Source organism: Homo sapiens, chromosome 9 (genome assembly GCF_000001405.40).
Source record: "Homo sapiens chromosome 9, GRCh38.p14 Primary Assembly".
Lineage (NCBI taxonomy): Eukaryota > Metazoa > Chordata > Mammalia > Primates > Hominidae > Homo > Homo sapiens.
The window spans coordinates 66,898,692-67,471,549 of NC_000009.12; the positions used below are offsets into that span (position 1 = coordinate 66,898,692).

A 572,858-nucleotide genomic window follows, 5' to 3' on the forward strand; every position below is an offset into this window, starting at 1 on the left:
AGAAAGTGAAGGGGAAGCAATCACATCTTTACCATGGCAAAGCAAAAGAGAGAACGAAGGGGGAAGTGCCACACACTTTTAAACCATCAGATCTTGTGAGAACCCACTATCACCAGAACAGCAAGGGGGAAATCTGTTCCATGATCCAATCGCCTCCCATCAGGCCCCTCCTTTAATTTGACATGAGATTTGGGTGGGGACACAAATCCAAACCATATCAGGCAGTGAAACTATTTTTTATGATACTGTAATGGTGGATATTACATCATTGCATTGGTGGAAATCGCACTAAAAGACATGCATTTGGCAAAACTCAGAACTGTAGAACAGACAGAATGAAAGCTAATATAAACTATGTATTTTAAATGTACTAAACTAATGCAATATATTAATAATAGGGGAAACTGTGTGTGGGTTGATGAGCGGAGGTATATGGGAACTCTGTGCTTTCTGCTCAATATTTCTGTATACCTAAAACTGCTCTGTACATCTATTAATATCCCAGCACTTTGGGAGGCTGAGGTGGACAGATCGCTTGACCCCAGTAGTTTGAGACCAGCCTGGGCAACATAGTGAAACCCCATCTCTACAAAAAAAAAATACAAAAGGCCAGGCACAGTGGCCCACGTCTGTAATCCCAGCACTTTGGGAGGCCGAGGCAAGGTGGATTACGTGAGGTCAGGAGTTTGAGACCAGCTTGGCCAACATGGTGAAACCCTGTCTCTACTAAAAATGCAAAAAATTATCTGGGCGTGGTGGCACATGCCTGTAATCCCAGCTACTTGGGAGGCTGAGGCAGGAGAATCGTTTGAACCCAGGGGGCGGAGGTTGTGGTGAGCCGAGAATTGCACTGCAGCCTGGGCAACAAGAGTGAAAATCCGTCTCGAAAGAAAAAAAAAAAATTAGCCAGGCATGGTGGCCCACACCTGCAGTCTCAGCTACTCAGGAGGCTGAAGTGGGAGAGTAGCTTGAGCCCGGAGACGGAGGTTGCAGTGGGCCGAGACAGCGCCACTGCACTCCAGCCTGGGCGGCAGAGCAAAACCCATCTCAAAAAAATAAAATAAAATAAAATAAAATAAGAAAAGTCTATTAATTAAAAAAAAAGTTATAGTACCTATCTATTCCTAATTCTTTAAACAGTCAGATGGGTATACACGTTTCAAAAAAGGTTTCCTCATGAAAATGCAAGGTTGGTGTAATAATCATTTTCATATTTTGGGTTGCATGTGTTTTCACGCATCACATATGTATTTTGAACAGCTAGCTTCCTCCTCCAACCCCCATAAACCCTGCTGATCACAGATGTTACTCGTTTATGTTTTCTAGTATTTGTTCGATTTCACAACCTTATTCATAAAGCTATTTTTATGTACTTTTACTTCCCTTGGCAACTTTGAATTTAACGGCATACTTCCGAAGGGATAGTAAAGCCTCTCCACTCCCCCTGCACTGCACTGCCCCACACGTCTTTTACTGAGTATGAAAAAAAAAAAATCAGACCCTCAGAATGGTAGAAAATAGTAAAATGAGCATCATAAGCACGTATTATACAGATTTAACAATTCTTCACTTATTACTATATCTGCTTTCATTGTTTTGAGAAATTTTTGAAGTATTTCAATTAAACTACAAGCATACAATTGTAAATGTTTCTGTACATATCTTTTAAATATAAGAACAATGTCCTACATCGTCTAGCTATTATTCTCAAAGTAACGGTAATTTTCTTTAATATTTCTAATGTCCTGTCGATAGTCATGTTTCCCCAATTGTTAATGTCTGTTTAAGGTGCTTTTTTCTCCAACCAGGATCGCATCAAGAACCACACTTCGCAGTTTGTGGTCATGCTGACAACCTCCGGGAATTTGGGAAATCCCTGGGCTCCGAAGGTCCCTCCCAGCCGGTCAAAGCAGCAGAAAAAATTATAGTACTTCCTTCGGACGCACGGGCTTACGGGAACTGTAGTTACTGTAGTTTTCAATGTTAACGCGCCTACCGCGCAGCACTTTGGGAATGGGGTTTCGGGGCTCGCTCTGCGCATGTGTAAACCCAGCCCCACCTCCTGCCGTCTGCCCTCCCGGGCCTGAAAGGGACACGGTGTCCGAGTCTTTAGGTCTGCGCGGGAGCCGAGGCTGCGCACCTGGGGTGAGAGCGTCGGTGACAGGGCTCCGCGCGGCCCAGGAACCTGGGGACGGGCGGGCTTGTGTGCGGAGGACAGCAGCAGGCAGTCTCAGGAGTCCCCAGGATGGCCCTCCCCTCTCCTCCCCGGCCCAGTGCGCGGGCCCAGGCCGAGTCCTGTCCGCAGGTGTAGGGGCTGCCGGGCCCCGCGGGGTTGCGGGCCGGGAAGAGGAAATGTGCGTGGATGAGGTTGACGGCGAACAGGAGGAGGTTACTAGTAACTCGTGTTCCTATTCTGAAAATTAAATAAGTTGTCACCTGTAAAGCATTTTGTTAAGTGTCTGTAATAGTCACTATGTGAAATGTAAGCTGCTCTCACAATTATGAGACACTTATTCTCATCGTTTGGTATTTCACCTGACCCTCACAACGACCTCTTTGGTATAAACGTTCCATTTTAAAAAAATGGACGAAAGTTCATGGGGATGGGTACCCCAGGGCACACACTAGTAGGTGAGATGCAAATGCTGAGAGATGTGACTCCCTGTCCTGCTCGTTCTAACATGCTGTCTGCCTGAAACCCAGACTTGCCAGTACCTGCCTAAAGCCTTCAGAGCGCTTATGCAGAGTGGCCTGTCACCAGATCTGTGTAGATGATTGTGAAGTAAATGTGGACAGAATCTCACCAAGTGGTAGATACATTCTGCGATTTGTCGGGTCTCTGATTCAGGCTGAGGCTCCTGAATCCTCTTGTACTGTTCCCGCTGTCTCCTCAAAGGCACAGATTGATATTCTGGTGCTGTGCTGTCCAATAGAAAGATAAGGCAAAACACAAATATAAATCAGAATTTTTGGCCAGGTGCGGTGGCTCATGCCTGTAATCCCAGCACTTTGGGAGGCCTAGGCCAGTGGATCACTTGAGGCCAGGAGTTCGAGACCAGCCTGGCCATCATGGCAAAAGCCCATCTCTACAAAAATAAAAAAATTAGCCGGGCGTGGTGGTGCACTCCTGTAATCCCAGCTACTTGGGAGGCTGAGGCAGGAGAATCGCTCGAACCCGAGGCGGACGCTGCAGTGAGCCAAGATTGCACCACTGCACTCCAGCCTGAGTGACAGAGTGAGACTCTGTCTCAAAAAAGAAAAAAAAGTTTAGAATTTTTCAGTAGCTACAGTAAAAAGAAGAGGCAGGCAAAGTCAGTTTTACTGCTTTATTTTACTTAACTCATTCCTTCCTAAATATTCGACTTGTAGCACTGGCCAAACTTCAGGTGTTCAATGGTTCTATGTGGCTGATGGCTGCAGTGCTGGATAGCACATTTCTAGTGAATCTCAAGAGTCAGGTTTAGGGTATTAGGTGAAGGTTTCAATTGAGTTTGTTTCTCAGGCCTAAGTCCCAGCCCCTCTGGAGCAAAGCAGCTCCTATGAGGCAGTCAAGAGGGAGTCCTAGGGACTACTGCCATAGAAGAACAGCCCATATGACCGAGACCTCTTCTAGAGCGTCAGAGCAGAGGCAGAAGATTCTAGAAAGGAGCAGGTCCTGATTGCTTCCCCAGAGGCAGTTGTTGACTCCCTATATATGCATCAGATTTTGTGATGTTGCCACATCCAGAAGCCATCACAGACCGTGTGACTTTGCTGTGGACTAACTTGCAGAAGGCAATTCCCAGGGGTTGAGAGGGATGAGTGACTATCAAGCTGGGTGGAAAAAGACACTTTACTGGAGGGCTGGTTAGGTCATGATATCCAGGGAAGATGTAATCAGCTGTCCAGATCCCAAACGGCAGCCTAGTTTCCTTTCTGCCTTCACTTCTTCCACATTGTGAGTCCCTCTCACACCGTGTTCATCACCACATGTGGCATTTAGAGTGATACTAATGCTGCCTCTTTCCGGGTAGTAGAGGAAGAATTTCCTATATTGGAAGCCCAAAAATATTGGGCCTGAAATTCCTTGCATAAAACATCCCATCTTTATTTTTTCCGTGGAAGTGCTAATTCTGGGTGTAAAGGCAGTAAGAACTTGATTAAGTCAGCCTGAGTAGTTCTTTTTTAAAAAAAATTATTTTTAAATTTATTTATTTTTTATTTTTTTCTATTTTTAGTAGAGACAGGATTTCGCCATGTTGACCAGGCTGGTCTTGAACTCTTGGCCTCCAGCAGTTCACCCCCCTCGGCCTCCCAAACTGCTGGGATTACAGGCATGATCCACCATGCCCGGCTGAGTAGTTCTTTGACATTAGCTTTAATGAAGGTAAACAGCTTCATCTCTGTGTACCTGAACTTGCTTAATCCTTTGTTTTATTTTTACTTTTTTCTTAGTCAAAAGGGAACATAATTGTTAATAAATCAACATAATTATTAGTAAATCAACAAAAAACAGTATTACTTTACTCAGTGAAAATGTAAGTTTAAGCGCACATAATCGTATCAGAGATGCACATATTCAGGTGTGGCTATCTTTGAGTGGTCCTTCTTGTCCCTTTTCAAGAGTCAAAGGGACATTCTGCATTGGGAATCCTTTTCTCCAGCTGAGTGCGATGATTTTTTTTTTTAGGCACATGAATAGGATTACATGCTCCTTGATTACAGTGGGGTTATGTCGCAGTAAAACCATTATCAAGTCGAACCATCTCATGTCAGGGACCATCTCTGTAAGAACTGAGAGGCAGACCAGGTCTCTCATGACCCCACTGCTCTTTCCTCCTCCCCAGCTGAACCTCCACAGTCCTCTACACTCTTCCAGGAGCAGCAGAAAATGAACATGTCTCAGGTGAGTTAGGTTTTTAAAAACCGGTTTATTTTACAATAGGTTTTGTAAGGGTTTATGTGTCCGTACATTAACATGGAAAAGTAGAAATAGAGATGGATCAGACACATTCCTAGAAGATGTAGAAATGCAGATGAATAGCAGAGCAAAGTGGCATGTGGATAGATGCAGATCCTCCGATATTACAAATTTACCAAATTAAGCTTCAGATTTATTTCTGAGGTTATTGACAGTCATGGTGGAGTGTCAGACAGACAATACTTAAAGGTTTACATTGATGAGAAAGATAAAGCCAACTGATTTATCATGGAATATAAACATAAAGATAACAAAATGTATTTATTGTTCTTCAAGTAGGTGACTTAGTTAATAAATTGCCAAATAACAGAATATTACTTCCTCAATAGAAGTAGAAATTGTAATGCTAAATTTGAACACGTTCAGTACTATTTTTCAAGTACTCCAGTGCAAGGGTTGAATTTAACATTTTTCTGATGAATCAACTGAATGTCTTTAAAATCACTCTCCATAAATATTTTGAGTACCCATGATATTCAGGTTGCTCAGCAGATGGTCCAAAATTGTTCTCTTTCAGATATTTCCACACTTAGCATTTAACGTCAACTCTCCATGGGATGCCTTGATTTTTTCTTGCCACTTGCCTGGGACCTCCAGTGTCCCTACCCATAGTATAATCAAATCCAGTGGATGTGGTCTTTTCCTTAACTTGCTTGGCTTTTCCGCAGCACTTGCCTCAATGTCTCACTCTGTCCTGGAACATTTCCGTTAGTGATACTTGCCCCTCACTGGTCCTTCCCCGGCTGATGTCTTCATGGAGCCACCTTCCTTGTCCTGTCACTCGGCTCAGCCTCAGTTTCTGTCCTTGGCTCTTTAGTCTTCTCTGTTGTCTCCAAATGATTTTGTCTTCCCTTGTTTTTTTCTTTTTTTAAAACTGCTTTTTTTGAGATTCAATTCATGTATCTTACCATGTACCCATTTAAAGTGTAGAATTCAGTGATTTTTTTAGTACATTCTCAGATAATGTACTAATATCACTGCAGTCAATTTTAGAACATTTTTATTCCCTTAGAAAGAAGCTGTGTACACTGTAACTACCACTTGATTCCCTCTGAGCCCCAAACAACCACTAACCTACTCCTCTATCTCCATAGTTTTGCTGAACCATTCCCTTTATTATTTCTTATAGGCAGTCTTGCCTGTGATGAATTATCTCAGGTTTTGTTTACCTGGGAAAATTCCAGTTTCTCTATTTTTCCTGGATATAGAGGTTATTGGTTGACAGTCTTTGTTTCAGCACTTTGAATATGTCATCCCATTGCCCTCTGTCCTCCATAGTTTCTCATTATAAATCAGCCTGTAATATGATGACTTGTTTCTCTGTTACAGCTTTCCGATTGTCTGTCTTTTTAACACTCTGATTCTCATGTCCAGGTGTGGATTTATCTTTTCTTTTTTCTTTTCTCTTTTTCTTTTCTTTTTTTTTTTTTTTTTTTTTTTTTGAGACAGTCTCTCGCTCTGTCACCCAGGCTGGAGTGCAGTGGCATGATCTCGGCTCACTGTAACCTCCACCTTCCGGGTTCAAGCAATCCTTGTGCCTCAGCCTCCTAAGTAGCTGGGATTCCAGACATTCACCACCATGTCTGGCTAATTTTAGTATTTTTAGTAGAGATGGGGTTTTACCATGTTGGCCAGGCTGGTCTTGAACTCTTGGCCTCAAGTGATCTGCCTACCTCCTAAAGTGTTGAGATTACAGGTGTGAGCCACTGCTCCCAGCGAGTGTGGATTTCTTTCTCCAAGTTTATCCTACTTAAAGTTTGTGAAGCATTTTGGGCATGTAGATTTATCATTTATTTCAGATTTGTGGGGTTTTTTGGCCATTACTACTTCTGATATTGTTTTAGACCCTTTCTGTCTCTATTCTGTTAGTCTATTTGGCATATGTTGATAAGCTTGATGCTGTCCAACTGTTCATTTCTTGTTATTTTTCCTTCTGTTTCTCACTGCATAATCTCAGTGGGCATGTTGTCCAGTTGCTTCATTCTACCCGTTCAGACCTGCTGTTGAACAGGTGTTTTTGGTAAAATATTTGTTTTAGTTTTGTACTTTCCAACTTTAAAGTTTCTATTTGGTCCCTTTTTATAGTTTCTGTTTATTTATATCCTTTATCTGGTGAGATATTATTCTAATACTTTCCTTTGGTCCTTACATATCATTTCCTCTAAGTCTTTGACCATATGTAACATAGTTGATTTAAAGTCATCGTCTGTTTAAGTCCAATGCCTGCTTCCTCGTGAGTAGTTTCTATTGATTGTACTTTTTTCCTGCATATGGGTCTTACTTGTTGTTTCTTTTCTTGTTTTGCATTTTTTGTTGAAAACTATACATTTTAAATAAGGTGGCAACTCTAGAAAACTTTCTTGATTTGCAGGAGTTGTTGTTGAAATTTGTCTAGTGACTTTTTAATTGATTCAGTAGAGCCTGTGTTTATTGTCATGTGTGGCTGCAGAAGTCTGCAGAAATTTTCTTAAATGCCTGAAACCTTAAGTAAGGCTCTCAGTCTTTGCCAAAGAGCCTCATGAGTGCTGGGGCATTCCTTCAACAGACATCCAGGCAATTTATAACCCCATGTTAACCTTCACTTCCTTCACTTCCAGTTCACCCCAAACCTTAGGGTCACCCAGGGTGACAGTTTAGGGCCTTCTCACATCTTTCCAGAGCATAATCACAGCCCTGGGCATATGCTCAGCTCTATGCATGTAGGTGACCTAGAGTCTCTAGAATCTATAGGAGCTTTTCAAAAGCTTTATGAACATCCCATTCTCCAGTTTTTCCTTTCTAAAAAGCTTTTCAATTAGGCTGTTATTTATGTCAGGTGTTATCCACCGCCTCAGTTAGCTGCTGAGTTAAACAATTGCCTTTGAATGTTTTTGGCAAATGCCTTCAAGAATAAGGCTTTTCACACTGGGGAACTCTGACTTAATTCAATCAGCCTTTCAAGTCAGCTCTTCCAGGGAACCACAGATTAGGTCAGATAATGAGGATTTTCTGGGAGTGAGGCTTTGGCCAACCTGTGACCCAGTCTGCCTCATCCAGTGGATACCAGGCCGCTGGATTCTCCTGTTGTTTCAGATGTTTCTCAAAGCTAATGCCGAGTGGGAGTGAGAGGGATGGATATAGGGCAGGTTGAAATGACACAAGATCATTGTTCTTACTGTGATGCAGCTGTTTTTCTCATATCAATGTTCCGCAGATTGCTGTAAGCCTTTGGTAGCTTCTAGAGTTCTGAAAAAGTTGATTCTGCAGTTTTTGCCGGTTTCTCATTGCTTTTATGGAAGAAGGAATTTTCTTGGATCTTCAGTATCTTCACCGTCATCACTTGCTAATTTGAATTTGAAGTCTTCTTGTTGTGGAAACTTTCTCTTTTCTCAATTTCTAAGACTCTGCCCCCTCCTGATTCTGTTATTATTTTTTGGAAAACATCTCTGGCTTTGTGGCCTGTACTTTTTCTGCTTTGTGGTTCCTCAGGTGTTGTTTTTGGTTCTTTTCTTTCTTCAATCCCTGTGTGCTCAAGGAGCTGTCTGTCTCTGCTAATTTTACTCACCACCTAAATTGCTAGTAACTCCTAAATGCTTATCTTCATCCCCATCTTACCTTCTGTGCTCTAAAATCATATGTATCCTGGTTGAACGAACAGTTCTAGCTACGTATCAACATGAACAGAACTCTCACTGAATCTTCTAACACGTTTTCTTCTTTCCCAGATACCAGTTTTGGCACCACCAAGCAGCTGCTTATTTTGAAATATACATTACTTTATTTTTCATTCTAGTCATCATCCTGTGCAATAGCTCAAAAACTATTCCTCTTATGTAACTGAAACTCTGTGCCCTTGGACCAATGCTTCCCCATTCCTCACCCCTCACCCCCAGCCTCTGGTAACCACCATTCTACTGTCTACATCTATGAGTTTGAACTTTTTAGGTTCCACATATAAGTGACTATAATTTGAAATATTTGTCTTTCTGTCAATTAAAAACAAAATTTTTTTAAAAGGAGCTTCTCATACAGCTAGATTGAGTAGCTGTACAAGAAAGTATTGTATTAAATGGGTGTTGCTTCTCTTCTGTGATTATATCCCTATTCTTACATCCATTGCTGTGACCTCAGTGTAGGAAGTGTTCTTTTGTGCCAGTCTCTTTGGTTACAACTATTATAGCTGTTCTCTGCTCTTCACCTGCTCTACCCTATATAAAGTTTGGTCAGGGTATCTCCAGACTTCACATATATCTCTTCCTTAGCCCCCAGAATTTACAGTGATGATGTCCAGGGAGGGTGTGAATGTCCTAGAGACTACCCCGGATAATTTGCGGAGATGTGGAAGAAGGAAGGAGGTGGTTGGAAGGAAGTTGTTTTACATTGATTTTTTTTTGTCTTACAAAAACCTAGAATTCATAAATACATAGAGAAATTATGGCAAGTTAAAAAATGTTTTGAGTTACATATGTTAAGACAATTTTGGGTCTAAAATAGGCCTTTATAACCATTCATTTTAGTAGTAGCTCTCAAAGATATTTTCTGTGTCACCCAATTCTGAACCCTTGAACAAACCATTGTTATATTTGTTGTGATAAATGTTGTTACAGGCATCAGTGTCATTCCAGGACGTGACTGTGGAATTCACCCGGGAGGAGTGGCAGCACCTGGGCCCTGTCGAGAGGACGCTGTACAGAGATGTGATGCTGGAGAACTACAGCCACCTCATCTCAGTGGGTGAGCATAGCTTACCATGGGGCTCTCTCGAGAATATATGTCCCTTTTTAAAAAGTATCAAAACACATGGACCCTTTATAGAGATTAAAGGGCTTTGGATTAAAAGGTTTGAAGTAGTTGAAACCTTTACAGAAACAAAAGCAACATGTCATTACTTTCCCATTAAAAATTTCAAATGAACACCCTCAGTTAATGCTTTGCTGCCATATCTTTTTTTCCCTTTGGAAATCCAAAAGCCTGTGAATCTGGTCCATGTCAATTATTTTGTTTACAGGATATTGCATTACTAAACCTAAGGTGATCTCCAAGTTGGAGAAAGGAGAAGAGCCATGGTCTTTAGAAGATGAATTCCTGAACCAGAGGTACCCAGGTGAGTGGGCATTAACAGAAGGAGCCCCCTGGGGGTACTTAGTCTTTAGAGGGAGAGCACCTTTGAAAGTTTTTTTGGAACAGCTTTATTGAGATATAATTCACATGCCTACAATTCACTCCTTTAAAGTGTACAGGTCAGTGACTTCAAGCAACCACAGATCAAAACTATTCAGGGAAGAAATATTGCACTTTCATTCAACATGTATAGACATTTTTTTCCTGTCACTATTCCCTGAACAATATAGTATAACAACTATGTACATGGCATTTACATTGTATTAGGTAGCATAATTAATATGGTGATGATTTAAAGTATACAAGAGGATGTGCATAGGTTATATGCAAATACTATGCCATTTTGTATCAAGGACTTGGGCATTTGTGGATTTTGGTATTTAAGAGAATCCTGGAACCAATTCCCCATGGATACCAGGGGATGACTGTATATGCAGACATCACCACAGTTAATTTTCATCACCTCAAACATACCTGTACCCTTTAGTTATCACTGTCCCATCCCCCCTGCCCTCTGCAGCCCTAGGTAACCACAGTCTACTTCTGTGTCTATAAATATGCCTATTTTAGACATTTTGTATAAATTGGATCATATATGTGGTCTTTTGTGATTGGTTTATTTTGCCTAGCATAATGTTTACAACTGATATAAAATACATGTTTCATTCTTTTTATGGCCAAATAATGTCCCGTTGTATGGATGTACCACCTGTTTGTCCATTTATCAGTCAGTAGATATTTGGGATTCCACCTACAAATAATGCTAATATAAACATTTATTTACAGGTTTCTGCATGGACAATTGGTTTTATTTCTCTTGTGTATATTCCTAGGAGTGAAACTGCTGGGTCATATGGTATCTGTGTCTTTATCTGTTTGAGGAACCACCAGACTGTTTTTCTAAATGCAGCATTTTTCCGTTCCTAACAACAGCATATGGGGGTTCTGATTTCTCCACATCCTCACCAGTGCTTGTTATTGTTTGACTTTTTGATTCTAGCCACCCCAGTGGATGTGAAGTGATATCTCACTGTGGTTTTGATGTACATTTCTGTATTAGTCAGCTAGGGCTATCATAATAAAATACCATAGGCTGGGTAGTTTAAACAACAGAAATTCTCATGATTCTGGAGGCTGGGAGTCTAAAATGAAAGTACTAATAAGTTGGTTTCTGGTGAAGCGTCTCTTCCTGGCTTGAAGACAGCCACTTTCTTGCTGTGTGTTCATGTGGCCTTTCCTCTGTGCACATGCAGTGGGAGAGAGAGAATACTCTGGTGTTTCTTCCGCTTCTTATAAAGATATCAGTACTACTGGATTAGGGTCCTTCCCTGTGACCTCATTTTTACCCTTTTTGCCTCCTTGAAGGCCTTGTCTGCAAATACAGTTACACTGGGGGTTAGGGCTTCAAGATAAGAATTTGGGAAGGACACAAATAAGTCTATAACAATTTCCCTGGTCACCAATGATATCAGGCATCTTTTTATATGCCTATTAGGCTTTGTACGAATAAATGATTCCAGAAATCTTAAAAAGTTATAGTTTTCAATGTCATTTTTAGAATAAAAAAGTAAAATCATCTTATTAGAAGTGAAGCACAATTAAGGTTTTTGTTTGAAGCCATACCAACAAATAGCATCACATAAAGAGTGACATAATTTAGATCAAGTATGTTGCTGAGTCACTAAATGTAAATTATTGGATCATATTGATTGTCTAAAAAGGATATCCCTAAATAAGTAACATAGAAAGATCATTATAAAAGATCAGTAAAGTTGGGCCAGGCGTGGTGGCTCATGCCTGTAATCCCAGCACTTTGGGAGGCCAAGGCAGACAGATCACGAGGTCAGGAGATGGAGACCATCCTGGCTAACACGGTGAAACCCTGTCTCTACTAAAAATACAGAAAATTAGCCAGGCACCTGTAGTCTCAGCTACTTGGGAGGCTGAGGCAGGAGAATGGCGTGAACCCAGGAGGCAGAGCTTGCAGTGAGCCGAGATAGCACCACTGCACTCCGGCCTGGGCAAAAGAGCGAGACTCAGTCCCAAAAAATTAAAAAAAAAAAAAAAATCAGTAAAGTTGTTGAGTCAATAAAGATAAAATAATGTAGATTTCATGTTCTATATCATTCAGATTTGAATTCAGGCAAGAAATTCATTAAAGTAGGAAAAGCTCTCATTCAAGAGCACAGGGAAATGAAAACCTTTAAGGATTTGAATGACTGCACCAAATAATATAATATCAATGTTTCTAAAACATAAAATAATGGAGTTCTAAGAACTTAAAACTCATTAGAATTAGGACATCATAATGTCTCATCTGATTAAACAGTAGGTACAGTGGACATTAAATAAATATGCCTAGAGAGGCTATAAATTACATTTGTATTAAAGTGAACCATACATTTGTGTATATGTATGCTAATGCAAAAAACAAAACTTTCATGTTTTAATTGAATAATGATAAAATAGAGTATACTATTAGTCTAAAGAGAAAACCTCAATAAATCTAACAAATTAGAATAAACACAAACAGTATTCTCTGAACCTAGTTTGGTAAATCCAGAAATTAATAATAAAATGAAAAAAATCCACTTGAAAAAATTTTAGTATCTCTTTTAAACAATATACAAAAAAGTGTAATGCAATTTTGGATTTGATTTCTGTAATGAAATAATTGTAACTGCAAGTTAGAAACCATCAGGTATAGCTAAAGTAGTGGACAGAAGGAAGTTCGTAGTCTCATTAATTAAGCAAGAACAGCATCAAAAATACAATAGTGAAAACAGAAGAATTTAAAAGTAAAATTAAAAATAAAATGGAAAACAGAAATGGAATGTTTCTTACAAGAAAAATAAAATGAATTAAACTTCAGCTAACCCTATCAAAGAAAAAAGAGAGGAAACACCTATATAATAAATTCAAGTCAGGATACATCTGTAAAGAGATAACGCTATACCAAACACAATCCCATTCATAAAAACGAGTGATACAGGAGGATTTGCTGCTCTACCAGATATTGAGGCTTTATGTAAAGTGCTGTGTAGCTAAGTAGCATGGAGCTGGGGGGTGGGATGATTTAGTAAATTAGTGAAACAGAGTAGAAAGTTAAAGAAAAAAACATGAGGCCAGGCGTGGTGGCTCATGCCTGTAATCCCAGCACTTTGGGAGGCCAAGGTGGGTGGATCACAAGGTCAGGAGATGGAGACCCGTCTCTACTGAAAATACAAAAAAATCAGCCAGGCGTGATGGCAGGTGCCTGTAGTCCCAGCTACTTGGGAAGCTGAGGCAGGAGAATGGCGTGAACCCAGGAGGCAGAGCTTGCATTGAGCCGAGATTGCACCACTGCACTCCAGCCTGGGCGACAGAGCAAGACCCCATCTCAAAAAAAAAAAAAAAAAAGACAAAAGAAAAAACATATACTTGATAGACATCTTAGATAGATGACACTGGAGAACAATGAGGAAAGGATCTTGAGGTATCCATATAGATCAAAACAAAACAAAAAGTCGAATTCAGTTGGCTTAAGACCTAATTATCAAAACAAAAGTAGAAATATTCTAGAAGATCATATAGAATAGGTTAATGACTCTTCTTAGGGAAGGATTTAATAAAATACAGAATGCATTACCCAGGGGAAGGATGGAGTAAATGTATTCCTTTCTACTCTACCCACTAAGTGCAGCTAAATATCTGTATATAGAAGCATGCCTCAGAGATATTGCAGTTTCTGTTCCAGACCACTACAATGAAGCAAATTTCACAATAAAGCAAGTTACACACAATGTTTGTTTTCCTAGGGCTTATAAAAGTTTTATGTTTACACTATACTTTAGTCTTTTAGATGTGCAATAACATGTCTAAAAAACAGTATGCATGCCTTAATTAAAATATTTGTTTGCTAAAAACTGCTGAGTCAAACACAAAGTGAGCACTTGCTGTTGGAAAAATGGCACCAACAGACTTGCCCAACTCAGGGTTGCCACAAACCTTCAGTTTGTAAAGAATGCAATATCTAGCCAGGCACAGTGGCTCACACTTGTAATCTCAGAACCTTGGGAGGCCGAGGCAGGCAGACCACTTGAGGCCAGGAGTTTAACGAGCCTAGCCAACATGGCAAAACCCTGTCTCTACTAAAAATACAAAAAAATTAGCCAATCATGGTGGCTCGTGCCTGTAATCCCAGCTGCTTGGGAGGCTGAGGCACGAGAATTGCTTGAATCTGGGAGGTGGAGGTTATGGTGAGCTGAGATCACACTACTGAAGGGTGGAAAGAAGAATGAAGATGCACTAGGGGTCTTGGCACCTGACAAAATACAAGGTGGTTAGTGTTATCAGAGTCCTTGTGGGGCTCCTGATCTTTCACCCATGCCCAGGGTTAATGTAGAAGCCTCAGCTAGGCACGGTGGCTCACACCTGTAATCCTAGCATTTTGGGAGGCCGAGGCGGGTGGATCACCTGAGGTCAGGAATTCAAGACCAGCCTGACCAACGTTGCAAAACCCCATCTCTACCAAAAGTACAAAAATTAGCCAGGCGTGGTGGCAGGTGCCTGTAATCCCAGGTACTCAGGAGGCTGAGGCAGGAGAATCGCTTGAACTCGGGAGGCAGAGGTTGCAGTGAGCCAAGATTGCGCCACTCCATTCCAGCCTGGGTGACGAGAGAAACTGTCTCAAAAGGAAGGAAAAAAAAAAAAAAGTAGAAGCCTCCTCTTCCACCCCCAGGGGGTCAGATCAGTGGGGAACTGGACTTCCTTCCCCACGTAGCAGGCAGTGATGCTGCACCTCACTCCCGCTAGTATAACTTCAGAGGAGGCTCACTAAAACTGAATATTAATTTTGATAAAGTCCAACTTACTAGTTTTCTTTTACAGAACCTGCTTTTGTTGTTCTATCTAGAAACCTTGAAACTCAAAGTAACAGATTTAGGAATCCTATTTTCTTCTAGAAATTTTACAGCTTCAGTTTTTACACTTAGTTGATAATCCATTTTGTGTTAAATTCTATAGAAAGTATGAGTTATGTGTCAAGTTAAATGTTTTTGGAACAGGGAGTCCAGTTATTCCAGCATCACTTTTTGAAAAGACTGTTACTTCTCCACTGAACAGCATTTCCACCTTTCTTAGAAAACAGATGGCTGTACATTTGGGGGTCTATTTTTGTAGTTTAATATTCCTTTTCATTCATCTACATGTCTTTCCTTATGCCAATACCACATTAACTTGATTACTCTAGCTTATTAAGTTTTGAAGTCAAGTACTTCTCCAGTTTTCATCTTGTGTATAAATTTTTAAATGAGGTTCATAATCTTTACAAAGGAAACATGTTGGCATTTAAACTGGAGTGGCATTGAATCTGTAGAACTTAGGAGAATTGACATCTTAACAACGTACAGTCTTCCAGTCCATACACAAAATATCCCTACTGATTTATTTACTGTTTCTTTGATTTCTTTCATCAATGTCTTTTAGTTTTTAGAACACAGATAACGAGGCTTTTTTAATTTTTGTTTTTAATTTTGTTTTGGTGCTGTAATATTGTTTCTGTGATTTAAAATTCCAATTCATCATTGTATGTTTGTAGGCATAGATTTGTATATTGGCCTTAGATTCTGCCCTTGCTAAAAACACTTATTAGTTCAAGGAACTTTTTTGATTTTAAACTTTCTGTGTAAATTTACTCTGTATCTTTGTGTTTTTATTCTTACCTTTTTGCACTGGCTGGTCCTTCCAGTGCAATCTTGTGTAAAGCTACTGGTAGTGGGCATCTTTGTCTTTTTCCTGATCTTAGAGGGAAGACATTCAGTCTCTCTTGAGTATAATGTTAGTTATAGGCTTTTTATAGATTACTTTTATTAAATTAATAAATGGATTTTGAATTTTGTTAAAATTTTTGGCATTGATGTAGTGTGTGATTTTAGTTCTTCAGACTAATGATAGGAGATTACATTGACCTGAAATGCAGCATAAAAACTATAGTTTTTATAGTATTGCAGTGTAGTAACTGTTTGGCATTTTTGAGGTAAATTTCACTGATACATTATCTATGTTTATATATTTCAGTGTACTTTTTGGGACATTTTTGCATTTATGTTATGGGAGATATTGGTCTGAAAGCTTCTTTTCTTGAATAGTATTTGCCTAATCTTGCTATGAGGATGAGGCAGGCCTTATAAAATGATTTGGGAAATATTCCATCTTTTATTTTCTAGAAGACATTGTGTAGGATTGGTATTATTTCTTCCTTGGATGTTTGGTAAAATTTACTAGTTAAAACTATTTGGTCCAGAAGTTGTTCTTTGGAATTGCACACACACACACACACACACACACACACACACACACACATACACATATATAGAGGAAGATTTCATTACATTCTTAAGCCTTATTTACATATGCAAACATAGTTAAAATTTGAGTAAATTAGACATTCAGTTAACATATCCTCCATCATAATGAAGTAAGTTAATATGTTGTCGTAAATATCCTTTTCACTGACAGCTCCTTTAGAAAAAAAGTCTTTTAGATTATTCTGCCATTATGTTTTAACATTTGACATAGAATATATTCTCTGTGGTTACAATACACATTCACCTGCCTCTTCTTTCCACTTAGATTGTCCAAATAAAGTTAGTTTGCTTTTATAGTTAAAAAAAAAAAAAAGAGAGAGACTAGAATGCTGTTACAAAACGGTGTCAGAGCTAGCTACTTCACTTTTCACCATGTAAGGATATAACAAGAAGTGAGTGGTCTGTAAACCAGAAGAGGTCTTCACAAGAACACAGTCATGTTGGCACCCTAATCTCAGACTTCCAGTCTCCTGCACTGGGAAAAATAAATGTTTATTCTTTAAGCCATTTAGTCTATGGTAATTTGTTGTAGTAGCCCGAACTAAGACAGAGTTATTGTTATTGTTGTTTTATTATCTCTTGAATGTCTGTTAGTAGTTAGTCCTCTCTTGAATTTTTGGTATTGGTAATTTGTGTCTTCTCTTTTTTTCTCTCTGATGGTTTTTATCATTAAAAAAACTTTTTAAAAAATTAAGCTTTTGGTTTGACTTTTTTGTCATCCTTCTACTTTCTTTCAACTTAATGTCCTGTCTTTATCTAGTTTCCTAAGGGGGAAACAAGCATCTGACTGGAGATCTTTCTTTTCAAATATAATTTTTTTAAAGACAGAGTCTCACTCTGTCACCCAGGCTGGAGTACCGTGGCTCACTGCACCTCCACATCCCGAGTTCAAGCAATTCTCCTGCCCCAGCCTCCTGAGTAGCTGGGATTACAGGTGTGCACCACCACACTCGGCTAACTTTTGTATTTTTAGTAGAGAAGGGGTTTCACCATGTTGGTCAGGCTGGTCTCAAACTCCTGACCTTGTGATCCACACACCTCAGCCTCTCAAAGTGATGGGATTACAGGCGTGAGCCACCGCGTCTGGCCAAAAAAATTTAAGCCCCAAATTTATCTCTGTGTACTGCCTTAGCTGTATCCACAAATTTCTGTATTCTAAGTTGTTTTGTTTACATTCACTTCAAAATATCTCATTTGAGAATTCTTTCACCCATGGGTTAATTAGGAATGTGTAACTTACAGTTCTTTTGTATTTCTCCAGATAAATTTGTGTTTACTGATTTCTGGTATAATTTCTCTGTGGCCCAAGATCATCCTCTGTATAATTTATTTCTTCTATATTTCTGAAGGTTTGTCTTACAGTCTAGAATATAGTCTGTTTTGATGATTGTTCCATGTGCATTTCAGAAGAATGTGAATTCAGCTGTTGAATGCATTGTGTCTTCAGGTTTGAAGCCATGGTTATTGCAAGTGCTACTTTATCTTATCTCTTCTGCTTGAGTATTGGGTCTACTGTGTATTCCTGCCTCTCCTCTTACTTCTGTGCTTCTTTTTTTCTTGTTTCCTTCCCATAGCTGCTATGAGTTCCTGTCAGTGCCCTAAAACAACTTATTATATTCTTGCCCTTGCAGATTAAGACATTTGTTCCATAAATTAGATAATAATTTGGTTCTAGGCAGAATTTTGGTAGTGGCTGCTGTGACCATCTCCCAGCATATCCTAAGAATGGAACTTTCTCAGGATTCTTCATGGCTCATGGAAGAAAACATATAAGAGCATGCAGATCCTGTGTATCTACGGCAGGGAACATTAGCTCCCTGCTCAGCCTCCATGGAACCACAGGATTGTATCATTTTGGTTTGGCCTGAGCATGAGAAAACATCAAAAGTGTTTCCTGTTCTGTTAGACCACCATTTTCTCAGACCTCTGGCTGGAAGAAGCAGGCTTTTCTTTGTGCTCTTTTTGTCTGTGCCTGTCAGTGCAGGATTGTAGGTTTCTTCAGCACCCAGTCTAGGATATAGAATAGCCTTGGAATTCCATACTGTGTCATTTCTTAAGTCCTGAAGTCCACTTTCTTTCCATTTTGTAGTATTCGTATATTTGTATATTTGTTAATCTTTTTTTGTTGTTTTGTTTTTTCTGTAGGGATTTTTAATTGTAAGAGGGAAGATGTGGGAGGAAAGGGGTTACTACTCCACCTTGACTGGCCCCGGAAATAATACCTGTTTTATAAACAGCATGGATGAGGAGAGAGTCTGTCTGTGTGCATGAAGTATTTAATATTTGGAAACATGACCAGAAACAATAGAATAAAATACATAACAAAACAGGGGCCGGGCACAGTGGCTCATGCCTGCAATCCCAGCACTTTGGGAGGTCAAGGCAGGAGGATCGCTTGAGCTCAGGAGTTTAAGATCAGCCTGGGCAATGTAGCAAGACCCTCTCTCCACTAAATATAAAAAAAATTAACAGGACATGGTGGCATATCCCTGTAGTCCCATCTAGTAGGGAGGCTGAAGTGGGAGGATCACTTGAGCCTAGGAGTTCAAGGCTGCAGTGAGCTATGATCATGCCACTGCACTCCAGCCTGGGTGACAGAGCAATACCCTATTTCAAAAACCAAAACCAAAATCAAAATATGAGTATAAGTTCTTCTCCATGAGAAATGTAAGATTTATACTATATTTTCAATTTTTCTCATTTTAGGGTATTTTAAAGTTGATCACATCAAAGGGATCCGGGAAAAACAAGAAAAACCTCTGTGGCAAGAAATATTCATCAGTGATGCTGACAAAACATTGAGTAAAGAAGGACAGAAAGTTTTAGAAAAACCATTTAATCTGGAAATAGCTCCAGAGCTTTCAGAAAAAATATCCTGTAAATGTGACTCACACAGAATGAATTTGCCAGTTGCTTCTCAATTAATTATAAGTGAAAGAAAATATTCAAGAAAGAAGACTGAATACATGAATGTGTGTGAGAAACTGCAGCTTGATATTAAGCATGAGAAAGCTCATGCTGAAGAGAAATCTTATGAACATGGTGAAAATGCTAAAGCTTTCAGTTATAAGAAAGATCAGCATTGGAAATTTCAAACTTTGGAGGAATCTTTTGAATGTGATGGATCTGGACAAGGTTTATATGATAAGACAATTTGTATTACACCTCAGAGTTTTCTAACAGGAGAAAAGTCCTGTAAGGATGATGAATTTAGAAAAAACTTTGATAAAATCACTTTATTTAACCACATGAGAACTGACACAAGGGGGAAATGCTCTGATCTTAATGAATATGGGACATCCTGTGACAAAACCACCGCTGTTGAATACAATAAAGTTCACATGGCTATGACACACTATGAGTGTAATGAAAGGGGGATTAATTTCAGTAGGAAGTCACCCCTCACTCAATCTCAGAGAACTATTACAGGATGGAGTGCTTTTGAAAGCAATAAATGTGAAGAAAATTTTAGCCAGAGCTCAGCCCATATAGTACATCAGAAAACACAAGCTGGAGATAAATTTGGTGAACATAATGAATGTACAGATGCCCTCTACCAGAAATTAGACTTTACAGCACATCAGAGAATTCACACAGAAGATAAATTCTACCTTTCTGATGAACATGGGAAATGCAGAAAATCCTTTTACCGGAAAGCACACCTCATTCAGCATCAGAGGCCCCACTCAGGAGAGAAAACTTACCAATATGAGGAATGTGCAAAATCCTTTTGTTCAAGTTCACATCCTATTCAGCATCCTGGAACTTATGTGGGATTCAAACTTTATGAATGTAATGAATGTGGGAAAGCTTTCTGTCAGAATTCAAACCTCAGTAAACATCTGAGAATTCACACAAAAGAGAAACCTTGTGATAACAATGGCTGTGGGAGATCTTACAAGTCACCCCTCATAGGACACCAGAAAACAGATGCAGAGATGGAACTCTGTGGTGGCAGTGAATATGGGAAGACATCACATCTCAAAGGACATCAGAGAATTCTCATGGGGGAGAAACCCTATGAATGTATTGAATGTGGGAAAACTTTCTCCAAGACATCACATCTCAGAGCACATCAGAGAATTCACACAGGTGAAAAACCCTATGAATGTGTTGAATGTGAGAAAACTTTCTCTCACAAGACACACCTCAGTGTACATCAGAGAGTTCACACAGGGGAGAAACCCTATGAATGTAATGACTGTGGGAAATCTTTTACCTATAACTCAGCCCTGAGAGCACATCAAAGAATTCACACAGGTGAGAAGCCCTATGAATGCAGTGACTGTGAGAAAACTTTTGCCCATAATTCAGCCCTCAGAGCACATCATAGAATTCACACGGGGGAGAAACCTTATGAATGTAATGAATGTGGAAGGTCTTTTGCCCATATTTCTGTTCTCAAGGCACATCAAAGAATTCACACAGGGGAGAAACCCTATGAATGTAATGAATGTGGGAGATCTTTCACCTACAATTCAGCCCTGAGAGCACATCAGAGAATTCACACAGGTAGAAAACCCTATGAATGTAGTGACTGTGAGAAAACTTTTGCCCATAATTCAGCCCTCAAAATACATCAGAGAATTCACACGGGGGAGAAACCCTATGAATGTAATGAATGTGAGAAAACATTTGCCCATAATTCAGCCCTTAGAGCACATCAGAATATCCACACAGGGGAGAAACTCTATGAATGTAGTGAATGTGGAAAAACTTTTTTCCAGAAGACACGCCTCAGTACACATCGGAGAATTCACACAGGGGAGAAACCCTATGAATGTAGCAAGTGTGGGAAAACTTTCTCCCAGAAATCATACCTCAGTGGACATGAGAGAATTCACACAGGGGAAAAACCGTATGAATGTAACGTATGTGGGAAAACTTTTGTCTATAAGGCAGCCCTCATAGTGCATCAAAGAATTCACACAGGGGAGAAACCCTATGAATGTAACCAATGTGGGAAAACTTTCTCCCAAAGAACACACCTCTGTGCACATCAGAGAATTCATACTGGGGAAAAACCCTATGAGTGTAATGAATGTGGGAAAACGTTTGCTGATAATTCAGCCCTCAGGGCACATCACAGAATTCACACAGGGGAGAAACCCTATGAATGTAATGACTGTGGGAAGACTTTCTCCAAGACATCACATCTCAGAGCACATCTTAGAACTCGCTCAGGGGAGAAACCCTATGAATGCAGTGAATGTGGGAAAACCTTCTCTGAGAAGTCATATGTTAGTGCACATCAGAGAGTTCATACGGGGGAGAAACCCTACGAATGTAATGTATGTGGGAAGCCATTTGCCCATAATTCAACCCTCAGAGTACATCAAAGAATTCACACAGGGGAGAAATCCTATGAATGTAATGATTGTGGGAAAACGTTCTCCCAGAAATCACACCTTAGTGCACACCAGAGAATTCACACAGGGGAGAAACCCTATGAGTGTAATGAATGCGGAAAAGCTTTTGCCCAAAATTCAACTCTCAGAGTACACCAGAGAATTCACACAGGGGAGAAACCCTATGAATGTGATGAATGTGGGAAAACTTTTGTCCGTAAGGCAGCTCTTAGGGTACATCACACCAGAATGCATACCAGAGAGAAAACCCTAGCATGTAATGGATTTGGGAAGTCCTGAGGGAATGCATACCTTACCACATAACACGTAGTGCAGAAACTCATGTGACATAGGCTGGGAACTTGTTTCCCTTATCCATTTCCTTTTTCATTAGGCTCATAGTTTGTGGAAAAATCCCAATATGCCGTTTATTCAGGTGGGGCTGACCATGGGATGTGGTGCTAATGATAAATATTACATTTACCCTTGGCCCTTAAAAAAAAAAAAGAAAAACCCTCACAGTCTTCCTGGTTCATAAGATGGATTTGGAGGTTATTTCTGCAGCAAACTTGGGTCCTGTGTGTTCAAAACCATAGAGCACAAGGTCAAGGAAGCTAGAGTCTGAAAAACGAACAATTCACTTCCAGGTCTTCATCAGGGTTTTGTTTTTGTTGCTTTAAAGCAAGAGTTAAGTTTATAGTCTGTTAAGCTCTTACAAATTTGGCTTATTAGTTAAATGGACGTAGTTTAGCTTAAACTTTATGTTAGAGTGAGATGAAACCCTATGAATATAATCAGTTTTAGAAAAACTAATCAGTTTATTGTGCATCAGAGACGTCACATGAAGAAGAAAACTTGTCGACATCCAGGATGATCAGGAGCCTTCATTAAAACAGAAATTTTAGGGAAAACCACAAAAACCTTCGTAAAGTGAATTGCATTAAACATCAATTATAATAAAATTTCATATTTTGAATAAATGACATTTTTCCTAGGTATTTTTTTCTGAGGAAATATGTCAGTTTTAGAATTGGAGATAAAATATTCACCTAGAACTGATGTACCAAGCTTCTGTTTTGTAATATCAAAAATTTTATAGAACATATATAAGAAAATATTTACCTATAGAAAAACTCACTGTAGAATGTGAAGTTAAAAATGGAATAATTTGAATTCTGTGGAGAATGTGAATAAATGTGGAGAAGTTTGTTATTGCTAATCGATTGCAGAATGGCAAATGTTGCTGCCTGATCCTTCCTCTGGAAGCTTCGTCTCAGAGGGGTACTAGGCTGTATGAGGTGTCAGTCGGCCCCTACTGGGAGGTGTCTCCCAGTTAGGCTACTCGTGGGTCAGGGACCCACTTGAGGAGGCAGTCTGTCCATTCTCAGATCTCCAGCTCCATACTGGGAGAACCACTACTCTCTTCAAAGCTGTCGGACAGGGACATTTAAGTCTGCAGAAGTTTCTGCTGCCTTTTGTTCAGCTATGCTCTGCCCCTAGAGGTGCAGTCTACAGAGGCAGGCAGGCCTCCTTGATCTGTGGTGGGCTCCACCCAGTTCGAGCTTCCTGGCCTCTTTGTTTATGTACTCAAGCCTCAGCAATGGCAGACACCCCTCCCCCAGCCTTGCTGCCACCTTGCAGTTTGATCTCACACTGCTGTGCTAGCAGCGAGCAAGGCTCCGTGGGCATGGGACCCTCCAAGCCAGGCACAGGATATAATCTCCTGCTGTGCCATTTGCTAAGGCCATTGGAAAAGCACAGTATTAGGGTTGGAGTGTCCTGATTTTCCAGGTACTGTCTGTCAGGGCTACCCTTGGCTAGGAAAGGGAATTCCCTGGCCCCTTCTGCTTCCCGGGTGAGGCAATGCCCTGCCCTGCTTTGGCTCATGCTCCATGGGCTGCACCCACTGTCCAACAAGCCCCAGTGAGATGAACCTGGTACCTCAGATGGAAATGCAGAAATCACTCATCTTCTGCGTCACTCACGCTGGGAGCTGTAGACTGGAGCTCTTCCTATTTGGCCATCTTGGAACCTCCCCTCATGTAAATTTCTTTTAAAGATAATTGGTTAAACTGAATGATAACAATGTGTTGTTATTGCAACATATGTATATACAAATAAAGTATATGACAAAAAAGCATAAAGACTGAGAGGGGAGAAATGCAGGTATACTATTGTAAGGTTTGAATAGTATATGTGAAATGGTATAATTCACTTGAAGCTAGATTGTGATAAGTTTAAGACATATACTATTACCCCACAGCAAACACAAAATTAGCAAAATAAAGAATTATAATTTTAAGCCAAAAAATACCAGAGACAAGTCTCAATCAATTCAGAAGTTTATTTAGCCAAGGTTAAGGACATACCCATGACATAGCCTTAGGAGGTCCTGAGAACATTTGCCCAAGGTGGTCTGGCTACAGCTTGAATTTCCATGTTTTATGGAGGTATAAGACATGAATCAGTACATGTAAGACATACACTGGTTAGGTCTGGGAAGGTGGGGTGTATTAGGGTTCTCTAGTGGGACAGGACTAATAGGATAAATTTATATGTGAAAGGGAGTTTATTAAGGAGTATACACTGTCACAAGGTGAAGTCCCAAAATAGGCCATCTGCAAGCTGAGGAGCAAGGAAGCCAGTCTGAGTTCCCAAATCTCAAAAATAGGGAAGCCAACAGTGCAGCCTTCAGTCTGTGGCTGAAGGCCCAAGAGCCCCTGGCAAACCACTGGTGTAAGTCCAAAAGTCCAAAAGCCGAAGAACTTGGAGTCCAATGTTCAAAGCCAGGAAGCATACAGCATGGGAGAAAGATGAAGGCCAGAACACTCAGCCAGTCTAGTCCTTCCACATTCTCCTGCCTGCTTTATTTTAGCTGTGCTGGCAGCTGATTAGATGGTGCCCACCCAGATAGAGGGTGGGTCTGCCTCTTCTAGTCCACTGATTCAAATGTCAGTCGTCTTTGGCAACATCCTCACAGATACATCCAGGAACAACACTTCGCACCCTTCATTCCAATCAAGTTGACACTCAATATTAACCATCACATGGAGCAATGTGAAGGGGGAGGAAGGGGCAGTGGGGGGGTTGTGGCCTGCAAGTCATAAGTGGATTAAAAGATTTCCTGATTGGCAATTGGTTGAAAGCTTTTATCTAAAGCCCTGGAATTAATAGAAGGGTTAAAATAAGGGGTTGTGGAGACCAAGGTTTTTATTATGCAGATAAAGCCTCCAGGTAGCAGGCTTCAGAAAGAATAGATTGTAAATGTTTTTTATCAGACTTAAAAAGGTACCAAACTCAGTTAATTCTCTCCCGGATCAGGAAGAAGACCTGGAAATAAAAGGAGATTTTCTGTAGAAGGTAGATTTTCCCACAAGAGACAGCTTTGCAGGGCCATTTCAAAATATGTTTAAGAAATTTAGCCAGGCACGTTAGCTCATGCCTATAATCCTAGCACTTTGGGAGGCTGAAGCAGGTAGATCACTTGAGGTCAGGAGTTTGAGACCAACCTGGCCAACATGGCAAAACCACGTCTCTACAAAAAATACAAAAAAATAAGCCAGGAATGGTGGCGGGCACCTGTAATCCCAGCTATTCAAGAGGCTGAGGCAGGAGAATCACTTGAACCTGGGAGACGGAGGTTGTGGTGACTGAGCCAAGATCATGCCACTGCACTCCAGCCTGGGCAACAGAGGGAGACTTCATCTCAAAGAAAAAGAAGAAGAAGGAGAGAAAAGAAATATCTTTTGAGGTAAAATATTTTTATTTCTTTTAGGGCTTGCTGTCTGTCATGTTGGTATCTTAATGGCTACCAAGAGTCTGTTTCATCAGTCGTAAGGTCTCTGTTTTAATGTTAAATGCTGGTCAGCTGTGCCTGAATCCCAAAGGAACGTGAGTATAGTGTGGCATGTCTGACCTCTACTACCCATCATGGCCTGAACTGATTTTCCAGGTTAACTTAGGAATGCCCTTGTTTGAGAAGAGGGGTCCATTCAATTGGTTGATGGGCTTAGAATTTTACTTTTGATTTACATAGTTAATGAACCAGAAAGGAAGATGAAATGTAATAAAAATGTTTGATCCAAATGGAAGAAAAGAAGAAAAAAGAACAAAAATCAAAATTATCGACTCAAACCTAACTATATAAATAATCATATTAAATGTAAATGGTTTAAACACCTCAATTAAAAGTCAGGAATTGTCATATAAATTTTTTAGGAAGACCCGATTCTATGCTGCTTACAAGAAATACACTTTATATATAAAGAAACAAATAGGTTAAAAAATACATACCATGTTAACAGAAATCAACAGAAAGCTGATAAATCTAGCCAGATTAATCAGGCATTAGAAGAAAAAAATGCCAGTAGCAGGAATGAGAAAGGTGACATGATTTTAGGTTTTAGATGTTAAAAGAATCATAATAAAATATTATATATAACTTCATGTCAATGATTTCCACAATTGTCATAAAATAGATGAACTCCTTGAAATACACAAACTACCATATCTCACTCAAGAAGAAATACATAATCTGAATAGCCCTACATCTGTTAGAGAAATACAATTTGTAGTTACAAAACCTTCACATAAAGAAAATGCCAGGCCCAGGTGGCTTCACTAGTGAATTATATCAAATATTTAAGAAGTAATACTAATTTTACATGAACTCTTCATAGAAAATTTTTGAGAAGGTAATTATTTCCTACCTCATTCTATGAAATTAGCATTACCCTGATATAAATGTCAAAGACATTACAAGAAAAGTAAACTAGAGACAATATCTCTCATGACATTAGTTGAAAAAATGCAATTTTAGCAAATAAATTACAGCATTATGTAAACAGAATAACACACAAGGACCAAGGGGGCTTATCCTAAGAATGTGAAATTGTTTTAACATTTAAACATCAAACAGTGTACTAAGAAGAAGGAAGACAAAAACAGAAATGAAAAAGACATTGCAACTGATGTCACAGAAATCCAAAGATCATAAGAAACTGCTGTGAGAAAAAATACACCAATAAACTCAATAACCTAGAAGAAATGGATAAATTCCTAGAAACATACAACCTACCAAGAGTGCATCATGAAAGAAATAGGAAATTTAAACAGGCAAACAGTGAATAAGGAGATCAAATCAGTAATAAAAAAAACTCCCAACAAAGCAAAGCCTCCGACCTGATGACTCTGCTGCTGAAGTCTACCAAATATTTAAAGAAGAATTAATACCAATCATTTTAAAACCCTTCCCAAAAAATCAAACAGGAGAGAATATTTCCAAACTCATTTCACGAGGCCAGCATTATGTGAATTTAAAGACAGACAAAAGACACTACAAAAAGAAAACTACAGGTCTATGTCCCTGATTAATATAGATGCAAGGATCCTCAACAAAATAATTGCAAACCAAATTTAACAGCAAATTAATAGGATCATACACCATGACCAAGTGGGATTTATCCCTGAGTTGCAGGGATGGTTCAACATATGAAAATCAATTAATGGGATACAGTTAATAGAATAAAAGATAAAAATCACAAAATCATCTCAATAGATTTAAAAATAATAATTTGATAAAATTTGACACTTTTTCATGTTAGAAACTCTCAACAAACTAGGAAGAGATGGAAGTTACCTCAACATATTGAGGCCAGATATGAAAATCCCACAGCTAACACCACACTCAGAAGTAAAAAACTAAAAGCTTTTCCTCTAATATCAGGAAAAAGACAGGGATGTTCACTTTTACCACTTCTATTCAACATAGTAATGAAAGTCCTGCCCAGAATGATTATTCAAGATCAATACAAAAAATACATCAAGTTCAGAAGGAAGAAGTGAAATTGTACCTGTTTAAACATGATCTAATATACAGAAAACTCTAAAGACTCCACAAAAAACTGTTAGAATTAATAAGTCAATTCAGCAAAGTAGTATGATAAAAAAATGTAAAAATCAATTGCATTTCTATACACCAAAAATAAACTCTCTGAAAGAAAATTAGGAAACCAATCCCATTTACAACATTATCAAAAATAATCAAATACTTAGGAATAAACTTAGCCAAGGAGGTAAAAGACACACTGCAAACTGCAAAACATTAATTTAAGAAATTTAAAAGGACACAAGTAAATGGAAAGACATACTGTGTTCATAGATTGGAAGTCTTAATATCTACACTACTCAAAGCAATCTACAAATTCAATTCAATCTCCATAAAAATCCTAATAGCATTTTTACAGACAGAGAAAAAACAATTCTAAGATTCATATATAATTGGAAAGTACCCTGAATAGCCAAAACAATCTTGAGAAGAAAGAGCAAGGCTAGAGGCATCACTTCCTAATTTCAAAATATATTGCAAAGCTATAGTAATTAAAATAGTATGTTAACAGCATAAAGATAGACATATAAGACCAATGGGTTAGAATAGGGAGCCAAGAAATAGATCTGTGTATATACAGTCAATTGATCTTTGACATGGGTGCCAAGAATGCACAATCAGGAAAGGACAGTCTCTTCAACAAATGCTGCTGGGAAAACTGGATATCTCCATGCAAGAGTAGAACTGGATCCTTGTCTTATACCATACACAAAAATTAAATCAAAATGGATTAAAAACTTAAATGCAAGGTGAGACTGTAAAGCTTCTATAAGAAAACACTGGGAAAAAGATTAATTTCCAAAATACGTCAGGAACTCAAACAACTCAGTAGATAAAACTAACAATCTGATTTTTTAAATGAGCAAAGGACTTGAATAGACATTTTTCCAAAGAAGAGAAATACCCACAGGTATATGAAAAGATGCTCAGTGTTACTAATCATCAGAAAAATGTAAATCAAAACCACAATGAAATATTTCCTCACACCTGTCAGGATGATGATTATTTAAAAAAAAGACAAGTGTTGGAAGGGATGTGGAGAAAGGGAACCCTTGTACATTGTTTGTGGGAATACACGATGGTGCATTTACTATGGGAAAAAAGAATGAACGTTCTTCAAAAAGTTAAAAACAGAGCCATTATATTGCTCCAATAATCCCACTTCTGGGTATTTATCCAAAAGAATTGAAATCAGGATCTTGAAGTAATATTACCATTCCTATGTTCATTGCAACACTATTCGTAATAGCTCAGATGTAGAAACAACATTAATGTCCATTAACAGATAAATTCATAAAGCAAATGTGGTATAGACATACAATGGAAATACTATTCAGCATTAAAAAAGAAATTCTGCAATATGCACAACATGAATAAACCTTGAGGATATTATTCCAAGTGAAATAAGCCAATCACAGAAAGACAAATCCCGTATAATTTGCTTATCTTAGATAGTGAAAATATTAACAGTACAATTCATAGAATCAAAGAGTGGAATGGTGGTTGCCAGGACGGGAGTGAAAGGGAAGTGAGGAGTTGCTTATCAATGGGTATAAAATTTCATTAATGCAAGATGAATTAGCTTTAGAGATCTGCTGTATAATACTGTGCCTATAGTTAACCATATTTTATTGTATACTGAAAAATCTCATAAGAGAGTAGATCTCATGTTATATTCTTACCACAATAAAATAAAAATTTTAAAAATCAAGCACTGTAGTTCACCAAATTGAGAAATTAAAAAAGAAAAGATCTTATCTCAGTATAATCAGAAGAAAATAACTCTCAGCAAACTGGCACTAGCAGGAAACTTCTTCAACCTGATTAAGGTAATTTACAAAAAACCTACAGGTAATGTCACGCTTAATGTTGAAAGACTGAATGCTTTCCTCCTGAGATCAGGAATGAGATGAGAATGTCAGCTCTTACCACTTCTATTCAACATTGTAATTGAGGCAATAAAGCCAAAAGAAAAGAGAAAAACACACAGGTGAATTGGAAAAAAAGCAAAATTGTTTCTGTTTCTCAGGTAACATGACAGGAAGTTTTGTGGAATCTACACAAAAACTATCAGAAATTAATATGCTACTAATTATTATTAACTAATAAGCTGATAAAGCTACTAGTACTAACAAATTAGTTAAGCAAAGTTGAAGGATAGAATACGACTATACAAAGTTTCTTCCTTATACTAGCAATGAACAATCAGAAATTGTATTTTAAAATTATGATTTATAGGCCATACACGGTGGCTCATACCTGTAATCCCAGCACTTTGGGAGGCCAACGCGGACAGATCACGAGGTCAGGAGATGGAGACCATCCTGGCTAACACGGTGAAACCCCATCTCTACTAAAAATACAAAAAAAAAAAAAAATAGCCAGGAGATTTACAATAGCAGCAAAATATCAAATACTTAGGGATAAATTTGAGCAACAAAACATGTAAGACCCTTCTACCCTGGTTTGATAGAGAGGAGTGGAAGAGAAGGCTTGCCAAAGGGCAACAGGAACATTTTGGGGTGACAGATATTAATTCTTGACTTTTAATGATAGTTTCCTGTGTTTTACACGTGTCAAATACTATCACACTGTACACCTTAAATATGTGCAGTTAATTGTATGCCAATTATACCTCACTTCTCTTAGGAATGAGAAATTGGCAATACATGTTAAACCCACTCTGTTACTTTCTTTTCCAGGGCCTCAGACAGAGACAGAGGGGTGTGACAATCACAGCTGTGATAGCTAAACTTGCCCAAAAATCTGTTTAAACTCAGTAAAAATGAATAAATGAAAAATCATTTTGCTTGAGAATAAATTTCTCTTTTTAACTTCTTGCACAAATTGCAACTGCATTGCCCTTCCCTTGCTTTGCCTTTTGATCTCAGAAATGATCCTGCAGTCCGACCCTGAACACTAACCTTGATTGGAGCAGCAGGAAAATATCATGGGATGTCTGAACAAATTATGAAGCTTATAACCCCCAGGTCTTACAATTTTCCAAGCTTCTCCTCCTAGGCATTACCTGTGCTACCACACAGAGCCATTGCAGGCACGGGGAAATTGAGAATTCTTCTTAAAGCTGTTAAGGGACTGAGGAATAAGTGAGATTTGTCTCTTAAGCACTGAAGGATTCCCTAAAATGTATAGACAGCCTTGTAGACAGCTATTGAATTATTTGTCCAACTGTGTCTGGAATGTTTCTTCCAGGATGCAGGTTCTTTAATGCTCCTAATCTAAAGATAGTTTAGATTTGAGTCAATTTTTCCCCCAGGTCTTAAGCTAGGAAACTATGCAGGTAACTAATGGGATTATGACAAAACTCTTCAGGAATCTTTTTATTTTAACCCTTAAAGTAAAAGTGATTCTTTAAATCTTCCTGAACCTTGAAGAATTGAGCTAACTCAGATATTAACAGTTTAGAGTTGCTTTTTCTTTTTCTTTTCTTTCTTTTTTTTTTTTTTTTAGACGGAGTCTTGCTCTGTTGCCCGGGCTGGAGTGCAGTGGCATGATCTCGGCTCGCTGCAACCTTCGCCTCCCGGGTTCAAGCGATTCTCCTGCCTCAGCCTCCTGAGTAGCTGGGACTACAAGTGCCCGCCACCACGCCCAGCTAATTTTTGTAATTTTAATAGAGACGGGGTTTCACCATATTGGTCAGGCTGGTCTTGAACTCCTGACGATCAGGTGATCCACCCGCCTTGGCCTCCCAAAGTGCTGGGATTACAGGCGTGAACCACCATGACCAGCTTAGAGTTTCTCTTTCTACATCATTTACCTTGTATGTCTATATCTAACCCAGGGCTCAAGACAGTGATCTTAGACTCAACAACTTGGAATTATTTTTCCATTCACACAATTTCTCCCAGAGCTGTTTAAATTCACAAGGTAGCTGCTTCTGATGGGTTTATGAGTCAGATTTAGACTTAGCTCCCTCAAATTTTACAGAGATCTCTTTTTTCCAACTTGTTTCCAACAAGAGTGTCACAAACACTAGGTGCTAGAAAACCCTCCACTCAGAATAGTGACCTGCATGTGTAGCATCTACAAGACCCCCAGCAAAGACTTGACCTCATTCCCTGAGACTCTATTTAAAGCTGGGACTTGTCCAACTCTGGATGAGCTTGCCTTCTCAAGTTTCTAACTCCTAGGGGTGAGCAAGAAGCTCTACAGTTAAAATTTAATGGAATTTTCAGCCCGGCATGGTGGCTCACGCCTGTAATCCCAGAACTTTGGGAGGCCGAGGCAACCAGATCACAAGGTCAAGAGATCGAGACCATTCTGGTCAACATGGTGAAATGCCGTCTCTACTAAAAAAATACAACAGAGCAAGACTCCGTCTCAAAAAAAAAATGGAATTTTCTCACATTTTTTCAACATTTCCAGAAAGATGGTTGACTTTGCTGGGTTTTCTTTCCTTTTCTTAACCTATAAGAGCAATATCTGTAACCTGCATCCTTTGCCCACAAATGAACTCTGACTTCCTGAAACTCTAAGTGAGCAACTTGGTTGTTACTTCTGGAGGTATCAGCCTTCTGCTAATTGCATTTAAGATGCCATTGTAGAAAGTTTTGGCCATAGGACCTGGCTGGAAAACACTGGCCCCACTGGACTGTACTCTGTACTCAAACTTTCCTTAAGTATAAAGATTTGATAGAGAATGGCTTTTATATAGGAAGATCCTGGGGATAGTTAAGCACATGAGAAATGATTATTGGGGTTCTCTGAGAAAGAAAATTGTCAGAAGAGGCAATTGAATCACCGAGATCTACAAACTAATGTAGAATAAGTCACTGCAAGAGTCAGCTTAATTTCTCTCCAAATGAGAAAGCAGTCGTCAAACTCCTTCACATATCCTTGAAACATACGAACAATCTGGGCATCTGTTGTCTACACAGGGGTTGCTTCTCTTGAATTCTTTAAACATAATTTGGTACAATAGAGTATTAGTCTTTTGCATTTGTGTGTGTGTGTGTCTGTGTGTATACACACACAGACATACACACATATGCCATACAATATTTTTTGAAGTTTTATTAAGTTTAATAATTGAATGACTAATACTGCAGCTATGTCTAGCATATTGTGTTAGAAAACATGCTTAGCCTCTCTGTAAGAGAGAGCCCCAGAGACCTGGGAACGTTTATCTATGTAGAACCATATATCTAGTAGAACCATAGAACATTTATCTATGTAGGCTGAATGTGCGATTTATCATATTCTCAACAATAATCCTACGCTTGGTGAAATGTATAAGGGACCTTTGCGTACCTTTTTTTCTTTTTGCAACTTCATGTGAATCTACAATTATTTCAAAATAAAAAATTTTAAAAAGTACATGTGTCAAAAGAAATCTCTTGATAAACATAAAACAATAAAAAAGGAACCTTTGTCAGAAACACATGGATAGGCTCTCTGTGCTTGTCTCTCATGGCTGTTGCTTAACTTGAATAAAAACTCACATCATGTCAAATATTACAAGCAACATATCTGTGACATAGTCTATTGAAGCAGTCACATTGGCATTGGGGAGATACACAAACAAAGTGAACCATAGCCATCTGGTATTCTCAGCTTGTTTACAAAATCACTTAATGAGGCTAAGTTGAAGATGTGGAAATAGAGGTGCATCTGGGAGTGAATGGTCTCACCTGTCCCCGACTTACTTTTCTCTCTCTCCATTTCCCTCAGGGCTCAATGAAGAGGGAGTCATGAAGAATTTGGAAGAGCAAGTGCCCCAGTCCTATGTATTTATGTCTCCCCACTGATGTACAGTGCTCCATCTGCCATAAATGTCTATTGACTCAATTCTGAGTCATTTACTGGACTTCTATTTTTTTTCCTTTGGGCTATTTCATTTATCAGGAGATTTGCCCCATGCTGTCTTGAAGGCTAACATTATGGATTTTGATTGGTGTACGGCAGTTCCTTACATCTTATTATTATTATTTTTATTCTACAGATTTGTTTTCAATTCTTCGGCCTTTGACTTTTTTTGTACGAAGTTAAGAATTATTAATAGTTGTTTAAATACTCAAAAAACACAGTGAAAATTTTTAGGGGAAATGCACTGAATATATCTATCAATTTGAAAATGGAGGCTGGGTGCAGTGGCTCACGCCTGTAATCCCAGCACTTTGGGAGGCAAAGGCAGGCGGATCACGAGGTCAGGAGATCCAGACCATCCTGGCTAATATGGTGAAACCCCGTCTCTACTAAAAATAAAAAAAATTAGCTGGGCGCGGTGGCTGGTGCCTGTAGTCCCAGCTACTGGGGAGGCTGAGGCAGGAGAATGGCGTGAACCCGGGAGGCGGAGCTTGCAGTGAGCCGAGATCGTGCCACAGCACTCCAGCCTGGGCGACAGAGTGAGACTCCGTCTTAAAAAAAAAAAGAAAAGAAAATGGAAAAGCTTAAAATCATGAGTTATATATTATTATCTTACATATTACTATATACATAATTCAGTGAATTATAGTATTCAAGAATATAGAATGAATTTTCATTTAGTTTTATAAATTTCCATGTTTCTTGATCTTATTGAGCATTCAAGGCAATCAATAAAATATACTCCTGATACTAGAAATTCCTTATATTTTCTGGGTATTTTTTGTGGCATCTGTACATTGCAAATACTTTCTACCAGTCTGAAGATTGGTTGTCACTTTGTTAGGTTTTCTTTAAGATGTTTTTTCTTTCTGGCCGGCCGCGGTGGCTCACGCCTGTAATCCCAGCATTTTGGAAGGCCAAGGCGGGCGGATCACTAGGTCAGGAGATCGAGACCATCCTGGCTAACACGGTGAAACCCCCTCTCTAATAAAAATACAAAAAATTAGCCGGGCGTGGTGGCAGGCACCTGTAGTACCAGCTACTCAAGAGGCTGAGGCAGGAGAATGGCGTGAACCCGGGGTCTGGGCTTGCAGTGAACCGAGATTGCGCCACTGCAGTCCAGCCTGGGTGACAGAGCAAGACTCCATTCAAAAAAAAAAAAAAAGAGAGATTTTTTTCTTTTCAATGTGGAAGAGTTAAATTATCTTTTCCTATTGTGGTTTTGTTTCAGACAGTATTCATAAGAAAATTCTCTTATTCTTTTTACTAAATGACTCACATATTTTGTTTCAAATTTAAGTTTTTAATCCCACTGGGATGAATTTAGTGTAAGGCGTAAGTACGGATCCACAATGTTTCAATATGGATATCTGAATGGTTTAACTGCTTTTATTTTATTTATTTATTTATTTATTTATTTATTTATTTTGAGATGGAGTCTCGCTCTGTCACCCAGGCTGGAGTGCAATGGTGTGATCTTGGCTCACTGCAACCTCCGCCTCCCGGGTTCAAGCGATTCTCCTGCCTCTGCCTCCCAAGTAGCTGGGATTACAGGTGCCCACCACCACGCCAGGCTAGTTTTTTGTATTTTTAGTAGAGAGGGGGTTTCACCATGTTGGTCAGGCTGGTCTTGAATTCCTGACCTCAAGTGATCCGCCCGAGTGATCTGCCCGCCTCCACCTCTCAAAGTGCTGGGATTACAGGCGTGAGCCACAGCGCCCGGCCATGACAGCTTTTAAAATAGTCATCTTTCTAAATTGCCCTGCTGTTTCCACTTTCTCATAGGTATCTGTTTCCATTTTGTTTCTTCAGTTTCATTGGCTTGTCTCTATTTTTTCCAATACAAAGCTATCTTAATTAATTTATTTTCATCATAAATTGTAAGGTCCAGTAGATAATTTCTCTTATGTTATTACTGCATGAGAGTGTCTTTGGTTTTCTTTGGTGTGAGGTTTATTTTTTCATATTAATTTTGCATCAGCTTATGAAGGACATTAGGAAATCTGGTTGAGGTTTTGGCTGGAATTAACATTGACAATTTGGGTGGAATTGATATTTTTTATGATTTCAACTTTTCCTATTGATATTTGCAGTATAAATCTCCATTTATTTGCTTTTATTTTTTTTCTCTTATGAATAAGTTCACCTTTAAAATGGTGAAACCATAGTATTCATCTCCCAGGGTAGGTTAAATTTCTTACAATAGTGAGGGGACTATAAAATACTTTTTATCTTTGGTGAAATTTACCCCTAAGTTCATAGCATTTGAGTTTGCTATTGAAAAATTTGTTATTTATATTTTTAATTTAACAATTACACATTTTTTTTAAACCAGTTAATCACCAAGTATGCTAATCCTAAATTACATTTTCTCTCCTCACTGATGTGTGTGTCCCCTCTGTAAGACACCATGTGGATATAAATGCTAAGTATGATTATGGGCCTCTGGTCTTTTCCTGTGAGCTACTTTGTCTCTCACTGTGCCTATACCACTGTCTTGATGAGTCTGGCTTTCAAAAACCTTGATTGGTAGTAAGGCACGTGCTCCAAATGTGTTTGTTTCTTTTACAGATATTTTTGAGTTTTCTTACCTCTCTTTTTTTCAAATATATGTGAAAATCTGGCTATCGATGTCCTCACTCAACCTAGTGGATATTTTAAGTGGAAAAATATTGTATATAGAGAGCATATTGAAGTGTGAGATGCTTCATGTATGGAACTATCTTATGCATGAACATAGACCTGATTAAGTTATGTGCATTGACAGGTTGGAAAGATGCATTTAAGATTTAAGAACAATCAATGACTTCCTCTGTTTCCACTAGAGTCCCCACAAAATTCAAACACATTAGGGGAAAAACATAGATGAAGTCCAAAATATTTTTAAAAATAGCTCACAGATAATGACTCATAGGACAAAACATTTAGGGTTGGAGCTCAGCCAGCTTTAAGTTCTCAGAGCTTAAAGGGTCAGGGTCACTAGCTCAAACCTGAGGCCCCTAATCAGCCTGGCACCTGTCCTAAGGTTGGAATGGGCTGATACTTTGCACTGGACACTCTTGTTCCCTGAGAGATGCCCACTTTGCTCTACTTGCCTCATTTGTTCTAATAAGATCCTATACTGGTGATGTCAGCAGGTGTCTGATACAAGGAAATATGGTGTATGGAGTGGGAGAGGTGAAGAGTAGTGAGGTAGTGATTTCATGGTGTGGGATACATTAGGACCAACCCACTTAGAAAAAAATGGCTTTCGCAACAATTTTTTACCACTAATGCCCTTGGCAAAAACATCCTTAAGAACAATTGCCCTTAGCACCAACACCTTTAAAAATATGCCTATCACAACAATGACTTGTTAATAATGGCCCTTAGCAACAAATCCCATAGCAACAATACCCTTAGCATAGACACCATCAGGAATAATGCTTTAAGACAACATTGTTAATATTAACCCTTTTAGCCAAAAGACTCTTGGCAACATAATCTAAGCAACAGTAACATTAGAAAAATGCCCTCAGCTATAACACTATTTGCCACAGTTGCTCTTAGCAACACCTTTGACTGACATTAACACTCCTAGAAGCAATATCTTACATTAGCAATCATGGACCTTAACAACCACCCCAAACAACAATGACCTTAGCAACAAATAGCTTGAAATGAATACCTTTACCAAAATGTCCTTTAAAAAAATGGCCTTTAGCATCAAGACCCTTAACAAAAATGGCCCTTAGGAACAATGACCCTAGAGACAACACTCATAACATAACAACAATGGCCCCTAACAACAATGTCCTTAGCAGCAACATCATTAGCAATGGTGCACCTTACTGACAAATCTCTAAGCAACAACAGCCTTAGCATAATTGCCTGTAGAAATAGTGGGAATTATGCCAATTGCAACAATGCCGTTGGCAACAATGTCTTTAAAATCAATGTCCATAGCAACAATGCCCTTAGGAACAATGGTATGTCCATTTACCTCTATAAATTGCCATGGTACTTTGGAAATGGGCAAACCATGGCCTGTTAGTGTATCTTAGCAAAAATACCCTTAGAAATAATACCTTCAAAAACCATGGCCCTTAGCAATAACAAAATTAGAAATAAAGCAATTAGCAACAATGCCCTTACAAAAATGTCCTTTATAGTGGCATTAACAACAGCACTCTTACCAATGGCACCTTAGTAAAAATGCTTTTAGTATCAACTCCTTAGCAATAATGACATCAGCAACAGTGTTGTTGGTAACAGCACACTTTACAGCAATGCCCTAGCTACAAAATACATAATATCAATGAACTTAGCAACAATGGCTCCTGGAGAAATGCTCTGAATGGTAATACTCATAGAATCAACACTCTTAACATCAGTACCATTAGCAAGAAAGGGGTAAACAACTGACCTTAGAAATGACATTCTTAATAATGTCCTTAGTAAAAAAATCATGCGCATCACCCCTATAACCAGTGCCCTTAGCAACAGTGCTCTTATCCAAACTTGCCTTACCAAGAGTTTACCATTGTTTACCTTATAAACAATGGCCCTTAGCAACCACACTCTTTGCAACAATGTCCTAACAATATTACTATTAGCAAAAATCCCCTAAGACCAGCATTCTTGACAACAGCCCTCTTGGCCCTTAGAAGCAATGACTTTAGCAACCAACAGTGAGCCATAAAAATAAAGCCTTGGTAATAATGCTGTTAGCATTGACCTTAGTAAAATGGTCTTAGCAACAGTCTTTAGCAAGAGTGACTCTAGAAATGTCCCCTTCCCAACAATGCCCTTTGAAGAAAATACCTGTAACAACAATGCCTTTAGTCACAATGCCTTCAGCAAAAATGTCCCTTGCCAACATTAACACCCTAGGAACAATGATCTTAGAAACAGTGTCCTTAACAATAATATACAAAAACATTCTAAGCAATAGTACCCTAAGCAACAACATACTTAGCAGTAATACCCTCAGTAACAATACTCTTAGCAACACGAGATTTAGGATCAGTGCTGGTAGAAACAGCATCATGAGAAACACTAGCAATAGTAATAATGCCTTTAGCCACAATGACCTTCAACAGTTCTCTTATGAACATCACCCATAACTACAATGGCTCCAGGAACAATGCACTTAGAAATAACTTCCTTAGCAACAGTGACCTTACTATCGATGCCAATTGAAATATCGCCCTTAGGCACGTGTTCCATGGCAGCAACATCATTAGTAACCACAGCTTTTGTAACAATGACTTTTAGCAAAAACATTAGCATAGTGCCTTAACAAAGGCCCTTAGAAACAATGCAACTACAGGCCGGGCAACGTGGCTCATGCCTGTAATCCCAAGCACATTGGGAGGCTGAGGTGGGTGGATCACTTGATGTCAGGAGTTTGAGACCAGCCTGGCCAACATGATGAAACCCCATCTCTACCAAAAATACAAGAATTAGCTGAGCATGGTGGTGCACGCCTGTAATCCCAGCTACTCGGGAGGCTGAGGCAGGAGAATCACTTGAACCCGGGAGGCAGAGGTTGCAGTGAGCTGAGATCATGCCACCACACTCCAGCCTGGGCAACAGAGGGAGAATCCATCTAAAAAAAAAAAAAAAAAAGAAAAGAAAAGAAAAGAAAAAAGAAACAACGCAATTATCATCAATTCCCTTAGCAACGGATCCTTTAGAACATAATGCTCTTAACAACAGCACCCTTAGCAACAACATCCTTGACAACAGTGTACTTAGCAACAGTGCCTTTAGCTAAAATGGCCTTTGGTAAAATCAACTTTAGCAACAATGCCCTTATAAAAGATGCCCCTTGTAACAGTGTCCTTAGCCAGAATCCCTTTAGGAACAATGCCTTTACCAAAATGTATTTGCAACAATGTCCTTAGCAAGAGTCCTTTTGTAACAATACTCTTAGAAACAATGCTCTTACTAACATTCCCTTAGGAACAACACTGTCGGTGACATTAATGCTCTTAGCAACAATGACCCTTGAAATAATGCCCTTCAAACAATGTCCTTAGAAACAATTGTACTTAGACACAATGACCTTTCATAACAAATGCCCTTAATAACAACCCCGTCAGCAACAATGCCCTTAGCCTCAGTTCCTTGAGTAACAGTGCTATTAGCAGTAAACCCTTAGGTAAGATGCCTTTACCACAGTGCTTTCAGTAATAACGTGTTTAACTTCAACACCCTTAGAAACAATGTTCTTAGCAAAAATGGCCCTTAGCAACAAAGCTCTTATGGATTCACTAAGAAACAGTCCCCTTAGCAACAGTGCCTTTAGCAATAATCACTTTAGCAACAAGACACTTTACAAAAGTGCCTTGCAATAATGTACCTAACATCAACATTCTTAGCCATAATGAGTTGTAGTAAAAATTATCTAAACGTATTTCTAGCATCAGGGCCCTTAACATCAAAACTCTTAGATTTAACGACTATAACAATAATATCTTTAACACAGTTCCTTCGTAACAGCCCCTAACAATAGTCTTGGGAACAATGCCTTTACTAAAATGCATTTAAGTTAAACGGCCTTAGCAGCACTGTCCTTGGCAATATTAGATCTTAGTGGCAATGCTCTCAGCAGCAGTGGTACTCAGCAATGATTTCTCTTACAACACCCTTAACAACAATACCCATAACAGCAGCACACTTTAAAAAACAGGCTTAGCAACAATGTCCTTAACATCAATGCCTTTTGGAACATCAACCTCAGCGACAGTTGCACTTACTAAGAGTGCCTTTGGCATCAGTCCCCTTAGCAATACCACCATTCAAACCAATACCCCTTAGCCAAAATGATTCTAATAACGGCACACTTTATTCTTTTTGACAGAGTTTCCTTCTTGTTGCCCAGGCTGGAGTGCAATGGCGTGATCTCGGCTCACTGTAACCTCCGCCTCCCAGGTTTAAGCCATTCTCCTGCCTCAGCCTCCCAAGAAGCCGGGATTACAGGTGTGCACCACTACGCCCAGCTGATTTTGTAATTTTAGTAGAGATGGGGTTTCACCATGTTGGCTGGTCAGGCTGGTCTCAAACTCCTGACCTCAAGTGATCCACCGGCCTCGGCCTTCCAGAGTGCTGGGATTACAGGCATGAGCCAGCGTGCCCGGCCAACAGCACACTTTCAAACAATACCTTAACATCAACATCCTTAACTCTCTTTGCAACAATACCCTTAGGATTAAGTCCCTGAGCAATAGAGTCATTAACAGCAGTGTATTTAGTAGCAATGCCTCTTTACTGTAATACACTTAACAATAATGAACATAGTAACAATGCCCTTAGCCATAAAGGACTTTACAACAACAACCTTAGCAACGACACTCACAGTGACAGTGCCCTTCAAATGAGTTTCTTAGAAACAGTGGTCTTAGGATCAACATTTTAGCATGAATGCTCTTTGCAACAATTATTCTAGGAAAAGTGCTTCTAGCAACTAGCCCTTTAGCAACAACACACTGAACAAGAATGCTCTAGCAAAAATGTACTTAATAACAACATCCTTAGCAAAAATACCCTTAGCAAAAATGAGTCTTAGTAACAGAGCCTTAATGTCAATGTCCTTAGCTACAATGCCCCTAATATCATTGTCAGAGTGACAATATCCTTAGCAACAATAGGCCACATCAACAAAACACCTAGCAGCAAGTTCCTCAGTGACAATGTGCTTAATATAAATATCCTTTATATTTATATAGGATAAAGGACTCACAATGTCCTTTAGCAACTCTTATAGGCAATGGCCTTAACAATAATATTCATAATAATATTTTCCTTACCACAGTACTTAACAACCTTTGCACAGCACCCTTGGAAAAAAGCCAATTTAGCAAAACCTTTCTTGGCTACCAACCATAGCAACAATGCCCTAAGCAATAACACCTTTAGTATCATTTCCCATAGAAACAGTGGCTATAAAACAAGGCCATCAGCAAGAGCATGCTTAGCAAAAATATCTTTAGAAACAATACTCTTGGCATCAACACCTTAAAAACAACCTCATTATTATAACTGCCTTTAATAAAAATGCCATGAACAACCAGGCCCTTAGCATTGGTGCAGTATCAACAGTGTCCTTAGAAACAGCACCATTAACAACAACTCTGTGAGCAGCACTATTTGCAGCAATGTCCTTATTAACAATGTATTTAGCTAGAGTACCCTTAGCAATTGGCTCTTAGCAACATCACATTTGGAAACAGTACTCATAGCAGCAGCTCCCTTATCAACATCACTCGTAGCAAAATCTGTTTTATTTTCAACACTCTTACTATCAAGGCCTTTAAGAACAATGACTCTAAGAAAATAGCCCATAACAACAATTTCTTTAAATTCAACACTCTTTCCTTAGGAACAGCACCTTTAGCACCAATGATCTTAGCAACAGTAGCCTCTGCAATAGTGGCCATGGCCACAATGTTCTTAGTAACAGCACCTTTAGCAAAAACATCCAACAACAACATTAACATCAATGCCTTTGGCTGGGCACAGTGGCTCATGCCTATAATTCCAGCACTTTGAGAGGTGGGATCGGGAGGATTGCTTTAGACCAAGGGTTCAAGACCAGGTTGGGCAATGTAGTGAGATCTCATCTCTACAAAAAGAAAAATTAAAAAAATTAAAAAGCTAGCTACATGATATGGTTTGGCTGTATCCCCATCCAAATCTCATCTTGCATTGTAGCTCCCATAATTCCCACGTGTTATGGGAGGGACCCAATGGAAGGTAATTGAATCATGGGGGTGGGTCTTTCCCTTGTTGTTCTCATAATAGTGAATAAGTCTCATGAAATTTGATGGTTTTATAAAGGGGAGTTTCCCTGCACAAGCTCTCTTGCCTGCTGCCATGTAAGATGTGACTTTGCTCCTCTTTTGCCTTCCGCCATGATTGTGAGGCCTCTCCAGCCATGGGGACTGTGAGTCAATTAAATGTCTTTACTTTAAAAATTACCCAGTCTTGGGTATGTCTGTATTAGCAACATGAGAACAGTCTAATACACTAGGCATGGTGGTGTGTGCTTGTTGTCCCAGTTGCTTTGGAGACTGAGGCAGGAGGATCACTTTGAGCACAGCAGTTCAAGCCTGCAGTGAGCTGTGATCACGCAACTGCACTCCAGCTTGGGTGACAGAGTGAGACCCTGTCTCAAAACAAAACAAAACAAAACAAAACAAAAATGCCTTTAAGAACAGCATGTTTAACAAAAGACCCTCAGCAATGACTTCCTTAGCCACAACAACCTTGGCAAAAATATTATTACTACCATTCTCTTAGCAATTAAGTCCTTAGGAATAATGCTCTGAGAAAAAAAGTGCTTTTAGCAACAGTTTCCTTAGAAACACTAGTCATAGCAATAACACCCTTAGCAAAACTTTCTTTGCACAATAACTTCAAGGCCTTAAAGAACAATGCCCTTACAAAACTTTTTTGACATCAACACCTGCCTTATACCATTTTGTGTTGCTCGAAATAAATACCTGAGGATGGGTAATTTATACAGAAAAACTATTTAGTTGGTTCTCAATTCTGATGGCTGGGAAGTTCAAGATTGGACATCTGTGTCAGGTGAGGGCCTCAGGCTGCTTCCACTCATGGCAGAAGATGAAGTGGAGCTGGTGTGTGCAGAGCTCACATGATGAGAGAGAGAGAGAAAGAGAGCAGAAAGGTCTCAGGCTCTTTTTAACAACCAGCTCTGGCAGGAACTGATAGACGACACACTCAGCCTCAAGGAAGGAGATTAATCTGTTAATAAGGGATTTGGTCATATGACCCAAACACTTCCCATTAGGCCCCATCTCCAACATTGGGGATCAAATTTCAACATGAGGTTTAGAGGGGACAAACATCCAAACCATAGCAATACCCTTAAGAACAATAACCTTACCAATAGTACCCTTATCAAAAATGCCCTTAACAACAGCTTTCTTAGCAACAGTACAGTTACTAACAGCACTCATAGCAAAACCTTAATCTTCAATAACCCTTTTAATATCAATGCCTTTAAGAATGACAATCTTGACCAGATATGGTGACTAATGTCTGTAATCCCAGCACTTTGAAAGGTTGAGGCAGGAAGTTTGCTTGAGGCCGGCAGTTTGAGGTCAGTCTGGGCAATATAGTGAGATGCTGTCTCTACAAAAAATTTTTTAAAAAAGTCAGGTATGGTGACCTGTGCTCGTAGTCCTAGCTACTTGGGAGGCTGAGGTGAGAAAATTGCTGGAGCCCAAGAGTTTGAGGTTAGTGAACCATGATCATAACACTGCACTCCAGCTTGGGCGACAGGGCTAGACTCTGCCTGTTTTTTTTTTAAAAAAAAAAAAAAAAAAAAAAGAGGACCTTCAAAATTGCTTCCATCAACAATTACCTTTGCAAACTTTCCATCAGCAGCAATGCTCCCAGCAAGAACATCTTTTGCAACAATGCTTTTAACATATCTCATTTTGCAACATAGAAACAAATGCACTTAGGAACAGCATCCTTAACAACAACTTTCTTTACAACGATATTAACACAAGAGTCTTGCAACACCCTTAACAACAAGTTTCCTTTGCAACAGGGCCATAACATCAACACTCTTGGTAATTGCATTGGTACCAAAACTTATCTGTGACAATATCTTGAACATTAATGCCTTTAAGAGAAATGCCCTTAAAAATACCTTTAGCAAGCATTTCCTTAGCAAACACGCTCCTAGCAACAGAGAGTAAGTTTTGTAAGGGCATGTGAATACAAAGGCAGAGACTGGAGTGATGCCAAGAAATGTGAAAGATTTCCAGGAACCATCAGAAGCAAGGAAAAACGCATGGAAAAGATTCAGAGTGCTCAGAAGGAAGCAACCCTACCACCACCTGATTTGGACTTCTAAGCTCCAGAACTGTAAGAGAAATTTCTTTTGTTTTAAGCCACCTCGTTTGTGGTACTTTGATATGGCAGCCCTAGGAAACTAATACAATTCTCTTAACAAAAAGGCAACAATTTCCTTAGCAATAATAAACTTAGAAATAATGCCTTCTCAACAATGACTTTGCCAACAGTGGCCATAGCAGCCACACCCTCAGCAAAAGCAACTTAGTGCAGATTTCTTAGCAAAGCACGCCAAAACACACTAACAAACATACTAAGAAAACACAAAACACACTAATACTAACAAAGAAAGTGCCTTTCTAAAAACTGCCTATCAACAATCTTATCAACACATTTCATAGCAAAAATTTCCTTAGCACCTTTGCCCCTAGCAATGTTGCCTTTAGCAACAGTTTTCGTGGCAGTAGTGACCATCCAACCTTGATTTAGCAAATGCATCCTTAGCAAAAACTTTCTTGCAACACCACCCTTAATACTAACACCTTTAAGAGCGATGTCTTTAGCATAAGGGCCCTCCCAACAATATCATTAGCAAAAACTTGACAAAATGTGCTTAGCAACCGCACTCTTTGAAAAAGTTCCATTAATAGCAACATACTTAATAACAATGTCTTTAGCAACGGTGGTCATAGGAATTGCTCCTTCTGCAAGAGTGGCTACTGTAATTGTGACCAGAGCAATAATGGCTATATCAGCCATGCATTTAGCTACAGTGGCAGTAACAACTATGTCCTTGGTGGCAGTATGTGTGGGGAACATTTCTTAGCAACAACACCCTTATCTAAGAGGCCCTAGGAGCAAAATCCATTGCAACACTATATGCAGCAACAATGTCCTTAATTATTAGGTTGATGCAAAGGTGATTGCGATTTTTGCCATTTCAGTGGCAAAAACCGCAATCACCTTTGTACCAACCTAATACAATTCCCTTGGCGACAATCTTCTTAGCAACAACACCCTTGGCAACAAAACTCTTAGCAATATCCTTAGAAACATTGTCTTTAGCAACATTTCTTAGCAATGGTGCCCATAGCAACAGTTCCTTAGTAACAGCAACCTTAGAAGAAACCCCCTTTGCAAGAGCACATTTAACATCACTGCCTTTAATGAAAAACCACTTAATAAAGAAGTCCTGGCTGGACGCGCTGGCTCACGCCTGTAATCCCAGCACTTTGGGAGGCCGAGGTGGGCAGATCACGAGGTCAGGAGATCAAGACCATCCTGGCTAACATGGTGAAACCCCGTCTCCACTAAAAATACAAAAAATTACCTGGGCGTGGTGGCAGGCGCCTGTAGTCCCAGTACTCGGGAAGCTGAGGCAGGAGAATGGCGTCAACCCGGGAGGCGGAGCTTGCAGTGAGCGGAGATCGCGCCACTGCACTCCAGCCTGGGAGACAGAGCGAGACTCCATCGATGGCCTGATGGCCTGCAGGTGTCTGTTGGCCTGCTCTTCCGCCAGTGTGCTTTCGATGACCAGCTGCTTGTGTCTTCTTCTGCTGATGTGTTCCTTATGATGTCCAGCTGCTTGCGTCCCTGCCTTGCTAAGGTCTCTGGTTTTTATAGGCCCATGATGGGGGCACGGCAGGCCAGGGTGGTCTTGGAAAATGCTACATTTCGGCATGAAAGCAGAAGTGCCTGTCCTTACCTAGGTCCGTGGGGGTGGAGCCCTAGCCAGGGACCACGTCCTCCTCTACCCAACACTTCCCTTCTCCCCTTCCCTATCATTTAAAGGGACCACGCTCTTCCCTTCCCAGCACTTCCATATCAGTTTGGTACACAGGTAAACTTGTGTCATGGAGGTTTGTTGTACAGATTGTTTCATCATCCAGGTATTAAGCCTAATGCCCATTTGTTATTTTTCCCGTTCTTCTCTCTCCTCCTATCCTCCACCCTAATGTTTCCCTCTGTGTGTCCGTATGCTCTCATCGTTTAGCTCCCACTATAAGTGAGAACATGCTGTATTTGGTTTTCTGTTCCTGTATTAGTTTGCTAAGGATAATGGCCTCCAGCTCCATTAATGTTTGCGCAAAGGACATGATCTTATTCTTTTTTATAGCTGCATAGTTTTCCATGGTGTATATGTACTACATTTTCTTTATCCAGTCTATCATTGTTGGGCATTTAGGGTGATTCCATGTCCTTGCTGTTATGAATAGTGCTGCAGTGAACATATGTGTGTATGTGGCTTTATAATAAAATGATTTATGTTCTTTTGGGTATATGCCCAGTAATGGGATTGCTGGGCTGAATGACATTTCTGTCTTTAGGTCTTTGAGGAATCATCACACTGTCTTCCAAAATAGTAGAACTAATTTACACTCCCACCAACATTGTATAATTGTTCCTTTTTCTCCACAACTTCGCCAACATCTGTTTTTTTTTTGCTTTTTGCTTTTTAATAATAGCCATTCTGATGAGAACACATGGACACATAGAGGGTAGCAACACACACTGTGGTATCTCAAAGGGTGGAGGGTGGGAGGAGGGAGAAGGTCAGGAAAGATACCTAATGAGTACTAGGCTTAATACTTGGGAGATGAAATAATCTGTACAATAACCCCCCATGTCACAGGTTTACCTGTGTAACAAACCTTCACATGTAACCCTGAACTTAAAATAAAAGTTAAAAAAAAATTACCAATTAAAAGAAGAAATTTCAGGTTTTTAAAAAGAAATTGTAACAGTTCTGCTGAACAATGTTTCAGGATATCATTTTCTCTTAGAAAAACATGTATTCTGCTGCTGTTGGGTGGAGTGTTCTATAAATGTTAGGTATAGTTTATAATGTTTTATTATTTTAAAAAATCACCATTCTGACTGGTGTGAGATGGTATCTCACTGTGGTTTTGATTTACATTTCTCTAATGATCACTGATATTGAGCTTTTTTTCATATGATTGTTGGCCGCATGTATGTCTTCCTTTGAAAAGTATCTGTTCACGTCCTTTTCTCACTTTAATGGGGTTGGTTTTTTCTTGTAAATTAGTTTAAGTTCCTTATAGATGCTGGGTATTGGACCTTTGTCAGATGCATAGTTTGCAAATATTTTCTTGCATTCTGTAGGTTGTCTGTTGACTCTGTTGATAGTTTCTTTTGCTGTGCAGAAGGTCTTTAGTTTAATTAGATCCCATTTGTCAATGTTTGTTTCTGTTACAATTGCTTTTTGTGTCTTTATCATGAAATCTTTGCCTGTGACTGTTCTGAATGGTATTGCCTAGGTTGTCTTCCAGGATTTCTATAGTTTTGGGTTTTACATTTAAGTCTTTAATCCATCTTGAGCTAATTTTTTTATATGGTGTAAGGAAGAAGTTCAATTTCAATCTTCTGTGTATGGCTAGCCAGTTATCCTAGCACCATTTATTGAATAGGGAATATTTTCCCCATTGCCTGCTTTTGTCAGGTTTGTTGAAGATCAGATAGTTGTAGGTGTGTGGTCTTACTTGTGGGTTCTCTATTCTGTTCCATTGGTTTATGTGTCTGTACCAATAATAAATTTGTACAAATAAATTTGTACCAGTACTATGTTGTTTTGGTTACTGTAGCCCTGTAGTATAGCTCAAAGTCGGGTAGCGTGATGCCTCCAGCTTTGTTGTTTTTGCTTAAGATTGCCTTGGCTATTCGTGCTCTTATTTGGTTCCATATGAATGTTAAAAGAGTTTTTTTATAGTTCTGTGAAGAATGTCAGTGATAGTTTAACAGGCATAGCATTGAATCTGTAAATTGCATTGGGCAGTATGGCCATTTTAACAATATTGACTCTTTTTTTCTCTCTCTCTCTTTTGAGATGGAGTCTGGCTCTGTCGCCAGGTTGGAGTGCAGTGGCACAATCTTGACTCACTGCAACCTCCGCCTCCCAGATTCAAGCGATTCTCCTGCCTCAGCCTCCCGAGTAGCTGGGACTACAGGTGCACAACACCATGCCCAGCTAGTTTTTGTATTTTTAGTAGAGACGGGGTTTCACCATGTTGGCCAGGATGGTCTCAATCTCTTGACCTCATGATCTGCCCACCTCAGCCTCCCAAAGTGCTAGGATTATAGGTGTGAGCCACTGTGCCTGGCCAACAATATTGATTCTTCTTATCCATGGGCATAGAATGTTTTTCCATTTGTTTGTGCCTTCTCTGATTTATTTGAGCAGTGGTTTGTAGTTCTCCTTGTAGAGACCTTTCACCTCCCTTGTTAGCTGCATTCTTAGGTATTTTATTCTTTTTGTTGCAGTTGTGAATGGGAGTTTGTTCCTGATTTGGCTCTTGGCTTGACTTTTGTTGGTGTATAGGAATGCTAGTAATTTTTGCACATTGATTTTGTATCCCGAGATTTTCCTGAAGTTGCTTATCAGCTTAATAAGCTTTTGGGTTGAGACTATGGGGTTTTCTAAAAATATGATCATGTCATCTGCAAACAGGGATAATTGACTTCTTCTCTTACTATCTGAAAGTTCTTTATTTCTTTATCTTGCCTGATTGCCCTGGCCAGAACTTCCAATACTATATTTAATAGGAGTAGTGAGAGAGGGCAACCTTGTCTTGTGCCAGTTTCCAAGGGGAATGCTTCCAGCTTTTGCCCATTAAGTATGATATTAGCTGTGGGCTTATCATATATGGTGCTTATTCTTTTGAGGTATGTTTCTTCAATACCTAGTTTATTGAGAGTTTTTAACATGAATGAATGTTGAATTTTATTGAAAGCCTTTTCTGTATCTTTTGAGATAATCATATGGTTTTGGCCTTTAGTTCTGTTTATGTGATGAATAACATTTATTGGTTTGTGTAGGTTGAACCAACCTTGTATCCCGGGGATGAAGTCTACTTGACCGTGGTGGATACGCCTTTTGATCTGCTGCTCAATTCGGTTTGCCAGTATTTTGTTGAGGATTTTTGCATCAACATTCATCAAGAATATTGGCCTGAAGTTTTTTGTTGTTGTTGTTGTTGTATATCTGCCAGGTTTTGGTATCTGGATGATGCTGGCCTCATAGAAGGAGTTTGGGAGGAATCCCTCCTCCTCAATTTTTTTGAATAGTTTTGGTATGAGTAATACCAGCTCTTCTTTGTACATCTGGTAGGATTCAGCTGTGCATCTGTCTGGTCCTGGGCCTTTTTTGGTTGACAGGCTACTTATTACTGATTCAAGTTTGGAGCTTATTTTTGGTCTGTTCGGGGACTCAATTTCTTCCTGGTTCAGTCTTGGGAGGGTGTATGTGTCCAGGCATTTATCCATTTCTACTAGATTTTCTAGTTTATATGCATAGAGGTGTTCATAATATTCTCTGATAGTTATTTGTATTTCTGTGGGGTCAGTGGTAATATTGCCCTTGTTGTTTCTGATTGTTTATTTGAATCTTCTTTCTTTTCTTTTTTGTTAGTCTAGCTAGTGGTCTATTTTAATTTTTTCAGAAAATCATCTCCTGGATTTGTTGATATTTTGAATGTTTCTTCATGTCTCTATCTCCTTCAGTCTGCCTGTGTGCAGTTCTAGTTTCAGTCTGTTTTAGAGCTCAAGCTTGAATACATAAGAAGAAAGAAGAAGACTGAGAAGAAGGAGAAGGAGGGGTGGAAGAGGAGGAATAAGAGAGGAGAAATAAGAAGGAGAGAGAGAGGGAGGGAGGAAGAAGGGAAAGAGGAAGGATGATGAGAGGGAGGGAAGGAAAGAGGAAGGGAAGGAAGGAGGAAATCAAGTTAGGCAAATCACCGCTAGGTCATCCTTCAGGTCCTGAGCTCCATACCAAGTTCAGGGGTACATGTGTAGCTATTGAAATGGGAAAGGTTCCCTTGTCCCTTTTGCAGGGCATGTGATGGAGGTGTGGCTTGCTTCTTCAGTGCTTCAGTGCCCCGCTGGTCAAACCTCTAGGGGAGCATACAGACAGGCTGCAGGGCTTCAACCCCATGGCAATGTCTAGGGGTGAATGTTTACTACTCTTATCCAACGTTCAGAGTCTTCTGTTAGTAACATTATGCATTTTGACCATGATTATCAGTGTAATCAGTAGATAAGGCAGAATGTGTTTACTTGATCTGAACCAAACTGGAACTCTGCAATTGGGATGTGTGCAACTGTGCACCTTCAAAATGTCCATGTTGAAATTTTAGAGCAACTGATTAATATGACCAAAAGTACTTAAGAGAAAAGTTTCAAAACACTAATTCTAATTATACCAGCTCTTGTTCTTTTTTATGTTCATGCTTAATATTTTCTTGCTTTATTTTATTTTTTATTTTTTTGAGACAGAGTCTTGCTCCACCCAGGCTGGAGTGTAGTGGTGCAATCTCAGCTCACTGCAATCTCTGCCTCCTGGGTTCACGCAATTCTCTGCCTCAGCCTCCCGAGTAGCTGGGATTACAGGTGCCTGCCACCAGTCGTAACTAGTTTTTGTATTTTTAGTAAAGATGGGGTTTCGCCATCTTGGCCAAGCTGGTCTTGAACTCTTGACCTCATAATACACCTGCCTTGGCCTCTCAAAGTGCTGGGATTACAGGCATGAGCCACCATGCCCAGCCATACTTAATCTTTTAATTTCAAATTTTATATATGAATGTATGTATGTGTCAGTATATATATTCTATGTACATATTGTGTGTGTGTGTATATATACACACACACAGAGAGAGAGAGAGAGGGAGGAAGGATATAAAAATTATATCAAAGAAGAATGTAGTGCTATTTAAACCAAAGAACACACGCACAGCTCTTACTATTATAATCATAGAAAAAAATTAACTGACATTAAAGGGCATTTTAAATGTTCATATATTTTGTCTCTTTTACTCAGCTACTAAAATACTCAAAATGTGGTAAGATTCTCTAATGTTTATATAGTAGAGGTTTTTGTTTAACTAGTTGAGTTGGATTGCTTATCATACAATTGAGAGCTTCGAATATCAGAACAGTTACTTACATGCCAAAATTGCTTATGAATGTTCTGTCATGTCAAAGTTGTTCCATTACCATATAGAAGTAAACTCTGATCTGTATAGATACTATCAGATGGGTGTGGTGGCACATGCCTGTAGTCTCAGTTACATGGGAGGCTGAGGTGGAAGGGTCACCTGAGCCTGGGAGGTTGAGGCTGCAGTGAGCTGCGATCACACCACTGTACTCCAGACTGAATGACAGAGTGAGACCCTGTCTCAAATGAAAAATAAAATGATATTACTAGAATATACTTGTCTAAACTTTTACTTTGAGAAAACAGAAAATCAAACACATTGTTCTCACGGCGTTAACTTTCAAAGAAATGATCTGTAATTTATCTGGTGGAATTCAATGCAGTTATTTTGTTTATAACATTTTTCAAAAGCTGCGGTTTTCCCTGGGTGTGTGTGGGCACAATGCCATTGCGATAACACTCATCTTTTGCAGAGTGCTGAAAGAGTGAGCCAGGACAGCCTTTCGACATTGAACAAGGCAATTCCCAATCTCTTGGTGGGTGAATGGAGGAAGAGTGATATCCTGATTGATGCCTCTACAATTACTTAAAAATATATGGACACTCTAGAAAATTACTCTTTTTGGACCATCCCCTCAGGTCCCTTAAATATCTGTGTCCCTTAAATATCTGTGTCCCTTTACTGAGCAGCAATTTGGGTCAGAAAAAATGGGCTCTGAGGATGCTCAGAAACAAAAGTGTTTTGGGGAGAAAGATATGGTTCTCAAGGCCTGGAGAGGCAAACCATGTCTAGAAAAGGTCCCTGATGATAGAACTCCCTGAGTATTCTTGCAGAAATGAATATCCACCAGGCTTCTTCTTCTTCTTTTTTTTTTTTTTTTTGAGATGGAGTCTGTCTCTGTTGCCCAGGCTGGCGTGCAATGGTGCGATCTTGGCTCAATGCAAGCTCCGCCTCCCAGGTTCACGCTATTCTCCTGCCTCAGCCTCCCAAGTAGTTGGGACTACAGGTGCCTGCCACCATGCCCGGCTAATTTTTTTTGTATTTTTCGTAGAGACGGGGTTTCACCGTGTTAGCCAGGTTGGTCTCGATCTCCTGACCTCGTGATCCACCCGCCTTGGCCTCCCAAAGTGCTGGGATTACAGGCGTGAGCCACCGCGCCCGGCCCCTTGTTTTTCAATCACAAGATATGAGTCATTGCAGGAAACAAATAAAATGGAACCAACACAGAGAAAGGTAGAGATGGAAGAGGTTAAGACTAAATTCTAGAGATGCTGCTTATGCCCTAAGGTCTGTCCTTTAGCATTTTGTAACGTGAGTTAAAGTACGTTTGAGTTGTGTCTTTGTCATTTGCATCCAACAGAGCCCTGGCTGTGTTCACTGAATGGATCTAGTCTCTGAAAATTCACCGACATTTTTGGCTTGGCGCTGTGGCTCATGCCTGTAATCCCAGCACTTTGGGAGGTTGAGACGGGAAGATTACGAGGTCAAGAGATCAAGACTATCCTGGGCAACATGATGAAATGCTGTCTCTACTAAAAACACAAAAAATTAGCTGGGTGTGGTGGTGCGAGCCTGTAGTCCCAGCTACTCAGGAGGCTGAAGCAGGAGAATTGCTTGAACCCAGGAGGCGGCGGTTGCAGTGAGCCAAGGTGGCGCCACCGCTCTCCAGCCTGGCAACAGAACGTGACTCCGTCTCAAAAAAAGAAAAAAAAAAAATTTCAGGGATATTTATGTAGTGACCTGTTATTTAATTTTTCAATAATATAAATCTGTTTCAAGAAAAAGAAATTTTAAACAAACTCTTATGATTTTCTTTCTCCTGAAAATTATTCCAGAACTTAAAAAAAAGGAGAAACAAAACAGAGTAAGTACATTAGCTTTATTCAACATACCATCTTGTCTAGTAGTAAACTACTAAAAACAGTCTCCTGAGTGGAAAAAATATAAATTTTTGTCTATAGCATCAGTGTTGTCCTGCGTGTTTTCATTATTTTCTCCAAATAAATTGGCTCAATATGCTGCTAAGTATTACCATTTATGTTTATTTTGAAGTTCTATATCTTGTCTTTCCTGTTTCATCTGTAAACAGGCAATTATTGCCTCAGTGTGTATTCTGATACATTTTCTCTCTAAATCTATTGTCCAACATCTTGCATATAAAATCTGGCTTTTCTCTCATATATCAAAATCACAGGTCACATAGTCTCAGTGCCAAGAGTTATAAGAACAACTGCTTTATTTCACTCCCATCTCTGTGAATACAAAACTTCAATCTCTAAAGTATTTTGTATCTATTTATAACACTATGTTCCTGGTTTATTATTATATTATTTCATTATTAGTTCTTAAAAACTTAACAAGGTGCTGAATAATTTTGTGAAATATTCCATGGAGAACTACCATTAAAATAGTGATTACTTTAATTATATTTCATCACCTCATTTCACAAGTCATTACAAAACTTCTTAATTGTTTAAAAATGAATGTACTTGGGTGGGGCACAGTGGCTCACACCTGTAGTCCCAGCACTTTGGGAGGCCGAGGAGGCCAGATCACCTGAGGTCAGGAGTTTGAGACCAGCCTGGTCAACATGGTGAAACCCCGTCTCTACTCAAATTACAAAAATTAGCCGGGCATGGTGGCACACGCCTGTAATCCCAGCTACTCAGGAGGCTGAGGCAGGAGAATTGCTTGAACCCAGGAGATGGAGGTTGCAGTTAGCCGAGATCATGCCACTCCAGCCTGGCCGACAGAGCAAGACTCTGTCTAACAAAAAAAAAAAAAAAAAAAAAAAGGAATGTACTTATCAGTCCAAGGGAAATAACTATCAAATTAGTCACTGCCCAAGTATACATCTTTTAGTGAACACAAATTGAGAATTTAGCACTGAATCTCCAAAGATTTAGTTTTTATCTGGGTTTTGAAATTGAATTTTGTTTTGTTTTGTTTTTTGTTTTGAGACAGTGTCGCTCTGTCGCCCAGGCTGGAGTGCAGCGGCGCAATCTCGGCTCACTGCAGGCTTCGCCCCCCGGGTTCACGCCATTCTCTCGCCTCAGCCTCCCGAGTAGCTGGGACTACAGGCGCCCGGCTAATTTTTTGTATTTTCTGTAGAGACGGGGTTTCACCGTGTTAGCCAGGATGGCCTTGATCTCCTGACCTCGTGATCCGCCTGCCTGGGCCTCCCAAAGTGCTGGGATTACAGGCGTGAGCCACCGCGCCCAGCCTGAAATTGTATTCTTAAGTCTCAGAAGGCTGAAGCTTTCAAGACAGGAAGAAGACAGGGATTCCCGAGTTGAACAGAGAGTGGGCCGGGCGCAGTGGCTAACGCCTGTAATCCCAGCATTTTGGGAGGCCGAGGCGGGTGGATTCCGAGGTCAGGAGATCAAGACCATCCTGGCTAACACAGTGAAACCCCATCTCTACTAAAAATACAAAAAATTCGCCGGGCGTGGGGGCTCACGCCTGTAATCCTAGCTACTTGGGAGGCTGAGGCAGGAGAATGGCGTGAACCCGGGAGGTGGAGGTTGCAGTGAGCCGAGATCAGGCCACTGCCCTCCAGACTGGGCGACAGAGCGAGACTGTGTCTCAAAAAAAAAAAAAAAAAAAAAAAGGCCGGGCGCGGTGGCTCACGCCTGTAATCCCAGCACTTTGGAAGGCTGAGGCGGGTGGATCACGAGGTCAAGAGATCGAGACCATCCTGGCCAACATGGTAAAACCTCGTCTCTATTAAAAATATAAAAATTAGCTGGGCGTGGTGGCAGGCGCCTGTAGTCCCAGCTACTCCAGAGGCTGAGGCAGGAGAATCGCTTGAACCCGGGAAGTGGAGGTTGCAGTGAGCCGAGATCATGCCATTGCACTCCAGCCTGGGCAACAGAGTGAGACACCCTCTCGAAAAAGAAAAAACAAAAACAAAACAAAACAAAAAGATAGTAAACAAGAAAATACTAATGTAGTTGTTAACTTTGAGAAGGCAGTAATTTAAGACATGGATGTGAATGCAGATAATGGAAGTAAGGAGAGATCAGTGTAGGCCACAGTCCTGTGCTGAGTGCTGTCTTTACCTGTCTTGTAGGGATGGCTCAGACAAAGTCTTAACAAACAGGCAAATGACTGATTTATCTTTTTAGATTCTAAAGTTCATAAGAATAATAATGAGCTTTATAGTTGACAATAGCTAACTAAAATTTGGTCTAAGGGGAAAAGAGCGCTCAGTGTTAATCAGTCAGTTTAATCTTTCTGTAAACCCTCTCAAAAAGCAAAATTGAATTAGATCATTGTGGTGCACAGATTCTTTTGGTATGTGTGTCCCACCTATAATAAAGTTCTGGGCCAGGCACGGTGGCTCACGCCTGTAACCCCAGCACTTTGGGAGGCCGAGGCGGGCGGATCACAAGGTCAGAAGATCGAGACCATCCTGGCTAATGCGGTGAAACCCCGTCTCTACTTAAGAAATACAAAAATTGGCCAGACGTGGTGGCGGGCGTCTGTAGTCCCAGCTACTCAGGAGGCTGAGGCAGGAGAATGGCGGAGCTTTCAGTGAGCCGAGATCACACCACTGCACTCCAGCCTGGGCGACAGAGCCAGACTCCATCTCAAAAACATAAATAAATAAAATAATAAATAAATAAATAAATAAAGTTATTGGCCAGGAGCGGTGGCTTACACCTGTAATCCCAGCACTTTGGGTGGCCGAGGTGGGTGGATCACCTGAGGTCAGGAGTTCAAGACCAGCCTGGCCAACATGGTAGAACTTCCCTCTCTACTAAAAATACAAAAATTAGCCAGGCATGGTGGCGCAAATCTGTAATCCCAGCTACTCAGGAGGCTGAGACAGGAGACTCGCTTGAATCCAGGAGGCAGAGGTTGCAGTGGGCTGAGATTGCACCACTGCACTCCAGCCTGGGTGACAGAGTGAGATGCCGTCTCAAAAAAAAAAAAAAAAATTTATCTGAGGACTGACCCCACAATGGTGAGCCCTGCCTGCCATGTTTGTGTTACGGAATCATGTCCCATACCTGACCCTATTTATTTAAAGGTAGAACAACTGACCCAACCACATTTTCTCTTTAAAATGTGGGAATTGGGATTGAGAGATACTGGTCTTTCCCTATGGGTCATTTCAACTTAGAATATTTAAGTTTGGGATCGTTGGTGCTTCCATATTTAACCAGCAGCTTAGAAAAGCAGACATAGTCGATCTGTGGAAAGAAAAGCTGAAGTGATGTGGAGAGAGAAGTTGTGAAAAGCGATCAGAGTGCCTGGGAGAGATTTACTTAGGGTAGCTGGAGATGTTCCTGGAGCTCTTTCCAGACTTTGGTTCTAGCTCTTGAAGCTACCAGGCTTCCAGCCTTTAGAATAATTCCATTTTAACCTCAGAGATTTTGCGCTGGTTCAACACCAAACAAAAGAACACTGAATAAGACAGTAATGTGAGTAGAAAGTTCTATGAAATAGAAAAGAAACTTAATGATGCGTCATAGGCCATTGATATTCACTTTCCTCCGTCCCATGTATATAGATCACTTCGCCTCTTCCAAAATTCTTATTTCATAATAAAGATTAACTAGTTATTTAAAAGTTAACCATAGCCTATTTATTGTTTATTAACAAATGTGTTTAAAAGGATCAGGTGCTAAACCTTGGAAGAATATTAAGGCAAGATGTTATGAGATCACAGAAGCTTAGTGCTGAAGGGTCCATGCCTTCACGTGGGTACAGATTCCTCTCTGAGTGCTCATTCACCCATTGTGGTGTGAGCCCTGTGTGAAAACTCTTCAGATGCAGACATGAATAAGACAAGGTGTCTGCTCAAAGTCAACTAGAGGAGACAGTAAGCAAATAATTAGAATGTGGAGCATGCCATAATCGAAGTGGATGGGTGTCATGGGAGCACAGATCATGGGGTATCTAACTTTGCTTTGGAGGTTAAAGTATAGCAGTCGTGAAGACTTCAAAGGGGAGGTGGATTTTTATTGGAACTGTTGAGAATAAACAAGGATATACATATTTTCAACTATGGCCTGAGGGTATATGAGCTTTAAGAGCTGAACTGTTGGGGGCATTCCAGACCAAGAGGAAGTCGTGGGCAGAGGCAGGAAGGTGAAAGGAGTATGCTGTTTTTGGGAGAAGCATAGTTAGTGCAGAGGGGCTATGACTCAGGGCACACAGGGTGGCAGAGTGTGTCCGGGAGATGAAACTGGCTTACAGGCAGGAAGTGAGGAACAAAGGACCTTCTGAACTTCTTATGGAATTTAGACTTCTATAGATAACAGAGAATCACTGTATGAATACACTGTCATACATTCTTTGAGAGAAAACACATTCATTTTTGAGAATCCTCATTCCTGAGTTCTTCTTTTTGTCTGTGGTACAGCTTCCTGCAGCCCCATCCACCAATTACAGACCTATCTTCTTAGTGTGAGTCTAATGTCTCCTCCATGGGAGGGAGCTGTAGAATTTAAAGTTGACCATCCTGCTCATGCCTGAGTTTTCTCTCTCCTGCAACTAATGCCTTCCTCTCTGTCTGAGACCTGGCATGTCAGGGTAGAAGGCCCTTCACCCTCCTTCTCTTGACAAACTCTGATTTATTGACATCTTACTGAATATCCAATGGCTGGAACTGGACTCAAGCTCTTCAGTGTGGTCTGAAGCTGGGGGCAGGAGAGACCTCACTCCCTTCAAACTCACTAAGATATGAGGTGACCTCATTATACCACAGGCTTTTGTCAAGGCCACAGGGACATAAACTCAGGTCACTTTTGTTTCACAGGCGTTATTCTAATATTTGTGTTTTTTTGTTTGTTTGTTTGTTTTTTGAGACGGAGTCTCACTCTGTCACCCAGGCTGGAGTGCAGTGGCATGATTCGGCTCACTGCAGCCCCGCCTCCTGGGTTCAAGCAAATCTTCTCCCTCAGCCTCCCGAGTAGCTGGGAGCACAGGTGCACACCACCACGCCCAGCTAATTTTTGTATTTTTAGTAGAGACAGAGTTTCACCATATTGGCCAGGCAGGCTGGTCTCGAACTGCTGACCTTGTGATCTTCCCACCTTGGCCTCCCAAAGTGCTGAGATTACAGGTGTGAGCCACCACGCCCGGCCTAAATTTGTGTATTTTTAAACTAAAGTGTCAAACTACATTTATCGCCCTCTTCTTAGTTTGGAAAAGTGCTTTGTTTCTGTTAAGATTGTTTTAGGTTTTATCTCTTCACCACACACAGGCTGCTCCTTCCAGTTCAGTATTAGCTGAGGATTTCATTTCAGTCCTCATACAGAGCAGTGGTAACAGCTGAATAAACCAGAGCTGAAAGTGGGCCCATGTCCCTCTTTCCTACCTTTCTTTCACACCTGAGTCTGATTGAGTGCAGTATGCAACTTGGATGAGCGTGTGTATGCAAAGTGCACGTCAGCAATGACCATAGCTGGAACAGGATGGAGCTAGCCACCTCTTTATCATCTCCCTGCTCATTCTTTGATGCAGAAAACTAACCTTGTCTCAAGCATGTGTAAATAATTCATGCAAAGTTACAAGACATGGTTCAAGTCATGTCCCCTCCAACCACATCAGCACCATGAGCAGTCCTTGAGGGTCTTCAGATAATAACAACACTAAGAGTTAGCATATGTTGAATGCTGTACTATGTATATCATTCTAAGGGGAGAAGCTATGTAGAACCAAAAGTAAGCACAGGCAGCTTCAAGCAGCACAGAGAAACACAACACAGGAGGTGGCTTATTTGATTGTCATTGAAGTTGTGAAAAAGTGTTAAAAACAATAAATACAATAGTTTAAAAAAGAAACAAGGAAAGTATTATATACCATAACAAAGTGGGATGTACTCCGGAATGCAAGCCTAGTTCAACAGTCAAAGATCAGTCCATTATACCAATGGGTTAAAGAAGAAAAATCATGTAATCTTATCAATAGATGCATAAAAAGAATTTGACAATATCTAACAATCATTCATGATAAAAACTTTCAGCAGGCTGGGTGTGGTGGCTCATGCCTGTAATCCCAGCACTTTGGGAGGCCAAGGCAGGCAGATCACGAGGTTAGGAAATCGAGACCATCCTGGCTAACACAGTGAAACCTCATCTCTACTAAAAATACAAAAAAAAAAAAAAAAAAAAAAAATTAGCCGGGCATGATAGCGCGCACCTATATCCCAGCTACTCAAGAAGCTGAGACAGGAGAATCACTTGAACCCAGGAAGCGGAGGTTGCAGTGAGCCGAGATCACACCACTGCACTCCAGCCTGGGGGACAGTGTGAGACTCTGCCTCAAAAAACAAAACAAACAAACAAACAGACAAAACAAAAACTTTCAGCAAACTAGCAATAGAGAGAAACTTCTTCAAATTGATTTTTTAAATCTAAAAAACCCCTCCACTTAACATGATACTCAAGCCTGAAAAGTGAGATACTTTCCCACTAAGAACAGGAACAAAACAAGGATGTCTCCTCTTATCACTCTTATTTAACTTTGTGTGGAAAGTCCTAACTAATGCAATAAGACAGAAAAAAGAAATAAAAGGTATACAGATAAGAAAGGAAGTGATAGCGGGGAGCAGTGGCTCAAGCCTGTAATCCCAGCACTTTGGGATATCGAGGGAGGCGGATCACGAGACCAGGAGATCGAGACCATCCTGGCTAACATGGCGAAACCCCGTCTCTACTAAAAATACAAAAAATTAGCCGGGCGTGGTGGCGGGTGCCTGTAGTCCCAGCTACTCGGGAGACTGAGGCAGGAGAATGGCGTGAATCTGGGAGGCAGAGCTTGCAGTGAGCCGAGATCGAGCCACTGCACTGCAGCCTGGGTGACAGAGCGAGACTCTGTCTCAAAAAAAAAAAAAAAGAAGAAAGGAAGTGATAAAACTGTCTTTGTTCATATATGCCATGAGTGCCTATGTAGAAAATCACAAAGAATAAACAAAAAACTCCTAGAATGAATTCTATGTATATAATCTTTTATAAGTGATTACAGCAAGGATGAAGGATACAAAGTTAATTTACAGAAGTCATTTCTTTTTCTATATGCCATCAATGAACAGTTGAAATTTAAAATTAAAAACACAGTGCCATTTACATTAGCACCAAAAATGAAATACTTAGGTATAAGTCTAACAAAATATGTGTAGTATCTATCTGAGGAAAACTATGAAAATCTGATGAACGAAACCACAGAAGATCTAAAAAATCGACTTACTGCATGTTAATGAATAAGAAAATTCAATATTGTTAAGATATCAGTTCTTTCAACTTGATCTACAGATCAGTATTGGGATCAATGCAGTACTTATCAAAATCCAAGCAAGCTACTTTGTAGATATTGACTAGCTGACTCCAAATCTATAGAAAGTCACGAGATGCAGAAAAGCCAACATAATATTAAAGAAGAACAAAATTAGAGAACTAATGCTTACTGACTTCAAGACTTACTGTAAACTTACAGTAATCAAGAGAGTGTGGTATTGGTAAAGAATAGACAAATAGATCAATGGAATAGAACACAGAGTACAGATAGAGACCCTCACAAATATAGTCAATAGATCTTTGACAAATAAGCAAAGGTAATTCAATGGGAAAAAGATATGCTTCTTAACAAATGGTGTTAAAACTACTGGACAACCACATGTAAAAAAATGAATCTAGATACTGACCTTACACTTCTCACAAAAATTAACTCAAAATGGATCATAGACTTAAATTTAAAGGCAAAACTATAAAACTTCTAAAAGATAGCAGGAGAAAATACAGGTGACCTTGGGTTTGACTATGAGTTTTTAAATACAACCCTATAGTGTGACCTATAGAAGAAAAACTTGCTAAGTGGGACTTTATTATAATTAAAAAAATAAAAAAACTTCTACTGCATGGGTGACACTGTTAAAAGAATTAGAAAACAAGTCACAGGGAGGGAGAACATATCTGATAAAGGGCTAGTATTCAAAATATACAGAGAATACTTGAAACTCTACAATAAGAAAACAAATAATCCAACTTAAAAGTGGGCAAAAGGCCGGGCGTGGTGGCTCACACCTGTAATCCCAGCACTTTGGGAGGCAAAGGTGAGAGGATCACGAGGTCAGGAGTTCAAGACCAGCCTGAACAACACAGTGAAACCTCATCTCTACTGAAAATACAAAAATTAGCTGGGCCTGGTGGCACGTGCCTGTAATCCCAGCTACTGAGGAGGCTGAGGCAGGAGAATTGCTTGAACCTGGGAGGCGGAGGTTGCAGTGAGCCAAGATCACACCACTGCACTCCAGCCTGTGTGACAGAGCAAGACTGCATCTCAAAAAGAAACAAAAAAAAGTAGCTGGAATCATACAGTATATATGTTGATATTATTTTTCCAGCTATATTATAAACTCCACATGGGCAACGTATATTCCCTACCTTATATAATGTATAATATATACAATATGTACCTGGTATAATGTATAATATGTACATATTTAATAAACACTCATTATTATAAATATTCACAAATAAATATACATAATAAATGTTCTCTAATCAACCACATAGAGTTTTTTTAACACCTTTGAATAATGCAATAGGAACAATCTATTAAAATAAAACAGAAAAATATTCAAATTTAAATGAAACAAAGCAACTGCCAAATTATTAAATCCAAGTTCCTTATTTTAGGGGTCAAATGCAAATATTCTTATAGCTTTTATTGCACATACATGTTGGCGGTCATGGTAAAAGAAGATACAACTCTCAACTTCAATAAAATGTATTTCAATATTCAATAAAATTTCAATATTATAAGGAAACCAAAATGTTGTGTTAGTACCAGGACAGTTGCGTGTGTACGTACTTGTGATTTCTTTTTCTTTCTTTCTTTTTTTTTTTTTTCTGAAATGGAGTCTTGCCTTGTTGCCCAGGCTGGAGTGCAGTGGCGCCATCTCAGCTCACTGCAAGCTCCGCCTCCCAGGTTCACGCCATTCTCCTGCCACAGTCTCCCGAGTAGCTGGGACTACAGTCGCCCGTCACCATGCCCGGCTAATTTTTTGTATTTTTTTTTTTTAGTAGAGACGGGGTTTCACCGTGTTAGCCAAGGTGGTCTTGATCTCCTGACCCCACGATCCACCCGCCTCCCAAAGTGCTGGGATTACAGGCGTGAACCACTGCGCCAGGCCCATACTTGTGATTTCACGTGCACAGTGAGAGTTTGACTCTTTCATCCTCGCCCAAATACTTTTTCATCCCATGACTGTTGGGCTTTTTTTTCCCTTTCTTTCTTTCTTTTTTTAAGATTGCAACTCTATCAATACTGGGATGTCTATTCAAGCTAGCTAAATATGTTGATTAACTTCTCCACTCCCAGCACCTCCTAGAATCCCACTGCAATAACAACAAATAAGAACAAAGGGGCCGGGCGCAGTGGCTCAAGCCTGTAATCCCAGCACTTTGGGAGGCCAAGGCGAGTGGATCGCTTGAGGCCAGGAGCTCAAGACCAGCCTGGCCAACACGGCAAAACCCCGTCTCTACTGAAAATATAAAAATTAGCCAGGCGTGTTGGTGCGCGCCTGTAATCCCAGCTACTCAGGAAGCTGAGGCAGGAGAAGAGCTTGAACCTGGGAGGCGGAGGTTGCAGTGAGCCCAGATAGCGCCAATGCACTCCAGCCTGGGCCACAGAGTGAGACTCTGTCTCAAAAAAATTAAAAGGAACAAAATGAACCCATTTATACAAAGACTACAAGGGTGAAGAGACTTGGATAGCATGCAGGATATTCACAAGCAATTCTGGAAGAAAAATGGCAGATGAGTGCATTCTGTTATTAAAATCACAGCTCAGAGTCCTCCCAGGAAATGGCTGCGGTGTGTAGGGAGCTGTCTTTCACAGTGATGAAAAGAACTCTAGGTTCAGAGTGGGCAGGTATCTGGAAGAACATTTTTTCGCCAGCATCCCTTTATTTATTGATACGTCGATGAGAATAGTACCACAGCCCAATGACATTTATCATTTCAGTTGGCAGTGTCTCTGAGAGCAAGCTGCAAGATTTTCAAGCCTTCACTGAGTCTTCTACTGACATTTAGCTTAATCTTGACAAGTATATCTGACTACTGCAATGTGTTAATGATCAAGGAGTATGTCAAATTACAACATGTCTGCTGCAGGAAATTATGGGGTAATACAGACAGTGTGCACTGGATCAACCATTATCTATGCCTGGTGTTATGACAAAAAGTGATTGATTTTGGCATCAAAATTAAAGTGTTCATCTGGTTCAACTTGTTCTTTGTACACCGTCCTTCATTATGACAAGCACATATAGCAAAAATACTGTCTTCAATATGAACTGTTGATTATTGATTAAACAGATCACATTTGGATGGGCTGCAGTTTCTGCACGTCTAACGGATGGGATCCTTCTGAGAATGCTAGAGTAGGGAATCATGACACCGAGCCACTTCAGTCATAGACCTTATTCTTGCACTTTTTTTTCTTGCTGGCAATTTTACATAGCAGGTTGAGAAAGCTACTCTATGCTAGTATAGACTATACACCAATAATTTTGATAATGAGTTCCAGGATGTATTTTTCTTCTTATATATTTTCCTTCCTACCATGATACTAGTAATTTATAAGGGGTCTGTGTAGTTTGAATGTATTTGAATAACTTTAGCTCTACTGTTTGATCTGACCCAAAGAAGCGAAGAGGACGTAAATATTCCCATTTAGAAGCCCAAAGTCAGTGAGATGAAACCCAACATCAAGAAATTGAAGCAAAGTTACTTGTGGATAAACAATGCATTAGGTAAGTTGTCTAGAGCATAATAATTAGATTTTCTGGCTTTCAAAAATTTGGATTGCAATAAGAGGAAACTTCATGCTATTTTTACAATTTTCAGTACAAAGGGGTGTATATCTAGAAACAATAAAGTTGACATATTTGAGTACCTTTTCAAAAAAAGGTAACCATAACCTTTTTTTTTTTTTTATTAAAAGGACCAGGTGCTAAACCTTGGAAGAATATTAAGGCAAGAGTATTAAGGCATTTTAATTCAGCTTAAGTATCATGTTAAGTGGTGAAATTCAGATGTAATAGAATGCATAAAAGTGTTAATCACCAGTGCTTAAGATGGCCCACAGAGGTTGTTCTACCAGGCATATAGAAATCTTTCTCACTATGCCTGTTTGTGAGCAGGATCAGTGGTTTTGCACTGCAGGCACACATTTCATTTTGTCAAATATTTTTGCAACCTCCCCTCTACTTAATAGTTTAATCACTACATCTATACAAACTACTTGGTCAATGAGGGCCCATTTTACTTGTGTCTTCCAGAAATATTTTGCATTACCCCAAATGACATCTTCCAGCAGATCTTCCTCAGATATAAAGTTTCCAAAAAACTGGCAAATAAAATTACTATCTTCAGAACTTTTCTGTATTTAAAAATAACAATAAAAAGCTATGAATTTACATAAAATTCAAACCATTGTGTTTATAGCCACAGTCCTCCACACAATTTTCATGAGACCATTGGTAAAATCATATATAAGCAACATTCCTGTATTCCTAGAAAGTGTTTATATTTCAAAAGCACTTTATTTTTCCTCAGATATTCCCCTGAAGAAATTTGGAAAGAAATTGAAATTGCCTGTGGTTGTAGCCAATTCACCTGTAAAGAATATAAAATTCTCCCCATGAACTGGTCATCCCAGTGTCACACTTACAAGTCTGAGAAAAGTGCAAGAGGTTATTCGGAAGTATTCCTTCCTTTTTCAATTTTCTCTTTAATTAGAATAATTGGTAAGAACTAGCAGAATTGGTATCATGTTTTTCTTAAATGTTTGGTAGAATTCTTCACTGAAGCCATTTAGACCTAGCATTGGAGTCTTTGTGGAAAGGTTTTAAATTACAGCTTCAATTTCTTTAATAGATACCGGGCTATTCTGTCTGTTTGTTTTTGAGTAAGACTAGATAATTGTGTCTTTGGAGACATTTGTCCACTTCATCTAAGTTGTCAAATCTGTTGGCACAATGTTGTTCATAATTACCATTTATTATCTCTTTAGCATCTGTTGAATCTGTTGTTATGTTACTTCTCTTATTCCTGATAGGTTGTTTTTGTATTCTCTCTTTTTTTCCTGATAAGCCTGAATAGAAGTTTATCAATACTATGGACCTTCTCAAAGAGACAGAGTTTGGTTTCATTTATTTCCTGTAAATGATTTTTCCTGTGTTCTATTGCATTGATTTCTACACTGATGCTTTTTACTTCCTTTCTTCTGCTTACTGTTGGTTTTATTTTCTTTTCTAGTTTCTTTTTTTTTTTTTTTGAGATGGAGTTTTGCTCTTGTAGCCCAGGCTGGAGTGCAATGGCAAGATCTGGGCTCACCGCAACCTCCCCCTCCTGGGTTCAAGCGATTTTCCTGCCTCAGCCTCCCGAGTAGCTGGGATTACAGGCATGCATCACCACACCCAGCTAATTTTGTATTTTTAGTAGAGACTGGGTTTCTTCATGTTGGTCAGGCTGGTTGAACTTCTGACCTGAGGTGATCTGCCCGCCTCAGCCTCCCAAAGTGTTGGGATTACAGGCATGAGCCACCATGCCCAGCCTCATACCTGATTTTATTGTGCTTTGCTTTACTGCACTTCTCAGATACTGCATTTTTTATAAATTGAAGGCATGTGGCAACCCTGCATTGAGCAAGTCTATCAGCACCATTTTCTCCAATAGCATGTGCTCACTTTGTGTCACTGTATCACATCTGGTAACTCTTGCAATATTTTAAATTTGTATTATTATGTCTGTTATGTGATCTGTGATCAGTAATCTTTGATGTTACTATTGTAATTGTTTTGGGGTGCCACAACTGTGCCAACATAAGATGACAAACTTGCCAGTAAATGTGTGTATTCTGACTGCTCCACCGACCATCCCCCATCTCTTTTTTCCTCTCTTCAGGCCTCTGTATTCCCTGAAACAGAACAGTATTGAAATTAGGCCAATTAATAATCCTACAATCGCCTCTAAGTGTTCAAATGAAAGGACGAATCACGTATTTCTCACTTTAAGTCAAAAGCTAGAAATGATTGAGCTGAGTGAGGAAGGCATCCTGGAAACCAAGATAGATGGGGAGCTAGGCCTCTTTCACCAAACAGTTGGCCAAGCTGTGCATGCAAAGAGAATGTTCCTGGAGGAAATTAAAAGTGCTACTCCAGTAAACACACAAGTGATGAGAAAGTGAAACGGCCTTATTGCTGATATGGAGAAAGTTTGAGTGCTCTGGACAGAAAATCAAACCAGCCACAACATTCCCTTAAACCAAAGCCTAATCCAGAGGAAGGCCCTAACTCTCTTCAGTTCTATGAAGGCTGAGAGAGGTGAGGAAGCTGAAGAAGAAAAGTTGGAAGGTAGTAGAGGTTGGTTCGTGAGGTTTAAGGAAAGAAGCCATCTCCGTAAATTAGCTTTTAAAACTTTTTTAAGCAGGCAATCTCTGACTTTGCTTCAGTAACATTTCCTTCTCCTGCTCTTTCTCATTTTCCCATTGCTCATGCTTATACCTGCCCATCTTTCTCTAGTATTAAAGTTTGGATAAATATTTGATCTTTGAATACTATTTTATATTGTTATATGCCTCTGATTTTATCCTCTGGACAAACTTGAGAGACAGTGCAAAAATTTCTTTATATCTTTATAATATAAAGAATTATGGCAAATTTTAAAAGAAGTACCAGCTTTATTGAGGTATAATTTACGTATAATAAACTGCACCCTCTCCACCCCCTCCCCTCACTGTCTACCAAAAAATGTCTGATGATATCCTGGCAATCTGACCCTGCCTGGAAAACACCATAGAGAAAGACAGCAATGTGCTTCCTCGCTCTGGAGTTCTATTGGATTTTAATGGCCATAGACATATTATGAGCCACACAAACCAGCACTAAAGTAGAGAATTTTTTCCAGAAAAGGTGTGCTAAAAAAGCATGTAAATGAAAGCTTTTATTTGTTTTATTTTCAGCAACAAAGACATAAAATTATTAGGTAGGCCATGATACACAAACACTAACCACTGTACCATCCTTTGATGTTCATTGCAATGGATTCAATGTTTGTGCCCCCCACACAAATTCATATGTTGAAATCCTAGCCCCCAAAGTGATGAGATTAGAAGGGAGGATTGCTGAGAAGTGATTCAGTCATGATGGGCCCTCGGAAATGGGATTAGTGCTCTTATCAAAGAGACTAGGAGCACTGGCTTGCCCCTATCACCACATGAGGACACAGCAAGAAAGCACCCATCTATGAACCACAAAGCAGGCCTTCACCAGACACTGAATCTGCCAATGCCGTGATCTTGGACTTCCCAGCCTCCAGAACGATAAGAAACACATTTCTGTGGTTTATAAGTCACCCGGTCTATGGTATTTTGTTGTAGCATCCCAAATGGACGAAGACATAGTTCACTGTCAGTTCAATTGACCATGAAGGATTATGGGGCCTGTGTGTCCCTGGCACTGTGATAGGAACTGGGGAGAACACAGAGGGAAATTAATAATACTTCAGCCTGTATTTTAATAACTTAGAGTTTAGTAGAAATAAACTGAAAGGCATAGCAGGGTGAAAAAAAAAGTGTAAGTAATGTACTAATATTTGTTGAGCCCCACCATATGCTAGACTCTATTGTCTTACTTATACCTCTCAGCAAACCTATAAGTTAGGTCCTATTAGCTGATTTATAGATGGCAAAATAGGCTCAGTGAGGTCAAGTAACTTGCCCTATGTTATAGAGTTATCAGTGGGAAAGTTGAAAGTGGTCAAGGGCTATTTATAGTCAGGAGAAATTAAGTGAGTTTAGAGTCATTCCTTTTCTGTAGCATTACATTAGTCCTGAAATAAAGCAAAATGTATCAAATTCATATACCATATATAAATATATATTTTATTTTATTATTATTTTAAGACAGAGTTTCAGTCTTGTTGCCCAGGCTGGAGTGCAATGGTATGATCTTGGCTCACTGCAACCTCCGCCTCCTGGGTTCAAGTGATTCTCCTGCCTCAGCTTCCTGAGTAGCTGGGATTATAGGCATGGACCAACACATCCGGCTAATTTTGTATTTTTAGTAGAGACATGTTGGTCAGGCTGGTCTCGAACTCCTGACCTCAGGTGATTCACCTGCCTCGGCCTCCCAAAGTACTGGGATTTCAGGCATGAGCCACTGCGCCTGGTCCTGTATTTTAGATAAGAAAGATGCTTTATCTGTCTCCCATTGGAATACACTTTTGTTGTTCGTTTTTTTTTAACTTAATTAAACTTGAAAGCCAACTTTTGTCAAAACAGAAGAAAATAAAGCAATTTTTAAAAAAATCCAGTGTTTAAAATACTTGTCATTTATAATATATGCATATAACAGAAAAGTAGAAAATAATTCTACATTTTAAAAGCTTAGCTTCTACATGGCAAGTGTGGGACATAAAGTTGATACCTGACCATTAACTGGATATATTCTAGATTTTCACATTTAATGATAATGGATGTGTGCGTCTCATGGTCAAACTAAAATGATTTATTTTTTACAAATTATCTTTATCATTAGCAAACAAGTCTTACTTTTATTAGTCAATTATAAGTCCACAGAGATATAGGAGCTCAATTTGTTACAGGGAACTTGAGCATTCCATGGATTATCTGAGCTGAATTTGAAGAATGTACTGTGGAGATCTTCTATGTGATATATATAAAGGACGTAGGTCAACTACTGGTTATTATTTAGAAAATACTTTAGGGAAAAAAATTATCTTCTGGGGCCAATAATTGAGTTCTATTAAACTACAGAGGTAGATAATTTTGAAATGAGAAATCAAAATATATTTTGATTTTATATTACTCATATTTTCATTTTATTCATAAAGTTTTTTGGAAAAAGACAACAGAAATTGTACTTTGTTGAGAAGACTCCTAGAGCCAAATAGTCACAGACTCAGAATACACAGAGACAAGCAAAGATGGTTCCAGCAAGCTCTAAGGACACAGACATGTGAAAGAGGCGCTGAAGACACACGAGGACTGATGCATGGTAGATGTCATCCTGATATGGCTGGGCTTCTGGACTCACTGCCTCCTCCTTCTAGAACCCAGCACCTCCAAGGCTGGGAGAAGAGAAGTTTGGGGTCTATGGGAAATGACCTCTGGAAGTGGCTGTGACTGTTTCCAAACACAAATACAATCTAGATTCTCGAAACAATGCAAATGAACAAAAAATGTGAGTTTAGCAGTTAGTGAAACATTAAGATGAGATACAGGAGTAAACACATTTTTTTCCATAAAAGTAGTGGATGTTAAATAATGAAATACAGTGGTAAAACAATTACAGCCTGGAGGCTTTAAGATGTAAATCAAAAATGGAGACCAGTGGTGTTAATATCATATGAGAGGATTAAATATGAGCTGCTGGTCCAACTGTGTTCTGCAGGAATTCAGGCAGATGGATGAGAGACAGGCTATGAGTAAAGCATTACCACAGCTGGGGGTGCGGTGTATGGAAGCTCATCCTAGCTAGCACTTGGAGAAGAACTCACACATTGCAAACATATCCGGTTAAAAACTGGCATTTGCTGCAACTAAAAAAGGCAAGTGATGGTCTAGGTGAACTGCCTTTTCTTTCTCTCCTTCCAAAGGACAAAATTAATTTTTTTTTTTTTTTTTTGAGACGGAGTCTTGCTCTGTCACCCAGACTGGAGTGTAGTGGTGTGATCTCGGCTCACTGCAAGCTCTGCCTCCCAGGTTCACACCATTCTCCTGCCTCAGCCTCCCAAGTAGCTGGGACTACAGGTGCCCACCACCACGCCTGGCTAATTTTTAGTATTTTTTAGTAGAGACGGGGTTTCGCCATGTTAGCCAGGATGGTCTCAATCTCCTGACTTCGTGATGTGCCCGCCTTGGCCTCCCAAAGTGCTGGGATTACAGGTGTGAGCCACCGCACCCGGCCCCACAAAATTAAATTCTTAATTAAGGAAACTGTTTCTTTTACATCTATTTTTTCATCCCAAACTCAAATGCCAAATATTTAGCTATTATACATGTATTCATTTTCTTAGAATACACTCTATCCAGCTTGACATTTCTTTTAAATTTTCCCATTACATAATTAGATTCTTGATCCTCATTTATGTGATGTTTCCATCATGTGCTGGGTTTTATGCTCCAAATACATGTCCTTTCATACTTTAATGGACACAAATGTGCTTTATAAATATTTTGAAATCCATTTTAAGGTAATTTATTGAGTGAAAATTCTGTGCTCGGTATTTTATTGGGGTCAGTGGTGGGGTAGGAGAAGGAAAGGACATGGCTTTTGCCCTCCAAGGAAGTTGCAGGGAAACTGTCTCTGATTTCATTATCAAAGCGAGGCCCCTTTCTATTTCTCCATTTCAATACCTTTTCTACTGACTTCAGATCTATCAGATGTTATAATTATTTCCCACTTGTGTTTGTGTAACTGTGTTCTGACTATCCACACATTAGGTGTGGGCTCTGTGAAAGCAGGGACCATATTGATCCTGTTCAATGTCATACCATATCCCTAGCATAGAACTAGTAGAGGCATAACAAAGATCTGTGAAAAAGTAAATGCATGCATAACTCAGTTGATCAATTAATGTACATCACTTGGCAGAAGAATAAAAGGATCACGAGAGCAGATGAAAGAAGACTTTATATTTTGCAGAAGAAAATTTTCTGTGTCTTCAAATGATCACAAATATAATTAATAAAGTTGATGAGGCTTTCTTCAAAATGGTGCTTGTAGAAAAAGTGAGAGAAAGGCAAAACAAGAGAAATAATATGGATATTTAGCATTCTGGATGTTTGCTAAGTGACAATTAAACCATAAGAATACACTTCACAGGCCGGGAGTGGTGGCTCACACCTGTAATCCCAGCACTTTGGGAAGCTGAGGCAGGCGATCACGAGGTCAGGAGATCAAGACCATCCTGGCTAACATGGTGAAACCCCATCTCTACTAAAAATACAAAAACAAAATTAGCTGGGCGTGATGGTGGGCGCCTGTAGTCCCAGCTACTCAGGAGGCTGAGGCAGGAGAATGGCGTGAACCTGGGAGCTTGCAGTGAGCTGAGATCACGCCACTGCACTCCAGCCTGGGCAACAGAGCGAGACTCCGTCTCAAAAAAAAAAAAAAGAGTACATTTCACTCCATTGTCGAGAGAGAGAGAGATATATATATAAAATACATATTAAATTATGTGTGTGTATATATATATATCTTTTAAGACCAATTTTATTGAGATATAATTTATAGACAGTTAAAGTCACTCATGTTGTGTATAATACAATTAGAATTTTGACAGATGTGTACATACAGTTGTATAATTGGTGCCACAATCAAGATATAAAATATTTCCATTACCCATAAAAAGTTTCCTCAGTCCCTTTTGTGGCCAATGAATCCCCACCTTCCTGCAACCAATGGTTTTCTTTCAGAGACTATAGTTTTTTGTTTTCAAACTTTCTGTGAATAGAATATTACACTGTGTATTTGATAATTGTTTTCTTTCAATCAGCATGGTGTTTTTAAATTCATCTATGTTATGTATATTACTACTTCATCCTCTATTTTTGCTTAGTAGTATTCCTTTTCTAGCTAGAAAGTAGTATCAAGATACTAAAATATATTTGTTCATCACTTGTTGGTAGGCAACTATAAATAAATTTATTGCCATAAGCATGTGTATACAAGCTTTCTGTGAGCATATGTTTTCATTTTTCCTGTATAAATTTCTACAAGTGAGATTTTGGGGTCATATGGTAAATCAGTACCAAAGTATTTTCCAAAGTAATGTATTATTCTTCATTTTCATCAGCAATATGTGGGAGTTCTAGTTGTTCTACATCTTTACTAATATTTGGAATCATCAATCTTCTTAATTTTAGTCATTCTTTTTTTTTTTTTTTTTTTGAGATGGAGTCTCGCTTTGTCTCCCAGGCTGGAGTGCAATGGCACAATCTTGGCTTATTGCAACCTCTGCCTCTCAGGTTCAAGTGATTCTTCTGCCTCAGCCTCCCAAGTAGCTGGGATTACAGGCGCCTGCCACCACGCCTGGCTAATTTTTGTATTTTTAGTAGAGACAGGGTTTCACCATATTGGCCAGGCTGGTCTTGAACTCCTGACCTCATGATCCGCCCTCCTTGGCCTTCCAAAGTGCTGGGATTACAGGCATGAGCCACCGCGCCCGGCCTTGATGACGTCTCTCTTTCACTTTTGTTCCTGACAGTCCAGACTGCACAATTTCGGATGTGGGAGACTGGGTGATTTCTTTGATCTTCCCAACCAAATATGACTTACTTAAGGATTTTACCTGTAAAATACATTATTAAAGGTTAAGAGAAGGGTGACAATGGTGGCCTCCTTAGCTTAACTGAATGGTTATGGTTTTTAGTTGTAGTTGCAATCTTATGCTTGTGTGGTTCTTTGATTAGTGTTTGCTTTCTCTATCCTATACTATTAGCTTCATGAGAATAGGAAAATTATTCCTCTTTGAACTCACCATTGTATTCCCAATTCTAGCACAGCGCCTGGGATTTCCTCTGTATGTGTTTTTGAAATGCACCCAATAGATCCACAGACAGATTTTAAAAATATAAACATAGAAACAAATCCTTCTGGTCTTGAAGCTTGAAACTTACATTTGTTTTCTCTGAGTTTCTTCCTCAGGAAATGGACTCTCAGCTCTCTCAAAAAGTATCAAAGAAGTGAAATTCATCAGACCACTGTGTCGAGACAATGAGATGCCAGATGCCAGATTCCTTATTTGTCATGATTGCTTCCTTAGCCCTCCCTAGTTCCTGTTTTCCTGCTCATAGTTACATTTCTTCCTTGCTATATAATCCCCTAATTTCGGCTGGTTGAGGAGATGGAATTGAGACTGATATCCCATATCCTTAGCTGTAGCATGCAATTAAAGCCTTCTTCCTTGGCAATATTCATTGTCTAAGTGATTGGCTTTCTGTGTGCAAGTAACAGAACCTAGATTGAACTCCTGGTATTTCAGTAACATTTTGTGTGTAAGAAAGAGGCTGGAGGAAGGAGAGTAGGGGAAATAGGAAGAGTGTCTTAATATTTTTGTTGCTATAACAGAATACCACAGACTGAGTGATTTATAAAGAAAATAAATGTATTTAGCTCTGAGGCCTAGGAATGCCAAGAGCATGATGCTGGCCTCTGGAGAAGGCCTTCTTGCTGCCTAACAACATGGCAGGGGGCATCACATAGTGAGAGAGCAAGAGCAAAAGGGCTTATGATAAGGAACCCACTACTATGCTAGTGACATTAATCCATTCATGAGGGCAGGACTGACATAAATCTATTCATGAGAGAAGAGGGATTAAGTTTCCAATCTATGAACTTTTGGAGGATACATTCAAACCATAGCAGAAAGACAGACAGAGATAGATATGGAAAGAGGGAACAAGCACACATCACACATACAAAAACTGGACAATATTTTTGTAAATGAAATGCCTAGAGCCTCTCTCGTATATTGTATTTGTTGATATTTTCTCAATTTAAACTTATCACTCCATAATTTCTCTTTTTCTTCCCCAAAATGATGTACATGTTTCTTCCTTATAACCATAAAACACAGTAATTGTTTCCTGGAAAATTTTAAACGTCTCACTACAATTCAAGTATCATACTTACTATATGTTTTTTATCTTCTGTATATTTTGAAAATGTAAGAGCATTATTGTCTTATACAAAATAGGTGCTAGCAGAGTGAAGAGACAACCAAAAATAACTCAATAAGAAATGGACAAATGATCCAAATAGACATTTTTCAAAAGAAGACATACAGGCCAACAGGCATATAAAAAATGCTCAATATTACTAATCATTAGAGAAAGGCAAATTAAAAACACTTTGAGATATCACCCCATACGTGTTAGGATGGTTATTATAAAATGACAAAATATAACAAGTGTTGGAGAAGATTTGAAGGAAAGGCATCATGGAAAATAGCATGGAGGTTCCTTCAAAAATTAAAAATGAACTACCATATGAACCAGCAATCCCACTACTGGGTATATATCCAAAGGAAATGAAATCCGTATGTCGAAGAGATATCTGCAACACCATATACATTAAATCTTATTTATATATTAGCCCAAGATGTGGAAACAATGTAAGTGTCCATCAATGGATGGATGAATTTTAAAAAGTAGTATATATACACAATGAAATACTATTCAGCCATAAAAAATAATGAAATCTTGTTATTTGTGACAACATGGATGAACCTGGAGGACATTATGTTAAATGAAACAAGCCAGGCACAGAAAGACCATATGATTTCACTTTTATGTCGAATCTGAAAAAGCTAAACTCATAGAAGTAGAGAGTAGACTGGTGGTTACCAGGGGCTGGACTTGGGGTGGGGAGTGGGGATGTTTATCAAAGGATTCAAAATTTCATTTAGGAGAGGGGAAATATTCAAGAAGAGATCTACTGCACAACATGGTCACTATAGTTAATAACAACATATTGTATTTTTGAAAAAAAATGCAAAGAAACAAAGTAAGTATTAAATAAAAACTGGTTCTTTGAAGCTTTGGCACTGTAATATATGAAGGCCAGAAGCCACATTTATATAGTTCCGTTTCTTGAGCATCCAAGACAATAGATGAGATGACAGTGTTGAGGAAGACAGGTCACTCACTGCGAACACTAGATTCAGCTTCTCCCCCTGCTGTTTGACTCATTCTGCAGGTGAGAATTTATCTGAAGGAGTTTACATATTTTTATGTGACAATGTATTCCTGAGAAGATACCAAATTCTTTCTTCTACATCAAAAATACAGCATGAAACTGACAAGAGAGCACATAAATGATGATTTTTTTTTAAGTTTCCAGGAATATCACATGTATCATATTACTGAAAAGAAAAAGAGCATTTTATGCCATGAAAAACTTTGGATATCCTTGAATAATGTTGACTAAAAACAGTGAGTTTATTTAGTATTCATTGTGTCTATATTTGGAGTGTATATTTTTAGTATTTGTCATCTTGCTTATCAAACTCCTGAATCTCACTTAAAAAGTATTTTCCAAAGTTTTTGAAATTTCTCCACAAAAGAAGAAAAAACAAAAAAGCAAGTATTGGAAGTCAAATAGGTTTGAGAAATATTATGACACATGTCCTTCTTGCACATCATAAAGCCTCTAACACTTTTCATAGTAAACCAATAAATGAAACTCAGACTTCTTGCTTTGCTTAATCAAAAAATTAAAGTTTTCCAAACTTCTTTGACTACAGAATCTTTTGACAACACAATATTGATCACTGCACACTTTGAGAGATATTACTCTACAAAAGTCACTGCACAGCACCACTAAAATATGGTGACTGATAAAACGGACAAAGGTCATTCAGTGAAAGTTTCAAAGCAAAGAGAATGAATGAATATATATATATATATATATATATATATATATATATATATATATATGGATGTCTACTTTTTGGATTACAGTTTTCAGATTATGTTTGTTTTAAATAAGCCAGTCTGCTTTCATAATAATTATACTTTTAAGCCATTTTCTGATGAGACATTTGTCATCATGAGAACAATGTAGTAAAAGTTTGTTACACTGGGGATTAAGATATTAGAGTTTCCATTCAAGATTCCCTAATACTGGAAGAGGTTCACTTAAATTCCATGATTCTATGAGAGGAGTCAAATCTGAGGTGCAGGCTCTGCACCTTCCCAGGCCTGCAGGGGCTTTGCACCTTCTTGCGGAACAGTTGCCAGCTGTTATCGCTTCACTCTTAGGTCACTGCCTTCAGTCAAGTCTTTTTTTTTTTTTTTTTTTTTTTAGACAGAATTTCGCTCTTGTTGTCCAGGCTTGAGTGCAGTGGTGCAGTCTCGGCTCACTGCAACCTTCGCTTCCCGGGTTCAAGCAATTCTCCCGTCTCAGCCACCTGAGTAGCTGGGATTACAGGCACCCGCCACCAAGCCCAGCTCATTCTTTTTGTATTTTTAGTAGAGATGGGGTTTCATCATGTTGGCCAGGCTGGTCTTGAACTCCTGACCTTGGGTTATGCACCCACCTTGGCCTCCTAAAGTGTAGGGATTACAGGCGTGAGCCACCATGCCCGGCCCCAAGTCAAGTCTTTTTCACAGCCTTGGTTCACCATAAAACTAAGGTGGACAATTGTCATGGACAGAATTGTGTTGCCTCAAATTTATGTTGAAGTCCTCACCTCTAGTACCTCAGAATGGGGCTGTATTTGGAAAGAGGACCTATAAAGAGGTAATTGAGGTAAAATTAGGTTATATGGGTGGGCCCTAATCAGTAAGACTGATTTCCTTGTAAGACAAGGAGATGTGGACAGAGACCACACACAGACCACAGGACAATCATGTGAGGACACAGTAAGAAGGTGGCCATTGGCAAGGGAAGGAGAGAGGCCTCAGAAGAGACCAAATGTGCTGATTCCTTGATCTTGGACTTCCAGCCTCCAAAACTGTGAGAAAAGAAATTTTTTATGGCTGCATAGTATTCCATGGTGTATATGTGCCACATTTTCTTAAAAATGATGAGTTCATGTCCTTTGTAGGGACATGGATGAAATTGGAAATCATCATTCTCAGTAAACTATCGCAAGAACAAAAAACCAAACACCACATATTCTCACTCATAGGTGGGAATCGAACAGTGAGAACACATGGACATAGGAAGGGGAACATCACACTCTGGGGACTGTTGTGGGGTGGGGGAAGGGGGGAGGGATAGCATTGGGAGATATACCTAATGCTAGATGACGAGTTAGTGGGTGCAGCACACCAGCATGGCACAGGTATACATATGTAACTAACCTGCACATTGTGCACATGTACCCTAAAACTTAAAGTATAATAATAATAAATAAACAAAGAAAGAAAGAAAGAAAAAAAGAAATTTATGTTACTTAAGCCACTCAGTCTGTGGTATTTTGTTATGGCAGCCCTAGTAAACTAATACAAATATTTTTAGGGACAACAAACCATGGACTTTGTTATTCTAGTAAGATGACTTTAGCACTATTACCTACTTCTACCTTGAAGTGGTAAAAAAAGGCAGTGAGAAGCATTTCCATGGAGTGTATAAATCGTGTCCCGTGAAACAGAATTAGCTAATAAGGTTAACACCTGTCAGCTGTATATGATGCTGCGTCTCCAATCTCCATCCGGACAACAAAGGGGAAGGCATGGACAGGAGACCTGCCTTCAGAAGAGCAGCTGACAAAGGGGCCCACAGCCTGGGGATGGTGACGGCAGTAGCCCCCCGAGGCCTGGGATCCCACAGCACAATTGTGAAGGGAAAGTCTTACTTGTTGGGCCCAGATGTGTAATTTTCTCCCACCACTGTTTTTTTGTGAAAAATTCTTCTGAATACATAATTTTGCCCCTAAATAAACATGGTGTTGGACATTTTTCTGACTAGGAAGTTAGGATATTTGCTTTTCTAGCATCTTTATTAGGTGACTTTTTATGTTTGCAAAGTCACTCAGAAAAAACTTCATCCTCCCAACACCTCCCTGGACCACAGTCCCCACAAATGACATTGAACTCACAACATAAAGGAACTCACCACTAGGTAAATAGGTGCTTGACTGTGATTTAACACCTGAATTACTAAAATTGATGGCAATAATTATCCAAAGAAAAACAGCCAAGTGCAGCAGTAACGACAGCCTCTGAACTCTCTCCACATCTTCTTGTGGACAGCCTTTGAGCTCTCTCCATGTCTTCTCCGGGACAGCCTCTGAACTCTCTGCACGTCTTCTTGCAGACAGCGTCTGAGCTGTTTCCATGTCTTCTCCGGGACAGTCTCTGAGTTTCTGAGCTCTTTCCACGTCTTCTCCGGGACAGCCTCTGAACTCTCTCCACGTCTTCTCTGGGACAGCCTCTGAGCTCTCTCTTGTTTGGGACATCCTCTGAGCTCTCCACGTCTTCTCTGGGACAGCCTCTGAGCTCTTTCCACGTCTTCTCCGGGACAGCCTCTGAGCTGTCTCCACGTCTCCTCCAGGACAACCTCTGAGCTCCCTCCACATCTTCTCTGGGTCTCCTGTGGAGTCTGATCACCTTTCAGTTAAGGCATCTCCTGTGAGCAGCCCAGTTGGCTACTCTGAGTTCTGGGGGTAGCTGTCCTTGGTTTCTCTGAATTGCCCAGAAACCAACCTTTCTGTTGCCCATCGTAGTGCCTACGTGGCTTAGCTGGAGCCCTACCCTGCTTTTGTTGCCCAACCAATGCCTATGTGACAGAGCTAAATTCCCATTCAGCTTTAACTGCTTAGTTTTAGAAAACAGGATGTCTGGGGTCAGAAGTTCCTTCTTAGGACTAAACTGGCTGAAGCTGGCAAAATCCGCAATGGCAGCTTGACCTCTGAAAAACCTCTAGCTTCATTATGATCCAATTTCCATGCTAAACGACACTCCCACTGGCACCTTGACAGTTGACAATCACCATGACAATGGCCAGAAGAGACCAAAAACAGGCAGAAAAGAGGTGGCTCTTTGATTCCAAAAAAACCTACCTCCCTTCCCAAGAAAAGCTATGAATATTTCTCCCTTTCCTCTGTATACCAGCCCCTTCATTAAGAATCCTCAGTTCTCAGGCTCTGAGAAGTTGATTTGCAGGCTATGCTCCCACTTCTGCAATTCCATGGCCATTGAAAAAAGCCCACACTGTTTGATACTCACTCTTGGTTTGGTGTATTGGCTTCACACCAAACAAGAAAGAGCTCCTTTAGGGGTAGTCAGGACCCTGATTATATTCCCACATAGAAACTGTTCCCACTCACTACTGGCACAGCAGAACACATAAACTGTCAGATGGCTCCATTTCAATGATTTGACTTGTAATTCTCAATTGTTTCTGTTCCTAAGATTTTAGGACTTTCTATCAACTCATAAAAAAAATCTTTAAAAAGGTAAGGCAACCTTCAAATCTAAGATGCTCAGCTTTAAACTAGTAAGTTCTTAAGGATGTTTTTTTTCCTCCAAGGAAACAATTCTCCTCTTTGCTGAGCAATAATACAGGTTTTAATATTAAATAAGTACACAAAGTAAAAGAAACAGACAAAAATGTCTTCATAGCAAGGCTGTTAACAGATTTCTTTCTTTTTTTTTTATTTTTGAGATGGGGTCTCACTCTTGCCCAGGCGGGAGTGCAGTGGCACAATCTCAGCTCACTGCAACCTCTGCCTCCTCAGTTCAAGTGATTCTCCTGCCTCAGCCTCCCAAGTTGCTGGGATCACAGGTGCCTGCCATCACGCCCGGCTAATTTTTTTGTATTTTTAGTAGAGACGGGGTTTTGCCATGTTGGCCAGGCTGGTCTCAAACTGCTGACCTCAGGTGATCCGCCCACCTTGGCCTCCCAAAGTGCTGGGATTACAGGCATGAGCCACCGTGCCTGGCCAGATTTCTAATATACGTAAAGAAAAAAGAAAAATTTTCAAATACTTGTTTAGATAAGTACTGATATTTAAAAAAACAACCAAGCCTAAATCCCTAGATTTACAATTTTTAAAAAATAAGAAAAGCAATGTAATTCACAGAATAAAATCTTTTGGAGTAAAGTAATATAACTCTAACAAATTGGTAAATCTAGGCAAGAAATGACTTGCCCAAGTAACAGACCTAGTAGGTGGAGAGTTCATCTGACTCCAGAAACCACACTCTACAAAATAAACTTATTGACGTGAAGAATGTATATAATCTGTAACTGGTGTGAAACTGTGGCAGAAATACAAAGAGCCGTGGTCTTGCTCATGATGTTCAAAGGCAATAGTTGAACTGAGGGATGGCTGTGTGAATTGAAGTGGTCACTGGAGAAACGTGGTTGAGATTGTGAACCATGGGGAACAGGGGGTGGTAATTCCGGATTTTCGGCATAGAGGAGAAAGAAAGAACTGCAAACATCATTACAGTGAAGGAGGGTGAGGCCCTCCGAAAACTGATTGCTTTTCACCAGAAACACTGATCCAGTGGGGGCAGCTGAAGCACGAAAATGATTAGAACCAGAGTGATGTCACCCACTTTTCTTTCTTTCTTTCTTTCTTTTTCTTCTTTTTTTTTGAGACAGAGTCTTACAGTCTCGCTCTGTCTCCCAGGCTGGAGTGCAGTGGCGCGATCTCGGCTCACTGCAAGCTCCGCCTCCTGGGGTCACGTCATTCTCCTGCCTCAGGCTCCCGAGTAGCTGGGACCACAGGCTCCCCCACCATGTCCGGCAAATTTTTTTGTATTTTTAGTAGAGAGGGGGTTTCACCGTGTTAGCCAGGATGGTCTCGATCCCCTGATCTTGTGATCTGCCCGCCTCGACCTCCCAAGGTGCTGAGATTACAGGCGTGAGCCACCGTGCCTGGCCGATGTCACCCACGTTTCTTAGGAAAGACGTTAGCATCCTCTAAATCCTCACCGACTGTGCCTGGCGCAGCATTATTTTGCAGTTTTCTGGGATTTACAGTTGGCATCATTTGCACAGCGGCAGCGTGACGTGGCTGTGGAGAGCACGGAAGCTCTGTCCCCACGGAAGTGGGCTCTTCTGGTTGCAACATGGTGGAGGCCAGCCCGGCCGCAGGTGAGGGAAGATGCCACAGCAAACCTCTGAGCAACCAAGATGACAAGCACCTGCTTGGAAAAGGTGACAAGCCACAAGGCCATAGGCCCAGTTATAAGGATGAATTGTGTTACACGAATGGTTATAAACCTGACCGACCTCAGAAGGTATATGGAGGAGGCAATTATCAAGCCCCTTGATGGTCTGTGGCTGGATGCACCATACTTTGCCAACGGTGTGAGCATGGCAGAGAATGTAGGTGTGTATATAGGGGAAAACCTCCAGAAAGTTTTTTCTGTGGGAGTTCTTTGTAAAATAATAACAATGCAACTGGAATTATATTGCAATCTATAAAGGGAAATCACTCTTAGGGATCAACATTGTAGAAAGACAACTTGTTTTTTGCTTCTTTGCTCAGTGTTAAGAAGTCATCACATCATTGTCACCCTCCCCACATTCTGTTCTGTAGTGCCCGATTTGTTGAAAGCAGTATGAGGCCTGTTTTAAACATAAATCTATTCTAAATCTAAATTTGTAATACATTCTGAATGTCATTTAGACAGTCTTTTGCCTGGAGATTAAAAATTACTTTATTTCTAGCAAAGTGCTCTGACGTAAAATATTTTAACAACAAAGAAGATCTGTGTTTGTTGTTTTCTCCATTATCTAATTATTGATATCCATTTCATCTGGGCACATATAAATGGTAAAAATATTTACAAGCTTTGAATTAGGTGAATCTAATTAAAAATAAATTATAGATGTTAATAGAGCCTGGAAATATTGTCAATATCTTTTTAATAGATTGAGCCCCGTTGATTATTTCTTCTGGGGTAAAGGCTCAAATTTATTCTGTGAAATTAGACACTCAAATCATCTGAGGCAATATATGGCAGATGAATATACACTGATTGATGGAAATGTTGCTTTAATGCACATTGTTCATTGCAATTTTGCGTAGATTACTGAACTATGAATTACTATTGAGGAACAGCACATTCAACGTGTCATAGCAATCAACTATTTAGTATGGACATTTTCTATGTTTCTAGATTTTCTGGCCACTCTGAGCAAATTTAAATCAAATGACTGAAGTATAATCACTTATTTTAACTCTGTTAAAACAGTCAACTTGAAAAGTATATTTTTCTGTATGAATTTTTTTTTCTAATTGACTCTATTTTGTTCTGATAACTAAACTTATTTAAGTTGCGCTGTTGAAAAAATCTATAGGCCAAGCGCGGTGGCCCATGCCTGTAATCCCAGCACTTTGGGAGGCCGAGGAGGGTGGATCACGTGGTCAAGAGATCCAGACCATCCGGGCTAACACAGTGAAACCCTCTCTCTACTAAAAAAAAAAATACAAAAAAATTAGCCAGTCATGGTTGCTGGCGCCTGTAGTCCCAGCTATTCAGGAGGCTGAGGCAGGAGAACGGTGTGAACCCAGGAGGCTGAGCTTGCAGTGAGCCAAGATCATGCCACTGCACTCCAGCCTGGGTGACAGGGCAAGACTCTGTCTCAAAAAAAAAAAAAAAAACAAAAACAAAAACAAAACTATATATATATGTATATGTATAATCTGAAGATCCATGTCGATTCCATTATTTTACGATGCAGTGACATTATAAGGAAGTGGAAAAATTAAGTTAAAATTTTTTAATTATGATGAATATAGAAAGGGGATTTCTTGTTGAAACAAATAGGCTAAAAGAGCCTTGATGTCAGCTATGCCTCTCTTAGAGAAAAGACTGTGACCCTGTCATCCCGTTGGATAATCTAGTGATATGCTTTAACAGCTATTGTTAAAATAGATTTTACCAAGGCAAGAACAACAGTTTGCTTATGAGCAATGAGAAGTAAGTAGTCTTACCAGAGTGCACCCTTTGGAAAGTGCTGCGTATATAATTAGTGAGGCCATTCATAATTCATTTTTATTATACAAATGCTGATTAAATGTATACCTTCTTCCACTCAAATGTTAACGTGTCCCTTCCTCAATATATTTTATTAGGCTATGTATATATCTCAAGCATAGATTAATTTGTTTTGTAAGATTTCAAAACATTCCTTTTTTAGCCCTGTAATGAATATAAAATGGATCCCTACTGCCCATCTTAGAGAATGCGTGTTTCATAGAACTGTTTAAAAAATAAATCCTTTTAAATTGCCCATCTGCTTAAGCTATGTTTGTGGAACATTAGGACTAAGTCATGTCTGACAAACATGTGTCATACTACTATTTGAGGGCATTACTGCATTTTAAGGAATAAAATAATATTATTAAGAAGTATAATTTTTCCAAGTGATACAATAAGAATATTGCTAGAGATTTGACCTATTTGTGAAAAATCTTTGCATGATTATTAGCTTGCTAAAAATAAAATGAACTCTGCAAACGTGATCCAAGCTGTTCTGTATGAAATTATGTGCTAGTTGCACAGTCCCCTGGGAGACCAGTGTGAGTCCAGATGCCTCTTTGCTGGTTTGTTTCATTTCTGGGGTTCATTTTCTAGAGGTTTTTATCATATTTTCAAAGTACAGAAGTCAGGCATCTCAAATTCAAGTCTTGTCTCCCCCAAACTTTAAAAAATATATGACATTGATGTAATTTGGCTGGATAATAACAAACTGAACAAATAAGATATTTTCTTTCATTGAAGGTTGGTAACATTTTCTTCACTTAAAAATTTTTGGTTGGGCACAGTGGCTCATGCCTATAATCTCAGCACTTTGGGAGGCCGAGGCGGGTGGATCACCGGAGGTCAGGAGTTCGAGTCCAGCTGGCCAACATGGTGAAACCCTGTCTCTACTAAAAATACAAAAATTAGCCGAGCATGGTAGTGCACACCTATAATCCCAGCTACTCAGGAGGCTGAAGCAGGAGAATCTCTTGAACTCCAGAGGCGGAGGTTGCAGTGAGCCAAGATTATCCCACTGGACTCCAGCCTGGGCGACAGAGCAAGACTCCATCTCAAAAAATAATTTAAAAAAATGAATTTTCTAAATTGTGGGTCAGAATTCAAGCTAATGGAAACCTGTGGAAGAAAGAATTTTGCAGGTCTGCCTGTGGAATCCATAATTCTTTTCAGAGGCAGCGCTATTACAAAAAAAAAAAAAAAGTGTGAGGATGTCCCCAAGCAGAAAACCGCCTTCACTGCAATGCTGACAGTATCTGGGTGTCCCAGGGTTCCTGGGGAGTGCAACTGATATCCCGGCTGTGCTGCTACTGTGCTGAGTGGTTTTATATCCACTGAGAAGGACGTGTCAACAGGTGGCTGCTCAGGCCCCTAAAGAATGGATGGATGTGAGGTCTCTGTGAAGCCTCTGGGCCAGATCTCTGAGGAGTATCTGTGAGGGGCATCTCACCTATGGTGAAGACGCTGTGTGAGCGCTGCATGGGAGGCCTCAGTGCCAGGCTCCTGGTGAGAACTCTGAGTGAGGTCTCTGTGGAGCCTCAGTTTGAGGTTTCTGCGTGAGTTCTGTGTGGAAAGTCTCTAAGAAATCCGAGTCAGTTTCTGTACGAGGCCTGTGAGGCCACATGAGGTCTCTGTGGGAGGACTCCATGGGGCAGCAAGAGGGCTCCATTGCCCCTTGTGAGGCCTCTGTATGAGGCCTTTGCAGAAGGTCTGTGTGGGAGGTATCTTCCAGAGGTCTCTGTGGGGTCTCTGTGGGAAGTCCCTGTGTGAAATCTCCGTGCTAGGTCTCTGTGTGAGGGACCATGGACTATATGAAGTCCCTGTGTGAGGACCCTGTGTGAGGACCCTGTGAAAGCCCTACAGAATCTCTGTGTGGAATGTTTGAGGGAATTCTATGTGAGAGGTTTCTGGGCAATGAGTGTGGAGCAACCTGAGGCCTGTGTGAGGAATCTATACAAGGTCTCTGTGGAGAGTGGGAGGTCTCCAGGCAAGGTCTCTGTGTGAGGAGGACTCTGAGAGAGGTCTCTGTGAGGCAGTGGGGGGTGCCGTGTGCCATTTCTGGGGCTGGAGGCCGGAGGTTGCAGTGAGCTGCATGAGTCTCTGCATGAGGTCCCTGTTTTATGACTCTGTGTGAAGTCTCTGAGGTCTTTGTGGGGTCTCTGTGTGAGATCTCCCTGTGAGAACCATGGAAGGTCTCTGACATTTGCGGGAGGTCTCTGTGGGACTGAGTGAAGTCTCTCAGCGTGGCCTCTGTGGGGTTCTCTGGGTGAGGACTCTGGGAATCTCTGTGCTAGGTCTCTGTGGGGCACCATGAGGACTCTGAGAGCTCCGTGGGGTCTCTGTGGAGGCTACAGTGTGTCTCTCTCCGTGGCAGTGAGAGGTCCCAGTGTGCTCACTCTGTACGAGATATCTCTGTGAGGTTCCTGTGGGAGGTCTCCGTGGGTCTCTCCATTGCTGGCCTCGCTGCATGTCATGGGAGACTGAGCTGCAGAAGGGCTAAGGGGTTGTTGCTTCCTGTGTTCTTGCTGGTCTCTCAGCGTTGCCTGTGGCGCTTCTCCTGGCCTGAGCCATGGGCTCCACGTCCAGCTCCTCCACATCCCAGAACTCGCGTCTTGGTTTCCTGAGGGAACCCAGCAGCAGCCAGGCATGGCCCATCCTCAGTGGTCAGGGTCCCAGCTCTGTGCCACACTCTCCTGAGCTCCCGGAGGACCGGGGCTGCTCTCTGCTCCAGGTCCCAGCTCCTCCTGCTGATCCTGGCTCCGCTGTCACCGCTGGGCCCACCTTGGAGGCTGCTTCAGTTATCCGGGCCCCAGAGAGGACCTGGCCCCAGGAGAAGCCACAGGCTGGGGACTGTGCCCACTGCCCCCTGCACCCCGGTGCCGGCCAGTCCCACATGTTGGGGGCAGGGCCATTTCCATTGTCATCTAGATCAGTGGCACTGCCTGGCACTGGCCTCTCCACCATTGAAATGAGGCCCCCGGAAGTGGGCTTCTTGCACGCCTGTATGTGGCACAAGGCAGAGAAAACTCCCTCTAGAGACCTGGCTCCTCCTGTCCATGATTTGTGGAGACCTCCTGCTTTCCCATATGGACAGGGCCCAGAGAGGAGGAAAGCTGTGCTGAAAGCAGAGGGAGACAGCAGGGATGGCTCCTGTCCTGCCCATACCCTGCCCATTCTGGACAGGTCACTTCCAGCTCCCTTGTATGTTCAAATCCTGCCTGCCTGCATCTTCCCTTGCTGGTCTCTGGGACAAGCAAGGATGTCAGGAGCCAGGGGAGATTTGCTGTGTGACCCCAGCTCAGCTGCTGGGCCCTTGTAAGTCGCCACCTTTCCCCAGGGAGCAGTCCTGGGGCTACGTGTATATTAAAGGTCACCAGACTTCGACTCATGCCTGGGGTTCTCTAGTCCTTGCTTTTCCACCTATTGTCAACACATCCTTTAAAAAATTCAATAGGTAGGCCAGGCGCCATGGCTCATGCCTGTAATCCTAGCTCTTTGGGAGGCTGAGGCCAGTAGATCACCTGAGGCAAGGAGTTCGAGGCCAGCCTGGCCAACATAGCAAAACTCCGTCTCTACTAAAAATATAAAAATTAGTCGGGCATGGTGGTGGGTGCCTATCATCTCAGCCACTTGGGAGGCTGAGGCAGAAGAATCGCTTGAACCCAGGGGCCGGAGTTTGCAGTGAGCCAAGATTGCACTACTTCCCTCCAGCCTGGGCAAAACAGTGAAACTCTGTCTCAAAAAAAAAAAAAGTTCAATAGATTATTATGTGCAAGCTTATCGAAGATGTTAAGAAATTCATCTTCCTTATTCACTTTGCCTTCTCACTAATATGGCCCTCTGTGTTGGGGGTAAATGTGGTTTTTCTAGGGGTCTGTGATCTGGGAGCTGGAGCAGAGACAGACCCTGGGGTGTGGCCAGGATGAGACACTAGGCCCCTCTAGGCCTGTCTAAGGGGTTGGAATGTCAGAGTCTCCTGGCTCACGGCACCACTGATGGCTCCCTCACACACGCCACTTTGCCTCCTTTTCAATTCTCTGTCTGCATCCCCTGTAGCTCTACAGAGTCCCACCATCAGAAGCCTCTGCATACACAGGCATACCCTACTCCATTCACCCAGAACTACTTCACTGAAGCTGAGAGACATGTAGGTGAGATAGACAAAGGCCGGTGACCCAGGAGCAGGGTCATTCATTCATCTGGGGCAGGGGAGTTCACGGCCCTCAGCAACCTCCATAAAGGCTGCCCCCCTGACCCCCTAGCCCCCACCTACACATGCACAGAGCTGGAAGGTCTGTCCCCACTGCCACTCCAGAGTGCGAGAAAGGGAGAGGCAGTGGGATGGGGACTCTCTGCTTTGCATGTTGGCTGAGCTAAGAGAGCCCATCTCCATCCCAGCCTTTGTCAGGGAGAGAAGGGGCTTCCCAGGGGCAGACGTTATCTATTCTCCACCAGGATACCCAGGGTCAAGACTTCTCCCACTTCTAAACTCAGGGCCCAGCACTCTCCCACCCAAACTTCCACTATTTTGTGACACATGAAGGTACTCGGCTGTGGCACTTCCTGGAGCCTGCATGGAGATGTTCAGTCCCGTGACATCTCTGCAAACCTTCTCCCTACAGTTGCATGAAGTTTGAGGTAGAGTAAGTAGTGGAAAGATGGGTTGAACCTTATTTCAGAGTGGGACCTTCATAGGTTTTTCTCATCTTGTTTTTAGAATTTTTTGTTGTTTGTGTAAAGACGGTATTACGGAAACATAAGGTTCAGTGAAGGAACTCAGGATGAAGGTGGGCTTACAGCACCACTGTCAACATCCCTCCATGTCCTGTCGCTTCTGGAAACCAAGCCCACACCAAGCATGGCACAAATAAAAGCCATCACCCTCTTATGAATAAAAAACCATATATATTGTGGAATATTAAATGTTCTGCATGTACTAACATGAGAGAAAATATTTTTTCTCTACATAGAGTGAATTTTTTCTTGGGGACTTGTTTTTCTCCAGGGAAGGCTAAAAAAGAATTTGTGACTGACCAAATCAGATACCTTCCCAAAGAAGACAGTGCCTTGGACAGTGGTGATGGTGGCTAGAGGCACCGGATGTCTTCGGCCAGTGCTGAGGGGGACTGACTGGGGATACAGCTTTCTTGGGGTGCAAGATTTGGGGATGTCGCAGGCCCCATTGCTCATTGTTGCACCGCACACTTTTCAAGGGCTGTTGATTTCTGATTTGTCTGTCTCTGTTGGGACAACCCTGGCTCTTGAGAGTGGCTTGTTGACTGCTGGCTGCATAGCTCAGTATTCTGCCGTGTTCTGAGTAGAAGAGGTGCCTGTGGTTGCAGGGAAACCCACAGACTGGGGCTTGAAACTTCTGTTTGTGCTGATTTACCTTCGAGGCATGGCGCGCATGGCAAAGTGACATTTTCTCGTCCAGCATTTGTCCAACTGCCGTCATGAGACCCTGAGCTTCAGCACTGCTGCTGTACACACATGATCTGTTTTTTACTGTTTTTTGGCTCTCAGCAGTGACTGGTGCTGGCTTGCTTTTTTTCTTTGAAAAAATCCACTGAAAAATTTGCTTGATGTTTTCTCCAAAGGGGCTTACTGAAGGAGGCTGTTTCTTTGATGGCAGTAGCTGGACGCCTTCATCCTGATGGGTGTCTTCTGTTTTCCTGACTGGGGTAAGTTGAGGAGTCCTCAATCCTTCAAGCCTTTCTTCATGTTTTTCTAAGTTGGGCTTCCTAAACTTCTCACTCTTGTGAATAGGGGGAAACATTGGCCTTTGGCTCTTGCATGAGCCTTGACAGTTTGGTTTTCTGGGCTCCTCGTGCACCAGTTTGCTCCTTCTGGCTGCCATGAGGTCATGTAGCTCCTGGGAAGCCCGCATGTTCCCAGTAGGCATGCTCTGGAGATGGCCCTGGGGCACTTGAGAAACCAAATTCTCTGAAGCGTGGGGCACAACAGATGCTTGCCCATCTGGAAGGAGCACAACAGCGGCACAAACTTGAGGCTGGGTCTCTGACTTTGTGGCCATTCCAGGCTCAAATTCACTAACAACCTCCTCCATAAGACACAGCTTTCTTGGATCTTGGGAGACAGACACTCTAGGGTGTAGAGAGCTTTTGCTGGTCCCTGGAGCCTCGAAACCATGCACATCCTCACTTGTGGCTTGGAGGTTTGCCAGCATACAGGTTTCCAAGGGGACTCTGCATTGTGGCACTGCCTCCCTTGTCTCTCCAGCCTTTGAAGATTGGGCTCCTAAGCTCCTGCTCTGCTGGGTGCTGCCTGTGAGGCTGTACGTGAGGGGCTTAGATGGCCACCTGCCCTCCTGTCCAGCTGGAGGAGGCTTCAAGGGTTCATGATCATTCCAAGATGGGATTCCTCGCGGTGCCCTCTGGAACTGCTTCCATGCAGGTGAGGAGGCCAGAAGACTCTCTGGCATGTGATCAGATGCTTTGGTCAGCACCTGCTTTCTCAGACTTGCCATTGGTGGCTTTCTAAGGAACATGTCCACCTCAACTTCTGAGCCAGCCCCAGATTCACAGGTGGCTGAGGAGGGACCAGCAAGCTGTGTAAGGGACAAGGATGAAACCTTTTCCAGTTTAAAGCACTGAATGGGCTTGAGGACCCTGAGGGGTAGACCCCACCTGTGTTTGGCCCAAAACCTCACAATATGGGCTCCCAACCCCTGCTGAGTACACGGCTCGAGGAAGGAAAGCACCTGGGCTGTGTTCACACAGGCTTTCCCACTTTTCGGGGCTGCTAGATTGCTGGTTTTCACATGGGTGTTGGACACGGGAAGAGCCTGGTTGACAGCAAGCCAGGATCGACGCACACGCACGGGGATCAAGCCCTCGTTGGTCTGGCCCAAGTTCCTGCCCATGTGGGCTTTCAGGATGTTTTCTATATGAGTCCTCTCTGTGCATCTTAATAAATCACTTCCCGAGTCACTCCTCAAGGGCTTCCTCAAGTTCCTTTCCAACTCCTCAGAAGTCACCCCCAGAACCTTCCGTGGGAAGCTTTTCATATCCCTGGATAGATTTTGTGGGGTCTCACCCAGAATTTGCCCCAGATGTGGGCACGGGTCCCTCTCTAGCTGGAACTTCACCTTCTGTGCCTCCTTGCTGCTTTCACCTGTGGACATGGAGGACTGCCAGGGACTGGGTTTGCCCTTGGCCTGACTTGTCCCTGGTGATTCGTCCTGAAGCTGCATCAGATCCAGAGACTCTTGGATCCTTCCCAGGTTGCCCCAGTGTTGGATGATCCACTTTTTTATGTGTTGCTCCAGTTGTCTCCGGAGTTCAGGACTGACTGGAAAGTTCTCAGGCAGAATGGATGTCAAACTTTCCTGGGGAAGGTTAGGAGTGGAGACACTAAAGACGTCCTGAGATTTTTGGACCCTAGAGGGTAAAGCCAACCTACCTTCTAGTTGTCTCCTCAACAAAGGCCATTCAGGGTGCTGAGTTTCAGGTAGGGAGAGAGCTTGCACTTTATTCTGCGATGCAGGGCAAGCTACTCCAGTGTTCTGAATCAGGGATGGAAAAGCAGGAGATAGGACTGGGAAAGAAGATTGAAGATGGGCCTGAGCCTCGGCCTGAGCCATAGGTGTGGGCCGGAATTGGGGTGTGGATGAAATAAAGGGTTGGCACTCGGGCCCCAGATGGGACAGGGGCTGGGCCTGGAAAAGCAGTGGGGACATTGTAGTCTCCCTTTGAATTGGGCAGACATTGGACATTTCATTGAACAAGAAAGGAGGAGACTGTAAAGTATAAGACCTGTCAGTTACCCAGGCGTTAGCCACCAGGGACTCGCTGTGCAGAGAGGGGAGGCCCCAGAAAAGCTGGCTATAATTCTTCCAAAAACTTTCCTGCCAGAGCCTAGGATCTGAGAGCTTCTGAGGTCCGGGCAGCTGTTTCGAGTTCTCTCCCATGTTCCAGAAGGGTTTTGGGTTTGTGGTGTCCTGCTCAGCATCCAATGATTTAGCCAAATTCCGCAAAGAATTTAAGTGCTTTTCTGGGGTCATTCGATTTGTAAATGATCCAACATTTTCTTTTTCTTCCCAAATGTTGACCTTGGCTGTTTCTGTGACTTGTATCCCCACGACATTCTGGCCATCAGAGCTGAGCAAAAACAGGCTACCAGCTTCCATCTGACAGGTCTCTGGTGGGTGGCGGGAAAGATGATCTTGCTGGACTGATGAGTTAAAGGCGCACGAGGTTCTGGCAGTCTCCTGCCACCGGGAGGAGGCAGAAACATGACTGTTTGAGCCACCAAGGCCTGAGATGGCTGGGACAGAAGCCACCAAATCCTCATGTGGAGACAAGCTTTGAGGGACGGTGCCCAGTGGAAGTGCCACTGAGTCACAGTGAGATGGAGTTATCAGTGTGGAGTCCCGCAGGGGAGGAGCAGTGAAGCCTTTTGGAGGAGGCAGAGAGCAGGCCAGAGGATCAGGGGTGTGTGGTGGGTGAGGGAAAAGTGCAGGTGGCTCGGGTGAGGGGTGTTCTAGGGGAAGGGAAGGTTCTGGTGGCTGGGAGGCACTTAGGGAGGAGACTGAGGTGGTCATTGGGCCTGGTGATGGGGTGGAGGCCAGATCCTGAGGATGCTTGGCTTGAGGATCCGGGGAAGCTAACAGGGAGAGAATGGGAGCAGCATCTTCCATAGGCTCATGAGAGGACTGGGAGGCTCCATCAGGTGCTCTTTCGCCCACCTCACCTGGGGGGTCTGGACCGGAGAGCTGACCAAAGTCACCTTTGTCAAGGTGTGGCCCCAGGAGGCTGCAGGAGACAGGAGGCACGAGCTGCAGCCAGGAGCCGGTGGGGCCGGAGGGCAGAGTGGGTGCTCGGGCCACAGCCCCTCCACCACCCCACACCCTGATTGCCCAATTCTCCTGCTACCCCTCGCCCCAGGGTTTTACTCCCATCCTCTGTACCCCTGGTCTCCCCATCCCAGGTCAGCTCCAGGCTGCCTGTGGCCCTGGGGTCACGTCCCAGCCCTGGTAGGAAGGATGCAGGGAAGGGGAAGTGCCTCACCTCTGCAGTTGTGAAAGCAGGTCCGAAGTCTCCTCCAGGCCTCTCCGGCACTCTCTACCAGCTGGAAATCAGGAGACTGGGTTAGGGCAGTGAGGGAGGGGCCTGGGTTCTCACAGGAGGCTGAGTGGCTGTTTCTTTAGGGAGGACCATGGGGAATTAGACCCTGGACCCCACCCATCTGTGTCCAAAGCCACATGACCCCGACGTTAATAGCAAGGCATGGAGGACAGGGCTTTTTCATTCACAAAGGGCTTCCACACACGGACCCCCCACCCCCACAGTCCTCACAACTGCCCTGTGGGGAGAAAGGACTGAGGTGGTCTCAAAGAGGAATCAGCCTTAGCAGAGTTGGACAGCTGTTCCCAGGGAGCGGGAGGCCCCCTCACCCCCCTCCGCATCCAGGCAGGCATTGGTCTCCCCAGGACACACACACTGCCCCCTGCTGGGTAACGCCCAGTCCCTGGCCCACCATGGCTTCATTCCCGCATGGAATCTGAGAAGGACCCGGGGTTCTGATTTCCTTCCTAGGAGCCCCCACCTCAGGCTTCTTCAACTGACTTCTTCAGAGTCAGTTCCCTTCGGGACAGATGAGATCAAATTAACCCTAGTGTGCTCTGGCAGAGCCTTACCTCTCAGACTGTGGTTTTTCATCCTGCCTCTGGGCCTCCGCCTCCGCCCTACTGGACACTGGGAGACACGATGACGTACGGAGACAAGATGACGCGGAGAGACAAGATGACAATGGGAGACAAGAAAGGGTAAGAAGCTAGGACCGGCTCTCCCTCTCTGCCCCAGCCCAGCCGCAGCATGCTGCACTCAGGAACCGCATGGCTCTCTCTGTCTTGCTCAGGGAGCTCTGTGTGCTTCCTCCCACTCTTGTTTAAATGGATGATAAACTGCTTTTCTTCTTAGAAAAACAGCAAGAGGGGGCTGGGCGTGGTGGCTCACGCCTATAATCCAAGCACTTTGGGAGGCCAAGGTGGGTTGATCACCTGAGGTCAGGAGTTTGAGACCAGCCTGGCCATGGTGAAACCCCGTGTCTACTAAAAATACAAAAATTAGGCAGGCATGGTGGTGGGCGCCTGTAATCCCCAGCTATTCAGGACTCTAAGACAGGAGAATCGCTTGAACTCAGGAAGCAGAGGTTGCAGTGAGCCGATATCACTCCATTTCACTGCAACCTGCACCACAGAGCGAGACTCCATCTCAAAAAATAAAATAAAATAAAATAAAATAAAATAAAATAAAATAAAATAAAATAAAAATAACACACACAAATAAAATAAAAATACACACACACACACACACACACACACACACACACAGAGGGATTTTCAATATGAGGTCCACCACGGACACCTTCAGTCCCTGTTCCTCTGCTCCAGGAACACCCAAGTTCAGGCCCGCAGGCACTGCTGAGCTATCAGGTAGGATTCTGCTTCCCAGGAGACCAGAGGAGACACCAGGCCCTGGTGGGAGGCCCTCAGGGGCCCAGCACAGGCCCCAGATCACCCCACACAGGGGAGGCTGGGCCCTGAGCCACCTGCACCAGAAAGGGGCTGATGAGCCAGGGCTCAGGGCCTGGTCTCGGACAGAGACCTCCCCAGTCTCATGACTGGTACTGGTGCTGAGTCCACTGGTTTGATTTTGCCTTGATGCCTCCTGTGCTCCCCCACAGATGGACTGAGAGCTTGGGATGGAAATCCCAGTACACTATCTACCCCTACCAACCCCTGGCTGCCCTGCCTCTCCCTGGAAGGATGATGTTCTGGTCTCTTCTGAGACTTCCCATCATAGAAGGCTCTCCACTGGATTTGGAAAAGTGGAACTAATAATAAAAAGAAAGGAGAGAATCAAGCTCTGTGGGTTGGGACTGAGGGTTCCTTACCTTTCTCTTCCCAGGCGATGGTGAGGGTGGGTCATCACAACGGAAGTAAGATAAGTAGGGGAGTAATAGGAAGAAGAACCCCAGGGCAAACACCAAAGTGAGGAAGATATCCAACACCCATGGTGTGGAACTGGGGGCGTTTAGCGATGAGGCACTAAGTAATTTTAAAGGAAAGGGAAGATTCTCCATGTGAATAGGCGCGTTGCTTTCAAGCAACTGAGCTCTGGGCATCCCCGTGGGGACTAGGGACTGGGGCCCAGGCCTGCGTCACAGAGGTGGGGCCTTGATGTCACAAAGGGCTCCTTTGTTGGGGAGGGGCAGTGGGAGGGGGAGGCGCAGAGGGAGGGGGAGGTGCAGCAGGAGGGGGAGAGGGAGGGAGAGGGGCAGGGGAGGGGGAGACTGAAGCACAGCCCCTCCCTACCCCCCAAGCTGGGGATCCCTCCACCATCCCACCTTCTAGATCCCTCCTTCCCACTAAGTTTTGTCAGTGATAGCCAATTTTCTATTCTTTCTCCCTGGAATATAGATATTACCTGGTTCCTTTTATCTGTTGGAGACGGTGGCTTGAGGTTACCTATTTTATAGCCCTTGAAAATCTGAAGTTCTGAAATTTTGGCTATGTACCAGGGATTTTTATTCTCAGAATCTCGTTCATCCTCAACTCCAGCTTTTCCACACTATGTTTTTGTCTTGTATCAATCCAGGGACAAAATGTAAATTTCTTTTACTCTTATTTAGTTTTGCAAATTTTGAATAGTAAGTTTTAAAAAATTATTTCTATCTCACTTTCAATCAAAGGGAACTACCCACATACAATTAAGATTTTTTTTTTTGTCTTTTAAAATTTTATTTATGTACTTATGTATTTATTTTATTTTAACTTTCGGGATACATGTGCAGGACATGCAGTTTTCTTACATAGGCAAATATGTACCATGGTGATTTGCTGCACCTATCAACCCATCACTTAGGTATTAAACCCAGCATGCATTAGCTATTTTTCCTGATGCTCTCCCTACCACCGGCCCTCCCTCGACAGGTGCCAGGGTGTGTTGTTTCCCTCCCAGTGTCCATATGTTCTCATTGTTCGGCTCCCACTTGTAAGTGAGAACATGTGGTATTTGGTTTTCTGTTCCTGTGTTAGTTTGCTGAGGATAATGGCTTCCAGCTTCATCCATGTCCCCGCAAAGGACTTGATCTCATTCCTTTTTATGGCTGCATAGTATTCCATGGTGTATATGTACCACATTTTATTTATCCAGTCTATCATTGGTGGGCATTGGGTTGATTCCATGTCTTTGCTATTGGGAACAGTGCTGCAATAAACATACACGTGCATGTATCTTTGTAATAGAATGATTTATATTCCTTTGGATATGCAATAATGGTATATCTGCCACAGCCTCTGTACTGCACTGTGGGGAATTCTGCCCAGCGCAAACCACCCAGTCTCCCTAGCACTGGTGGGGGAAAACCACCGGCTAGACCCGCAGTAATGGTGGTCACCCTTCCCCCCAGGAACTTGGTCTTCTTAGGCAGACTCCAAGTGCTGTGCTAGCCAGTGGGGATTCCATGCCAGTGGGTCTTAGCTTGTGGGGTTCTGTGGGAGTGGGTCTGCTTGGCTCCCTGGCTTCAGCCCTCTTCTCATGGGAGTTGATGGATCTCCTGCTTCACTGGATTACTGCGAGCCACCAGAGTACGCAGAAACTCCTACAGCTCAGTACCTGCCCAAGTGGCTGCCAGCTGGAGCCCCTGCTATGGGTCTGCACAGCTTTGTGCTTGGGACCCAAGGCCCTGGTGGTGTGGACTCACAAAGGGATTACCTGTTCTGGGGTTTGCAAAAATCTGTGGGTAAAGCACAGTTCTCCGGGTGGGTAGCACAATCCCTCACTGCCTCCCTTGGCTGGAGGAGGGAGGTCTCTTTGCCCTGTGTAGCTCTTGGGTGAACTGTCGCCCAACTCTGCTTTTCCTTGCTCTCCATGGGTCACACCAACTGCCTAGTCAGTCCCAATGAGGGAATCTGGATACCTCAGTTAGAAATGCAGAATTCACTCGCTGTTTATGTTTGTCTCAGTGGGGGCTGCAGAGTAGAGCTGTTTCTACTCAACCATCTTGGCCCCTCCCCCCAATTAAAATAATTAATATTCAAAATTTGTAATTCTAATTATGAAACAGTTATAAGTAGTTAAACCTTCAAGTGGTATTTCTGTAAATGTGTAGCATTTACAGTTCTGGACTTGGTAATGCTTAAAGTGCACGATAACTTATGGGACTGCTACATAGGCATACCTCAGAGATACTGTGGGTTTGGTTTCAGGCCACTGTGGAGATGAGCTCTTTAGGGCAGTGCCCAATGGAAGTGCCATTGAGTCACATTGAGACGGAGTCAGAATGCAGTCCAGCAGTGGGGGAGCAATGAAGGCTTTTGGAGGAGGTGGAGGGCAGGCCAGACAATGGGGGTGGGTATGATGGGTGAGGGGAAAATGCAGGTGGCTTGGGTGAAGGGCGTTCTAGGGGAAGGGAAGATTCTGGTGGCCAGTTCTGCAATAAAACAAATATGGCAATAAGGCAAATCACACAGAATTTTTGGTTTCTCAGTGCATATAAAAGTTAGGTCTATACTATACTGTAGTCTATTAAGTGGGCAATACCATTATGTATAAAAAAGTCAATGTACATACCTTAGTCAAAAATTATTTTACTGTTTAAAAATGCTATCGATCACCTGAGTCTTCAACATCATGATCTTTTTGCTGGTCAGTGGCCTTGCCTCAGTGTTGTGGCTGCTGACTCATCATGGTGGAAGCTGCTGGAGGTGAGGTGGCTGTGGCAATTTCTTAAAATAAGACAACAATGAAGTTTGCTACATCAGTTGACTATTTCTTTCAAGATTCCTCTGTAGCATGCAATGCTGTTTGACAGCATTTTACCCACAGTAGAGCTTCCTTCAAATCGGAGACAATCCTCTCAAACCCTGCCACTGCTTTATCCACTAAGTTTATGCAATTTTCTAAATACTCTGTTGTCATTTCAACAAGGTTCACAGCATCTACACCTGGAGTAGTTTCCATCTCAAGAAACCACTTTCTTTGCTCATCCAAGTTCTCATTTGTTAAAATTTTGTCATGAGATTTCAGCAATTCAGCCACATCTTAAGTTCTCTTCACATCTTTTAATCTTAGTTCTCTTGCCATTTCCACCACGTCTGCAGTTACTTCTTGCACTGAAGTCTTGAACCCTCAAAGTCATCCATGAGGATTGGAATCAACTTCTTCCAAATTTCTTTTAATATTGATATTTTAACCTCCTCCCATGAATCACAAATGTTCTTAATTTTAACCTCCTCCCATGAATTGCAAATGCTTCTAGAATGGTGAAACCTTTCTAGAAGGTTTTCAACTTACTTTGCCCAGATCTATCGAAGGAACTACTATACATGGTGGCTACAGCCTTATGAAATGTATTTCTCAGATAATCAGCCTTGAAAGTCTAAATTACTCATTGATCCCTGGGCTGCAGAATGGATGTTGTATTAGCAGGCATGCAAACAGCTTTAATTTTCTTGTAGTTCTCCATCAGAGCTCTTGGGTGACCAGGTAAATTGTCAATGAACAATAATATTTTGAAAGAGATCTTTTTTTAAAGCAGTAGTTCTCAGGTGTGAGCTTAAAATATTCATGTCGTAACAGATGTGATGTCATTCAGGCTTTGTCCCATTTATAGAGCACAGGCAGAGTAGATGTAGCATAGTTCTTAAGGGCCCTAGAATTTTCAGAATGGTAGATGAGCTTTGGCTTCAGCTTAAGCCCCTAACAAAAGAGTCATCCTGTTCTTTGAAGCATTGAAGTCAGGCATTTATTTTGCTACCTGGCTGTAAAAGTCCTGGATGACATCCTCTTCCAATATAAGGCTGTTTTATCTGCAGTAAAAACCTTTGTTTAGTGTAGCCACCTTTGTTGCTTCTCTTAGCTGATCTTATGGATGACTTGCTGCAGCTTCTACATCAGCACTTGCTGCTTTTCCTTGCACTTTTATCTTATGGAGAAGACTTCTTTCCTTAAACCTCATGAACCAATCTCTGCTAGCTTCAAACTTTTTTTCTGTGGCTTCCCAACCTCTCTCAGCCTTCAGAGAATTAAGAAGAATTAGGTCCTTGCTCTTGATTAGGGTTTGGCTTAAGGAAATGTTGTGGTTGGTTTGATCTTCTATCCAAACCACTCAAACCTTCTCCATATCAGCGATAAGTCTCTTTCACTTTCATACCACTCATGTGTTCATTGGAGTAATACTTTTAATTTTCTTCAAGAACTTTTTCTTTTCATGCACAGTTTGGCTGTTAGGTGCAGGATGCCTAGTTTTTGGCCTGTTTCAGCTTTTAACATGCCTTCCTCACTCACCTTAATCATTTCTCACTTTTGATTTAAATAAGAGATGTGTGACTCTTACTTTCACTTGAACACATAGAGGCCTTTGTAGAGTTATTAATTGGCCTAATTTCAATATTCCTGTGTCTCAGAAAACAGGGAGACCTGAGGAGTTGGGGGGATGGAGGAAGGGCAGATCGATGGAACCATTCAGACACACATATGTATCAATTAGGCTCATTGTCTTTTGGAACATGGTTTGTGATGCCCCAAAACAATGACAATAGTAATATCAATGATCACTGATCACAGATTACCATAACAGATATAATAATAACAAAACATTTGAAATATTGCAAGAATTACAAAAATGTAACACAGAGATACAAAATAAGCACATGCTACCAGAAAAGTGGCACTGGTAGACTTGCTTGATGCAGGGTTGCCATAAACCTTCAACCTGTAAAAAATGCAATATCCGAGAAGCATAATAAAGTGAAGTGCAATAAAACAAGGTAAGCTTGTATATGTATGCATGCACACACCAGTACGCATCCACCTATCCACACACAAATCTTTGTACAAACAAATCCTGTATTTTCAATTCCAACAATACATCATTTACACCTTAAAAATATCTGTCAACCTTGTAGTATCTTTTCTGTCTTTGTTATCAGGGTAATGCTGGCCTCATAAAAAATGTTTGTATTCCCTCCTCTTCAACTTTTGGAAGAGTTTGTGAAGAAATGGTACTAATTCTTCTTTAAACATTTGCTAGACTTCTCCACTAAGCTATCTGGTCTTGGATTTTCCTTTTTCAGGAGCTTTTTGACCACTGACTCAATATTTTTACTCATTATTTGTGTTGATTTTCTATTTCTTCATGTTTCAATCTTAGGGGATGTATGTTTCTAGAAATTTCTCTATTTCTTCTAAGTTAAACAATTTGTTGACACATAGTTGTTTAGACTGTTATTATCCTTTGTATTTCTATGGTACCAATTTTAATATCTGCTTTTTTGTTCTAATTTTATTTATTTGAGGCTTCTCTCTTTTTTCTTAGCCTAGTGAAAGGTTGGTCAATTTTTATTATTTTTATTTTATTTTATTTTATTTTTTTGAGACTCAGTCTGGCTCTGTCTCCCAGGCTGTAGTGCAGTGGCGCAATCTCCGCTCACTGCAAGCTCTGCCTCCTGGGTTCATGCCATTCCCCTGCCTCAGCCTCCCAAGTAGCTGGGACTACAGGCGCACGCTGCCCGGCTCTGCTAATTTTTTGTATATTTAGTAGAGGCGGGGTTTCACCATGTTAGCCAGGATGGTCTTGATCTCTGACCTCGTGATCTGCCCGCCTCCCAAAGTGCTGGGATTACAGGCATGAGCCACCGCGCCCAGCCATTATGTTTTCAAAAAATCAGCTTTTTGTTTCATTGATCTTTTCTATTGTTTTTCTAGTGTATTTCATTTACTTCTGCTATCATCTTTGTTATTTCCTTCCTTCTTCTAATTTTGGGCTTCATTTTTTTTCTTTTCTATTTCTTTGAGGTTTATTGTTTATTTGAGATCTTTTTTCTTCATTTAGCACTTAACCTGTATAAACTTCCCTGTTAGAATTGCTTTTGCTTCATCTCATAAGTTTTAGTATGTTGTGCTTTCATTTTAGTTTGTCTCAAGATATTTTATTTCTTTTTTGATGTTTTCTTTGATCTATTGGTTGCTCAGGAGTGTGTTGGTTGATTTCCACATATTTGTCACTTTTCTAAGTTTTCTCCTGTTTTTAATTTTCAGTTTCATGCCACTGTGGTCAAAAAGAATACTTGATAAGATTTCAATCTTCTTAAATTTGCTAAGACTTGTTTTCTGGCCCAATATATGACCTGTGTAGGAGAATGTACTGTGTATGCTCAAGAAGAATGTGTATTTTGCTGTTTTGGAAAGTAATGTCCCGTATATGTCTGGTCCATTTGATCTATAGTGTAGTTCAAGTCATCTGTTTCCTTATTGATTATCTGTCTGAGTGATCAATCCATTGTTGAAAGTGGGATATGGAAGTCCCCAACTGTTATTGTATTATTGTTGTCACTTCTCTCTTCAGATTTGTTAATATTTGCTTTATACAATTAGGTGTTCCAATGTTGGGAGAATATATATTTGTAGTAATTATATCCTCTTGATGAATTGACCCTTGTATCATTCTATAATGACTTTCTTTCCCTCTTGTTACAGTTTTTGACTTAAAGTCTATTTTGTTTGTTGTAAGAATAGCTACTCTTTCTTTTTTTTGTTCCCTGTCTTTCCTTTCAGTCTATGTGTGTCTCTAAAGGTGAAGTGAATCTCTTATAGGCGGCATATATTTGGTTATTGTTTTACTGTCCATTCAGCCACTCTGTGTCTTTTCTAATTTGGTCCACTGATATTTAAAGTAACTATTGATAGGCATTTTGCAGTTTCTTTGTTCTTTTATTTCTCTCTTGCTGTGCATGATTTGATTATTTTGATTATTTTCTGTAGTGGTATACTTTGATTCTTTTCTGTGTCTTTGTATTAATTCTTTTTTAAACATGTGGTAAAATTTTCATTTGTGTAACTATTACATGTTTTGTCTTTGTGATTATCCTGAGGCTTCCATAAAACATCATATGCTCTCATGTGCCACATAAGGATGTTTTGGTCAATGATGGGCCACATATACAACGGTGGCCCTGTAAGGTTATAACATTTTTATTGTATCTTTTATATGTTTAGATACATTTGGATACACAAATGCTTATCATTGTATTATAATTGCCTATAGCATTCAGTATAGTACAATGCTGTACAGATTTGTAGCCTGGAAGCAATAGGTTATACCATATAGCCTGGGTGTGTAGTAGGTGGTATTATCTAATTTCGTGTAAGTATACTCTATGATATTCACACCATGACAAAATTGCATAATGAGGCATTATTCAGAACATATCCACATTAAGAAATGTATGATTATAGTTATAATGGTCTATTTTAAGTTGATAACAACTTAACTTCAAGCATATACAAAACCCTACACTTTACTCCCCTCCACTTTTTATGTTTTTTTGATGTCAGCGTTTATTTCTTTGTTTATTTTGTAGTTATATTTATTTGTAATATTTTTTGTCTTTTAACCTTTTAAAAGTTAAAGTGATTATACTCCATCATTACAGTATTAGGAATATTTTGAATTTGACTGTATAGTTACTTTTACTGGTGACTTTTTATAACTACATATGTTTTCGTGATGCTAATTAGTCTTATTGCATTTCAGTTTGAAGAACTCCCTTTAGAATTTCTTATAAAGCAGGTCTAGTGACAATGGACTCCCTTAGATTATTTTGGGGGGTTTCTGAAAAAGTCTGTAAGTCCTAGCCAGAGCAATTAAGTAAGAAAAAGAAATAAAAGGCATCCAAACTGGAAAAGAAGTGAAAGTGTCTCTATTTGAAGATGACATGATCTCATATAGAGAAAATTCTAAAGGCTCCAATTAAAAACTGTTAAAATTAAGAAACAAGCAAATTTGCAGAACACATAATTAACATTAAAAAAAAACCTGTTACGTTTTTATATACTAATAGTTGAGTATCCCAGAAAGAAATTAACAAAACAATCTCGGGCCGGGCACAGTGGCTCACGCCTGTAATCCCAGCACTTTGGGAGTCTGAGGTGGGCAGATCACAAGGTCAAGAGATCGAGACCATCTTGGCTAACATGGAGAAACCCTGTCTCTACTAAAAATACAAAAAATTAGCTGGGCGTGGTGGCAGGAGGCTGAGGCAGGAGATTGGTGTGAACCCGGGAGTCAGAGCTTGCAGTGAGCCAAGATCACACCACTGCACTCCAGCCTGGGCAACAGAGTGAGAGTCCGTCTGAAAGAACACAATCTCATTTACAATAGCATCAAAAAATTAACTACTTAGGAAGAAATTTAAATAAGACAGTAAAATTTGTATATACCAAAAACTATAAAACACTGATGAAAGAATTTGAAGAAGATACATATCCCTATTACTCAGCGCGATCTATAGATATAAAGCAACCCCATCAAAATTTCAATGGCATTTTTCAAAGAAATGGAAAAAAGCAGTTCTAAAATTTTTATGCAACCTCAAATGACCCCAAACAGTCAAAACATCCTTCAGCAGAAAAAACAAAAGTGGAAGCATCACATTACCTTATTCCAAACTAAATTATAAAGCTGTAGTAATCAAAATAGTATGCTACTAGCATAAAAACAGACATGTAGGCCAAGGGAACAGAATAGAGATCATAGAAAGAAATAAATCCATGACTTTACAATCAATTGATCTCTAGCATTGGTGCCAAGAGTACACAATGATAAAATTTAGTCTCTTTATTAAATGGTGTTGGGAAAACTGGATATCCACATGCAGAAGAATGAAACTGAACCCTTATCTCACTGTACATACAAAAATTGTCTCAAAATGGATGAAAGACCTCAACAAAGGACCAATATTGTAAGACTCTTAGATATAAATATCGGAGAAAAGCTCCTTGATACTGGTATTGGTAATAAATTTTCAGATTTGATACCAAAAGTATAGACAACAAAAGCAAAACTAGACAAATGGGAGTAAATCAAACTAAAAGCTTCAGCGCAGCAAAGGAGACAACCAATACAATGAAAAGATAACCTAAAGAATGGGAGAAAATATTTACACACTATACATCTGATAAGAAGTTAATATCCAAATAAATTAGGAACTCAGACAATTCCAAAGGATCTTGTATTGGTCTGTTTTCATGATGCTGACAAAGACATACCAGAGACTGGGTAATTTATAAAGAAAAAGGTTTGGCCAGACACGGTGGCTCATGCCTGTAATCCCAGCACTTTGGGAGGCCGAGGCAGGCAGATCATGAGGTCAGGAGATTGAGATCATCCTGGCTAACATGGTGAAATCCTGTCTGTATTAAAAATACAAAAAATTAGCCAGGTGTGGTGGTGGGTGCCTGTAGTCCCAGCGACTTGGGAGGCTGAGGCAGAAGAATGGCGTGAACCTTGGAGGTGGAGCTTGCAATGAGCAGAGATCACACCACTGCACTCCAGCCTGGGTGACAGAGCCAGACTCCATCTCCAAAAAAAAGAGGTTTAATGGATTCACAGTTCCACGTAGCTGGGGAGGCCTCATAATCACAGTGGAAGGTGAAAGGCATGTCTTACATGACAGCCAGCAAGACAGGATGAAAGCCAAGCAAAAGGGGAAACCCGTTATAAAGCAATCAGATCTCATGAGACTTATTTACTACCATGGGAACAGTATGGGAGAAACTGCCCCCATGATTCAATTGTCTTCCACCAGGTCCCTCCCACAACATGTGGGAATTATGGGAACTACAATTCAAGAGGAGATTGGAGTAGGGACACAGCTGAATCATATCATTCTGCCCCAGCTCCTCCCAAATTTCATGTCTTCACATTTGAAAACAAATTATGCCTTCCCAACAGTCCCTCAACATCTTAACTAATTTCAATATTAACTCAAAAGTCCACAGTCCAAAGTCTTATCTGAGACAAGGCAAGTCCCTTCGAGCTATGAACTCATAAAGTTAAAAGCAAGTTAGTTACTTTCCAAATACAATGGAGGTACAGGGAGCAGGTAAACATACCTGTTCCAAATGGGTGAATTTGGCCAAAACAAAGAGGCTACAGGCCCCAAGTCCAAAATCCAGCAGGCCTGTCAAATCTTAAAGCTCCAAAGTGAACTCCTTTGACTCCATGTCTCACATCCAGGTCACACTTATGCAAGAGGTGGGCTCCCATGGCCTTGGGCAGCTCCACCCCTGTGGCTTTGCAGGAAATAGCCCCCCTCTTGGTTGCTTTCATGGACTGGCATTGTCTGTAGCCTTCCTGTGTGCATGATCAAGCTTTTGGTGGCTGTACCTTTCTGGGGTCCGGAGGACAGTGGCCTTCTTCTCACAGCTCCAGTAGGCAGTACCTCAGTGGGGACTCTGTGTGGGGGCTTCAACCCCATATTTCCCTTCTGCACTGTCCTAGCAGAGGTTTTCCATTAGGGCACCACCCTTGCAGCAAAATTCTTTCTGGACATCTAGGAGTTTCCATACATCCTCTGAAATCTAGGCAGAGATTCCCAAACCTCAATTCTTGACTTCTGTGCACCCACAGGCGCAACACCATGTGAAACTGCCAAGGTTTGGGGCTTGCACCACCTGAATCCACAGTCCAAGCTGTACCTTGGACCCTTTTAGCCATGGCTAGAGTAGCTGGGATGCAGGGTATCAAGTCACTAGGTGGCAAACAGCAGGGGGCCCCTGAATCCAGCCCAGGAAACCATTTTTTCCTTTTAGGCCTCTTGGCCTGTAATGGGAGGGACTGCTGCAAAGGTCTCTGACATGTCCTGGAGATATTTTCCCCATTGTCTTGGTGATGAACATTTGGGTCCTTGTTGCTTATGCAAATTTCTGCAGCTGGCTTGAATTTCTCCTCAGAAAATTGGTTTTTCTTTTCTATCACATTGTTTGGCTGCAAATTTTCCAAAGTTTTATGCTGTTTCCTTTTAAAACTGAATGCTTTTAACAGCACCCAAGTCACCTCTTGAGTGCTTTGCTGCTTAGAAACTTATTCTGCCAGCTACCCTAAATCATCTCCCTCAAGTTCAAAGTTCCACACATCTCCAGGGCAGGGGCAAAATGCTGCCAGTCTCTTTGCTAAAGCATAGCAAGATTTTCCTTGACTCCAGTTCCCAACAAGTTCCTCATCACTATCTGAGACAACCTCAGCCTGAATTTCATTGTCCATATCATTATTAGCATTTTGGTCAAAGCTAGTCAACAAATCTCTAGGGAGTTCCAAACTTTTTCACATTTTTCTGTCTTTTTCTGAGCCCTCCAAACTGTTCCAACCCCTGCCTGTTACCCAGTTCCGAAGTTGGTTCCACATTTTTGGATAACTTTACAGCAGCACCCCACTCTACCAGTACCAATTTACTGTATTCATCTGTTTGCATGCTGCTGATAAAGGCATACCAAAGACTGTGTGATTTATAAAGAAAAAGAGGTTTAATGGACTCACAGCTCCATGAGGCTGGGGAGGCCTTACTTATGGTGGGAGGCTAAAGGCACATATTACACAGCAGCAGGCAAGACAGAATGAAAGCCAAGTGAAAAAGGAAATCCCTTATAAAACAATCGGATCTTGTGAGGCTTATTTACTACCACAAAAACAGTATGGGGAAAACCGCTCCCATGATTCAACTATCTCCTACTGGGTCCCTCCCATAACACATGGGAATTATGGGAGCTACAATTCAACATGCGATTTGGGTGGGGACGCAGCCAAAGCATATCAGACCTGAAGAGATACATTTCTAAAGGACATACGATTGACAATAGGTATGTATTAAGAAAAAGATGTTTGCCATCACTAATCATCAGGAAAATGCACAATGAGATATCACCTCACATCTATTAGGATGGCTTTTATAACAGTAAAAAGGTAACAAATGTTGCTGAGGATATTGAGAAACAGAAACCCTTGTGCTTAGTTGATAGTTGATGGGAATGTAAATTGGTACAGCCATTACAGACAACAGTATGGAGTTTCCTCAAAAAATTAAAAATGGAACTCCCATATAATCCAGCAATCTCACATCTGGGTATATATCCAAAGTAAAGAAAATCACTATCTCAGAGAGATATATATACTTACATGTTTATTACAGTGTTATTTACACAGCCAAGGTATGGAAACTACCTGTGTCCATTGACAGATGAATGGATGTTTTAAATGTATTACACACACACACACACACACAGACACACACAAATATGTAATGGAATATCATTTAGCCTTTAAAAATGAGGAAATACTGCCATTTGTAACAAGATGGATAAACCTGGAGTTTATTATGGTAAGTAAAATAAGCCAGGAACAGATGCAAAAAAATCCTGCATGATTTCACTTATATGCATACTAAGAAAATGTCAAACTCATGGTAACAGAGTAAAATAGTGCTTACTAGGGCCTGGGAGTTGGGGGAAAAGAAAAAATGTTTGTCAGAAAGTACAAACTTTCAGTTATAAGATGAATAAGTTCTGGAGATCTAATGTACAGCATAGTGACTAAAGTCAATAATAATGTATACTTGAAATTTGCTGAAAGAGTAGATCTCAAGTGTTCTCCACCACACAAACACAAATAAAAAGGTAACCAGGTGAGGTGATGAATATGTTAGCTTGATTGTGGTAATCATCACTTCACAATGTATATGTATATCAAAATATCACACTGCATACCTTAACTATATACAATTTTTCTTTGTTAATCAATAAAACTGGCAAAAATATCTTTTACATGTTGCCTTGACTCCATTTCTTATTTTGTCAAAATAGATAGTCCTCACTGTTTGCATAAGTTTAGAAACTTGTGCTACATCCAGAAGTCAGGAGTGGGGTAGGGTGAACTAAGTTACTGATTCTTTAGGAACCTTAGGGTGTGAGGTGGGACTGGAGTTCAAGGTCTAGGAGCTCAGTCTGGTCTTGAGCAGCTTCTTTTTTATTTTGTTTTGTTTTGCTTTGAGACTGGGTCTCACATTCTTGCCCAGGCTGGAGTGCAGTGGCAAAATCTGGGCTCTCTGTAACCTCCGCCTCCCGGGCTCAAGCAATCCTCTCACCTCAGCCTCCCATGTAACGGGAACCACAGGCATGTGCCACTATGGCTAGCGAATTTTTTTGTATTTTTGGTAGAGATGGGGTTTCCCTTGCTGCCCAGGCTGGTCCTGAACTCCTGAGCTCAGGTGATCCACCCACCTTGGCCTCCCATAGTGCTGGGATTGCAGGTATGAGCCACCATGCCTGGCCATGAGCAGCCTCTTCTGATATCCCTAGTGTGTTCTGTACACATTTTCTTTGTCTGAATGCGCCTTTCCTTTCTCTCTATTGGTCTACAGATTTTTTCCTTCTTTAGGATATTATTAACTTGAATTCAAATTTTTATCAAAAATTGGACCTAGCTCTTTTTATTCATATTTTCCTGCTATATTTTTTACACTAATTTATTTTCGATAAGTTTTATTGAGTGTTTTTTTGACACTTAAAAATTTTACCTGACAATCTTAACCTTTGATTTATGTAATTATTGTTCCATTATGAGTTATTTCTGTCATCTCATTTTATGATTTTTCATACTTTCTTTACTGTTTATTTTTTCCTATTGTACCTTTCACTCTATAGATCAAATCTTTTTCTATTTGTTTGAAATCTGGAAATTTTTAACATTGTAATGGTGGTTATATCATTATTTATGTTAATTTTCTCAATTTCTGATATGTGTCAAAATTAATATCATCTCAGCAAACAAGATAAGTGCTCTAGCTTCCTCTTGCCACCTCTGGTTTGCTTTCTCTGTTACGACAGCACTTTGTCTAAGGGGGTGCTTTCTGAAGTTTACTTGGGGTTGTTTTCAATATGTTATGTTTTCATTTATTTTTTAGAGTATGATAAACACCACTACCATTGATTCTGGAACCCTCAATTCTAACACCACGGTGTATTTCTCTTCTTAGTGGAGTATGACCTCTAAGCATTTTCAAAGGGATTTATTTGAAATAAAACTTTTGAGGCCTTACTTTTTAATGTCTTTTTCTGGGCTTTCATATTTAAAAGATTGTGGCTGCAAATAATTCAAGGATTAAAATTGGTTTCCTTTTAATCCTTGAAAAATATTACTTCATTTTATTCTTGTCTCCAGCATTGCTGTTGGAAAGGCTGACACCAATCAAAACCAATTTTTCCCTAAAGGATGATCTGTCTTCTCATCATTTTGACAGGATGTAACAAAACAAAGGAGTCTTCAATGTTCTGAGTATAAATCATTTTGCAATTATAAACTTAACTTAATATTAATGCAATACAAAAAGAATTAAAACCTTCTTGAGACATGCAAGTGCACAGGAAAATTAAGTATCATGCACTCATTCAGGAAGAAAAGGTGCAAAAGAAATTTAATGAAAGAGATGGTCGTTAGATGCAAGTGTGGCTGAATGTAGGGATGCGATGCTGACACGTGGCAGCAGGCCTGGCAAGCTGTCTATCCCAATTCAACTACTTCAGAAAGAGAAGAATATTAACTAGGCTATCTTGGTGATGTGCTGAAAAAAGTGCTGTGTTTCCTTTTTAATCATTCAAAACAAAGGTAGTAAAATTCCCGGGAAATAAGAAATAATGCATCATAAATGTATAAAAGTTGAGGAAAATACTATATTTTTATGAATTTAAAATGCCATCTCATTTAGATTGTTATGTCTTTTCAGAAGTGCTTTAAAATTGATGGCACATAGTAAAAAATGGCATAAATTCCAACAATTAATGGAAAAACATTAATCCATCTTCTTGAGTCTTGGAACCAGGATTCTTTTGGGAGGCTTCGGTGTATCTGTGTATCATTTCATTGCCTTCACACAAATCAAATCACGCCACCTGCGACTGTGGTTTGAAAAAAAAAGAAAACATAATAATGATGCTGTCAATTCACTTGAGATTCCATGATCAAAATTAACCTACGAACAAAGCACAGACTTTATTATAATTACAAAATAGGATGTAATTTACATAAAATGTGAAAATATAAGCATAGAACGAAATTTGATACAAGTCGAAAGCTATGACAGGGACTGTTGGAGGGGAGGGAAGTTGTACACTAATCTCCACATCCTACTGAGCCAATCAGTGGTGTTCAAATTGGATGGACCATATATTATCTAAACAGTATATTATTTAAGCAAAGAATTAAGCACTGTAAGTATATTATTTAGAGAAAGCAAATTTTTAAAAAATCCCATAAAATTATATATTAAAGACTAAATTGGAAATATAGTTTTAGAAGAAGAAAGTAGGGTAAATGAGCTATATTCTCTACCGTTCATAAAAAGTCAAGAGATATTACTTAAAATTGTTAAAACAAAATTAGGTGATTGTATAATATTATTTACAGTTCAAGAGAATAGCATATAGTAAAAAAAGAAAATGATAAACCTTGTCTAACTCTGAAAAACAGGACCAAGGTCTATGGAAGGAAAAAAAAAAGTTTCTGGTTTTCACTGGTTTTTTGCCCATCAAACTGTTTGAATGATTTTCAATGCACATGTGTTGGTTTAATTTTAAAATGTTCTTACTTACAGATCCCCTTGAATTACGTGTAAAATTAGGTTTCCTTTAGTCAATGGTGTATGAAAAGTAATCAACTCATCTAATTGAAGTTAGACATTAATAAATAATAAATTGGGGAGAACATAAATATACTCATTAAAAACAACCAGAACATAGCACTTGGCTCTATGTTCTGCTTATCTAGGAAGTGGAATTCTTAAAATTAAAACAAAATAATAAGGAGCTTCACATTTTCTTTTTCTTCTTTTTTTTTTTTTTTTTTTTGAGATGGAGTCTTGCTCTGTTGCCCAGGCTGGAGTGCAGTGGCACGATCTTGGCTCACTGCAACCTTCACCTCCCGGGTTCAAGCGATTCTCCTGCCTCAGCCTCCCGAGTAGCTGGGACTACATGTGCGCATCACCACGCCCAGCTAATTTTTGTATTTTTAGTAGAGACGGGGTTTCACCAGATTGGACAGGATGGTCTCGATCTCTTGACCTTGTGATCCACCTGCCTCGGCCTCCCAACGAGCTGGGATTACAGGCATGAGCCACTGCACTTGGTCGGAGTTTCACATTTTCTGAAAAATGTTAGAAATAAAAATGCAAGTGTTTCACTTAGATAAAGCTCTCATAATCACTGGTAGACTAAAGTCAATTTAGATTACCATTTATATTTTCAAATTTATAATATGACCAATATTGCCATCAAAATGTTCAGGCACAGAATGGTTTAAAGTAGCTGTCTTATTATTTCTCAATATTCTCTTTTCTTCTATGATTGGCATCACCAATCATGGTTGGAACATCTTTTTTTTATTTTATTTTTTATTTTATTTTATTTATTTATTTTGAGACGGAGTCTCACTGTGTTGCCCAGGCTGGAGTGCAGTGGCGTGATCTCGGCTGACTGCAAGCTCCACCTCCCAGGTTCTCACCATTCTCCTGCCTCAGCCTCCCGAGTAGCTGGCACTACATGTGCACACCACCATGCCCAGCTAATTGTTTGTATTTTTTAGTAGAGACAGAATTTCACCGTGTTAGCCAGGATAGTCTCAATCTCCTGACTTCGTGATCTGCCCGCCTCAGCCTCCCAAAGTGCTGGGATTACAAGCTTGAGCCACCGCACCCAGCCATGGTTGGAGCATCTTACCAAGGAACTATACTTGTAGTTTTTGAGTGGAAACAAGGGAGAAATTTTATTCATGCCTTGACCTAATTAATAATGCGTAACTAGATTCTGATGGCCGTTATCAATAGAACTGTCATCCGATTCAAAGAGCACTGGGCCGGGCGCGGTGGCTCACGCCTGTAATCCCAGCACTTTGGGAGGCCGAGGCGGGTGAATCATGAGGTCAGGAGATCGAGACCATCCTGTCTAACAAGGTGAAACCCCGTCTCTACTAAAAATACAAAAAATTAGCCGGGCGCGGTGGCGGGCGCCTGTAGTCCCAGCTACTCGAGAGGCTGAGGCAGGAGAATGGCGTGAACCCGGGAAGCGGAGCTTGCAGTGAGCCGAGATTGCGCCACTGCAGTCCGCAGTCCGGCCTGGGCGACAGAGCGAGACTCCGTCTCAAAAAAAAAAAAAAAAAAAAAAAAAAAGATTCAAAGAGCACTGTTTGTCTCCTCTAATATGGAGAAATGCCACAAATAAGTGGGAAATAATTTAATGACTGTAGTTCATTTTTAATCATATAGCTGAGTGATATTTTAAGTCTGACAAGAATAGATATTTGAACAAAAATAGCCAATTCTCTGTTACATAATTTAATACATTTGTGTTAAGAGGTTTAGACAATAAAGTTAATTTTGAAATGCATTATAAATAACTGAGTAATTAGCAATCATTAAGTTTATTTTTAAATAAGTATTTAGATAACTAATTAGCAATCATTAAGTTCATTTTTAAATAACTGTTTAGTCCACAAAAAATAAAAAATATATTTTAGAAAGGGAGGGCATTCCAAAATCTGTCTCAGGAGCATTCAATCTCAAATATATTTTAATGAAGCAGAAATGTAAATACATGTTTAGATAATTTAGGTTAAAAAAGGTAAATTTTGGTTGCCTGCTTAACTTTTATGAAACAGATATTTTTCATTCAAGTCCAGCATATATTTTGCTATGACTTTCACATCCTTTCCTCAGAGACTATTTACCTAAACATTAGGGTACCAAAGGAACTAGGAAACAAAAACTTGTTAGAGAGAAAAATTTTAAGTGAGGCACACATTCTGGTGATATTAATTTGTTTTTGACATTTTATTAATATTTTGAGAACACTAAGAAAATAAAATCCAAAGGGGCAAGCAGGTATCATTGTCTCAGCCTGGGCCCTCTTTTGTCATCCTCTGTAAGATGGCAGTCATCAAAGAGCGTGACCCAAGAAGAAAGTAAAACAGTGGAACAAATGAGCATTTCTCTAAATACAAACAGTAGAGTCCCTGAGAAAGAATCCTTTAAGGCCTTAGGTTTCTTTAAACATTTTTAAATAAATAGTCTGGCCTATGCAGAACAAAATGAAATGGTGATAATGAACAGGATAGTGAAGTTTTGTACTAACTGACATAAACGACGAGTTGATTAATGCTTAGGATAGTGTGAAAGAAGAATTGAAAGCAAAATGCAAATCAAAAGAAGAAATACCCAGACAGACTCTTTCCTAAAACATGCATCATAAAATATTTAAAAGCATCTGCTTTAATGCATGGGCTGAGTCAAAGTAAGGCAAATTTTCAGATATCTACAAGAGCAAAAAAAGTTTGAATCCAGAGGTGTGAGTGTCTCATCTGGCATTTGCCCTGGGGTGTCTCCCAGGAACTATTGGCCCAGAACCATGAGCACCTAATTCAGGAGACAGAGACTGATGCCCATGCAGGGAGGAATATAGGCTAAAATGCCTCCTGCATAAATCTAGGATTTCTAAAGAGAAGCATGTTAAGTGGGGCTAGGAAAATCCCACTCCCATAAGAAGAAAGTGAAAATCTATGCTTGTCTTGGTTTCAATAGGGTAGACAAGAAAAAAGAAAAAAAAAGGTAATTTCTAAGTATAAGTCAATAGACATATTGGTTTGGATTTGAATTCACACTATCTATGGGCCTGAGAAATACCAGGATGGAAATTAGCCTCTGGCAGTGAGAGGTTAGGCCAGCTGCACTTCCTGGGTCGAGTGCGGACTTGGGGAACTTTCCTGTCCTACAAGGAATTTGTAAAATGCACCAATCAGCCTCTGTAAAACACACCAATCAGCAGGATTCTAAAAGTAGTCAATAGTGGAGAGGATTGAAAAAAGGGCACTCTGATAAGACAGAAACGCAACATGGGTGGGAAGAAATAAGGGGATAAAAGCTGGCCACCCGCAACCAGCAGCAGCAACCAGGTGGGGTCACCTTCCAGGGTGTGGAAGTTTTGTTCTTTCGCTCTCAGCAATAAACCTTCCTAGGCTCACTTTTTGGTTCCGTGCCATCTTTAAGAACTGTAACACTCACCAGGAAGGTCCACAGCTGCATTCTTGAAGTCAGGGAGACCACGAACCCACCGGAAGGAACCAACTCTGGACACAGTCCTGCAAACTAGTTAATCTGAGTACAATCATAAAGAGAAATATATTTTGCACTAATACTGGGAAACAGATTTTGTAACACAGCTTTCATTGTTGTTAAGTGAAGATAGTATATTTTACAATAAGCAACACTGGGACCACTGATCTCCATAAGGGAAAAAAATGAAATTGAAACTTAATCCCGGAGAACAAACATAAAAATATATTTTAACGGATAAAGATAGCTTCTCAACATTTTTAGAAAAAAACCTGGGAATAATTATTTTTTTCTTTTTTGAGATGGAGTCGCTCTGTTGCCCAGGCTGGAGTGCAGTGGCGCGGTCTCGGCTCACTGCAAGCCACCTCCTCTCCCATGTTCATGACATTCTCCTGCTTGAGCCTCCGGAGTAGCTGGGACTACAGGCGCCCGCCACCCCGCCTAGACTAATTTTTTGTATTTTTAGTAGAGACAGGGTTTCACCGTGGTAGCGAGGATGGTCTCGATCTCCTGACCTTGTGATCTGCCCACCTCGGCCTCCCAAAGTGCTGAGATTACAGGCGTGAGCCACCGCGCCCGGCCATATCTTTTATCTTTACATGGGGAAGAAGAACAAACTGAAAGAGGAAAAATTGATTTGATAACACAAAAATTTAATACTTCTGTTTATTAAAGGATACTGCAATGTGAAAAAAAATACCCAAAACTTGGCAGAGCTATTTGCAACACATCTTACCTAGAAAGGTCTGGTATCCAGAATATGCCTCCTATAAATAAGTGAAAAATAACATGTCTGTTGAGAAGTTAGCACAAATACCCCATAAGCATGTAAAAAGTGCTCAACCTCATAATAATCATGAAAATGAAAATTAACAATTAGATATCCTTTCACACATATTGACAATTTTTTTTTTGAAGTTCTGAAACGTGTGGTATTGGCACGGATAAAGAACCATGGAAGTATTCATCCCACACACTAAAGTAGGACAGCCATTTGGAAAACAGACAGATGCTGGCTCATACAGCTGATCATAATGTACCCTATGACCCAGTGACTTCACTACAACCTAGTGCAACCTAGTCAGCCTGTTACAGGCCCCAGAAAAATTCTTGCGTTTGTTTACCTAGAGATATATGAGAATGTTCCCAATTTTAAAAACCTGGAAACAATCTAGTTATCTCTCAATATGGGTAGATAGTGGACTGGGTAACTAAATGATCATATATTCCGATAATAGAGTACCTCGCAGCACTAAGAGTGAATGAACTGCAGCTATTCACATTCTCAAATACAGCACTGCAATGAGATACTACTGCATGTGTATTAGAATGGCAAAAATCCAGAACCCTGACAACACCAAATGCTGATGAGGATGTGAAGCAACAGGAGCTCTCATTCAGTGCTGATAGAAATACAAAATGGAGAACAGTTTTGTGGCTTCTTAGAAAACTAAATCTACTCTTATTATACGACCCAGCAATCTTGTTTCTTGGTATATATCCAAAGGAGTTGAAAACTTATGTCCACACAGAAACCTGCACACAGATGTTTATGGAAGCTTTATTTATAATTGCAAAAACTTGGAGACAAGCAAGATTTCCTTCAGTAGGTGAATTAACAAACTGTGGTACATCCAGACAATTGAATATCATTCAATGATAAAATAAATGAGCTGTTGGCCGGGTGAGATGGCTCACGCTTGTAATCCCAGCACTTTGGGAGGCCGAGGCAGGCAGATCACGAGGTCAGCACATAGAGACCATCCTGGCTACCACGGTGAAACCCCGTGGCTACTAAAAATACAAAAACTTAGCCAGGTGCAGTGGCAGGTGCCTGTAGTCCCAGCTACACGGGAGGCTGAGGCAGGAGAATGGCGTGAACCCGGGAGGTGGAGCTTGGCTTGCAGTGAGTGGAGATCACGCCACTGCCCTCCAGCCTGGGCGACAGAGCAAGACTCCCTCTAAAAAAAAATAAAAAAATAAAATAAATAAAATAAAAAATAAAAAGAGCTGTCAAGCCACGAAAAGACACAGAGGACGCTTATATGCATATTACAAAGTGAAAGAAGCCAATCTAAAACGGCTACATACTGTCACTTCCAACTATATGACCTTTCTGGAAAAGGTAAAACTATAGAGATAGAAAAAAAAAATCAGTGGTTTCCAGGAGTTAGGAGGAAGAGAGGAATGAATAACTAGAGCACAGAGGATGCGTAGGGCCCTGAAAGTACATGTATGATATTTTAATAGTGAATACTTGTCATTGTAAATTTGTCCAAGCCCGAGTGTGAACCTTAATGCAAACTATAAGATGTATCATGTATCATTAATTGTAACAAATGCAACACTCTGGTGGGGGGCGTTTATCATGAGAGAAGCTATGCATGTGTGGGGGGCAGGGAGTATATGGGAAATCTATACCTTCTGCTCAGTTTTGCTGTGAACTTTAAACTGCTCTAAAAAATAATGTGTGTGTACATGTATATATATATATATATATGCATACACATGTTTGTGTGTATGCATATCTAATCACAAGTAACAATACATAGTTGGCCAGGCACGGTGGCTCACGCCCGTAATCCCAGCACTTTGGGAGGCCGAGGTGGGCAGATCATGAGGTCAGGAGATCGAGACCATCCTGGCTAACACGGTGAAACCCCATCTCTACTAAAAAATATATAAAAAATTAGCCAGGCGTGGTGGTGGGCACCTGTAGTCCCAGCTACTCGGGAGGCTGAGGCAGGAGAATGGCATGAACCCAGGAGGCGGAGCTTGCAGTAAGCGGAGATCACGCCACTGCACTCCAGCCTGGGCAACAGAGGGAGACTCCGTCTCAGAAAAAAAAAACAAGAAACAATACACAGTTTCACTTATTAAAAAAGTCAAACATGTGCAAAACTAAACAATATGCAAGTCTATAATGACAAGCAATGGAATGATTAACAGGAAGTTAGGGATAGTGGTTACCTCTTGTGGAAAGAGTGAGTGGCATTGAAGAAGGGCAATGGGAGTTTCTAAGATACTGGAAATATTCTATTTCATAACCTGAAGGAAGGGCGCATATGCTCATTTTATATTCTTCTTAAGCTGTACACACACACTTTTATATTTATGATCTATTTCATTAAGTAACAAGACATATATATGCATTTGTAAATAAGTGAGATTAACACATTTTTGGATACATATAACATATCAAAGTTGACTCAAATAATTAGAAAATCTAGATGGAAATCATACCATTAAAGTAATTGAGTTAATAATTAATAATTCTACAAAGAAAACATGATGCCTAGATGATGTCACCAGTAGTTCCAATGTTACACTAATAATCTGCGAGGGGAAAAAAAAGAGACCATTCTTTAATTCATATGATACTAGGATAACCTTGCTATGGTGTACCTCATCCATGCACACAGACAAATAGTGTAAACAAAATACTAGGAAGTATACCTAGCAAAGTATAAAAACCATGAACAAGCTCGGTTAGTAATGCAAATTTAGTTCAGTGTTAGAAAATCTACTGAAATTATCTCCTTATCAACAAATTAAAGACAAAAATTATATGATTGTCTCAAAAGGCCTATAAAATTATTTTACAGCTGGGCACAGTGGCTCACGTCTGTAATCCCAGCACTTTGGGAGGCTGAGGCGGGTGGATCACGAGGTCAGGAGATTGAGACCATCCTGGCTAACACAATGAAACCCTGTCTCTACTAAAAAAAAAAAAAAAAATTAGCTGGACGTGGAGGCGGGCGCCTGTAGCCCCAGCTACTCGGGAGGCTGAGCCAGAAGAATGGTGTGAATCCGGGAGGCGGAGCTTGCAGTGAGCCGAGATCCTGCCACTGCACTCCAGCCTGGGCCACAAAGTGAGAATCCCTCTCAAAAAAAAAAAAAAATTTACGAAAATTAAATTATTGATATTTCCACCTATGAATAAAGGGTAACTTCCTTAACCTGATAAAAGGAGTCGACAAATAACCTACAGCACCTATCATGTTTTGTGATTAAAAATATTGAAATCACTCCTTTTAAAATCAAGAAAAAGACAAGAGTACCATTGTCACTAAACTGCTTCCAAAGCTTATATGGAAGAGAAAAGGGCCCAGTATAACTAAGACAATCCCATAGAAGACTAAAGTGTGCGAAGGTGGGAGGTGGAGCTTATGTGAGTCTATCTCGTACCAGATTTGCTGTGAAGTTATAATTACCACAGCAGGAATTGCTATTGTGAAAGTGTATGCTTGTGTGAAATCTTGATGTATGCCCTGGCTAACATTACAGAACAGTCAGAAAGGGTCTATATGAACCATGGTATGAGCAATTGGTATCCATATGGGAAAATATCAGAATGCATCTCTATCCCAAAAATGGATCCCTATCACACAAAGGCCAGATCTAAATGGACAAAGGACTTAAATTTGAGATGCAAATATTTAAAAATCTTTTAGAAGAAAATATAGGAGGGTAACTTATTACATGCCACACCTACTATGTGTACTTTGTACGATGCAAGTGTTGGATATGAGTGTAGTATGTAAGTGTAGATGCCTCTAAGCAGTATATACATGCTTGCTACTTTACACACGTGAAACACTGGGAATGGGAGCATGAGAGGAAACCCTAGGTCATTCTGGTCTCCAGACTGCTGCTCCTGCCCAACCCCGGTTCCAGCACTCCCTTCCCCATTCTCCTATCCAGATCCTCTGTTCCAGGCACAGCCACTTACAGCAGCTCAAGCCAGTGGCACCCACGGAGAGGCCCTCTTCACCCTACTGCTGGGCTGTCATGTCCCCTTTCTTTTCTTTCTGAAAAACAGTTTTCTCTGCCTGTGACTCCTCATGTTTCACTCTCTCTAAAGCACATGGAAGCCTGGTTCCCTCCTCTGCTTTATCACACCTGTTGCTGTGAGTTCCACTAGTGACCCTGCATGACAAATTCGGAGGTTTGCTCCCTTTTGCATAGCGTAAAATGTTTACCTCGTGACATACTTGATAAATACAATTTTATAATTGTTAAGCTATCTATATATTCTGTATCTGTTTCAAAAATTATTTATAGGCGAGGCAAGGTGGTTCATGCCTGTAATCTCAGCAGTTTGGGAGGCTGAGGTGAGAGGATCATGAGGTCAGGAGATCGAGGCCATCCTGGACAACATGGTGAAACTCTGTCTCTACTAAAAATACAAAAATCAGCTGGGTGTGGCAGCATGCACCTGTAATCCCAGCTACTCAGGAGGCTGAGGCAGGAGAATCGCTTGAACCCAGGAGGCGGAGATTGCAGTGAGCCAAGATCGTGCCACTGCACTCCAGCCTGGCGACAGAGCGAGACTGCGTATTCAGCCCCCCCCAAAATATAAAGACAATGTCAATTATGCCACACATAGGTTGTTTTTATTCCATAATATTGCTCTCCATATGTGTAATATGTTTCTACTTCACACATAGTTTTGATCAAAGATTAATCTATTGCACAGATATTTTTCTTAGTAATTAATAAAACTCAGCTTGGATTTCTTTAGCTAGATAAAACACCTTATACTAAGTGAATCAATCAAAGCTCTTTGTTGGAGTGAGATCTGAAAACTTTCGCTCAAGCTGGCTGCCTCAGCTTCACGGCATCAAATAATGGAGGGAGAAGTGGAGGCTGACATGCAGCAAGAATGACTGTGTGTGTGCTGGAGAGATATTTTGTTTAATTCATTTACAAGATACTCATGCCACACTGCTACGTGCCAAACAGCTGTTCTTGCTACTTGGTAAAAATTAATCAACTAATAGTTGAAAAGTTAATTGTTGTAATGTGACTTCAGTATGGCCAATCTCCGGGATTGAGAGCCAAAAAAAAGCATCACCATCATGATTGAGAAATGGAGTTACTGGCAGTAATGGAGCAAACCACGATTCTGCACTTGGACACAGAATTATTCCTGACAAGATCCTGGCTCCTAACTCTTCCACCAAAACCGAGTCTGCAGCTCCCACACTGAAATGCCGCTCATTTCACCCCAAGTGTGTTCCAGCCATTCCTTCTTCTCCTTCCTACCAGCTCTGTAATGTCTCCATCACAATGCTAAGGTCAGGGTCAATGGCACTTCGTTTCAGAAACTTTCTGAGAGCCCTGGAAAGTAATCTCTTCTTGTTCTTATTCCATGATCTCCTGCACCTTCTTTAAATCACTGATGATCATTTGTGTAGATGAGTTGTCTCCGTGTGTGTCTGACCTTTCTCCCAGTTGGTGAGTTCTGGAATCCAGGAAGCATTTTAGTAAAGTAATAGTTTTCAGTAATTTAGTTCACCTCTGTGCACCCTACAGCCGTTTCTCACATGTTGGGGCTGCCCAGTGAGCACTTGCTGAGGGAAACTGCAGGGAGACTTGCAGGTCAGGTTCACTGAGCCAGAAAGTGAAGCAAACTGAGAGGGCAAAGTGCAAGACACTGGCTGAAATATATGAACACACTGGGGAAACAAACATCTCCGGCCTCTGTGGAGGCGGAACACAGTCGCTGAGGTCTGTGATTCAGCAGCACCCACCTGGCAAAGCATGCTCAGCATCGGGCTTCGTTCTCCCATAGTGCTTTCATGGTGAGGAAGAAAAGCTATACATACTAACATGGGCCAGCTGGAAACCACAGCTATATAGTATTGCTTTTCAGCTTTTCAGCTGGAATTCCGAAAGAACTCTGAGGTCATGTAGAATGCGGCATACTGTTAGATGGGGCCTGGGTGGGCTTGGTGTTAGAGGACCTGCCCCAGGTCATGGTCTGTGGTGCGGAGGGAGGGTGCGATTTCCCATCCCCTTATCTCTTTGTCCCATCTTTTTTGCCCTGTACACACATGATCGTCCTCAATATCTTAAGTAGAATCTCCCATATAGCTAAAATTGATATTGGCATCTAAAGTATGCCTAACTTAGCTGAATATTTGGCCTTTGCCTTTAAAGGATCTGTAAGTTATTGGGATGAGACCAAGGAGAAAAAGGAAGACCATAGATAAGCATAATCTGCCATCCAATAATTTCATGACATGCTTATCCTTGGAATAAAGTTGGACTGTTGTCAGGAAACTGTCCCACCATTTTTGTTGCATGTAGAGACCTCCATTGCTATGGCCTCCATTGTAATGGGCTGTCATTGGGTTTGAAAAAAGTCTACATGTTGATTTTGATGGCAATAAAAGAGTCAGAGGTGCAAGCTGGAGCAAGGTGCTTGCCAAAGCTAGGCCTTTCCCCTCCCTCAGGAACTGGCAACAAGAGCAAGAGTTAGCTTCCTGAATGTTTGCATTTCAAAGAGACAGCTCTCAGGTCTTTGAGGAGACAATTCTGGGATGTAGATTTACACTTCAAAGGCAGAGAAAAGATTTATAATTGCAAGCTTTCTAAGGTTCTAAGAGGGGATTCGGGGCTCTACCTGCCCATCACCAGGTTTTGCCTGAAACAAACAGTAAATTCTCCTTGCAAGTGAGCTTTCTCAGGCAGTCATTTTAAGGAGGGCTGGGGTCATCTGTGGGACATCCTTGTGCTGCTGGAAGCCTCACTAGAGTTTGGTCCTCTCTTTGGGCAGGGGTTTGGAAGGAGTAGTTAAGTACTGCGAGGCCTGCGTTCTCATGACCAAAGTTCACAAATGCCCATTTCCTTCTTTCTTTCTTTTTCTTTTTTTTAATATTTAAAAATCTTTATGTGTCTATTAACACCTTTTGGAAATTTCCATCCCTTTCAAACTATGTTCCAGTCAAACAAAACAAAGTGTGGCCCAGCAGCCCTGGGGAGTCTCTGGGTGAAGGGGAGATGAGCACACAAATGTTGAGAGTTTGAGAACCCCTGGCCTTGATCTTTATGATAGTTGGTCAAGTGGTCATCAGTGAAATCCACAGGGATTCCCTGAGAGTGTATAGCTTTGGCATGATGGTTGCTGTAATCTGAAGGGGAAAGTAGAAGTTTACATGTGAGCACTGAAGAAGCTTGAGACTGTCTCGCTCTGTCACCCAGGCTGGATGCAGTGGGGCCTTCTGGGCTCACTGCAACCTCCACAATTCTCCTGCCTCAGCCTCCCCAGTAGCTGGGATTACAGGTGCCTGCCACCACATCTGGCTAATTATGTTTTTCTTTAAAATTAGTTTTATTTAAAAAGTACAAGTAGCATCTTACTTTTACTTTTGCAAAAAGTAAAGAAATGGTGTTTCGTTGCAAAAATTAAACAAATAAATTTTGGATTGTAGAAAATTCATTAAAAACTCAAATTTTAATTTATTTAAAATCTATCTGGTGCTGTAAGTGTGGCTATTGGCAGATCTCTTTTTATTTATTTTTATTGATTTATTCATATTATCAATAACTAATTTTTAAATTATTATTCGTGAGCCCTTTCCCATGACAGCTTCTTGGAAATTTCTTTCTCTCCCATTAATCTAGTATGATCTCTCAGGCATATTTATTTAAAGTTCTTCCTCTCACTATTCCCTTCTTCACCATCATGCCTAGGTTAGTTACAAAGAACTAATTTAATGACCCATTTATTCTGAAGAGAGGCACAAGAAGTGAAGCTTCTTTCTGAGGCCTGAAGGGATCTCACCTCCTTAAATCTCTGTTTCCCTACCCCTACTTCAGATATTATTGAGACATTATATTTTCTTCCTCTACCTTCAGAAACTTCAGTATCAACAGGTCCAGATCTGCCTAAGCCCTCAGATGAGTCTGCAAACAATCATTGTGTCAACATTTGACTCATGCCTTGCAGATGATCCCAGGCACCGCTGTCTTAACCTGTGAAAACCGCAAATTCTTGGCACAAACAACTTCTTCTGCACATCCCTCCTCCTCATACATACAGTAAGGGACTTGGCCAAATTCCAACACAGCCTCTATCAGCTCAGAGCCACGTCCCTACGATGCCCCATACCCCTCTAAAGCACCTGCCTGGGAACATTCAATTCTGCCAAAAGAATTTACTGTTTGTCCCACCCAAAACTTGACTATAGGCCCCTGACCTCCCATTTCTAAGAGCCTTAACTTTAGAAAACTTGCAATTATGGCCAGGCGTGGTGGCTCAAATCCCATCACTTTCGGAGGCTGAGGAAGGTGGATCTTGAGGTCAAGAGAGCAAGACCATCCTGGCCAACATGGTGAAACCCCGTCTCTACTAAAAATACAAAAATTAGTTGGGCGTGGTGGCACACACATGTAGTCCCAGCTACTTGGGAGGCTGAGGCAGGAGAATCACTTGAACTTGGGAAGCGGAGGTTGCAGTGAGCCGAGATCGCCCCACTACACTCTAGCTTGGTGACAGAGTGAGATTCCGTCTAGAAAAAAAAAAAAACACAAAAAAACACAGAAAACCTGTAGTTATAAACCTTTTCTCTGTCCCTTTAAATCTCCTATAACACAGAATGTCTTTCTCAAAGACTTAGGAGCTATCCCTTTGGACTATAAGGATCAAGAAGGATACAGGATTGTCTCCTGGTCTCTGTCTCTGTGTAGGAACCTAACTTTGATAAGCACTATTAGCAAACACAGATGGCCTCATCACATTGACCAACCTTTCCCCAAACATCAGTCCATGCTTTTCCTTTAGCACACTCCAACATTTGCAGAGCCTCTTGCTTTTTGTTTCAGTGGAGTTGAGGCTTTCTAACATACTATAAATTGATATGTCTACTTATTGATTAGAAGACAGAAATTAATCACTGGATTTCATTATCACGCTGACTTTTAGGATTAAAAGCAGCCTGTGGTTACAGATGCAACATCTTTACATTTCGAAGAAAAACAGGAGAGATTTGTCTTTGGCTCCTTTGGACCTCACTGAGTAATAGAAAAGAGAGAATTGAACAGGTTTGGATGATACAGCACAAGTCAGTTTAAAGTTCCAGGCAAAGAAAGCAACGGTTATTTTTCACTCCAGAGAGTGAATCATTCTTTGGGGCCACAAAAGAGAAGATTTGAAGAATAAGCAGGGACATCTAGAAGGTGGCTGAGTGTACTCCATCAGGTTAAATTAAGCTATTTTGTTGTTGTTGTTCAAATAGCTTCCCCACAGGGTACATTTCATATCTAAAGTGCTATTCCCTCTCCCATCATTTTATTACATACGCAATATCTGGCTGAGAACCTCTTTCTTGCCCTCCTTCTTACTGGTTAAGAACACAGACAGTCCTCTCTTTGCACAGCAGTGCAGGGCCATACAAATCACTATGTAAGCTAAAGATCTGTAAAGTGACCTAAATAATCCATGTGAAACATCGACTGTTCTGTGTCATTTAAAAATTTTGGCCAAAACATTAAAAATCTCTTACTGTTGGTTATAAATGTATAAGGAAATGAAACATAGTGAAATTAGTACTTTTTTTTTTTTGAGATGGAGTCTCGCTCTGTCGCCCAGAATGGAGTGCAGTGGCACGATCTCGGCTCACTGCAAGCTCCACTTCTTGGGTTCAAGCGATTCTTCTGCCTCAGCCTCCCAAGTAGTTGTGGCATGCCACCACACCAGGCTGATTTTTTCTATTTTTAGTACAGACAGGGTTTCACTGTGTTAGCCAGGATGATCTTGATCTCCTGACCTCATTATCCGCCTCAGCCTCCCAAAGTGCTGGGATTACAGGAGTGAGCCACCGTGCCTGGTTGGGAGTACTTCATTTTTACACTGTAATTTAAAACATTAAACAACAGCCAATTAAAGTGCTTTATTTATTTATAGACGTGTATCAAGCCCAGTTTGAACAGTGCTTGCCTCCCTCTTGTCGTATAGCTTATGATAAGGAGCCAGCAGTGTTTCTATGCCTTGGTGAACTGTCGTGCTGTTTTCGGAACAGCATCTAACATTGTCAACGTCATGCAATATCTACAAGAGTTCCTTTAATATGAAGTTTGTTGCTGTCTTTGCCGGCATCACTTCCTCTGGGGCTTCTTCATCCTTTTCATCACAGCTGCGTTCCTCATTTATGTCAGAACACTGCGTTGCGCCAAGTTCCTCTTGCTGCGTTTCCTGTGGTGAGCCAATTCTATGATTCCATTTACATTGTATTTGAATACACTTCCAGGGTTATCACATTTTTTATTTCTTTGCCGCACATCAATGGTTGTTGACCAGTTTTTTCTTCTGATTATTCATATTTATAAATGTCACATGGGTTTCTCACTGGGAGACAAGGAGTCAACACGATTGCAGACTCTGCTGTCTGTGTGCGAACTAGCAGATGCACAGTGAGCAGTCACTGACAGGCTTTGAAGGAGGTGAATTGTGTCCCCCTAAAAAGATATGTTTGAAATCCTAATCCCCAATATCTCAAAATAATATGATCTTATTTGGAAATAGCACATTTACAGAGGTTCTCAAGTTAAAATGAGGTCATTAGGGTGGGTCCTAATCCAATAGACTAACTGGTGTCTTATAATAAAGGAGAATTTGGATACAGCTCCAGACACACACACAAAAAAGACGATGTGAAGACACATAGAGAAAACAGAGTGATATATCTGTAGATCAGACAACACCAAGGATGGCTGGCAAACCCAAACAGGAAGGAGAGGGGAAGAAGGATTCTCCCCTAGAGCCAGCAGAGAGCGTGAACCTGCCAACACATTGATTTCTGACTTCTAGCCTCCACAACTACGAGTCAATACATTTCTGTTGTTTTAAGCAACCCGGCTTTTCATACTTTGTTGCAGCATCCCCACAAGATTAATACAGTCCCTAATCATGATGCTTGCCTGTTATTTACTCACATAGGCATTTGTGGAATTAAGAGCTGGGAATGAAGTTTGGATTTTATGCAGTTGCTCACAGTTAGCATATTGTGGTAACTGAAATTGTAACCACGTTTTTGGGAGACTAGTGCTATTTAACTAAACTATGTTAATTAAACCTGTGCATATTCAAATGTGCAAATCCAGGACTGTTTTTACTTAGTTCAGGTATTTAGAGGGAAAGAATGTTTGCCTCTTTTCAGGGCCTTAGAGCATGCCCTGTGCCAGCAGGCCCCTTCCACAGCTACTTAACATCTCTTCTCATCTTGCCAGCCACCTCTCAACTCAGATGACCAGCAAGGCCATCTTTGACTATCAAAATGAAGTAGCCCCTCTCCGCTTTTGACTACGTTCACTTGCTTTATTGTCTTTATAGCATTTTTATTTACTAAAATAACATTTTTTTCATTACTTGATTTTTTTCTTGATTCAGTACTTCTAAAAAATGCAGATTAAAATTCCAATGACAAACCAAGTTAACTAATGTTAAAAAGTGTGATACTGGCCAGGCACGGTGGCTCATGCCTGTAATCCCAGCATTATTGGAGGCTAAGGCAGGCAGATCACAAAGTCAGGAGATCGAGACCAACCTGGCTAACACGATGAAACCCCGTCTCTAACAAAAATACAAAATTTAGCCAGGCGTGGTGGTAGGCACCTGTGGTCCCAGCTACTTAGGAGGCTGAGGCAGGAGAATGGTGTGAAACCAGAAGGCGGAGCTTGCAGTGAGCTGAGATCACGCCACTGTACTCCAGCCTGGGTGACAGAGCGAGACTCTGTCTCAAAAAAAAAAAAAAAAAAAAAACTGTGATACTATTAGGTATTGTTGAGAATATAGATCTATCAGAACCTTTAACTTCTAATGGGAGCATAAATCGGAAAACAGTTCATTTTAACTTAGTGTACAAATCTTTTGACACAATGATTTGAATGTTGGGTTTATACCTTAGAGAAAATCTAACTCTTATGTCCAGGAGACTCATACAAGAAAAGGACATCTACTTTTTGTAACAGAAAAAAATGGATAATAACCCCAATCTAATAAAATGGAATGCTCATTATAGTATTATCCTGTGAAGGAATACTCTAAATCAATGCACAGAAAGTACAGATAAGAATATCATAAGAATGAATCTTACAAATTTAATATTGAACCAAAAAGCAATTTCAGAAAAATATATTCAGTGTAATCCCATTTGTTTAAACTGAAAAACATGTAAAACAATAATGTTCAATGTCCTTTACTAATGCATTTATTTTGGCAAAATTATAAAGACAAGAAATGGGACTAATTAACAGGACAGTGTTAAGGACTCTAAAAATATGGGTAGTTTTTGATTCTTAGGCAGGTAATGTGTACATCAGTGTTCATTTTATTATTTCTTACGCTGTCTTCATGACTTACACATATTTTGCTAGTTTTAAAACATAAGATGTGATAATAATCTAAACACACCAAAGGAAAAAAATGAATATGTTAAAAAAAAGACAGAGAATGAGCCCTGTCTGATAGAAAGCATAACAAAGCAAGTAGAAGAACTCTCACGAATGCTTGATCCAATAAAGCTAGGTTTGTGATCCACAACACTTCAGCATTTTAATGTGATTTTTGATGTTTGCTTTTTGCAACGGTGATTCTCAGTTGCCTCCCTCCTATGTCTTTACAAGCTGAAATCAAGTGAAGCTACTTCTGACTTTTTTTAAAACTAAAACACAACATGAAGGTCTGCGTATTCTTTCACATGTGAACGTATGTGGCACTTTTCCATGATGCAACAGCAGCGGGTCTCTAGCTAAGCTACAGCAGCAGCTCTAAGAGGCAGAGGACCCTGAAATGAGGCTGAAAGAAAGAATAGTCCATAACTGACATCAGGCAGGCTGCTGTTGTAAGCAAAGAAAGGAGGCTCACAGGGGCGCGGACTCAGGCCAGGTCAGGCTATTGTGGGAGAACACGGAGCACACGTGTCAGCTGGAAAGGGGCCGGCTCAGGAGACAAAATAGGCACGAGAGGAAACCGAAAAATTGACATACGTGACTATCCTTGTAGAAATGTATAAAGGTTTGGATTATTTTGCTTATCGAGTTATAATAAACTTATTCTAAAAATGTTTATGTAAAGTATTATGTACATTTTTGTTTTACCTTATAAAGATTATTTATATTTGAATTGTGTGGTTTTGGAATGACAGTATTTATAAAGTTGGTTTTGACATTCTCTACGATGCTTAATGAAGAAACTGACGTTCAAAGAGATTGGTTAATTCCCTGTGGCCAGTGGCTGAGCTGGGACAGAGTTCAGGTTTTCTGATTCTCAGCCTATGTTGTTTTCTCTTCATTTTAATGTGAACCTAAATAGGTATAGGATCTAGACAAATATGACATGTAGTGCCTTATTTCTTGTTTTCTCTGTAATGAATGCCAGGTGAGATAACTTTATTTACAAAAGCCCATCCAGTGGCTCAGGTTGCATCTGTAGTTGCCTTTGAATCATTTATTCAACGTCAGGATGGTAAAGTGAGGAGCTTCCCCAAACTGAAGCAGAGTGGCATTTGTCCCAGGTTGTAGAGTGTTCCCTGCCATAAATAAAGACATGCTGGTTCTTGTTATTTATACAGGCACTGGGGTTCCCATTAGCTCTTACATTTCATATGCTTAGAGCAAGAAGCTAGAGAGTGACTTAGGATACAGTGTAAAGATAGTAAATTAAGGCAGTTCTGCAAGATTTTTAGGACTTCTTTTTTTCTTCTATTCATCATTTATGAAGTATTCTTGCTGGAAATAGTTTATGTCTCTCTATCTTGCTGACTGATGAATACTCGGCCAGGATGCTAAAATGTGGTTTCATGAAGTATGTTGTGTTTCTGTCTGTTCTTGTTTCCTTCCTTGAAATGTGTAAAAGTGAAAAACATATTAATCATAAATCAAGCATTCATCATAAGCCTAAAAAAAGATAAAATAATCAGTAGTATCATTGACTAAAATTATTACTCACCAAAAGAAACTCACTCCAAAGTTAGCACAATACTAACAGAGAATCCTAGTTTTGCCAGGAATCACTGAGGCATAGTACCTCACATGGGAAACATGGGAAGTAAAACCACCTGAGGAGCCGCTTGATGGTGAGTCAGGCTGTTCCTCGAAGAGCAGGCTGTGACTGCCAAACTTTGTAGGTTAAGGAGTATTTATAATGATCTTTGAGGAAACTGCAACTGACAATTGAGGAAAAAAAATGTTAGTTCATGACTGCAAAATACATGACAGAATCACAAAAAGTATTTTACAAGTTTAAAAAACGAACCTGATGCTGATGCAAGGTAGGCGAACCCCAAAGCGGGGCTTAGCCTGCAAGGGTTCTTGGCTTCACCCAGGAAAGGATTCAAGGGCGAGCCAGTGGTAAGGTGGAAGAAAACACCTTTATCAAAGCAACACTGTTACAGCTCCTGTGGGGTCACAGCTCAGTGACTGCTCCCAGGGTTGCCCCATAGGCAGGGTGTCGAGAGTAGTGGCTGAGCCCAGTTTTGCAGTCATATGTATACCTACTTTTAATTACATGCAGATTCAGGGATGGTTTGTGCAGAAATTGTTAGGAAAATGGTGGTAATTTTTGGGTCATCAGGTCATTGCCGCTGAAAGGGGTGGTAATGCCTGAGTGTTGCCATGGCAATGGTAAACTGACAGGGCACACTGGTGGGTGTGTCTTACAGAAAGCTGCTTCCGCTCTGTCCTTGTTTAGCTAGCCCTCAATCTTTTGTTTGTAAATTAGCAAGAGAGTCATGGCCTTGGCGTTTTATCCCAGAAGTACAGTGGACCCCAGAGCACTCTAGACCCAGGAGCCAAACCAAATCACAGCATCCCACAGTTGTGTCCAGCCCTCCATCACTGATTGGCTGCAATCCAACAAGTGGCCCAGAGGGGAGGGTTCATTGAAAGCTCTTTGCTAAGTGACAGGCCTTTAAGGAGGAAAAGGCTCTTAAAGATTGGTATGGGATGGGGGAAGTGTTTGTGGTCACCACGGCACCCCAAGGCTGTGGCCTTCTCTGAGCACCCTGAGACTCAGCCATGTCTTTCTCTCTGTTTTCCCACAAAACCAGCCAGTGCTAAAGCATATCCTCCTGGCCTACAAACAGTGGCCATGACTTCCAACTCATCCAGGCTACTTCTGATTTAGTGTTAGGCCGCCCACTTGATGTGTATGTTCCCATGCTGTGTCGACCCTATTACTTAATGAAAACACACAGCACTCGTTTGCTTCTCAACTTACTTCTCATGAAATATTACTACTCCTCCCCACCCAATCACAATCCTTTGCTGCCAAAAATCCCTTGCTACCCTGTACATTTTGCCCAATAAGGGAACCCCTCAGCACACACACACAATGGCCTACTCAGAAGGCTGAGTCAGCAGAATCACATGAACCAGGGAGTTGCAGGTTGCAGTGAGCCAAGATCGCGCCACAGTGCTCCAACCTGGCGACAGAGCAAGACTCTGTCTCAAAACAAACAAACAAACAAAAAACAAAAAAAATGCCTCACTCATCTCACTTATGTAATCATGACAGTACCATTAATTGTATTATCCCTATAATACAGATGACAGCTGCCAAAAATATGCAGAGAAGGGTTAATTAAACTGCATAACATTACTCAGAGAATGCATTCTTTTTATTCCATAGGTTTTTCTATTACAGTACTACATACACAGAGGCCTTCCATTGGAAATAACTTATAGGAATTACTGTAGGTCTCTTTGCACTTTCTTCAGCTCTTGGTTTAGGTCTCAGATTGTGAGTGATTTCTCTCTTTAGTGAAGTTGTAATGCAATTCATTACCATAGCAGAAAACACAGAAAATATTACCTATTTATTAACTGGAAATGCACTCACATCTTGTATTAGTCCATTCTCATGCTGCTATGAAGAAATATCCAAGACTGGGTAATTATAAAGAAAAGAGGTTTAATTGATTCACAGTTCCACATGGCTAGGGAAGCCTCAGGAAACTTACAATCATGGCAGAAGGCACCTCTTCATATGGTGGCAGCAGAAATAATGAGTTTTGAGCAAAGGGGAAGCCCCTTATAAAATGATCAGATCTCATGAGAACTCACCCACCATCATGAGAACAGCATGGGGGCAACTACCCCATGATTCAATTATGTTCACCTGATCCTACCCTTTACACTTGGGGATTATGGGAACTGCAATTCAAGATGCGATTTGGGTGGGGACACAGAGCCAAATCATATCATTCTGTCCCTGGCCCCCCTCCAAGTCTCATGTCCTCACATTTCAAAACACAATCATACCTTTCCAACAGTTCCCCAGAGTCTTAGCTCATTACAGCATTAACCCAAATGTCCAAGTCCAGAGTTTCATCTGAGTCAAGTCCCTTCCACCTATGAGCCTGTAAAATCAAAAGCAAGTTAGTTACTTTGTAGATACAATGGAGGCACAGGCATTGGGTAAATACACCCATTCCAAATGGGAGAAATTGGCCAAAACAAAGGGGCTACAGGCCCTATGCAAGTCTGAAATCCAATAGGGCAGTCATTAAACCTTAAAGTTCCAAAATGTTCTCCTTTGATTCCAGGTCTCACATCCAGGTCACACTGATGCAAGAAGTAAGCTCCCATGGCCATGGGCAGCTCCACCCCTGTGGCTTTGCAGGGTACAACCCCCTCCTGGCTGCTTTCATGGGCTGGCATTGAGTGTCTGTGGCTTTTCCAGGGGCACAGTGAAAGTTGTCAGTGGATCTACCATGCTGGGGTCTGGAGGACAGTGACCCTCTTCTCACAGCTCCACTAGGTAGTACCCCAGTGAGGACTCTGTGTGGGGGCTCCAACCCCACATTTCCATTCTGCACTGTCCTAGCAGAGGTTCTCCATGAGGGCTTTGCCCCTGCAGCAAACTTCTGCCTGGGTATCCAGGCATTTCCATACATCCTCTGAAATCCAGGTGAAGGTTCCCAAACCTCAATTCTTGACTTCTGTGAACCCACAGGCTCAACACCACATGGAAGCCTCCAAGGCTTGGAGCTTGGACCCTCTGAAGCAATGGCCTGAGCTGTACCTTGGCCCCTTTTAACTGTGGCTGGAGCTGAAGCATCTGGGAGACAGGGCACCATGTCTCAAAGCTGCATAGAACAGGGGGTCTTGGGCCCATGAAACCATTTTTCCCTCCTAGGTTTCCAGGCCTGTGATGGGAGAGGCTGCCAAGAAGGTCTCTGACTTGCCCTGGAGACATTTCCCTCATTGTCTTGGTAATTAGTATTCCACTCCTTGTTCTGCAAATTTCTGCAGCTGGCTTGAATTTCTCCCAAGAAAATGGGTTTTTCTTTTCTATCGCCTTGTCAGGCTGCAAGTTTTCCAAACTTTTATGCTCTGCTTCCTCTTGAACACTTTGCTGCTTAGAAATTTCTTCCACGAGATACCCTAAATCATCTCTCTCAAGTTCAAACTTCCACAGCTCTCCAGGGCAGGGGCAAAGTGTTGCAGTCTCTTTGCTAAAGCATAGCAAGAATCACCTTTATCCCAGTTCCCAACAAGTTCCTCATCTCCATCTGAGACCACCTCAGCCTGGACTTCATTTTCCATGTCACTATCAGCATTTTGGTAGAAGCCATTCAAGTCTCTAGGAAGTCCCAAACTTTCCCACATCTTCTTGTCTTCCAAGTCCTCCAAGTCTCTAGGAAGTTCCACACTTTCCCACATTCTTCTGTCTTCTTTTTTTTTTTTTGAGATGGAGTTTCGCTCTTGTTGCCCAGGCTGGAATGCAGTGGTGCAATCTCTGCTCACTGCAACCTCCACCTCCCATGTTCAAGCCATTCTCCTGCCTCAGCCTCCCAAGTAGCTGTGATTACAGGCATGCATCACGATGCCCAGCTAATTTTATATTTTTAGTAGAGATGGGGTTTCACCATGTTGGCCAGGCTGGTCTCAAACTCCTGACCTCAGGTCATCCACCTGCCTCGGTCTCCCAAAGTCCTGGGATTACAGGGATGAGCCACCACACCCAGCCTTTACTGTCTTCTTCTGAACCCTCCAAACTATTCCAACCTCTGCCTGTTGCCCAGTTCCAAAGTCACTTCCACATTTTAGTGTATCCTTATAACAGCACCCTATGTCTGTGGTACCAATTTACTGTATTAGTCTGTTTTCATGCTGTTATGAAGAACTCCTCAAGACTGGGTAATTTATAAAGAAAAGAAGTTTAATTGACTCATAGTTTCACATGGCTGGGGATGCCTCAGGAAACTTACAATCATGGCCAAAGGCACCTCTTCACAGGGTGGCAGCAGAAACAATGAGATCTGAGTGAAGGAAGAAGCCCCTTATAAAACCGTCAGATCTTGTGAGAACTCACTATCACAAGAACAGCCTGGAGAAAACCACCCCTGTGATTCAATTATGTCCATCTGGTCCCACCCTTGACACATAAGGATTATGGGAATTACAAGATTACACATTAATCTTAAATTACACATTAATAAGTGTGTAATGAAACATCCCCTTTTTTTATTTGAGTTCATTTCAATAGATATGGAAATAATAGAAAATGCATCTGACATCAAATTCCTGGGAAGTACAGGCAAAAAAAAAAAAAAAAAAAAAACAGATCTTTAAAGGTATTTGAATAAGTAAATGTTGCAGCCAAACCATATCACTTGTTAAAAATGCACATTAACCATTGAATCAAAACCATATATAAGCTTAGATAATTCAATTTCAACCAGATTATTCCTTTTATTCTTTAAATGATGGAGAACATTATAGCCATAGGCTCGTGCTGACAATTTTTCCTTAAATGAATGAAAAGATGAATTTATTTTTCTCAAAGAATTCTGTACCATTATAGGAATAAAAGATCAGCAGTTGTAACAGGGAATGGCCAAAAAGCCTGAAATAACATTGCTGTTAAGAATTAGCTGTTACAAAATCGCCCCAAGAAATCTCAGTGCTCCACAAACTTCACATGGTTGAAGGCCATAATTATTATAAAAGTTGAACTATGTTAATTCAGAGATCACTGTCATTATTACTCTCAAGGATCCAAGAGCCATGCATAATCCCAGAACATTGCGTACCTAATCAGGAATGGAGAAGTAATGTCCTTTTGAATTTTATACCTCTGGGGCTGCCCATAAAAATCTTAGGATTTTGAGCTCTTTGAGGGTCATGATTTTTACCTCTATTCTCTTTGTGTCCACAAACATCTAAGATATCAGTAATGTTATTCACTAATTTGCTGACAAAGAGGAAATTGAATAAAATTTAAATATATTTACTCTGAAAGTAATAAAATTTAAATATATTTACTCTGACTATATGATCTTTAGAATAAACTAATTTTTCAGTGATTCATTCTGCACAATTTTAAATCTTTTTCATAGTAACCTCAGTTTGCGTGACTTTAAATGGGAAAACTCACATTTTAAATGTATAATGAAACATCCTCATTTTTGATTTGAGTTCATTTCAATAGATATGGAAATAATAGAAAATGTCCCTGAGGTCAAATTCCTGGGAAGTAGAAGCAAAAAAATACCAGATCTTTAAAGGTATTTGAATAAGTAAATGTTGCAGTCTGTACTTTATCAGTAAGCTATGATACAAAAAACAATGCATGGCAGTTGCTTGTCAATTTTGTGATTTATTCAGAAACATACATCTCTGCATACACTTACAGTTTTATACAGTAGTGCAAAACGTCAAAAGCACTGATGTTGCTCAAAGGAAATGTTAAGGAGCTAACTAAGGCTCGCTGCAAATTCCTTCACAAACCCGTCCAATCCTGTGAGCGTCGAGCGGCCTTCACATCACAGCCTGCATCCTGACAGGCCTGTGAGACCCATCCCGCTTCATGGAACGTGAGTCAGCAGCTCAGGGAAGGACAAGGACATCTACATAATTGGCTTGAAATATTCAACTTTTCAAAATTTTATATTTTCATACATATAAATATATATTCTAAAAATGTATTTTTGTTTTTCTATCCGAACAGAAGTGCAATAATTCTTTAAAAATACTTCTAAACAGACCGGGGCAGTGGCTCACACCTGTAATCCCAGCCCTTTGGGAGGCCGAGGCAGGTGGATCACAAGGTCAGGAGATTGAGACCATCCTGGCTAACACGGTGAAACCCTGTCTCTACTAAAAATACAAAAAAATTAGCCAGGTGTGGCGGCGGGCGACTGTAGTCCCAGCTGCTGGGGAGGCTGAGGCAGGAGAATGGCGTGAACCCGGGAGGCGGAGCTTGCAGTGAGCCGAGATCGCGCCACTGCACTCCAGCCTGGGTGACAGAGCGAGATTCTGTCTCAAAAAAAAAAAAAAAAAAAAGATAGAAAATAGCATTAACCTTGAAGGACGCTTTACGCCAAATGGACCTAATAGACACATACAGAAACTTCACCCAACAGCAGCAGAATACACATTCTTCTCAGGGACACATAGAACATTCTGCAGGATAGACAACAGGTTAGACCACAAGATGAATCTTTGCAAATTTAATATTAGAATCATATCAAGTACCTTTTCAGACAACAATGATATGACACTAGAAACCAACAATAGAAGGAATTCCAGAAAATGTACGAATACGTGGAAACTAAGCAACATGGTGGTGAACCACCAATAGGTCAATGAAGAAATGAAAATTAAAAGAATTAAGCAACATGCTCTTGAACAACCAATAGGTCAATGAAGAAATTAAACAAGAAATGTAAAAATATCTTGAGAAAAACAAAAATGGAAACACAACATACCGAAACTTATGAGATACAGCAAAAGCATTTCTAAGAGGAAAGTTTATAGCAATAAACATCAACAGCAAAAAGAAGAAAGATCTCAAATAAACAACTTAGTATTATGCCTCAAGGAAATAGAAAAAGGATATCAAATTCTTCCAATGTTAGCAGAAGGAAATAAAATAATAAAGATCAGAGCAAAAATAAGTGAAATGAAAACTAGAAAATGACACAAAAGATGAACAAAACTAAGTTTCTTAAAAATATAAAACCAATAATCTTTTAGCTAGACTAAGAAAAAAGGAGAGAAGACTCAAATAAATAAAATTAGAAATGAAAAAGGAGACACTATAACTGATACCACAAAAATACAAAGGATCATAAGAGACTGTTACAATTACATGCCTTTACAAAAATCATTTTTTCATTGGCAACAACATTGGAAAATGTTACGCTAAAAGAAATAAGCGAAGCCAAAAAAGACAAAAACTTCATGTTCTCAATTATATGTGGAATCTAAAACAATCAAACTGAAAGAAGCAGAGAGCAGAATGGTCATTAGCAGAGGCTGGAGGTGCGGGGTGGAATGGATAGATATTGGTCAAAAGGTACAAAGCCTCATTTATACAAAAGGAATAATAAGGGTTTTTTTTCTTTGAGATATATTGCAAAACTTGGTGAAAATAGTACATAGTAAAGAATTCTACATTTTAAAAATCACTAAGAGAGTAAATTTCAAATGCATTCCCCATTAAAAATGACAAGTATTTGAGGTGGTGGATGTTAATTAGCTTGATATAATTATTCCAAATTGTATTCATAAATTATATCATCATTTTGTACTCCATAAATATACACAACTATGATTTGTCAATTTACAATTTAAAAATAAAAATCAAAGCACAAAACAAAACAAGAAAACACAATACGTGTGTGTGTACCTATGCATGTGTGCGTCCATACAAGTGCACACACACACCCCCTTCACCTCCATTACTTTCCAAAGTGGACAAATGTGTAATTATTTCTAATTAATCATTAGAAATACATCAAGGAACAAGTACAATAAGGCAAGTAAATTTACTGATATCCCATCAGAGATAAGTGGGACATTGCAAATTAACAACAATGGAGGAACAAACCACAGTTTATTTTCTTACTTTATGAGACATCCTTTTTGAATTTTGAAAAATTATAGAGAAGTATCTTTAATTTGGTGTAGATGCTTAGTTATTCAAAAGGGAACTTAGAAAAATTAGAAGCAGGCCACTTCATTATTTTTCACAATAATAACCAATATGAAACTTTTCCTGGAAGACTAAAATCTTACCACAAAGAAATTAAGCAAAAACATTGGGCACTTCTTATATAAATACAGCCTGTTTTGAAATGGTATGTTTTTTAATTTTTACAAACATTTTCACTTGCAGATAATTTCGCATGTGCATAAAAGTTGAAAAAATATGCAAAGAACTCCCATATACCTACCCTTTACCCAGGTTTATCAATTGTTAACAGATCATCACACTTGTTTATTCTAGATAGGTATTGATATAGATATACACACACATTTTTCTGAATTATCTAAGAGCAAGATGCAGACAGTATGCCCCTTTATTTCTATACACTAGTGTAGATTTCCTAGGAACAAAGTCATTCCTTAAAGGAGGAAATTCAGTGAGGCTTTCTGCAGTAAATGACATTCTGAGCCAGCTGATTTGGCCTTGTGACCAATATGAGGGACTATTTAACTTTGTATTTTTTTATCTCCTTCTTTCTTTACACCCAGTTATATTGTTTTCCATTTCGTTTACTCGCATAAATGTCAGATTTGTCCATGTGATTTATCAGGTTTATCAGAATATCAACTTGAATCTTTTCTTTTCTCTAACATTTATCTAAATATCTCAGGAGACTCTCATCCTTCCTTCTCTCCTTTATTCCATTTGCAAAGTTAAAAAAAAAGCCTCAATTATGGCATTTCAGTATTCATAGTAGTGCAGATAATACATTTATATCAAGGAAAAGAAACGCATTTTAGGCCAGGCGCGGTGGCTCACGCCTTTAATCCCAGCACTTTGGGAGGCCAAGGCGAGCGGATCAAGAGGTCAGGAGATGGAGACCATCCTGGCCAACATGATGAAACCCCGTCTCTACTAAAAATACAAAAATTAGCTGGATGTGGTGGCGCGTTCCAGTAGTCCCAGCTACTCCGGAGGCTGAGGCAGGAGAATTGCTTGAACCCGGGAGGCGGAAGTTGCCGTGAGCCGAGATGGTGCCATCGCACTCCAGCCTGGCGACAGAGCGAGATTGTCTCTCAAAAAAAAAAAAATGCATTTCAAAGGTAAGGAGACATAATATAGAATTTGTACACCAGATTCTGAACTTATGACTATTTTTAAAGGATAATTTGAAAGTTATACCAGAATATGCTGCTTCTTGATTTGGTCTTATTTTGCTCTTTTTATTTCTTGTTTTTGTTTGTTGTTTGAGGTAGGAATTTAGTTGGTTGAGGACTTTATCACTTCTAATATAAACATTTAGTAATAAAAATTTTCCTCTCACCTCTGCTTCAGCTGCATCTTACATATTTTCATATACCTTATTTTTATTTTAAATCAGTTGTATGCACTTTAGTATATTGTCAACAAGATAATATTTCTAAAATAAAAACCAAGACATCAAGGGTTTACTTTCTGAACATTTCTTAACATTAAATCAGCACAGCATCTTCCCAGATCTTTTCGTTTTTGGATGGCTCCATACTTTATTCCCTACCCACTTCCTCTTTCCTTTAAAGAATGATTAACAGATTCCATAGACAATATCAAATAAAACCCGAAACATAACCAAAGTAATTGGAAGTAAAAGAGAAGGAAGGGTAAGATAGTTAACATAAACATGAACCAGTTTATACACTTTTTAATAATGTTTTTCTTTTACTTAAAAAATAAGTAGAGTGTAAAGGTAGTCCTTTGTTTAATCACTGAATCTCAAACTGTTTACTACAGAATAAAACAAGTAAAATAAATCATCATCCATTATAAGCTTAATCAAGATGAGCACTGTTTAATCCTGATTAATTTATAACTAATTTTCTGCTGCTGGTACACTTTTTAAAAACAGCTTTGTTTAGCCATAATTTAAATTTTGTGTAATTTACTCACTTAAAATGTTTCATACATATTAATATATTCATTCAGTTGTTCAATCATCACCAAAGTTTCATTTTATAACATTTTTGGTACCCTCAAAGAGTCCCAGTACCCATTAGCAGTCACTTCCCATTCCTCCTCCACCTTACATCATTAGGCAACCACTGTCTAAACTTGCCTGTTTGGGAGATTTTATATAAACGGAATAATACAAAATGCACTCTTTGGTTCTGGTTTCTTTTATGCAGCATGATATTTACAAGAATATAATATTTTCACCCAGGTTGCAGCATGTGTTAGTACTTCATTCCTTTTGTTGGTCAATAACATGATATCATATATACGATATATGATACACCATATTGTATTTATCCATTCATCAGTTAATTAACATTGGGGTTGTTTTTACTTTTTGGCTATTATAAGTAATACTGTAATAAATATTAAAATTTTTTAAGAGCTTGTGAAGAATGGCACTAATTCTTCTTTAAATGATTGGTAGATATTATTCTAGAAATGATATCATTTCGTCAACATTATCTAATATGTTGACATTCTTTTTTTCATAGTACCTTTAATAGTTCTTTTTATTTCTATAAGGTCAATAGTAATGTCCCTCTTTCATTCTTAATTTTAGTAAGTTGAATCTTTCTTTCTCCCTGTAAGTGTAGCTAAAGTTTGTTAATTTTGTTAATCTTTTTAAAGACCCAACTCTTGGTTTTGTTGATTTGCTCTACCATTTTTTCTATTTCTTTAATTTCTATTTCAGTGTTTATTATATCCTTTCTTCTGCTTATTTTTCATCATGATCTCATCTCTGACTCATTGGTTATTTAGAAGTATGTAGCTAATTTTTATAAGTTCTGCTTTTCCCAAAGTTCTTTCTGTTTTTAATTTCTAATTTAATTCCACTTTGATCAAAGAACAATCATTTTCTACTTTTTTTGAGGTTTGGTTTTTGGCCTAGCATGTGATCTATTTTAGGAACTGTTCCATGTGCACTTGAGAGTAATGTTCTGCTTTTGGGTGTACTGTACTGTCATCTAGCTAGTTTATACTGTTACTCAAATCCTCCATATTCTTGCTAGCATCTATTTAGCTTTTCTGATTATCGAAAGTGAGATACTGATGTCTGCTACGATTACCATCTCCAACTATTATTGTTGAATTCTACCTTTAATTCACCTTTAATTCTACCTTTAATTTTTGCTTTGTAGATTTTGGAAAAATTTCGTTCAGTGCACATAGGTTTATAATTTTTATACCTTCTTGACATATTGTCTCTTTAACATTACAGCATGTCCTTCTTTATCTCTGATGTATCAGTCTGTTCTCACAGTGCTAATAAAGACATACTTGCGACTGGGTAATTTATAAACGAAAGAGGTTTGACCTGGCTAGGGAGGCCTCACAATCACGGTGTAAGGCAAGGAGGAGCAAAGTCACATCTTACAATCATAGCGGCACGCAAGAAAGCATGCTTTATAAAAGCATCACATGGCCGGGCGCTGTGGCTCACGCCTGTAATCCCAGCACTTTGGGAGGCCGAGGCGGGCGGATCATAAGGTCAGGAGATCAAGACCATCCTGGCTAACACGGTGAAACCCCGTCTCTACTAAAAATGCAAAAAAATTAGCCGGGCGAGGTGGCGGGCGCCTGTAGTCCCAGCTACTCCGGAGGCTGAGGCAGGAGAATGGCGTGAACCCCGGGGGGCGGAGTGTGCAGTGAGCCGAGATCGCGCCACTGCACTCCAGCCTGGGCGACAGCGAGACTCCGTCTCAAAAAAACAAAAACAAACAAAAACAAACAAACAAACAAAAAAGCATCACATAACTGGTATGAGATAGTATCTCATTGTGGTTTTGATTTGCCTTTCTCTAATGACCAGCGATGATGAGCTTTTCTTCATATGTTTGTTGGCTGCATAAATGTCCTCTTTTGAGAAGTGTCTGTTCATATCCTTTGCCCACATTTTGATGGGGTTGTTTGTCTCTTGTAAATTTGTTTAAGTTCTTTGTAGATTCTAGATATTCGCCTTTTGTCAGATGGACAGATTGTAAAAATTTTCTCCCATTCCGTAGGTTGCCTGTTCACTCTGATGATAGTTTCTTTAGCTGTGCAGAAGCTCTTTAGTTTAACCAGATCCCATTCGTCTATTTTGGCTTTTGTTGCCATTGCTTTTGGTGTTTTAGTCATGAAGTCCTTGCCCATGCCTATGTCCTGGATGGTATTGCCTAGATTTTCTTCTAGGGTTTTTATGGTTTTAGGTCTTATGTTTAAGTCTTTAATCCATCGTGAGTTAAATTTTGTATAAGGTGTAAGGAAGGGGTCCAGTTTCAGTTTTCTGCGTATGGCCAGCCAGTTTTCCCAATACCATTTATTAAATAGGCAATTATTTCCGCATTGCTTGTTTTTGTCAAGTTTCTCAAAGATCAGATGGTTGTAAATGTGTGGTGTTATTTCTGAGGCCTCTGTTCTGTTCCATTGGTCTATATCTCTGTTTTGGTACCAGTACCATGCTGTTTTGGTCACTGTAGCCTTATAGTATACTTTGAAGTCAGGTAGCATGATGTCTCCAGCTTTGTTCTTTTTACTTTTGCATCTTTTAAAGAAGCTGAGGAAGAAAGGAGGGCAAGTATACATTTGTAAAGTTTGTGATATTAATCTTCTTATCTGCCATTTCTGGTTCTCTTTATTTTTGTACACCTGAAAAACCATCTGGTGTCAACCTATTGGTTGGTCCAATATGGATTTGCTCATATCCTTTTGCCATTATTGTCAAATATATTACATTTCCATAGGTTATGAATCCAACAATCTGTGTATATACATATCATTTTATGCAATTGCATTTTAAATCATTTAAGGAAAGAAGACAAAATATCCAATTATACTCTAAAAATTATCTACATAATTCAATTTACCAGCCTCTTTGTTTTCTCATATGGGGTTGAACACGTATCAGGAATCAGCTTGGAAATCTTTTGTTAGTGTTAATAAATATCAAGATAAATCTTCCAGCAACACATTTTCTCAATTTTTGTTTATATGAAAATGTCTATTTTTTTTTTTTTTTTCCGAGACAGAGTCTTGCTCTGTTGCCCAGGCTGGAGTGCAGTGGTGCGATCTTGGCTCACTTCAAGCTCCGCCTCCCAGGTTCACACCATTCTCCTGCCTCAGCCTCCCGAGTAGCTGGGACTACAGGCGCCCGCCACCACGCCTGGCTAATTTTTTCTATTTTTAGTAGAGACGGGGTTTCACCATGTTAGCTAGGATGGTCTCGATCTCCTGACCTTGTGATCCACCCACCTCTGCCTCCCAAAGTGCTGGGATTACAGGAGTGAGCCACCACGCCCAGCCAGAAAATGTCTATTTAATCTTAAGTCTTAGCATATAGTTTTGCTAGATATAAGATTCTTGGTCTCTTATTTTCTTTAATCACTTTTAATATGTCATTCCACTTTCTTCTGCCTTCTATTACTTATGATGAGCAATTAGTTTTTAATCTTATTGGAGTTTCCTTTATGTGATAAATCTATATATGAATATCAATTGGATCCTGTTGTTGAACTGTGTAGTTCATATTTTTCTATATCTATGCGAATTTTCTGACTAGTAATTCTGTCAGCTAGTGAGAAGGTTGGAATCCCCAACTATAATTGTAGATTTGTCTATTTCTTCTTTCAGTATTCTCTGCTTTTGCTCCATGTATTTTAAAATTCTGTTGGTTTATATACATTTAGGATCATTGTGTCTTCATAGTAGCTTGGCTTTTAAAAATATGTAATATCTTTCTTTGTCTTTAGTAATTTTCCTTACTCTGAAGTCTCTCCATCAGATATTAATATAGCCATTCCTGCATTATTTTGTTAATATTTGCATATTATGTCTTTTTCATGCATTTAATTTCAATTTACCTATTTTATTAAATGTAAAGTAGGTTTCTTATAAACAGCTTATGATTAGGATATTTTGAAATCTACTTTGCTAATCTCTCACTTTTTATTAATGTATTTAGATAATTTTAAAAAATAAGATGCTTCATTTTTTACTAAGTTTTAGGTTTACAGAAAAAAAGATGAAAGAAAAAAACAGTTCCCGTATACCTCCCTGCAGTTTCTCCTATTTTTAGCATCTTACATGAGTGTGGCACATTTGTTAGAATCCATGACCCAGTATTGATACACCATTAGTTACTAAAGCCCATAGTTTATATTAGGCTTCACTCTTTGTGATTGACGTTCCATGGGTTTGGACAAATATATAATGGCATGTATCCAAAATTACTCTGTCATACATAACAGTGTTACTATTCTGAAAATCTCTTGTGTTCAATTTACCCCTAGTCCCCTTTCCCTCAAACTCCTGGCAATCACTGAGCTATTTACTGTGTCTGTAATTTTTCATTTTCCAGAATGCCATGTAGTTGGAATCATACAGAAATTAGTTCGTTAGACCTCGAACTTCGTTCTTCTCCTTCAATATTATGTTGGCTGTTCTGGATCTTTTGTCATTTCATATAAACTTTTGAACCAGTTTGTGGATATCCACTTAATAATTTGCTGGAATTTTGATTGGGGTTCCATTAAATCTACAGATCAAGTTTTGAAGAAATGACATTATGACAATATTGAGTCTTCTTATCCATGTACATAGAATAGCTCTCCATTTATTTAGATCTTCTTTGATTTCTTTCATCAGTTTGTAGTTTTTTCTCATATAAACTTTGTACATATTTTATTCTATTTATACTCCATTTATTTAGATCTTTGATTTCTTTCACCAGAGTTTGTAGTTTTCTCATATAAACCTGGTACGTATTTTATTTAATTTATGCCTAAACATTTCTCTTTTCAATGCTAAAGTAAATGGTATTATGCTTTTAATTTCAAATTCCAATTGCCCATTGCTGGTATATCAGAAATCAATTGACTTTTGTACATTAACATTATATTCTACAACCTTACTATAACCACATGTTAGTTCCACAAATGTTTTGGTTGATTTTGGGGGGATTTTTTACATAAACCTTCATGCCATCTGTGAGCAGAGTCTTATTTCTTTCTTCCAAATCTGTTTAACTTTTATGTGTGTTTCACGTTTTATTGCATTAGCTAGGACCCTCAGTATGATGTTGAGTAAGGTGAGAGCAGGCATTCTTGCCTTGTTTTTCATCTTACCAGGAAAGCATCTAACTTCTTACCAGGGAATATGATGTTAGCTGTAGGTTTCCTATAGACATTGTCACTTTGAGGAAGTTTCCCTCTATTCCTAATTTGCCGAGAGTTATCGTTAATGGATGTTGGATTTTGTCAAATGTTTTTCTGCATCTGCTGATGTGATCTTGTTTTTTTTCTTTTTCTTGTTAATGTGATGAAATATATCAGTTTATTTTCAATTGTTGAACTAGCCTTTCATAATTAGGATAAGGTCCACTTCATCATCTTTTTACACATTATTGGATCCAATTTGCTAATACTTTGTTCAGGATTTTTGCTTAATGAAAGATAGTGCTCTTTGTTTTTTCTTTCTTGTAATGTCTTTGGTTTTGGTGTATGGTAATAATGACCTCATAGAATAACTAGGGAAGCATTCTGTATGCTTCTATTTTTTGGAAAAGATTCTGGAGAATTGTTATAATTTTTCTTTTAAGTGTTAGAATTTACCAGAGAACTCTCTGGGGCTTGGTACTTTCTATTTTATCAGCTTATTAATTATTGATTCAGTTCCTTTGATAGGTATAGGACAACTCAGATTGTCTTTTTCTCCTGGTGTGAATTTTAGTAGATTGTATATTTCAAAGAAGTGCTGCATTTTATGTCGGTTATCAAACTTATGAAGTTGTTAATAATATTTCTTTATTTTTTTAAATGTTTTAATGTCCATAGTATCTATAGAGGTGGTTCTTCTTTAAATGTTGATATTAATAATTTGTATTCTTTTTCTCTCTTACTCTGGATAGAGATTTACCAATTTTATTTATCTTTTCAAAGAGTCAGATTTTTATTTGTTGATTTTTTTCTATTGATTTTTCTGTCTTCAATTTTATTGATTTTTATATTTTTCTTCTCCTTATTTTGAGTCTAATTTGTTCTTCCTTTACTAGCTTCCTAAGGTGAAAAGTTAGATTATTAATTTTAGACCCTCCTTGGGATGCAACATGTACATTCAATGCTATAATTTTGGTCTAAGCATTGTTTTACTGCATTTCACACTTTCGTAAGATGTAAGCGAAAATGAAAAGCTATGACCACCCTCTATAACTTACCGCAGTAGCTTTTCCATCCCCTTAATTTTTATCTCTATGGGTCTTCAAATTTAAAGTTGTATTTTCATTTTCATTTAGTTCAAAATATTTTACAATTCCTCCTGAGACTTCCTTGATCCATTTTTTATTTAGAAGTGTGATGTTACGCCTTCATGTATTTGAATGTTTTCTAGTCATCTTTCTGAATTTGATTTCTAGCTTAATTTCACTGTAGTCATAGAGCATAATTTGCATGACTTACATGCTTTTAAATAAGTTGCTTTTTAATGGCCTAGATAGTGATGTGTCTTTGTGAACATTCCATGGGAGCTTCAGAAGCATGTGTATTCTGCTGTTGGGTGAATTATTCTACACATGTCAATTGGATTAATGTCACTGCTGACTTGAATTATAATATGTCTTCCCTAATTTTTTGCCTGCTTAATCTGCTAATTACTAGTAGAGAGATGTTAAAGTCTCAAAGTACAGTAGTAAATTCATCTATTTTTCCTTGAAGTTCTATTAGTTTTTGCCTAACATATAGTGATGCTCTGTTTTTAGGTGTGTAAACACTAAGGATTGTTATGTCTTCTTGGAGAACTGACCGCATTTTTATTATGTAATTACTCTCTTTATTTCTGATAATTCTTCTTGTTCTGAAGTGGGATGTGTCATTAATAGAGCTACTCCTGCTTTCTTTGGATTACTGTTAGCATGCTATTTTTGCCAGTGGGCTGTTTCAGGTTCTTGACTTTGCTGCACAAAAAACTTTGAGAACGAGTCCAAAGTAACAGTAAGCAAAAGAGTTTATTGCAAAGCAAAAGTACACTCTGACAGCTGATCAGAGCAGGCTGCTCAAAGGTGAGACAGCCCTGTCTGATGCAGGGGGATCGCCCTTTATGGGAGATTTACATGATTATTCATGGAGGGGTGGGAAGGGGTGTTCTGATGAGTATGTTATGGGTAGTCCCCTGGCTGCACAGGTGCTGTGGTTGTACATGCTAGGACTTAACATTGCATGTATCATTAGCATCTTAAATCTCCACCCAGGGGTGTTTTTCTTTTACTATTATAGTGAATATAGGTCAGTCCAAGGACACTAATCATGGGTTTCTGTGCTTGTGTGAATTTGGGAATTCTCTCTTCTATTTTTCTACCTCCTTGCTGCAGTATGTTCTAACCCTGAGCCCATGATGTGGTTTGTGCACTGTCGGGTAGTTTATTCTCTCCATCTATTTAGCAAGTTTGTTCTCCTTTAAGGGAGGCTATGACCACCCTTTATAATTTACCTCAGTATCTTTTCCATCCCCTTAATTTTTATCTCTATGAGTCTTCAAATTTAAAATGAGCTTCTTGTAGACAGCTGGGTCTTGTTTTTTGATTTACTATGACAGTCTCTGTATTTTAATTGGTGTGTTTTAGACCATTGACAGTTAAGATGATTATTGATATAGCAATTAATATGTACCATCTGTGTTAATGATTTTTCTTTGCCGTCCTTGCTCTTAGTTATTTTTGTCGCGCATAGTTTTCTACTTTTTGTGTTTTAATTGAGCACTTTATATAATTTCATTTTCTCTCCTCCCTTAGCATATCAATTATACTTTTTTAAAGTTTTAAAACATTAGTCCTAGAGTTCGCAATATATTTTTACAACTAATCCAAGTACACTTTCAAATGACACTATACCACTTCACAGGTAGAAGATATATTAATAACACAATATTCCTAATTCTTCCTTCCTTTCCCTTTTATCATTGCTATCTCTCACTTCATGTACACAAAAGTATGCAAAAGCATATATATATGCGTACATAACCATATATTGTTGCTATTATTATTTTGAGCAAACTATTATGTCTTTGATCAATTAAGAACAAAAAAATGAATGTTTTACTTTACTTTTACTTATTAATTCTTTGACTCTCTTCTTTTATTTATGTAGATTGGAGTGTCTGACCTACATCATTTTCTTTCTGAACTTCCGTTAACATTTCTTGCAAGGTAGGTCTACCAGTAACAATGCCTTCAGGTTTTGTTTGTCTGAGAAGAACTTTAGTTCTTATTACTTTTGAAGGATAATTTTACAGTGTGCAGAAATCTAGGCTGGTGGTTTTTCTCTCAACCTCACTCTTCTTGCTTGCATGGTTTCTAAGAAAATTTAAGAAGTAATTCTTATTTTTGCTCCTTTATATGTAAGGTATTTTTCCTCTCTGGCTTCTTTCAAGACTTTTTTTTTCTTATTTTTGATTTTCTGAAGTTGAATATGAAATGCCTAGGTGTAATTTTTCTTTTCATGTATCCTGTTTGGTGTACTCTGAGCTTTCTTGATCTCTGGTTTGGTGTCTGACGCTAGTTTGGAAGGAATTTTCAGTCATTATTGTTTCAAATATTGCTTCCATTTTTTTCTCTCTTTCCTGTCCTTTTAAAATTCCCAATATATGTATTAACTCCTTTTGTAGTTTTGTTACAGTTCTTTGATATTCTATTCTGTTTTTACTGAGTAATTTTTTTCCTTGCTCTTTAGTTTTGGAAATTTCTATTATCATATCATCAAACTCAAAGATTCTTTTTTGGCTATGTCCAGTCTATTAATGAGCCCATCAAAGCCCTTCTTTATGTCTATTACAATGTCTTTGATCTCCAGCACTTCTTTTTTGATTTTTTTCTTTGTATCCCCATCTCTCTGTTTACATAATTCATCTGTTCTTGCATGTTGTCTGTTTACTAGAGTCCTTAGCACATTAATCACAATTATTTAAAATATCTGCTTTGATAATTCCAACATTCCTGCCATACTTGACTCTGCTTATGATGCTTATTCATACTTTTGAAACTGTTTTTTTCTTTGCATTTCAGTCTATCTTGGAATTTTTTTTGTTGAAAAGTGAACACAATGTACTAAGTAAAAGCAGCTATAGTAAATAGGCCTTTAGTAATGTAGTGATAGAGTGTAAGGGGAAGGGGAGCATTCTATAGTCCTATGATTAGGGCTCAGTCTTTTGGTGAGACTGTGCCCCTTGACTGTGAACTTCATCAGTGCTTCTCAGTTCCTCCCCGACTTTAGATGAGACATAATGGCTGAAGGGAGGATGAAGTTGTATATTTCCCTTTTTCCATGTGGAAATCTAAAAGGGATTGTAGTTGAGTGTTTCTCTTCCCCCACATGAAAGGCCAGAAGGAGATGGAGTTATTTATTCCCTTTTGTGCATGTGGAAGGCTACAGCCAGTTGAGTATTTTCCTTCTGTCACATATAGTAGGCTCTGATAAAACCCCAGCAGATTAGGCCCTAGTAAAATAGTTTCTTCTGGTGCAGGTCTTGTGAAAAAGAACTGAATACTCCAGCATGTTTCCAAATGGTTCCTTTCCCCTTCCTCCTGCCAGAAGCATGAGGACATTTTTTCCAACATTCACTGAGAACCTAGTAGAGTTTCTGGAGGCATAATTCACAATAGTATGGAGACCTTCAATGAGTGTACCCACTTGAAGTTTTTAACTTTCAGAGTTGTTCACATTGAGCTCCAGCAATTTGTTAATTACAGTTTCAGGTTTTTCTACTTCAGCACTGGTGATTTTTTTTTGTGTGTTTTTTTGTTTTTTGTTTTTTCTTTGGTGGAGTTTTGCTCTGTTGCACAAGCTGGAGTACAATGACATGATCTTGCCTCACTGCAATCTCCACCTCCCGGCTTTAAGCAATTCTCCTGCCTCAGCCTCTTGAATAGCTGGGATTACAGGTTCCCGCCAACATGCCCAGCTAATTTTGGTATTTTTAGTAGAGATGGGGTTTCACCGTGTTGGCCAGGCTGGTCTTGAACTCCTGACCTCAGGTGATCTGCCCACCTCGGCCTCCCAAAGTGCTGGGATTACAGGCGTGAGCCACTATGCCCAACCCAACACTGGGTCTTATGGAGATTTCTGCTCATCATTTCTGCATGAGTTAAGTTTTGCTTCTATGTATCTGCCTGTCTGTCTCTCCAATTTGGGGGTCCTTGGTTTGCTCTCTGATCTCATTTCCATGACAGATCTGAGAAGAGGTGTTGAGTTTTTTGTTTGTTCAACTTTTTACTAGTTGTTAGGATAAAGTATGACTATCAAGCTCCTTACATACTGGTTTAGAACCAGAAGGTTTTCCTCTCATGTTTGAAGGACAGTTTTGCTAATTATAAAATTTCCAGTTGACAATTTTGTTCCTCTGCCTACACTCCTTTTGTTTTATCATACTTGGAGTTCATTGAGATTCTTGGATTTGCATATACATGTCTTAAAAATTTGGGAAATTTTTGATCCTTATGTTACCAGAAAGGAGTCCCGATACAGACCCCAAGAGAGGGTTCTTAGAGCTTACACGATAAAGAATTCAGGGCGAGTCCACAGTGCAAAGTAAAAGCAAGTGGTGAAAGAACAGCTACTCCATAGACAGAGTAGGACATTCCTGAAAGTGAGAGGAAGAACACATCCATCCTAGGTACGATGGTTGCATATATGGGGAGATGTGCTCTCCTACAAGAGTTTTTGATAAAGGATTAATTTTCTTAATTACCATATTTTGCAAGAATCAATATTATTATCTTTAATGCAAAATTAGGAATGCCCTTATTCTCCAGATATTGAGATATCTGGACACTCCCAAGTCTGGGTCTGTTTTAGTAAGCATCATTAATTTGTTCACTGATTCATAAACATCTAGAAGCTAGGAAAATGCCTAATTTTCTGAGAATGCAGTCCAGCAAGTCTCTGCCTCATTTTCCTAGCCCTCACTCAAAATGGAGTCGCTCTGGTTTGAACGCCTCTGACACTTATGTTGTCATATAAATCACTGCCTCCTTTCTCTCTTCTGTTTCTGGAACTTCTGTAATGAATAATTGGACTACTCAATGGTGACTCTTAAATACCTTAGACTCTATTCACTTCCTTTTTTTTTTTTTCCTTTTTGGTCCTTAGACTCACTACTTTTAAATAATCTTTCTTTTTGTTTGCTGCTTCTTTCCACTGCCTGCTAGTCTTCTGTTAAAGCTGTCTCATAAATTTTTCAATTCACTTACCGTATTTTTCATCTCCAGAATTTCTTGTTGGTTCTTTTAAAATAATTTCTGTCTCTTTGTTGATATTCTCCTTTTGTTCATATATTATTTTCTTCACTTTTTAGTTATTTGTCTATGTTTTTCTTTAGCTCCTTGAGCATAAGATAGTTGTTTAAAAGTCTTTGTCTAGTATTTCAAATGTCAATGTTTCTTCAGGGACAGTTTCTGCAGCTGTATTTTCTTCTTTGATTGGGCCATGGCTTTCTTGTCTCTTTGAACACCTTGTAATTTGTTATTGTTATTGTTATTGTTATTGTGGAAAATGGGGCATTTAGAAAAAAAGGCATTTCCTCTCCCAATGTTTGCAGACTGAGTCTGTGTAGGAAAAGCTCTTCAATAATTAGAAGGGCATGTTCTTTGACTTAGATCAGCCTGGTCTGAAGGCTTTCATCTTCTGTGGTCTTTTATCAGACTTCATTTTCTCTGGGCCTGTGTGTGCTTTTATTTATTTTTTCCTTGTGTATACAGCCTTTTAGAAAATGTCTTAATTTCCCTAGGGGTCATAGCCCTGCTTCTTCTCAGAGTCAAGAATATTCTATTTTATTCCTCTATCTGTAATCTCATGCTCCAGGCATTTGCAGGTCTATCATGCATCTCACAGCAGCATTCACGAGCTATGTCTGTTGTCTCTCATTGGTTTTCATAGCCTGAGATATGAGCTGTTCTGATCTTTGCTGTCTGACCTATGAGTTAGAAACAACGGAGACTAATCCAACATGGAGCTCCCAGACAGGTTAGAACATTTCAAATAAAGTCTGGTTTACCCTTCCAGTTCCAGGGAAGGAATTGGAAGCTCAGCTATCACTTTCCTAAGACCATTCTGTGCAGTTCCAGGGATGGGATGTGGCAAAGCCAAGTAAAAATGCCACACAATTTTCTACTGCTTTGGATGTGGCTCCGTTTTGTTTGGATGTTCATGTGTTTTCTGTAAACCTTGAGCTGTTTTCCATAGTTCCTAAATGTCAGTTTAACCAATTTGTAGTTTTTTCTTTAATGTTTCCATGGGGGACAAAGTTCTAAAGTTTTCTAGTCTGCCATTTTTCTGACATCACTGAGATTAATTTTATGCCCCAGCATATGTTTTTTTCTAGGTAAATATTCTGTGTACATTTAAAAAAAATGTGTATCTGACAGTTGGTATTTGAAATTTTCTATACATGTCAATTAGGTCAAGTGGTAATGTTGGTCAAATCTTTTACACTCTTACTGAATTTTTGTCTTCTTGTTGTAGAAGTTTTTGATATAGGGGTATAAAAATGTCTGACTAGGCCAGGCGTGGTGGCTCATGCCTGTAATCCCAGCACTTTGGGTGGCTGAGGTAGGTGGATCACCTGAGGTTGGGAGTTCAAGACCAGCCCGGCCAACATAGTGAAACCCCATCTCTACCAAAAATACAAAAAATTAGCTGGGCGTGGTGGTGGGTGCCTGTAATCTCAGCTACTCAGGAGGCTGAGGCAAGAGAATCGCTTGAACCTGGGAGGCGGAGGTTGCAGTGAGGCGAGATCGCACCATTGCACTCCAGCCTGGGGAACAAGAGTGAAACTCAGTCTCAAAACAAACAAACAAAAATCTAACTGTAATTGTGGAAAGAAAAATGTTTATTTTTCTTATAATCTTTATATTTTGCTTCATGTATATTGAATGTACATGATTTGTTATATAAACATTTAGGTTTTTTATTTCTCTTGACAAACTGACCCTTTCGTTATTTTGAAATGACTTTATCTCTAGTAATACCCATTCAACTGAAATTTACTTTGTGTGATACTACTATAGTCACTCCAGATTTCTTTGAGGTAGTGTTTATTATATATTTTTTCGTCTTTTTACTTGTGTTTTTCCATTTAAAGTATGTTTTTTTGGAGGCAGAATACTGTTAGCTTTTGCTTTCTTTGAATCTAATCTGTAAATGTTAGAGTTTTTGGGCAATTGATACTAATGTGATTATTAATATGGTTAGATTTAAGTTTATTTTCTTAAAATGGTTTTTCATTTGTTCCCTCTGTGCTTTGTTACTTTTTCTCTTTTTTAGCCCTTTTTAAAGGATAATTGAGAATTTCTTTAAGAATTTCATCTTATCTCTTTGATTGGCTTATCAGCCTTTACTCTTTGTTGGCATATTTTAGTGGTTGGTTTAGGGTATGTAGCATATATTTTTAACTTTTCACAGTGTATATTCAAGTTATAGTATATTACTTCACATATAAAATTTTTGAATAGCATACTTCCATTTTTCTCCTCATAGGCATTGTGCCATCACTGCCATAAATTTGACTTCTACATGTGTTATAAACCTCATGCTATATTGTTATTACTGTTACTTAAACAATTATATTTTAAAAATGCTTAAATAATAAGAAAAACATTCCAGAGTTTTATTCATGTAGTTACCATGTCCAGTGTCCCACAGTCCTTTGTATGCATTTATATTTCCATCTAGTATCAGTTTTTCAATTTTCTTCTGCCTAAAAACTTTCTTTAACATTTATTGTAAAGTGGCTATGTTGGAGATGAATTATTTCAGGTTTTCTAAGTCTGAAAAATGTCTTTATTTTCATTTTTTAATGTTTTTTTCACTGCATCTAGAATTTTAAGTAGAAATATTCTTACTTTAAGTACTTAAATAAAATTTCTAGTTATATCATACAATGATTAGATTTTTTAAAAATATTTTTTCACATGTACTTTGAAGTTTTTAATTTCTGTTCATACAATGCTGCCATTATAATGGCACTTAAATATCACTACAACCCAAGCATTTTTCTGAGTGTCCAGTACGTATCCATTCACTTAATGTTCACAGGAAGATTTGGAGGCATGCCCTGTTATTATCCCCACTTAAGAGGCCAAGAGAGTACTTGCCCAGAGTTGCTCAGTTAGTAAACCATGTTCCATAGGTGAATAAAACTTTGCCTTTGCAAACTTCAAATGTTGAAAGATAGGTTTAAAGGGTGATTATTGTTATTATTTTTTAACTTTTATTTTAGGTTCAGGGGTACATGTGCTGATTTGTTAGGTAAATTACACATCATAGGGGTTTGGTGTACACATTATTTTGCCACCCAGGTAATAAGCACAGTACTAGATAGGTAGTTTCTCAGTTGTCACCGTCTTCCCTCCCTTTACCCTCAAGTAGGCCCCAGTGCCTGTTGTTCCCTTCTTTGTGTCCATATGTACTCAGTGTTTTGCTCCCACTCATAAGTGAGAACATGCGGCATTTGGTTTCCCGTTCCTGTGTTTGTTTGCTTCGTATAATGGCCTCCAGCTCCATCCATGTTGCTGCAAAGGACATGATCCCGTTCTTTTTTATGGTTGTGTAGTATATTCTGTGGTGTACATGCACCACATTTTCTTTCTTTTTTTTTTTTTTCGAGCGGGAGTCTTGCTCTGTCACCCGGGCTGGAGTGCAGTGGTGCGATCTCGGCTCACTGAAAACTCCGCCTCTGGGGTTCACGCCCTTCTCCTGCCTCAGCCTTCCGAGTACCTGGGACTACAGGCGCCCACCACCACGCCCGGCTAATTTTTTGTATTTTAAATTGAAACGGGGTTTCACCGTGTTAGCCAGGATGGTCCCCATCTCCTGACCTCGTGATCCACCGGCCTCCGCCTCCCAGAGTGCTGGGATTACAGGCGTGAGCCACCGCGCCCGGCCTATGCACCACATTTTCTTTATTCAGTCTACCATTGATGGGCATTTAGGTTGATCCCATGTCTTTGCTATTGTGAATAGTGCTGCAATGAACATACACATGCCTAGGTCTACCATTCTCATTACTGGGTAGAATAGTAATTCTGTTTTGAGTTATTTGAGAAATCACCAAACTGCTTTTGACACTGGCTGAACTAATTTACATGTCCACCAGTAGTGTCTAAGCATTCAAAATGGTGACTTTTTGTTTGTTTGTTTTTGAGAAAGTCTCACTCTGCTGCCCAGGCTGGAGTGCAGTGGTGCGATCTCGGCTCACTGCAACCCCTGCTTCCTGGGTTCAAGTGATTCTCGTGCCCTAGCCTCCCAAGGAGCTGGGATTACAGGCATGCACCACCACGCCTGGCTAATTTTTGTATTTTTTGTGGAGAAGGGGTTTCACCATGTTGGCCAGTCTGGTCTCGAACTCCTAACCTCAAGTGATCCGCCCTCCTTGGCTTCCCAAAATGCCAGCATTACAGGCATGAGCCACCGCACGCAGCCTCAAAAGTGTGATTTTTTAAAGAGCAAATAAAATACATCAAAATTAACTTATATCTGAAAAAAAGAAACTTAATAGACCAGTACTTTGATATGTGATTCAACTAGAGCTTTCATAAAAAACTTTAGGCTCCCTAAAACGGCTCTTTATTGGATTAGTACAATTGGCTGAATTTTTGTTTAAGGGTAAAATTTGCCCAAGAATGTAGGGCTTTAAAATTTATTTGCCGGCGGGGTGTGGAGGCTCACGCTTATAATCCCAACACTTTGGGAGGCCGAGGTGGGCGGATCACGAGGTCAGGAGATCGAGAGCATCCTGGCTATGGTGAAACCCCGTCTCTACTAAAAATACAAAAAATTGGCCGGGCGCGGTGGTGGGCGCCTGTAGTCCCAGCTACTCCGGACGCTGAGGCAGGAGAATGACGTGAACCCGGGAGGCGGAGCTTGCAGTGAGCTGAGATCTCACCACTGTACTCCAGCCTGGGCGACAGAGCGAGACTCCGTCTCAAAAAAAAAAAAATACACACACACACACACACACACACACACACACACACACACACACACACAGCCGGGCGTGGTGGCGGGCGCCTGTAGTCCCAGCTAGGCTCCGTCTCAAAAAAAAAAAAAAAATACACACACACACACACACACACACACACCACACACACACACACACACTCTTAGCCAGGCGTGGTGGCGGGCGCCTGTAGTCCCAGCTACTCAGCAGGCTGAGGCAGGAGAATGGCCTGAACCCGGGAGGCGGAGCTTGCAATGAGCCCAGATGGCGCCACTGCACTCCAGCCTGGGCAACAAAGCAAGCCTCCTTCTCGGAAAAAAAAAAAAAAGAACAAATCATATGAAACAAAAAAATAGCAGTTCTAACATGAATGTGAATCTGTATTTAATGGCAACTACACTTAGGTGTTTATGAGAGAATATTAAAATTTCATAAATTTACATTGAACACTTAAGAAAAGAAACATTGGCACAAAACTCTTTGAACCATGAAAAGTCCACTTTATTCAATATTTATGTGGAAATTGTTCTGGCATAACTTCATTCTACACTGCTACAACAGGAAACTATAGGAACATAAGGACAAAATGCCAACATTTAACTGCAGCCTTTCCTGGGAAACATAATATATTTAAATAGCCTTTAGAGACAAAGAAGAGTCTATTTAATTTATGGAATGAAAAGAAATGTGACAACAAAGCATTTTGTAGTCATGGTTATCAGTCTTTGAAAAAGTTCTTAATAGGATTTGGGTTTATTTTAATTAATGAAAATAAAATATGAATAATTTATTGAACTCAGTATATTTTAGCAGTGGGAACTTCTCATAAATTATTCTCAAATAATTTTCACAAGCTAATCAAAAAAGACATAATTCTGTTTATTATGAAAAATGGGATCCAAGGTTTCGAGAGAACTTTCGTGTCTTGCTATTGTTTCTAAAGTCTCCCTCCAGACCATCTCATTTCTGAGTTACAGACTTTCCTAAATAACAAATGCAGCCAAATATTTTATCACTTCAGGGTCATTTTTGTTTGTTTGTTTTCTCCCTTTCTCTCTCTCTTTTTTTGTATCCTTATACCCGGCAGCAGTTTCTTTGAAAATTTGGACCAGAAGATGCATAACAAGTTGTTCTGCAGAAGTTCTTATCTGATATTCTTAGGGAGCTATCCTGCATGTAATCTTCATTTTTTTTCTCTACCATCATGTAGGCATACTCAGTGTAGACTACCACAATCCTGGATACCTCTCTGCTTAGATTTACAATCTCTGCTAAGATTTGCCACTGCAGAAAGTGTAGTAGTTTCACTACATATGAAAAAAAAGACTGCCTTCTAACTGCGTACTTATTTCTAGCTTCTAGATTGCACATTTACAGTGTTTGCAAAAGCAATAACTATTCTTACCAGTAGGAGATGAATTACACACTCCTTCTTCTTCTATAATAAGAGTTATCTACCTTCTGGTCAAAGTGCTTCCTTAAGGCACTTTGAAGCTCATCTGCTGGCAGGCATGAAGCATGCTGTTCCCCTGAGACTTCACGAACTGGATCTACTCAAGACAAAACAGTCTCTGCTTCATTATATTCAGAAATTCAGGCTTGCCATGAGGCTGTTTAGTGTTCTGAAACACAAATGCTGGCAAATCTAAAAATTCTCCCAAACACATATCTACCAATTTTTGCTCCTTAAATAGGAACAGTATTTTCTCATATCCTTAGATTAGCTGAGTTAAAAAGATGTCCCAAACATTGAGTCCCATTATTTTAAGCTTGAAGTTTTATAATTATAGCTTTATCCTTGCCCCATGAGAGAGGCATTCTCTATCAAGCCATTCAAGCAAGGATCAGTTTTCAGTTTAGATAAAACTACAAAATGAATAAATTCACTTCTGACATTTAATTAATGCCTTTCTTTACTCTCTCCTACCCCTACACTCCACCCCTTATAGTACTTGCCTCCTCTCATTCTCCCCATCTCCAGCCCAAATCCAGATGACTTCTGCTATATTAAAGTTTGCTTTCAGGAAAAGATCTGAAATCCGTAAGCGGTTTCATACTAAATATTAGCACACTTCAGTGGTAGAACATTGATTTGCTGAAGTCTGGGGTTGATTTCCTAGCCCCTAAAATCACATTCTAACTGTGACTACCTGTTCTTTCTATAAGTTTAACATTGATTTAGGGTGAGACTTATCTTTTTATATAAACGAAAATATTTGGGAGAATGCTTTCTTTGTTTCTTTCTTTCTTTCTTTCTTTTTTTTTTTTGAGACAGAGACTTGTTCTTTCACCCAGGCTGGAGTGCAGTGGCGTGATCTTGGCTCACTGCAAGCTCCACCTCCGGGGTTCAAGCGATTCTCCTGCCTCAGCCTCCCGAGTAGCTGGGACTACAGGCACCCACTACTATATCCGGCTAATTTTTTTGTATTTTTAGTGGAGACGAGGTTTCACCATGTTAGCCAGGATGGTCTCGATCTCCTGACCTCGTGATTCACCCACCTCGGCCTTCCAAAGTTCTGGGATTACAGGCATGAGCCACCGCACCCAGCCAAGAATGTTTCTTTCATATGTGACCACATAGGGTATTTCATGTATTAGCGTTAATGTTCCTTATCAAATATGCAATCAGGGACTCTCTATAGAATCAATTTCAATAAAACAGTTAAGCAATTTTTTAATGGAGTAGGCATTGATTATAATTTTCTCCTCTTCTGACTTTTCAATTCTTCCCAATTAGCCAGTGATAAGAAACTGGAAAGAAAATTTCAACTTGTTTACCATTCATTCACTTGTTTTTTTTAACCTACTGTAGTTTGGAAGGATTAAATTTTAGGCTACCTGATTCATTTCACAAAAAAATTTATAATGTTTTAATAAAAAATATTTCCCTTTGTATTTGAGCTCAACTTAATTCCCATTTGGCCCTGAAATGTGAGAATTGTTTTCCTAAAATATTGATGGATGTCAGAAGGCCACAAGAAGTGAGACCTCATCGTTTTTGCTCTATGAGAACATCAATCTTTCTATTTCTGTGAAAAATAAGGAAAGGTAGGTGGACTCTGGTGATTTCCTGATGTTGAAGTTAATAAAAAGCTCCATTCAAAACTACGATATTCAGCACAATTAATCTTCCCTGTTAATATAAACAGAAGAAAGAGTAAACTATTTGACCTCAAAGCTCTGGTTTAATTTCTAGCAAGTACGATTACTTCGGTTCATAATTTAAAAAATAAAAGCTTTAGATTTCTATTCCAAGCCATTACTTTATAAATCATTCATTAAAGAACATGAATGCACAAAACAAAAATAAACTTTTTTTTTAAATTTGATAAGTGTCAGTGTTCTAGGATGTGCTGGCCATTCTTTGTGGAGGTCCTCAGAACCACCCTCTACCCTTCCAGCCCCAGTGTCACCCTTCCTGCCCGAGTGTCACCCTGCTCCCCTCCCAGCTGACTTCCAGTTGGTTTTGGCTAATGAGAGACACCCACAGAAACAGGAAGGTTTCAGAAGTCAGAGCTCAAAAAGTTTCTTCCCTACTCACTCCTGTTTCCAGGTTCTGACAACAAATTTTTTTACTTCTATGACTGCGGCTCCTGCCAGACCTTTGTGTTCCCTGGCTGCTGCCTTCTGGGGATCTGGCAGCAACCGTTCCTCCCTCCGCGCCTCTGCTGTAGGTGGTAAAGGCTTTCTGCTAGTGCTTGTCTTTGGTTGCCACAAGGTCACCTGGTGGGTCCCTTCACTTTTCTTTACAGCCTGTTCCTTTAAACTATCTGAGCAAATCATGCTTTCTTTCTGGGCCTTGACTAATGCAGTAGTGCATTTTAAAAATCTGATTAATATCACATTGCATTGCTTAGAAAAATATCATAAGAAAAATAATTCTTTGAGAAGTAGCATATTTGTGAAAGTAGATCTATTTAGGAATTAAAATGCTATTAGATTGGCAGGCAAATGTTATATTTTTGTATTCTCACTCTATTTTCTAGAACTGAAAACTAAGTTCTAGCTTAGACTGGAATGCACACGGTATACTACAAAGAGAGATGATAAAATTGCAGGATGAGAGTATAAAGTACAAGGTAAAACCTTATTAAAACAAAATAAGCACAACTCTACGTACAGGTTGTATGTGTTTATATATGAGCCAAGGCCGGGTGTGATGGCTCACGCCTGTAATCTCAAGACTTTGGGAGGCCAAGGCAGGTGGATCACTTGAGCTCAGGAAGTTCGAGACCAGCCTGGGCAACATGGAAAAACCTTGTCCCTACCAAAAATACAAAAACTTAGCCGGGTCTGGTGGCACTCACTTGTTGTCCCAGCTTCTCAGAAGGCTGAGGCACACGAATTGCTTGAACCTGGGAGGCAGAGGTTGCAGTGAGCAAAGATCACACCACTACTGCACTCCAGTCTAGGCGACAGAGCGAGACTCTGTCTCAAAAAAAAAAAAAAAGAAGCAGAAGAAGAGCCAAAACAAGGATACATAAGGATACATACTAGCCTGTCAGCCTGTTATGTATCATTGGTTACCTCAGTGGGGTTGGGGTGATGGTAGTGGCAATTATTAACATTTTCTTTATACAATTCTTTTAAAAATGTTCCTTTTGTAATTCAAAATATTCAAGAACAAATTTCAAAAGAGTCTATCTTAACAAACATTTACATTCTTATAATCCAGAAGCTAGTCATCAAACACACCTCAGTATCATCATTTGTTCCAATATAAATATACTCACTTCCTAAATATGTGCTATTACAAAGTAGATCTTATTCCTTTTTTATTCTGGTTGAATCATGCAACCATTATCCAGATTGAAATAAAAAATATAATTGTATTTATTATCCATGTTAAGGTTAAATAGAAGGTAAGTAAGAAGTTTCAAAGTTTAAATTGCATTATCATGGAAAGTAGGGAAGAAAGGAAATAAAGCAGCAACACATAAAACATTTATATTTGTGATATTCGACATTTTTTCTAGGACATCCAGTGTTCTAGTTACATCGGCCATCTCGAATTCATGCCTTCATTTGTTCAGTAAGTGTGTAGTGTGTGATGATTGTGACGGATGCTTCTCTATTAGGCAAAGTAATTTTTAGAGCCTCACTACTCTTAGTCTGCAAAGTTCATTGACAGCATTATCACCACAGCAAGTGTCTATGCTGATTTAAATAATAACCATATAGCAGCAATTATAGCCACATAAAATGCATTTCAAGACACACATTTATGTCTAAGGACTTCAAGTCCCCTAACCAAACAACTTAAGTAGAATAAACCTAAATAAGTTTTAAGTCAAAAGCAGGGGAATCAAAACAATTACAAGCCTCCTGTCTTAGAAGAAAATGCTGATGCTTATTGGCTTAACCATATAAAATAGTGTATATACGTTTACTAGACATGAACAACTTGGAACAAATTTTGAGTGTACCTATAAGTGTGTAAAATGTATATTTTATGTATTGGGAATAATATTCATAAACATATTCCTCCAATGTTGTAAAAAATGCATTCACCCTCACTACGCTAGTGATTTTACAGTTTAATGAAGCCATTTTTTTAATTGCAAATGTCTACCACCGTAGAAGTTTCTTGTCCTTTCTCCATTAAGCCTAACACTTTGAACACCCAAGTTCACTTTTTTTTTTTTTTTGTCTTGAGACGGAGTCTGGCTCTGTCGCCAAGCTAGAGTGCAGGGCGCAATGTTGGCTTGCTGCAACCTCTGCCTCCCGGGTTCAAGCGATTCTCCTGCCTCAGCCTCCCGAGTAGCTGGGACTACAGGCAGGCACCACCACGCCCGGCTAATTTTTTGTATTTTAATAGAGACGGGGTTTCACCATGTTGGCCAGGATGGGCTCCATCTCCTGACCTCTTGGCCTCCTCGGCCTCCCAAAGTGCTGAGATTACAGGCATGAGCCGCTGCACCCGGCCAAGTTCACATTTTTAAAGACTCCATCTGATGCCTGACAAATTGGTATAATAATAGATTGACATTTGTTGTTTTACTCTAGGTCCAATTTAGAAAATGATTTCCATTTTCTCTCTGTCTCACTGAAGGCAACTGATCTGTCAATCAAAACTTTAGATTTATAATTTTTTCTGTAATAAAAGACGTGCTATTTACAGAGTTCTTGTGCAAAAGTAGTTTAAGTGAACCCAATTTATAATTCAAGAATGACTTTGTAAGTTTCTTCATCTATTACACTTGAATTCATTTTACATTTTACATCTATTACATTTGAATTCATTTTAATGAAAAAGCCTTTCAAAGTTGTCTTTCCAAAGGGAAGATTAATACACTATTTCTTAGAGATACCATCTAAAAAAGTTAGTATCTTTCTTTCTTTTTTCTTTTTTGGAAACTCGCGGTGGTGGTAATGTGAGTGAGTTTGTCAATCTTTGCCCCTACTGTGAATTTGAGAAGCAGAGGAAGAGAAAAAGAGAAAGACCCCCCCGCCCCCTGCCTCCCGCCTCCCGCCTCTGCCCCTCTCTCTAGCACACAGCAGGCGCGCAAGGAGTGCAGTGTTAGCTGCTGCTGGACTGAGCTCCTCATCCTACACTTGCAGGGGTTGCTCTTTTGGACAGAAAGCTGGAATAAAACATAAATTTTAGACTTCCACCAAGGCCAGGACTAGGGTGAAGGGACTAACGCACTAGTCTCAGGAGCAACTGTTAAGTAACGCTAATCCTGAATGAATGAAATAGTTTTAAAATTGAATGTAATCGCAAAGAAAAAAAACCCATGATAGACAAAATATTAAAACTTTAAATAAAGGCTTGCACTCGCACAACCCAGGCTCACCGGCCTCTCCCTGCTCCTGGCCCGGTTTCCCAGCTTGGTTCTCTACAAGTCAGAATTCCTAGCAAAATCAAAGTGTGCGCGCGTCTGCCCGAGTACACGCCGCAGAGTTATTTCTGCCCCATCTTCCCTATTTGAACTCAAACAGGACAGGATTTTCCTGGGTGCAGCCCCTGCGTTGGGTGAACAGCAGAGTGATAAAGCCTGGCGTTCTCCACCTGCAGGCGGAGGCTGACGGCGCGGTCTTTGGCACGAGTCCGTGCACCGCGGCCGCCCCGCCCCGGTGGGAGAGAGGGACGGAGGAAGCTGCCGGTATAACGGGAGGAGAGCGCCAGGCGGAGCTGGGGCGTCCCTCCCGCTCGCTTCTTGACTCGCGTTGCTGCCGGCCGCCTCCCGCGCCTAGTGTCCGGGACGCGCCTGAACCTGCCGCCTCCGTGCCTGGGGCGGCGCCGCGCGGCCCCGAGCGCTCCAGAAAGCTGCGGCGCGAGTCCGCGGGGCCGACCTCGGAGACGCAGCTGGGGCCGGGCGCGGCTTGGCGGGAGGGTCTGCAGCGCCGAGGGAGGCTGCCAGTGCGTGAGGAAGAGAGCTAGAGACTGGACAGGGGAGACAGAGCAGCGTCGGAGCCGCGCAGGGGACGGGAGTGAGAGCGGGAGTGAGAGCAGGAACGACGCAGAGCGGCCGTCGCCTTGCCCGGGTCTCAGGGCGCCTGGCTGAAGAGAGCATGGCTTCAGTGGCCTGGGCCGTCCTCAAGGTGCTGCTGCTTCTCCCCACTCAGACTTGGAGCCCCGTAGGAGCAGGAAATCCACGTAAGTACAGCAAATGGTTTAAAACTTGCGCTAGGCTGTCTGGAAAACTTTGTATTTTTTTATTATCGGTAATATTTGGAAGTGGAATTGCAGAACATGCTCCTGAACATGAAGAACCTTAAAAAAATATTTGGAATTGCAACCCGAAAAAGACGATTTTGTTTACAATAGACTTTCCTCTTGTGGGGGAGTCTAAGATATACCATGCATGTTTTGACTTTTTAATCGATGTTCTTGAATATTCATTGAGAAAGTGGCCGTTTCTGTAAAACCTGAAAAGAGCATCTTAATAAGAGATTAGCCTGCAAATGCTGTCATTTATTCCTTTTTAGGATTGTAATATTTTGTAGGAATTAAGTCTAACAGGGAAAAAACTGGCAGACATTACATCATACTGCATCAACTTAGATGTTAGCAGCTTACAGTTTTGCCGACCTTGGCAGCTTCAGAGTTAAAATGCTAATTAACTTCCACGCAGTATAGGGACAGAGCGCCTGTAGGCGAAACTAAATTAATAACCTGCCCTAACTACTAAGGGAATAACACTTGAACACCCCTGTCAGGGGCTTCGTTTCTCAGTAGAAAGTTCTTGGTTAAAGACAAAACTCAGCCAGTCATTTAGGTGATCTTGAAAATGATTCCTCTCTGGATGCTAATATTTTACATTATTTAATTTGCCATCGGGTTCCCTGTTTTTTATTTTCCTTAATTTGGTAAACACCTAGGAAGCTTTTATTTCTAGAATGGGCTATGATTCTACATCATATGTAGTATCCTCATATCTAATAAATTTTACTAATTTTAAATTACCTTTTAGATCAAGTAATTCTTCCAGATAAAACTATGTAACTATAATAATTATACCACCTTCAATACCAAGAAGAAAGTCAATAAGGACATCTAAAAGTTTCCTTCTCATGTAGACACCATGAGTTGCTCACGTTATTCACAGCTGGTTTTCCAGAAGCACATTGGCCACCCACGAAGGCAGCCTGTTGATGATGGCATGAAATGGCTCTTCATGGGAAGAGCTCTCTAGGCCGGGCACAGTGGCTCATGTCTGTAATCCCAGCACTTTGGGAGGCCGAGGTGGGTGGATCACCTGAGGTCAGGAGTTCGAGACCAGCTTGGCCACCATGGTGAAACCCTGTCTCTACTAAAAATACAAAAATTAGCCGGGCGTGGTGGCAGGCATCTGTAATTCCAGCTACTCGGGAGGCTGAGGCAGGAGAATCGCTTGAACCTGGGAGGTGGAGGTTGCAGTGAGCTGAGATCCCACCATAGCACTCCAGCCTGGGCAACAAGAGCAAAACGCAAAACTCCGTCTCAAAAAAAAAAAAGCTCTCTAAACATTTGGCATTTTGGGGATTATGTGCAGTTTATCTGAATGTTATTTGACCCGACAAATACATGGGAAAGCTTTGTTAGGAAGATTCTGCATGAAGGGAAATATTTTCGTAACTTCAGTGCCCATAGACTTGCACTGAGTGAAAGGTCACTTACTGCTCTCATTGAGTCCCTGAAAACAACAGGAAGCATCAAGAGAAAGATTGAACTCTGGGCACTGATCCCAGGGATACACAAACAAATGGCTGGGCAGATTTTGCAGAAATTCCTGTAATTGGTAAAATGCTGAGTAATAGCCTTTGATGTAACTTTTCAGTGGGTTAATTTATTCATTACTTAGCCTAAAACACTTTTAATTTTAATTGCCTCAATTTTTTCCCCTAAATGGTTATGTTTTGCAAGTTCGCTAGCCAGCCTGGGGAAAGAAGGGTAAGCCTACTATAGAGTGTGTGTGGGTTAGTTAGGAAACTCACTTAGATGTGAAATGTGTCAGGAAAGAGATCTCACAGAGTGTAGGAATAATTATTTTTACAGATGTTTCATTTTGGACCTTTTAGTAATACCATTTTAAGAGAGATTCTGCAGATGAATAACAGACTCTTAATTTTAGTGTCAAATGGTACTCTATAAAAAATGGAGTTCAGGCTGGGCACGGTGGCTCACACCTGTAATCTCAGCACTTTGGGAGGCTGAGGCGGGTGGATCACTTGAGGTCGGGAGTTCGAAACCAGCCTGGACAACACGGTGAAACCCCGCCTCTACTAAAAATATGAAAAAATTTCAGGGCATGGTGGCAGGTGCCTGTGAGGAGGCAGTGAGCTGAGATCGTGCCACTGCACTCCAGCCTGGGTGACGGAGTGAGACTCTGTCTCAAAAAAAAAAACAAAAAAAACCCCAAAAAATGTAGTTCACATGCCTTTATTCATTTTCACCAAACTCTATACAAACAGTATGGAGCAGAAGTAGCCCATGGAAATGATAATTAATTCCAAGACATTGGTTTGATCATGAAAAAAGAAAAATCAAATTACTTGGCATTCTTCTTCCTCTTCCTCTCCCCTTCTCTTTTTGAACAATTCAGTCCAAGGTCATTCAGTTCGGCTTAGGCATCCATGCTGGGTAGTGGGGAGGCCCAGGACCATGGCAGAGCATTCAGAAACCAGCAGGGTAAGGAAAGCATCCACAGTATAGCAAGGGTGGGGACCTGGAGAGACAGGAGACAGCACTGGTGGTGACCTATAGCAAGTTGTCAGAAGTTGAGTGGAGTGAGGAAGGAGGCATTCCAGATTGACAGAGGCTAAGAAAACAAGGCAACTAAATACTATTCTGCATTAAATGCTTATGTTATAAAGGACATGATTGGGAATTGGTGAAACTTGAACAAGATTGGGGATTAAATATTGGAACTTTATCCATGATGACTGTGATGATCATATTATGGTTATATAGGAGAACATCTTTGTTGTAGGAAATGTACATTGAAGTATTCAGGGGTGATACAGCATATTAGCATAGTTCTTCCATGTTTTCTGTAAATTGGTTTCAAAATCAAATGGTTACTTTAAAAAACCATTCAAAATTGTGTTTAAAGGAAACATGGACCAATAGAAAAACTCAGAATAAGTAAATGTAGTTAAATTGATGTATTTTACCTAAGAGATGTAGACTAAAAATAAAGAGGCTGAAAAAAAACAATTATGAGAAATAACAGTTCATTTATATATGTCTCTAAATCAAATTAGCCTGGATTTCTGAATGACAAAGATGTAATTGGCACTGGGATTGTTCTCCATTCTTTTTGGGAAGTTTATTGCCTAGGACATCTGTATCAGTCTTCGAAGTACTTTTTAAAGCTTGAATATCTGAATGAACCCGTCAGACTGACTGTTATCTGGTCTTCTGTAATGGGCTTCCGCACCTTTGACGAGACTCTTAGCTGAAAGGTTGCTTGTCCCTAGGCCCGGTTGCTGCACGTTGTAAGAGCATTTGCAAACGCTTGGTTGTACATGATTGTGCACATGTCAAGTCTGCTCTGTCACTGTAGAAAAAATATTCCTTTTCCACTTGACATATAAAGCATGGAATTGTTTGTTTTAAATGTATTTTGTCAAGGAATTCATATATCTGCTTGATGTGTTGTGGTACTGTATAAAAGACAAGTGTGAAATTCATTGCTTACTATGATAGCCTTAACAGGACTACAGTAAATCTAGTTTTCTAAAAAACGGAGTATATGCTTAGCTTGGTTAAAATTTTATAATGAAATGACTACTCTGGTAATAAAAATTAAAAAATATCATAAAGTGGGGGCTAAAAAATGATACTGCATGTGTTCCAGTTAATGAACATTTTTGTTGTAATAATACGAAGAGTGATTGAAATCTAAAAACATTCGAGATTTTAAAATAGTTTTAACCTTATAACTACAGGATTGTAATTTAAGTAGCATACCTACTTAATAAGGCAGCAATTAAAATTATTGCTAAGAATTAAATTACCAAGAAGACGTGGTCTAGTATGTATTGCCTGGGCTGTGGTTTGAATTACTTTTGATTAAGTATAATCACATTTTTTGAGAGTATAAAAACAGAGGATATTACTTGCTTCTAATTCACAGATGTGTTTATGAACCATTGGCAATTAAAGCATTTGCAATTGAGGCCCTAAGAAAATTTTAGGTTAAAATAACATGTTGAGTTATGCCTTATAACTCAGTATATGCTTATACTTTATATGCTTTACGGAGTTTTGAATATATAATATATATGTATAATAGTATATTTTTCCAGGAAATATATAACTTGTAGTTCCTTGACTTATTTTGTAACTAAATCCCGTGGAAAAAAGTTTATTGAATGTCATTGTTTCTCAGGCAAATGTGGAGTTAGGAAAATGATATATATACATATTGGGAATCTTTTAGAAGGCTTGGACTTGGTAGCTCAAATCTTCTGCAACCTTGAGCTTCAACTTTCTGGCCGGTTCAAGAGATCTCTTCACTGTCCTTTTCATGTAAAGTCAATGTTTATGGAACACTAGACCAAAATGGAAGGATTCCTTTGGAAACTGAACAAACAGTTGAATTAGTCTTTGACTTGATGGGGTGATTTGATCTAAAATATTACCTATCAGTTTTAGATATCTGTTCAATCAGAGCTGCCTCCATATATGCAAATGATAATTTGTCTTGGATTTTTAGATATCTTAGCCCTCAGACAAGCTAATAGAGTTTAAATTGAACCTGGTGTTTTAGGGACAGTTGAATTGTTGGGGTGCCCAGGAAAACAGTCACATTTTTCTATAAGTATGTGTTTATTTGGCTGGAATGTGGGTGAGGAAGAAGTTATATGTGAATTAAAAGAAACATTGTCTCAATGTCACATGTTAAATTAAATTAAATTACAGGCAGAACTAAGCGAGTTTACGATTGCTGCCGCTGGGAGCAGAGACTATTTTCAGCTTACATTTATAACAGAAGGAGGGATTTAAAATATAGTATTATGCCTACCCTGATACAGCTAACCTCCTCCACCCGCCCCTCCACACACATACAGCTACATGCTTACCCTCGAACTATGAAAGAAGGGTGTCTCTCAGACATCCTATATTTAACCCAGCTTTGGACAGGTCCCTGGAGTCTAGTCTTTTTGAACACAGCAGTGAAGATAAGGAATGGGGAGGGGGCTTTGATTTCAAGACCACTAGATATAGTAGATTCCTAATTTAATTTCAAAGACAAATCAATTATTAACACAAATACAAAGAGAACAGTATTTTAAGCAAAGCTTCTGTTGTGGCAGATAACCTTTTAAGGTGTCTCCCAGTTGGGTTTCTATTTTAGATGACTTTTTGAAGAATATATCTCTGTAATAGAAACATGTTTGATGATTCTCATCTTTAAGAACTGCACATTTGCTATAATTAAGATATTTATGAATTTATTGTAAGAAGATTGGTAGAAAAAGTAATGCAACATCAAATGGGAAAATAAATATATAATATTATATAGCTGTTCAAATATAGGGTTTATGATTCTTGTGCTAATTTGAACTGCTGTACAACACCAGGAGAAAAGTCCACAGCTGTGTTAAGAAAGCTCTTATAAGCTTATGAAATTTTATAGCACAGGCTGTCACAGAACCTACAATTTACAAACATTTGTAAAAGTTAGGAAAGTTTTGGGTTCCTCAATAGAAAATGATGTTGCTTAGCTTTAAGAAAGTAACTAATTTATCTCTTTTTATTCTTGTCCACTAACAAAGGAACCCAAATGGTCTTTTAAAATTATAATAAAACTAAGCTAGTAAAATATCACATAGATTTTGAGATACTGTGAATAACCATAGAAAATAACAATTTGTTATTCTTCATGTATAAAAATAAGCTTAACACGCTTATCAATACATCTTGAACTATAAGAGATTTATTTCAGCAGTGTTGCCAAAGGGCAAGCAATGCCTGCTGCCCATAGAAAACTTTGAATTCCCTAAGCTCGGGGCTCCTCACTTGTCATGTAACCCACTGCGTGTGCACACATCCATCTGTGCCCATCCATATTCCCCCAGAGGACTTGGAGGCAAGGAAATTGATGCAAATATGCTGATGCTCATATTGTTTGCTATGCTGTAAGTAATACAGTCCTTTGCTTTGACCCAGAAGTCTTCTGCCGCAACCATGAAACAAACTGGCAGACTCATTTGTTAGCTTGCAAGTAGGGTAAAATCTCTCCTCACGGTTCTTCACAGTGTACTTGTCTGTGCAGTGGTCATCTTCTTCATGAATATAATTATAACATGATATAAGAAATAGTGAGCTCTTACCTATAGATAAGCAAACATTGCAATATAAAAATAGCATATGTCATTTCATAAATCACAGTTGACACATTCTAGAGAAGAGATTGGGCAGCCTTCCTTTTTTGGATGTCACAGTTGATTCTACTGTCCTCATTTCTTCTTCTCTTTTCTGGGATATGAGGAAGAATTGCTGTGACAAAGCTCATCTCCTGGGTGGCCGGGGTTGATTGTCAATTTGTTTTGTTTTGGCAGGCTAGGCAGATGTCCTCTACCTCCTTCTTTATGCCATGTGACATTCATCCCTTTGATTTTCCTATTGCATTTTATTTAGTATTTTAGAATACTGCCCACATTCCATTCTGGAAAGTCCACTGTCCCAGCCAGAGTTTTCTTAGAAAGCTGAGCCTGTGATGGGCGTTTGTGCAGGTAGCCTCTTTTAGAAAGTGAGCACATAAAAGAGGGAAGAATGGAATAGAGAAGAAAAATCCACCAAAAGGGGGTGTCATTGAGCTGGTCACTTCTGTGAGCAACTGGGGCACGAACTCCCTGGGAAGCTCTCAGGAAGCCGGTAGAATGTGTTTCACAGCTGTGCCTCTGAGAGACAGCAGGGGGAATGCATTTATCCCGAGTCCTGTCCAGGGATTCAGCACTGCCCTTGGGGTGCTAACTCCTGGCTCTAAGGAGAGGAATATGAATGAATGGGTTGTGACTGGGTTTCTGCAGGCATCGCAGAGGCCAAGAGACAAAGAGAGAACTCGAACACTGAACTTTTCAATTTTTTATTATTTTATTATTATTATACTTTAAGTTACAGGGTACATGTGCACAACGTGCAGGTTTGTTGCATATGTATACATGTGCCATGTTGGTGTGCTGCACCCATTAACTCATCATTTAGCATTAGGTATATCTCCTAATGCTATCCCTCCCCCCTCCCCCCACCCCGTGACAGTCCCCGTTGTGTAGTGTTCCCCTTCCTGTGTCCATGTGTTCTCATTGTTCAGTTCCCACCTATGAGTGAGAACATGCGGTGTTTGGTTTTTTGTCCTTGCGATAGTTTGCTGAGAATGATGGTTTCCAGCTTCATCCATGTCCCTACAAAGGACATGAACTCATCATTTTTTATGGCTGCATTGTATTCCATGGTGTATATGTGCCACATTTTCTTAATCCAGTCTATCATTGATTGACATTTGGGTTGGTTCCAAGTCTTGCTATTGTGAATAGTGCTGCAATAAACATACGTGTGCATGTGTCTTTATAGCAGCATGATTTATAATCCTTTGGGTATATACCCAGTAATGGGATGGCTGGGTCAAATGGTATTTCTAGTTCTAGATCCCTGAGGAATGGCCACACTGACTTCCACAATGGTTGAACTAGTTTACAGTCCCACCAACAGTGTAAAAGTGTTCCTATTTCTCCACATCCTCTCCAGCACCTGTTGTTTCCTGACTTTTTAATGATCGTCATTCTAACTGGGGTGAGATGGTATCTCATTGTGGTTTTTGATTTGCATTTGATTGCCAGTGGTGATGAGCATTTTTTCGTGTGTTTTTTGGCTGCATAAATGTCTTCTTTAGAGAAGTGTCTGTTCATATCCTTTGCTCACTTTTTGATGGGATTGTTGTTTTTTCTCTTGTAAATTTGTTTGAGTTCATTGTAGATTCTGGATGTTAGCCCTTTGTCAGATGAGTAGGTTGCAAAAATTTCCTTCCATTCTGTAGGTTGCCTGTTCACTCTGATGGTAGTTTCTTTTGCTCTGTAGAAGCTCTTTAGTTTAATTAGATCCCATTTGTCAATTTTGGCTTTTGTTGTCATTGTTTTTGGTGTTTTAGACATGAAGTCCTTGCCCATGACTGTGTCCTGAATGGTATTGCCTAGGTTTTCTTCTAGGGTTTTTATGGTTTTAGGTCTAACATTTAAGTCTTTAATCCATCTTGAATTAATTTTTGTATAAGGTGTAAGGAAGGGATCCAGTTTCAGCTTTCTACTTATGGCTAGCCAGTTTTCCCAGCACCATTTATTAAATAGGGAATCCTTTCCCCATTGCTTATTTTTGTCAGGTTTCTCAAAGATCAGATAGTTGTAGATATGTGGCATTATTTCTGAGGGCTCCGTTCTGTTGTTCTATATCTCTGTTTTGGTACCAGTACCATGCTGTTTTGGTTACTGTAGCCTTGTAGTATAGTTTGAAGTCAGGTAGTGTGATGCCTCCAGCTTTGTTCTTTTGGCTTAGGATTGACTTGGCAATGCGGGCTCTTTTTTGGTTCCATATGAACTTTAAAGTAGTTTTTTCCAATTCTGTGAAGAAAGTCATTGGTAGCTTGATGGGGATGGCATTGAATCTATAAATTACCTTGGGAAGTATGGCCATTTTCATGATACTGATTCTTCCTACCCATGAGCATGGAATGTTCTTTCGTTTGTTTGTATCCTCTTTTATTTCCTTGAGCAGTGGTTTGTAGTTCTCCTTGAAGAGGTCCTTCACATCCCTTGTAAGTTGGATTCCTAGGTATTTTATCCTCTTTGAAGCAATTGTGAATGGGAGTTCACTCATGATTTGGAGCTCTGTTTGTCTGTTATTGGTGTATAAGAATGCTTGTGATTTTTGCACATTGATTTTGTATCAAATCAAGATACAAAATCTTGATTTTGTATCAAATCAAGATACAAAATCTTGATTTTGTATCAAATCAAGATACAAAATCTTGATTTTGTATCAAATCAAGATACAAAATCTTGATTTTGTATCAAATCAAGATACAAAATCTTGATTTTGTATCAAATCAAGATACAAAATCTTGATTTTGAGACTTTGCTGAAGTTGCTTATCAGCTTAAGGAGATTTTGGGCTGAGACGATGGGGTTTTCTAGATACACAATCATGTCATCTGCAAACAGGGACAATTTGACTTCCTCTTTTCCTAATTGAATGCCCTTTATTTCCTTCTCCTGCCTGATTGCCCTGGCCAGAACTTCCAACACTATGTTGAATAGGAGTGGTGAGAGAGGGCATCCTGTCTTGTGCCAGTTTTCAAAGGGAATGCTTCCAGTTTTTGTCCATTCAGTATGATATTGGCTGTGGGTTTGTCATAGATAGCTCTTATTATTTTGAGATAGGTGCCATCAATACCTAATTTGTTGAGAGTTTTTAGCATGAAGTGTCTTTGAATTTTGTCAAAGGCCTTTTCTGCATCTATTGAGATAATCATGAGGTTTTTGTCATTGGTTCTGTTTATATGCTGGATTACGTTTATTGATTTTCGTATGTTGAACCAGCCTTGCGTCCCAGGGCTGAAGCCCACTTGATCATGGTGGATAAGCTTTTTGATGTGTTGCTGTATTCAGTTTGCCAGTATTTTATTGAGGATTTTTGCATCAATGTTCATCAAGGATATTGGTCTAAAATTCTCTTTTTTGGTTGTGTCTCTGCCCGGCTTTGGTATCAGGATGATGCTGGCCTCATAAAATGAGTTAGGGAGGATTCCCTCTTTTTCTGTTGATTGGAATAGTTTCAGAAGGAATGGTACCAGTTCCTCCTTGTACCTCTGGTAGAATTGGGCTGTGAATCCATCTGGTCCTGGACTTTTTTTGGTTGGTAAGCTATTACTTATTGCCTCAATTTCAGAGCCTGTTATTGGTCTATTCAGAGATTCAACTTCTTCCTGGTTTAGTCTTGGGAGGATGTATGTGTTGAGGAATTTATCCATTTCTTCTAGATTTTCTAGTTTCTTTGCGTAGAGGTGTTTATAGTATTCTCTGATGGTAGTTTGTATTTCTGTGGGATCGGTGGTGATATCCCCTTTGTCATTTTTTATTGTTTCTATTTGATTCTTCTCTCTTTTCTTCTTTATTAGTCTTCCTAGTGGTCTATCAATTTTGTTGATCTTTCCAAAAAACCAGCTCTTGGATTCATTGATTTTTTGAAGGGTTTTTTTGTGTCTCTATTTCCTTCAGTTCTGCTCTGATCTTAGTTATTTCTTGCCTTCTGCTAGCTTTTGAATGTGTTTGCTCTTGCTTCTCTGGTTCTTTTAATTGTGATGTTAGGGTGTCAATTTTAGATCTTTCCTGCTTTCTTTTTCGGGCATTTAGTGCTATAAATTTCCCTCTCCACGCTGCTTTAAATGTGTCCCAGAGATTCTGGTATGTTGTGTGTTTGTTCTCATTGGTTTCAAAGAACATCTTTATTTCTGCCTTCATTTTGTTATGTACCCAGTAGTCATTCAGGAGCAGGTTGTTCAGTTTCCATGTAGTCGAGCAGTTTTGAGTGAGTTTCTTAATCCTGAGTTCTAGTTTGATTGCACTGTGGTCTGAGAGACAGTTTGTTATAATTTCTGTTCTTTTACGTTTGCCGAGGAGTGCTTTACTTCCAACTATGTGGTCAATTTTGGAGTAAGTGTGATGTGGTGCTGAGAAGAATATATATTCTATTGATTTGGGGTGGAGAGTTCTGTAGATGTCTATTAGGTCTGCTTGGTGCAGAGCTGAGTTCAATTCCTGGATATCCTTTTTAACTTTCTGTCTCGTTGATCTGTCTAATGTTGACAGTGGTGTGTTAAAGTCTCCCATTGTTATTGTGTGGAAGTCTAAGTCTGTTTGTACGCCTCTAAGGACTTGCTTTATGAATCTGGGTGCTCCTGTACTGGGTGCATATATATTTAGGATATTTAACCCTTCTTGTTGAATTGATCCCTTTACCATTATGTAATGGCCTTCTTTGTCTCTTTTGATCTTTGTTGGTTTAAAGTCTGTTTTATCAGAGACTAGGATTCCAACCCCTGCTTTTTTTTTGTTTTCCCTTTGCTTGGCAGACCTTCCTCCATACCTTTATTTTGAGCCTATGTGTGTCTCTGCACGTGAGCAGGGTCTGCTGAATACAGCACACTGATTGGTCTTGACTCTTTATCCAATTTGCCACTCTGTGTCTTTTAATTGGAGGATTTAGCCTATTTACATTTAAGGTTAATATTGCTATGTGTGAATTTGATCCTGTCATTATGATGTTAACTGGTTATTTTGCTCATTAGTTGATGCAGTTTCTTCCTGGCCTTGATGGTCTTTACAATTTGGCATGTTTTTGCAGTGGCTGGTACTGGTTGTTCCTTTCCATGTTTAGTGCTTCCTTCAGGAGCTCTTGTAAGGCAGGCCTGGTGGTGACAGAATCTCTCAGCATTTGCTTGTCTGTAAAGGATTTTATTTCTCCTTCAGTTATGAAGCTTAGTTTGGCTGGATATGAAATTCTGGGTTGAAAATTCTTTTCTTTAAGAATGTTGAATATTGGCCCCCACTCTCTTCTGGCTTGTAGAGTTTCTGCCGAGAGATCCGCTGTTAGTCTGATGGGCTTCCCTTTGTGAGTAACCCGACCTTTCTCTCTGGCTGCCCTTAATATTTTTTCCTTCATTTCAAGTTTGGTGAATCTTTTCACAGTCACATATTTCTTGGAGGCTTTGTTCGTTTCTTTTTACTCTTTTTTCTCTAAACTTCTTTTCTCGCTTCATTTCATTCATTTGATCTTCAATCACTGATACCCTTTCTTCCAGTTGATCGGATTGGCTACTGAAGCTTGTGCATGCGTCATGTAGTTCTCGTGCCATGGTTTTCAGCTCCATCTGGTCATTTAAGGTCTTCTCTACGCTGTTTATTCTAGTTAGCTATTCGTCTAATCCTTTTTCAAGGTTTTTAGCTTCTTTGCGACGGGTTCGAACATCCTCCTTTAGCTCGGAGAAGTTTGTTATTACCGATCATCTGAAACCTTCTTCTCTCAACTCGTCAAAGTCATTCTCCATCCAGCTTTGTTCCGTTGCTGGCGAGGCGTTGTGTTCCTTTGGAGGAGAAGAGGCGCTCTGAGTTTTAGAATTTTCAGCTTTTCTGCTCTGGTTTCTCCCCATCTTTGTGGTTTTATGTACCTTTGGTCTTTGATGGTGGTGACGTACAGATGGGGTTTTGTGTGGTTGTCCTTTCTGTTTGTTAGTTTTCCTTCTAAGAGTCAGGACCCTCAGCTGCAGGTCTGTTGGAGTTTGCTGGAGGTCCAGTCCAGACCCTGTTTGCCTGGGTATCACCAGCAGAGGCTGCAGAACAGCAAATATTGCAGAATGGCAAATGTTGCTGTCTGATCCTTTCTCTGGAAGCTTCGTCTCAGAGGGGCACCTGGCTGTACGCGGTGTCAGTCAGCCCCTACTGGGAGGTGTCTCCCAGTTAGGCTACGCAGGGGTCAGGGACCCACTTAAGGAGGCAGTCTTTCCATTCTCAGATCTCAAACTCCATGCTGGGAGAACCACTACTGTCACCAAAGCTCAGTCGGAAATTCAGAAATCACCTGTCTTCTGCGTCGTTCATGCTGGGAGCTGTAGACTGGAGCTGTTCCTATTCGACCATCTTGGATCCGGACCTGTCTATTTTCTTAGCCTTATGAGCTTTGTCAAAAGAGTGCAGCTTCTTCTGGTTTTTCTTATGAGTATACAAAAAATCTCTTTGATTGCGTTTAGCAATGTTTGAAAGTCTTAATTTGTTCTGGGCTTTAACTCACTTTGCTTTATATTGCCTCCTTTTAATGTTCCTTTTCATTGTAAGTATTTCTTTTTTTTTTCCGATATGGAGTCTTGCTCTGTCACCTAGGCTGGAGAGCAGTGGCACAATCTTGGCTCACTGCAACCTCTGCCTCCCGGGTTCCAGTAATTCTCCTGCCTCAGCCTCCCGAGTAGCTGGGATTGCAAGTTCCCGCTACCATGCCCAGCTAATTTTTGTATTTTTACTAGAGATGGAGTTTCACCATGTTGGCCAGGCTCGTCTCAAACTCCTGACCTTGTGATCCACCCATCTTGACCACTGCACCCAGCCTCACTGTAAATATTCTTTCCTTGGTTACTTTGCCCATTTCTCTCTTCTTCAGTGGAACATGTTTTTTCTGGGTTTCATTTGGGTAGCTTTTCACATTTGATGAACGATGTTGTCCTCAATCATAACAACAGTGTCTCTTTGTATAGTGGTTGCTCGGAGGTCTACAAGGTAGTATTATGTAACATTTCCCATTGTGTTCTAAATACTCTTATCTTTTTAAGTTAAAAAATTGAAGTCAAAGCTGCCTCTAAAGTCACACACATAGCTTGAAATAATAGAGTTGAAATTTGGACATAAAACATATTGCCATGGGATAATGCCTGTTGTTTTCCTAAAGTTTTAAAATTATCTTTTTGACATCTCAAATAAACATTTGTCTATTGACAGGGCTCCTTCCTTGGGCACAATAAATTCTAAGATGTTCTGGTTATTATTTTCTCAAGGATTCTGACACTGCCACCTTACTAATCATATTAGAGCCAAGTACGGAGTAGTGAACAAGTTCTGATAATTTGCAGGTTTATTACTTTGGGCTGAAAAAAATCTAGCTGATGTCATTGGTCTTGTTGGGATCTGTCTTCAGAATGCAATTGGAGTGCATCTCTTAACCCTTACTTAAGTATCACTGAAGTTCTCTTTCTTCAGCTCCCAGATGCTCCATAGCCTGCTCTGGCCTGTGAGGTCATGAGGTCCCTTTAAGATGTTATAAGTTGAACACAGTCTTCTTTCCATCCCTCTGTAACATGTCTTGGGAAGAAGCCATATCCTTCTCATACCTTATATTCTCATTCAGACCCTAATTCTGTCAACTCTCAGAGGTGCATAGAAAGAATTATTATTATTTTTAATTTTTTTAGTTTTTAATTTTGTGGTTGCATAGTAGGTGTATATATTGATGGGCTACATGAGATGTTTTGATACAGGCATGCAATGTGAAATAAGTGCATCAAGAAAAATGGAGTATCCATCCCCTCAAGCAATTATCCTTCGCGTTGCAAACAATCCAATTACACTCTTTAAGTTATTTAAAAATGTACAATTAAGTAATTATTGACTATAGTCATCTCTTGTGTTATCAAATACTAGGTGTTATTCATTTTTTCTATTTTTTTGTACCCGTGGAAAGATCATTTATTGCCCTTTATTAACAGTTCATCTTTATCACTTATATTCCCACAGCTGTGGATACATTCGTAAGAACAATTATTAGTGATGACATCGCCACATGATTTTCTTTTTAAATTATATGCACCTGTGTTGTTGTATTTTTTTCTGTGTCGTGTCTGATGTCTTTCTGCAGGACTTAATTTTGTTATTTGGTTTCCTCTCTTTCTACTTAGCAGTAAGTCTCAAAAAAATAGGTTCGTCTTATTCTCGTATTATATACTTTAGCCAAAAATCTATAGTTTAAAAATTGGTATTGAATTTATCACAGAAGTATAATTTAACTACATAGCAAGAAATTTAGAAATAAAAGGAAAGAGAACAAGATCATCTATCCAGCTTCCTCAGGGAAAAGGAGCTGATCTATGTTGAATCCCTTCTGTGTTTCTAGAGCTGTGTTTGTTGGATTTAACACCCATTATCTCATCTCAATCCAGCAGATCTCTTTGTCCATTATCTTCTCATATGCAGATTTTCCCATCCCATCTCCTTCATCTCTCCACATGTTTAAATAGTTCTTATATTTATTGTTGTAATGACTGTAGAGTAGATCGTCAAATTAAGATGCTTAAATTTATGTAAACTTGACCGGGCATGGTGGCTCACGCCTGTAATCCCAGCACTTTGGGAGGTTGAGGCAGGTGGATCATGAGATCAGGAGATCGATACCATCCTGGCTAACATGGTGAAACCCCGTGTCTACTAAAAATACAAAAAAAAAATTAGCCTGGGCGACAGGGCGAGGCTCCGTCTCAAAAAAAAAAAAAAAAAAACTCTGTAAACTTTCCTCTAGGTCTTCATTTGTGTTGTGTCTTTTGTAGTTCTCATAGAATAAAGTCCTTGGTCCTGGTATGTTAAAATTGGTATGCTGTTGTTATAACTTTATATTTGTAGTGCTGTAAGTCATTTGAAAACACCAATGTCAGGAGGTATTCAATGTTCCTATGCTAGGTTTTCTTTAACAAGTCAAAATGTCATCTGGAAGGAGAGACAACGTGTAACCCCTATCTCCTACCCCCTGTAAATTCTAATTTATAGAATTTAAACCTGTTTCTATGTGTCTTCTTCCAAGCCTCATCTGTTCCCACAGGTAGACTGTAGGAATTGTCTGTCATGTCCCGGGAACCAGACACTCATCAGCTGGTCATGCCAGTCTCTCTTCCTCACCCCAGAATCATCAGTCAGCAGGCAAGGCTCCTTTCTTGGGAGTGAGGTTCTCCTGTTCCCTCTCATCCCCATCTGCCGCCGCACGTGGCTGCTGTGTGGCTCCCTGTGAGTGAGGTGCTGCTCCTTCTCCAGAGGTGTAATTCATTTTCCATGAGACAGACCTCAGTATTTCAGAAGAGTAAGCCTTACTGGGGCCTTCACACATGTGAGAAGACTTCAGAGCAGAGACAAAACTTGAGTTGAGCCCTGAAGATAATAAGTGATGGGAACTCGCAGACAGGAGGGGCTGCAATGTCATCGGGTGAGCGGTCAAGGAGCGTTGGTGCATGCATCCCACATTCAGGAAACAGTGAGAAGACCACTCCAATTAAAGGAGGAAGCGCATCTGAGAAATGTGTAGGGGATTCGGCTGTAGTGCAGAGAGTGACAGGGAACAGGTGATGGAAGGAATTGAATGCCAGGACCTGAAATTTGAATTTCAGGACAGGTGCAGTGGGGATCCATTGGAGCTGGTTGATATGGCTGTTTGTGTGACTTGCACTCAGCAATAGTTTAAAACTGTTTCTGCTCTGGTGATATGTAAGGTGTGTGTGTGGCTGGGGACAGTCAATAAGGAAACATTGGCTGTAAGGATTAGTTAGGTCATTAACATGAGGACCTACAGTGAGATGATGATCATGATAATGGAAAAGCTGCCATATACACACAAAAAGTACATAATCCTTGTCAATTTATTGGCTGTAAAGGGAAGATAAGGGTGGGGGCTCAGGACAGTGTACTTATTGAGCATTTTTCAGTTTCAGGTGACCAAAATCTAAGATCAAATAGGCTTGAATAATAAAGGGAACCAAAGTGTCTTGATTGAAGCCAGGCTGAATTTAGGCAATCAGATTCTTTCATCAGCAGTCTGCCTCTTTCCTTCTTGCAGTTTTATTTTCATCTACAACTGGCCTCATTCTTGGGCAGCTCTGTCTATGCCTTAGCTTCAGGCATACCGTTTACCAGCTTAGGAGCGTGACTATTTTCCTTTATTTCTGTTCTTAGCAATGTTGAGTTCTACAGATATTATGCCTTTATTTGTTTATTCTACTCAGTAGGATAAGCTTCACAGGAGCAGAGACTTTTTCTGTTGTTTATGGTTATATCCCCAGAACATAGGGGCACACCTGGCACAGTATAGATTTTCAACAAATATTTGTTGAATGAATGAATGGGTATTTCTTCCAAGAGTTCAAGCCGAAAGTCCCAGGTTCTGCTGTTATTCATTCGAAAGTCCCAGGTTCTGTTCCCATTCATTCAGCGTGGGCTTCCTGACCATCCTGGAACCAGTCCTTTCCAGTAGGACAGGCATGGCATTCAGTTGCCAGGCCTGAGGCGTGTCCCTGTGCTGGCCCCAGGTGGTAGGGTGAGCCCCCTTCAGACCCCATGGAGTGAGATGTAGGGAAGACAGTGACTGAAGATAATCGAATGGAGATCAAGACCATGTAAAACAGAAGTTTTTATATGGAAAAAAGTAGATTTTTACATTGACCATCACTGCTTATGTTCACTGTGAGTAAAATGTACTTTTTCCAAAGCATTCCCTCTAGATAGCAATGCACAGATCAATTCAGATTCATAACAAGATGAACTTTTGGTACCTTCTAAATAAAAGCATTATTTAACCTCTCATTAAGATAATGTTAAGGTACATTAAGAACTGAAAAGACAGGTGATGAAATGGGAAGAATGGAATAGCGCCGTATCCAGATGAACATCCAGACGTGGCCTGAAGAAGGTATGGGCACCCCCTTCCCTGTTTGTGATTCGATTCCCGAGGCTGTGCTCCCTGCTGACTCAATATGTGGAACCAGAGAGAAGCCTGCTGTGGAGTTAGTGAATTTGACCTAATCGAGACAGTCTGAGAAAGGACAGGAATCTTTTTTTTTTTCTTTTTTCTTTTTTTAGAACAAAGAGGTTTTCTGTACATCTGTGATAACACAGTAACCATCTGTTGAACTCTTTAATAATAGGCTTTGTGTTTTTCTGATAATTCGAAGCTTGTTAAGGTGCCGTCCCCTCATATTAGCAATTCGGTGGCCCCTTCCCCTCTCCTTCCATCGTTAGGTTCCGCCGACACAGTGCTTAGCTCCTTTCACAGTGAGGAGCAAGTGCAGCCGCAAGCATGGGGAGAGCCACAGCCTGGCAGAGTGGCTTAGCATCATGAAGCCCTTCTCAGAAGGAATTGAGTATCTGTGCGATTCAAAAGGATGTTAATCGTATTTTCAGTGGAACTCTCCTGCATTTGCCCTAAAATATCCAATATGTAATTCCATATAAACAGTGTGTTCATTTCCTATGGCCCTTGTGAGAAATGACCATAAACTGGCTGACTTAAAGCAAAAGAATTTATTCTGTCATAGTCTGGAGACCAGAAGTTCCGCATCAGTATCCCTAGTCCAAAATCAAGATGGGCCACACTCCCTATGAAGGCTCTAGGGGGACATCCATTCTTCGTTTCTTCCGGCTTCCTGTGGTTGCCCGTGTGCCTCACCTTGTGGGTGCCTCACTCCATTTTCACACCCTCTTCTCTTTTGTGTGGGGCTCTGTTCATCATCACCTTTATCTCTCTTACAAGGGCAGTTCTGATGGTATTTAAGACCCAGCCAGATAATTCAAGATAATTTCCTCGTCTCAGGGTCTTTGATCACATCTGGAGAACCTTACCTTCTGAAGTAACCTTCACAGGGTCCCGGGATTGGGGCATAGACATATCTTTGGGAGCCACTGTCAGCCTGTCCTAACACATGTAAGATTCATCTCTGATAAAGGCATTCAGCCACAAGTGCAGTGTGGTTTGGTCTTTTAATAAAATCCTTTAAGTAATACTGTAATGAATTCGGAGCTCCATCTGGAGATGCCAGGAGGTGTCCTCATTTGAATGTAAAGCTCCTCCCCATAGGATCAGTTGTCGCCCCTCCTTTTGGCTTTTCCCATCTCCTCTGCAGATACGGACAAAATCTGTCCATGTATTATCCATGCATTCTTTTTTTTTTTTCATTCTTATTATCAGATCCCAGAATAATGAATTGCTGTTTGAAAATGCATGGTTTATGTTTATCTTTTCCAGAAGCACTTTTATACGCATCTCTCCCTAGTACTGTTTGCTCTTTCAGAGGCTGGTTTTGTTCCTAAGCAATTAAGATGCTTCCCTGTGTTTTGGAATAAATAGTAGTATCTAAATATTTTGCTCTTCTGTTTATTTCCTATAACAGATATTTACACATCTCCCTCCCATGTTAGATTCTGGACTTCTTGAACCTAGAACTATGTCTCTCTTTATGCCCCATAATGCTTTGCACATGGTAGGTGCTCAATACACTTTTATTAAATAAGTGCAAGAATTAACATAAATGAAACGCTGTTTTGAAAAGTATATCATCTCTGTCTTAGGTAAGGGCAATTCCTCAAATTGATTTTTTAATCATTTCATATTCATGTGGTAAAAATTGTCATAAACTAGCACATCTGTGAATGCAATGTTGATTTGTATACAGGAAGCCCTTAGGCTAATTTTAATCTTCTGCTGTCTTTCATGAACATAATACTAAGAAATGGTTTCTGTCCCAAACCGTTCATAGGCACCATGCTGGGAATCACAAAGCATGCTGGGAATACTTGTCAAGGAGAAGTGGAAAGCTAAGAGTGATGCCAGGCAGGGGTCAGGGGACAAACCAAGACCATAGAGTGGGGAGAGAGGAACCTAGGCAGAGCTAATCGCCGAGACTAAATCAACAAGCCTAGGGAAGTGCAGCAAGCCAAAAACCCTCTGGTCTAGCGTGCATCTTCAAAGTTGTCACTTGAGGTGGCTGCATGGAAGGTGGCAGGTGGGATCCTCTATGGGTTTATCTCTACTTCTCTCTCAACCGTTGTTGAGCCTTCAGCTAAGTCACCAACCCATACTGTGTTTATTCTCTGCATTTTCCAAATGCTTCTCTTCTTCAAACCTGCAAGTTTTAATATGAATCCAGCTGTTACCCAGTTCAGCACAGGTGATTTTTAAGGAAGTCCACCATTTTTGAACAGATATAAAATAACCCTGAATAAAACATTTTATATCATTTTCAACCATGATCTTCTAGGAGAACAATAATATAAAATATACCTATGTAGCAATGAATCTCTGCCTTTAGATGGTGAGAATAAATGTGAAATAATCAATACTTGTAACATTAAGACCCTAGAACCCTCTATATTGAGCCAAGCACATGGAAATATAGTGAATCTTAACCAGATTTCCAAATAAGCTGAGGAAGAGGGAGATCCAGCCCCTGTAACACTTGTGGGGTGCCCACTGTATTTTCCCCTCTGACTCAGTAGTGTACAATTCTTTCTAGAAAGAAAGTGTTTACAGAATTCAAAATGATAGGGAAAAAACAATAAACTTAGGTACCAGATATGTTCTTATGTTCTTTTATTTTATAAAATTTAGTGCCTTTCTTTCTTTCTTTTTTTTTTTTAAGACGGAGTCTTTCTCTGTCACCCAGCCTGGAGTGTACTGGCACCATCTGGGCTCACTGCAACCTCCTCCTCCCAGGTTCAAGCGATTCTCCTGCTTCAGCCTCCTGGGAAGCTGGGACTATGGGCACGTGCCACCATGCCCAGCTAATTTTTTGTATTTTTAGTAGAGACGGGGTTTCACCGTATTAGCCAGGATGGTCTCGATCTCCTGACCTTGTGATCCACCCACCTTGGTCTCCCAAAGTGTTGGGATTACAGGTGTGAGCCACCACGCCCGAATTTATTGCCTTTCTGAAGGGCAAGATTTATTCAAGCCTGTGCCAGAAATTTTCTTCATTACAAGGTGACTCTTTGGCAGACAGATGCTATTGACTCTTGAATTTTCCAAAGGCGAAATGGAAAATTTCAGCAATTTTGTTTCCAGCTGTCTTTACAGATTTATATTTGGACCTTAATCCTATTGGAAATCATCTGAAACTCATGAAACACACAATTGGAAAGTTAATTAGGGAGAAACCAAGGGAAAGAATAACTATTATCTATTACACCTATTTAGAACCTTCTCTTGAGATCTGGTTATTATTTTTATTAGAGATGTGAATCTGATACCTCTAGGCCTCTTGTGTTTGAACTTTAATAAATTGTACTCTGCTAACTTAGGAAGACTAAGTTTAATTAAGTGTATTGGTTAATGATAATTCTCTTTTACGTATTTAGTAAATATTCAGTTGAAGTTTATTGAGCATGTGCTATCTTTCAGATTCTGCGCTAGGTATAGAGCACATGAAGTTGGGAAAGACTTTTATTGTGCCTTCAAGAGCTCATGATTCCACAGAGAGAGTTAGACATGTCAGCCAGGAATCCCAGGGACATGTGAAATGCCCAGTGCTGTTTCATGTATCGCATGATACTGCAGGAATCCAGGGACACGTGAAACGCCCAGTGCTGTTTTATGTATTGCATGATACTGCAGGACAGAGGCATCATGAGAACAGCTATCATGCTTTTCTAATGTAGGAAGAGATTTTATCCAAAAAATGTCAATGCTACTTTAGATGTTCTTGGATTTGTTTTATTCTTTCCCAGAAAATAGAGAGAAAATAACATCAGGCAGACAGGCTTAGGAGGCACTATTCCCTGGATGATGTCCTTCCTTCTTGGATCCTGCTGTGACCACTCGTGGGCCATGTGGGACTTGTCTATAGATGGAGCAGAGCCTTAGTTGCCTTCTTGTACTTTAGCTTCTTCACAGTTTTAAAATGCCTTTTTAGAAAATGTAAGTAAAGTTCGTAGCCAGTTGGATTCGTATTTATCTATTTTTCTTAGCCCACTCTGTAGCATATTTGCTGACATCTGGGAATCCCGACTGCACAGTGTTATCCAGAGAGCATGTGTGCTGGGGAAATCAAGAAAGCCTCTCTTGTGGCATAAACATTGAGGGGGACATTTAAGGAAAGCGTAGAGAAAGCAAACCTTTCTTAACAGCTCTGCACATTTCAATGGCTTCTTGCTGTGTAAAAATATTGGGTGCTCTTCATGCTAAAGATGTTAAATGCAATTTCTTAGCTAGATTATGCTGCTCTTTGTATGTAAAAAATCACAAATTCCAGTGTCTGACTCACCTGTATAAATGTGACATTGTCACTTATGGGGAATATATAGAAAAATGTTCCTATATCAAATACTCTGAATGTTTTACCAAGCAATGAGATACTGTTCTCCCTATTGTAGAATAGATGCTTCACAATGAGTTACTGAGTTTTTCTTTTGTCATGTCTTAAAGACATGTCACTGTCTTAATGGCAATGCATGCTTTTAGAAAAGCAGATATAATTCCAGTATTTCTTTATGAAATGATATTCACTCAGGCAAATTATGTGCACTGAATTTTCTTTCTGTTGTTGCAGTATCATGTACTCAACCAAACAAATCAGGAGAGACCCTGAATTACCTCTTATCTATCTCACTGAACATAGTTGACATTTTGCTAAGTCGTAGCAATCTAATTAATTCTGGTTGCCTTCTTTCTGTGACTTAACAAGTTGCTCACAAAGAAAAAAAGTGTATCCAAAATATGCAGTTCAGAATCATCTAATGATATATTCAAGGTATAACATTCCTCTTTCACAGACATATCTTAATGTGTGACAGAAAACTTATGTGTAACATTATTAGATCAATAACCATGCTGGAAGAGGTACCCTTTTTATGAGAAAATAATATGACATGCCTGAAAGTACAGTGATTACAGGATTGGACTGCGGGACTCAGAGGTAACCTCTGGGTTGCTTCTGTTACCCATGGCTACGCATAGGAAAAGAGCTACCCAAGGTGGGAATGGTCCCAGGGGCTCCTCAAGTTTGACGGTGGGGAACACCAGGGGCAAGAAGGCTCTGAGGGTCCTTATGGTCTTAGGACAAATAAGATGATCTGGGTCAAACACTACTTAACCCCCAGCAATTCTTTTAGACCAGAGCTGAAGCAATAGAGAGTCACCCTGAGGTGAGGGTGACATGGTGACATGCAGGGGTCCTTGGGTTGGAAAGGCAGAGCAAATTCCTGCAATGCTCAAGTTATCAGGCAAAAAGGAGGAGCCTCCATCTCCTGTAGGCAAGTAGCCCGCAGTAATTCCCTCTGGAGGGGTCTACAGAGTGGGCTTTTTCCAGTTCATCACTACAGGTGTTGCCTCTCATGGGTCCTGGCTTCACGCAGGTAACTCTGACCTGAACACCTGGTGCATTTCACTTTTCCCATCCCCCACAGGTTCTGTGCTGGGGCACTGTGAGAATTTCTAGCCGCTATTGAGGTTTGGGCACAGAATTCACACTACCTCTGTATGTGTGTACCTAAAGAACCTAAGCATCAAATTGAGTTTAAAGTAGTGTTGGATGGGTGATGTACCCAGACATCTTGCAGAATTGAGAAAATGTGGGACATTAGGGAACTTTGAGGGCTAATGGACCTGTTTTATGTCTTCATTATGGTGGAGGTTACAAGGCTGAATGCATTTGTCAAAATGAATAGAGCTGTACACTTTAAAAACATCAAATAAATTCTCTGGAATTTTACTCTCTGTAAATTATGCTGCAATGTAAATTTTAAAAATTGTAAAGAATTAAAAAAGGAGTGATGATTGCCATACATCCTAGAATATATTCATATATATTTTTGGACTATTATTTCTCCCAAGCTGCAATCTGAGTGTTAACCATATCACGGTATTTTTCCTGGCAGCTGACTGTGATGCCCCACTGGCCTCTGCCTTGCCTAGGTCATCCTTCAGCAGCTCCTCAGAGCTGTCCAGCAGCCACGGCCCGGGGTTTTCAAGGCTTAATCGAAGAGATGGTGAGTCTGCCTTTTTCCTTGTATTGCTCCTTGGTGACTCTCATTGGATTTTCATTTAACAAAATAATTATAATTGATTAATACTTTGCAGAAGGAAGTAAAATTCAGAATAAGCATATTTGTTCACATTTGAAACTCCAAGAATGTATTTGACAGGAATAAGTTGATCACTTCGGCTTTCTTGTCCTGCTGGGTTTCCCTTGGTATGATCTTTGTGTGCCTTGAACAAGTCACACCTGACTTTGACAGTGTTTGAACTCTTTGTATACCCCTTGCAATATCTGAGTATTATTTATCAAAGACCTTAGATTCTGCCATGTCCTTTTTTTTTTACCTTGGATTCTTTTGTTCTGCCACAGTATACATTTTGTTGTCCCAGATTATTTAATTATCCCTATTTGGATGAGAAAATTGGCAAAGTAAAGAAGCGTTTAAGAAGATTTTTATTATGTTTTAACTACAACTCTTAGTTTATTTCTTATTATGGTGGACTTGATTCTCTCTTTAGCATCCACTGTAGAGAAATAACCATGTAATGGTTTATTCATGCTCCACTGTGACTATTCCATTTATATTTGTAAACATATCTCATGAGGAGTGTGTTTCTTTTACATATGCTTAAGCAGAAGTGTAGAAAATTGAATGTTGTCTTGCTGTGTAAATTAGAGGGAACTTTAAACACCAAATACATTGTGACAAGGAATCATCCTGGCATTTTCTGAGCACAAACTCAGATAGAACTTCTTTGAATAAATTCTCAGAGGAAATTAAATTTACACTATTAATAAAATGTATTTGTAGGCATATATTAAAAAGATTCAAAAGTGTCTACTGTATTTTATATAATTGTGCTTTCCTATTTTCTTATTGCCCTTGTTCTTTTTTTTTTTTTTGAGACGGAGTCTCGCTCTGTCACCCAGGCTGGAGTGCGGTGGTGCAATCTCAGCTCACTGCAAGCTCTGCCTCCTGGGTTCACACCATTCTCCTGCCTCAGCCTCCCAAGTGGCTAGGACTACAGGCACCCGCCACCAGGCCTGACTAATTTTTTGTTTTTTTTTTTTTTTTTTTTTAGCAGGGACGGGGTTTCACCATGTTAGCCAAGGTGGTCTGGATCTCCTCACCTCCTGATCCACCCACCTCAGCCTCCTGAAGTGATAGGATTATAGGCGTGAGCCTGTAACCGCGCCCAGCCTTTTTTTTTTTTTTTTTTTAACTCCCTGTTGCATTTCTTGGTGTTTTCTGTATTTGAGCACATTTAATGCATTGCACATTGGACCAAATAAATATGTTCTGGCATTTGTTATAGGCAGTATGGCTATGAAACATAAACAATTTAACTTTTCGTTTTTCTGTTTATTTTTCTTAAGTCTGTGATTTCATTTGTTGCAGAGATATGGGCTCTGTTTCGTTACTTTAGATTCTATTGCTGCAGAGCCTCAGTGGATGGTCATTATCACTGAAACAGTGACTAAGCCTGGGCACAGGGGGTAAAGGAAAACAAGAGCAATCTCAAGCCATAGCTCTTCTTGATGTCAAATCATATTTTGTACTAAAGTACATGATTATGAGGATTCTTTATCTTAGGGATCATTTTTATTCTTAGTTCATGTTCCTGTAACTCATCGTGCAAAAAAGCATGATATCAATCTTAATAAAATTTATTTTCATGTTAATGAAGTTAGAAAAACAGGCTTACTTTAGTTAGCTATCAACTAAGTTTATTACAAATTCATTGTTGTTGCTTTTTTAAATTGGTTTTGACTTTTTTCTTCTCCCTCGTGGTAGCCTGGAGTATTCATCAAAGGAGTTCCAAATTGGGAGTGATTTATTGAAGGCTATAGATTATCTCTAGTGTTTTCATATCCTTTATTAGATTCAGAATGGTCTATGGAAGAGTGACTGAACAAATGTTCTGATCATAAATAATTAAACTAACAAATAATGACCCCCTGTCTCAGACATTAAAGCCTTTCTCCAGTGGAGTGTAAAGATCTCAGAGCTAAAAATTAACAGGCAGAAAACAAGTAGTTTCCCTGTTGTGCAGCCCAGTGCCTTCTTCCCATGTGATGGGAAGACGCCATGGAAACAGCTGCGATAGTTACTCAAGCCTTAGCCTGAGGGGTGAGAGGGGAACAAGGTAGCTATGCATCCCGTCTGTCCCAGTGTAAAGAGTCAAAATGGACTTTTTGGAGGTGTCTTTCTTCATGCCTCTTGGATACCACAAGTAAACTAGTTCTTCCATGCCACTAAATGATGAACCCATGGGCCAAACAAGTTAATGCACTTTTATAAGCAACTTATTTAATTCCCTTTAATGGGGAAGACTCAATTTTTCCACCAAAGGTTTCATAAGTTATGAAGCATAATCCAGAATTACTTTCAACTTGTAAAAATGTATTATCATGAATATTGCACAGATTGGATTATAACTAATTAAATATGTTTTTGCTTTCTACATCTTCATAGTTAGAATTTCAGTATAACCTCTAACATGGTATTGGCTAATTTGAGGATAAAGTGACTTGTTGTAAATTTATTTATTTATTTATTTATTTATTTATTTATTTATTTATCGAGATGGAGTCTTGCTGTGTTGCCAGGCTGGAGTGCAGTGGTGCAATCTCGGCTCACTGCAAGCTCCGCCTCCTGGGCTCAAGTGATTCACCTGCCTCAGCCTCCCGAGTAGCTGGAACTGCAGGTGCCCACCACCACACCAGGCTAATTTTTGTATTTTTAGTAGAGAAGGGGTTTCACCATGCTGGCCCGGATGGTCTCAATGTCCTGACCTCGTGGTATGCCCACCTCGGCCTCCCAAAGGTGTGAGCCACCGCACCTGGCCGACCTGTTGTAAATTTAAGAGGCTAAGGGTCAGTGTGCATTTCTACACCTTTCACATTGCATCACTTGAAGCTAAGAAGAACTCTGTGGTATATTACATGTAAAAATAAGACTGAAATAAGCTGACAAAGACTTAGGGCAAAAAAATAAGGTTTTGAGTAGAATTGAAGAAAACATTTTGATAATAATATCAAAGAAATTCAGAGATGCCATTGAAACCATTTAATTATTTAAACATGTTTGTTATTCCTTTTTCTGTAACTTCTTCTGACACTAATTGAAAATTTCAGAAAATTAACCTATAGTTTAAAATGTTTAAAATATGAGAATTCAAATGATACACTGGCACATAGTAAATTCTTAACATTTCAAAATAAATAATGAATGATCTATATTAGGAAATGAAATCTTTATATGATACACACATACAGTTGTAAAACTTGGTTTTCTCCATAATCAATAATTGGCTTTCAGAGGCAATTTAATTATGCAATGGTTGTCCTTAGTTTTATTATACTTTATAATAAATGGATTGATGCTTTGTTTAGTTGACAAATACAGACATAGGTGAATTAATTTTACCTTTTTCCTTAGGCCTGTCTTCTCATGTGCTTATAGCTGTGTCTGTGTCAGATGAATTTGTGAAAATATATTCTCTTGTTTTAGACAATTTCAACAATTAATAAACACTGTGAAGTTGTTATTCCATGACTGTTTGAGATGGAAAACCAGCCGTTTTGGGTATCATTCACATACTGGCTAAAGACATACATTTATTTGTGCATTTGCTGCCCTGTGTCTCCTCTGCATTTATTATATTAGCAGTTTCAGTTTAAAGTTTATTTTTCTGTAATTCAGATTCCTTGCTTCTTATGCTGGTTGTCATATGAATATGCCTTTCTAAGATTAGGATAAAACACTCTTCTTGGTGTTTTCTTTCAGTCCTGTCTTGAGTTATTTTTAATCAAAATGCTAGGCTGAGGTCAACTGATTGTAATTTGTTTATAAGGAAAAAATGGAAGGTGACCTGAAGAATTTTCTCTCCTCCCTTTACCCAAAAGTATTTATTCTTATTTTGAAATGAGAAATTCCTTCAGAATTCCCCAAGATCAAAGAGGGCTATCTCACTGACAGCTAAGACACTGTTGTCTTCATCTGTAACTTGACTAGTCTTGTCCAAAAGAGGCCTCTTCTGGGTTGGAATTGCATTTAGTTTTAAATAAACAATTATGCAGAAAGTGCTTCTTCCATCTTATTAAAATTTCAGAGTTAGAAGAAAAGGCATCTGAAGTTTCCAAGTAGAACTATAACAGACCTAGTGTTTTTAGTATCCCCATAAGTAAGCATTCTAGCATAAGGGAGGGTTTGCTGGTTGCTCATTGAATGTTGTCTTGGCCGCTCACAGACCAACACATGATGAGTGTAAGATAAACTCTTTGGTCTAAAGAGAGAAAACATAAGAGTCTGTAGCTGTAACATGTCTGCTGACCCAAGCTGGAATGTTTTAGTGTATTGTGTCACCTAGTGAGTTTTAGGATTTCCCTCCCCACTTATGAGTTTTCCACCTCAGGTTAAAGGAATGTGGGATATTAAGGAGAATTATTAAGAGAGAAAGGGCAAGTATTTGGAAATGCAAAACCTAGACAAGGTGGAGATGATGTACTGGAGTCAGAGAGGAATTAATAGCATATTAATATCAACATCATTATGGCCCACACACATCTATCATGCTCTCTAGTATTGTGTCCAAGGTCCATAGATGGTCACTGTCTTATTATATCCCTGATCATACTAGCTTCACCAGACTTTCAGGTCACCCAGGGGCTACATCTCTTAGACAGCAGAATATTAAGATAATGGAAAACAATAATAAGTTATGACAGTGTGTGAAAAACATGAAAAAGATTTTATATTCTCTCATGATAGATGTAATTCAAGATGCTACTGCAATAAATTAAAAAATATATATGCTTTTTTGCAAGGATAACCCATGTGTTTTCATGGTCTAACGAAGTTAGACAGCATTGTTATTTGTGGCTTGAGACCTCTGCAATTGCTCCTTTTTAAAGTTGCAAAATGAATGTACAATAACTAACCATGCATTAGACCGAAGGAGAGTTTGAGAATTTTTTCAAGGGGCCTTCACTAATGAAGCAAGCTGTCTTATTTGGGGATCTGTAAGCAGCAAAGATAAACATTGCCTAAGACATTTCTGTTGAAATGGCGTAAAACACATGGATTACTTACTTCTTCAGGGATTTTAAATACTTGGAAACAATGCAGTGAACACAGATATTACTGTGAAGAACATTTCAGCAAATGAGTTTACAAAATGGATGAAACCGAAGAAGTGTCTTATGTTTCTAGCTTCTCACCTGAAGAGATTAACTATATGGGTGGACCTCATCAACATTCGAAACTTTCTTTCCAAGAGGTTTTTCCTGTAGAATTTTAGGACTTTCTGGGAAGATGCATGACAGATGCATGCCATTGTTGATGATGTGGGTCACTGTGGAAACTGCCCTAATGAGGCCATTATGCTGCCTATTTGTGATATTTGGTTATGAGTTGATGACAATATTGTAGAGAAAATAGACACTCAAGCTGTTGAAAAATTTTACAGGTTGACATCAATTATCACTTAGAACTTTTTTCTCAATTTTCTGAGTGAATGAGGATTGTGTTTAAAAAGATACTTTCTGCCTCATTTCTTCTCCAGTTATTTTGAAAAAGCTCAGATTCTGATTTCTTAGGAAAAGAGTAAAGCAGGGAAACTAGAGGTGGGAATTTGTGCTGCACACAACCTAGCCACGACTCTGGGTGCACCAGCCCTTCGGATCTGGGCAGGTAAGCATTTGCCCAGGTATCAGGCTGCCTGTGTGGCTCCACAGAACAAAGATGGGGAAGCAGAGGCATCAGCTTCTCTTATAGCACAGCACACAGCCTTCCAGGAGTGGATACACACTTTCTTTCTATTATTAGCACAAATAATTATCTCAACTCAATAGAAAAAATAGCAATCTGTGCCTGATTGTCCTGAAAATGTTTCATTAATTTACTTGTATTCAGTGAATATGAAACCATAGTTGGTGGTTTTTCAGTAAGTACAGAAAACATATTTGGTGGGTTGTTTTCCATGCAGAGTGTAAATATTGTAGGGCCAAAGTCTTAGTTATCTGTTTTTTTTTTGCTGTTGGTTTTTTTTTTTTTTTTGAGACAGAGTCTCGCTCTGTCACCCAGGCTGGAGTGCAGTGGCACGATCTCTGCTCACTGCAAGCTCCACCTCCCAGGTTCACGCCATTCTCCTGCCTCAGCCTCCCAAGTAGCTGGGACTACAGGCACCCACCACCACGCCCGGCTAATTTTTTTTTTTTTTTTTTTTTTGTATTTTTAGTAGAGACGGGGTTTCACCATGTTAGCCAGGATGGTCTCAATCTCCTGACCTAGTGATCCACCTTTCTCGGCCTCCCAGAGTGCTGGGATTACAGGCGTGAGCCACCACGCCCAGCCTAGTTATCTTTTTCATGGAATAAAACTACAGAGGATACATTCCAGTGTCAGTAAGACAAAGAGTTTCTGCTTCTCTGAGGAAGTAAGTTTGCTATGTAGACACACACACACAGAAAATGGTCAAAAGTTGCTTTTATAAACTCCAATAATCAATTTTTTTACATTAGCACCTTACTCCATGAAGATCACAGTATATGAATACAAAATAATATGTATGAATGTTGATTTGTGGAAAAAAATCTTAGAGATATCACTCCCTCGTTTTTCCAAATTCTGTGTATTGTCTGTTGAAACAGTTCATGCTTATGATTCTAATACATCATTTCCATGGATCTCCCCCTCAGCTTAGTCTCTTCATGTCTCACTTGGATTATTTTGAAAGTCCCATGATTGAACTTCAACTTTTGAAGCTTTCCCTAATTAAATAAATGCTTAGCAAAGTCCTCAGTTAATGTTCTTTAAAGTGCTATTCTCTTCTTATTCCATGCTCAGTTGATGAATCTCAGACACTAACCCCATAGAGCAGTTCTCAAATTCACAAGCCACCTAATGCCCACTGCCATACGTAAGAAGGTGGTCTAGTAAATTTTGGAGTAAAGGCAATATATATTTCACAAAATCAAAATGTAAGATCAATTACAATTCAGCTAATATTTAATTAGGATATAAGGCATCTCAGTGAATGCATTTTTAGTTTTTGAAGTATGTAATTTTTTTTTTAGATTTGTACTTAGCTATTCTTACTAAATTTTGGAAAGTTCCTGCTTTATGGAAATGAATCAGTGACTCTAAATGGTTCTTTGAGGTATAAAAACAAAGATAGTAACAAATACAAATTTCACAATCTGGACTAGAAAACATTGCTAGTGACCACAACTCAAATACAAATATAAAAAGCATCTTTATTAACCTGGGGTAAAAGCTTCTCTGCGTGGGGCAGTTTTACCCAGGCAACTGAACAGGCGGTGCGGGACGAATGTTTGAAAATTGGAACTAACTTGGACGCACTCATCCCCATTTTCCATGCCTGCTGTGCACTCCTGCCAGATGGGAACATGATGTCATATTTTCCGTCAGTTTTCAAACAAAACGGTGATAATCTAATATTTTCTGGAATAACCATAGAATAATGTTTTCCAATGTGAACTTGGTAAATTTTATGAATGAAAGAGAAGCAGATATTGGATCCACACAGCCATCGTTGAAGGTGGCACACCTAACATCAAAAACTTCTGTGCGGGACCGGGCACGTTGGTTCACGCCTGTAATCCCAGCACTTTGGGAGGCTGAGGCGGTTGGATCACCTTGAGCCCAGGAGTTGGAGACCAGCCTGGGCAACATCAAAACCCTGTCTCTATTAAAAAAAAAAAAAGTTTCATGCCACTGTTACGGACTAGGAATGTCTAAAATCCATCACAAAGTTAGTATTTTGCTTGGAGGGGCAAGTAGAATGAGCTTTTGGAAAGTTTCTTTAACAATTCTTTGATCTAGTAATTCCTGAAAACCTTTGAGGCTGGTGAAAATACTTTTTCATGTAGGGATGAATCATTCTGTGAGTCCTGGCGTAAGTCAGCCAGAAACTCATGATGGGAGCTTTTGATGGGGGGATATGAGGTTTAAAAATGGAAATAAAAACTTTCTTCACGACACTGATAATTCCTATAAAGGCCATTTCTGTGTGGGATGACATGTACAATTAACATAAATGACCCTGCTTCCAAGCTCACTGAAATTTTTCGCCAGTGCCCTCAGACCTCCGTCTTTGCTCCTAACTCAGATTGTCTTGAGTCTTCTGTGTAGAGAAAAGGGGATCATTGCAGAGACTGTGAACCAAGACATTAATCTTCACTTCTGAAGTCCAAAAGCATCTTTTGGTCTGAGGTAGAAAAAGTTTGAAAGGGAATTGAGTAGGCTAAAGGTGTTTTAATTTTTCTGCTATCTCGCAGACTAGGAACCCTCAGCAGGACTGCACGATAGGATGCATAGAGAGGTGGGGACTGCCCTGAAGCTCTGCTCTCAAGCAGAGCCTTGCCGGTGGTGGCTTAATAGAAGTCTTCACTGAAGCTCAGGGATCTGAGTGGGCGCTCTCAAGTGTGTAGTGGAAAGGAGAACGCCAGTCTCCAAGAGCAGCCTGCACGGCATCCTCATTGTGCTGCGGCACATTCAGTGACAGGACTGGATGCCCTGTGGCAGCTCTGGTGGCCGGTGAGGACAGCCCCAGTTATCCAAGGACACCCTGAGGTACCAAAGGCAGGTGAGCAAGACCATGTTCCTGCCTGAGGTCTGGCAGAGGGAGGAGAAAGGTTCATCAAAACGTTGTGGAGAGCACTGTCCCAGCCTGGGATGGGAGGACTTGGCTCCGTCGGCAGCAGGTCGCCATCCCTGAGGACAGTGCAGTGCTGACTTCTACTTGGGGCTTGAACACACTCCCCTCCCCGCTTTACCAAGGCAATTAGCAAAGCCAGAAGAGACCAGAGTTAACTCTGGGGATGAAGGGGAAGTAAAAGAACCCCTGAAGGAATTTTCAAGGGTCTGCGACCAATACAGACACGAACTGACAGGCTTATCCCTTAACTGGACAGAGACACCTGTTGTGACTACTTCCAGTCTCTGTATCAGCCAGAATTCCAGCTCCTACTAGAAAGCTTTCTGGGTTATGGAGAAATGAAGTTACATTTTCCCTCATGAGTTTGTGATTTAAAAATTTATACCTGCAGAATGATTCTGACGGATTTGCTCAAGTGGCTTTTGTCAGGGTTATAGTCAGTATCTTCTCTAGCCTCAAATTAATGAGATGTTGTTGAGGATGACTTAAAATTTTCTTTGAAAGTCTGAAACATGATGCAGAATGCTTGCACCAAAAGAGTTTTACATTTTCCCCACGCTTGTACTTACTAGAGCCAAGTACATCAAAGGTGTGAGTTAAAACCCGTGATGCAGGGAACTCTGACACTTGTGATAACATGGATGAACCTGGAGGACATTATGTTAAGTGAAATAAACCAGGCACAGAGAGACAAATACCATATAGTCTCACTTACATGTGGAATTTAAAGACAGTGCTCACAGAAGTAGAGAGTAGAATGGTGGTTACCAGACGCTAGAGGAGAGGGTGGATAGGGAAGGGGGAGATGTTGGTCAGTAGGTACATAGTTTTGGGTAGATAGGAATAATAATTTCTGTTGTTCTTTTGCACAGCATAGTGAATAGAGTTAATAAGTGTTGTCTGTTTTGAAATATATGAGAGAATTTTAACTATTCTCACCGCTAAAAGAATGATACATATTTGAGGTGACTGATATGTTGATTAGCCTGATTCGATCATTTTACAGTGTATGCATGTATCCAAACATCACATTGCACCTCATAAAAATGTACAATTATTATTCATCAATTAAAAATAAAAGTTAAACATGGGAGTTAGCAAACTTCTGCTGTAAAGAGACAGATGGAAAATGATTTTGGTATTGTGGACCATGTAAGGTCTCTGTTACATTTCTTTTTTTTCTTTTTTCTTTCTCTGTCTTCCCTCCCTCCCTCCCTCCCTCCCTTCCTCCTCCTTCTCCTTCCTTCCTTCCTTGCTTTTTTCCTTCCCTCTTTTTTTCTTTTCCCCTCTTCTCTCTTTCTCTTTCTTTTTCTGAAACACAGTCTTGCTCTGTTGCCCAGGTTTGGAGTACAGTGGCAAGATCACAGCTTAGTGTAGCCTCAACCTCCGTGGGCTCAGGTGATCCTCCCACCCCAGCCTCCCGAGTAGCTGGGACCACAGTCACATGTCATAACACCCAGCGAACATTTATATTTTTTGTAAAGATGGGATCTCATTATGTTGCTCAGGCTGGTCTTGAATTCCTGGGCTCAAGCAGTCCAGCCACCTCAGCGTCCCAAAATGTTGGGATTACAGGCCTGAGCCACCATACCCAGCCCCCACCCTCTTTGTTTTTTTTTTTTAAATGCAACGCTTTACAAATGTAAAACCATTCTTAGTTCTCTGGCTATATAAAGCAGGTCATAATCTAGATTTTGGCTGCCAGACCTAATCTAGATTTTTACTAAGCCTACATGCTAAATATGTCTGGCACTTTCCCTTAAAAAGCTCTCAGCATTTATCACATGCCTGTGTGCTTACTAGGTGTTTGTATGCTTTTCTTACACTTTGTGCAATTCTAACTTCCTTGAAGGAAGGGTGCTATCTTATCCTTAGTGATTAGGGATAAGCTTGGAATCATCCAGGCTCTACCCCTTACTAGCTGTGTAACTTTGGACAAATTCCTTTATCTCCCTGAGTTTTTGTTTCCTCAGTTATAAAATGGGATTAGTAAAGTACCTATCATGAAACAGTTAACTTGAGTAAAATAGGTTGTGAAGATTAAATGAATTAATACACATAAAATAATTAGGTTATGTTACATCAATGTTCAGAGCAGGTGTATCCACAAGAGCCAAAAGAGAAACAACCCAAATTTCCATTGATGGACAAACGGAGAAGCCTAGTGCAGTGTAGGAAGAAAATTCTGGCCCGTACTGTAACACAGATGAACTTTCAAGACATTATGCTAAGGAAAATAAGCTAGACACAAAAGGACAACTACTACGTTATTCATTTATATGAGGTACCTAGAGTAGTGAAATTCATAGAGACAAGAAATAGAATAGTGGTTGCCAGGGGCTGGTAATGGAGGTTATTGTTAGTGGGTTCAGAGTTTTCATTTGGGAAGGTGAAACAGCTCTAGAGATGGATGGTAGTGATGGTTGCACAATGTGAATGTACTTAATGCTACTGAACTTTACATATAAAACAGTTCAAATGGTAAATTTCATGTGATGTGTATTACCATAATTAAAAAATTAGTATATGATCTGATCCAAAGTAGCTAAAATCTACTGAGTGCTGCTGAAGCAAAAATTATAATTAGTAGCTTTTTTTTTAATTTGTTTTGTTTTGTTTTGGTTTTTGAGATGGAGCCTCACCCTGTCACCCAGGCTGGAGTGCAGTGACGTGATCTCGGCTGACTGCAACCTCCGCTTCCTGGGTTCAAGCTATTCTCCTGCCTCAGCCTTCTGAGTAACTGGGATTACAGGTGCGCGCCACCACGCCTGGCTAATTTTTTGTATTTTTAGTAGAGACGGGGTTTCACCATGTTGGCCAGGCTCAACTCCTGACCTCGTGATCCGCCTCGGCCACCTTGGCCTCCCAAAGTGCTGGGATTACAGGCGTGAGCCACCGCGCCCGGCAATTAGTAGTATCAACAGTGGGAGTAAAAGTGGCAGTTAAGCACATTGTTTCACAACATCTAGCTCAGAGCCATGACAAAGCAAACATTAAATAATATGTATAGATGGAATTAAACTTAAGCTTCTGTAGTAGAATAATTCAGAATAAAACATGAAATAATGCCAGGTAATGTCAGTTGTTACCAAAGAAATGTCCAAACTCTGAAAGAGCTTGTTAAATTAGGTTATGGCAGCCCACGGTGCAGGGGAGGGGACCGTCAGGTGATGTTTAAGTAGTTTACATGGACTGAATGAATCCCCTATGGTTCCATTTAAATTGGCCACCACACTGCCAGGCATATGACATTGGCAACTTAAACTCGACAGAGAAACCTCTAAGAATAAGATTAATGCATTTCTCATTCTCTGTGTCACAATTATTCAATTTAAAAAAACAGGAAAATATCAAAAATCTTTTTATGAAATGGCTGTACCAGTTTTACCTTCTACAGTATAAATGCAATATGGCTTTTGGTGCATTTAAATTAATTTTATAAGGAGTCCCAATCAGCTGATGAGTAGTTTTAGAATTGTTCCTATAATTGTCAACCTGGAGAGCTCTTCACTATTTTATTCATACTTCACTGAAAATTAAAGTTCAGTTTTATGCCTAATTTTATACATAACGTGTTGTAAAACATCACCATTTGGGTGATGTGTGTATATGTGTATTTTCCTTCCAATAGGATATATATGTGTATTTTCTATTTATAACTAGCTGACACAGGACCATTCTCATAATCCCATTTGATTTTTGTATTTGTCAGTAGATATAACAATCTCCCTTTGGTTCAGATTGAAAAAACGGAAAATGATGATGATGATGATGATGATTGTTGACTGTGCTGATAATTCTTTGTATACCATTATTTTAGCTTTAAACTATTTTAAGTGTGGTCCAGTACAAAAGCTGCTTAAGTCAGATACCCCAGTCTCTATGATGTGATTATTATGTATTACATGCCTGTATCAAAATATCTCATGTACCCTATAAATACATACAACTACTACATACCCACAAAAATTAAAAATTAAAAAGGAAAATAAACCAGAAAAAAGTCAGATTTTTAAAAAATTTTACATTTCATTATATTTAGAAAACTTAGCTTTATGGGGTTTTAGAGAACATGGTTTTTCTTCCATGTACCTTCCTATTTATTTTTTATGATGCTCAAAGTTGCTAAGTTTCCACATATTTTAGTAAGAATTAGCAATGCCCTGAATTCCATAGCTTTCATAAAGGATTACCTGTGTACCATCTCATCGCCACCTCTTTCCTATTACAGGAAAGCAATAAGAAGATATTCTGTAGTTAATTTAGATTGCTTGCCAAAATAGTTTTAAACTGATTTGTAATTTTTCCTAAACCAGAATGAGGAATTGTATAGTTTAAAGTATTAATATATATGAAATTGTCACACTACGTTTCAGATGCTTAGGAAATGTAGAGAAATTATTGTAAAATACATTTTAGAAAAGATGTTGCAACAAGACGAGGACAGAAGTCTGTGAAGTGTTGTGAGGAGGGCCCAGGGAAGCAGGAGGAAGGTGGGGAGACCACAGGATGACCTGGAGCCAAAGAAGAAGGGCCCAGGTCCCAGGGTCTCTACAGCACTGCCGGCCTTCCAGCCACAGTTTTTCTCAATCTTCCTGTCATATCCCTCAAGGAAGTAAGTGGACATTGTAAAGAGCGAGTAATTATAGCACAACAAAAATCAAAAGTCATGATTCTGGAAAGCATTATCAATAAAAAATGGAGAAATAGTTGACATCTCTTCATGTTTCCTCTGGAAATTTCTGATTATGTATGTATACTCTTCCACTCTAATATCCAAACAACTCTCTTACTTCTTCATGCAAAGAAACATGAAAGAATGAAAAGGTTCATCACAAGTGTATGATTAATTTTGTATATATAATTTTGCAAATTAATAGATTTTAATGTGTTCAATAAATGTACATAAATACACATGTATGTATATATCTGTGTGTGTGTATGTACTATGTACTAAATATATACTATATGTGTGTGTGTGTGTGTGTGTGTATATATATATATATATTTAGAGAGAGTCAGTGTGTACTTAATAGTCAAATCCAAATTTCAAGAACTTTATATTTTATGTAATGGCACCAGTTTTCCTGAAGCTGAATGTATGTGTGTGTGTGTGTGTGTGTATTCAGTTGCAGGAATATATACATATATACGGTCAGTGTGAGTGTGTGTATATATATATATATATATACACACACACACATATGTCAGTACATACATGGTCAGTGTGTGTGCATATAAACACACATATATGTCAGTACATATACACATATACATATATGTTAGTGTATACTAACTGTATACTGACTATATATAGTCATAGTCATATATACTGACTATAGTCATAGTCATATACTGACTATATATGTCAGTATATACATACATATATATTTCAGTATATATATGTATGTATACTGACATATAGGTATAGTCAGATTGTGTATATTCAGCTACAGGAAAATTGGTGCCATTATATAAAATATGAAATTCTTGAAATTTGGATTTGACTATTAAACCTGACTTTGTTGTCATTAAGTTTACATTGATATTTCCTGGAATTGCACATTGCTAAATTTTTCTGCAAAACCAAGATTTCTAAAATATGATGGGGCATTTGATACAAGAAAAGGCAAATAAAGAAAAAGTAGAGCTCCATTTGTCATTCTTCTTAAGTGTCTCCTTAAGAAAACTATGTGATCCAAAGTTATTTAGACAAAAGCTTAAGAAATAAAACACTTAGTAACTCACGCTAGTACTTGATTATTCTTTTGCTTATCAAGTTTTCTTCTTTTTATGATTATTATACCTTTAATTGCGAACATTCATTGGATTGGCTCAGTAGCATTTTATGTGAGACAACTTTCCATTTTAATAAGTACATATTCTCCTTCGTTAATGTGAAATAGAAGTGCAGGAGTAGGGATGAAATGGATAATTTTGCTAGAAGCAAATTGAAACTGGCTAGGCAAAAGCGTATATGTATTTTGCCCTCTTTTTCTGTTTTTAGAAAGTGCTTGTGTTAACTCTCATTCTCAGCCAGAAGCGTTAATGATTCAAACGGGCTGTATATATTGAAAACCATGAACTCTCACGTGCAGAGTACAATCAGGGAGCAAGCCCGTGGGTTTGAATGGAAATTAACGTTGGTGTATGGGAATGAATTTCATAGACAAGGATAATTTAGAAACCTATGTGATAAACTGCAAACACAGAGCAAATGGAAACATATTGGATCTTTTCCCTCCACTCCTCATATTTCTCCACTATTCAGATGTCCTTCCATGTGATCATGCTTTCTTGGCACACTGAATAGGTTCAGTGATTAAGAGGCAGAGAAAATAATTACTGAATATTTTTAATACAAAATGAATAGCTCAGGATATTTGTAAGGGCTTTTCAATATCAAGATATTTATTTCCCACATTAGAAAGTATAAGTCCTAATGAAAACTTGGCACCATAGTTTAAAATCATATTAATAAATAAAAGCAAAATTCTTACATTGGGGAAATGACCCATAAATGGTTTGTTATAGTATGCGATCTTTAACTACTTGAAATTTCCACTATTCTGCACAGTGCAATATCCCAAAACAGAATAGGATGTGAGATTTCATTGTTTTGTATGAGGAATCTAGAGGAAAGAAATTGATAAAAATGTATGCAATAATTTAAAAATATAAAGAGTATCAATCTCTGATAGAATAATGTAAATGTAGCAAATATTTAAGATAACTAATCTAATAAGAATTAAATTCCCCTACATTTTTCTTCTCCCCTCCCCTCCCCTCCCTTTTCCCCTTCTTTCTCCTTTCCCCCTTTCACCCTTTTTCCCTTTTCCCCTTTCTCCCTTTCCCTTTCCCTGAACAGCTGGGATTACCCTTGTCCCAAGTAGCTGAGATTACAAGCACCCACCACCAGGCCCGGCTGATTTTTATATCTTCTGGTACAAATGGGGTTTCACCATGTTTACCAGGCTGGTCTCCAACTCCTGGCCTCAGGGGATTCGCCCACCTTGGCCTTCCAAAGTGCTGGGATTACAGGTGTGAGCCACCACTCCTGGTCCTCATTTTTCATAAAATCAAAATTCTTGCATATTCGCCTCCTTAGTTTATAGGTCAGAAGCTACACTAAGCTTCCCAATGTGCCTAGGTGTTAGATGTGCCAATTTACATATGCAACAAAGGACCTGAAAAGTAGAACATTAATACAACAGAAAATATTTTGCCTGAGGATATTGTTTACTAAATTTTTTATCTGTGCCTTTTAATAGTTCTTAGAATTAGTAAGTCCAATGGCATTCTATTTTTATGCTTTTTTTTCCTCAGATTTGTAGCATATGACAATGTGAATATGTTACAAATGTTGAATGATTCAGCTGACTACAGGCCAAACAAAATAGCATCAGGTTATCTATAGCAAAATGTGTTTCGGTTGAAGAAATATGTAGATTTTAAAGAAATTAATCTTACTTACGCAAAGAGTATGCTTCAGCAGCATATGTAACTTTAAAATTCATCTAAAATAGGTTGTTAGTACTATGACAGGAAGTGGCATTCAAACAAACAAAATATTCATAAGGATGTTAATACAGATTAGACATGAGAACAAGAAATATTTGGCTGGTCTGATTCTCTTGGGTCACTTTAAAAATTATTTTTAAAATTTTTGAAATTGAGGCATAACTTAAAATACAATTAAATGCATAAAGTGTGCCATTTGGTTAATATTTACAGATGTATACGCCTGTATTACCAGAGCCCAGATCAAGTTACAGATCAGTTCATCACCCCCTTACCATTTGTTAATACTTTTTATTGATTATCTAGGCACCTCCCACCTATCACTGTTCTACTTTCTGTCATATTATTTAGGTTGGCTTGTGCTTTTGAACTTACAAAAAGTCATACAGTACCAGAATCATACAGAAGCTTTTGTATCCAGCTCCCTTTAGGGAGCATAAGGTTTCTGAGATCCATCCATGTTGTTGCGTGGATTTGTGGCACATTTCCTTCTATTGCTGAGTAGATTTCAATTGTGCTGTTTGTTTATCCATTCTTTTTAAAATGGACACTTGTGGCTTGTTTCCAGTATGGATCTATTATGAATAAATTTCTACAAACATTATTTTACATCGCTTTTGGGAGTGGAATTTCAGTATGTGAAACTCTAAAGAAACTGTCAAACTATTTTCAAAAGCCCTTGAACATGTTATACTCCCATTGCCAATGTGTGTCAATTCCAGTTGCTTCTTATCCTGGTCAACATTTGGTATTAAAATCATTAACCATTAGAGAAATATAAGTTAATATCATAGAGAGATAATATGTTCTCTAGGATGGCTAAAATTAAAGAATGGCAACACCTGTGAACTATATTACTCATGGCACCACAAACAACAACATGAGTTTCAGCTTATTTGTATCTGTCTCCTTTGCCCCTGAGGCCCACAGGGTCAATGCAATAGGGCACGTATGAATATTACACTCATAGCAGACTTGTATTGCAGCTGAGAAATAATGAGCTTGGGGAATCTACTGCAGTTATAGCAAGTAGTAAGTGAGAAGGCTCTTTGTGTGGAAGAAAATGTAACCTCACCTCTCAAGGTTACCAGCTGCATAAACAACCATGAAAAAAGGGTCCATAAAAGAGCTTTTAGGCCTTTGTAGTCTTAGCAGACCCAACAAAACATGTAGGAGTGCAAGCTGCTTAAAGTGGACTGTCTCTCCATACATTATTGTGTATGGATAACATGTTCCTATATGGAGATCTTCTAAGAAATCTAGAAATCTAAAAGACACCAACTAATAAGTGAATTTTAGTAAGTTAACAGGATACAAGGTTAATATACAAAAATCAATTCTTTTTTATGTAGTAGTAACAATCTGATTATCAAATTAAGAAAAGAATTTCATTCACAATAGCATTAAAAATAAAATACTTAAATGTAGATCTTACGAAAGGTGTGCAGGACCTGTTCATGGAACACTATAAAACATAGCTATTAGAAAATAAAGAAGACTCAAATAAATTGAGAGACACACTATGTTTATAGATTGGAAGAAACTGGAATTGTCCTAATTGTAATAATCCTAATTGTCATACTTTGTTGGTGGGAATGTAAATGGTGCCACCACCTTGGAGAATAGTTTGGCAGTTTCTTAAAAAGTAAAAGCATGTACTTACCATATAACCTAGCAATTCCACTCCAAAAAATGTATGTCCACTCTAAGACTTAAATGTTCATAGAGGCTGGGCACAGTGGCTCACACCTGTAATGCCGCCAGTTTGAGAGGGCGAGGTGGGTGGATTACTTGAGGTCAGGAGTTTGAGACCAGCCTGGCCAACATGGCGAAACCCCGTGTCCACTAAAAATACAAAAATTAGCTGGACGTGGTGGTGCACACCAGGAATCCTAGCTACTCGGGTAGCTGAGGCAGGAGAATCGCTTGAACCTGGGAGGTGGAGGTTGCAGTGAGCTGAGATTGCATTGAATCTTGGCCTGGGCAACAGAGCGAGACTCCGCCTGTTGTAAAATGTAAAAAAAAAAAATGTAAATGCAAAAATGTAAAAAATGTAAAAAAAAATTTATATATATATATATATTCATAGCAACATTATTCATAGTAGATGATATGGTTTGGCTGTGTCCCCACTCAGATCTCATCTTGAATTGTAGCTCTCATAATTCCTAGGTGTTGTGGGAGGGACCCAGTGGGAGATAACTGAATCATGGGGGCGGTTTCCCCCATACTGTTCTCGTAGTTGAGAATCAATCTCACAAGGTCTGACGGTTTTATAAGGGGGACCCCCTTTTGCTTGATAGTCATTCTCTCTTGTTTGCTGCCACGTAAAATATGCTTTTCGCCTTCTGCCATGATTGTGAGGCCTCCTCAGCCACATGGAAATGTGAATCCATTAAACCTTTTTTCTTTATGAATTACCCAGTCTCAGATATGTCTTCATCAGCAGTGTGAAAATGGACTAATACAGTAGACAAAAACTGGAAACAACTCAAATGTCCATCAGCCACTGAATGGATAACCACAATGTGGCATATTCGTTGAACTGGTTGCTATTTAGTAATAAAATTAAAGCTACTGATAGGCCATGATTTCTTTATGTACTTAATTGTTGCTTAATGTTACCAATTACTCTTAATGAAGAATGCCGTCCCACTCCTCTCTAGGATTTTCGCATCACTCTCTTACAGTTTGCGTTCTTCCTTCTAAAAATGTTGTCCTTTCACTTTTTTCCTGTTCAAAAAAATCCAGTGATACATGTGACAGCTCAACTGTCATGCAGTTCTTGGCAAGAAAGGTGAGGTTGAATAGGAAACTTCCTGTTTACCAGAGGCAACTGGAATCACTCAAGAATAAAGGGACACTGTATTCACCATCATATTGCCAGCTTCTGCTCCGGAGAGATGAAGTACATGTCTTTAATATATTCTTCCTGATAAGTACATTTTAAAAGGCACTTTATATATAAAATAAACATAAGAATGAAAAAATGTAGGGAAGACAGACCATCTAGGAACCTGAGGAATTGAGGAAATTATAGAGATAGAAAACAAATTAGTGGTTGCTATGTATAACTGTAAAGGGTACCAATGAGGAGGATTGTCGTGGTAGTGAAGTCATTCTCTTTCTTGATTGTGGTGGGGGTTACGGACCCTAAACGTGTCATACAACTGGATAGATACATCGTTTCCTGGTTTTGATATTGTACTGTAATTTTATAAGATGTAACCACTGGTAGAAACTAGGTGAAGAGTACACATCACTTCTCTGTACTGTCTTTGCCAATTCATGTGAAGCTGTATTTCAAAATAATTTTTTTCTTAAATAACATTTAAATTCTGACTGGCAGTTTAATTTGTGCTTCAAAACTGATTCAAAAGGACTATGACCAATGATGAAAATGGTAAATTACAACAATTGGTCCTATAACCAACTCTCCTACATTAGTTATTAAAGTCAGTGTTAAGGGAGGCATTCCAGAACTTCTATAGGACATGGTGCAGATTCACCTATTTTCTTTCACATTAATTTTTGCCAACTGGATTTTTTTAGGTTGTCATATTTTTTCCAAAGAATTCAGTGGGACAAACGTTAGCAGAATTCTGATGCCCCACATTGTCCCTGTTGTGTGCTTGCCTCTAAAAAAATTCCTCTGTTAATAGCAACTTAAAATAAACATTATTGTAATGTTTAGAGGACATTCCTTTTGCATCATATTTTGATAGTGTCCTGTTACATGCAATAATAAATGCATGTCTCTCTTCATATGAGGCTTTAACAGCAATTTCATAAACTATAATTAGTTTAACTACATAATATCCTTAGGAAAAATGTAAATATTACCATCTCTTTTTTTTTAGGGGGTGGACTAGGGGATTTTGGTTGACTGAGCAATCAATCACATACAGATGGATAATTTGATATTCACTAAAATATTCACTTCTCAGCATTTCACTCTCGTGTTTCCTTGCATGACATCAATTGTCATTTAATAAGAAAGACAAATACACGTGTTTAATCACTCCCTGAAGAAAGTAAACACACTATCTGTGGGAAATGGAACACAATGAGAGGCGTGCCGTCAGCCTCAGGGTGCCCTGACTCCATTCCAGCCCTCTCCTCATATGCCCCATTTGCACATCACCCATCACTTTTGCCTAATTGTTTCTACTCACCAAGTGAAGATAATGGCTTCTTTGCCTGCTCAAGTGATAATTTGAGATTATATGTCTCATCAGATACTTTATTGGATGAATGAAAAAATGCACAATGATGGTTTTATTAAATTATGCAGTTAGTTACCAAGATGAATGGAACTACACCTATGCAAAAATCAAGATGTGGAGATAAGGGAGGTTATAGGCTGAGTTATTTAACCTTTAGGGCTCTTTCTGATATTTTCTGTGAGGGCCAAATAGAGTTCTCAGTGGACTGCATGTGAGTTTCTGCCAATGGCCTGTGGAGCAAGTGCCTGCAAGAGGGAACACTCCCCCAACTTCTGGGGTGATAAAGGATTTCTCACTGTCCCACCAGCCTGCACAGTAGGTTTCACCATTTTGTTAACTATTCCAGCTGAACTTTTCTTACTGACCTCTGGTTTCATCTATCTAAGGTGAGCTCCTGCTCACATCTCTCCCTGCGAGGTTCATATCTCTTTAGATTTTAGGCCAGGTGGTGGTTCTGCAAGCTCAACTCTCCAATGCATTTGTAAAAGATCATGAACTTGAAGTTTGTTGTAAGGGTGGAAATGAGGCTCCTTATAGCTTTCTACTTCCTGGGGCAGAAGCCAGAAGTTCCAGCCCATAGATTTTGATAAGTTGTATTTTCATTTTCATTCAGCTTGAAATACTTGCTAATTTCCCTTTTAGTTTCTTCTTTGATTCATTGAGTATGAAGTATGTGTTATTAGTTTCCTAATATTCCTGGATTTTTCAGAGAAGTTGCTATTGCTGATTTCTTATTTTAATCTATTGTATATCACAAAGATATACTTTACATGACTTAAATGATTTTAACTTTGTTGAAACTTGTTTAATGACTCGTTTAATGGTCTATTTTGGTAAAAGTTCCAAATGAACTCGAAAAAGAATACATGTTCTTCTGTTAGGTGAAACATTCCATAAATATCAATGAATCATATAGGTTGATAGTGATAATTAATACTTCTGAATCCCTATTTTCTGTCTTCTTGTGCAATCAGTTACTGAGACGGGGTGCTAGAATCTCCTACTGTCATTGTGGATTTATCTATTTCATTCAGTTTTACTAGATTTCATTTCGTGTATTTTGAAGCTCTGTTATTAAGTGTTTGCATGTTTAGGATTATGTTCTCTGATGAAAGAACATCTTAATCATTACAAAATAATTTTCTTTACCTTTTATAATAATTTTTGCACTGAAATATACTTTGTTTAATATAGCCAATCCAGCTTTTTTAAAAACTATTATTAGCATAATATATATTTTTCCATGTGTTTACACTTAGGCTATTTGAGCCTTTTTTATTTAAAGTGTGTTTCTTGTAGGCAACATATAGTTGGATCTTACTTTCTCATCTAATCTGACCATCATTGCCATTTAATAAGAGTGTTTGCACTACTTACCTTTAATATGGTTGTTTATATGATTAATTTTAAGTCTAACATCTACTATTTGTTTTTTGTTTATTCTTTGTCCATTTTCAAAGCTGCTAGGGAGTGTAGATGCATTTTGTAAGAGAATACATTTTATAAATTGTTATATACACTCTGAGATTTTAACCATAATTGCAGTTCTTTTTTTATGAACACATTTTTAGTAGGCTGAATATTCTTTCTGCTTCAACCTGCTAAGATTGAAGGAAATACTGCTGAAATAGAACATGTACACAAAGACAGATTCTGAGGGAGGGTTTCTGTATTTTTTTACTTTAAAGCAGCCTAGTTGAAAAAGACTGTGGTACCTGATTCTATATCTGTGTAGTTAGCCCTTTTTTTTCTAAATGAAATTAGATCTCAGGTAAATGTTTAAATTCCCCTCAGCAAAAAGGCAGATCTACTGACAAAAAGCATGGCTGTTTAAAGCCTATAAATCTCAGAAGTGGAATGAGGGAGTTTATTTAAAGCCAGCTTCACTCCTCTTCCCTATAAATTACATATAATCACACTGGAGTGTAGGAGCTGTGACAGTCCCTACCTCACGTCTCACTTCCCACCTCCTGCTCACCCCAGGTAATACCTGAAATTTTTAATGTGAATTAAAATGCAATTAGATGAGGAAAGAAACAAACAAATATATCTGGATAAAATCACATTTGAAACAATTTGTTATCTTAGTGGGAAGTGTCTCATGGGGACAAGGTTGACTTAACTGTGTGTTTGCTTGATATATAGAAGCCCCTAATAGTGGCTGGCTTTGAACATTTACTTTGTTTACTTATATTTTGTGCCCTCAATATCAAATTTAGTTAAGGAAGGTATAAGATTATGGTGATATGATGATAATCGTAATGATGATGATGATGATTTACCTGTGCATTATTTCCCCTGTAAACAAAGTCAATACATACTCTGTAACAGTGCTGCCACTTAATGACTAGATGCTATAGTCATGGGAAGTTTTATTGTTGTTAGTCAGAAACAATTCAGGCTCCAGCTGTAGGGTTTCTACTTTTCTTTTGCAGAGCCCCCTGCCCCAGATAGTGAAATGTAACTTTGACCTGATGTAAATGCAGAATTATAACACAGATATAACTGTACAAAATAGAGACATAATCCTGCCAGATTATTTATAACCAAAAAGTACTAAGTGATTGACAAATCATGTGAATATATTCATGGACAAGGATAAAAATGAAACATAGCTGATTTTAAAAATAATATCTTTCCATGTGTTTTAATTAGTGATTTTATTTTCTCATCTGTAAGGTAGATACGATAAAGACAACCCACTGAATGCTTTTAGAAATAAAAAATGATAATATGCTTGAAAATATCTGGTCGAATTCTCAGCATACAATATATGCTTCACAGTTTCTCACTTCCCCCTTTTCCCTTGTTTTCCATTACAAAATAAGTGGCAAAACTTTAATAATTTCCTCAGAACTTGAAAACTTAAAAGTGGATAAAACGGTACATAAGATAAAACCTATGTTGTGTGAACATTTAGGGACAAAACAGCGCAGCTCAGCATCTTCACTGTGGTACCAATATCAGCCTTTATAAAAACGAATTACCCTTTAAAAAATAACATCTGCTGTTCCTCAAGCCATATAAAGTGTAAGAGAAAGTTTCAGTTGCTCAGCATATTTTAATCTCATTCCAGTAATGGAACATGTGTGTCAGAACATATATTATGAATGGAGGGGATGAGTTTTCGTGATTCATAGGATCTGTGGGGTAGAATTGTGACACTTTATTTAACTCAGGTGCAATGTCTTGTCAGAGGCAGGGGGAGGAGGGTGAAGTGGAGAAGAAACATTTGTTATGGGGGAGAGGCTGAGCTTAGAGGACCTAACTGCTTCCCCTGTTTTGTGTACAAAGTTTTGTTGACCATAGACTAGAAGGGACTATGAAAAGACACTTCCAGGTTGAAAATTAGTCAGCACATGTATAATCTTGACTTAACAAATAGAAGACTTTCATTTGTTTTAATTTAAAGACAACAAAAATTGAGTATAACATCACATTTGAATAATAATTTAGTTACAAAGTGCTGTAGTTTCAGTTATCCCATTGTCTTCCTTACAGTCTTGTGAGGTGATTTATATGACTGTTAATCCCCCCCTCCCAACTTTATGCTTTTCTTTTTTAAACAAAGGACAACATTTTTGTCTCAGAGAGGCTGAGTGAGTGGACAATTACCACACTCTAGTTGGGGGTGGAGTCAGCCAACCTCCTTTCTCTTTCTGTTACCCATAGTGGCCTTCTATACCAACCATCAAAGCTGCCTTTAACAAAGGCACACAGACTAGTGCTATCCAGCAGTGCACAGGTCAGTCACGCTGTGTTTCCCACCATTTCCACTCAGCGTTTAATTAAATTGTGTGCACAGCAGCTTACCCTTAAAACGCATCTGGGATTGCAGATTGTAACCATGAGGCTACAACATCCTGATGAAATTCTTTGGTAATGCCAGAATTTCATTACTTTATCAGTAATGGCTGAAAATATAGCTTATTTGCATTTGAGTACTACTTCATCAAAGGTAAAATGAAATCACTGAAATGTGTCATCTGTTAGCAGGAGTGCAACCATGAACACCAACAAACTAACAAACTGTGAGGGATGCCGAGAAGAGGGATGGCCAGTGGCTCCCTCTTCATCTAATGAAAACACACCATCCCAGGGTAGCACACCAGAACCGTGTCAACTCATTTTCCTCCTTGTGCTTCTCCACATGTGTTCTCATAGTAATTACTTTTCTAAACCTGGAATGAGAGGGAGTGAAAACACCAAAGAAAGGTTATGAAATACAAGCTGAAGAGGATGCCCTTCATGCTGACTAACCAAGATGAGGGGAAGAACCAAAAATATTGAATAGTTCCTCAGAAGTTTCAGCTCTGTGTATAAAATTCCCAATGTACAACATCCAGCCTAAGATGATGGGTTGGCTGTTAGCATCTCCTTCACCTTCTCCCAACTCTTTTAAAACAACCATAAAATAGGCTGGGCCCAGTGGCTCATGCCTGTAATCCCAGCACTTTGGGAGGCTGAGGTGGGCAAATCACTAGGTCAGGAGACCAAGACCATCCTGGCCAACGTGGTGAAACCCCGTCTCTACTAAAAATACAAAAATTAGCTGGGTGTGGTGGCATGTACCTGTAATCCCGGCTACTTGGGTGGCTGAGGCAGGAGAATTGCTTGAACCAGGGAGTTGGAGGTTGCAGTGAGCAGAGATCTCGCCACTGCACTCCAGGCTGGTGACAGAGTGAGACTCCATCTCAAAAAAAAACAAAAACAAAACAAAACAAAACAAAACCCCTTAAAATAGTAATAAGAAAAACAGAAAAGGATACACAGTTTCAGTAGTGTTGTACCTAGGACCATTGGTTGCTAGTTAGACCAACCCCAAAAGGATCTCCCACCAATTAAAGTTTACATAGGCTTAGGAGAGAAGAGTAGATCTGGTGGAGTCAACAGGAAGGGCCAGTAGAGAAAACCCCATTGGCACTGCACCCTCAGCTTTCCAAAACCCAGACCTTGCCTGACCAGGAGTAGGAGAGGTTGCCCTGCTGCATGGGGGCTGCTGCCTTAGGTAGCCAGACCTGCTCACTCCCAAATGTCTTTACATCTTTGTTACATTTATTTGAGAAACACCACATCCCATGATTATCATCAAAATAATATAATAAAAATATTTAATTGCACAGGTTCTGGATCCAAAGCTTGTGGGCCCCTTGCTAGATGCGTAAACATAGGTGAGCTGCCCACCATCCATATGGAGGGTAGTAATGAGGCCTTGTCTTTTAAAGGTATGTTAGGAATTAAATGCAAAATTTACTTAAAGGGAACTCTTTGCCTGACCTAGAGTTCTCAAATGCTCGATAAGTGTTCATTGTTAAATTGAATGATTATGGAAGTGGGTACGTGGAATTCTGTTACATCCTGAAAAGTTAAGTTGGAAGGAGGAATGAGCAGAGAGAAGAAACTGTGGAAGTAGTTCCTACTGAGGGCTAAAGAAATCTGGGCACTGTCTCTGGCAGGGGCTCACATAAATATTGCTGTAAATCATCCAAGAATAAATCTTGCCCGATCTAGGAAACCATGTTGCATGAGTGGAGGATGCCCCTGGTCTATAGCAGAACATTTAACTTTGAACAAGAGCTGTGTCCACCTCCTAGCTGTCTGGATTAAGAAAATATATGGAGTATTTTAGTGTCAATCAGATGCACAGTGTTGGTTATCAGTAATTTTCCATCTTGTCTACTAGATCAAATTCCTGACTCTTCAATTCAGAACATAGAACAATAAAAAGCAAAACAAACAAAAATTATATCTATATATATGTCTGTGTACATACTATATATATAATATAAACTTTAGAGGTGCTTATCATACATTCAGAGGAAAAAATATTTTTGAACAAAGATTCACTACAAAAATATCTTAGAATCTGACTTCTAAGAATCTGTAAACTTGGGAATCATAAGGAAACAGTAGTTAAGTGTGGTCATCAATTCAAATAGGTGCCTAATATTTATATTTCTCAACACTTCCCCATAATAACTTATATTAAAGTATAATGTCCTCACTTATTCGTTTTTACACCTAGCTATATTCTAATAATATCAAACTTTTTTGGACATGTAGTGAAGTACTAAAGACTTTACAAATGAGGACATAATGATAAACTCCTAATAATAAAATACACAGTATAAGTCAATGAATAATAATGAACTGTCTAGAACTTCAGAATTTCTGTCAGAGCCTTCAGGTAAGTGGCAGCACCAGGGAATAATAAAAGTGTTCTGACTCCTCAGCTTGGGAATAGTTTATAGAGCACTCTCTTTTTCTAGACATTGATTATTAAAGAAGCTGTGGTTTTCGAGTGTCCCCTAATTCTATTAGACTAGAAAAATAACAAACATCAATAAAACATCAGCGGACATGCCTATGTTTTTGTTTCAGATGTGGCATTGGTCAGAGCAAAAAGAGCAAATTTTCTGCTCTGCATGCATCTTCTTCAATACCCAACAGTCTCCTTTTCCTTGTCCAAGGTGGATGAGCGCTGTGTGAGGCTTGCCCCAGTTTCCCTGCAGTACTGCCAGAGAGAGCAGAGTGCACCAGAACCTGCTTAGGACTCACCTTGACCATTTGCTACTCCATACCTTTTTGTATTTTTTTACCAATATCTCCTCCACACCCCAGTTCCTCTTAACCATCACTCTCCTCTGTACTTTTGTGAAATCAACTTTTTAGAATTCCACATGTAAGTGGGATTGCCTCACAAAGCACTCTATGTTTTAACTCTTCTTTTACATCCATTTCTCCTATGAGACTGTAAGCACTTTGAGTGCAAGGTCAATATATTAACCGTCTTTGTTTTATCAGTGCTTAATGCTGTACTTCCTACTACTGGAATTTAGTCTCTTATGTTGGCAAAGGGCAAATCTTGCACAAGGGCTATGAAATAACACTAGTTCCAAAAGTTGACAGGAATGCTCTAGTGGCCACCTGCATTAAACAAACATTTTCTGCAGTCAGTGGGACACCTGCCTTCTAGAATATCAGGGGTCATCTAGCTAAATGTGAACACAATTTAGGGTTCATCCAGTCACATGTAATTATTCTATTTTTTCTATTGTAAATCGATGATTTTCTTAATATATATTCATAATTTTATAGTTTTCTAATCTAGTAACAGCTATGTTAAATAACTTCCTCCTCTACCATTTTTATACTTTTTCTATTTCAAAAAAGGAGCTGGTGGCTGGACCCCACTTGTGTCAAATAAATACCAATGGCTGCAAATTGACCTTGGAGAGAGAATGGAGGTCACTGCTGTCGCCACCCAAGGAGGATATGGGAGCTCTGACTGGGTGACCAGCTACCTCCTGATGTTCAGTGATGGTGGGAGAAACTGGAAGCAGTATCGCCGAGAAGAAAGCATCTGGGTATGTTTCTAATAATAATAATTGCTACCTATTGCTGCAAACCTATTAGAAAAACAGAATTTTAAGAATTACTTTGAAAAAAATGTTCTAAGTGAAAGTAAGATACCTATTTCATTGAAAGCATTGAAAGAGAATCTTATACCATTAAATAGTGTGGAAGTTAAAAAATAATACAAATCATATATAATTTATTTTTTCTTGGTTTGCTTAATAAAGTAATTTAACATTGCCTCTGCAGTATTTTAGAGTGGTAGATTGAATTCATTTATTTTCTCTGATTTGATCTGATATTTTTGAAAGACACTGAAATTTCAAAATGTAATAAATGAGCAGTTTCTGTGTGTATGACAAGTACAGGAACACAGACTTTGAACTTGAAGAATTGTGTGTCCTTTATTAAGCAGCCAGATTTAGTTTTTCTTGTTTTTTTTTTTTTTTTTTTTTTAGAGACAGAGTTTCGCTGTTATCACCCAGACTAGAGTGCAGTAGCACAATCTTGGCTCACTGCAGCCTCTGCCACCCAGGTTCAAGCAATTCTTCTGCATCAGCCTCCTTAGTAGCTGGGACTACAGGCATGTGCCACCACACTTGGCTAATTTTTTTTTTTTTTTGTATTTTTAGTAGAGACAGGGTTTCGCCATTTTGGCCAGGCTGGTCTCGAACTCCTCACCTCAGGTCATCCACCCATCTTGACCTCCCAAAGTGCTGGGATTACAGGAGTGAGCCACCGCGCCTGGCCAGATTTAGTTTTTCATAGACTACAGATCTCTGTGACATTCTCTGAATCTGTAAATATCCTCATAACAGTGACATTATTTCTGTTTCTGATTATATGTCAGTGCCTCTTTGCCGGGGTAATCACTTTTTGTTTGACTTTTGCAGCTACTTGGGAGGCTGAGGTAGGAGAATCACTTGAACCCGGGAGGCAGAGATTGCAGTGAACAGAGATCGCACCATTGCACTCCAGCCTGGGCAAAAAAGAGAGAAACTCTGTCTCAATAATAATAATAATAATAATAATAATAATAATAATAATAATAATAATAATAAGTATTTATTACATAGTGTTTGAAAGTAACCTGTATCTGTTTAAAATCTTGCTCTGCATTGATTAATAATGTTTAAAATGTTGTGGACAGTTTCCCTATAAAAGAGATGCTGTAAGAGAAGACTCATATAGAGTCTGCATCGTATTTGTAATTTGGCTCTTTCTTCCTCCTAAAAAAAAATACGTCAATGACAGAGGTACCGTCAGCATTTTTGTTACCAAGTTAAGCAGTTCAGAGGGAAACCATAGCCAAGGCAATGCCATTTGCCAATTTTGCTTACTCTGAAAGGTTACTAGCCTGTGGGGAAAGAGCGTAAAGGTTAAGGTTCTTACTAATCCAGAACACTTAAAATGACAGATGTCAACTCTCATGATCTTACCTTGTGTAGGAGCGTGTTGAGCTTCACTGGAACAAGTGATTTACTTTCCTGGTGCCCCCTCACAGTGTGAGCTTCCTTTCAAAGTCACTGTGCCTGCCTTTCATCCCTGCATCTCTATCCTGGATTGACTTGTGGTTTCCCAAAGACATATGTTGGAATCCTAACTCCCAGTACCTCAGAATGTGACCTTAATTGGATATAAGTTTTTTACAGAGGTAATCAAGTTAAAATGTAGTCAGGAGGGTTGACCCTAATCTAATATGACTGGTGTCCTCATCAAGAAGGACCTTTGGACCCAGAGACAGATGTACACACAGGGAACACAGTGCAAGGACACATAGGGAAGCAGCCCTGTGAGGAGGGAGGATTGGAATAATGCATGGACAAGCCACAGAACACCGGAGGCACCAGCAGCTAGGAGATGGGCATAGAACAGATCCCTCCCTAGAGCCTCCGGAGGCAGCACGGCTGGCAGACACCTTGATCTTGGACGTATGGCCTCCATCACTTTAGCTACCTAGTTTGTGGCACTTTGTTACAGCAGTTCTGGAAAACTAACTCAGCCTCTAAAGCCTAACTGTGCCTAACAGGACTAGGACATCAGGAAATGTTTCCTGAATGAATGAGGGAAATTCATCCTCTCCCAGGATGCCTTTTTTGAACAACCACACTGAAAATGATCCTTCCTGGCTCTGCACATCTCTTGGACTTGTTTTGGACTAAAGCAATGAAATGTAGTGCTATGAGGGTTCAGGACTCAGCCTTCCATCGTTTTGAGCTAAAAGGTTTTTGGGGATAGGGCTTTATCTTTGCATCTCCTTCATCCTCCATCACTGTGACTGGCAAATTATAACCATTTAATAGCTTCATTTCCTACTCTGTGACCAACTATACAGAATTTGCATGGTGAAAAAAATGTTAATGCTACTGAAGAGAGAACCCACAAAACAAACCAGAGATGGTTCTTGTGAGTGTTCAGTTATAAGACACAGACCCGAAGACACTTGAGAATGACAGGCCTTGGAGAAAGCGTTACCTCATGAGTTGTTGGAAAATAATTCAGGAGGATATTTCAGAAAGCAAAAGTAATGCAAACAAAAACATGGATAATGGATGAGATACACAAAAAACAGTGAGCTGTAAGATGTGAAATGGCTGTTCAGACTGAGATGGAGAGAATATGGGGAATTTGCTGAAAGTTGTAAAATTGCAAAGAGAGAGGCTGTCAAGTTTGGATTATAAAATACCTATGTAGATATTTGAGTTTCTTTTTTTAAAAAAAACTTTTACTTTTTGTGGGTGCATAGCAGGTGTACACATTTATGGGATTCATGAGATACTTTGATACAGGCATGCAGTGCATAATAATCACATCATATAAAATGGGATATCCATCCCAAGTATTTATCCTTTGTGTTACAGACAATCCAATTATACACTTTTAGTTATTTTAAAGTGTACAATTAAATTATTATTGACTATAGTCACCTTGTTGTGCTATCAAATACTAGGTCTTATTCATTCTTACTATTTTTTTGTGCCCATAACTATCCCCACCTCCTCCCCAGCCCCCCACGCCCCTTCCCTGCCACTGATAACCATCTTGATTCGCATTTCTTGAACTGCTACATCAACATCTCAGGGACATATTCTCCATTTGTTTATTCATTAATCCATTCTTTTAGTAAATAAGCAAATAATTATGGTAGAGGTTAGTAATATACTCTTGGGAAATGTGAGCTGAGTCATAGTTATCATATTCTTCACTAGGCATGTCCCTTGTGTCTAGTATTTTTCCTATCAAAGCTACTTCTGTAGAAATAAAGTTCACTGACTGTATCCTATTTATTATTTTCTTAAAAAGATGGGCTGATATTGGCTGTCCTCCAGTCTTATCATTGCTGCCTTAACAATAAATTACATCTCTTATTAGAGTTTCTGCCCTTTACCAAGGCATTAATTTTAGATATGAATGGATGATATTAAAATAACTTAAGATTTATTTTTGATACCTAAAATATTAACACTCTTGATTAATGAAAATTATGTTTTTATAGGCTTACTATCTTTCCCAGCACATTATTATCTTTATTATTATTATCTTTTCCTGACCACAGCTACATCCCCTGCCCTCAGGGTCATCGTATTAACCTTCCTGTACCAGGAGAACAGAATGCATTTCCAGCTCTCTCCTAGGGATCCTGCTGCCTCTACTTTTATGTTAAGGACACATTAAAAATGCATTCTCCAGTCTTATATATTTCTTGTATGCTCTCCCTCTGTCGTTTTATGGCTTTGTTTTTTTTGGTCTGGTTTTACCCATTACCTATGCTAATGTTTTCTATTATTAAAGATCCACAGTTGCTTATCTGCAATTTTTAATTCTAAAAACAAAATTATTAAAATGGTGAACCCTAAGCAGACCCAAATTTATTTAGCAGCAAAATCTGAATGTACTGACTTTGGGGCTATTTGCATTTTTTAATTACTCTGCTTAATGTGAATATTCGTATGTTTTATTGCAAAAATAGTAACATATGTGATTACCACCTAGTCACTCATATTTGGTGTATACACAGTATGACCTTTCTAATATATGAAATGAATCTGAATCTAAAGCAAATCTGATACCAAGGCTTTAGATAAGAGATTGTATAGCTGTCATATCAATCACTGACATTTGATTATCTGAATGGATTAATATATCAATCCACATTCTTACTAATTACATGCTTCACATTGACGCTTCAAGGGCTAGACTGAGTTTGTGTTGAGAAATACCCAAGAAAACTAGATGTAACTCCCAGATTTATGGAATCTTCAGAGTAGTAAAAGCTCTGTTCAAAAGAGAGAATCCCTGTTACTTACAACAGGAATACATGAATATTTTCTGAGTAACAGAACAAGCTTCATTATGTATTATACTTTCAGTTAACAAAATGTGTTTCAGGACACAGACTCACTTGAGGTGAATAATCTCCTCATCTGCTACATCATTTTAAAAGGTGCCATTACTCAAACAAGGTCAAAAGAATAAACAACAGAAGAGGGAAGATAAAAGATAATTTTCTGGGAGAACCATATGTGTGTGTGTGTATGTATATATATATATAGTAGTAGTAGTAATAGGAATGGCCTTAAAAAACCACCTGGCCTAATAAGAACAAATGTTCTGAATCAGAAAGAGAGAAAAGATATTTAGAAATCCACCTAACCATGTCCTGGAATCATGCTGAGAGATTATACCATAACATTCTATTAACCATAGTCCCAGATTAGCAATCACTGACAAGCCATTTTCCCTCATGTCTATTTTTCACTTATTTCTGAAAGAATAAAGAATTAAATCTGCTAGGAAATATAGAACTTTTTAATTCATTGTGAAATTTTCTTCTGGTTGGGATTAGATATATTCAGGTTATTATCCATCCCTGACATATGTTTCAAGTTCCCCTCTGAGCACCAGACTCCATTTCCTTTCGGATGTCAAATAGTCACATCCAAAACTAAGTTTATTATCTCCATATCCTTCCCATCACCAAACCTATTACCCCTGGGTTTCCACCTCTCAGTAAATATCACAGCATTTACCAATTGTTGGCTTGAGCCAATATGCGTGGAGTTACCAATGACTTCCATTCCTTCACACTCCACGATCAATCCATAGGCATATCCTGTCAACTCAGTCGTTAGACAGATCATGTCAGTCACAGCTTCAGAGTATATGTGGAGTCTGACAGCTTTCCCTCACCTCTGTTATTACCATGACAGCCCAGTTGCCCACCATCTCTTACCTGGACCATTGCCACAGCTTCACATCCCATCTTGCTTCTGCCTTTGCAACTGGCTTCCAATTTAAATCTATATAATTTTATTTTCTTTAATTCTTGCTGTAAATTGCCACATCTTTTATGCACCATATGAATGTAGTCATTTTCAATAAAGAACTGACCTTATTTAGATAAAAAGAAATAAGCAACTTCGACCGTATTCTCTGCTTATCTGTGGCTTCAAATATTTTGTGCTATGTTCTTCTAGCTGCTCTTTAAAAATGTCAAGCAAGATCCATCCTTTGTACTAGCTATTCAGTATTTCTGAAATTTTCCCCTATAGCATAGATAGCTTCCTCAATTCATTTCTTGGGTAAATTATCTCTTCCTGATAGAATTCTTCTAGATAACCTAACCCCTAATATGCATAGAACACACACACGCAGACACGCACGTACACAGCTCCCACTGCCCTCCCCACCCCACCCGCCTCCAGCCTGTGTCTTCCCTGGTTTTGTGTTTCCTTATGGAAGTCATTATTTCTTGTTCCCATGTATGGAATTTTGTTTTTTTCCTGTCTGTCTCTTCTCACTAGGAAGATTTTATGCAAAGAAAGAAAATGTTCTCTGAATAATATTATTGGACTTTGTTTTTTAAAACTTTCTGACAAAGAGCATACAATTTGCTATAACTGAATTCTTGTTTCACTGGTCTTTATCAGTGTTGAGAATTTTTGAGATCCAAAATGTAGAACCGTTCTAACTGGGAAATCTAAAAAAGTGTCCACTAGCTGTCATGGGACGTTTTTGGGGCAGTGGACAAAGTGCATTAGTAGATCTCCCATGGCCTGTGTGTATTTGTTCCTAATTGTTATCTTTATTTTCTGGGCCTGACTGGAGCAAATGTGAGTGGAACTAACGGAGGGGGCAGAAGGAAGGTCAGAGGTTGGAGATCTGCCGATCAGCACTGAGCCCAGAGGCAGCAGCTGTCTGGACTGACTCAGTACCTGCTATGAGAGAGCAGGAAAGGATGGCAGACACTGCAGTTAGCACAGAGACAGAAACATTCTCAGTCTGAGTGTGTGTTACATGCCAGACACACAGTTGGTTGACAGTAGGGAAAAGAGAGGCTGAGGGTGTGGCTGGGTAGCTACCAAGCCGTGAGCCAGTGATGGGCAGCGACACAGTGAGTCAGAGGAAGAGCAGGTCTGCAGGACACGTCAGCCCTGCTGCCAGGTGTGGTGTCAGCCCAAACAGCTGCACCTGTGGGTCCAGAGGTGGTCAGCGGATATCTAGTTTCGGTCGGCCTTCATTCAGCCTCTGGCTGTCATGGCCACTGGGTTACTGAAATCATGGCTTGTTTCCTTCTGTATCTCTCCATCTTCGTGTACAGCTTCCCTTTATCCAACACGAAGTCAGGCAGATTGTCCTTGTAAGGCAAACTAAACATTAGCAGAGGCAAGTACACACACAACAACACTCAGGAAGTTAGAGAACATTCTTTAGTCGCTTGAAGCAAAAGGGCTTTTCCTGGCTAGGAAGCAAAAAGAAAACATTGTTTCTAAACTTGAAGCTAATGCCATCTACCATTTATGAAGAGCTCTTTGTGCATAAGGCTGTGTGCTCTGGGTTTCCAGCACTCCCACATTTAATTCTTGCACAATTCCTGTAAGGGTTACAGTTTCCAAGAAGGTAAAGAAACAGTCTCTGGCTGTGAAAGGGCTCTTTTTCACCTTGTTTCCTAACTCCATTTCTACAATAGCAAAGGAGTGAGAGACTTAGTGGTGTATTTGTCCTTATGAAACATTCTCACTTAATTCTAATTTTTTATATATATATATTTATATACACACACACATACACATACACACACATAAATGATCCTCCTGCAAAGCAAAATATATGTATATATGTATACACATAATATAGATAAAGATGTATAGATATAAAATCCATCTGAAACGCAAAGTGTAGAGAAAAAAGAAGAACACAAAATCCTGCTAGGATGTGGTGCCAGTTGAATAGGAGACATTTCTTCATGTGGATTTAGAGTTGAGCAGAGTAGCCCAAGCTTTAGAAGTTTGTTTGAGATGGATCTGTGCTAGCAAGGAATGTCACATCAAGTGACACCTCTACAAATGGATCTTTCTAATACTTGTGGGCCTTCTTCACAAATTAAGGGTCAGCATGGTGTGTTGCCAACTTCACAAATTATTCAGAAGATTTGAGTTTCAGCTGTAGGATGAAATGAGTTCAGGGGCTGGATGCAGGTGGTGGTTGAACAACAATGTGAATATATTTAATGCCACTGAACTGTACACTTAAAATGGTTAAAATGGTAGATTTTATGGGATATATATTTTACCACAATAAAAATTATTTTAAAAGGCATCCTATGAGTTAAATAGTCAATGTGCTATATTAGTAGTGCATGAGTTACACAGCCTTGTGTTACTTTTTTTCTCTCTGATTTTAATTGGGTCTGATTATTGGTAATATTGGTAATATTTGGTAATATTTGAGCAACTTGCTTTTAACTGTAGGCTTTTGAAAAAAACCATTTTTTTGTGGATTCTTAAATATTGTAGTAAATGGAAATGCCCTTTTTATGGGAGCCTGTGCTGGGGCTTCACAGTCACACAGAGTTGCCTTTGAGAACAAGAATCAGTTATAAACTATGTAAAGTTGGGTAATCTAACTTATCAAAGTTCTAGCTTTCTCATTTGTAAAATTTTAATTGGGTCTGAGTTTTAATAATAAAACCTTTATTCTGAAGGTTTTATTATATTTTTCAGAATAATAAGACTCCTAAGGTTAATGTTTTTAGTCTGATGTTATTGATTCAGTCCCATTAGTGTGAGGGAGAAGCCTTCTGTGGTATGATGCCACTAGGAACACAGAGGTACCACCTGTCAAGAAGGATTTAAGCCATTGTTGCGGTGACTGAGTGAGATGCCAGTACTCTAAGTTCCATGGGCAAACACGTGACCTTGAGAAATAGCAGAAAAGATTTTAACACATATTTATGTTAGATTAAATGGGTAACTGCCTGGGAATTTTATAGAGTATCCAAAATAGCAACTGTGGGTGAGTGTTATCAAATGATTAAGCATGGAAGTGAAGTACAATAACCATACTCTTTAAGGAGAAGCCCTTCCAGCTCTCTTCCCCACTTTGTGCCCTAATCTGGTGACAACATCTTAGAAAGCACTTGTGATGATATGAAGAATAATGGGGCTGATCCAGAATCTAACTGATTTATTCCACAGTAATGGTTCTGTTTTGTCAGGGATTCTGTTGTTTTGTCAAATTTAAAATCAATATAGCACTTCAGTATCATTTTGTTGTTGTAATAGTGAAAATCCTCAGTGATTTCTTTAAGCTGCTCTGTCTTTTAAGAGAACCTCTACCACAGCCCCAAAGGGGACCCTGTCAGTGAAAGTCTGGTTTACCAGCCAAATCCTCAGATATCTCTCTAGTTCCCCATTGGCTGTGAGTTATTTGACCTTCTGAAACAGCTGCCCTAGAATTGTACAGATATCTTAAAAGGTATTAACTTTCATTTTTAAATCAGTGACATTGACAAATCAGAGAAGTGTGCTGGTCTAAGCAGTTTTGTTTCAAGCAGTATCCTCTGTTTTACTTCTATCCCAGACACTGATGAGCAGGGGTGTTTTTCTACATTGAAACTTTGGCTATAGTGATAAATTATCTCAATAGGAAGTATAATCCTCTATATAATTAGTGAAAGTTTTACTTAAACAAAAGTGAATATTCTAGTTTCTGATGAACATTCACTAGATAATGGTTTTCTTGTTTAGAGAGTGTATCTTTGTGTGCCTCTGTAGAAAATTCCTGTGAGCTGCTTTTTTTTCCTCTTTCATTGCGATCAATTTTTTAAACTGATTATTCTATTTTAGGTAATATTTGAGCAACTTTCTTTCAACTGTAGGCTTTTGAAAAATCAGTTTTTGTGGATTTTTAAATATTACAGTAAATGGAAATGCCTTTTTTATGGGAGCCTGTGCTGGGGCTTCACAGTCACACAGAGTTGCCTTTGAGAACAAGAATCAGTTATAAACTATGTATAAAGTTGGGTGATTTAACTCCTCAAAGTTCTAGCTTTCTCATTTATAAAATGAGCATAATTGTGGGAGGAAAAATAAGATTATCCACTTAATGAGCTTAACTCTGCGCTTGGCAGATAATAAGCTCCCATAAGACCTTTGTTGTTATATTTTTTCTTCTTATCTCTGTTGCAGCACTTTTCTATTATTTAAAACTTTTTCTATCAAGCAGTATTGTCTGTTATTCTTTCATATAGTTTTGTTCACTTATAGCATACTACGTCAATTTTCATAAACAAGATTGTATCTATATGGATACATGTAATAGAACATGAATATGTATCAAACACTATAAAATTTAAATTTATATATAAGGATGCTTATAAAATGACTCATATTGACTATATTCAAATTGATGAGTTTCTAGAAGGAAAAATAAAAATAGTAGGGAAAGCAAATAGAAAATTTTGTTTGGCTCCATCTTAGGAGTTCAAGGAGAGAGGCCTGACTAAAGTTTCTATTCAGAGATACAAAAATGTTTTAATACTTATACATCACAGTATATTATCAATGCAAAACCACATAATCTCCTTTCCTCTTTCCCTCTTAATGGTGCTATGATATTCTCAAATTCTATGTATGACTTTTTTTTATAATTTGGTCTCAGAGAGGCTGAGTTTGGAGTTTCCTTTATTTTGTGGCAATAAAGATTTATTTATTCCTTCATTCCTGTAACCCTGAAAAAGAATTTTAGGCCCTTCTCACTAGGGTCTATCCTTATTTTCCTATGATACAAAGAGTATTTCAATTAGAGAAGAGACTAAACAAGAGGCATAAAAAATAGGAACCAAGTAAAAATTATTATTATTTGATCCTTGAAAACACACATAAGAAAATCACCTGGGCCAGCGTGGTGGCTCATGCCTGTAATCCCAGCACTTTGGGAGGTTGATCACCTGATGTCAGGAGTTTGAGACCAGCCTGGCCAACATGCTGAAACCCCATCTCCACTAAAAATACAAAAAAATTAGCCAGATGTGGTGGCAGGCGCCTGTAATCCCAGCTACTCGGAAGGCTGAGTCAGGAGAATCACTTGAACCCGGGAGGCAGAGGTTGTGGTGAGCCGAGATCATGCCACTGCTCTCTAGCCTGGGTAACAAGAGTGAAACTCTGTCTCAAAAAAAAAAAAAAAAAAAAAGATTCAACAGCTCACATTTTTTAATACTTTTTTTTGGAAATTAATTTAATAATCAGAAATACCTCCCTTTGTATAAGTTATCAGTTAAAATGAAAAGAAGCAAATACTGTTTATAATAGATTTAGAAGGCATAAAATACCACTGGCAGGCAGGAGAGGGGTAAGAAATGTACAAGCTACATGGGAAAAGAAAGGTTAAAACTTTACTATGAGGTATATAAGGAGATCTGTGTAAATTCTCATTTATGGATATGAAGACTCAGTAATGTAAAGATGTTAATCCTCTCTAATTTAACCCAGAATAAAATGATGTAATTCAAAATTTTACTTTGAAGAATGTTCATTCAAGAATAAACAAGGCAAGTGTACAGATGCCAGCAAGATGGTGAAATAGGACATTCGTCTGCAGAATCATCTATTTGAACCACTGTTGACATCTGAAAATACCACCGAAAGAGCTAAGTGAACTTAAAAGAAAATAGAAAAATAATTCAAAATAGCCAAAGCAATCCAAAGCAAAAAGAACAAAGCCAGAGGTATCACATTACCCAACTTCAAACTAAAAGGTTACAGTAACCTCAACAGTCTGGTACTGGTATTAAAACAGACACATAGAACAATGGAACAGAATAGAGAACCCAGGAATAAAGCTGCATACCTACAGCCATCTAATCTTTGACAAAGTCAACAAACATAAGCAATGGGGAAAGGACTATCTATTCAATAAATAGTGTTAAGATCACTGGTGAGCCATATGCAGAAGAATGAAGCTAGAACCCTACATTTTACCATATATGAAACTGAACTCAAGGTGGATCAAATATTTAAATGTAAGACCTCAAACTGTAAGAATCCTAGAAGAAAACCTATGGAACACCGTTCTGGACATTGGCCTTGGGAAAGGATTTATAAGTCCTAAAAGCAATTGCAGCAAAAACAAAAATTGACAAGTGGGATCCGGCTAGACTAAAGAGCTTCTGCACAGCAAAAGAAACTATCAACAAAGTAAACAGACAACGTACAGAAAGGGAGAAAATATTTGCAAACTATGCATCCAACAAAGGTTTAATATTCAAAATTTATGAGGAACTTAAGCAATTAGGCAAGCAAAAAGCAAACAACCCCACTTAAAAATGTACAAAATATATGAACAAACATTTCTCAAAAGAAGGCGTAAACATGGCCAATAAACATATGAGAAAGTGTTCCACATCACTTATCATCAGATCAGTGCAAATTAAACCCACAATAAGATACCATCTCATACCAGTCAGAATGGCTATTACTAAAAAGTCAAAAAACAACAAATGCTGGTGAGGCTGTGGAGAAAAGGGAACACTTACATACTGTTGGTGGGAATGTAAATTAGTTCAGCAACTGTGGAAAAAAATTTGGAGATTTCTCAAAGAACTTAAAAGAGAACTACCATTCAACCTAGCAATCCCATTACTGGGTAGATATCCAAAAGAAATCTAATCATTCTACCAAAAAGACACATACACTTGTGTGTTCATCATGGCAGTATTCACAATAGCAAAGACATGGAATCAACCTTGGTGCTTATCAGTAGTGGATTGAATAAAGAAAATATGGTGTATATATATACACCATGGAATACTATGCAGCCATAAAAAATAATGAAATCATGTCCTTTGTAGCACCATGATGCAGTTGGGGGCCATTATCCCAAGTGAATTAACACAGGAACAGAAAATCAAATACTGCATGTTTGCACTTGTAAGTAGAAGCCAAACATTGATAACTCATGGATATAAGGATGGCAACAATAGACACTAGAGACTACTGGAAGGGAAAAGGAGGGAGTGGGACAGTGGTTGAAAAACTAACTGTTTAGTTAGTACCTGGGTGAAGGGATCATTCATACCCCAACCTCAGCATTACACAATATACCAAGGTAACAAACCTGCATATGTACCTCCTGAATCTAAAATAAATGTTGGAAAAAACTAGAGATCCGGAACTGGGACTGCTCTGGTTTGAATGTGTCCCTCAAAATTTATGTTATGAGGGAGTGGGTTTCTTATAAAAGGACCCTACTTTTGTCTCTCTCTCACCCATGTGATGCCTTCTGCCTTGTTATGACACAGCAAGAAGGCCTTCACAGATGCCACCACCTTGATCTTGAGCATCTCAGTCTCCAGAACTGTTACAAATAAATTTCTGTTTATCTAAAAAAGGAAAAATTCAAAAATTAGTAAGTCATTAAATGAATAAAATGAGAAAATTAAAGATTGAAATTATACAAAAAACTAACAAATTCTGGAGCTGAGAAATGCATGAATTAAATGAAAATTGCAATAGAGAATGTCAACAGCAGAATCAATGAAGCAGAAGAAAGGCTCTGAACTCAAAGACAGTTTAGTGAAATTATACAATTGGAGAAAAAAGAATATAAAGTAATGAAGAATGCTTATGGAACTTACAGGAAAGCATCAAAAGAACAAAACTTAAAAGTATGGACACTGAAAAAGGAGAATAGAGGGACAAAGGTCTAGAAAGTTTAGTAAAGAAACAATAGGCTGGGTGTCATGGCTCATACCTATAATGTCAGTGCTTTGGGAGGCCGAGGTGGGAGAGTCGCTTGAGCCCAGGAGTTTGAGGTTGCAGTGAGCCATGATCATGCTATTGCACTCCAGCCTGGCTAATAGATCAAGTTTTTATTGTAAAGAAAGAGATAGAGAGAGAGAGGAAACAGTAGCAGAAACAAGGAAGGAGGGAGGGAGCAAAGAAGAAAGGAAGACAGGAAGGAAGGAAAAAAGGCAGGCAGGAAGGCAGGCAGAAAAAGTTTTATCAATCTGGGGGAAAATTTACATTTTCATACACAGGAAGGTCAAAGGTCTCTAATCAGATTCAATCCAAGCAAGACTACACCAAGACATATTATTATCAAACTTTGAAAATTCAAGGACAAAAAGAGTATTCTGCAGCAAAAGAGCATCAAGACAAAAGAAGCATGTCACATATAAGGGAATTCCATTAATACTAGAAGCAGACATCACAGCAGAAACCTTACAGGCCAGGGAAGAGCGGGATGATATATTCAAGTGCTGAAAGGAAAAAAACAAAACATAACAAAAACTGTCAACCAAGAATACACAGCAAAGCTCTTCTACAGAAGGAAAAGAGAAAAGGACTTTTGCAGAGACACACACACACAAAGTCAAGAGTTCATTACTCTCAGAAGTGTCTTACAAGAAATGCTAAAGGAAGTTCTTTGGGCTGAAAGAAAAGGATGTTAATTAGTAACACAGAAACATAAGAAAGTTTGAAACTCACTAGTAAAAGTAAGTACAAAAAGTTTAAGTCAAAAGTAAGTACAAAAGTAAGTCAAATTTTAAAACTGTGGTGGTAGTGTTTAAGTAACATTTATTACAGTGGTTAAAACAAACTATTAAAAATAGTTAAAGCTGCAATAATTCATTAAGGGTTACACAATATAAAAAGCATCAAAAACATAAAGTGTGGGTGGGTAAAAATGTTGAATTTTTGTGTGTGATCACGGTTAAGTTGTATTCAAGTTAAAAAAACTTGCTGCAACTATAAGATATTTTATGTCAGCCTCCTGGTAACCACAAAGCAAAAACCTGTACTAGATATACAGAAGATACAAAGTAAGGAATCAAACCATGCCACTATAGAAAATTGCCTAATCACAAAGGAAGACGGAAAGAGAAGGAAGGAACAAAGGAAAACAAAGCTAGAAAGAATGAACTAAATGGCTGTAGTCAGGAAACAAAGCCAGAAAAGAATGAACTAAATGACTGTAGTCAGTCTTACCTGGCAACAATTACCTTAAATGTAAATAAATTAAACTATTCAATCAGAAGACATAGTGTGACTTAATGGATTATAAAAACCAGACCCAGCTCTGTGCTACACACAGGGAGCTCGCTTCACTTATAAGGACACACATAGACTGAAAGCAAAGGGATGGAAAAAAGATACTCTATGCAAAGGAAACCAATAAAAAGCAGAAGTAGCTGTACTTATACCAGATAAAATAGATTTTAAGTCCAGAACTGCCACAAGGGACAAAGTCAGTATGTAATGCTAAAGGGGGCTGGGCGCAGTGGCTCACACCTGTAATCCCAGCACTTTGAGAGGCCGAGGTGGGTGGATCATGAGGTCAGGAGTTCAAGACCAGCCTGACCAACATGGTGAAACCCCATCTCTACTAAAAAAATACAAAAAAATTAGTTGGGCATGGTGGCACGCCCCTGTAATCCCAGCTACTCAGGAGGCTGAGTCAAGAGAATCACTTGAACCCAGGAGGTGGAGGTTGCAGTGAGCTGAGATTGCACCACTGCACTCCAGCCTGGGCCACAGAGCAAGACTCCGTCTCAAAAAAAAAAAAGAAGGATAAAGGGGTCAGTTAACCAAGAGAATGTAACAGTTGTAAATATGTGTGCACCAAATGATGGAATATCTGAATATATAAGGCAAATACTAACAGATCTGAAGGGAGGGGGGGACTTAATAGGAGGGAAATTCTATATCCTATTTTCAGCAATAGACAGCTCATCCAGACAGAAAATCAGTAAGGAAAAATTAGACTTAAACTATATGTTAGACCAAATGGACCTACCAGACATAAACTGAACATTGCATCCAACAGCAGCAGAAGACACCTTTTTCAAAAACACACAGAGAACATTCTCCAGGATAGATGATATGTTAGGCCACAAAACAAGTCTTAATAAATTTAAGGAGATTGAAATCGTATCAGTTATACTTTCTGACCACAATGGTATGATTCTAGAAATCAGTAACTGAAGGAATTTTCAGAAAATTTGGCTGGGTGTGGTGGCTCACGCCTGTAATCCCAGCACTTTGGGAGGCCAAGGTGGGCAGATCACAAGATCAGGAGATCGAGACCATTCTGGACAACATGATGAAACCCCATCTCTTCTAAAATACAAAAATTAGCTGGGCATGGTGCACGCCTGCTGTCCCAGCTACTCGGGAGGCTGAGGTAGGGGAATTGCTTGAGCCCAGGAGGTAGAGATTGCAGTGAGCCAAGCTCGTGCCACTGCACTGCAGCCTGGTGACAGAGTGAGACTGTCTCAAAAAAAAAAAAAAAAAGAAAAAGAAAATTCAGAAATACATGGAAATGAAACAACATGCTCCTGAACAACCAGTGGGTCAAAGAAGAAATTTAAAGGGAAATTTTAAAATGTCTTTAGACAAACAAAAATTGACCCATGCCATATCAAGACACATGGGATACAGCAAAAGCAATTCTAAGTTTATAGCAATAATGGCCTACATCAGCAAGGAAGAATGATATCAAATAAACAACCAAAGATTACACCCCAAGGAACTAGAATAACAAGAACAAACTAAGCTCAAAGTTAAAGAAGGAAAGAAATAATAAAGATCAGAGCAGAAACAAATAAAATACAGACTAGAAAAACAATAAAAAAAATCCATAAAAGTCAGGTTTTAAAAAATATATAAATATATATAAAAATATAACATATAAACAAAATAGACAAATCTTTAAGAAAAAAGTCTCAAAATCAGAAATGAAAGAGGCAACATTACAACCAATATTACAGAAATACAAAGGATCTTAACAGACTACTATGAATAAGTATACCTCAACAAATTGGACAACCTAGAAGTGGATAAATTTCTGGACATATACAACCTGCCAAAACTGAACCATAAAAAAAGAAAATCTGAGCAAACCAATAATGAACAATAAAATTGAATCAGTAGTAAAAAGCTCTAATTAAATAAAGACCTAGGCCCTGATGGCTTCACTGCTGAATTTTACCAGGCATTTAAAGAACTAATACTAATTATTCTCAAACACTGCCAAAAAATGGAAGAGAAGGGAATACTTTCAAACTCATTTTATAAAACCAGCATTACCCTGATACCAAACTCAGAAAGTACACTACAAAAAAAGACAATTATAGGCCAATATCCTCATGAGCATAAATGCAAAAACTCTATGAAATTTTAGCAAACCAAATTCAACAGCATATTAGAAAGATCATTCATGATAATCAAGTGAGATTTATCTGTGGGATGAATTGATGGTCCAATATAGGCAAATCTATAAATGTAACGTATCATGTTAATAGAACAAAGGACAAAAAACATATGATTATCTCAATGGACACAGCAGAAGCATTTGACAAAATGTCTAACAACCTTTTATTCTAAAATCTCTCAACATATTGGTTGTAAAGAGGACAATATAGCTCGACAAAATAAGGGTCACATATGACAAACCCTCAGCTAACATCTTATTCAGTGGTGAAAAGTTGAAAACTCTTCCTCTGAGATCCAAACAAGACAAGGATGCCCACTATCACCACTTCTTTCAACACAGTACTGAAAGTTCTATCCAGAGCAATTAGACAAGAAAAAGAAAAAAAATCCAAATTTGAAGAAAACAGAATTTAAATTGTCCCTCTTTGCAGATGACATGATCTTATATATAGAAAGCCCTAAAGACTTCAACAAAAAATTATTAGAACTAATGCATAAATTTCAGGCCAGGCATGATGGCTTATGCTTGTAATCTCAGCACTTTGGGAGGCCAAAGTAGGAAGATCACTTGACTCCAGTGGTTTGAGACCTGGGCAACATGGCAAGACCCCCATTTCTACAAAAAAATAAACAACGAGCTGGGCATGGTGGCATGTGCCTGTGGTCCCAGATACTCAGGAGGCTGAGGTGGGAGGATCACTTGAGCCTAGGAGGTTCAGGCGGCAGTGAGCTGTGATAGTGCCACTGCACTCCAGCCTGGATGACAGAACAAGACTCTCAAAAGAAAATAACCCCAAATAACTAATAAATAAATTCAATAAAGTTACAGTACAACATCAACAGAAAAATCAGTTATGTGGTCTATATACTAATAATGAAGTGTCTGAAAAAGAAATCAAGAAAATAATCCAATAAGATACTTACGAATAAATTTAACCAAGGTAGTGAAAGAGTTGTACACTGAGGTTTACAGAATTTTATAGTAGACTATAAAATATTGATGAAAGAACTTAAAGATGACAGGAATCGAAAGATATCCCCATGTTCATGGATTGGAAGAATTAATATTAAAATATTCATAATACCTAAGGTGATCTACAGATTCAGTGCATTACCTATGAAAATTCTAATGACATTTTCCACATAAATAGAGAAAATGATCCTAAAATTTGTGTGTAACCACAAAGGACCTCCAATAACCAAAGCAATCTTGAGCGTAAAGAACAAAGCTGGAGGTATCACACTATCTGACATCAAAATGTACTACAAAGCTGTAGCAATCAAAATAGCATGGTACTGACATAAAAAACAGACACATACATAGACCAATGGAACACAATAGAGAGCCCAGAACTAAATCCAGGCATTTATTGTCTGTTGATTTTTGACAGAGGTGCTAAGAATACACAATGAAGAAAGTTTAGTTTCTTCAGTAAATGGTATTGGGTAAGTGGGATATACATGCACAACAGAATGAAATTAGACCCTTATCTCACACTATATGCAAAAATCAACACAAAATGGATTAAAGAGTTAAACTTATGACCCATAACTGTGAAACTACTAAGAGAAAACACAGGGGAAAAGCTCCATGATATTGGTCTAGGAAATCATTTTCTGGATACAACCCCAAAAGCATTGGCAATAAAAGCAAAATTAGACAGATGAGGTTATTTCAAACTAATTTTCTGCACCACATAGGAAACAATCAGCAGAGTAAAAAGACAACCTATGGGATCGGAGGAAATATTTTCAAACAATACATCTGATAAGGGGTTAATATTTAAAATACATAGGCAACTCAAACATCTCAATAGCAAGAAAACAAATAACTGTGCTTTTTAAAAATGGGCAAAAGACCTGAAAAGACATTTCTCAAGAAAGATATATGCCTGGCCAACAGGTATATGAAAAAATGCTCAATATCACAAATCATCGGGGAAATGCAAGTTAGAACCACAATGAGATATCACCTCGTACTTGTTAGAATGGTTATTATCAAAAAGACAAAAGATAACAAGTGTCGATGAAGATGTGAAGAAAAGAGGATCCCTGTATACTGTTGGTGGCAATGTAAATTTGTATATCCATTATGGAAAGCAGTAGGGAGGTTCCTCAAAAAATCAAAAATAGAATTACCAAATGATTCAGCAATCCCACTATTGTGTATGTATCCAAAGGAAATTAAATCAGTATGTCTTTTAGATATCTGTACAACCATGTTCATTGCAGTATTATTCATAATAGCCAAGATTTGGAATCAACTGAAGTGTCCATCTGTGGATGAATGGATAAAGAAAATGTGGTGTACATACACAATGGAATGCTATTTGGCCATAAAATAAAAGAAATCCTATTTATTTGTGAGAACATAGATGAACCTGGAGGACATTATGTTCGGTGTAATAAGTCAGGCACAGAAAGACCAATACTACAGGATCCAGCTTATATGTGGAGTCTAAAAATGTTGAGCCCATAGAAGCAGAAGGTGGAATAGTTGTTACCAGGGACTAGCGAGTTTGGGAGTTGGGGAGATGTTGGTCAAAGGATACAAAATTTCAGTTATGTAGGAGGAATAAGTTCAAGAAATCTATCGCACAAAATGGTGACTATAGTTAATAACAAAGTACTGTGTTCTTGAAAATTGCTGAGAATAGATTTTTAGTTTTCTCACCACAAAAATAAGTATGTGAGGTAATGCATATTTAATTAGCTTGATGTACTCATTCAATTATGTATGCATGTTTCAAAACATCAAGTTGTACATAGTGCATACATATTTTATTCATCAAATTTAAAAAAATTAATTTTCATAAAAGGATAAGCAGTACAACTGGCAACAAGAAATTGAAAAAGGAGTTAGTCTTACCAATTAGAAAAATACCTAGAGGCTGGACGCGGTGGCTCAGGCCTGTAATTCCAGCACTTTGAGAGGCTGAGTTGGGCAGATCACCTGAGGTCAGGAGTTTGAGAGCAGCCTAGCTAACGTGGTGAAACCCTGTCTCTACTAAAAATACAGAAATTAGCTGGGTGTGGTGGCGTGCTCCTGTAATTCCAGCTACTTGGTACGCTGAGGCAGGAGAATCTCTTGAACCCTGGAGGTGGAGGTTGCAGTGAGACAAGATTGCGCCACTGCACTCCAGCCTGAGTGACAGAGTGAGTGAGAGTCTGTCTCAAAAAAAAAAAAAAGTACATAATAAAGGTTGATTCTAGATTTTAGTATGCTTGATATTAATAGCAGTGGAAAAAATAGTATTCACTAACAAATTCAAATATATATGCTGATAAAAGATGTGGCATTTTAAATTAGTAAGAAAAAAATTAATAAATGGTACTGGGGAAGCTAGGTATCCCTCAGGAAAAAATTAATAAAACTGGACCATTACCCTATTCCTTGCGTCAAAGTAGATTGTAGATGAATTAAAGATTTTAAAGTAGCCACAGAAACAGTTCTAGAAGATTCTGGGAGAGGTTTGCATATATAATGTGGGAGCGGGCATGTATTTCTATGCAAGATGTAAAACCAAGACCACATTAAAGAGACTAATAAATGAAATTATTTGAAACTTACCAGAAGATATCAATTTATAAATGGGAAATAATATTTTAATATACATGACACAGTTTTTTTGTAAAGTGCTCTTACACATCAATGGATAAAGATTAAGAAAAGCAATGTAAAATTGAGAAGGATTGATAAGCATTCCACATGAAGAAAAAATAGTTCATAAATTTATGAGATAATGCTTGGCGCGGTGGCTCACACCCGTAATCCCAGCACTTTGGAAGGCCGAGGTGGGCAGATCACGAGGTCAGGAGATCAAGACCATCCTGGCTAACCCGGTGAAACCCCATCTCTACTAAAAATACAAAAAATTAGCCAGGTGTGGTGGCGGGCGCCTGTAGTCCCAGCTACTCAGGAAGCTGAGGAAGGAGAATGCTGTGAACCCGGGAGGTGGAGCTTGCAGTGAGCCAAGATTGCGCCACTGCACTCCAGCCTGGGCGACAGAGCAAGACTCCGTCTCAAATAATAATAATAGTAATAATAATAATAAAATTCATGAGATAATATTCAACCTTGTTTATAAGTTAAAGAAATGCAAATTAAAACAGCAGTGAGGTACTACTCAGTTTATTAGAACAACTAAAACATTTACTGAGGCTGTGTTGCTTAGGACATTACTTTCAACTATACTTTCATAGTTAATGCATTAAATTTAAAGTCTCTTAAAATTAAATAGTATGCAAACATGCAATATTATGGATATTATTGCTCAGCATAATGCTCAGGTTAAAAATAATCAGTTTTAAGAATAAATTTAAGTATGAAGACATTATGTATCTTGAGTGCTTACTGTGCACCAAACATGATTCTTTGTGCTTTGTATATATTAAAATCCTCGCAGAACTCTATGAGCTAGATACTAATATTCTTCCCAGATGAAAACAAGGAAAGCAAAAAGACAGGCTTTATTTATTTGCCCCAATTATAGAGCTAGTTAGTGGTAGCACAATAATTTGAACCCAAGTGGCCTGGCTGCAGAATCTTTACTCACAACCCCTCACCACATCTGGGAATGTTTTAGGTCTGTTTCATGTGTGCACATGAAAAGGTAAAACTCAGATGATTCAATTTCAGGAACTGGTGCCTTTTTATGAATATGATTTCTTGAAGAACCATTTGGCACTATCTATAAAATTAAAGTTCCAAAAAATGATCAACTTGCAGTGTAGTGAATGGAGGTAATGCAAAAAGAGTGATGCTTTCAGTTTCTCTCAATGTATAGTTTACGTTAAGCAGCAATGCTACTTCTAGGAATTTATCCCACAGTCATAGTGTAATATATGCATATGTGCATGAAGAGATTAACTAACATTTTATGAATATAATGGTAAATATGTTAGTACAGTTCTCTTGCAGTGGTCATGGTACATTTATACTCTGGAATAGCATGCAGCCTTGAGAAATAATGAGGTAAACATACTTGCTGTGAATGAACTTCAAGATATTTTTCTAAAATCAAAGAATAAGGTAAGATATTCTCCCATTTGAAATTCCCACAATGAATATATGTATATATATATATATATATGTATATATATATATACTCATGTAAATATGAAATATTTCTAGAAGGACATATAAGAAAAATCATAGCATTTTTTCCCTCTGGGTAATGGGAATGGGATAAAAATATAAAATGGATGTAGATATGGTTTGAACTATGTGAATCGTATGGCTTTTCAATTAAAAACAAACTGAAATAAATGTAAAAAAAATAATAAGTAGTGATTTTAATGCAGTTCTTTTTCCCATTGAAATTTCTCCAGGATGAAAGCCAATCGCTAAAGCTCAGTATACTGATATAAAACCTGAAAGTGAACATCAAGACCTTATCTTGATGTGAGAGTGAAGGGCAGTGGCTGGGATGTGTGGGCATCAGTGTACTGGTAAGAAGAAAGACTTTCATGGGCTTTCAAATGCGAAGGAACAGCCTGGATGTCAGGAGGAGTCCCAGCTAGGGAGGTCATTTGGTATAGCACAGAAGGAGCTTATTAGATTAAAAAACAACAACAGCGGCTACAAAACTGTATCTCAAGTTAAAAGTCATCCTAACTTTGTAACATTTATTAGTGGATGTAACCCGATAGAAATAAATAGCCTTCAAATTCTAGTTGTAATATTTATTTTAGTGGTGTTTTTAAAATTAATGAGTCTTTTTTTCCCATGTTTAATGTTGAATGAATGATACTTATTCATGTCCTGGGTCATCAGTCCTTGACCATCACGTGATGTGGTGCAGACAGCACCTGGCTAAGAGTAACTAACTGAGTGCTGTTTCTAAAATAGCCCCTAACAAACACCTGGCCAAGTACTAGGTGCTCAACACCTGTGAGCTTCCTCACCTTCGATTACAAAATGCAGGGTGGATGTGGAATCCAGTCACGCACTATAAGGCTGAACCTCGTGAATGTGCTGATATCTAAGTATCTTGACCTACAAAAACAGCAATTTCATATGATCAAGCTAATAAATATACTTTGACTTTCAGGTTTAAAATCACCCATTTCTGCAGCAAAACTAAAGGGAGGGCAACACCAGTTTTCCACAGGGGCAGCTGCAGTTCAGACTAACAAGTTCCTATCTAAGTTCTCCTCATTTTTAAATTCACATGGTGTAACTATTTCTCATGCTAAGATTTTATGAGTGTGTGCAAACACACACACACACACGCACAGAAGTGCTGCAACAAGCTACAATGAAGAAATCCCAAAGTAGACTGAACAATGGGTAATCTACAATAAGGAAGCAGAATGATGTAAAGCTTAATATTTTATTGTGCTCTAAAGTAGTATTGAAGTTCAAAATAAGTTAGCTTTGCTCAGTCCTCCACTTTCTCATCAAACCTTTGTGTTGATATACGCCCAGAGTTCTCACAGGGGATCCATTTGGAAGGGGAAAATGCATCAATACAAGTCTGCCATGGTTTGGGTGGGTGTGCTGGGTAAACCTTGTGAAGAAAGGCAGCGCATCGCTGTCTCAAAATATATGGCTTTGCTGTTGGAGCAGCCCGCTCTGTCTGCGACTTTAATCCGGCTTTCTTCTAGGATGGCTTCCTTTTTGCATTTCAGCTGCTGACTCGGTTTCTAAGTTGCTGCTACTAGTCAGTCACTAGAGTTTTGCATCTTTACTCTCATGACCATTTCTCCAGTTCTTGCTTTCCTTTGGTGTCAGGTATCACCCCCAAACGTTTGTCATCTCATCACCTCTGAATTAGGTCCTTTGACCAAGAGTAAAGCCATGTGTTTGCCAACTGGTCTCCGCCTCAGAAATATTTACTAATTTCTCTTCTGTCATGTGAATGACTTCTGAGATGGCTCCATATCCAGATGCCTTTCTGAATTACCATGAGATACAATGGCTTGTCTACTCTTTGCCTGCCAGTATTTGAAACTCAGTTATTTTCCATTCTATCTTACAATTATTCTATGCTGGCCTTTCCCCCAAATTATACGTATGACATCAATTCATGACAAATCTAATTTTATATGCCACTGGCTAAAACATGTCATTTAGGCTATCTTTACATTCAGAATATTATTGCTCATTTCAGATTGTGAATTCCTAATATATGAGTCCCTTTATCAGAAGCATTTGAACCATCTTGCGTAGGGGCTGGGAACACTGAGGCTGAGACCTGTTGGGCTCCATTCCTAGGAGGTTAAGGTATTCTTAGTCACAGGATGAGACAGGAGGTCGGCGCAAGATACAGGTCACAAATACCTTGCTGATAAAACAGGATACGGTAAAGAAGCTGGCCAAATCCCACCAAAACCAAGAAGGCTATGAGAGTGACCTCTGGTCATCCTTATTGCTCAGTATAAGTTAATTATAATTCATTAGCATGCTAAAAGACACTTCCACCAGCGCCATGACAGTTTACAAATGCCATGGCAACGTCCAGAAGTTACGCTATGTGGTCTAAAGTGGGGAGGAACCCTCAGTTCTGGGAATTGCCTGCCCCTTTCTTGGAACACTCATGAATAATCCACCCCTTGTTTAGCATATAATAAAGAAATAACTATATTTATCTGAGCAGCCCATGCTGCTGCTCTGCCTCTGGAGTAGCCATTCTTTCATTCCTTTACTTTCTTAATAAACTTGCTTTCACTTTCTGGACTTGTCCCAATTTGTTTCTTGCACAAGGTCCAAGAACCCTTTTTTGGGGTCTGGATCGGGACCCCTTTCGGGTAACACTTTGTTTTATTTCCTCATATGGATAGATTCTTAAATCATCTCCACAATGAATATTTTCCTAATACTTTAAAATATAATATGGATAAGAATAAATATTAATAATGCTATATTCTTAATGACTCTCTTTTTGATTAAAACGTAATATCATATCTCGTTCCATCACTGCTGGATTACCTTACAGAGGTTTCTGCTTATAAAGAGACATGCATTTCTCAAGGAAAACTCTCCCTCATAAATAGCAGGACCTGAACAACATGGCTTCTCTCTCATCCGCGTTTCCATTTCCTGTCTAAATAGGCTTTGCATAAAATCCTTTGTTTATTGCGTTAGAAATATATTCTTCCTTTCGCAGATGTCCTTGTGGAATAACCTTTGGTGCTGTGGAAAAGATTCACGTGTCAAGACACTAGTTCTGAAGTAGCCGATTGGTGTCAAGCATGAGAATAAAAGATGGGCATTAAAAACATTAGCACTTAACCTCAGTCAGGATTTTGTCTGTGAAACAGGAAAAATAGAAGAGAAGTCAGATTTGATCTGCATTCTGAAAATGAGAATTTTTTTATATTTAAACTCCTCTTATTTTGTATTCCTTAATGTTCTTATTAATCATTCATATCAAATGGCTTGTCTTTCTTTCAGAGCCTTGAACATTTTAAAGACACCATGTCATTCTTTTTACAAGAGAGAGAAAAAATTACGCAGTTGAAAGAGTTCCCAAGGGAGCTATTGTGCTACACGCTGGCAAAAGTTTTATTAGCTAAACTTCTGACTGAAAGGAAAAATAAATTCAGGTTTAGGAACGGCTTCTATTTATTGTAAGGAAGTTTACAAAAATTACTGAAAAATATCCCAAGAACACAATGTAAATTTACTCTGGTGGTATTTTTTCCATCCTTGCTTCTCCAAAATAATAAAAAAAGTTAAACGGCCAATAAATTTACATTAACAGTCAATTGTCTACCCTTGAATCAGAATGAATTCATTACTTCGGTAATTAATTAAGCAAGCTCAAATGAAAACTAGGTTCTCCTGAAGAGCTTGCATGTCAGTATTGTCAAGTCACAGTTAAAACATCTCTAAACAGAGAAATTAGCCCTATCACATCTCATTAATTTGTACTATGGGTTTCTTTTATTGTTCTATTTAGAATCTTAATACTAAGATTTTTTTTCTTCATCTGAGCTAAATTCCTTAAGCTATGACACAAAATCTTTTGCGAAAATTATTTCTGAAAGGAAACTGCATTTGTGTGCTGTGACCGGGCAGAGTAAGCTGTAGCTACCTCTGAGTTCAGGTTCAGGAATATGCATTTCTTATCCTTCCCAAATCTTTTTTCATGTTACCTGCTTTGGGCATTGTTTGGAGCTTCTGGTTGCCAGAGGTCCTGTAGGATCACATCTTAGATCAAGGCAGGCCTACCTTCCAGAGCTGCAGAACACTGGGTACTGAGCTGGTCATCCTCACCCTTTCTCTCTTCTCTTCTCTTCTCTTCTTTCCTCTCCTTCCTCTCATCTCCTCTATCCCTTCCCCTCTGTGGATCCTTACCCTCCAGCTCCTTGGGTTGTGGCACCAAAAACGTGGCTGGATCTGGTACCCAAGCTAATGTGGTAGAGGAAAATAATTAGTGAAAACCATCAGCACACTCCCTCTGTTCTGGCTTCTTTGTGCATTTTAACAGTGGAGTCTGGAAATAATAGTCCCACTTCAGCTATTTAACCCAAGACTGACTGGAATGCTAGGAATGTCAAATCAGGTAGGGCAGAATTTTGTCATCAGAGCAAGCAAATGTCAGGTGAACTGGAAGACAAAGCAGGACGTAGGTAAGAATGCAGATTCTGAGTCAAATCAGTTGGGTTCAAATACTGGCTTCATTTGCTAGCTGTATGAACTTGGACTAGCTGATTAACCACTTTGTACCTTGTTTCTTCATCTATATAGTAGGTGTTATTATAGAACATACATTATAGGATTATTGTGAAAATGAAAACAAAATAATCTATAAATTAGTGATAGATCGGAGGTCATCAGTAAATTGATGAATGGATAAGAGTAGATGCCTGATTGCAGAGGACTGAGGAGAGGAAATGAGTTAATGAAAAGGAGAGAGCAAATGATGAATACTTTCTGTAGAAGTCGGGATGCTTAGAAAAAGAGAGTGGGACAGCAGTAGCAAGAGGGACATCGGGCAGGAGACAGTGTGAAGTGGAAGCTAGAGCGACTAGAGCCTGGTCACTGCCAGGGATGCTGGTGGAACTCCCATGCCCATCAACAGCTTGGAGACAGAAGAAACTCACAGAGTAGCTGAGGGGCAACGTCCCAGAGGGATGGCAGGGAAAAGGATCCAGAACACAGAAGACACTGAAAAACAGTGATGTTTTCTGAAACAGGAGGAAAATAGCTAATTATATACGCTTTATTTTAAATTTCTGAAAGGGAGTTTATAGCTGTTTCTTATCTACTTGATGTTCAGAAGATTCAAGCTCTGTGATATGAGTGATGAAGGATCAGGTGCTGTGGCTCATACCTGTAATCCCAACACTATGGTAGGCTGAGGCAGGCAGATCCCTTGAGTGCAGGAGTCTGAGACCAGCCTGGGCAACACAGTGAGACCCCTGTCTCTACAAAAAAATACAAAAATTACCTAGTTGTAGTGGTGTGTGCCTGTAGTCCCAACTACTCGGAAAACTAAGGAAGATTGCTTGAGTCTGGAAGATCGAGGCTGCAATGAGCTGTGATCGAGCCAGTGCACTCCAGCCTGGGTGACAAAGCAAGAGCCTGTCTCAAAAACAAACAAACAAACAAAAAAGTGATAAGGGAAAAGTGGAATTAAGGTAGGAAATGTTTATGTGTGTGTAGTAGAGGATGTGGAATGGAAAAAGATTTTGACAGGGAACAACAAGAGTCCCTAGTAATAGTACATTTCTACACTGGAAACACCTGCCCAGACCACTTAAATCCGAACCTCAAGAGAGTAGGAACTAAGCAGTATGTTAAAGAATCCACCTGATGATTCCCATATTCATTCAAGGCTAAGGACCATTGTCCTCGTAGCATACAGACCCCAGGATGGAGACCATGAATAGGGACCACACCCGCACAGCTGGGGGGTTTTCCCCAGCAATAGTCAGCTGTTTGCAGAACCTGTGAAGGCAACTGAGAAGACTGACCTAGAATTAGCATCTGCAGGTATGCCGACATTGAGGATTTGGCTACATAAATGCTAACAAATTGGCAAAAGAGTCTGGAAAAAAAGGTACCATGCTGTTTGGGCAATGTGGAGAGGACAATTAGATCAAGAGAGGCTGATAATGAAAATCAGAAAGAGTCAGCATGTCAAAGAAGCTATAGTGTGGGAGTGAGAGATCTGGGAATATCTAGAGGTGTACAGTCAACAGAGAGTTTAAATAAGATTTCAAAGATGGTGCCCCCATCCCAGGTGGTGATGAGGTTGGCCATGGGAATGAGGCTGAAGTGAAGCAGCTGGAGCTCATTTGCATCAGGGAACTTGAAGTCAAAGGATCTTATTGGTATTCCTCAAGGATGTTCATATTGTGGCTTTGGGATAGAGGAGATGGTGATAAGTGTAAGGGAATGACTCGGAGTTTAGAAAATGAATTACAATGGCCAGGAAGGGTAGAGGGAGCTATAGTCAAATGATATTTAAGAGAAGAGATAACTTTCTCATTGTGTTAGTTCAGTTACTTTTGTGAGGAGGTGCAATGTTATGAAATCAAAGGAGATTGGTGAAAATGTATCCAGACCCCACCACAAATAAGATGAGGGGAAATGAGGAAACTGCATTCCTGAGTGTTACAAGGGCAGGGGTGTCCAAAAGGAAGACCTGAGTTTTAATCAAGGTGTAGATCAGTGTCTGACACCCAATATAACTGAGTATTTATTGTGTACCAGGTGAGATTTTTAGAATTTTAGCTGCATTCTATTATTTACTTTTTCATCATTAACTTGGGATGAAGAAATACAACTTTAGAGAGGCTCAGTAATGAGCTCATGTCACACAAGCAGAGCCTGTACCAGAAACCTTGGGCTGCCCACCTGGGGAGCCAGTCTCAATTTCTAGGCTACACCAGAATATTCTCAGATAAGATTAAAGTAGTCTTTTTTCTTCCTTCTTTCCTCCCCTCAACCTCATCCCCCTTCCCTCTCTCCTTTCTTTTTCCTTTCCCTCCCTTCCCTTCCCCTCCCCTCCTTTTCCCTTCCCTTCTTTATGAGGGTCAAAGAGTGCACAGAAAAAAAACTGTGGGGAAGGAAGAAGAGTAGTGGGGAGTGCATGGGCGGATGGGAGTGTAGAGAGCCCAGAAAAGGACAGATTGATCTGAGGATCAACGGCATACGATTTGAAGACATGTCCGGGGATGATAGGGATGAGAGGCCTGGGGGAATGGCTGCTCTCGGGTCTCTGATTGGAATTCTGGAGTGATGTGGTTTTGCTGCCATCCCAGCCCAGAACGTGTCTCTCTTCAGGGTTCCACACAGAAACATTAATCCCTAACTGTTTGGCACGCTGTGGATTCTATGGATTCTGTCTCCCTGGTGGGAGTGAGGGCGATGATCAGGCACAGATGTTCCCCCTCAGGTTTGGAATTTATCAGTGAGGACGAATTTAGTGCTGGGCAAAATGCATTTCCTGCCTTTTAAAGGAATATGGATTTGCTCAGCTGAGGACTCCAGGGCACTTTCATGCAGAAGGGGCAGGAGACTTAGTTCCAGGCCCAAGTTCTTTTCCCTCTGAGTCATAGGAACCCCCTCCTCCTTTCTAGTCCCTCTGGCATTTTGTCCTCTAAAGAAATCTGAACCCAAGTGGTTGGTCCTAAAACACTATCACAAACAGAGAACCAACCGAGAGAGGGAGAAAGGATGAAAAGGAGATGCAGGTGAGAGGGGCGAGGGGCAGGGTGCTGGTGCAGTTCACACCAGAAGGAAGGAAGGAAGGAAGGAAGGGAGGAAGGGGCAGAAGGGGGGAGGGGGGAAGGGGGAGGGAGAAGGGAGGAGTGGGAGAGGGGAGTGGGGGAGGGAGGGAGGGAGGGAAGGAAGGGAAGGAAGGAAGTCTGAATGTTTTCATCTCACCCCACCCTTCTCCAGGCTGGAGGCTGCAGAACTCGACTAGACTCATTTCTTTCTATTTATAATTTGCTATGTCATTTTAAAATTTAATTTTTAATTTATCTTCCCATTTAAACTTAATTTGGGATTGAATTTGCTTTGGTTTTGCTTTCTGCTTTTTTCCTCCTGATTTTAGCTTTAGTCACCAGTTACTTCTTATTATTGACATTTTACTTTGTATGCTGAAGGCTAATTTTCTACCTTCATTCAAAGTCTGAACCCTGCAGCGATGCCAAATAATACGGAGAAGTCTGATTGTCCTTTATAAAAACAGCAAAACTTTTTAAGTTAAATCACATTCACCTTGAAAGAAATCATGTGCTCAATAAACCCTGAGAACTGCGGCCCCAGGGACTCACCGTGCCCACATTTTAGTTGTATTTTCACATGCAGATTAATGAATGTGACTAACATCTCATAACTCGTATTTTAAAATGTAATACAGTATTTAATATACATTGCATAGGAAGACTGAACCGTGGCTTACGTTGATGAGTACTGTGAGAAACAAATTCTACATTGGGGTGAAAATGAATAAAATTAGAAGTTGGGACTGAGAAGGACTGCAAGCTGCTGTGAGCAAGTGAACAGGAAACTGACCCTCTGCAGACTTGAGTAGGACCAGACACAACTCTTCTAGAAAGACAGAGTAGGAAAACATCTTCCTTTTTCAAAGTGTATGTAGTTAGAGCCCCCCACCCAATGCATTTTCTTCCATTATTACCTATTTTTTAATATTCTATTTTTCAATCTAATTTCCCTTTTCCAGAGTGGAAAAACAACATTTAACTCTGGGAGAGTTTTAGTGTAATTTTGAAATCTGTTAAGCTTGCTGAAAGTTAAAAAGAAGGGAACATATTTTAAAATTTACATTTTGCTGCGTGGTTTCTGTGGTATGTGTAGGCCTGTTGGCTATGAAACACCCAGCTGCTATCACCTTTCAAACTCCTTTGTGAATTTATTAGAGCAAGACCCAAGAAACAAAAACAAAACCTTGTCTTCCTTGTTTTCTTTCAACCTTGCTTCATCCCAAAGTGTACTTGAAATGGAAATCATTTGAATTTTCCACAGTGCATTATGTTTACTGATATCTATACATCTTCCCTCAGATAAGATCCTAGGAGTAATCACCATTACCTCCATTTTGCAAATGAAGATGGGAAATTCAAGGGGGATGAGTGATTTACATCATACTTGGAATTGTGACAGGTCTTGAACTCTGGTTTATTTAGATCTTCAAGTTAAAAACCCTTCCCCCCAACCCTGCCTCACCACAGAATCCAGCACTGCCTCCCTCAGTTTATAAGTAGGTGACATGTGGACAGAAAGATTCTGGAAACTCCTGGTTTCTCAGGGTGGCAGGATTTTCTACTGGAAGTTTCTCACAGGCCGGTCCTTGTGTGGTTTGCAAAGTGAGCCCACAGCACTGACTATGGGGAGGAAGACGGGGACAACAGCTCGGTGGGAAATGAAAGCAGCAGAGAATTCTGACTGTCCTCCATCTACCCCATGGCTGTCCTGCAGCTGCAGGACTCTGTTGGACAGTTCCAGTGGCCCCTGTTGTTCTCCCAGTTGCTCCAACTTGGAAGACGGAATCCCAGAGGACAGGTTGCTATTGGGCCTCTAAGCTCCTCACAGCACTGAGGACCTACAGAAAGTTCAGTGACAGGAAAGTCTGAGCCCCACCGAGATGATATTAAAGATGCAGATTGCTATTCTGTGTTTAACTGAATCTTCAAGGTGTGAATGTCAAGCTGAAAATGACATGCCAATATTAAGACATTAGACCAACTCAGTTTGTGATTTTAAAAATTATACCATTTTTTGTTTATCCATTCCACTCATCAGTGGACATTTGGGTTATTTCCACATCTTGGCTATTGTGGATAATGCTGCAGTGAACATAGGAGGGCCAATATTTCTTTAACATCTTCATTTTATATTGGGGGGGTGTATATACCCGAAAGTAAGATTGCTGGATCATATGATAGTTCTATTTTTAATCTTTTGAGGATTTGCCATAATGTTTTCCATTGCAGCTGCACCATTTACATTCCCATCAATGGTGCAAAAGGGGTTCCTTTTTTTCACATCCTTGCCAACACTTGCTATCTCTTTCGAAATAAATTTCAGTTAAACAAGTTCTAGCGATCTGCTGTACAAAACTGTGCCTATAGTTAATGGTACTGTATTGTTTAAGATGATAGATTTCATGTTGAGTTTCTTACAATAAAAATAATTATGCCATAAAATATGCATAAGACTTTTTCAATGAATGTAATACTCAAAATCTGCAATGGAAATGCTTCTTAGCAACAAGGGACCAATAGGAGGATTATATCCTTTCATTCTTCAGCTATACTTAAAGTGGGTATTTAGAGTTGAAAAATAATCAGTGTATTTTCACTGTTTTTATTTGGAGTCACTACACAAACAGCTATAAAATTTTGAAGAAAAATAGGCTTATGCAGAAGTATAGAGAGGAAAGATTACATACATCCACAGACCTGACTCCTAGCAAGCGCAACTTGTAAAGTATGAAACAGCTTATATGTTACGAGTGTAATTATAAATTGGCAAAATGTCCTTTTTATCACACTCCAGTACATTTTTATTGCTTTCAGCTTGCTCAAGGTTTTATATTGCTCAGGATTTTTCTCTGAAATGTACTTGGAGGAGAGAGCTATACATCGTAAAGCCATACACTATCTTAGAAACCCTTACCTCCTGAACCACTTCTTCTGGCACAGGCTTTATCCTTTTCCTTTTCTTGTTAAGTCCACAGAACCATCTCAGGGCAAAATGGTGAAGTGGGCCAACGTAGTCTTTTCTAGTTCTCTGTGTGTTTCACCCATTCACCGATCTGAATTTCTTCGGACCCCGTCTGAGTCGGTTGTCCTCAGGAGTCGTGTAAACTCTCTGGGCCCCAGCCTGTGCGCTCCTTGTTTCCTAGTCCAGGGAGTGCCGGTGTTCTGGTTTAATAAACATCCTGGACAAATGAATGAAAAAGGCACTAACTGATAAGAATCCCCATAAAAGGCTATTTAAACTTTAATAATGAACTTTAAAAGGCTTGTAGGCCCAAAACAATGAGTATTTTGATGGTGACAACTCAGATGTGAGAAATGGAGGTGATACCTTGAGAGAAAGTGACTGCAGTAGTCCCCAAATCCCTGGTGGATGCCAGAAACTGCAAACAGTGCTGAACCCTATATGTACTATGTTTTTTCTTATACATACACACCTGTGATGAAGTTGCTTTTATAAATGAGGCACAGAGATTAACAACAAGAACCACTAATAAAATAGAAAATTGTAGCAATATGCCAGCATCACTACTTGTGCACTTTGGAGCCGTTGTTGATTGAAATAAGAGTGATTTGAACACAAGCACTGTGATACCATGACAACCCACCTGATAACCCAGAGGGCTACTTAAGTGACTGATAGGTGGGTTGCTTATAGGGCATGGATATGCTGGACAAAGGGATGATTCACGTCCCATGCAGGACAGAGCAGGGTGACACGTGTTTTCATCACATTACTCAGGATAGTGAGCAATTTAAAACTTATGAATTGCTTATTTCTGAAATTTTCTATTTAATATTTTCAGGCTGTGATTAACCACGGGTAATTGAAACTATGGAAAGCGAGCGAAACTGCAGATAAGGGGAGACGACTGTATTTCTGATGTACTTCGAATTATACTTTAAAATTTGTCTATAGAAAATTGTTTGTGTTTATTCTTACAGACCTGTGGAACCAATTTTTAAATCTCCTAGGCAGGCTAAAATAATTGCTTTTGCTATCTCATTTTTTATAAACATTTATTTGTGAGATAAATCTTTACTTTTATCTTACAAATAAAAAAGATAAAGAGATAAAGAATATAATAAAATATATTTGCACTTCTAAAATTTGTATTATTAAGCTTTAAATAAAATACAGGAAAATAGTTCTACTATACTAAACTAAGGAATTTTCTTCTAAGCCTCAAATCTAAAAATCTATAAACTAATCTGAAAGAAAAGTAATGAAAATCAGGGCCAGGTACAGTGGCTCATGCCTGTAATCGCAGCACTTTGGGAGGCCAAGGCAGGTGGATCATCTGAACTTAGTAGTTCCAGACCAGCCTGGCCAACATGGTGAAACCCAGTCTCTACTAAAAATACAAAAATTAGCTGGGCGTGGTGGCAGGCATCTATAATCCCAGCTACTCGGGAGGCTAAGGCAGGAGAATCTCTTGAACCCAGGAGGCGGAGGTTGCAGTGAGCTGAGATCCCACCACTGCACTCCAACCTGGGCAAAGAGCGAGACTGTCTCAAAAAAAAAAAAAAAAGAATAAAAGAAAATATCAATATTTCTATATAAACTTGGGAATCATGCATTTCAGACAAATTTGGGTGAAGGTGATTATGGTTGTCATGACAATGAAATACTGACCATCTCTGAGCAAAGGGCTTAAGGAAGTATGTGGGAAGTGCTCAAAAACATAAGCTATGATTATGATGATGATGATGATTTGAATTTGAGAATATAATCCCATTTTCTTTGGGCTATTCAAAAACTAGCAAAAAGTCAATTAGTTAAAAAAATTTCATTTCAGAAATTAGTTTCTGTGGCCTAGAGGAAAAATACACTGTGTATTCTCATCAATCACTGATTTGAATGGACACTTAAAATACACCTCCATGTGCAGGTAAAAAGAAGTTACTCAATGGTGAGCAACCTTGTGGACTAGAAATACAGTCATCCCTGGATATCTGCGGGAGATTCATTCCAGGAGCCCCCCACCCCCAAAGATACCAACGTTCATGGATGCCCAAGTCCCTTATATAAAATGGTGTAGTTTTGTATGTAACCTTTGTACAGCCTCCTGTATACCTAAATCATCTCCAGATTACTAATAATACGATGCAAATGCTGTAAAAATAGTCGTTATACTATATTGTTTAAAGAATAATGGCAAGAAAAAAATGGTTGTGCATGTTCAACAAAGTCACAGCCATCCATTTTTTCCCCACTATTCTTAATCACAGTTGGATTCATGAGTGCAGAACACATGGATATGGAGGGCTGCTGAGTGTACTATATCCCTAGAAAGTTATTCTGAAATAGAGATAAGTAAGCGTAAATCTTACTCATATTTACAGGGTTGCAGCATTGTTTATAAGAGTGAAAATTGACAACTCTCTAATATCTAGAGGTTTATCTATCTAGAACAGGAAGATCATTTTAAATATATACCATCCAAAACTATGCAGATCTTTTTTTATATATACTTTAAGTTCTAGGGTACATGTGTACAACGTAGCAGGTTTGTTACATATGTATACATGTGCCATGTTGGTATGCTGCACCCATTAACTCCTCATTTACATCAGGTATATCTCCTAATGCTATCCCTCCTCCCACCACCCCACGACAGGCCCCAGTGTGTGATGTTCCCCATCCTGTGTCCAAGTGTTCTCATTGTTCAATTCCCACCTATGAGTGAGAACATGTGGTGTTTGCTTTTCTGTCCTTGCGATAGTTTGCTCAGAATGATGGTTTCCAGCTTCATCCATGTCCCTACAAAGGACATGAACTCATCATTTTTTATGGCTGCATTGTATTCCATGGTGTATAGGTGCCACATTTTCTTAATCCATTCTGTCATTGATGGACATTTGGGTTGGTTCCAAGTCTTTGCTATTGCAGATAGTGTCACAATAAACACACGTGCATGTGTCTTTATAGCAGCATGATTTATAATCCTCTGGGTATATACCCAGTAATGGGATGACTGGGTCAAATGGTATTTCTGGTTCTAGATCCTTGAGGAATTGCCACACTGTCTTCCACAATGGTTGAACTAGTTTACAGTCCCACCAACAGTGCAAAAGTGGTCCTATTTCTCCACATCCTCTCCAGCACCTGTTGTTTCCTGACTTTTTAATGATCACCATTCTAACTGGCGTGAGATGGTATCTCATTGTGGTTTTGATTTGCATTTCTCTGATGGCCAGTGATGATGGGCATTTTTTCATGTGTCTGTTGGCTGCATAAATGTCTTCTTTTGAGAAGTGTCTGTTCATATCCTTTGCCCACTTTCTGATGGGGTTGTTTGATTCTTCTTGTAAATTTGTTTAAATTCTTTGTAGATTCTGGATATTAGCCCTTTGTCAGATGGGTAGATTGCAAAAATTTTCTCCCATGTTGTAGGTTGCCTGTTCACTCTGATGGTAGTTTCTTTTACTCTGCAGAAGCTCTTTAGTTTAATTAGATCCCATTTGTCAATTTTGGCTTTAGTTGCCATTGCTTTTGGTGTTTTAGACATGAAGTCCTTGCCCACGCGTATGTCCTGAGTGGTATTGCCTAGGTTTTCTTCTAAGGTTTTTATGGTTTTAGGTCTAACATTTAAGTCTTTAATCCATCTTGCATTAATTTTTATATAAGATGTAAGGAAGGGATCCAGTTTCAGCTTTCTACATATGGCTAGCCAGTTTTCCCAGCACCATTTATTAAATAGGGAATCCTTTCCCCATTTCTTGTTTTTGTCAGGTATGTCAAAGATCAGATGGTTGTAGATATGCGGCATTATTCCTGAGGGCTCTGTTCTGTTCCATTGGTCTATATCTCTGTTTTGGTACCAGTACCATGCTGTTTTGGTTACTGTAGCCTTGTAGTATAGTTTGAAGTCAGGTAGCGTGATGCCTCCAGCTTTGTTCTTTTGGCTTAGTATTGTCTTATCAATGAGGGCTCTTCTTTGGTTCCAGATGAACTTTAAAGTAGTTTTTTCCAATTCTGTGAAGAAAGTCATTGGTAGCTTGATGGGGATGGCATTGAATCTATAAATTACCTTGGGCAGTATGGCCATTTTCACAATATTGATTCTTCTTATCCATGAGCATGGAATGTTCTTCCATTTGTTTGTGTCCTCTTTTATTTGGTTGAGCAGTGGTTTGTAGTTCTCCTTGAAGAGGTCCTTCACATCCCTTGTAAGTTGGATTCCTAGGTATTTTATCCTCTTTGAAGCAATTGTGAATGGGAGTTCACTCATGATTTGGCTCTCTGTTTGTCTGTTATTGGTGTATAAGAATGCTTGTGATTTTTGTACATTGATTTTGTATCCTGAGACTTTGCTGAAGTTGTTTATCAGCTTAAGGAGATTTTGGGCTGAGACAATGGGGTTTTCTAAATATACAATCATGTCGTCTGCAAACAGGGACAATTTGACTTCCTCTTTTCCTAACTGAATACTCTTTATTTCTTTCTCCTGCCTGATTGCCCTGGCCAGAACTTCCAACACTATGTTGAATAGGAGTGGTGAGAGAGGGCATCCCTGTCTTATGCCAGTTTTCAAAGGGAATGCTTCCAGTTTTTGCCCATCCAGTATGATATTGGCTGTGTGTTTGTCATAAATAGCTCTTATTATTTTGAGATAGGTCCCATCAATACGTAATTTATTGAGCGTTTTAGCATGAAGGTTGTTGAATTTTGTCAAAGGCCTTTTCTGCATCTATTGAGAGAATCATGAGGTTTTTGTCATTGGTTCTGTTTATATGCTGGATTATGTTTATTGATTTGTGTATGTTGAATCAGCCTTGCATCCCAGGGATGAGGCCCACTTGATCATGATGTATAAGCTTTTTGATGTGTTGCTGGATTTGGTTTGCCAGTATTTTATTGAGGATATTTGCAGCGATGTTCATCACGGTTATTGGTCTAAAATTCTCTTTTTTTGTTGTGTCTCTGCCAGGCATTGGTATCAGAATGATGCTGGCCTCATGAAATGAGTTAGGGAGGATTCCCTCTTTTTCTGTTGATTGGAATAGTTTCAGAAGGAATGGTATCAGCTCCTCCTTATACCTCTGGAAGAATTTGGCTGTGAATCTGTCTGGTCCTGGACTTGTTTTGGTTGGTAGGCTATTAATTATTGCCTCAATTTTAGAGCCTGTTATTAGTCTATTCAGGGATTCAACTTCTTCCTGGTTTAGTCTTGGGAGGATGTATGTGTTGAGGAATTTATCCATTTCTTCTAGATTTTCTAGTTTATTGGCATAGAGGTGTTTATAGTATTCTCTGATGGTAGTTTGTATCTCTGTGGGATTGGCGGTGATACCCCCTTTATCATTTTTATTGCATCTATTTGATTCTTCTCTCTTTTCTTCTTTATTAGTTTTGCTACCGGTCTGTCAATTTTGTTGATCTTTTCCAAAAACCAGTTCTTGGATTCATTGATTTTTTGAAGGATTTTTTTGTGTCTCCATCTCCTTCAGTTCTGCTCTGATCTTAGTTATTTCTTGCCTTCTGCTAGCTTTTGAATGTGTTTGCTCTTGCTTCTCTGGTTGTTTCAATTGTGATGTTAGGGTGTCAATTTTAGATCTTTCCTGCTTTCTTTTGTGGGCATTTAGTGCTGTAAATTTCCCTCTACACACTGCTTTAAATGTGTCCCAGAGATTCTGGTATTTTGTGTCTTTGTTCTCATTGGTGTCAAAGAACATCTTTATTCCTTCATTTCTCAATGTACCCAGTAGTCATTCAGGAGCAGATTGTTCAGTTTCCATGCAGTTGAGCGGTTTTCAGTGAGTTTCTTAATCCTGAGTTCTAGTTTGATTGCACTTTTACATTTGCTGAGGAGTACTTTACTTCAAACTATCTGGTCAGTTTTGGAATAAGTGCGATGTGGTGCTGAGAACAATATATTCTATTGATTTGGGGTGGAGAGTTCTGTAGATGTCTATTAGGTCTGCTTGGTGCAGAGCTGAGTTCAATTCCTGGATATCCTTTTTAACTTTCTGTCTTGTTGATCTGTCTAATGTTGACAGTGGTGTGTTAAAGTCTCCCATTATTATTGTGTGGGAGTCTAAGTCTCTGTAAGTCTCTAAGGACTTGCTTTATGAATCTGGGTGCTCCTGTATTGGGTGCATATATGTTTAGGATAGTTAGCTGTTCTTGTTGAATTGATCCCTTTACCGTTATGTAATGGCCTTCTTTGTCTCTTTTGATCTTTGTTGGTTTAAAGTCTGTTTTATCCGAGACTAGGATTGCAACCCCTGCTTTTTTTTTATTTTCCATTGCTTGGCAGATCTTCCTCCATCCCTTTATTTTGAGCCTATGTGTGTCTCTGCAGGTGAGATGGGTTTCCTGAATACAGCACACTGATGAGTCTTGACTCTTTATCCAATTTGCCAGTCTGTGTCTTTTAATTGGAGCATTTAGCCCATTTACATTTATGGTTAATATTGTTATGTGTGAATTTGATCCTATCATTATGATGTTAGCTGGTTATTTTGCTCGTTAGTTGATGCAGTTTCTTCCTGGCATCAATGGTCTTAAAAATTTGGCATATTTTTGCAGTGGCTGGTACCGGTTGTTCCTTTCCATGTTTAGTGCTTCCTTCAGGAGCTCTTGTAAGGCAGGTCTGGTGGTGACAAAATCTCTCAGCATTTGCTTGTCTGTAAAGGATTTTATTTCTCCCTCACTTATGAAGCTTAGTTTGGCTGGTTATGAAATTCTGGGTTGAAAATTCTTTTCTTTCAGAATGTTGAATATTGGCCCCCACCTCTTCTGGCTTGTAGAGTTTCTGCCAAGAGATCCGCTGTTAGTCTGATGGGCTTCCCTTTGTGGGTAACCCGACCTTTCTCTCTGGCTGCCCTTAATATTTTTTCCTTCATTTCAAATTTGGTGAATCTGACAATTATGTGTCTTGGATTTGGTCTTCTCGAGGAGTATCTTTGTGGCATTCTCTGTATTTCTTGAATTTGAATGTTGGTCTGCCTTGCTAGGTTGGGGAAGTTCTCCTGGATAATATCCTGCAGAGTGTTTTCCAACTTGGTTCCTTTCTCCCTGTCACTTTCAGGTACACCAATCAGACGTAGATTTGGTCTTTTCACATAGTCCCATATTTCTTGGAGGCTTTGTTCGTTTCTTTTTACTCTTTTTTCTCTAAACTTCTCTTCTTGCTTCATTTCATTCATTTGGTCTTCAGTCACTGATACCCTTTCTTCCAGTTGATCAAATCAGCTACTGAAGCTCGTACATGCGTCACGTGGTTCTTTTGCCATGGTTTCTGCTCCATCAGGTCATTTAAGGACTTCTCTACACTGTTTATTCTAGTTAGCCATTCGTGTAATCTTTTTTGAAGGTTTTTAGCTTCTTTGCAGTGGGTTCGAACATCCTCCTTTAGCTCAGAGAAGTTTGTTATTATCGATCATCTGAAGCCTTCTTTTTTCTTTTTTTTTTAATTATACTTTAAGTTTTAGGGTACATGTGCACAGATCATCTGAAACCTTCTTCTCTCAACTCATCAAAGTCATTCTCCATCCCGCTTTGTTCCATTGCTGATGAGGAGCTGCATTCCTTTGAAGGAGAAGAGGTGCTCTGATTTTTAGAATTTTCAGCTTTTCTGTTCTGGTTTCTCCCCTTCTTTGTGGTTTTATCTACCTTTGGCCTTTGATGATGGTGACGTACAGATGGGGTTTTGGTGTGGATGTCCTTTCTGTTTGTTAGTTTTTCTTCTAACAGTCAGGACCCTCAGCTGCAGGTCTGTTGGAGTTTGCTGGAGGTCCAGTCCAGACCCTGTTTGCCTGGGTATCACCAGCAGAGGCTGCACAACCGCAAATATTGCAGAACAGCAAATGTTGCTGCCTGGTCGTTCCTATGGAAGCTTCGTCTCAGAGGGACACCCTGCCGTATGAGGTGTCAGTCTGCCCCTACTTGGAGGTGCCTCCCAGTTAGGCTACTCGGGGGTCAGGGACCCACTTGTGGAGGCAGTCTGTCCATTCTCAGATCTCAAATTCCGTGCTGGGAGAACCACTACTCTCTTCAAAGCTGTCAGACAGGGACGTTTAAGTCTGTAGAAGTTTCTGCTGCCTTTTATTCAGCTATGCCCTGCCCCCAGAGGTGGAGTCTACAGAGGCAGGCAGGCCTCCTTGAGCTGTGGTGGGCTCTACCCAGTTTGAGCTTCCTGGCTGCTTTGTTTACCTACTCAAGCCTCAGCAATGGCGGGCGCTCCTCCCCTAGTCTCGCTGCTGCCTTGCAGTTCGATCTTACAAAGTATTAGTGAGACCCAAATTCATAGAAAGATTTCCATGACATATATCATTTAAGTGAAAAAAGAAGTTGGAGAAAACGTGCACTGTGCAAAAATAAAGTACGTGTGAATATAATGTTAAAGAACTCAAAGTGCATTCACTGATCTGGTTATTCTAGGGAGGAGAACAGATTGGCAAAAGATGACTTACTCATTTTATTCCATATATTTAGATATTTGAATTTTTACAAGGACACATTCATGTACATAAATACATAGGCTGTTAGGATTGCTCATGCCTGTAGTCCCATGCTTTTAGAAACCAAAATGGGAAGAGTGCTTGAGGTCAGCAGTTTTCATTTGTTTTGTTTTTTGAGACGGAGTCTCCCTGTGATGCCCAGGCTGGAGTGCAGTGGTGCGATCTTGGCTCACCGCAACCTCTGCCTCCCAGGTTCAAGCGATTCTCCTGCCTCAGCCTCCCGAGTAGCTGGGACTACAGGCATGCGCCACCATGCCCAGCTAATTTTTATATTTTTAGTAGAGATGTGGTTTTACCATATTGGCCAGGCTGGGCTCGAACTCCGAGGTCAGGAGTTTTAGACCAACCAGGGCAACATAGCAAGACCTCATCTCAAGAACAACAACAAAAAATTAAAATTAGCTGGGCATAGTGGCACACACCTGTAGTCTCAGCTGCTCAGGTGGCTAATGCGGGAGGATAGCTTAAGCCCAGGAGTTCAAAGCTGCACTGAGGTATGATTGTGTTGCTGCATTCCAACCTGGGTGATAGAATGAAACCCTGTCTCTAAAACAATAAAAAATATGTAAGTAATTAAAAATAATGATAATGAACACTTTGTGTGTACTATGTGTCAGGCACTGTTCCTCACACCATCACTCTGAAATATATACTATTTTCATAATTTTATGGATGAGGAAACTGAGGCACTGAGGATTTTTGTCCAAAGTCCCACCTTTAGTGAGTGGTTCCAGAGTCTTTATTATTAACCCCCAAGATCTTCTGAGTGATTTTATCTTAAAATAGTTAGGAACCTGAGGTTAGGCAGATCTGGGTGAGAATCCAGCTCTGTCATTGACAGGCTGCTCAACTCTGAGCAGGCCATATTGAAAGGTGGCATCTGATCTAAAAATTGAATCATAGGAGAAGTCAGCCTCGTGGAACCTTGGTGAGCTCACTTGCTAATCTGTAAAATGGTAAAGAATAACTGCCTTATGGGATTACTGTGGTGGGAGGAGCTAGCCCGGAGGAGCCTTGGGTAAAGAGGTCCCAAGTACGCTTTGATTCCAAAATCCCAGAATTCCGATTTTTACATCTATTTAGAAACTCAAAAATGTACTCCAGAGTTATAAATAGGACCATGTAAGCATTCTGAGGTATAGGGGAGAAATGTTTAGAAGAGTAAGTTCTGAATCATCCACACACCATCTAGAATTCCAGTTAGATATTCACTGGGTTTACTAAGTAAGCACATCTGGGAGACGAAGGTGGAAGGTAGCAGCTACAATTTTACGAACCTTAGTTTAATCATATCTTATAACCCACAAGGTACCAGGCATTGTGCTAGGCACTGGGGGTTCAGAGCATACCGTGAGAGAAGATAATGTTGAGAGATGGTCCATAAACAACTATTCAACAATTGCAACAGCAATTATAAAAGGAGTCATGATGTAGAGTGAATGGATGGGGGCTTGAAGGGACAGTAATCCTAGGGGGACGGAACAGAGAAGGTCAAAGTGAAGAAGTGATACTCAGTCTGAAAATTGAGTGGTAGAAGGAGCCAAACAGAGAAGATCTGGGGGAGGAACATTATGACACAAGAGACAGGAAGAGGAAAGCCTTGGAAACAGGGACCAGCTTGAGAGATTTAGGGGAATAAAAAGGTTCATTGTGACTGGAAATCAGCAAACACGTGGGAAGGGTGTGGGAGATGGAACCAGAGAGGGAGTGCTCGGAGTTTTGGGGGTCTTGTAAACCAAGGGCAGTGGAGACTGAGAACTGAGGAAAAGGGGTCAGGCTTGTTGGAGTGATATTGGTGATCACTGCAACATCAGTATCAGAATTGTGAGGAAAAAAGTCAAATCGTAAAAGGTTTAAAGTTAGTGAGTGTGGGAAAAGCAGAAGCAGTGGCTTTATATTTCTCTTTCCTGGAGAGAGGTGCCGAAGGCATTCAGGAGTAGAGGAAAGAAGGGTTGGAAGTTCCACATGGTTCACTCTAAGAAGGAGAGTTATTATGTATAGATGAGAGATAGATAGATAGATAGATACATATATACATACATACATATAGATAAATAGGTAGATTATGTACACATAGAAAGATAGACGATATATAGAAATAGAAGAAAAAATGCAGGCCAGCTGTTTATGGTTACGTTTCTAACAAATAATAAGATCAGTAGAAATAATCAACCTGCACCATTTTCTGACATGTGTTGTTAGAAAGTCGATATGTGGTGTCACATAACTGAGACCGGCACTGTAGCCAGTTCTTTGGCATTTCATTAAAAACATTATCTCTACCAGGTATCATTGTATATTGGTATTTTTCCATGTATCTATAATTTTTTAAACTACCCCAAAGTAGAGCCAGCATCATTTTAGAAGTAAATTTAAAACCTCTTTGCTAGGCATGCTGCTTGGAAAATCGAACATGGTAGGTTAGTCAGCCATGCCGTGGCTGTGATTCAGGCAGCCTGATCATATTTGCAGTGCTGCTCAAACAAGCAGCGCTCTCATCCTTCATTTCATGGTGATTCAGACTAAAATTACTCACAACTTATGAGGATCATTGTTAAATGGCTATTGAAGATTTTGATATTTGAAAATAATATCAACTAAAAGATAATATTTCTCAGAACAATTTGGAATTCTTGGTGTAGACTTGAGGATTTAGTAGGTTTTTTCCTAATTTTGATGAGAAGTACATCATAGTGTATACAAATATAAAACACAATTAGCCCCTGTGAAAGTCATGATTGGAGTGAAAATACAGAGTCATGATAGACATGTAATACATATATGTATTTTTCTGACACATACGTACCAGTAAAATACGTAGGTACCACTTTGATCAGCAAGAGACAGTTTATATTACTTTTCAATTTGTATAAGCTAAATTAGCTTTTCACTTATATTTATTTGCTTCTACTTTATTGCTCAAAGATGGATGAGATTTTATCTCAAAATTGCCTTCAGTAAGTCAAATTGGGTAAGATTAGTTTTCAAGAATATTAACCAACAATAGTGACCGTTATTAATGGGAAAGTGATTCTTTTGTAAAGCCTAACTTTAGAAAGTTTGCACTGAGAAACAGATTTTGATATTTGTTTTTATAGACACAGTACTTAGTTTTTGTCTTTTTTGATATTTTTCTCAGAAAAGTCATTCACATGGAGTGCTGTATGGACAGAATTCTGTTCCTCCAAAATATATATGTTGAAGCCTTAACCCTGAATGTGACTATATCTGAAGACAGGGCCTTTCAGGAGGTAATTAAGGTTAAATAAGGTCATAAGAGTAGGGCACTAATCCTGTAGGACGGTGGTCTTATAGGAAGAGAGGGGGAGAGAGAGAGAGAGAGCACTGCCATGTGAGGACACAGTGAGAAGGTGGTCGTCCACAAGCCAGGAAGAAAGCCCTCATCTGGCACCCTGGTCTTGGCCTTCCCAGCCTCCAGAGCTGTGTGAGAATAAGTGTCTATTATTTAAACCTCCCAGTCTGCAGTATTTTGTTATGACAGCCTCAACAGACTAAGGCAGGGTGCCTGACACCTAGCCAGACAAGTCCACTGTTTTCCACATTCTTTTGTGCCGTATTAATGATTAATAAGCCTCAACACATAACTTCAAAATAAATATTTGCAGAAAATAGATTCCTTTTGAAATTAATCCGCATATGTACCCGTAAATTATTCTCTGAACAAAATTTGCTACGTTATCTGTATAAACGATTCACCCAAATGCTTCTCTTTGTCTACCATTATCCCCTCCGTGTGAGGCCATTTGTTTCTAAACAGTAATATTTCATGTACCTCAGCCATTATCATGGGGAGCTACATTCTCTCTGTGGATTTTAAGTGAAGATGGAACAGAATGCAATCATTAGCTTTTAGAAGGAGCCAGTGTAGGCTGTGGGTTTCAGTCTTAGACCTGCGAGTTCAAAGCTTAAGATACTGAAATAACATATATTTTGGATAAGTGATACAAATAATTATTTTAAAGCTATAGTGTTAAATGGCAGAAAGGTAACTGTGAAGGCCATAAAATCCCTTTGGAAAGGTATGTAAGGGGGAATAAATCTACTAAGAGATTTGTAACCAGAAAAAAAGGCGTCATGCAGGCGGGGCTCCTGGGAGATACTAATAAAGGCGGAGCATTTGGGCAGGCCCCGTTCGCACAAACTCACCATCCATCCGACACGACCGCCTCCGCCTGCTCTCAGACAAGCTTCAGATCCACCTGCAGCTTCAAGACATGATTCTATTGCTTTACCTAAAATGGCAAAGGAAAATTTTTCTTCAAATTGTATTTGAGTTCAGTGACATTATAGCTCCAAGTCCCATTTTCTGAAAATAATCTTCATCCAGCCAGACTTGGAATGGAAAGAGAATTCACACAGAAAAGGAGAAAAAAGAGAGGAAACGTATCGAGTAAATGCTTACATGTGAAGCGCTGTCTGAAATGTTTTACATTTATCACATTTTATTTTCATGAAGACATATGGGAAAATGGAGGCGTAGCAGGCAACGTGTGTAAACGTCACTGTTTACTCATACTGACATGGGCTAAATGAAGATAGAATTAATGCCTCTGAGAGTTATTTATGTATATATAAGAGCTAATTACGTATTTTATCCCAAACATAGAGCAGCCAGCCACACATTTTGGACTCTGTGGAAGCCACAATTTTAAAAATTCAGCGCTGTCTTGTTCCATATTTTCATCTTATCATCAAACCCTCTGTCTCAAATTTAGAACAGTAAGTTTGGACACAGCTCCTGGCCAAACCTTCTTTTGGCATCTGTGAATGAAAGTGCAGTTATACAGCAAAGATCACCGTCAGTGGGAGATCCAGAATTAATGTGGATTGAAGCTGAGTCGAGACGCAGTGGCTTTAATTCAGAACTGCTGCTAATCCAGTGTCCACGGACACTCTCGTAGAGAAAAGAATGCAAAGTACGGGGTGCAGGAGATGATATTAAACAGTCTCCGAATGTAGGTAAGTGCAAGAAAAGAAGGTGGAGGCAGTTTATAGAGGTGATTTAAAAGTTTTCATATAGTAGAAGCACATCCTGAACCAATCAGGAAGAGTTGGTTTAAAAAAAATCATGAAAAGGATATTTTGGTGATTCTGTACTGAAAGGGGAGAAGATGAGAGAAAAATCAATCAGAAGATTCAAACCTAGAGATAAAGAGACTCAAACCTGGAGAGAATTACTTCGTTTTGCTAGAGATGTCTAGCAAAACCAAGTAATTTTGCAAATGAAAGATTGAAGGTAGAGTGAAGAAGTGTCTTCTGAGAGATCCTTGGGCCTTGAAAGAGGCTGAGAACCCTATGTGGTCCCCTTGGTCAGTCCTAATACAGACCCTAAATCATAGCACACATCTCTCTCTCTCTCTCTCTCTCCTCTCTCTCTCGCACACATCTCTCTCTCTCTCTCTCTCTCTCTCTCTCTGTATCTCTTTCTCACTCCCTTCTCCGGGCAGGAGAGACAGCTGCAGGTGGGGGAAGGGTGGTGTCCAGTGAGGGGCCCAGGCCAGCTTTCTCAGGGGTCGCACTGGGCTGGTGAGGATCTTTGCAGCCTGAGGGCACCAACACTGGATGGGATAAGGGCAGACCAGATGGAAGGAACCTGGCACAAGCCATTTAATTAAATGCCCCTGCCCCTCACCCTTAAGTTAGAGAGAACCAGTCTGCAAGCTTCAGATTCCAGAGTAGGAACCCAGGTAAGGAGGGAGGAAGTGCCAGGAGCACACACAGACCCAGAGCCAAAGGGGAAGGTCTGTACAAAGCTGCCCCCATCCTCGGCATCGCTGGTGTGCCTGAGTGTCATGGGAGACAGCGACCACACAACACCCTTGGGGAAATGGGTGAGAGAGCAACACAGCGTGGCTAAAGATGAGCACTATTCTAAAAGAAAATACGGACTAAGAAAAGATGATCACAATTTTCATCTTTTCTTCAAGAGTGGTTACTTTTGGGGTTCAGTGAAAGAGTGGCTATCATTTTTTAGCTTAACTTTTATTTCAGTCTTCTTTTTTTTTCTTTTTCTTTTTTTTTTTTGAGACAGAGTCTCGCTCTGTCGCCCAGGCTGGAGTGCAGTGGCGCAATCTTAGCTCACTGCAAGCTCCGCCTCCCGGGTTCATGCCATTCTCCTGTCTCAGCCTCCCCAGAAGCTGGGACTACAGGCGCCCACCACCACACCCGGCTGATTTTTTGTATTTTTTTAGTAGAGACGGGGTTTCACTGTGTTAGCCAGGATGGTCTTGATCTCCTGACCTCGTGATCCACCCGCCTCAGCCTCCCAAAGTGCTGGGATTACAGGCGTGAGCCACTGCACCCGGCCTTATTTCAATTTTCTAACCAAGAATGTTTATGTGCCTGGCGCGGTGGCTCACACCTGTAATCCCAGCACTTTGGGAGGCCAAGGTGGGCAGATCACGAGGTCAGGAGTTCAAGACCAGCCTGGCCAACATGGTGAAACTGTGTCTCTACCAAAAATACAACAATTAGCTGGGCATAGTGACATGTGCCTGTAGTCCTAGCTACTCAGGAGGCTGAGGCAGGAGAATCTCCTGAACCCAGGAGGCAGAGGTTGTGGTGAGCCGAGACTGCACCACTGCACTCCAGCCTGGGCGACAGAGCAAGACTCCATCTGAAAAAAAAAAAAAAAGAATGTATATGTGATCATACTTTGTTGGTTTATTAATACATTTATTTTGTATGTCAACAAGGGTTATCTGACTGGTAAGACTGTGAACCATATTTTGTTTTTTCTTTGTTATTCTCTGCTAAAAACAAACAATAAAAGGAAATAAACAGAAGGTCCTCAAAATGTGGACTTGTAATTGTGCACTGATGGAAACAAATGAAAAAGCAACACATTTATCGCAATATAATAAAACACAAACTGACATATTAAAAATGGGAACTTTTTTGTTTAATTACTCCGTCAGGTACATTTTATTTCTATCCCTTTGGGAGTCAGCTGAGCATCTTTCAGGGAATTGACCTCCTGCAGAAAATTAGTCACCCTGGGGTCTCAGCTTTCTGGATTCCTGAGGATGTGCCCTACACCTGACAGGGCAGAAACAAGGACAGAATGCCTCATGCTTACTTCAGTTTGCTTTTCAGATAAATATTTATTTTTCTTTTCTCTCCAGCTCAACATTTAACTTTTCATGCATAGTAAGCATTCATCTTGAATTTATTGTTAATTACATAGCTCTCGTCATTTTGGTTTAGCAATATTGCCGACTCATTTAAATGCCAAAAAAATTTTAATTTATTTATGAAACCTTCTAAAAAAGCTTGAAAACACAATTTGGTGGAGGTTAGCCATTTGATTTCAACAAATTTCAGATGTATATGGCTGGATTCTATTTAAATCAATTTTTTTTCTGAATGCAAAATTGATATTTCTTATAAATGCTAAGCATTATTTTATATAAAAATGCCAAACTTCTGTGATAATCAACATATTTCCCTTATTAACATAGTCTAAAATATATTTAAAAATTCTAATTTGATGAGAAAATTTTGAATGGGGATGGTTATCATTCACTCTTTCTGGATTGTTTCTCAACATTGAAATGGACAGTCATCCTCTTAGGAAAAACCCAAACTGAAGTTCTCAAAACTAGGTTTGGGGAGAATTATAACTGATTTGAGATTTGGTTGATAAATGCATCATTCCTGATTGGGAAATGATTAAATTTTCAGCAATTGGCATTTGGGCCAATTTAAAGTGATTCGAGATAGATTGTAACTGCAGTAATATTACTGGGGAAATGGAGTATTTGCTCAAGACAGGTCTTGTTCTTTTAACCAATTTTCCTTTTTTCTTGTGATCTGAACTTATTTCAAATTAGTTAGATGAGACATGGCATATGCTATTCAACCAAAATGTAATGGTCAATGAAGATGTTAACACATGTCCTCGTTCACATTTTAAGCACATATTAATATTCTCAATCTCAAAAACATTTACAGTCATCTCCCTGCAAGGGATTGGTTCCAGGACCCCCTCGGGTACCAGAATCTGCTCATACTTAAGTCCCACAGTCAGCCTTGTAGAGACTTCTGATACAGAAGGCCAACCATATTTATTGAAAAAAAGGTGACACATTGATTATAATGCAAAAGTGTAAATATGAAGGAAACCATCTTCCTTTAGTACAGAAGGCATATTTGTGCCAGGTGAAATGACTGAATATAAGAACAATATTTAAAATAAGCTCTGTAGAACTCGCATATTACCTAACCTTGTTAAATATGGCTTATTTGCCTCTGGTGTTTCTATTTTTTAGTCCAAGGCGTTTTCCCTTTTTTTCTCTCTGATTACTTATCTTTCTTCTTTGTCATCAATATTCACAGTATTGAAGCATCCCTTTAATTTCTTAGTCTATTTGATTTCCTCTAAAATGTCATTAGCATACTCTTTACATACTCAGACACACGGTACTAATTGATTAAATAAATTCCAAGAAAGACATAAAATTAAGCACATTATTACATTCAGAACGAATGAGAGACATTTAAAGTCAAAAACCCCCACCAAACTTTAAATTTTCAGCAAATAGAAGCTCTGTATGAATATGATTTTAATTAACAGTCACTTCATTTTAAATAATCACATCACTTACAGAGGTATGATGTTAAGAGGCTTGGTTTTCGCATAATCGCTGTGGGAAGGTGAGCGCTCACATAAAAAGCACACCCAGCTGAACCTGGAGGATTCATGCAGTGGGGAAACTGAACTTGCGTTCAATGTAGCCTTGCTGAGGAATATTGAAAGACGTGACCAATCATAGGTACTAATGCCCTATTGGGACAACCATAGATCCTGATAAAGAATTCTGAGGAACTTAACACCAGAGCAAGCCTGATACAGAAGTATGTAAAACAGAACATCAGAGTAAGCTCACTGTAATTACTGGTGCAAATTGAACATCTGCTGACTATTTTCTAAAGATAGGATGATGTGTAACAACTGCAACATTAATTTCATATAAATGGAGCTGAATATTCATTACAGCTTTGTAGCCACTTGCTGCCTGTCCACATACATTCAGGTTATTTGTTTTGCCCAATAATAAAATCAACTAATTCTGTATTTGTGAATTGGCATGTTTCTTTGGGTATTGATTTTCCCCCCAACAATTTGGTGATGAGGATGGGATTTCTTGAGTGAGTGCTTCTATTGGTTAATTTGTGGGAAGATTTGTGTCCACCTTCTTAAAAAGTCATTTTATTGTGATAAAACACACTTAACATAAAATGTGGCCTCTTGGATTAGGTAAGAGACCCCGACTGTTTGCTTAAAAGTCTCCCATTATCTACTTTGGCTCAGCAGGATTGGGTTCCTGGGGAAAATTTCAAACCCTTACTACAAATTTGGAGTTATTATTGAGCAAAATGTGTAATGCAGGCTCACAGGTCCTATATGATTCAGGATAGGTTTTAACGGCAGAAAAATATGGGAAGTCCAGAATGTTGCTGGCAGGTCTTTCTCTTAGAAGGGTTATTTCACTCTATTATGTTTAGAATGGGTAAACTTCTGAAAATTCTGCTTTGCAATGGCCAGAGAAAGGCTTTTTTTTTTTTTTTCCCTGAGACGGAGGCTCACTCTGTCGCCCGGGCTGGAGTGCCGTGCCGTGGAGCCATCTGGGCTCGCTGCAAGCTCCGCCTCCCGGCTTCATGTCATTCTCCTGCCTCGGCCTCCTGAGTAGCTGGGACTGCAGGCGCCTGCCACCATGCCCTGCTAATTTTTATGTACTTTTAGTAGAGACAGGGTTTCACCGTGTTAGCCAGGATGGTCTCGATCGTGATCTGCCCGCCTCTGCCTCCCAAAGTGCTGGGATTGCAGGCATGAGCCACCGTGCCCGGCCGAGAAAGACTCTTTTGAGGTAGACAAATTAGTGTATGCACGGAGATTTTAAGGAAAAAAAATCCCAAATAAACGGATAATTTATATTCCTGAGATGAAGTAGTCAGTAATAAAACAAAAACCAAAAAGAGTGAATTAAGAAATTGGAAGAATAGAGTAAGAATCTGAAAGCTCTTTTTCTTCCTCCAGCTTCTCATTTCTTCTCTGCTGTCATTCCTTTTGTTTCCTCAGCTTCTCTTCACCCTTCTTTGCTCAATCTGGGATCTCAGAGGAGGGAGGTAATGGTCTCTTGGATGAATTGGAAACCTGGGATGAATTCCCTTTAGAAGGAGCAAATTGTTTAGCTTTATTAGAATATCCTGATATTGGATGCCCTAGTTCTGATCCCATCTCTGTGATTCCCTCTAAACTGAATATGCAAAACACAACTAAACATCTATAAATTACTCAGAAGAAAGATCAAAGAGTCAGTGAGAATTTGGGTAAGAGATTGTATCCTAGAATAAAGGTTTTGGGTTGCTGAATGGTTGATTGCCTTAAGAACTTAGAAGAAATGGAGGGAGTCAAATTACTATGGCATAACAGGGACTGAAACTACAGTGCCATACAAACCAACTTATTTTTCATTTCATGATGAAAATCAGCCCTATCCCTTTGCAACTGCAGTGACACAAATGCCAGAATCCATATTGCCTTCCCCCAAGTTGATATACTTCTCTTAAGAGATTTTTTTCTATTGCTCTGGGAAGATTCACACAAATTTGCAGAAGTGCTCTGCAGCATTTTTTCAACATATAACTACACACGTGAGGATATAAACTGGCTGCTGTGTGATGTGTTGCCTCTGGCTGACTTGCTCAACTAGTGGAACAGGTGTGATAGAGGCCAAATTATAACCCCCTCATCAGGGAGTGCCATGGCCTCAGGAAACCAGCCGTCCACCTCTTTCCATAACTCAGTGTGAGGGATGGCTGATGGCAGTCCTTGGAGCCTCTCTGCATATGGTGACCTCTAGCAGTGCTACAATAACGCACTCAAGAGGCAGGTGTGTCCCTGTTGCTTTTCATCAGCAGTGCACTGAAGCAGTTTATAAATTTTTGGGGCCCAATCCAAGGGAAGATCAGAATATATCCTTGGTCCTCTACCTTTTAAGCAGGCTTTTTGCCAGGAATTTCCCTGCCAGCAATTGTCAGGAGAAAAAATAGTTTGATGGCAAGGGCGGACAGTTGGTGCCAGCAATCCATTTTGGGAAAATGTGGGGAAGAACTTAAGACTGCAGTGTTAGCTGCCCAGTTAGAATTATTCACAGATGGGACAGATTTTATTGTGAGCCAACAACAAATAAAAAGGAATGCTCTAATGGAAAGTTGATATATCACTGTTGTAAGAAACCAGGATATTCAGAAAGGGGATGCTGAAGAAATTAAGACGCAAAGGATTCAACCTGAGTCTGAAGCTTTATTAGCTTCTCTAGGAGATTTTTCTCCTGAGAAACTGGATGAGAAATAATTGGCAAACGGTGCAAACTAGTGTGCAAAACTGACATAATGAGGAAACCTTTGAGTTGGGAAGCAGAGAGCTTTATATGTCTGTTTCTTTTCCTCATCTTAATCTTTTCATGTTTTTTTTTCTTTTTTTTTTTTGTGAACCCTGGAGCCATGTATTCTGTAATTTCTTCTGACCTTTTTTTTGTTTTAATGTTTTGGATATCTCCGGACAACCTTCTGTCTGTTCTTGCTGCTCTGAAATTATTCTGCAAATAGATCTTTTGTAAAAGAAACATGCTTTTATCTAGTCTCCTGATGCACCTAGCTATTTGTTGGAAAGGGACTCGCTGTGTAAACTAATGCCTCCCACCCATTCTGTATTCTGGGTGAAATGATTTTGGAGCCCTGGGAGGCAAGGCACCTGATGATAAGGTAAAGATGTGCCTTCTGAAACCAATGGGGGCAGTGGTGAGTGGCAATCTCACCTTGCACTGGAATAGATCAATTGACAAGAAGTAGATCCATTTTTCTGGATCCCAGGAACAAATATTTTAGTAAAATGTATCAATGCTATAATTATAGCTTACAACATGGAATAGCTCAATTATAAGATATAATCTATACATTTTTTAATTAGGAAAATGAGCTGTAATAAAGGGCATTCAGTTTGTAATGCTTCTACATTACCTGTGAAAAAGGAAGGAAAATATGACAGGGAAGGTGGACCTGTTTATAGATTTGTACAAGATCTTATAGAAATAAGTATGTTTGTGATTCTTCTGGTACCTGTGCTTGTGCTAGCTGACCTGGCTACTATTTTAATTACAATACCTATGCCAACTAAGTATTCTTCTGCAGTAGACTTTTGTTCAGGTTTTTTTCTGTACCTTTACATGAGAAATCAAGGTTCATCCTTACATTTACCTATGGCAGCTTTCAATATTTGTGGCAACGGATTCCTCAGGATTTAGAGATTCACCTACTATATTCTCTAGACATTTACTGTTCAAGAGAACTTAAAGTCATTTTCCTCACCTTAGAGTTTCATGCTGATTCAATATGCAGATGAATCATTGATAGCTGCTGACACCTTACATGTGATAAGAAGAAAATGTAACTTTCTACAAATTTTTAGCTTCCTAAGCATATAAAACATCCCTAGATAAATAGCAATAGTGTCAAACTGAACTCAAGCATTTGGGACATTTGTGACTGGCCAATAAAAAATAGTCCCTTCCTAGAGTCAGCCTATTTTACAAATTAAGCTTGCTTAATTAAAAAAAATCAAGTTTGCCAGTTTTGGGGATTGGTTGGGAATTGCAGTCAGGAGATCCCTGCCTGTTCAGAAAAGGCGAAGCCTGTCACTGAGCTGTTGCATCAAACGTCACCAGCACCTTTACTGGGGTCATGTTAGCAGTGGAAGATCTGTACAGGTCTGCAACAACCTCAGTTCTTGCTACCTCAGAAGAAGGAATTCAACCGAGGAGCTTAAGGTGGAGGAAGAGACTGAGGCAGAGACTCGGAGCAGGAGTGAATGTTTATTAAAAAGTTTCAGAGCAGGAACCAAAGAAAGTGAAGTACATTTGGAAGAGGGGCAAGCCGGCAGCCTGAGAGATTCAAGTGCACGGTTTGACCTTTAACTTGGGGTTTTATACATTGGCATTCCATATGCACAGTGGCCTGTCAGCACTTGGGAGGGGTCATAGGCATAATGTGTTCACTGGAGTTGTATGCATGTTCCTAGAAGAAGGTCATGTACCAGTTAAACTCCACCATTTTGCCTCTTAGTGCGCATGCTTGAGGCCACTCACCCAGCTCCTGAGATCATATTGGGAAGCTTCTGATCACCAGTTACAGGTGTTTCTATCTATTGCGAGACTGCCTTTCCCTGGCACTGGCTACAACCAATTATTTTAGAGAGACAGTGTAACAACTGCCTGACCATCACCTGATGGTTGCCTGACATTCCTGGGGTCGGGGGGTCCTCTCCTGTTCTGCTCATGTCTGACTAACTACTATCACAGTCAGAAGAAGCTGAAAAGCCTTTCAAACCCTTTAAGGACCTATTGTCTCCCCACGTGTATTCATAACTCTGGTAAACTATTCTACTTTTTCCATCTGGAGAATAAAGGAGTTGCTAGTGGTGTGCTTACTCAGAACCTAGGCCCTGACTATAGACCTATTGGTTACTTTCCTGTCTTGTTGGATTCTGTTGTTCTGGATATGCCAGGCTTTCTACAAGCCACAGTAGCTCTTCTGATTGTGTCACTGCCCGATGGGTTCTTCCTGCTCGCTGCAAAAAAACAAAACAAAACAAAAAACATGGTATTTGCTGTAAAGAGTTTAAATTAACTCAAGGTTGGCAACACCACATTAGAGATGAAGTTATTGTTCAAGTCAGTCTCATCGAAGGCTCATAGGTTAGGGATTTTTCAAAGGTAGTTTAGGGAAAGGGCGGGGAGTGGCTAGGCAATGGGTGCTTGCCGCTGATTGGTTGGGGGTGTAATCATAGGGGTGTGGGAAATGATTCTTCTGCATGCTGAGTTACTTATGGGTGGAGCTACGGGAGCTGTTGGCAGGTCCAGTGGAGCCATCGGTAGTCAAACATGCAAAAAACCTGGATATCTCAAAAGGCTAATCTTAGATTCTACAATACTGATGTTATCTGCTGGAATTCATGAGGAAGTTGCATATCTCGTGACCTCTGGACAAATGGCTAGCAATCATTTATGTCTGTATTTTAGCAGAATTTAGGCTCCTCTATTCTCCTAGCCTGGTGGTCTCTCATTAGCTTTAGTTTTGGGGAAGGGCTATTATCATTTAAACTATAAACTAGATGTCTCTCACGGTTGGCTTGCCTAAGCCCAGGAATGATTAAGGGCAACTTGAAGGTCAAGGGCAAGAAGGGGGTTAACTAGATCAGGTCTCCCCATTGCCATAATTTTGTCACTGTTAGAATTTGTGCAAAGGCGGTTTCAGAGCTCAGCTTTGACCCTAGGACATTGAACTTCCATGTGCCTCATGTTGTTGCTGCTGTTTTACAAATTCATAGACAGAAAATTTCTAGCACACTGCCGGATAAGCCACGAGCAAGTCTTATTATCTCATACTAATATTATTCTAGGCAGGTGGCACCTTTTGAGTCTGGTTACTCTGTTTGTAGATCCTAACCAAATAGGAGGATGTGACTGCCTCATAGTCACAGAAAATACTCAACCTAGGCCTGATTCATTCAGTATTCTTATTCCCAATGCTGGCAATATTGTTCATTGATGGATCCGTGTGAGAGACACACAGGAATATACAATTGCATCTTATTTTATAGGTAGAGATGGCTTTTTCTTAGAACATATTATACATGATTACAAGTGTAAAAATATGGTGAAATAATTTTATTTGCTTTTCAAATGATTTTTGTTGCTAAAAACTAAAATTAAAAATAGAGAACAAGTATCCTAAATGTTTTTGAAACTATTATCATAGCAATTCTCAGACTATCAAGACTATGAACTATTTTCCATGATAGCACACTAATCATAACAATCATAACCATTTGTATGTGCATATCTAATATCTAATATTCAGGGATAAGGTCATACAGATTACCCAGTTTAATGCTCACAGATTCTTATGTGAAAAAATATATATTTGGTCATAGTTAAAATGGACAAAATAAGTGAATCTGTCTGATGGTCAGATAGTAAATATGTCAAACAAACAAATGATTACAATTTTCAGTTAGAATAACAAAAGCACTTAGATCACTGACTTAATAATAGTGATTCCCTAGGTAATTTTTTCATCTGTGCAGGTTGATTATCAGGGATGAAAAAGTGTGAAAACATTCCAATTAAGTAAATTGCTCTGCAGTTGGTGGGAAGTACTAAGTAATTACTTGTGGTGAGTCCAGAGATGAAGATGGAGTGGGCATCTCTGAGTCATCCAGGCAAAGGAAGACAGGTGCTGCTCCTCACAGCAGAACAAGGAGCTGGGTTTAGAGAGACTGGATAGAATATAGCATTAGGAAGGTTATCTCTAACAATCAAGTCAATGCACCAGCATTTGCCTGGGACCAACTGTGTGTTAAACACTGGTAAATACTGGGAGGGTTAAAGGTGCAGATCTTGGGGAACCTAGCATAAAATTCAACACAGCAGACATTTATTCTCCTTGAAGAATTCCTGACTTTGCAACAATGCCTATCATGTCCCAGAACGAGGCTTGTTGTTGAAAGTCTCTGAGAAACCAGAGATGGCACCAGCATAATACCCTGAACTTTTATAAAGCACAAAGATTTATAATTATAATAAGGAAATCTGAGAGCAAGAAGACATGCTGATCGATCTCACACAGGAAATTTGTCCCAGATCCAAGTCAAATGACAAGTTAGATGAATTGCCTGCTTTCTAAAAAGGTATTTTAACATTTAACTAATGGGATCATTTAAAGTCAATAGCAATATCTCAGAAAGAACACCTGTTAAGTTGTGATATATTTAGTTATATGCACTATACACAGAGAGCTAAGTGGCTAGTTCTGCTCTCTTCATTATCTGAATTATTTTAAAAATTACATTTAAGTTAATCTTGATTCGTATTTTGGATTGCTTTATGTTTCTGAATGATCATTTCCTCAAAGTTATCAGTAGTGAGCAAACACAAGGAAACATTTATTTGTCTTTTTTAAACATGCACTACACTTTGTTTTTCTCTTTTTGACTTATTCAAATATGGTAAATTAATTAATTTTTATTTAAAAAAATGATAGGATGCTCAAGTATCAAACATACAAATGTATTTGCAGTGTTTCATTTTTCAATGATTATGTATATTTAATTAATTAAAGATATGCATAAGTGCATATACACATACATTTTTTTCAATAAGGTACTCTTGCTGTCATTGATTATTCATTTATTTTCTAACATTTCTTTCTTTCTTGACCCAAATATAAACTAACTATTTCAGGCCATGCTCTTTTAGTGCTAGAGAAAACTTTAGATTCCATAGTACTTTTTTTTTTTTTTTTGAGATAGAGTCTCACTCTGTCACCAAGGCTGGAGTGCAGTGGTGCAATCTTGGCTCACTGCAACCTCCACCTCCGAGGTTCATGTGATTCTCCTGCCTCAGCCTCCTGAGTAGCTGGGACTACAGGGGCACGCCACCATGCTAGGGTAATTTTTTTTTTTTTTTTTTTTTGAAGTAGAGATGAGGTTTCACCATATTGGTCAGGCTGGTCTCAAATTCCTGACCTCAGGTGATCCACCTGCCTCAGCCTCCCAAAGTGCTGAGATTACAGGCGTGAGCCACCGTGCCTGGCCCTGTAGTACTTTGTAGCGTGCTTTCCAGCTAAACTGAAGCCTCAGGTGACATACCATGGCTCTCACAGCTAATTAATGAAAAAGCTGGAACCATCACCCACATTTCTTAATTCCTACTTCAGTTCATTTAATAATGCTAGAATAAGGCAAAGTCACACTTTTCTCATTTTGTGTTGATAAACATTGTATTCTAATGGTTAGTAAAATATTAATAATGCATTCATGAGCACTTTAAAATAATTAAGTACAGCTGTTCACATAGGCAGTTATCGATACTAATTTAAATAAGAAACAGTTTTGCATGTTACATCATTATCTGTAATCTTCTGAAAATAACAGGGACAAAAGCAGTATCATCCTTGCCTAATGTCATCTGCTAGTGAGGGGATGCAGACCTAAGTGACTAAGTTGATTCCGGCTGAGAATCAAAGGAAAAGGTCCATAGATTCATCCTTGCTTTCAAAGAGTGGCATTGTGAGAATGAGTAAGAGGAAATATCACTTAGTATTAACAGATGATAATAAGTAGTGTTTCCTACTAATTGATTATTTACCATATGCTAGTCCTATGCTAAGAGTTTAGAGATACGTGAGAGTCTTGTGAGTCCGGATCATCATTCTCCCCAGTGTTCAGAGGGGAAGGCTCTGCATGGTTGAGTATCTTGCCCATAGTCACAGAACCAGTATATGTTGGGACTTGGCCTCAGACCCAGGTCTCTCCAGCTTCGCAGCCTGTGTTCATCATATGATGTATCACTTACAGGAAACTCCAAAACTGAGCTGAAGTCTTTGACAGTTGCAGGAGTCAGCATCCTGCTGGAGCCGTGGCCTCACAGTCCTGTCTGTGTCCTTGGGAGGGCTCTGTGGCAGCCCCAGGTCCCACTTGCCAGGAGTCCCTTCTTCACCCATGGGCATCCTGAGAACAGAGGAGGCTGAGGGGGCAGCAGCAGAGGGTTAACAGCTCTTCAGCAGGCACTGGGTCCACATGCTGGAGCCCTTTTTTGTTGATTTATTGTGTTTAGACATCAGATGCGAAGGTTTCCATGAGTCACCTTCCTCAGTGAGGAATCATGAAGGAATGATCGGTCTGGCCTGCATAAGGCCCTACTCTTGCCTTGGTGTTCATTCATTCATTAATCATATTTTTTTATACATGATTCATATTTCCCCAGTCCAATACATTTTATTTGTACATATTCTTTTAAAAATCATAATTCTTTTGTTCACACATATTTACACTTACATATAATATTGTTTTATATCTTTCATTTTGCTTTTTACTGATTAACTCTGCATAAATATAATTGTACTAGTCATACTAAGGTGATAAAGATAATATGCTAATTTTTAATAATCAATAGAAACATTTTAATTACTTCATAAAATCATCAAGGTATATGTCATGGTAATTATATTATTAATGCTATATACTTAGAAATAATACAGTTTCTTCATATAACACTTATAATTAACAAAGTGTCTTAATCAAATAATCTTGTTAACAGGCATTACAGGGAGCAGCTTAACAATATCTTTCATTTGTATAGTTCCTTAGAATTTTCAAGTCACCTACAGAAACATCTTCCAACAAGCTATAATTGGGCAGAGCAGTTAGTATTATCCCCATGTTACTCATAAAGAAGCTGAGATTACAAGCACTAAAATTTGTATCCAATATCAGCATAGTCTGGCAATTAAGGAAACAGAATTAGAACTCAGGGACTCACGGGCACTTTCTTACCCCACACACAGACAGCTTAAAATAATAACAGCATATTAAAATAAGAATCTCTCGTAGTACATTTGAGTGTTTGGGAAACTAATAATAAGCTGAAGCTGCTGAAGAATCTATTTCTTTTAGACAGGCTTTTCTAACATCTTTGTGAGGACTAACTGAATTGATGTGTGAAATTGCATAGGACAGTGGTGGCCCTATGCATAGTAGAGATTTAATGCTTATTTTAAAATTCAGAGACTCATTTCAGTATCTCGTAATTTAAAATAAAGATTTGATGATAAAAACCCACTAAAACAGAAACGACAAAATGACAAATTTGGAAAAATAACAAATTTCTAACAGTCTTCTTAAAAATAGTTGTTGATGAGTCTTACCTTGACAGATTTTTTTCTGCTTATGGCTGTCAATCTGGGTATTTCATACTCAACCACAACTATCCATGTGCTTAACATTTTGCAGACCAGGATATCACATGAGCACCATCACTGACTGTGACTGTTAGATTTAACTAATGTGACCGCTAAAAATCAAAGTAGAGTGTTGGAAATTTTTCAGTAATGTCATTAATTCCTAAGTTATTTATGAAACATATTTCCAGCATGTGAGTGGACTCCAAGCCACAGATTTCAGTCACTTTCATGTATACCTAAGGAACATGTTATGAAAACTGATCATTTTATCTGAAAATACTCATTTTTGATTACTTAATATAATACTTAGCTAGAATGCCCTCAAAGACAGGGAATCCACATCAAACTTAAGTGACTGTCTTTCAATAAGATGGAGCTTTTATACATGAACACACCACACACACACACAAATTGCAGAGGAATGCTGTAAAAAATAAATGATTTATAATCTTAAAAATACATTATATATATTAACTAGTTTAATTCTTACCAAGATTGCCAGATAGATATAATTTTTCTACTTTACAAAGAAAGATGATGATTTCTCCCAAGGTCACATGCCTGCTAAGACAGAAAAGAATTTGAAGGACTATGGCTTCCAAAAACTATTCTGTATACTCTCACTCTCCACAGAGCTGTAACCTTTGCTGTTTATGTCTAAAATGAAGACGTAATCCTCTGCAGAATTGTTGAAGGCTGCATATTTCTATAAAAGCTGGCTTATCCTTCTAGAAGGTTCATTTTTCCACCTTAATAAAACAAAGCAGGAATAGGTATTTGTGTTCGCCATTCTTTTGTCCATAGTGGTCATGTGCTCACGTATGAACTCATGTCTGCTCTGCAAGCTCTCGAAGCAAACTTTGAATATAATGAATAAGAGACTACACTGCATATTTTTAAGACACACATTATTTTACTGTTATAGATAAGGTTATTTCAATAATAAGCCCTGAATGTTATGACAGTGAAATGCTAGTATAAATCTTTCCTGCCCAAAATGTATTCTCTTTAATTTCTATATCTTTAAAGAACAATGGTTCATTTGGTTGGTATCCCATGAAGCTGGTTATAATTCTATATAAGACAATAATGTGATTTCTGAAATTTCAAATGAATTAATGTGATTATATATATAAACTTTTAAATATATTTTAGTCATATGTAATAAATGTTTGATTTTTTATTGATATCTCTGAAGTTGCAAAGAGTATGTTTCTCATCTGCCTTATTCACAAACTATTAGGTAATGTCTATTTAAAGTTTCTTAAATGTTAATCTATTTAATTACGCAAAAATTGACATTAAATTTTATTTTGCTACATGATCCTATTATCACATCACTCAGAAGTATATTTTCCAGAGTTTACACTTTGAAACAAATTGAGAAAGAAGTAACATTTGGCAGATAAAGGTGAAAAAATTCTGTTTTGGTAGGGTTCCTTTGAAAGGTTTTTATTGTATTGTTTTTACTGAGGTTTACAAAGTTTATTCAGCTACAGAAAAATATGATTTTAATTCTGCAACTGAATTTTAACATTGGAGTCAAAATGCTCATAGGATCTGATGTTCCTGTATTAGCTTGGCTGTATGTCTTAGATATTAAACCCAAATTAGAACCAAAATAAAAGGATGGATCAACCATCTCTACCAACCATGCCAACAATGACCAACCTGGGTCACAGTCACAGCAGCCACCTCCACGCAGGTGGTGGGCTGATTGATTTCCAGGTGTTATCTCAATTAGTACTCTGGCCCTTCAAGATCAGTTTTACAGATGAAGAAACCGCAGCTTGCAGCAGAGAGTAGCAGGGTTTGAGGTGGTGGAGCTGGGATATGGCTTATTTTATATAGGTCAGCCTGGGCTGTCCAGACAGAAGGTTGTGAGTGCAGAGGTTGTGCAAATATTTACCTGAAGTTTGTATAGCGATTGTTAACTCAAAAAATGTTGATGTACATGACCCTTTAGTTGGAACAAGAGTGAAATGATTATCTCTGGCTGGGCATGGTGGCTTAATGACTGTAATCCTAGCATTTTGGGAGGCCCAGGTGGGCAAATTACTTGAGGCTGGGGGTTCGAAACCAGCCTGGCTAACATGGCAAAACCCCGTCTCTACTAAAAATACAAAAATTAGCCAGGTGTGGTGGCATGCTCTTGGAATGCCAGCTACTGGGCAGGCTGAGGCAGGAGAATTGCTTAAATCTGGGAGGCAGAGGTTGCAGTGAGTCTAGATCGCACCACTGCATTCCAGCCTGGAAGACAAAGTGAGAACCTGTCTCAGAAAAAAAAAAAAAAAAAAAAAAGGTGAAATGATTCTCTTGGAACTGGCATGAATTAGCAATAGACGAACTGTTACCAAGTCTGACATCAACACTAGCATTTAAAATTGACCACATTCACTAAGGCATTTCCTATATTTTTATTTCCATGTGTTTATACCCAGGGACACCCATTGGTGGTTGGATATGAGGCAGGCTGATCTTTATTCTCTTCGTTTTGTTGTTAAGCCTGGTACATTCTTTTTTTTTTTTTTTTTTTTTGTGACGGAGTCTACCTCTGTTGCCCAGGCTGGAGTGCAGTGGCACGATCTCGGCTCACTGCAAGCTCCACCTCCCGGGTTCACACCATTCTTCTGCCTCAGCCTCCTGAGTAGCTGGGACTACAGGGGCCCACCACCATGCCCGGCTAATTTTTTTGTATTTTTAGTAGAGACAGGGTTTCACCGTGTTAGCCAGGATGATCTCGATCTCCTGACCTCGTGATCTGTCCGACTTGGCCTCCCAAAGTACTGGGATTACAGGGGTGAGCCAACGCGCTGGCCCTAAGCCTGGTACATTCTTTAGTAAAGCAAAATAATTAGGCAGGAGACATTCTTCATTCTTGGTTGAACTAACTGCTGGCCTGTTCCATACATAAATATTAACTATGTGCCCCAGTCATGTTAGGTGATAGCACTTCTAGTGCAAAAGAGCATTAACCCTTTCCTTGTTCTCACACATGCCATATTCTTAAAAATCTGAAAACAATGAAAAAATATCTAAAACAATTTTGTTTGCTTTGCACTCTGATCCTTCCCAATGTTCAGATAGCAAGATGGAGTGAAGAGTGAAAGCCCCTTTGCCCTGGAGCAGATAGTGGCAGTGTGCTCCTCTTGACACCCCCAGGAAGCAGGCCACAGGTGCATGGAGCTGTGTTCACTGTGAAGTGGATTCAGCCTGATAACATGGAATCAATGATGCCATTGAAATAAAAGCCAGATGTAATCCTGCCCACACTCTATGATAGCTGTCCTACATCCAGAGTGTCCTTTCTTCTTCCTAGACTGTAGTTTTTCATTTATAAATTAAGGGTGTGGGGCTGGAATCATGTCTAGGTCCCTTCCAACTCTCTAATTGCAGATTCCAGGATTCTCACTGCAGATCCTTTGCATGTTACCGTGGTGCTTGATTGCCCTGCCATGTGATGTGGCTTTTTGTGAGCATCTTTACCACTTGATTAGGGAGGAATCTGTGGGATAGCATTTTAGAAAAGTGAACTTCATAGAGGTTGCCATGTTTATAGTCATTTTAATGATGTGGATGAAATTTAAACTACCTTGTAAATAAAAAAACGTAGACAATGGTGACGAATTCAGGGACTGGAGAGGTTGTCACATCCTTGTTAACCATTAGCAGTGTTTCCTTTAAAACAGCAGCTTTTTGCATATTAGCAAAGCGAGCATACATTGCTCATTGCCATGAGAGGTGACGACATGAAGATGGTGCATCCTGCAGATACATTGATCCCTTTCTCTGTTTTCTCCTAGGGTTTTCCAGGAAACACAAACGCAGACAGTGTGGTGCACTACAGACTCCAGCCTCCCTTTGAAGCCAGGTTCCTGCGCTTTCTCCCTTTAGCCTGGAACCCCAGGGGCAGGATTGGGATGCGGATCGAAGTGTACGGATGTGCATATAGTAAGTGGCCTTTATTCCCTGTGTGAAATCAAGGTCAGCATGAGATTCTGTCAAAGCCAAACTGTAAAAGCCAATGTCGGCATGAAATGTTGAACTTGACTTTTTCTGTCTTTTTATATAGCTGGGCAAGCAGAACTGGTTTTTATTGAAACACTCTAGTGTCTCCCCATGACAATATGGACTTTAGTTACTGTCTTTTATAGTTGAATTTAGTGGTGGACCTGAACTGAAACTTACCTGTCTTTAGATTCCCAGAGTTTAGCAAAGTACTTGCAATATGGTAGGCATCTGATGAAACGAATACAATTCAAACTAACAACAGATGATGCTGTTTTTCTGAAGCTGAGATGACACGCTGTCTGGGAAAACAGGAGCTGTACTGGGGGCAGGGTGTGATTTCTCGCAATCTCTTGGTTCTCTGTGTTTTTCTCTGCTAACGTCCTCTTTTGCACACCGTGCTGTCGCTTCACTTGATCTTCACTTGGTGGGAACCTGTGTTTAGTCAGCCTCTTTTCTCACCTATTCTTTGTTATAAAAGTGGAAAGGATGGGGCCGACATGAATATAACACAAACAAAAAGCCGGCCGTGAGATTATTTGGTGGTACTCAGTGACACAGTTGCCACTTGATGATCTAGAACATACTTGTATTCTTTCTTTACATTATCATAAAAATGTTTTAAATTATTGTCAAAATGGAATAAAATTGAAAAATACTCCTGTATAAAACTGGAGAACAAGTCAAAGAGCAGCCTGGATGGAAATGTCTTAAGTGGCTTCAATTTGGGTCCGGCCGGATGTTCATATCACACTATTTACACACAGTCACTCCCATTCTCTGCCTACTCACAGCTTTAGCCCTGCAGAATATTAATTTTCTAAAGCATGATAACAACGTCTGTCATTCATGCAGCATTTAATGTCTCAGATACTATTATTTCCATTTTATTACATAACCCCTGTACAACCCAGTTCATTTCCTAACTCTGCTTGTTTTTTAGTGTTTACATTTCTACAGGGCTAAATATAATGATGTTGCTTTACCAACGGTCTTTTTTCTTCCTGTTATTGTTCATCTCCTTCCATCCCTGTGTTTTCTGGGACCTATAACTGTGCTCTCTGTTTCAATGGCTAAGATGTCTGATATTTAGAATCTCTCTTTGATGCTGTGAAGTTACCTTCTCCTCTCATTACTCTGAAACAACTTCAGGTTTACTGACTTCAAAGTGGAACATGCTCTTTGATGGCGATTTGCCATTAGCTTGATGTTCCTTCATGAAGAGATATTACTCCAGTTCCTTGGGCTGGAGGTTGGTACCAGGAAGATCAAAGCCCCGTGCCTGATTCCAGGAAGGGCCGGTGGGCGGTGCAGCTGCCATGCAATCTGCTGGCACCGTTAACTTCTGTAAACACATGCTGTTGGCTGTAAGGGACTACTAGTAAAAAAACCCAAACATGCAGACAGATAATATGTGACCACTGCTAACTAGCTAAAAGTAATTCATTAGAACAAGTGGACATCTACATTGTCTTTTTTTCCTTAGAAGAATAATTGTTCAAGTATGGTGATTTTATTTTTGTTGTTGACAGTAATACAATCCTTTATGACTTATGTTAATAATGGTAGTTTCAGTATTTTCCTTTGTATTTCCACTGCCCTGCTTGTTTTCTAGAACGTTGCTTATAATGACTTATAATATCCCTTCCACGCAGCATCTCTTCCCATTTATTTATTTATGTATTTATCAATTTATCTTTTTTTATTTTAAGAGGCAGGTTCTCATTATGTTGCCCAGGCTGGAGTGCAGTGGCTACAGGCACAATCCCACTGCTGATCAGCACGGGAGTCTTGACCTGCTTCATTTGGGAGCAGGGCTAGTTCACTCTTCCTTAAGCAACCTGATGGTCCTCCGCTCGGAGAGATCACCATTTGATGCTAAAATTTGTTCAGACACCTGATCATCATAGTGCACCCCTGGGCTCCATCGATCCTCTACCTCAGCCTCCTGAGTAGCTGGGACTGCCCAGCCCTAGTGTTATTAGCTTTTCTACACTTCATTTACAGTAATAGATTCATTATTCCTTTAAACTGTGTGTGTTTTCACAGACTCCTGGCTTACTCTATGCATTTATTTCTATTTCCACTTCTAGCCTGGGGATAGGTTGTAGGTTCTCCCAGAGTTGCTACTCAACTGCAGAATAAAGCCATGAGCACAGATGGCCTCGGGCCCTTCTTGACAGCTGTATTCTCCTGGTTTTCCATGCACCTTTGCATGCTACTCTTCTTGCCACTCCTTAAAGGCTAACATTATCCACAGATTGGTTGTAGGTCTTTTATCCTGCTCCCAAGCTCTCTCTGAGTCTTTTATCCACTTCCATGAGTTTTCAGTAGCATTTACACACTGTGGCTGATAACTTCCAAATAGACGTATCCGCAACCTACTCTGAGGAGTTCCAACCTCTGGTACCAACCTCTCTTCACTGGCCCTGTGAGCACTTAAAACTCAGTTGTCTATCTGCTCATTTTCCTTTGTTTTCCATCTTATAAAATGATACCAACAGCCACCTATTGACTGAAACCTGATTCTATCTCCTAAATGTTTTGAATTTCTTTCTCTTCCTCCAGTTTAGCCTAAATGAGCACCAGCCTCCTAAATCAGCTATTTGTCTCTGGTCTTGATCTTTCCAGTTTTTAGTCCACACAATAATCAGGATGATTCCTGGAAAAACATGCACATTCGATTGTTCAAACTCGATTGTTGAAACATGCTTAAAGCCACACCCAAGACACTAGGATTGTTTCCCAGAGGCCTTAGACAGAAAAATAAATTCCCTATGCTCTACTGCCTGTCCAGGCCTTTGAGGGCATCTCTCAAGAACAAAGGGGAACTCCCAGAATCTTAGGCCAGAACCCTATGAGTCCTTGACGCATCTATCTCTCTTGCCCTCCATGTCCAGTGAGTCACGAAATTCTGTATTCTTCCTTCCAAATTACACCTTGCATGATTTCAGCTCTCTTTAGCTCTACTACCGACTTAATCTAAACTTGGTGTCCCACAGATTATGGAAATTGCCTTCCAAGTTTGGGTCATTCTGTCTCTGTTCATAGCTGACTACATTATATTCTCCACACTGCAACTCAAGTTACCTTTTAAAAATGCAGAACTGATACAATTACGTCCCTGTTTAATACCATCAGTGGCTTTCCATTGTTCCTAAAACAACATCCAGACTCCCAGCAAGGCCTGAAGGAGCTTGTCCCTGAATAACTCTCCAGTGCCACCTCTTGCTGCCGTCACCTGCTACCTGTCCACTGTCAATTGTATCCAGCTTTTTACTGACTCAAAGCCTTTACGCCTGTGGTCTCCCCTGCTTGAAATGCTCCTTCCCTATGTTCTTGACTGGCTATTTACTCTTCCTCTTTTGGATCTTAGTTTAAATGATGCTTCCTAGGCCCTCACTCTACATTTGGTTCCTCATTATAAGTTCCCAGGAAGCCTATAGTATGACTTCATGTGCTATAGTCACTTTTTATAATGTATCTGTATCTGTCTTATTAGAGGCCTAATTTCCTTTTTCCTCATTAGCCTTCAGGCTACACTAGGGTAAGGTACATTCATTGCTGTAACATCAGCACCTAATACAGAGCCAGGAACATACTAAGTGCACCATAGCTTTGCATTGAGTGAATGAATGAATGAAGCAATTCAGAAAAAAAGTCTGACAGATGATAATAAAATCTGAATAATGAATCTAAATTTCAGATATTTATTTCTCTCTTATACTAGCCATCCAGGTAAGGCAGGTATCTTGGAGATTATATTGTTATAAAGTGTAGTATTAAAAATTGTAATAACTCTAGTAAAAATAGCGAATATAAGGTTTTACAGTTATGTTTCCATTCTTCCATCTGATATTTGATGCATCTTTATGTAGTAGAAAGGCAGTTATTAACACCCAGATGTTCCAAGTGAGCAATCTGAGAAGCCACACCAAGGGCCGGCAGTGCAGGAGCTACAAATAGTCACCAGAGACAGGGAGAGGACTCCAGTCCTCTGACTACCAATTCCATGTTCTTGATGGATAATAACTGCCGAGGTTTCATAAAGGATCATTATATTGATACTTGTTTTGATATATTGCTATATTGATTGATGGCGGCAGCTTCTTTTCTACTTTCAGAGAGACAGCATCAAGCTGCATTGTATTGTATATAAACATTTAGTTTTTGATTCTGTGCCTTCCTCCTTTTTATCATGCCAGCTTTAATTATCCTCAATTTCAGAGTTCTTTAAATCACTCCACTTTCTTTGATATTAATGCAAAAAATAGAACAGTCCTCTTCTTGTTGTTTTCTCAAGTGGTTAGTATCCTTTCCATCTCTTTAATTCCCAGTCCGCTAGTGCAGATTTTAAGGGCTTACATTCCACTCCATGCTAGTGTTTCAGTATTTTCATTAGATAACACTCAAACATGGCTTTTGTCTGATTCATGTTTCTGTTAAACTGAGATTGGGCTTCTATTCCTTTGTAAGTCACGGCAATAATTCATGAAGAAAAAAGAAAATGGTTAGTATTCAAGGTTGACTTCATAAATAACCAAGAAGAGCTTGGTTCACCACTTTTTTGGTCCCTTAGTGGCGGAAAATTTGGTGGGGGAGGGGGTCTGGGAGTGGTGGATTCCTTTTTAAAATTTTAATACTTGGAGCACAGCCGAGATAATTAACAGAATTCTAAAATGTTCTTTTCACGAAGATTTCTTTTATAATGTCCCAAGTGAAAATCATTTTTTATTACTCACAGGTAATTCTTTATTCATGCATTTTCTGTTACATTTTCTTATAACTTAGTCTTCAAATAGTTTTATATGTCATTCAGACTGTCTTACATAGCTATGCTATTACCAATCAGTCCTTTTCTTATTCATCATTCTAGCTTCACTTATAATTGGTTGAACCATATATTTGCCAGTTTTGTAGATCAAATACAGTTGAATATTAGCAGCTTCATCTGGATTAACTGAGTGCTGTACTGTTTTCTGTAGGAACAACAGATGGCAAGTGGAGGTTTCCGGTAAAACAAAACAAATAGAACAAATAGTGACTGGACAAAAGCAAATTTTATTTTCTCCCTTCCAAAATTTTACCTGTCCTTGATTAGAATTTGAGACATGGGAAATTTTCATAACTCCTGAGATGGTCCAAGTTTGTATTTCTTCATTGGTGTTCTAATGAAGTTAGAACTACCTACCTCTGTAAAGTTCCTTTAATTGTTTTATCACTTTTATATATACACGCTGTGCTAGTTTGCATCACTGGCACCAATTCTGCACCTGTTCCTTGCCAGTACCTGTGAGTGGCGTATGCTTCCCTGCCCCCTGATTTTTGAGCCAGCCAGTGACTTCCTTTGGCTAGTGGTAGGCAGAGTCAACTCTACAGTGTACCTACTGTCCTCCTTTGTGTCTACCATTAATAAGCATGCCTGAACTATGAATTCCAGTAAAATGAAAAGAGATACATGCTTTACATATTTTGAAGCTGTTTCATTAAATGCATATAGATTGGGAATTGTTTTATCTCCCTTAAAGTTGATTTTTTGTAATTATGAAATATCCTTGTTTATTTCTAATAATGCCTCCTGCATGTAAGTCTGCATTCTCTGATGATAGTACTGTATAGCTATGCCGGATTTCTTCTGATTATTGTTTTCATGGAATAACTTTTTCCATTCTTTACTTTCAAACTTTTTGTCTTCATATGTAAGGACTCTTTCTTTATTATTTAAACCGAATCTGGAAATCATTGAGTTTTAGTTGTTATATTTAGTCCACTTATATTAAATGTAATTACTGACATATGTGAAATTGTAGCTGACATGTTACTCTCTGTTTTATATTTGGTTCACTTGTTTTATACTCCTTTTTCTCTCCTCTTCTTTTGGGTTAATCAAGTTTAATTTTTCCAGTTTTTCCACTATTGTTTGCTGTTCTAATTTTGTTCCCCCAGGTACTTGAGCTACTACTTTTATCACTTTCCAAACAATACTAGGATGTAAGTACAACTTATGTTAGTTTAGTTAAACTCTTCCCACCATGTGTGCTATGTTGACACATTTTAGTTTCATACATACATGTGTATATGTGTACATATATTTTTAATCACAAAATTTAATATAATTTTGTTTGCAATCAGTATTCACTTGAATCTACTCACATATTTACTTTCTCTGCATTTTCATGCTCTTTCTGAATCAAATTCTTTCAGCTAGAAAGACTCCTTTTAATATTTGTCTTAGCCCAGTTCTACTGGTAATAAATTGTCATATAGCTTTTGTTTGCTTGAAAATTGTCTTTATTTTATGTGAACTTCTGAAGGCTGTTTCAGCTTGCTGGAGAATACGGTCTGTAGTTATTTTCTTTCGGCCTTTTAAAGATGGCATTCTATTGTTTTCATGATATTTATTAAGAAATCAATAGGTAATTGATTTTTATCCTATAAGGGAAATGTGTATTTTTCTTCTGGTTACTTTTGAGAATTTATTCTTTGTCTTTGATTTTCAGCAGTTTTGCCTTGATGTGGCTATTTTAGTTTTCACTGAATTTGTCCTCTTTGGATTTCACTAAATTTCTTTTTTCTGTGCATTGATTATTAGATTGGGTAATTCTTCACTGTTACTTCTTCAAAATATTGCCTCTGTCTCGCATTTCCTTTCCTCCTTTCTGAGACTCCAATTACATCTGTCTGAGATGTTTGTATCTTATTTTCTTTCTTTGTCTCTCTCTTTCTCCCTCCTCCTGCTTCTCTCTCTCCCTCTCCTCTTTCATCTTTTCTTTCTATTTATGCTGCAGTCTAGACATTGTGTACTGCTTTATCTTCTATACTACTAATCAGATCTTCTGCTGTGACCAATCTGTTGTTGAATATGCCAGTGAGCTATTAATTTTAGTTATTGCGATTTTCAGTTTGGGAATTTCTGTTCATGTATCCTAGTGAAACTCCTTATCTTGCTCTCTATTTTCCTGGAAATATTAATTACAGTTATTTTAAAGATTTTTCGTTAACTTCAATATCTGGATTATCTCTTGATCTTTTCCATTGTCTGGTTTTTGTTTCCGTTTTGATGTCTGATAATTTTGGCTGAATTCTGGACATGTTGGACAGAAATTTGTAGAGGCTAGAGAAGACAAAGTGATCCCCCAGTGAATCCCCACCACAGCCTCTGATAGGCTTCTAGATTAGGCACAGTTGTTAATTCAAATCAGCATTTAACTGACTCAGTGCAGCGTCTCAGTCCCCATGAGGCCTAGTTGATATCTTATATCTGGAGTACAATGCTTCACTAGTCCCAACTGAGATTTGAAGGCCTTTGCCAAAACATTTTTTTGAAAATCTCTGAATTCTGCCATCTGACTCCTAATTGTGATGAGTCTACAGAGACCCCTGCTTCGTGACCCAGCCTCATAGCTGTCCTGTCACTTTCTGCTTGGCCACCTTGTCTCTTGCCCATTGCTCCTTGGGAGTTGACCAGTGCTTCAAGGGTAAAAGCAGAAAGAGTGTTCTGAGCTTGTCTTCTAAGATCTTTACATTCTTGAGTCCTGGCAGTCATAGTAGATCTTTAAAACTTTCAAGAAGATTATTTAAACTTTACTTGGTACACATTTTCTACTTGTCCTTGGTAGGAAGTGTAGTCTTCTGAATGTTTGCTTGTCATAACTGAAAATATAACTAACTGCATTTCTTTTAATGCCATGGGAAATGTATTGAAGAAAACAAAGTGTATATAATTTTTTCATATAATAATGTGTTTATAATACAATCTACTTAATATTTTGGAAAATTATTTTTCTGTAAAACACTGAAGTGCTAATTAAATTTCAATAAATATTTTTTAAAAATAAATAAAGCCGGTCACAGTGGCTCATGCCTGTAATCCCAGGACTTTAGGAGGCCAAGGCAGGCAGATTACTTGATTGCCCAGCCTGGGCAACACAGCAAAACTCCATCTCTACAAAAAATACAAAAATTATCTGGACATGGTGGTGTGTGCCTGTAGTCCCAGCTACTCAGTAGGCTGAGGTGTGAGGGTCGCTTGATCCCAGTGAGGTCAAGGCTGCAGTGAGCCAAGATCATGCCACTGTACTCCAGCCTGCGTGGCAGAGTGAGACCTTGTCTCAAAAAAAATAAAAATTTGTAATAAAAAAGTAAAATAAATAGAAACTCAAAATAAGATGAAAAAGTAAATCCATGTCCATCAGAAATAAGTAAGTTGAAGAATTGGAATGTGAACCTACTCACAGAGGATTCCAGACTCTGTGCAATCAACTATCTTTACCAGGAAATGGGAGAAGGAGAAAAGAGAGAGGAAAGAAAAGAAATAGAGAGGAAAGATCATGCATGAAAATTAAAGATAGAGATCAAGGCCTTTACTGAGAATGCAGAACCAAGGCCTGTTTTCCCTAAGTTCCTCTTATTATGCCCAGAAGGAAAGAAAATATGTGAGTGAATAAAGGCAAATATTTCCTAGGAAAGCTTTGTGTATTCATCGATTGCAGGATTCAATATTCTTATCATCCTCCCCGAATTGATCTACGGAATCCCAATACATCTATTCTAACTTATTATTATATTAAAATGAATCATCACTAGTCTTTAGAGAAATAAAATCACAATGAGAAACCACTATACACCTAGCAGAAAGGCTAAAATTAAAAAGGGTGGAAACACCAAGTGTTTGGCAAAGATATGGAATTCTCATACATTGCTGGTGGGAAATGTGAAAATGATACTATCACTTTGGAAAACAATTTGGCATTCTTCTAAGCTAAATATACACTTAATATATAGCTCAGCAATTCCACTCCCATGTATTTACCCAGCAGAAATGAATGCATATGTCAACATAAAGATGTATGTGTGAATGTTCCTAGCAGCTTTATTTATAAGAGTTTAAACCTGGAAACAGTTCAAATGTCTATCAGCAGGTAAATGGATAAACAAGTTGTCAAACAGTTGAATACCCCAAGCAATAAGAAAGAACAGACTGTTGATATATGCAACAGCATGTGTGTATCTCAAAAATGTTACACTTAGCAAGGAACTCAGACACAAAAGAACACATACACGATACAATTTTATGAAATTTTGGAACTGACAAAACTAATCTGTAGTTACGGAATGTAGATCATTGGTTTCCTGGGTCTGGGTCTGGGTCTCGGTGACAGTGTTGGGAGTTTGATGCAAATGGCAATTAGTGAGTTGATATGAAATTGCCTACACCTTGATTCTTTGGCAATAACGTAGGTATATATATTTGTTAAAACTCATTGAACTATAACCTTAAATTTATTGAATATAAATTATAACTCTATGAAAATGATATTTATGTTTCCATATTGGCAATTGTGGGTTTTGTTGTTGTTTTTTTGAGAGGGAGTCTCTCTCTGTTGCCCAGGCTGGAGTGCAGTGGAGCAATCCTGGCTCACTGCAACCTCTGCCTCCTGGGTTCAAGCTATTCTCCCACCTCAGCCTCCTGAGTAGCTGAGATCACAGGCATGCACCACTACACCCAGCTGATTTTTTTGTATTTTTAGTAGAAATTTTACCATGTTGCCCAGGCTGGTCTTGAACTCCTGACCTCAAATGATACACCTGCCTTTGCCTCCTAAAGTGCTAGGATTACAGTGTGAGCCACTGTGCCTCACCCCATATTGGAATTAATATTCAATTTATTTAGAGAGTAAACCTCTGTAATTTGCCCATTATCCCTGATAAATCATCCTGAAGCCTTTGTGTCATCACAGCTACCTAGTTAGCTTATTAAATATGCAAACCCCTGGGTCTCAACCACAGAAATCCTGATTCCTGGTCTGGTTGAGGCTCACGTTCTAAAGTCTCCAAGTGGTCACTCCTAGTCAATCTGAGTGAAGGTGATTGATAGAACACTTTAAGAAAATTTCTGTGGAATCGTGTTTTTTTTTTTTTTCTTTTGTAAGACATCAGTGTTTGCACCCTATGGAATCTTGCTGTTTTCAAGCAATGTTTTCCTCTCAATGTTGATGTTTCCCCTGAAAAGGCAGTACAAGGTAGGATGGGGATGAGACATGCCTGTGCTTAGAATGACAGTGAGAAGTAGAAAAGTAGTAATGAGAAGCCAGATTTAAGAGTACATTCTGGGTGTGAAAAATGTGAAAGTAGGCCAGGTGGGGTGGCTTATGCCTGTAATCCCAACACTTTGTGAAGCTGAGGTGGGCAGATTGCTTGAGCCCAGGAATTCAAGACCAGCCTTGGCATCATAGTGAGACCCCCATCTCTAGAAAAAAAGTAAAAAATTAACCAGGCATTGTAGTGCATGCCTATAATCCCAGCTACTTGGGAGGCTGAGGCTGGAGGATCACTTGAGCCCAGGAGTTCAAGGCTGCAGTGAGCTATGAAGGTACCACTGCACTACAGCATGGGCAACGGAGTGAGTCTCTGTTTCTAATAAAAGTAAAATGTGAAGATAAAATATGGCGTAAGGAAATAAAGGAAATAACAACTCAAAATTACTTATGTCTTAGCTTTTCAGAGGCGTCATACTTTGCAGGAGTCTAAAGCAGGTAGACTCCTTCCTTATCCTTTCTTAGAAGTCATTCTGGACCAGATGCCTGTTTACAGAAGCATCACTGTGAATGTGGCAGAAACAATCATATTTCAGGATTATATGTCCTCTTTTCCATACTGTGGGATCCTTAAAAGTAATTCATTGTCTTCTGCATTTTTATCTTTCACCTGCATATGGAAGGCTTTCAGTGAATATTAGCTGTATGAATGAGGACATAACACATTTTAGCAAAATTACTTCTGACACAGTTCTTCCTTGTATGACAAAGTTCTTTATCTGCAAGAATTCGTATTTGGGAACTTTGTGAACACATCTGTCCTTAGCTTTTCCGGTATTCTTTGAGGAAGTGTGACAAAAACATTATAATTGCACCAATAATCTTCAAGTATCATTTAAAAACTCTCGTGGTCCTCTAACACAAGAAAATGAGATAGATATATTAATACTTCTGAGTAAGATTTAGGTTACCAGTGATTGAAGTGAGTCAGCCCAGGAACAAGCTGGCTGGCAGAGAAGGAGCTGTGTAAGTGTGGATGAATGGTTGTAAATCTCTTTTTCCTGGTGGAAACTGAAGATTTCCTAGGTCCTTCAAAAATTAAATCTGCTATCATTTTAAGCTGTCTACTTTCCTATATATCCCCTATGTGCTATTTTAAACTCATTTCCACCTCTTTTTCTGCCCAGTGCCCTGACAATAATAATGAAGCAGTCGTTCACTGAAGGTACCCCATGTGCCCAGCACTGTTGTAAAAGTACAAATACTAACTCATTTAACCCTCACAACGATCTTGTGAGAGAGGAGTGTATGTGTTCTCACTTCACTTATGAGTAGACTGAGGCAGAGAGAGGCTATGTAACTTTTCCAGGATGGAGTCAGGATTCAAGCCCACACAGTATATACTCTAGTGTACTAGAAAATGTGGCTCCTGATCTAATGGTGACAGACTAACATGTCAGGGGTCCACATTGCTAATACTGATCGAGATTCAGCAATCAAAACTATAATCTTAATTAATAAAGCTAATAATTATAAACTAAATTCATATAAAATTAGAAAAGCACTTCCTGCTTTAAACCACAAGCTAAGTTTTCTTTATTCATTTTGGATAGCAAGGCTTTCATTCTGAAAACTTTGAGGAACGTTGGATTTTATCGTAAACATAATAAGTGACATTAATTTTCCAGTATTCCACTACATTTCCTATTTATATAATTGAATTTCATACAAAGGATTTTTTCCAACAGATTTCTGAGAAAAGATTATATTAAATGTGTTACTGGAATTATTTTATTTTAGTGTATTATTCAAATATATATTGTAGGGGAATATTTGCATTGATTATGGCTAGGTAGAACTGTTCTTTCTTGAAATGGGGTCTTGCTGTGTTGCCCAGGCTGGGGTGCAGTGACACAAGCACTGCTCACTGCAGCCTCCACCTCCCGAGCTCAAGCGATCCTCCCACCTCCCCCTTCCAAGTAGCTGGGAATATAAGCAAGTGCGACCAGTCTTGCCATGCTGCCCAGGCTGGTCTCGAACTCTTGGGCCCAAGTGATCTGCCCGCGTCAGCCTCCCAAAGGGCTGGGATTACAAGCATGAGCCACTGCACCTGACCAGCTGGGAGAACTTTTCTTTGCTCTTGCAAGTGTTTTAAAATGCTAAAAGTATGACTTTTGTGGACAAGTGAGAAGAGAGTTTACCTTTTAGCATTACTTCTAAAGACCAAGACTTGAAATTTTGCTTCTCCAGTGGGAGGATCTTATTCAAGAGGGACTACATGGGAGTTGTCCCTCTCCAGTGCTGATCTTGGTGGGCTCATTACTGTTGACTTATTGAACTCAATGCTTTCCATCCCAAACATCATTTTTTGTTTCATATTTTTATGTATTGACTTCATAAATCATAGAATGTTTTATGATTTTTAGAAAGTTTGGATTTACAATTCATTAATCTGCTTTTATTTTAAAATATGCATAATGAGCTATAAGTATATTCTTAAATTTCTAGATACAAGCACTAGCGATTACAATAAAGAAAAAATCAAGGTATTAGCTAAAGAACAAAAGAGTTTCAAGGTCATTGCTTTATGTCTCTTTTACTTGATAAGTTTTTTACTATTCTATTTGCCTGAGGGAAACATTCCAGGAACTGTACTTCACATGCCTTAGAAGATCAATACTGCTGTTGGAGAGTAATAGTAAACATAGAATGAGAAAAAGAAATGTATAGGTTGCAATAATCCAGAAAAAACCTTTTCGGGAAGAAAACTTTGTTAGTCAACTAAAAAAAAATAGCTCAAATATTAGCATTTTCTTTAAGCAACAAATAAAGACATGATTATAAGTATAAGGGAAGTGCTAAAAATGTGAAAGTCTGTAGTCAATCTTTTTCAAGTTTCCCTTAGTTCATGGCCAGGGAATAATAATCTTAGATGTCTTCATTTACATTTGACAGAGAGTTTTGTTTTTATCATGAACACATAATAAGTTATGTAACAAGGAATAATTGTTTAATTTACACATATTTTACTCAGAATGTGCTTATTCATCATGCACTTGATACATTAATTCCTTGTAAGTACATTAACCCAATGTGAGAAAATCAAACTTCTAAATTTTAAAATGATACATAAAATGGAGAACTTTTGAAGTGCAGTTTATTATATGTATTTCAGATACTGTGAATGAAATGGATAGCCATGCAAAAAGTACTAGTAATATTTTTGTGAAATTAAATATAATTAAACAATGCCATCTTATTGGCTTGAATGACATCAGCTCATCAGCTTCAAATAGTTTCATATTTCACTAGGTTTTCATGCATCTTCATTTATTAAATAAATATATTTTTCAAAGGACAATTGCTTATTTTTCTTTTTACTTTTAAAAAGAAGAGATTTTCTGGGTAATATTAATTTCTTCATGTGATTTTGACAAATATTATCAAATATTATTTTATATTACTGATAAAATGAAACAACTTGTTTTTTGATGAGCTGAACATATGTGACATTTATAGTGAATTTATAAGACCCTGACAGAGTGCTGAGAGAGTGTGGCAGCATTGGAGTTCTGACAAGCTACAGCAGGAAGAACCAAAACAGAGGTGTTAAGGCCATGCTCTCTCAACAAAGCATCCAAGAAAACAAAACCTCTGTGCCTTTGTCAGTCAGGGCTCTCCAGAGAAACAGAACCAATAGGATGTCTGTGTGCCTGTGTGTGTGTGTGTGTGTGTGTGTATGTGTGTGTGTGTGTAGAGAGAGAGAGAGAGTTTTAAGGAATTGGCTTACCTGATTGTAAGGACTGGCAAGTCCTAGGTAAGAGGTGATATTGCAGCTGGAGTCCAGAGGTTGTCTGGAGGCAAAATTCCTTCTTTCCTAGAGAACTTCAGTTTTCTTTCTTTCTCTTACAGCCTTCAACTGATTGGATGAGGCCCACCCACGTTATAGAGTTTAACCTGCTTTACTCAATGTTTACTGATTTAATATTGGTTACCTCTAAAAAATACCTGCACTGCAACATCAAGACTAGTGTTTGACCAAAAGCTGTTTACCATGGCCTAGCCAAGTTGACACATTGCAGTGCCCATTAGCAGTACCATTAGCTGAGGGTTGAGAAAAATATTACATGTCAGCTCATTTAAAATACATTTATTACATGTCTAAAGCAGTAATTAATAAGTATGATATGTGTTTCTGTATCTTTACAGACAAAATCTTTAGTAAAGTAGGTACATGTGTAAGAATTAAGAGAAGCCAAAGCTACTGGGAATGAACAAAGGTATTTAAATTGAGTGACACTGATATTTAATATAAGAGTGACCTTAAAATAAATAATTTATGTAGTGAAATATGACTTCTTTCCTGAGTGTTTTTAATCAAACAGAATGAGAAGAAATGGGCTGCTCTAAAGATAAGAGCCATTGGGAGTAGATTAATAAAAGCATTTCTAGATGATGAAGTTTGAGAAAATGTTAGAAAAATCTAACAGTGGGTATTACATATATCAACTCCTGATGCCACCAGAAAATATATTATTGTCAGTTGTTTCCTTCAGTGAATGGCTTAGAAATACAATGTGTGTCTATGTGTGTGTGGTGTGGCATATGGATGCACACATTTTCAATGTGCTACTGTATGGCATATTTATATTTAGAATTGCTTTTTAATATCTTCTTTCCTAGAATCTGAGGTGGTTTATTTTGATGGACAAAGTGCTCTGCTGTATACACTTGATAAAAAACCTTTAAAACCAATAAGAGATGTTATTTCTTTGAAATTTAAAGCCATGCAGAGCAATGGAATTCTACTTCACAGAGAAGGACAACATGGAAATCACATTACTCTGGAATTAATTAAAAGAAAGCTTGTCTTTTTTCTTAATTCAGGTAAAAAAATACTTGAACTTTATACCAGTAGTTAAAAAAAATCTGTTTACATTTGTTGGTACTCAGTCTTTTCACAGTTAGATAAAATGACCATATAATTCATCATCTAAACCAGAACACCTTTAAGAAATAAAAAATACACAAGTGATAGTTACTCTGGGACAGTAAGTGCAAAGTAGAACTGCAATGAACAAATGTAAATGAAAGTTTAAGAGCATTACTACCAGATGCATGCAATACATATCCTAAGTATGATTTCTGTAAACAGCATATATTTTGACAAACTGTGCAAGATCACCATATGTGTGTATAATATATATGTAATATATGATTATCCATATCATAAAGACAATACATCATTATAAAATTATGAGATAATGCTGATAATGAGGTTCTAAGAAAGAAAATATTTGCAATGTAAATCCAAATGTCATGAGTAATAGAAAAAATACTAAGAAAAATTTCAACAAAGTGTAGAATTGAACTTAAAAAAATAAAAACAGGGTAAGGTTATTGTGTTCAAGATAGGGAGAAAGTGAGAAAACAACTCTGTAAGATGGAAAGTTGGATGCAAACTGTGATGCTCAACTAAAAAAGGGAAGCCGTGATTTTGAACAGAAATAACTGTTTTTTTCCTTCTCCTTTTAAGGCAATGCTAAGCTGCCTTCCACTATTGCTCCTGTGACCCTCACCCTGGGCAGCCTGCTGGATGACCAGCACTGGCATTCCGTCCTCATCGAGCTCCTCCACACGCAGGTCAACTTCACTGTGGACAAACACACTCATCATTTCCAAGCAAAGGGAGATTCCAGTAACTTGGATCTTAATTTTGAGGTTATTATAGATATATAGTTTAAATTAAATATAACCTGAAAAATAAGGTAGCTGCATAGAGAAATGCCATTTTATAGTAATTCATAACTAAGTTGACTAATAGTAATAGGTATGTCTGTCCCGGTACTATGAAACTGTTTATGCCTTCTAATAGGTCAGTTTATTATAATAGATCAACTTTTCCACCTTGAAAAGAAGTAAACAGTCAGTGTTAGGAAATCCACAAATGCAGAAATACCAAGGTAGCATTGTTATTAAATGTACTCATTTGAATATATTTCATTTGAAATTTCATCTGGTATATTACACTTGTTGTTTGACTATGCAGATTCCTGGGGGATTTTTTTTCTTGTCTTGGTGCAATCCTAACCAACATAGCATTATTTAGGATCACTTTGAGAAGTTAACAAGATAAACACCAATAGATTTATTAAATAACAAGAAAGTCAGATGCTCACATATAAATAATATCCTGATATTTTTTAAGTCATTAATGCTTTTTGCAACCCATTGCCCATATGTATCTAAGCTACACTGTTAAATAGCATCTATTCTTCCAGTCCTTCACAGGACACCTTAAAGTGTATGAAGGATCAGAACAAACCAGAAAAACTGTGATATTTACTGGCATAAGTGGCTTTGGCATATAATATTAAACTGAAGATCCTAGTCCTATACTGGATTATTCAGTTTTATTACTTTAATTTAACCATGTAATAGCAAAAGATAATATCTAATGCAGAGGTTGGCAAACTGGGCATCAGGCCAAGTTTGGACATTTTTTAATTAAAAAAATACAAAGCCTGTTTTTGTTCAAAAGAGAAGGTTTTATTGGAACATATTCTCTTTCTTTATGTGTTGTCCGTGGCCACATTGGTACTTCGTGTCAGAGTTGAGTGCTGCAAAAGAGATCATATGACCCACAAAGGGTAAATTTAACTACATGGCTGAAAATTTCAACGTGGCAGAAAATGTGTGTTGACTTCTTCCTTTTAAGTTTGTTCAAAACTGTGTGGTGCCAGAAATAAAGGTATTAACAGCTGCCATTATGATAGAACACTTCATTTGGAATAAGCAAGCATGCAAATATAAGATAATGGGAATGGATTTGTGACAATTAGTACTAGACCTATTAATTTATAAATGCTTTAAACACGTACCATCAGAAAATCACTAAACAATGTTATTTATGTCATTTTTCTTTCTAAGATCAGCTTTGGGGGAATTCCGACACCCGGAAGATCGCGGGCATTCACACGTAAAAGCTTTCATGGGTGTTTAGAAAATCTTTATTATAATGGAGTGGATGTTACCGAATTAGCCAAGAAACACAAACCACAGATCCTCATGATGGTAAGGAAGCCTAATGGGAAGGAAAGAAAAAAGGACATTTTATTTTTTGCATTTAAAAATTATTCATGTGAAGTCTCCATTTCATCTAATATTTTAAGAATCAGTTCTTACTTTAACAGCTGCCCATGTAATATAGTAATTTAGTTTTATTTATTTATTTATTTTTTTGAGACAGAGTCTCTCTCTTGTCTCCCAGGTTGGAGTGCAGCGGCGCAATCTCAGCTTACTGCAGCTTACGCCTCCCAGGTTCAAGCAATTCTCCTGCCTCAGCCTCCTGAGTAGCTGGAATTACAGGCGCCCGCCACCATGCCCAGCTAATTTTTGTACTTTTAGTAGAGACGGGGTTTCGCCATGTTGGCCAGGCTAGTCTCGAATTCCTGACCTCAGGTGATCTGCCTGCCTCGGCCTCCCAAAGTGCTGGGATTACAGGTGTGAGCCACCGGGCCTGGCCAATTTTTTTTTTTTTTTTTTTTTTTTTTTTTGAGACGGAGTCTCACTCTGTCACCCAGACTGGAGTGCAGTGGCACGATCTTGGCTCACTGCAAGCTCTGCCTCCTGGGTTCACGCCATTCTCCCGCCTCAGCCTCCCGAGTACCTGGGACTACAGGTGCCCACCAGCATGCCCGGCTTTTTGTATTTTTAGTAGAGACGGGGTTTCACCATGTTAGCCAGGATGGTCTCGATTTCCCAACCTCATGATCTGCCCACCTTGGCCTCCCAAAGTGATAGGACCACAGGCGCACTTTTTTTGTTTTTGTTTTTGTTTTTGTTTTGAGATGCAGTCTTGCTCTGTTGCCCAGGCTGGAGTGCAGCGGTACAGTCTTGGCTCACTGCAACCTCTGCCTCCTGGGTTCAAGCCATTCTCCTGCCTCAGCCTCCTGAGTAGCTGGGACTACAGGTGTGTGCCACCACACCTGGCTAATTTTTTTTAGTACAGACAGGGTTTTGCCACATTGGCCAGGCTGGTCTCAAACTCCTGACCTCAGACGATACACTCGCCTCGGCCTCCCAAAATGCTGGGATTACAGGCATGAGCCACCTTACCCAGCCTAATATAGTAATTTTTATTATGCATAAAAAGTTATAAAGTAAATATGCCTCATGGGACATCATTGTTTCATTTTTATATGAAATAAAGTAACTTTCTATTTTTACATGGAAATCAGAATTCATATGTCTCACGTGTTTTTGGTGTTGTTATCCACAGGAGACCAATCATTTTGCAATGGCAGTCCCTAATGATCTATTCCCTAATCAACTGGAAATACTTCCAAATCAGTTAATAAACTTCTTTCAATGTTTAAAGTTTGAAATATCTAAGTTGGGTTAAAGGGAAAGCTCATGTTTAGTTGTCAGTGTATCTCAGCAGCACATCATGGGAATATTTATTTGTATTGTTGGAAACATGTTTTCTTTCCTGTTATGTGCTGGAGGAGTTGGCTCATGGGTTGCAGGACCAAAACCTGAAAATATCTCTGACTGTGTGTCACCAGACCACACAATGAATACATCACTTAGGTTAGCATGAGAAAAGGGGAAAAACAGCTGTGAAGCCCATGAACTTTCCAAGAAGGTAAAGGAGAAAAAAAAAAAAAGTTGGGTTTGAAGTCTAAGTTTTACTATGAACAGCACCCTGCTGAGATCATAAAAATGAAAAATACCATCAAGATACATGAAAAAGGAAACACCAAAGGGAAGAGTGATAACAAGGCTCCACAGAGCGCAGTTTCCTTTGACAAGATGAAAAAGAAATGAAAAGAGGAAGGAGATAAATGGAACAGCCCTCTACCTAAAGTTTCTGTCCATGGAGAAACTGACATTTAAGTGCTGCTCAACAGGAAAAAGAAAAAAGACCTGGTTATTGAAGTTGGCTTTGTTGGAGATGCGTTACTCAGATACAGATACAAAGATGGGTTTGGCCAATGGGCATCCGTGTCAAGAAGCCTGACCTAACACGTTCTGAATATTAAGCTACCTTTTATCTGCCAGTCCTTGGTGTTCAGAAGAATCCCTCCTCCTCACCCTAACTTCTATGGGGCTATTTCCAAAGACACTGTCATTGAAGTGAGGAAGAGTGAGTTGGGCCTTATGACACAAAGAGACAAGACTATTTGAGGACAATAGACACAGGTTTTCATATACATTCCATGTTATTCTGAATTACTGATGGGTTCACTGATGGAATTATTGAGTATAGCCAATAAGGAGAACCACAGTTAAGCTGGTGTCTCTGGGTTCTGGACATCATCCTCAAGAAAACTATTTACTAATTACATTGAATGAGGTTATTAAAATGTGTAAGTTTCACACAAAAACAAAAAGACAATTCATTCCAAATTGTGCATATGGATATATAATGTTAATTATGGGAATTCCATTTTAAGAATTACTACAATTCTATGTGTTCTGTATAAAAACAGGAAAATAGTTGTTCCAATATATAAAAGGAAAACATTTAAAAATGTATTTTCTTGGGAAAATCAGTTGCCAGAATTCATTAGTCAACTAACAAGCACTCCTCTGTGGCAAGAAGCCCTGCTTCTCTGTTGTAGCAGGCAGCTACCCACCTAAATGATGAGGTCAAGAAATATACAGCTGATAAAAAGATAAAAAATATGTAATAGTCCAGTGATTACATGTGTACTACGGATCAGCGCCAATTAGTTGTAAGCTTTTGGTATTTAGTTCGTTACAGCAAATGTTTTCTTTTTTAAATTTTCTTCTGCAAATGTTTTCTTGTCATGAAAACTGTTTTCCATTTAGCAGAATTACAAAAATAGTCAAGAAGAAATGTTCTGATTGATGTATACAGTTAGAATGTGTATTAAAGATTATTATAAAATGATAACTGAATTATATCCATTTCTAAAGTATGTTGGGACAAAATTTTTTAAACATGTGATTCTGTTTTGAAAATTGTTTTACCACTGGATCAGTGTGGTTCTTAAACTTGGCTTTATCTTGGAGTCACCAGAGGAGATTCAAAAGATACCTTTACCTGGCTCCACCTCCAGAGATCGGGATTTTAAATGGTCTGTATCTGGATTTTAAGAGCCCTTCTGGTGATTCGACTGTTTAGCTAGGTTTGAGAGCCACTACCCTAGATGAGCTGTCCTGCTCCAGTAACATTCTTTTTCTAAAATCATTTATAGTATATTAGAAATAAATCCATGGAAATTCCAAGTAAAATCAGAATTACTGTGGTTTTTCTCTGGAACTGAAATTCCTATGTGTGAATAATGCCCAAGAATTGCTTATTCCTTTCACCAGCCAAACAAAGCAAAACAAACAAACAAACAAAAACCATTTAAAAACCTAGTAAGATGTTGACTTACCAGATATTAAAGCATGCTAAAAGCTTCTATACTAGAATCAGTATGGTAGTGGATAGGAACAGAGAAGTCAGTAGAACAGTCAAGATCTCAGAAAGATCCCAGTTTATGTGCAAAGTTGTTAGTAACAAGGAATGTGGCTCAATTCAGTGGAACAGGGATGAATTATTTCTGAAATTCTGCCGGAACAAACAAGTGTCCATAAGGCAGAAAATAAGCATGATCACTATCTTATACACACTAAGAATATGTAAATTAAAGAGGATGAGAAACAAACAACAATCTTAAAGAAAATCTATGAGGTTGTATGTAGGACCTAGGGTAGTATGAAACTTTCTTAACGAAGATTGGAAACTCAGAAGCTGTAAAATACAATATAGACATAATTGACTATATAAAAACATCAATGTTTTCATGCTAAAAATACTATATGCAAACATTGTATATAACTATTAGATCTGAAAACCATTTGAAAGGCTGTCAAATATAACTTTCCAACAGCTAAAAATATGACCAATACAAATATCAAATAAGCATGTGTCAAAGATTTAGTCAATTCGTTAATGAGGGAACCAGTAAAATAGTAAGCTGGTTCAATAGAGATTTTGAGGATTGTGTAGAGAAGACCAAATGTTGCTCAGGAGAAAGACTGAGTATGAAAATGTCCTGTTATTTGCTGTATCCTCAGGGCTAGCACAGGGCCTGGAAAATAGCTGGCATAGATTAAACTCCTGTTGAACTAAAATTATATTGAGACTCCTTTACTAATGCTGAGAAGTAGAGAAGTGGAGAATTTCTCACACACATACAGAAAGCCACATGGATGTCTGCCCAATTATAATAATACTTATGTTGAAAGAGAAGATAAATGTCATAGATTTCAGCTTTAGCAGGCAGACTAATCCTGGATTGATAAAAAGCCTTGTACGTCTTCGTAAAATCTGGCTTTAATTAGATAGAAGCACCACCTGTAAGGCTGCTCAATGTGCTCTTTTGTTTTATTTATAGGGAAATGTGTCCTTCTCATGTCCACAGCCACAGACTGTCCCTGTGACTTTTCTGAGCTCCAGGAGTTATCTGGCTCTGCCAGGCAACTCTGGGGAGGACAAAGTGTCTGTCACTTTTCAATTTTGAACGTGGAACAGAGCAGGACATTTGCTTTTCGGCGAACTTCAACGTGGTTCAGGGAGTTTCGTCCTCTTTCTTAAGGATGGCAAGCTCAAACTGAGTCTCTTCCAGGCGGGACAGTCACCAAGGAATGTCACAGCAGGTAAGAGTTGTATTCCCATAAACCTGACATATCCACACGGAAATCATTTGGTAATTAGTGAGTGAGTGAGGCAGTGAGATGCTCCATGCCCCCACTAGAGGAACAGATTGCTGCTTCCTTTTAGACTGTTCTGTGTGGTACACCCCGCTGCCACTAAAGTGTTCTTTTGACCAAAATGACTATATATGAGAAATATGAAATGCATATTTCTGCAGATGTACCTTCCCATATACAAGGAATACCCTTGAGCTCCATTTCCTGACAAACATATACCAGCCTCCATCCCAAAGAACTAGGGTCAGGACCTCATGGAACAGACAATACCTAGAGGCACATTCCTCTCCTGTCCTCCTTCTCCTTTCCCTTCTCCGCCCTGCCGCTCAGGGTCTGTGCACAAATATTCTATACACAGTAGGCAATTGATAACTATCACTTTACAGGGAAAGATGCCCGGCAAATACCAAGAGTTCTTATTCTTTCATTGATGGCTGATTCGTTTTCTGGGATAGCCGGGCACCCTGGAAGAATCTCAGCTCCTCCACTTACTGCCCTTCTGAAATGTAAATCACGAAGCCTCCTAAGCCTCAGCTGTTTTCACTTGTGAAGTGGTAAACCTCAGATCTCCTTTGCAGGGAGAACAATAGGAAGTCTGATTTTATTAGCACAATGCCCACCCCACACACAGGCCCTCACATCCGCACTCCCCATCAGGGCCTGTTTTTGTTGGGCAAATGCTAGGTTAGGGGCTCAAATCCCATGAAGCCAGACTGAGTTACAATAGATGGGAACTAATCTCACATGCAGTCAGATGTGGGCAAGTTTGTTAACTACAGAGCTGCTGGATTCTGATGATTGGATTTGCAGATGGGAGGAGCACTGGGTCCTAAATTGACATTGTGCCTAAATTGGCATCGGAACTAAATGGGGGCTTTAAAAAAAAAAAAGCGTAATCTGAAAAAGAAAAAGGCACAGACGAAGAGGCTGACTTCTGCTTGAGACCAGGGGGATATCATACTCAAAAAAAGATTCCTTTTGGCTGTAAGAGGCACACGTGACTATACTGCTATTAAATGTTGTGGTACGAAAGCACGATTTCAAGACCCGTGAAGAAATTCGGAGGGTGGGGCCTTATCTCAGTACTTCTGGAACAATCAGGCAAGTCCTGGGTGTTAGAATCTGTGTCCACCTCACACAGGTGTTTCAGGGGAGATAAAACAGATATTCAGAGGAGACGTATATTTTTTATCTTTTAGAAATGCAAACCTAGTTTCCATTTCCTCACGAATAAGATTTTTTCCAAGAAAGGTTAAAATCGTGACCCACACACAGATACAGAATGAACACATGTCAGAGATTTTCTTTAACTCATTGATGAGAGAACCAGTGTTAGGGAAATAAGTAAAGATAAAGTTGCCTACCAACATAGTGAATCAGTTTCACAAGGTAGAAATGAAATAGTCTTATTATGGAATAAGTATTAAGCCAGACTGTGATGTACATTTCAGGCAATCACTAATGTGATTGCAAAGATAAAGAAATTTCATCCATTTATATAGCCAGGCAGATACAACCCATTACATACATGTTCTAAAGATAAAGGACAACTTGTCCTCAAGTAAGAGGACTTGACAGCGCCTTTTGCTACACAGCCCATCTTACATTCACCTGGTGATTGGGGAGGCACACTCCTTTATGCAAAGGAAAACTAAACTCCATGTCTCTTTGACAAGTGGGTAGTTGCAACTTGGAGCCAGGCACCTACGTTAAAATCCCACGGAGACAAGGAGATAGGAGCACTGCCTTTCTTGGTGTTTACATTTCAAAGAAATGTCTCCAAGGTCCTCAAGAAAAACACTCCTGGAAACAAGAAAGAGGCTAAATAAGATTTTGTTTGTTTGTTTGTTTGTTTGAAGATTTTAAAGATGTACAATTACAAGTTTTCTGAAAGAAATGCTCTAAGGAAAAAAAGTGAATGACAGTGTGTATCCCTTTTAGCACTAAGAAAGCTTTTGTTTGTTTTGGTTTGTGTTTACCCTTACACCAGTAAGGCCTGTTTAAAGAAGTACCACACATTTATAGTCAGAAAAGAGATGCCGACTAGCTAAACTTTTCAATATCCAAAGGGAAAGGCAAATCCCTTCTCTGTACACACTTTGCATCTCTATGGACAAGCATTATTTGCATTATTATCAATGTTCTGCAAGTTAACTTCTGTCACTACACAGCTGTAAAGTAACTAGTCCAAGATGATGGTTTACAATCCCGTAATATCAGCTGATCTTTCCATTGAAAAGATACCCAGTAATCTCCTTTGCCCATTTCAAAGACTGCCCTCAATTTTTTTCCTACAGTAGTTGGTTCAGTTTTACTGCTGATGAGTTGCATATATTCTGGATTCAATGAAGTGCTGAACAAGCACTTCATCCAGTTCTGGGTTGCACAATAACTAGAATTAAATATAATTAAAGTTCTTAAATCTCATCAGGATTTTGCTTTAGCTCATGGCTTTGTGAGTATGATATTTTGCCTCTGCAGTTAAAATGTTGTAGTTGTTAACAAGAGATCATCTTCATATCAAATGTGTTTAAAATAACATCTATGTTGTGGGCAATTAATTTAGTAACTTCTCATTGAAATATTTACAGATTCTACTGTATCTGATTTTCTTGTGCATAAACTATGGCCAAAGGCCAAATACAACCTAATAGAAAACAAAAAGAAAACAAATGTGGATGATAGACATGAAAACAGTTATACAAAGATCTGCTTTTATTTGTCAAAAGATATTCTTAAAGAGGGCACTTTTTGCAGTTATAAAAAGAACATGTCAAAGATTTTGTTTAACTCATTAGTTTATGAGGGAATCAGTAAGATGTTACTGCTGCAATGATTTTGTGTATAATGTAAAACTGGCTTATTCCATGGGATGGGGTAGAGGAACCAGGAAGAAGTTCAGTTGTATTTCTGCCAGACAAAATTCATTTGCATGTCTATGGACAATAATCATTTGCCTGCTTTGAATTTTCTACAATTCACAGGGTGGTAAAGAATTCAAAGAAGGGGCCAGGTGTGGTGGCTCACGCCTGTAATCCCAGCAATTTGGGAGGCCAAGGCATACAGATCACGAGGTCAGGAGATTGAGACCATCCTGGCTAACAACGGTGAAACCCCATCTCTACTAAAAATACAAAAAAATTAGCCAGGCGTGGTGGCGGGTGCCTGTAGTCCTAGCTACTCAGGAGGCTGAGGCAGGAGAATGGCTTGAACCCGGAAGGCGGAGCTTGCAGTGAACCGAGATGGCACCACTGCACTCCAGCCTGGGTGACAGAGCGAGACTCCATCTCAAAAAAAAAAAAAAAAAAAAAAAAAAATTCAAAGAAGGTAAAAGGCACAGAAACCTGCAGAATCATATAATCCTCCAGATTGTGTTTAGACAATGCCTAGTTTTACATTGAAGACATCCAGAATCTTGGTTGATTTTAAAGAATAATTTATTTCCTTACACTTTATTACTACTTCTGTTTCTGTTTCATACATCACTGAAGGTTAAAAGGGAAAGCTAAAATATTAATGTTAATGTTTAATTTTTAAGAAGTACTACATTTGAAATGCTAATAATATACTAACTTCACATAAATGCATGTTAGGAAGAAAAATAAATGAAGCATAGAGTCATTTTAATAATTTACAGGTTTCCCAAGACTATCAAGTAAAATGTTAACTTTATAGGAAAATTTCTGTTAGTCTAAAGTTTATTATAATATATGTAACTTCTGAAATAGTTTCAATCTTGGCCTAATTTTAAACTTCAGTGCAAAGTTAATTTAATAGGCCTCAGGAAGCTAATCTTATTTTTAGCCCATTTATTGGCATGTATCTTTGACATATTATCAGGTAAAAGAAAGCACGGAATACCTCTAGTGATTTTAAATACCTTAACATTTAAATTTACCATCAAAGACAATTCATTATGTTACCAAATTATTTGACAAGATTAATTTCATAATTACTACTAAGAATCATAATGTGGATGTGAGTGTAAATATATAAAAATATTGTACATATATAAAGTACAACTCCAGTTCTTTCCTAAGCATTTTTTATCAAATATTAAATAATCGCTTTTATTTTATTTTATTTTATCTTTTTGAGACAGCGTCTCACTCTGTCACCCAGACTGGAGTACAGTGGTGTGATCTCAGCATACTGCAACCTCCACCTCCCAGGTTCAAGTGATTCTTATGCCTCAGCCTCCGAAGTGACTGGGACTATAGGCTAGTGCCACCATGCCCAGCTAATTTTTTGTTTTTTAGTAGAAATGTGGTTTCACCATGTTAGCCAGGCTGGTCTCGAACTCCCAACCTCAGGTGATCTGCCCGCCTCAGCCTCCCAAACTGCTGGGATTACAGGCATGAGCCACCATGCCCAGCAAATAATAACTTTTAAAAGACAGTATAATTATATCTATAATAATAATTTAATTCAGAAACACACGAATATATGTTAAAGATTTTAACTAATCAATGAAGAAACCAGTAAGATGTTACAATCAGTTCAGAGGATAATTCAAAGTACTACACATACAGGCAGATAAGAAATGCCAAAATGAATTACAGACAGATATGAAATGGTTCAGTAAGCAACTGCACCTCGCTAGGCACAAGTCATTTGTATTTCTATGGGTACAAGTCATTTTGCATTACTATCAGTTTTCTACAGTTTACAGGGCTGTAAAATAGCTCAGACAGTGAAAGCAGGGTTTACCTTAATTAATGGGTGCAGTAAGCCAGACATCCAGTGATCTTCCATTTCAAATCCTGTCACACCCCATAAGTATGTGCAATTTTGTGTCAACTTTTTCTAAAAAAACCTTTTCACAATCATTCTTGACATATTTTTTATCAACTCACTTTCTTGATTCTTGTAAAATGTTTTTGTTAGATTCAGTAAAGCAAGTAAGTTTTACATTTGAAGATTAAACCAAACTGTGTTGTTTTTATCCCATTGTAAAGGCTTCTACTGTATATATTTGATAATTAAATTCTAGTTACTTTAAGCAAATTACCAGAATTTGTTACAGTGATTCTTCAGAAAGAGTAATATTTTTATTCATGTGTTATTTTCGTAATAAATGAAATTTTTAAATTAAAGATAGGTGGTTATTGTTTTTTTCAGTGATACATGAACATGTAAATACCACTCTTCTCTGACTTATTCAGTGATCTGAATCAAATTGTTTTCAAGTGTTTACAGAGCTCATAATTTAGAGTTGTCTCTGACTGATTGTATTTCCTCCAGGTGCTGGATTAAACGATGGGCAGTGGCACTCTGTGTCCTTCTCTGCCAAGTGGAGCCATATGAATGTGGTGGTGGACGATGACACAGCTGTTCAGCCCCTGGTGGCTGTGCTCATTGATTCAGGTGACACCTATTATTTTGGAGGTAAGAGAAGGCAACTGAATGACACTGGCAGTGGAACCACTTTTTATCTTTATTGCTTTGCATTTTGAGTCTCTAGTCAAATTTAAACCAAGTTGATACTAAGAAATAATTTATCTCTAGCCATGAAATTAATACCTTTTGAGTTTGTAAAAAACATGAAACATTTAATCAATTTTTCTTCCCAATACAAAAATAAGTATCTGCAGAAAGTTTACTTGCTGTTTAAATAACTTCATATTTTCATTTAACATTAAAAGAAAAATATATTTGAGCTACATGTAGTAAATAAGTGGAAACTTTCAAACAATATCATAGTCATATCTCTACAACAGATAAATCCATTTATACTTCTAACAGTTAGCTCATAAAAACAAAACAAATCGTACTGTCTGAAGTCATTGGCTTACATAAAATATTACTTATATATTTAAGTCCACATCTAAATCTATACTATTGAATCATTATTAGTACACAGCTCAGTTTATAGATAGATGGATAAATATTTTTTACATGGAGAAGGCGTAATAGGAAATATCATACTGATTATGAAGTACTTTCAAAACATTGACAATGTAAACAAATATTAATTAATAGGAGACAAGCATATTAAATGAATCCAGTATAATTGGTGTTACACTGGTGCAAAGTATTGAATGTTTGCTTCCCCACCCCAGATTCATATGTTGAAATCCTGACCCCAAAGTCATGGTGTCAGGAGGCTTTGGAGGGTAATTAAGTCAGGAGGGTGGAGCCCTAATGAATGGAATTAGTGCCCTTATAAAAGAGGCCCAAGAGAACTCCCTTGCCTTTCCTGCCATGTGAAGTTATAAGGCGAAGACTGTGGTCTGTGAAGCAGACACTGCATCTGCTTTGCCTCAAACTCAGACTTAGACTTTCCAGCATCCAGACTGAGAGAAATAACTGTTTGTTGTATAAGCCACTCTGTTCATGGGGTTCTGTTAATAGCAGCCCAAACTGACTATGAGAACTCATACAGCTAAAGAAATGGAAACAAGTGGATCTTTTGATTATAAAGGAAGTTTGGATTTTTTTAAATTAAAAGAACCACTAGGAATAACAGCAAAACCCTGCTATGTATTCTAGAATGCTCCTGTGAATCCAAAGATTATGCTTTTATATCTGGAAACCACAGTTAAGAGAAACAATCATGTGAGAAAACTTATCACATGGGGGCATGGATGCCTGTACATTACAGCATTCTGTTATCATCCCATATCACCACATATATGATAAGAAAACTCACTCTCAAGTAAGAAAGTTTTCAACTAGGTACGAAATTCCATGCTGGACACAGATACAGAGAGCCACTTGCACTGTACCTAAACACTGAAGTGTTACTGAGGTAACTTAATTACTTGTAATTCTTACTGGAAAGGTAAATATATTCAGCCTTTCTTAGTAATAAAAATTATATGTAAACAGAAATATAGATCTAGTAATAGAAGACTTGTTATATACATGCAGTCCTATACATTGCATTTTACCTCATCAGTATTTGTGGTATTTCGCAAAGAATATATACTTTTCCAAATATACAGCCACAGACATTCAAAGACTTCACTGAGCTGTCCTCTGGCACACAGGTGTATTTAAATTGTTAAAGAAAATTAAAATGGCCTGAGGTATCTCTGACCAGACAAAGCCTTGTAAGTGGCCTTAACTTTGCTTGATTTACCAATATAAGCAAAACTTAACTTGAGCTATTTCTTGTAAATGGCTTTAAAAATAAAAAAAGTCAAACTTAAGGCTAACCAATCAGAAGCCAATTAACTTATATAACTAGAGACTTTCCAGCAGGATCAACCAAATAAGGCAATTGTATAACTACAACCAGTGAAAAATTTGCTACTATATTTACCTTACAGAAGCTGTCCCTTTTTGTTCCCTTGAAAGGGTCCCTGAACCAGTTCCCATTTGAAGCTGCTTCAACAGTGATTCATGAATCACTGTTAGCTCAAATAAACTTTTGTGCCTCCATTTACCTTTTATTAATGGATACATTTATATCTGTAGTTGGATGCTTTTTTCCTCTAAGCAGACACAAAGTAAACCTGAAGAGCTTAAGATTTTTATTTATTTATTTATTTTTATTTTTTGAGGCGGAGTCTCGCTGTGTCCCCCAGGCTGGAGTGCAGTGGCGCGATCTCGGCTCACTGCAAGCTCTGCCCTGCCAGGTTCACGCCATTCTCCTGCCTCAGCCTCCTGAGTAGCTGGGACTACAGGCACCCACCATCACATCTGGCTAATTTTTTGTATTTTTAGTAGAGACGGGGTTTTCACCATGTTAGCCAGGATGGTCTCGATCTCCTGACCTTGTGATTCGACCGCCTCGGCCTCCCAAAGTTCTGGGATTACAGGCGTGAGCCACTGTGCCAGGCCAAGATTTTTAAAATTAGTTAATGCCTTGGTGTATCTTGAGTGGATGATAACATAGGAGTCCTCAGAAAAATGCAGCCATGCCCGCCAGCCTTTTCAGAAGAACGAAGTTGGCTTAAGGAATCATCATCGGTCCAAGATTGTTAGTGATCTGAGAAATTTCATGTGCTGAGGATGATGCCAAATTAAGGGTTTCCAAGTATGAGTACCAGGATACCTCCTATACCTGCTCTCAGCCATATGTGGTATCGACAATTGCCTCTAACAAAATTTTTCCAAACCAAGTAGAAGAAAACAGTAAACGGAACAGAGATTTTTTTTTTATTAGGATGGGACTGAAATCTGTCCCTCCTTCAGGATGAGGGCTGTAATCTGTGTGACAGAAACAGATGACAGAGTTTGATCCACACTACTTTGTTTTCAGAATTGCTAGCCCAGATGGAATAGGTCCAGAAAGAAACTAATGAAATAAGCAATAGAAAATCTCAAACATTATAGTCTTTGACAATGTATATTCATATATAATTCCCATTTCCTACAGAAAATACGTGATGCTTCTCTTTTTTTTTTTAAACTTATTTTAGGTTCAGAGGTATACATGTTCAGGTTTTTTATATAGGTAAATTGCATGTAATGGGGGCTTGGGGTACAGATTATTCCATCACCCAGGTAATGAGCATAGTACCTAGTAGGTAGTTTTTCGATCTTCACCCTCCTCCCACCCTCCACCCTCAAGTAGGCTGTGGTGTCTATTGTTCCCTTCTTTGTGTCCATGGGTACTCAATACTAAGCTCCCACTCATAAGTCAGAATACATGGTATTTGGTTTTCTGTTCCTGTGTTAGTTCACTTTGGATAATGGCCTCCAGCTCCATCCATGTTGCTACAAAGGACATTATCTCATTTTTTTTATGGCTACATAGTATTCCATGGTATATATGTACATTTTCTTTACGCTACCGTTGATGGGTATTTAGGTTGATTCTATGTCATTGCTATTGTGAATGAACATGCACGTCTGTGTGTCTTTATGGTAGAAAGATTATTATTCCTTTGGGTGTGTACTCAATGGGGTTGCTGGGTCGAGTGGAAGCTCTGCTTTAAGTTCTTTGAGAAATCACGAAACTGCTTGCTGCAATGGCTGAACTAATGTATAATTCCCCCAGCAGTGTATAAGCACTCCCTTTTCTCCACAGCTTTACCAGCACCTGTTATTTTTCGCCTTTTAAATAATAGCAATTCTGACTGGTGTGAGATGGTATCTCATTGTGGTTTTGATATGCATTTATCTCATGACTAGTGATGCTGAGGAGTTTTTCTTATGCTTGTTGGCCACATGTATGTCTTCTTTTGAAAAGTGTCTGTTCACGTCCTTTGCCCGTTTTTTAATGGGGTAGGTTTTTTTTTCTTTCTTGTTAAGTTCCTTATAGATTCCAGACATTAGACCTTTGTCAGATGCATAATTTGTGAATATTTTCTTCCAGTAGGTTGTCTGTTTACTCTGTGGATAGTTTCTTTTGCTGTGCAGAAACCCTTTAGTTTAATTAGGTCCCATTTGTCAACTTTTGTTTTTGTTGCAATTGCTTTCGGTGTCTTTGTCATGAAATTTTTGCCATGTCCTGTGTCCAAAATGGCATTTCCTATATTTCCTAGGTTATCTTCCAGGATTTTTGTAGTTATAGGCTTTACTTTTTTTTTTTTTTTTGAGACTTTAGAGTCAGTCTCACCTGTTGCCCAGGCTGGAGTGCAATGACACGATACAGCCTCAACCTCCCAGGCTTAAGAGGTTCCCCCGCCTCAGCCTCCTGATTAGCCTGGACTACAGGCACGTGCCACCACATTCAGCTAATTTATTATTATTATTATTATTATTATTATTATTATTATTATTGTTTGTAGAGACGAGGTCTCGTTATGTTGCCCAGGCTTGTCTCAAACTCCGAGGTTCAAGCTATCCTCCCACCTCACCCTCCCAAAGTGTTGGGATTATAGGCGTGAGCCACTGCACCTGACAGGTTTTACATTTTATTCTTTAATCCATCTTGAGTTGATTTTTGTATATGGTGTAAGGAAGGGGTCTAGGAACTGCTTATGGTTAGCCAGTTATCCCAGCACCATTTATTGAATAGGGAGTCCTTTCCCTACTGCATGTTTTTGTCGACTTTGTTGAAGATCAAATGGTTGTAAGTGTGTGGCATTATTTCTGGGCGCTCTATTCTGTTCCATTGGTCTGTGTATCTGTTTTTGTACCAGTACTATGCTATTTTGGTTACTATAGCCTTGTAGTAGAGGTTGAAGTTGGCTAACGAAATGCCTCCAGATTTGTTCTTTTTGCCTTGGATTCCCTTGGCTATTCAGGCTCTTTTTTGGTTCTATATTAATTTTAAAATAGTTTTTACTGGTTCTTTGAAGAATGCCATTGGTGATTTGATAGGAATAGCATTGAATCTATAAATTGCTTTGGGCAGTATGGCCCAATATGGTTAAAAACCATATTTATTATTCCTATCCATGATTATGGAATGTTTTTCCATTTGTATGTCATCTGTGATTTCTTTGAGCAGTATTTTGTAATTCTTCTTGTAGAGATCATTCATCTCCCTGGTTAGCTGTATTTCTAGGTAGTTTATTCTTTTTGTGGTCATTGCGAATAGGATTGCATTCTTGATTTGGCTCTCAGCTTGCATGTTGTTGGTATATAGGAATGCTACTAATTTTTGTACATTAATTTTGTATCCTGAAACTTTGCTGAGATTATCAGATCGAGAAGCTTTTGGGCAGAGACGATGGGGTTTTGTAGGTACAGAATCATATCATCTGCAAACAGAGACAGTTTGACCTCTTTTTCTCCTGTTTAGATGCCTTTTGTTTCTCTCTCTTGCCTGATTGCTCTGGCGAGGACATCCAGTACTATGTTGGGTAGGAATAATGAGAGACGGTATCCCTGTCTTGTCCCAGTTTTCAAGGGGAATGCTTCACATCTTTTGCCCGTTCAGTATGATGCTGGCTGTGGGTTTGTCATAGGTGGCTCTTACTATGTTGAAGTATGTTCCTCCAATGCCTCATTTGTTGAGGGTTTTTAACATGAAGTGATGTTGAGAAAATACCTGATGCTTCTCTAGAGACAAATATATGAAAGCAAACAACATTTCATGAAGGAATGAGGAATATTTTGTGGCAGCAAGAATGAGAATGACTCTCCAAGATGCCCTGGAAACTGAATATGTTACATCACATAAGGGATTTTGCAGATGTAATTAAGGTTGCAGACCTTAGGAGATGATCGTGATTCATGCAGTGGGCTCCATGTAATCACATGAGCACTTAAGAGATTTAACTCTGGTTGGAGGCAGAAGAGACACAGAAGAGAGGTGTGGGTGAGGGGAAGCCAGAGAAACTAGAAGCAGGAGAATGTCTCTCTGCACCATTGCTGGTTTAGAAAATAAACTGGGCACTATGAAGAGCAACGCAGGCAGCCTGACATTGCTGAGAGGCCCCAACTACCAGCCAGTGATGAATTGGGACCTCACTCCTACAACTACAAGAAGTTGAATTCTGCTCTAACCTGTATGTGCTTGGACACACATTCTGCCCTAGGGCCTTCATAAGGAGCCCAAGAGCACCTTGATTTTGTCCTTGTAAGACTATAAGCAGAGTCATCAGTCCAGCCCTCCCACACTTCTAAAGTGAGAGATAATAAAGAGAATGTTTTAGTAATTTGTTACAGTGATGATTAAAAGCTGATACACATTCCAACCTCCATCAGATCCATTTACAGACATTCCCATTCAGTTCTAAACCCTTGGACAATGGCCAAAAAAAAAAAAAAAAAAAAAAGGTTTCCTCAAACACACCCTGAGAATATACTGAAAAAGATTACATATATATATATACATATATCTTAGGTGGTGGCCCACGCCTGTAATCCCAGCAATCTGGGAGGCTGAGGCCGGCGGATCACCTGAGATCAGGAGTTGAAGACGAGCCTGGCTAAAATGGTGAAACCCTGTATCTACAAAAATACACACACAAAAAAAATTTAGCCGGGCATGATGGCAGGTGCCTGTAATCCCAGCTACTTGGGAGGCTGAGGCAGGGTAATCACTTGAAAAAAAAAAAATATATATATATATATAAAAAATATTTTTTAAAAATATATATATATAAAATATTTTTTAAATATATATATGACCAAAGAGAATAGTTTCAACAGAAAGTCAAAATAGCCAACACAGTTTCTGTGTTTTGTTTTGTTTGGATTGTGTATGGCCTTCGAGTGAAGTAACATACATGATAATGAACCATATAGGGACACAGTGACAGAAATGGGAAGGCTGATCCATGATCATATATGCATACATAGATACACTATGGATTCCAAAGTCCCCTTTGACCTGAAAGTGTGAGAAGAGCCCATAACCCATTTGAAACAGATACGCAGCAACCACAACCCAAATTGTATATGCATAAGTAAAGTTGTCCTTATTTCAGAGATGATATTATGGATTGAATTGTTTTCCCTCAAATTCATATGAACTCCAGAATGTGACCTTGTTTGGAGATAAGATCTTTGCAGAGGTAATCAAGTTAAAATGAGGTCATTAAGGTGAGCTCCAATCCAATATGACCAGTGTCCTTATGAAAAATGGAAATGGAGGTGCAGAGACACACAGAGAAGGAAGACGCTGGGACAACATGCAGGAACAACGCCTCAGGAAGACAGAGGCCTAGACTGTTACACCTGCAAGGCCAGGGCTGTTTACTGGGTTCCTCCCTGACCCCACATCCCACCTGGGGCTGAACCCGACCCAGACCTTACCACCCACTGCTGCTACACTGCCATAAATCCCTTTTTCAAAAAAATTAAAATATTTATTTGACAAATAAAAATTCTATATATTTAAGGTATACTATGTGATGATTTGATATAGGTATACACTGTGTTCTGATTACCACAGTCAAGTTGATTAACACATCCATCACATCACACATAGTTACCATGTTGATGGCAGAGGGGAGTGAAGTCATTGAAAATCTGCTCTCTTACCAAATTCCAGGTAAATAACACAGTATCATTATGTATCACCATGCTGGATCATCATGCTGGATCCCTTTTGTTTCATGGGGTTGTATCACCATGAAACAGTATCACCATGCTGGATCCCTTTTGTTTCATGGGGTTGTTGAAAAAAGACTACAAATCAAGGACTGAAATGCATGTCTTCCAGATAGGCCTAAATAAAAGATCACACTCAGGAACCGATTTTAAATAGACCACCCTTTATGAAGCTTCCCTTCATCATTGTGCCCAACGGAATTGTAACAGTGTGAAATGAGTGCCACTACCTTTTCCACTGCTTTATGTGCTGGTTTTATTGCACCATACAGGTATCCCTAGAGCCTCGGCTCCTCTGGAGCATCTTATTGATTTCCCACTGCCGCATGAAGAAAGGCCATGCTTTGCCCAAAGTGACTAATAGTTTTACTCAGTCGGTTATTTCAACTTATTTTTATTGCCCAGTAATGATGCAGTGAAACATTTTACCAAGTCAGGGAGCGCATCAGCCTTTCCTAGACAATAATAAACAGAATATTTGCCAGCTCAGTCAATGATTGAGTACAGCCAAGAGACACTGCAGCCTAAGAGAGGGCAGTCAGAGTGGGGAGGTCACAGAAGGGTGCAATAAATCTTCTGCCCAGGGATGTTTACTCAGAAAGTCCTTGGTCATTAGAAATGTCATTTAACTCTGTAAATAATAAGATACATTTGCTAATCAATGCTTGAGGTGCTTCTTGAGAGTATTAGTATAGTTTTGCATTTTACTGTTTTTTTTTTTCCAGAATCCTTTTAAAATTATGTTGGAGACAGCACAATATGAAAGTAAAATTCGGCCAGGCACAGTGGCTCACGCCTGTAATCCCAGCACTTTGGGAGGCCTAGGCAGCTGGATCACAAGGTCAGGAGATCGAGACCATCCTGGCTAACACGGTGAAACCCCGTCTCTACTAAAAATACAAAAAAAAAAAAATTAGCTGGGCATGGTGGTGGGCGCCTGTAGTCCCAGCTTCCCAGGAGGCTGAGGCAGGAGAATGGCATGAACCTGGGAGGCAGAGCTTATACAGTGAGCTGAGACTGCGCCACTGCACTCCAGCCTGGGTGACAGAGTGAGACGCCGTCTCAAAAAAAAAAAAAAGGTAAAATTCATCCCTAAAATTGGCTGTCAGCATGGAAATTATAAAACTCATTTTCTAAACTCTAACAGTCCTTCAGAGCAAACTTTCCAAGAGCAACTGTGAAAACAGACAATGTCAATCTGCAAAGTTTCTGATTGTTTTCTTTCCTCATATTCCGAGGTGTGCATATGTGCCTCAAATTGTATTAAAACATTTGCTATAGATGACAGATTTTATAACAAAAAACAAATAAGCCAATATATCCAAGACCTATCATTTCAAAGGTAAAATATTTAGGAAGCACTAAAAGGGATAAGAATGAAAGTACTATTCATTTTTTTAAGTGATACTAAATAAAGTTGATTATAGAAAATGATTTGTCAAAGTATAAATATAGTATCACCTTTAGGGTTTAAATTCTACAGGTGAGATTATTCAAGAGCCCATTTCCATAAATATATACATGCTAATGTGAGAAATGCTTTTGAGTTATTTTTATGCATATCATAATTTTATTCATTTTTACTGTGAAATAGATCATATATGTACAGTTAAAAATATTGCTAATTTTTCAAAAGAATGTATATATTGTTACATGAATATACCACATTTTATCAGTTCTACTGTCCCATTTTGCTATTGTTAGGCAATTTTCATTTTTGCTTTTAGATTTGCTTTATAAAATTTAGGGGGGTGGTGTTTCATTGTTTTGCTTTTTTTTTAGACAGGGAGTCACTCTGTTGCCCAGGCTGGAGTGCAATGGAGCAATCACAGCTCACTGCAGCCTCTGCCTCTCCAAGCTCAAGCACTTCTTCCACCTCAGCCTCTGGAGTAGCTGGGACTGCAGGCCTGCACCACCACACCCAGCTAATTTTTGTTGTTGTTGTTTTTCTTCGTATTTTGTAGAGACAGAGTTTTGCCACGTTGTTCAGGTTGGTCTGAGGTGATCCATCCACCTCAGCCTCCCAAAGTGCCAGGATTACAGGCATGAGCCACCATGCCCAGCCTAAAATTTAGTTTTTAAAATATTCTTAACATACCTAGTTTTTCCAGTGAATTTTGCATTCCTTGTGTGTGCTTTTGTAACTTTATTTACCCATCTGTATAGTAAACTTCGGGAAACACCAGCTCTAACCACCATGTTTAACAGCATAAGCTGGTTGTTAAATTTTACTGATGTATATAAACCCAAAATAGATCATTTCTTCACATAGAAACAGCCTTTGGTTCCGCTAGTATTCATTACTCATTTTAGTAATTTAAAGACCACATGACCCAAATTCTTCTTGAATGCTGTGCAGTGCACTGAAAGAGACTAATAAGCCCTTTTCTGTTTTCTAAGCAAATTTACTTCTTGGGATATTTCTGTTCATACGGTTTCCTATGACACATAGCATCACTAAGAGTCAAATAAGTGAAACTGAAAAGATTAAAATTAATCCTGTAATCCAGTTTTAATAATGAGTTCATTTCATTATGTTTCTTTTTCCTTTCCATTTGTTTTATACTGGCCTGGAGAAAACAGGCTTGATGGATAAAATCCACAGTATTTTCTTCCTAACTAGCTTATATATTTAGAATGGCCTGAATATGTACAGCTGCAGACACTAACTTCATTCCTACAGTATAATATCTACCAATGATTGAAACTAGTCAGCTGCACGTTTTATTTATTTATTAAAAAGGATTTGGATTTTTATACAATATTTAAAAACCACAAAATGAAAAGGGATCAATCAACGTATATCTTGGAGGTCCTTCCAAGAGTCTCAGTATCTAACAGCCATGGAGGCTGTGACCTTTTTCCTTCTTTTCTCAGCCTGCTTGTCATTTAAGGGTCACCAGAGATGACTCATGCTCTAGTTCTTAAAATCAAACTTGTTCCACCAAATCCAAGATGCTGAATTTGTACAAATGTAAAAACATCCTCTTGCCACCTGTCCACCAAAATACCTTCTATTCAAGTGAACAACAGCTTTAATTGCTGACTCAACTCTCAAATTCTAAAAAGGTCTGTGCTTCATCATCAGGGACACCAAGAATTTCACATATCACACATTTTCTAACTTTGCCATATTTTTCATGGCAAAATTGGGAAATACCATGGACTTTATCCATCAAGCCTGTTTTCTCTGAGCCAATATAAATTGACAATGGAAAAGAAAAAGAAACATAACAGAATGAACTCATTATGAAAACTAGATTAACTATACTCTTTTCAGTTTCACTTATTTTATCCTTAATGATGCTATGTCTCATAGGAAACCATATCAACTGAAAAATATGTCATCACACATTCTTCTCTGGTTTCAACTTCCAAGTCTTCTTCCACCTCCCCTTCACCAACCATGTTCCTTAGTAGGACCACCTTAGTAGGACTCAAGTATTTCAGTCAGTGGATTTGTACCTGATCTTTCAATGCATCTTTCTCTGCGGCGTCGCCCACGATGATCTTGCCGCCTGATTTGCTAGTCTTCCCCACCGGAAAGGCGTCTCGAAGCCCCTGCAGGTGCTCCCCGAGGCCCCAGCCTTCCCGGAAGCTGCGCTTCTGCATGATGTTGTGCACCACCGTTCCCACCACGTTAGCGAGGAAGGAGCTGCTAGGACGGTTTGGAGATCTCAGTCTGTCCTGTTCCTCCTTCACTGGGGGAGGAATGGCTGCTTTGGAAGACCGTGACTGAGGTCTTGAATCCTCTTCATAAGGAAAATCTCGGGGTGACTCTTGGTCTTTCTCTACCAGAGAAGTGGGAGGGGCAATGGCAGCTCCACCCTACTACTTTTCCTCCTCTCTCCCTCCTAATCTTCCCCTTCATCAGAATCTGGATTTGGTCGCCTTGATCAGAACTCCCCTAATTTCTTGCCTGTCTTCAGGCCTCTTTTCCCTTTCTTCTATTTCCTTTCATATTTCTAGCTCCTGCTGTGTCTGTCGTTCCTCTCTTTGGCACTTCACTACTTTCTCATAATCATAAGGGAACATAGGATCATATTCGTCAGCTAAGGGAATCAGAACGTCCCCTGCAAAAACCCACTGGGAGCAGGATCCTTCAGCCCACCTGCTGCATGCCGTGGTGTGTCCCCAATTTGCAGGTCATCTGAGGAGCCGCCTGGCCTTAGGTCAATGACTGGCAAGAGCTGCACTGTTTCTAACTTTGGCTCTTTCCCTGAGTGAGAGCTGCCTTCCTCACCTGAAGCTGAGACTGCAGAAGTTTGACGTTTTGGAACCAGCCTTATGCTTTTGAGTCACTGGTCTCCACTCTCAGGCCATCGTATGGGGGCATCTTTTTTTTTTTTTTTCAATTTAATGTTGCCCTGCTGACTCTACCCATGGGTAGCCAGGTTAATATGAAAAAATGAAGAAGAAGAAAAACCCACCAATTTCCTGATGCCAGATAAATGGAAAATGTTATTTGCACCAAAGAAACCTTGAGAGACTTGGAACAAATCACTGGTGGATGTGGGTTTCTGGATCTCACTAGATTTATTTTAATAGAAAGTTTAGGCCAGACGCGGTGGCTCTCACCTGTAATCCCAGCACTTTGAGAGGCTGAGGTGGGTGGATCATCTGAGGTTAGTAATTCAAGACCAGCCTGGCCAACATGGTGCAACCTTGTCTCTACTAAAAATACAAAGATTAGCTGGGCATGGTGGCGGGAGCCTGTAGTCCCAGCTACTGGGTAGGCTGAGGCAGGAGAATTGCTTGAACCTGGAAGGCAAAGGTTGCAGTGAACCGAGATGGTGCCACTGCACTCCAGCCTGGCAACAGAGCGAGACTCTGTCAAGAAAGAGAGAGAGAGAGAAAGAAAGAGAAAGTCTAATTTGCAGATGCAGACCTATCTTCTATACTGTCATTTGTCCATTCTTTTTTTTCTGGTCTGTGATTTCATCTTTTTGAAGAAGTGTTTTTCAAGCAGCACTCTGTACGGTTGCAGGTTGTGCATATAGCCTGCATTTTTTTGCATTCATGCCTGAAATAGAGATTGACTGAAGGTCAAATTCTTTTAAACTTACCTTTATGGAATCTTTCTGCTATTCAATGCCATGCCTCCTTCCATGATATTGAGAATACAAAATTGACTGTTGTGTCGCCAGTCCTCACATCCTTCTTGTAGGAATCTGCTAGACCAAGAACTTGTGGCAACACTGCATTGAAGTCTGTCACTGCAATAACACACAGTGACAATTTTCTTGCCAACCTCATATGCTTACACAAGTGAAAATAACCGGGCTAAAATTTTCATGGGTCTTAATATCTTTATTTGTTTGATTTCATATCCATGCAGTACTTTATGATTAGAATTTGTCCTGAAAGTTTCATAACTTTTTGCGGGACACCTGGATTTATTTTAGTTTTTTTTTTTCTAACAGAGTTATCGAATTCATTTTCTTTTAAGAATAACCTGGCTGGGTGCTGTGGCTTATGCCTGTAATCCCAGCATTTTGGGAGGCTGAGGCAGGTGGATCACGAGGTCAGGAGATCAAAACCATCCTGGCTAATATGGTGAAACCCCGTCTCTACTGAAAAAAAATACAAAAAAAGAAATTAGCAGGGCATGATGGTGCGTGTCTGTAGTCCCAGCCACTCGGGAGGCTGAGGCAGGAGAATGCTGTGAACCTGGGTGGTGGAGCTTGCAGTGAGCAGAGATCACACCACTGCACTGCAGCCTGGGTGACAGCACGAGACTCAGGTCTCAAAAAAAAAAAAAAAAAGATAACCTAAGTTATGTGTCAGGAAACACCACATGGTGAAAGAAAGATTAGCAGAACTGTTGATATTCCTATAATTCATTACTGGAAAATATTTATTGAATTAATAATCCTCTTAATTCTTAACTTAATGTGTTTATTTCTTAATGATTAGTGAGATGCAGTAGAATTATACAAAGTTCACTCTCTATCCCATTCTTCAGAAGGTTCTGCTGTACCATTTAAACTTTTATTTCTTTTGTAAATATAAAAATATAAAAGATTTTAGTCTTCAAACTTTTAAACAAATATGGTGTTAAATGTTAAACTTCCAAGTGTCTGTGAGGTTATGTATGGTTTCGATAAGCTAAAAAGAAGCCTTAATATGAGGGAGGCTTTTACTTTAGGGATCTAAAGCAGAAAGTATTAAAGTTAAAGAGATAAAGCTTCAGTTATTAAAATAGAAATCTAAACACAACATTTAATTTTTATGGAACTTTTAGGGAGGAAATAAGAGTACAGGCATTGAGAGGTGCTTCATTTATTCCAGTAAGAGGAATCTTCATTGACTATTTTTTGAAATTGTGCTAGTGATTAACAATATAAGGTCAAAGAGAGGTCAATGAAAAACACATAAGTACAAATTCTATACTTCATTTTTTTCATTTTAATGAACACTGTAAAGAAAACTCAATCCTCTAGTGATAAATATTGATGTATATTTACTATAATCTTTGGAGAAAAGGGTATTTGCATGGACTGAAAGTGTCATGCCAAATATTAGGTTTAATACCTAATATTTGAATGATTGGGAAAAGAAAATAAGAAATTATATCTCACAAGTTTGAAAGAGACAATACTTACAGAATCAATATAAGCAGGCTTCTTTTTTAAAATAAGGCAAAGGATAAAATTTTTAAAAGCTATATAATTTCATAATATACAATTAAATTAATTACTAATTCAATTTCTCTTGTCATTGGCATTACACCATTATGAAATGAGGTTCCTCTTTCATATTTGTATGTTAAAATTAAGTATTCATTTAGATCAGAGGTAGGCAAATCACGGTCCATGGCATATTATATAAGCCCAAATGAATAATTGCTTTGTATTTTTATTTTTATTTTTATTTTATTTGAGATGAAGTCTCGCTCTGTTGCCCAGGCTGGAGTGCAGTGGCACCATCTCGGCTCACTGCAAGCTCCGCCTGCTGGGTTCACGCCATTCTCCTGCCTCAGCTTCCCGAGTAACTGGGACTACAGGCACCCGCCACCACGCCCAGCTAATTTTTTTTTGTATTTTTAGTAGAGACGGGGTTTCACCGAATTAGCCAGGATGGTCTCGATCTCCTGACCTCATGATCCGCCCGCCTTGGCCTCCCAAAGTGCTGGGTTTACAGGCGTGAGCCACCGCGCCCAGCCCTGCTTTGTATTTTTAAAGGGTTATAACAAGAAGGACATGCAACAGAGACCAGGTGTGACCCACAAAACCAAAAGTGTTTACTATCTGCGTTTTACAGAAAACCTTTGCAGACTCCTGACGTAGACAAATGCCTTATGATTTTATTCTGAATTAATATGACTCTTTCTACAAACAGTTGTCTTTAAATAATAAGATTTTACAATTATTGTGTTTTCTTTAACTAGAGTGTGTACTTTCATCCTTTTCCTTACTTTTCAAACTTAGAGTTCCATTATTAGGTTATATATTGTAACTCAAGAGGGTGGGAGTAAGTTCAAGACACTACTTTCCTATATGCTTGGACTGGTGTGGAGTAATACTGCTTACGTCAAAGTCAGGCACTCACCACTGCTTCTTATAAGTACTGTTCTTGTTTCACAAAACAAGCCCACATAGTAAAGGGAAGTGATGTCATAAGCATTGCCATTTGTAATTTAGGTGAAATTAGCTGACGATTGTAGTGAAATTTTTAATATTTAACTTCTAATATTGGAAATAATCAAATGTCTATTTTATCTCTTTCTATTCCTAGAACATTCTGGACTGCAAATTTTTATCCTTATATACCCTAACAGTGTGTTATGTCCTGTTACTTTTTGTGTTGTTGTTAACATTAGAATTTAATCTTTAGTTATATATTTGACTAAAGTACCTAATACCAAAGAAAGTGTTACTAGAAAAGCAAATCTAGGTATTTCCACCCAGTCAGTATAAAAAAATACGTTTTTAAATACTCCCAAATATACAGACATCGCAACGCACAAAAACAGCTATAGGGTAGATATTTAACATATTTTAGATAAATGGTAGTACACAATTATATTTTCAGGTAGCATTTTTCACACTTCACAGCATATCCTAAATAAAATTTGGGCTATGATTTCATTTATTTTAATTTAACCTCCACTTTAATTTTTTTCACTTATACTACATAATGCTAAAATGCATGCTTATTTCTTAGATGAGATTTCACAAAAGAAGCCAAACCTCTTTTCACTTGGTTGGGAAATAATTCCTGTTATAGGAATTTTAGATCTGAATTTTCCCCCGCAATTTCTTATTCTGAATTCCAGGTATTATCTTAAATTTGATCAGTTCTAACCTTGCCCCTTCTCACCTCTCTAATGAATGGTGAAGCTCATCGCATCATACCGATGTCCATAAACAAGCGGGAGCAGCAGTCTTCATATAGTAAATACTGTGGAATAGTTTTGTCATAGTTGTTGCTTTTGTCCTATTTTTGTCTTCATATTCAGGCTGCCTGGGCAACAGCTCTGGCTCTGGATGTAAAAGCCCCCTGGGAGGGTTTCAGGGCTGCCTAAGGCTCATCACCATTGGTGACAAAGCGGTGGATCCCATCTTAGTACAGCAGGGGGCGCTGGGGAGTTTCAGGGACCTCCAGATAGACTCCTGCGGCATCACAGACAGGTAAGGGCCATCCTAGGTCACTTTAGCTTGCCTGTTTTCAAAGTTGAAGAAAGCAAATGTAGACAGCTGGAAAAAGGCATTCCGTTCTCTTTTTTGTTGTTGTTATCTTTCGAGAGGGAATGAAATAGTCATAATTACTATGAGGATTAGAAAACTTCATCTTGGCCGGGCGTGGTGGCTCACACCTGTAATGCGGCTGAGGCTGGCGGATCACGAGATCAGGAGATCAACTTCATCCTGGCTAACATGGTGAAACCCCGTCTCTACTAAAAATACAGAAAAAAAAAATTAGCCAGGCGTGGTGGCAGGCGCCTGTAGTCCCAGCTACTGGGGAGGCTGAGGCAGGAGAATGGCATGAACCCGGGAGGTGGAGCTTGCAGTGAGCAGAGATCGCGCCACTGCACTCCAGCCTGGGTGACAGAGCGAGACTCCGTCTCAAAACAAAAGCAAAAACTGCATCTCTAATGGAATAAATAGCATTTTTTAAATGATAGTATTTTATTAGAAGATATACACCTTATGAATTTTACCTTAATATGATCCCGAGTTGCTCAGCTAATAGTTATAAAGCTCGCTTTTGCAACCACACACCCATCAGTTGGATGATATTTTTCCAGGCAGAGGAATTTGCCAGGTTACTATTCATCAGCCACCCAACCCCACATGTTCTGCAGAGAAAATAAAAAGTAATTTCTGCTAGAAAAGTTTGAATCATAAAGACGGATGAAGATGTGTGCAGAAGGACATACTCAATGAAATATGGAGGTTAGACAAGAAAAACATTTAATTCAAATAAGTATTACAACCACAGTTATGCTAGTTGTGCCATAATTTTACAAAGATTTTGGCTGAGAAGAATCATAGGGTCACACCTGGAAAAATAATATTTCTACATACAATTTGCCCCAGTACATTTGGTATTTACTTTCAGTGAATAAATAAATGCTACAGATTTAAAAATTAAAAAGCGATAATCTGGCCCAGCGCGGTGGCTCACGCCTGTAATCCCAGCACTTTGGGAGGCCGAGGCGGGCGGATCACGAGGTCAGGAGATCGAGACCATCCTGGCTAACATGGTGAAACCCCGTCTCTACTAAAAATGCAAAAAATTAGCCAGGCATGGTGGCGGGCGCCTGTAGTTCCAGCTACTCGGCACGCTGAGGCAGGAGAATGGCGTGAACCCGGGAGGCGGAGCTTGCAGTGAATGAGATCGTGCCACTGCACTCCAGCCTGGGCAACAGAGCCAGACTCTTCTCAAAAAAAAAAAAAAAAAAAAGTTATATCTGCATCTGGTAGAACTTTCAAAACCTGCCTTCTTCATGGAGTAAATTCAGTTAGTCAATTCTGTTTTAAACATTAACTGTAAAATTATCCTCTCTGGCTAAACAGGTTTTAATTTATAACTCACAGTTAGTGACATACTAAAAAAACGCAATTACTACTAAATGAAAAGTTCATTCATATGGACTTTATTTATTCAGCATGGAATAATTTCCCCCTGTGAACATTCTGTTGATTTGTAGGAAAAATGAATTAATTCAAAGATGAGGAGTATATGAAGTGTAAGAATTTGTCAAGTACCTCTCATTCTTGACCTTGAGATTTGAATTCTTGGCACACAGCTGGGACTGCATTTACATCTCAACACCAGCTCCAGAACCCCACTCTGTAGTCGTGGGAAGGGTAGTTGGGAAGGTTTCTGGCCATTTGCTCACTTAATATAATCCCAAGTTGCTCAGCTAACTAGCCAGGGAGCTCAGCTCTCTCTGAGTTAAGGGGTAATGTCCCATGGGCCCACACTGTGAGTGACAACAGCTGTCAGCTCAACTGTGATGCAAGTGTGATTTTCTTCACTTGTATGACATTATTTTGATACCTTGTTAATTACTCACAAAATATGATCCATTTGCAGTGTTTCTGTTATGAGATATATATTGTGAGGCTGCCTCTTTTCAGAGATGATCCATGTTGCCTGCTTTGTGCATGTAGCTCCCAAAGTACAAAACTATTGTTTTTACTGTTATAGGCTGTTTTGTTTTAACCTTAAAGTCCCAAGAGTTACATTGGTGCCTAACTTGGTATCTAAGATCCCACATTTTAAAAAGCCCTCCAAATTGTACCCCAAAGTTACTTGTAAACATGCTCAACTAAGCATGTATGTGTGAGCCACACTTAAACTTCAGCCATGATGTGTACAATAATCATTGCAGATAAGGATTTTAAGAAAGCACTTTTAAATCATTTTCAAATAGGGCTACAAATAAAGGCTATTTACTATTTCATTCCCAAATTCAGTAACGTAGAAGACTAGCTCCTCTGAGATTATTTTGAAAACCTGAATTTTATAAAGCAATAAAATTAGAAAACTTTGGGGACACAAAATGACATCCTACAGAGTTAAAATTAAAGACCTTTGCTGTTCCCTTTACATAAAGTTTTCAAAACCTGAAAATACTGAAAATTCACTTTTAAGTATCCTGAAAACAGGCCTGTAAGCATCTATCAGCCTTTCTTTGTTGTTGTTAACAAACAAACAAACAAACAAACAAAAATCTAATTGTATTAGTCTGTTCTCATGCTGCTAATAAAGATATACCCAAGACTGGGTAATTATAAAGAAAAAAGGCTTAATGGATTCACAGTTCCACATGGCTGGGGAGGCCTCACAATGATAGCAGAAGGTGAAGGAGAAACAAGACACGTCTTATATGGCAGCACGCAAGAGAACCTGTGCAGGGAAACTCCCCTTTATAAAACCATCAGATCTCGTGAGACTTATTCACTATCATGAGAAAAGCCTGAGAAAGATCTGCCCGCATGATTCAGTTACCTCCCACAGGTTCCCTCCCATGACACGGTGGGAATTATGAGAACTACAATTTAAGATGAGATTTGGGTGGGGACACAGCCAAACCATATCACTAACTCACAAAGTAGAAACATATGTTACTCAAATACCAGACCTAAAAATCCTACTTAGGGACAGATAAGGGGTATGAAGTTATCTTTTTTAGTCAAAATTTTAAGCTACGCAAAAAATAGCAATGGGCACTTTGGATGACAGAGTCACAAATAATGGATGTTTATGTTTGGATAGGTGTTTGTTTGTTTGTTTTTTTGAGACAGAGTCTCGCTCTATCGCCCAGGCTGGAGTGCAGTGGCACGATCTCGGCTCACTGCAAGCTCCGCCTCCTGGGTTCATGCCAATCTCGTGCCTCGGCCTCCCGAGTAGCTGGAACTACAGGCGCCCGCCACCACACCTGGCTAATTTTTTGTATTTTTAGTAAAGACGGGGTTTCACCGTGTTAGCCAGGATGGTCTCGATCTCCTGACCTCGTGATCCACCCGCGTCAGCCTCCCAAAGTGCTGGGATTACAGGCGTGAGCCACCACACCCGGCCAGGATAGGTTTTAACTTCTTAATCACCTCTTACATCAAATTCCTATACTGTTTTAAGGTTTGCCCTGTATACCACATGGCAGAGCTTCCAGTGGAGTCCTGTGCTGCGTTCCAACTGGGGCTCCCTGAGCAGGGAGGCCTCCGTCACCTCCTCACCTGGCTGTGCTGACCAGGCTTCTGACCCCACTCCTGCCCTCCCTCTGCCATCTTCCCCTCTGTTGGTCTTCTGCATGCTAGCTACTTCCTCTATTATTTGTAATACATGTAAATTTTTCACAATTGATGTTGTGTTTAGTTGAAGAAAAATAGTGTATACATGTTGATAGTCTCTAGATCACTTAAATAGTTCTTATTTCCAAATATTTTGAACTAAAGTTATTCTCTCCCTGTTGATATCAAACAGCAGTGGTTTTTAATGTTTTTTAAAATTTGTGGAATCTTCAAGTCAGGTATGATCTTAAGATGCTCCATTATATTAAGAAGGAAGGGGAGGAGAGGGAGAAGGATGTGGGGGAAGAGGAACAGCTGCTCTTTTAAAAATGGTATGAGGGTGGGCCCCCACCCCAGCCAACCTTGCCTGTCGCTCCAGCTCCCCCTCTTCTGATCAGTTCACACAGGCTTTTCCATGCCTTGGCCTTTGAAATACTTGAAAAGTTGTGATTCTCATGGCCCCTAACTCTTCTCTGAATGCAGACTAAATGCTCATTAACACCATGTAATTATGGAAGTCTTGGCCCTGAGCTGGTGGTGCAGTGCTGGAGAGCCAGGATAGGGGGCTGGGGGCATGGGGAGGGTAGGGAATGCTGCGGATTCTTCCCAGCCCCTCAGGTTCCCCTCAAAGGATCTCTCCCGAGGCCAAATACAGGCCCCTGGGGCTTTCTGTCAACTTCATACCCCAGTTCTCTGCTGGTCGTCCTTCCACCACAGCCAGGAGGCCTGTCACAACCTCCCGGCCCCTCTTCTGTTACTTCTCTGGGTCCCATGGTGAGGGGCACTGGGGTGCTCCCCGCCTCTGCCGCTCCAGCATGGACTATGATGTCCCTCACGGCCTGGAAGGTCAGTGTCCTTTAGAATCTTCACTCTTTACCAGGTCCTTAGCTGTGTACTCAGCAGTGGGAGACAGCGGCCAGAGGCTGAGATCCAACCCTGCTCAAGGCAGAGGTGGGTCATGGTATTCAGGCCAGGCCTCCAGAAGGTCACACTACCTCTTGGTGACACTCTGTGTCAGGTGCTGGTCAGTTTCCATAGTGTACCCTGCTCCCTGTTCCCCTAACAATCCTGAGAGGCAGGCATGCTAGGCCCCCAATATTATAGTGGGCGGCAGCAGATTCCAAGAATTCTGAAAGTGTGAGACCTCCAACTGTTCTTTTTCAACATTGGCTGGTTCAGGGTCCCTTGAGGTTCCCTATGAATTTTAGGATGGATTTTTGTTTTCTGCAAAAAAAGGCATTGGGATTTTAATAAGAATTGTATTGAATTTGTAGATTGCTTTGGGTCATATTGACATATTACCAGTGTTAAGATTGCTTAAAAAGCAATAACCGACTGCTTATTGCAAATCTAAAAGGTGACAAGATGACCTAAATTAAATGTTCTTCAAAATTTCTGAACCTCTGTCACTATGTGACTGAAGCTGTTCCTGTTTCTTTCTTCTCCCCTCTGTATCTTCCTCCCTGTTTCCCCTTCTTTCTTTTAAAAATGACCACAATATAGTAACGGAGCATGCCATATTTCATAGTTTTATGTATGTAATTGGTTTTGCTAGCCACATGTCAAGTTATTGTGTCACTTGGGACAAAGAAAAAAAGAAATGTGTTGAAAATTCAGCTGTCTCAGAAACCTAATAATCAGCTGCATGCTAATGGATATATTTATCTAAAGTTTGTCAATATAATTAGAGAACCTTGATGGCAGACCCAGTAATCACGTCATGTGGGGTTATCTTGCGTATGCTGCTCTTTCACATTAACCTGTTTTTGGTTAACCTGTTTTTGGTAAGACACTTATTTTTTGATGATTGAAAAAGGGAAACAGCAGTTGTATCTGTTTTCTTTTAGGTGCTTGCCCAGCTACTGTGAGCATGGGGGCGAGTGTTCCCAGTCGTGGGACACCTTCTCCTGTGATTGTCTGGGCACAGGCTATACGGGCGAGACCTGCCATTCCTGTAAGCCTCACACCTCCCTCTCGTTTCTGTCAGCATCTCTTTGTCATTTCATTTTGATTAGTTGTTTATATGTATCTGCATATTTGCAATCATGCAAACACATCAGAAGAGATATTTCAGCATTCAATTTCTAGTTTACTTTTAATCCACCTTATTTAATACAAGGGTGTTGAGACAGTGCACAGAAATACGTGGTACACATAGGATTGAAAAAAGAAACTGGCAAGCAATGGGGAAATAAGTCTAGGAGAATCAGATATAGTAAAAGGTAGAAACTAAATTAAATTAAAAATGCATGATGTTAACAGCTTGTTCCATTACTTGAGTTGGACCATAATTTTAATTCTGAGAATCTTCTCAGTCAAAGAAAGGTGGAAAAACAACCCCTTGCCAGGCTGTCAATGTTGCATTTAAGGTATTTAAAGATTTTTTAACAATCACTGGGATGATGCAATCATGGGATTGTACATGGCAAGATTTTTGAAGAGGTAATGGGATATCAGCTAGAAACTAGAGGACCTTTAAGATCTCTTACAATGACTGTGATTTTCTTTGGTGGTGGTGATGATGATTGTAAAGTGAATAATTGTAAAAGTATTAATGTATTGAGTACTTATGTCAGCCCTCTGCTATTGCTTTGCATATATTAACTCATTTAACCCTAAAGCAGCTGGAAGAAAGTACTATTATCTTCATTGCAGAGTTGAGGACAGAAAGAGGTTAAGTAACTTGGCCCCCAGCTAGTTTGTGGGAAGATGAGGAGTTGAGCTAAGGAGGTTGGCTCCACAGCCTTGGCTCCAGGATGCCTGATTGGTGGTCCATGCACCAGCAGCACCCACAGCCCCTGGGAACCTGTTGCAAGTAAAGACTCTCAGGCCTTACCCAAACCTACTAAATCAGAATCGCTGGAGATGGGGCCCCGAGTCTCTTGTAACCAACCTTCCTCATGCTTCTGGTAGACATTTAAGTGTAAGAACAATGTCTAAGGGATGGCATATTCTAACACTTCTCAACTGCCTCTGCCATATTAAAAATCATCTGTCTTTACTGAAGAATCACCCTCTGTGAATTTCAAAGGCCATGCCGTTTTATTGACCTCTAACCTGTTATAATTAGAACATCACAGAATCTGAAAAGCCTTTTTTTTCTTATTTGTTTTTAACTTTTAGAGTTTTCTTTCTGTATATCTCTACTGACGTTTCTGAGCAACTTCTCCTCAGGAATATTTCGCCCATCCCTGGGTCTTCAAGGAAACAGAGATGCAAAGTCCTCAGTTCCACTTGCTCATCCTGAGTTCCTAATTGAAACTTTTAAGAACTCTTCCGTGAGACATTTGATTTTCACAAAAGCCACAGGAGAAAGGCAGGCTGTGGAGTGTTAAAACCACACTTCATACTTGCAATGAGAATTCTGCGCTCCCAGTCCTGAGGTTCTGTAAAGGATCTGGGCAAAAGAGGAGACAGTCCAGGAGTGACTCTCACAGATTGAAGCATGAAGTATGATTTTTGTACTAGAAGGGTCCCTGTTTATAAAGCTGTGACACATTTTCTTTTTTTTGTTTGTTTGTTTTTTGTTTTTTGAGATGGAGTCTTGCTCTGTCGCCCAGGCTGGAGCCCAGTGGCATGATCTCAGCTCACTGCAAGTTCCGCCTCCCAGGTTCACGCCATTCTCCTGCCTCAGCCTCCCGAGTACCTGGGACTACAGGCGCCCGCCACCACGCCCGGCTAATTTTTTGTATTTTTAGTAGAGATGGGGTTTTGCCATGTTAGCCGGGATGGTCTCGATCTCCTGACCTTGTGATCCACCTGCCTTGGACTCCCGAAGTGCTGGGATTACAGGCATGAGCCACCATGCCCAGCCGCTGTGACACATTTTCTAGGAGTTGAGTGGCCTCTCACACCAGAGGCTGAATGTCTTGATAAGGTCATAGAGTTGGTGCAGGGACCACATCTTTTACTTCTGTGTATCTTTCATCCTCCAGGCATAGTATCTTACCTAAAAGCAGAAGCCTAATCTTGTGTGTTACCTGGAAAATTTATATCTGCCACCACACTCAGCATTGTCTGATTGCATTTAATATTGCAATTAATCAATGAGTTATATTAGTCCATGGTTATTCACTGCAATCAAAATATAACTCCAAAAACTTCTGAGGGAAAATATCAGGAGATTGAAAAAGTATTTCAAGTGTCAGTCTCATCTAATAATTGATGGCTATAGGTAGAAATTTGCCAAGCCCACAGTCATTCACTGTGAGACTAGACTGCCACACCTAGTTGAATAGGTTATTTTGTATTTCTAATTGTATAACATGTATCAATTATGTGCAACTAATTAATTGTATATAATTATTAATTGTATATAACTCATTGTATATAATTAATTATACAATTAAAATCAATTGTATTCAATTAATATATACTATACATTAATACATGTATACATTATCATTTAAAAAGCCAAACAGTTCACATAAAGCACAAGTTCTAGTCACTTTCCTCAATATTTGTCTCCATTCCAAACCTAGTCTGTGCCCTATATTTAAGTATTGTTATTAATTTGAGTGAATCCCACCAGACATATACAAATATATGTATCTATTTAAATCAATATGCCATAAGTGGCAAAAAAATAAAGATTAGCAATGTCCATCTCCTGCAGATATTAATTCCATACCTTGTACTTGGTAAAACATTTACTTGCACAAATGAAAATACTCAATTATGCTAGAGTAAATTTACATTATATAGGGATGTCTTTCAAAAAAGTTTCTCTCCTGTTTTGAATTTCGGCTGTCTTGAATTGTCACTTGCAAAATACTTAGGGATGTTTCTTTTTTAAATCAGCTTTAATTATTTTTTAATGACGAGAAGTTGATAGCTTATAAATTCCATTTATCTCTTTAAAATGCTCATTCATATTGTTTTAAAGGAAGCAAAGGGTATAACTGCCGCATAGCTTAAGAAAAACTTTACAGAATGCTTATGGGAAAATACCAGATTATTTAGGCATTTTAATGTGCTTAGGTATTCAGTTATTACAGGGAGAATGAGGGTTTCTTCCTTAATTATAGAGTTTAATTCTGAGGTATAGTTGCCATGAGTTTGGAAAGAACCATGCTTCAATAGCACGCAGAATTCAGATTCACAAAGTTTTCCTCTCGTATCTCTTCAAGTGTTTTACACTGTGCTTCAGAGTTTGCATGCTTTCTTGCCTAAAAGCAAAAGAAAACATTTATGTAGAGAAAGTACAGTCTCTAGACATTGCCAAAAGATTGTCTATTGAAGATAGTATCGCATTCCCACTGTAAGCACATCTTCATGTTTGAACACCAACACAATCTTTCCTTCTTCCTCAAAATAGAAATACACTGTGACCGAATATTTATTCAGCATCTAACAACATCCAACCTTTGAATGTATTTTGACTAGGTAATTTTTTTCTCCTTTGTTAATAAAAATAGATTTAATTTTTTAAATGTCATTTTTTTTGCATCTCATCAAATATACTGTCATACACTATAAAAATGATGTTGGGTCATATGTATCACATGTCTGTAATTCAGAAATGCAAACCTTTGGACACTGACTCAACATCTGGAGATATTTTTTCTGGTTCTTTTGGCTGGTGTTCTCCTACAGCTCTCTACGAGCAGTCTTGTGAAGCCCACAAGCACCGAGGGAACCCATCCGGGCTTTACTATATTGATGCAGATGGAAGTGGCCCCCTGGGACCATTTCTTGTGTACTGCAATATGACAGGTATGTTGATAATCGTTAGATGCATAGATCAGAATAGACCAAGGAGAAATTTACCTAGTTGGCAGCATTATTAAAACATGCAGTTTGATAGTGTGTACTTGCTAAGTAGAAGCATTAAATATGTATTTATTAATTTTGTTGTCAACAAAATTTTCTTGTATTTCTTCTTTGCCTGGATTGGATTATAGGCAAGATTCAATGCTCTGCCAAGGCATCTCTCTAGCTCCTACACTCCTCATAATACATCTGTTCATGTGCATCATGATAAAATACAAACCTCTGATTCGGTGATTTACATGCTTTCTGTATTTAGAAAAAACAGAGGTGTTTAAAAATGCTAAGAAATAACATAGATATGTTAATGTTCTATGTGCATCTTAAATAATTTAGTGATTTTTATGTCATATAATTTTTTCATAACCAAAGAAACTTGATTATTTCTCGTGCTTTAGATATTAGAAATGAACACTGCTTGGGCTGCGCATGGTGGCTCACGCCTGTAATCTCAGCACTTTGGGAGGCCAAGGCGGACAGATCACGAGATCGAGAGATCGAGACCATCCTGGCCAACGTGGTGAAACCCCATCTCTACTAAAAATACAAAAATTAGCTGGGCGTGGTGGCGCCCGCACCTGTAGTCCCAGCTACTTGGGAGGCTGAGGCAGGAGAATCCCTTGAACCAGAGAGGCAGAGGTTGCAGTGAGCCAAGATTGCGCCATTGCACTCCAGCCTGGCGACAGAGCAAGACTGCATCTCAAAAAAAAAAAAAAAAAGGAAAAAAAGAAATGAACACAGCTTGATTATAGAAGATTGCACTAGAACGCCTTTTAAATAGTTACATTTTTACAGAAATTTGTTGTCACCTAGCTCTTCCAACTCTCTGCAAAGTGGAAATCTGGAATAAACTGTTCTCATTTATTGTGCTGACAAAAGGTTTCAAAAGTTTCATAAATTTGGACAATAACCAAATGGGTCAGCAAGCATCAAGGAAAAAGAAAAAAATAACTGAAATTACATGGGCATTTAAAGTGCCTTAGCAAAGATTGTCAAAAAATAGTAAAACTTTACAGGGGATGTTCAGAAGATTCAGAGCCACCTGCACAGCAATGTGCTGAAGATAAAGAAACACAAGCGTTCTGCCATAAGATACCAATTACCTCCAAAATCCCGACTCAAACAATGAAAGCAAAGTGAGAAATCCCATAAAAATGGTCTTGGTGGATATCAAAAGACTCAACCAAAGTCACAACCAGGAAGGACCTTGGTTGTCATCATTTTAAGATGAGGAAACCAAGGCTCAGAAAAGTTGGTTAGGGAAGTATCTACTGACAAAATCTAGCTAATGATAGGGGAATCACTAAACTCTGGTCTCTTTTCTGCCCTAGAAAATGTCACCTTCTCTTTAGATGCCGCATTGCTCTATAGCCAGTAATAAATTCTCTAGTTGTACAAATCAAGCAATAATGATTATAAAATGTGCAATTTCAAACTACTCTAATAGCTTGAAATGTATATATCGTAATAACCTTCAAAAAGCAGTTGCTTCAGAGCTTGGAAGTCAGCACTCTATCTTAAGAACAAGTAAAAAGCCAGGCAAACTGAAAAATTAACCAATTTTTTTAGATCCAGCAGAGAAGTGAGGTCACAGAACAAACCACTGCCCCTCAAAATTGGAGAGACAGGCAGGCTTATATACAGAATGACAGTTTTCTTCCACAAGCACTAACCTTTGGGGAAACCGTTGTCAAGGTAGGAAAACCTAAACTTAATTGACGAATTGTTGGATGTTCGATGTGGACACATCTGAGAGTTAAGAACTCCAGGAAGACCCAGACAGAGAAGGGTCCCCACACTTCTGTGAGTTTGACACCTAGCTTGACCGGGTTCTCACAGTGAATGTTGGAGAAAAATCTCCTCATGCTTCCAGAAAGGGAAGGTGAAAAGGAACCGTCTTGAAGTACACCAGAGCTTTCTGTTCTTCTTAACAAGGTCTTTCCTCAAGGGCAAATATTTCACCTAAGCTACTGGTGTTTTGTTTTGTTTTGTTTTGTTTTTTGTTTTCAGAGCCTAACCTGCCTGGAGGAAGGAAATTACCCACCTCTGGCCATCCTGTCCCATGTAAGGGTGGTGATGGGAGGGAGGGCTGAGAAGCTCTTGTGAAGGTCACAGCCCAGAGGCACAGGCTCCCTAAAGGACTCAGACCTAATCACAGGACTACAGAACCTTTCCCCTTCCCACACATGTTACTTATAGTACTGCAGGCCTCTTTACAGCAGTTACAGTTACTTTTACCTGGTACATCACATCTGGTTATCAAGAAAAAATTTCAGCTGGACCTATAATCCTATTACTTTGAGAAGCTGAGGAGGGAAGATAGCCTTAGACCAGTTTTGAGACCAGTCTGGGCAACACAGTGAGACCCCCACCTCTACAACAACAACAACAACAAAAACAACAACAAAACAGCATTGTGACAACAACAACAACAACAACAACAACAACAACAAAACAGCATGGTGACATGTATCTGTAGTCCCAGCTACTTGGGAGGCTGAGGTGGGAGGATCGCTTGAGCCTGGGAGTTGGAGACTGCAGTGAGCCATGGTCACACCACTGCACTCTAGCCTGGGCAACAGAGAAAGACCTTGTCTCCAAAAAAAGAAAAAGAAAAAAGTTCAAGGCAAAAAACACACTTTGAAGAGACAGAGCAAGCATTAAAAACAGACGGTGGCTCACGCCTGTAATCCCAGCACTGTGGGAGGCTGAGGCAGGCGGATCACGAGGTCAGGAGATCGAGACCATTCTGGCTAACACTGTGAAACCCTGTCTCTACTAAAAATACAAAAAAAATTAGCCGGGCGTAGTGGCGGGTGCCTGTAGTCCCAGCTACTCGGGAGGCTGAGAAGGAAGAATGGCATGAATCCGGGAGGCGGAGCTTGCAGTGAGCTGAGATCGTGCCACTGAACTCCCCCCTGGGTGACAGAGCGAGATTTTGTCTCAAAAAAACCAAAAAACAAAACTAACAAACAAAAACCAGAGTCAGATATGGCAGGGACATTGGAATTATCAGACCAGGACTTTAAACAACTATAATTAATATGGAAAAAGCTGTAATGGGTAAAGTAGATAGCATGCAAGACCAGATGAACAATGTAAGCAGCAAGATGGAAATTCTAAGAAGCAAAAAGGAGTGCTAGAGATCAAAAACAGCATAACAGAAATGAAGAATGCCTTTGATGGGCTTATTAGTAGACCAGGCACAGCTTTGGAAAGAATCCCTAAGCTTAGAGATACCTCAATAGAAACTTGCAAAACTGAAAAGCAAAGAGAAAAAAAGACTGAACCCCACCCCCTGCAAAAAGAAAACCCAGAACATAATATCTGAGTACAGTGGCACAACTACAAAAGGTGTAACATACGTGTAAAGAGAATTCTAGGAGAAGAAAGAAAGAAAGGAACAGAAGCATATTTGAAGAAATAATGACTGAGAATTCCCACAAATTAGTATCAGACACCAAACCACAAATCCAGGAAGTTTAGAGAACACCAAAGAAGGAGAAATGCCCCCAAAACTCTACCAGGCATATATTTTCAAACTATAGAATTCAAAGATAAAAGTAAACTCCTTTTTTTGAGATGGAGTTTTACTCTCGTTGCCCAGGCTGGAGTGCAATGGTACGATCTTGGCTCACCACAACTCCGCCTACTGGGTTCAGGTGATTCTCCTGCCTCAGCCTCCTGAGTAGCTGGGATTATGGGCATGTGACACCATGCCTGGCTAATTTTTGTATTTTTAGTACAGACAGGGTTTCTCCATGTTGGTCAGGCTGGTCTTCAACTCCCGAACTCAGGTGATCCACCCACCTCAGCCTCCCAAAGTGCTGGGATTACAGGCATGAGCCACCATGCCCAGGCCAGGTAAAAGTAAATTCTTAAAAATAATCAGAGGAAGAAAGCACCTTACCTACATAGGAGATAAGTATTACAGCATCTTCTCTTCAGAAATCATGCCAGCAAGAATGCAGTGAGATACTTAAAGTGTGAAAGAGAGAAAACAAAACAAAACAAAACCTTCTCCTTGAAAAGTGAAGAAATAAAGATTTTCTCAGACAAATGAAAGGGTCAGTTCTCTAAAAGAGATAACCTTAATATGTATGCTCCTGACAACAGAACACAGTGGATCTTATTTTCTTTTTTCTTCTGGGACATATAGGAATGGGTATACCAGATGCTGGGGATTTCATATGATATACTGAGTAAATTTTAAGTGCAGACAATCCCCGTTTACAATGGTTCTACTTACAATATTGCGACTTCCCTATGTGAAACCATATGCATCCCTATTTCAAGTACCCATACAACTATTATTTTATTATTATTATTATTATTATTATTATTATTATTATTATTTTGAGACAGAGGCTTGCTCTGTCACCCAGGCTGGAGTACAGTGGCACGATCTCGGCTCACTGCAACCTCCACCTCCCGGGTTCAAGTGATTCTTCTGCCTCGGCCTCCCCGGTAGCTGGGACTACAGGCATGTGCCACCACGCCCGGCTAATTTTTTGTATTTTTAGTAGAGATAGGGTTTTACCATGTTAGCCAGGATGGTCTCGATCTCCTGACCTCGTAATCCGCCTGCCTCGGCCTCCCAAAGTGCTGGGATTACAGGCGTGAGCCACCACGCCTGGCCACAACCATTATTATTATTTTTTTTTTTTACTCTCAGTACAGTAGTTAATAAATGACATGAGATATTCAACACTTTATTGTAAAATAGGCATTGTGTTAGATGATTTTGCCCAACTGTGGGCTGATTTAAGTGTTCTGAGCACATTTAAGTTAGGCTGGGTTGAGCTAGGTTCAGTAGGTCACATGTATTAAAATGCATTTTTAATTTATAATAAGTTCATCCGGATGCAACTTCATCATAAATTGAGGAACATCTGTACTGTTAATTCCAATCAAAATCATGAAGTTAAATTAGCTTAATTTTCAAAGTTGGATATTTATTTGAGCAACAGGAGTGGAACAGGTATCAACGTGTTACAGTTACCCTCCTTCTGGGCTGGTGAGACGGCCTCCAGTGTGTTCTGACTCAGCCACACCTCTGAACCCCTTTCCACATTTAGCCACTGTTATAATTAATCTACTCAGGTCCAATTCACTTGAGCCCAGGAGGTCGAGGCTGCAGTAAACTATGAAGGTGCCACTGCACTCCAAGCTGGGCAACAGAGGGAGACCCTATCTCTAATAAAAAAGAAAAAGAAAAATATAAGGGTTATATTAGATGCTCTTTAAGATCCTTTCCAGTTCCAATATGCTTATAATCAATTGAAATAAATTACGAGCAATTAGGGAAACCACAATGGTCTGTGTCCTTCTTTGGGTCTTTTACTACTGATATTATAAGGAGAAGTGAGTCAAGTGGAATTTTATAAACACAAATGCATATCCTATAATGTCCCTGGTTACTATTCTACTCTTCAGAAAAACAAGTTTTACAGATGTATTCTCAACAGTTCCCTTCTCAGTACTGAGGGCATTTCTGTGATTACATCTTAACCATGGGTGACTGCAAATCTATCATACTGCCCACCAGCCTATGTGAACTACTCCGGACCATCATTTCTCTCCCATTGTACAACAAATCATGAACACATGGCCAAAAATGGCATGTGGTTGATCATCTTCAATGCCCAACTTAGTGTTCCATAGGTTTTTCTATATTTGATTCAGTTGATAGGAAAACTCTGAAGGTGAGAGTAGGTGATGTGCACAGAGTAACACCAGGTTGTAAAAATTCTAAAATGAGGCCAGGCGTGGTGGCTCACACCTGTAATCCCAGCACTTTGGGAGGCCAAGGCGGGTGGATCACCTGAGGTTGGGAGTTCAAGACCAGCCTGGCCAACATGGTGAAACCCCCGTCTCTACTAAAAAAATACAAAAATTAGCCAGGTGTGGTGGTGTTTGCCTGTAGTCCCAGCTACTTGTGAGGCTGAGACAGGAGAACTGCTTGAACCCAGGAGGCAGAGGCTGCAGTGAGCTGAGATAGCGCCACTGCACTCCAGCCTGGGCAACAGAGCGAGACTCTTATCTCAAAAATAAATAAATTAAATAAAAAATCTAAAATAAAAAAATAGAGCAATATTAAAGGAAGAACCCATGGAATTGAAATTACCATAGGCACACTTAGAGCCTCCTTTGGTGAGTACAGTGAGTGGAGTGATAATTTAATTTAAAATTGCATTCGTTATTTAAATTTGCAGATTTTTTTTCTGTACTTGTGGCTCATTTGTGGATATCACACCTTTGCTCTCCATGGGTTCTGTGACTAAAGAGATATTTCAGTAGCATGGCTGGTTTTCTTTTCCTTCTTTCCTCTGATCTCTGTTGTTAGGCATGTGTAAGTAACAGTAAGGCTGTGAAATTTGTCTTACGCACAAGCCATTTAGCCATTTAGCAGCCAAGCCATGAAAAATCCTGAGATGTGAAGGGCTGGGAGGGTGATTTCTCAAGGTAAAATGTATCACATTGTTTTGTTTCGTAGTTCTTAAAAAATCCCCATACAAATGTTTCTTCGTTTCTCCAGTTCGGAAAATTTTTATGTAAAATGTCCATTATTCTAAATATATCTTATTAGAGGTTAAAGGACCAGACAGCACCAGCATAGTAGAATTAAAGTGACTTCAAGTCTGGTGGGAGGTCCATTGTTGGGAACACTAAAGAACTCAAGATGCACTTCTTCCCTTTTGAGATTGTGGAGTCATTTTGTTTTTATTTCATCAAAACAATATAAGTAATCAAGTGACAGAGATACATCAGAAATGATGTCAGCAGGCAGTCAGATGCTCAGGGTCACCGCCTGGAAAGTGCTGTTAGAAGCTCAAGGCCTCTGATTCCTCTGGGCTTGGTCACTGATGGAGAAGCTGACATAATTAAACCACTTTATTTTAATAGAGCTGCTTCCTATCATACCTGTGAGTATGTGCGTCACAACGTCCCAATATGTATCTTTTATAAATTTATTCGATAATGAAAGAAATAGAGGCACATACAGATGAGGAAAATGCAGATGAGTTTAAAAAGATAAAGGTCCAGGTAGTAACAGTTTGGCCCCATGCTTGTGTTGATATAAAAAAATGGTTTTAACAACTAAAAAGTCATTGCTTACATGATACATTTTTAGGCGTGACGTCGCAAAAGTTTGGTCATCAGTTCTTCCAATATGCTTTCTCTTAGAGGCTGAGTTCTGGCTCAGTACATTGTTACACAGGTCCAACTCCTCAAATCGCGGCAAACATGCAGTAATGTAAATTTCAATTAAACGTTAATTCACATAAAAGACAGGTCTGCTTTGCCTCTTGCTGCTGGCCTCTGCCGCCCAGTGATGCCTCTCCTTTGCCCGTTTCTGCTCAGCAGACTCCGCGTGGACGGTGGTGCGGCACGGTGGCCCCGACGCGGTGACCCTCCGAGGTGCCCCCAGTGGGCACCCGCGCTCGGCTGTGTCCTTCGCGTACGCAGCGGGCGCGGGGCAGCTGCGGGCCGCGGTGAACCTGGCGGAGCGCTGAGGGCAGCGGCTGGCTCTGCTCTGCGGGACAGCGCGGCGCCCGGACTCACAAGGTAAGCGCCACTGCTGGAGGCTACAGGGGCTCACGAGGCCGGGGCGCGGCCCTCGGGCTGCGAGATGCCTTTGAGGGAGAAAAGGCCAGGGTCCCTCCCGTGGCTCTTAGTTCAAAGCCCTGACCGCTCTCTCCTTCTCTTCGCGCTCTTGGTTGGACCAAAGAGCATTCAAGAGCGCCTTCCTGACCATTGAGAGACGTTCAGCGCGTTCATATGCAGGACTAGTGACTTGTCCTTTCTTAATCAAGGGAAATTTTGCTAATAACTTATGCCTTAGCTTTCCGTTCACACTGAGGAGATAATGGCTGTAGGGCAGGCTGGGTCTAACAGTTCTTCATGAAGACCAGTGGGAACCGGTAACCTCCTTACTCTTCTCAAAGTCTTCCTCTAAATCTACTTGGAACCTTTGTTTCCTCCCTTTAGATTAACTGAATATGCCCTTCCTCAGCCCCGCCACTTTCACTGTGGTCTAGGATGAAATAATGACTAGGGTTATTAAAACCTTTTGTCAGTGGGTGTCTCATTTTTTTGAAATTATATCTTGAGAAATGTATACCTTAATCTTCATATATGGAAGTAATGTTTTGGAAACTCTGCCTGCATCAAAACCGTCTTCTCCTAAGTTAAAGACCAACTTCCCCCTCCTTTCCAGAATCCCCACAGTCCCCTGCAGGACTCACCGCTGCTCTCCAACAGTTTCCATATAGTTTCTTGAAAGCACTTTATTGCTAATTATAGTTAAATACTGAAATTTGCCTTTCATTTTTTTAGTTTTAGCAATCCCAAATAGTATATAGGTGGGAGGATCACTGGAGCCCAGGAAGTCCAGGCTGCAGTGAGCTGTGATTGCTTCACTGCCTCCAGCTTGGGCAGCAGAGCAACACCTTGTCTTAAAAAAACAAAAACAGTGTATGTCGGTAGCATAATAAAGCCACTTAAATTAAATTTCACTCTTAAATTTTCAATACAAAATCTTTAAGTTGGAAAGTGGTGTATGACTGTCATCTGAAGGTGGTTTGCGCTGATCCACTAACCCATACCTGCATTGCCTTCCCTAATCCGTCTGGCCAATCAGCCCCTGGAATATGCCAGACCATTTCCTCTGCCTGGATTGGCCTCTCTGTCACCCAGGCTGGAGTGCAGTGGCACGATCTTTGCTCACTGCAACCCCCTCCCCTCCCGGATTCAAGCGATTCTCCTGCCTCAGCCTCCCGAATAGCTGAGAATACAGGCAGGTGCCGCCACACCCGGCTAATTTTTGTATTTTTAGTAGAGACGGGGTTTCACCGTGTTGGTCAGGCTGTTCTTGAACTCCTGACCTCAGGTGATCCGCCCGCCTCAGCCTCCCAAAGTGTTGGGATTACAGGCGTGAGCCACCGCGCCCGGCCCTCACACTCTTAAATCTTACCCACTGTGCTAGACCTGTGCAGTCGGCATCTGGGTCCCTTCCCAGGGTGATCCCTCTCTCCCCTGGATGCCTGCCAGCCAATTTGGTCTAGTAGAAAGAGCAAAGGTCTGGTTGCATTCAAAGTTTGAAGTTCAAGTGCTAAGTCTGTCACTTAGCAGTTGTGGAAATTTAGGCCATTCCTTAATCTTTTTCAGACTTTGTTTCCTCTTTGATGAAATGGACCCTGTAGTACTGATCTCATGGGGTTTCTTTTATAAATGAGATATCTTACATAAGTTCAGTAAGTAAGAAACTCTCCTTCCCAGTTCTCCAGTTTTTTAAAGTTGGCATTACAAAACTTAATTATTTGTTAGTTCATTGCTGTTGAATGAAGTGTAGCCTTGGCTTTGGAATTGTTTAAAAAAAAAATCCCCAGGTGATCTTTTGGAAACTACTGGGCTAGGGGCTAAAATAACACAAGAAATGGAATATTCTACTCCCATCAGTGAGAATTTCCCTATTTCTCCTCTTTTGAAAAGATAATTTAAAAAAAATTTTGAGATAATTGTAGATTTACATACACTTGTGAGAAGTAACAGAGAGAACCCGAGTAGCCGTTAAGCAGTTCCCCCACCCCAAGGTGACATCTTGTAGAAGTATAGTGCAATATCACAGCCGGAATCTTGACATCCATACAGTCAAGATACACAGTATTTCCATCAGCACAAGAATTCCTCCTATTGGCCGGGCACGGTGGCTCATGCCTGTAATCCCAACACTTCGGGAGGCCGAGGCGGGCGGATCACGAGGTCAGGAAATCAGACCATCCTGGCTAACACGATGAAACCCCGTCTCTACTAAAAATACAAAAAAGTAGCCAGGTGTGGTGGCGGGTGCCTATAGTCTACTTGGGAGGCTGAGGCAGGAGAATGGCGTGAACCCGGGAGGTGGAGCTTGCAGTGAGCCGAGATGGCGCCAATGCACTCCAGCCTGGGCGACAGAGCAAGACTCCGTTCCGTCTCAAAAAAAAAAAAAAAAAAGAATTCCTCCTATTGCTCTATTGCTCGTTAATAACCACTAGTATGTTCTCCATTTCTATGGGTTTTTTTAAACTTCAAGAATGTTATGTAAATGAAATATATAGTATGTACTCTTTGTGGTTGAGTTTTTTTCACTCTGTGTAATCCTCTCTAGATTCATTTGCATAATTGTGTATATCAGTAATTTGTTCCTTTTCATTGCTGATTAGCAATCGGTGGCATGGATATACCAGAGTTTATTCACTCATTGAAGGGCATCTGGGTTGTTTGTTTACAGTTTGGGGCAATTATGAATAAAGCTTTTATGAACATTGTGTACAGGTTTTGTGTGAACATTAGTTTTCATTTCTCTGGAATTAATGCCCCAAAGTGCAATAGGTGGGTCATATATGGTAATTGCATACTTAGTTTTATAAAAAGCTGCCAAATTGTTTTCTAGAATGGTTGTACCATTCCCACCAACAGTGTATGATTTCATTTCCTCCACATGCTCATCAGCATTTGGTGTTGTGACTATTTTTTATTTTAGCTATTCTGATAACTGTGTAGTAATATCTTTATTGTGGTTTTAATTTGTGTCTCCCTGATGTCTAATAATATTGAGCATGTTTTATATGCTTATTTGCCATCTGTATATCGTTTTCAGTGAGATAGATGTCTGTGAATGTGTTTTTGTTGTTGTTCATTTTCTAATTGGATTGTTTGGATTTGTTTTGTTACTGTTGAATTTTCAGTTCTTTATATATTCTAGATACTAGCCTTTTGTTGGATATGTGATTTGCGAATATTTTTTCCCACTCTGTTGCTTGCCTATTCATTGACTCTTAACTGGAATTTTTTAGAGCAAAAGTTTTAATTTTGATGAGATTCAGTTTATCATATTTTCCTTTTATGGGTTGTACACATCGTGTCAATTCTAAAAATTCTTTACCTAACCCTAAATTCCAATTCCAAAGATTTTTGAATTTTTTTCCTAAAAGTTGTATAGTTTTACCTTTTACTTTTAATTCCATGCCCTATTTTGGGACACATTTTATATAAGATGTGAGAGTTGATTCTCTCTCACTCTCTCTGACTATGAATGTTCAGTTGCTCCAGAACCATTTGTTGAAAAGGCTATCCTTCCTGCATTGAATTGCATTTTAAATAGTGTTAAAAATTGGTTGAACTTACTTGTGTGGTGGGTCTGTTTCTGCATTCTTTATCTGTTTCATTAATTTATATGCCTCCACCAATATCACACTGTCTTGAACGTGGTAGCTGTATAGCAGGGTTGAGTTATTCCTCCTGCTTTATTCTTCTTTTTCAAGATTGTTTAAGTCTGTAGCTTGCCTCATTCTGTATAAATTTTGTAATAAATTTGTTTATGTCTACAAACATCTTGCTAGAATTTTTATGGGAATGACATTAAACATAATAGCTCAATGAAGGGAAAATTGGTGTTTTACTGTTTTGAGTCTTCCAATCCATGAACATGAGATATCTTTCCATTTATTTGGATCTTTGATTTCTTGCCTCAGCATTTTGTAATTCTTAGCATCCAGAGATTATATGTTTTATAAGTATGCTTAGGCATTTAGTTAGTTTCTTGATTGATTGTAAGTGCTGTTGTGCTTTAAATTTTTGTTTACATATGTTTCTTGTTAGAATATGAAATATGATTGTTTCATACTAATCTTATAAGCTCTTTTTTGAACTTAATTTTTTTTTAGATTCCTTGGGATTTTCTATATGGAAAATCATGTCATCTGCAAGTAGAGTCAGCTTTATTTCTTCCTCGTCAATCTGTAGGGAGTTAATTTATTTTTCTTGCTTTATTGCAGTAGCTAGACTTTCAATACTAGGTTGAACTAGAGTGGTGAGGACAGACATCCTTGCCTTGTTTCCTGTCTTAGGGGAAAAGCATTCATTCTTGTTTCCTATGTTATGTGGAGGTAGTTCCCTTTTATTCCTGGTTGGCTGACAGTTTTTATTTTGAAAGGACATTGGATTTTTGTCAAATGTCTTTTCTGTGTCAATTGGTATTAAAATATTATATTTCTTCTTTTGTCTGTTGATATGTTGAATCAGCTTTGCATAACTAGAGCAACTCCCATTTCGCCATAATGTATAATTTAAAAAATACATTTCTAATGTGTTTGATTTATTAATATTTTATTGAATATTTTTGCATTCAAATTCATAAGAGATATTGATATGTAGTTTTCTTTTTTCATATTGTCTTTATCTGGTTTCAGTATCAGGACAATACTGCCTACATAAAATGAATTTGGTAGCATTCTCTAGTCTCCTGTTTTCTGGAAGAGATTATGTAAAATTGACTTTAATTTTTATTTAAACATTTGGTAGAATTCTCCAGTAAGGCCCGGCAGGGTGGCTCATGCCTGTGATCCCAGCACTTTGGGAGGCTGAGGCAGATGGATCACTTGAGGTCAGGAGTTCGAGACCTGCCTGGCCAACATGGTGAAACCCCGTCTCCACTAAAAATACAAAAATTAGTTGGGTGTGGTGGCACACACCTATAATCCCAGCTACTCAGGAGGCTGAGGCAGGAGAATCGCTTGAACTTGGGAGGCAGAGGTTGCAGTGAGCCAAGATCACACCACTGCACTCCAGCCTGGGCAACAGAACGAGATTTCATCTCAAAAATAAAAACCAAAAACAAAACAAAACAAAAAGAATTCTCCAGTAAAACCATCTGGGCCAAGAGATTTTTTTTTCAGTAATTTTAAATTATGAATTCAATTTTCTTAATAATTACAATTACTTAAATTACCTATTTCATGTTAGGTGAATTGTGGTAGTTTGTACTTTTTGAGAAATTTGTCCATTAATCTGAATTGTCAAGTTGATTTGTGTAGAATTATTTATAGTATTTTCTTATTATTCGTTTGATGTCTCCAGCATCTGTAGTGATATCCACTTAAATTTCTCATATTTATAGTTTGTCTCATCTTTTTTTGTCTCTGTCAGTCTTTATAGAAGTTTTTCAATCTTACTGTTTTTTAGAACTAGATTTTCATTTCATGATTTTCTCTATTATTTTTGTTTCAAATTCTATTGAAATCTGCTCTTCTCTTTGTTATCTCCTTCCTTCAGCTTGTATGAGTTAATTTTGTTTTCTAGTTTCTAGAGGTAAGAACTTACATTATTGGCTTTAGGGCTTTCTTCTTTCCTAATGTAGGCATTTAATGCTACATTTTCCCTATCAACACAGTTTTACCTACATTTCACATATTTTGATATGTTGTATTCTCATTTTCATTTAGTTTTTCATGTAGTTTCATTTTCATTTAAGTATTTTAATAAATTTCTTTGAAGCATATTCTTTGACCTGTAGCTTATTTAGAAGTGTATTTTTAAAAATTTCTAAGTGTTTAGAGATTTTCTTTTTCTCTTTCTGGTATTGATTTCCAGTTTGATTCCATTATGCTCAGAGAATATACTTTGTGTGATTTTAGTTCTTTTAAATACGTTGAGGTTTGTTTGGCTCCCAGGGATATGGTCTGTCTTGTAAATTTTTCATGGGCATTTGAAAAAAAAATGTATATTCTGCTATTCTTAAGTGGAGTATTCTGTATGTATTTCAATGAGATCCTGTTGGTTGATTATGTTGTTCAGATCTTGTATATCCTTGCTGACTTCTTGTCCAGTAGTTCTGTCAGTTGCTAAGAGAGACATTTTGAAATCTGTACTATAATTGTGGATCTGTTTATTTTTCCATTCTGCTCCATCAGTTTTCTTATATTAATAGGCTTTATATTTTTTAGCAATTTTAAGTTTACATAGAAATTGAGCAGAAAGTACTGGAAGCATATGATTTTTATTCTTTAGCTTGTTGATCTGATGGACTATATTAATTAATTTTCAAATGTTAAAGGCATATCTAGAGTAAATCCCACTTGGTTGTGGTGTTTATTTTTAAAAATTGTTTGGTTCAATTTGCTAATATTTTTTAAGGATTGCTTCATCCATGTTCAAGGGAGATATTTGTTTGCAGTTTACTTTTTTGTAAGGTTTTGCTGGTTTGGGTATTAGGGTAATGCTGGCCCATGGAATGAGTTAAGAAATAGTCACTCTGCTTCTATTTTCTGCAACAGATTGTGGAAAATTGGTATCATTTATTTCTCCAATGTTGATAGAACTCACCAGTGAATCATCTGGGCTTGGTACTTTCTGTTTGGGAAGGTTATTAATTACTGCCTTAGTTAAAAAATTTTGTTTCTCTCGAGACTTTCTCTTTCACCATGTTTTATTATTTAGAAATGTGTTTTTAAATTTTTTGGTATTTGAGGATATTTCAGCTCTCTTTCTGCTATTATTAGTTTAATTCCATTCTGATTCAAGAACATGCCTTTTGTGATTTCTATTCTTTTAAATTTGGTAAAGTGTTCTGTGGCCTAGAATGTGGTTTAACTTAATGAATTGTGCATTTGTATTTGAGAAGAATGTGTATTCTGCAGTGTCTAGATAAAATATTCTATAACGCTAATTGAATTCTAAAGTATTCAGTTAGATCCAGTTGATTGATGGTGCTGTTCAGTTCAAATCTATCCTTAATGATTTTCTTCCTGCTGAGTCTGTCACTTACTCATAGAGGGGTGTTGAAGTCTCCAGTGGTAATAATGGATGTGTCTCTCTGTCCTTGCAGTTCTATCAGTTTCCCCCTAATATATTTTGACTCTTCTGTTGCTAGGTATATACATATTAAGCATTATTATATCTTCTTGTTATATTGACCCCTTTATTATTGTGTAATGCCCTTTTTCATCTCGGATAATTTACCTTGCTCTGCAGTTGGCTTTGTCTAAAATTAATTTAGATACTCTGTCTTTCTTTTTGGTTAGTGTTACCATGGTATATCTTTCTCTAGCGCTTCAAATCTACCTGCTATTTTATATTTAAAGAGGATTTCAGTAGACAACATGTAGGTGGATCATGGGTTTTGTTGTTGTTGTTCACTCTGACAGTCTCAGTCTTTTATTTTATTATTATCATACCTTAATTTCTAGGGTACATGTGCACAACATGCAGGTTTGTTACATATGTATCCATATGTTAATTGTGTGCTGCACCCATTAACTCATCATTTACATTAGCTATATCTCCTAATGCTATTCCTCCCCTCTCCCCACACCCCATGACAGGCCCCGGTGTGTGATGTTCCCCTTCCTGTGTCCAAGTGTTCTCATTGTTCAATTCCCACCTATGAGTGCGAACATGCAGTGTTTGGTTTTTTGTCCTTGCGATAGTTTGCTGAGAATGATGGTTTCCAGCTTCATCCATGGCCCTACAAAGGACATGAACTCATCCTTTTTCATGGCTGCATAGTATTCCATGGTATATATGTACCACATTTTCTTAATCCAGTCTGTCATTGATGGACATTTGGGTTGGTTCCAAGTCTTTGCTATTGTGAATACTGCCTCAGTAAACATATGTGTGCATGTGTCTTTATAGCAGCATGATTTATAATCCTTTGGGTATATACCCAGTAATGGGATGGCTGGGTCAAATGGTATTTCTAGTTCTAGATCCATGAGGAATCGCAACACTGTCTTCCACAATGGTTGAACTAGTTTACAGTCCCACCAACAGTCTAAAAGTGTTCCTATTTCTCCACATCCTCTCCTGCACCTGTTGTTTCCTGACTTTTTAATGATCGTCATTCTAACTGGTGTGAGATGGTATCTCATTGTGGTTTTGATTTGCATTTCTCTGATGGCCAGTGATGATGAGCATTTTTTCATGTGTCTGTTGGCTGCATAAATGTCTTCTTTTGAGAAGTGTCTGTTCATATACTTCGCCCACTTTTTGATGAGGTTGATTTTTTCTTGTAAATTTGTTTAAGTTCTGTGTAGATTCTGGATATTAGCCCTTTGTTAGATGGGTAGATTGCAAAAATTTTCTCCCATTCTATAGGTTGCCTGTTCACTCTGATTTTAGTTTCTTTTGCTGTGCAGAAGCTCTTTAGTTTAATTAGATCCCATTTGTCAATTTTGGCTTTTGTTGCCATTGCTTTCTTAATTGGTATATTTAGACTGTTTACATTTAAAGTGATTATTGATACTTGGATTAATATTTGCCATATTGTAACTCTTTTTTATTTGTTGCCCTTGTTTCTTCTTTTTTTCCTGAATTCCCCTCTCACATTTTTTGTTTTAATTGAGCATTTTATATGATTCCATATCCTCACTTCTCCTAGAATATTAATTACATTTCTTGGTAATTGTTTTAGTGGTAGCCTTTGAGTATGAAATGTACACTATAACAATCTACTTTCAAATAACACTATTCCACTTCATTAATGGTGCTGGTACTTTATAACACAGCATTTCCAATCCTTCTGTCTTATTTTGTATTACATTATTATCATTCATTTTACTTATTCATAAGCCATAATCACCCAATACATTGTTAGTATTATTTAGAGCTGTTACCTATTACATCAATTAAGAAGAAGACACTAGATTTTATTTTAATTTTTTTCTTCTCTAATGCTCCTACCTTTCTTTATGTATTTCTGTGTTTTTGACCTATATTGTTTTTCTTTTCTCTGAGGAACTTCTATTAACATGGCTTGCAAGGTAGGTCTACTGGAGAAAGATTTCCTCAATTCTGTTTATCTAAGTCTTTATTTCTACTTTACTATTTAGGATAATTTTACTGGATATAGAATTTTATATTAGTGTGTGTTTTCTCTCAACAGTTTAAATATTTCACTTCACTTTCTTCTTGCTTGCATGGTTTCTTAAGGGAAATCTGGCATAATTCTCATTCTTGCTCCTATGTAGGTAAGGTGTTTTATTTTACTGTGGTTTATTTCGGGATTTTATTTTTAAAAGATTTTATTTTAATTTTAAGAAAGTCTTCAATTTTTTGCAATTTGAACATGAGATGCCTAGGTGTGGATTTTTTTGTATTTAACCTGCTTGGTGTTTGCTGAGATTCCTGAACCTATGGTTTCATGTCTGTCATTAATTTTGAAACATTCTCAACTGTCATTATTTTAAATATTTCTTCTGGTTCTCACTCTCTTCCTTCTACTTCTGGTATTCCGATTATGGGTTACATAGGTTACACCGTTTGAAATTATCCAACAGGGCCGGGCGCGGTGACTCACTTGCCTGTAATCCCAGCACTTTGGGAGGCCGAGGCGGGCGGATCACAAGTTCAGGAGATCCAGACCATCCTGGCTACCACGGGGAAACCACGCCTCTACTAAAAATACAAAAAATTAGCTGGGCGTGGTGGCAGGCGCCTGTAGTCCCAGCTACTCGGGAGGCTGAGGCAGGAGAATGGCGTGAACCCAGGAGGCGGAGCTTGCAGTGAGCCGAGATTGCACCACTGCACTCCAGCCTGGGCGACAGAGAGAGACTCCATCTCAAAAAAAAAAAAAAAAAAATTATTGTCCAACAGTTTGGATATTATGTTTCATTTTTCATTCTTTTTCTCTTTGTTTTTAATGGAAAATTTTCATTGACATATCTTCAAACTCACTGATTCTTTCCTCAGCACTTCCCAGTCTTCCCAGACTTTGATGAGGCCATCAAAGACATTCTACAATTTTTACTTTTAATCTCTGTATTTCCTTCTGATTTTGAGATTTCATATCTTTGTTTATAGTACCTATCTCTCCTTGCATGTTGCCCACTTTTTCAACATAGAGCCTTTAGCATATTGATTATTATTTCAAATTCCTTATCTGATATTTCCAAATCTGTCACATCTGCATGTTTGCTTGATTCGTCTCATAAGACTGTATTGTTTGGCTTTAGCATACCTTGCAATTTTCTGTTGAAAGCCAGACATGTTGTATTGGCAAAGGAACTGAGGTAAGGAAGCCTTTAATGTAAGGTTTTATGTTTATCTAGTTAGTAGTTAGGCTGAATTTGCTCTTTGCATAACTGTGGTGTCAGAGGCCAAAATTTCCTCTAAGGTTATTTTATTTTTCTTTCTTCCGTTTTGAGTTTTCCCAGAGACTCTGTCTTAAATAGGGTCTAAAATTCACAGCTCTTTCATTTTTAATCTCCTGTTACTATACAGGTAATGTACTGATCTGATTGATGATAAGGTGCGGGGAGAGGAGAAGCATCCTATACTCTTTTTTTTTTAATGTTTTTATTTTATTTTAATTTTTTTGAGAGAGTCTCGCTCTGTAGCCCAGGCTGGAGTGCAGTGGCGCCATCTCAGCTCACTGCAAGCTCCGTCTCCCGGGTTCACGCCATCCTCCCGCCTCAGCCTCCTGAGTAGCTGGGACTACAGGCGCCCGCCACCACGCCCGGCTAATTTTTTTCTATTTTTAGTAGATACGGGGTTTCACCATGTTAGCCAGGATGGTCTGGATCTCCTGACCTCGTGATCCGCCCGCCTCAGCCTCCCAAAATGCTGGGATTACAGGCTTGAGCCACCTCACCCGGCCCAATTTTTTGTATTTTTAGTAGAGATGGGGTTTCACCATGTTAGCCAGGATGGTCTTGATCTCCTGACCTCATGATCTGCCCGCCTCGGCCTCCCAAAGTGCTGAGATTACAGGCGTGAGCCACCGCGCCCGGCCAGAAGCATCCTGTACTCTTAGGATTAGGTCAGTCTTTTAGAGAACCTGTCTTCCTGGACTGTGACCTTCAGAGTGCTTCTCAGCTTCCTTCCCCTTCCCTTGGGTAAGAAAAGAAGGGTAGAGGGGGCTGGTTCTGGATATTTCCATTCCCCTAGGTGGTTTAGGCTCTAGTAAACTAGCTTTTCGGGGGATTAGAATGTTGTTAAGGAGAACATAATGTTCTGCGCTTATTTCAAAAATGTTTACTCCTTCCCTCCCCCTGCTGGAGACATAAGAGCATTTTTTTCCTATCTTTATTCTGAGAACTTGATGGGGCTCTTCCTGGAGATAAAACTCTTGAAGGTGTGTTGACCCTCTAAGGCGTATCCCCCACTCTAGGAGTTTTCAATCTCTGTAGCTTGTCCTTGCTCAGTATCCATCAATTAGTCAGTTACATTTTAAGTGCTTTTACCAGACTCCACCATCTGCTTTGGCTCCATTAGCCGTGATGCTGTTTTCAGTTGTCTCTGCAGCTTTAGGAGTAATGTTTGCCCTATGACTTTAACTGTGTAAGAAGAACTGTTTATTTTTAGTTAGTGCAGCTTTTTTCTTGTTGTGAGAATGGGAGCGATGACTTCCAGACTCTTAACGTCATATCAGATTGGAAACCAGAAGTCTCAATTTTTGCCTCATTTTTTTAAGGGTGTATTGTTTCTTGCATATGCATTTATGTCTTCCTGGTGATTTTTTTAAAAATCATTATGTAATGTCCCTGTTCTAGTATTTTTGTTCTGAAGTCTATTTTATGAGATAGCCATTCTGCTTTCTTTCAAATTTAATTTTTGCAGAGTGTATTTTTTCCATCCTTTTACTTTTAACCTGCCTATGTTTATTTTGAAGTGAGTTTCTTATAAATTTCTCGTTGTGTTATTTTTTTTTCAGTTGATTCTGCCAACATCTAACTTTTGTTATATTTTAACCATTTACATTTAAGGTAATTTTTATAATTTTCTTACTCGTTGCTTGGTATTATAGTGTACATATGTGACTTACCACAGTCAACTTAAATATCTTCACTCTCATAATGAAATATGGAATCCTTATGTCTATTTGGGTCCTTTATCTTCCCCACTTCTAAATATCATTGTCTTGAGTATCATATGGTATTACAGTTTTTGTGTCAATTATCATATGTCATTTCAAAAATTGATAAGGATAGTCTATTATATTTATCCATATTTCTTCTCTTTTCATTTTTTTCCTGATGTTCCAAGAATCCTTTGTTATAATTTCCTTTCTTTTTGAAAAACCTCCTTTAGCCATTCTTTAGGGAATGTCTGCTAGCGACAAATTATTTTAGTTTTCTTTTGTGTTAAAAAGGTTTTTTGTTGTTGTTATTGTTTTGGAGATGGAGTCTCACTCTGTCGCCCAGGTTGGAGTGCAGTGGCACAATCTCGGCTCACTGCAGGCTCCGCCTCCCGGGTTCACGCCATTCTCCTGCCTCAGCCTCCTGAGTAGCTGGGACTACAGGCTCCCGCCGCTACGCTCGTCTATTTTTTGTATTTTTAGTAGAGACGGGGTTTCACCGTGTTAGCCAGGATGGTCTCGATCTGACCTCGTGATCCGCCCACCTCGGCCTCCGAAAGTCCTGGGATTACAGGCGTGAGCCACCGCACCCGGCCTAAAAAGATTTTATTTCCATTTTATTCTTGAAGGATAGTTTCTCTGGGTATATAATTTATAGTTGACAATTTTTTTTCTATCAGCCCTGAAAAAAAATATGCCATTCCTTCTGGTTCTGTAATTTCAGATGAGTAATCTACTATCATTCAAATTAGGGTTCTTTTACAGGCAGGTAATGTGTTATTCTCTCAGGCTGCTTTCAAGATTTGTTTTGTTTTGTTTCCAAAAAGTTCAATTATGATGGATCTTGGTGTCGATATTTTTGGGTTTATCCTTTTTTGGACTTAAACTTAACTTCCTAAATCTGTGGGTTTGTATCTTTCACCACATGTGGGAAGTTTACAGCCAGTATTTTTTCAGTACTCTTTCAGCACACTTTGTTCTCTCTTTTTGAGATTCGGATGATATTGTCTGATAGGACCCTATGGCTCAGTTCTTTTTATATTCAGTCTGTTCTCTCTTTTTTGGTCAGGTTAGATAAAGCCTATTGATGGGCCCTCAAGTTCAGTGATTCTGTCCTGTGTTTTTTCACTCTATTCTTGAGCCCATTCAGAGTTTTTTAAAACGTTATGTTATTGTATCTTCCAGTCCTGGGGTCCTAAGCTTCCTCTTTCTACCTTTCAGAATTCTCTTCGGTTGTCTTCTGTATTATTTCCAGAATCTATCATTATACTTGGTGGAAATAGCAGGGATAGACAAGTCTACAAGATCTTTTATCAGTCTAGAAGTTCACCCACTTACATCTTTTTGTTACTGTTTCTAAAAAAATACATTTTTACTACTTTATGGGGAATATGGGAGATTTAGATGTAAATTTATACTTGTACATTAGGATATAATGAGTGTTTTGCTCTTTAATCTGCGACAGTTTAATGGTGAAGTCGGTAACTTTTAAAGTGGCATTCCGAGAAGAGTGTATTAATTTTTAAAAATATCTTTTACGTTGTAGTAACAAGCTTTTAGCACATTTTTAAAAGATTCCTGGTACTAATCCCTCTTTAAATTTTCCCAGATTGCCTTTTTTGTTGTTGTTTTTTTTGTTTTTTGGCAGAGGGGCAGGTGATGGATAGTGGTGGTGGTAATGAATGCAGAGATCTTATCTATGAATGAGTTATAATTGAGTTGTAATAAGCAGTAAGGTAGAAGCTAAGTTCCAGATCTCGATTCATATTCCAATGGTAACAAGCTATTGAAATTTGAAAAACAGCACCACATGATCAAGCATGTTTAAAAAACTGGTTGAGTTAATCCAATTTCATTTTCCTCATGGCCTAATCTGTGATGACTGCAACTTGTGGCCTCTGACCCCTTTCCTTTTTTAAGATAGGTGGCCTGACACCTGCTTTTTAAATTATCCTAACTTTACTGTGATGTGCTGTCAGTCCATCACCCCAATCTTCACTCCCAACCCCTGGCAGCATCCCTTGTCCTAATATGCAGTTCTATAGATCTGAGTTAGTGTCTGACTCTATCATTTAATCATTGTCAGTGCTGAGAAGGAGGCGCACTCCTCAGAGCTGTAGTTGACCCAGGGCACTTTGTTTCTTTGCATGAGAAATCTCTAACCTCAGAGATGAGAAAAGCCTATCAATGTCATTCCTTAACCTCCAAATAAAGAGTCAGGACATCCAATGCAATAAAAACAAATACCTCCAAAAATTAGTAAGTACTGACAGAGAGTACGTGTATCTTTCCAAATGTGTAATATACAGGTAGTTAGCAAAAAGATGGGATGAGATAAATCAATGTCTTTGTATAATATTAAACTTTCTCAATGAACATTTCATAATTTCAAATAGATTTTATCTTTAGTGTGCAAATTACTCTGGTATTTATTTTAATGGTGAATTTTTTTGAATGTTATTTCTATAGAAAGTATGTATCACATGCAACTGACTGATTTCTAATAGAAGAAAAATAGATGGAATCATTTAAGCCTAGATATTGAAATATTGGGGGAAAAACATTGGTTAGGCTTAAAGAAACATTTCAGAGGTAAAATACAAGTGTTTAAGTATAGTTTCATTTTCTCTCTCTCTGCCTCTCACACATACACTTTACACCTGGGAGTAAAGGGAGCTATATGGGGAGGGTGATAGTGAGGGACAAAGTAGATGTCATCTTTCTTATACTTGTCTTTCAGATGGAACCCCACTGAGCTGGTGGGTTGGAAGAACCAATGAAACACACACTTCCTGGGGAGGTTCTCTGCCTGATGCTCAAAAGTGTACTTGTGGATTAGAGGGGAACTGCATTGATTCTCAGTATTACTGCAACTGTGATGCTGGCCGGAATGAATGGTGATTTCCACATGATTTCCCTGCACAAAAATGTGGTTTTTATTCTTTAATTATGCATAGTTAATTAAATGTCAGACAAGCTGGTACAATAAGGTAACTAGATTAAAGTATGTTCAAGCAAGCTGAAATACAAGTTTTGATGAAATATGATCAGTTAATCTAAGGATTAAATTTTATGACCAAAGATTTACTAATTCATTGTGAATACTATATAATGTGTTTTTTATTTTTCATAAAAGAGAAGCAGCTGTTAAGTTTTCCACTCACTGGAAATCAAATATCATTCTCTGCGAAGTTTAGTTAATTAATTAACGTAGTATTCATGTGGCAATTCAAAAAGCAAATTCCTCCAAATCTTTGTCTTAAATTGATTTGGGATATAATGCTGCATATTCTGTCTTTCTTTTAGAAATTAACATTAACACAAGAAACTCTGAGAGGTCCTGCATAAAAGGACTGTGTTTATTTTGTAGAAGCAACAATTTCCCACACTCATTGAAATCTTCAGTGCAATAGCAAAGCTTCAAGCACCAACTGTTCTGTAGACCATACTTTGAAACAACTAACATAGAATTTCCAGAATTTGAAAATTATTTTGTAAGCTTTCTTTTGAGCAGAAACAATTTTCTCATGTAGATTGCAATGCCTCTTTTTCAGAAGTTCTTTTTGAGGTTATTCTTGAAATGCATATTGGTTTTCTTTTTTTTTATTTGTAATATGTAAATGTTTTCAACCTTTGGGTTCATGTCAGCAACTTAAAAAGCATTGTCATAAAACAACTAGATCGTGTAGAGTACGTGCTTTAAAAAAAAACTTAGGCCAGGCACTGTGGCTCATGCCTGTAATCACAGCACTTTGGGAGGCCAAGGCAGGTGGATCACCTGAGGTCAGAAGGTTGAGACCAGCCTGGCCAATGTGGCGAAACCCCGTCTCCACTGAAAATACAAAAATTAGCCGGGTGTGGCTGTGTGTGCCTGTAGTCCCAGCTGCTCAGGAGGGTGAGACAGTAGAATTGCTTAACCCAGGAGGTAGAGGTTGCAGTGAGCCGAGATCGCGCCACTGCACTCCAGCCTGGGCGACAGAGCAAGACTCCACCTCAAAATAATAATAATAATAATTAATAAATAAAAAACGTAATGGTCAATCCAGGTGTCAGTATAATTGATTTGGACATAAAATAGCTAACCTAAGCAGTAATTTGATTCCTAAAAATTGAGTTGTTTGGCCTGCATGGTAGTCCACTTATTTATTTGGCATAAAAAGTCTACTTTGCATCACTTTAAAAAATATTGTGAAGTTGGGAAAACTCACTTGAATCTACTGGAGGTTTCTATAGAATACATACTATACATTTACATGGATATTATTTTTAATCTTCCTCAAGTTCAAAATTACAAAATGATCATACAGATTTATGAGACACTCTTTTTGAATATTTTGATATGCAATCTTAATACAACTTTCTCTTACTTAAAAATGAATGCAGTTTTAGTGCAGTGAGTAACAGGAACAGATCTGATCCATAGTTTCAAATCTGGCCACCAGTAAGTTTCAGGTCTGAAGTAATTTGCCGTCAGTTAAAATGGTTTTGTACCATATTTTGTATGATGTACATTTTAAAGTGTCTGGTATGATAATGTGATGATGTGTGTTAGCTTTGGGCTCTAATGAGACAAACAGCGACCTTCAAATCTTTTGACGGACATCTTTAACAATCCTGGAGGTTTTCATTTCCTCCATTCCACAAGGGGCTCCTGCCTGTGAGGGCTCCAGCCCTCCAGCTCCTGGCTGTTCAGAAGACCTCCAGCTCATTGGTCTGTCCCCACCCCCATTCTCTACAGGTCAGAAAGGAGAGCATTGGCAGGTTATTACAAGAAAGCCAGAATGGCATATATGCTAGTGGCTTTATAACTTAGTTCGAAGAATGTTAACCGTTTTGTTTTGTTTTTGTTTTGAGACAGAGTCTCTCTCTGTCGCCCAGGCTGGAATGCAGTGGTGCGATCTCAGCTCACTGCAACCTGCGCCTCCCGGATTCAAGTGATTCTCCTGCCTCAGCCTCCCGAGTAACTGAGATTACAGCCGAGTGCCACACCTGGCTAATTTTTGTATTTTTAGTAGAGACTGGGTTTCACTATTGGCCAGGCTGGTCAACTGTTTTTTTGTTACAGAACCTTCTGTTAGTATTAAGTGCATACTTTATTGTAGACTTCACGTATGCTTAGGGCAGTAACCAGAGGAACGTATCACTTGGAGCCACCTGTATTGAGTGACCCTCCCATGAACTGAGTTTGAGGAGGGGAATGGAAGGAACTGAGGTGGGTGCAGGTCCTCTGATACCCTTAGCCATGTCACTTCAGCACCGTCAAGGACTGCACTGGTGTGACAGAAGCCATGGGCTTTCATTTGGAAAAAAATTTAGGAGAGAAGCAGGTTTTAAAAATTAACTCCCCTCCTACATTCAGAAGGGAGCATTGTGGAGTCATTTGCTTTTTAACCTTATTTTATTTACTTTGCAGCTTCCAGTAGATAGGTCTATCCAACAGTAAGACCACAAGCATTCTGAAATCCTATCCCAACTCTTGTAGATTGTTTTGTAAATGTGGGGGTGTGTATGGGGGTGGGGGGGTGGGAAATTACAATTTCTATTTTAATTTTTCAAATAAAATTGATTTTTCAGTTTATAAAAATGGAATTTACCAGTCTCATGAAATGAAAAGATTTATAATTGTAATAATTTAGATTAAGGTATAGACATAAGAACATAAATCTTAGTCTTTATTACTTATTTTCTATTACTGAGGTGTGCCTAGTAAGGTTTTCCTGGTGGAAAGTTTATAATAAAAATAGTATTTGGGAATGAAAGTAAAGTGAAAGCTATTTTAAGTCTCTTCAGGCATATGTCCGTTAATGGGGCAGGCAGTATTGTTAATATAAACCATCGCCATTTTTCCATAAGTTGTCCCTGTAATCAGCAACTCGTCTAAGCATATTACTTAAAAAAAAGTTTATGATCAGACAGTTCCTCAGGCACAGTAAGAATATTCTATCAAATAACTATAACATGCCAAAGATTTATTATAAAAACAAATATATTTAAAAGGCACTATAATGATTTAAAATATTGAACTATGCTGCAAGTCAATATATGTGTATAAATGTATAGTGGACTATGTTCAAATAGACCAATATATTCTCTAAAATATACATATAACATATAATTCAGCTGTCTGCAAAAATCCACAAGTTGTTTTGCTAATATAATGATGACACATGTAACTGTAATATTATTTTACTTAAGAATTTAAATAGGACTTTTGTGTGATTACCTTAGAGTCTTTAAAAGTAACCACAAATAAAAAGCATAAAATAAGATGGTTTAAATGCATACAAGTGTACAAATAATCATAATAAATACGAGTAAACTCTGTTCATTTAAAAACCAGATATTAGATTTTATCATATTGGATTTTTAAAGAAGCTATAGCTTGTTTACAAAAGATAAAATATAAGCACTCGGTGAAGTTGAAACTAAAAGAATAGAAAATATTTACCACGTAAATACAAATCAAAAGAAAGCAGATATAGCTGTATTATGTCAGACAAAGATGAAAAGCATTGTTAGGGATAAACTTGAACTCTATCTAATGCTGAGATAAACTCACTAGAAAGATCTCACTACACTTGTGTGTATCATCAGATTGTTTAAAATATATAAAGAAGTGGCAGGGCGCCGTGGCTCACGCCTGTAATCCCAGCACTTTGGGAGGCCGAGGCGGGCAGATCACAAGGTCAGAAGATCGAGACCATCCTGGCTAACACAGGTGCAACCCCGTCTCTACTAAAAATACAAAAAATATTAGCCAGGCCTGGTGGTGGGCGCCTGTAGTCCCAGCTACTCGGGAGGCTGAGGCAGGAGAATGGCATGAACCTGGAAGGCAGAGCTTACAGTGAGCCAAGATCACACCACTGCACTCCAGCCTGGGCGACAGACCAAGACTCTGTCTCAAAAAAAAAAAAAAAAAAAAAAGTATGTGTGTGTGTGTATATATATATATGTGTGTGTGTATATATATGTGTGTGTATATATATGTGTGTGTGTGTATATATATATGTGTGTGTATATATATATATGTAACAAATATGCAAAGGCAAATTGACACCCAAAACAGTGGAATAATTAACATAACATTTTTGGGAATGAGTAAGTGAAGCAGGTAAGAATATTTTAATATTATAATTAACAAACTTGATATAGCAGCCATATATCGTTTAGTAAGGAAAAATTATTTCTTTATAGAATGTATTATACATTATTGTTGAATAAGTATAAAAAATTTTGTAAATGGATGGAATCTTAACAAATTTTACGGAATTGTCATGATGGAAACTATATTCTTAACTGTAATCAATAATGAATATATAATTTTTAAAAGCTCATGCATGTGTCAGTTAAAGACACAAGAGGAAATAAAATAGATGTAAGTGATAAAAAGTTTGGAAAAGAAACAAACCTGGCAGATATTGTAGATAATATGATTGCCTACATAGAAAATCCAAAATAATATAAAGAAATATCAGGAAAAATGAGAGTTCAGTAAGTTTGCTGAATTTATGGTCAGTCAGTATTGAGGAATTACTTGAATTTCTATAAAATCATAAAATACCATTACACACCTAGAAAAATTTTATTTGCAATATTAACAAAAATGTAAAGTTCTGTGGAATAACTGCAGTACTTTTATGGAAAAAATTACAAAACTTATTCAAGAGAATTAAGGACAGCCAAATAAATGGATTGACTCACTACTGTCGTGGATAGTATGACTCAGTATCTTAAAGCAGTAGTTCTCAATCGGGGGTGATTTCGACTCTTGGGACATTTGGCATTGTCTGAAGACATTTTTATCATCACAGAGAGAGGAAGGTTGTTTATATTAGTGTCTATTAATTAGAAATCAGGGTGCTGCTGAGCATCCTACAGTGCACAGGACAGCCCCCCCCATGACAAAAAAAAATTAGCCCAAAATATCAGTAACGCTGCTGTTGAGATACCCTCTTTTAAAGTTGACATTCTCCTCAAATTAGTCTGTAATTTTAACAAAATTCCAAAAAATGCCAAGTGTTTTTACTTGTGTGGATTGCAGCAACCTGGTTTTAAAATTCATATGGAAATTAAGGATGAAAGGATAAGCAAGATAATTTTTAAGATGAAAAATAAAGTGAAGAAACTAGTTCTGTTAGCTGTCAAAACATACTGTATTGCTGTAGTAATTAATGCAGGTTGAACTGGCCAGAAGATAGGCAATTAAACAGAAACTGAGAATCTAGAAATTTTTTAAGTGGGTTAGATGTGGATCATAATGATTTTATTATTGCTGACCTACTCCCCCAAAATAATCATTAACAGTTGGGCTGGGCGCGGTGGCTCACACTTGTTATCCCAGCACTTTGCGAGGCCAAGGCGGGCGGATCATGAAGTCAGAAGTTCGAGACCAGCCTGACCAACATGGTGAAACCCCGTCTATACTAAAAATACAAAAATTAGCTGAGCGTAGTGGCGCACGCATGTAATCCCAGCTACTCTGGAGGCTGAGGCAGGAGAATCGCTTGAATCCTGAGGGTGGAGGTTGCGGTGAGCAGAGATCACACCATTGCACTCCAGCCTGGGCGACAAGAGTGAGACTCTGTCTCGAAAAAAAAAAAAAAAAAAGTTAAAAAGTTGACTCAACATTTCTCCCTTTTAGCTTTCTTTGCAACCTCCCAAACTTATGGCTCTACTTTGCCTTAAATAAAGTTCCCTGGCAAATAATAAGTAGTAGCTTTTAGAAGTTTTCACACTTCCTAGGAAAGTACAATTTCCAGAACCGTAGGAATTTCTAATAAATAAAAATTTTAGTAAAATATAAAATAAAAGCAAAAAGTCTTTGAAAGTTCTCTTACTGAATTTTTAATACTGCTCCAAGAGATTATGGTACCTATGAAAGCACTATTTCCAAGTGTAGACTATAGTATAAGCTTTAGAAAATAATAGGGAGAAAAGAAAAATGAGATGTCCCTATTAATTAGGAAGTTTTGAGGAAGTCTGATAACTATTACAAATCCTGAGTATTCTATTTTGATTTCCAAAGGTTGGGAATCTGCCTGTAACAATAAGAAACTGGTGAAAAACACTGGCTATCTTTATGCTCAGAATGAAAACACCAGACTTTCCAAAACAATGAAAAAACAAGACTTTACTATAGTATCTGCCCTAATTAAACTGAAATGTGGATTTCATTTACACATTCTCAATATTTTGCACAGTCAGTATTGAAAATGGAATGAAACTTGGAGCTCCCGTGAAATAGATCTTTTAAAATACAAGCATCCTCCATAAATAATTAAATTGCATTTTCTCTACTAGACTATCTTGCTAAAATGATGATCACAGAAGTGGAAATGGTAATTTTTAATGGCTACCACATTAATAAAAAATTTCCTAGACCTACCTCATTCAGCAGGAGACATATTTCTAGCTTGTCTACCATCAATCCACTCTAAAGCTGAATGGTGATGCCTTTAGATAATCCATATTCTGTTCTTTGCATTAAAATGAATAACAGAATCTTAACTAGGTAAAGCAACAGGGTTTTAGTCTGAATTTTAGAAATAAGCTTTCTTTACCATTAAGTGTATTTTTTCAGGGAATAATCTTAAATAATATAGCCATTTTATTTTAGTTTTATATTTTCCAGTTTGAAAGTTTGATACCTAAAGTCTTTTATAAAAGAAGTTGATTAATGGGTACAAAAGTCGAGTTAAGTAAAAGAAATTCTAGTATTTGATAGAACTAGAGAAATTATAGTTAACAGTAATTTATTGGATATTTCAAAATAGCCAGAAGAGAATTGTAATGTTCCCACCACAGAGGATAACTGCTCAAAGTGATGGATATCCCAATTACCCTGATTTGATCATTATGCATTGTATTCTAGTATCAAAATAGCACATGTGCCCCCAGTATATGTACAACTCTGACATGCCAGTTTAATTTTTTTTAATTCAGAAAGCCTTATTCTGAAAATACATAAGTGTTGCAATGATGAAATATCAATTATTGTGATCTTTTGCCACAAATGCATACAAAAGAAGGTTTGAGAACTGGGCAATTTAAAACATACAGTATTTACTAGATACTGTGGAGTTTCTAACCGTAACTGGACTAAGAGTGTTTTGTCTGTAAATCAGAATATACATGCAGTTGAGACATATATGTAATAAAATATAACCAAAAGTATATAAATATAAGCATTTTATTATATATGCATATATGCAATATTATTGGCCAAATATTTATTACATATACAGTTACATACACATATATAATAAAATACTTTTGCAGCAGAGTAGACAAATGCCTTTATTTTGGCCAGAGACAAAATTAGTGGCATAGCTAAGACCAGGACCCCAGGTTCCCCTAGGGGATCCTCCAGGTCTCTTTGTATTGGACCCAGACGTGTGCATTTATTTTCCCAGTCACATAATTAATACTCATGGTATTCAACAGGCTGTGTGCTTTCAGAAGGCAGAGACTAAAATATATTTTTTACTCTGTGTCCTCAATTCCCAGGACAATGTCTGTTCGACAAAAGGTGAGCGCTGAGTGTTTGGGGTTTTTTGTTTGTTTTTTGTATTTTTTGAGACAGGGTCTCACTTTGCCACCCAGGCTGGAGTGCAGTGGTGCACACATGGCTCACTACAGCCTCTACCTCCCAGGCTCAAGGTATCCTCCCACCTCAGCCTCCCATGTAGCTGCTACAGGTGTGCACCATCACACCCAGCTAATTTTTGTATTTTTTGTAGAGACGGGGCCTCACTATGTTGCCCAGGCTGGTTTCGAACTCCAGAGCTCAAGCAATCTGCCCACCCCAGTCTTCTAAAGTGTTGGGATTACAGGCATGAGCCACTGTGCCCGGCCTGTGTTTGTTGCCTGAACTACTGGGAGCAGTGTTTCACAGACCACTTTCACACTCATTAGTCTATGTATTACTTATAAGGGTGTAGTATGTATTTGGTTTTGAATCTGTGGGACTCATTTTGCATTTACAAAGTTAACAAGGAAAGAAATACCCAGTAATCATAAAACGACTTTAAAAAATAATGATAAATTAATATTCTGCAAAATGAATATCTAAATCCAGTGTTACTATTTTTATTTGTAATGAATAATCACTTAGATATTATTCTAAGACAATTTTAGAAGGGAAGTTACCTTCTTGATTTTTCCCCTTCTCTGTAATCATTTAGATCAGGAATTGGCAAACGGGTCAGGAATTGATAACCTCTTGCTTTGGGTGAAATCCAGACCACTAGTCTATTTTTGCATGGCAGTGAGCTAAGAATGTTTTCTTTACATTTTTAAAAGGTTGAAAAATAAAAAGAATATTTCATGTCATATAAAACTTGTATGAAATTCAGATTTCATATCCATAAATTTTTATTGCAACCCAGCCATGCCTGTGTCTGTGGCTGCTTTCACACTTGGTGGCAGAGTTAAGTAGTTGCTGTGAGAAGCTGCATGGCCTGCATAGCTTACTGTATGGTCCTTTACACAAAATGTTTGCCCATCCCTGATTTAGATTCATGGTAGTCTCTGTGCTCTCAAAATATTGAAAATGTTAAGTATTCTGTTAAGCTCTATGATGTTGGTTTCAAATTGAGATAAGAGATCAGAGTTAATTTTGCCCGTATGTTAATCAGAATAATTTTAATGGTTTCGGTTGTTGTTCTTTAGGACTAGTGACACAATAGTCCTTTCCCAAAAGGAGCACCTCCCAGTCACTCAGATTGTGATGACAGACGCAGGCCAACCACATTCCGAAGCAGATTATACACTGGGGCCACTGCTCTGCCGCGGAGATAGTAAGTAGTGTCAAGAAAAAGCTTTATTTTCATAATAACTTTTTTTGGTTATAAAGGGGTAGACAAATGCCCTTGTTCTTGCCAGAAAGAGAATAGTGGCAGTACTAGGACTGGGGTGAATATCAGGAAAACACACATACCATAAAGGCACAGTCAGTACTGAAGATCTGTGTTTCCTTACTGAAGCATTAGTTTATAGAAAATGAATCATCTTTGTTTTAACTTATTACTTGCTTGGCTGGATTTATTATCAATTGATTGTATTTTTTCCAGAACAATCATGAGATGAACTATTTTCTGAATGCTAAGGGATATTTATTCATTGCCCTTATACTCTTCAGACAACTATAGTGGTAGGAAATTATTGGACACTCTCTATTTTCTGACCTCTGTACATACTGTTTTACATTACATGGCACCGAATGTGTATTAATCTCTTTCCTGCAGCATTTTCGTTCATGGGTGGCTTTCATGGTCAAGTCCTCGCTCCCCCACCTCAGTGGCACTATAAGCCCAGGGTTCTTAGAGGATCTACCTACTGGGTAGCACGGGAACCACAACTAAGCTAGTAAAAATCTTCTTTCCCTGAGAAAAATTGTAATAGTGTTTCTTACCCACTAGCATCATACATTGCCGTGGAGAAGTCTGAGACTAAATGTATTTTTATTTCCTGTTCTACCTCAATGTGTGGAGGCTACTTCTGAGAGGGATGGTTCAACAAGGAGCCTGAGCCTCTCTGTACATTCTTGCCGAGTGTGCCAGATGGTGTGGTGTCTCCATCCCCTAATACCAAGCAGTTTCTGTAGCCAATCGTGTAGGCAGCTAAGTAGTTCAAAGAGAACACAACATCACTATCGACGCGTACTCACTCCCCAGAGAGGGCGGGGACCGGCTTGTCTCCTGCTTGATGAAGGAGTCCCGGACCCTTGTCTGGGGGCTCCTCATCTGAGATGCAAACCTACCCACTGTGTGTGTAGCATCCACCTGGGCCAATGGATTGTGTTGCCCTGTGAAATTTGGAGATAAGGGGAACCAATGCAAATATTCTGACACTCATGCTGCATGCTGTGCTGTGAGCAATAAAGTTCTTTAACTCTGACCCGGAAATTTTGTGTTTTCTATCAGCATCCATTAATCTGTGGCAAGCTAAATTGTTAGCTTGCAAGTAGGGTGAAATCTCAGACTCTTCACAGCTCTTGACAGATATGTTATCCTTCAATTTCAAAAACTTATCCAGAATATGCCTTAGCGTTAATTATTCTGTTAATTTTTTCTAAAATGAAATATGCTTATTTTGACCGAAATATTCTGTTCTCTTTTAAGAAAAAATGGTTTTTATTATGCTTTGAATACTTTGTTTCATTTGTTGGATTCTCTGCATCTAGGACTGTTGACTTGTTTCCTTTGCCCCCCATACATTTTTTCTGTTTCTTCCAATGGCTTTAATCTCTTTGTCCTTCTCCTATGCATTCAATATGATTATTCTAAGCTTTTCCCAATGTCAGTAATTTGTTATCAGCTGTGTTCTCCATTTCCAGATATTTCCGATTTCTCTGTTACCTCTGTGATTTTGTTTGGGTCTTTGATTTTTTTTTCCTTAAAAATCATCTTTTCTGTTTATCTCATATTTTAGCTCTTATTTTACTGAATTGGTTTTTATATTATTCCCATAGTGTGAAACTCTTATGAAATTTTTCTTTCCTTGTGTTCTCTCTTAATTTCCTTCCTCCATCCCATTCAGATGGCTCCTTCCTTCCTTCCTCCCTCCCTCCCTCCCTCTTTCTCTCCCTCCCTTCCTCCCTCCCATTCAGTCTGGCTTTTATACTCCTTCCTTCCTTCCTTCCTTCCTTCCTTCCTTCCTTCCCCACTCCCTCCCTCCCTCTCTTCTTTCTTTCTCTCTCTTTCTTTTCTTTCTTTTTCTTTCTTTCTTTCCTGTCTTCTTTTTTTCTTTCTCAGTATGTTTGCACTGTTTCTGTGCTTTTTGAAACATTGTTTATACTTGTAGTGTAAGTCTACACTACAGGTCTGTCTGGCAGGTCTGTCCAGACATTTAATTCATTTATATGGAATGGAGTTGAATTCTTCTCGACATTCATCTCTTCACAATCAGACACATACTTCTTGTCCCTTCTGAACTGCAATAGCAGGACTAGAGTTGGTCATCCTATCAATATTTTTTCCCATAATCTAAGAGCTCAAGGGAGGGATCTGTTGAATTGTATCTGATTTACTGGCCATTCTCTGTGCTGTTTTATCTTCAAGAATTATTAAATGTCCTGTGCCAGGCATCACACTGAAGCATGGAGGGTATATCTGCAGGCTTCAGATGCCTCCCACAGTTCAGTAATAACCCCTGGAAATTTGTAGCCTTTTCCCCTGCCTATTGATACTCTGACATCAAACACTGGTTTCTAGGTACTCTGTACTTCTCAGAAACATTTTCTAGATTATTTTCTCTCTGGAAATTTACCTCAGCCCTTCATTTCTCTCCAAATGTGGCTGTATTTGTGAGACTCTTCAGGATATGTCATTCACCTTCAGTTTATATCTTACTTTCAGCAAGACTTCTGAAAGTATGGAGAAGAGAAAGTGTGATATTTGAAATATTCCCTTCTCTTTTTGGGAGACTGAGATGGGAGGATGGCTTGAGCCTAGGAGTTCAACACAAGCCCGGACAAGATGGTAAGACCTTGTCTCTTACAAAAAAACTAAAAATTAGCTGGGCATGGTGGCCTGTAGTCCCAGCAACTAGGAAGGCTTAGGTGAGATGATCTCTTGAGCCCAGGAATGTGAGGTGGCAGTGAACTATGATCATGCCACTGCACTCCAGCCTGGGTGACAAAGTGAGACCTCATCTCTAAAATAAATAAATAAATTGATTAATGAAGAAAGAAAGAAAAATAAAATATTATCTTCTGTAAAACTTGTAGCTTCCTCTTCGTTTCTCTTTTCCTTTCCTTCATCTCTGTTTTCTTTAACATAACACTTATTGATTCTTTTCCCTTCTTTTGGGGCAGCTGGGACTAGGGGATCTGCAGGGATAGGGTCAAGGAATGACCACTGGGTTAGAAGCTTGGTTCCACACTGGGGAATGAGCAAATCTGTAAATACAGTAAGGAGAGTAGGAGTGACCTCACTGAGGAAAGAGTTATACATGTGGGAAGGAGGAAGACTGTAATGAACCCTGTGGTGCTGGGTTAAAAACGGAGGTATCCACATGAACTCATGGATTTTAATATACATAATAGATAACTGTAGAATACACATAGAAGAGAGAGACTGCGTGTGTGTATGTGTGTGTGTGAGAGAGAGAGAGAGATACAAATACACATATTTCCTAGCTGACTACTGAGAGGGCTAGAAGCAATGACACCCTAGTAAATAGCCTGCAGATCTGGGCTTCTAAACACCATTTTCTGTCATTCTCTGCTAAAAAAGAAACCACGACTCCTTGAAGAAATGGCTGATTCCAGAAATGTGGCAGAGAAAATTTAAGATGAGCCTGGATCATTTTGTCATGACAAAGGGGAAAAAAAAAGCTGAAAAAGGCATGGGTGTCAGCTTAAAGGAGCTGCCACATTTGAGACAACTTAAGCATCAAAATAAGTTATAGAGTATAAACCATTGAATAGAATACAAATTCAAGAGTGACGTGAATAAACAAATGCATAAATACACAAATAAATTAGTAAAAGATCAAGAGAAAAGCTATTTCTTGGTTTGTTTATTTGTTTGTTTTTGAGATGGAGTCTCGCTCTGTTGCGCAGGCTGGAGTGCAGTGGCACGATCTCGGCTCACTGCAAGCTCCGCCTCCCGGGTTCACGTCATTCTCCTGCCTCAGCCTCCCGACTAGCTGGGACTACAGGCACCCACCACCATGCCTGGCTAATTTTTTGTATTTTTAGTAGAGACGGGGTTTCACCGTGTTAGCCAGGATGGTCTGGATCTCCTGACCTCATGATCCGTCCGCCTTGGCCTCCCAAACTGCTGGGATTACAGGCGTGAGCCACTGCACCTAGCCGAGAAAAGCTATTTCTGACGGAGGCATGTCAACCAATTAATGTGGAAGGAATGACAGAGCTTAGAAAATCACCATTGGCAGCCATCAGAATAAAAATTCAATCAGGAGCCATCAATATATTGTAAAACCATTGGATGAAAAAATTTTAAACTGGGTAAAGTTGTGTTTCTGTAACCTTAAAGTGTCAAAAATACATGAAAAAAGAGAAAAATAATAACTTCATGTTGGAGAAACTGGACAAATGCCACTTTACAAGGCACTTGAAACTAACAGGACCAGTGATGGGCTGATCAGCATTGCTGCCTGCTGCTGCGACACACTGAGGAGAACACAGCAGCCCTTCTGTGGTATTTTTGACAAAAATGCACAACATGAATCCAATCATGAGTATGTCAGACAAATCCAAGTTGAGGAACATTCTGCAAGTCAACTGAAAAATACCAAAAAGTCAAAAGTACACAGAAGATAAGAAAAGACTCACACACTGTACCAGAATAAAGGACACTAAAGAGGCCTGAGTAATACATGTGATGTGCAGTCCTGTGATGGGTTTTGGACAGAAGGGAACAAATAAGCTTCTTCTTGTTCTTGATTGTTCTTGCCATGAAAGGAATTAAGACAGTGTGTGTGTGTGTGTGTGTGTGTGTGTGTGTGTGTGTGTGTGTGTGTGTGCAGGAAGGAAAGCAAGAGTCTGTGTTCTGGCTTCTGGAGTCATTTATCCAACTACCTCCTTCAAATCTCCACTTGGATGCCTAATAGATATCTCAAATGAAGCATGTCCCAAACTGAGCTGCTGCTCGAACCTGCTTCTTTAGAATTATTTCCCTTCCTAGTTAGACCAAAAACCCCAAAGTCACCTCAGACTCCACCCTTCTTCTCACATCTTACCGAGTTCTTCAGTAAGTTCTGTTGGTCGTATCTTTGAGGTGATTCTGAACTTGACCCTGTCCCTACTGTGTTGCTGCGCGATCCCCTGACTGGTCTCATTGCTTTTGCTTCGCTTTTGTTTGGCCTTCTCTGAACACAGAATTCCAATCCTCAGCGTAATCACTATTTAGCTCTTGATGTCATCAGTATATGACATGGATGCTCAGAACCCCCAGTGAAAGCTCATATACATTCTATTAATGTATTTAGCAGTCATAATCCTGTAAGTATCAAATGTAGCTGTTATTTTTGTTTCATGACTTTTTTTCCTTTTGTCGTTTTCTCTATTGTAAACAGAGTCATTCTGGAATTCAGCTTCCTTCAACACTGAGACTTCATACCTTCATTTCCCTGCTTTCCACGGAGAACTCACTGCTGACGTGTGCTTCTTTTTTAAGACCACAGTTTCCTCCGGGGTGTTTATGGAGAACCTGGGGATCACAGACTTCATCAGGATTGAGCTGCGGGGTAAGCTGGCCACTCTGGACAAGTCACAGGATACCCATTATTTAGCAATAAAAGCTTTAACTCAACAAAATGGTAGTATTTCATTCTTACTTTGTGATTCTATTTCATTATAAAACACTAAACTTCTATGATTTTAGGTAATTTTTTGTTTTTGAGAGAGGGAGAGAGCATTTTGCTGTGTCACTCATGCTGGAGTGCAGTGGCATTATCTCGGCTCACTGCAACCTCAGCCTCCTGGGTTCAAGCAATTCTCCTGCCTCAGTCTCCTGAGTAGCTGGGACTATAGGCACGCACCACCATGCCCAGCTAATTTTTGTATTTTTAGTAGAGGTGGGGTTTTGCCATGTTGACCAGGCTGGTCTTCAACTCCTGGCCTCAAGTGATCCGCCTGCCTCGGGTTCCCAAAGTGCTGGGATTACAGGTGTGAACTGCCACACCCAGCCAGTAATCATTTTTAAGAGAAAATAAAACAATGAAGCACGTAATAATCCATTAAAATGTCATGCCTTTCCTAGAGTACTGAACAGCAGAGCCAGAGCTTTAAACCAAACTCATCACATTGTTTACTGAATTCCAAAAATATTTGACCAGACATATTGTTTTTTATGTACCCAAAGCTTAATTTATGACTGTCAAAATTTACATTCAGTGTTTATAGAATTAGATGAGACTTTGAGCCGTTTGTAAATAAAATTACTGAAACCTCAAAAACAAATACTATTTGGTATTCTAGCTATGGGTACATAGCTATGGGTAGTCCAGCTATGGGTACATATCTCTACTATTTAGGACTTAACAAGGTTGAATTGTGAACTCTGAGGATAAATATGTTAAAATCCGTTCTGTTTTCCTCCAGGATACAGATTTATTCTGCCCCCACCCCAACTCACAGTCTTGTTTTTCTGCATCGCCGTCATTATCTCCTTCCATCCTGAGCGTGCCTTCATGTTTTCCTGTGTCTGCACAAGACTCAATTTTCTGTGAATTTGCTTGAGCAATATTCATATCTAATATTTCTAGCTCCCACAGAAGTGACCTTTTCCTTCGATGTGGGGAATGGACCTTGTGAGGTCACGGTGCAGTCACCCACTCCCTTTAATGACAATCAGTGGCACCACGTGAGGGCAGAGAGAAATGTTAAAGGAGCGTCTCTTCAAGTTGATCAGCTTCCTCAGAAGATGCAGCCTGCCCCTGCTGATGGGCACGTTCGTTTACAGCTCAACAGCCAGCTCTTCATTGGTGAGTGCTGGTGGTTTATAACTGAATTTAGTGTGAGTCCAGAGAGGGACCAAAAGAAATTAAGAACTGTGATGTACTGAGAGCAACAGTTGCCAACAACTACTGCTTATTGGTACTATTTGCTGATAACCTGGTAGGTTCCAGGAGCTTGCTGTGTGCTTCTTATTTGACATTTCTTTTGTTTGTTTGTTTGTTTTTGTTTTTGTTTTCAGACAGAGTCTCACTGTGTCGCCCAGGCTGGAGTGCAGTGGTGCAATCTCAGCCCACTGAAACCTCCACCTGCCGGGTTCAAGCGATTCTCCTGCCTCAGCCTCCTGAGTAGCTGGGATTACAGGCGCAGGTGCCACCACGCCTGGCTAATTTTTGTATTTTTAATAGAGACACGGTTTTACCATGTTGGCCAGGATGGTCGTGATCTCTTGACCTGATGATCCACCCACCTCAGCCTCTCAAAGTGCTGGGATTACAGGCGCGAGCCACCGGGCCCTGCAGTATCTCAGTGTTTAGGTATCAATGTTTAGGTATTGTCATCTGTTTACAGATGAGATAGCCAAGCCTCAGAGAAGTGGAGTAACCAGCTAATGAGAGGGATCCCAGGATAGCCAACCCCCAAACTTGAACCATTCACAATGCAGAGGATTGGCATATGTGACAGCTATATTTTATCAACACTATTAGTGAGATCATTAGACATTTTTATCCATTCCTTCAGTTTCACTTCTCGGTGGAGTTAGAGAGCTTGTAATTGGGACAGAAGTCCTCCAGGGTCCACTCAAAACCAGATCGCAGGATACCCGCTGATTGGAAGCAGCACTGCGCACCTCCCCCGCGGCCAGGCTTCCAGGAGCCCACTCCCGGTTTTCCTCGCTGCTGTTCTCACTTCTGGGGCTCTCTCATCACAGGCTCCTTGTTTATAACCCGGTCTGGCTCATCTGTTCTTGCACTCCATTTATTTAAAGGTGATAGCTCTGGAAGTCTTTCCTTTAGTTTGCTTACTTACTGTTTTATCACTGTTGTTTATTTTTCCATATTGCTTTTGAAACTATTCTAACGTAGGAGCTACACAGATTAAAGCTCTCACTTGTTCATTCTTAAGTGTTTTAAAGCGAATAAGGATGCAATCTAATTAAAACTGGACTAAATCACAAATTATCATCCAACCTAATTTACAGGGGAGGGTAGATACAACTTCCAGGTACTAAATGTTACACATGAACCCATGTATGTATGTGGATGTGGATGGGGTGTTATACCATGACTTCCTAAAACCTAGCTTCAGGCGTGGTTAGCTCTTCTATTAAGTTGCAGTGAGGCTTTTTCAAAGGACATGAAACCATCAAACTACTGGAAAGGAGGACTACACGGAGGGGTCAAACCAAGAACTTGATTTTCTCACTTGTAATCTTGGAGATTATTTAAGGGAATGCCTAGAAACACAATTAGCATAAAATTCACCTAGAATCAGCATTCATTGCGGTGGATGAAGCACTGGCTTCAGAATCACCCACAAAGCTGATTGATAGTTCAGATTTGGGGCCCCCACCTTAGGCCACCGAATTGGAATCTCTGGGAGGAGGCTAAAAACTGCATTTTTCCAGAAACTCTAGGTAATTTCCATGCTCCTAACATTGAGAATTGTCGCCTTCGTAATGGTGTTTGTCACTACACAGGTGTTGTAAACCTCTCTAAATGGTTTCTTCAGCATTCAAGTTTGACATGACAAAATGTGCATGCATGCAGTATTCAATTACTGTTTAGCACTGTACCCTCTGAGAGGAGGAGATCCTGGGGTATGGTGTCACCCCTTCCAACTTCCCCTCCTTTGCTTATCCATTTCCTTTCACACTTTATTTTTAGAGTCCATCCAAGTAACAAATTTATCCATATATATTTTTATTATTGTGAAAAATTTGGAAGTTCATACCTAACCATTATAATGCACATTCTTATTCATAAAGAAATTAAAATAATGTTTGATGAATGCACATTCTTATTCCTAAACAAAGTAAAATAGTGTTTGATGTGATTTATATTATGTATTTTGTTCTTTGTAAAGGAACTAAAGTGAAATTCTTTCTTACCTGAAGTTAAGGAAATGTTTTTAGAAGGACTATTTGCCAGACTCACCATGTTTGAAAGTTATGTAAATAAATGTTTTATTCAATGTCATTTAAAGCTGCATATCTCATAACAGTTATATTTTCAAAATTGTATATGTTCACAAAATTTTTTGACACATTGTGATTATTGCCACTCTCCATAAGGCCTGAGTTTGACATGGACATAAAATCCTGAATAAAATACCAAGGAACACATTTCTATTTGCAGTGTTTCCGTTGTAGGTGGAACGGCCACCAGACAGAGAGGCTTTCTAGGATGCATTCGGTCTCTGCAGTTGAACGGGGTGGCCCTGGATCTTGAAGAAAGAGCCACAGTGATGCCAGGAGTGGAGCCAGGGTGTGCAGGACACTGCAGCACCTATGGACACTTGTGTCGCAATGGAGGGAGATGCAGAGAGAAACGCAGGGGGGTCACCTGTGACTGTGCCTTCTCAGCCTATGATGGACCGTTCTGCTCCAATGGTAAGTGTGACCAAGGAGCAGGTTATAGGGAAAGTACATGAAACTTAAATAGTATGAAGAATGCTTCTGGCATTTGATATTATAAAGAGAGGATAAGATTGAATTATTTGAAATGGAATAATTTCTGTACCAAATTCCTCTATTGAATTTAGAAGGGATATGACTGTTTTTGAAAACTTAAGGCTATCAGTCCTCTCTGGGTTTCTTATTTAGAAGATCTCTGGGTTACCCCAGCATCTGTTCAATGCTAATCCTCTTGAAATAATTTGGTTTTCAAAACTCTGTCCTTGTACTGTTCTAATTTTAACATCAGTAAAGCATCATTCTTATTTTTGTTTTTAATTTTTAGAGACAACGTATTGCTATTCAAGCCTCTCTGTTGCCCAGGCCGGACTTGAACTCCTAGGCTTGAGCAATCGTCTTACCCATTGTCCCTTGTGACAGTGACTTTAAGTGATTCAAAAGGCCTTTATAGAAATGTCTTTTCTTATAAAACAAACATACTAACTAGAAGGGGAAAAGAATACTTAAATATTGACAGTCATTAACAGGATCACTCAAACACTTTGCTCTATGATGTTTGACTCTTCTTAGAGGAGTGCAGTGGGGTATCACACAGCTTCTGCTCAGGTACAATCATGTTTTCAAAAGAAAAGGGCTGGGCGTGGTGGCTCATGCCTGTAATCCCAGCACTTTGGGAGGCCAAGGCAGGCGGATCACGAGGTCAGGAATTCAAGACCAGCCTGGCCAACATGGTGAAACCTCATCTTTACTAAAAATACAAAAATTAGCAGGGCATCCCAGCTACTCGGGAGGCTGAGGCAGGAGAATTGCTTGAACCCGGGAGGCAGAGGTTGCAGTGAGTCGAGATCGCACCACTGCACTCACTCCTGGGCGACAGAGTGAGACTCCGTCTTGGGGGAAAAAAAAAAGAAAAGGAAAAAGGGACTGATTTTAGTATTAAGTACTCTGTACTGACTTATTTAATATATTTGTAATACTTTTATGAAACCTCTTACAATATTGATTCATCAGAGCTAAAATGTAATTGTGTGTTTAAGTGTCTCTGGGCTGTTACACTTACTATTTTTAGCAGCAAAACAGGCTTTAATCACTATAAATTGTGTGACTTTCAAAAGAATTTTGAGGATTCATTATCTAGAAGTCATTTAAATTTTCAGAAGGTCTTGCATATGTCTTTTATTAGTCCTGAAGATCTCTGTGCTCACAAATCTCATAGCTCTGGTGCAAATACAGAGCTCTTTTTATATCTCAAGCCAACATCAGGAGTAACCACTCCTTCATGAGCACAAGTGCTGATTTCTAAATCATTCCCAATCCACATTTGCTAAGTGCAATTTGAATGTTATTTTATAACCCAAAATTTTCTTAAGGATAGACATTATATGGTAAGTAAATGGAAAATGGTCCTCCAGTGGCTGGGGCATATGTTATAGTTAGATTACCTAATCTAATAAGAATGATCTGGATTTTCAGTAAATTCTTTATATTTTATGGAAATGGAAAGAGTGGAGTAGTATTCCAAGACAGTGATCATCACCCAACATTTTCTTTTTATTTACAGATACATTTGGGGTGTGTGTGTATGTGTATGTGTGTACTAAACACATTTTTGGAATTAACTTGATATAAAATTAAAATATCAACCTTTCATAAAGTGTTTTAAGAGAAGCTGAAAGACCTTCAACTTTTCTCTCTCAGAATACTGTAGATACCACTTTGGATTAGCCTTTCTATCCAGACAGTAAATTTGAGAAACATCTTTGGCATAAAAGAACATTTCTAAATTCTGACCTTGAAGGAGGGTTGGTCTTCAAATCACCTTTTCTCTAGTTACTTCAGGAGCTCTGTTTCATGCTTCCTACAAAGCAAATCGATTTTTAAAGAGGAGGTAACATTCAAATAAAAAACCTGGTACTCTGGCATTTCCAGGCTGGCCACATAAGGAGCTCTGTAAACCCTCTCTCATACGAAACAGGCATAACTAGTAAAAATTATTATTTTAAAAAACAACTATTGAAAGTCTTTAGAAAATGTCCTAAGGAAATACATCCAATGGAGAAACATTTATTAATCAGTAATAACAGTGAGAGTTTGAGGCATTTAAGCCAAGACCCTCTCCCTGCACCTCCCCATCCCTAGCTCAGTATGACGGAAGCTCCACTCTATATGGATATAGCCAAGAAGCCAAAGGTTTCCTCTCTACCCAGGTCCTACTACAGAGATACTGCATTACCCCAAGATTGGGTGCCAGCATTTCTTGTCATCCCCAGTTTTGTAGGACAGAAGCTCTGTCCACGCAGAAACAGCTGAGAAGTCTGGGGTTTCCTTCCTACACCAACTCCTCATTCCAGGACATAAGGTCTTCAGGTGTGGCAGCTGGAAAAATCCTGTGTCCCAATTGCCCTCACTCCAGCTTACTTGTAAGGAACAGTTTCTCCACCAGGAGAGGCAAGGCAAGAAGTTACCTTTCCCACCCTGTGCCCTACTTGTAAGCAGAGGTTTTACTACAAAGGAGCAGGCCACTCTCACTCTCCACAGCTTCAGAGCAGTGAGGCACATTTAACCAAGAGGTAGAGGGAGGCCATGAAAATACACAGCTTGGTAGCCCTCCCCAAGTGAACTGATTTCTATTTGGAACAGAGCATGGATAAGTTTAAGCTAGTGGTATGAAGATATTGGCAGTAAGCAATTAAGAGAATGTTGATAACTCCAAGAGAGTAATGAGTTAAGCCAGGGAAGTTTAACAGAGAAAAGAAAAAAGAATCAGCAAACTTGAAGCAAGATCAGTAGAGATTATGTATCCTGAAGAATACAGAGAAATAATAATGAAAAAAATAAACAGATCATCAGAGAAATATCAGACATAACTAAGCACACCAACATATACGTAATTGAAAACACCAGGAGAGAGAGAAAGGATCAGAAAAAAATATTTGAAAAATAATGGTTGAAAACATTCCCAAATTAATAAAAATCATTAATCTAAGATACAGAAGCTCAGTGAAATACAGATGACACAAAGAAGTTTATATCCAGACACATCTTATTAAAAACTTTGAAAGCCAAAGTCAAGAAGGAAATTTTAAAAGCAGTAAGAGAAAAATCATATATACAAGGAAACGCCAGGATCAACAGCTAACTTCTAATCTGAAAGAATGGAGGCCAAAGGACAGTGAGATAACATATTCAAAGAGATGAAAGAAAACCATTGTCATGAAGAAACTTACACCCAGCACAACCATCTTTCATGTTCAGTAGCACAGGATGACTATAGTTAACAATAATTTATTGTATATTTCAAAATAACTAGAAGAGTGGAACTGGAATGTTCCTAACAAAAAGAAATGATAAATGTTTAAGGTGATGGATATCTCAGTTACCCTGATTTGATCATTACACATTGTTTGGTTGTATCAAAATATTACCTCTACCCCATAAATACATACAACTATTAGGTATTCATAAAAACTAAAAATTATAAAAGATAGTAAATATATCCCTACTTACAAAAAGCAGAGAATTCACTGCTATTAGCCTGCATTAGAGGAAATAACAAAGAATGTTCCTTCAGGTTGAAGGGACATAACCCAGACAATAATCTGAATCTACACACAAAAAACAAATAGCACTAATAAAAGTAAGTGTGCAGGTAATTATAAAAGAAAGTATAATGTCATATTTCTTACCCTTTTCAGTGCTTAACTATTTTAAAAAGCAATGTATAAAACTATAATAGAGAATATACAAATATATAATGTATATATTTTCATTGTTGGGCCTATAGAAATATATTACAAAAAAACAGCACAGAGGAGACAGATGGCAGCAAGGCTGTACTGAAATAAGGAATAACACCAAATGGTAACATGAGTCAGAGGAACAAAGAAAGAGAACTAGAAATGGTAAATAAGAGAGTTTATAGACAAAGTCTATAAATATTTATTTGATCTTTTTTCTTTTCTCAGATTTTTTAAAAAGAGAACAAATTATATAAACTAATAATGGGTTTGGTATGCATAAAAATAGTTCCAAAAGAGAAGAAATAGAGCTATGTAGAAATAACTTTTCTAAATCTCACTTGTATTAAGTTAGTGTAAACCTGAAGCAGATTATTGATAAGATATATATAATGCAAGCTTAGAGCAATCACTAAAGAAAATAAAACATTGTCATGAAGTATATTAAAAGGCCTATATACCAAAAACTAGTAGGATTTATCCCAGGATTTCAGGAGTGGTTCAACAAATGAAAATCAGTCAACATATTACACAAGATTAATAGAATGAGAGGGGAAAAAAAACATGATTATCTTAATTGTTGCTGAAAAAAAAAACATTTAACAAACTCCAGTAACCTTTCATGATTGAAAAACAAAAACACTCAATAAACTAGGAATAGAAGGGAACTTTCTCAATATGATAAAGGCCATATATGAAAAACCTGCAACTAACATCATACTCAATGGTGAAAGCTTCTTCCGTAAAATAAGAAACACAACAAGTATGCCCAGTTTTACCACCTCTATTTATCATAGTACTGGAAGTTCCAGCTAAAGTCATTAAGCAAGAAGAAGAAATAAAAGGCATCCAAATTTCAATAGAAAGGCTATCTCTCTCTCAGATTACCTTATCTTATATGTAGAAAACTCTTCAGAAAATAAAAGCTGTTAAGAGAAAATAAATAAATTCAGCAAAGTTGCAGGATACAAAATTAACACCAAAAATTTGGTTGTATTTCTCTACACTAGCAATGAAAAATCTGAAAGTGAGATTAAGGAAACAATTCCATTTGCAATATCATCAAAAAGAATAAAAAACTTAGAAATAAACTTAACTGAGAAAGTGAAAGACTTAGACATTGAAAACTATAAAACGTTGTTGAAAGAGATTAAAGAAAGAACTAAATAGATGGAAAGACATTCCATATTCATGAATTGGAAAACTTGAGATTATTAAAATGACAATACAACCCCAGCAGATTCAATCTAATTCTTATCAGAATCCCCAAAGCACTTTTTATACAAATGAAAAAGCCCCTATCAATATTTAAATAAAATTTGAAAAAGCCCAGAATAAGCAAAACAATTTTACAAAAGAACAAAGTTGGAGGATTCACCCTTCTTGACTTCAAAACTTACTATAAACTACATTATTCAAAACAATGTGGTACTGAATGAGGATAAACCTATAAATCAATGGAATAGAGCTGAGAGGCCAGAAATAAACCTACATACATACAGTCAATTGATGTTTAACATAGTCTTTGTCAAGATCATTCAGTAGGGAAGTAACAGTCTATTCAACATAAAGGTAGGAAAAGTGGATGTTCACATGCAAAGATTGAAGTTAGACCCTTACCAAAATTAACTCAAAATGAATCAAAGTTTTAAATCTAAAAGCTAAAACTATAAAATTTTTAGAAGATATATAGGCAGATCTTCATGATCTTGGATTTGGCAGTGGTTTTTTAAAAATCACCCCAAAAGCACGGGCAACAACAACAACAAAAATAGATTATTTGGACTTTATAAAATTTAACAACTTCTGTGTATCAAAGAACACTATCAAGAGAGTAAAAAGACAATCCACAGAATGTGATAAAATATTTGCAAATTATGTATCTGATGGAGGTTCACTATCTAGAATATGTTAATAATTTCCACAACTTAACAACAAAAAGTCTAATTGGACAAAGGACTTGATGAGACATTTCTCCAAAAAGATATACAAAGAGTCAATAATCACATGGAAAGATGATACTCGACATCATTAGTTATTAAAGAAATGCAAACGAAAAGTATAATGAGCTGCCTCTTCAAACCTACTAGATTGACTATAAAAATAAATAAATAAATAAATAAAAACAGAAAATAACAAGTTTTGGCAAGAACCTAGAGAAATTGGAACTCTCTTTTGTTACTGGTGGGAAAGTAAATGCCACAGCCACTGTAGAAATTGATTTAGAGTTAACTCAAAATAGTTAAACATAGAATTACCTTCGAACCCAGCAATTCCACTTCTACATATATAACCAAAACAATTGAAAACAAGAACTCAAGCAGATACTTGTATACAAATGTTCATAGTAGCACTAATCACAATAGTGGAAATAATACAAGTGTCCGTCAACACATGAATTGATTAAAAAATGTAGTGTATACATATAATGGTATATTGTTCAGCCATTAAAAGGAATGAGGTTCTGATACATGATACAACATTAATTAACATAGAAGACATTATGCTAAGTGAAATAAGCCAGACCCAAGAGGGCAGATATTATATAACTTCATGTTTACTAGATATCAATAGACAAATTTGTAGAGACAAAGTAGATTCAAGGATACCAGCAGCTGAGATGAGGGGGCAATGGAGAGTTATTGCTTAATGAATACAGTTTAATTTTGGGATGATGAAAAATTTTGGATATCAAAAGAGGTGATAATTGCACAACATTGTGAATTTAATTAATGCTACTGAATTTCATATTTTAAATGGTTAAGTGGCAAATTATATATTATATATATTTTACCCCAAAGTATAGTGAAATCAAGAAAGAAATTAAAATGTTACACTCCAAAATATCCACCAACACAAAATAATAAGTCAGAAGGAAAGTGACAAGAAAACAAATGAAACACATAGAAAAAGAAAAAGAAAATGGCAGATGTAAATCTAACTGTATCAATAATAATATTAAATGTTCATCGATTGAGCAATCCAATCAAAAGACAAATATTGTCAGAATGGATAACAAAAGAAATCTTAACTATATGCTGTCTAAGGACATACAATTTAGATTGAAAGGGGTAATTTAGTTGAAAATAAAAGAAGGGAAAACATGTACCATGCAAAGAGTAACCCTAGAGAGCCAAAGGGACTATACTAATACCAGAAAAAATAAACTCTAAAACAAAAGGTGCTACTAGAAATAGGGAAACTTATATAATGATAAAAAGTTAATTCCCTCAAAAAGATATAACAATTACAAACTTATATGCAGTTAATAATATAGCCCCAAATTGCATAAAGAATACCTGACAGAACTGAAAAGAGAAATAGAAAAACCAGGAATAAAACCTGGAGGATTCAATACTTCACTTTCAATAAAGGATAGAATAATTACTCAGAAGATTACCAAGAAAATAGAGTTGAAAAAAATAAAAACGCAATCATTCTAACACACATCTGTAGAACACACCACTTAACAATAGCAGAATGTATATTCTTCTCAAGTGTTCATGGAACATATTCTAGGTTAGACAACATGCTACCTGTAAATCAAGCCTCAACACATTTAAAAGGATTGAAATCATATGAAGGGTCTTTTTAAAACACAATGAGATGAAATTAATAACATAAAGAAATTGTGGAATATCACAAATATGTGGAAATTAAACTATACACTCCGAAATCAAAAGGGAAATTAGAAAAGGTTTTGAGATAAATGAAAGCAAAAATACAACATTACTAAAACATATAGTAACACAGCTAAAGCAGGGTTTAGAGGGAATTTTAAAGCTGTAAACATCAATATTTAAAAAGAAAAATGGTTCCCAAATAAAAAACCTGACCTGCCACCTTAAGACACTGAAAAAAGAAGAGCAAACTAAATCTAATGTAAGGAGAAACAGGAAATAATAAATAAAACAGGAGAAATTTCTCAAATGGATAATATAAAAGTGACAGAAAAAATTAACCAAACCAAAAGTCAGTCCTTTAAAATTGTTAACAAAATTGGCAAACCTTTAGTACAACTGACCAAGAATAAAAGAGATGATTCAAATTACTAGAATGACATATGAAAGAGTGATATTACTACCAACCTTACAGAAATAACATGGATTGCAAGAGAATATAAACAACTGTATGTTGAAAAAAATTACATAACTTAGATAAAATGGACGAATTCCTAGGATGACACTAACTACAAAATTAACACAAACTACTACTTCTGTTTCAAGAAGGAGGAGAAAATATAAATTGGCCTATAACAATAAAAGGAATGCCTTAATAATATTAAAATACCACAGAAAGTAAAGCCCAGGTCCAGATGGTTTCAAACAATTGATGCTATCAACTATCAGAATATATCAACTATTTAAAAATATATCAACTATTTAAATAAGAAGTATTAATTCTTCAAAACTCTTCCAAAAAATAAAAGAGAAAGGAGCATTTTTCAACTTATTCTGTAAGGTCAGTATTTCCCTAATACCAAAGCCAGACATAGATATACCAGTATATATATTTTAAATCTACAGACCAATATCATTTAAGTAGATAGATGTGAAAACCCTGAACAGAGTATTACCAAAGCAAATCCAGTCACATATAAAAATGACTATACATCAAGACAAAGTGGAAATGATCCCAGAAATGGAAAGTTGTTTTAACAGCTGAAAATCAATTAATATAATATACTATATCTTAGAATAAAGGACAGAAACACATGATAGGCTCTACTGATGCAGAAAAGTCATTTGATAAAATCCAACATCCTTTCATGAATTTTTGTTTAAATTCAGTAAACTAATTATAGACGATAACTTCCTCAGTCTAACAAATGGTATTTTTGAAAAACTCATAGCTAAAATTATATTTAATTTTAAAGACTGAATTTTTTTTCCTAAGATCAAGAATGAGACAAGAATGTATACTCTCACTAGTTCTATTCAGCATTGTACTAGAGGTTCAGGCCAGACTGATTAGGCAAGAAAATGAAAAAAAAAAAAAAAGAAGAAAAACATCCAAATTAGAAAGGAAATAAAACTATCTCTATTTGAGGATGACATGATTTTTTATATAAAAAAATCCCAAAGAATCTACTTAGAACAATTAAAACTAAAACCAAGTTCAACAAAATTGCAGAATGCAAAAACAATATACAAAATCAATTGTATTTCTACAAATTAGCTGTGAACCATCTGAAAATAAAACCAATAAAACAATTTTATTTACAGTAGCATCAAAAAGAATAACATACATAGCAATACATTTAACAAAAGAAATGGAAAACACACTGAAAACTATAAAGCATTGAAAGAATTTAAAGGTAAATAAATGGAGAGATATTTCATGTCATGGATTGAATAATTAATATAAATAAAATACCAGTGTTCTCTAAAGTAATATACAGATTCAGTACAGTTTCAATCAATATCCCAGCTGGCTTCTTTCCTGAAATTGACAAGCTGATTTCATATGAAAATTTAAATGATGCAGAATAGCCAAAACAATCTTTAAGAAGAAGAAATTTGATAGATTCACACTGCCCAATTTCTAAACTTAATGTAAAGCAGTATATAACTGGCCTAAGACTAAACAGATAGCTCATTGGGATAAAATTGAAAGTCCAGATAGATACCTCGCCATTTATGGTCAATGGATTTTACAAGAGTGCCAGGACAACCCAATGGGAAGAAGTAGTCTCTGAGACTACTGAGTATACATGCACATGCAAATGAATGAAATTAGACCTCTATCTCACACATACATAAAAATGTACCAAATAGACCTCAATGTAAGAACTAAAACTATAAAACTGTTAAAACATGGGAGAACAAAAGAGAAGATAACCCACAGAATGGAAGAAATTATTGCAAATCATGTCTCTTATAAGGGTCTAGTATTCAAATTATTTAAAGAGCTTTTACAACTGAATAAGATGCCGTGTGTGGTGGCTCACACCTGTAATCCCAGCATTTTGGGAGGCCGAGGTGGGCAGATCACGAGGTCAGGAGTTCGAGACCATCCTGGCTAACACAGTGAAACCCCATCTCTACTAAAAATACAAAAAATTAGCCGGGCGTGGTGGCGGGCGCCTGTAGTCCCAGCTACTCGAGAGGCTGAGGCAGGAGAATGGCGTGAACCCAGGAGGCAGAGCTTGCAGTGAGCAGAGATCACGCCACTGCACTCCAGCCTGGGCAACAGAGTGAGACTCTGTCTCAAAAAAACAAAAATAAAAACAAAAAACCAACAACTGAATAAGAAAAAGAAATTTAACCTAATTAAATAATAGGTAAAGCTTATAAGTAAATATTTCTTCAGCAAATATGTGTGAATGTCCAATAAAATCATGAAAAAATAGTTGGCAACATTAGCCAGTAGGCAATCAAAGTCACAATGAAATACCTCTTCACACAGACAAGTATAGCTGTAATTTAAAAGAATGATAATAATAAATGTTGGTGAGGATGTGGAGATATTAAAACCCTCATGATTGCTGTTTGAAATGTAAAATGGTATAGCTATTTTGGAAAAAATATGGCAGCTCCTCCAAATTTTAAAGTTGGTGTTATCATAAGATTGAACAATTTTACTCCTAGGTATATATTCCTAAGAAAAATAAAAATGTATCCATAGAAAAACTTACACGTGAATTTTCATGGAAGCATTATTTATAATAGTCAAAAAGTGGAAACAACCCAAATGTCTATCAACTGTTAAATAGATCCGCAAAATGTGGCACATCCATTACTATTTACATCCAATGAAATATTATTCAATAAAATGCATAAAATACTGACACACGCTACAAGATGGATGAACCTTGAAAATACCATGTTAAGTGAAAGAGGCCAGATTGAAAAGACCACACGTTATATGATTCCACTGATATGAAATCTCTCGAATAGGAACCTCTGCAGAGACAGAAAGTAAATTAGTAGTTGCCTAGGCTGGGGTGTTGGGGAGAAACAGAGAATGACTGCTAGAGGTTATGGAGGTTTTTGTAGGAGGGAATAAGAAGGTGCTCGGGGGAGGGGAGTGAAAATACTCTAAAATTGATCATGGCAATGTTTGCACATGCCTGCAAATATACTAAAAGACATAGAATTTTACACTGTAATTGGGTCTATTACATGGCATATGGATTATATCTGAATAAAGATGTTTAAAAATTAATGATTTGGGAAAAAATTGAAAACCAAAGATGAGATAAGTCACCTATAAATTATACATTTATACTGAAGAATTAGTTATATGTAAATATAAGATGAGGATGATTTGGAGAATTAAAATCTCTATTAAGTGTTAGTCAATTCTGGGTTATGAGTATATTGGAGTTTGCTACTTTTTCTTCAAGTTGTAGTTTTTAAAAAACTTTAAAAAGTGAAAAATAAAAAATAAAACAGGAAAGGATTTCACTATTACTTTATCTCCCAGGATATTTAAGGTTTGGTCTCATTCTCTAAATGTACTTAAAACAAGACCGTTGGACTTACATTTTGTTAACATAACAAAAATGTATTTATCATTTCAGAGATTTCCGCATATTTCGCAACTGGCTCCTCAATGACATACCATTTTCAAGAACATTACACTTTAAGTGAAAACTCCAGCTCTCTCGTTTCTTCATTACACAGAGATGTAACATTGACCAGAGAAATGATCACACTGAGCTTCCGAACCACACGAACTCCGAGCTTATTGCTGTATGTGAGCTCTTTCTATGAGGAATACCTTTCAGTTATCCTCGCCAACAATGGTGAATATCTTTTGTGTAAAGAAAAAGAGAACCCTGAGTTAGAAAAATAGGACTGTAATGACATGGGTCTTTTCAGCAGTCAAACTACAAACGATGAGAGAAAACTGTATGCCCTCCAATGGGTTTGGTTTTTCAGTGCCTCCCTTAATGGTTATTATAAAAGCTAGCATTTCAAGATTAAATTAAGATGCTTTTCTCCCATTACATGTTTGATAATTTAACGGAGTTGATATGCAGTTATATTTCTTATTATTGATAGGATGACTTTAATAGTACATGATGACTCAAATTGGTTTTGCAGTTCATTTTGAAATAAGATATCTAGATACATGACATACATTCCCTCCTCATTCTAAGCAAAATAGAGGAGCATTTATGTGGATGTTATAGTGCAACTATATAAAAGCCAATTCCTATAAGCAACAGATAAGTACAGCTGTTCTTTATCTCGTCAGTGGCTGAAAAACTAGTTATATCACTTTTATAGAAGAAAAGTGTAATGACAGCCTCTCAAACAGTGGTAATTGGGGCGTTGCAAGGTTTTCACAGTTGAACAAGAAGACCAAGCTTTAAGTTTGTTAGGTACACAGCACAAAAATTTCATGTCTAGAAAAAAATCTACAAAATCTCTGATTAGGCTGGACACGGTGGCTCACGCCTATAATCCCAGCACTTTGGGAGGCCAAGGCGGGTGGATCACGAGGTCAGGAGATCGAGACCATCCTGGCTAACACGGTGAAACCCCATCTCTACTAAAAATACAAAAAATGAGCCGGGCATGGTGGTGGGCACCTGTAGTCCCAGCTACTCGGGAGGCTGAGGCAGGAGAATGGCGTGAACCCAGGAGGCGGAGCTTGCAGTGAGCCGAGATCGCGCCACTGCACTCCAGCCTGGGTGACAGAGCGAGACTCCACCTCAAAAAAAAAAAAAAAAAAAAATCTCCGATTAACAGGATCTTAGTATAAGCTAAAAGAGAATTACAGATAATGAGGGTACATCTGTGTAGGAGAGGAGTATGTATATTAGAAGATGTAGATACTATGGAAACCTTGTCTCCTGACAAAACCCTTTCTTGTCCTCATTTTTGGATTATGGCAGAAGACTTAAAATAATCTGGCTATAAAAAATCTTTATGCACATATCAGTAATACATTAAAATGAGCCTTATTAGAAGTTATAATTACAGGAACTGAATGTTGATACAATATTGCATAGAGTTTCATCATTTCATAAATATCAAAGTCATAATGAATTTAGATCTGAGTTCTGAGCTCATATGCATAATTTAAACCTTTTCATTTTTAAATGAAAAGCTTTGGGGAGACTGCTTATTAACAACACATTTAGTCTTGACTTTTAAAATAGCATCATTGGACTCAGAGTCTGGCACAGGAATAGCACCTAAGTAATCACTGTTCCAGGAAAGATAACTATTGGGTGCATCTAAATTGATGCTAAATAGATTCAAAAGTGCTATAAGTAAATAATAATAAAAGTGCTCTAGAATCTGTATCAAGAGTTTTATAAAATACCACTTTAATTTTAAATGCCATTTATTTTTCTTTTTAGGAAGTTTGCAGATTAGGTACAAGCTAGATAGACATCAAAATCCTGATGCATTTACCTTTGATTTTAAAAACATGGCTGATGGGCAACTTCACCAAGTGAAGATTAACAGAGAAGAAGCCGTGGTCATGGTAGAGGTAATCCCACAAATGCAAAAGTCAAACTAACTAATATTATTATTTTGAGAACAAATAATCTAATGAAAAAATTTGATAATAAATATTAATAGAAGAGCAACCCATTCAGTGCTGCTCTTCCATAAGTCAAGAAGAGGCTAAATATGGCCAGGATCTGGGAGAGAGGAGGTGGTTGTTTATTCTGTATTGCTTTGTTTTGTTTGTTTAGCAATGCAATTCCGTCAAAGGTATTATTAATATTTTACTATTTAAAATATCAAAATATCTTTATTTGTTTTACTTTACTCAATAGGGGAATGTTCTCTAGTTTATCATAGTGACTACTGGTGGAATCTATTCATTGATATTGCAGTGGGAACTTGTCTTATTCCGATTATAAAAGAACAAATACTTTAGCAACTTAAAAACACGGTTTAAAAGCACACAACATAGTTATTAAAATGGGAATAAGTAAGAAAATAGACCTGAGTCACCACAGAGGAAGTAAATTACACATTGTCATTGGCATTGGAAGGAAAATATACTGTATAGAGAACAGCAGTGCTTGGTTTTATGTTTCATATTTTCTCCACAGAATGAGTACGTATTTAAGTTTAAAACAGCCAGTTCCATCTTTTTCATGGATTCTGCCAATTATAGATCCTTCCATTATGAAGAAGAGTAAAGCCAGCAAGTGGGTACATCGTGGATAGGGTGGTAGCTGATGGCATCATAGGAATTGCTTATAAAATAGCTTCCCCTTCTAAATGATTAATTATTTGAAGGTGGCTTCTTGAGCTTTTGTAGTGGTACTTAAAAGTGATTTATTTTCATCTTTCCTTTCCTCATCTTCCTTTGCTTCCTTATCATTAAAATTGTACTTTGTGTTGATGTTTGCTTCTCATGGGACATCTAATAGGTTAACCAGAGCGCAAAGAAACAAGTCATCTTGTCCTCAGGGACAGAATTCAACGCCGTCAAATCTCTCATATTGGGAAAGGTTTTAGGTAAGTAGGAGAAAGAGCTTTTTCCCAAAAAATCTAAGTGTCATGTCACAAACTCTGGAAGCATTCATCATGCTGAAAGAAGCTCCTTGTCTTACTTGAATAATAATTTCACAGTGAGTGACAATCAAGGTGCAAACTGTACTCTTGCCTGAGTGTACATATAATCATGAGTAAGTGCTGCCTGTGAGATGTGCAAGGGCGTTCCTGGAAAAATACCTCCACACTTAACCTCTCACTTGGCAATCATGCATAATGAATCACGGTATTTTTCTAACCCTTCTTGAAAAGTGAAATGTTATCAAAGCTGACACGAAGTTCACAGATTATGTATGTATTAATCAACATCAACTCCGGAGACCATCATTCAATGATAAAACTACATTTGAGTTGAACACAAGAGAAAAAACTGGTAATCTTATTACAGCAGATGAATACAGTTTTATTTCTCTCTCAAGCCCTGCTTTGCCTGTTGTTTCCATCCTTTTTGACTTTAGTATCTAACAGGAATGGGGAGGCATATTCATAAATATCTGTTACGCAAGGTAGAAAGTTACAGTAATTGTCTATCATATTGTCTATCATAACCTGTTGTAAAAGCACAGTTAGCTTTACATTTAATAAAGGAACTGAGGAAAGTAATCTTTTTTAAAAAAAACCCATCTTATGTAACTCAATTAAGAAAATGAACTATACTTTAATATTAGGATCAAAAAGTTGAATAATATTTATTATATACATCTTTGTTTCCTTCCAAATAAAGGAGAACATGGAATTGAAGGTGTTAATGTTTTCATTCAAGGATGGTGTATTCAAAGGCATGTAACTTACGGTATAAAAATCTACATTGAAATTCAGCAACGAAGTATATACTCAGAAGCAATTGATCTCAGAAAATTATAAATATTCATTTTGCCTGTCCTTGGAGGTAGAGATAATCATCAAACATTAATAAAACACTTTATACTTTGAAAAACTGTATTTTAGGATTGGTTCTGCTATACATTTTTTGCCACTCTCACATCATTTAGTAATTATACCAAAACTACAACTTTATCTTTAAATTTGGAATTATATAGGAAGTGCTTTCCTTAACTTATAGTAAAATAGACCAACAAGTTGGCTAATAGAGAAGCCACTAATTTTACAAATAAAGTTACCCAAAACACGGTGTTCTAAGTTACCAATATATTTCTCTTGAGTCCCTGTAAATCTTTGATTCATCCCTTCATTTAAAAATATTTGGTGAGCGGCTGGGCGTGGTGGCTTACGCCTGTAATCCCAGCACTTTGGGAGGCCGAGGCGGGCGGATCACGAGGTCAGGAGATCCAGACCATCCTGGCTAACACGGTGAAACCCTGTCTCTACTAAAAATACAAAAAAAATTAGCCGGGCACGGTGGCGGGCGCCTGTAGTCCCAGCTACTCGGGAGGCTGAGGCAGGAGAATGGCGTGAACCTAGGAGGCGGAGCTTGCAGTGAGCAGAGATCCTGCACTCCAGCCTGGATGACAGAGCGAGACTCTGTCTCAAAAAAAAAAAAAAAAAAAAAAAAAAAAAACTTGGTGAGCATCTGCTATGAACAGTTTATTAAGCACGGAGAAAGCCTCTGAATGAGAGAAACACTATACCTACCCACCCTCACTACACTCACATGTTAATAGGTACATAGGGTAATATATGAGCAATTCTAATAAAATAATGCTCATATCCAGCCTAATTTATTATTATGCACCCTAACAATGCCTTAGAAAAAAATGGCCCAAAATCCATCATAATTAAGATGCTGTTTCTGAGCACCTCAATATGATTTTGCCATTTCTGAGTAGTCTTAGTGAATGAAGACCATTCAGATTGATTATCACAAGATCAATTCAGAGTAAACCTATTTAAATATAAGCTTTTTAGATTTTGAATTTTCTATATAGCTTTGAATTTTATCCAAGAGGTAGCTTTAAAGAATGCAAACACCTAAAATACTTTATAATTCAGTAAAGATGATCCATCATAAATTAAGATTTGTTTTTAGATACTTTGGTATTATTGGTATTCTGTTTTGCTTTGTGTGTGTACATGTGCACATGTATTTAAACACTTTTGAGATGAGTATCACTCTGTCGCCCAGGCTGGAGTGCAGTGGCGCAATCTCGGCTCACTGCAACCTCCGCCTCCCAGGTTCACACGATTCTCCTGCCTCAGCTTCCTGAGTAGCTGGGACTACAGGCATGTACCACCACGCCTGGCTAATTTTTGTATTTTTAGTAGAGACGGGGCTTCATCATGTTGGTCAGGCTGGTCTCGAATTCCTGACCTCGTGATCCACCCGCCTCAGTCTCCCAAAGTGCTGGGATTACAGGTGTGAGCCACCGCGCCCGGCCCCTTAAACACTATCTTAAAAATTACATATATATATCAAAAATACAGAGTGCAAAAATGGAAGATGCCTTTTTGTCTGCTCCCAAAAAGTAAAAAAAGTTAGCCTGTAAACAGTTGCATATGAATACAGCTGAGCTTATATACCTTAGGAGGTATACATTCTAGGCTGAAGAAAAGAAAACCCACTGAAGGACTATATTTCAAATAGAGCTCTAGGTATGTAAGAATGCCAAATAGTTTTGGTAATTAAATATTTCTGGAAATTGCCTTTTGAGTTTTGTAAGGAGATGTCACATAAGACATACAGTTTTAACATTTAAAATTCATCAACCTATGTATTTTATATTACTTCTATGCTATGGTGTTTGTCTCATTTAGAAGAAATGTTTTATGTTGGGTCTGGGATTTGATTTTACCTGATTTACGAGCTAGGAAGTTAACAGCTTTTAACTGTTTTGTGGATGCTGTCCTGGTACAGAGACAAAGGACCCTATTACTCACGGCACGGCAAGCCTCGTGAGCAGCAGTTCATTTGCATTGTTTTCCCTTGGCCCTGAAGCCTTATGGGGCAGTGACGGGTGCAGATGAAGGCTGCACCTGTGGCCATGTTTGCACTGTAGCAGAGGAACACTGAGTTTGGGGAATCCACCGATTTTGTAACAAGCACTAAGCAAGTCTATTCTTTGTCCTGGAGGGGGTCATGACCTTATCCTTCAATGTTGCTTGCTTCAATTATAGCCTTGAGAAGTGGCCTGAGTAAAGTGCTGTCAGCATCTTGCACTTCTTGGCAAACCCAGCAAAGCATGAGGAGACACTCAGAGCCAGTGGTGGATTGCCTCTTTCAACATTATAGAATAAAAACACCCAAAAACCCTATAAAAAGTCAAGAAGATAGGAGATTTTGTGGGGTTTTTTTCCCAAGAAAGAGCAATGATTATATCAATTAGTCCTTTATTGGTAAAATGAGGAGGCTGCACTAAGTTATCTTCAAGATTCTCTTCGATAGAAAATTCTAAGATTGTTCTAACTTGGTCCATTAACCAGGATTCAGTGGGCATCACAGATGTCTTGAGGTCTTTGAAAGTATAAGTCAACAAAACTAATGCTGTCCAATAGAACTTTCTGTGATGATGAAAACGTGTAAAGTCTGTGCTGTCCTATGTGGTAGTCCCCAGACACACTTGAGATAAATGAGTTTTTAAGCACTAGAAATGGGGCTAGTATAACTGAGGGACTAAATTTTACATTTTATTTCATTTTAATTGATTTGAGTTTCTTTTTTTTTTTTTTTTTTTGAGATCGAGTCTCACTCTGTCATCCAGGCTGGAGTACAGTGGCGTGAACTCAGCTCACTGCAAGCTCTGCCTCCCGGGTTCACGCCATTCTCCTGCCTCAGCCTCCCAAGTAGCTGAGACTGCAGGCACCCACCACCATGCCCGGCTAATTTTTTTTATTTTTTATTTTTTTTTATTTTTATTTTTAGTAGAGACGGGGTTTCACCATGTTAGCCAGGATGGTCTTGATCTCCTGACCTCATGATCCGCCCGCCTCGGCCTCCCAAAGTGCTGGGATTACAGGCATGAGCCACCGTGCCTGGCCTGATTTGAATCTCAATGGTCACATGTGGCTAGTGTCTACCATATTGCACAGTGTAGAAGACTGTCCACTTACTTATCTAGTCGTTTTTTCCTTTAGTTCAACCAAGTGGCACCCTTTTGTAAGGATAGACATCTGTCTATTTGGCATGACTTCAATGGGCTGGGAAGACAACCCTATCTCAAATATTTTTTTTCCCACAACGTCAAGTGCCAATATTTCAAATTCTGTATTAGAGATCCATTCTTTTGACTCTTCTGCCAAAATACACATGCCCCTGAAAGTGTTATCAAAAGCCATGACCAGGAATTTGTGCAAACATGAATTTACTCGGGAGCAGGCTTTGATGGAACAGAATAGAGAATTGGAAGGGGGCTGGGTGCAGGACCCCGAAGTTGAGAAAGCCCAGAAAGGGAGGCAGACAGGTCACCATACATTTTTGATTAGAGCTATTCAGCTAAGAGTAGCAAAAGTGAAGGGTTTTGACCATGTTGCCATGTCAAGGTAATAGACAGGAAACTGTATCTACATGTCACCACAGTTAAGAGTTGAGTTCTACTGAATATTGGTTAACTGATAAACAATAAATAGTAGTGCTGGCTAAAATCTGGGAGTACAGAATCACGAGTTTCTTCCTGGATTGTGGTGTGATTGCCAGGTACACTTCAGAGTGGGCAAAGGAACTCCTTTCTTTCAGATTTTCCAGCTTAAACAAAGTATATATGACCATTTTCTAATTAAGTCATTTATTAAAGATGTAAGAAAGTTCTACTCTGTTTCATCAGCTCCAAATTAAACAATTGCTCAAGGTTTTTATTCAGGGTTTTAAAGAGAAGTCTGGCCGGGCGCAGTGGCTCATGCCTGTAATCCTGACACTTTGGGAGGCCAAGGTGGGCAGATCACAAGGTCAAGAGATCGAGACCGTCCTGGCCAACATGGTGAAATCCCGTCTCTACTAAAAATACACAAAAAAAATTAGCTGGGTGTGGTGGTGCATGCCTGTAGTCCCAACTACTTGGGAGGCTGAGGCAGGAGAATCGCTTGTACCCAGGAGGCGGAGGTTGCAGTGAGCCGAGATTGCACCACTGCACTCCAGCCTGGGGACAGAGTGAGACTCCATCTCAAAAAAAAAAAAAAAAAAAAAAAAAAAAAAAAAAAAAGGTCTGCCCTAAAATTATGTGATTCTTCTCTAAACTACAGTTACTTAATGTAAAACCATCTTGTATCATGTCAAAAGATAAAAATACTCTTGTTAAGATCGTGTGGCAGACTTTATTCAGGACTATGGCAATAGGTATAGGAATTACTGGAATGGGGCTTTGCAGTTGGGGAAAGAGACTGAGCTCAACTTCAAATACAACAAGGAGAAGTGTGGATTCGTAGCCAAGGAGCAGAGTGGCTGGGGTGGGGTGTCTGAGTGGAAAACTACAAAATGGGAGAGTAATTCTTGCTAAACTGACTCACCAGGTTTCCTGGTGATGCCAGGCCAGTGTTGTCAGACATCACCTGTGGGGTGGTGAGAGGGATGAGAAAGGTGATTAGATATTGAGAGTGATCAGATATTGAGGGTGGGAGATTTGGGTTAAAAGCAAATTGGCAGGATTCTTGCTAAGCTGGACGATGAAAGACCAAAGGTCAGGCTGGTTGAGCAGAGAGCTTAGAGTAGCCTGACCAACATCTGGTCATAGGGAGAATCTTTGTCCATCATGTCAAAGTTCTTTCTTGGAAAAAATAAATTATGTAAAGATCCTTGAACTGGAAACATCATAGAAAAATAGAAATGTAAGAGAAATTGTCATTCTGGTCAGGATCTAAATGTACTAGAGTAAAACCAAAGAAGAGTAAAAAGGGAAAAGTGAGAGAAGAAAAAGAAAAATTTCCCAAGCCTCTCATTTAGGGAAGAACTGTTGTGGGGAACCCCGCGGTGGTGTGGGAGGGAGGGTGGGGAGAAAGAACCATGCAATCGCTCATCTCACTGTTGGGAATGGGGGAAAGTTGGAAAAAGAGGATCTGGTTTTCATATAACAGTGTGAAGGCATGATTTTGATTGTGAGGGCTAGGGAAGTTGAGCTCTCAAACTCATAAAAGGGAAAGCAGGAAATAAGAAGGAAACTGATTAAAGCAGCAAAATAAAAGAAAAAAAGATGAAATAATGTGAAATAAATAGTGTAAGATAAAAAATAAAATCAGATATAGTGGTTATTACTCTAAAGACAAATGGACTAAATTCTGTCAAACTAGGTTTAAAAACAACAGTTAAATGCTCTTAGAATATTGAAAATGAAGGGGCATGCCAAGAACTAGCAGGCAACAGCTGATAAATTTAAGAAATGCAGCACTACTTTCAGATAAGATTGAATTTAAGATTGGAATATAATCGAATCTTAAATGAGATAAAGAGGGATATTATCTGATGACAAAAGATACAGTTTATTAAGATAATATGAAAGTCATCATACAAAATAGCAACTATAGTATGAAGGATTTCCAGAGCTCTGCCCTCATCTCCAAGAGTCGCTTTTCTGTAATCCTCCGGATTATTGGCTGTGAGCGCCATTAAAATTTTATTTTAATGCTATATTGTAAAAATTAAATGGCAGAGGATTTCTTAAATTTATGCCATGTAACTGCTTTCCTATGAAGCTCTGTTACTTGCAGAGAGCCAGCCATCTGCACTTGAACAAATCTGTTAAAAACCTGCCTTTCATAACCCTGACAATGGAAATAGTTGCCAAACAGGTAAAGATTCAGGGTGACCTCTCCTGGAGTGAAGGAACGAGGGGATCGGAGGGACCTCTCCTGGAGTGAAGGAACGAGGGTCGCTGTCTTGCAGATGCGGGGTGTCCCTGCGCCCCCATCTCCGCCGCTGCGCCCTAACTGTGTGTTCCCCTTCTGTCCTCAGAGGCTGCCGGCGCGGACCCGGACACAAGGCGGGCGGCGACTAGTGGCTTCACTGGCTGCCTCTCGGCGGTGCGCTTCGGCTGCGCTGCTCCCCTGAAGGCGGCGCTGCGCCCCAGCGGCCCCTCCCGGGTCACCGTCCGCGGCCACGTGGCCCCTATGGCCCGCTGCGCGGCGGGGGCGGCGTCCGGCTCCCCGGCGCGGGAACTGGCTCCCCGACTCGCGGGGGGCGCAGGTGTGTGGCCCTCCACCCCTGCGCACCTGAAACTGCGCTTCTCTCAAATGTTTTTGAATTTCTCAAAAGCCTTCTTTTCTCCGTCTCTGTCATCCTTCTTTTTTTCCTTTTTTAAAATACATTTTTGTGATGTTCTTATTTTAATTCACTTTTAATTGACAAAAGTTTGCTATGTGTAAATTGTGGCGTGATTAAATCAAGCTATTAAACATCATTCTTCCTTTCCCTGTTGTAGGTCGTTCTGGACCAGTGGATGAGGGAGAGCCCTTGGTTAATGCAGACAGAAGAGACTCTGCTGTCATCGGAGGTAACAAGGCCCTGAATGACCTGGTGCTTGTCATTATCGCTTTAGATAATGATACCATTACTTAGCACAATGGGAAATATATGTAAGAATCAATACTCAATGGTGAGGTCAGAGGGGTGCTATGTATTGCGGTTGGTGGTGGTTTTTTGTTTTTTGTTCTTTGTTTTTTTTCTATTTGAGACAAGAGCCTCACGCTGTCACCCAGGCTGGAGTGCAGTGGTGAGATCTCCACTCACTGCAACCTCTGCCTCCTGGGTTCAAGCGATTCTCCTGCCTCAGCCTCCTGAATAGTTAGGGTTATAAGAGTGTGCCACTATGCCTGGCTAATTTGTTGTGTTTTTGGTAGACACAGGGTTTCTCCGTATTGGCCGTGCTGGTTTCGAACTCCTGGCCTCAAGTGATCTGCCCGCCTCAGCCTCCCAAAGTGCTGAGATCACAGGCGTGAGCCACCATGCCCGGCCTTCGTTGATTTTCTGAGGCAGTATTTGCTGATTTCAGCTTCCCTGGGGGTGCTCAGCATGTAAGAATTCTGCTGAAACAATTTTTTTTGAAGAACAGTTACAAAGCTAATAATGAAAAGTTATTAATTTGAAAATAGCTGTATTCCCTAGGACATGCGGGATATTTGTCACGGTAATGACAACTGTTGGACGGACCTGAAGTAATTATGTTCAAAGCAATGGAAACCTCAGCTAATTATCAGAGCATACACTTTATGGTACTTTTCTTCAATGACAAATAGTATGATTTAGATACTCCCATGACAGTGTTTCACTTATTTAAGAAGTTTTTGTTTGTTTGTTTGTTTTTTGAGACGGAGTCTCGCTGTGTCGCCCAGGCTGGAGTGCAGTGAAGCAATCTCGACTTACTGCAAGCTCCGCTTCCCGGGTTCACGCCATTCTCCTGCCGCAGCCTCCTGAGTAGCTGAAACTACAGGCGCCCGCCACCACGCCCGGCTATTTTTTGTATTTTTAGTAGAGGCGGGGTTTCACCCTGTTAGCCAGGATGGTCTCGATCTCCTGACCTCGTGATCCACCCGCCTCGGCCTCCCAAAGTGCTGGGATTACAGGCGTGATTATTTAAGAAGTTTTAAAGGCACACATTATTTAAAGTGTATTGTTATTTTAAAGTGTATAATTCCCTGTCATTAAGGACATTTACAATGTTGTGCAGCAGTAGCCATTGTATGTTTCACTTTTAATCATACTTTGGAAAGAACTAATCTAATAGGCTAAGAATGTTTTGTGGTTATTTTTAATTGAAGAAAAGTGAAGTTAAGCATAGCTTAAAAATATGTTTTGGCAATGAAAACTTTTTTTCTAAAATATAATTTATTTAGAGCTGGTGCAAAAAATAAGCATTCACCTTTCTTTGTTAATTAATGAGTGAATTATTGAAATCTTTGTTTGTTTGAGACGGAGTCTCGCTCGTCGCAAAGGCTGGAGTGCAGTGGCGCCATCTTGGCTCACTGCAAGCTCCGCCTCCCATTCTCCTGCCTCAGCCGCCCAAGTAGCTGGGGATACAGGTGCCCACCACCACGCACGGCTAATTTTTTATATTTTTAGTAGAGACGGGGTTTCACCGTGTTAGCCAGAATGGTCTCGATCTCCTGACCTCATGATCCACCTACCTTGGCCTCCCAAAGTGCTAGGATTACAGGCATGAGCCACCATGCCCGGCTGAGTTATTGAAATCTTAATTGTATTCTTATTCTGCAGACTCTCCATAGCACATACAAGAGTAAACTAGTTGTGTTTGTTTCCTTCAAAATGACAGGAAACAATTTTGACATAATAAAGTTCTGACTAAATTTCAGTTGAGGATATTCACATTTCCATCACTATCTCAATTCTTTTTGTCTTAGAAATCAGTAAGGTGTAAATTAAAAATACATGACCTGATGAACAAAAACTGTTTTAAACAGTTTCCAGTGGGATTGTGGTCAATAATGCATATCTAAAAGGTATACTTTCGGGGTCAATTTTAAATCAAATCCAATCCTAAATCAATCATGCCTTTTTAGGAGATTTTTTTCATTGCAATGCAAAAGCAATTTCAACATGCCGAACATTTTCACGCTAGGTTTCCAAGTCCTACAGACGTTTACACAATGTCAGGGTTAGTACCCAGCTTTTGGTGAGAAGGAAATGGGCAAGTTGATCATAGAACCAGCTCTTTGGAATTGTATTATATTGCTGGTGGTCAAATATCACTGGCAAGATTGACGGAGTAAACGTAAGGAAACATCTTAGCAGTGTTCTCTTCCGCTGAGAAATTCTTAGCCTGAACGAGGGGATGAAAAGGAGTCTGTGGAAGGCTTCCCCTGGGCTTTCCCAAAGGCAATTTGCATTTTCTAATAGGGACTGGCTGAAGATATAAATTAATATTTGTGTGAAGTACTTTAAATGTACGATGTAGGCAGTAAAAGCGTGGGGGAGGAAATATAATTTCTCCTCATCATTCCTAACTTTGTAGTTGGGACAGACCTCTGATTAACAAGAGAAAAACAAGCAAGTTTACTAAGGCATGCGGTCCACAGCACGTGGGAGAAACCTCAGTGAAACTCAAAGCGCAGTGGCTTAGAAGTCTGGCTCATCTTCAACAATACATTTGTGGAGAAATGACAGGACAATGGAAAGCAATTTTAGGTGTCCGAAGGCGAGAAACCGTGGGAAGATAAATATATGGGAAGAAACTAGTGGAGTACGTGTGTTTGTACATTCTTCTGCTGACATCCCTGAGCTGGTAAGAATGGTCTCCGGTAAAAGATAATTTACATCCTGTCTTTAGATGAAAAGAGGGGAGGATCTAGAGAGCTCTTCCTCCATTGGCTGCTTCTTAATTGCCTTTACTTCAAAATATTTGTCAAAAAGGCATATTTGGGGGTGACATATTCTGATTACCTTCAGAAGCTTGTCTTTATACACATTTATTTCTTTTAGGGTAGATTTTACTTTCATTTGTCACTAATATGATTGCTTCAGTACACAGCATTCTGTGGCATGGCTTCATGCTTTAGCACTCTGGCTCTGAATTAAAGCCTGAAACAATTTATAAAGATACTGGTATCCAGGCCTTCCATTCATTTATTCTGATTTACTGACTTAGTGTGCAGCTAGAGTCGAGAATCATGGACACTGCTAATGGTTTCAATATTTTAAAACATTTTGCCCAGGTCTTTCAAATAATCCACATTCCAGGTAAAAAAAAAATGAATAAATATGCCTGCAATATTTTTGGTAATAGGGATTGATTACATATATGCGACCCTACTGCGTTTGAAAAGTATATTATCGGCCGGGCGCGTTGGCTCACGCCTGTAATCCCAGCACTTTGGGAGGCCGAGGCGGACGGATCATGAGGTCAGGAGATCGAGACCATCCTAGCTAACACGGTGAAACCCCGTCTCTACTAAAAATGCAAAAAGTTAGCCGGGCGCTGTGGCGCGCGCCTGTAGTCCCAGCTACTCAGGAGCCTGAGGCAGGAGAATGGCGTGAACCTGGGAGGCGGAGCTTGCAGTGAGCCGAGATCGCACCACTGCACTCCAGACTGGGCGACAGAGCAAGACTCCGTCTCAGAAAAAAAAGAAAAGTGTATTATCATAAAAGTATTTGAAAACAATTTCATTAAAATGTACCCATTTCATTGTACTAACAATAACATGTAATGATCTATGATGATGCAAACACTCTATACTTGTAAAATGATTTAAAATTTCCCACTTGTTAACTGAAGGATGTACGCGGTCTTAGAGACATGTATGTCTCTATTCTTTTAAATCTGAAAGCATTATCTAAAACCCAATCATCATATACCTGTAGGGAAAAAGCCTAACACAGCCATATCCAAAAGTCATAGTCCGTCAGAAGTATGTTAAATGTTATAAAATTACTTGACCTCAGCATTTCTGAGTTTTGGTGTTTTCAATTTATAATATAATAGGTGGTTGGTTTATTTTAACCAAACTTAAAAAGCAATGATGTCTGCAAAGCCTCTGATTGGACCAAAAGTCACCATTTATACTCTGACATTGAGGCCAGGCACGGTAACTCACACCTGTAATCCCAACAATTTGGGAGGCCAAGGTGAGAGGATCACTTTAGCCCAGGAGTTCGAGACCAGCCTGGGCAACATAGCAACACCCCATCTCTACAAAGAATAATTGTAAAAAGAAAAAAAAAATAAGCTGAACGGTGGAGTGGGCCTATAGTCTCAGCTACTTGGGAGGATCAAGGCTACAGTTAGCTGTGATCATGCCACTGCACTCCAGCGTGGGCGACAGAGTGAGACCCTCTCTCTAAAAAGAAAAAAGAAAAAAAATTATGATGTTTTATTCTTTTCTCTCCCTAGGTGTGATAGCAGTGGAGATATTTATTTTGCTTTGCATCACTGCCATAGCCATACGCATCTATCAACAGAGAAAGTTACGCAAAGAAAATGAGTCAAAAGTCTCAAAAAAAGAAGAGTGCTAGGACAGCTCTAAACAGTGAGCTCGATGTGCAAAACGCAGTCCATGAAAACCAGAAAGAGTGAGTCTTCTGATTGGCAGCTGTGGCTGTCTCTATCATCGTGACTGTGGACTTCCCTGCTGTTGCCATCAGGGTGCACACAGCAGGTGCAGTGCTGTCACCTGGCTGAAGATCTGCAGCCTCAGAGCCTCTGGGAGGTCCCTTTCTCCCTCGGTGAAACACAGTCCTCCACATCAATTTCCAAACAATGAATTAGGTATGGCCATTCATCACTGTTCAGTAGTTTCCCCGTCCAAAGGCTCTCTTCCAAAACTGCAGTTTGATCTGTGTTAATAATTGTGGGGTTTTAGATGAGAAAATGACTATAAAGCTGTGGCCCTACTTTATTTTTTAAAAATGACAGAACTTTTGTTCAGATGTAAAAGACAAAATTGCACTTTAATGTTTTTTGTTACTTGAAAACATATCTGGGATCCCTTTTTTTGGTCCTCTGCTGATATTATAAAACAAGAAATGCTTCTTGGACTACCTTCACTGGCATTTCCATAGTCCTGGAATCCAGAGCCAAGTGGCCTATCTAAAATTCACAGCCCTTTTATTCTCCTGTGTGATGGTTAATACAACACAGTTGAAGCCTGGAAACACTACCATTATTTTTGGTGTATTGCTTTTTCTAATTGACTGTTTTTAATGATTTTGATACATTTTAATGTTGAAATTAATATTGAATGTTAGCTATGAAATTTTAGTATTGAATTTTATAATGGAACAGAACATTGGTAGGTAACAAGATGCAAGAGGATGTCAATACAAGATTGTCTGCCTGTTTTTCTTTGTAATTTGTAATTACAGTTTTTGTAACTTGTGATTATGTTTTTAACTAAATTTACCACCAGATACAAACACTACTTCTTACACAGAGTTATCCTTTATTTATATCATTAAGACGTGAATGAAACATCATCCTAACTTACTTCCCCAAGATATTGAGAGGTCATATCTGTTTTTCATCATTCATTTCTTTTTCTAAAAGTTGTTACTGATATGCTTTTGATTTCCTATGACTCTATTATGTTGTACAGAACATCTTTTCAATTTATTAAAAAAAATAGCTTAACTGAAGATCACTAATTCCTTTTCTAAATTTTGAACTGCTCTAGGCATAAATATCATTGTGTATTATCCTTTCATCTAATCACTTTTGGAATGTAAACTGAAGGCTGTTCACTCCAAGTTAAGTTAACATTTACATGATGTTTATTAAATCTGCCAGTCTGATCAAAGGTTTATGACCATGGGGCCAAATTCCCATAGATTACCCAAAATTGAATATGTGCAGTTAACTGGAACATGTCTCATTAAGGTTTACATACACACTAAGACAGCAAAGGATTGGAATTAACTTTATGGAGACAGTTCCAGGGACTAATATTGAAGCAGTGGTTATTTGATAATGCATGGAACCACCATTTGGATTCAATAAACCAATTACATAAAAGCAATGATGCTACGCTCTTCATATTCCAGATACCAACTGCCTACCAAGGACTAATGAGATGGTATATTTCTTCCACATCAGGGCAAGCTGAAAATATATTGATTCAGCGTTACTGTTATGTAAATGAATTTCCATCTTCTCATATGTGTTATTTTTGAAAGAATGAATACACTCTCTGTCTTAAATCCGCTCTTAACAAATGATCTCTTCTCAGAATACTACATCTGTATTGAGAGTACAGACAGCCCATTGGTCACTGCACCTTTTGCAAGACAGCGAAACGGATGCATCAAATTGCATTGATACATCATCACCATCAATCTTTTGCACTGATTTTTAGACTTAATCTTCTTATTTGAAAATAAACTCATTTTTAAATAAAATAAAAAATATTTTAGGGAAAGCTCTATAAAATTAAAATTACAGAATTATATGCTTTTTAAAATTTATGCAAAAATGTGCAGACAAATGTATTCTGTATTGGTTTATGTATCACTTTGCCCTTGTATATTTTGAGATTATTAAGATTTGTTGACTTTTTTGGTTTGATATTTATCATCTGTTAAATTTTTCCTTTTAAATTATTAAATGCAAAGTGCAAGAAAAAGAGATAAATATTTACTGATTGCTAGATGTAAAAATATCTATGAATATATATATTTAAACTTCTGCCAGAGAGCAACCATCTGACAGTCAACTTACTAAAATCTAAATTGAGTACTTTTTACTGTTGCAGAGAATTAAGTCACTAAACGTTATTTAGATATATAGATGCTAGTTGCAAGTAACACCCTTTTGTAATATAAAAGTAAAAGCATAATAATTTCCCAACTTTTGTCTTCAAATTAAAAAAGAAAATAGCATATAATTACCATTCTTCATTTGAGAAAGCTGAAGATTCTGATGCTTAAAAACTTCAGAATTCTAATATTAAAAATAGAGTGGTTCATGTGACATTGAAGGCTTATCTCTGTAAAATAGTGACACTGGTGAGTGGTATTATCTCAATATTTTTGTCCAAATTCACCTTAGGAAGTCACTGTAAATCTTCATTGTTTCCTAAAAGTCATTATTACGGCATAAACTTAACATACTTTGATAGTAGTTAGTACTGATACGTGACATATTCTACCCCGTGTCTCTGTTACTCTGTCTCTATTACTGTGAAAAGTCACAGTAAATTTAACATTTTCTTCCAGACTGTGTATGATCTTTCATTGTAATAGAGACATGGAGTAGGATAAGTCATGTATTAACATATAAGATTTTTTTAACCTGCTCCCTCAGTTTTATAGATGAGACAAAGATAAGGTTGTAAGAGCTAATCTCTTCAAGTAGGCAGTACTAGTAAGTTGTCATGCGTGGACTGAACTCCTGGCACTTCTTTCTCTTAACTTCAATCCATAGAGAAGCCCACCTTCCTGCCTTCCCAGTATTATTTAGCAGAGGAGAAAATCATATTAGGCTGTTTGATACTCTGTTTGCCTAGACTGATCAATAATTCTGGATCTTTGTTCACATCTTCTCTGAAAGAATATTTGATGGGAAATCTTTTTTATTTTTTAATTTTTGTGTACATACTAGGTGCATATATTTATGGAGTACATGAAATGTTTTGATACAGGCATGCACTGTGAAATAAGCACATCATGGAGAATGGGGTATCCATCCCCTCAACATTTATCCTTTGTGTTACAAACAACCTGATTACACTCTGTATTTTAAAATATGCAGTTAAGTTTTTATTGACTATAGTCACCCTATTGTGCTATCATATAGTAAGTTTTACTCATTCTTTCTACTTTTTTTGTACCCATTAACCTATCCCCACCTCTGCCCCACCATTATCTCAGCTGTCTACTACTTTTTTCAGCCTTTACTAACCATCCTTCTACTCTATATCCATGAGTTCCGTTGTTTTGGTTTTTAGATCCCACAAATAAATGAGAACATGGCAATGTTTGTCTTTCTATGCCTGGCCTATTTCACTTAACATAATGACCTCCAGTTCCATCCATGCTGTCGCAAGTGACAGGATCTCATTCTCTTTTATGGCTGAAGAGTACTCCATTTTGTATGTGAACCACATTTTCTTCATTCATCTGTTGATGAACACTTAGGGTGTTTCCAAATCTTAGCTGTTATAAACAGTATTGCAACAAATAAAAGAGTGCAGATGGAAAATTGATTTTGATGGCTTTTTTCTTTAATAAAACATTAATTTCTTCATGTATAACTGGAAGGCAAACAAATGATCCATTTGCTTAGTTTATTCTTGAATCCATAATATAAGTGACAGAAATGGATTATTAAAATATACTTGAATTTGGGGAAGAATGATATGGACACATTTTAAATCAAAACATGATGAATTGGCTGTTTAACCTACTACCTCATTGGCCAATCTGGGGCAAGATGAAAGTATTTGTAAACACTGTTTTGGCAATTATGTGTAAAGAGAGAACCAATTTTTTAATTAAAAAATTGAATTCTAAGAATTACAGAGCTTTTCTATTGGTAAAGACATTAAATATCATAGAGTCCAACGCTTTTCTCTTCCTTCACATCACTCCCAATGGATGTAGCTCAGGCTAAGTTCATTGCTGATGTGTTGTCAGAACAGCCACTAACGGTTTAAGTTGGTATACTTAAGTGCAAATGTAACCTTAAGAAGGTTACATAAAGTTGCCATTACTAAGAGTAGTAGCAGAATTTATTATGGATTAATCATATCGTCGGGAAAATGTACTGAAGCACTACTTCCTGTGGTATTTTTTTTTACAAAATGATAACATAGTTTATTGCCTATAGGTTGATTATGACCTAAAATTATATTTTTGCATTTTATTGTGCCGTTATATATTTTAAAATGTGAGGTTCACATGGTTGCATTTGCTCTGTGAATAAAAATGTCTAAAATGATAAGATGAACTTTTGTATTTTGCGATATGAAAATTTCTAACTTAGCTAGCTTGTGATGGTACCTAAAAATTTAAGAAAGCCCTTAAAATAGAACCTCTGTGACTGCATGAGCACTTTGTATGACTCATATCACATTTTAACTCCTTAAGCAAGCCAATGAGGTAAAACATATAATTGTCCCCATTTTTGCAAAATTCACAAAGGCCTTCACTGCTTTGAGAAAACGTTACACAGATAATTACTGACAAAAATGGGTTAGAATGCAGGTCCTGAGATGTCTAGTTCCTGACCAATTCTACAGGTTGCCTTGCTCCCATAATATGCTCCAATCTACAATGTTCATCTTAATCTGCAGTGAGTAAACATAATTGATAGCTAAATTTACTTCTTGTTCCAAATCTTTAGGATATGATTCATGTGTGTTATATACATACATATATATATGTGTATGTGTGTTTATACTTACATATATTTTTTTTTCTTATTTTACTTCTGGCTAAGATGGAGTAATAGGCAGCATATTTACCCTCTAACCCTCCTGCATGAAACAACCTCAAACCAGACAAAATATATGAAACAATGGTTTTCAGTACACTGGACATGAGGCACGGAATGTAATCCCTGAAAGACAGGAAACATAAGATGTCTGCTGTGAGTATCCCAGCTTACAACTTGACAGAATTTGAGACAGCAGTGACAATGGAGATAGATAGCTTAAGGAAGCCTAGCAAGTCTCTGAATGGAGTAGCTGTTGCTGAGAGTTCAGGTACACGAAGGTGGCTAGAGATTGCAGGATAGAGTACCGGCGAGGAAAGAGCTGCATTGGAGAAAACTTTGCAAATCTGGAGAGGGTCGCCCTTCAGTGTGTAACAAAGTGCATGAAACTACCTGAGGCAAGGGAAAGAAACACTCAAAAGAATTACAGCGGCATTTATCAACCTTTAAAAAATTATTATTGACCTCAAGGAATCTTTTAAAACATCTTTTCTAGTCACCTCTCTATGAATTTTTTAATTTTTATTTTATTTTATTTTATTTTATTTTATTTTATTTTATTTTATTTTAGAGACGGAGTCTTGCTCTGTCGCTCAGGCTGGAGTGCAGTGGCGCGATCCTGGCTCACTGCAAGCTCCGCCTCCAGGTTTCATGCCATTCTCCTGCCTCAGCCTCCCGAGTAGCTGGGACTACAGGCACAAACCAACACGCCCAGCTAATTTTTTTTTTTTTTTTTTTTTGTATTTTTAGTGGAGGCAAGGTTTCACCATGTTAGCCAGGATGGTCTCGATCTCTGGATCTCATGATCTGCCCACCTCAGCCTCCTAAAGCGCTGGTATCACAGGCGTAAGCCACTGCGCCGGGCCTGAAATTTTAATATCGCACATGCACTGCATATCTCTTTAGTACTATATGTATATCTGGGCTTTACACAAAAAGAATATTTTTCTTCTCTTCACTTCTCCCATCCCCCCAAAAAAATCTAATTTCTGTCATTTTGGGGACAATATCACTCTCACTGAGAGTGCATGTTCACATACAACCATGAATAGAGGTGGTTGCCATGGGCTATACCAGAAATCCCCATAATTAATAGGGCATTAGGTAGACTATTCATAGGGGTCTTGCCTCAGTCCTGGCAAGTCCTAGACCACGTATTACTATGGCGGCCCCACTAAACAAATTTTCAAAGATTTGGAAAAAAAGATCAAACCGTTTCCAATAACTAATTGGCATCTCTGAGCAAAGTTCACATGTATTTCCAGTAACATAAAACTATCCAACACCAGGCCGGGCACGGTGGCTCATGCCTGTAATCCCAGCACTTTGGGAGGTCGAGGCAGGCAGATCACGAGGTCGGGAGATGGAGACCATCCTGCTAACAAGGTGGAAACCCCATCTCTACTAAACATACAAAAATTAGCCGGGCGTGGTGGTGGGCGCCTGAAGTCCCAGCTACTCGGGAGGCTGGGGCAGGAGAATGGCGTGAACCCAGGAGGCGGTGTTTGCAGTGGGCCGAGATTGTGCCATTGCACTCCAGCCTGGGCAACAGAGCCAGACTCCATCAAAAAAAAATCCAACACCCAACGAGGTAAAATCACAATGTCTGGTATACAATAAAAAATTACCAAGTGTGTGAAGAGGCAGAAAAATAGGACCTATAATGAGGATAAAAATCAATCTAAAATGACCCAGCACATACACAGATGTTAGAATTACTAATGAAAAATATTATGACTATATTCCGTATTTTCAAAGATTAGGATGTGACAAGAAAAGGCTTAAATTAAACTTCGAGAGATGACAATGTTAATGTATGAGATTAAAAAATACAATGGATGTAATTAATGGCAGATGAGAGTTTTCAGAAGAAAATATTAATAAACTTGAATATATATAGCAGTAGAAAGCATCCAAAATGAAACAGAGACAGAAAAAAAACAAAGAATAATCAGAGTATCGGTGATCTGTGGGACAACTTCAGTTGCCTAATCTGTGTGTATTTGGAGTTCTCAAAGGAGAAAAGAGAGTGGATGGATAGAAAAAAATATTTTTAAAAATTAATAGGTAAGCATTTTCCACATTTGATGCAAACTATAAACCCACAGACCCAGCTCAACATCCCCAAGTAGGGGTGCTATTAAGAAAACCATATCACAACACATCCTAAGCAAATGGATCAAAACTCAGTGTGGTAAAGAGAAAAAGACAAATCTTATACAGAGAAGAAAAACAAGGATGATACCAGACTTCTTTTTGGAAGCAATGCAAGGGGAAGGGCAGTGGAGAAACATCTTTCATGCTTCCAGTGAAACATCTTCCAACCAAAAGCAGAAAACTGTCTCTCCTAGGTTTCTATACCCAGCAAAACCGTCTTTCAAGAAAGGATGAAACAAAGATATTTTTCAGACATAGAAAAGTTAAAAGTAATATATTATCAGCAAACCTGGACTATGAGAACAGTGTAAAAGCCTTTCAGGAAGAAGGAAAATAAAGAATAATATCTTTGTGCAGATAGAAACATGGATCCACACAAAGAAATGAAGAGCACTGGCAATAGTAACACCATAAGTAAATATACAATACCTGCCCTTATTACTTAAATATCTTTTAAAGATAATTGGCTGTTTAGAAATAATAGCAGTGTCATGTGAGTTCTGCAGCATGAGTAAAAGTAAAATATATGACAACAATAACCTAGAGAGACTAAATGGAAATATAGTTTGTAAGGTTCTTAGACTGTGTGTAAAGTTGTATAATGCCTATTAAAAGTTGGCTATTACAAGTTATCTTTAAGTTAAAACATCTGTATGGTGTAATCCCTAAAGCAAATGCTAGAGTAACAAAAACAGTGATAATATTACAATATTACACAATAATATACAATGCAGCGATGAAATAGAATAAATTTTCAAATGCTTGAAAGTAGACAAAAAAGATGAGAAAGAGGACAAAGAACAAATGGGACAAATAGAAAGCAAATAGCAAGATATAATATAAAAATCTGATAAATTTGACCTTAAAATTAACAACTCTCCTTTTAAAATACATTGTTAAGAGAATAAGAGTCAAGCTACAGACTGGGAGAAAATATTTGCAACACTTTATTTGAATGCTGTAAATTTTTTTCAGAATATAGTTCATAAAGAACTCTTAACAACTCAATAATTAGCAAAAATAAAATGAAAATAATGAATATAAGAAAAAATGATGAAAAGTGCTACACCAGTGGACAAAAAGCACACAAAAATGTTCAATATCGTTTTGTCATTAAGGAAATGCAAATTAAAACCACAGTGAGTTATTCTTCCCACTAAAATGGTTATGATTAAAAATATTGTCAGTACCACGTGTTGTTGAGAATATGGAGCAATTATAATTCTCATACATTATTGTTGGAATGTAAAATGCTACAACCACTTAGGAAAAATTGTTTAACATTGTTTTATATAATTAAGCATACATGAAACCTATGACCCAACAATTCCAATCCTAGGTTGAAAAGAAATGAAAACTTATGCCCATTATAAGACTTACACAAGAACGTTTATAGCATCTTTACTTATAATATCCCCAAACTGTAAACTGCCTAAAAGACCTTCAACAAGAAAATGGACAAACAATTTGTGTGGTATTAATAATGAAATACTCTTCAGCTATAAAATGGACAAAACTACTGGTAACTGCAACAAACATGGCTGAATCTAAAAAACCTTGTGTTGAATGAATAAATCTAGACACTATAGGGTACATTCTGAAGTCCTAGAACAAGCGAAACTAAGATATAGCAGTAGAAATTGTATCAGTAGTTACCTGGGTTGAGGTGGGATGGGAGTTGACTGCAGAGAAACACAAGGGAAGTTTCTGGAGTGATGGAAATGTTCTATGTCTTGATCGACTATGGTTACATTGGTGTGGACATTTGTCAAAACTCTGAATTTCATATTTGGAATTTGTATATTTTGTATATAAATTATACTTCAATAAATATGTACATGTATATATATGTGTATATATAATACATTTTGATATGTCATGATGTCTATCACTTCACAGCATATTATATTTCTATCATACCATATTTACATAATGGAAAAAGATGAAAAGGATGCTGTATTTTGGGGAAATCACAAGAGATTATCACCTTTATTTATTTTTTATACAAATACATATAAATCTTTCACAGTACAATACAAATGTCAAAATGTGGTATTTTCATTGTTCTATAAATTCTTATATGTTCTATGTATGTAATAAATGTTAAAAACAGTGTTTATATGTTGTATATGTTTATTTGTTCTATGTGTTTATACGTTCACTGTTCTATAAATTCTCATATATTGTATACTATACAATCAGGTGATGAGCTGCTCAGTAAATAAGTGCTGAACACTCTGCATCCCTCATCACGTCAAGCATTTCACATCCCTTTTCCTGTAGGCTTCCACAGTAGACATTTGACTTGCCAATTACATTTTCATCCATCATTCTGGAGAAGCCTGGAGAAACAGCTAGACACAGGGGACATACTCTATACCTTGCTCATTGTGCCTTGGAATTATACATATTGAAATATTGTAAAGATTTGCTTCATTTGTATCAACATGGCTGTGAAATTAGATGTCAACTCTACCTCACTTCCAACTTTTAGGAGGAATCCAGATAGTTTATTAGAAAATAGAAGTGCAAAAATGTTTGCTGTTTGATTCTCAGACCATAGCCTGAGATTAGCAGTATTAAAAAAAAAATAGCAGACAGAAGAGGCCCAAGTCTCTCCCAGCTCCTGGGATGCATGGAAGCAATGGGCTGTGATGTCCTACTGAGGTAAAAGAAGTAGTGTTTGTTATAGTCCCACGAGCAGAAGCAGTAAGAACTTGAGGTAGGGTGCACCTAAAACTGAGAACAAGGGAAAGAAAGCTGAAGTAGGAAGTGTCACCAGGGAGGGACTATGGGTCCTTACTATGCGAAGAGAGAAAAGGATTTAATTAGGTCCAACAGAATATAATGCCATTTCAAAAACATTTTCTGTTAGGACAGTTTCCAGAGACTCTAAGTGGTTGTTTTTTGTGTGATGATTTTTGAGCTTGGTAGAATTTTTCTAGTCTGACTGGATCAGTTCTAGAAAGCTGCTCAGATGAATATGCAATGAATGCTTTCTCTCTTCACATACTTCTCAGTTAGAAGGAGAATATTTCAGTCCAAAAGGATGCAAGACCTTAGTTATATATGCCACAATCAGATCAGTGATTTTAATTTGCCCACCCTAAAGAAATATGAGTATATACCACTCTAAAGAAATCTGTCATTCTAACATGTCTATCACTTTCTTCAATGATTCCATAGCAAACAGTTAATGAAAAACAACAATAATAGCACATGTATTAATCTTCACCACTTGTAATTTTCCAAGGAATTTAGACAGATCTATTGCAAAAAAATTCATCAATTCTTATGTTCTTTCCAAATAGTTTTTGCACTAAATGATATTATTCAACATTTCTCCATGTCTACCTGTACCTTCAGACCCTCACTAAATCCAATTAACCAAAACCCAAATTGGTTAGTGATGTTAAGCATTTTATGTCTTATATGTCTTCTTTTTATTTTATGCTTATATGTCTTCTTTTGAGAAACATCTGTTCATGTCCTTTGCCCAGTTTTTAATGGGATTTTTTTCTTACTGAGTTGTTTGAGTTCTTTATTAAAAAAATGCTCAGTATCACGAATCATCGGAGAAATGCAAATCAAAACCAAAATGAGATATCATATTACACTAGTCAAGATGGCTATTACTAAAAAGTCATAAACAACAGATGTTGACAAGGATGTGGAGACAAAGGAACTCTTATACACTGTTGGTGGAACTATAAATTAGTAAAAACTCTAAGGAAAACAGTATGGAGATTTCTCTAAGAACTAAAAATGGAACTACCATTCGACCCAGCAGTCCCACTACTGGGCATCTACCCAAAGGAAAAGAAATCATTATATTAAAAAGACGCCCACACTTGTATGTTTATTGCGGCACTATTCACAATAGCAAAGTCATGGAATCAATCTAAGTGTTGCTTGGATAAAGAAAACTTGTGGTAAATATACACTATGGAATACTATGCAGCCATAAAAAGAATAAAATCATGTCCTTTTCAGCAACATGGATGGAGCTGAAAGCCATTATTCTAAGTGAAGTAACTCAGAAAATTAAATACTGCATGTTCCCACTTACAAGTGGGACCTAAACAAAGAATACACGTGGACATAAAGATGGAAATAACAGACATAAAATAGGCCTTTTTCGGCCGGGCGCGGTGGCTCAAGCTTGTAATCCCACCACTTTGGGAGGCCGAGGCAGGTGGATCACGAGGTCAGGATATCGAGACCATCCTGGCTAACACGGTGAAACACTGTCTCTACTAAAAATACAAAAAAAAAAAAAAAATAATAATCAGCCTGGCGTGGTGGCGGGCTCCTGTAGTCCCAGCTACTCGGGAGGCTGAGGCAGGAGAATGGCGTGAACCCCGGAGGCGGAGCTTGCAGTGAGCAGAGATCGCGCCACTGCAGTCCAGCCTGGGCGACAGAGCGAGACTCCGTCTCAAAAAAAAAAAAAAATAGGCCTTTTTCTTTAACCAATACAACATCACTATTTCTACTGCAAGTGTTTCAAAAACATCTGTGCTATTTTGAAATATACCAAGTTTAAAACTGTCACAAGAAAAATGTCTTTGCGGCCGGGCGTGGTGGGTCACACCTGTAATCCCAGCACTTTGGGAGGCCGAGGCGAGCGGATCACTAGGTCAGGAGATCGAGACCATCCTGGCTAACATGGTGAAACCCCGTCTCTACTAAAAATACAAAAAAAAAAAAAAAATTAGCCGGGCGGGGTGATGGGCGCCTGTAGTCCCAGCTACTCGGGAGGCTGAGGCAGGAGAATGGCGTGAACCCTGGAGGCGGAGCTTGCAGTGAGCCAGGATCACGCCACTGCACTCCAGCCTGGGCGACAGAGCGAGACTCCGTCTCAAAAAAAGAAAGAAAGAAAGAAAAGAAAGAAAGAAAGAAAAGAAAGAAAGATGTCTTTGCTATCTTTCCCAGGTCTCCAGCTGCCTCCACACTGGCGTAAGAAACACTGGAGGAAAAATGACCGCCTCACAGTAGTTTAAGCTGTTCTTTTGCCCATAGATGTACACATTTAAACTTGCTCCTAGCTCTCCAAGATTGCTTATTCGCTGATATGTTGCAATGACAACAAAATACAACTTCTGTTTGATTAAAAATAAAAGCAAGTAAAACATGTTTTTCCTCACTGGGTTCTGAGTTGATTAAATCCAGCTTATCATTGATGTTTTAAAATTGAGGTTATATTATATAGTTTAATTTTCAAAAGAGACTTTGATATATGGAAAATGTAAGCCAAGGAAAATAAAAATATGAAAATTCAGAAATACCATTGCTAGCTCATCACATATGTTTATTTAAATTTGGTTAGTATGCTGGAGAGAATTTGGGATTGAATTCAATTCTTTGTGCTATATACAAAATAAATTTACTAGCAGTTAGATGGAATTGGCTTAGAAACCTAATCCTATATGTAAATATTATAAAAATTTTTAATTCCAAAGTAGTTCAATAAAAAGAACTGGGCTTTGAAATCAACATGCTGGATAAATAGACAACTACTGTAGTTAATTCTAAATAAGCATCCTTACAGCAAAGAGATACACATTTTTACAAGGCTCTTTCTCTCAACTTTGGAAATAACAAGTATCTTTAAATTGCCATTGTCAGTATCTCTTCAGTAGATGCCCCTTGGCAGGGTGTGCTCTGCACTTCTCCGCTGTGATTATGTCTAGAGGAATTGCATCAGGATGGACAAGAATGGTTGTGTGGAAAAAGAATTTAGATTTGCTGTGAAAAATGGACTCCACAATGGATCTTCTGGGTTGATTAGTTAAGCAATTGAAACACGAAACCCAGTGATTTGAAATAACAAAACAAATTGCCTAATTTAGAAATATAATGAAAACACATATATTATTCAAAGACATGTTGCAACAATAGATGGCTAGCTGATGACTAGTTTTTAGTATTTGTAATATAGGGTGTATGTAATTTCTTTTTGAATTTAGCAAAATCCCAGCTTTTTTATATGGTATCTGAGTAAGGAAGATAAACATCTTTTTTTTTTGAAATGGAGTCTCGCTCTGTCACCCAGGCTGGAGTGCAGTGGCGTGATCTTGGCTCACTGCAATCTCCACCTCCCAGGTTCAAGCAACTCTCCTGCCTCAGCCTCCCAAGTAGCTGGGATATCTGTATTGGCCAGGCTGGCCTCAAACTCCTGACCTCGTTATCCACCCGCCTCAGCCTCCCAAAGTGCTGGGACCACAGGCGTGAGCCACTGCGCCCGGCCAACATCTTTTTATAGTTTCTGATTTCCAATGTACAATTAAACTCTTGGCTATTAGGAGCATCTATACATCCCCCAACTCAGAGTAACCACTTTAGCTATTCTTAGCCAATGAAGCCAAAGAACACAGAAGACTGTGCTCCTGTTCTAGTTCTTTTATGTACCTTGTTTTAAGTCTTCCTTGTTCCCCGCTCCCTCTCACCATAAGGACGTGGCTCTGCTGACTTTTCTCTTTAAAACTCTCTATCCTACCCTGCTCCATTCACCTCTTTTATACTAATTAAAGCCTCCTCTTCCTTCTGATCTCAGCTTAAGAGACACTGTCTTGAGGCACCCTTCGTTAGCCTTCCAAATCTGGCTCTTTCATAAAACCATCCTACAGATCATTGTTCTTTTTCATCAGCATGGTTGTCTCAATTTGATGACTGATGTGATGATGTGACGGGTGCATGTCTTCAGTGAACTGTCGGAAAGCGGAGCTCGTGTGCACTGCAGAGTGTATTCCTGTGAGTGTATTCCTGTTCCCTTCCAGGTGCGTGTGGATGACCCAGCAGCCAGGTCCAGCACTGGCCTAAGGCTCCAAACTTCTACAGTTAGAAAATTGGCAAAGATACTGATTTAACTTTGGCGCGTTTGTTAGGCTTCTTCTTCTTCTCTCTCTTTTTTTTTTTTTTTTTTTTTGGATAACACTTTAAATAACATATGATAGAAAATGAGAAGAGTTTATGGAAAATAATTTTATTAGTGTTTGTGTCCCTTAATGACTTAAGCCCTAAGTAGAGACTTCATAATTTCAAACTTTCAAAAATGTCTTGTAACATGCAGTAAAATGTGTCTTATTCGTGAGAGTAATGTCTATTCTAGGCAACTGTTCTCAGTTTCCATGGACAGAGGAAAAATTAGACGTACATATGTTTTATGGGGAGGAATTTGGACTAAACATAAGAAAGAATTACCTGGCCAGGAAGTTGTTGTTCACTATTACATTAACTCATTTTACAGGAATAAAGGAAATAACATGATTTAGGAGGAATGTAACCCAGAAAGAGATAATGAATCAGAAGCCCTCCAAATTTCCTTTGAGATTTGTTTAGCATATGATTATGAGATTTGGTGAAAGTATGTCATTCCCAGTAAGTAGGTGTAATTTAAAATATGTAAGAAGTTCTACATATGTGCTTGGTAATTTTAAGGGTTATTGTATATAATCATTACTGAGATCACTACACAGCTATGTCCTGCCAGTAATCCAAAAAGAAAAATCATTCTAGTTGTCATCAATTATATAAGATAATAAAAATAAACTTAAAGTCTTAGGCAATATTTTAGATATTGCTCAGAAGTACATTTCTTTGTGTTATAATTAATGACCTTCTATGTGTGATTATTCAGATTATTGAAAGTCTTAGTATTAATCATTCATAATAATTAATTTTAAATATTTGAGTAGTCAGTTCTAAAATAATTGAAATCATTAAAACCTGAATGTTATTCAATCAACATGACTTAGAAATAAAATAATATTATTAAAATAAGGAATTAAAGACTATAAATTTAGACAATGGGGAAATTAACAGAAACACTTCATGTCTTTGCCTTTATTTGGTAAAGGATAGACTCTTTCATCCAATAACTTTTTTAATTACCATAATTTTGAAAATGTGGGACTTTTTCTTACATCTTACACAGTATGTTGCTTGTCTGGCAAATTGAACACGTGGAGAAAAGAAATATCTTTGTCAAAATGAGCGCTTTATGTAGGACACTTTACATTATATTATAAAAATATATTAATAAATAGGTCCATAGTCTGTAGAATATATAATAAATATTCTGAATTAGTTCTTAAGACTAATGAACTTCTTTTGTCCTAATTTTTTTTTTTTTTTTTTGAGACGGAGTCTCGTTCTGTCACCCAGGCTGGAGTGCAGTGGCCTGATCCTGGCTCACTGCAAGCTCTGCCTCCCGGGTTCATGCCATTCTCCTGCCTCAGCCTCCCAAGTAGCTGGGACTACAGGTGCCCGATGCCACGCCCAGCTAATTTTTTGTATTTATAGTAGAGATGGGATTTCACCATGTTAGCCAGGATGGCCTCGATCTCCTGACCTCGTGATCCACCAGCCTCGGCCTCCCAAAGTGATGGGATTACAGGCGTGAGCCAACGTGCCCGGCCTTGTCCTAATATTTTTATCTGGCAGATGCTATACTTAACACAGCATTGGATTCTTAATGCCATTTGCAATCTAAAATAATAACACCAAACCCCAGTTTTGAGGTGAAATTCGTATAAATGAAGGTATATGGAATATTTGAAATATAACTGCTAATTTCAGCTTATTATTAATTATATATAGTTATTTTAAAGAAGAGCTGAGACTAATAATTTATCATCTCAACTAAGATGAAGGATGTTTTAAATTCTGCTACCACCAAAGTAAAGTTTTCTGATTTGCCATCTTCGACTAGGCTCCTCCTTGTCTTCAAATTATACCCATTATGATAGTCCCCTTGTGGAAAGGGACTGGATTTTACTTTCTCTAAATTGCTAACATCTAGACAGTGGTGTACCACATTTAAATAGCATTCAGTAAATAGATAAATACATGCATTAATAAAACATTAATATGTCTCCATTTTTGGCAAATATCTAATAGAAATGTGGAAGATAAGAGGAAGAAATCTACCCTTTGGAACAAATATAATTGGAAATAATAGTCTTTGGATATATTTATATGGTAATCATAAAATCTCAGGAATTGTCTTAAATGATTTGCATAGATTAAGTCAGTAAATCCTCACAGCAACTTTGTGAAGTGAGTTCCTAATATTCCCATTTTATAAATGAACAGACTGAAGCAGAATTAGTTTAAATAACTTCCCTAGGGTCATTTGTAATCAAACAATCAATGGGCTTGCTACCCGATGTGCATAGAGGCCAATACCATGGCACAGGCTTGAGAAAAGAGAAGCTGTATTGCTGGTTGACTGTCAAGAGACAGGAGAAAATGCTCAAATCTGTCTCCCTGAGCTGGGGGCTGAGTTGGGTTTTATAGGAATAGGGTAATGAAGTGTTATCTGATTGGGTCTTGTGATGAGATGATGCTGGGAGGCATGATCTGACTGAATCCTGCCATGGGGTACCACAAGGGCTCCATTTGATTGGATCCTGTATCTTGCCATGCAGTGTCCCCTTTTTAATCCAGTCCCACTTCTTGGGCTGAGCACTTAAGTCCCGCCCATCATTGCAAGTTTGGTTCATTTGGGCATGTTCAGGTTATGGGAACTTCAGCCTGGGAGTCCATGGCAACTGAAAAACTATTCATAACTTTTTTACATAAAAGTTGAAGAACCAGACTGGTTTTGTGTGGTTACACATTCACTTAATAAATGACTGAGCTGGAATTTGAACTCAGGCAGTCTGGCTCTTGTCTGACTCCAGCGCCCAATCTCTTAGCCAATATGCACTATTGCCTGTGATAGAGATATTATTTTTGGTTATTGGGATAATGACAGCCAAGGGAATCTATAGAGTATTATTCCACAAAAATAATTCTAAATACGGCCAGGTACGGTGGCTCACGCCTGTAATCCCAGCACTTTAGGAGGCCGAGGCGGGTGGATCATGAGGTCAGGAGATCAAGACCATCCTGGCTAACACTGTGAAACCCTGTCTCTACTAAAAATACAAAAAATTAGCCGGGTGTGGTGGTGGGCACCTGTAGTCTCAGCTACTTGGGAGGCTGAGGCAGAAGAATGGCGTGAACCCAGGAGGCGGAGCTTGCAGTGAGTGGAGATCGCGCCACTGCATTCCAGCCTGGGCGACAGAGGGAGACTCCGTCTCAAAAAATAATAATAATAATAGTTCTAAACACATTAAATTTCTCTATAGGATAACTTATTATTTTCTTAATGCTTGACATAATTTATGCCGAATAAGCTCAGTGGTTAAGCAAAAATATTCAGATATTAAGAAATATCATAAATCATTTAATGCTGTATTAAATACATATAATTTAATTGTCCAAAAGTATTTTCCTGAGTGAAAAAATGATGGTGCAAATTTTGGATATTATAAGACAACTTGAAGAAGAGTAGAGTGCAGAAAGAAGTTATATTTTAGGTGGGCTAGAATAACATAACATTTATGCAATAGCCCCAATTTGTGATATAACACTTCATAAAAATGTTCAACAGTTTACAAGTGCTTTATCTGAAAACAATGGAGAATTAATAGCATAAACTGGGAAACTTACTTTATGATTAACAAAGTTTTTTTAATGAAAATGATTAAAAGTAGACTAAATTGTTTTAAGTATTTCTTTTTCATTCAGCATTCAATTGCCAAGTCATTTCATTCACAGTTTTTAAGGATGTTCTGAAAATTCTGGCATAAGACCCAGGAGATGAAATTATTTGCCAAATGTTGATGTATTATGGGAAAAAATGACTCTGTTTACAACTGTAGCCATGTGAAAATTAAAGTTATTTAATCCCAATTTCAATTAGCCAATTATGAGACAAAAGCAAAGAACTAGTGAAATACTACAAAACACTTTTTTGATATATTATACAATTAAGTTATCATTTTGCACCAATGGATAAGAATAGGGTTGCCATAGGGGTTCATCCTAATGCTAGGAAGCAGACCATAAAATCTAAAATTACTGGTAGAATTTATAGAGAATAGACTCTGACATTAAGATGTAACACAATTTAATTGAGTAGCACAAATATAATTGTCTTGCCTCATGGCTAAGTATCTCTGTAGAACTGCAATTTTAAAAAATGAAACCCAGCCAACAAAGGCAAGTAAAAAGTCCATAAGAATTATGAACTCTGTCAAAGTGAATACAATAGAAGACTCTCAGTCATAATTCTTTAAATCCTTCTAATTCCTTGATATTCAATATCTTTAATTGCCATAAGGCCCTGAGGTTGCTCCCTCTTAGCTATTAAGCTGACCTCCTACTAATATGTAGCTCTTTGCTGCTTCTCCCTCTTGGTCTTTATTTTCTACAAGCTGACCTCTCAGCCCTTTTCAAATGAAAATTGACCCATTGATCCTATGCTCTTAGAAAACCTTCATGTACTTCAACCCCTTCTCCTGGTCCTATATATCAAAAGGCCAAGTTCTAGGGGTCTGTAGTCTCTAATAGTGTGATGATATGGCTACCCTGAGAAGCAACATCTCATCCAGGAAACCCTGATCAGCATTTTTCTCTGCAAGTGGCGTCGCAGGATTGTGAATTGTAAACAGATAAAAGGATTCTTAGTGGTACCTCTGTCAAGCTCATTACACATTCCAGAATCAATCAAGTCTCCTGCTAGCATTTGAAGAATATCACCAAAAAATTGGTAGCTGCGTTGTTTCCTTTGGACATGCAAGTAGATAACTATCAGTAACTACCAATAATAACAGCCAGTCAGCTCAGGCTGCTGTAATAAAATAGCATAGATTGGGCCGGGCGCGGTGGCCGGGCGCGGTGGCTCACACATGTAATCCCAGCACTTTTGGAGGCCCTGGCGGGCAGATCACGAGGTCAGGAGATCAAGACCATCCTGGCTAACACGGTGAAACCCGGTCTCTACTAAAAAAAATACAAAAAAAATTAGCCGGGCGTGGTGGCGGGCACCTGTAGTCCCAGCTACTCAGGAGGCTGAGGCAGGAGAATGGCGTGAACCTGGGAGGCGGAGCTTACAGTGAGCTGAGATCGCACCACTGCACTCCAGCCTGGATGACAGAGCAGAACTATGTCTCAAAAAAAAAAAGAAAAAGAAAAAGAAAAAGAAAAAATAGCATAGATTGGATGGCTTAAACCACAGACATTTATATCTCACAGTTCTGGAGGCAGAGAAGCCTACAATCAAGGTGCTAGTTCATGATCAGGCCTGGCCCCTCGCTTGTGGTCAGCCTCCTTCCCATTGGGCGTCACGTGGCCTTCCCTGAGTGTGTGGGGGATGGCAAGCGATAAGAAGATCTCTGGCTCCTCATCCTATAAGGACACTAATCTCCTCATGAGGGCCTCCTTCCAGGATCTAACCTAAACCTCATGACCTGTCAGAGGCCCCATCGCCAAATACCATCATATTAGTGGCTAGGGTTTCAACTTAGGAGTTTTAGAGGGACACAGCGTTCGGCTCATAACAAACTGTAAGTACAGTCAGCTTCACTAGATCACATTTTCTATTTTGAGAGCCCATTTTGAAAATTTTAAAAGCTTTGAGATTTTGAATATGATCAAAAGTACTGAGAACAAAGAAAATTCATTTGGAAAGACAATTGGTAGTCTGCTCACAAATGAATAATCTGGGACACTTAATAATATATCTGAGTTTTGTTCTACGTTAATGAATAATGTAGGTCCTGGCATCATGGAGAATAATTGCACTTTGCTTCTGCAAACTCCTAATAAGTGTTCTGCCAACAGGCAGGAAAGTAGGGTTTTCTACCGCAATGAAATCTGCAGCTTTATGTCTTTAATCCCTGTGGTTTCATAGGAAGGCAGTTCTTTCTATAGGATAAAACTTGAAGAACATGACTGCATTCAGATTTAAGACAAAAAAAAAAACCTAAAATGGAAAGAGTATTAAAACTATGTCAAAGCATATGATATTGATGCCTCAGTGTTCCCCAGTGTTCCTGAGTTCAACAGAAAGTTCTAGTAAGGTTGACAGATTTCCATCTCAAGAGTCTGCCTTGTCACTCTTCCCAGGGAAGAGTTTTGCATAGAAGATTGGACACATGCAAAAACAACCCAGAATTACATGTGTGTGGCAGGAAGAGGGGACAATGTCCCTGGAGGTTACATCCAACAAATGCAGGATAGCAATCAGTGGACAGGAAGATTCTGAGACACGTTCCATGGGCTGTCTCAGAGAGTCCCCAGAGGGATTAGCTACATAGCAAATAATACCCCACAGTGGTGACTTTTCACATTTTAATTTGCCAATGCGTTTATTGAATCCTTTTATCTGTGTCCTCCTAATATGCTCTGGGAAAGAGGTTGAGGTTGCAAATCCCCACAACCCCGTTTGAGTTTTTGATGGAACAGCTGCTGTCCACTTCTGATCAACTGAGGCCCTAGAAAAGGCATGTAAGTCCTACTCCCTCACACTTCTGTAGTGTCACGTGTATTTGTCCTTATAAACCTGAATCAATCTGGAAATTCATTGCCAAACATAAGGGTTCCAGGAAGTCTAACTTTATCAAAAGGACTTTAATGAAATTAATAAAAAGTAGAAACTTTTAAAAATATTGATCTGTAAACTGCTTAGGACAAAATATGTATAAAACTAAACTGAACTATTAAACTTTACATTAAAATCTAGGGAGTAATAAACATCATTTACTATTTAATTTCTCAAATGGAAGTGACATATTGTCATTGATTCGCAACAGTGAGTGTGGTATCAGAATCGTTTCTGGAATCTTTTCAAACTATACCTCCCTGCTGGAAATTCTGTTATATCCTCAAGTTGTGTTTCAGAAGGCAGAAACTATTTCCACAGTGAGGCACTATTTCGGATATATCATCCCTCAAGAGGAATATGTACAGGGAAAAGAGAATATGTACACTTGATAATGAATATATGTTGTCTGATTTAAAAAGTGTGCAGGTTATTAAGTTGGTAAGTTAAAGATAATATATTTATCCATTATTTAATATGTTAGTAAAGGTAATTATTTCAAAATTAGAGTTAAAAAGTTTAAATTTATCACCTATTTGAGTATGTTTAACATACACACACACACATGTATATGTATATATATAATTATATCAAGATTAACAGCTTATAAAAATCATTTCAAAATTTTGGTCTTCAAATATAAGTTGTGTGTTTTGGTCAGGATCTTCAATCATTTATGGCAAAGGTTTCTCACTTCTAAGACTTCCTCTTGCTTTGTTTGTTTAAAGTATCATCACCTATAATAGGTATCCAAAACTAATGTCTAACTTTTGCTGTAATTCCTAGTTTTCTCTAAAATTCTGGGTCTTCCTTTTTCCTTTTCTTTTGTTTTCTTTTCTTCTTTTCTCTTCTCTTCTTTTTCTTCCTGTCTCCCATTCTTCTTTTTTTTGTTGTTGTTTTTGTTTTATAAATTTAAGTTATGAATTTATGGGAATAAAGCTGTTAAATGTTGTTCGTATCTAAAGGTCTTTGGGGTTTCTCAGATAGCTACTGGATAATGCTCTACTCACATTATTCAAGAAGAAATTTGTAAAGTAATTAGATATGTTTGATACTGTCTATATTCTGATTATCTCAACCACTGTATGAGGTCACTAGATCCCATGCCCCAGAGCCTCTGTGCTGTGATTTAGATGCCCAAAAGACTGTGTGTTTGTTAAGCGAACATTACAACAACCCCCAAGTTAGGCACTCCTTTTTTTTTTTCTAATTCTTCCAACTTTTATTTTAGGTTCAGGGGGTATATATGCAGGTTTGATACATGGGGAAATTGTGTGTCATGGGGGTTTGATGTGCATATTATTTCATCACTGGAGCAATAAACATAGTACCTGATAAGTAGTTTCTCAATCCTCACCCTACTTTCACCTTCCGCCCTCAAATAGGTCCTGCTATGTCTTGTCCCCTGCTGTGTGTCCATGCATAATCAATGTTTAGCTTCCACTTATAAGTGATAACATTTGGTATTTGGTTTTCTGTTGCTGTGTTAATTCACTTAGGATAATGGCCTCTAGCTGCATTCATGTTGCTGCAAAGAACATGATTTCATTCTTTTTTATGGCTGCGTAGTATTCCATGGTGTATATGTACCATGTTTTCAACTGCTGTTGGTCATTTAGGTTGTTTCCATGTCTTTGCTATTGTGAATAGTGCTGCAGTGAACATAGATGAGTGTGTATCTTTATGACAGAATGACTTACAGTTCTTGAGGTACATACCCAGTAATGGGATTGCTGGATAGAATGGTAGCTCTGTTTTAAGTTCTTTGATAAATTGTCAAACTGTTTTCTACAGTGGCTGAACTAATTTACATTCCCACCAGCAGTATGTAAGTGTTCCTTTCCTGCACGACCTTGCCAGCATCTGTTATTTTCTGACTTTTTAGTAATAGCCATTCTGACTGACGTGAGACGGCATCTCATCGTGGTTTTGTATTTCTCTAATGATTACTGATGTAGAGCGTTTTCTTCATATGCTTGTTGGCCATGTGTATGTCTTCTTCAGAAAAGTGTCTGTTCACGTCTTTTGCCCACTATTTAATGGAGTTGTTTGGTTTTGGCTTGTACATTTGTTTAAGATCCTTATAGATTCTCGGTATTAGACCTTTGTTAGGTTCACAGTTTGCAAATATTTTCTCTCATTCTGCAGGTTGCCTGTTTATTCTGATGTTAGTTTCTTTTTCTGTTCAGAAACTCTTTAGTTTAATTAGGTCCCATTTGTCAATTTTTGTTTTTGTTACAATGGTTTTTGGCATCTTAATCATGAAATCTTTGTCAGGCCTATGTCCAGAATGGTAGTTCCTAGGTTTTCTTCTGGGGTTTTCATAGTTTTAGGTTTTACATGTAAGTCTTTAATTCATCTTGAGTTGATTTTTTTATATAGGGTAAGGAAGGAGTCCAGTTTCAATCTTCTGCATATGGGTAGCCAATTATCCCAGAACAATTTATTGAATAGGGAGTCTTTTCCACACTTCTTGCTTTTGTCAACTTTGTTGAAGATCAGATAGTTTTACATGTGTGGCTTTATTTCTGGGTTTTCTATTCTGCTACGTTGGTATATGTGTCTGTTTCTGTACCAGTGTCAAGTTGTTTTTGTTACTTTAGCTTGATAGTATCATTTGAAGTTGGGAAATGTGATGCCCCCGGCTTTTTTCTTTCTGCTTAGGATTGCCTTGGGCTCTTTTTTGGTTCCATATGAATTTTAGAATAGTTTTTCCTAGTTCCCTGAAGAATGCCTTTGGAAGCTTGATAGAAATAGTAATTAATCTGTAAATTGCCTTGGGCAGTATGGCCATTCTAACAAAGGTGATTCTTCCTATCCATTAGCATGGAATGTTTTCATATTTGTGTCCTCTCTGATTTTTTTCAGCAACGTTTTTAATTCTTGTTATAGAGATCTTTCACCTCCCTGGTTAGCTGTATTCCTAGGTAATTTTTGGTGTGAGTATTGTAAATGTGATTGCAATCTTGATTTGCCTCTCACCTTGGATGTTGTTGGTATGTAGAAATGCTACAGATTTTTGTGGAATGATTTTGTATCCTGAAATTTTGCTGAAGTTGTATATCAGATCAATGAGCTATTGGGCAGAGACTATGGGTTTTTCTAGGTGTAAAATCATATCATCTGCAAAGAGAGATAGTTTGACTTCCTGTCTTCCTATTTGAATGCTATTTAATTAATCCTATTTAATTGCTTTGGCTAAGACTTCCAGGACTGTGCAGAATAGGTGTGATGTGAGTGGGCCACCTTGTCTTCTTTCAGTTCTCAAGGGAAATGCCTCCACCTTTTGCTTGTTCAGTATGATGTTGGCTGTAGGTTTGTCATAGATAGCTCTTAAATTTTGAGTTATGTTTCTTCAATATCTAGTTTGTTGAGGGTTTTTAACATGACGGACTGTTGAATTTTATCAAAAGCCTTTTCTGTGTCTGTTGAGATGATCATACAGTTTCTGTTTTCAGTTCTGTTTATGTGATGAATCACATTTATTGATTTGCATATGTTGAACCAGCGTTGTACCCAAGAAATAAAGGCTGCTTGATTGTGGTAGATTAGCTTTTTGATGTGCTGCTGGACTTGATTTGCTAGAATTTTGTTGAGGATTTTTGCATCTGTAGTTCAACATGGATATTGGCCTGAAGTTTTCTTTTTTTGTTGTGTCTCTGCCAGGTTTCAGTGTCAGAATGATGCTGGCCTAATAAATGAGTTAGAGAGAAGTTCTTCCTTCTCAATTTTTGGGAGTAATTTCAGCAGGAATGGTACCAGTCTTCTTTGTACATCTGCCTGAATTTGGCTGTGAATTTGTCTGATCCAGGGATTTTTCTGGTTGGCAGACTTTTTATCACTGATTCAATTTTGGACCTTGTTATTGGTCTTTCAGGGTTCAATTTCATCCTGGCTCAATCTTGGGAGGCTGCATGATTTCAGGAATTTATCCATTTCTTTTAGGTTTTCTAGTTTATGTGCATACAGGTGTTTGCAGTAGTCTCTGAGAGTTGTTTGTATTTCTGTGGAGTCAGTGGTAATGCCCTCTTTGTCATTTCTGACTGTGTTTATTTGAATCTTTTCCCTTTTTTCTTTATTATTCTAGCTATGGGGCTATCAATCTTATTTATTATTTCAAGTAACCAACTGTTGGTTGCATTGATCTTTGTATGATTTTATTCACATCTGAATTTCATTCATTTCAGACCTGATTTTGCTCATTTCTTTTCTTCTACTAGCTTTGGTATTGGTTTGCTCTTATTTTTCTAGTTCCACTAGGTGTGATGTTAGGTTTTAATCTGAGATCTTACTAACTTTTTAATGTGGGCATTCAGCACTATAAACTTTCCTCTTAACATTACTTTAGCTGGGGCCAGGCGCGGTGGCTCAAACCCGTAATCCCAGCACTTTGGGAGGCCGAGGCAGGCAGATCACAAGGTCAGGAGATCGAGACCATCCTGGCTAACATGGTGAATACAAAAATACAAAAAAATTAGCCGGGTGTGGTGGCGGGTGCCTGTGGTCCCAGCGATTCGGGAGGCTGAGGCAGGATAATGGCATGAACCCAGGAGGTGGAGCTTGCAGTGAGAAGAGATGGCGCCACTGCACTCCAGCGAGACTCCGTCTCAAAAAAAAAAAAATTACTTTAGCTGATTCACAGAGATTCTGGAATATTGTATCTTTGTTTTCGTTAGTTTCAAGGAGTTTCTTGACTTCTGTCTTCGTTTCATTGTTTACCCAAAAGTCATTCAGGAGCAGATTGTTTAATTTTCATGTAATTTTATGGTTTTAAGATATTGTCTTCATATTGATTTTTACTTTTATTGCACTGTGGTCCAAGAGTGTGGTTGGTATGATTTTGGTTTTTTTTTAATTTGTTGAGAATTGTTTTATGGTTAATCATGCGGGAAGTTTTTTAGTAAGGGCCATGTGCAGATGAAAAAATATATATAGTCTGCTGTTGAGTGGAGCATTCTGGAAATGTCTGTTAGGTCCATTTGATCAAGTGTTGAGTTCAGGTCATGAATATCTTTGTTTTCTGCCTTGATGATCTGTTTAATACTGTCAATGAGGTGTTGAAGTCTCCCACTATTATTGTGTGGTTATCTAAGTTTTTTCGTAGGTCTCTAAGAATTTGTTTTATCAATCTGAGTGCTCAGTATTGGGTGCGTTTATATTTAGGATTGTTAAGTCTTCTTGTTGAATTGAACTCTTTATCATTATGTGATGCCTTTCTTTGTCTTCTTTTTGGTTGTTATTGGTATAAACTCTGTTTTATCTGAAATTAGAATAGCAACCTTGCTTGTTTTTGCTTTATATTTGCTTGATAGATTTTTCTTTATTCTTTTACTTTGAGCCTATGGGTGTCATTGCATGTGAGATGGGTCTCTTGAAAACTGCATGTCATTGGGTCTTGCTTTATTCAATTGCCACTCTGTGCCTTTTAAGTGTGGCCTTTAGCCCTTTTACATTTAAGGTTAATATTGATATGTGCGGATTTGATCCTGTCATCATGTTGGTAGTTGGTTGTTATGCAGACTGGATTACATAGTTGCTTTATGTCGGTGGTCTATGTACTTAAGTGTGTTTTTGTGGTTGCTGGTAATAGTCTTCTGTTCCCATGTTTAGCACACCCTTAAGGATCTCTTGTAAGGTAAGTCTGATGGTAGTGAATTCCCTTAGCATTTGTTTGTCTGAAAAGGATCTTATTCCTCCTTTGATTATAAAGCTTACTTTGGCTGGATATGAAATTCTTGATTAGAATTTCTTTTTTTTAAGAATGCTGAATATAGGCCCCCTATCTCTTCTGGCTTGTATAGTTCCTGCTGAAAGGTCTGCTGTTAGCCTGATGGGCTTCCTTTTTAAGTGACCTACCCCTTCTCTCTAGTTGTCTTTATTATTTTTTCTTTCAGGTTGACCTTGGAGAATCTAATAAATATGTGTCTTGGGGGCACTTCTTGGACATCTTGTGTAGTATCTCAAGGGGTTCTTTGCATTTCCCGAATTTGAATGTTGAGCTCTTTAGCAAAGTTGGGGAAATTTTCATGGACAGTTATCATCAAATATGTTTTCCAACTTGCTTGCTCTCTCTTCCTCTCTTTCAGGGATGCCAATGAGCCACAGAATTGGTCTCTTTACATAATCCCATATTTCTCTGAAGTTGTGTTTATGCTTTTTTGTTCATTTTTGCCTGATTGAGTTGATTCAAAGATCTGGTCTTCAAGTTCTGAGATTCTTTCCTCAGCTTGGTCTATTCTGCTGTTAACATTTCTGATTGTATTATGCAATTCTTGTAGTGAGTTTTTCAGCTCTATCAGATGGGTTTCATTCTCAGAATGGTGATTTTGTCGTTCACTTCTCGCATCATTTAAATAAATTCCTTAGATTCCTTTGTGTTTCAACTTACTCCTGAAACTTGGTAATCTTTGTTCCTATCCCAATGCTGAATTCCATGACTGTCATTTCAGCCTGATTAAGAACCACTGCTGGGTCATTTGGAGGCAAGAAGACATTCTGTTTTTTTGAGCTGTCAGAGTTCCTGTACTGGTTCTTTCTCTTCTGTGTGGGCTGATGTTCCTTTAATGTTTGAAGTTGCTGTCCTTTGGATGGGGATTTTCACTTGTATATTCTTTGATTCCCTTGGGGGTTGACTATGGTATAAAGTGAGTTAAGTGAACTGGTTTCATCTCTGGAAATTTTCAGGGGGCCAAAGCTCAGCTCAGCACTCCTGGGCTGTGTACTCTTACCCTGGAAGGTGGTACTAGGCCTCCAGCTTTGTTCTCTGGCCCCTCCAGGTTAAGCACCTGTTGCAGGAGGTGCTTGGAGGAGCCAAGGTGTTCCCAGTCCACTGGCAACAAGACTCTGATGGGGAGTGCCAGCCAAAACACTTCACCAGGGTAGTGACAGTAGGGTCCACATTGGCTGGCATTTCTAATGAAAATAAACCTTCTCCATTATTTGTGCATAGAGATAACATTTTGCTTTATGGTTTAAAAATTGATCACAAGCTCATTGCCTACATTAACATTTCTCTTGACCTTGTGACTAAGGTTTATTCACTTTGTTTAGGTATAGTGGTAGCCCAGCTGATAAAGTCTTAGCAGACTTCCCTCAGCTCACTCTGTATAGGGTCTTTGACAAGAGTGTCATTAGTATAGAACAACACATGGCACTTCTAGGAAAACAACATCATTGCTTATATAATCTTTTGTTGGCTACTTCCCCAGAAAACCTTTAAACTCTGCTATTAACTAAATCTAGCTACTGATTGAGGGAAGCAGTCTACCATGAGCCTTGCGTAGTTCTGAAGGTTCTTGCTGGGTATGTCAAGAATGCAAGTCTCCTTACTTCACACCTATTAGGATAATTAATATCAAATGAACAGAAAATAATGAATGCTGATGAAGAGGTAGAGAAACTAGGGCCTTTATGATTACTGGTGGGAATGCAAAATGATAGAGTTGCTGTGGACCAGAGTATGGTGATTTCCCAAGGAATCAAACACAGAATTACCATATGACCCAGCGATTCCTCCAAAATTAATTGCAAGCAAGGACTCAAACAGATATTTGTACATCAACATCCATATTAGCATTATTCACAGTAGCCAAAAGTAGAAACAACCCAAATATCCATTGGCAGATAAAGAGATAAAATGCGGCATAGACATAGAATAAAATATAATTCACCCTTAAAAAGAAAGGAAATTCTGCCACATGCTACAATATAGATAAATTTGAAAGACCTTACACTAAGTAAAATAAGGTAGACACAAATGGAGGTATATTTTATGATTCTACTGACATGAAGTACTCAGAGTAATCAAATTCATAGAAACAGAAAGTAAAATGGTCATTGCCTGGGGCTGGGGGGAGTAAGGAATTGATAATTAGTGTTAATGGGTACAGAGTTTCAGTTCTGCAAGATGAAAAAAATTCTGGAGATGGATAGTGGTGATGATGGCACAACAATGCAAGTGTGCTTGCCACTGAATTATACACTTAAAGTCCTTAAAATGGTAACATTTCATGTTATGTTTATTTATCACAGTAGAAAATTTGATATGTAGATGTAGACAAATAAGAATAAATACCTGTGCCAAAAGGGAAAAAAATTTAAATGTGAGGTTCTGAATGCTCTTTTTCCATACCATTTCTCTAGGTTGTATTTCTAGCAGCAACCTTGAGAGGTGAAAAAATGTTTCCCTTTGGAACGTTAAGCAGACTTGTCTACTGCTTAATGTAAAAGCAGTACATCCCCCAAGCTCAGTGTTTCTTTGCTGCAATACAAATTTATTATAGCATGTTCACCATTGACTTGGATTCCTCTGCTTTATCCTTGTGAGATTTGGGGGACAAAGTTGACTGATACAACATGACACTCATGCTAGCAATGCCGTGAGTAATGAAATGTTTGTCTCTGATCCAGGACTGTTGTGTCTTCCCCCTATTCATGAAACAGTAACAGACTAACTTATTAGCTTATAAATGGGGTAAAATCTCAGACACTACATTTCCTTGTTAATATAGGTGACTATTATTTGTGTCTACCAACTATTGAAACTTTAATCATGCACTTTTGGGACTAATGTTCCTCTACAGAACCTTGATGTAATATTAATGTGATCCAGGTATATATTTTACAGTATAGGCTATAATTTTTGGATATCTATTATAGAATCTGCCATTTTACCAATGCTTAGTTCTTCTCAAATGGTTAAACTGATAGGTCTAGTGTAAGCATACAACCCTGCTATAGCTTTAAGGCTTAGCTACCACAAGTAGAGTAGATATTCCTCTGAGACTTTTTATGAATCTAACAAGCTATGATAACAAAGGAGTTCTCTAATTTCGCTGGGTACTTCAATCAAACACTGAAAATGATTAATGACTTTGAGGGCAACACAATATTCAAAATGAATCTTGGTTATTAAAATGATAGGCTATAATTTAGTTGATATATTAAAAACCACAGAGAACTTTCTAGATGACTACTGTATAAAAGTAGAAGCCCTTATTGGTTTTTCCACCAACTGGTAAAACCAATTGCTCAAACTGATTTTATTAATCCAAAATACTTATTCAAATTTCAAGAAAATCACAAAGAAAATTTCTTGGAAATAACTTATTTGTACTTAGCATAACCAAAGATCAGTTACCAAAGTGTAAAGTTTTAAAAGTCATTTACCAAAGAAGAAACTTTTCATTTTAATTAAAGCTTTTGTTTGAGCTAAAGTTTTACTCCTAGATAAAATGTTAATGTGATCTTGTCCCAAAATGCTCATAAACTCTCATTTTCTAAATGTTACAAGAAGGTACGTGACTCTTGGCTTGAATCCTGCTCTGACAGATTCCATATCATTGAATTTGTATCCTGTCAAGTATTTACAAAATTAATATATGTGCAGAGTCATGTGCACAATTAATACAAAATGTATTTCCAAGAGGGATATGATTGGACGTATCCCTCCAAGAGAATGAGTTTATTGGAAGAAACACACTTAGCATTAGAACTATGCTACAAAAAGCCATTTTGATTAATTTTTTAATCACAAAGAATCTGTTTAAGCTCTATGAAAAACACTAGAGAAGACATGATTCTAAGGATAAAAGTGTTTAGGGTCCTATAATCTGGACATCCAGACCCATGTTAAATCTGACCTAGAGGCCTATTAAAAAGCCTCCAGAAGCAGACAACTTCCAGTAGAGATATTCCTTCAAAAGTCTATAGATCAGGAAGATGACATTAAAAGTACATTCAGTCATATGAAGCTTTCACTCAAGATATTTCAGGTAAAACTTCATGATCAGAAAAACATGCCCTCATTTTGATTCTATTTTATCACCTGGACACCCCTCTTTTTCTCACTTTCTTCATTTTGTCTTAGTTCAAGGTATTAGGCTATGCAAATTGAAATCCCAGTCATTTTTCTCATTTTCTTGACTAATTTCATTCTGATAAACCCTGTGAACTCATTGCAACTTTCCAGAATATTACTAATGCTAAAGCATCTAGACGTTATGGCTAAAATGCAGGTCCTCAAAATTAGCTGCAGTTGCTGATATTTTTTTAGAGCCTCATGAGAAAGATAATGGCATATGGAATTAATGATAAATTATGACCAATTATTTTCTCATAAAGCTACACAGAAATCATTGCATGTTTTTTCTAAACTCTGGGATTTTATTCTGAATACAAAAATTAATTAAATTCAGGTGACATTTGATAAATAATAGTGACTATGAAAAACATACTTGTGTCTCCACAAGACATACTCTTGGAATTATTATTATGAAGAAATCATGATTTTCTATAATCATATTCAAACATAAACATTGTTTTGGACATCGTGTTCTGGCCTTTCCATTTACTGAAACAAACCATTCAGTTGCTCATATTTTATTGAATCAATGTGGTAGTTTATAAAGAGGGACTCAAGACATCAGAATTTATCATATATATGTACATGTATACATATGCGTTCCATTTTGTGTGTGTATGTGTGTGCTTGTGTGTGTAGGTGTGAGTGTTTGTGTGTAGGTGTTGAGAGGTGATAGCGTGCTGGCAGTCTTCAGAGCCCTCGCTTGTTCTCGGCACCTCCCCTGCCTGGGCTCCCACTTTGGCGGCATTTGAGGAGCCCTTCAGCCCCCACTGCACTGTGGGAGCCCCTTTCTGGGCTGGCCAAGGCTGGAGCCCTCTCCTTCAGCTTGCAGGGAGGTGTGGAGGGGGAGGCACGAGCGGGAACCGGGGCTGCGTGTGGCGCTGGCGGGCCAGCTGGAGTTCTGGGTGGGCATGGGCTTGGCGGGCCCCACACTGGGAGCAGCCGGCCAGCCCTGCTGGCCCCGGGCAATGAGGGACTTAGCACCTGAGCCAGCGGCTGCGGAGGGTGTACTGGGTCCCCCAGCAGTGCCGGCCCACCGGTGCTGCGCTCAATTTCTCGCCGGGCCTTAGCTGCCTTCCCACAGGGCAGGGCTTGGGACCTGCAGCCCACCATGCCTGAGCCTCCCACCCACTCCATGGGCTCCTGTGCAGCCCGAGCCTCCCTGACGAGCACCGCCCCCTGCTCCACGGAGCCCAGTCCCATCGACCACCCTAGGGCTGAGGAGTGCAAGTGCACGGCGCGGGACTGGCAGGCAGCTCCACCTGCAGCCCCGGTGTGGGATCCACTAGGTGAAGCCAGCTGGGCTCCTGAGTCTGGTGGGGAGGTGGAGAGTCTTTATGTCTAGCTCAGGGATTGTAAATACACCAATCAGCACCCTGTGTTTAGCTCAAGGTTTGTGAGTGCACCAATCGACACTCTGTATCTAGCTGCTCTGGTGAGGACGTGGAGAGTCTTTATCTCTAGCTCAGGGATTGTAAATACACCAATCAGCACCCTGTGTTTAGCTCAAGGTTTGTGAGTGCACCAATCGACACTCTGTATCTAGCTGCTCTGGTGAGGACGTGGAGAACCTTTATGTCTAGCTCAAGGATTGTAAATACACCAATCAGCACTCTGTATCTAGCTCAAGGTTTGTAAACACACCAATCAGCACCCTGTGTTTAGCTCAAGGTTTATGAATGCACCAATTGACACTCTGTATCTAGCTGCTCTGGTGAGGACGTGCAGAGTCTTTATATCTAGCTCAGGGATTGTAAATACACCAATCAGCACCCTGTGTTTAGCTCAAGGTTTGTGAATGCACCAATCGACACTCTGTATGTATCTAGCTGCTCTGGTGGGGCCTTGGAGAACCTGTGTGTGGAAACTCTATATCTAACTAATCTGATGGGGAGGTGGAGAACCTTCGTATCTAGCTCAGGGATTGTAAACGCACCAATCAGCGCCCTGTTAAAACAGGTCACTCGGCTCTACCAATCAGCAGCATGTGGGTGGGGCCAGATAAGAGAATAAAAGCAGGCTGCCCGAGCCAGCATTGGCAACCCGCTGGGGTCCCCTTCTACAGTGTGGAAGGTTTGTTCTTTTGCCCTTTGCAATAAATCTTGCTACTGCTCATTCTTTGGGTGCACGCTGCTTTTATGAGCTGTAACACTCACCGCGAAGATTTGCAGCTTCAGTCCTGAGCCCAGTGGGACCACCAACCCACCAGGAGGAACGAACTCCGGACGCGCCACCTTAAGAGCTGTAACACTCACCGTGAAGGTCTGCAACTTCACTCCTGAGCCAGCGAGACCACGAACCCACTAGAAGGAAGAAACTCTGAACACATCTGAACATCAGAAGAGACAGACTCCAGATGCGCCACCTTAAAAGCTGTAACACTCACGGCGAGGGTCCGCGGCTTCATTCTTGAAGTCAGTGAGACCAAGAACCCACCAATTCCGGACACAGTGTCAGTGTGTGTATGTGTGTGTGTGTGTTTGTGTGTATGTGTGTATGTGTATGTTTGTGTGTGTAGGTGTTTCTACCTTATCCAAGTTGTTTCCCAACTAACATACGTGATCCATAATTTATCCTTGACTATGGACTACGCAGTAAACAAAGCACTTCAGGTTTTAGAAACTCAACAGAATAGCAGCAACGTGTTGACTAGGATAGTCCTAAATAATAGATAATTGGCAATTTAATGTCCTTCCAAGAGAAAATCTTCACCATACCTGAAATATCTGGAATCTGAATAAACATTAGGTAAATAAAATTGATTTAATTGATCTTAGGAGTTATTTTTCTCGTTAAGCTAAACCCAAGAAAAACTTAGATGCTAAGTGAGCTCCAAATATTTCTTAAAATACTTGGGATTATTCCCAAACTTTTTATCTTTTTTAACCTTCTCATTATCTTGATTTTTTTTTTTTTTTTTTGAGACGGAGACTCACTCTGTCGCCCCAGGCTGTGCATTGGCGCCATCTCGGCTCACTGCAAGCTCCGCCTCCCGGGTTCACGCCGTTCTCCTGCCTCATCCTCCCGAGTAGCTGGGACTATAGGCGCCTGCCCCCGCGCCCAGCTAATTTTTTTTGTATTTTTAGTAGAGACGGAGTTTCACAGTGTTAGCAAGGATGGTCTGTATCTCCCGACCTCGTGATCCACCTGCCTCCGCCTCCCAAAGTGCTGGGATTACAGGCTTGAGCCACCGCACCCAGCCTATCTTGATTCTTATATCTTGCTTCACAGCCGTAACCCTGACCTGACATTCAACTCATAATACAGTGTTGAAGAAAAAAAAAAAACCTCTATAGGAAAAATCTGTTCATCTAGGAGCTGGATTTTAACCAAAGAAAACAGGGATATAAGATCTATTTTAAAGGGATATGATGCAGTCTGATTTAATTGTGTTCAGAGTGGCAATAGAAGGAGAGTGGCACGTAATGCCTGGACACAGTTTGTCCTAGCGGAACTGTCGAGCCTTTTCAGATAATCTAGAAATAACTGAAAGTTTTCTCTGTTGACTATCCCAGAGACTGACCCCTTAGTGTCCCTCTTGTCAGTCAGTATACTCAGGATAAAGAAAACTAAACTCATTTTTCAGACTTTTTTTAAATGCCTTTGCCCTTTTGTTTTATAAATCCAATTTTTATCTCTGATGATAATCTATTGATTGTTCTCCCACATATATTAAAATTGCTTGTTGATAACTAAACTGACATGGAGTTATTTTTGACAACACAAAAATGTAGAGTACAATACAGTTGCATTTAAAATCAATAAGACAAGTGTAGTCTATTATTATTTAGGGACAAATGTCTGGTTTGTTTGATAAAAGTAATATTAGACTCCTACCTCCCGCAATTTAGATATATAAATTGCAGGTAAATTTTTATAATTTTACATATATTTGTCAGAAGAAAACAGAAAAATATAATAAAGTTCAAATACAAATTATAAATCTTTATGCCATCTGTCCCGCCAATTAGAAAAAAGTCATAAAATTAAATGAGATGTTGAGTGGAGGACTGCCTCAATACTTTCTGCTTAAGATGTGTGTCTAAGACAAAATGGTAGCTAAAGATAGAGATAAAAAGGGTTACTGTGCATATAATGGACAACTTACAGCATTTAATAATAAATTTAACCTTCAGAAAACACACATCGAAGTTAATATTTATATTCACAAACTTGATGATTGAAGGTACTGTGAATTTCACACTATTTGAATATGATGGCAGAGTTAAGAGATTATAAACCAGTCTGAAATATTACTTAAATGTGACTGTCTCATCTGCATGCAAATAGCAGTTATTTTTTACATTCCTCTTTTTTATTTTTCTAAGGCCAGAAATTAAATATTTATACATGTAAGAACTTGCTTTTTTCCTTAACTCTCCAAGAGTATTCTTATCTGGTTTTATTAGAATAATACGGCCTCTGGGAGCAAAGATACCACCTAGCACTCAGCACTGGAAGTCAAGGTGGAGAATATTTCCAAGGCAACCATGACCTTCCCTTTGGTGCTATGTTACACAGTATGGAAGGTAATTCAAACAGTACATAACATCAGCATGCTGAACATCAAGAACTTGGCTTCATTGAAGGTGTCAGGCAGGCTCCTGGCCAGGAAAGCCAAGATGAAGCTCCCCAGTGCCAAAAAGGTCAAGAATCCCAGAACAGAGTGGAAGGCAAAGAATACCTCATCATTGAGAGTCCTGATGGCACTCTTTGATCCCATGCCAAATTCCAGAGAGTTACTTGGATAAGGAAACAGATGAAAATAACTGTGCTAAATACTCCCGGTCCCCAAAACCACTTTGGCTTTCTCTCTGATGCTGTAGCCTTACAGGCTATAAGCACAGTGATAGTTTTAGCTAACGCAGTTGAAACAACCACAGTAAAAATGATTCCAAATGTTGTCTGTCAGAGGTTACAAGTGACTGTGTTTGTACAGCCAGTGAAGAGCAAGGAGCAGAAGAAAACAGACAGAGAGATGTCGCTGAGAGTCTTGACTATGAGTGTGTGTATGTGCTTCACAAAGATCATAAGAACCATGGCTGTATTAGTCCATTTTCACACTGCTGATAAAGATATATCAGAGACTGGGTAATTTATAAAGGAAGAGAGCCTTAATGGACACACAGTTCCACGTGGCTGGGGAGGCCTCACAATCACGGCTGAAGGTGAAAGGTACGTCTTACCATGGCGGCCTGCAAGGGAGCACGAGAGCCAAGCGAAAGGGGAAGCCTTTTAATAAAATTATCAGATCTTGTGAGACTTAGAACAGTATGGGAGCAACTGCGCCCATGATTCAATTATCTCCCACCAGCTCCCTCTCACAACATGTGGGAATTATGGGAGCTATAATTCAAGATGAGATTAGGGTGGGGACACAGCGAAACCATATCAATGGCAGTGAGGACAGAGAAACAGAGAGCTATGCTGGCCAGTGCTGTCCCCAGTGCATCTTCAAAGTCCAGGAAGGTCACAACTCTGTGAGGCAGTGATCGCTCTCACTGAATACTGGTTGTCTGGGCATTTTGCACATTCATTGGAGTCTGATTTTAAAAAGTCAAAAGCTTATTGTCTCAAGTTCTGAAATGCTTCCTTTTTCCACAGGACTAAACAATGATAACATTAGTCATCTTAAAGCACATTGTCCACCTATTCTCCATACTTCATGAAATTATAAGATTTTACAAATTAACTCATTCCAGTTTAGCAGTATTTATCCCCCTTGTCATTTATATGAAGAAAGATTTTTTTTAATCTTTTACATAGATGTGCATGCTACTCCTATTTTTTATCTGATGATGAGACCATTACAATCTTTAAGACATTCCAAATATCTATTTGGCAGGCTAAGCCTTAAATTTGTTCATTTATACAAGAAATTTATTCGTTTACACAAGAAAGCTTTAACTGGCGAGCCAGACCCTTAGTTGAATTCTAGAAATACTGCAATGACCAAGGCATACTGCTTTTTTCAAAATTAAAAAAAAACACCCCCTCAAACTCCCATTAGATTGACCATGAGACATTAAGTTGCACTGGTCCAGAATCTGGGCATTACTCATGATTTTTTACTTCACAAAAAAACACAACTAATACATCAGCGAATCCTCTTCACTCTCCCATCAAAATACTTCCTAATTCTAATCACTTCTTGTCACTTCCACTTGGCCGTCCTGATCTAAGACAATGTAATCTCTTTAGTAGAGACGGGGTTTCACCATGTTAGCCATGATGGTCTCGATCTCCTGACTTCATGATCCACCTGCCTCGGCCTCCCAAAGTGCTGGGATTACAGGCGTGAGCCACCGTGCCCAGCCTGAAGGCCTACTTTCATGGGGAAATGATCTAAGAAAAAGAAAACAAAAAAATCTTCTTGCCAGTGAAAGGAGATAAGTTCTCAGCCTCAGTTTGGAGTCTGGGTGGCAAAAGAGAAAAATGTCTCTTCTGAGAAATTTTTATTCAAAAACTTGTCTTCATACTGGTTTGGGATTTAATTTTAAATGTATTTGTATAGTCAAGGAAAACTTTAAGTGCATAAATTAAATGTCTTCTGATTATTAACAACGCAGGTGCTTGGATGAAACACAGGCAATCCTGTAAGAGGGACTGATCCTCGAAATATTTATTACTCACCATGAAGTTATACAGACACTAAGACCAAATGAACATGTAAACCACACAATGAAGAGTCAACATAAACAACAAACAACAAAATGCAACCAGAAGGCATTTTAGACTTTATAATTTTCAGATATAGGATCAAAATATGTATAGGCTTAAACTCTTTAAGGAAACAAATAGGGTGTCAAATTGTGAGCAGGAATTGGGAGATGAACAAAATCAATCAGCAAGATTCTTAAAAAAATAAAAAATATAAATATAAACATTAGAATTATGGGATGAGCTAATATGCATGTTAATAGCCATAGCAATGCTATCAAACAAAGCCACTTCCTCCAAAAATGGGGTCTTTACTTGTTCGGTGCTGCAAAGGCAATACACAAAACTGAAGGTGAGCACCAAGCAGTGCAAGCTTTACTTGATGGCCGTGGACTTGAGAAGCAGAAGCATGGCTCACAAATCACTTCTCGACTAATGAGAGGTGAGGAGGTTAAAATAAAATACAGGGTTTCTCTAATGAAGGGATTGGACATTAAAAGCAAGGGGAAGAATATTCATGCATTTTCCAGGAATGAGCAGCAACTTCACAGAACTCCTAGTGCCACCTTCCTTTTTGAACTTTTATGATTTCTGGTCAGCGTCATGATGATTGTCAAGTGTCATGACACCAGTGGAAGTGTCTTTTTTTTTTTCTTTCCTTTTTTTCTTGGTGATGGAGTCTCACTCTGTCACCAAGGTTGGAGTGCAGTGGCACGACCTGGGCTCACTGCAACCTCCGCTTCCCGGGTTCAAGCAATTCTCCTGCCTCAGCCTCCCAAGTAGCTGGGACTACAGGCGCACGCTGCCACGCCTGGCTATATTTTTTGTATTTTTAGTAGAGATGTGGTTTCACTGTGTTACCCAGGCTGGTCTCGAACTCCTGAACTCAGGCAATCTGCCCGCCTCAGCCTTCCAAAGTGCTAGGATTTCTTTTCTATTTTAAGAGATGGGGCCTTGCTCTGTTGCCCAGGCTTGAGTGCAGTGGTGCAATCATGGCTCGCTGCAGCCTTGAACTCCCGGGCCTAAGTGATCCACCCCCTTTAGCCTTCTGAGTAGCTGAGACTATAGGTGTGTGACACCACACTTGGGTAATTTTAAATTTTTTTTTTTTTTTTTTTTTTTTTTTTTTTTTTGTGGAGACCAGGTCTTATTCTGTTGACCAGGCTGGTCTCAAATTCTTGTGCTCAAGCAATCCTCCTACATTGGCCTCCCAAAGGGCTTGGATTACAGGGATGTACAACCGTGCCTGGCCAGGAGTGCCATTTAGCATGGAAATGAGATTATAATGAAGCCTGAGGCTTTAGCTATCCTGGTTCTAACAAGTGTCAGTGGGTCTGGTTACAAAGGGAACTTCCTAGAGCAAGTGTCGTGTTTTTTAAAGATAAGCAGAGTTAGGGCAGTGTGGAAATTCAGCTATGTCATGGCAGCATGCTACCACTTAACAGTAATATCTGAAAAATTAGTAACATGGAAATTTTTTGTACATTTTAGACAGATCATATAAAAATACAAAGAAATAATATATGTGATAAATATCAAGTTACATATAAAGTAGAATAAAAATGGCTAAATTATACTGGTTACTTTTTATTTCATGAGTTGAACTCAACAGGATATAAGGATTGAGCATCTGCCTTTATATGCATATAGTCCAATTCAAACACAAACTGTGCAGTGGAATAACAAGGAGAAATTGACAAATTTGACAAATCTATCCATGATGGTAGATATCAATGTATCTCCCTCATGAATAAAGAGTTTAATTAGACATAATGTAAAGAAGAATACAAGTAATTTAAGGAACATAATGAATAAGACTGATATAATAAACATGCACAGAACTCTGAACCTCCAAGTCAGTGACTACTCATTTTTCACAAGTACACATGGACAGTTCATTAAAATTGAGCATTCACTGGCTAAAGAGCAAGACTCTTGTCTACAATACAATTAAATTAGTAATCAATCAACAAAATCAAAATCCTAATTTTTTTACATTTTAAATATATGTATAAATAACTAATGGATCAAGAAGAAATAAAAAATTTAAACACAAAACCTATAACTTAGAACTTATACATCAGCTGAAGGAGAAATACAAAGTTAAAATAAACAATATGTATTAGTCCATTTTCACACCGCTATAAAGAACTAGTTGAGGCTGGGTGCGGTGGCTCACGCCTGTAATCCCAGCACTTTGGGAGGCCGAGGCGGGCAGATCACAAGGTCAGGATCCTGATCGAGACCATCATGGCTAACACGGTGAAACCTCGTCTCTACTAAAAATATAAAAAATTGGCCGGGCGTGGTGTCGGGCACCTGTAGTCCCAGCTACTCGGGAGGCTGAGGCAGGAGAATGGCGTGAACCCGGGAGGCGGAGTTTGCAGTGAGCCGAGATCACGCCACTGCACTCCAGCCTGGGTGACAGAGCGAGACGCCGTCTCAAAAGAAAAAAAAAAAAAAACTACTTGAGAGTGGATAACTTACAAAAAAAAAAAAAGAGATTTAATTAACTCACACTTCCACAGGCTTAACAGGAAGCATGACAGGGAGGCCTCAGGAAACCTACAATCATGGCAGAAGGTGAAGGGGAAGCAAGGATCTTCTTCACGTGGTGGCAGGAGAGAGAGAGAGAACAGGGAAGTGCCACACACGTTTAAACCATGAGATCTCATGAGAACTCACCCACTCTCACAGAACAGCAAGGGGGAAATCCACCCCCATGATCCAATTACCTCCCACCAGACCCCTCCTCCAATTCCACCTGAGATTTGGGCAGGGACACAAATCCAACCCATATCACAATAATAATTTAAAATAGAGTTAGTTGTTAAAAATAGAGCCACAAGATACACACCAGAGCCATGTGATCTTATACCCAAATAACAGTGTTCAAGAAATAGTAAATTTTCATCTTTTAATAAATTAGAAAAAGACTCCTCGATTTGAGAAGCTAGCATACCATTGATAACAAAACAAATCGTAGAATGGTAAAGTAAAATTAGAGAACATTTCCAGTTAGGAATATGGATATAAATACCCTGTGTACCACAAAATATTAAAGAAAGCATCCTGGTGGAGAAGGAAGGAGGGATGGATAGGTGGAGCATAAGGGACTTTGAAGGCAGCCATAATATTTTGTCTGATACTGCAATAGTGGATACATGACATTATAAATTTGTCAACACCCATAAAATTCTATAACACAGACTGAACCCTAAAGTATGGATTTCAGTTAATAATAGTGTATCAATGTTGGTTCATCAATTGTAACACATGCATCACCCTAACGCAAAGTGTTATAGAAAATACAAATTATAGAGAAACGGGGAAGAAGGGAGGTATATATACTCTTTGTACTTTCCCTTCAAATTTTTTAAAACGTGAAACTACTCTAAAGAATAATGTCTATTAAAAATTATGATCAATTTCAGTTTATCCTAGGAAAGCAAGGATAAGTTAATAGGTATACATATATACATATATATAAATTTAATAATCTATACTAACAAATCATTACAGAAAATCATACGCATTTTAGTAGACACCAAACTAACTTGTAATTCATAAAAGAATGTCTGAGTAACCTGTGGCCGGGAGTGGTGGCTCACGCCTGTAATCCCAGCACTTTGGGAGGCTGAGGTGGGCGGATCACGAGGTCAGGAGATCGAGACCATCCTGGCTAACACGGTGAAACCCCGTCTCTACTAAAAATACAAAAAAAATTAGCAGGGCATGGTGGTGGGCACCTGTAACCCCAGCTACTCGGGAGGGTGAGGCAGGAGAATGGCATGAACCTGGGAAGCAGAGCTTGCAGTGAGCTGAGATGGCATCACTGGACTCCAGCCTGGGCGACAGAGCGAGACTCCGTTCCGTCTCAAAAAAAAAAAAGAATGTCTGAGTAACCTAACAGTACAAGTAAAGTTATTACCAGAAATATACAGAAAGCATCAAGGTGAAATATAAGAATTATTCCATTTGAAAGGGGTATGATATGCACAAAGATGAAAATTGAGCTCCTATAAAATAACATAAGGATTTGAAATAAAGACACAAAACTTACTGTTTAGAGTTAGTATCATTGACTATAAAAACCAAGACAATCTTAATTATAACAATGAGGAAGATAATAGAAATTCAGAATATCAAAAATATTTTTATGTAGAAATAAAAACAAAACATTTAATTTTAGAAATATATTATTTAATGCATTTTTGTTACATGTGTAGTGATAAAATAATAAAATAAATTTAGAAAGAAATATATTATTTAATAAGATATAAAAATCTGAGGACCAATACAGTATTGTGGTTAAAACCATGGATTTTGACAGGAACTCCTTTGGTTAAAATTGTGACTCATCACTAAGAGTATAATGGTGAATAAGTTACTTAACGTTCCTTTGCACCCCTTTTCTTATCTAAAACAAATATGAAAGGGATCTGACTCATAGCAGTGTTCTGAGTAATATAACAGACATACATAAAACCACTAAAACAATGCTTGGCACATAGTTAATGATTATTCAGTACCATTATTACCATCATTGTCATTTTATTATGCAATTTAATGTTTGTTCTTTGGTAAGCAATGAATAAGAAATATTAAAAGGTAGAAGCGTGTATAGGTGGGATACGTATCAACATACATATGTATAGGCGTGTGTACATATCAACTACGTAGAGGGTTCAAATCAGGTGAAATTACCTGCATGAATCAACTCTATTCTGGTATCCATATTCAGTAAAAAGCTATCTTTGAAATTGTGACTAACCTCTGAAAACAACAATGGCCCATTTGATCCTTTCCTCGTGTATAGTAAAATCTTGACCACGTGGAAAACACATTCTCCTAGCTTCCCTTGATGTTGGAGACCATCAAGCAAATTACAATAATTCAGAATATCATACTATGCAACAGAGTTCCTATTCTAATCTGGGTACCTGATCATCAGCACTGGTCATAAATTCCGTGGTCCTTAAGAGAGTAAAGCTAAAAGGGATGCATCAGGGAGTAATAAAAAAAATGCATTATGCTATGAAACGTTAACTGAAGCATTGTTCCTCCCTGATCCTTGAAGACTAAAAGCTCAAATTCAACTTTATACTTTGATGAAAATAAAGACAATTGTGGTTTCGATTTTTATTATTATTATTTTTTTTTGAGATGGAGTCTCATTCTGTTGCCCAGGCTGGAGTATAGTGGCGCGATCTTGGCTTACTGCAACCTCTGCCTCCTGGGTTCAAGCGATTCTCCTGTCTCAGCCTCCCATGTAGCTGGGACTATAGGCACCCGCCACCACACCCAGCTAATTTTTGTATTTTTAGTAGAGACAGGGTTTCACCATATTGGTCAGGCTGGTCTCAAACTCCTGACCTCAGGTGATCAGCCCCCCCTCAGCCTACCAAAGTGTTGGGATTACAGGAGTGAGCCACTGTACCTGGCCACTTTCAAATTTTTGATGATCCATTTACAGGCAGTGTGTAAGAATTTTACCGAGTGTCTCTGAATATGAGTTTTTCTCATACATAAAATAGAAATAGCAATTCATATCTCTTAATGTTATTTTGAATTAAAAGAAAAAATATAATCACCATTTATGCTGAACACAAAGTAAGGGCTCAAAACTAATTTCTTTTCCCCAGTCATTTCTAGACAGTTAATATCATAGATCAAAAAATTTAAATCAGATTGAAAATGAGTATTGGAAATACGGGACAAACATTTAATCTTAGAACAAATATGACAAAGTTTCTTCTAGCCAGAGATATCTATGTGACGATCATCTATACACACACATACACACACACACACACACATATCAAAACTGAAAACTCTCCGGACTATATATGGTTTCTCATTGTAAAAGCAAGTAGACATATTCATTTTCAGAATTTATATTCAGAATGTAAAATTTCAATGTGTTTTGCCTGCGTTATTATGCAGGTTTTGAGAAAATCTCATTTATGACTATATGTTTCAAGAATCGATGGGCTCCAGGGCCGACAATGCCCTAGCGGAAATCATTACCTGCCAGGGATGAAACAGCACTGCATCTACATTTTCCTCATATCCCACTGTATTTCTAAAAGCAGCACTTAGCATAGGGCATTGGCTGCACACGCAGCATCATAGATGGTCTTAATGAAATCAGATGCAATCCAGTCAAAGCAACGCAAAGGCACAGGACCCAAGAAAGCATTTCGTGGGCAACCTCCTAGGGTTTCACAGCCAGAATCAGAAAGGAAGCAATCCAAGGAAAAAAGCCACGGTTTATTATGGAAAATGTGTTCTGGGTGTGCGGAAGGGCTGTCTGAACAAAATGCTGGAAGCCAGGCATCTCACTGTTCTGCTTTGAAAAAGTGAGAGTCCCATGGAATGGATTAAGTATGAAACTTCCCCCATGTGTGATAAAGTCCCACTGGGAGGTGGTAACACACGCTTTCCACGTTTTCAAAGTATTCCATCCCAGAACGTCAGGAGGATTAGGGGGTCTGTGTCACCACAGACAGCAGTCACATTTGTTGATGGATCTTCAGTCTTGGCCAATGTTATCCTGCCTGCTGATGGCAGAACACCCTCCAAGACAGTTTCTTTGTAAAGCCTGAATAGATGCCTTCCCTGGCCACTTCTCTCAGTTCCTAGAAAAAATGCCCACTTTTTTTTTTTCTTTTTTTTTTGAGACGGAGTCTAGCTGTGTCGCCCAGGCTGGAGTGCAGAGGTGCAATCTCGGCTCACAGCAACCTCTGCCTCCCGGGTTAAAGCGATTCTCCCGCCTCAGCCTTCTGAGTAGCTGGGATTACAGGCATGCACTGCCATACCCAGCTAATTTTTCTATTTTTAGTAGAGACGGGGTTTCTCCATGTTGGTCAGGCTGGTCTCCAACTCCCGACTTCAGGTGATCCACCAGCCTTGGCCCTCCAAAGAGCTGGGATTACAGGCGTGAGCCACCGTGCCTGGCCGAAAATGCCCACCTTTTATGTCATCCGAGACAAGCAGCCCTACCAGATCTAGCTAAAATGCTGCAACAGCTTCACCATGCCAAGAGGCAAAGATGATTCCTTGGGACCATCTGATACAGAGATGGAAACTGTCCTTCATCATTAGGCAAAGGATCAAATGGACATAACTAATCTTAGAGGAAAAGGAAAAACAATATCCATTTATATTCAGAAGTGATTTGAGGGAGAAGGGCACAATCAAACACAATACATCAGGCACTTCACTTTCTACTCCTAGAAGAAATTCAAAGCTAGCAAGTAAATTACTAGAGAAATTGATGAACGTGTGTAAAGGCAAAATGCTCAGAGTTTTTCTTAACAAGAGTTAAAATTGTACTCAACTCATTCATGAGAAAACCATCCTGAAGACAAAAGTCCTGATTTGTAGACCATTTGAAGAGCAAGGTTTCATATAGCCATTGGCAAACAGGTAAGCTGTAATAAAATTTCTAAGAAACATACAAAATTGGTTAATATTATCCAGGGTAATAAAATTGTAAACAAAGTTTCTTCTCTGCCAGCCTCCCTTCCCCTCCCCAAAATCTCAGTTTACCAAATCTCCCTATAAGCTAATCTGTGGGTTTACAGGGCTATAAAAATTCCAATTTTGACTATTAGTCAAGGATACGATTCTGGAGAGAGTCAGAGGATGGTCAAAAATTCTTCGCAAAGCCGGGTGCAGTGGCTCACGCCTGTGATCCCAGCACTTCAGGAGGCTGAGGTGGGCGGACTACCCGAGGTTGGGAGTTCGAGACCAGCCTGACCAACATGAAGAAACCCCGTCTCTACTAAAAATACAAAAATTAACCAGGCGTGGTGGCGCACGCCTGTAATCCCAGATACTCAGGAGGCTAGGGAAGGAGAATCACTTGAACCCGGGAGGCAGAGGTTGCTGTGAGCCGAGATCGCACCATCGCACTCCAGCCTGGGCAACAAGAGCGAAACTCTGTCTCAAAAAAAAAAAAAAATTATTTGGAGATATAGCAGTTAGATAATAACAGCATGATAGTAAAGAATAAAGCAATTATTATTTCACCATTTTGAAGCTGAAGATACTACATTCTCTTTTGGAAAGGGGAAGATTTACTTGTTGATTTTTTTTTAATGTATCATCTTCCCTCTGGGAAAAATTAATCTGGAAAGTAAGTGTTCAGATATAGAGTTCCCAGAGCTGGCCTGGCTGTGCCAGCCAGGGATGCCTCACTGCTGCCCATCTCATTCTGCCTCCTTCTTACCCTAAATAAACACTGGCAGTGCAAGGACTTTCTGTCACCTTTGGGGGCATCAAAGACTGTTCTGAGCCACCTTTTGTTGACATGCCTTGTAATAACAGCAAAGGACATTCAATGTCATCTCTGACCCACCCCATCCTGTCTCACCTGTGGTAGTTTGTAGATTTCCATCAACATCTCCAACTGAAAAACAAATGCTGATATAGTTCCTTCAATCGCTGCTATGGATTTGCTCTGCCTCTCACATGTATAATTGGGAAGGTTCTCGGCCCCTCCTGACAGCCAAAACAGAGGGCCCTCCAAAGTCCTCTGATTAATGTGGTAGGTATTGTAGACGTGATACCCCAAAGACATGTAGAGTAAGAGCAGCGGGCCCCTGTTGATGTCCTCGATGGCAAAAACGAACACGAAAAGAGTCAAAATGCATGTTTAGAGGACAAACTCTCACACCTCCCACTCAAGGCCTCACAAAAGCCATCTCTACCCTGACCTGAGCATGTGAAAATGAGGTACACGAGACTCAGAGCCGTGAATTAGCTGAGTACCAGAGGATAAATCAGTATGCAAAGAGAGTACAATTTAAGACGCTGCAATTTAATGGTGAGTTGGGTTTCCAAAGGAGTCAGTAAGTGGCAGGACTTCAAGGGCGTTTATTCACTTTGTTTACCAAGAAACTAACGAGTGGCTGAAATTGAAACTAAAGTAGACAGTGGGCGTGGGATAAGAAAAGATATTGAGGATAAAAGATCAGGGTCCATATAAGAGGCCAGGCTGGACAAGGAATCAGAGAGGGCAGGTAAGAAAGGAGAATGTATTTTGGAGGAAATGGCCTCACACATTGGCTGGGTTGCGGATGCTTAAACATCATTTGGTTGTGCCTCTTGGGTGAGAAAAAATAAATCCAGGCTTTAGAGCCCTTAGAAAAGAGTGGGGGAAGCATGGCATTGTAATGATTCTGGGAGAAGCATAAAGAGGCCAACAATGACTAATCACAAGCAAAGAAAATTCTAAAAGCATTGTGGCCTTTAAAAAAAAATTTATATCATCCAAATACCTCAAGCAATGCTGGCAAGAGCTAAATTCAATTTTCCTTCACTCTTTTTCTGACTTACAAGCAGCCTCATTTCATGTTGAAATGCCTCCCTTCCCCAAAGTTGCAGGATAAGCACAATCCCAACAAATGACCCAATAGAACAAGGACTGCCTTCAGCTATGTTGTTCTTTCTAATTTTCAGTGGAAAAAGCAAATTCTTAAAGGTCTTCAAGAGGTAGAAGGGCTGTAGGAGGCATTCGGGTATTATAATAATTGCAGATTCTATGGTAGCCTATGTATAATATTGTGTGTGATATTCTCAAGCCCACTGCTAAGTACGCATAAATATCCACACTTCATATGTGGTAATATTTCCTGAAATAGGATAAATGCAAGATAAATTCTAAGCACAAATTTAAATGCACTTCTGACTTTAAAACTTGTTATCTCTTATATATCCTTTGACCTCCTTAGAAATGACATTTAACTCCCTAAAAAAATACTAGAGCTTGTTAGTCAGGCAAACTACATTTACTAGACTTACTAGTACTCTCATTGAAGAAACAGTGAGTGTATTAGTCCATTCTCACATTGCTATCCAGACACACCTAAGTCTGGGTAATTTATTATTTTTTTATTTATCTGAGGCAGAGTCTTGCTCTGTCACCCAAGCTGGAGTGCAGTGGCACGATCTCGGCTCACTGCAAGTTCCGCCTCCCAGGTTCAAGCGATTCTTCTGCCTCAGCCTTCCAAGTAGCTGGGATTACAGGTGTGCACCACCACGCCTGGCTAATTCCATGCCTGGCTCTCTTACTGTAAATGAGAATAAGAAAGAATATAGTCTGCTCAAAGTCTCAGTATAATAGCATGTCTCAAAATAGAATATTGGGCAGAGTGTTCATAGGGTTTCAGACACTCAGCGGAATGTTAAAATCACCCAGGGTCTAGGCTGGGTGCGATGGCTCATGCCTGTAATCCCAGCACTTTGGGAGGCCGAGGCGGGCGGATCACAAGGTCAGGAGATCAAGACCATCCTGGCTAACACCGTGAAACCCCATCTCTACTAAAAATAAAAAAAATTAGCCGGATGTGGTGGTGGGCGCCTGTAGTCTCAGCTACTCGGGAGGCTGAGGCAGGAGAATGGCGTGAACCCGGGAGGCGGAGCTTGCAATGAGCCAAGATCACACCATTGCACTCCAGCCTGGGCGACACAGCGACGCTGTCTCAAAAAAAAAAAAAAATTCACCCAGGGTCTTACAAGGAGCAGAACAAGTTGGGACTAATCAGAGTTTCTGATATAACAGCTGTGGACTGCAGGAGCTAGCTAAGTCTTAAAGCAAACCTTAATAAATCAGCTCTTAGTCCAATAAGTAAGTTGTTGAATTGGTTCAGCCTTTTTTTTTTCCAGGAGCAGTTATTCCCTGCAACAAGCAGTTTTTTTTTTTGACTTGTTCTCGGTGTTGTTCATCAAAAATAGGACAGTGTGCTTAATCTCAAGACTGTTTAGCACAGAGAGGGAGAGAGTATGTTGGCCTCAAAAACTGTTGAACATTATGACAGGAAACTATGCAGGTTTGTAGCATTATTGAACACAAGAACAATACATTATTTCCATATTTTTGGATTGACAATTGTTAAGGTCAGAAATGTTTGTTTACCCGTGGAATAGATCATTAGGATAGTGGCAAATGTTCATAGGCCATAGGACATGACAGACATTAGCCTAAACCTAAAAGAAACTAAACAAACTAAACTCTAACCAGTGAAAGATTTCCATTTAAAAACAAAGAAACTATTTTCATTTTAGTTCTCAAAAAATACTTAGAAAAGTAGAAATTACTGGAGTTTAGATGACAATATATTGAAGCTCAAAACAAAAATAAAATTTAACTCCTAACATGCATACACACGCATGCACATAAAAAACTCACGTGTGGCCGGGCACGGTGACTCACGCCTGTAATTCCAGCACTTTGGGAAGCCAAGGTGGGCGGATCATGAGGTCAAGAGATCGAGACCATCCTCGTCAACATGGTGAAACCATGTCTCTACTAAAAGTACAAAAATTAGCTGGGCGTGGTGGCGCATGCCTATAGTCCCAGCTACTCAGAAGGCTGAGGCTTGAGAATCATTTGAACCTGGGAGGTGGAGGTTGCAGTGAGCTGAGATTGCACCACTGAACTCCAGCCTGGCGACAGAGCCAGACTCTGTAAAAACAAAAACAAAAACAAAAAACACCTCATGTGCACATGCAAATGCACACAAGTATAGATGGAGGCATCTATCAGTAAATACACGTATTACTCAGACCTGGTGGGTTATCTCCATGGCCTGTCCAAAATCCTTGGGGATTATAATCCTATCCACCAAATTCTTCCTCTGTGTTGATTTAGATTTTCTAAAAAGAGAATGATACTTAAATTGATAACTATAATTTGGACAGATTAACATAGCAAAGTAAAATATTTTGAAAAATAATTGCTTAACCATAATCATTTTTTTAGTAATTTTATTTTGAAATTCTTGTGGACTCCTAAGTTTTCTCCATTGTCATCTTCTACATGACTGTAAACAAGGTGGAGGTGTTTGAGACATGGTAGGCCTTTCATTTTGTTTTTATTTTTGCTTTTTAGCAATTATGGTGATAAACTGCCTTGAATCCTTGGGCTGAAAAGCAAAATGTTTTGAGATGCTTAGAGTTTTAAGGAATTAGATCTGAATTTGAAGAAGGCATTATACCAATGCTCACTGATATGGTTTGAATCTGTGCCTCTGCCCAAATCTCATGTCAAATTGTAATCCCCAGTACTGGAGGTGGGGCCTGGTGGGAGGTGACTGGATCATAGGGGCGGTTTCTCATGAATGGTTTAGAACCATCCCCTTGGTAATCTTCTAGTGATAGTGAGTTCTAAGGAGATCTGATTGTTGAAAAGTGTGTGGCACCTCCCTCCACATTGGTCCTGCTCCTGCCATGAGAGACATCTGGCTACTGCTTTGCCTTCTGCCATGATTGTAAATTTCCTGAAGCCTCTGCAGAAACTGAGCAGATGCCAGCATCATGCTTCCTGTACAGTCTGTGGAACCATGAGCCAATCAAACCTCTTTTCTTTACAAATTACCCAGTCTCAGCAGGGTGCACTGGCTCACAGCTGTAATTCCAACATTTTGGGAGGCAGTGGCATTCCTCACTTGAGGTCAGGAGTCCAAGACCAGCCTGGCCAACATGGTGAAACCCCACCTCTACTAAAAATACAAGAATTAGCCTGGCATGAAGGTGCCACCTGTAATCCCAGGTGTGCACCTGTAATCCCAGCTACTCAGGAGGCTGAGGCAGAAGAATTGCTTGAACCTGGGAGGCAGAGGTTGCAGTGAGCCAAGATCATGCCACTGCACTCCAGCCTGGGCAACAGAGCAAGTCTCAAATAAATAAATAAATAAATAAATAAATTTATAAAATAAATTACCCAGTCTCAGGTATTTCTTGATAGCAATGAGAGAATGAACTAATATACTCACTCACTATTTCTTCAATGAGAGTACTAATCTTTGTGCTGGTAAAGAAAATAAAATATTTTCAAGCCAAAAGCATGAGATTTGGGAGAAATATAAATTTATACCAGAAATATATAGTAAATTTTTCTTACAAATTGATATTTAATAAAATTTGCATAGATTTTTATCTCCTATGTGTCAAATTTCATAAAGTATATATATATATATATATATATATATATATATATATATATATATTTTTTTTTTTTTTTTTTTTTTTTGAGACAGAGTCTCGCTCTGTCGTCCAGGCTGGAGTGCAGTGGCGCGATCTCGGCTCACTGTGCGCTCTGCTTCCCGGGTTCACGCCATTCTCCTGCCTCAGCCTCCAGAGTAGCTGGGATTACAGGTACCCGCCACCACACCCAGCTAATTTTTCTATTTTTGGTAGAGACGGGGTTTCACCATGTTAGCCAAGATGGTCTCGATCTCCTGACCTCGTGATCCGCCTGCCTCGGCCTCCCAAAGTGCTGGGATTACAGGCAGGAGCCACCGTGCCAGGCCCATAAAGCATATTTTAAAAATAAGTGATTTTAATTAAAATAAGAAACTTGAATTCAGACCAGTATTTAAATCCAATCCCAGAAATGAACATTAGCTACCGAGAGGCAAAAATATTTAAGGAATCAAATGGGCCTAGAAATATTTAGTGTTTTGCCTTGGATAACTGCATTATTTGCAATGAACCTTCAAAAATCATGTAGTAGGTAATCCTGGTTAACCTAAATTAAATTGTACCCAGATTGATAGCACCTGCCCATTTTCTAGATAATGGCAGCCATCCACTGAGGAGAGGAACTGCCTACCATGACTGGGAAGAGTGAATGAGAACTTTATTGTAAAAACTCAAAGTACCCAGTGAAGTTTGAGATAATATTTGAGTCATTCATTCATTCATTCATTCTTTTAACACATATCCAGCGTCTTGTATGCGCCCAGGCACACAATATTCTAGCAAGAAGTTTTATAAAAGTGAGTAAGATAGATTAAAAATTCCTGCTCTAGTTTTATTTGCAATGCATTTAGGGGAAACATTTTTTTAAAGTAAGGCACAGGTGAAAAATTCTGGGGAGATGGGCTGGGCACGGTGGCTCACGCCTGTAATCCCAGCACTTTGGGAGGCTGAGGAGGGCGGATCACAAGGTCAGGAGATCGAGACCATCCTGGCTAACATGGTGAAACCCTGTCTCTATTAAAAATATAAAAGAAGTTAGCCGGGCTTTGTGGCGGGCGCCTGTAGTCCCAGCTACTTGGGAGGCTGAGGCAGGAGTGAGTCGAGATCGCGTCACTGCACTCCAGCCTGGGCGACAGTGTGAGACTTTGTCTCAAAAAAAAAAAAAAAAAAGAGTGATGTGATTGGATCAGTTAGTGTGAGTGGAGGATGTAGAGACAGGAGGGTGAGAGGGGAACCTGTAGGAAGAGGATTCCTCTCACTCCCATCTGTGGCCAGAGCATCCCTGCCCCCACTCTGAGCGCACTCCCCCGCCTCTGCTTTGCTTCAGTCACTTGCATGGTTAGAAACCGCATTTTACGCCGACCGCGGTGACTCACGTCTGTAATCCCAGCACTTTGGGAGGCCGAGGTGGGCGGATCACGAGGTCAGGAGATCGAGACCATCCTGGCTAACACGGTGAAACCCCGTCTCTACTAAAATACAAAAAATTAGCCGGGCTTCCTGGCAGGCGCCTGTATTCCCAGCTACTCGGGAGGCTGAGGCAGGAGAATGGCGTGAACCCGGGAGGCGGAGTTTGCAGTGAGCTGAGATCACGCCACTGCACTCCAGCCTGGGCGACAGAGCGAGACTCCGTCTCAAAAAAAAAAAAAAAAAAAACCCCATTTTACCTTAGGCTCACGGGGCACAGACTAGGTCAAATGAGCATTCCATTTTCGTTTTTAAATGTCTAATGTTCTTTCATACAGCACCCTTGGTAAATATTTTATAAAGAGGATTAGAATATGTATTGTTACTAAACAGACAATATGTAGTGGAGGAACACTCTTTCTCAATATTAGCTAATAAATATGTATTTTTAATAAGCTGATTAAGGCTTTGTTAGTTTCTCAATGATAACATCGGGCCCATGGTTCTCAATCAGGGTATGATTTTGCCCCTCAGAGGACATTTTGCAATATCTGGAGGCATTTTCAGTTATTATAAGTGGGGCTGGGTGGATGCTGCTGGCATCTCATGGAGAGAGACCAGAGATGCTGTTAAACATCCTATAATGCACAGGACAGGCCCCCACAACACAGAATTATCCAGCCTAAAATGTCACTAGTGCTGAGGGTGAGAAACTCTGACACATCGATTCAGTGATGTTCTGGCAACAGCCAATAAAGTCAGCAATTAAAAATTTGTATTGTAGGGCCAGGCGCGGTGGCTCACGCCTCTAATCCCAGCACTTTGAGAGGCCAAGGTGGGCAGATCACGAGGTCAAGAGATGGAGACCATCCTGGCCAACATGGTGAAACCTGTCTCTACTAAAAATACAAAAATTAGCTGGGCATGGTGGCATGCGCCTGTAGTCATACTCGGGAGGCTGAGGCAGGAGAATATCTTGAACCCAGGCAGTGGAGGTTGTGGTGAGCCGAGATTGCACCACTGCACCCTAGCCTGGTGGCAGAGCGATACTCTGCCTCAAAAAAAAAAAAAATTCATTGTATGAATATTCAAAATTATACATGATTGTAATTATAATTGAGTCATGAAGGCTGAAAATAAAGATAAATGAATCAAGCTTCATTTAAGTAGCAAAATGAAAGCCTCCCCATCCTCCATTATCGAACCAAGAGGAAGCATTTTACATTCCAATATTTTCAATAAGAGTGTTTTATTTTTGGTCGTTCATGAATAGCAAATAATTGATCTTACAGTCGGCATTAAATAAAGAAAGTTGGTCAGAAAAGCAACCCACTTAATCACCCTCGAACACAAATTTTGCAAATTGTCCAAGTCATTCAGGTAAAATATTTATTTTAATAAAATCTCTATTATTTTCACTGGAACAAGACAAGCCTTTCTTTTTCTGGAAGCATCTACCCCTCTTTCAGATTATACATATTTTAAAATAAATGAAACAACGTGGTTGCTATCTCAGTAGCTTTGGATCATGTGCCTGGCACTCTGCATGCAGCAATAACCTGTGTGGTTTCCTTGGGTAAAACTGAAAGCATATTTAATTTTTTAAAAGTTTCTTCTCTAATTTAAATCAAAATCTGCTTTTTCTATCAAACTTGTACATTTTACTGTACCATTTTTTTCTCAGCAAAGAATAGCTTTGATTCATGAATTTATCAGATTTATTGGAGATTTGGAGGGACTTGATGGTCACAGTTTAGAAACAAGTCATAAAGCCCTTAGCGATCCCTAACTTAATATTCTATGCTGATGATTGCAGAATGTGTAATAATCAAAACGGTAAATAAACTTTAAGTTTTAAGCCTCTTGGGTTTGGGGTTTGTTTGTTGGTATTGACAAAGATTGCTTGGTGAAACCTTAGTGAGTCAGCATCCTGAACCTTCTCCTAGGCCCATCTATGTATGTCTTTGTAAAATCCAGTTTGAGCAAAAATCCCCGCTAAGTCAATTTAGCAAGCACCCCCATGCTGGATATCTGATCATCCTCCATATGAAATCAGGGTCTGCATCTTCCACTGTCCCCCAGGTGAGGTCTGATCACCCCCATCTGGCTTCGGCAGATTTAACCAGAATCCCCCTCACCCCTAATATTTCCTTCCTCTTAGTAACTTTTTATCCACTGACTCCCACACTGCTCCATAGCTACAAATTCCCACCTGCCCATGCTGTATTCAGGGTTAAGCTCAGTCTGTCTCCTCTCCTGCAATATTCTATTGCCTTGATGAATTTGTTAATTAAACATGACTTATTCATTTCACAATGTAAACATATATCAGAACATCACATTGTATCCCACACATATATGCAACTGTTATTTATACATTAAAAATAAGATTTTAAGAAGTCTAAAAACTAAAACACACACACAAAAATTTAGGAAACAGCACACACACACACAATGGTAACTATATGAAATGATGGTTATGTTAATTATGTTGACTATGGTAATTATTTTACCATGTGTACATATACCAAATCACTATGTACCTTGAGTATATGTAAATTCGTATTTGTCTGTTACACTTCAATAAAGCTGGAAAAAAAATAGCAAACTGAATCCAACACTGTGTGAAAAGAATTATACACCATGACTAAGGGAGATTTATTCTGAGTATACAAGTGATAGGGACAGGATGCAGGGAAATTCTGGGCAGAAGAGGGTGGGGCCCTCATGGGGGACCCCCATGAGGGCCCCACCCTCAAGCCAAAAAGCCTCTGGACCACGGCCCAAAGTGAAAACTTACATCCCTGTTTTCCCCCTCGAATGTTGCCTTTTCCTAAACCACCCATGGCTCCACCTCCCATCCTGTGCCTATAAAAACCCCAGAGCTCAGCCGGCAGAAAGAGGAGATGCAGCTGGACATTGGAGACTACGGCTAGACATCGGAGAGAAGCAGCTTGACTTCAGAGGGACATTAGAGAGAAGCAGCTTGATGGTGTAGCTTTGGAGAAGAGTCGGCTGGGGACAGCCAGACTCCAGGGGAAGATTACCTTCCTGCTCTGACCCCTTTTCAGCTCCCCTTCCTATTGAGAGCCACTTTCAATGGCAATAAAATCCCCCACATTTACCATCTTCAATTTCTCTGTGCAACCTCATTCCTCCTGGATGTCAGACAAGAACTCAGGTGCCCTGAGTGTGGGTGCAAAAGGGTGTCACACTGACCCTGCACTGAGCTGTTAACACTTTAGCCCTCCATGAATGGCAAAGCTAAAAGGGCACTGTAACACTTTCTCTGGGGGTTCAGGGGTCACGGGAACCCTCCCCTAGATGCTGCCACAGAGTCAGTACAGAGTTTACTCTTGCTGGTGCCCAAAAGCACTTGCCCCAGCTCCTACACCTACACCTGCACTCCCCCTCCGGCGAGGGGTGGAGCAGCAAGTGAATGGAGTTCGCCCCTGCAGGCACTCATGCACTCCAGTTCCTACCCATGAAAGGGTCAGGGAAATATACTGCTTTACAAGTTTGACTCAACATTTGAAAATCATTTAATGCAACCCATCATATCAACAGCCTGAAGAAAATGAACCATATGTTCATTAAAAAAAGGAAACAGAAGATCTGAATAGATATCTCACCAAAGATGTTATACATGTGGCAAATAAACATTTATAAGTTGCTCAACATCAAATGTCATTAGTTAATTACAAATTAAAACAGTATTGAGAAGCTATACACCTATTAGAATGGGTATAATAAAAAAAACCTGACAATACCAATTTCTGACAAGGATATGGAGCACCAGAAGCTGTCATTCATTCCTGGTGGGAATGCAAAATGATGCAACCACTTTGGAACACAGTTTGAGTCTTGCCAAATGATTCAACGATTTCACTCCTAGGTATTTACCTAAATGGGTTGAAAATACATGTCCACACAAAAGCTGCATATAAATGCTTATTGCAGCTTGATTCATAATTGCCAAAAATTGGAAGGAACCAATCATCATTCAAATTGTGTAAGGGTAAACAAATTTGGTATGTACACACTGAAATATTAGTCAGCAATAAAAAAGTTAATCATCAAGCCATGAAAATACATGGCAAAACCTTAAATGCACACTGCTCAGTGAAAGAAGCCAGTCTGAAAAGATGATATACTGTATGATTTTAATGATAAGGGATTCTGGAAAAGGCCAAATTCTAGAAACATTAAAAAATCAGTCATTGTCAAGTTGTAGGTGCAGAGGAGGAAAGGTATTGATTTAAAATTGTAATATAAAATTTATACAAATAACTAGTGTGGACTATTGCATCCTACCCTAGTTACCACCACTGTTAACATTATTCAGCTGCTCTTTTTCCCTGTCCAGGTCCCATGCCCATATCTACTGTGACAGTCACAGTAGAACCTCTTGAGGTAGGCCAGCTTCAGCATGACCTGTTTCTCTAGGATGTCGGCATGCAGCTCTGTCTATTACAATGGTGTAATACCTACATGGCAGGCATTTGGCATGAGGAAAGTGTCCCAACTTAAACAAAAGTGTCTGGCAGGCTTATGTCAGAGCAGAAAATCCCCTTTTCAAATCAGAGAATTTCCCAATTTAAAGTTATTTCATCATAGCCTGTCGAGGCCAGATGACATCATAGGTCTCCTCATTCAATCGCTTCATGCTGTGGATGAAGGGACTGAGTCTACAGAAGAGTTGGGTTATCTTCCCTTGCTTTTCATATGATGGAATCTTTAGTCATGCCTGAGTCCAGTGAGTGACTTTTGGGTTCTGAAAGGCTGAACTTCTACCCACAGGATGCTTGGCCTAATAAACAGAAGATTCAGGAGATTGACAACCACATTATGTTTTTTCTTAGCTTCATTCAGCACTGCTTTTTAGTCCATGCTTCAGTTTTCTCAGATCATTCTTAGCCTCAAACACTGGAGGTTAAGTATCTCCAAAAGGCACTCCTGGTTCAATTCCTAATTCCCCTACAGAATTCACTCCCCATTCAATAAATCTTCACCCAGTGTCCAACTGTGTGCCAGACACTATGCTGGGTACTTTGATGGAGCAGTGAAGAAACAGACATGGGGCTATTATATCTGCTATCTGGCCAGGCACGATGGCTCACACCTACAGTCCCTAGCACTTTGGGAGGCCAAGGTGGGCAGATCACTTCAGGTCAGGAGTTCAAGACCAGCCTGGCCAACATGATGAAACCCTGTCTCTACTAAAAATACAAAAAATTGGCCGGATGTGGTAGCAGGCGCCTGTAATCCCAGCTATTTGGGAGGCTGAGACATGAGAACCTCTTGAACCCGGGAGGCAGAAGTTGCAGTGAGCCAAGATTGTGCCATTGCACTCCAGCCTGGGTGACAAAAGCAAGAGTCCATCTCAAAAAAAAAAAAAAGTTATTTATCCAGTGAAGGAGAGACAATAACAAGGAAACAACCTGGTAAACAAGCAAGTGTAAATGATTTTCAGTGCTGTAAGGAAATGGTTGTAGTGAGACTATGGACAGGGTGTTGGCATCTTCCTAGAGTCAGGCAGCTTGTGTCCAAGAAAGCAGAGCCGGGGGCATGTAAACAAAATTGTGTTTATTTAAGGTATACAGGCCTGGCGCAGTGGCTCATGCCTGTAATCCCAGCACTTTGGGGGGCCAAGGCTGGCGAATCACCCCAGGTCAGGAGTTCGAGACCAGCCTGGCCAGCATGGTGAAACCCCATCTCTACTAAAAATACAAAAATTAGCTGGTCGTGGTGGTGGGTGTCTGTAATCCCAGCTACTCAGGAGGCTGAGGCAGAATTGCTTGAACCCAGGAGGGGGAGGTTGCAGTGAGCCGAGATCTCACCACTGCACTCCAGCCTGGGCAACAAAAGTGAGACTCTGTTTCAAAACAAAACAAACATCAAAAAAGGTATACAATCTGATGTTTTGATACACATATACATTGTGAAATGATACCACTACCAAGCTAATGAACATATGCATCACCTCAAATAGTCACCATTTGTGTGTGTGGTGTGCGTGTGTGTGTGTGTGTGGTGAGAACATCTGAGAGCTGCTTTCAGCAGATTCCAAGTATATAATACAGTATTAACTATAGTCACCATGCTGTAAATAAAATCTCCAGAAATTATTTATCCTGTATAACAGAAACTTTGTACCCTTTAGCCAACATCTCCCCGTTTTTCCCATCTTCTGTCCCCTGGTAACTATCATCCTACTGTCTACATCTGTAGGTTTCACTTTTTTTTTTTCCTTTTTAGATTGCATCTATAAGTAAGATCATTCAGTATTTGCGTTTCTGTGCCTGGTTTAGTTCACTCACTATAATGTCCTCCAGATTCATCCATTGTCACAAATGAGAGGATTTCCTTCTTTTCCAAGACTGAATCATATTCCATGGTACACATATACTACATTTTATTTATCCAGTGACTTGTCGACAGACACTCAGGTTGTTTCCATATTTTAACTATTATGAATAATGTTGTATTGAATATGGGAGTGCAGATATCTCTTCGAGATAGTGATTTCTTTTCCATTGGATATATAACCACTAGTGGTATTGCTTAATGATATGGTAGCTTATTTTTAATTTTTTGAGAAACCTGTTTTGGAAGAACCAGTCATCACAGAAACCTACACTGTTTTCCATAATGGGGGTACTAAGTTACATTCTCACCAACAGTGTACAAGGGTTCCCATTTCTCCACACCTTCATCAACACTTATCTTTAATCTTTTTTATAATACCCATTCTAGATTATGAAATTACACCTCGCTGTGGTTTGATTTACATTTTTTTCTGATGACTAGTGATTTTGATATATCAATATATTGATATTGATATAATACAAATATATTATAAAATTTTTTCATACATTTGTTGGCCAAATAGATATATCCTTTGGAGAAATGTCTACTTAAGTCCCTTGCCCATTTTTAAAACTGGGTTATTTGTTTTCTTGAAATTGAGTTGTTTGATTTTAGTATATATGTTGGATACTGACCCCTCACCAAATGTATGGCTCACAATATTTTCTCCCATTCTATAAATTGTTTCTTCACTTTGTTGATTATTGCCTTTGCTATGAAGAAGTTTTTTGGTTTGATGTAATCCCATTTGTCTATTTTTGCTTTTGTTGCCTTTGCTTTTGGAGTCGTATCCAAAAATTTATTCCACAGAATAATGTTAAGAAGGTTTTCCCCCAGTATTTTTACATTGTTAGGTGTTTAAGTTTTTAATCCATTTTGAGTTGATTTTTGCATGTGGTGTGAGACAAGGGTCCAATCTCATTCTTCTGCCTGTAGATATCCAGTTTTTCCTACACCTTTTGCTAAAGAGACTATGTTTTCCATTCTGGGTTCTTAGCACCTTTGTTAAAGATCAATTTACTGTAATTGTATGGATTTATTTCTGAGCTCTCTGTTCTGTTAAATGGTCTATACCTCTGATGAATGCCAATACCATCATGTTTGATTGCTATAACTCTGTAATATATTATAAAATTAGGTAATATAATTCATTCAGTTTTGTTCTTCTTGCTTAAAATTGCTTTATTTGGGATCTTTTGTGGTTCCGTATAGGTTTTTGGGTTTTTTTTTGAGATGGAGTTTCGCTCTTGTTGCCCAGGCTGGAGTGCAATGGCGCAACCTCTGCTCACCACAACCTCAGCCTCCTAGGTTCAAGCAATTCTCCTGCCTCAGTCTCCTGAGTAGCTGGGATTACAGGCATGTGCCACTATGCCCGGCTGATTTTGTATTTTTTTGTTAGTAGAGACAGGGTTTCTTCATGTTGGGCAGGATGGTCTCGAACTCCCGACCTCAGGTGACCCACCTGCCTCGGCCTCCCAAAGTGCTGGGATTACAGGCGTGAGCCACTGCGCCTGGCCTCCATATAAGTTTTAACATTGTTATTTCTATTTCTGTGAAAAATGCCATTGGAAGTTAGATAAATATTTCATTGAATCTGTAGATCATGGTGAGTAGTATGAACATTTTGACAATATTAATTCTTTCAATCCATTATCACAGGGTATTTTCATTTATTTGTGTCTTATTTCTTCCATCAATATTTTATAGTTTTCAGTGTATATACCTTTTACCTTATTGATTAAATTTATTTTTTTAATTTTTAAAGTTATCTATTAAATTTATTTCTAAGTATGTGTTAGGGATTTTTATATATTCGATCATGTCATCTGCAAAGAGAGACAATTTAACTTCTTTCTTTCCAAACTGGATACCTTTTATTTCTTTTTCTTGTTGACTAGGATACCCATTTGTATGTTGAATAAAAGTGGTAAGAGTGGGCATCCTTGTCTTGTTCCTGATGTTAGAGGAAAAGTTTTCAACTTGATTATACAGTGTCTTGGTGATGATCTCTTTATGTTTAATCTATTTGAAATTCTTTGAACTCATTGGCCTGGATTTTCATTTACTTCTCCAGATTTGGGAAATTTTCTGTTATTTTCTTAAAGAAGGCTTTTTCCTCTTTCTCTTTCTCTGTTCCTTCTAGGACTTTCTTAATGCATATTAGGTTTGCTTGATGGTGGCCCATAAATCCTGTCGGTCTTCTTCACTCTTTTCATTCTTTTTTTCTTTTGTTCCTCTGACTGGTTAATTTCAAATAAGCAGTGTTTGAGGTCACTGCCTCTTTCTGCTGCTTTATCAAGTTTGCTGTTGAAGATCTCTGAAATTTTTCAGTTCAGTCATTATGTTCTTCAGCTTCAGAATTTCTGTTTGGTTATTTTTTATGTTTTCTCTCTGTCACACTTTTCATTTTATTCACACATTGTTTTCCTGATTTTGTTTGGTTGGCTGTGTCTTCTTGTGTAGTTCATTGAGCTTCTTCAAGCCAATTAGTTTGAATTCTTCTTCAGGAAGTTCATAGATCTCCATTTCTTTAGATTGGTTATGGGTATTACATTATTTTTGTGATGTCATGTTTCCCTGATTATTTATGTTCCTTGTGGCTTTGCCTTGGTGTATTCATATTTGAAGAAGTAGGCACCTCTTACAGTCTTTACAGACACTTCAGTGGGAAATCCTTTTACCAGTCAGCTTGTCCAGAGATTCTGGGAAGGCCAACTGGAATGGTCCATGGGTGGGATTATTTTAGGGGGCTGGCCTGGTGCCTGGGTCAGTGGGCATGTGGGCCTGGCTCTTGAGTCTGCAAGGGTTGGCCTGGTGCCTTGGCCTGTGGGGGCAGGCCTATAGCCCCAGTCCACTCAGTGGACTATGAGCATGGGTCTACATGGGTGGGTCTGGATTCTGGGTCTGTGGGTGTGGACTGGCTCCTGGGTCTGAGGTGACTGGCCTGGTACCAGAGCCCACGAGAGTAGACTTGGTCTTCAGGGATAGGCCTGGAGCCTGAGTCCATAAGGCCAATCTGGCACCGGGAAGGGCCTTGAGCCTGAGTTCATAGGGGATATTCTGGTACCGGGCGGGCCCAGAACCTGAGTTTATGAGGCTGGGTTCAGCATAGAATCTATGGCAGCAGCCTGGCCCTAGGGTCAACTGAGACAGGCCTCATATCTGATTCCATTGGGAAAAGCCTAGTACCTAAGACCATGAAAACAGGCCTGGAATTGGGTCCATAGGGGTTGGCCTTATGTTGGAGCCTGGAGCTGCAGGGGCCATCCTGGAGCTTGAAGGTGTGGGTGCCAGCATGGCTCTGGATGGGCCTGTTGCCTGAGGTCATGTGAGCTGGCCTGGGGCCTGGAGGCCACAAGGGCTGGTCTAGATCTTGGGGCCACAGAGGCTAACCTGGTGCAGGTATTGGCCTGCAGCTTGGGGATGCAAAGGTTGACCTGGTGCTGGGGCGAACCTGGAAGCTGAATTGGTGTTGGGGTGAGCCTGGAAGCTAAGTCTATGAAAATGAGCCACATATTGAGACCACAGGGATCAGTCTGGCATTAGGCACACTGGTATTAGGGCACACTGGTACCTGATTTCATGGGAACAGGTCTGGTGCCTGAGACCATGAAGGTGGATCTGTAGCCTGGAACAATGGGACCTGCTTTGTGCCAAGATTCACTGGTAGGAGTCTGGTGCCAAAATCCATGTGAGAGTCAGGCACTCACTTCACTTTCCTTTCCCCATGCAAAAGGTATCTCTCTCTCTACTGTGATGTGTAAGCTTGGGGTAGACGTCACACTGGTAATGCAATACTGTCCTCCTTACCTTATTCAATGTGCCTTTTCTTATTTCTGTACTCTGTCCAGGTGCTATAATCTCTGACCTGGATTCCTTAGCTCTTGCAAAGGTATTTTCATTCATGGATGGTTGTTCAAATTGATTTTTCTGTGAGGAGATGAGTGCTGAAAATGCCTATTTCACCATCTTGCTGATGTCACACTGAAAATTCAAATTCTGTCTTATGATGCTGGTTTATGGATGGCTTTATAGAAACCCGTCCTGTAAAGAGAGAGGGAATTAACACATTCCAAGCAGAGGAAATGGCAATGGATGGAAGAACTCAGTGGGTTCAGGAAACTGAAATAATGGATATAGATCTCCAATATATAGAATACAGAGTGACAAAGAGGCCAGGACAGTTAATGGTGGGGATGGAGTGGGTGGGTGATCAGCCATAGGCAACCTTGAATGTCATGGTCTGTAGGTAAAAACAATAAATGGTCTCATATTTTTAAAATATAAAATGTATAAAATGATTTCAAAAGTCACCAGGTGATAGATGCAATTCTTTAGAAAGGTTATTAAAGCGACTAAATGAGCAAGTTCCAGATTTTAACTGATTCTAGAGGTTTGGATATAAAATGAGATATTTCATATTTGGCCTGCTTGTACTGAACATTTACTGACAGATGTGCTTTTCTTCTGAACTAATTCTACCATGTGTGTGCTAATAAATTTTATGTAAAAACGTGTCCACAGTCAATTACATCTGGTAAACGCTAATTTGAAACAAAAGTCTTCTTTGAACCCTTAACCTGGTAAACATTTAAAATCTCCAAAAATAATGTAGAAATGCAGCAGTTACTACATTTACTTGACCATTGCTAATTCTTTTATTGAAGCATCTTGAAAGATTAGATTTTAGGTCACAATATCTGGGTATTTTTGGTTCTAAGAGATAATAGAGACTGTACAACAACAAATGTCACTATAGGGTATTACTTGTTGTGGTAAACTGTTTCTGTTATTTATTTCCTGTTGAATTAATTTAGAAAATCATATTCTGAAAGAACGCAGTATACACTTTTTATTTTCTGTGGCAGAGTTGGTAGATTGAATAAAGCGACTTATTTGCATGTTGGTTCCAGCAAATGGGGTTGTCACCTGGCTGTGAGAGCAGCAGGAGCTAGCTCAGGCCTGGCATAGAGACAGAGGGCAGGGACTGATCCTCCAGCAGGCAGGAGCCGCTGCTTGCTCTGGCTCACTTTAGTACATTTTAGCAGAGAAATGCCTGCAATCCATATGGATTATAGCAGACAGCACGTTAATTAGGCTCTACATTATGGTGATCAATTATTTTTAAAAATATACCTCAGGCCAGGCTGGACACAGTGGCTCACGCCTGTAATCCCAGCACTTTGGGAGGCCGAGGCGGGCGGATCACGAGGTCAGGAGATCGAGACTATCCTGGTTAACACGGTGAAACCCCGTCTCTACCAAAAATACAAAAAATTAGCCGGGCGTGGTGGCGGGAGCCTGTAGTCCCAGCTACTCCGGAGGCTGAGGCAGGAGAATGGCATGAACCCAGGAGGCGGAGCTTGCAGTGAGCCGAGATCGTGCCACTGCACTCCAGCCTGGGCGACAGAGCGAGACTCCGTCTCAAAACAAACAAACAAACAAAAACCTACCTCAGGCCAGGTGCAGTGGCTCACGCCTGTAATCCCAACACTTTGCGAGGACGAGGTGGAAGGATTGTGTGAGCCCAGGAGTTCAAGACCAACCTGGGCAATAAAGCGAGACCCTGTCTCTACAAAAAATTTTTTAGAAAGTTAGCCAGGCATGGTGGTGCATGCCTATAGTTCCAACTACTAGAGAGGCTGAGGCAGAAGGATCGCTTGAGTCCAGGTGGTCAAGGCTGCAGAGAACCATGGTCACACCACTACACTACATGTCTCATTCTAATGTTACCCAATTTGTTGGCAAAAGCCTGTTAGACGCTTGGTTTTCCTGACTTCAAGGCCCATGTACTTCATCCTTCATGCCCTTGAATCTGCCCTTTTGTATTAGGTTTAATTTGTCATTTGAGCTGACTAAGTTTCAGAAATCTTAGGCAGATTTTAAGTAAACTGAATAAAAAATAGTCCATTCTCTCAAATGTGGATTTTCTTTCTCTAGTTAAAATGGTAGCATTTTCATAGCAGTTTAGTAGAGAAAATAATTTCATAAAAAGGGAGTTTTTTAAAAAATCACATCTCTTTATGAATATAGTGCCATGCCAAAGGCATGTACCTTTTCTCCTAAACTAGGGCTTTTTAGGGTTATATAGAAAGAATCTTCACAGTCTAAAGCATTTTGAGTATGTTGTGGGCCAGAATACATTAACTGATAATTTACTATGCATGAATCAATTGACTAATGTGTCAATGAAGGACAGATAGCAAGCAAACACCTGCCTACTATAATTTATTACTCAATATAAATGAAACTTATCACATTCTCTTTTTCTGATTACCAGGAAAAAAAATCCTTTTAGTTCATTTTGGAAGAAAATTGAAACCTACATTAAAAGCATTATAATTTTTGGTAAAATATACCCTTGAGCAAATATATGATATGAAAAATGTTAATTGTAAGTTGGCTGTCATTCCTACCTAACATGTAGTTTATCTCAACACAAAGCTGAGCAGCCAAGCACAAAGATAATGCTAATTTTTATAGCCATTAATAGTTAATGCTAGAAAAGCTGTCATATTTTGTTTTAAAATATTCCCTAGAATGTAGTATTTCATATCTATGACATTTCATAGGAATACAAAAATGCATACCTCTCAACATTTATAACAACAACAAAATCCTTCAGGTGTGATATTTTGGCAAAAATAAGGAAGAAAGTTCCAACTTTTGAATAAATTAATCTTTAGTACTTTTTCTTATAGTTGAAAAATGAGACAAAAATTCTTGTGTAAGACTAGACAAATATTAAACTGTTTTCACATTTTGTCTTAATTACTCACTTGGTTACATTCCTATTGAAGAAAAAGTATATCAGTGAGTCAGTAAGGCAACAAGATGTCAAAGCATTAATACTACAGAATAAAAAAGCCTAATAAATACAAATGTCCACAGAACTATTTGTACACAAATGTTTATGGCAGCTTTATTTTTAATAGTAAGAAATGAGCCTAGATGTTCATCAACTGTTGAATAGATAAATGATTGTAGTATAACCGTCCAATGGAATAGTAATCCAATATTTAAAAGGAATGAACTATTAATGCAAATGAGTTAATTTCAAAATAAATATGGTGGCCAGGTGTGGTGGCTTATGCCTGTAATCCCATCACTTTGGGAGGCCAAGGCGGGCAGACCACGTGGTCAGGAGATTGAGACCATCCTGGCTTACACATGGTGAAACCCTGTCTTTACTAAAAATACAAAAAATTAGTCGGGCGTGGTGGCAGGCACCTGTAGTCCAGCTACTCAGGAGGCTGAGGCAGGAGAATGGCATGAACCTGGGAGGCAGAGCTTGCAGTGAGCCGAGATCATGCCACTGCACTCCAGCCTGGGCGACAGAGCGAGACTCCATCTCAAAAAAATAAATAAAATAAATAAATACGGTGAGTGAAAAAAGGCAGGCAAAAAGAGTACATACTGTAAAAATTGTATTTCTATGAAATTCTAGAAAATTCAAACCAATCTACAGTGACAGAAAAGAAATAAATAGTTGCCTAAGAAGGAGTGGGTACAAAGTGATTACAAAAACAAACATTGCCAAAGGACAAAGGAAACTTGAGAGTGTGGTGGATGAGTTGCCCTCCTTGAGAGTGGTGTTGGTTTCATGGATGTATGTATGTGCCTATGCTTGTTAAATTGTATACTTTATACGTGTGCAGTTAATTTTACATAAATTTTAACCTCATCAAGCCTGTTAATAAAAGGTTTTTTTTAGATAAATATTAAGGGGAGAAATTGTTCTACCTGTAACCATGGTTGACCAAGATACATTTTCTTGTCACCATTACTAAAATAGTTATAGTGGACATATCTATTTGGATATGTGCTGGCATCTTACTCCCAACATATGTAAATCGTAACTGAAAATAAAGGACTGATTTTTAAAGAATGAGGCTTGTAGTGTGAAGCTAAATGGGCTCTCTAAAACAAAAGGAATGAAACCCCTGATTTGTAGCATTTGCTGATTTCTATTGTGTAAATTCTCTCACCATGGCTTTTATTACAAAGGATATATCTAATACCTGGCTGGTAAAATTCTCAGATAGCTTCTCAGGAACACCTTCTATGACCAGTCAAGGTAAAGCTGAATTTCTTCTACCCATGGGTTACTCTCTTACCTGTGGACCTGCCTTTTCTTCTCAATTGACCTATAACACATTTGTGTTTTTGTTTGAAATAGTCTCCCTATATTGGAATAGAGCCCCTTGGGAGCACTGACTTCAGCTCACGCCTATGTTCCCTTTACCAAGAAGGTCTCAACTCACAAAAGTGTTCAACAATTATTTATTTATTCTCCCAACAAATGTTTTGGACTGGGTGTGGAGTTGGGGGTAAAGAGGTGAGCAAATTAGACATAAATTTGACCTCAAGGAACATATAGTCTATTCAGGGAGAGCTACTTTAATCAAATGCACAAATATTGGCAAAATTAAAGCTGTGATTAGTGATTTTAAAAAGAAATATGATTCATTGGAAGCATAAAATAGCAGAACCTGACTTACTCTAGGGAGTCAGGATTGCTTCTCTGAGGAATGACATTTGAGCTGAGATCTGCAGGATGAAAAAAATTAATGTGAGAGTTTTTGTAGTGAGAAGAGCAATTCAGAAAGTAGAACTGGCTTATGTGAAATCGCTGTGGCAGGAGAGCAAGGAGTGTTGGGGGCCTGAGTGAAGGCTGGTGTGGCACAGTGAGCAGAGTGGGAAGCCCTGTGCATGGTGACTTGGGGGGACACAGAAAGACCGTACAGGATTTTAGAGGCCTAGCTGAGTCTTTGGACTTTATCTCCTGGGCATTGGAATAACCAGAAGTCCTTGACACCACTGAGATAATGGGAATCCATTAACACCATTTTGACCTGTGGATGACATGATCAGGCTTCCATCTCAAAGATAACTGTGGATACATTGGGGATAATAGACAGGAAGGGGTCTGATATGGTTTGGCTCTGTGTTCCCACCCAAATCTCATGTTGAATTGTAGTCCCCAATATTGGAGGAGGAACCTGGTGGGAGGTTATTGGACTATGGAGGCAGATCTCTCCTTGCTGTTTTCATGATAGTGAGTGAGTTCTCACGAGATCTGGTTGTGTGAAAGTGGGTAGCACCTCCCCCTTGGCTCTCTCTCTCCCTTCTGCCAGCCATGTGAAGATGTGGTTGCTTCCCTTTGGCCTTCAGCCATGATTGTAAATTTTCTGAGGCCTCTCCAACTATGCTTTCTGTACAGCCTGTGGAACTGTGAGTCAATTAAACCTCTTTTCTTCATAAATTACCCAGTCTCAGGTAGTTCTTTATAGCAGTGTGAGAACAGACTAATACCAGCATCAAGAGTAGCTGGGCGAGATCAGCTGGCCACATGATGGTGTCACTGTGCCCAGGGAGTTGATGGTGGTTAATACAGATAAATTCTAGAGATAAAATTGACTTGATTAAGAAGACATGAATGTGAGGAAGACAGAAGAGTCAGGAATGTCTTTTAGGCTTCTCAACTGCAAAGATGGCAGTCATTTTTGACTCTGAAATTAAGAATAATCACCAAGAGGGGGTAGGAGGAGAGATGGTGACTTTGGCTTTACATACTGTTCTCATGCTTGCTCTCATGTTATTAGAGTCTACGTTACTGCTCCTGGACAAAATCTTCATCTCCAAATTATAAAAATGTGCTTGGTAAAATGCCTGTTAAATTTGAGAGAGACTACAATTTCCTAACAGCATAGTCTAAAACAGTTCTGAAGAATTACTTTAAAATGTTCCTTATAACCTTCATTATACTACCAAATAGTAATTTATTCATACTTGTCTTTATGACTGACTGGGAGAATTTAGAACTCAAGATTTTAAAAAAAATAATATTTATCATACAGGCTGAATAAAGAAAATGTGGTACATATACACCATGGAATACTATGCAGCCAGAACAAAGAGGAGGATCATGTCCTCTTCAGCAACATCGATGGAGTTGGAGGCCATTATCCTTAGCAAACTAACCCAGAAACCGAAAACCAAATACCGCTTGTTGTCACTTATAAGTGGGAGCTAAATGATGATAACACATGGACACATAGAGGGGAGCAACACACACTGGGGCCTCTCAGAGGGTGGAGAGTGGGAGGAGGGAGAGATTCAGGAAAAATAACTAATGGGTACTAGGCTTAATACCTGGCTGATGAAATAGTCTGTACAACAAACACCCATGACACAAGTTTCCCTATGTGATAAACCTGTACATGTCACACTGAAGTTAAAAGTTAAATAAAATTATCAGGCCGGGCTCGGTGGCTCACGCCTGTAATCTCAGCACTTTGGGAGACCGAGATGGGCAGATCACGAGGTCAGGAGTTCGAGACCAGCCTGGCCAATATGGTGAAACCCTGTCTCTACTAAAAAAATACAAAAATTAGCTAGGCGTGGTGGCAGGCGTCTGTAGTCCCAGCTACTCGGGAGGCTGAGACAGGAGAATCGCTTGAATCTGGGAGGTGGAGGTTGCAGTGAGCTGAGATTGCACCACTGCACTCCAGCCTGGGCGACAGAGAGAATTCGTCTCAAAAAAAAATTATCACCAAGAGATTAAGTCATGGTATGAACAAGTGATATATTGTCTAAAAATACTTCCCTGTAAGATGCTTTAAAATTTTAATTATTAAGTTGCCATCATTTCTATGGGAAAATCTTATATTATTTGACCTAAAGCACAAATACCAGCACTTAAATATGAGTAAGTAAAAGCAGATAAATAATATAATTGCTTTCCATTTACACTCAGGTTAGAGGCAACCTCAGTGATTTGAGGAGGTGGTAGTGATTGGGCTTTTCTATAAAATGTTTATTTAAACATTTATAGAAAATAAAATGCTAAATCAAATAGGATTTAAACTTAACAATAAACAAAATAACTGAATAATTGTGAAGTTTTTATCTTTTATCTCCATGACTTTTGCTCCATGAAGATAGTCAGATACAAACACTATGCCAGTATCAGAAATTAAAATTGTATACTTATTTTACCTTTTGATTTCAATTTTTGAAGGAAAAAAATACGAGGTTACTTCAGAAAAAATGTGTCAAAAAGATGTATTTTTTTGTTTTGCACAATTTTTAATTAGGACAGAAGTAGAAGCTGCTCTTAATAACTTTTCACTGACCCGGAGCCACTTGGAAAAGTCCTACAGAGGTGAAAAAACAAAAAAAACAAAAAAGCAAGAAAACCACACCTCCTCTGAAGTGAGTCTGACATTAAAGACAATTCAAACTCACTCCAACGCAGACATTTAGTGACGCAGACATGACACTTTATTGTGTGTGAGACAGGATGGGTAATGGGAACTGGGGTTAGAATCTCTAAGCAACAATTATGAAAAATGAATTACCGGCTGGGTGCAGTGGCTCACGCCTGTAATCCCAGAACTTGGGGAGGCCGAGGTGGGTGAATCACGAGGACAGGAGATAGAGACTATCCTGGCTAACACGGTGAAACCCCATCTCTATTAAAAATACAAAAAATTAGCCGGGCATGATGGTGGGCGCCTGTAGTCTCAGCTACTCAAGAGACTGAGGCAGGAGAATGGCATGAACCCGGGAGGCGGTGCTTGCAGTGAGCCAAGATCGCGCCACTGCACTCCAGCCCGGGCGACAAAGCGAGACTCCGTCTAAAAAAAATAAAAAGGAAAAGAAGAATGAATTACCACTGGATAAATTAATGAGAATCAGTATAAACTAAAATGTGGGATTCTCATGCTTTGCATTTGTTAACTTTTCCCTTTTACCGCATGTGAATTAACACATCTACAAAGACCACCGAAAAGAATATGCACGGTCATCATTTTATTCATCTATGAAAATTACTTCTGAGGAACTATCTACTAAACATTTTTGTGGACATGTCATAGTATAGTGACTTTAAAAAATCTTTGTTTTCTTAAACTTCCATGCTAAGATAATGTTTCATTCAAAAACTAAAAGAGTGTTCATTAATAGTAATCTAGGTGGGCATGCTATTTCTTTTTATAAAAAATTTTACTACTTATTTCTCAACATTTGAAGAGTGTATTTAGTTTCTGACTATTTAAGAACATGTATACCTGCCCCCTAAGAAAATACATAATCAACATTTTAATGTTGAAATAAATTGTACTGTGTTTTAATTATCAGTCTTGGTCCAAGCGTATCTGCAAATATTTCTTTTATTTAATTAAGTACATCATTCTAATTTTCATATTTCAAGCTCAAACTTTTCCCATATTTCTAGTTTTCTACTGTCATTAGGAACTTTGCATATCCCTATATCTGACACAGTTTCTCAGTAAAGTATTAATACATACAAATAATGCTGGCAACAAAATTCTTTCTGGGTTGAATAAAAACACACCACAAGGCCAGGTGCGGTTGCTCACTAATCCCAGCACTTTGGGAGGCTGAGGCGGGCAGATTACGAGGTCAGGAGATCGAGACCATCCTGGCTAACACAGTGAAACCCCGTCTCTACTAAAAATACAAACAATTAGTCGGGTGGGGTGGCGGGCGTCTGTAGTCCCAGCTACTCGGGAGGCTGAGGCAGGAGAATGGCATGAACCCAGGAGGCGGAGCTTGCAGTGAATCGAGATCGCGCCACTGCACTCAAGCCTGGGTAACAGAGGAGACGCCAGACTCCGTCTCAAAAAACAAAAAACAAAAACAAAAAACAACAACAAAAACATGCACCACAAATGTTCCCAAAGTGTCTGATAATATTGTTATGGTAGTTACGCTTGAAGAAGAAAATGCTAATATTAGAAGAACTGCTCATAAAAGAGAAAACAATGGGAAACATGATAAGAACCACAGTGATGGATTATTAGCAGATCATTTCTCCCAAGCTTTAGGTGAAAGCTTCCTTTGGAGTTACAGTGCAAGCGGGCAGGTAAATACTAGGGGTCCTAACAATAGCAGAGAACTGAGAGCAAAATAGCCTCTCACACATTTTCTCAAAAAAGATGTACATCTGAAACTTGCTTGGGGCCTTCTCAAGATAACACCTACAATCTTAATCCACACCTAAATTATCAAATTCAGTAAGTAGCTTTCCTGAATCTCAATTTCAGTTTTCCTGTGCATAGAAAATGCTCAAATTCCAAGTCCGTATTTTCCATGTCCTGAGAAAAGCAGATGTCAGGAGGGTGTGGGGTGACTCACGGGTTAAAATCTGGGTAAGCAGCAGGATAGGGGCAGCTAATGAGCGAGGGATTTTGGAGCAAGAATGCCTGTTCTGTGAAGTGAGGGCCGGGCGAGTGAAGATGCATAGACTAGACAGGAGAGACAGGGTCTCTGTGGTCCCCTCACGGTGCCACACGTCCTCCTGGATTTCTGAAATGGGGAATGTGGAGCGTTGAGGTCCAGGGGTATCCAGGGGCCTTATATATTCTATAGATATAAAGGGATAGAATTCTTAATCAATTGTTATACTTGCCTCTCTATTACAGAAATCTGCAATGACAGCTTTACTGATTTCTGTTTTGAATCCATTTAACCCCTGAGATCGAAAACATTTTGCTGGCCTTAAATGACCGTCTACAGAAAGCTTTAATAAATAAATTCTACTGAAGTCTGCACAGTTCTCCTACCCATACCAAGTGTGAATTTTTGTATGTATGTTGAATGTGAATATGTTACAAGATTATCTAGAAAAATCTGGACTATCTATAACAACCTTCCCAGATTATATGGGAAGAAGAGGGCTAGTCTGCCGGAATGGTGCTTCCAGAGCAGTGTATGTCAGTCATGTGGACTCACTCCGCAGCATCCTTGGGCCCAGCTCCTGCTGCAGGCTCTGGAGGGATGCAGGACACTATGGCCCAAGGCCTGCCTCCCGTTCTTTGGGACCTCACAACCCTGCTGGGGAGACCTGAAACCCCACCTCCAAAGACAGCAGAGCCTGGACTGACTGAGGGTCTGGCTCTCCCTCTGCTTCTCTGTGAAACAGTACTAATCATTTCATGTCTCTGGGAATTTTTCTGTTAAATAAAGGACCAGATTTCATGATTAGCAGGATTCTTTCAAACTCCAAAATTCTCTTTCTATGAGGGCAAGACAGCATATAATAAAATTTCACAGTATGATAATGTAGGGGTAGAAAAGATGTGAAATCTTTCCTTACCCATCATAAAGGTCACAGGCGACACTCCTATAACAAAAGACAGGTTAGCAAAAGTAATGCATGATACATTTATTTAATCAAAGTTTTACATGACATGGAGTCTTCAGAAATGAAGACCCAAAGACCCAGGGGAAACTGTCTATTTTAATGCTTAGGTTCAATGAAGAATGGGCAGCCACGTGAAAAGGTGATTGGACATCTCTTCAGATTCTTCTTGGCCTTTCTGTATGACATTCCTTTCCTTCGGTGTAAAGCAGGACCGCTCTGGAACCAGGGTCTTGTGATCTGCTATCAAACAAGGTAGGTCAGAGAATTTCTTCATGGCCAGCTGCCACACGGAAAGGCAAGGAAGGTTAGAGTGATATTTCCAGGGTGTCACGGCTTGCTTTGGGCAAGAAGAATTCTGGTTTCCAGGACTCACTTCAGGGGAAAAGTAGGGGGTGGGAGACAGGGAGGCAGGAGGTCAGAGGGAAACTTGGCTTCTGGGGCCTTCAATCTCCTATAGTTCAAAGCACTCTGGATGCCAAAGCATCATACTTTGGAGTATAATTTTATGAGCCCCAGCAATAACAGTCTTTGTGGGAACTCAGAGAATGGGGAGGATGTGTGAGCTGAAAAAGAATGAAGGAAGAGACGTCAACTAAAGTCAGCTTTTACCCACGTGGCAAGCATCGTTCTCTTTGGTTTTATGGAACAACAGTTGTGAAACTGGGCAACTTTCAGACAAACCATTTCATTCCTTCAGTAAATATCTAAGCTCTTATTATTGTCTTAAGGTTCAAAACAGGTCTCCCCATCCCATCTGGCCCCTAAAAAGGATATGTACTTAGTTAAAGAATACAAGACAGGGAATTTGAAGAATGACATTTTCCCCCCAAAGGCCAAATTTCTAACTTTGTGGTTCTTTCTAATGAGCTGTCTGTAGCTCAAGCCATACCCCTAGCAGCTGGATGATAAAAAAGGCTGTTTATTTGATCTTCAGACTGGAGAGGAGCACTAGTGATTTCTTTCCCTGCTTTACTGGCCCTGAGAAGAATACAACTTCATGCTTGCACTCTGATTAGCAGCAGGTAGAAGAAAAAAGCTAATGTTAGAACTTTTCCCCTGTCCCTGATGCTCCAGACACTGATTCAGCAGAGGTAAAAGGAACCGTTTTCATTGTTCAGAGCTATAGATTTATGAAAATTGCTTCTTTTGATAGGCAGCCAGGCATGAAGCAGCCTTCTGCTTCTAGTCTCAAAAAAAAAAATAATACTGAGGGCTAATGATGTAAATCGAAGATATTGCCATATTTCCTGGATTTGGATCTCATTGCTACTCCTAGAGCAAAGAATGGTTCCTATGACTGAAGACAGAAACCATACAATGCATTCAACATTCTGTCTTTGGTAATCCCTGAAAGCCACACTAGAAATTTAGGATTGTGTTAGCTGTAGGAAGGAAATCTGAAGTTCCCATGGAGAGAGGCAAGTCAAAGTGCAAATGTTGAAGCTGCCGTTTTTCTCCATCAGCTTTCTTGGGAATTGAGGTAGAGACTTAAAACTGTTTTCACTAATGGCTCTTTAGTGCATCATAGTGAGTTTTTTATTCTTCCCATTAGAACTGAAAAATCTAACATGCTGCTGCCTTCACACCTCGTTTTCTGTCTTCATTAGGAAAGTAAATAGTGGCATGCAGGAAGCCTGGTGTAGACTAAATCCTACTTGCCAGGAGGCTCTGCTGAGGTGGCTATTTAGAGGAAGAGAAAGAGCCCTGGACCCCAACTCAGAGGAAGAGTCAGGGCTATGTCTCCAATAGGATGGGAGCGGCAACAGATGGCTTTGCACTTCTGGGTCACGGGACTTCATCTGTGAAATGAGAGGGTGGGAGTGGGCAATTCTTGCAGGAATTTCCCCTACTATTAACATCTCCTGGTACATTTGTTACAATTGATGAGCCAATACTAATACACTATTATTAAGACCGTAGTTTACATTAGGGATCACTCTTTGTATTTTACATTCTATAGGTTATGAGAAACACACAATGACACATATCCATCATTACAGTATCATACAGAATACTTTCACCACCCAAAAAAATCCTCTCTGCTCCACCTATTCATCCCTCCCTTCCCCCAGAGGTCCTAAAGTATGTAGCCTTTTTGGATTGACTTCTTTCACTTAACAACTTATATCTAAGTTTCCTCAATGTCTTTACATGTCTCTGCTAGCTCATTTCTATTTATCACTGCATAATATTTGGTTGTCTGAATGTACCACAGGTTATTTATCCATTTAGCTATTAAAAGTCATCTTCCAAGTCTTGGCAATTATGGACAAAGCTGCTATAACCATCTGTGTGCAAGTTTTTGTTGAACATATCTTTGTTTTCAATCTCTTTGGGTAAGTACCAAGGACTGCAATTGCTGAAACATGTGGTAAGAGTATGTTTAGTTTTGTAAGGTACTGTCGGCCTGGCGTGGTGGCTCACGCCTGTAATCCCAGCACTCTGGGAGGCCCAGGCAGGTGGATCACGAGGTCAAGATGTCGAGACCATCCTGGCCACCATGGTGAAATCCCATCTCTACTAAAAATACAAAAATTAGCTGGGCATGGTGGCACGCACCTGTAGTCTCAGCTACTCGGGAGGCTGAAGCAGGAGAATTGCTTGAATCCAGGAGGCGGAGGTTGCAGTGAGCTGAGATCGCGCCACTGCACTCCAACCTGGCAATAGAGCAAGACTCCGTCTGAAAAAAGAAAGAAAGATACTGTCAAACTGTCATCTAAAGTGGCTATACTATATTGCATTCCTGTCGACAATGGATGGGAGTTCCTGTTGACTCATATCCTCCCCAGCATTTGGTGTTGTCAGTATTTTGAATGTCGCCATTCTAATTGGTGTGTAGTAGTATCTCATTGTTATCTCAATTTGCATTTCTCCAATGACATATGATGTGGAGCATCTTCTCATATGCTTATCATTCTGCATATCTTCTGGGGTGAGATGTTTGTTCAGATTTTTTACTCATTTTGTTGTTTGTTTTCTTCTTGTTGAATTTTGAGGATTCTTTACGTATTCTGGATACTAGTCTTCTATTGGATATGTGTTATACAAAGATTTTCTCCCAATCTTTGGTTTGTCTTTTTATTGTCTTAACAGTGTCTTACACAGAATGGAAGTTTTAATTTTAATGAAGTCCTGCTTATCCATTTTTCTTGATGAATCATGCATTTTGATGTTGTACCTAAGGTCATAACCAAAATCAAGGTCAACTAGACATTTTCCTATGTTGTCTTCTAGAAGTTTTATAGTTTTGCACTTTACATTTAGGTCTATGATCCATTTTGACTTAATTTTTGTGACAGGTGTAAAGTCTGTGTATAGATTTATATTTTTGCATGTTGGATGACCAGTTATTCTACCACCATTTGTTGAGAAGACTACCTTTTCTTTTGAATTGCCCTTGCTTCTGTGTCAGAGATCAGTTCACTACGTACATGTGGGTCTATTTTTTGGCCCGCTGGTATGTTCCATTGATCTATGTTTTTATTCTTTCACCAATACCACACTGTCTTGATCACTATAACTTTATCATAGATTTTGAAGCTATACAGTGTAAGACTTTCAAACTTGTTCTTCTTTAACATTTGTTGGCTAATCTGGATCTTTTGCCTTTTTATATAAACTTTGGAATCAGTTTGTCAATACCCACTAGATAACTTGCTGGGATTTCTATTGGGATTGCTTTTAATGTATAGATGAAATTTGAAAGAACTGACATCTTCACAATATTGAGTCTTTCTATCCATATACTTAGAACAACTCTCCATTTATTTAGATCTTCACTGAATGCCTTCATCACAGTTTGAGTTTTCCTCCTATAGATCTGATAAAATCAGAACAATGATGTGGAGCTATCACTGTCTTTGTTGAAGGAAACAACAAAACATATGTGCTCATTGGGAGAAATATTAGCAAATTATCACACTGATTTGTTTTCTCTTAAATGTCAATTAATAGATGAAATTGCAATGTGAAAATAATCATTGTTAACTTGTGTGAAGAAAATATGAGGGAAGATGGCTGACTAGACACAGCCAGGAGGAACAGCTCCCACCAAGGGACCAGGACATTGAGAAGACTGGTGTGCTCCTGGAAGATCTTCAGAGGGAAGGCTTTGAGAGCAGACAGAGGGAAGACACAGATGTTGGGCTGAAGGGGGAGGAAGCCGGGAACCCTGCAAGGGGCAATCGTGCACCAGGACTCATTCCAGGTCCCCAAAATCTCCTGGAGGAGAGGTGAGTTGAACAGGCAAGGGGCAACCTCCTCTTGTCACAGGTCCCTGAATTCCTGACAGGAGGAGACCCTACAACCACCAGGGACACTTGAGTTGTCAGGAAGACCTGCTTATAAAGTGTTAATGGTAGAACTCCAGACTGTGCAAAGCCCAGAAGGTTTTGTGTGCGAGCATCTGTAGTGGAGAATGGTCAGGGACACCCATTGCCCTAGGCTAGACTTGTTCTCATAGGAGACTTCAGCCCTAGGGCAACTGTCAGACCTGAACTCTGCAGGGCAGTCTTGCCCCTGAGACAGGGCCAGTCTGACCTGAGCATCCTTCAGTCTGCTCACCCCTCCTGGGGCCCCAGCCTGGCCACACCTGCTTGCAGTGCAGCTTCACAGCGGGGTGCAGTGGAGGCTACCTCCTGAGGACCTGCATCATAGTTCCTGTGCTGGCTGACTGTGCCTGACCAGCAGAGATCTGCTGCAGAGTGGCCCCCATGTACACACATCAGCCTAACTGTGCCCTGCCCCCACTGCAGTCTCCCCGTGCCACTTTGCCTGCATGCACTAGCCCACGGCCATCCCCCACATCGTTTTGCCAGTGCATGTGTGTGTGTGTGGACCTTGCCTCCCCTTTCCTGCCACAGTGTGTGTGCCATGCTACTGCTGCCATCCTGAGTGCACTTCACCCTCTCGACCCCCCACCATACTGCCATTACTGTTGGAGCATTGATGAGTGGGCATGAAGCCCGCCAGCCCTGCCCCTGCCAACGCCCTGCCCCTGCACCGACACTACCACCAGTGTGACAATAGGCACCGAGAACAGAGGACCCACCCCTGTTCTGAGCGGCTACGACCACCCACGTGAATGTGCAAGGAGAACTCACACAGTCCTGTGCTCACCAGTGCTTCACTCCCATGCTAACACCGCCACCGGCACAAATGCACACAAAGACACAGGGGTGCGGGAGGGGGCAAGCATCCCCCACCCCCAACCCCTGCACCGTGATGCCACAGTTGCTGCTATGAATGCCCACAATGAGGCCAGCATGCTGGCAGCCACTAGCTCCCTGCCACAGCCAGTGAATGTGCACCACACCTCGCTGCCACTGCTGCTGCTGCTGCTGAAGGTGTGAACCAGGATGGATCTCACTGGCACTGCCCTATGAAGCACTTTGACTGGCACCACCCATCAGAGTGTTGTGACCAGTGGTCTTGGATCATCTTGGTCCTTCCAGCACAGCAGGTTCCTAACCTTTAGGGGCCAGAGACAAAGCCTGGGCCAGAAACCAGTCCCCCAGGGTTAGAGCATGCAGTTCGAGAGTCCTGAGCTGAATCTGAGCCTCCTAAAATATTCCAGAAATGAAACCAGTCAGTTGAACCCACCTTGTACCAAAACCAAACCCTCAAGGCCATCAAATAGAATAAAATAAAATAAAGCTCAGCCACAGGACATTAACTTAAAAGATTAAAGAAACATCAGCCCACAGAGATGAGAAAGAATCAGCACAAGAATCCTGACAGCTCAAAAGTCAGAGGGCCTTCTTCCCTCCAAATGACCACATCACCTCTCCAGCAAAGATGAGATGGTTGAAGTGACAGAAATGTAATTCAGAATATGGATATGAATGAAGATCATTAAGATTCAACAGAATGTTGAAACCCTATCTACGGAAGCTAAGAGGCACAATAAAATGATACAGGAGCTGACAGATAAAATAGCCATAGAGAAAAGAATGTAACCCAACCGATAGAGCTGAAAAACACGCTACAAGAATGTCATAATGCAATGGCAAGTATTAACAGCAGGATAGACCAAGCTGAGGAAAGAATCTCAGAGCTCGAAGACTGGCTTTCTGAAATAAGACAGCCAGACAAGAAGAAAGAAGAAAGAGTGAAAGTAAGAAATCTCTGAGAAACATAGAATTATGTAAAGAGACCGAATCTATGACTCATTGGTGTCTCTGAAAGAGATGAGGAGAATGGAAACTACTTGAAAACATATTTTAGGATTTCATCCATGAGACCTTTCCCAACCTAGTTAAAGAGACCAACATTCAGATTCTGAAAATGCAGAGAACCCTGCAAAATCCTTCACAAGAAAATCATCCCCAAGAGACATGATTATCAGATTCTCCAAGCTTGAAATGAAGCAAAAAAATCTTAAAGGCAGAGAAAAAGTAATGAGAGATAACCTACAAAGGTACAAAGGGAAGTCCATTAGACTAACAGCAGACCTATTAGCAGAAACCTCACAAGCCAGAAGAGGTTGGGAGCCAATATTCAACATTCTTAGATAAATGGAATTCCCACCAAGATTTCAAATCTAACCAACCTGAGCTTCATAAGTGAAGGAGAAATAAGATCCTTTTCAGACAAAGAAGTGCTGAGAAGATTTTTTTTTAACCACCAGACATGCCTTATAAGGCTCCTAAAGGAAGTACTAAATATGGAAAGAAAAGCCTGTTACCAGCCACTAAAAAAAAAAATACACTGAAATACACAGCCCAGTGACACTATAAGGCAACCACATAAGCAAGTCTTTAAAATAACCAGCTAACATTATGATGACAAGATTACATTCACACGTATCAGTATTAATCTTGAATGGAAATGGACTTAATTCCCCAATTTAAAGGCACAGAGTGGCAAGCTGACTGAAAAAGCAATACCCAATGGTATGCTGTCTTTAAAAACCTTATCTCACATGCAATGACATCCATAAATTCAAAACAAAGAGATGGAGGAAAATCTACCAAGCAAATGGAAAACAGAAAAAAAAGCAACTTTAAACCAACAAAGATTAAGAAAGACAAAGAAGGGCATTACGTAATGGTAAAAGGCTCAATTCAACAAGACATTACTATCCTAAATATATATGCTCCCAACACAGGAGCAGCCAGATCCATAAAGCAAGTTCTTGGAGACCTTCAAAGAGACTTAGACTGTCATACAATATTAGTGGGAGACTTCAACACCCTACTGACTATATTAGACAGATCATTGAGGCAGAAAATTAACAAAGATATTCAGGACCTGAACTCAACACTGGACCAATGGACCTGATAGACATCTACAGAACACTCCACCCCAAAACAATAAAATATACATTCTTCTCATTGCCACATGGCACATACTCTGAAATCAACCACACATTGGACATAAAACAATACTCAGCAAATGCAAAAAGAACTGAAATTATACCAACCACACTCTCATACCACAGTGCAGTAAAAACAGAATTCAAGTCTAAGAAAATTGCTCAACACCATACAATTACATGGAACTTAAACAACCTGCTCCAGAATGAGTTTCAGGTAAATAATGAAATTAAGGCAGAAATCAAGAAGTTTTTTGAAACTACTGAAAACAAAGTTACAACATACCAGAATCTCTAGGACACAGCTAAGGCAGTGTTAAGAGGGAAATTTATAGCACTAAAAATCCACATCAAAAAGTTAGAAAGATCTTAAATTAACGACCTAACATCATGACTAAAATAACTAGAGAAGCAAGAGCAAACTAACCCCAAAGCTAGGAGAAGACAAGAAATAACCAAAATCAGAGCTGAACTGAAGGAATTGAGACACGAAAAACTATTCAAAAGATCAACAAAGCCAGAGCTAATTTTTTGAAAAAGTTAATAAGATAGATAGACCACTAGCCAGAATAATAAAGAAGAAAGAGAGAAGATCCAATTAACACAATCAGAAATGACAAAGAGGATATTAGCACTTACCCCACAGAAATAAAAATAATCATCAGAGAATATTATGAACCCCTCTACACACACAAACTACAAAACCTAGAAGAAATGGATAAATTTCTGGATACATACACCCTCCCAAGACTGAACCAGGAAGACATTGAATCCCTCCACAAACCAATAACAAACTCCAAACTTGAATTGGTAATAAATAGCCTACCAATAAAAAAAAATAAAAATAAAAAAGCCCAGGACCAGATGGATTCACAACTGAATTCTGCCAGCTGTACAAAGAAGAGCTGGTACCATTCCTAGTGAAACTATTTCAACAAATGGAAGAGGAGAGACTCCTCCTCAGCTCATTCTATGAGGCCATTATCATCCTGATATCAAAACCTCTCAGAGACACAAAAATAAAAGAAAACTTCAGGCCAATATCCTTGATGAACATGGAAGCAAAACTTCTCAACAAAATTCTAGCAAACTGAATCCAGCAGCACATCAAAAATTTAATCCACCACTATCAAATAGGCTTTATTCCTGGAATGCAAAGTTGGTTCAACATTTGCAAATCAATTAATGTGATTCGTCACATAGACAAAACTAAAGACAAAAACCACGATTATCTCAATAGACAAAGAAAGACTTTTGATAAAATTTAACATCCCTTTATTTTAAAAACTCTCAATGAACTAGATTAAAGACTTAAATGTAAAACCTAAAACTATAAAAATCCTGGAAGACAACCTAGGGAATATCATCCTGGACATAGGAATGGGCAAAGATTTCATGACAAAGATGCCAGAAGCAATTGCAATGAAAGCAGATTTGACAAATGGTATCTAGTTAAACTAAAGAGCTTCTGCACAACAAAAGAAACTATCAACAGGGTAAACAGACAACCCACAGAATGGGAGAAAATATTTGCAAATTATGTATCTGACAAAGGTCAAATATCCAGCATCAATAAGAAACTTAAGTAAATTTATAAGAGCAAAACAAACAATCCCATTAAAAAGTAGGCAAAGGACATAAGCAGATGCTTTTCTAAAGAAGACATACATGTGGCCAACAAACATATGAAAAAAAATCCCATTATCACTGATCATTAGAGAAATGCAAATAAAAACCACAATGAGATACCATCTCACACCAGTCAGAATGGCTATAATTAAATGTCAAAAAATTACAGATGCTAGTGAGGTTGCAGGGGAAAAAAAAACGCTTATGCACTGTTGGTGGGAGTTCAAATTAGTTCAACCATTGTGGGAAGCAGTGTGATGATTCCCCACAGAACTAAAAATAGAACTACCATTTCACCCAACAATCTCATTATTGGGTACATACCCAAAGGAATATATGTCATTCTATCATAAAGACACATGCATGCATATATTCAGAGCAACACAATTCACAATCGCAAAGATCTGGAGTCAATCTAAGTGACCATCAATGTTAGACTGGATAGAGAAAATGTGGTACATATACACCATGGAATACTATGTAGTCATAAAAAAGAATGAGATCATGTCTTTTGCAGGAACATGGAAGGAGCTGGAGGCCATGATGCTTAAACTAATGCAGGAACAGAAAACCAAATACCACATGTTCAAAACCAAATACCACATAATTGGGAGCTAAATGATGAGAACACATGGACACAAAGAGGGGAACAACACACACTGAGGCCTACTTGAGGATGAACGGTGGGAGGAGAGACAGGATCAGGAAAAATAACTATTGGGTACTAGGCTCAGTATCCGGGTGATGAAACAATCTATTTTCCTACATAACAAACCTTCACATGTACCCCTTAATCTAAAATACAAGATTTTTAAAAAAAGAAAATATGAGGAATAGCATACCATTTGGGTTGAGATAAGGAGAAAGAAAACATGCTTCGCTTACAAGATTTTGTTGGAAAACTGCAAAAAAATGTCTTTTACAAAATTGTTAAACATTTTTTTTTTAAATCAACACCACAATCCTTAAGTGCTTTAGTCAAAATACTTGTCAAGTGAGTAAAAAAAACAAATTAGTTGATCTTGCCTCTCCCCAGATTTTAGGTTCTGTCTACACAGGAACTGAGCAATAGATCTTATGTTATGACTTATTTTGGTAAAATAAATGGTCAGCGTAGCAAGAAAATGAGTTTAATTGAAGTTTTTCCTGCCAAAGATTGTAGGTTCCCTCGTTTATAGATACTGTATCATGGAATTTACTTTAGGTAGTTTTTTTTTTCCTTCTCTGTCTCTGAAAAGACCTTGCATGGTAGTAGGCTTATTTTGGCTTAGTGATTGTCAGCCCTGACTTGATTACTCATTAAAGTAACCTGGAAAGCTTTAAAAATACTGAGGCCAGGCCCCTCCCCACAGATTATATTGAATTGAACTGTGATGGGGCTAGAGAATTAGGATGTTTTTTGAAGCAGCTGGACTTGTGAGTCACTGGTAGCCACACGATAATATTATTTATTACATGCAGTTGTTTGATTGAATTAAATTTTTGTCTGAATTTCTGACCAGTTTTGATAAAGTATTTCATCCAGTACCCCATGTGCATACAGACTCACTTGTCTACTATAAGAGGAAAGTATTGTGTGACATGTTTTCACGAGTCCCTCACATTTCTGCACACTTTACGAGCAGACACAGACTGCCCTTTGTTTTGACCATCTTTTCAAGCATGTTGGTATCTCCTTCTGGAACAAAGACTAGGCATAGTTAGGGATCTTTACAAGGGATTTGCATTCCCTGAGCTCAGGGCTCCTATCCCGTAATGCATGTGCATTCATCCATCTGAGTCCATCCATGTCCTTCCCGTGGGACTCCAGGGCAAGGACAACTGATACCCTGTTGCTTATGCTGTTTGTTGGTCCATAAATAATAATGTTATTGACTGAGTGTGGTGGCTCACGCCTGTAATCCCAGCACTTTGGGAGGTTCAGGCAGGCAGATCACAAGGTCAGGAGATCGAGACCATCCTGACTAACACGGTGAAACCTTGTCTGTACTAAAAATACAAAAAATTAGCTGGGCGTGGTGGTGGGCGCCTGTAGTCCCAGCTACACGGCAGGCTGAGGCAGGAGAATGGCGTGAACGTGGGAGGCAGAGCTTGCAGTGAGCCGAGATCATGCCGCTGCACTCTAGCCTGGGCGACAGAGCGAGACTCCATCTCAAAAAAGTAAATAAATAAAATAAAATAATAAAATAATAACAATAATAATAACGTTCTTTGTCTCTGACCTGGGAGTCTTATTTCTTTTGGCAGCATCCATGAGAGTGGCAGGCCAACTTGTTAGATTGTAAGTAGTATAAAATTTCAGACCCTTTACTGTTCTTGCCAGGAAGATGAGTGTTAAATTGGATTAATACTTTGAAAATAAATGCAGAGAAACAATGTCTGGGAATAACTATTAAAAAGACATAATATATAAGGATCTCTGGGGTGTCCCACTTGGTAGAGCTGTAAGGTAACAGGGTGAATGTATCTTCTGAAAAGCCACAGCTTGCCTGTGATGCCACATTACAGGAAGTCATCGCATTTTGCAGGTATTTTGCATTTACATTTTCTCGCAGCTGAAGGAATAATCGCTGTCTGGAGGTCTTAAAAAATAGATAATTGTCTCTAATACTATATCTTTACTGTTTACATTTCTTGTTATTGAACATCTACATGTCCAGGTGTGGTGGCTCACACCTGTAATCCCAGCAGTTTGAGAGGTCAAGGTGGGAGGATCACTTGAGCCCAAGAGTTCAAGACCAGCCTGGGCAACATAGTGAGACTCCACCTCTACAAAGAAAAAAAAATTAGCCAGGCATGGTGGCATGCACCTGTGGTTCCAGCCACTCAGGAGTCTGAGGTGGGAGGATCGCTGGAGCCTGGGAAGTTGAGGCTGCAATGGGTGTGATTGCACCTTTGCACTACAGATTACAGACTGGGACACAGAATGAGACCCCATCTCCGAAAAAAAAAAAAAAAAAAGAAAATATACAAAAATATGTGTTTCTGTGGACTAGCTAAATATATTAGTGTTATATTATTAGGGAAATTTGATGAGTTAAACCCACTATTTAAATGCCATAACTAAGGCCACATCACGTCTTTACAGTGTAGTTTTAAACTAGACCATCCAGTTTCTAATGAAGAGACAACTCCGTCAGTTCCGACATGAGCCCAAACAAAACTTTATCCCCCCATAAAGTGGATTACAGATATGCACACACATCAGCAAGGGAAGCATGACAACAGTTCATTTAATGCTGTTATATGCAACCCTATATTGTATTCTGAACACAATGAAAATAAGATGTGGCCCAAGCATGGTGGCTTATGCCTGTAATCCCAGCACTTCGGGAGACCAAGATGGGAGAATCACTTGAGCTCAGGAGTTTGAGACCTGCCTGAGCAACATAGCGAGATCTTGTCTCTGAAAAAATATATTCTTTTAAGTGAAAAAAAAAATAAGATGAGATGTCTGCCCTTCAGCATATAATAATAATAATTTTAGAGCATCTATTCTACACCAGACATTGTGACTAAATGCCATACAAGGCACTGTTATAATTTCCAATGTACATATGGTAGGGCTGAAGTTTAGGAAGTTTAGCTTGTTCAAATGAGAACACATGGACACAGGGAGGGGAACATCACACATCAGGGCCTGTAGGGGGATGAGGGACAAGAGGAGGGAGAGCATTAGGACAAACACCTAATGCATGCGGGGCTTATAACCTAGATGATGGGCTGATAAGTTCAGCAAACCACCATGGCACATGTATACCTATGTAACAAACCTGCACATTCTGCACATGTATCCCAGAACTTAAAAATAAAATAAAATAAAAAAGTTTAGCTTGTTCAGCATCCCATAGTAAGACACTGAGATGCAGGACTCAGGCTCTTAACTGAACAACACCCTATTACACAGATGCTACTTGAAGAAACAGATCAGCCCACCTACCTGACTTGACACCTTATAAATGAAATAGCCCTGTGAGCACACCTCAATGCAATCTCAGAAGATCCTCCCAAGCTATTTCACTTATTTACAAGGGAAATTGGAAATTGTTGCTGTAGCTGACAATATATTTATTGAAAACATTAGAGTGGAAGAAGTAAAGTACAAGTGAATTTGACATTTCAGAACATTTTGGCTTTTTGTCAAAGGTATTTGAAATTGCAAATGAGGCTTTGGCAGTTACTGAAAAGATGTATCAACTGAGTTCAGGAGATGAGTTTTGGGGTCAATCTTGAATTCTCTTCCTAGGGAAGATCTGTGTTGGTGAAGCATAGAGTTTGCAAAGGCATTCCTCTGAATTTGTGCTATTTATACAGAAGAGCTCTCCTTTCCTGTGGATTTCATTTACACGATTGGAAAAATTACCTCTTTATTCGAAATAATCTTTGTGAAATTATATTTTCCAATATATAATAAAAGAGGTGAATCTGGGAAAAGTGTGTAGTAAAAAATTTGACTTGGACATGCCATTAGGTTAAAAGATTGAATTAGGATTTATTTTAAAGATTCAGCATGGCAAAGAGGAAAGTGGCCAACTTTAGGATCTATAAATCCGATGTTGAATACTGGCCTGGCCTCGTCCTCATGCAGTGACCTTGAAGGTTTCTTATGAAAAGAGAACTCTTGTTAGTGCCTGGTATTTGGCTTTTACTCACAAGCTGATCACTGTTGCTCTATTTGTCACTGAGATTTTCATGGTGATAGTGAGGTAATGATGGTGATAATGAGGTTAAATTTTTTAAGTATCTCAGAAATGGGAGAAAATATTACAAGCATTGAATTATAAATGTGTGCCTATTGAGCTTATGCAAGAATAAGGCAGAACTTTCCCTCAAGGTGCATAGGTATTATTGAAGAAATAATACAGACAGAATTACAAACATCGACTATATGATAAACTTTTGAAGTGCACCTTGCGAATAGATCCAAAGGAGGGTTGGGTTTTTGCTAGAAGGATTCATACTCATTTGAACAACTCAATGGAGTATAAATAATTGAAATAAAATACCTTAACATGTTTATTCAATTACCGAAGCCAGTCTTATAAATTATAACACAGAAGCATAGACATATTTTTATTTGGGTATATTGTTTCTTGCCTTTAGGACGTTATAATGAGGTATCACATTTAAACATAAGGCTGACATAAAACGTCAAAACAGATATATGAGGGATATGACTAAAAGTTGTTCTTTCCAAATATAGGTGCACAACTCAAAAATGTCTAACTTATAAGAACTTTCCATCTGTATGAGATTAACCAGTTAACTTGTTATCATACCTAATGAGTACACTCCTGGTATAGTTAACTTTTAAAACAGCTGAACTTTATAATACATGATTATGAGTAGACAATATTTCAGAGATCCTAAAAAGCTTGTTTAAAATGTCTCTTTTGATTAGAATGAAAGATAAACAGTGACAGATGATGCCTATTGTCTCCATGGTAATTACACTAATTAAAAGTAACATGGCTATGCTGTGTAGCTGCCTGGACTTTGAGAAAGACCTCATGCCACAGGGCTGAGGAACATTCCTGTGGATCCCTAGTACACACGGGATCAAAGGGATACCTTAATCTATAGTTTCCTAAAAACAAAGAGTTAAGTTGCTTTTAAAAATTAAAAAATATATATACATTATTTTTATTATTTTAAAAGTATGGAAAGTCACTGGGGAAAGGAGGGGAAAGCATTTATTTTTATACAGTTACTTAATTACCTCCAAAACACAAATTTTGGAAATCATATTTGCTGGTGTAAGTATTTTAATGAACAAGAATCCATATATTGAGGTTATGATTAGAGAGCTCAATGTATGCATTTGCCATCTTGCTTAAGCTCGGCAGAGCATGAAAACCTAAGTTTATTCCCAAAGTATATAACTTCAAATAAAAAAAAACTTCAAGTTCCAGCCACACACTCTCTCTCTCGCTCCGTACCTCCCTCTTCATCGTCTCTCTATATATCTTACATACTTTAAAGCCCCAGCCAGGTGCAGTGGCTCACACTTGTAATCCCAGAACTTTGGGAGGCCGAGGCAGGTGGATCACCTGAGGTCAGGAGTTCAAGACCAGCCTGGCCAAGATGGCAAAACCCCATCTCTACTAAAAATACAAAAATTAGCTGGGCATGGTGGCACGCCTGTAATCCCAGCTATTTGGGAGGCTGAAGTAGGAGAATTGTTAGAACCCGGGAGGTGGAGGTTGCAGTGAGCCGAGATCACGCCATTGCACTCAGCCTGGGGACAGAGCGAGACTCTGTCTTAAATAAATAAATGAATAAATAAAATAAAATAAAGTCCCACTTCACTTCTCAAATGGGACTTCTGATTAACATTTTGGTTTGTAAACCAGGGAATAACTCCTACATTTTATTCATTCAGGGAGAACAGACTATATGCTGGGTCATATGTTATGTTCATATTTTCTCTGACTCTCATTCATGAAGATGTCTGCCTTTCATTAATTTGTTTTCTTGTCACTCTGTGAAAACATAACTTCAAGACTCACAGACACTGAAAAATACTATTTTTCAACCACTAATTTCTAACGTTGGTGAAGGCAAGCTTCATTTCCCCCAGGAAGCTTTCACTTTGAAGATACAAACTCCCTGAGTGGAACAGGAGTTTTATCTTCACTTTGGAGCTCTAGAGGACCATAGACAGAATCTAGTCCAACATTACAGATAAAGAAACTGAGGCCTAGAGGAGACAGGTGACTTGTAGAAAGGTCCTACAGGGAGTAGCAGAACCCGAACCCACATGCAGTCCACCTAACTCTGAGACCGGGTCGCACTGACAATGCCATGTCCACCTTCATTACAGCACAAAATTCAGGGAATGGGGAGCATCTATAGAGCTCTTGGGAAATAAAACACCAAAGCTTACAGATCCACTGATGAACCCAGTGCTGCATTTATAGACCCACGTTAAGGGTCAAGCACACACGTCAGCTAGTGAAGAAAAGAAATTCTGACCTGGACAGAGTACATTAGCATCCTTATAGTTGCATTTGCTAAATAAGTCTCTTCTAAGCTCAACTCTCTGAAGAACCTCCAGGAGTTATGAGAGGTTTTGAAGAGAAATTGTAATTACTTGGGCCTTGACGAAAAGGATGAAAAAAGGTCTTTAATAGTTTTGTGAAGGAACAAGAGGATTTTGTTCATGGCCATAAAAACTAAACTCAGCAAAGGAGAAAACATAAGGCAATGGAGAAAAAACAGCCTTCTCAACAAACGGTACTGAAACAATGGGACATCCACATGAAAAAATGAGTCTAGACAAAGACCTTATGAGCTTTGCAAAAATTAACTCAGAGTAGATCATAGACCTAAATGTAACATGCAAAACTGTAAAATCCTAGAGGATAACATCAGAGAAAACCTGGATGACCCTGGATACGGTGATGACTTTGCAGATGATCCAGGAATTGCACTCCTTGCTATTTACCCAAAGGAGTTGAAAACTTATGTGCACACAAATACATTCACACAGACATTTATAGCAGCTTTACTCATATTTGCCAAAATATGGAAGAAACCAAGATGTCCTTCATTAACTGGCTGAATAAAAAAACTGTGGTACATTCAGGCAACACCAATGAAAGAAATATTTTGTAAGCTAGAATTTATTAAAGTTAAAAACTGGCTGTGCATGGTGGCTCACGCCTATAATCCCAGAATTTTGGGAGGCCAAGGCGGGTGGATCATCTGAGGTCAGGAGTTCAAGACAAGCCTGGTCAACATGGTGAAACCCTGTCTCTATTAAATATACAAAAATTAGCTAGGTGTGGTGGCCGGCACCTGTAGTCCCAGCTACTCAAGAAGCTGAGGCAGGAGAATTGCTTGAACCCGGGAGGTGGAGGTTGCGTGAGCTGAGACACCACCACTGCCCTCTGGCCTTGGCGACAAAGCAAGACTCCATCTAAAAAAAAAAAAAAACCATAGATACTATGAGAATGAGAAGACAAGTCACAAACTGGGACAAAGTATATTCAAAAGTCATGTCTGATAGAGGACTGTTATCTGAGTTATATAAAGGACACTTAAAGCTCAACAATAAGAAAACTAACAACCCGATTTTTAAAAGGGCAGAAGACCTGAAAAGATGCCTCATCCAAGAAGATATACAGATGGCAAATGAGTATATGAAAAGATGTACAACATCATATGTCACTGGAAATTGCAAATCAAAACAACAGAGAGACACCACTACACACCTATTAGAATGGCTTAAATCCAAAACACTGACAACACTAAAAACTGGCAAGGATGTGAAGCAACAGGAATTTTCATTCATTTCTGGGCAATGCAAAATAGTACAGCCACTTTAGAAGAGAGTTTGGCAGTTTTAAAAAAACTAGGCCAGGCGCGGTGGCTCACGCCTGTAATCCCAGCACTTTGGGAGGCGGAGGCGGGCAGATCACGAGGTCAGGAGATCGAGACCATCCTGGCTAACATGGTGAAACACCATCTCTACTAAAAATACAAAAAAATTAGCTGGGTGTGGTGGTGGGTGCCTGTAGTCCCAGCTGCTGGGGAGGCTGAGGCAGGAGAATGGCGTGAACCCGGGAAGGCGGAGCTTGCAGTGAGCCGAGATCGCGCCACTGCACTCCAGCCTGGGCGACAGAGTGAGACTCCGTCTCAAAAAAAAAAAACAAAAAAAACTGAACATATTCTTACCAGATGATTTAGCAATTGCATTCCTTGATATTTCCCCAAAGGAGGTGAATACTTGGGTCCACACAAAAACCTGCACACAGATGTTTACAGCAGTTTTATTCATAATTGCTAAAATGTGGAAGCAATCAAGACGACCTTCAGTAGCTGAATGGATAAATAATCTGTGGTACATCCAGACAATGGAATATTATTCAACCTAAAAAGATGAGACCTATCAAGCCATGAAAAGACATCAAGAAACCCTAAGTGGACATTACTAAGTAAAAGAAACCCAATCTGAAAAGGCTAACTACTTTTGATTCTAAGTGTATGGCATTCTGGAAAAGGCAAAACTTTGGAGACAGTAAAAAGATCAGCATTTGCCACTTGTTAGGGAGGAGGGAGAGATGAATAGACAAAGCACAGAGGCTTTTGGGGCACTGGAACTATTCTGTATAATACTATAACGGTGGATACATGTCACTACACCTTTGTCAAAACCTATATTATGTACAACGCCAAGATTAAAATCTGTTGCAAACTATAGACTCTGGATGATAATGATGTATCCATGTAAGTTGGTTGTGACAAGTGTACCACTCTGGTGAGGGGTGCTGATTGATCACGGGGGAGGCAGTGCGTGTGTGGAGGCATAGGGTATATGAGAATTCTCTGTACTTTCCACTCTGTTTTGCTGTGAAACTAAAACTATTCTGTGGAATAAAGTGTATTGTTTTTCTTAAAAAGGTAAACTTAGCCGGGCGCGGTGGCTCACGCCTGTAATCCCAGCACTTTGGGAGGCCGAGGCGGGTGGATCACGAGGTCAGGAGATCGAGACCATCCTGGCTAACAAGGTGAAACCCCGTCTCTACTAAAAATACAAAAAATTAGCCGGGCGCGGTGGCGGGCGCCTGTAGTCCCAGCTACTCGGGAGGCTGAGGCAGGAGAATGGCGTGAACCCGGGAAGCAGAGCTTGCAGTGAGCCGAGATTGCGCCACTGCAGTCCGCAGTCCGGCCTGGGCGACAGAGCGAGACTCCGCCTCAAAAAAAAAAAAAAAAAAAAGGTAAACTTAGTTTAAACCTAATGTGAGACTTAATCATTATCAAAAAAAGGGAAAATGCTTCCAATTGAGAATTCCTGGAATTTACTGGTGTTTAGTAAAATTAAAGGCCAATGATGAAGAAAGTTAAGGTCTGCCACAGGCTGGATATCTTGTAATGACTTTCTTTATAACTAGTGTATTTTGAAAAGTAAAAGAACTTTATGGGTAGTGAAAACTTAATGAAAATTGCAACCGTCTCATTAGATGGTATCACAGGCATTTAGGTATGTTCAAAGGTCTATGGTTGGGCCGGGTGAGGTGGCTCATGCCTGTAATCCCAGCACTTTGGGAGGCCCAGGTGGGCGGATCACGAGGTGAGGAGATCGAGACCATCCTAGCTAACATAGTGAAACCCTGTCTCTACTAAAAATATACAAAAATTAGCTGGGCCTGGTGGCAGGCGCCTGTAGTCCCAGCTACTCCGGAGGCTGAGGCAGGAGAATGGCGTGAACCCGGGAGGCGGAGCTTGCAGTGAGCAGAGATCCCGCCACTGCACTCCAGCCTGGGCGATACAGCGAGACTCCGTCTTAAAATAAATAAATAAATAAATAAACAAAGGTCTATGGTTTACTAAAAGAGTGATATTCCAATTCAATTATATTTAACGTTTTGGTGAGACATATTTTTAAAAACATGAACCAATAAAACCAAACAGTTTTACTTTAAAAAGTACAAGTTAACTAAGCATGCTAACACATTTCTCAAGAGATGGATGAAACCCTACACCTAGTGGGGTCTAGCAAAAAAAAAAAAAAAAAAAAAAAAAAAAGAAGTGCCCATTTTTGGGAATAAAAAGTATTTACCCCAGTCTTTTTTTTTGTTTTGATAAGGAGTCTGGCTCTGTCGCCCAGGCTGGAGTGCAGTGGCGGGATCTCAGCTCACTGCAAGCTCTGCCTCCTGGGCTCACGCCGTTCTCCTGCCTCAGCCTCCCTACCCCAGTCTTTACTATTTAATACAAGATGTCTAGATTTAAAATGAATTACAAGCTACACAAAAAGGCAAGAAACAACCCATTTCCAAGTGGCCGAGCAATCATCAAAACCACACTCAACACTCAGCTCTGACACAAGTGTTTGTTAGAATTTTCTGATAGAAAATTTAAAAACAACTGTAATTAATATGGTAAAAGCTCTAATGAAGAAACTGGCACCATGCAAAATCAGATGAGTAATTTCAGCAGAGATATGGAAACTATAATATGAATAAAATGGAAATGCTAGAAATAAAACTTTGGTAACAGAGATAAAGAATTCCTTTGATAGACTCGTCAATAGACTTCATGTAGCCAAGGAAAGACTCTTGCACTTAAGAAGGGAATCAATAGAACTCGCCCAAACTGAAATACAGAGGAAAACAAGAATGGGGAAAAAATAGAACAGAGCATTCAAGAACTAGGGATATCTATTCCATATTATTAAACAATCTAGTACAGATATAATTGGAATCTGAGAGACATATGTGAAGAAGTAATGTCCAAGAATATTCCAGAAGTTAACAACAGACTGGAAACCACAAATCCAAGAAAATTGGAGAACATCAAACAAGGAAAATAAAACATAACAACTTGGGTATATAATTGTCAAGCTATTAAAAACAAAAGGCTTCTTCTCCAGATTTCTATATGTTTTTAAGGAATTAAAGGAAAGGCCTTCTGAAGAAACCATAAAAGCCATTACTTTCTTTTGCAAAGGACAAAACTTAAGCAAAGAACTAACTTAAACATGAAGAGGAATTGACTGTCTCATATAAATGAAAATTAAGATATATTTTCTAATCCAGAATATTTCTGGATTCAGGAATTAAATAGTATCATCAGGATTGTGTGATTCTGTTGCTGACATCTGCCTTTCACCCTGCTGGGGTCCAGAAACCCATACACCAAAATACAGTGCTTTGACATGATGAACTCCAGAAGAAACTTCAAGGTCTCTTTTTTTTTTTTTTTTTTTTTTTTTGAGACGGAGTCTCGCTCTGTCACCCAGGCTGGAGTGCAGTGGCACGATCTCCTCTTACTACAAGCTCCACCTCCCAGGTTCACGCCATTCTCCTGCCTCAGCCTCCTGAGTAGCTGGGACTACAGGCGCCCGCCACCGCACCCGGCTAATTTTTTGTACTTTTAGTAGAGACGGGGTTTCACTGTGTTAGCCAGGATGGTCTCGATCTCCTGACCTTGTGATCCGCCCACCTCAGCCTCCCAAACTGCTGGGATTACAGGTGTGAGCCACCACGCTCGGCCACTTCAAGGTCTCTTTGACCTTCCCTCCTCTCCTTTCTCTCCCAAAGCACGAGATAAAGTTGTTCTCTGAAGTTTCTTTATAGGCCTAAAGTATGGAACTAACATAGAAGAAAACAATTACCTCTGGTATTCTCCCTGAGTTTTCCTTAACTGAAATCGTATTGAAGGAAGAAAGACTGAAGTCTGCCAACATATCTGGACAGACTTTTATCACAAACCATTGTCTGCTCTGTGGGCCCGACACACTTGGTCCCAGGTCATTGTATGTTCTTCAAACCCATTGAATCTCCCCCAAAATTATTTACTACCCTTCTAAAATCATTCACACTTCCCTACTTCTCTTTCCCTTAATAAGAGTGAATAATCACCTGTACCCCAATTTGTGGTGGAGCAATCATTCTGTGATTCTCTCTCATATACCCTAGTAAATGTATACGCCATTTATCTCACTAATCTGCCTTTTGTGAGTTGATTTTTCAGTCAATCTACTGAAGGCAAAAAGATAAGCTTTCCCTTGGCCCCTAACTCTATTGGTCAATAGAGTGTGATACTGAAGGATTTGATACAGAATCAAAAATCAATGGTTAGATCATGTCATAGATCCTCCACTTTGATCAATATAGCTTTAAATTCTCTGGGAGTGATTCTTAACTAATGATGGTCATCAGAGTCACGTGGGAACAATTTCTGAAGACAGATACCAAGATCATATGAATACAAGAATAGGGCTTGAAGATGCACATTCCCAAAATCTCTTCATGGAATTCTGATGACTTCCCTTTTTGTAAACTAGGTTTTTTGAACCCTGTCTACCTCTTAATGTCTATCCAAGAGAAGACAAGATAAAGACCTTTGAAATAATGCTTAAGATTTGCATAATCAGCCAGGTGCAGTGGCTCATGCCTGTAATCCCAGCACTTTGGGAGGCCGAGGTGGGCAGATCACAAGGTTGGGAGATTGAGACCATCCTGGCCAACACGGTGAAACCCCGTCTCTACTGAAAATACAAAAACAAAAAAATTAGCCGGGTGTGGTGGCGGGCACCTGTGGTCCCAGCTACTTGGGAGGCTGAGGCAGGAGCATGGCATGAACCTGGGAGGCAGAGCTTGCGGTGAGCCAAGATCGCGCCACTGCACTCCACCCTGGGAGACACAGCGAGAGTCCGCCTCAAAAAAAAAAAAAAAAAAAAGATTTGCATAATGTTAATCATTGTCTAGCTATGCAGATTCTATTAACAGTTTCCAGAAAAGCAACCTGTTCTGGATGTTATTACATGTTTAAGTTAAATGAGCTCTCTTCTTTTAAAAGAAACAGAACCAAGAACCAATGACTTTCAGAGAATGATTAACTCTCCAACAATAGCCCCTGCCAAAAGTAATGTGACATGAGAGTCTAGAAATTATTTTCTACACTGAAATAAAATTTGCATTATACTGGCAATAAACTATTTCTAGATGCATGAAAGCATCTGCATAGTCAAAAGGCTTAGGGAAGTCTCTCCTGGAGAAAAGCATCCCCAGATGAACGTACTTCCTCTGTAATGGGTGATGGGCAGAACAGAAACACCTGAGCACGGGACTGGAGGTGAAAAGTCCTATGTGGGACTGATTAGATTTGGAATCTTGGAAGTTACAAGTCATTTATGAAGTCTCAGATTACCATATGTAAAATGAAGGGGTTTTAATGAATGGCTGCAATCTAGAGTTTCTATTCACAAGTGTTCTTAAATGTGCTGATTCTAATTGGGGTTAGAAAGATGAGCCCCTGACTTCCTCCCCGAGCCCCTGATTTTTGCTAGCCTGTTGCTTTTCTCTGTACTAATTTCCTCTTCCACAGTTTTTATAACAACAGTGTTAAAAAGGCTAATTGGCTGGAGAAGTATGGCAGATAGCGCAAATTCCAATAGAAGAGCCAATAAGAAGACACTTTACAGAGGAGTTGACTGATGAGCACAGGGACCTTGGGAGCTCTAAGCATGCCAAAAGTTTAGGTTGTAAGAAGGAAGGTTTAGCAAACAGAAGATTTCAAGGGCTTTGTGGTCTGTGTTAAGGGTTTTGGGGTTTGTCCTGTGGAGCCACAGGGATGATATGGAAACCATTACACTCCCTCTGCCTCTCTTGGTTCATGTGTCCAAAAATGACCCACTCAAGCTCCAGTGCCTCTTGCCTGATGCCTTCCTTCATCACTTGCTGGATACACTGTCCTGAAACAGTGACTTTGTCACGCTTTCATTTTTCAAAAACATATTCCTAATGTAGAGAGTCTGGAGAGGAGCAATGGTAAAGGCAAGAAAACGAGTTTGCAAATTGTTGTAAATGATTCATAAAATAGATATTGATGTTGTTAATTAAGGCAGTAGCCTGGGATAAAGAGTCGTCCATGAGTTTGAGAGATGTTAAGAAGGTAGAGTAAGCAGTACTTTCCTTTTTTTTTTTTTTTTTTTTGAGACGGAGTCTTGCTCTGTCACCCAGGCTGGAGTGCAGTGGCACGATCTCAGCTCACTGCAACCTCTGTCTCCTGGGTTCAAGCAATTCTCCTGCCTCAGCCTCCCGAGCAGCTGGGACTACAGTCGCACACCACCACGCCCGGCTAACTTTTGTATTTTTAGTAGAGACGGGGTTTCACCATATTGCCCATGCTGGTCTCGAACTCCTGACCTCATGATCCACCCGCCTCGGCCTCCCAAAGTGGTGGGATTACAGGCGTGAGCCACCGCGCCCAGCCAGTACTTTCTTATTAACTGAATATCGAGGTAGAGGATGAGTGGCAGGAGAGATAGTGAAAAAAAAGCTCAGGGTAACTCCACGTCTGACTTACATAACTGAAGGGACATAATGCCATTTATTAAAACAGGGATGTCTGCAAATTATTTGATTGAGGAAACAGAGAAAATGAGTTCAGTTTTGCATATCTGTTTTTGAGATGTTTGTCTTTGGTGCTTAACTATTTGTATAGCATTTGCCCAGGAGATAGAACTGGCCAGAGATTTGGGGTTATCGCCAACTGAGACCAATAAGTAGTTTAGATCCTCACTATTCAAAGTGTGGTGTATGGCCCAGGAGCATGGACATCATTTGAAAGCTTGTTTGAAATGCACGATTTCATCCTTCATCCCAGACCTATTGAATAAGAATATGCATTTTAAGATTCTCAGATAATTTATATGTACATTAAAATTCGAAACCACTGGTTTACATTACTCAGAAGAATACATTGTGAAAAATAAGCTCAAGGATGGAACATGAGAGACATCACATTCAAGAAGCAGGCAGGAAGAATGGTTAGCAATGGAGACCAAGGAGGCACATTCAGAGACCTTAGAAGAGGGTGTGGAAAAACGGTATCATGGAAGCCAGGGAAAGACAGGGTTACAAGATGAAAGGCTTAACACCTGAAAATTCCAGAGTCAGATGAGCTCGGATCTGACTACTGAGGAATTGACGGCTTCAATGTTTATAAGAGTGCGTAGACCCAAGGAAGTGGGTGGAGACCTAACAAGGAAGTGATGGAAGACTTTTTTTTTGGAGAAGTTTGGCCTTGAAGAGGTAATGGCCGTGGCTGAGGGAGAGAGTGGGTGGATAGAAAGCAAGGTCTGAAATGTAGAATTGGTTTTTCTCTTCACAGGAAAAAATGTTGATCATGTTTATAAATTGAAAAGATTAAAAATATATGAAAGGGAAGACTGATGTTAATAATTGGACAGCATCTTGATTATGACTGAGTAAACAATGTGAGGATGGACTGCCTTTGAGCAGAAGGGTTTTTCCCTCCAAGCCTTCTCAGGTTAGAAGACAAGAACGTGAGCGTGATTGCATGCAAATATGGGTAATATCTTGATGTGGTTGGTTGTTTTAGAACATGACAATGGAGAGACTTTCTGGCTGATAATCAAATTTTCTTTGTGAATGAAAGGCAAAATCTTCTGAGGGGTGGTGAAGATTTGGTAGAGCCATAGGAGAAATGGAAGAGGATGCTGAAAGTTCTGCAAAGCTGCTCCCGTGGCTGTAAATCATGAGACCAACCTCACTTGGTGGGTGAATTCTTGTGGCAACACTCTATAGCCCAGGGACAGGAACGGGAAAAGTCATGGTTGTTTTGATCCAGTTTGAAAGTTGGAGTGTTATGGGTTGAAGCATGTGGAGAGTGCTGATGAACACGATCAGAACCAAAGAGAACAGATTGAAGCTTTGAGGGGGAAACTTGAAAGGGAGTGGAGGGACTGGCAGGATAAGTGAGATGAAAGTGGACACAGTTTAGAGTTTAGAATTTAGAAGGGAATTAGTTCTCAGTACTGGTACCACCTAGTGTGGAGTGGGTAAAGAGACCAGTGAGGGAAACTGAATATAATAGGGTTTCAAGTTACAATCCTGTCAGAATCAGTTTAGAAGTCGTCTTCCAGACTCCAGTAGCCAAGAGACTTCACATCTGAGGCAGGAAAATCTCTGAAAGTATGAGTTCCAGTTTTCTTGTTTCTTATCACCTGCCTTTGAGTGAGTCATGTCACTCAAAGGCAGGTGATGAGGACTTGGAGACACTTGGAGTTCAATGGGCCTGACCCACTGAGTTGCAGATAAAAATTCACTTCTTTATTTAATTCTTAACCAATTAAATATGCAGTGAGTATGTAGGGTACTCAAAAATGTATTTCAACAGTCATCAGAGCTGCTATAAAGACCACTGAAATATGTCTTAATTATCACAGTTTGTCTAAGAAGAGAAGGCTAACACATTTGAAATACATACAAGAGACTACATAATTACGGGTAATTGCCAATTATAAATATTGACTATGGGACAGGCGCAGTGGCTCACACCTGTAATCCCAGCACTTTGGGAGGCTGAGACGTGCAGATCACGAGGTCAGGAGATCGAGACCATGCTGGCTAACATGGTGAAACCCTGTCTCTACTAAAAATACAAAAAATTAGCTGGGCGTGGTGGCGTGCACCTGCAGTCCCAGCTACTTGGGAGACTGAGGCAGGAGAATGGCATGAACCTGGGAGGCAGAGCTTGCAGTGAGCTGAGATCATGCCACTGCACTCCAGCCTGGTGACAGAGTGAGACTCCATATCAAAAAAATAAAAAAAAATATAAATAAATAAATAAATAAATATTGACTATGCAAGTTATAGGAGGTTATAGGAGTTCATGTGACTAAGTAAATCAAAGGGAGGAGTGTAATCAAGGCATCTGTCCCCCTGATAGGTAGACTTTGAATGGGTAGAGGAAATAAGAATGGGCAGGCATCTAAGACAGGCCAAATGCCCCAAGGCATAAATGAACATGGTATGTTTGTGTGGAAGAAAAGGGATGGGCCAAATAGATCTGAGGTGCTGAGTTGAAGTGTGTCAAATGATGCTTCTGTAAGGTGTGATAAGGTCAGATTATAGAAGGCTGTGCTAACCTAATGGAGAGAAAAGCTCACAGATAATAAAATGAGGGAGTCACTAGGTCTAAGCAGAGATAAAGAAATACAAACTTTCACAGATTATAAGCAATAGAAGATATTCTTTAAAAAATTAAATGCATACAAATGAAAATATCTGCATAAGAAGACTAGAGCTATATAAGGAACACAACGAAGTTGGGAAATATTGTGAATAATACTACCATCATGAAGACAACTCTCTATATTAAGTAAGTTATTTCAAAAAATAGGAGGAAATTCAAGAGCAGTAAAAAACAAAAGGAAAAAACTCTATTGTCAAGATCACATATGAGATAATGTAAATAGTTTAAAAAGTGGGAAAAATTTTATCTATCTAATAACCATAGACATGCAAGTTACAGTAGTTCAAAGCACCATTTTATGTCTAATTACTAATAAAATCTCTCTGAAAAGATAAGCCTTTCCTGGCAGTCCTGTGGAGAACGGGATGCATCATGTGCTACTTGTGACCTTGTAACCTAATGGGTGCATTCAGAAAGTAACATACAGATGCTATATAATTTATAAAAATTTCATCTTCCTTTAACTAATATCTCACTACCAGGAATTTATCCTAAGACAAGTTTTTTTTCTTTTTTTTGAGACAGAGTCTCGCTCTGTCACCCAGGCTGGAGTGCAGTGGCGCAATCTCCACTCACCGCAACCTCTGCCTCCTGGGTTCACACGATTCTCCAGCCTCAGCCGCCTGAGTAGCTGTGATTACAGGAGCTCGCCACCACACCCGGCTAATTTTTTGTGTTTTTAGTAGAGACGGGGTTTCACTGTGTTAGCCAGAATGTTCTCGATAAATCTCCTGACCTTGTGACCTCCGCCTCCCAAAGTGCTGGGATTACAGGTGTGAGCCACAGCGCCCGGGCGTTTTCGCTTGTTCAAGTGATTCTCCTGCCTCAGCCTCCTGAGTAGCTGGGATTACAGGCACCCACCACCACGCCTGGCTAATTTTTTGTATTTTTAGTAGAGACGGGGTTTCACCGTGTTAGCCAGGATGGTCTCGATCACCCGACCTCATGATCTGCCGGCCTCGGCCTCCCAAAGTGCTGGGATTACAGGCGTGAGCCCCCTTGCCTGGCCCATAGTATGTTTTATAAGTGTTCTGAAATCAAGTAATAAGAGTTTTTTTTAATGAAGGTGAGATAAGTTTCTGGCAAATGTAGAACTTGAGAATTAATGAAGTGTATACTTCTCATTTTCTACTCTAACCTTTTGAAATTAATACAATTTTAACATGAAATATTTCCATGAAATTACAAGAGAACTTTGATGTTTGTTTCTGCATTCTGGGCTCCCAGAAACATGGTGTAGCGTGGTCTGACCTGCATATCTTTGGAAATTTATAATAGGTTTCATTGTCTGATCTTAACCAAAACCCAATCCTTAATAAAATAGCCCAGTATATATATGGTTTTTTTCCTCTACTAAATGAATTACAATTCTCTGCTAGCTACCAGCACAGGGAAAATTAAAGAGAAAACCTTTCTTTCCTTACAGTGCATGAATTCTACCAGTGTGGAAGAGTGAGAAGAACCCAAGCTTCAGAGTTTTACAGCCACAGGATCAGATTTTAGTCTATTCCACTACCCAAAACTAGGCAAGTTTTCTGGGGTCATCTAGCCTCTATGACCTCATCGGTAACAACAGGCTTCACTGTGGCTTAAGTGAGATAATGAGTAGAAATGGAATGGTTTGGGCCAGGCACAGTGGTTCATGCCTGTAATCCCAGCACTTTGGGAGGCTGAGGTGGGCAGATCACCTGAGGTCGAGAGTTTGAGACCAGCCTGACCAACATGGAGAAACCCCATCTCTACTAAAAATAGAAAATTAGCCGGGCATGGTGGCATATGCCTGTAATCCCAGCTACTCAGGAGGCTGAGGCAGGAGAATCGTTTGAACCCAGGAGGCGGAGGTTGTGGTGAGCTGAGATTGTGCCATTCCACTCCAGCCTGTGCAACAGGAGCGAAACTCCATCAAGAAAGAAAGGAAGGAGGGAAGGAAGGAAGGAGGGAGGGAGAGAGGGAGGAAGGAAGGAAGGAAGGAAGGAAGGAAGGAAGGAAGGAAGGAAGGAAGGAAAAAAAAAAAAAAGAAATGTAATAGTCTGGTAGGGTGATTCCCAAACTGCTGCACATTAGAATGAAGTGGGAAGCTTTTAGAAACACAGCGTCCACATTGCACGCAACATCCATGAAGTCAAAATATTAGGCATGGGAACCAGGCATCAACAGTTTTTAAAGATCCAAGATGATTCCATTGTGCAGCAAAATTTGGAAACCAGTGCCTAGCACAAAGCAGGTACTCAGCAAAAGTCAACTTTCTTTATCTTTCAATGTGTGGTGTATTTGCCAGCTTTCGGGTAGCACTTCCTTATCTTCAATCCTTAAAACTCTGCAGCAGAGTGGCACTGCATAGGTAAATGCTACACTGACATCTTGCTGCATGCCGCACTTTACTGCAGTGGAAAATAATGAGGAGCTAGCCAATACCCATTATTAAAGTGTCACACAAGTGTTTCATCCCATCCAGTCACATTTTCCAGGGGCTTCCAATTCACACTTTCGTAAATGCGGCTGTTTCCTCTTCCTGTGACTTAGATGAGATGGAAACAGACATGCTCTCAAGTATCATATTAGCTTTTTTTCAGAACTTCTTTAGTTTTCTGGTGAGGCATCTGTGCCTCCTAGAAATGCACTTTAGACCCTGCTATACAGAAAAGTAAATTTTCTTACAACTGGTCTGAAGCATATGTATTATTCTTTTAGATCTGATGTATCAAATGCCCATGGCCCTAGGTATGCCTGTGTTTCTTTAATCTATAATGATCATTTTATACAATGTGCTGGCACCTTGCCCAGCACACTCCTTTACCTATAGCAGGTTTAGCAGGCTGGGTAATTGCTCCTTTTAAAGTTGTCTGCACTCAACACTGCCCTGTCTGGTAAATGCAATTAGAAGCAAATCCTTGGGTGTATCACCCCAGACTTTTTATTAAGCTCATATGGCATTCTCATTGCCACTATTTCTCACCAGGTTACTCATTAACCACGGGCAGCCAAAGGTCTGGATCATATCAGACGGTGACTTTCCGACCCATGAGACTCCCTTGTTCACCTTAAATATAAACCACATAGAGAAGAAACTGGGGATTTGCATGCCTGAAAGCTGACGGTGGCCATAACAAAAGCAATAAACAGAAATCCTAGAGATAGTGATGACAGAAGAAATGTCAAGGAGTTAGAGGGAGCACTTTGTGTTGGCACTGAAAGCAGCCAGAAGAAGACTCAGAGTGAGACAGAAGTTGACTCATGCAACAAACCTTCACCACTGACAGTCAAACAAAATGACTGAGGAGCGTCTCAATCATGTTAGAGGTTTATTTTGACAAGGTTAAGAATGCACCCGGGAAAAAGGAACACAAAACCACAAGAACAATCTGTGATCCATGCTTTTTCCGAAGAGGGCCTGCGAATTTTAGTATTTAATGGGAAAGAGCAGGCAGTAGGAGAAAGAGGAAGAAAAGAAAAAAGGGGGAGGGTAGATAAAAGGGGCAGGCAGTTGCATTCTGTTGAGTCTTTGATCAGTGTGCACTGAATCCACATTTCACATGTCAAAGGAAGGGGTAGAGAAATAGTCAATTATGCATTCATCTCACACTCAGTGAATCTGCATTTTTACATAAGATAAAATAAACATAAAGTAGAGGAAGTAATCAGATATGCATTTGTGAACCCAGAAAATCTGAGACAGGTCTCAGTTAATTTAGAAAGTTTATTTTGCCAAGGTTGAGGACGCATCCATGACACAGCCTCAGGAGGTCCTGATAGCATGTGCCCAAGGCAGTTGGGGCACAGCTTGATTTTTACATTTAGGGAGACATGAGACATCAATCAATAGATATAAGAAGTACATTGGTTGGGTCTGGAAAGGCAGAACAACTGGAAGCAAAGGCAGGAAGACTCAAAGCTGGGAGGGAGCTTCCAGGTCACAGATAGGTGAGACACAAACAGTTACATTCTTTTCAGTTTCTGATTAGCCTTTCCAAAGGAAGTAATCAGATATGACTCCTTTGGTGCCGGGCGGCGGGTGGGGGGCGCTTTTAGTTCTATCCTTTGTCCTTTGTTCCGGGATCTGTGAAGATAGCTGTTCTCTTGCATTTTCTGGGTGAAATTCAACAGAACTGTTTTAGGGTAAAGATCTTGGGACCCACAAAGAATTTCGTTTTGAGCAAATTGTGAGAGAGGCATGTACCCTTTTAGATCTGTAGCTGTCTTATTTAGGAACAAAATGGGAGGCTGGTTGGCATGACCCAGTTCTCAGCTTGACTGTTCCCTTCAGCTTAGTGAGTTTGGGGTCCAGAGATTTTATGTTCCTTTTACAGCACCCAGGAGGAACTGAGCATAAGCCTATTTCTCACAGCTTTGAGGAGCACTAACTGAAGTGCTCAGTTAGCAGCATTTGAATTAATTATTTCACAGCTCATCCTTAACCAAATTATTTTTTAAATGATTCTAAAACTGGAGTTTTACCTTAAGCTTAGTATTTTGAGGTAATCTTAGCAGCAGGTGGACCTTAGCTCACTAAGAGCATGAGAGCTCTTAGTCACCTCACTCATCAGTGGCTTGGCTCCTCTTTCAGAAGGCATAAAGAACCTCATCCATCAGTGCCCACATACTCCTGTAAGCGCAGGCCCCTGTTCTTTGCTTCTGGGAAGCATCCATCTGGTCCTGTATTGCTGTCGTTCCTTTTCTGTCTGTTTTCCTATGCAAACCAATCTATCATTCTATTTTGTTGCCCCATTTCCAAGTCACTTGACCAGATGGATAACCACATAAAAATGGCTAAATAATTTAAGCTTAAAAATTAGGAGCAGGAAATAATGTAAACTGGAATAGTAAGAAAATGCTGAAGGTGAGACTTGTGGAGGGCTGGCATTGTGGACGTCTTTAAGATATAAGACTTTATTATAACAGTCAAAGCAAAGGGGACACGTAATTAATACAAGACTTTTTATCAAAGAGGAAAAGCTGTCATTTTCTCAGGAATCTAATACTATTCTAAGACTTAGGTTTAAAATGTATCAGGAGTGCCTTCTAAGTGACTGTGGAAAGGGGGAAATAGTAACTATATATTTTGAATGAGTGATTCTAGATCGTGGCTTCTATTTTATGCCTACTCTTCTCCCCTTGTCTCTTGTAAACTCACTTACAACCAGATCATAATAATAAAACTAGAATGCAGAGTGGCCATACAGTACAGTGACTAAGCACGCCAGCTCTGAAGCCAGACCTTTTGGTTGGGATCTCAATACTGTTAATTTCCTCATTTGAAAGACCAGGGTAATATAATCCTTCAAGAGAGGGTTGTTATTAGGGTGGACCTGATAAATAGGGTGGACCATATAATTTGTCATACAGATGGATGCTTTAGAAAGTGCGATAATGTTTACTTGTCAAATTATTATCATGCTATTTTGACTATATTTTCTTATATGCTTTACTTGGAATATTTAAATTAGCCCATATGTAACTAGAGTCTAAAATCCATAGTTCAGGGAAATTGTGGTTGTATTTTGTCCCTTTAAAAAACACAGGGGCATTGGTGCCTAAATCATTGACCCCTGCAAAATGCAACAGGTTGCGTGGAAGTGAAACATAATGCCTCCAACCTGCTAGTTATTTACACATGTTGACCTAAGGAACACACAAGCCAGATATTCTTTAGGTTGTCTCTTTTTATTGTTAGACCACTGAATGGCAAAGTACTTGGTCTGCATTAGATTTATTTACTGTTAAAAGATTTTCAAGAAACTACAATTTAATAACATGTCCTTGATTTTTTTTCACGAGTTGAAATAATAAATATACAGTATCTATTCATCTATCCTGGAAAGTCCCTGATAAAAGCACTGCGTTTTCTTAATCAGTTTCCTTTTCTGCAGAATAAATTTCTGTTATGCTTCTTAATCAGCAAAATGACAAACAAATTAAGAAATAACCTCAAACTTAACAAAACAGAACAAAGTCTTCCCTGAAGGTCTTGGAGAACCACATGAGATCAGATCACAACCCAAGGTCTGCCCTGAGAAATGGGGAAAGCCAGGGACCTGCCACACCTCCCTTCCTCTTGTCTAATCGGAGAAGAGAAACTAAACTTAATTTTCATGATCTTACTATGTTAGCCTCATACGTAATCATCTTCTCTTTTGTCTAAATGGTTCCCTATTTTCACCTTATACTTAACTATCATATATAGGGCATATGAATACATTTATCTCAGATCCCATTCAGAAGTTGTAAAGGAATACATTATTAATAAATCAAATATTTCTACATTACATGGAAGAAAGTGTGGAACAGTTAAGAGGATGGGTACTGGTCCCAAAGAGTCCAGAGTTTAAACCCTTACTCTATATTATCTACATGATCTGCGCATGTCGCTTATTTTTAATGAGTTTTAGTTTCCTCATTTGCACACAGCGTGACACTTGTCCCAAAGGATTGAACTGAGGATTTAGTAAGATAACAGGTGTAGAGGGTGTCTTCACAGTGCTGGGCTCGTGTCAGGCCCTCGATAAATATTAATTCAATTCCCCTTCTCCTGCCCTACTACCATCCTTCGGCTCAGAGCAGCCAAAAGCTGGAAAAATAGGCTCCACCCAGAAACTGTAACAAGATAACGATAAAGCACAGTTGGACGGATCAGGGGTAATCTACTGAGTTATCCCTGTTTTAAACCACTGTGTTTGCTTCTGTGCGTAGGAGAATCACCCCATGCTGAAGGGCAAGTGGAACATTTGCACAGTTGCCCTTGGGAACATGAAGAACAACCGTTCCCTTAGCCAAGCCTAGGGCAGTGTGGAGATGAGGGGCACATGGGACGCAGGTCCCTCTGCTACAAGCTTGACTGCCATCGGAAGCTGGGAGACACCAAAGGGTGGCCCCAGGGGCTCTCTGTCATCTTATGGTGACTCAAAAAATGCACATTCCTGCATTGATAACAATGGGTATTTTTATTACATGAAAATCTATGTACTTACTATTTGTGTTCTTCCCAACATTCAACTGACTTTTCTACCTGATGCAAAATGCAGGAGGGCTGTTCACTTCTTCCTCTCTTCCTCTTCTCCTCCTATTCTTCCTCTTTCTTCTCCTTCCTTCCTCCTTCCCCTCCTACTGATGTTTTTATTTCTATCAACAAAAATGAGAAAAATCACTTTCAGTTACAAAGTAAGTCTGAAACTATATCAAAATAATTTAGATCTTTAGTAGATTGAGAAAAAACACACAAACTTTTTCAACTTGCAGGAATAAAAATGTCAAGATTATTAACTCTTCTTTATTTTTAGTGAACTATAAAACGGTTTATTGATAATTTCTGTTGAGCAAGATGACTTCAGAGTTTATATCATCTAGGCCTTAAGATTTACTAGAATTTTAATGTATCATTCTAAAGATGTGCTCACAGAATACCCCTCAGTGTTGCTTGACCGATAAAGGTACACGCTACAAACACATGGAGAAAAACGTGCAGAGCTATTCGTGCAAGAAATTAGTGGCCATTTAAATTCCTCACTTACCAACAAAATAATAGATTCCTTCATCCTAAAGAGTGCAAGTGTATTTTAGGTCCATGCCATAAATATTTAAAACTATCTCATCTTACTGAAAATTTATATAACACATGACCTTTGCAAAATTGCAACCTTTATTCTTCAAGCAAAACTTGGTTTCTGCTGGTCACCACAATGTGCTTCTTTTGGACACCATGTATAACTGAGATTGAATTGTAACTGTTAGCAGTGGAGAAAGCCTGCGGCAAATCAACTCAATTGAATTTTGTGTTCATGGATGCTTTGAGTTTTACGGAGTCTTATATTCCATTTTCAAGTGCATCATTCAGGACACAGGCCCATTTTCCATATCCCAGATCACCCAACCAGTCCAGGGCTATTTCAGAAACTTTCCTGAGCATATAATATAGACCAACGCTAGGTTGTAAACTAAGTATAAAATTCTAAGCCCCCCAACCAACTGAACAGAAACTTCTTGGCCAAGAGGACCCCAGAGAAAACTGAAAAGCTGTTTCTGGCCCTGAAAGAAAGGGAGGTCAGACACACCTTATCATACCTCCTCTGTTTTGGAGTTTGGACTCAACAAGTAACCAGCAGCGGTGTTAAAATAGAGATCCTAAGACTGACAGAACAGACCCCGTGTGGCCATAAGATAACAAATTATGAACAAACCCTAAGGCCATGCAAGGCAGGTGTAAGTCAGGCCTGCAGGCCATCAGGCTTGCTAACCAGGGCATTTTATTGTGGCTGACTCTGACAGAGCATTCTTACCTTCCTTTCTGTCAACTCTAAGCTGTAGACAGGGCCTTACTCCTTTAACCAATCACAAACCAGAGAATCCCCAAGTCCACCTACAACCTATAAGACCTCTCCTGAAGATAATCCCCCTTTCTGAACCGAACCAGTGTATACCTTCCATGTGTTGATGTCTTTGCCCGTAACTCCTGCCTCCCTGAAATGTATAAAACCAAACCAACCCGGCCACCTCGGAACCACTTACTCAAGCCTTCTTGGTTGCGTGTTTTCTCCAGGCCTCAGTCACTCATATTGGTTCAGAATAAACCTCTTTAAAATATATTACAGTTTGTTTTATCCATTAACAAAGTCAAGCAATTAGTTCTTAGATCTGAAAATATAACTATTACTGCACTAAAATAGATTAATGAAAGAGGATATACTAGATACAGGAATATGAATAGCACAAAATGTGGCACATTTGTGGAACACAGAAAAGGGATTCTATGAGTTAGCCAGTTAAAATAACTAAGGCCATGGCCATTTCACATCCCAGGTCCAGAATTTGAAAGATCAAAGTATCTCCATAAAAAATATATATTTTCCCCTTCGTGCTTGAAGATGCAATAGGCAATGTTATAGTAAAGTCAGGAAACATGAGTCTGTCTTATTTCGTTTCGGACCCTGAGTTGGCTGTTTCACATCTTTCCACCAATTCACAGGCGTGACTTTAACTATCACTCATACCCTGTACTTTTTTTTTTTTTGAGACGGAGTCTTGCTTTGTTGCCAGGCTGGAGTGCAGTGGCGATCTTGACTCACTGCAACCTCCAACTCCCAGATTCCAGAGATTCTCCTGCCTCAGCCTCGCAAGTAGCTGGGATTACAGGTGCATGCCACCATGCCCAGCTAATTTTTGTATTTTTAATAGAGACAGGGTTTCAGCGTACTGGCCAGGATGGTCTCGATCTCCTGACCTCGTGATCCGCCCGCCTCAGCCTCCCAAAGTGCTGGAAATAAAGGAATGAGCCACCGCAACTGGCCGCCCTATTTACTTTTAAATATATATTTCTAGTCCAGACTTTTCTTCCACGCCCATACTTGAATATTCATGCATCTTCTGAATTGTTTCCACTTGGATTTTTCTCAGACACCTAAGATTCAGCCTGTCAATTCTATCCATCATTCTTCCAAATCCTCTTCCTGCCCCTGAGCTCCCCCTCCCAATGCCTAGCAGCATCATTCCCTCCTGACACTTCCTTCTTACCACCCCCCCACACCTATGCCCTCCTGCCACAATTAAGTTCTGTGAACCCATTTTCTTAAAAACTCTTTAATTCTTGAATTCATATCATCATGACTTCTCACCTTCGCTATTGTAACAAAATTTAATGATCTCCCTGCTTCTATTTTTTTGATTCCCTCTCACATTTCCTTCATAGCAATCTTTTAAAATTTAAATCTAACCCTGTCACCTTTACTTTAAAATCCCTACAAGGCTTCTTACTGCTTTCAGAGAAAAGTTTAGGCTTCTTAGTTCAGCATAGAAGACATCTGTTGGTTAAATGTTGAGTAAATTAAACTTTGAGGTTTTATTAGGTAAATTAAAATCCTTTAACCTCTAAGAACTCTAGCATCCTAGATGCAATACCAAATCCTCTATCTAGTACTTCCACCAGGGCACCTCCCTCTGCCCATATACTGACCCCATCCCAACTACTTAACAACCCATAGGTTGTCATAAAGAAAACAGAGACTGACAAGGCTTAGAGACCCTTAGAATACTTTTATAACCTCTTCATTTTCATAGTACCTTGAGTGCAAGCTGCTCCATCTGAGACACGACTCTTTAGAGATGAAGCTAATCAAATCAGTACATGTTCAGCCCCCTTGCTATCCAGCTCCTCACCATACCATAACACTCCACATGCCATAACCAGTGCCTACCCCTTCACAAGTACTTGGCAAGGGGCAAAATAAGAAGATTTTGATACCTTCTAGAGAAGACTAAAATGATCACCATGCCCAGTCAGGTTTTTCATCTGTTCTTCTGAGGGCAGCTGCAAGAGGTTGCCTAAGAGACTTTATCTGCATAGTGACAGCCTTTGTTCAGTGCAATTCCACCCCTCACCTTCCCATAACTTGTCCTGTTCAAATTCCAAAGAGAATAATTTATAAACTAATTTCTGTCTCCCAGGCCCATTCAGTTCTCCTGAAAAGCATTTTACTATTCCTCAAAATTACCTGCACACTAATCTCCCCTCTTCCCTACAAAAAGAATGCTATTTAAGCCTCAGCTGTCTGGCCCTTCTTTGAGTCTCATATTTATAGGGCTCGCATTTTCATGTACATATTAGCAAATCTGTGTGTGTTTTTCTCCTGTTAATCTATCTATTGTCAATGTATTTTGGCAGGATAACTCAGTTATCACACCTCCAGAGGAAAAGTTTAAACTTCTCTACATGTATTACTCACAATTTTTGCCATGGTCTCCTAATCATTCCAAAGTCTATGTGCCTGCATGATTCAAATAAGCTTGATTCTCTCCTTGCTTGGCACACAATGGAAAAGAATCTATAACTCATATTAATAAGTTTCATTTGTAAATGGGAATCATAGAGACCTTTAAAACCAGCCCTAAATGTGAGGCATTAGATCAATCTAGAGTCATTTGCATTCTAATAGGTCAAAGTTATCTCAATGCTGTATTAATACATTTTACCATATTTAAAGAAGAACATAAAAATGGAATTGCATTCCGATTTTTTTCATTAAAGTTAATTTAACCAAATTTCATAGCTTAAAGGCACACAATTCAACTATCTAGATGTAACAGTGAAATACAGTTTCTGAACTGCTTTGACTAGTAGACAAGATATATTTCTTAATTCCACTTTTATTTTACTTATTTAATCTTCAGGCTATACAACAGTAAGGAACAAACAATGACATTCTCATCTCAAGGCACAAGCATTTATATTATCATTCCCAGTGGGGATGTTGCAGAAGCAAGTTTTAGGTCAACAAGATTTAATTTGTTTTTACTTCTTTTGAAATCAAATCATAGGGTTTTTTAAAAATAAAATGAGAAGTATACGGAAATAAATCATATATAAAGTTATAGGTTAGACATTGAGCTCAAATGTTAAATAAGACAGAATGAGAAAATCAATTCTCCCCCAAGATTAAGAAAGGTGAGAAAAATGTACCAGCACTAGGAGGATGGTAGGGACAGGCTTCCTCCTGCTTGGTTTTATGTATTTAACAAACCTGTCTTGGCTACTATGTGCTAGACATTGATCTATGCACTTTAGAATATTAATTCACCTTTATAGAAACCAATGAAGAGGTTTAGATATTACTATTTTATCCATTTTTAAATGGGAAAAGGAAAGCCATAGAGATTAGGAGACTTTCTTCAAGTCACGTGCTTAATAAGTGGTAAGTGGCAGGGCAGGGATCAAATCCCAGGTGTCTGGCTTCAGAATTGTCTCAGCCACTGGGCCATGCTGCCTTGGTATCCCTTTATAAAATCACTAACTGGGCACAGAAAATACATCTGGGTATGGGATTTGCAAATGTTTTCTCCAAGTCAGTAGCAAGGCTTTTCATTTTTGTTTCGGTGTCTTTTGAAATCCAATTTATTAATTTGTTATTTTACAGATTGTGCTTTCGTTGCCTTAGCCAAGAAATATTTGACTAACCCGAGGTCACAGAGACTTGCTTCTGTTTCATTCTAGAAGTTTTATAGTTTTAACTTTTACATTTAGGTCTATGAACCATTCTGAGTTCATGTTTACATATAATGCAAGGTAAGGACCAAAGTTCATTTTTTTTTGTATATCTAAAAGTCCCAGTACCATTTGTCACACGGCTCTCCTTTCTCCACTGGACTGCTTTGGTGCTTTTGTTGAAAAATCTATTCTCCATATACATGGGGTTCAAGAAGTATTTTTATCACATTTTATAGGAAAATGGAGGTGTTGGTGAAAAAAGCCAAACTCTGTAGAATATTTAAAGAAGTTTATTTTGTGTTGGGAACAAGCCCCCCAAAATCTGGTCATAAACTGGCCCCAAAACTGGCCATAAACAGGATCTCTGCAGCACCGTGACATGTTCATGATGGCCATAATGCCCATGCTGGAAGGTTGTGGGTTTATGGGAATGAGGGCAAGGAACACTTGCCCCGCCCAGGGCAGAAAACCACTTAAAGGCATTCTTAAGCCACAAACAATAGCATGAGCGATCTGTGCCTTAAGGACATGCTCCTGCTGCAGTTAACTAGCCCAACCTCTTCCTTTAATTCGGCCCATCCCTTCCTTTCCCATAAGGGATTCTTTTAGTTAATTTAATATCTGTAGAAACAATGCTAATGACTGGCTTGATGTTAATAAATACGTGGGTAAATCTCTGTTCGGGGCTCTCAGCTCTGAAGGCTGTGAGACCCCTGATTTCCCACCTCTATATTTCTGTGTGTGTGTCTTTAATTCCTCTAGCTCAGCTGGGTTAGGGTCTCCCTGACCGAGCCGGTCTCAGCAATTCTGGGCCAAATATGAGTGACCATGGCTCAAGGCACAGTCTCAAGAGCTCCTGAGAACATGTGCCCAAGGGAGTCGGGCTACAGCTTGGTTTTATTATTTAGGAAGACATAAGACATCAATCAATACATGTAAGTTATACATTGGTTCGGTCCAGAAAGGCGGGACAACTCAAAGTGGCGGTGGGGGTGGGAGGTGGTTGGGGCTTACAGGTCATAGGTGGATTCAAAGGTTTTTCTGATTGGCAATTGGTTGAAAGGGTTAAGTTACCATCCAAAGGTTTAGAATCAATAGAAAGGAGTGTCTGGATTAAGATAAGGGGTTGTGGAGACTAAGGTTCTTCTTATGTAGATGAGGTCTAATAGGTGGCCACCCTTAGAGAAAAATAGATGGTAAATATTTCCTATTCAGATCTTTAAAAGGTGCTAGACCCTCAGTTAATCTCTTCAGGATTGGGAAGGCCTGGGAGGGGAAAGATCTAGCTATGTTAATAGATGTTCTTTTTTTTTTTTCTGAGACAGGGTCTCACTCTGTTGTCCAGGGTGGAGTGCGGTGGCGTGATCTCGACTCACTGCAACCTCTGCCTCCTGGGTTCAAGCAATTCTCCCACATCAACCTCCCAAGTAGCTGGGGCACCACCATGCCAGGCTAATTTCTGTATTTTTAGTAGAGACAGGGTTTCACCATGTTGGCCAGGCTGGCCTCGAACTCCCGGCCTCAAGTGATCCACCCACCTCAGCCTTCCAAAGTGTTGGGATTACAGGCCTGAGCCACTGTGCCCAGCTGGAGATTCTTTATAGATGCAAATCTTGCCCCACAAAAGATGGCTCTGCAGGGCCATTTCAAAATATGGCAAAGAGACATATTTTGGGATAAAATATTTTGATTTCCTTCTTTATCTGTCATGTAATATTATACTAGAGTTGGGTTGAAATGTGGTATCTTGTTACAAAGGTTGTGTTTTGTCAGTGTTATGATCTCTGTTTCAGTGTTAATATTGGTGGCTTGTGCCTGAACTCCTCCTGTCCTGGCCTGACCTAGCTTTTCAGGTTTCTTTGGGCCCCCTTGGCTAACAGAGGGGTCCATTTTAGTCGGTTGGAGGCTAAGAATTTTATTTTTGGTTTACAAAGATGTCAGACTATTAATTAACTCACTGAAGGTCACACAGAAACTAGACTCCCATCACATCCCAAATCCATTTTTTCTCCGTGACTTCAGCAAGCTACTGAACTCTGCTTTTCTCTTTCCTTAAATATAAGATGAGAATGAGTTCCAGTCCCTATCTACCCAGCTGTCTGACCAAGCTCATTTCTTCCCGATTTCCTATTGATTGACGTTAGACAATTCAGGCCTGTGTCCTGGTTTTCTTTTTTTAAACATGAAGCCCCCATTCCTGTACCGAAGAACCAAAGTGGACCCTGACCAGGAGGAATTGAGGCACCTTGTAGCCTTGGCCTCTCACATTGCCTTTCCAGGAATTGACCTGAGACACCACAAATGGGTTATTCAATGGGAGATGCTGAAGTAGGCCCTGGAAAAAGACTCCTGGAACCAAGGCTGCCCTTTAGGAGCCATCATGATGGAGACTCATACAAAGGAGTAATCAGAAAAGCCTCTTTGCAGAGACACTAAGAAAAAGGGGTGGCCACTTGGAGAGATGCTGAGATGAGAAACCTCAGCTCCTGGGCCTCAGTCCTCTGTTCCAAACACTTAAGAGGCTGATAGTCAGCTGTCTCCTATATGTTTATAAGTTTACTTCATTTTTTACTAGAAGTTAGTTTAAAGGAGTTACTGTCTTATGATGAAATGATCCCTGAGACGAAGGGTTTCTGCAGAGATTAAATATGTTTAAATAAGGAAATATTTAGGTTGAAAAATATAAAATTGCAGATATGTGACCATTTTTAAATAAAAATATTTAAATAAAAAAAGCAATGTCATCTGCTTTAATCTAGCATACACTGCAGTGCTTAGCATGGTACCTGAGAGCATCAGTTCCTCACTAGCCTGGCCTTGTCAGAGCTTGTCTTCATTTGAAATGTTGGTATTTTGCTCATAATGAATTTTTTGCATTCATTTTGATATTTTAATATTATGTTAACTATTTATCTTAATGACTGAATTTTTTGGTGACTTCTCAGTTTTGCACACGAGGCAAATGAGGCAGTTGCTCACCTCAGTCCTGGCCCTGACGCAGAGCTCATCATTAGCTCGTTAATAGTGTACTTGTGGTTGGGTGCGGTGGCTCACGCCTGTAATCCCAGCACTCTGGGAGGCCAAGGCGGGCGGATCATGAGGTTAGGAGATTGAGACCATCCTGGCTAACATGGTGAAACCCCATCTGTACTAAAAATACAAAAAATTAGCCGGGCGTGGTGGTGGTCGCCTGTATTCCCAGCTGCTTGGGAGGCTGAGGCAGGAGAATGGCATGAACCTGGGAATTGGAGCTTAGCTTACAGTGAGCCAAGATCACGCCACTGCACTCCAGCCTGGGTGACAGAGCAAGACTCTGTCTCAAAAAAATAAAAAAAAGTGTACGTGTTTGTTGTATTATTGAAGTTACTCATGGAAAATAACTGGATTGCAATCAACCAGTCCTTTTGTAATCAGTGTATCTGATTCATTAAAAGACAGTCTTAAAAAGTACTCCACACTCTGATGATGGAAAATTGCCCACATATCAGTACTCACACAAGATATACAATCTTTTTTTTTTTTTTTTTTTTTTTTTTGAGTTTCAAGCTGTCAAGTCGTGAAAGAAAGGATATATTTTTAGAATGTGGCTTTAGGGAGGAGTTGAAGAAGAAAAAACATTAATTTAGTGTCTGTTCCCTGCTAGGCACCGTTCAGGTAAATTACAGATGTTAACTCATTGAAACTCAGAGCTACTCTGAAAAGTGGGTGCTGTTACTCTCACTGCAGAGACAAGAAAACTGATTATAATGAATAAATCAAGATCACATAGGAAGTAAATGACAGACATGCAGTTTGATGATTTTAAATATTTTCACAACACCATGCTGTCTCTCACTTAGTTTAGAATAATTTTGTGTCACTCTAGATTATATTTTCACTTTAAAAATCCTAGGAGCCCTAGAGACTATGGTAAAACAATACCCTTTTAAATCAGCACTTTACATAATTCTGGGATTTATTTTTTATTATATTGTTCTTTTTTGAGATGGAGTCTTGCTCTGTCGCCCAGGCTGGAGTGCAAGGGCACGATCTCCACACTCTGCAACCTCTGCTTCCTGGGTTCAAGTGATTCTCCTGTCAACCTCCTGAGTGTCAGGCCTCTGAGCGCAAGCTAAGCCATCATATCCCCTGTGACCTGCACATATACATCCAGATGGCCTGAAGTAACTGAAGAATCACAAAAGAAGTGAAAATGGCCTGTTCCTGCCTTAACTGATGACATTACCTTGTGAAATTCCTTCTCCTGGCTCATCCTGGCTCAAAAGCTCCCGCACTGAGCACCTTGTGACCCCTGCCTCTGCCCGCCAGAGAGCAACCCCCTCTTGACTGTAATTTTCCTTTACCTACCTAAATCCTATAAAATGGCCCCACTCCTATCTCCCTTCGCTGACTCTCTTTTTGGACTCAGCCCGCCTGCACCCAGGTGAAATAAACAGCCTTGTTGCTCACACAAAGCTTGTTTGGTGGTCTCCTCACGTGGACACGAGTGAAACCGATAGCTGGGATTACAAGTACCCGCCACTATGCCCAGCTAATTTTTTTTATTTAGTATTTTTAGTACAGACAGGGTTTCACCATGTTGCCTAGGCTGGTCTCGAACTCCTGAGCTCAGGCAATCTACCTGCCTCAGCCTCCCAAAGTGCTGGGATTACAGGCATGAGCCACTGCCTCTGGCCTTATTTTTTAAACTGGGAGTCAATTGCCAGGCTACTGTATACCTTTGCATTTATAAGTCATAAGTGTTCATACGCAGCCATGAGGTGCTAGGAGGAAGAAGCTCTTCCACGGATTCATTCAGGCATTCACCGAACAAATATCTGAGACTTCATGCTGTGCTAGGCCCTAAGAAAATGACAGATTGCTCCTGCCCCACAGGACCTACTTACAACGTAGGGAGACACTGTGTGTTGAAATAATTTGCTGGCCACTTAGAAAAAACATTATGTTTGGACTCCTGTGTCACAACTCACCTCAAAACCAATCCTGGAAGCACATAAGAATTAATGTGAAAATTAAAACATAAAAGAGCTAGGTAAAAGTAAAAAAAAAAATCCTTGTGGCTTACATGTGGACTTTGTAGATATAATACTGAAAGCTAGAAACCATAAAGAAAATATTGTAACTTAAAAGTTCCCTTGACCACGGAGCTCTCTCACCTGAACACTAGTAAAGCACTGCGCAGATTCACAACTCATCCTGTCATTGTTTTCCTTATCAACACTAGCCCTGACAACTGTTGTAAAAACAAAACTTGTCAGCACAATTTTTAATTGCTGCAACTTTTCCATTTTGAAAATTCAGGTTCTGCTCTTCACAGTGTAGCATCAAACAGTCAGAGTTGCTGCTTACCATGATCTCACCAAGCCAAGGGGACCAAGCCTTCTTCCAACTTATTCTCCAGCCTACTGTGAAAAAAGTCATCAGGTAGCGGGAGAGAAAGTAGAGCACGTGCATTTCAAAGAACCTTAACTGGAGTCATCGGAGACTTCAGAACGTCTTGTCATGTTCTTATTTCCTCAGTAAATGCAGAATAATAAGCATGTGGCCACAAGCTTTGGCAATGAACACAGCCTAATCAAAGCTAATGCAAGTCAGGCAGGGCCTCCAAAGAGGCCCTGTCTAATCTTTGCACCGTCCTTTTAATACGTTCGAAGGGCTTCTACACATTTAACCCCAAGAAGCACAAAGGCAGGAGCCTAAATTAAGTTCAAGAAGACGTCTCAGCCACCTTGAGTGACAGGTGGGTAGAGAGCACTGGTGACACTGTTGTTCCCTCCCCAACAGCCCCACAGAAATGCAAAGCCAGTCAGATCCAACCCCGACTGCTCATCCTCCTGTCTTTTCTATCTCAGTTAATGAAATGGCCATCTACTCAAATCCTCAAGCCAGAAACTTATCATTGTTTCTCTTTCCTCTCTCCTGGTCCTCACAGCTGTTCTACCTTCTGAATACAATCCATGTCTCACCAGCTCTAAACCAGACTCTGGGCTCTGAGCCAGCATCGTCTGTAGTGGGATGTAGTGGCCCCCTGAGGAGTTTATATCCCCCAACTCCGCCTACAAACATCGAGAGTGATCTTTTGAAAATGTAAATCAGATCATATCACTCCCATGCTTCAAAGCTCTTGAAATGCTCCCCGGCCACTTTGAATGACATACAAATTCCTAGTGGTGGCCTCTAAGACTCTACATGATTTGGTCCTGACTGGGTTTCTGACCTTTGTGATCATGTAGCTATTAAGCAACACTTTAACTGATTATTTGTAGAGGTCCACAATGGATTATAGAATATTATATATAGTTGAGAACAATATTTAAAAGAATATGTAGAGAAATACACACACACAATACACACATGCATATATACGTGTATATACACCTATGATTATATTTTAGAGAATGCATATGCTCATGCCACCATAGGAAGCACACAGGACCAGCCTCCTTGTTGTCACATACTCCCCTTTACAGAAAGAGCCCCAAAACAATTGTTGCCCTCTTCTCAGGGGGCATTTCAGAATCCTTGGGAAGGATATTCACTTAAACGCTTTCCATTTTGGCAATGAATAATATCTTAAGAGGGTTAGAACACTTGTCAACGACCACTTACACATATTTTTTTCCTAAACTTCATGCTCTTCAAAATTGAGAAAAAAAAATTAAGAACTATTCTTGTCTTCAAGAAGACAAAGAATACAGTCTGCCTGAATTGTGAATTCAAAGGTATATTCTCTCATTCAAATTACTATTTCTATTGTGTAGAATTTCTCCTCTCATTCAAAAGAAAGAAATGTGAATCTTCTCATAGGGAGGGATGTGTAGCATTTATGTTCTGGAAAAATCCTCTGTGATGAGCCGCATTGTGCATGTGATGCCCACACCCTTCTCAGGATGTGAATCGCAGAGTCCATCATATCAGTGAGCCAAGAAGCTTGGGTATGTTTGCCAATGACTTAATACACAAGAGTGTGTGTTTTGGAAATTATATCTAACATAATGTTCATTTTGGAAAGCACTTACTCTGTGCCAGACAGTGTGCTGAATCTTATGCGTGAATCATCTCTTAGCTCGAGACTTTTTTTTTAAATGAGATTTATATTCTCATTTTACATGCAAGATGAATGAGCCAACTTTAGAGATTGAGCAACAGGTTCCCAGAAACAGAGCATGTACGGTCTATGCTCTGCCGCACCCATGAATTAGCATATATTGAAAACTATGTAGGGGCAACAAATGCACAGTACCCCATATAACTTGCTGGGGACCAGAACATGATACCTCCAAATATGGTGCCTTGGCAATCGAGGAAACTGCAGAACAAGAAAGTCACTCTGACCTCCTCCCACCTTTCTGTGTAAAACATAGTTATAAACGATTTCTCTGACCTTCCTCACCTGAAATTAAGTTGTAAGACCCTCACTCCATAGGAGCCCTGCCCCATTCCCAGGGGGAAGGAATGCTACTCAGAAAGGCCAAGGAGAATCTGAACAAGAGACCTTTCTAAGTTCCCCCCAGTTTATTACCATTACGTCACACCCTTTCATCCAATCATAGTTCTACATGACTGTTTATTCTATATCAAACCTAAGCATACAAGTACACGCTTTTCTCTAGATCTTCATTTCTGAAACCTCCTGTGCCATGCAAAACTTCAGTTAAATAAATTTTTATGCTTTTCTCTTGTTAATCTGTCTTTTGTTATCAAGGTGTCAGCCATGACCCTTGTGATGGGTGAGGAAAAGGTATTGCTTTTTCACCCCTACAAAACCCATAACATGTTAGCTCAGTCAGAGCCTTCCCCCTCAAAAAGTAACATGCTAATTTCTTTTAATTGGGTTCAGTTATGTTACCATAAAATATGGTACCTTGACATTTGAGGAAACTGAAGAAGAAATATCACTCTATGACTGTCCCTGATCCTCCTTCCTAAAAGCATGTCCTAAAACCTAGGATGGATTTTCTGACCTTCTCCTGAAGCAGGTCATAGGACTCTTATTTGAGAGGTTCTCCCTATACCCAGAGGAAAGGAGCATCCTTATCTCCGAAGACACAGGGACACAGAGAAGAACCTGCACAAAAGCCTTGCTAAGTTTCCTTCAGTGTGTTACCATGAGGTCTACCCACCTTGTCCAGTTATATTTCTTCATGACTGTACATCAAATGTAGCATAAGAAATACACGTTTTTTTTTGTTTGTTTGTTTGTTTGTTTATGGGATGGAGTCTTGCTCAGTCACCCAGGCTGGAGAGCAGTGGCGCGATCTCGGCTCACTGCAAGCTCCGCCTCCCGGGTTCATGCCCATTCTCCTGCCTCAGCCTCCCGAGTAGCTGGGACTACAGGCGCCCGCCACCACGCCCGGCTAATTTTTTGTATTTTTAGTAGAGACAGGGTTTCACCGTGTTAGCCAGGATGGTCTGGATCTCCTGACCTTGTGATCTGCCCACCTCGGCCTCCCAAAGTGCTGGGATTACAAGCATGAGCCACCGCGCCAGGTCAATACACAGGTTTTCTACTTCTTTAGTTCTTTATTTTTCATGAAGTCATGTCATGTAAAACTTATTAGTAGGTTTTATGCTTTTCTCTTGTCAATTTGTCTTTTGTTATAGGGGCCTCAGCCATGAACCTAGCAATGGCTGAGGAAAAGATACCTCTTTTCCCCTGCACTTTTAACTATCTATAACAGAAAAAAAAAAAAAACTCACTTTGACAAGCACACATTGAAGTCTCCCCAGAGAAGGAATCAGAGCCGTAATTTGTTTTTTCTTTTAATTTAGATTTTACTTCTATCCTAGATCAGTCCCATTCTTTCTGCTATTTCTCTGGTCCCAGACCTCTTTATTTTACCTCACAACTAGTTTACCAGCTCCCTTAAGGTGACCCATCATTAACTTTCTTTTTTAATCTTTCAGCTAGCCTATTGTCAACTACTCCCAAAGCCTGGAAAGAAGCTCTGCCCATTGTCACTCTCCTGCTCTTGATATATCTGATATTGTTTCTGATTCTGCTATTTTCTGACATGCTTATCAAAAAAGGCCTGATTTCCAAATAATGAGAAACACCGAACTAATATATTAAAACATGGAATTTGTGCAGATGCTTTATAGAGAAACAATAACATTCATAATGTCAATATTTGATGGTAAAAATGAGGACTGAGCCTGGCTCATGAGGGATGCTGGTCTATTTCTCCATTTCACTTGCGATAGCCACACTTGCTTGGTTAAGCTCTTGAACAATTTCCTTGTGAGACAGAACCTTTAAGAACGACGTAGGCTAAGATGAGAAATGGAAACCAGCCAGTTCACTGACCTTAAAGAATACGAACAAAAAACCAGAACACCTGCTTGTTCTTTGGCAGGCACAGCAGCTGTGGTACACCTCTGGCTCCTGGCCTTCCCACCCACCAGCCATCCTAAATATACAGAACACAAAATTGGGAAGGGCTATAAGCGCAGTGAGAAAACTCACTTAACTCACTTAAGGCTATCATTCTTTCTCATGTTTTTTTTTTAATACAATTTTAAAATGTTCTCTTATGTAAAATATTAAAAGGAGGAAGATATTTTATTTACCGTAAGCAGCTATTGAAGAAGAGAGAATGATTCCTTGTTAACTGGATCTTTTCCTTGAGAAACAACAGCAGTGTTTGAAGTCTCTGGCATCTTACTTGGGAGGCTGGTAATAGCTTGAATTCATCATTTCAAATAAAGTTTTCATTGAAACTAATTTTTTTGTTCATTAAACATAAATAGAATCCTATGTAAAAGGAGAAAGTATTTTGTTAAAAAATGTATCTAGTGAAAAGAATATTAAGTTATTCAATTCTGTATTCATCCATCCACCCATCCATCCATCCATGTACTCTCTGTATACATTTGCTGAGAACCTATTGTATGCTGGGCACCATGAGAGGTGTTAAGATATCGAGGTAAACAAGATGCATCTAAGTTAATATATGCTTTCATCTTTTAAAAGTCTACTTCATTCCTACCAAATATTTTTTAGCAACCCTGATGATCAAGCTGAGAAACACTGGTTTCAGACACACACACACACACACACACACACGAGACACACACACCCACACACACACCACCCCCCCACCCCCCCCGCCCCGATGTAACCCAGTGCAGACTCAGCTGCCCACAGCTTGCAAAGTCAGTAACAAGGAGGAAGTCTGTAGTGAAAGGAAAGTTACTTTGTTTCCAAAGCTAGCAGCAGGGAAGCAGGCTGCTTACCTTACGCCTCCAGAAACCTCTTAAAACTTTAGGCTGGGGAGAAAGGCTTAAAAAGGGGAAATTGGAATGGGAGGCCCGTGGGAGAGTGCATTGCACAAGGTCTGCTGTCTTGTTCTGGTGCCTATTTCAAGCTGTGGTCCACTTGAAGGGCAGGTTGCTGTCATCTCAACAATTGACGAGTTGTTGACAGCCACCTTGAGGTCATCACTGGGATTTTGCAGCGGAGTCTCCATGCTTGGTCTGTCTTTTTTTTTTTTTTTTTTTCTGAGACGGAGTCTTGCTCTGTCGCCCAGGCTGGAGTGCAGTGGCGCGATCTCGGCTCACTGCAAGCTCCGCCTCCCGGGTTCACGCCATTCTCCTGCCTCAGCCTCCCCAGTAGCTGGGACTACAGGCGCCCGCCACCACGCCCGGCTAATTTTTTGTATTTTTAGTAGAAACGGGGTTTCACCGTGTTAGCCAGGATGATCTCGATCTCCTGACCTCGTGATCCACCCACCTCGGCCTCCCAAAGTGCTGGGATTACAGGCATGAGCTACGGCGCCCTGCCGCTTGGTCTGTCGTAACGTTAGGCCCTGGAACTTCTAAATAAGAACATAATTAGATACGTTACGTGCTTAAATAAACTAGATAAATGTGTGTGGGGTATACAAGCATACAGCTAGATAAATGCACCTGGGGTAAAGGAAAACATGGTGAGAAACGGAAGGAAGTAGGGTTTCAAAGTATCTTTCAAGGCTATATTTTAAGACTAAGGAAAAACATTTCTAGAGATTGTTTCAAGGTTTCAACTTGAGACTGGGAAGAAAGGAAAAAGGAGAAAGAAGTTTTAAAGTGCTTTTTCAGGCAGGGCTGTTCGGTTACACTATTTAGGAGTTGGAGCAGCTGCCTCCAGATTTGTATGCACGCCTCTGCCCCTTTGTTTTCATGGCATGGCCATAGAACATGCCTTTGTCCATATCTTGCCCATAATCAAACCTCAGCTCCTGCAACTGCCCCCATAAACAGGCACTTATAACCCGCACATTCTGTGTGTCTTTATGTCAGCTGCCCCTTTCTGTTCTGGGTTACAGCTATTTACGTAAATGATTTTCTCCCCTCTACATCCTGTACATTACTTTGCAGCACAGAATCCCATCCATAGGTGCCTATCACAGTGCCCAGCACGTGACAAACCTCCATAGTAGGTATTCCATAAATATTTGAAAAATCACAAATTATTCTGAGAGGAGAAAGTGTGACATTGCTCCGGTGGCAGGACTTGTCTTGGAAAGAGAGGAAGAAGAAATTTTCACTCTGAAGGATAGGGAGAAATAAAGAGAAACTGATGTAGGAAACAATTTTTTTATTGAGAAGAGATCAGATACAATGATGCTGCAGAAAAGATCTTGCTGACAATTATTATTAATCACAGTGTTGTTGGTTTAACTTAAAAATCACTGTCCACAGACTTCCTAGAAAAAGGAACACAACATAATTGTATTTGGCAGTTCAGCCTCATCTTCTTCTTTTTTTTGAGACGGAGTCTCACTCTGTCGCCCAGGCTGGCTGGAGTGCGGTGGCGCGATCTCGGCTCACTGCAAGCTCCGCCTCCTGGGTTCACACCATTCTCCCGCCTCAGCCTCCGGAGTAGCTGGGACTACAGGCGCCCGCCACCATGCCCGGCTAATTTTATTTTTGTATTTTTAGTAGAGACGGGGTTTCACCGTGTTAGCCAGGATGGTCTCGATCTCCTGACCTCGTGATCCACCCGCCTCGGCCTCCCAAAGAGCTGGGATTACAGGCGTGAGCCACTGCCCCCGGCCAGCCCCATCTTCTTTAATCCTACGACCTCGATAGCTTTGCCCACAAAATATATTTACATTTTTTCCTTCAGTTTTCTACCTATTTTTCAACTCTTTTTGAAAGTCCTAAGACCCACTCTAAACCAGTTAATCATACAACCCATTGTTGAGTATCATTTATGTGACTAATTTCTGTCTTCCTTTTCATACGATTTCATGACGTTATATCTTACTGCATCCAAGTTTTATCTGTAGCTGTGTGTGCTGGCAGATAAAACATTAAATAAAATATGTGGCAAGATCTAAGTCTGTTGCCATCATTTATGTGGGTCTTTTTCAGTGAAGTCATTAACATTTCTTTCAACATGTTAGTCATACACTTTTATTTATTATAACTTAATAAATTCACTGATTTGAGCCATTGAGTCACATTTCTTCAGCCTATGGAACACATTTTATAGAGCTATTATTCTCAGAGTAATAAGTTCATAGAGAATTGGGATGGGCAGTTGAAACATGGGTTACTTAACACCAGGAGACAGAAAAGCATGAAGAGCTAACTCGTATGCCTCTGAGTGTGTGGTCACACTGAACATGAGGGGTACCAAGGGCACATCTCCCCTTGCGCGATTCGTCTCCTTTCTGGGGGACCTGGAGAAGGGGAGGTAGGTGAGGAGGCTGGTATGGCTATACAATGTTTCCCACAGTGAGAAGATACCAGTTCAACAGTGCTTTTTAAATTATTCCCCACATCACTTCACCTTTCCTTTTTCCTACCTGATGCCGTGTTCTGGGACAATGGCTGCAACTGCAGGTGCCACAAACAGGAATGCCCCTGAAACAAGAATCTGTAACTATACTTTTAAACTTTGATGTCACAATTTCTAAGAAACTGGTAAAGCAGATTTTACCTTCACCCTGTCTGACAAGGCTGGAATTGACAGGGAATGCTGCTGTACTGCCTAGTGGTCGAGACAGCCCACTGGTTCTGTACCTATGTAACCCTGCCCCATGGGCATGGGAATGGACGGAGAGGCACTTGCTACACTAGTGTTGCTTCTGGCAATCTGAACCAGCACGGGGGCCTCACCTAACATCCCTTCCGAAGGTAGAAAATTAAAACTAACTGGCTGGGCGTGGTGGCTCATGCCTGTAATCCCAGCAGTTTGGGAGGCCAAGGCAAGGCAGATCACGAGGTCAGGGTATCGAGACCATCCTGGCTAACACGGTGAAACCCCGTCTCTACTAAAAGTACAAAAATTAGCCAGGCATGGTGTCGGGTGCCTGTAGTCCCAGCTACTCGGGAGCCTGAGGCAGGAGAATTGCTTGAACCCGGGAGGTAGAGGTTGCAGTGAGCCGAGATGGAGCCACTGCACTCCAGCCTGCGTGACATAGTGAGACTCTGTCTCAAAATAAAAAATAAAAAAAAAATAAAACTAACTGATAACTGGAGAAAAGAAAGAATAATCGGTGAGAGTAAATAAATGAATAAATGGGTTATGCAATGAAAACCCAATATTACATTGGTACCTTGTGTATTAATTGTAGTTTCTTATTTCTATATTCTTGGTGCTCTGGCATTTGGCCCTCACTGACTGTAGAGGGTAAAGCTCACTCCTAGAAATAGCAAACATGGCCCAGAAGCACGCCTTTCATATGCAAACCAGACGACCCACAGCCCAGAGCCCTCAACTCTTTCTTTTATCACGCGCAGACATCCAATCAATATTCCTCTGCCCCAAGTCATCTGAGAGACAGGAACCAGACAACTCTGGACAGCCTCTATACCCCAGGGCCCAGCGAAATTATTCAAATAGCCAATGCTAAATCTGCTTACCTTGCCTCACTCATTCTTTCCCACAGAAATCACAATACAGGCTAGAGCCCAAGAGCCCACATTTTCTTCCTGCTCCCTCTGCCTCCCGACCAACCTGGTGCTTCCCCAGGTGGCCCTGTGTGGCATGGAGTTCCTCTACCCCACTCCCCCAACCATAACTGTGAGTAACCACCCCCTCAACTGTGAGTAACAAGCTGTCTTTTGAAGTGCCTTCATCTCCTGATCTTTTGGCCTCACTATACCTGCATAGCAATGAAACCTAAGTTTTAAAACACCTTGAGATGGCCAGGCGCCGTGGCTCACACCTGTAATCCTAGCACTTTGGGAGGCCAAGGTGGGTGGATCACCTGAGGTCAGGAGTTGAAGACCAGCCTGGCCAACATGGCGAAACCCCGCCTCTACTAAAAATACAAAAGTTAGCTGGGCATATTGGTAGGAGCCAGTAAACCCAGCTACTTGGGAGGCTGAGGCAGGAGAATTGCTTGAACCCTGGAGGTAGAGGTTGCAGTGAGCCAAGATGGTGCCACTGAACTCCAGCCTGGGGGATACAGCGAGACTCTGTCTCCAAAAAAAAGTAAAATGAAATAAAAAATAAAACACCTTGAGAGTGGCTCAGAGCAAGAAATGTGTTGACCTAGAAGGAGGAAGCTGAGGCAAAATTAGTATCAATGGAGTTTATTTGGGCCAAGCTTAAGATTGCAACCCAGGAGCATAAGATTGAAGTTGCCACCATATACATTCCATTTAGCAGCAGTTACAAGTAGGTTTATAAAGACAAAAAATGGGGGACAGGGAGTGGGCTGATACAAACTGGTTTGTCAGGAATCCTTACTGCTTTACAGAAATAACATTGATTAATGATTCGCTATACATCCTTAAGCTGTAGGGTGTGGCATTATTAAGTTAATTTACAGCTGCTGGTGGCAAAAGCAAGCAGTTCCAAGAGAGGAATACAGAGCTCAAAGCAGGGAGGAGGACGTGACTGCTGCCTCATTTTAATCTCTCTTTGGGCCTGATAATTAAAAGGACTTGCATTTCTCAGATAAGAGTTCTTTTCTTTCCTCAAATAAAATTGTCTCTTAGGAAAGTTATGCCAGTTGCCAGAAAGAGAAGCCAAGACTACTTCTGCTTTTGGAAACTTACAAGGTCAAATGGAAGCCTGCAAACCTGAATAACCAAAGGTCATGAGGCCTAATATGGTAGAAAGTCACTGGCCTGAAATCAGTCATTTCTAGTAATCTCCGGACTAGTTTCCTATTTTCACATTCATGATTCAGTGCTTTGGGGATGTTTTCTTGTGCCTGCAACTTTTACTTTAAGCCCTCACATAATAGCAATAACACGGTTTATTAAGTCTATCACTATGTTAAGCGTTCACATTTATATCTTCTGCAATTGTCCAGGAACCCTTCATGGTAAGCAAAGGTATCTCTACTTTAATAAGATAGAACCTGAGATATATAGAGAAAATAATTTCACAAAGTCACAAAGCTAGCAAGTGACAGAACCAGAGCTGTTTTCTTTGAATTCAGGCTCTATGTCCTTATACCAAAGCCCCTCTCAAGAGTATTTGTTAGATTCTCAAGTCTAGCCAAACAACCTTCTGCAAACCCAAATGATAATAGAGTACCATTCTTTTTTTTTTTTTTTTTTTTTTTTTTTTTTGAGATGGAGTCTTGCTCTGTCGCCCAGGCTGGAGTGCAGTGGCGCAATCTGGGCTCACTGCAAGCTCCACCTCCCGGGTTCATGCCATTCTCCTGCCTCAGCCTCCGGAGTAGCTGGGACTACAGGCGCCCGCCACCACGCCCAGCTAAAGTTTCATATTTTTAGTAGAGATGGGGTTTCACCATGTTAGCTAGGATGGTCTCAATCTCCTGACCTCGTGATCCACCCACCCCAGCCTCCCAAAGTGCTGGGATTACAGGTAGAGTACCTTTCTTATAGGATAAGTGTGTGTGTGCCTGTGTGTGTGCATGTGTGTATGTTACTCATTTGATGGGTACCACAGAGTTTTTTGAGTCAAAATGTGACTGGCAAAATGCTCTTAATTGAAGAAAACCACAGATGAACCATGTACAGTCTGAGACTCTTTCAAGTAACTGAAACAGCTCTTGTCCTCCCTTATAAGATCTCTGACAATAAACCTACCAATGTCTTGCATTCACAAAATGTGCTTTTTTTTTTTAGAACGTTGGTATGAATTGTATCTCAGTGAAATTAGAACCATCTCCCTCCTCAATTATGAGATTTGGTTGGTGACCACCGGTTTATTGTATTGATAATGAAATCTCACAATTAACTTCTTTTCTGATCAGGAACCCACCCGATTGGCAAACATTGAAAAGGTGGATGGCATTAAGACTTGCCAAGGATGTGGAGCAACCTAGAGACACACGTTGTTGAGGGAGTATCCATTGCCACAACCACCTTTGAATACAATATTTATTATTTTCATTCAAATAACAGAAAATATACATACTCTACCACTCAAATTTGCCTCTCTTAGTTTTGTATCTTGGAGTAGACTTGTAGAATCGGAAGGCACCATACATAGATATTTACTGAAATATTGTTTTAATCTGTCTAATCAAATGAACAAAAATAATTCAGAGTACATTATCCACAGAATGGATCAATAAATCATGGATATGCACCCAATGGAATACCATAGAGTAGAGAAAAAGAATACATTGCAGCTGTGAGAAACAATGTACATGAAAATCAGGAACATAATACTGCATGAAAGAAGTAAGGCTGCATGAGAGTACATGCAACATGCTTCCATTTATATAAAATGCAAAAAGGCGCAAACCTAACCAATTTAGAAACATTCTGGAGCATGGGAAGTTGCATTTACATACTCAGATGTAGTTTCTACAAATCCGAAATATTTTAAGCAGTATTTTTATTAGTTTACATAGCATATGTAACTCTGAAAGGGAGGCAAGTAGGCATAGATACAAAATAATATTCATAAAATCTATACAACCGACATACAATGACAACATAATGAGCATGAATGTACCGATTCAGTTTTAAAAGTAAACATTCTCGGCCGGGCGCAGCGGCTCACGTCTGTTATCCCAGCACTTTGGGAGGCCAAGTCTGGTGAATCACCAGGTCAGGAGTTCGAGACCAGGCTGGCTAAGATGGTGAAACCCCATCTCTACTAAAAATACAAAATTAGCTGGGTGTCATGGAGGGTGCCTGTAATCCCAGCTACTTGGGAGGCTGAAGCAGGAGAATCACTTGAACCTGGGAGACGGAGGTTTCAATGGGCCAAGATTGCACCTTTGCACTCCAGCCTGAGCGACAGAGCAAGACTCCTCAAAAATAAAATAAAATAAAATAAAATAAAACAAAATAAAAATAAACATTCTCACTTTCTGTAGTCTTCTGTGTGCTTTCACCCCTTTCCTCCAAGTAAAAAGAAACCCCATCCTCTATTTTATTTTGTTTCGTATTTTTACTCATTGGTGTGTCCACATCATTTTCTTGCTTTTTAAGACTGGAGATCTCTTTGACAACATTATGTTTCTTTATTTGCTTCCGGCCTTTAGAGCCTGTGCATACTCTACTTACGTGCATGCAGTTTTAACTTGAATGTAATATCTATTACATGAATAATGTTCCATTTCCCAATTCGTATCTATATTCCAGGAGTGGCACATATGTTAGAGCAAGTGCAGAACAAACTACATTTTTCATCACTGCACTTTAGACGTAAGTCACGTTAACATGTCAGGTATCTTGGCGGATACAAGATTACTAATGTCAGGTTATTTAACTAGGTAATTACAAGGAGCCTATATTTAAACTCGATTTTAAAAAGCACGTTTTAAATAAGAAAACTTAACAAGCCATGGGCTGAGTCCTGACAGCTGGGCCCCGCAGCGGCCACGTCACTGAGAGGGAGAGATTGTCTCTGTGACAGTGTGCACCAGGGCTACTGCCACAGGAAGCTGCTCCTCAGACCCAGCACATCACCTGCCGCAGGGAGAGTAGGGGTTGGTAGAAGAGTCCAGGCCCCAGCACCCTTCCTGCCCCAAGAATGTCTGCTTCAGGCTGCTTTATTCATCCAACTTGCAGGTGACATTTCATCTGAAAGACATGTTCTGAAGCAAAAAACTAAACAAATCATTGAACTAGGTATAAGATCTCTCCACTTCTCGACTGTTCTGGTATGACCACTTAAATTGTCACAAGCATAATTATCCAAATAATAGTAAATGTGTGGCTAAATTAAAATAGATAAGCACTACATCTTGATGAATGCTTTTAATCAATTCTCACTAAGCCAAAACAAAATTTGAAAAAAATTGTTTTACTCAATTACCCAAAACTGTATTTTCTTTTTAAATTGATGCATAATATTTGTACATATTTATGGGGTACATAAATATGATATTTCATTGCATGCATGGAATGTGTAGTAATGAAGTCAGGGTATTTGGGGTGTCCACCACCTTTTATCATTTCCATGTGTTGGAAACATTTCAAGTCCTTTCTTCTAGCTGTTTTTGAAATATACAATACATCATTATTAACTATAGTCACCCTACTAATATTTCTGTGATTGAACCCTAGAATGTATTCCTTCTAACTGTATGGTGATACCCATTGACCAACCTCCCCTCATTATCCCATCCCCCTGACCCACATGCCCTTCCCAGCCTCTCGTATCTATCATTCTACTCTCTACCTCCGTGAGCATCTTTAGCATCCACATGAGTGAGAACCTCTTTAGCATCCACCTGAGTGAGAACATGTAATACAAAAATCGTATTTCCTACACATGTTCACTGTTTCCCAAATAAAACAAATTTTAGAGGATTGACATACAGTCGTGATATTTATTACTGAATTATTATAGCTTTGATATCAAAAACAAGAAAAAATACTTTGTGTTAGTTGACTGACTCACACTCCTCACACTCCTTTATACAATTTAGATATACACATACACACATACCATAACCACCATAACACACAAAAGCTTTTGAGCATTTCAAAGCATTTAGTTCAAATAAAAATTATTCTCAACAATAAAATTTTATTTTTCAAAAATGTCTAGGTATATATTTTTTCTATATTAACCTCTAAAGCTATGTAAACAAATTAAAATATGACTTAAAATATTTTGGATTTGTAGAAATTACATTTTAGTATGTAAATGCCATTTTCTATGCTCCAGAAACACTTATTTTTATTTTTATTTTTATTTTTTTGAGATGAAGTCTTGCTCTGTCGCCCAGGCTGGAGCGCAGTGACGCAATCTTGGCTCACTGCAACCTCTGCCTCCCAGGTTCAAGCAATTCTCCTGCCTCAGCCTCCCAAGTAGTTGGAACTACAGGCATGTGCCACCATGCCCAGCTAACTTTTGTATTTTTTTTAGTAGAGACAATGTTTCACCGTGTTGGCCAGGATGGTCTCGATCTCTTGACCTCGTGATCTGCCCGCCTCAGGCTCCCAAATTGCTGGGATTATAGGCGTGAGCCACCGCGCCCAGCCACTCCAGAAACTTTTCTAAATACAGGGAGTACTTCATATAGGCCAGCAACATTCCTGATTTGTTTATTCAAAGATGACTAAGAAGTTAGTCAGTCAACTTTTTACATTTTACGTGAGATTTTTTCTAGCTTAAGAATTGAGATATAAATGAGTTGGAACAAATTATTAGTATGGAATTACTGTTTAAGGATAAATGGTTTGCGAGTACTAAGTCATCAGTTACACTTGTGAGCTGGCTGACAACCTGGCACAGCTGAAAATACCAATTAATTTTCAATAGTCCAGCCCATCATGAGGAAAAGCAGAAATGCCCATCTGGACACTAAGAGAATCCCTGTGGGCTCTCACTCATTGCATTTCAATTATATTTAGGATGAGAGAAATGGCAAAATAATTAGACCTTTATGAAATTCAGAAATGTGTGAATCTTTTCCAAAACTTTATTAGACTTTAGTCATGCATCACATTCCCAGATTGGATGAGCAGCAGTTTATTGCCACATGGACAACTATCACAGAAAATGTTTAGTGATTGGAAAAGCTTGAACACAAAATGTATTTCCAGTAACTCTGATGGAATTGATATTACATTTGCCCACAAAGTTGTCACTTAGCAGCTTTTAGTGTTTAGGTAATACACACAAGTGATGGGGCAAGGCTCACTGCAGTGATGTAAGACCATAACAGGTCTTAGTTCCTGATGGAATCAATAGAGTAGCTGATAAAAGGGTGCTCTGAGTCACTCGGTGCCTCAGTCCATTTTTGCATTGCTATAAAGGAATATCTGAAGCTGGGAAACTTATAAAGAAAAGACGTGTATTTGACTCAGGGCTCTGCAGGCTGTACCAGAAGCGTGGCACTGACATGTACACCTGGAGAGGGCCTCAAGCTGCTTCCACTCATGCGGGAAGGTGGGGTGGAGTGTGCACAGATCACATGGTGAGAGAGGAGGCAAGAGAGAGGGGAGGTGCCAGGTTCTTCTTAACAACCAGCTCTTGCAGGAGATAACAGAGCGAGAACTCACTCATTACCCCCACTCCCCAGCACCAAGACATCCATGAGGGATCCGACCCCATGACCCAAACACCTCCCATTAGGCCCCACTTCCAACACTGGGATCAAATTTCAACATGAGGTTTGGAGGGTTCAAATATTAGTGACTGGAATGTGGATCATTACATTATTATTTCTTTAGACACATCAGTTACTCTAAGGATTTGCACCATGTATCCATATGAATTGATATCCCCATGGCCAATCCAGGAATGCTTATATATCTGCTCACAATACTTTTTTCAGGCTCATTAGTTCAATGCAATGTAACATTTAGAATACATCACAGAGTAGCATAGTAAGGAAAGGCCTTTATATTTTGTTCTAAGTGTGATACAAATATGCTGGAGGACTTTAATGTGAATTATGAGTTGAGAAGATAAATTGGGCAGCTGCAGAAAAATAGGCTGAAGGTGGGCAAAGGCCAAGGCAAGGATACCAGGTGGGGGCCATGTTGGCAGCCCAGGCAGAAGGAGATGGTCGCTTGATCCAGGGTGAGGGTAGAGGTGAAATGGGGTAAGACTTCAGAAGGAGAGTGAAGTCAGACTCTACAGATTTTATGATCAACTGCATGTAAATTTGAGAGAACCGGAAGAACTGAGGACAACTGTGACATTTGGCCTGAATGGGTGGTGGATGACTTGCTGCCTCTTAGACTGGAAATGCTTAAAGGGAAGGAGATTTGGGAAGTGAAAACCAGGAGTTCATGTTTGAACACGTTAAGCTGGACATGACATTGAGACATCCGAGTGGATGTATGGAGAGGGCTGAGGACTGTGTCACCAGGAGCTCACAGGAGAGGTGGTGGGAGGGAAATCCTGCAGAGACATCAGACTCTGGCTGGGATTTAAGGCTGTGAGAGAGGACAGCGAATCAGCCAAGAGCTGAGCCCTGAGGTCTCCAGCCTTGAGAGGAAGTTGTGACTTCAGCAACAGATTTTCAGTGTTGCTCTCCTTTTTGGCTATAGTTCCATTCGCCCTGCCTCTGCCCCCAACCACCTGCCCTCATGGGTACATATTGAGCAACAGGAAGAACTACTGATCAGAGTTTTTTTAAGTGTAAAAACAGCAAAGAAACAACGGACCACTCCTTTCAAAGGCAGAAGCAGGGATGTTTTGCTCCTTGGTTAAGCTAAATCTGGACATGATGCCAGCTTCATGGCCCTTCCCTGAACCCCTACCTACTGATACTGAGGAGTTTGTACAGTTCCAAGAGTGTTTCAGTAAACAATCTTTTTGTGCAAGGTACAGTTACCTACAAGTTAACAGAAAACCCTGTTCACCTGGTTTAAACAGTTAAATCTCACAAGCAAGGATCTGGAAGAGAGAGCAGATTAGGGTCGGTCCGCTCCAGGGCCTGCGGTGTTACCAGAACCTACTATCTCCATCTGTTGGCACTGCCATCCCCAGCACGCACCCTGCCCTCGGGCTCGCTCCTCGCTGGTCCTAAGGTGACCTCACGTCAGTCAGGACAGCACCAGTGGAAGGAGAGCGGTGAACCTCTGCTCTCACTTTTTTATGTCGGTGCGGAACTCTTTCTCAGGGGCTCCCAGATTCCTCATGGCTCCGTTGCCAGAATTCGGTCAGAGGCTCCCCCTAAACCAGAGGTAATAAGGTCAGCATGACTTCATGGTGACTTTGCTCCTAGGCTGGAAATTGGGTCACCTTCTCTTAGCACACATGAGCCAAAGCAAGGCTCTGATGGCAAGTAAGTGGGGGTGGAGGCAGGGGCTCGGCTGCTGTGGAAGAAACAGCAGTGTGGGCTGTGTATAGCTTCAATTTCCGGGTGGGCCCAGCCAATGTGTGTTCCTTCTGGGAAGAGGAACATGAGGTCATTGTGGGGCAGGAAGAGTGGAGACCAAATCCATGCACCCTATGGAATACAAAGCAATGAGGAACGTGGACCAGCCCACAGCTAACAAGCTGGGGAGACAGGAGGCTGAGACCCCGGACACACCCGATCCCAATTGAAAAAGACACTCCTTTTAGGTGACAGATTCTTGGCTGGACCAAAATTTCTTCATTCCCCTGAACGTTCCCCAAGGCCCATCTGTGCACTTCCTTATAAAGTGCAGTTTAGCAAGAACCCTGCTAAGTCAGTTTAGTAAGAACTCCCCACCCTCAATATCTGATCACCGCAATACCCAATCAGGTTTGTCATCCTCCGCTATCCCCCGGTTGATACCTCATCAGCCTGGCCTGTCTTCAGCAAGAATCCTACCAGGGGTAGCTTTAGCCAGAATCCCCCAGCCCTGCTGTTTCCTCTTCATAATTTTCCACCCACTGGCCCCCACCATGCCCTTGGTTATAAATTCCCACTTGCCCATGCTGTATTTGCAGCCCAGTTTCTCTTCTCCACTCTGAAATCCCATTGCCATGGACCCTATACCCGTCTCCATAGATCCCTCCTTCAGGAAAGTCTCTTGTACAGTGCTTTAACGAGTGTACCTGAATATCATTTCTCTGTTATATAAGAGTGAGAAAAGGAAGCCCCACTATGTGGGGCATAATTGAAACATGGATGTGCGTGCATTTCAGCTGATGATTCATTCATTCAGTAAGTAAGTAAGTACTAATTAGGCACCTAACTGTGTCTGGAAATGTGCTAACTGCTGGGCACAAAGATTATAAATTTATAGATTATAGATCTATAGGAAGACATGGATATATGTTCAGGTAAACATAGAGTGCCAGGGCAGAGCTCTGGGTAGGCCCAGAAAAGTGATAGACGGCACTTTCCAGTGGGAACAGGATCATGCCACAGAGGGACTTTGTGTGATCTAGGCCTAAAAAATGGTTATTTCCATGTCAGAAAGTGGAGAGAAAAGCATTTAGAACATGTAAACATGAACCTAGGCTGAAAACTTAATGTCTACGCATTTTAACACTATTTCTATGTCAACTGCAAATATGTCTACAGTTCATTTTATGACGTGCAAAGACAGGCTGCCTTTCTGCTCAGTCTGGACATTAGTTGAAAAAATACCATGGAACAATACCTAAGAAAATCAGTCAATATTTGGCATAAAAATCAAGCACATCTAGCCCCATGCCTGCTGAGGTTGCCTGCCAAGATTCTCCCACAGAGGAGAAATTCTAGTAATTTTCAATGCACCACTGGCTTTTTTCCTGATTCTGCCAGAAAACATCTGTTTGTTCCACGACTTGTCAGTAGGTTTATTCCCTTTAATTTTCACTTTGTGGCATAGAATGTCTAAGTAACAGATGAAAGAAAAAAAACAGTTGCTGCCACTCAATGATAAGGTCTTTCTCTAGACCAGGGGTTCTCAATCTGGAGGAATTTTGCCCCTCAGGGGACATTTGGCAATGTCTGGAGACATTTTTGATTGTCACGACTTGGGTGGGAGAAATTACAGTTTAAATTGCACTCTTATGTTCAATCATTTTTAAATGAAAGACCTCTTTCTCCTCGTGTGTGTGTGTGTGCACGTGCATCCCCCCCCACACACGCACCCACACTGAAAATAAGGAGAGGTTTTCTATTCACACATCCTTCCCTTCTCTAGCAGAAGCGGGACAGAGCTATCCCTTGCCTTGGCTACCTGTGGTGTGGGTGCAGTCCCCTTTCTCGACTGGCCATGGGTTCCCTTTGTGTGGCAGGTGTACAAATAATCATTCCTTCAAGGAGTGACTTTTTGGGATCTTTGCAAGATCTTACGAGCCCAGGGCCTTGTTTCTGCAAAGTTCATTGGCATGGAAGATCCTTCTCAAACTGACATCACATCTCTCCCCAGCTTCTGACCAAACTTCCTTCTGCAGAAATTCCCTTACTCAGTAGGCATTTTTGTGAAGATGGTGGAGCCAGGAAAATGGCTTAACCTCAGCCTCCTGCTGTGGTGCTGTTAACTCCATAGACACGCGTGGACCCTTGCCATGCCCCAGGCTAGAAATGGCTGCTCTTTGAAGACTCCTTTCTCAACCCTCTATGTTCTCTTCTTCCCTTTTCTCCAGCCTCAGCAGCTCATCTTCTCTGCCAACTGTGTAGCTTAGCAACTTCCCAATGAGGGACTCGCCCATTCCGAACTTTAGGGTTTAGGGTCCCAATCTCCAGGAGTAATCCTTTCTCTTAGGGCTATATCCTTTGGCTTTAGAGAGGTGAACAAGACTAGGATCTTTTCAGGAACATAGCACTCCCCAACTAGGTGACCATTCCTCCACCCTAGGTCCTTCTCTGATGTCCACTGTGGGACAAGAGTCTGGGAGAGGGTTTGTTTTCCCGAATTCAGACGTCCCAGCAAGCCTGTGGGAACCTGGGTGTCCTGAGAGGCAGCAATAACTGGAATGCCTTGTTCTCAGCTCTGAGCCTTACCCACAAATTGGCACAATTTTTTTAAAGTCTCTCCTGACACCTAATGCATCCTATTATTCACAAAAGCACTAATTGAAGAAAACATTGTTTTCCAAAAATGTCCAATGATTTACATATTCCTTCTCTACCTTTCACTTCGATTCAGCTATGTATTCATATGCAAAACCTAGAACTCTTAGAACAAAGGCTTTCCACTCCTGTCTCCCTCCATTCAGCCATGGCTGTCAGCAATCTGTCCAACATAAGAGGGACCAGAACCTTCTTCATCATCTCCCTCACAATTTCCAGCAGTTCCAGTTGGCCAAATGTGGTTCAAGACAACAGTTCAACTTAAGGAACCTCTTTGTTAGATGTCTGATGCCTGATGCATGAAGCTTCCTCTCATCCTTTTTTTCCATTCTAAAATGTATGTACTTGAGTGAAGGGTGGAAGGATAGAGAAGTTAATATAGTCACATAGCAATAACCTAGTTTAGGTGTTTCACAGCTTACTTTTCTAAAAGTAGACAATCTGGCCAGGCGTGGTGGCTCATGCCTGTAATCCCGGCACTTTTGGAGGCTGAGGTGGGTGGATCATGAGGTCAGGAGATCGAGATAATCCTAGCTAATATGGTGAAAACCCATCTCTACTAAAAATACAAAAAATATTAGCCAGGCGTGGTGGCGGACACTTGTAGTCCCAGCTAGTCGGGAGGCTGAGGCAGGAGAATGGCATGAATCTGGGTGGCGGAGCTTGCAGTGAGCCGAGATCATGCCACTGCACTCCAGCCTGGGCGACTGAGCAAGACTCCATCTCAAAAAAATAAATTAATTAATTAAATAAAATAAAAGTAGACAATGCAAAGTATAACTAATGAGTGAAGGAATTTTTACAAGTATTATAACCTTTCTCATTATGTTCAGAAAATAAATATATTGAATAGATTTATATTTTTGTTCTTGTTTCTTACCTGTTTAGTCAACTGATTTTCTTTTTTTCTTTTTCTTGAGATGGAGTCTTGGTCTGTCTCCTATGCTGGAGTGTACTCTGTAGTGGCGCAATCTTGGCTCACTGCAACCTCTGCCTCCTGGGTTCAAGCGATTCTCCTGCCTCAGCCTCCCAAGTAGCTGGGATTACAGGCATACACTATCAAGCCTGGCTAATTTTTGTATTTTTAGTAGAGGCGGGGCTTCCCCATGTTGGCCAGGCTGGCCTTGAACTCCTGACCTCAAATGATTTGCTTGCCTCAGCCTCCCAAAGTGCTGGGATTAGAGGCATGAGCCACCGTGTCTGGCCAATTTATTTTCTTTTGAATTGCATTTAAATGCTGTCAGGTTAAAGTTTTGAAAGGATGGCGATTATTAAAAAGTCAGGAAACAACAGACGCTGGCGAAGCTGTGGAGAAATAGGAACACTTTTACACTGTTGGTGGGAGTGTAAATTAGTTCAACCATTGTAGAAGACAGTGTGGCAATTCCTCGAGGATCTAGATCCAGAAATACCATTTGACCCAGCAATCCCTTTACTGGGTATACACCCAAAGGATTATAAATCATTCTGCTATAAAGACACATACACATGTATGTTTATTGCAGCACTATTTACAAAAGCAAAGATTTGGAACCAACCCAAATGCCCATCAATGATAGACTGGATGAAGAAAATGTGGCACATATACACCATGGAATACTACGTAGCCATAAAAAGAATGAGTTCATGTCCTTTGCAGGGAAATGGATGAAGCTGGAAGCCATCATTCTCAGCAAACTCACACAGGAACATAAAACCAAACACTGCATGTCCTCATTCATAAGTGGGAGTTGAACAATGAGAACACATGGACACAGGGAGGGGAACATCACACACCAGGGCCTGTCCGGGGGTAAGGGAAAAAGGGAGGGAAAGCATTAGGACAAAAACCTAATGCATGTGGGGCTTAAAACCTAGATGACTGGTTGATAGGTGCAGCAAACCACCATGGTACATGGTACGTGTATACCTATGTAACAAAACTGAACATTCTGCATAGGTATCCCAGAACTTAAAGTGAAATAAAAAATTAAAAATTAAAAGATTTAAAAAAATATATACTTTTTTTGAGACAGAGTTTCGCTTTGTCACCAGACTGGAGTGCGGTGGCATGATCTCAGCTCACTGAAACCTCTGCCTCCCCGGTTCAAGCGATTTTCCTGCCTCAGCCTCCTGAGTAGCTGGGACTACAGGCGCACGCCACCACACCTGGCTAATTTTTGTATTGCTAGTAGAGACGAGGTTTCACCATGTTGGCTAGGAAGGTCTCGATCTCTTGATCTCGTGATCCACCCGCCTTAGCCTCCCAAAGTGCTTGGATTACAGGCGTGAGCCACCGCACCCACCGCAAAAAATGCAAAAAATGAAAATTCTTTTTTTTTTTTTTTAAGATGGAGTCTCGCTCTGTTGCCCAGGCTGGAGTGCAGTGACGCCAGATCGGCTCACTGCAACCTCCGCCTCCTGGATTCAAGCGATTCTCCTGCCTCAGCCTCCTGAGTAGCTGGGATTACAGGCGTGCACCACTACGTCCAGCTAATTTTTGTATTTTTAGTAGAGATGGGGTTTCCTGTGTCAGCCAGGATGGTCTCCATCTCTTGACCTCGTGATCCGCCCACCTCGGCCTCCCAAAGTGCTGGGATTACAGGTGTGAGCCACTGCGCCAGGCCAAAAGAAAGAAAATTCTAATAAAAAATAATAAAAGAATGCAATGAACTGCTTCCATGGGTACTTAAAGTACTAAACCTGTTACAGTTCAAAGCATTCATTATTGATTTTCTTGAACAGATTTTGTCCATACAAAATATTTATGCTAATCTCCCATTCCATAGGTTGCCTCTTGATTTTGTTGATTATTTCCTTTGTTATGCACAAGCTTTATTTCACTTGTTCATTTTTGATTTTCTTGTCTGTGATTTTGATGTCATGTCCAAAAAAATCATTGTCAAGATAAATGTCAAGGAGCTTTCTCCTTCAGTTTTCTAGGCATTTTATGGTTTCAGGTCTTACATTTAATTCTTTAATCCATTTTGAGTTAATTTGTGTGTATTATAAAGGTCCAGTGTCATTCTTTTACAAAACACATAAGTGTTTAATATCCAAAATATATTAGAGACTCATGCAACTGAAATGCAAGAAAACAAATAGCCAATTTTTAAAAATGGGTGAAGGACACGAACAGACATTTCTCAAAAAGACATACAAATGGCAGACAAGCAGCCGGGCGTGGTGGTGGGCACCTGCAGTCCCAGCTACTCGGGAGGCTGAGGCAGTAGAATGGCGTGAACCCGGGAGGTGGAGCTTGCAGCGAGCCGAGATTGCACCACTGCACTCCAGCCTGGGCAACAGAGCGAGACTCTGTCTCAAAAATAAATAAATAAATAAATAAATAAATAAATAAGTAAACCAACAACAACAACAAAACAAATGGCCAACAAGCATATAAAAAATGCTCAGTGTCACTAATCATCAGGAAAATGCAAATCAAAACCACAATGAGGTATCACCTCAGCATTTCTTAGGATTGCTATTATTAAGAAAAGAAAACAAGTCTTGGCAAGGCTGTGGAGAAAAGGAAACCCTTGCGCACTGTTTTTGGGACTGTAAACTGATGTAGCTCTTATGGAAAACAATGTGGTGGTTACTTTAAAAATTAGAAATAGTGGCGGGGCGCGGTGGCTCACGCCTGTAATCCCAGCACTTTGGGAGGCCGAGTTGGGCGGATCACGAGGTCAGGAGATCAAGACCATCCTGGCTAACACTGTGAAACCCCGTCTCTACTAAAAATACAAAAACAAAATTAGCCGGGCGTGGTGGCAGGTGCCTGTAGTCCCAGCTACTCGGGAGGCTGAGGCAGGAGAATGGCTTGAACCCGGGAGGCGGAGCTCGCATTGAGCCGAGATCGCACCACTGCACTCCAGCCTGGTCGACAGAGCGAGACTCCGTCTCAAAAAAAAAAAAAAAAAATTAGAAATAGAACTTCCGTATCATCTAACAATGCCACTTCTGGGTATATATTCAGAGGAACTGGAATCAGGATCTCAAGGAGATATCCACACTGCCACGTTCACTGCACCATCATCCACAACAGTTAAGATGTATAAACACCCTAAATGTCCATCAATAGATGAATGGAGAAAGAAATCACAGTTTGTACTGTGAAAGAAAAACTAATCTCGGGACCCCAAAATTAGTAAGCCAAGGGAAAAGTCAGTCTGGGAACTATGTCAGACAAACCTGCCTCCCTTTTGATTCCTAAATAAAATAGCCTACAAAGATAAAAAGCTACATACCTCCCTCACATTTTGCCCATAAGGAAATTCCTTGTGGACAAAGGACAGACAGAACTCAAAATCATTCCTCTGAGGCTCACCTGAGACAAATGCATATCTGATTGCTTCCTCTGCCCTATTGTTTATGTACAAAGCAGATTCACTGAGCCAGACTAAATTGTGTAGTTAGTGGAAGGCGTATCAAGGACTCAAAAGAATGCAACCTTTTTGTCCCATGTCTCTTCTAACCTGGAAGCCTCTTCTAAACCTGGAACCTGGTGGGGGTGGGGGGAGTCGAAGTAAGGTGGAGTTGTCCCACCTTACTGGACCAAATCAATGTACATATTACATATGTTGATTGATGTCTTATGTCTCCCTAAAATGTATAAATCCAAGCTGTGCCCCGACCACCTTGGGCACATGTCATCAGGATCTCCTGAGGCTGTGTCACCGGTGCATCCTTAAACCTTCGTGAAATAAACTTCCTAAATTGACTGAGATCTGTCTCAGATATTTTGGGTTCATAGTACATACAATGGAATATTATTCAGCCTGAAAAAAGAAGGAAATTCTTCCAGTTGCAACAAAATGAGTGGACCTGCAGGGCATAATGCTAGGTGAAATAAGCCAGACACAGAAAGGAAATACTGCATGATCTCACTTATATGTAGAAGCTAAAATAATCACACAAGTAGAAATAGAGAATAGAATAATGGTGATCAGGGGCTAGGGGTTGGGGTAAATGGGAAGGTGATGATTAAGGGGTACGAAGTTTCATTTATGCAAGGTAAATAAGTTCTGGAGATCTGCCATACAGCATAGTGCCTACGGCTAAGAACACCTTACTGTGTAATTAAAATTGCTAAGAAGGTAGATCTTATGTTAAGTGTTCTCACCAAACAAAATGAAACAGTAACAATAATAAAGAGTCAATAGGAAACTTTGGGAGGTGATGGATATATTTATGGCCATGATAGTGATGTTGGTTTCATAGGCATATTCTTATTCTAAACTCATCAAGACAAATACATTCAATATGTACAACTTTTAAAAAGCAGTAAAACAGAAACAAAATATTTATTCTAGATTTTCCGTGGCAGCAAAGGCTGCCCACTCATCCTCAGGTCTGTCAAAACTTTAGCCAAGTGAATGTGTTTATAACTTATGCAAATCAGGTACCTGAAAATCTGCTCAAATATTTTGATAAAGATAACTACAAGCCCAAGTTTTCATCTTTCCATTTTCTTTGCTACCCAAAATGTAAAAAAAAATCATCGATAAATTAGAGATATTGACACCAGTAACCAATTAGAATCTGACTCTGCCTAAATATTGGCTTTTCTCTCTGCAGTCTTGGATTTTCTTCACCATCAACGGCTCATTTTATGTCTCACGTGGGGTTGTTTCTCACAAAGAACCAAGTAGAAACATAAAATGTGGCTGTATTTGTGGCTTCTAATGACAGAGATTCCACATGCTATGAACAAGCTATCTGGAAAGGAGAAAGGAGAGTGGGATCCCCAGTGTTCACTGAGGGGATGGGGTCTTCTGGAGCTGAGGATGGCCTAATCTTGAAGGGTCTTCAAAGCCATGCAGAGAACCAAGTGATGTCATTGGCTTGAAGTAAGAGTCAGTGTTACAGACAACTAGTGAGACTCACAGGTGAGTTCCTCATGGAGATACTGCGAAGGCATCATCTTCCATTATGCCGTGGATTAGAATTTCTCCTAGAACTTGTCTCCAAAAATTGTGGTTCTTTCCTTGATTAACAGGTGTGTTTTTAAATTGTAGCCAGTTGGGATCTTATGACTGACTCTTGCTCCTTATTCACTCTGCCTACCAAGAACGCAGTACTAAATTGCTCTACTAAAATCAACAGCTGTAAAAGTTTTCATGGCCTGTCATTGTGGGTACCAACTCACTCTAGCTTTTTCTTACTAATCAATCCTCATTTTATCTTTGTCCTAATTTCCTTTGTTTAAACTTAGAGTGCATCCAAAGTGACATAAATTGTCTAACATTTAAAATGATATGGAATATAAATATATGGAAAAGCCTTTTTTTCCCCTTTCCTTTTTTTTCTTTTTCCTTTGAGATGGAGTCTCACTCTGTCACCCAGGCTGGAGTGCAATGGCGTGATCTCGGCTAATTGCAACTTCTGCCTCCTGGGTTCAAGCGATTCTCCAGCCTCAGCCTCCTGAGTAGCTGGGATCACAGGCATGCGCCACCACTCCCGGCTAATTTTGTATTTTTAGTAGAGAAGGAGTTTCTCCGTGTTGACCAGGCTGGTGTCGAACTCCCAGCCTCGGGTAATCCACCCGCCACGGCCTCCCAAAGTGCTAGGATTACAGGTGTGAGCCACCGCGCCCAGCCAGCATTTGTACTTCATAAAGTTAAAAAAAAAAAAAAAGTTATCTGTTTATCTTTGTGCTTGTAATATAAATGAACCAGTGGCACTTTGGAATGCCACATGCAGAATGAATAGAAAAAGTTTAAAATATTGGTGCAGGAGGTCAATCAGAAAGATATATATCCATTAGAATATCTAGATATGAGATGATAAAGACATGGAATAAAGTAATAGCTCTTTATTTCTTCCCAAAAATGTTCAATTGCTCTCCTTGAAGTATATCCATTTTCTAAATACTTCCTCTTTATTCTCCTGTAATTCAGTAGGATTTAAGACCAACAGAAGTATTGTGTATTTCTAGTGTAGTCAGTCTGGATTCAAGTCATTTAGAATGTTATACACAGTTGGTTCAACCACCCTACTATGTCTGGAATTGTCTTCTCCCCAGTTGCAACTTTTCTCTCACTTATTCTCTGCCTCCATTGGGAACACAGCTGGGGTGAGAATGGGAATGTTTGCAGGGTGATCCAAACCAGGCCTGAGCATGGTTCTGCCATGGCTTTACCCCACGAAGGCTCCAGTCACACCCACGCCCAAGGAATCTGTAGGGGACATGGAAATCCAGCTTAAAGAAGTGGCATTTATGTTTCTGCATGTTTGTTTACTAGGGATGTAACACGGCCATTTAGAGGAGACTAGCACTTTGCAGCAGGCTCCTTGAAAGAAGAGATGGACCCCTTCATCGCAGTTAACCTGCCATGCCAAACAAACATGTTCATGGGCATCACTTTCTCAGTCCAACAGGGCCGTTGGAGCACAGAAGCCAGGCAGACACAAGCGGTATGTTGAAGTCAGAAGTGGTCTGATTCAGGGCCAGGGTGGGGGTGATGTAATGAAGTGCCGAGGGCACAGACCTTAGGGAGACACTCACTGTCACGGTTGTGCAAGTGCAGCATCTCCTTAAATCTTGTCCCCTGTGTGTCTTGTCTTACCCTAGTTCCAAAACACATCTAACTTTTCAGCAAGAGAGAACAGATGTCAGTCATATAAATAGCAGAAATGAGAGAGCCAAGAAAAAGAACAGCTTTGTGTTGAAAAGAAGTGTGGTTAAGAATACACAGCATTTGAGGTAACAAGACTTCCTCTGGATAGGGACTAGGGTTTTCTCTGCATCCAGGCTGGGAATCCCGAGCTCAGAAGAGATGGTGGAGATGTAGGGTTCAGAGACTTTTGCTTGCTTTTCCTAACTCTTGCTAGCCAGAAACACTCTGCAGTTTCACTTTTTTAACCTTTGGATTCATCCCATTTTAGTCCTCTTCTATGCCTTAAAAACACTGAAGATGAGAAGATCAAACCTGATGAAAGTCATGTTCTGTTTTCTGTGCTTTCATCATCCAACATCAATAGACTCTGACGCTGTGGCCTTGTGTGGTGCGTCTGCGTTCGTTGTGAGTTTCAAAGCTGAAGAAAGTTAGTGGGTGTTGGCATGTTCTCACTCATAGGTGGGAATTGAACAATAAGAACACATGGACACAGGAAGGGGAACATCACACACCGGGGCCTGTCGTGGGGTGGGGGGAGCGGGGTATAGCATTAGGAGATATACCTAATGTAAATGACGAGTCACTGGGTGCAGCACCCCAACATGGTGCATGTATATATATGTAACTAACCTGCACGTTGTGCACATGTACCCTAGAACTTAAAGTATAATAATAAAAAAAAGAAAGTTAGTGGGTGTCTTTCCCACTCCTGTTCTTCAGTTGCGGTTTTTCAAAAGTTGGCAGACATGTTTGATAAAATTCTATCAAAGAAGTCATCATGATGACATTAGGGTGTCTTCCTTTATGTTTTTCGTCTTTATTCAGTGGTTGTGTGTGATGTTCCTTCTGCTCCATTTTTTTGTTTTGTTTTGAATTTCATGATGTACCATGCGGGAGTGACCCACAGTTCCAGATGATTGATTAAAACCCCTCAGGCTCACACTGCTCACTGTTGACACATCCCTTGAGTTTTGAATGAGATCAGTTACGTTCATCTCCACTGCATTCTGCCTTCTTGTCTTGCTCCCTTCATTATTTACTTTTCTGCCCATTCTTTTATGTTGATAACTAATCTGTGTTCTTTAATCTTATTACCCACACTAACACAGAATAACATTTTAATGTTCAATTTTTAAAACCATTCTACTTTAAGGTGTAAACTCTTTTCACCTGCTAAACAGAGCGCAGCCGTATTTCAGCTAATTAACCCACAGCATGTATACACCTGATAATTCAATCGCACATTTGGCTTACTGCCTTTTAAAGGCTGTCTTAGAGAGGGATTCCTATTAAAATTAAGAAGAGTTTTGAATTTGAAATATGATCAAGTCCTAAATGTTAGAGCTGGAGGAAAGTGTGTGCATTATTTTATTTGAACTCTTGCGTGGTATATATGGAGACCAAAGTGCTGGCACGTGCTCACTCCAGGTCTGTCAACTCAGTAGAGCCACTACCAGACTTCCAGTCTCCCAACTCCTATTCCAGGAGTTTAGCTCTGAGAAAAGAAAAACAAAACAAGACAGAAAATTGTAGTCAATGTATATAATGAACTAATTGTTCATACATTTATGCACAACATGTAAAAAGAAAGTACAATGAGCTTGACCTTAATTATATTAAATAAGTAGAAAAGAGTTCTTAAAATGTACCAAATGGCAGAATGCATCATACTGGAAAATGTATTTATTTAGTACATACCTAGGAGAAGCTTTTCAGAGAATTTGCTTAAAAGGCAGACTCTTAATACATTTTGAACATATTTCACAAAACAAGTTTATCCGAAGAAAATCTTATAGTAAAATACAAAACAGGACATTGTTAACAACACTGAACACACTGAGATAACATTCTATTACTGCTGCCGTGGAGTAGACCAGAAAAATCTGCTTATGCCATTGCCCATGATATTTATGATAATTATTTAAGAGAAGCATTAACTGGGGGAATGGACAGCATCTTATCTACTTTGTAATAGCAGTGTTTAACGGGATGTCCCTGGGTAATACAGAGGAGACACTCTAACAACAATTATTGAATCGATAGGATAAAAAACATAGAGAAACAGACATCAAGAGCTCAGAACAAATGGAAGAGCAAGGGGCCAGGATGTAAGGAGATTAATAAGCTTTGGGGATTGGGGTGGGAAGTAAAAATAAATTTCATCTGCTTCCTCATTAATTTTCAGTAGAACCAACCCTGCTCATGAAACTGGATTAAGATTTCACGTGGAAACTATCAAGTTAGAGGACTTCAAGAGTGTCAGTGTGGTGATGCACTCACAGGACAGGGCAAAGCTAGCACTCATGTTCAACACTTGAGATAGTCTCTACTGGGAAAATGTGGGATAATGTCCTCAATCCAATTTGAATGGGAACCATGTTGAGAATTCCTGGTACATTGTATATAGAAAAATAATTAATACTTCCTAGTAGGCATTTAATATCTTATAGATATTATAGTAGAGGTTTTGAATACTCATTTATGTCTGACAATATTCAAATAATATATTTAAATATAGCAGCTATAATTTATTGCCCGTGTGCCCAGACAGTGGACAGTGTACCAAGAAGCACTGTAATCAATATTTTATATGAATAATCTGATTTATTTTTCTCACTAAACTCCATGAAATATTTTATTCACTTTATTTTGAAGAAGAGGGATGAAACAGTTGCAAAGCATCTATTTGTTTATAAATGTATCACAAAGATATTCAGCCCACACTCAGCAGAAGTTTGAACCACTGGGGGACAAGATGAGAAGATCTTTCATTTTGAGACGTGTCCAGGAGCATTTCCCTGGACTGTGAGAAGAACCATGCTGCCTGTCTGTGCTGGGGAGGCCAGAGTTTGTCTGAACCATGAACTTGCCAGGTGCAGGCCTAGGGCTACACTCAGAGCACTCTCCAGACAGGAGAGAGAGCAGCCCTGCTCTGCCTGAACTCTGCCCAGCAGCATAGTCCAGCTGTCCCAAGAGTGCAGCTCTCAACAGTTATTCCTCCTAATGCTGTCACTGCTTTTCCAAGTGTTGGTCCTTTGGAAATTAGTTCCTGCTGTCTTATACACTTGAAGGCACATGATTTTATTTCTATAAAGAGAGGCAAAGTATAGAGTTTATACCTAGTTAAGTTGGCTTTTTCTCCAATTAATTTCACTTAAACTTTATTTTGTACTAGCTTCGTATTAAAATAAATAACTGTTTCTGGAATTTTTCACACTCAGAAAAAAATGGCATTCATATTAGAAATAACATTAGAGTATTTTGATTTAAAATAGTTTGAAACTACATTTTATTAAAATATTTGAATCCTTTAAGGCACAGCCTAGCACCTTAATAAAAAAATTGAATATCTCCCAATATTGCTGGTTATGCAACATAAATGAATAAAAGCTTACTGTAAGAAAAAAAATTCAACTTTTAGATTCAGGGGATACATGTGCAGATTTGTTACATGGGTATATTGTGGGACTCTGAGGTTTGTGTACAAATGATCTTATTACTCAGGTAGTGAGCATAGTACCCAATAGGTAGCTTTTCAACCTTTACCCTCCCTCCTTCTCTCCCCCTTCTAGGAGTCCCAGTGTCTTTTGTTCCCATCTTTATGCTCATGTGCACCCAATGGTTTGCTCCCATTTATATGTGAGAACGTGGTATTTAGTTTTCTGTTGCTTTGTTAATTCACTTAGGGTAATGGCCTCCAGCTGCATTCAGGCAGCTGCAAAAGACATGATTTTTTTTTTTTTTTTTTTTTTTTGGACGGAGTCTTGCTCTGTCGCCCAGGATGGAGTACAGTGGTGTGATCTCAGCTCACTGCAAGCTCTGCCTCCCAGGTTCATGCCATTCTCCTGCCTCAGCCTCCTGAGTAGCTGGGACTACAGGCACCCACCACCATGCCCGGGCTAATTTTTTTGTATTTTTTAGTAGAGACGAGGTTTCACCGTGTTAGCCAGGATGGTCTCGATCTCCTGACCTTGTGATCCACCCGCCTTGGGCTCCCAAAGTGCTGGGACTACAGGTGTGAGCCACCACACCAGGCCGATTTTGTTCTTTTTTATGGTTGCATAATATTCCATGGTGTATATGTACCACATTTTCTTAATTCAATCCACTGTTTATGGGCACCTAGTTTAAACCAAAACAGCATGGTACTGGTACAAAAACAGATACATAGACCAATGGAACCGAAGAGAGAACCTAGAAATAAATCCACATACCTACCACCATCTGATCTTTGACAAAGTTGATGAAAATAAGCAATGAGGAAAAGACTCCCTATTCAATAAATAGTGCTGGGATAACTGGTTAGCCATATGCAGAAGAATGAAACTGGACCCCTACATTTTACCATATACAAAAATTAACTCAAGATGGTTTAAAGATTTAAATGTAAGACCTCAAACTATAAAAATCCTAGAAGAAACTTTAGAAAATATCATCCTGGGCTGGGTGCGGTGGCTCATGCCTGTAATCCCAGCACTTTGGGAGGCCAAGGCGGGCGGATCACGAGGTCAGGAGACCGAGACCATACTGACTAACACAGTGAAACCCCATCTCTACTAAAAACATAAAAACAAAATTAGCCAGGCATGGCGGCGGGCTCCTGTAGTCCCAGCTACTCGGGAGGCTGAGGTGGGAGAATGGCATGAACCCGGGAGGCGGAGCTTGCAGTGAGCCGAGATCGCGCCACTGCACTCCAGCCTGGGTGACAGAGGGAGACTCTGTCTCAAAAAAAAAATAAATAAAAAATAAAAATAACTAAAAATAGAACCACCATTGAACTCAGTAGTCTCACTACTGGATGTCTACCCAAAGAAAAAGAAATTGTTTTATAAAAAAGACACCTGCACTGGTTCGTTCATCACAGCACTATTTACAATAGCAAATACATGAAAACCTGCCATGTTTGTTTTATGTTTTTGGAATCAGAAACACCAATCAGTCAGGGCCCTTTCTCTGCACTGTTTCTAATCATCCATCCCCATCATGGCAATACAGCCTCATCTGGCCCCAGTAACCTCCAGTTTTCACAGAGCTTCTTTTCCCATGTATCCCCTCTCATGAGAGGCTCAGCGTTAAATTCAAATGCTCTGTGTTACTGCCCACCTCCTTTGAGAGGGAAGATAGCATGAGCTCATTGAATCCTCTTCTGCGGGGTGGCCCAAAACCTGAAAATATTACGGAATATCCATAATAGGTGATTTATTGATACACCATTCCAGTTCGTGATATTACATGGCATGAGATACGTAATGGTGTTGATCTGCAATAGCAACAAAAAGTCCAAGATACTGTGCAAAACTACAGTCACCATGGTGCCTTAAGACACACCTTCATCAACCCCTCAGATGTTCCCCATTGAGACATTGCCTCAGATGATTGGTGCCTCTGATTTTCATTGAATAAACCCGCACTTTTTGCATATTCCAGAGAAAGTAATCACGAGGGTTCTGAGCTGAGGAGCATGCAGCCCACTCCTCAGGGCTACATTGTCCATCTCAGTTTTGGAAATTACCAACCATCTGGTTCCTCCCTCCCTTGAAGGAACGGGTGGTATATCTTCTGCGGGAAGCACTCCAGGAGGTGTCCCTTAGCTCATCAACAATGAGTGTTATTGCAACTTAATATGTGAAATATATTAAACACTTGTTTATTTTTCCAAACTTTTGTCCACCCTGTGTTAAGTAGAATGCCCATCTGATCAATGAAGTTCAATCATGATTTTCCAAGTAAATGAAAGACTCAGTGAGTTAGTTCAGCAGTCAGCCAATTCATCAGAAGGCAAGGTCTGTGTTTCTTCCATAAAAGTTAGACCTAAGGGGTAACAGAACTGGACCCATTCATTAGTGAGTTTTATGAAACTGTTTTCATTATGTGTGGTGATGACCACCTCACTTGCTACCTCACAGGTTTTACATACGGCAGCAACAAATGCAGCACCACACTTTTCTCTACTGGTTTTTAACGTGGGGTTCCTGAATGAGTAGTGATAGCACCACACGGGAATTTGTTATAAATGTAAATTCTCAGGCTCCCCTGAGACCTACTGAATTAGGAACTCTAGAACTGGGGCCCAGCAATCTGTATTTTAGTAAGTCCTCCTGTTAATTCCGACATACTCTGAAGTTTAAAAGCCATTGTCTCACATCTCCCCTAGACAGATATTAGTGGAGAATCTTAGTTTTACACTTGGCTGCCCTCACACGGAGCTACAGTGTGATGACTGTCATAAGCAGTGGATTCACAGGCTACTGACCCATTAGGAAGTGCTCCATTTAATCTGAAAGCAAAGCTGAATACGTGAGCACACATTACACAGGAATTTATGCCCTGCAGCATGAACAACAACAACCAAAAACAAACCTAACTTCAAATGTTTAAGTCATTGGCAATTTAGCTGACTGTATGTTCTGAGGAATCAGGCCATGAGTGAGTAAAATATAATCATAAAATATTTGATAAAATATCCAATCTCTATCTTAAAAGCAATGAAATTCTGATATTTTAGGAGAGTTTTGTTTGTTTTTTCAAATAACCAACTATAGATTGTTTGGATACAGACCTTTCGTAATACAAAATAGTTCATTCATTTTTGAATATTTCTGCTTATTTATTGCCAAATAAAAATTGCATACATTTATCATGTAAGACATGTGGTATTGGAATATGTATACATTTTGAAATGGCTAAATTGAGCTAATTGACATATGCATTACATCACATACTTTTCTGTGGTGAGAAGACTTAAAATCTACTGTCTTGGCAATTTTCATCAGTATAATTTTTTATATTAACTATAATATAGTCACCATGTTGTACAAGAGATCTCTTGAACTTATTCCTCCTCTCTAACCTAAATTGTGTATCTTTTTTTTTTTTTTTTTTTTTTTTTTTGAGACAGAGTCTCGCTCTTTCACCCAGGCTGGAGTGCAATGGCGTGATCTCAGCTCACTTCAACCTCTGCCTCCCAAGTTCCCACCATTCTCCCACCTCAGCCTCCCAAGTAGCTGGGACTACAGGCACCTACCACCATGCCTGGCTAATTTTGTTTTTGTATTTTTAGTAGAGACGGGGTTTCACTGTGTTAGCCAGGATGGTCTCGATCTCCTGACCTTATGATCCGCCTGCCTCGGCCTCTCAAAGTGCTAGGATTACAGGCATGAGCCACCGTGCCCAGCCTAAAATGGCTAAGTCTTTAGGAGAGGAAGAGTGAATAGTCATTCCTCCTTTCATCTCATATTTTAAACAATACTTTCCTTCCTTAAGTTAAAAACAAATCTTTTCCCCCTTAAGTTAAAGATTTAGCAGGTGTCGTGGTTAGGACACAGGGTGATTGATGTGTGAGAGGAGATGAGTGGGAAGACTCAGGGTGGGGCCGACTCTTTTCCAGACTGTGTGCAGGTAGAAATGCCATCAGTCATCGCTTCCTCTGGACAGACTAATTTTTGTCTGTCTCTTCATAGATGCCCATGAGGTTACTCAAAGCCCCATATCGGATTTCCCTGCCCAGGACCTCTGTTTCCAGGACTCTTCAGCCCACATCTCTGACCCACCGTTGCCCTTGCACCGGGTTTGTAATGCTGATCACTTCCAATCAGCAAACTGTAGTGCTTGAGGGCCTCCTGTCCTCTGCCCTTGAGTCAGTCGTTTCCATCTCAAAAATAATCACAAGGGAACTGAGACACACAGCCAGTGTCTTATGACATCATTTTCCCCCTTCCTTCCTATTTCCCCACCAGGAACAGGCCAATATAGTTGCTGCTTATTAAAAGTTTGTGGGAAGAAAAATAAACGCAGACGGTAGTTTCCCTAAATCCTAAATGTTTCTACAGACTCTCTTTGAATTATCAATTTGGGAAGAGCGTTTAGAAGCTGGACCTGGAACTTTCCAGGAAGCTGGCTTAAACCATCCTTACCTGTCTGTCCACTACTAGAGCAGCCTCCAGAACATCTGCTTCAGAGGCCAGGAGCGCTCTGCGCAGCGGTGCAATCTTCAGGTTGTTGGCCCAGGAAATCTTCCAGGACTCGCCATTCCCATTCTTCAAACACCTTCAGGCAGTGGCTGCATATTGTTCCCACTCAACTTGCCCTCCTATCTTGGAAATATATTTTCATTTTCTTATGCTTTTATTTAATTGTCTGTGTTCACGCTGTTTTACCTCAGTACGTAGCTGCAAACCTTGTAGAACGATACCATATAAAATAGTTAACATCCTCTTGGCAGCACTCTCAACCTCTCCATCTCACTGAGAAACAAGTTGACATACCAGGTTGGAGATCAACACAAACTAACCAAGAAGCTACACTGTTCTAAATTAAATGTTCATCACACTTTAACCGAGATTGCTACCTAAGTAACTTTAATTGCTGAAGTTGCCTTCATGGAAAGCCCTCAGGTAACAGCAATTATAAAGGACACATTTATGACCAGGTAAGAGTCTATCCACATCAGCAGAGAACACAATGACTGTTGTTTAAGTACTTCAGTGTAACAGAAACAGGACACACACTGATGCATGCATTAAAATGCTTATCATCCATGACCTGTGACGGTATCTGATTTGGGCAGCTACATTTGGGGATTGGAGGGTAGGTGACTCAACCAATATGTGGCTTAATCGGGGCACGATAGAGTAGAGAAACACCCTGAAAGGCCAGAGTGAAGTGAATCAAAAGACGTTCTGTGATTTTGGGGGCACCAGGATTCTCCCATGGTCCCTGGCTTCACTTTGACACTGAAGTCCAATGGTTCTGATATTCCCAGAACATCTGTTGCAGCAGTTAGAATCACCTATCTTAGTTCTCCCTAATCCACAGCATGTGCCTGCTGAATTAACTGCTGTTGACATCGAAGTGCTTATTTCAAAAGACTCTTCTGTGTGCAAAGTTCAATCAGAAAAACACAGCGTAGACTTCTGCCTTCCTTCACCAACCTCAGTCTAAGGATAGGTTATTTCTGATCGAAAAATCTCCTCAGACTTGTGACTCCTCCAGTGTAAACAAATGTTGCTGTTCCTTTAGGACAAATGATGGATTGACTTTATGTTTGATGCTATCGGGCCAGAAAATACTTGCTTGTAAATGTGACATTCAAGGTGTTATCTTGGTCAGCCTATGGATAAGATGGGGACAGAAGGCGTACCAGGCTTTCCTCTTTTCTACAGATCCTTTTTGCTAGAGCTATTCCTTTTCCTTGGGATCCTGGCAGTTCACCATCACCATTTAGTTTTCTAGAAAATCCATTAATTATCACAAATATTATTTACTTTCTCAGGGTTATGCTAGAATATTGTTTAAATCTGTAACAAAAGAAACTCAGGCTCCTTGTGACGCTTACATGTGTAACAGAGGAGTTTTGTAAAAAAATCAATCTGTAGGCATTGATCAGAAATGCAATATGCTACAAAGTTTACCTCTACTGTCTGATACCCTATCATTAATCTACAACAGGATTGTTTAAAAACTGTTACAAACTATTAGTACCCCATTCTGTAATCTCCCTCTCTCTGTCTCTGTCTCTTTCTCTCTCTCTCTCTCTCCCTGCTAACCCCATGACATTTATTCAGTAATGACAGCCACAATCACCCTTGGTTCTTTTGGCTGCAGTTTAAAATCAACCGTGACTGAAGGTAGGATTATTTAGCAGGAGAAACGTTGGCCTAGAAAATGTGTGTATCCAGATATTTAACTTCCTAATGTTTTCCATTCATTAACAAAACTTATATACATTATTTGCCACAACCTATTAGTTTTTGCAGTCTGAGAAATAGAGACAAGAGTTATATGATCAAATCCCGACTGCCAGGACTTGAATAAGTTATTTAGAACCTCAAGTTAGTTTGTTTCTTTTAAATTTTTGTAGAATTAGCTGACTTTCGGGTTGCCCGTGCACATTAGAACAAAGGAGTATAAAATTGGCAGAGGAAAGAATAGAACATGAGGCAGCACTGTCTCATTCTTATTTACTCAGGGCACAGCCCAGTGACTTTAGGCACTCAATAATCATTTTCTGTATAAATGAATCAATATTTGTGGTTAACACTTTATAAATGTCAACTGTTATTATCGTTTAATACATCATTGAATGTCTTATTACTCTTAATAGAATTTCAAGAAAGATACAATTAAGTTAAATCAGGATTTATTTGGGATAAGCTAAGAATTATTATTATTATTATTTGAGAGATAGTCTCGCTCTGTCGCCCAGGCTGGAGTGCAGTGGCACGATCTCAGCTCCCTGCAAGCTCCGTCTCCTGGGTTCATGCCATTCTCCCGCCTCAGCCTCGTGAGGAGCTGGGACTACAGGCACCCGCCAGCACGCCCGGCTAATTTTGTTTTTGTATTTTTAGTAGAGACAGGGTTTCACTGTGTTAGCCAGGATGGTCTTGATCTCCTGACCTTGTGATCCACCCGCCTTGGCCTCCCAAAGTGCTGGGATTACAGGTATGAGCCACCGCGCCCGGCCATTATTGGCCTTAATTTACAATCATGGATATACCATAAAAAGAGTATTAGTGTTTTAGAAGTACTGTATCCATTTGAAGAATGACGGGTGACTAAATGGTCATGGGTCTTCCTCCTCATGTCTTGCTGTGTGCTGTTCCGACTCTCCTGCAATATGGATCAGACTCTGAGCCTATCGTATGGTGAGACTCCCAGGTGGATGCTATGTCTAAATACGATGGGTGGTTATGTGTGCACAACCTATGGCATGTACACCACCATACAATATCTGTTACCCCTTAGCCTCCACAATGACGTAACCCATCCACATTAAGCAAAAGTCTCTCTTCATCTTTTATTTTTCTAATTTCCCTCTTTCCTATTTCTCTCCTTCAGTACAGCTTTTCCCTTTGATGCATTGTATTTTTCTCCTGCTATACCTTAGGACAGCTAGTGGTATTTTTGGATGCTATTTACCCAAACATGGAGTATCTTAGGGTTAGGAATGTTTTAGGGTCTTGGTCTATATTTAATATAATCATGTGATAAATATATATCTAGTATCAAAATGGGTAGAAGCATTGAGGTTACAAAGCTTGAATCTTACATAGTATTTGATGACCTCAGTGTCGAAGAGAACAGGCAAACGAGTAAGTTGGTGGCCCCAGCATGTCGGGTAAGGGCTGGAATTCTGAAAGTAGTGAGGAAACCCAGAGGAGCAGGTGTGCAGAGTGATGAACCTCAGTAAACATGTGGTTAGCAGCGAGCTAGCACTCATTTTATTTTGAAAGAGATTTTCCTATCATGCCTTTCCCCCAGATAAAATTATTCAATGGCTCCCCACTAGTAAAAGAAAAACTTCAGCCAAATTAAATTTGAAGGAGTTTAATTGAGCATTGAATGATTCTCAAAATTAGGCAGCCTTCCCAGCCAGACTAGGCTCCCAGACTCCAGCTCAGCCACATGTTGGAAGAAGATTTATGGACAGAAAAAGGAAAGTGAAGTACAGAAAATGGAAGTGAGGCACAGAAACAGCCGGATTGGTTACAGCTTGGCATTTACCTTATTTGAACATGGCTCGAACAGTTGGCTACATTTGATTGGCCAAAACTCGTTGATTGGCACTAGGGTAGGCTACATTCTGCTTACACTTCACTTGTTACAGTTCACAATGTACAGAAAAACCTTTAGGCCAAACTTAAATATGTAAGGAGGCAGCTTTAGATGAAACTTGATTTAATACCATGTTCCCTTGAGTAAATTTTAAAATGTATTTCTTTTCAATGTTATCCAATGTCATCTTCCACGTGCTCCCCTTCCCCTGACATCCTCCCAGTCACATCTACTGCCTGCTGCTACCCACAGCCAAATATCCCTCTGTATGGACCTTCACATATGCTTCTTATCTGCGAGTCCTGACCCTTTAGCTCATACCTAAAGGGACCTTTCCTCACATTTATGTAGATGGAATGCTGCAAATCTCGGGTTAAATGCTACTTCTCCAGGAAGCTGGCTTTTATGCCCCCATAGTGATTTCTCCATAGAGAAATGTTTACTTCTCCTTACCATTTGTGCCAGAAAATGTGAGACTCACTAGAACAACCCTGAAACAATGGGTTTGGAAAGAGGAAGAATTAAATTAAAAGGCCAACAATGAGGAAACTTTGATTTCTGGGGGGCCACAGGGTCACCCCGATATAAAATTGCATCTGCGTTGTGATCAGTTTCTAAAGGTAAAAGCCACCCATGGAATTCGGAAATAGTGATAGACCCAGCCAATGGAATTGAGAAACAGTGATAGACCCAGCCAATGGAATTCAGAAATAGTGATAGACCAGCTTCTAAAGAGTTGATCTATTGGATGTACAGGGAAGTGCAAAAAAAAAAAAAAAAAGGAAAAAGTGAAATATATAATCCCTTGGTTCTTGTTATAATAGCTAAACTGAGAGAAAAAAAGGGTGCTGACACCAACCTCAGATTTTGGTCAGTCTGAGATATGGCCACTAGTCTCAAAGCCATCCTCGAAGGGAAAAAATATGCTGCAATATGCTCTGAAACATCTGGTCATCGAAAAAAGAGTCCAGGTAAGACAGGAAAAATCAAGAAACTACTGAAACCAGGGGTGCAGCATGACGAAGTTATATCAACAGTTTATGGAAGAACCTTTACTGAAATAAATGTAGGAGTAATTAATTCAGAGTCAAGTTTCTTTGGTTTTTGAATACTGCAGAATAGAAAAGCATGTTTGGGTTGATACAAGATCCACAGCTCACTATGGAACAATCATAGATCACCACACATGATCCAGACACATAGCAGGTTATTCCCTAGGGAACAATTAGCCTACGAGGCTAAATAAAAGACAGTATAAAGTTGTTTACCATGAGGAGGACTATCCTATTTCCCCTATAAATGCCCATTGGAACATCCCAGGTGAAGGGGCTGGTATGTTTTGTGTGCAAGCCATGCTGGATTGGCTTTATGATGCTCAGGATATTCATCCACTGTTTGTTTCCCTTATGCAGGGCATGGTTAATGCTATGGTTAAGGGGCCCCCTTTGTATAATCACTCAGTGTAGCTTTATTGCTGCAAAATCAAGCAACAGTCCAAAGAGCCCTATGGATTTGCTATCTCTGCTTCCCCTTATGTGTCTTAGAGATACACACAACAACAACAAAACATAATTAACAAGAAAATGGAGAGAGAAGAGAATCAAGAGATTCATTTTAGCAGGGTGGAAAACTTTAGATGACAACAAATTGAATAAATAAAGTAAACGTTAATGGTGTTGAAACAAAGGTCTGAATGCAGTGCTATGGAAGGTTGCAGGGACCAACAGGAACCATTGCTGATCCCCCTTTGGCCGGTTTCCCCATTACAGGGCCCTACACAAGTCTATTTGTGTCAGTTTGGAGTAATTTTAAAGGCCAGAAAACAAAGATTCCAATGAGGAACCCAGCCTGGAATCACCTGGACAATGGTCAGGCAGATTAATCAAGATAAAGTTTATGGAGGGGCCAGAGTCCCATAGCTGAACCCCTTGCCGTTTGAGTGGCAATTACTAGCTTGTGATCAGACTTTAATTGAAATGGACTCTATAACTGAAGGACACAAATTAATCTTGAAACCTAAAATATGATCATGGCTTGAGTGATAGTGAAGAAAGGCTTTAATAGGAAGGACAATAAACAGAAAATTTTCGTAGTCAAATGGAATTGGTTTATGGGGACATGCTACCAGGGTGTTTTAGTCCCTTTCTGCTGCTATAACAAACTACCTGAGACTGGGTAATTTATAAAGAACAGAATGGGCCTTTGCGGCTTTGCCTCGTGGAAATGATTTTTCACAGTTCTGTGGACCAGGAAGTCTAAGATCAAGGCTAGTGGAGTTTGTGCCAGGTGAGGACCCATTCCTCATAGTTGGTGGCATCTAGGTGTCCACACATGGCAGAAGGTGAAAGACCAAAGGCCTCAGCTAGATCCCCCCAGTCCTTTTTGTTCTGTTTTGTTTTTGAGTCTCACTCTGTTGCCCAGGCCGGAGTGCAGTGACATGATTTTGGCTCACTGCAAGCTCCGCCTCCTGGGTTCACACCATTCTCCTGCCTCAGCCTCCCAAGTAGCTGGGACTACAGGCACCCGCCACCATGCCTGGCTAATTTTTTTGTATTTTTGTAGAGGCAGGGTTTCACTGTGTTAGCCAGGTTGGTCTCCATCCCCTGACCTTGTGATCCGCCCGCCTCGGCCTCCTAAAGTGCTGGGATTACAGGTGTGAGCCACTGTGCCTAGACACCCAGCCCTTTTATAAGATGCTAGTCCATTCTTGAGGACAAAGCTCTCATGACTTAGCCACTTTCTAAAAGGTCCCACCTCTTAATACCACCACAATGGGGATTAAATGTCAACATATGAACTTCAAGGGACATCCAGATCATAGCACAGGTCAATGTAAATTTATCCAGCGTGTTCACAGGCAGAGCGACTCTTTTTCCCCTAGGATGGACTTTGGGACCACCTGGGGGTTATGCAGAGGGCAATGGAAAACTGGCCTATGGAGGGCTTGCCTTGTGGAAATGATTACAGGAATTTGAGGGGTGCATTGAAGTGGGACATGCCAATGCCTATCAGAAACCCCCCTTCTAGGATTAGGAGGTACTTGGAGCCAGCAAGAGGATATCCTGGTGTGCTCGCTTGAGATGGCCACTGGGTTCACGTAATGAGTGAATATTGTGAGGCTGCAGCAGCCCAGAGATGGGCTGAATTACATTTATTCCTTTGTACCTTCTGAGGCACAAAATGCTCGTAAAGATTCTTCTTTTTGTTAACAAGAGAGACACAGACTATAGATGGCTATGGAGCAGAGAAGCTGGGAGGAAGGCCCTGTAAGCCGAATGCATGACATTAGTCCTGGGGGGTGGACGAAGGGGTATAGACAGGAACGAGACACTTGCTCGAGACTTGGCTTTGCTTACCAAGAAACAGATGCAAATGATCAGAGACAACGGAACAGATTATTCTGCACCAATTTGAATGAACAAGTCATATTTTCTTAGTTCAGGAAACACTTTTGTCCTAACAGTAATGGTTTGATAGAGAATTGAAATGGACAATTAAAACATTGGTCATCGGCTGGGTGCGGTGGCTCATGCCTATAATCCTGGTACTTTGGGAGGCCAAAGCAGGCGGATCACCTGAGGTCGGGAGTTCGAGACCAGCCTGACCAACATGGAGAAACCCCGTCTCTACGAAAAATACAAAATTAGGGCTGGGCACGGTGGCTCAAGCCTGTAATCCCAGCATTTTGGGAGGCAGAGGCGGGAGGATCACGAGGTCAAGAGATCGAAACCATCCTGGCTAACACAGTGAAACCCCGTCTCTACCAAAAATACAAAAAAATTAGCCAGGCTTGGTGGCGGGCACCTGAAGTCCCAGCTACTCCGGACGTTGAGGCAGGAGAATGGCATGAACCCGGGAGGTGGAGCTTGCAGTGAGCCGAGATGGAGCCACTCTGCACTTCAGCCTGGGCAACAGAGTGAGACTCTATCTCAAAAAAAAAAAAAAAAAATTAGCTAGGTGTGGTGGCACATGCTTGTAATCCCAGCTACTCCGGAGGCTGAGGCAGGAGAATCGCTTGAACCTGGGAGGCAGATGTTGCAGTGAGCCAAGATCGTGCCGTTGCACTCCAGCCTGGGTAACAAGAACAAAACTCCATCTCAAAAAAAAGTAAAATAAAATAAAATAAAAAATTTGGTCATCTAAAATGGGGATAAAAATAGGCATGAAGGGCTGCCTTATATGTTTTCTTGAGTGTGTGCTCACATTCAAAATGAGGGCGCCAAGCGGGTGGTCCCACTAGATAGATTCCTCCACTTTTCTGAGGGTCCTAAGGAAGAGGTAGGGCAAATGTTGTGATGAGTATACAATTCTTCTTACAAAGGAGTTGTGATTACAGCTTTCTTTCTTCCCCACATCACCTCAAATTTCTTTTACCTACCTGCTATGGTGGTCTCGGGCCCAGGGCTGCAAAATACCAGAAGGAGGGATAATTCCTAAGTAAAAGCTGTAACTGTGCTTCCTAAGGACCAGATGGGGTAGATTGTGTCTTTACCCCATCTGGCAAGACTGAGGTTGACAGGAAATGCAGATGTATTGCTTAGTGGTTGACACGCCCCCTAGTTCTGTACCTCATCCTATATGAATGGGAGTCCACTGAGTGGAAGGCACTCGCTAAACTTGTATTGCTGCCAGGAATCTAGACCAGCACAATGGCTGAACCTAATGTGCTTTCTAAATGTGGAAAAGCTTAGAAACTCATAACTGGTGAGAAGAAGAAACACTAGTAGATTATAACAATGAATGTCTGGGTTACACAATGAGGAAAATTCAATATTATATTAATACTTTAAGAGGGGCTGAAGGCAAGAGATGATATTGTCTCTTAGCTCAGCGATTCCAGATGCTGGAAAGAGTGAAGCCATATATTGCTGAAAGCACTCCTGCTTGTGGAACTTGAGAGAATTGAACAGAAGCTGCGAACGTGAGTGATGTCACCCTGGGAGACATTTTGGTTACACCATATGATGATGGGCTGGACTAATTATTAATGACTGAATGAGATTCTAGTAATATGTCAATATTTGTTACTCTTATTTTTCAGATTATTTTACCATATTGAAATATGGTCAAACACTGGCATAATCGGTAAAATTATAATACTGGTAATGACAGTCAAATATACTGGGAAATTGAGTTAAAAGCTTTTTATTCGTACTCTACAGTAGCTCCTCCACATTTTAGACATATAAAAGAACCATAGTCAAAAGCCACAGGGTCACCTGTTGTGTAATGAAGAATTAGACTGGCCTTTGTCCCTGGCCCCTGGAAGACTCTCAAACTCTTGGGAATTCCTGAGTAATAGGAGTGTCATTGTTATTCATGAGCTCCTCGGATCACACCTGAATTTGTGCTTAAGAAAAAGGTAAGCTGTGCCAAAAAGAGCAGCCAAGTGATTGGAGAGTCGGGCTTTGAGACACCAGATGTTAAGTTTGACCTCCAATCTCTGAGGGGTGGGGCTAGAGATTCAGTTAAAATATGTGGCCAATGATTAAGTCAATCCTGCCTTTGTGACACAGTCTCAGTAACAACTGGGGGCGCCGAAGCTCAGGGAAGCTTCCTGGCTGGTAAACATGTGGATATCCTGAGAGGATGACAGGTTCAGATTCCGCACGGAGGGGTATGGAGTCTCTGTGTGTGGACCCTCCCAGACTTTGCCAAATGTGTTTCTTCCTTGGCAGGTCCCAATTTTTATTACTTATAATAAAACTAAGCATAAGTATTTCCTGAGTCCTTTGAGTTGTTCTAGCAAATTATCAAACTCGAAAGGGTCATGGTGATGCCCACATTTCTAGCCAGTTGTTCAGCAGTGCAAGAGGACTGGGGACACCAGAAGTATGGCTGGTGTCTGAAGGAAGGTCAGTCCCTTAAATCTGTGGCACCTGTAGCTAACTCCAGGTGGTAAGCATCAGAACTGTGTTGCAGTGTTCGAACTACCATTTGACATAGTTTTCCCATTATGTTACAACTTCTCATTGCAATCCCTGTAAGCTCCTTGAGGGCAGGGATTATATTTTACACTTCTTTGCCTTGAATGTAGTAAAAATTTAACAAGTGGATTAATAGTAGGTTAAAAGGCATTTTCCAAGAAAAAGACTTGTTTTGCTAATTATTTAGTTATAGAATGCTCTTATTTGTTCTAAAGACAAGGAATAGCCAAACTGAGGCCCGGGAGGTAAGGAGATGGGCTTGGAAGGTCGCTAGGCCTCTAGTTCTGGCAACCCAGTGTAAAATCCCAGGTCTAAAATGCGCTAGCTGAAGGACCTTGGGCAGGTTATTGCATCTTTTTACACCTCAGGTTGCTCATTTACAAAATGGAATAAATACTAATTTTAGGCCATTTTGTGGTGACTATGAAATGCAAGTTCTTAACATAATGCCTAGTTTTATGCTGAATAAGGATTAGCTCATACTAATGGTTAAAAGAAAAAATTGACTCAGGGAAATATGAAGATTGATATTTTTTTAAATGGGGGTTGGTGGTTTGGAAACCAATAAGCACTGTTAGTCTTTCTATTTCTTTTTAATTGAATAAGCAGTAAGCCAAAACAACTATGACTTGCTTGATGTTTTAAAATGCTTCTATTATGTAGACCAAACTTAAAACTGTAAGAAAAGCTGTTTGAGACACCATCCTAAAGAATCACACAATTAAAATTCTAGTTTCTCAGATGCTAATGTTTTTTATTATTTTATTATTTTAACCCATCAAGTCTATGAAGAAAGACAAGAAAACTGTAAAACAAATCGAACAGCAAATTAAAAAGAAAGTGGTGAAAATTTACAGTTGAGAAAACAGTGCCCACTCCTGACATATACTCCAGAATAGCTTTATTCTCTCTTCCAATATTTGCATCTTAATTTGTAAACAAAATTATTCATGCAGCTGTCCATTGACATTCCAGAACTTTAAAGGTAGGATGCAAATTAGGATCCAAATTAGGATGTAAAGTCCGTGAACCACTCAAACAAGTTGCAGTGAGATTACACTCCTACCTGGTGATTATTCCTGATTCATCAGAAGAGGCAGTATCTGTTCATTTCAAAACTAACTTGACACTGATTCCTTCCAGGTGCTTAAAAAGTCAGTTTCCAAAGCAATTAAACATGAACAAAGTGCATCAGAACTTCATCTCAGTAATTCATCATAGTAACATAAATTTTTTTCATGCAAAATTATAAAATGGGGATTGGAAATTGGATGCCAAATATTGTTTGAGAACTCATTTTTGATAGCCACATGAGCAGATGGCTGCTAACAGTTGCAAGCAGGGAACCAGGAGCCAGGCAGTCTGCGTTTAAGTCCAGCTCTGCTGCGTACTAGCCTGGCTCCCTCTGTGTCTGTCTTTCAGTGCCTCAGTGTTCTCACCTGTAAATCAGAATCAAAACAGGACCTCCCGCACAGGGCTGTGGTGAGGATTAAATGGATTATTCCATGTCATCAGTATAATGCATGGCACCAAGGAGGCCTCAGGAGATGTTTTGATCATGATCCTGCATATTTATCTCTAAAAGATGAAGACAACTGTTTCAGAAATTACCATGAGATAGACTATTACATTTTCAAATTCCTAAGGTGAAGAATTGAATAGAAAGGCTAGAAAAGTACAGTGAAGCCTTTGTGGACAGAGAGGGTTTACTTCCTCAAGCATTTGTAGGCCCCCAGTCCTGCTGTCATTCGTTTTTTCCCACAAGCAGAAATGTAATTGCCTATCTCCAGTGATAAATAAAGGGTGCTGAGCACCAACCCACTGTGCAGTCTGAGGACTTTCTTCAATGTCACAGGGCTGAGCTTCTAGGATGTCCATAGGAACGAGGCACACACAGGGCTGGAGGGTGTGATGGCTGACTCCCTGTTTTCATGAGCTGCAGGGAGGGTGGGATCTGGACCTGGGCCTCAGACCCAGCGTCACCCTCTCTGCTGCTTTTGGGGCCCAGAGTGCATCAGAGAGAAGACAAAGTCCTGTCCCTCCCTGAGCGATGTGGATACACCATCCAGAACTTTGTAGTTTTTTGTTGTTTTTGTTTGTTTTGTTTATTTTTTTGAGACAAAGTCTCACTCTGTCACCCAGGCTGGAGAGCAGTGGCACGATCTTGGCTCACTGCAACCGCTGCTTCCTAGGTTCAAGCAATTATCCTGCCTCCATCTCTGGAGTAGTTTGGATTACAGGCACCCACCACCATGCCTAGCTAATTTTTTCTATTTTTAGTAGAAATGGGGTTTTATCATGTTGGCCAGACTGGTCTCGATCTCCTGACCTCAAGTGATCTGCCTGCCTCAGCCTCCCAAAGTGCTGGGATTACAGGCGTGAGCCACCGCGCTCAGCCCTCTCAAGAACTTTTGTAATAAGAATGGGTTGTGCATGAAAATAAGCTCCAGTTGTTTGTATCAGAGACTGACATTCACCTAACATATAATCGTTATACATGTGGATGTAAAAGTTATACTGATTATACTATTCACAATAGCCAAAAGGTGGAAACAACCCAAACTTATCCACTGATGAATAAGTGAACAAAGTGTGGTACATTGGCAAAATGAAATATTCTTCAGTCATTTAAAAAGAATGAAGTGTTGGGCCAGGTGCAGTGGCTCACACCTGTATTCCCAGCACATCGGGAAGCCGAGGTGGCTGGACCACCTAAGGTCAGGCGTTCCAGACCAGCCAGGCCAACATGGCCATACATCGTCTGTACCAAAAATACAAAAAAAAATTAGCTGGGCGCAGTGGTGTGTACCTGTATTCCCAGCTACTAGGGAGGCTGAGGCAGGAGGATCGCTTGAACCTGGGAGGTGGAAGTTGCAGTGAGCTGAGATCACGCCACTGCACTCCAGCCTGGGCAACAAAGTAAGACTCTGTCTCCAAAATAATAATAATAATAATAATAATAATAATAATAATAATAATAATAAATAAAAACAAAAGAATGAAGTACTGATACAATGTAGATGAACCTCAGAAACATGATGTTTTATGAAAAAGCCAGGTACTGTATGGCCCCTTTACATGAAATATGCAGAATAGGTAAATGCATAGAGACAAGGGGCAGGCTAGTGGTTTCCCAAGGCTGAGGAAGAGGCAAAGGGAGGGATGGCTTTATGTGTATGGAGTTTCCTTGTAAGCTGATAACCATGTTTTGGAACTAAATAGAGGTAATGGTTGCCCAGCACCATGAATGTAGTAAATGCCACTGAACTGTACATGTTAAAATGGTTAATTTTATGTTGGGTAAATTTTACTTTGATTTTTTTAAAAACTGATTTTTATTTATTATTATTATTATTATTACTATTATTATTTTTTATTTATTTATTTTATTTTATTTTTTTGAGACGGTGTCTGGATCTGTCGCCCAGGCTGGAGTGCAGTGGTGCAATCTCAGCTCACTGCAAGCTCCGCCTCCTGGGTTCACGCCATTCTCCTGCCTCAGCCTCCCAAGTAGCTGGGACTACAGGCGCCCGCCACCACGCCTGGCTAATTTTTTTGGTATTTTTAGTAGAGACGGGATTTCATCGTGTTAGCCAGGATGGTCTCGATTTCCTGACCTCGTGATTCGCTCGCCTCGGCCTCCCAAAGTGCTGGGATTACAGGCGTGAGCCACCATGCCCGGCCTAAAAACTGATTTTTAAAAAATCAGGCTCGGTCTGTAAGAATGAGTTAATTCTTCCTGTGAGTGTCAAACGTCCCCTATTAGAGATAACAGGAGTCCTGCAGCTGCTTGGTGAGAAGTTAGACCCGCAGCTCTTCACATTCTTGTGCAGTTTTCAGAGGTCAGAAACATCTTTATCGCACCAAGAAGCCCCCTCACCACCACCACGAAAAATAAATATAAATGCCAGATAAAAAACAAAAAGCAGCTACTTGCCGGTGTCAGAGAGTGATCACAAAGGCCAGGAATGGAAGGGCCAAGAATCCAGGGAGAAGGGAAATGCGTTGAATTGGGTCAGCGTTCTCCCTGCACGTATTTGCTGCTTGTTCAGTATTGAAGGTCAGAGAGACCGAGCAGAATGCTTAGAAACTGTTGACAGTTTCCTAGGTCTGGGGAGATAAAAGTGGAGTTCAGGGCTATAGAGGCAGTGAGCGAAGGCTGGAGGCGCTCAGATCCTCCCGCGGGGAAGGGGTTCTGAGCTGCATCCTAAGGCACTCACCGTTGTCAGTCCGACGAAACTGCTGGAGAGAAGGTGAGGACAAGAGTTCTGAGGGTATTAACTGTGGCCCAAGAAAACTCACCAAGATCCTGGGGAAATCAGAACCTCCAAACAAGGAGGGCAGGCCCCGGGCCTCTGGTGTTGCAGTGGTGGGGGTCCCATGTGGGTACAAGGACAGCTGAACGGACCCGCTCTGTAGCCTCTCGGGCACAGGGTATGGTGAAATACACACCTCCCCATGGCACAGTGAACCCTGAGAGCACTATTTCTAGTCCCTAACGTCCACTCACCGCTGCATGGTTTGGGCTTTCACCTGACCACCTGTCCCTACAGCCTGCCTTTGCTCTCTGCCTTCTCCACCCTCTCCCCATAGCATTCCTTTCCCTGGCTTCCTTCCTCTGGGTTCAGGAGTCGCTGAAAGGCCTGGAATCCCACAAAGGGTCAATATCGTTGTGCCCACTTCAGGCAGGAAGAGATCCATGTTCGCTCCCCACATGATGATAGAAACAAAATCTGTCGGCTGGGCACGGTGGCTCACCCCTGTAATCCCAGCACTTTGGGAGGCCGAGGCGAGCGGATCACGAGATCAGGAGATCGAGACCATCCTGGCTAACATGGTGAAACCCCGTCTCTACTAAAAATTACAAAAAATTAGCCGGGCGTGGTGGCGGGCACCTGTAGTCCCAGCTACTCAGGAGGCTGAGGCAGGAGAATGGCCTGAACCCGGGAGGCGGAGCTTGCAGTGAGCCGAGATCGCGCCACTGCACTCCAGCCTGGGAGACAGAGGGAGACTCCCTCCCAAAAAGGAAAAAAAAAGAAAGTCTGTCAGGAGGAGAATTCTGTCCCCTCTGAATGAGGGGAGCCTGGCAGGACCCTCTGCTGAACAGATGCCCAGGGCTTTCTAACCGCAGGCGTCTGTAGCAGGGTGGGAGCGTGTAGGTGCTTCGGGAGCACCCGAAGCAGCTACAAAGGCCCTGGCTGGTGGCTGGTGAGAGAATCCTACAACATCCAGGTGTCCTGAGCGAGGGTGTGCAGGCTGCGGGGAGGGAGCTATGAGTGTTGCTGAGGCCAACCTGGAATGTCTTCTTTGTGAGCACAGACTCCCACCTGGCGGTCCCCCAGGTGCCTGGCTGTCTGTTGGGAAGCCGTTCTCTGCCCCTCGCCCCACCCCCACCTCACCAGTTAGGAAACCTGGCAGGAATCTCCCCACGGATCCCTTCACACCTGCTTGGAAGGTTGGGGAGCAGGATGCTGACCCCTTTGTGTGGTTCCAGGCTATAATAGCTAATTAACCTGGTAAATAACAATTAATCTAGTGAACCTAAATTTGAATACCCTTTATATGAGTTTTCTTTTAATGTGTAGTATTTATCAAAAGAAATAATCTTCTTTAAATTGAACTGTGTGGGGTATCTGATATTTGTGCATACACACACACAAACACACACACACACATATATTGCATGTTCCATGGTACAGCATAGTACAGGAAACCAGGTGAATGGAGGGTCTGCTCTCAGCTGATGACTGGCAGACCAGCCACTGAGGAAGTGAGCAGGGCTGCCGGAGAGCCTGGGAAAGCACTGCATATGGGGAGGGGCGGGGAGGGAGAGGGCAAGGGAGGCTTTAGGGACAGGTGGCAGGAGATGGGGTGGGTGATGTGCGTGGAGTTTCCATCCACCTCTACCTATGAGCAAGAGCAGCCAGGAGAATGCCACACATGCCCCATGTCCTGGGCCTTGTGTGAATAACTCTGGATTCTGCTTCTCTGTAGGTTTTTTTTTCTCAGTTGAGTTTCTCACTAATTCTCTACTGTATTAGTCCATTTTCACACTGCTAATAAAGACATACCTGAGACTGGGCAATTTACAAAAGAAAGAGGTTTAATGGACTTATAGTTACAAGTGGCTGAGGAGGCCTTACAATCAGGGTGGAAGTCAAGGAGGAGCAAGTCATGTCTTACATGGATGGCAGCAGGCAGAGAGAGAGAGAGTTTATGGAGGGAAAATCCTCCTTATAAAGTCATCAGATCTCATGAAACTTTTTCACAATCACAAGAACAGCATGGGAAAGACCTGCCCCCATGATTCAATTACCTCCCACTGTGTGCCTCCCGCAACATGTGGGAATTCAAAATAAGATTTGGGTGGGACGAAGCCAAACCATATCATCTACCCCCACAGAAAAAGATGCATGAGGAAGGGAATCTCAGGAACAAGGAATTGATTCCAGTGTGAAACTTCCTCCTAGATGCACATGCAAAATCTTTAGTTTTGTGTTTCTTCAGGACACAGCTTGGGATCATCTGTGATGTCCTCCTTTCCCCGGCAAAGCGGATAATGCTGCCATGGGGCCAGGCCTGCCCTCATGCAGCTAGGGGTCACATCTGCCTGCACACAGCATGGGAGAGTGTGGAGGAGGAGGGACAGGACCCTATTTCCAGACAATTGTCTAACAGGAAGAGGATCATAAAATCCTAAGATTGGCTAATCAACCTCCCTGTTCTACAGATGAAGAAACTCACACTCCCAGGACAAGTGACCTCTCAGGACCACACAGAAAGAGAGTTGATGTAATAATTGTAGTAAGTGTTAGAACTAGCCAACTCTGATTATGGGCTGACTCATTTCATAGCACCTTATATAAATTATGCCTTTTAAATCTAGAAATTGGGTTCTGCTGTCATTATTCAGAATTTTAAAATGACAAAACTGAAGCCAAGTGAGATGAAATAATTTGCCTAATTTTCTGAACTCAGAAGTGGCAGAGCTGAGCGTTCCACCCAGGCAGCCTCGGCACTTTCAGCTTAGGGACCCAGCCATGTATTCAGTGCACCAGCACGCAAAGCCTGCCATTCCTGAAGGCTGTTTTTGAAAATGTGCAGGTTACTTCCTTGAGACCCACATTTGGCAGACCTGACCCTTCTCACCATAGTGTAATCAATGTTCAGCCCCCTTCTCCAATTTAAAGTGACAATTAGTAGGCTCTGTGAAGAATGAGGCATTTTCAGATGTTTTTGGAGAGAGGGGTCGTGATGCACTTATCTGGAGATTACTTGTCTAGGAAACTAACTACTGAAGTGCATGCAAATGAAACTGTTGCAGACACAACAAAACAGTATACAGTCAACAGCTAGACTATACTCAGCAAAGCGCAATAAAAATCCAGTACACTTAGATTTGCCTAAACTTTAAATGAGTTTTCTTTGAGTACCTAGTATTTATCCAAGGGAATTGTTTTTAAACTTAAATGTGTATACGTATCTTGTGTTTGTGTGCACACACACACAAACACCCCCCCACACACACATATTCCATGTTCCATAGTATAGTATAGGAAACAAGGGAACACATCAGCTTTTGCCATCTTCATGACAAGCCAGGAATTAAAACTAAGTAAATTAAATACTAATGAAATATAATCCTTTAATTTCTAAGCAAACATTACTTTGACTTTAATTTAATCAACAAGATTATTTAACGTTCATTGAAAAATCCATATTCCTGCGTTTATACTCATGAAGCTTAACCAATTACAGAAGAATACAATACAAATAGTTTCTAAATGGACATAGAATTTAAATTCAGATTTTAATGAACTAACTTCTGGACATTGTAGAGTAGATAATGTAGTCAGAATTTTGCAAACGTTGGAGTGTATACTTAGTAATGGAGTTGATTAATAAATGTAAATGCAGTAAGATTGAGAATGGAATAGATTAAAACTTTATTTTATTCTTCTTGCCAGCTCTGTGGCTACATGGGTGTGAACCAGAACGAGGCAGAAGGGATCTATTTTTCTATTTAGTGCCAATGAGCCCCCATGGATCTATGCAGGGGCAGGGTGCTTTGTGCAGATGAAGGTAAAATCCCTCCCTGAGAGCAGGTCTGTGCTCAGGGGTGTTGGCTTCTCCATTCACAAGCGTCAGGTGGAGCTTGGGTGGAAACCACCTTGATTCTTCAGGGCAGCTGCTCTGGTTTGTTCCAGTTTTAGAGTTAGATTGTTTCCTTTAAGAGCCCTCTACCTCACAGTAACAGACTCTGGTATGGATTTGCATTAGTTGTTTATTTTGTTTTGTTTTTGCCCAAGTAAGAAATTGCACATTTTTCCTTGCACTCTAAAGTCAAAAAGCCGAAGTGGGAATCATTATAAATGCAACATCTGAGTTTCTGTTATAGCTCCTTGTTCTTGGAAATGTTTCATTTGCATCAAGGTCGTGCCAGACATGGTAATGAAGGCCCTGAACAGAGGGAGAACCATCAGGGACTGCTGTGTGAGCAAAGCGTGGACTTTCATCCTGAAAAATGAGTGCATCCGTAACAACATCCTCAAACATAGACGGCTCTGATTAGCGCTCCAGGAGCCCTCTCTCTAAAAACATCTGAAAATGCCTCCTTCTTCCCGGGGCTCACACGAATGGGGTAAGTCTCACGAAGGAGGGGCCTTGGTGCTCAGGAGGTGAAGCGTGCGCCGTTCTCCAGGTGTGCACGTGGGTCCGAGGAATCAGGAGCTCAGGCCGCACAGCCCCGCTGCTGCCGATCACTGCTCACAGCCCCTGAGCCCTGCTCAGAGGCAGCAGCATTTCCTACAAGGGGCAAGGTGCGGCAGTCACCAGGACACCCTGGCTCTTATTTGCAACAGCTGCTGCATTACCTAATAGCCACCCATGGCTTCACGAGGAGGGATGCTCACAGCCCCCTGCAGAGCAGCCGCCTTGTTCCAGCGCCACAGGGAAGCGTCTGCCTTGACTTCCACCCACGCAGTGTCCGCTTCCACACAATCACCCTGAACGGCAAAGGCTAAACACTTTGGTAATCCAAAACAGTAAACCCCAATTGTGCTACTCATAGTCCAATTTCTAAAATTTTACACTACAGCTGTTGAAAAATTCTAATGTTTATTTCACTGCCAGAATCAGCAGGGTAATGGATGTTTCAGCAATAAACATCATGAGCAACACATGAAATCTAATTAGCATCATTCCAATTTGCAACAGTTAAATAAATTATTACTCTGGGCTTTCTCCCCCCTAGATACCAATGCTTAGATTCCTGTAAAAATGTCAACTCTAGAAAAATCCTCTTTCCACTTCCAATTTTTTCTAATTCAATCTGTTTTCTAGTATTTCTTTAGAAACAAACTAATGAAATTCTCTATCACCCAGCTGTATTTACAACAGAGTAAGCTTTGTGACACCCTATACATGGAGTTTGCACAGCAGCAGTATCCATGGGAAAAAATAGTGGGACTGTGTCCCAGTGATCACAGACGAAGGATGCCAGGACACTCTGTCAAAGGAAACTCAGACCTCCACATAGGATGCTTGACTCAGGTCCCAGGTACTGTCACCATGACTGTCCCCCACAATTTTCCCAGGAGGGAGGCACGAGTAGGAGAGAACAGCCCCTGTGATGTCAGGGCCAACCTGTCTCCAGCCTCCGTTCTGCTAAGTGACTCTAGAAGTTCCTCTCCCATCTCTGGCCCAACTGACCATGTGTCGGATGCCTGGGAAAAGGGAACACAGACTTGATGATGATTCCTGGTTCCGAGCTCATGTCACTGTGCTCCCAGGCTGTTGACACAAGCAGGAGCCCTGGGTTTCTTGGATTCTAGCACATAGTTAATAACACAAACCCTGACAGCCTAGGTTTGAGCTGGGGTTGGTTAGGGGTGGGCGGTGGTAGGGGAATAACTTGGGAAAGTTATTTAACCTGCCTGGGTCTAAATTTCCTTGTCGCAAAGTAGGGAAAATAGTTGTACTTACATGGCACGTCTGTGATGTGAATTAAATGTCTGGCACCTAGAACAGTGCCTGGCCCCCAGGATTTGGTGTGTAAAGAGTCCAGGTATTGGTACGAGTCCATGTCAACTGTCTTCGCTGATCCCCAAACCCAGCTGCACCCATTAGTAACTAAAATGAGGCGGGCAAAGGGGATGAGTGGTGAGTGGCAGTGATTGCTAAAGATAGGTCCAGAGACTATATTTCTTAAGACATTCTGGGTCAGGAATAATTACATATAATCCAGCCAATAATTCCAAATCTATGTATTTATTTAATAAGCTTTTATTTAGGGCACGAAGGTGTCAAATTTTGTCCCAGGCACTTTACATATATTTAATCATTTAGTCTCCTCACAACCCATGAGAAATAACCATACTGTACTATCATTATCTACAAAGAAACATGAAGTAAGACCCTAGAGAGAGCCTCCAGCAAAAGGACATCTGTGGTCATCATACATTTTTCAAAAAAAGTTCAATGACAAAAAACCAGTTTTATAAAGTGTATGTTGAACTGTGATAAACTAGCAGTGCATTTAAGAGTGAAACACTGGCGTTAAAAATGAAAGCATCCTTGGAAAACAATCCAGCCCACCTTTTTGTCTCTGTTTTGGTACAATTGTGTTTTTTGTAAACTTCACAGCAAACAACAATATTTTTACCTTTGCATCCTTCTGTCCTCCCTGAAAGCTAACTCTCTAGAGGGAGAGAAAACAATATGGGGTTTGATGCAAGGCAGTGCCTAGCGCCAGGGCAGAGGGATGCACATGCCTTATAGGAGCCCTTAGGGGCAGCGGGCGGGGCAGCAGCACAGACGCATACTTGGCGCTGTTCAGAAGGAGGGATGTTCCAGGTGCTGGGCGAAGCAGAGGAGGCGCAGCCGTGGGGCAGGGCACAGTGAGGCTGGGCATGTGGTGGCCCATGGGCACCTTGGTAAACCTGCTTGGGGGCTTCTGAGCCTCCACTTGTTGAAAAACAGAAGAAAGCCAAGGGTTAAGCCAGTAGAGGAAGGAACCACAAAGGTGTTTTTGCATGGTTAAAACAAGGAGATGGTCGAAGTATGATTTCATGGATCTGTGGTTTATCCACATGCAAAGAGAATTTTTTTCTTAGGTTCAGAACACTAAAAGAAGATAACATTGTGAACAAATCTCCCAGGGAATCCACTCGAGAGATGAGGCACACTGACCACAGATGAGTGAGGTCCTCAATTATTAAAGTCTAGTTGCTCCATTAGGATGAAAGTCTCTGTGGGAAGTAACTTCTAATTAAAGCTGGAGGTGTTCCTTTATACTAGCAGTTCTTGAGGGAAACTGGGTTGGCCATCACAGTGGAGACTAGAGAAGGCTGGGGTGGTCCCTGGATACTAGAGGGAAGTTGGGGAGAAGTGGTGGACAGTGCAGCCCTGTCACAGCACAAGCTCCTGGTCATTGGAGAATGGCTGACAGAGGAAACCCTGCCATGACCTAAGCTCTTAAAGTGTCTGTCAAACTCTTAGGTTTATTAGACTTGAAGTCCAGTAGTCAAGCTCAGTAACTCATACCGGGTCTGATAAGCTGTGATGTCACATTCCCGAGGGGAGGAGAAGTAGCTCCAAGTTCTCATGTATGGGGTCTGATAAGACACCTTGTTCTCCAAGGGAGGGGAAAATACACTCCCAGTCCTTACTAAAGCAAGGCATATGTTGTCCAAAGGACCACCAGAATGGCTTGAGAGTAGAAAAAAGAGTTTTATCAGCAATATCAGTTTGCAAACCAGGGAGAGATCATCTCTGGTGAGAACCAACAGAGCTCTTGAGAGGTGAAGCCAGCTGGACTTCCTGGGTTGCGTGGGGACTTGGAGAACTTTTCTGTCTTACAAGAGGATTGTAAAACGCACCAATCAGTGCTCTGTAGCTAGGATTGTAAAACGCACCAATCAGCGCTCTGTGGCTAGCTAGAGGTGTCTAAAATGGACCAATCAGCACACTGTAAAATGGACCAATCTGTGCTCTGTAAAATGGACCAATCAGTGCTCTGTAAAATGGGCCAATCAACAGGACATGGGCGGGGACAAATAAGAGAATAAAAGCTGGTCACCCTAGCCAGCAGTGGCAACCTGATTAGGTCCCCATCCACACTGTGGAAGCTTTGGTCTTTCGCTTTTCACAGTAAATCTTGCTGCTGCTCATTCTTTGGGTCCGTGCCATCTTTAAGAGCTGTAACACTAGGCTGGGCACAGTGGCTCATGCCTGTAATCCCACCACTTTGGGAGGCTGAGGCAGGCGGATCACGACGTCAGGAGATTGAGACCATCCTGGCTAACACTGTGAAACCCCATCTCTACCAAAAATACAAAAAATTAGCCAGATGTGGTGGTGGGCACCTGTAGTCCCAGCTACTTGGGAGGCTGAGCAGGAGAATGGTGTGAACCTGGGAGGTAGAGCTTGCAGTGAGCCGAGATCACGCCAGATCACGCCACTGCACTCCAGCTTGGGCAACAGAGCAAGACTCCATCTCAAAAAAAAAAAAAAAAAACTAACACTCACCAGGAAGGTCCGCACCTTCATTCTTGAAGTCAGCGAAATGACGAACCCACCAGAAGGAACCAACTCCGGACACATCTTGGAGACCACGAAGGGACTATCGCCAAGTGGTGAGTACCACTGGAACCCTTTTGCTTGCTATTCTGTCCTATGTTTCCTTACAATTTGGGGGCTAAACACCAGGCACCTGTTGGCCAGTTAAAAGCGACTAGCACAGCCACCAGACTAAAGACACAGGTGTCAGGCTTTCTGGGAAAGGGCTCTCTAACAATCTCTGACTCTTCAGAGCTGGGAGCATTGGTTTGCCTGGAACCAGCTTCCGCTTTCCCTGTACTTCTGGGCTGAGCTGAGGGTCGATAGAGAGGAAAGCCATTCAGCTCCGGGGTCCCAACAAAAAGTTGGCTGACCCTGCAGCCATGAGCGGAACTCTGAAAGGCATGTCGCCCAAGCAAGACTCACCCATCTACCCTATCTATCCTGACCCTTGTCTCCTGGGTCCTAACACCTGTCAGACAAACTTCCTCCTGTCTCTCTTCTCCGAGGCTAGTCCTGCTTCTAAAAACCACTCCCTGTCTCTGGTGCTTTTCTAGATTCTCCTATAAGAATGATTTCTAGTATAAATTTTGGGACTCTGTTCCTTTCTTTAGGCACCCAGGCTCACCAATCAGAAAGATATAATCTTTGCCCAAAGTCTTGTTGTGGGGTGGGGGACTATCTGGGATTTTAGGATCCCTCCTCAGACTAGCAGGCCTAACAAAGGTGATTCCCGAAGCTAGGATATGGGTAGCCTCAGAAATTATATCCTTCCTATTCATATGATAAGTGAGGACAAAATGTGTTACTCTTCCAACCTGGGAGATTCCTTCCCTCCTTCAGGGTATAGCCCTCCACTCTGTTTTGGGGGCATATCATCTTTATAGGACAGGGGTAAAGTCCCAATACTAACAGGAGAAAACTCTTAGGACTCTAACAGGTTTTCGAGAATGCATCGGTAAGGGCCACTAAATCTGACATTTCTCGGTCCTCTTTGTGGTATAGGAGGAAAACTAGTGTTTCTGCTGCTGCTTCGGTGAGCGCAACTATTCTGGTCAGCAGGGTCCAGGGACCGTTTTGGGTTACGGGGCAGGGCTTTCGCTCTTCACAATAAATCTTGCAGCTGCTCACTCTTTGGGTCCATGCCACCTTTAATAGCTGTAAAACTCACCGTGAAGGTCCATGGCTTCATTCTTGAAGTCAGCGAGACCACAAACCCACTGGAAGGAACCAACCCTGAACACACTCTCTCTGAAGAACGAAGAGAAGGTTAGAGGTTTTATAAAAAGGAGAAATCTTATGTATTCCTCTTTGAGTAAGTTCATTGGCACTAGGAAGGGTTTGGGGAGCTGGCAAGCTCTGAATAATGAGCAAAGGTGGTGCGAAAAAGTAGTCACAGAATTGTAGCAAGTTATCTCAGAAGCTATGGATAAAACTGGTCTCAAAAGCAGTTCCAGTAGTCAGGCTTGCAGAGATTACATTCTTGGAGCAACATTTTGTAACATGAGTGCTTTATCTCCTGGCTTCTCAACTCTGTTTTAGTTGGATGTGATAAGAATCACATGCACATGTATATTTATTGCAGCACTATTTACAATAGCAAAGACTTGGAACCAACCCAAATGCCCATCAATGATAGACTGGATAAAGAAAATGTGGCACAAATACACCATGGAATACTATGCAGCCATAAAAAAATGGGTTCATGTGCTTTGCAGGGACATGGATGAAGCTGGAAGCCATCATTCTCAGCAAACTAACAGAGGAACAGAAAACCATGCTCTCACTCATAAGTGGGAGTTGAACAATGAGAACACATGGACACAGGGAGGGGAACATCACACACCAGGGCCTGTCCGGGGGTAAGGGAAAAAGGGAGGGAGAGCATTAGGACAAATACCTAATGCATGCAGGGCTTAAAACCTAGATGATGTGTTGGTAGGCGCAGCAAACCACCATGGGACATATAAGAAACCTGCACATTCTGCACATGTATACCAGAAGTTAAAGTAAAATTTAAAAAAGAAAAAGCTAGAAACTGATCTCAGGGCATCTAGAAACAAACAGACAAAAAAAGAATAACCCAATTTGTACAATCAACCTTCACACATGTATCATTCAGGTAGCAAACTATGTAAATGTTTGGAGTAATTTCATAGCTGCATAACCAAAGTAGAGCAGGAGGGCCCAGAAGGGCAGAAGACAGGAACAGGCAGGGACATGCCCAGGCAAAGCCCTGTGGCAGCTTAACAAGAGTTGGGGAACTGAATCCATGTGTGATACGCCTCAAGGAGAAACACTTTCTTTCTTTCTTTTCTTCTCTTTTTCTTTTCTTTTCTTTGTTGAGGCAGAGTCTCACTCTGTAGCCCAGACTGAAGTGCAGTGGTGAGATCACAGCTTACTGCAACCTCTGCTTCCTGGGTTCAAGCGATTTCCCTGCCTCAGCCTCCTGAGTAGCTGGGATTGCAGGCACACACCACCATTCCCGGCTAATTTTTTTTTTTTTTTTTTTTTTTTTTTTTTTTTTTTTTGAGACAGAGTCTTGCTCTGTCACCCAGCCTAGAGTGCAGTCACGTGACTTTGGCTCACTGCAACCTCCACCTCCTGGGTTCACGCCATTCTCCTACCTCAGCCTCCCAAGTAGCTGGGACTACAGGCACCCACCACCACACCTGGCTAATTTTTTCTATTTTTAGTAGAGATGGGGTTTCACTGTGTTAGCCAGGATGGTCTTGATCTCCTGACCTCGTGATCCGCCCGCCTCGGCCTCCCAAAGTGCTGGGATTACAGTCTTGAGCCACCGTGCCCAGCCGAAAATCTTCTTTATTAAAGTAGCTGTGTTAGTCTGTTGGGCCGCCTTAACAAACTACCAGAGACTGAGTGACTTAAACATCAGGAATTTATTCTCACATGATTCTGGAGGCCAGAAGTCTGAGACCATGATTTCAGCAAGGATGGTTTCTCCTGAGGCCTCTCTCCTTGGCTGGCAGGTGCCGTCTTCTCCCTGTGTCTTCACACGGGCTTCCCTCTCGGCATGTCTGTATCCTAATCTTTTCTTAGTAGGACACCAGTCCAGTTGGATTAAGGCTCACCAGATGACCTCATTTTAACTTAATTACCACTTCAAAGACCTTATCACCAAATACAGTCATAGTCTAGGGTACTGCAGGTAAGGGTTTCAACAAATGAATTTTGGGGTAGGAAAAAACTCATCCCATAATAGTGAGATAATTTTATTTGTAAAAAGGTAGTTATAGGTCAAGAAATGCACCTGGAAGTTAAACTTTTCTTTGGAAATAAGAACCCATTAAGAACCCAATTAGGCCCATACAGGCTAATTGCCTGATAAAGATCCACAAAATTATTGTCTAAATAAATGCCTTCACACTTCTCCAATGCTTTACCACAAAAACTCAACATTTTGTGAATTTGGAGTGATTGGGTTCACAGCAAACTTTCCAGCTATATGTGAATTTTTTTGTTACTGATGCCTTATTTAGTAGATTGACCCAGCAGGACTTAATCATTGTTTAAAATGCTTTTTAAAAAAGTGATCAAAATGTATGTCGTGGTGTTATAGGCGGTCGGGGGAACGCCATCATTATGCTGTTCCCAAGCTTGTGTCTTTTTAAAATTATTATTATTTCAATAGCTTTAGGGGTACAAATGGGTTTTGGCTGCATGGATGAATGGTATAGTGGGTGAAGTCTGAGATTTTAGTGCCCTGGTCACCTGAGTAGTGTTAATTGTACCCAATATGTAGTTTTTAAAATCCCACATCCCTCTCCCACCCTTCCTGCTTCTGAGTCTCCAATGTCCATCATAACACTTTATGCCTTTGTCTACCCATAGCCAAGCCTGCAGCTTAAAGGAGTTTCCATGAGATAGGAAAACAGCATGTTCTGATTATTTCTCAAACTCCAAGACAGAGGTACAGATGTGGTAACCTGGATCTGGAGAAAAAATTCCATTAGTTTTGTTCCAGTGGTTTCTGTCCTCTATGCCAGTTGAAATCTAAGAAAAAACAGTTATTCCATCCTAATGAGTTAAGAATGCTTATTAGAAAATGTATTAATGAGCATGGAATTTAGTAAGTATTTGGGGTTTGAAAATGATCTTATATATAATGACATTTAAAAGACTTTCCTACCAAAAATAAATCACATGGATGTACTAAGTAATCTGGAATGAAAGTAACACATATTATTTTTCATTTCAATAGATTCGGGTTAACATTTTGGTCACATTTTTCTCTAATTAGCATTTGAGTGTTAATGTGAGCTTTCCATAAATAGGTGCAAGTTACTTTAACTTTTCCATTGGTTCCCCATGAGAGATCATTGTTGTTCTTATATATGGATCTATTGAGCCCTATACTGTATGTGACACTAAAGCCCTGGGTCTCAGACTTCCTGCTCACGTTAAATATTTACTCTTCTTAGTAAGAGGAGTAAACAAAAATCACAGATGAAAAGCACTTTGAAGGACTCAGAAGATGTTAGAGCAAACTTTCTTTCCCTGTCCTCCTGTTTTCCATGTGGACGCTTCCCTAGTGTAATACTGGCCATCCCTTTCCCTCCAATAGGAGTGAATTCTCTGATTAATCAGTAACAAGGATCTGGCATCCATCTGTTGACATACCTTGACTCAGTGCAGTTAAGGATTTATGAATGAAACACCTCATACATGTTTAGTCACCCTCCCTGTTAGCCAGCAAGCAAGGCAGCATCCTCTCTCGAAGCTGGCTGCCTTCAGAGGGTCTGTTCTGTAAACCAAGGCTGTTTCTCGGACCAACTATCCCAAAACTAGGACGTGCCGAATAAGTAGAAAGAAGTATTTGTCTTATGTTTTAGTCAGAAGTTTCAGATACCAGGATAAAATCACTTTTGTCAGACCTGGATAAAATAAAGTCAGGATAGTATGAAGGAGAGATGGCTCATGCTCACATATGGGAGATAAAAACTGCTTTCAGGGACTTTCTAAAAACCCCACAAGAAACCTTTTTGCATCCTTCATGCATCTCCTGTTTTGACAAGGTTTATCACTAGATATTCTTTAGTACTGCAGTAATTCAGATAAGATATCTCAGAACACTCGCCCAGTAATGACATCTCCACCAGTGAACTGACAACAGCTCTCTGGAACCAATGAATTCTATTTCTAAGCTACTTCTATAAAACTCTCTGTTTTTGCTAATGAAAGCTTCCCTTTGCCCTTCCCTCACAGATACATTAGTGGTT

At 39.6% G+C, this 572,858-nt stretch overlaps 2 protein-coding genes, 4 long non-coding RNA genes and 6 pseudogenes across 14 annotated transcripts, besides 2 other annotated features; 5 read left to right on the forward strand and 7 right to left on the reverse strand.

Annotated features, from left to right (window-relative positions):
• The first annotated feature begins 2,033 nt into the window (after window positions 1-2,033).
• On the forward strand, window positions 2,034-33,450 carry ZNF658 (zinc finger protein 658). 6 transcript variants are annotated; one of them, NR_134255.1, is made up of 6 exons: window positions 4,670-4,885; window positions 9,547-9,673; window positions 9,948-10,043; window positions 19,114-20,667; window positions 25,531-25,646; window positions 33,334-33,450. NR_134255.1 is itself a non-coding variant. In NM_001317916.2 (5 exons), the coding sequence occupies exons 2-5, from the start codon at window positions 4,871-4,873 to the stop codon at window positions 22,053-22,055; spliced, it is 3,180 nt and encodes a 1,059-aa protein (NP_001304845.1). In that variant the 5' UTR covers window positions 2,034-2,145; window positions 4,670-4,870; the 3' UTR covers window positions 22,056-22,735. The 6 variants fall into 6 exon arrangements, 5 of the variants coding, with proteins under 5 accessions (NP_001304845.1, NP_149350.3, XP_047279168.1 ...); NM_001317916.2 differs by lacking the exons at window positions 25,531-25,646; window positions 33,334-33,450 and adding an exon at window positions 2,034-2,145 and having other exon boundaries at window positions 19,114-22,735; NM_033160.7 differs by lacking the exons at window positions 25,531-25,646; window positions 33,334-33,450 and adding an exon at window positions 2,034-2,145 and having other exon boundaries at window positions 4,827-4,885; window positions 19,114-22,735.
• A 38,020-nt stretch (window positions 33,451-71,470) lies between these two features.
• Window positions 71,471-78,626, reverse strand: FAM74A3 (family with sequence similarity 74 member A3). The gene is made up of 2 exons (NR_026801.1): window positions 77,839-78,626; window positions 71,471-72,565 (listed from the first exon to the last, which is right to left on the reverse strand). It is a non-coding gene; the product is annotated as a family with sequence similarity 74 member A3 (long non-coding RNA).
• Window positions 80,249-80,749: an enhancer, noted in NCBI's record as "H3K4me1 hESC enhancer chr9:40713401-40713901 (GRCh37/hg19 assembly coordinates)". NCBI's record gives its function as "activates a minimal SCP1, AML or CMV promoter by ChIP-STARR-seq in naive H9 embryonic stem cells {active_cell/tissue: H9 hESC(naive)}" and the evidence as "EXISTENCE:reporter gene assay evidence [ECO:0000049][PMID:30033119]".
• Window positions 87,613-93,859, reverse strand: SPATA31A3 (SPATA31 subfamily A member 3). Of its 2 annotated transcripts, NM_001083124.1 has the most exons (4): window positions 93,642-93,859; window positions 92,383-92,440; window positions 91,754-91,814; window positions 87,613-91,498 (listed from the first exon to the last, which is right to left on the reverse strand). In NM_001083124.1, the coding sequence occupies exons 1-4, from the start codon at window positions 93,828-93,830 to the stop codon at window positions 87,763-87,765; spliced, it is 4,044 nt and encodes a 1,347-aa protein (NP_001076593.1). In that variant the 5' UTR covers window positions 93,831-93,859; the 3' UTR covers window positions 87,613-87,762. The 2 variants fall into 2 exon arrangements, with proteins under 2 accessions (NP_001076593.1, XP_011543982.1); XM_011545680.4 differs by lacking the exons at window positions 92,383-92,440; window positions 93,642-93,859 and adding an exon at window positions 92,140-92,342.
• Window positions 93,860-108,233: 14,374 nt separating this feature from the next.
• On the reverse strand, window positions 108,234-110,331 carry LOC105379450 (uncharacterized). The gene is made up of 3 exons (NR_135122.1): window positions 110,294-110,331; window positions 109,640-109,721; window positions 108,234-108,478 (listed from the first exon to the last, which is right to left on the reverse strand). It is a non-coding gene; the product is annotated as an uncharacterized LOC105379450 (long non-coding RNA).
• Window positions 120,206-120,775: an enhancer, noted in NCBI's record as "OCT4-NANOG hESC enhancer chr9:40673375-40673944 (GRCh37/hg19 assembly coordinates)". NCBI's record gives its function as "activates a minimal SCP1, AML or CMV promoter by ChIP-STARR-seq in primed H9 embryonic stem cells {active_cell/tissue: H9 hESC(primed)}" and the evidence as "EXISTENCE:reporter gene assay evidence [ECO:0000049][PMID:30033119]".
• CNTNAP3P2 (CNTNAP3 pseudogene 2) lies at window positions 160,769-398,465 on the forward strand (annotated as a pseudogene). Its single transcript, NR_111893.2, has 24 exons — window positions 160,769-160,952; window positions 184,001-184,111; window positions 211,706-211,899; window positions 275,169-275,316; window positions 290,094-290,297; window positions 290,947-291,131; window positions 292,341-292,484; window positions 296,825-297,086; window positions 302,385-302,528; window positions 318,502-318,673; window positions 324,130-324,236; window positions 327,878-327,997; window positions 335,417-335,620; window positions 350,410-350,566; window positions 359,340-359,467; window positions 364,713-364,883; window positions 365,904-366,122; window positions 368,465-368,704; window positions 379,991-380,215; window positions 381,785-381,918; window positions 382,817-382,904; window positions 389,773-390,003; window positions 390,239-390,310; window positions 394,661-398,465. The product of NR_111893.2 is annotated as a CNTNAP3 pseudogene 2 (transcript).
• Window positions 189,055-189,597, forward strand: USP12P3 (USP12 pseudogene 3; annotated as a pseudogene).
• Window positions 277,084-277,337, reverse strand: RN7SL422P (RNA, 7SL, cytoplasmic 422, pseudogene; annotated as a pseudogene).
• LOC100421690 (NSA2 ribosome biogenesis homolog (S. cerevisiae) pseudogene) lies at window positions 293,896-294,717 on the forward strand (annotated as a pseudogene).
• On the reverse strand, window positions 312,746-314,432 carry RBM17P2 (RNA binding motif protein 17 pseudogene 2; annotated as a pseudogene).
• VN2R7P (vomeronasal 2 receptor 7 pseudogene) lies at window positions 429,423-440,452 on the reverse strand (annotated as a pseudogene).
• Window positions 496,907-515,594, reverse strand: LOC101927602 (uncharacterized). 2 transcript variants are annotated; one of them, XR_246689.4, is made up of 4 exons: window positions 515,401-515,594; window positions 514,735-514,918; window positions 500,162-500,312; window positions 496,907-497,282 (listed from the first exon to the last, which is right to left on the reverse strand). It is a non-coding gene; the product is annotated as an uncharacterized LOC101927602 (long non-coding RNA). The 2 variants fall into 2 exon arrangements; XR_001746690.1 differs by lacking the exons at window positions 496,907-497,282; window positions 500,162-500,312 and adding an exon at window positions 514,494-514,574.
• A 44,893-nt stretch (window positions 515,595-560,487) lies between these two features.
• LOC105379451 (uncharacterized) lies at window positions 560,488-564,111 on the forward strand. Its single transcript, XR_950691.2, has 5 exons — window positions 560,488-560,576; window positions 561,568-561,864; window positions 563,028-563,142; window positions 563,494-563,701; window positions 563,922-564,111. It is a non-coding gene; the product is annotated as an uncharacterized LOC105379451 (long non-coding RNA).
• The last annotated feature ends 8,747 nt before the right edge of the window (window positions 564,112-572,858 follow it).

What these genes read in the sequence shown, in the direction of transcription:
- ZNF658 (NM_001317916.2), top strand. An exon ending in CAGCCACCTCATCTCAGTGG is followed by an intron (nt 9,674 to 9,947) that starts GTGAGCATAGCT and finishes TTTTGTTTACAG; the next exon opens with GATATTGCATTACTAAACCT. An exon ending in CCTGAACCAGAGGTACCCAG is followed by an intron (nt 10,044 to 19,113) that starts GTGAGTGGGCAT and finishes TTCTCATTTTAG; the next exon opens with GGTATTTTAAAGTTGATCAC.
- SPATA31A3 (NM_001083124.1), bottom strand. Translation starts at nt 93,830, where the DNA reads ATGGAGAATCTTCCCTTTCCTTTAAAATTACTTAGTGCCTCATCGCTA. An exon ending in GAAAAACCACAGTCTGAGAG is followed by an intron (nt 91,815 to 92,382) that starts GTAAGGCTCTGC and finishes CCTGATTTCCAG; the next exon opens with CTGGTAGAGAGTGCCGGAGA. An exon ending in CTGCTTTCACAACTGCAGAG is followed by an intron (nt 91,499 to 91,753) that starts GTGAGGCACTTC and finishes TGTCTCCTGCAG; the next exon opens with CCTCCTGGGGCCACACCTTG.